Source organism: Hesperophylax consimilis, chromosome 26 (genome assembly GCF_061612785.1).
Source record: "Hesperophylax consimilis isolate HC1 chromosome 26, BYU_Hcon_1.0, whole genome shotgun sequence".
Classification (NCBI taxonomy): domain Eukaryota; kingdom Metazoa; phylum Arthropoda; class Insecta; order Trichoptera; family Limnephilidae; genus Hesperophylax; species Hesperophylax consimilis.
In genome coordinates, this window is record NC_142861.1 from 12,861,764 (window position 1) to 13,410,891 (window position 549,128).

The 549,128-nt window shown below is 33.8% G+C and overlaps 2 protein-coding genes across 2 annotated transcripts; both read right to left on the reverse strand.

Annotated features, from left to right (window-relative positions):
• Positions 1-559: 559 nt before the first annotated feature.
• On the reverse strand, positions 560-485,486 carry dally (division abnormally delayed protein). The gene is made up of 7 exons (XM_089647675.1): positions 485,197-485,486; positions 183,250-183,393; positions 76,048-76,811; positions 7,179-7,453; positions 4,033-4,183; positions 3,306-3,477; positions 560-3,004 (listed from the first exon to the last, which is right to left on the reverse strand). The coding sequence occupies exons 1-7, from the start codon at positions 485,387-485,389 to the stop codon at positions 2,862-2,864; spliced, it is 1,842 nt and encodes a 613-aa protein (XP_089503801.1). The 5' UTR covers positions 485,390-485,486; the 3' UTR covers positions 560-2,861.
• A 22,104-nt stretch (positions 485,487-507,590) lies between these two features.
• Positions 507,591-544,927, reverse strand: Mcm7 (minichromosome maintenance 7). Its single transcript, XM_089647467.1, has 15 exons — positions 544,775-544,927; positions 544,592-544,695; positions 539,674-539,814; positions 537,488-537,612; positions 536,916-537,007; positions 536,118-536,344; positions 535,458-535,640; positions 524,839-525,026; positions 522,816-523,137; positions 522,203-522,369; positions 520,458-520,624; positions 519,788-519,899; positions 519,173-519,274; positions 517,862-517,982; positions 507,591-507,886 (listed from the first exon to the last, which is right to left on the reverse strand). Exons 1-15 carry the CDS (start codon positions 544,806-544,808, stop codon positions 507,806-507,808), a joined length of 2,166 nt encoding a protein of 721 aa, XP_089503593.1. The 5' UTR covers positions 544,809-544,927; the 3' UTR covers positions 507,591-507,805.
• Positions 544,928-549,128: the final 4,201 nt, after the last annotated feature.

Genomic DNA, 549,128 nt, shown 5'->3' on the forward strand with positions numbered 1-549,128 from the left:
GGATACTGCCAATTGCAGAAAAAACCAACACCACTTCAAATGGATACTAAGTTCAAATTTGGCTTAGATATGTCGACAAGAAGATATTTTTTTCAGTTCAGACATTCATTTCTTCATAGTATAATGTATTAAATTAAATTCATCTTACACTAGTTATATAATGTTATCAATACACACTACATATAATATGTTTGATTGCCTGTCAGAGCACAATGTTTAAATCAATAATATTTACTAAACAATCTTTACTGCAAAAATATTTAAATTTAGTTATATGAAGATCATTATTATGGCAAGTGTAAATTTACAATACACAAAAAAACGCTTCCCATCTCATAAAATGTCAGGTCAACCTTGTTGTCAGACCAATAGAAAAAATAAAATGTAAAAAACAAAATGGCAGCATTTTTTCCATCTTTGTTATGTCATTATTCAAACATTCAAAATTGAATCAAGTTTGTTTTCACTATTAGGCCCTTCTTTCACGCAAGTATTCGATATTCGACGATTCGATTATCTTGGCGACTACGGCCATACATCTGCGCAAAGGTTCCACAGGTATACGTTGCAGACATTTTGTAAACTCGTTGGCAAAGCAAGTCTCCTGCAACCAGCCGGGCGAGGTTGTTCCCACTCACGTCGTTGAGACTTTAAAAATGACGTCACTTGTGTCAGATATTTTGTAACAATGCATGTGCTTTAAGGAACAAAACGTTCAACAAAGAATGACAGGATATAAAAATGACACCAACAGCTACAGCAACTATTTTGTTGTGAGTGAGGTTATGAAAGCATCCTAGTTAGACATTATGATAATTTCATTGGTGGCTATGCAGGTGTCTTGATTTCATTAGAAACGTATACGGTCTGTGTGCAACAAGTTGTTTGCGATGTGAGTACACAATATGAGTATTGGATTCTTGTGTATTCCTGCGGAAGAAGGACCTGAGAATGCTAAGCTTATAGTTCTGAAGAGGATAAAATGAATCTCACAAATAAAAATTAATAAGTAATATTGTTATTTTGAATTATCAACTTATTATTACTACATTATAATTATATTATTTAGAGAATCTTGTTCAATGATCAAAATTTAATATAATGTAAAATTCAATATGAAATAATAATGACAGGAGTTAGTTAATTTTAAGGACATTTTACACATTGCCTCGCAGTTTTACTGTTTGCAATATTTACACAAAATTATTATTAAATGAATTATAATATTAACAATAGAGGCCATATGAAAAAGTATTATATATTTTTTGTATTGTCATCAAAGTGAATAATAATTATTATTGTAGGTTATAAATTTAATATAAATTGATTATATTTTGTCAAGCGGTGAAGAATATCATAAAAATATCAATTTTGTTTTATTTAGAACATAACCCATAGCATGCAGAGGCCAGTTATTTCAACCATGGTTAAAGCCGTGGACCTAATAAGCCCTGGACAGAGCATTAGTGCGATTTTGTATAAGCAGTATTGAAGCCAAATCTAGGGTGAGGGGAGCCATATTGTATGACAAACTGATTTGAAATGATTTGTATGCAAAGTGGTACATAATGAATTTTATTTTTGTATTGATATTGAAATTATAAGAGCTTATGAATTTATTTTGGGTATTTGATTGGGAAATTCATTAAAAGATTTAAGTAGTTTTGGCATTTTTAATTTTTCACCCCGCGATTTCAATTTTTTCTCGAATAGTTCCGTCCAGAGCTTATTAGGTCCGTGATTAAAGGTAAAGTATTGTTTAAAATCTATGGTAACCTAAAAAGACTTCCACAGACAGCTAGCAGGCCCAAGTACTAAATGAAGCCATCGCGTCGAAAGGCTCGGCCATCATACCGTCCTTTCCTTTGATCAAGCCTAATATTCAATCCCTTCCAAAATGTTTTCTTAAAAACCAAAGATATACTACTGGGCAAACCAGTCGTCTACAGCGGCTTTTACAACCGACTGTCACTTAGAAGCTGGAGCAGAGGTTAAACTTCTAAACCATTCAAATTGACGTAAGATGAAGTTTTAGCAAGAATACTAAAATTACCTCAGATTTTAATCAAACCTTCAGTAACAACAACGATGCAACTGGCCAAGAAAGACTCAACTAGTGAGTTCTACCAAACAATGCAAGGTCTCATATAATATGGGTTAGAATGGTTTGCATACGTCCAAATATTTATAAGGTATTTTAAAACCAAAGGAAGATTTGTGTTACAAACCATTATAATAATAATAATTCTATTGATTAATTTATTTTACCAATTGCTTCATTAATATTATTAGCGTGCGCTTGTCTTAAAATACAAAATATGCAAAATGATGGCCATCATATTTACATCCATCATGGCGGGGCGATAATGCTTAACTTAATAAATCTATTTGTGTTACACACATTTCAAAAAAGCGATTCGCCAATTCTCTAAATACTCATAAATACAAATTTCACTTGTCAATCTTGTAATAACAACAATTTTATAGTATACCAACGAGTCTATTGCCAACAGTTGATTTACACTGATATATTTTTAATTCAATATACATTTTAACACTGCCAAAGGTTCTAGTCCGTTGCGACACACAATAGCCATTGAGACTCTCAGTAGCCAATTTGACACTCAGCGGCCAATTTGACACTATGTAGCCAATGTGACACTCAGTAGCCGATTTGATACTATGTAGCCGATTTAGCACTAAATAGCCAATTTGACACTCAGTGGTCATTTTGACACTCAGTATCCAAATTGACACTAAGTAGCCTATGTGACGCTCAGTAATCAATGTGAAACTCAGTAGCCAATTTGACGCTAAATAGCCAATTTGACACTCAATAGTCAATCTGACACTCCGTTGATTCAGGCACAGTACCGAAGGATGGCCACGATGACGGCGGTCAGTAACACTGATGTTGAGGAAGTCCTAGACGATGCAGATTCCGTGGTGTTGTCATTACTAGGTTTGTTGTGTATTTGGACGATGGGATCGTTGTTCTCTTCAACTGAAACAAAAAAATTATGTTAAAAAAGAGTTCGAAACATTTTGTTGCTTGAAACAAATAACAATAAGCTACAAATCCTTAGATACCTTATGAATTTTTCACAAAGCTTAACTTGTTCAGAAAAGGGACGAAGTTGGTAGCCTCCGTGAATATCGAACACTAGCTTCCTCTCCATTAAGTGATCAATTAGTGATGCAACATTTCCACCTTAGAGACAACAGCCACTGGGCAGAAGTTGAGGCATTTGCAAGCAGTCAAGTGTATTAGTGTCAACAACACATGAATTTGAAGATGAACTTACTTTCTCCGTTGCCAGAGCCCGAACCCTCGTTCCAATGGGATTCATTCTCGTCCTCATCATCGTTGAAGTCGTTATCCGATTTGCCGGACCCTGAGCCGTCCACGGAGCCAGCCTCGTCTCCCTGCATATAGAACTCCGAGAGAGGTGTGGTGCTGAGCTGGGACAGCACGATCTGGAAGCACAAGATAATAATTAAGAAAAAATGCATTGTTACTCTTCATGGGTAGGAGAAATGAACTAAACTATGAGGTATTTTGTTATGAATACTGTTCAAAATATGGGGAAAATTTAAAATTTATTTTTCTGACTGATCAGCATACTAATAATGCGTAATTTTAATTTTTCAACTGGCTACAATGTCATTATAACGTAGAATACTGGCCGGTAAAATGACTGTCACAGACTTTGGCCGGTGTAAAGTCAACAACGCCGCGTTCACAGACGAAAACAAACACGAGGTTTTGAAGAAGAGAAGAGAAACGGTAACATGAAGATTGAAATAATAAAAATTATGAAGAAAGCTTTTGTACAAGACCAACATAACAACCTACAGTGTGCCTCGGAATAGTTTATTTGTTGGGTTGAGTTTCCCAAAAAAATAACAAAAAGTTTATCAAAATTGTTAATAATTATGTGACACATGATAAATGTTTCATAAATCTATTTGTTCGTTCGGGTCGAGTTTTCCAAAAAATAACAAAATTTTTATTAAAATAGTTTTTCTTACCTGGGTCATGTGCCTGAGCTGGTCACTCAGCTTGGCCACCCTCGTATCTGCCCCGGGTGCCCCCTGGCTGCTGGCGGCCACCCCAGGAATCTCCACCTCTGGATTGTACTTCTGGAAACTGGCGCTAGAGCCGACCACCGTCTTGGTGTACCTGGAAACAGATATGCATTGATAATTATAAAGAAGAATGGGTTTATGGTGTAGAGATTTGTTTTACATTACTCCACACAGGAAGCCCTGAGGAAAAAAAATTCCCTCAGGGGATGTCATCTTTGGGGACGTTGAGTAGTGGGTCTTTTGAGAAAAGGAGAAATTGTTCCACAGCCGAGCGGTTCTGCCGCGGTAAGTAAAAACAGTGTCTTTCTTGAGAGTCTCAAGGGAGATGGCAGGGAGTGGCAGTGTTAACCTCAAGTGACAAATGTAAACCATGTACAAACGTTTGGTGTGTTTCCCAACTATGTATGCACAGGTGCCAAAGGAATCAATGATGGCTGGTTCTTCAGATGATCTTCCATTGAAATACTAGTGAAAAAAAGAGATGCATAACCTAGAGACAGAACAAAGTGTCTGATGGTTAATTATAAATTACATATTTGTGTGAAATTGTGGATAAAAAAAGATTTTTAATATCCCTATTAGAGATCATTCAATGTAAAGTTAAAAAAAAATTCTTTCCTTCGAATTCATTTAAAAGACATCAGAAGCACTAGAGATAAAAATACTAAAGAGAGTAACAAATTGGTTTTGCAAACAGATATAATGAGGGAAGCCAAGGAAGTTTTCAAGCCACAAGTCTATTTTTTTAATTATATTTAGGTATTGAATTTTTAGCTTCAGACAAAGATGGTGATTACCTTTCTTAAATATTGTGCTTCCTGCAGAGATGTGCAAAATGGGTACCCAAAACCATTTGAAATACAAAATGGAAATGGGTCAAAACTTTTCCATTTGAAAATGCAAAATGGTTTTTAGAAAAGCATTTCAAATGCAAAATGCAAAATACCTATTTTCAAAATGCATTGAAAATGCAAAATGGTTTCTCATTCAAACAATTAAAATAATTATAGAATTTTTATTATTATTTTTTTGGTAAACTAATGTTTAAGACAAGATATTTTATGCATAGCACAAAGGGTAACAATTATTTTACAAGCAATAATTATCCCGTTGGCGTCATGTATCTTTTATCAGGAGATTTTTCAATGTGGATGAGTGTTTCAGGCGAATAATTATTGCTTGTAAATTAATAGAATTTTTAAACAATTTTGTCATTTTATAATGGACATCAATGTAGAACAAACATATTATGATGGTAAATCATTTACATGATGTTAAATCCAAAAACACCACGACTACAGATTATGAAACCACAAAAAATTTGCGCGGGACTAATGTTGCCAACGTAAAAACATAGAAACTGCTATCTAACATTTAATATTACAGCGTCATGGCCCCATGTTCAGTATTTGAATCAGTATTTTTTGTAATGGTATCACTCAATTACCAGGGCTCCTACCAGGGAGCAACTTGACAAATGTAAATTATCTCTCATAGCGAGGTTGAGGACCGACTGATATTTGGGGCTTATGAAAAAAAGGTGAGTGGAGATAGTAGGAAGAATGTTGCAAAAAAGCATTTAAAATGGAAAATGCATTGAGAAAAGCATTTAAAATGCAAAATGCAAAATGGTTTTTAGAAAAGCATTTAAAATGGAAAATACCCATTTTGCATTTCCATTTGAAATGGATTTATTTGAAATAAAGCACATCTCTGGCTTCCTGTAATAAACACTACTATATTATTGACTTACGTATTGACTAATGTATTAACTTCCTTAATGACTTTTGGGGATTTGGTAAGGAGACAGATGAAAGAGGTAGGTTGTGATGTCACAGCGTTTATTTTATTTGAGTCAGTGCAATAGTGAGATGACTCCGGACCGATGCTCACACAGTTGGTGGACATAGATTGACGGTGGATATTGTCAGTGGCGAATCCTTCATGTCAAAGATAAACACCAAGTGAAAGTGCCAATGACAGCGGTGGAGTGGTCGAGGCGATAAAGTCGGTGGCTCGACATCACGATGGTGGAGACTGGACTTGTAGATGTGTTCAACACTGGGGATGACGTTGAGTCTTCCTTTGAGAGTTGAGTTGTGAAGCGAGATAGCCGAAGGTATAATTGACCTGGTCGGCAGATGCAGGCCGGCGAAGATGTCGCAGGGCCAATGCGCTTATGTAATCCCGCAGAATTGATGATTATCAGTAGCTTTTCCTTTAAGGTTCGTGCAACGCCAGGCGTAGTAAGTACCTTTCGATGTTTCGCTATTAGGTTCTAAGGCGATGCGAGTTGCATGGGCGAACATTCCCGAAGATTTCTAGTAGATTACCGCTACAGACTTCTCTATTGACTTGTGTAATGAATTCTGAATTGGCTTCTTTATTGACTTCTGCGAAGAATTCTATATTGACTTACACATTGACTTGCTGACTTCTGCACTGACTTCTGTATCGGCTTTTATATTGATTTCTGTATTGGCTTGTGTATTGACTTCCGCACAGACTTCTCTATTCTTGAATACACATTTTACAAATGATTACAGTGGTTTATATTGTAGTACAGAAAAAAGGTACAAAAAATAAAGAAAATAAGTTGATATAGGTAAAATTGTGTGTGTTATTGTATGTTAGGTGAACACCTCACTAGGAGAACCTGTGCTGAGGTGTTAACGTGTTTGTGATTAAGTGTGACAGTTATTTATGTGTTGTAGTAGAAAGTTAATTTCTGCGTTGACTTCTGTATTTACTTCTGCATTTCCTCCTGCACGGACTTAGTTACTGGCTTATGTATTTATTTCTATATTGACTTCTGCACTGACTTCTGTATTGACGTATGTATATATGTTTGCATTGGCTTCTGTGTTGAATTCTGTACAGACTTCTGTATTAACTTCTGCATTGACTTCTGGGCTGACTTCTGCATTAACTTCTATATTGTTTATTTCTATGCCTACTTTTGTAACCCGTTCTTCATTTTTATCTGTGCTCCTACCAACAAGCTACTTGGAGTGGCTCAGCAGAAGAAATGTTTTTTTCTGTAATTACTCGTTTCTATTAGAAATACATAAAATTGAAAAGATACTCACTCTCCAACGCGCTCCCCGTTCCAGCACTCGGCGCCGTCCAGCTGCTCGGCGAAGCTCTCGTCCCGGCACAGTGTGTCAGCCAGGTTGAGGAAGAAGCCGCGAGAGCGCGTCACCGAGGCCAGGAAATGTAGCAGGCGCGCGTCGGCCGACGAAGAGCGCAGGGAACCGCCGCGCGCGGGCCGCTGCGGTCTCGGGCTGTGTTGCCGGCGGTCAGCGGCCGCGTCAGGAGCGGGCCCGTCGGCGGACATCTTGGCATGGCCGCACGCTCGCTTCACCTAGGTAAACAAACATCAACTAATTAGTCACATTTATATTAGCCTTGGTGAACCTGGTCGGTAGCTACTAGCTACTTCTGCACGAGCAGTTTCGTAACTTCACTTAGATCAGCGATTGCGTAGTTAACCTAACCTAACATAACACTTCGTGACAATTTTTTAATGTAAATTTATGAAGTGGGTTAACTTCCACTTCCGAGATATTCATTTATTTATTCACGAAAACAAAATAGAAATTCAAATACATAGATATATTTTAAAATACTATAAATTTTACCACTGGTTTTGTTAAGGTAATAATATGAAAATGGGCATTAACTTTCAAGATAAAGATTTAGGACGGGTTGTTTCGGAGAATTTGAACAATTCATCAAATTTCAACCTTCATTTCCGGGTTCTGTGAAAGTCCTATTCGAGTTCTGTTATTATATCATTACCTATAGGCTAGTTGCTTGAAAAAACTGAAATGAAAACAGAACTCGAAAAAATATTTCACAGAACTTGAAAATGAACTTTGAAATTTGATGAATTATTCAAATTCTCCAAAACAACCCGTCCTTAGTAAATGGAAGAATTGCCTATTTTATTTAGTATTGCGAATATCGAATAAGGTAGTAAATAATTCTTAGCGAATGCCTCCTGTTCGGCGGTTATTTTTTAAACTTTTATTTTTGTGAGGATTGCCGCCGGGAGTGATGCCGAATAATAAAGGAGAGTGGGAGTTGCCGCCGGGAAAGATGCGGAATAATAAAGGTGGGTGGGAGTTGCCGCCGGGAGTGAAGCGGAGTAATAAAGGTGGGTGGGAGTTGCCGCCGGGAGTGATTCCGAATAATAAAGGTGGGTGGGAGTTGCCGCCGGGAGTGATTCCGAATAATAAAGGTGGGTGGGAGTTGCCGCCGGGAGTGATGCGGAATAATAAAGGTGGGTGGGGGGTGTTGCCACCGGGAGTGATGCGGAATAATAAAGGTGGATGGGGGGTGTTGTCGCCGGGAGTGATGCGGAATAATAAAGGTGGGTGGGGGGTGTTGCCGCCGGGAGTGATGCGGAGTAATAAATAGCCTATTGAATTTTACGGCAATTACAGATTTACTATTATTATGGATACAACTAGCGACTTGTCTTCTCTAAAGGTTATTGTTATTGGGGCCGATGGCAAACAGGACTGGGAATCTGAAATGAATTTCCTATACTATATAATATTTTATTACATCGTTTGTGAAATAATCCACATAAATTAATTAAATACTAATTTGCTCCGCCGGGTTTGTGACCATCTGGTCAGGAGTCAGGAGCCAACAATCTGACCGCTCTGCGACGGAGGCCTTCATTGTGCCGTGTATTAACGGGACAAAATTTCCGCGAGCCGAGCCGCAAATTATGGGAAAGGAATGAAGCAACCGTAAACGAAGCGAAACGCCGCTGGCTCACGGAAATTTTGTCCTGTTTATACGTACCTTTAAATTCTCAAAATGACAAACTTTCCTATTAACAAACAAAAGCAATCTTCAAAAACATTCATGTCAATTTGATAATTACTATTGACATGAATGTTACAGAAAAACGGATAAGAAAAAAAGTGCGTGGGTTTCAACAAATTAGGCAGTGGGCACCTATTCGAATCGTAAGCATAATAAAAAAATGGCGTCTCGCAATTAAAGGAACAAGATACAAAGCTACTTAATAAATATGTTCGAACGGTTCTTAATTAAAATCACCGGATGAACAACCTTTTTCAAGGTTGAATTGAAATCTTGTGACTGGATGGGAATCGTCGGGCATTGCAGTCGTGTTGTTGACGGCCTTCATAACTTAATGTTCGATGCCCCAAAGTTGAGTTATTTAGAGCATCGAACATTAAGCTATGAAATCTTGTGACTGAATGGGAATCGTCGGGCATTACAGTCGTGTTGTTGACGGCCTTCATAACTTAATGTTCGATGCCCTAAAGTTGAGTTATTTAGAGCATCGAACATGACTGGATCTGAATAGTCGGGCAATGCAGTCGCGTGGTTCACGGCGTTCATAGCTTAATGTTCGATGCTCTTAAGTTGTGTTATTTCACACAAATTCAAATATAACACTGTCATCAAATGGCCATTCAGCGCCATTTTATTTTTTGATTGTTGAAATATATCCGTTAAATGCCAATTCTAAGTTCGTGAACAAATTGTGATCAGCAGAAGAGGACAACTATCATGCTTTTATACGTGTCAGCTTATTACAATTCGATAGAAAACTGAAAAGCACCTACTCGTAGAATCGGCGTTAAACGGGGTCCTCTCAAATGTAAAATAAAAATCAAAATCGAGCTAAATGGCCATTTGATGACAATGTTACATTTGAATTTTTGCGAAACAACTGGGCCTAAGTAACGCCCTAGTAAAATACAATCAAGGAACCAGTAGGAATACCTTTGCAATCCCCAGTTGGGGTATATGTGAGGCTCAAGTAAAAAAGCGAAAGGTAAGGAAATGTGCAAGAGGAAGGTTTCGTATACACCCTTGATGAATATCAATTTTTTGTTGAAATTGTTCAGATTATTTCATATTTTCAACTTTAAATTGTTTTTATTTGCTTAAAAGTCTACTGCTGAAAATAATCAATTAACCCTTGAAAAAGTTGTTATGTTGTGTTAAAATCATTTAAATTGCTTTTATATTTTCGCATTATTTTTCAACTGAATCAATTTACCATTTATAAATATCTAAATTTAATCGTGTTGAAATTGTATCGCTCTGATATGTAAACATTTTAATCTTTTAGATTTAAATTTTTTAAATAAAATAAACAATAAACAGTGTTAATCTCAAGTGACCTATCCGGTTAAAATTTCGTCCGGTATATTATCTGCCTATACAAAATATAAATAAACAATAATATGTGTACATGTAAATATAGTTTTGTATTAGTAATTGACGAAGCGTTGGATACAATCTGTTGGCCATTAATTGATAATAGTTTGACTAGTCTATAATAGTTAGTAATGTATTGTATATTTGTACAGCGCCCCTGAAGTGATTTTGCATAAAAACGGGGGTATACAAATCGTCCAAATATTATTATGATTACTCGGTTGCGACGTGCGAAGGAAATTTTTTTATTTTAAATTGAAATAAATGTATCATTGGACAGCAAAATGATATATATCTACGTTTATTACTCCAAATATGCTCAGAAATCGCTGGTTAGCTGTATATCTGGTATCCAAAAATAATTATTTTTTTAAAATTTATATACCCTTTTAAATTAAAAATTCCTAATAAATTACACACATAAATAAATTAATACAAATATGATTTAAGATTTTCACGGCCAAAAGTATTTTTGTTATTTGTTTTTGGGGTATTATGCCGTGTTGCGCTAACTCCTTCTTTAGCCAACGTTTCGGACAGCATTGCAGTGTCCATCATCAGGGCAGATGTGTTATTTAAATGTGTTATTTAAATAACACATCTGCCCTGATGATGGACACTGCAATGCTGTCCGAAACGTTGGCTAAAGAAGGAGTTAGCGCAACACGGCATAATACCCCAAAAACAAATAACTCTCGAACGGTGGGTTTTGGCATGAAATTTATCTGGAATTAAATAAGATCAAATTACTAACTATTTTCAGACTGTAATTTAAATTACAACCATGATATGATAAGGAGCATGTAAAAATCTATTTTCCGATAAAATTAAGAAGATACGCCATGTTTTTTTATTATTTTTCAACAAGAATAATAAATACTGTTGAAATCGGTTTAGACCGGAAAGTCAATTTCGGGGTGAAACCGGTTAGTAAAAGCAGTAAATAATATATTAAAATACACGTGCGTTTCTTTACGGTATCAAAATATTCGGTCAACGTGACAGTTATTTTTTATATTTTTTCTGGAAAGAAAAAATATTCAAATCTAAAAATTTCGTTTCGATGGCAAAACTATCGACAGCAAAACTTTTCGCTCTGCAAAATTGCTAAATTCTGAAAAAAGGTCAGGCCCTTAATAATCAGGGTAGCCGTTAAAATAAAGCACACAAAGCAATATTGTTACCTTTTATTGGTTGTAAATTGTAAATGTGATTGGACGATACAAGGATTCTGCGATTTATAACCCATCAACCATAAATGTGTAGCGATAAATATAACATCCGTTAAATTTATTTTCCTATTTCGAGTAAAACCTTCCTACATACGAGTATATATCGCCTTTCTCCTGGATGGCGATATTAAATGCAGAATAAAAAAATATTTAATAACCTATTCAGATATATTTATTTATCAATTTTTCTTACGTTATACAAGGTCAATTTTGGTAAGGTCATCGAACTTAACAATCGACACTGCAACACCAAAATAATAGCGACAGATATCCTTTCAAAATTCATGACGCACTTTAAAAAAAAATCATTCGATCGAAAATTATTCATCTATGAAAAAGCAGATTAAGAATTCTTTTAAGTTTATCCTTAAGGCTCCATTAGAAGTGTTAAAAAATAAGAAGAAGATTACTGAAGACGGTTTAAAGGGGAGATATTATATAAATCCGAATGATAGAGGGAGAGCGCTAATCTTAAAAATAAAAGATTATAATGAATAGGCGTAAGTAACTATTGTGAAAATATTTAATAAAACACGACTTATATAAAATAGAGCAAAAATATTTCAACATCGGAGTAGCATTTAAAGAAATACTGTGAATGCTTTCATACCCATAACATGTTAAATAACAGAACCAGATGTGTTAATAATTTTCGGAGGCAATATCATAAAATTACTTTTTCAACTCGACATCTGAATAGAGATTAATCTTAAAAAATAACTATTTTTTAAGAGCTTAAAAACTTTAAGAATTTAAGGGAATATGTTATTTGTTGGTATAAATTCGGAATGCGGAGTCTTAAACACAAACAAACACAATACGGCGAGCAATCCATTAGCTACGAGGGGGGCAGTTTATATAATTGCCTAACCATGAAGTACGAGTGCGGATTGCTTTACTACGGAGTCCAACTTGTTTTGTTAATCATCAAGCCGTTATTTCGCAGAGTATAGCTGTATAAAACTTGGAGGTCTCAGCTGGCTAATGGGGATATTGTGGTTACCGGTGTAAAAATAAACCATACGTTAGTTCTTCTTTTGGTCGCCAAACATTTTCGTTTGTAAATCAGTAATCAAGATGGTTGGGATTGAACTTAAACTAGGTTAAACTAACTTAAGATACAGGTACTACGTATATTATGTTAGGTTATACCAACATAAGCATGGACCTAAAAAGCCCTGGACGAAGCAATGCGAGCACAATTTGAATACGCGGGATGAGGGGAAAGATGAATTGAAAATGGCAAAACGTACTTAATTTTTTTAATGTCGTATCCTATTCCTTGTCTCATAAAATACCCCCAAAATCGTAAGCCGTTATAACTGCATCAACAACACAACATAATAATAGTTCATTATGCACCAGTTTGCGTACAAATCAGTTCAAAATTTAGTCATACAAGATGGCTGTCAGGCAATTTCCCTTCACCCTAGATTTGGCTTCAATGTCATTTATACAAAATCGCAATAATGCTCTGTCCAGGGCTTCTTAGGTCCATGAACTTAAGTCATGTTAGGTTATTACTAAATCACGATACGATTTTGACCTACCTTCGTAATTTGAATGTATTTACTGATGGCATACCAATACTGTTGGTGGCACCAAATATCTTCCAACTTCGGCTAAATTGAGTTACCATATTTCAATTCTTGAAGTCTACGCGTAAAGTTATTACCAGAGCTAAAGTCGCAGTCAGGGCTTTGTATTGTAGTAACTCTCTATTTAAAATAAATGCAAATAGCTGCCTTACAAAATAAAAATCACAACACAATCTCACGGGAATTATACATGATGATAATATGTACCATCAAATTCCTATCACCGAATAGCTACCACCCAACAGATTAACAAAACGCCATCTCAATATCGCGGGATATACTAGTTATAGTGATTTGGTTAATCGTAGAGTCAAAGTTGCAGCCAGAGCCTTGTAGTGGGACATTTTGGCTAAAGTTTGTACACGTGTTAATCATTTTAATGATTTCCATTCCATTGCTTTTACATTTTATTTATTATATATTCCACCAATAACAATAAAATTATTGATGAAATTATAGACAGCCCTGATTTATTGAGCCTGATCCAACCAACTAGAACTAGTGAATCGAAAATTCTTTTTAATTACAAGAATAGTATCATGACCGAGTCATTTAGATACTCGCTTGTTCCTAGATTACATAAGCTGTCAATACTTTCGTAGAAATAGTAGATGTGTTCAACTGCACGGAATATAGTTACAAGAAGGCTAGTAACATACCTCAATAATAAATTACTAAAATTACTTGCTGCCCATAATACTAGTGGTAATCAATTGGATTCTTCAGTGGACATCTTCAATTTATCACTTAATAAATACAGGTTGCGTTTTATGTTCCAGGTCTATTTTGTTTAGCCGCCATTTTGGTTTTGATGACATTTGTTAGTTGGCATTTGACAGTCGTAACAATGTGTTCAAATTATTTAAAGAAAATGAGTTAAATAATGGTGAACGCGGACAAAATTACGTGACTTGTGACTAACCAAATAATGACAAAAAGTGGTAATACCGACTGCCCCACACAATTTCCTCTGATCCCCTGATTTTACTCTCCAGATTTTTCCCTATGGGGGGTACTTGAAGGAAAAGGTGTACTCCAATAAACCAACTACAGCCTCGATTCTTAAGGACAGCATTCGAAATGAAATTGTTGAAATAACGCCAGAAGTCTGCGAAAATGTTATAAAAAATGTGCCACTTGACCGAAATCATATTCCATACATAATGTTAAAGTACATAGTCAATCATTAAAATATATAATTGTATTTCGTTTAAAAATTATTAAAAAAAAAATCGACCTGGACCATAAAACGCACCCTGTATATAAGATGTTAGCTGGGTCAGACCAATTAGGTACAAAAAATAATTATAATACCTATGTAACAGAAATTTTTTTATGTGATTTTTTTTTCAACTTTTTATCCAAATTTACGTAAACACTTTATATTTTCCAAAAATATATTATGTGAGCTATTTAAGACACCACAAAATTAATTACGAAATCAGACATTGTTTCATTAGATGTAGGAATTGGAAGTGGTAAAAAACCCACTACCTTTTGATCTTAATAATTAATTAAAAATGTTTACATGTTCGACATTTGTATTAAATTAACTAAATAAAGTGTTCAAAATATTAAACTTTCCAATATTCTATAATACGTAATATGAAAAACCAATCAATATCGTATGACATGACAAAAACGCAATGTACAAACTTTGGCGAAACTGGCTATCTGTGTAATTTTAAATTTAGGCAAGGAGGTACTCCCAAAAGACTAAAAATAACCGCCATCTGACGGAATTTTCGGAAAGCATGTTTTGTGTGCGCCGCTAAAATAAATGTCTGTGATGGCGCAGTAACAATGCTAATGGTCCCCTTGTAAACCAACACGGGATAACTGGACCAATAAAACCTGCTTGGACACTTCCGCAACGTTTACAGGGCATTACATCTCTCAACTTCTGAACAAACAAACAATAATTGTAATAAAACTAGCTTTACTACCCGGCCTCGGACGAGAAGTGGATTGAAAATAAATTCTTATAATCATGGCGTCTATTTTTTTGACACCTAAACGATACGTTAAAGTTTTATAGCTTGCGATGGAAATGACGTTGTGAGTGGAAACCAGTTGCGTTGACATAGAAATTTCAGTTATAAAAAGCTGTGAAATTATCACGACGCTAAACCTCGCCGTTCGAGGGTGGGAGCAATTTTTCTGCTTCAAGATTAAGATTATCGGATTAAAAAACTGTGATAGTGAAAGTTAATTTTTTTCTGAAGGAATTGGGAAGAAGAAGATGAAAGGGGATATTTCTATGAAATTTAATTTTTGTATGCAATGTTTCTTCGCAAGTAAAATAAACTGATATACCTACGATACACATCGTAATGGAAGTAACTTTTTTTAAAAAATCCAACTAAATTAATATTTATTTTGGTTCTAACCATGTCTTAGGACGGGCCATAAATAAACGGACGGGCTAACCCCTAGTTACAAACAGCAAAACCAAATTGGGTAATTCATTCGAACGTACCAAAGACAACAAAGTTATCCTGAACGTAGAAGTAGAGAGAGAAACTTGTGACCATAGACAAACAGTGAATTAGTTGGGTCAACACTGGTCTCCGCGACTTACAAAGTTGCCAGTGGCAATGTGGCATTGAGACCAGGTACTTGCTTAATAAAGTAGGTACCCTTTACGAGTGGGGCAGAATTTATTAATTAGAAGCGACAGGGGTGTTTTACAAGTTTAAAAAAAAAAACTGGGTCAAGGGAATTTTTAAACTTTTTTTCCCGTTTTATCATTTCTTCGGTAAAAGAATTTCGTTTTTTTGAGGCAAAATATAGAGGGATGAGAGAACAGAGAACAAATCTTTTCAAACAACAATGGTTGAAAACAATATTAATTGATTCATGAAAGCTTTGACTAAATATAAAAACATCGAGTTTAGAATTAAACAACCTGATTTAATTAAACAATTGAAAACATAGGAGATACAAACAACATGGTGTCCCGTCTCAATTTGAAGAATTAAATACATACTTCAAACCTCTGATAGAAATGACGTCACGGACTGAAAGAGTTGCACTGACCCAAAAATTCCAGATAAAATAAAAGAGTTTACAGTTTAAGAGTTTTGCTTATCCAGACAAACAGATTCCGGCTTTATAGTTTTAATTTATGTTTATGTTTAAATGCTGTGTTAAAAGGTTCTCTGTCCGTTAAATTTCCATGTAGTGGGCGGTTGTTCCGCTTCGCAACTGCCTAACCCCGTGACAACGCTGCCTTAAAGGGTCACATAAAGGACTTCCCAAAACAAGGGTTTTAAAACAATTTATACCTCATCAGAACCCACTTCGTGTCTTTTTGGGGTGGGTAATTATAATTACAATTTTAATTTGATATGCAAAACAAATCTATTATTTAAGATTTAATATATAAATAAATTAACGGTGTCTGAAAAAACTGGGTCATATTTTTTTTTATAAAAAATAAGGTTTGAATAATGCGTTCGAAAAGCGAAATGGCTATCATGTAAACCAAAATCTGAATAAAAAAGGTTTGTCCAAAAGGGGGTTAGGCGCAAAATTGAGATAATATCAGTATAAAAGGAAAGAGCTGATTTTTTTAAATTTTACAGAAGATTCTAAATGAATATAGGTCGATTGATTGACGAGAGCCTTCGTTATATCGACCAAATAATACTCGTATCATGTCATCAAATATGCCTGCTTAATTTTCAAATAGATTCGGGGTTTTAATATTACAAATCGACATAAGCAACTAAAAATATTAAAAATTTTGCGCTCACAAATGGATAAGTTTTTAAATTGACCCATGGTTTTTATCGTGTAAATAGTAATTACCACTTTACACGAAACACAAAAAACATGTTTAATTAGACAATGGTATTAAAAATTATTATTATCAATGTCCCCAGTGCTTTTCAACGTGTGTATGGATGAACTTAGTAAAACACTAGATACAACAAGAATCGGTTGCCATATTGCCGGGGTATGTATGAACAATATTAGCTATGCAGACAACATGGTCATACTAGCTCCATCGGTAGGAGCGATGAGAAAACTTCTGTCAATATGCGAAGCTTACGTTGATAGTCACGGGCTGATGTACAATGCTAAAGTCATCCCTGCTGATATAAAATGCAAATACTGGTCCCATTGTCATTCCACCCATACTTCTCGGCGGGGCCAACCTGAAAATCTGCAGCGAAATCAAATATTTGGGGCATGTCATCACCGATGACCTAAATGATAAAAATGACATAGAACGCCAAAGAAGAGTACTGAGTGTGCGAGCTAACATGCTTGCCAGAAGATTCAACAAGTGCAGTCCTCCGGTGAAGAAGCAACTTTTCCAAATATAGTGTATGAGCTTCTACACTAGCGAGCTATGGGCGACACACACACAAGGCGTCATGAACACACTCCGAGTACAGTACAACCACGCATACAGAGCCCTATTTGGCCTCCCCTGGCGATGCAGCGCCTCACAGATGTTCACCGAAGGAAGGGTGCATGGGTTCGATGCTTTGATGCGCCACAGAATAGCCGGGACGAGTTAGCGCTACCAGAGATCGGACAACACTCTTGTCCAGGCCGTTGCCCAGTGGTAGGGTGCGTCTCTACACCAGAGATGGAGAATTTCACTCAAGCCACCCATAAAGTCCTAATGTATTCATCAATTTATTATTTCTTTATTTATTTATTTCTATATTGATTTTTTATGTATTAACTTAAATGTTAACTTTTATGGCAGCTCTGTCCAGCTGAAATAACTCATTATATGACTCATTTGGTATAACTAAGTTTCACCAATCATATCCATCAAATTGTGAACAAAGGTATGAAAACACTAGGCTTCGTATTAAAAACAACTAAAAACTTTGATTCTTTACAAGCCATTAAACTATTATACGTATCTCTAGTAAGAAGTCTAATTGAATATAACTCAGTAGTTTGGTCTCCATCTTACAAAATTCACATTAACAACATTGAGCGAGTACAAAAAAAATTCTACGTTTTATAAATTTTAAATTAAATATCCCTCAATTTCTTATTAAATACTCTAAACATACATACATTAGAAGATAGACGTAAAATAAACGATTTAACGTTCTTATTCAAAATACTTAACTCTAAATTCGACTGTTGTGAACTCCTGCAACTTATAAACATACATACACCCACAGTAACAACACGACAAAATACAATATTCTACAGCAGCACACATAAGTGTAACTACATTGCCCACTCTCCGATACAACGACTTCACACCATAGGAAATCATTACTTGGGTGATGTTGACATATTCAATACCAACTTGGGAAGTTTTGTGGATCATTTAAAACATTTATTTCAACAATACTCCTAAACACATCATGTAAACCTACAAATAGCTGTAATTTTCTGTTTTTGTTTCTTGTGTTTGTATGACTTGTTGCATAGCTTTTATCAAATGTAATTTTATTCTTATTTATGTTTCAAAGTATCTGTCAAATTAAAATTATACTACCAACCATGTAAAAGCCCTCTGGGCGTTAAATAAATAAGTAAACATTAATAAAATTGGCAATCCAGTAATGAACGCCTCTGAACTCGCACAAGGAAATAGGCACAAGCAGCGAGGGACAAGAATGTAAACTGTAAACCTCGCGAGACAGAAGAATAAATGGCTCGTTGTACAAATATCACAAAGCAACCAAACAAATTGGGGTACGAATTGTCCCTCGCGTTCCCACCCTAACTTGTCTGAAGTCATAAAACGCGACCCTCGACAATAATGACTTATTTGCGGGGCGCGGCTGTTTATCATGACGAAAGTTTAGTTTACAGGTATTTTATTATTTGTGTTTAATGCGACCAACTTGTTTGTGGCAGGTAGAACGAAACTTGTAAATTTAATCTCCATTTAACCTTCAAGCGGGGGCGTGGGCTTTTACAACAAATCTAGTTATCAATTAATTCATTATTTTAAAGATTCATGATCAAAATCTGCAATCGCACTCGATGTAATTATTGAAAGTAGTGTGATCGCTGATGATATTTCTTATTTTTGAATGCCCTCTTTTTTAACAGGACAATTTTGTAGGACTCTCTCAATGCCGATGGTTTATGTGCTTTATTCCGCTTAAGCAGCTAAGCTAGGCGCATGTAGTTTAGGCGTTTTTTGCACGAAGAACTTTGAAACCTACTCCACAGCGCGGGAGTGGATGTGAGAGGTATGAATGGTATAAACATTGGATCATTACATACGCATTTCGGATTGCCCGGCAGTGAATACGTTGCAAGAAAACGGCGTAACGTTTCGACGCCGCGCGACCGCTTGAAGGTTAAAATACAAAAATGTAGTAAATGATTTTTTCTGTTCTGTATTGAGATCCAGAAATAATTCAAAACTAATAGTATCAACACCAAGTAAAAACTAAAGATCCCGAAACTCGTGTGTTTTAAGTAGAGCATTCGCTCAATGCTAACTTATAATATTTAATTTTCTAACATACATTCCATATGTTATCGTGAAAAGGATGTTTGTTTTACACCTTCAAATGCTTAAACCAATATGGTTTGCATTTTATCGTACATTGTTTAAACAAGACTATGTTGTTGTCAGTGAGATTTCAGTTTGATTGGGAAGACAGAGGCCGTTGGTTTGAATGTGTGGTTTTGGTTTGGATGCGTAGGTGCGATGAGTGAACGTAGAGTGGAGATTATAGTACTCGAAGAAGATGTCGGAGATGTTCCAGGAAGAAATATTAAGTGTACACAAAATCCTTAAAACTTACGCTTTAAAATATTAAGACGAATCATTTGTTAGATGAGTCTCATAATTCGAGGTTCGGCTCGCAAATGTATTCGCGCCATAAGACATTGGTCGAGAGATTTTTGCTCTGTTTAAAAGAATTCATGCTTTATTAAATATTTTCGATTGGGCCTACCATAAATAATTTATTTTTATATTAGCGCACCCTTCTAACATTCTATTTACAAATCTATTTTCTTCTTCTTTTTGAACGTTTACTACGGAGCCTTAAGTCAGATCGTGCAATGAGTCGAAATAATATAAGAGATACTTTATTTTATTCATAGGAATGTGGATGAAGTGAGGAGAGTTGGCCAGAACAGAGATGTGTAACCTTCCTCCTTCTCCCACCCGCGGGTGCTGGAAGGTGTCCTTATCGATATTACCATGCACAAACTCCCGACTTTATCCACTTAGACTTAGACCGTGGCAGTCAGAGTATTTCCGCTTTGCAATAAAATCCAAATAGATGGAATATTATTGAATATATCAGAAAACTTGGAAATGTGATGAAATATGCTTTCAAATTTTATTATTATAAAAATAATAATTTAATTTTTTTAATGCAAAAATATAAAAACGTTTTGAAAATGGCTAACCTAACGTTTTTTTTTGTCTAAACAACTAATAACGAAAATCCAAACATTTTATTGGACAATTTTTTACACATTATTATTACCTTACTTTTTTTGTTTCATACAAAAATAATTAATAAAAAATTCACGAAGTTTCATAAATTTTTCTCAAATTGCGGTCGGGACCTTTTTGAGTTTTTAGAGGTGACATTTTAATACTTCAGTAGTTAATTTCTAGGTTTGAATATAAAGTGTGGTGTTTTCTCTTTTCAATTCCGTGTAGATCATATTTTTCACCATGACAGTAAGGGAGACAACGATTTCTTTGAGACCATATGAGCTGTTTCCAAAAGCGAACAAATAAGCTTGAGGGGTTAAAGAGAATAACTGTTTCACAAAGCGTCGCCAAAAGTTGCCAACGTAGTTTTAATTCGTTAGAAGACGAAGGCGAGGGGTTTATCGTTCCCAATATGTTGACATGGTGTGAATTTTTTTTGTGTATCGCCCGCAATGCCAGCGATATCGCTGTTTTTTGGCTGACTAGCGATAGTACGTTTGCCAGGGTTCTAAATGCCGCTTAGTAATTTGCCCCCGTCAAAACACGACAAACAACTTGACGAAAGGGCGTCCGACTCAAATAGCAGCAATGACACTAATTGTTAGGAATTAGGATGCACACAAAATGGACAGTGCTTTTTTCACATGGGAGCTTTTCGGACGTAATTTTAAATCATGCCTCGGGGAATGCAAGTCAGGAGACGTGCATCATGGGAAAAAATGGCACGCTACAATGCACATAATATTAAATTACAGAGATCTTCAACCATTTTGTGATGGTGCCTAACCCAAAATGAAGAAACCAAATAAAGTAAACCTAAAATGCTGCAGCCCCCAAAGACTTTCGATGGGCTGGACACGTAGAACGATGATAGGTTTTTTTCATAGTACGTTCAACAGCTCTATTGAAGAGCTTACGAAGGTACCGCTAGGGTTGACGATTCCCAGGCCAAACTGTCGATCCGAAGACGTGTGAACGTCCCCGGGCGTCCATTATTTCAATATGAACAAAGCTTTAGAGCCGCTTGCGACTCGCTATGGGTATTGGACCGAAGGTACTGAATAGGTGCTGAATGAATACTGTCTAGGTACAGAGTAGGTACTGAGCAAGTATTGAGTACGCACTGCGTAGGTTCTACTTAGGTACTGATAAGTGGGTACCTACCTACCTACGTACATACCTACCCACCCGACCCACTGCCCACGTTTAAAATGGTTCCGCTCCTCTAAGCGCCGGAAGAAGCGATAATGATAACACTGACTCTTCTTTGTTAGTTTGTGAACGCGCAATAAGACAGTGGCGTGCCTTAGAAAGTAAGTGATTGAACTGTGTGCTCTGAAAATAAATATTCATATTTTTTAACGTGTAAGCTTTTGAATGAGTTTGTAATGAACTAATAAACATGAATAATAATTAGGTTACATGAATACTGATTGAAGAGATATTATATTAAAGTATCTAAATTACGAGCAGTGAAATAATACGTAAGCGACCACTGGGTGTATTGGCAAACTACCAAAACGAAGTAAAGCGAGTATCTAAAGGACACAATCCTGATATTATTGTTACATTTTGAATACATAGTTATAAAAGGCATTGATGTATTGTATTTAGATGAGACATGACGCGATAAAATAGAATCCTCTTTTTTACTTCCTACTGACCTCTCCCAATGTTCTAACTAAAACTACCGAATCTGGTCCACGCGCACCGCTTATTGCGTTCTAATAGTGGAACAAGTTTCGACGAGGTATTAGTACGCAGTATCGCCTCTATGATCAAAGGTATTTATTATATGAAAGCCAATTAGGTTAAGTAAAGCAGGCTATACTTTAGGTATTTTCGTCAAAGTTTGAACATTGCGTTTTTGATTGTTTTTTTTTTATAGTTACGTATTACTAATAATATTGTAAAATGATATATTTTTAACATGCAGCTTTATTAATTTACCTTAATTAGTTAGTTAAATACAACTGTAGAATATGTATTTTTTAATGAATTATTTAAATCAAAAGGTAGTGTCTTTTTTCAATGAAACAAAGTCCGATTACGTAATTAATTTTAGGCGGGGAAAATTATTTTTTTTCCGTCTTAAATATCTGTTATTTTGCTAACCAACAATGAAAAAATCTAATATAACATTTCCGGTATAGAATCCGTTAGTTCCATTCTGTGACAATATTTTTATTTTATTTTTTAACGCCTTTAAATCCATTTTATATAATATGTATTATAATTGTACTTTTTTTTTTAAATTTTGTACACAACTAAACTGCCCCAGCAACAATCTTATGTTTTTATGAAGTGATAAATAGAAAATCTTCAGTGAACATTTTCTATTTATCACTTCACAACAATCTTATGTATTTATGAAGAGATAAATAGAAAATGTTCACTGAAGAATACTCAGTATAAACTTCCATTAGTATTGCAGGCAATATAGAAGTACATATTATGATAGTTGTCCCAGAATTTCTCCACGGAAAAAACTTCCCGACTTTTATTAATCTGGTATTTGTGGTAATTTAAAAAAAAAACATAAAAGTAAAAAAACGGAATGCATAAAAAACGAACATTTGCAAACTTTGGCGAAAATTCCTCTATAACATCTGTTTAGTATTGAAACAGTTTTGGATAATATCTACCATTTTTCCCATCATATACCTACTATCCATTTCCTTCCTTAAAAACAGCCTTACCCACATTGGAAAGAATAAGATGATTTGGTTGCACTGTAAATTGTCGCAAGTCAACATTCGTATTCGTGTCGTGTAGCAAGAAGGTGTAATCGTCGTGTCCTCGTCGTATATACACATGATTTGTGCTCTGTTTGCAAATATCAAAATCATATTAAAGATTATCTCGTTTTGGAGGAAATTTCACCCCGTGAACAGTGCAAGTTCATCGACAGCCCTATTGCCGGGATTCTTGGGAATTCAAGGTAGGCTGTTTCCATCATTCCACATTTCCCGTGATTTTTCAAACCCAATTGAATGAGCTTTACACTGTCGTATTTCTTGTGGATTTGATTTACAGTTCATTTTCGTTTAATAGAACACGTAACAACATCATTTTTTTATATTTAAATAATGCTAGAACTAACACAGCGATGCCCCATGTTCATCCGTTCATATTATTAATACTGCTAACTGTTTTTAAAATGGAGGAAAATCGGATTTTGATAGCACGCCCCTGTTCATAAGCCTCGTTTAGACGGCTCAAGTGTTAATTCTAGTTCTTTCGAGAGCACATAACTACCTCCCAAGATTAAAGCGTCTAATTACACTAGAGTAAAGAAAAAGAACGTGGTACGCACGTAAATCCACCTTTAGAATAGGGTTAAGTATCTTGTACCTGGAATTTCGAGCTGTTCAATATAGTTTCACTCGAATTCCGAACACAGGGGAGAAAATGAGAGTGCTGGTTTAACATGATGCAAATACGTAGAAGGAAAATATTAGCTCACTTTTACAAGAAGGGTTGAAATTAGAAATAATTCAAGGGTATTAGGATTTATTTTTATGGTTTCTAGTCAGTAAAAAAGCCCACGGGAGTTAAGGAACGTACTTTAAAAACTTGTTTACATAAATATACGATAAAAGCCATTATTTATAATACGTCCCTTAAGTAAAAGAGGGAGAAAGGAAAGGCACTCATAACTAAAAAGCTTTGTAATTAGTAGCTTATTAGCTATTTCATTATTATGTAACAATGTTTTAACGGTTTCTTTTATCTCGACCATCCATGTTAATGAATAGAGGCTATTTTGATTGGAATTTATGTGATGTAATATAATATATAACGCTTTTCAGGAGCTGTACGTATAAAAGGAACCGTGCATAAATAATACATAATTTACCTAAAATAATTGTAAAATGGGGTGACCGATCTTCACGCTTGAGAGCGTTCCGACCTAGTCCAACCTAATTAAACCAAGATTAAAATCTTGATTAGGTTGGACTAGGTCGGAATGTACTGTTAACAGTAAGTTTGCCTTAAGAATACATTAAACGATAACATTGATATGAAAATAAATGTTTACATTATCGTAAAAGAAGAATTACGCCTAATTTCTTTAAGATAACAAAATTGCATTTTGTATTATTGACTGAGGGTACCGTTTTGAGTCCTGCTTTGACTCGATCGTTTTGTATTTAGTCTCTCTGTAAATTTGTTCCTGTGTTCATGCCCGGTCAATCCTGTCAATATGGTAGCCGTGTTTGATAGTATATTTTTATTCCGCCAGAGAACGTGAGCGTTGAGACTGTTGCGAGTTGTCATGCCAGAGTAAGCAACATTACGCAGTCTACTATTCACAGAACTACTAGTTTTTAAGTAGTAATGACCAAGACTAAGAATGAGACCCTTAGATTTAGATTTTAGGAGGATGAACGGAAGTCGGGGAGGCTTCAGTAAGACGTGAAATGTATTAAAAAAACGTGTAAATTTAAAACAAGGTTTCAGATTAAGTCAATAGATGGGAGTAATGATCACACTTAATACAATGTTTTAATGTATATCGACAGATGTCACTCAATCGAGACGTCTACTTACCGACATATTATATTAATATGTCACGATTAATAATTCTCTTGGGGCCTGAAATCATGTGATTTTGATTTGAAAAATTAATTGCTTAGACATATTAGAGATGCTTTAATTGAAAACTGAGAGTAGAACATATCTTGACCTTTGAAAGCCCAGAAAAAATTAAGTATAAGGTCTATAAAAGCTGCCTTTAAGTTCAAGACCTCCTACTTACGAACCCATTTTCGGTTATGGTTTTATTGTATAATGTCGCTAATTAATTTACTTAGAAAATTATCGTAAAACAGTTTTTCTCGCGTAAATTTAAACAGGCGGCTGGTTTTAACCCTTATAGCCATTTAAATAAGAAGTGTTATTCTTAGCAGCCTGATTCAAAATGTTACACGACCTGGTGCAAAACCAGTTGAACCTGACGAATGGAACAAGGATATGTAGCACCAAAATAATACACGACCTGGTGCAACACCTTAAAACAGTTGAACCTGACGAATGGAACAAGGATATTTAGCACCAAAATAATACACGACCTGGTGCAACACCTTAAAACAGTTGAACCTGACGAATGGAACAAGGATATGTAGCACCAAAATAATACACGACCTGGTGCAACACCTTAAAACAGTTGAACCTGACGAATGGAACAAGGATATGTAGCACCAAAATAATACACGACCTGGTGCAACACCTTAAAACAGTTGAACCTGACGAATGGAACAAGGATGTGTAGCACAAAAATCACACAAAAAGACTTAGAATAAATTTTATTTTACTGCTATACACGGTGTCCGGAAACTCGTAGTACAAGCGGGAAACTGGAGAATCTACACCACATGGGGAACCCAAATAAACATAAAGTTTTTTGATTTGAGCATTTTCACAAAAAAAAAAACCAAAAAAATATATTTTTCGGCTATTTTAGGGTTAAAGTTTTTTCTGGTGTTTAGGGTTGAACAACAGATGTTTTAACCCTGCAGAGCAGAAATATTTTATGATTACACAGGATTAAATGAAGGGTGATTTAAAAATAATGCTTCAAATCCGAGTTTCTTCATTTGTTTTACTTTCAAATAGTTTTAATTAGTTGGGTACTTTGATCTTCAGTAATAATTTATAAGAATTTGATTAAAAAAAAAAAATCAACTTCTAACTCGATTTACTCGATAACGAAAGCTCAAATAAAAAAAAAATATACTACAAAATCGACTCCAAATGTGATGTAGATTCACCAGTTTCCCGCTTATACTACGAGTTTCCGGACACCCTGTATATATAGTTTTGCGTTTTCGTCCAACGTCTGTTTCTGTTTTATCCTATATGTCGAATACTTTTAATAATGTATAACCTATCGCGTTCCCAAATCGTTACAGAAAACAACAAAGGTGATACTAGAAGACGCCACAAAGACATTTTTGTATAACGCCGGCTACATGATTAATTACCGAATGACAATTTTGATTAACAGGGTCCCAGGGTCCAGCGCAGGACTCACAAAAAGAAGAACTATTACAATAATAAAAAGATACCCAAAAAAGAAACAAAAAAAGCACAAGAGATTTGATTATGTCTGAAGAGGAGGCAGAAAAACGATGATTATTTATTATTGTGTCTCATCTACATATTGACAACATTCTATTGGAAATTCCTTTTAATTGAAAAATAATACAGAATCACAAATCAAATAATTAATACATCATAACAAAAATTATGAACTAAATAAGAAATCTGAACTCTCCAGATACTATCCGAAATGTTGTCGCATAGAAAAAAACAGACATTACTTAAAAATTCGAATGAGATAAAAAAATTTACTTGATTTACTAAAAAAATATTTAGTAAATCAAAATTAACAATTTTAGTGTTAAATGTGCTTAAGTTTTATTATAATACAGCTATTTCGGCATTCGGCCATTAAAAATATATCTTTTTTGGGAAGAATTCGCCAAAAACTGTCCGAAAAAACTGCAATCACCATTTATAACTCCATTATTGCTCCACATTTTAACTACCGCTCAGCTATCCTTTTCCTGTGAAACGACCGAGAGCAAAATATATTTCAAGTTATCCAAAATAGGGCAGTGAGAACAATACTCAGACGAAATAGATATTCAAAAGTAAATAAAATGTTAAAGGAACTAAATTGGCTAACGGTGAAACAGACATTGACCTTGAACACGATGATATTTGTACACAAAATAGTAAACAACCTGCTACCCAAATATTTTTCAAATAAAATTGTATACAACAAGGACATACACAAACATAAAATAAGGACATGCAATGAAATCAGGCTACCAAAAAAGGACAAGGCAAATACTCAGAATAGTATTCTATATAAAGGGATGAAATACTATAATGCGCTGCCGGAAAACCTAAAGTCTGCCCCAATTGGAAAGTTCAAGATGTTGTGTAGGAGCCACATCAAGCAAGAAAAAATATAGTTTATTTATATGTAACAAATTAATTAGTAATTTGTAAACTTAAATGTACAAATTACTAAAATAAAATTAATAAATAAATTATCTAATTGTGGTTACACCACATTGAGACGACTTACCCTAAACCTGTTTTTATTTGTATGCTTTTTAAAGTGATTTATTAAGGCCCACTAACAATAAATGATCTTTAATAGGTATTTTACTAACAAAAATACTGACAATGTCAGTGAATTTTATAAAAAAGCGACTGGAATTTCCCATTACAAATTCTCTCTTGTTCTTACAGCAATAACCCCAGGACATTCCAGGGCGGTATGAATGAGTTGTATTTCTGTCTCACTTTTAACACTATACCCTTCCCGCTTGTGAGGAATTCACATAATGATCGATTTACATTTTACATTGGGTGTTATTTATCACTAGGGGATAATTTGAGTGGGCTAGGCACAAAGAAATAAATAATATATGGTAGAATATAATATAATATGAGTATATATGTATATGTATCGTACATCCATAATTATTTGAATACCACACATGAATTCGGTTACTCGGACCAAGTGACTATGGCACCTATAATTGGAGAAATCTTTATGCCAGCAACGGGGTGGTAATGCAGAAATTGGGGAAATAGGAACCTGGTCGAGTTAGTGTAAAATAGTAAGTATTGAGGTTGACTCTGGCAATACAGAGTGAGTCAAATAGAACACAGTATTAATCAGTGTTTCCCAACATTCTTTATGCCATGCTCTACCGTAGTCTTTTCAAAAGTATTATATTATATTGTAATATGTTTGTAAAAATATGAACCCCTAATGAAATTAAATAAAACCTATTCTAATGCATGTATTATAACTGAAATCATTACAAAATACAAATTGAAAATGTAATTAAGTAGAGTAAAATAAAAATTAAAACAGTAATAAAACACAAGTTACAATTGAAATTTAGTACAAACACATACATATATTGACGTCTAATTCATTATTAAATTCAGTTACGCTTGCTACAAACAAATTTTATGTCCGGATCTACCTTATTTAATTTCAGTCTTAGGTCCCCTCTATTAGTTATATCCAATCGATTTCGTTTTTTAGTGAGTAAATCGCTTATGGTGCTAAAATTTTACATTCTATTATTAATTCTACATATTCTAAACACGGGTATAGATAGTACAGGGTTTTCCAATAAGAGGTGTTATTTTGATATTCAATCGTAAAAGATCAATGGTTTCGTTTCTTCTGTGGCACGTAGCGCCGTCTTGTTGAAAGTAAACGTTGTCCAGATCAATACCATCCAATTCCGGCCATAAAAAACATTAATCATCTCTCGATAGCGCAATCCATTCACCGTAACTGTTGCTCCAGTCTCATTTTCGAAAAAGTAAGGTCCAATGACTCCGCCGGACCATAAACCACACCAAAAAGTCACACCTTGAAGATAGAGAGGCTTTTCAACAATAACTCTTGGGTTTTCCGAGCCCCAGATGAGACAATTTTGCTAGTTGACGAAGCCATCGAGGTGGAAATGGGCCTCATTACTCAAGATGATTTGCATTTGATTCATTCAAGTGAATTTTAATAATTTAAATGCGTTGTTGAAGCGTGTATCGTTCCATTTTTATTAATGGCGTAGTTTCTACTTGTCAAATGTCAAAAAATGACAGCTTCAAAAGTAAACTCTACCGATATAGCGGACTATTAAAAATAACACCTCTTATTGGAAAACCCTCTATCATAGTAGGTAGTTCGATCTATCTTACATCCCAACTGCTAACTAGTCAAGACGTTTTCGCAATCCTGTACTCGGTCTACATACATGTATAATCTATATATCGGGTTATCATTGAAACCTAGCCGATCGTTCTCACACACAACGAGATATTCTACAGTTGATTCAATAGTTAGTAAACATAGCTAAAACATTTTCAAGGAATGCTTCAATTCTTAATAATTGTTATTAATAATTTAAGACCATTAAGTATAAAATCCGGTTTCGACAAAGAATAGAATTGAGAACAAGAACAAACACAGTCATCAATCACATTTCAAAGATCTTCGAGAGTTTCAACTACCAAGAAAAGCAGATTACTCCGTTATAGGTAAGATATAATGCTAGAATTTGCGAATGTGAATGGTAAAATATACAGGGTGTATCGGCACGTACCCGACAAACTTTAACCAAGTATTCCTTAGCACATTTGGAGTAAAAAATGTTATGGGCACTTTGCTGTCCGGTAGCATTTTTTTTCAATTAAAAACAAAAAAAAATAAAAATTTCCACACTACATCACTGTCATTATCATTGCTTTTCGTGTTCAACAGCTGTTATAAGCAAATATGTCGAAAAGCGTCTTCGCTCTGTCGCACACACTAAATAATAATAGTTAAAAATGAGACGAATGGTGCCGTGCCATTTCGTTGTGATTGTAAAAGTGCGCCAATATAGGCACACACGTACATTATTCAACGGAATTCGAATAAAATATTGCCAGATGGGTTTTCAAACTTTGACAAAGGATACAACTGTGGTGACATGTGGTGAAAATATGAATAATAAATGGCTAAACCGGACAGCAAAGTGCACATAAGATTTTTTACTCCAAATATGCTAAGGAATAGCTGGTTAAAGTTTGTCGGGTACGTGCCGATACACCCTGTATAATGCAGGAATGCGCGAATGTGAATAGAAGAAGAAGTAGGGGACGCCCTAGAAAGACATGGCACGATCCAAATACTTAGTTCGGACCATGTCAAGAGTCAGAAAACCAGAAGAATATGTATGAATGTGAATGAGTTAAGGAATGTGCGACAAGACCATGTAGTTTGGCGGTCCATCTTCTCTGCTTACCCCTGAAGCGAAACGGCGTGTTGGTTAGTTAGTTATATAATGGTACATTTTTGTCAAAAACTTTAAGAGTTAACAAATTACGTGTATGCAGAGCAATTTTATGTCCCATTAGACATAAATACTGATCTTAAAGCAGGCCTAATAAACATCAAAAGAAAAAAAATCCCAACCATTATTGTAGAATACAGGATATAAGTCGGCAGCAGGAGGCAGTAAACAGTAAAGGGCCTGTGATAAAATAACATAAAAGTATCCAAATTAAAAATATTCCAACACAATCACGTGATAAATGATACCGACCAATCACAGAATAGGCGACCAGTCCTTTGGGATACATTTATCGATTAAAAACTATTAGAAGATCTGTTTAATGTGAATAGAAATCTAGTCACAATGGCAATTATCACGGGATTAACGCACCGAAAAAAAAATCAAATGTAAAATAGATATGAGATTATTACTCTAACCCGAGCAAAACAAGAACATTGTGGAATAATGTGTTTTATATGAGAAACACAAAATTCAACCTTTCAACGTACCCAAAATGATGCCATATTCCCACAGGATCTAGACAGTTGGGATTCACTGCGGTATTCATATAAAAATATATTTACAAGCGGAATTCTTTTGAGGGAAAAATGCGGTGGTTGTTTTTCAAACAATTAGGGAGGTTTGAGTACCGCCGCCACAGGAACCATTTATTTGGTAACCAAACACCTCTGCCATAGGTCACACCAAATGGTTCGCTACGTTTGGTGATTTAGCAGGAGTGCCCGGGTTCATCGTGTGGGGTGTATTCAGGATGCGCCAACCCACCAACTGCGTGGCGTGCCAGATCGAGAGACGCTGGTTTGGGGAGACCATTTGACCTCTCCATTTGGTCTCTCGACCCATCGCCTTGCGCCACAGTGGGAGGGATATATTAATATGTCCGTCACTTCTGGCACACTGATTCCTATAGTCCTACCCAACCCTCATACCTTTTACCTTCTCAGAACTTTCTTTCCTTAGTTTCCTTAAAAATATCCTCCACACAGCATTTCAAAAGATGACATAGGTACTGAGGGAAATTATTTTTCTCAGGGCCTCTTCTGTGGGATTAATGTAAAAAAAAAACAAAATAAATAAACGAATTGGCGCTATCGCCGCTGTTGGAGCGATTATTTATAAATATCGGACAAATAATTACATTTCACTGCTTTGTTATGTATAATGTTTCGATTAAGAAAACTCTACAATTATTAAGAAGTTTCAATTACCAAAACCAAATAAATTCCGCCTGTGTGAGGATTTTCCGATTGAATGTCATATCATTCAACATATACAACTCTTACGATGAAATCGAGAAACGTTTTAAAATCACGAAACTACTCAACAGGAGGCTTGTCGTTGATCAGATGCTCCTTTACAAAATTATTAACTCAAAAATTGATTGCCCGGAGTTGGTAAACAGTATAGCAGACAGAAAACCCTTTTCTATATTGAAAAATGCAACACCAACTCCAATCAAAACGAATTTATGAACAGAGCCTGCAGTTGGTATAACAAAAACCTTGCAAATATAGACCTACATGCTGACATATTCACTGATAGTTACTATCGTTACAGAAGTTCATCGTATCACATTTTATGTATGAATAGCACAAAATCATAATGATTAAATTAATTGCACATTATTTTTTATTTAGATTGCTAATTTATTATTTTTTTAAATTTCAGTTGCAGGGCAACATTCCCTCATCCCTTTCCTCCCCCATCCCGCTACAACGCTAAAACCTGTCTCCAACTTCCTAACCGTCCTGTATACTTAAAAACACATATATTCTTGTATAATGCATTATATAGGAGTATTACATTTGTTCTACTTCCATTTTATACTTGTTACTTAGTTTGTCTTTTAAATTTGTTACTTAGTCTTGCTTTTTATATTTTAGTCTACATGCACTAAATACTTAGTTTTATTAGAATAATACACAAATAACTTTGTTTACATCACTTTAATATATATAACCTGTACATGTTTCATGAACAATGTTCACCTCATCAGCAGCAAGTATATACTTAGTTATATGTTACCAAATCAACCATTTGTGGACATTTATAATTGGTCTGTTTCTTTTGCATCCTCCTTTGTATATTAAATTAATATTTAGACTGTTTTTATTCCTTAAAACAAATAACTAAATAAATTATGTACATCTGAAGTTATTAATGTTATTTTTTCATAATGCACCAGAAACGATTTATAAACTAGGTATATATATATACAGTATATTATTATTTAATATCATTACCGATCTGTAAACTCTACGTGTAAACAATCCAGGGTTGCAGGTGAAAAAAAAAACGTCCGTCGAAAAATGAAAAGGTTGCGCCATACATAAATCAAAAGCCTACATTTTGGGCATTATATCATTTCGTTAGGGTCCCTATAGAGGGTCCAAGGCCCATTGAAACCGTCCAATCGTTTTAAAATTATAATTTCGCCATTTCTTTCGAAATATGATTTGTGTTAAACATTTTGTTTTCTTTTACTATTCAAAAGAAAAACTTTTTTATAGTCCAATAACAAGTCTGAAGCTGCAGAAAGCAAGCAATGCATCTATGCGAGTACTTTGTAAGATTCAACTCTGATTGTGATAGCTATGAGATAGTTTATGAAAGATTAAGAACTCAGACAAAAATACGCTTAAGAAACAAGATATTTAAAAGGTTATAAAACTAAAAGAAAATAGAGTGTAATGCGTTGGCATTATAATAGGTACATTACATTTAATTATGCTTTTCTCTGGTTATTCCCACAAAAAAAAACACTTCTTAATGTGCACTTTAAATTTAGTACATGTTTTGTAAGAAAGGCTTTGTTTACTATGCCGGTAAAATCACAGAGTTAAGTGGTTTCACTATCGATTAATTAAATAAATTGCAGCTTTCGATTAAAATCCTACCGACGCAAAACGTGCAAGACCTTGACATTTTAAACATTATAAACCTTCATTTTAAACAAGTTTTCTGTCTATGTTTCTTGCACTGAATTAATATGCATTAAAATAACAACACAATTAATAATTTTGTGCGTACAAATAACCATTTAACTCCTTTCCCAAAAGAAAGGAGATAGGGAAGAGAAAGATTGGGAAATATCTAGTCATTCAGATCTGCTAACTTAATACGTCGAGAAGTCATTTCAAGCAACGTTTTGATTCTGAATTGTGCTGTTTCCCAGCACATTATAATATTTTTTCCGTTGAATACATAAAAGACACTGGTTGTAAATGCATTTTTTCTGTACATACTTACAAATATAATACTGGGTAAACAGTTTTTTTGTTTATCAATTTTCTCAGATTTAAAATGTGAAAAGTTTATGGTTACCTATATTAATTTTAATGTCTTTAATAGCTCCCAAAAGTAGACAAAGTCGTCATTTTAATTGCATGTTTAAATTAACTTGTTTATTGAATGACACTGGACTAACATGTAAATGTGGAGAAAATCCTACGAAGGACAAAAAAACTCATTTGAATAAATAATAAGAGGCTGTTTAAATAACTTTAATGGGGATCCAAAGCGTTTGGGTGTTATTTTAACTTAACGAAAAAACTGTAATAATTATTATGAAGCTCGAAAGGTTGGTTCATAACTGTAAAACTGTAAAGGAAGCAGCAGATCTTTGAAGAAATTTATCTACATATTAGATAATTTATTCTTATTGATCGAGAAAGATACATATATGGGCCTGGTTGGCGACTTGTTGGAAACTTGCCTGACACATTTGATGGAGGACTATATATACCAGATGGAGGATAAATCTATTATTTTTTGTCATTGCCGCACAAGGATCCCAACTGCCCGGAGCCATGAGGTGAGCCAAGAACTGGGGCGGGGAAGGGAATGGATAGTAGAAAAACATTGGGAAGCACTTAACTGTTACGATCTGGTTACTAAATATCCCTAAAGTCATTTCAAGCAAAGTATCGTTGGTTTAGTGTGGTAGACACTGAGTGTCTACTATACTAAAAAACATGAAATACTGCGTGTGTGGAATAACACATTTATATAAAATATTATTCATATGTGCATGCCGGGCTTCATAACATAAAAAATAGGTTTCATAAAAAACCAGTGATATAAAGTCATTAAAAGTGATACTAACCTAACTAGGAACTAACTTAAAAACTTAAACCAACCTAGTTAACCTAGTCACTTTTCATAACTATCTATCACTTTTTCAAAATTGTTCTGATTTGTCACTGATTGTCGGGATTGTCGGGTTACCAAAATATTTGCAAATAAATAACAGATAAAAAGTTACATAATGCTGTCGCATTTTAATTTTATCATTTCTCGGAAATATTTTTCACTATACGAATGTTATTTTGGAAACGCCTGGAAGAAAAAATATTAATCCCCCCGAATCCCTCAACCTCCAAGGGGAATCGTTTTTACGGTTCGCAAATGTCTCCCGAACGAAAAAGTCATTTGGTAATGTACATACAAATTAAATATTTACACACCTTTATGGGCGCATAAATAATAACAATGACGTAGCGCCACTATCCACGTCCTCCTCATACGCCCTAAGGAACAAGGGTCAGAGAGAGGGATAAATAGTTTCAGTTGGGACAACAATAAAAGATGACACGAATGAAAAAAGGTGTTCGTTGCCAGCCTACAAAAACACCTAAGGTGGGGGCACCAGGAATGGGTTCCAAACAATTTCAAGCCAAGCCATTGTAAAAATTGTGGAAAATGCTGTGTTATACATTACAGAAAAATATGTACACTTACAATTACGCAATTTATTGTAATCGTAATTGTATTTGTGAATTGCACAAATATCAATTAGTGGTGTAAATTCATTAAGTGAATTTTGTTCATTTCAAATTTATAACGTATTTACACTATTTTTTAATGAAAATATCAAAAAAAAAAATAATAAATACCATTCTTAAGTTTTATACATTATTTGGGAGCTTAATTTATTTTATTTTATTTATAGTGTACACAACAGACAGAGAGTTAACAAAAAATGAAAATAATAAATACTAATCGTTCATTAACAGTGTAAAACAATAATTTCGCAAAACGTCAACAAAAATATGAGACAACAAAGTTTGTGCCAAGTGTAAACATGCGATTTTGGAGTGAATGGGGGATGTCCACCGGGAATTAAAGTGATCCATGTAGGTAAATACTTATAAAAAACACTTTTATTTTATACAAAAATAAGTATTTCTTTATATCATAATAGTATTATTTAATTTTTAGAATATTAATACATATTTAAAGATTTAATTATGTTATAATACTAACGTTTTAAGTATATCATTTTCAAATCAAATAGATAAATGAACTAGTCGCGTCAGTTTAAATAATTTTACTAACGACTTTCCGAAGGTTAATTTTAAGATCGAACAGTTTTTTTTAAATTTACTTATTCGATTGTAATAATAATAATAATTACCCATGTAGCAAAATGATAAATATTTTTAAAAAACGTTGTCTTTCACGGAGGAAAAATATTTTTGTTTATAATTTTGGAGGGATAAAGTCTATTTTAATATTAAAATAATTACTGAATATTTGTCCGAAAATCGGCATACCGTCCCAAGTTTTTTATGCCACCGTTACCCGGCGCACAGCTTTTATCAGGGGTCTGTGTTAACAAAAGAGAAGTGTGGATTCCTAACACATTCCTTTAGAGGAGAGGGGGAGGTGATAGGGGAATGGGAGGGGAGGCATCAGAACAGAGAGAAATAACATCGTAAGTCGTAAGAACTTAGAAATTCTCCTCGGAACACCACCGCCGCCCGCTGTGCTCCTGGTATCGGCGCGGCCAAAATATGGCCAAGTCCGAGCTTATTTATTGAGCTTTTTTTAAAGATGACAAACGTTAAAGCTATTACAGGCGTGGGAAAATCAAACAAGCAGCCGTGGCGGTACTTATTTGATGATAAAAATTAAAACGCATGTTTTAAAAATGGGTAGTACATAATGGATGACATTTGGACGACTAGATCACTCTTCATTCATCAGTGATACAGTTAAATGGCTGTAATGTCGAAAAGGTCGAAAGATTTAGATACCTCGGCAGTATTCTCAGTATTCTCACGGAGACTCTTGACCCAGATGTAGAGGTTAGGTGCAGAATTGAAGCAGCAAGAACTGCGTTCATTAAAATGAAATCCCTCTTCTGCAATGATAATATCAGCTTAAAACTAAGGCAGAGAATGCGAAAATTTTATGTGTGGTCGGTCTTGTTGTATGGATGTGAAACATGGACCTTGAAAGTAAATACCATGAACAGGTTAGAGGCTTTTGAAATGTGGCTTCACCGGAGAATACTCAAAGTACCATGGACCGACATGATCACCAACACAGAAATTCAGGCGGGCTAGAGCAGAGAGAGAACTGCTTAGATTAATAAAAATCAGGAAAATTTCATATCTGGGTCATGTACTTCGAGGGGAGAAGTATCACTTGCTCCAGATAATATTGAAAGGCAAGATAGAGGGTCGCAGAGGGCCTGGTAGGAGACAAATGTCTTGGCTGCGAAATATACGAGAGTGGACCGGCATTAGAAGTGTGGAGGAGCTATTCCGGGCAGCGCAAGACAAAGAGACATTTTCTAGAGTGATCGCCAACGTCGGGGGGACCTGATACGGCACATAAAGAAGAAGTACATAATTTCATTCCAAGGTCATTTTTGTAGAATATTATTTCAAGGCATAAAATAATAAGATAGGAACTGCGTTATTTAAATATTTACCAACAGATGTCGCAAAACATGTTACCGAGGTGTTATAGCTTAATATCCATTGTATTATAATATAACAAAAATATTATTAGTCAGGAAAGCTACAAGCGAATTACCAACATCAAACTAGAAACTCAATTACATAAACACATTAACAAAGTGAGGTACAAAATATTTAAATGCTAAAAATCGATTAATATTATATTTTATAGTAACATTACGTATTTAGTAGGGTGAAGATATCGACGCGCGGTCTGCGCCAAACCCAATAAGGACAAGAAACATTCATGCATAGACTGATTGTAGCGAAGTCCTGTTTTAACTCGACCGTTTTGCATTTCGTCTCTTCGTAAACTTGTTTGTACGTTCGTTTCAGTTTCAAGATGGTGATTGATTTGTTGGTCCAGAACAGATTTTTTTTTCAAATTCATCGTGTTTATTTGGACTTTCTTATTCGCATTTTTTTTCAATATTAGGAAATAAGAATTATTGTCATTAAAGAAAGAGATGTAAGTTAAAAAAAATAATTCCTTTGAATTTTTTTAAAATATGTTACATAAAATAATAGTTTGTAGTTTATATGGGTAGGTATTTAATGACCTACTTACAAATCTTATGACTTCCTTAATATAGGCATGTTCCTCATCTGGTAGCCGAGAATTATGTAAAAAAAAATCTAGAAAAACAATTAAATGGATAAAGAAAAATTGATAAATATATATTAATATTTTTGAACGCAAGATCTATTCACTGCACTACTAGTGTAATTTTCATGGTATCTTTATTTAAATTGCTAGTAATTTGATTGTTTTATTTACTCCTTAAAAGTGTTTTTCTTCAGCTATCAACATGTACTGTCTATGAATGTTCCTGAATGAACCTGTTCATGTCCACTGAATATGGCTACGATGTTACCATGTTCACTATTAAGAGGAATGGCTACGCGGCCCTTTTCATATAAAACTTAAATTTGGAGTTGAGGCCAAAATACCCAACCAAACTAAAGAATTATTTTTAACCAATAGAAATAGCAAATATCCAGTACGGATAAGTGCTACTATATTTATTTGTGTTTAAATTATAAATCATAGGCGATTAAAGATAGACCTTATTGGCATCAACTCACAGACATAGGAATTAATAGACGAGAAGATAAAGGCGAGGGGTAAAATCAACTGTTGAAGAACGAAGGGAGTGAAGATGACTGTGATTCGTCAATAAATCAATCTGACAGTAAATAGGCATCTCGCATTATAATATCACCATTTACTTCTTAAAAGTAAAATCTGCTTTGAATGAATAGACATTTTTACATGGGAGCGCAAATTACTCGCCACGTTATGAACAAATTTGCGAAGTCCAAATTCGGCAAAGTAAGGCAGCTTCTATATTCAGAGTCGTAGTTAGTTTCAGAGTATTTAGTTAAGACACTTTTATAAATGTTCATAATTTACTTCCCAGCAACCAACCAGCTTTGTGTTTCGCGTCCAGACGTTTCTCGATGTGATAGTAACAACTGATTCATATTATACGATGTGAATATGCTTAAAATAAAATAAAATAATGCTTATATATGGAATGTAATACGACAATTGGGTTTATTCTCTTTTTTCGCATCTATTTTTACCAGTTTTCATAGTACAAGTAAACATTTTGCCGTGTTATTTCGTAAAATGAACCGATGATGCCTCGACCATAGTTCGCACAAGAATGATGACGTCACGTTTTCAAATATCACTTGAGGCCGTACGCGAGCCCAGCCGGCTCAATGGAACCGGTATGGGGAGTGGGGATAATACGCTTTTAATCACTTAGGGCAGGTCTACTAATATTCATATGTCTATGCATCAACTACATTAATTATGTCGCTTCGATGAATCAATTACACTGTCTGACAGGAGAATTATGTCAGACCTGGTTGTTTTACACAGAGTCATAAACAACTTAATTGACAGTCCGGCCATCATTGCCACTATTAAGTTAGATGTGCCGACTTGAAATAAAAAGACAAAATATAATATTACTCTGCAATACATACAAATCCAACACTAACCGATAGGATACATGATATGGGCAACAAGTTTGGGGGTACTATTGATATATTATATTTATTGACTCCATTTACAGAATTAAGCATAATCTATACCAGCACTTTGTTGAATCCTACAAATTAGCGTGATGTAGTTTTAGTGATTTGTCTTATATGTAGTATTGTTCTAGTTTCTATATTATTTTATGTTACTGTTACATTGTTTTATATACAGTTTATCAGTTTGCTGTTATATAATGCTTGAAATTTTTTTGTATAGTTTTCGAAGTTCACTAGATATATTCTGTTTTTAAAATCCACGTAAAAGCCCGGCTGGGCATAAAACCAAATAAAAAATAAATAAAACTATTGCAATTATTTGTGAGTTAACGATAATAATTTTTAAATGTGATATAAATATAAAAATGATTTAAACAAGCATATTAATGGGCGTAAATTAAAATTACAAATGAACGATTTACATTGGAACAAATATTTGTAGTAGAAGATAGTATATAAATTAAAATTTCTACCAAAATAACGTTTTTTTGTTTTATTTTGTATTATATTAAAATAGTGGACAGGGCAAGATTATTTTTTAATGATTACAATTAACTCACAAAAAATATCAAAATTGCGTCTAGAATCTTGCAAAATTGAATTCTTTATTGCCCTACATATCACAATCAAAAAGACAAATAAATAATGTAGCACTTATCCGTATTAGATATTTGCAATACGTTTAGATTAAAAAATACATAATGCAGATTCTTTGGGTATTTTGGCGTGAAATCCAAATTTAAGTTTTGTATGAAAAAGGCCGCGTAGCCGTTCCTCTTAACATCTCGTCACAATCAGATCGCGACATTGCCGCTCGGGGAACCAAATAAAAACACTATAAACCTTCAGCTCTACGCTCATTATTTTATTTCCTAATACTTTCGGCCGCTGCTTGAATAACTTTGCCGACAAATGGACACGAAAAAACTAAAACTCCCCAGTCAAAAACAAGGCGTATAAAAAGGATATATAAAATATACCCTCCAACCGAAAAAATATATTGTTTCATAGATCAATTTTAAATACCGATAAGATGTATTTGATTCTTTTAATGAATTGCCCGTTAGCTTGTTAGGTTTTAGAAGAGGCTAGTTGTGTTTTGTGTGGGTTTTTAGGTTCGAGGATGACCGGGGAGTTTCAGAACAAAGGGGTATGACTTCATATCGTGTTCGATGTATACCTGATAGGGTGAGACACTTACCTGTATATTTATATCGGTATTCTATTTAAAAACCATTCAAATTAAAAGCCATGTAATAATTATTCATTTATTTAAATACGAATTTTATTTCTAGTTGGATTATGAAAACACTTTCTTGAATAGCTTACGTACAATTAATCTATGTATTTACACCCAAGATACTATACTATAAAACAACATAATACAAACACAACCATTCAAAATAAATTATTATAGTAATGAATAACTTTTGTTATCCTTCAAAACAAATGGCACTCGGAAATCTTATAAATAAACCTTGCAGATACTTACACAAAGTTTCAAATCGAAAAACGCTGATTTGAGCAAAAAAATATTGCATTATGCATTAATTTGGATATGAACTATAAACTGCCAGATTTCATTCTAGATTTTGGAAAATAATGTAAATGGCCGAATTAAATGGATGGAGAGGCGTCTGAGATGCGCCAGGAAGACGTGACACAATAGAATAAGTAAACCATTGGATTAATTTGTGTTATTTCACAATGTATTCATTGAAAATAATATGTAGTGTATTTGCGGCACGTTCTGGAGTGAGAGATGCTTTCAGAACTGAAAAGTTTCTTGAAATTGTTTTAGCCGTGTTCAGTGATGCCATAGTCTGGAAACAGACGGTTGGACGAATTTGGGACTCTTGTGCGGTATTCTCATTAAAAAATATATAAGTGATATTATTTCAGGAAACAGATTGTTGAAGAATTTTAATCAGATTAAACACCATATATAACAATTTGACTAGATAATTTTATCAAAAATATAAATAATCTACAAACATCTTTTGTACATTGAATAAACTGACCTCTTACTAATAAACGTATTTTAAATTTTACACAACTGATAAACAACTATTTACCTTACATTCATGGTTGGATATCAGATGTGTACGATTTAAAACACGTTTATTAGTAAGGCCTTTGGTAAATAATCTACGAGTAGCTCTACGTCTCCACGTGTCGAAAAGAACTAAAACATGTTTATACATAGATATTGATGATTCAGTTTTCGTTGCGTCAGTGTTTTTACGTTTGGATGAAACATTCATAAAATCGTGGCAGATCTATCAAAAACATGTGGTTTGATTGTGATCTTCGGAAAGCTAGTAGAGCATGTGTGTTAGACATTATTAAAATGATAATAAAACCAACAAAAGTTTTACTGAAAGAAAGCAGAGTTAAAAGGTTTTTAATTCAATGGCGATTTGTTTAAAGAGGTTTTTAATGTTTGTACATCATACATGCTGTGAAGGACTAAATTATAATGTAGAAAATCTTAAGGTTAAGTTGCCTATCACTATAGGTAATGTTGATTTCGAGCACTATTGTAAAGATGTTTTAACAGTTGGGAATGATTTCAATTGATTGTTACCTGAAGAGCCAAGGAATTTAGTGTCTCCACGTAGATATCTTTGTAATAAAGGGTTTTCCAATAAGAGGTGTTATTTTGAATATTAATTAAGGAATTAATGATTTTACTTTCAACAAGACGGCGCTACGTGCCGCACAAGCAACGAAACCATTGATCTTTTACGGGAAAAGTTTCCGGACCGTGTTATCTCTCGAAGAGGTGATCATGATTGGCCACCGAGATCTTGTGATTTAACACCATGCGACTTCTTCCTTTGGAGCCACGTGAAAGAGAAGATCTACGCCAACAGCCCAGCGTCAATTCAAGATCTCAAAGATGGAATTCGTGAGGCTATCGAGGACATAAGGCAGCCACTTTGCGATTTGGTTATGGAAAATTTCATGAAAAGGATATGGTCGTGTAAGCGTGGTCGTGGTGGTCATTTGACTGATGTTATTTTTCAATATTAACGGCATACCTTCCTCTTTATAATGAAATAAACATTCGATCATTTATATTAAAAAACGGCATTTTTCTTTGAATATCAAAATAACCCTGTAGTAAAGTTTTCAACTTATTTGTATGAACAGTGATGCATAATGAACTGTTATTATTTTATATTTGTGTTGTTAATGCAGCTTTAACGGCTTAAGCTAGTTTTGAGGTGTATGATGAGACAAGGAATGGGATACATCATTAAAAATGTATGTAGGTTTCGGCATTTTTCATACACCTTCCCGCTCACCTCGCGGCTTCGTATTGATCTCGAATTGCTCCGTCCAGGGCTTTTTTGGTTCATGGTTCGGAAGCTACCCATAAAGTTGAAATCTGGGTGCTAAATCAACAAAAATTCTCGAAGGGTAAACTCTGGCGTCATGAAATCTGCACAGATGTTTCTGTTTTGAATTTAGTTGAGCAAAATTCAGCTCAGAAAATCTTTAGCTAAGGAGCTTGAAACATCTAACTCTCGAAAAGTAAGACGGGACGTAATTTTTTTGTTTATTCCTTATTTTTAATTTATTCAATAATATTTTGCAAAAATAGTATTGAAGCCAAATCTCAGCTAATTTGTAAGTAGAATACATTCAAGCGTTCTGCCATTAGTAAAGAAAAAATAGATGGCAATAAAACCAAATGATGTTCCAAAATAAACCCATCTGAAAACGCCACAATTCTAAAATAAATAAAAAATAATGCGAAATCGACATTCCAAATTTGAAGCCAATTTAAAAGAGCATAAAAATTCGAGCTTCAAGTGTCCCATATAAATAACGCTAATTCGAAGGCGGGCGGATAGGTACCATTTTAAATTCGGCACGGTCTTCGACTGGCAATACTGTTTGCCGTCTGTGTATTTCAAAACACAAAAATACAACCAAAAAAATGGTGGCGTCCCCTTTAGAATGAATAAATAAAAATTTATATTGTTGTTGGCGCTAGCTGACACAAAAGGTGAAATGTCTGAATGGATTTTGGTGCATTTTTCAGCGGTTAGTCATTGACCAGTTGCACCTCTCCGGCAGTAAAATGTATGACAAACTTATTATGTGTTTTGTAATAATACAAAACTCTAAAATGACACTTTTGAAAGTGAGAATTATTAGACAAATAGGTTTGCGGCGTATGCGTAACTCTTCGCAACAAAAGAATAAAGAATAAAAGACAGGAAATGGAAGCTTCGGGCGTATTCGGTGTAAAATTTCACTTAATTCAAGGAAGTAGCTTTAGCTCTACATTTTTTCTGCGTACTCTTATAGGTATGGTATGGGTACTCTTATTCTATTCTTCTGGTAATTTTTCATGTTGAAGATTGGCTACAATCAGGCAATCAGATGAAATTGAAGATTTGAAGTTAAATTAAGGATGGATCTTTCGGTCTTATTCTTCGTCCATTAATAATATTATTATTAAAGATTTGGATTTGAGGTGAAAATACCCAAACTAACTAAATAATTTTTTCTTTAATGAAAAGGTATAGCAAATATTTAGTACGGATGTATGACCTATTTATTTATTTTAAATTAAAAAATATAGGTCATTTTAGAGACAATTACCTAACTTACTGTGTAGGTATATAATGAAATTTAAAATAAAAATGACTAAAACAAGTTTTATGGCCTAAAATTTAAACTGCAAATGACCAAGTTATGTTACCAAATAAATTAAATTAAATTTGTAACCCAAAAACACTTTTTTTTTCGACTTTATGTCCGGGTTAAATCTTCCCCATAGGAAAAACTAAACCCTTCCACACACTTTTCGACAAATGATCATCTAGTCAATCAACATTATGCAAGTGCATTATATAAGCAAAATAAATACAAAACAATACAAGAACAACACGTCAAATCATCAGAGATCAAATGGGAAAATAATTCACCGAATCCAGATATTTTCATATCAGAAGGTTCGGCTCGGTAGAACTTCTAATTGGACCTATAAATCCTATTGATGACTTAATATAAATATTTAATAAATCTTTCGTAATTCTACGTATATTTAAAATGATTGATTTTTGCATTTTTATATATAAACTCTTTGACAGATCTAATACGCCTTAATTTTGAATGAGAGAGCTGGGTATAATGCCAGTAGCCGAAATAACAAATGGTAATATTTTTATAGTCTGAGAATGTTTTATTTTATGATTAATTATATTGAAAAAGTAGGTTAGATTAGATTATTTTTTTGATAATTATTATTATCTTACAAAAAAGTAAAAATTTCTTCTAAAATGGTCCACATTTCATCATTTAAAATAAAAAAATAGCTCATTTATCCGTAATCTTCCTTTGTGATATTAATATTATTAAAAGAAGGGTGAACAAATGCGATAAGAGTTGACGTTGAGTTGAAACTGAATCAAAAATGGCAAACTGACAATCTTATCAATAAAGGTGTACGGATAACTAATAAAGCATAAAGCTCAACGCATTAAAATGAGCAAGATATCATCGTGATAAGGGTCCAGCAAAAAGCGCTACAATCCGGGCCGTGAGACTGATCGCATATCTTAACGACCACAAAGGAGATGAACAAGGAGTATACATAAATCGGGCAGGTAGCCGCGCCGCTAGGATTTAAATTAGTTAAAGAGAGACAGGGAGATACAGAGGGATTCAGATATACTGACTCACTCAAACTGACCGCAGAGAATTCGGATACAGATATACATAGATAAATCGTTTAAATTTTAAATGATAGGCTTTTCGCGTACATTAATCAGTTTAATATTATTATAAAGGTGTTAACTGCGTGAACCCTTCTTGTGCTGTGATCTCAGATTTTCAGGGACGGACTAGCCTATAACCCAACATTTGTGGAATGGATTTCGTCAGAGTAATTTATAAATGTTTTTTTTTTCACATAGTAATTTTGTAGTTTTTTTTATTCGTCTTCGTAAATCTAATTTTCTTAACAAGTTTGGCTGCCAAACTCAACAATAACTTTTACATGCGATAGTATAGTTTTTTTTCAATAAAATTTTGTCAGAAACGTTCTAATATAACAATGTACAAACATATGATTTTGATATGATTCGAGATTTTCACGGCAAAACTATTATAGTGATTTATCGTGTCTATATATGTCAGGACACATCTGCCCTGATGATGGACACAGTAATGCTGTCCGATACCTTGGCTAAATGAGGAGGTAGCGCAACACGGCATAATACCCCAAAAATAAATCACTATACGATTGTTGAATTAATGTAGATACATTAAATTTATAACTATTGTTTGTCAAATATTACCAATAAACGATTAATTTTATCATTCGAAAATTTCTTATTTTCCTGTTCTGTTATTACGCACCAAAGCACTAAACTCAATATTTAATCATTGAAAAAGAAGATGATACTAAAAAATCTAAGCAGAACATGAAACAGAACAAGATACCGAAAATAAAAAGGTAACGGTCGCAACTAGGAATCGAACCCAGAATATCTGTCTTGGTATATTTAATATTTCAACTTCAGAATTAATAATAACTACCTTTCTCATTATGTTTGGCTGATGTCTTTTTGTTAAGTTCTATACGAATTTATTTGCAACCTACATAGATAGTGTTTCGCATATACCTTCACCTATACGATTTTTATTTAAACGTGACACCTATTGACTTTTTCTACAGGTCTAGATAAAATGAACATTCATGAATTTTATTGGAATGACTGTTATTTATTTACATTATACGCCCATGTGGGTTTATAAAAACATGTGAAATGTATATAATAATTTAGTGGAACAGTAATCATGAAGTAGAACTTGCTATCAAAATTATATAGCACCCATGCTAGTATTAAGCTAACCTTAATTATCATCAATATTATTATTTTTTAATGATAAACCAATGTTTATAAGACAAGGTTTTATGCAACTAATGTTTATAAAATCTTGTCTTATAAACATTAGTTTATCATTAACAAATAATAATATTTGACAAGTCACAAATATTTCACAAACAACTGAAGAAATAATATGTCTCGACGCCATCTAGTCAGAAATTTAGTACTAACAAAGCCTTTCCTTCAACAATAAAGTTGGTCGTTTACAGGTGAAAAAATATAATAGGCAGTTGATTGAGGTACTAGTACATATTGAATTAGTTGGCGGGTTGGAAATAAGCCGACAAAGCTTATTGACTTCAGAGCACCTGACCGGACATCAGAAGGCACGGGTTCAATTCCCGTTGGCGGCATTTATTTTTATTCGGGAGATATTTTCAATTTGTATTGATATTTCAGACGACTAATTATTGCTTATAATTATTTGTTATCAATATTATTTTGAGGAATGTTATTATAGCCTTCTTGTAACTATGTTTTATGCAATTGAACACATCTACTAGGTTATACCCATCAGCGTATCACCGCACAAGAAGATAATACTAATTCAAAAGTTATTCTAATAAAATTAATGACTACTCTCATTTCTGTATTATGTATTGGTCTACTCACTTATCTACTGACGAAGAAATGGTTATTACCAAGCCAGTTAACAACATATTAATTAGATTAAAACATACTTAGGGTGTGTATTTAAAAATATGTCACAAAATAAATGTTCAATTATTGAAGAAGTTTAAAAGTTTAATACAATTTGGGAGGTGGGTATGGGAAACTAATTATTGGGTAACCAACACCTCTGCCATAGGTCACCTCAAGTGTTTCGCAACGTTTGGTGACTTAGTAGGGGTGCCCGGGTTCATGGGGAGAGAATAAACCACCAACTCTCTACCCAGCGGGAATCTCTTGACCCATCGCTTTCCACCGCAGTGGGAAGGATGGACTCACACGTCCGTTACTCCCGGACACATTGCTCCCCAGTTTCCTACCCATCCCTCATACCGTTAATGACTACTCTCATTTCTGTATTATGTATTGGTCTACTCACTTATCTACTGACGAAGAAATGGTTATTACCAAGCCAGTTAACAACATATTAATTAGATTAAAACATACTTAGGGTGTGTATTTAAAAATATGTCACAAAATAAATGTTCAATTATTGAAGAAGTTTAAAAGTTTAATACAATTTGGGAGGTGGGTATGGGAAACTAATTATTGGGTAACCAACACCTCTGCCATAGGTCACCTCAAGTGTTTCGCAACGTTTGGTGACTTAGTAGGGGTGCCCGGGTTCATGGGGAGAGAATAAACCACCAACTCTCTACCCAGCGGGAATCTCTTGACCCATCGCTTTCCACCGCAGTGGGAAGGATGGACTCACACGTCCGTTACTCCCGGACACATTGCTCCCCAGTTTCCTACCCATCCCTCATACCGTTTTCCTTCCCGAAACTTCATCTCCTTCGTTTCCATAAAAAGACCCTCCACACAGCATCCCCAAAGATGACATAGGCCCTGCGTTAAATCTGTAGTGACTACTTTGCCAGTTCACCCCTGGAGGTACTGGAGGTAGACTGTTGGTCTGTTCGCTATAAAGGATGTATGCAACGGACAAAAGAGGTTCAGGGACTAACTGACGGTCACTGATGGAATTCCAAACTGTAACACAACACACCGCCTTTTGTCGATTTCAAACATTATCTTTTAAAGGGCAGTATTTAAATATTCTTACTTCACTTTGAGGATGTGTTGAACGAAACACAGTTTTTCAGATTGTATTTTTATTTTGACTGATTCAGAGCAATTTCGTTTCGTTTTACTCTGAGTGTATAAAGCGTCGGATTTTCGCTTCGCCTTTTTTAAAACACTATTGAAAACCTGAATTAAACAAAGCACTAAGTGTGAAAAATGTTAAACTGAGTTATATGGTTTTAATAGAATAAAAACGCTAAATTGCTAGGATATACATCGTTATTATTTTTTACACAAAAATAGGCCTTACAGAAACAAAACTAATGTTACATTATTAAATGGTTATATTAAATAAACAGCTAATTTTCTTTCAAATTTATAGAAGGCATTAATTGCCACTACTCATTTTACACAAAAGATCTAAGTGCCTCAAGAAAAAAACAAATATTAAAAAGCACTATATGTAATAAAATAAATAAATAATAAAAGGTGGTGTGATACATTATTTGAAACTCCCTAAAATATTTGTAAAGCCACAAATCATTAGGTGGTACTTAAGTCTTTGTTTAAGGTATTGGCGATGGGCATTTACCTTTAGGCCCTTTATTTAATTCATGTATTCATTTTATAATTATAAAATCAAATTCCGAAAGGTTGCAAATTTAATGACGCCAGAATTCAATTCCGAGAGTTTTCTGCTTCAACACACATATTTTCTTCTTCTCGGTTGACAAAGATACTGAATAGGGTATTATTATATCGCGATGTATTGATAAAAAAAATGTTTTTTTTACAATGGAATTCCACCACGAATTAACAGTTTCATAAAAATGAATTTTAATGTAGCTAATATTTCTAATCAACCCTTTGTCTTTTATCTGTTTTGTAAAGCTGAGATCCATCTGATTGATTATATGATCTTCTTCATAGAACGAATCAAATGAAAAAAGAATAATGATTGTAACGCGTTTGCATTCGCTGAATTCTATTTCCTATTATTAATTAAAATTAGGTATGTTATCTATGTGAGGATATTGTGTCAGCGCTTTATTAGCAGCAGACACATACCTGGATGGATGATGAACCTCGTGCTGGCACTGTTGGTGGACGCGGTGGACTCTCTCGCTGTAGCAGCTGGTCCAGTTTCTACACCACCTAGTATTCTTGCTGCAGAGTCTCCATCTTCTATCTTCGTGTCACCTGTTCCTGTACTTCATTTTACTTAACTTAACTTTATTTTTGTAATATTTAATTTTTTTATAATACCTGCATCAACTGCAAAGCGCCCCTGAGGTGATATCTCACAAAAGCGGCGCTATACAAATTGTCCAATACATAAATAAATAAATACTCGTTTCAGAAAATAGATTTCTGGTACCCAGTTAAATAATAATTAACGCCTTAGCCTATTTTTCGTAGGATTTCCCATTCATCCTAGCCCTATATAAACAGACACAGGGGGGATGGAGGACTCAGCTCGGCTGAGGACTAAATAAACGGAAGCCTCTCATTATCTAAAGTGCCCTCTGACTAATGAGCACCGAAAGGAAGCAATAATGAAGACTTTCAATTCAAATACCCAACAATGAACATTGCCCTTCAGCACATTCAACTAAGGGATAAAGAATTCATAATTGGCGAACCTTTCTCAGACTCGCCTTGTCTACGAGATTTTATTTATTTGATTTGCAATGAAAAGCCTCCCAACAATGGAATGTATTGGCAAAGATCCAAAAGAATCGAAGGCTGAATTTTCGTTATTGTGTAACGGAAAATGTCGACACGCAAGGAAACGTAAAAATCTAGTCATATATACAAATTTAGCTTGCGTATGTTTTTCGCTCGCAAAACTCGAAAAGTAGTCGACCGGTATCGCTGAAAATTTCAAAGTTTGTTCATATTGGTGCCAGGCATAGACATATGAATATTAGTAGACCTGCCCTAAGTGATTAAAAGCGTATTATCCCCACTCCCCATACCGGTTCCATTGGAGCCGGCTGTGCTCGCGTATGGCCTCAAGTGAAATTTGAAAACGTGACGTCATCATTCTTGTGCGAACTATGGTCGAGGCATCATCGGTTCATTTTACGAAATAACACGGCAAAATGTTGACTTGTACTATGAAAACTTGTAAAAATAGATGTGAAAAAGAGAATAAACCTAATTGTCGTATTACATTCCATATATAAGCATTATTTTACTTTATTTTAAGCATATTCACATCGTATAATATGAATCAGTTGTTACTATCACATCGAGAAACGTCTGGACGCGAAACACAAAGCTGGTTGGTTGCTGGGAAGTAAATTATGAACATTTATAAAAGTGTCTTAACTAAATACTTAAACGAAATATTCCACTCTGAAAATAGAACCGAATTTTTTTGCCGAATTTGGACTTCGCAAATTTGTTCATAACGTGGCGAGTAATTTGCGCTCCCATGTAAAAATGTCTATTCATTCAAAAGCAGATTTTACTTTTAAGAAGTAAATGGTGATATTATAATGCGAGATGCCTATTTACTGTCAGATTGATTTATTGACGAATCACAGTCAGCTTCACTCCCTTCGTTCTTCAACAGTTGATTTTACCCCTCGCCATTATCTTCTCGTCTATTAATTCCTATGTCTGTGGTGCCAGGAGTGTTTACAGAGTGGTTTGAATTGTAGAAAAAGTCAGAAACGCCCGGGCAATACTTAAAGCAATATCTCTACACCGGAATGAGACACGGAGTCGAATGAAAGTCGGTATAATGTAGTTTTTAACAGTAACATTGTGGTATGCAGTAGTGAATGGTGAAAGAAGTCAGACACGCCCAAAAAAGACATTAGCAATAGCGAAGCATTGCGGGGTACGCTAGTATTAGTATATTACGATAGCGTTAAGGTTGGATTGCAAGATAAACTTACTATCAAAACGCAGAACATGCGAGTGTATTGTATACACTGAAGATGTAACCGATAGAAGTGCATTGTGGGCGTGTCTGTTAGGCGGAAATGAAGTTATTTTTATCTTTCTAAACGGAGAAAAAAGGCTTTTGCTAATTTATGAAGAATCTCTTCAAATTATTAGTAATACCGGATAGAAACCGGACTGCAGGCTTTACGAATGAATTAACACGTTTCCTTATAATTATTTTAGTAAATTACGAATATACTATCACGATGTTTAATATTCTTCCAAATCATATTAAGTCATCATACCAATTCCTTAGTTAAATTTAAAAAGTTAATTAAGGTTTTTGTAATGACAGACGATTGATTGTCTTAATATTTTTTCATCCTTGTCCTTTCTTAAATAATAAGATTTTATATAAGTCCCATTTACTAAAAACTGAATGTCACCCTATCTGTCTTTATTATCTACTTTGCTTCTTCTTTTGAATAATGATTAATGATTAGTTATGGTTCAAATATTGTTACAATAAACTGTAAAATTACCCATCTGGTAACACATCTAATACTTATTTTTTCTTTAATTTTGAAATATTTTGTGTTTGTACGTAGAATTACTTTATGTTTGTGATTACTCTTATGTTTGCTTCACTCAAATGTAAATTGTTAACCTCGATACAGGCTCAGTCCTAGTGAGATGCAATAAATAAATGTCGGAACACGTGTTCATGAAAGAGTGAATATTTTTGTATTACAAGGAAAATCGATAAAACATTCTCAAATTGATGTTTTTTAATAAGGCCTGTTAATGTATCATGGGGGCAAACATCAGTTTTTGTCCTTGTATGTCGGGTGATATGAATCAAACATTTTAAAATTTCAAAATTATTTCTTAATAGACAGTCAATTTCGTTGATATGTCTGGGGCCTCTGAAGCCAAAGATCTAACGAAAATTGGCAACATCAGCTTTCTTTCAAATCGGAAAAGATCATACTTTTCATATTATCAAACATACTAATTTCGCTTGTCTGTGCTGTGCATCGTGCGTGATTCAATGAGTTATAGAATACTCATGAGTTGCTATATTTAATTTCGTTCCATGATCCTGGTAGGACAGTTACAAAACAGTACCTACCGTATTATTGTAGCAATTCTTCAAAAACGTCGCAATAACGCGCCTATGAGACGAATCCTAAATTTGGAAAAAATATACTCCGACATTGTCGATATATTTAGTTCAACAATATTGCATTATAAGTTGGCTTAAATACGTTATGTCTTCAAATAAAAATGATTCATGTGGGTAAATGGTTTACCTCTAGATGTGCAAAATAAAGTTGGTCAATGTCTGATAATTAAAAATATTTATTTTTGTTTTTCTCGTTTACGTGAATATATTGTATGAAATATAATTGTAAACTTCTTATATTCAAATTCTGCGACAATGTGACTACAAAGTAACATGAAATGTATTTATTGTATTTTATTATATTGATATATATTATATGTACCTAGGTATTACATTTCAGCATTATTTTTTCTGTATTCTGTATTATGTATGTAAAAGCCCTACGGGCGTTCAATAAATAACATTAAGATATTGTAAAATAATATATTAGGAAGATCAATCTGAAGGGCTTTATTCAAATTTCGTAATAAGTTTTTTGGAAGCCCAGCTTTTATAAAGTTGATGAAATTCTTATTTTTTCCTGTCGTTAATAAAATTTTCGAATGATTTACGTCTAAAATCTAAAATGTTATTTAATTCTGCTAGGAGGCCATGAGGTGTCGGAGCACATAATATCTCGCGCTGTTTTCCCGTCAAAACTTGTAATTTAATCAAATTGATGTTCGGATTTCGCAGCAAAATCCCTGTGCGCCAGTATCGGTACACGCCGGGCGTTTGATTAAAACCAGGATCTCTCACGAAGTCAAATGTTACGATAGTAATAAATAATGAAAGAAAATTTGAAATTGTGATTGATTGCTACGAACCTTTTTGAGTAAAACAGATAATACTATAAATACGTTTTTTTACAGGCGCAAACGATCGAAAATAAGGTTATATTCCCCTATTCATTGTATGTGCCCCTCTTAACCTAGCCCAATGTAAGATATTTGTATGTATGGATCGATCAAAAGAGAAGATAAACGCTGTTACGTTTGGTTAGGTTAAGGTGAAGCTTAATGCCGAATCACTATTTTGATTAATCTTTATGTTCATTATGAATACCAAAAAATATGTTTTAGATAAATTGAAGGTTTTCCTATCGTTTCGCTTGAGTAGAATACAAATAAAAAAATAATTTACTCAATAAAAAATATAAATGTAAAATACTAAAAAAAATATTTTTTCCATAGAAATGTATGAACGCAAAAAGGAAACAACTTTAAAAAAATACAGTAGTATAGCTAAGATTATCTGTGACAGTTTCACTTGATAATTTTTTTTGCTTTCTTATAAAATTATTTACAAAATAAATAAAAATCAGGTTTGTTATTGAAATCTAACGTTTCTAGACTCCGTTTTTCAAGCTATTTTAATGCCTATTACCTACTGTATAAGGTGTACCAAAAATTTACACATTTTTGGCTTGTAGCTTCCTCTTAAACAGACATGACATACGTACTAAATTAATACTAAAATCAGAGGCGCTGACAAACTGTCTGAAAAGAACATTCAATTTAACACGATAAATTTAACATTAGAATTCGCGTTAAGCTTTATTTTAATTTGAAAAAGGAATTTTGAATTACACTTGACAAGACAACGTTTAAAAATTCTTAAATTCCACATCGGATAATATAACTTCCACATTTCTCAAGAAAATTTTGTCTTTAAATAACTTACCAATTTTAGAAGAAATTTTATAAAGTTCAAACCACTTATAAACGAATTCACAAATTAGATTTAAACTAAGACGGAAGATAAAAACAAGTAGATATAATTTATAATATAAAACAGATTGTTTCCAAAATATGTATCATTCTATTTTTAAATGAAAATATTTGAATAGCAACATTAATTTCAGACATTTTTTTTATTTTATAAACATTAATAAATTGCAATTTTGGTGATTTTCTTAACTACCTTACTAGGCTCATGCCCGTATTATGGTAGTCGTACATGATTTAAGTAAGAATAACAAACATATATGAAACTAAACTTTAAGCAACTGTTGACAAGCCAATTCAATTGGCTTAGCAGGACTTGTTTGTTGATATGTATTAACTATTTATTCAATAAAAAAATAAAAATAAAAAATAATAATAAAACATAACGGAAAAGGAAATTGTTATGGTAAAAAAAAAATAATTGAAAAATGCATTTGAATGGTAGAAAAGTCAGGGACGCCCGAGGAAGACATGGCACGATCAAGTGCATCAGATACTTGAGTCAGGCTATGTAAAGAATGAGAATAATTGAAGAGTATATATGAGACGATGTACGAATGTGAATGAGGCAAGAAGTGTGTGCCAAAACATAGTCGTATGTCAAGACATAGAAATTTGGCGGCCCGTCCTTTCTGCCTACCCCTGCGTGAAACGGAGAGATGGTTAGTCAGTTAAAAATGAGTAACTTCGGTTTAATTGCGATGGGGCGTATAATATATATATATTTCTTTATTTTTTCTTGCCTCGCAAAAACGGGCCCAAGTTGAAGTATTAAGATTTTAAATCAGATAACGTCACATTAATAGTCAACAATTCCAACTAGAATACAAGTCTGGGCGTCCACCAAATTACGAAGCCAGATCGGTAGCTAAGTAAGCTTCACTGTTTAAAATATTCAAGCACTCTGTTTATTTAATATGCTTGAGGTAAAACAACACACAAATTACCAGTAACAACGAGTTTCAACAACAACCGCTGCCTGCTCGATGGCACTGACTTGATCACGTGACACATCAAAATCCGTCATGCGATCAGGCCTGTACTCTATTCAGCCAAGGCTTGATTGACGACAACTCAAGAGTTGTCGTCAATCAATCCATACTATTCCGCAGTGACGCTGCGCATAGGTAAGAATGACAGCGTTTCGATCCATTGGTTTTTTCATAATTTAAAAAATCAGGATATAATATTGTGTTCGCTCAAGCTCTACATTGTAAATAGCTTCCGAAAGATCTATAAGCTTCGACTTCAGTATAATATTAGTATCACTTTAGGAACACATTGTATACAATATAGAATTGTCAAAGTAGCATCATATTTCCCATTATAATTATTTCACTTTCACCTCTCGCAATTTGATATCTCCTCGACATCAAATTCCTTTTCAAAATTACTTTCAAAACTCGGAAATTTTCAACAAATAAGATTTATTCTCGTTCCAGTGTTTGCGGATTTCATTAAATTCGACAATTTCGTTTAGTGATTTCTGGGAATGAGAAAAATAGGACGCTTCATGCTGCGCGAGAAGAAATTTTAATATATGAACACACACACAAAACACTTATTTAAAAACATAATAATAATATTAGGCATATACCAGGGGTTGCAAACATTTACGTAAAAAGAATTCGCAAATCACCGAACTATATTGTTTTTTCTTAACTAGCTCTAATACCCAGGTTCTAGTATTAAAAAAATCTATTTACTTAAGTAAAATGCCTACTGTTTGATTTGCACGGCAATTATTTTATTGTGGTTTTCATAAATTATTATTCAGGATTAACCTTTAATAGAGCGTATGTCTCATTTATTTATTATTTTATTTTTTGAACACATAATGTATTAGTATAATGAGAAAATGTATAGTTTTTGGTTTCTCAGTTAGTACATTAAGTGCACATGCACAAACCAACCATATTGTCAACTGTTTCTTTGTCTGTTTCTGTTTTCGGATTTCCCTAAAATAAAATAAATAAACTAAAATATCTAGATCATTAAACATATTTAACTTTTTTCATTCGTTATGATTATGAAGAATAAAGGTAAGTACGTCACTTTCGCAACAATTTATGACTATAATATATATAATTTTACAATATAATAATACTATCTTAAAGTCTTCGACTATACTGAATCAAATTACTCTTAAAAATGTCCTCCACGATACAGGTGAAGTCCTAGCGCGAAGAACAATATAAATATATACAATCTCTGCAAATAAACAATAATAATATTGTTTAGACGAAAAAAATGTGTCACAGGAAAATATTTCGAGTTGTGTAGTTTATTTTACCGTGTAAAACTTTTTGGCCTTTTAGTTTTTGTGTTTCGGGTCGCGAGAAAACAAATGTTCAATTTCAAATCCTGTCCCAACACACTTTACCGTAATCTGTTTAATTATTCATACAGGGTATTTTTTCCCGAGAAATTGGAAAATTTGGCAAAACGCGAAATGTAAAAGAGGCTCAGTTTGGCAAAATACATGAAAAAAAGTATGCAACTCATGAGTATATTGATTTGCAACTCATTGCAACTCATGGTGACATTCAAACTCAAAATGTGTACGACGCAAATTTTATATCAGACTAAAAACACATCGAAACTCCAGATATTCACAATTAATTTACAAGATTACAGATAAATTATTTTCAATAGATCGGTTAAAATAATTTAAGTCTTGGGGCGACATTTCTTACTCTCTACTATAAACTGAATACTGAGAATATAAAATAGACCAGACTTTGGCCGAACAAATAAATAAACAAAATTATAAACAAAAACGAATAATCATTAACAAAATATTAACATTTAAAAAAATCTCTGTTAATAATTAATCTCCCTGGTAATTTAACTAAAATGAAATGCAGATATTTAAGTCAAATGCAGAATTTACACGAATATAAAACAATCAGGGAGTTTTTTTCTAGCCAATGAGAGACACTAAAACGTGACGCTAAAGTTGACTCCAAAAGTTGGCTACAAAAAGACACCGGGTGAAGAAAAAGAATCCAAGAAATATGGCGTAGCACTTTTTTAGGGAAATTTGAAAGAGAACTCACACTCCATTGGAGTGAAGTGTCAATTTCACTAATTTACAAAAACTATCTGTCTCTGTAGTCTTTGGAGTCAAAGGACCAACATTTAGTTTGTCGGATAAAATTATTACAATGGCGACGCAACGCTAAAATTATGTATACTACGAAAAGATATTATGTTTTTATAAAATGTGCGAATTTGCGTTTTAATAATTAGTAATGTTCAGAAGATAAGATCCACTTTAGAAGAAATAACAAAGATTCTGAGATAAAATCATAAAATATACTAAATAAGTTATTACCTGTTATTCTGAGCGCTATTCCGGCGGGAAGATTATTTAGATAGGGAAATGCTTTGCAGCACAATTTGAGAGTATAATACTTAGGAGAGATTTATTTTCTTTGGTAACATGGAAATATCAAAACGATCCGGCGACAAAAATGCTCTGTTCAAAAATAATAATTGTCTCATTAATTCAAATCCGGGCGGATAAGTTGGGATTCGTATTTCAATAACCCAAAACATTATTGGCGAGGTGGTTTTTATGCTAAGGTTTCTTTTTATAATTAAAACTAGCGCAAGCCCGTGAAAATCACGGGATGTTATAATTGTTGCATATTTTTTTAAATGCCTTAGGATCATCGCCCTTTAAAAGAAGGAATTTACCTTTAAAATTTTAGTAAATTAAAAAAATTACAACATCTGTCAAACATTTAAACAAAACAAAAGCACTTTTAAAATAAATAAGGACAATTTTGATAACAATCACATTATAAAAATGACGGTAATGCGAAAAATACGTATTCATTATTGTAACCAAATTAATCTCTATTTTTATTGAATGCGGGAATATGCAAACTAGTTTCACAAAGAAGGATATATTGCAGATAAGTCATAATGAAACTTTATTGATGCGGAACTCCGTATAGGTGGAAAGTGCAGAGGATATGGACTAAAACTAATGATAAAAGCTGATGTGGAACTTCGTATAGGCGAACAGTGCAGAGGATACGGACTAAAACTAATGATAAAAGCTGATGTGGAACTTCGTATAGGCGGAAAGTGTAGAGGATATGGTCTAAAGCTAATGATAAAATCTGATACGGAACCATTCGCGATATTACTTATTCATTCACGAAATCTGGTTAGGTATGGTTTTATTAACCTTTTTCTTTAAAAAGAAAGACGAAAATTTCCGAGTCACGAATACCCTGACAACATTTGAAAATCTCCTACTACCGTCACATTGTGACGGAGGACTTAACCAGCCCTATATTCTATCAATATATATATATCCTTATATTCTATCAATCTAGCAAAAGTTATATTATAATCTACCTATCAAATTGTACTAATTCAATGCAATAGTTGAGTTCTAAACTTAAACTACAGGCTCAAATCCCTAGAATCTACACCGATTTAAAATAAAATTGATATCGACATTAAGAATTTAGACTCCTACTAGGGTCCAAACTGGGCAATGAAATTCAAGAAAGGATTTCGAAATTCGTTAAGTTAGATCAATTTTGTGCAAAGTAAAGGAAAAACCGAGTTTGTTTCTGGCACACGGACACGGCTACATCACACTTCTATTATTTTATCTCTTCAGTTATATATGAATTGAAATACCCTGAAATTATTATTTTTATGGGGTAGCTCAGGGATCACTTCTTGGACCACTCCTATTTCAGATTTGCACAAAGTGTGTAAAATTTTATCCAACTAATTTTATAACATGAGTGTGACACAAGTAAGGAAATATCTTAATTCGGCCACATCAGACGTTGTCCACAACGCACTTACATAGGTTAATTTCTTCAGTGACAGACCGGCATTTCAACTTTCAACGACCAGTTTGTTATAAAATGTTTCTCAGGTCGGGCGCCACTTCGGTCAAAGCGGTCATTAGAATAATGAAGTGATAATGCCGTTAATTTGAGATTAGCGATACAAGCCCTGCTCGGCTGCTAATGGAGGTTGAAAATAAATCTTAATTATGATAATTAAATATAAATTGTTGAGGAAAAATCCTGCAGACTATTATTTGATTAGATATAGTAAATTTGAACTTAGTGAAAAAGGCTTTTGTCAATGTAAAAATATCAGTCTATCGTTAAAAATTATTAATTAAATCCGACTACGAGAACTTTTAATCAAAAAGTAGAAATTTGACCATACGAAGCTTTAAAATCTCTAAAACAGTGAGCTGTGGCGACATGAAATTTGAATAGCTTTATTAAATCGTCGGTTGTGAATTTTAATATCAACAATAAGGAACTCCAGTCCATTTTTTTAATCAATTCATTCAAAGTCATTCCTCCTAACTTGAATTACAATATATTTTATAACTGCTGTAGTTCGTTTTAATAGTTAAAATAATGTTAATTTTTTTGGTCTCCTGAAAATACATCAAATCTATGGTGACCTGTGACGTTACCAGTCGCCAGTTACAAAAAGGCAACTTTTATTTTCAACCGGATTTTTTTATTGTTCTTAAGGTTACCCACTTTTCACATTGAAGAACACTAGGTTTTATGTTAGCATCTCGTCACTAATGTTTTTGTATTGAATCAAAGTGCAAAAATACATTCATGACCACACATAATAAACAATAAACCGGTATTTAAAAAACATGAATGCCCAGAATGACCACATTTTCCCCACAAATTGAATATTGAAACACCGAAAACCCAATTCTTGAAAAATCTTAGAATTTTCCCGAAATTTAGGGAATTTTTCACGTTTTGGCAACCCTGATGTGAATGTTGTATATCAAAGATGTATTGCTCGTGCAGACTGGTTGTGAAGAATCACAGGATTCAGTCGTACCAACCAAACGGTGCGTTTTAATGTGACGATGTTTTATTCGTAAAACTTATATATTAAGAATCAGCGTTTGTTGATCTATATTAATATATATTTAGCCATAATAGTTCTCACTGGAGTCCCTTATTAAAAATGTATATTTATTATTGGTTATGTATAACTGTAAATGTGCATTTAAAATAAAATAAAATAAATAAAAATTATTAGCAAGCGAAAAAGGGCTGTTTCTCTGAAAAGTTTCTGGAATACACAGAGGTCGGAAGACTATGTATTTGCACCACTACACGCAATACTAAATATGCGTTGGATACTTGAACTCTAATTTTTCCTAAACTATTCATAATGTACTTTATACCTACTCAAAATACTGCTTTCACAGTTATCAGGTATAAAATTTTCCGAGTTGCATCTCAAAAACCTGCATAGGAAACTTCGTACGGACTTTAGCTAAGAATAATGAACACGCCTTCATAAAATATAAAATAAAACTTTTAGATTCAGTATCTGATTGCTATTATCCCGGCAAACTGCAGAATTGGAAGCGAAACTGTATAAAGGAAAAAGAACGCTGCTCGCTGATAGTACCAACCCGTTAAGTTAGTCGAAATAGTAGAAAAAAGGGGAACGAAGCGAAGTTAGCCGCGGATGCCGATGGCCTCCGAAAGTGCGGGAAACTTCACGGCTACACTGGCGCCAAGAATCCAGTTCGAAAACACAAGGAAATTAAATTAAAAGTTGGTGTCAGTGATGGTAGCTAAGGGCAGCCGGCATGGCGCTATGGCGGGCTAAATATGAAAGATAATTTATTAATTAAATGTTTTCACAGGTTGTCTGCACCCGCCCAAGTGGGGAAAGTTTCAGATATACCTAATAATAATCAGACAAATGAAAAATCAGAGTTTAATAGCAGCGGAGTTCGTTCGGTAGGTTCCACCGAATGACATATACGTTTCTCATATATTCTGATGGCAGAATGCTACACTGGCGCCCCCAACGGCGCGAGTTCTGCGGGTTGGTTTTCTTTCATTCATTTTAATGGATTTTATGCGAAACCTATGGTAACCTATTTACCTTAGGTACCTATGTAAGATCCTACTGATTTTTTGCTGATACACAAATTTTTTTTAATGGGCTGTTATAATTGTATATGCAATTATTTGCTGCCATTGTCTGGAAGGATTGTCAACATGCTACACTGGCGCCTCTAGCGGCCAGCGTTGTCTAAATACTGACAATATTTTACTGGAGTTTTAGAATTATTATTATTCTAGGGTATTTGGTTCAATCTATCCCTAGCAAAAAAGTGCGATTTCAATAATCGAAAGTTTTCAATAACTATATTGAAAATACAATGATTAAAAAATTGTTGATTCGATAGCTTTTCTTGTGGCCATCGGCGAAGTAAGTTTTTGGGTATTTAAAAAAATGAGTTGGTGCAAGTGCCATAGAACTAATTAGCCATCACTTGGTAAACCATAAACAGTGTATAAATTAATTTTGCTAAAAATTCTGCTTTAATACAGGTTCGCTTAGTGAGGCAGGTTTTTTCCAGCTAAAATATACATATTTTTTAAAATTATTTTTATTTCGTGATAGACATAGACATATGAATGTGATAGAGCAATCCCGATGAGTTACAAACTTATAGTTTTAGTATTGTATCATTATTACTACGCCAGATTTTATTTTTTGTGTTTTTTTGTACATATTTCCTTGAATAGTATTTATGTTTATATTCCAGTTATGTTATTGATGATAAATAAACTATTTTTAATTGTTAGTTATTTATTATTCATTAATGCTCTATCGGGCTTTTACAGGGAAAATTGACAGTTAATGTATGTTTGTGTAACATAATACATGGATAATAGCATAACTATATAAACAAAACAAAAAAAATAAAATGCTAATACTAAGATTAACATCAAAACCAAATAATAACACCTGATATTGTAAATAAAGTAGGGCTTCAAATATCAAACTATGTATGTAAATTGTACATTCTTATATGCATACAATACTTAGACTACCATAATACGGACATGTGTCTAGTGTGGTAGTCGAAAAGCATGTAAAAAACTGTATTAAAATATATTTTATGAATAAAGAAAAAATAAAAAAAAACTATTCATGTTTGCTGCAAACTAGTTGAACTGAAAACGGGAAAATAATTTACTCGTAAGTTATTTCAAATATACATAATATGTATTTGAACGAGGTTGGCGTTTACGAAAAAATGTCAAAAAGAGCGCTGGTACCTACCCTGATGTATGGAAGTGATGCAACTGGCATAAAAAGGATGAAAGTAGACTGAATGCTGTTGAAATGAGATCCCTGAGGCGTAAGTGTGGTAAAACCATGTATGAACGTGTGAGAAATGTGGAGATCCGCAAAGAGTGCAAGGCTAATGTAAGCGTAGTGAGTAAGATTAAGAAAGGGACGCTTAGATGGTTTGGGCATGTAGAGCGAATGAGCGAAGAAAGGATTGTAAGGAGAATATATGACGCAAATGCGAATGGTAGCAGAAATCGGGGACGCCCGAGGAAGACATGGCACGATCAAGTGAAACAGATACTTGAGCCGGACCACGACAAGAGTCATAATAATTGGAGAGTATGTATGAGCCGATGTATATATGTGAATGAGGCAAGAAGTGTGTGCCAAGAACGAGTTGTTTGGCGGTCCGTCCTCTCTGCCTACCCCTGCGGGGAAATGATGGTTAGTTAGTTATTTATAAAATAGAAGAATTAAAAAAGAAGAAAATACTATCAGTTGTATCTATATCTATCTGTAAGTAATGGCAAAACACCAATGCTGTAATTAATATCGAATTTCAGTAATAGACCTTAAATTTGTAAATAAATTAAGTATGTTCGTACATGCATAGAGTCATTAATATGCGTGTTAAAAGCAAATAATACTAAACAAGAGTATATGCATTAAACGTAGGAAGGTATAAAGACAAAAAAAAATTTAAAGACAATTATTTTAAAGCGGCATTTACCTATTTTATTGTTTTAATGTGAGAAAAATAATTAAAGATTTCAATTTTACAAAAGAAGCGTACGTGCGGAACAACTGTCAACTTAAATATTTATTAGTCAATTTTGTCGCTTTTCTTGGGAGAAATGGTTGGGGATATCCCAGCAGCAGGTGACAAAACGCTTTAATTCTCGCCCAACAGCAGGTGCGGAATGAAAATGGAAATGTATTACCTGCAAAGCTAATACGACAGCTGGTTAAGTACTATTTGAAAATAAAATCTCACTTGAAATGGTTGGTTGGCCTGGCGAAAAACAAATGATATATTTTTTAACGAAACTCAATTGATAAATTATTTCTCGTATTTGAATTGGGGAGTGGCATCACTGTTGTTTATATAAGGTATAAAATTTATATATTAGTCAACAACACATTATGTTATTTAAAGTTATCATCAAGGTTTATAACTATTTGTTAATTATATATATTTGGGAATGGGCCAATTATAATAACAAAGTTTACAAACCAATTGGCACGAGGCTTAAATACTTCATTGGGTTCAAACATGAACCTAAAAGCCCCAGACAGAGCAATTCGAGAACAATTTGAAGCCACGGGGTGAGGGGGAAGATGTATGAAAAGTGTCAAAACCTACTTTAATGACATATACATTCCTTGTCTCGTCAAATATCCAAACAATATAATAAGCCGTTATAACTGCATTTACTAAACAAAAATAAAATTAGAATTGATGATTATAAACCACTTTGCATACAAATCATTTCAAAAGTGTGTCATAGAAGATGGCTGCCAGGCAATTTTCCCTCACCCTAAATTTTGTTTCAAACGCACCTATTAGAATAAAATTCACTAACGAATTTTACATTAAATAAAAGCATTTCGAAGGCGACACTTTTAATAAAAAATGGTGTAAACATCGCAACAGAATAAACTGAATCTTTCTTGAGAAATTGCGAAAAAGGTTGTCTGAATAAATGTTGAAGACAGGATTATTGTTTACGAGAAAGGTTTGATATTAAACTTTTTTTTTATTTATTCTATTCGAATACAAGCAAATTACGCAGTTTATTTTACGATATTATATAAAAAGATGAAGTAGCTTTACCATGAATGACCATATTAAATAATATTACACCAAGAAATGAACGTATTTAAAATTCTGAAAATTGTACGAATATAACATTTACCTTTTAATCTACATACATACTACACGAACACTATACAAGACAACGTTACAAAATTATACACTAATACAGTAAAGACTGAAAGTGGTAAGAGAAGCTTAGGCCATGGGGATATACATATTTACTAAATCCTTCCCGATAGCCTGAAAACGTAGAATCGAATAAGTAAATTTAAGACAAAAAATAATGCAATCTTAAGATAAGTGAACAGAATTATAATGTCCTTTAATGAAAGTGATTGTTATTGTTATATGTGTATTAATATTATACAGCTTGTATTTATGTAGTTAGTTAGAGAGTGGAATATTTATATTTCTTTAAAACATAATAAAAAATAACTCTTCATATTGAAAAGAGGGTAAAAGAAATTTTGCTTTTAGAACTAGGTTCACAATAAATGAAGAAATGCTTGTAGCAAAATATAACAATAAATACGGACAGCGAACCCTGGAATACAACATGCCCAAAATATTCAACATGTTTCCAATCAATATAAAAAAATGTGAATTACCTCAGAGATTCAGATATATGCTGAAAACATGGCTACTAAGCAGAGATACTAGTATTAGTAATACTATTGACTATGGCAGTGGTTAGCGATAAATATTATGTATAAGTTGTATTGTAATTAGTAATGATATTATGTACATATGTTTTATTGTAATTGAACATGAACATTCTGTTGACAAACTGCTTAATTGCGGTTTAATGGGATTGTACTTTGAAGAAATACTTGATTCGTCTGACTCCCAATCGAGCGTCTCTCTTACCGTGCTATCGATTACTTCGATTTTATTTCAAAGCACGATAAAACCGCAACCTGCAATTCCGTGATTCTAAAGAATATAAGTATCTTTCCTGATTTTTCCAGGGGGAAACTAATAATTTATTTATCGTGCCACTTTTAAGATTTTTCTGCTAAATAATATATTTACTGCGTAAATTGTCACAGCGAATAGCTATTTGAAAAATATTCGATTGAGTGCTCCTGTGTAATATGTATCTAGTTCAATAAGAGCTTTAGCGGGTATGAATAACTTAGTACCTTCCCAAGGATGCGTAGCTTGCGTCTCTCAGAAGCGTACCTATTGGTGAGAAATTTCAAAAACAATTTAAAAAAATGTAGATTCGGAAGCAACTTCGACGAACGCGCATTGAGGGAAATTTCATAGATTGTATAAAAATGTAGACGCGGAATCATACTCGACGAACGCGCTTTGAGGGGGATTCCATAGATTGTGTAAAAATTAGAACGCAGAAACATACTCGTGAACGTTCATGGCAGGCATCAAAATAAAAATTCAACACACCTTTAAAAAGTGATATAGTCATTAAAAGTGATGAAACAAAAACTAGGTTTAATAGTTACCTATGTAACCTTTTCAACCTAGTTTTTGTTTCATAACTTTTCAGAGCTTTATATCAATTTTTGTAGGTGTGTTGGATTGTCATTTTGATGACAGACCCAGTCATCGTAATTTCAATATGAGCGGTAGTCATGGCTGTGATAAATATAAAAATTATGTGTATTTGTTTTCACTGCCTGTGTATCTCTACAATTTGAGAGGCGGGTATGGGTACCGCCACCCTGGGAACCAACCATTCATTGGATAACCAACACCTCTGCTATAGGTCACCCCAAATAGTTCGCAAAGTTTGGTGCATAAGCAGGGATGGCCGGGTTCATGGCGTGAGGTTTGTCTTGGTATTAGCGGCAGATGCGCCTACCCACCAACTGCAACAGAGCTTCCTCTTCTTCCTTCTCTTAAAAATACCATCCACACAGCATCCCGGAAGATGAAAGCAAAATAACAATTATTTTCCACGGGGCCTCCTGTTTGTAATAATATTTAAAAAAATCTCTGCAAAAAAAGTCAACGTTCCGTATCTGATTCTTTCACCATTGGAAAAATATATTTATTATTTCTGACAAGGCATTTTTTACAGTATTGTATGCCCTTGTGGAAAATTAATCAAAGGGTATAATAATAAACGAGTGGGTTTAATAAATTTGTCTGCCGTATTTTCACACAAACAAACTTTATAATATTTGTATCTCATAGGCACCATAAATAATTTGATATAAATGTGAACGTACGGGAAGTTTTTGTTTAATAATACACACGAATACTACGAGCTTTTGATTAATGATATATTAGGTTCGTATTATATAGAATAAAGATGAAATAACTGCTATAGAAACATCGCTACGATCGATGTACATAAAATAATCTACGGAAATGAATCATTTAGTGAAGAAACCTTGTTAAATAGAGCACTTTGTGTAGATACAAATTACCATTTAATAATTAATTTACCAAATCGGTTTCAGAACCACCGAGCCTTCGATTTTATTAAATCAGTTTACACATCTCCTGCCAAAGTTGAATGTTCATAAAAAAGTGATGTAGGTTAGGTAAAGTTTAATTAAACTTTATAGATTATCATAAATATCAGAGGAAATAGGAAACAACAAAAACTGCTATCAACAAAGCTGTTTATTTTCAATTTAAAAAAGAGATTTACGATCATTTTAATTGAAGTGAAATCTCGTATTTGGTTAACTTCTGCGTGAAGAGGCGATATTGAGATGAAAGCACTCTTGTTCCTCCTTGAGATGAGAAAGCCGTTAACAGTTTCATTTATTTATTAAATTCAATACCGGAAAATTTTCCAAAGTGCCGATTTTCCAGTTCAGGGATATTTCTCCCCTTTGTTTCTTTAAATATTAAATCGCTTTACTTTGGACTTTAGACGGAAGGTTTGTCTGCCATTAATGATTTGTGAAAACGCGACGCCTTTTCCAGAAAATGGTTATTAGATTTAAAGGCTTTGAAGTAAATGGAACATTGATTATTTAATGCCCGTCGGAAATGGAAATTTTCCATCCCAATTTACGCAAAAATAAAAAAACGGTAGCATATTTTTTAAGCCTCGAATGCTAAAAAAATACATCCAGAAAAACTGTTTTTTGGTTATCGTTTAACAATTTTTATTTTGTCTTAAAGATGGGTCAATAATATAAAACAAACAAGCTCAAATTGAAAACACAAATAATTATCTTTGCTTGTCAGTGCTTATTATAAATTTTAAGCGCGGGACTTTGGATCGAAACTAACTGTGGAAGCTTGTAGGACCAGAGCAATGGCTTATCAGAAGACACATGCAGCTGTTAGAAGTGGAAGGAACCAATAGCTTTAGGAAATGCGAAAAGGAAGTAACACCCATTTATCTATAGTGCTAGTGTACTGTTCCCCATGTCGTGGAATCAAGAGACATCGCCAAACACTTAAGGCGTCATAAGATTCTAATAACGGGGGTTTGCACGACGCTCACAATTAAATTATTTGTGATGAACGTATTACTAAAATCTCAAATATATCTAAAAGGTTCCCTAAGGATGTAAGTTATTTATATTCATGATTAACAAAACCAGGTTTGACCATAGGTACTACATCTATTTTCAAAATAAATTAACCTTTTATTTTTCCGAATAACTTTATTGAGTAAAACCTCAAATTGTAATATTTAATTATAGAAGACAATATTAGCGATTTCTAAATGAAAATCTGAAACAGAAAAATCAGAAAAGGATACGGTCACATCTAGGACTCGAACCCAGGACCCTTGTCTTTCCGGGACACCTTGTGTTAGAAATCGCTAATATTGTCTTCAATAATTAAATTAACCTATTCAAAACTCTTTTTTTGGTCTGACTTAAGGATTAAACCTTTCTACCCAGGACCAAATCCCGATTGGATAAGACCGAAATTTATTGCGTACACTAACAGCTGTAATGTCATCGACTAGCCTATCTGCCGAGTGTCAGCTCGATAGGATGTCGGGAAGTGGGTTAATTTCCACTTCCAAGATTTGCATTCATTCACGAAAACAAAAGTAAAATTCAAATAGATGTATTTTAAAATAAAGAAATCCAAAATATCGTAGACAATAAAAGAAAGTAGGTATAAGATCACTTAATAAAACTACAAAACATACTACAAAAAAGACATACGTTTCCCAAAAAACTTTACGGATGAGTTTACTTATTTTACTTTATGATTACTTTCAAAAAGTCAAAAAAGCGAACAATGCAACAAAAACATAATTAAATTAAATTTGAAGCAATCATAAAATCATGTGCAGAATTATTAAGTTACCATCGGAAATATTTATCATTACTGAAAGGGTTAACTGTTTTGCTAAATATTTTGTTAGGATTTGAACAAAACCAAGGAAATATCAGAAGTGCAGCTTTAATAAAATCCTGGGAATACGGAATTTTTGAACGACTCTCAAACGCGAAAAAAATAATATACAAGGAGCAAAGAATTGCTAAGTAGTAAGTGGGTCGAGGGGTCATACAATCTCGTTTACCGCGTGCAAAGTTGTTAGCCTTCAGCGATAGGCGAGTCGTTCGATTCAGGATCAAAAGTTTTTTCGCGAGAGACCGAGGCGGTGAGAATTCACCTTTCGTGTTTTCTGCGCTCCGGATGCTTTTAAGGATATCAAAGGACTTTTAGAATGACGTTGGTAGCCGCCGCGCCTTCTATTATGACACAAAAGCTTCTTTGATATAATTACCTCATTAAAAACTTTATTGATCTCTCGGGTGTCTTTTATTTATCATGAATAGCGACATGAAGACATTTTTTACGCGGTGTACAATTAGCATAAAAGCCGAAATAATATTTTCACAATTTGTGTGAAACATGATAACGTTTAAAGTTTGTAAAATGTAGGATGAATGCAATGAAGCGATGCCGAGAAAGAAAGAAGACCTGAAATAGTGTCCTCACAAAAAAGGCACATGGTTACTTAGTAATTTGAATTTCTAAACGGCAAACTAAACGTATCGTACATAACAGGGGGAATCTCTTCAGTATTTACTTAGAGAAAGAACAAAATCTTATAACGTGTGAATAGAAAATATTATTATGCAAACAGTCGCTAAATTAGATTTTATGTTAAAGTAGCGCCGACAAAAAGGCAACGTTTTAATCCTCACATATTTCTGATCGCCGGGGAGGCGTAGAAACGAGTTTCTTTCGAGTCTCGTTTTGTTAAATCGGTACCGACCTAACAACGGGCATTTTTTGAAGGTTGTATGTGGCGCCTCTTTGACACTCGGTGTGGGCGAGTATCGCCTCCTCGGTGGAATTATGCAATAGTTCTCAGAATCATCACTCATGCTCAAGCATGACTTATCTTGATTAGGATGATTCTGAATTCAGCCGTACCAAATCTTGGGCGGTTGCGAGAAATGAATGCCATAAAGACCAGAGCAATTATTGCAGATACTCGTATAATACTGAGGCATAAAAACATTTATCATATGGGAAATGCGATCCTGCTTAACCTGTTAACCGGGGAGTTCAGTTTTGAATAACGCAACATATAACGGGCGCGAACTCCTCCACTAGGACATATAAATACGTCACGCCCGGTGGACGTTAATTTTTTATTTTTTTATTTATGCATCAAAAAAAGTGAAAACATCGAATTAAAAAAAATATATATTTACAAACAGTTATAAAGTTTACAAAAAATGTAAAAAAGGTTATAATTACAGAACAATAAATAAAAGCACACAGATAAAAGAGAAACATTGAGTTAAACAAAATTAAAATAAGTAAAAATTAAAAACTCAATTTCCGTGTGATATGCTCGGAAACTCCCGCTCGTTCCAGGGCGCAACATATATTTCAAGGACGTATTTATACGTCCTACCCGTACCCGATACTGTTTACGTTTGACGTATTTATACGTCCCGCCCGGTTAACAGGTTAATAATAGCTTGCAGTCTTTTTCGTGTGCTAAATCAATTAAGATACTTTTGAAAAAAAAAAAATTTTAAGAAAAAAAAAATGAAGAAACATATGTCATCTTTGGGGATGCTGTGTAGGGATGCTGTGTGGATAGTGAAATGAAAACCTGAAGCAAAGATTATGTAGACTTTTTTTAGTAGAAAGCAAATCAGTACTTCGTGTTGTTACGCTATTACTAACAGGCACATATGTTTTTTTTTTTATATAATGGCTCACTTTTAATGAGATTAAAGCGATCTTCCCACGGGTCGGTAAAGAATCGACAAAAACCGAGTACAAACAGTGCAAACGGGCCGGGGACGGGAGGGAGCGATGTGATGTACGTATTATACATCCCGTAAACAGCTAGCGATACCAGGTTTCAGTGGACACTCGATATTTATCGCGACACCGCCGATATTACATAACGAACTTCTAATTATCATTTTTACCAACAACATTGATTTGTATTTAAAGTGATATTCTTAAGAATTTATTCTTTAGGCACATTAAAAATGATCACAAAAATCCACAACCTCGTCGTCACTTGGTGACTGACTGACTTGATTCACAGTTGTTTGTAGTTTTTTTTTACTTTATTCGGCCGTCTTCCGTGTCTCTCATCAAATTAATATATTAAATTACCTGTTATACCTTATAAATACCCTTATAATAGTACCCGTGAGTCAATTTGACGATAATAAAATAATGACATTCAGTTTAGACTAACCTGGTACCGCTAGCTGTAAACGGGATGTACAATATGTACATAGCATCGCTCCCTCCCTTAACAATATATGGACATTCGATGAACATATTCTAAACACGATCCGTTCAAGGTATTTTAGTCTAAGCATAGCGAAGTTCTGTTTTAATACGACCGAACAGCTGTGAGCTCGAGATAGTGACGTTTCTTTAAACAAATTGTATAATCCCTTATTTGAAATTAACAAAAAGAAACGTTACACAAAATATTTAAATAGGAAGGTATTAAAGTACCTACTTTCAAATCTTAAGATTTCTTAAGAGAAAATTAGAAACGTACTATTTTGTCTAGGTACTGTTCACAGAATTGCTAGTATATTTTTGTTTTAATTTTACATAAATAAGGGTAGTTCAATTTTAACAAGAGGTATAATTTTGAACATTTTCATGAAATTTAAGAAATAATAAAACAAAATTACAATAGACAAAAATTGAATAAAAGTAAAAGACTTTTTTTAAATACATTAATCAAATAGGAAAGAGACGAACAACTAGAGATAATGCATCTGCATTTCCGAGTCTTATTATATCTTCAGTGATATCCGTAAGATTGAGGGTTAAGGCTCTCGACTAGCAAGCTGGAGGTCGGGGGTTCAAAATCGTGACGTGTGAAGTAAATTTTATATGATTAATTTGTGTTATTTTACAAATTACTTTAGTATATTTGTGTCACGTTTCAGAGTGGAAGATAATCTCAGTATCGTCCTAGCACTTCCACTTGGTTTTAAAAACCATTCAGAATTGAAACTTTTTTCCGTGTTCGATGACCAGATCTGAATAGTCGGGTACTTCCACACCTTCTTCTTCTCCACGTGCTTACCCTCCCCATTACCTTCAGACTCACAACATACCCCAATTGCGGATACCACAGTCTCACTGGCTCCATACGGTTAAAAACCATCTTTCTTCAATTATTTCTATTTTTCAAATAAGTTAAAAGGGTTTATAGTTAAAACTGCGAAGAAAATAATACAGCAAAAATAATCGGCCTGGAAATGTGGCTATTAGCAGAACTTTAAAGATGGAAGAAGCACTTCGAGACTGGAAGCAAGTGAGCAAGCCTTTCAATAAATAATGGAAAAGTTTCCGAGGAAATAAGAAGTTAAAACAAAGCAAGAAGACAACTGCATTCGCACAGACTTGTTCCCCGTCTTCCCCGGGTTATGGAATTCTGAGAAACATTCACTAAAAGTCACAGACAAAAGATTTACACATTCAAATCTCTCCAACTAATAGTCGAGACGAAATTCCGTATAAAATATTCAATGGAGGCTGTGTACAGAGAGGAATGTTTGCAGAATATTTGTAAAATATCAAATTCATAATTTTTACGAGTATTGGAAGTTGTATAACAAATCTATTAACTGGCTATTCAGATCTGGTCACAAAACACGGCTAAAGCCAAATATGATTTAAGATTTTTACGGCCAAAAGTATTTTTGTTATTTGTTTTTGGGGTGTTATGCCGTGTTGCGCTAACTCCTTCTTTAGCCAACGTTTCGGACAGCATTGCAGTGTCCATCATCAGGGCAGATGTGTTATTTGAGGTTGTGTTTAAAATGTGAGCTTATGTATGAGGTTGTGATACCGTGTTGCCAGCTCCAACCCTCTGAGCTAACATTAACGTATCATTTTTTTATTTAAAGTGGTTTTCTTCGTTTAGCTCTGGTGTAGCCGTCAATTACCGGATACCAAGAACTATTGAGCTTAGCTCCATCGTCTCTATTAATGTTAACGGGATTTTTATGAATTTCAATGGCCTCCGTAATCAGCCGTGCTCTATAAGTTTTGGGTCTCCCCAGGATTTCAGGAACGAATTCAAACGGCTAAAGCCATTTATTTTTATTTTAAAAGCAAAGTTTAATTCTGAATGTTGGTCTTACATCAGGGCGATACTGAGAGTGTCTTCCACACTGGAACGTGCCGCAAGTATACTATATATTATCTTAAATGAATAATTTGTAAAATATCACAAAGGGATTTGAACCCGCAACCTTCGGCTTGCTAGTCGAGAGCCTTACCCCTCGTCCACGGAGGCCGTCGAATTTATAAAAACTTTGTACGTTAACTCCACACGCTGTGAGGAGGGTTTTTGTGGGGACAGGAAGGAGCGAACATGGATCTTGTGTTGTAGGAGGAAGAAAACACAGAGGCCGAACTGTTGAACTCAAGATCGAGTCGTATGTAAAGAGCACTGTATTAAAAACGACCCGTTCACACGTGACAAATTTCAACCTTTAAAATGTGAAACCATTAAATAAATATAAATCGAAGCTTCGTTGCTCGTGTTGGAATTGTAGTTGAATTGAAAACAGTTGCAATGACCAAGAAATTTCAAACCGAAAAATATAACAAAAAATGACGCTGTAAATTATTTACGTAGGCATTGTCTAATAAATTATTATAATAAAAAAAAATAGTATTTTTCAGTTATTTGGAACACAGCAGTGTACATATGAAAACCATAATTTAGTCGACTCCAGCCATAAAATAAACATATTATCATTCAAAATTCTACCATAAACATCCTTCTTCTCACACGTCTTGCATAAAAATGAGAATACAGAAAATAAAAAATGTCGAATTTTTCCACTCAAATACCCAAAGAAAATGAAGAATGCAAGTTTTTCTAAATCATATTTTTAATATGAAACCGCACAACAGTCCCAACAGCTCCAAGCCGTCTGGAACCAGTGAGATTATGGCATCCCCAATTGGGGAACGTTGTGAGGCTGAAAGTAGTGGGGAAAGGAATGAGATAGGGAAGAGTAACGTGGAGAAGTACGTACTATTGTAATGTGAATAATAAAAATGATACATCAGACGTTCCTGTACCTCAGAAGTCAAAGGTCGGTTGTCCTTTTTAGTTTTTTCAGTATCTACACAGAGGTATAAAGACGGTTGTCCTACGACAACGTGAAACTAGGTTAGGTCAACATAAAAGGTCTGGTATCCCTACAATGTCCAAAAGAAAAATTTTACTATTTCCTCTCCCCTGAACAATTTTAAAAATGTGACAACCGACCTTTGACTTCTATATATACATGTTCTTTTTAATAGTACATAAAAGTCTAAGGCTATACAATCATTAATTATTCCATTTTTATATTTGAATCCAATCTATCTGGCATGAAAAAAATTACAAGTCGTTGCTACTAATGAGTAGCATTTATTACCAAAACCAATATTAATTGCTTATCGGAATTGAGCAGAATGAATGAATTAATTAACAAATTGATTGAGTATTCAAATCCACTAGTCAAACAACCAAATCCCATTTCCCAAATGATAAATTGTACGGAAAATTTAAATTCAGCGGTAATCAATTAAACACGGCTAAAGAGAAATAATCTCTCTTTTAAGCCAGCGATATCCCACCCAAAAACCACTGTTTTGCTAGGGAAAGTTTTGAAAATAACTTCTGTGACCAGGACAAACGCAAAATAACGTTAAAAGTAATTTCAATTTTGTAACAAGAGAAAACTTTATGAAAACGTGATGCCCTCAGAATTGGGACAAACAAAATAACAAATCAAAGGAAAGTGACCTATTTCTAAGCACGTCGCTCTTTTTTTAAAATATGTCCCAAAATAAAGACAATTCTTATTTATATTTATTCAAGTTTAATTTGCAGAACTCCAAAATAAATTTAGATTTTTTTTGTAATAAATACCAACCTAATATTATCATTATTTAATAAAACAATTATTTATAAACAAGATCTGATGTGTAATTATTATAATAGACTTTATATTTCATCTATCTGTAAATTTGTTTGTGTGTTCTTTGTCCAGTCAATCCTGTTAAGATGATGGCTGAGTTTGATAATTTCTTTTCATTCCGCCGGAGCAAATCAGTGTTACGACTTTTGCAATCTGTCAAGTCGGAGTACCTAATCGACATTTCGGGAAGTCAACAGTTCACTGAACTGCAACATATAATACCTTCGGAAGGCTAAACACCATTAAACATAAATCCATTAAAAGCAATATGCATAGGAACCTAGAACAAAAAGAACTAGGAAACACAAAATTTAAAGATTATGTCAACATTAAACAGAGAAGTAATTTTCCAAAAATTGTGGGTGGAAATGAAAAGGTCTAAGGTGTTTTATGTTTTAAGCGAAAAACAAAGTACAGGGTTTTCCAATAAGAGGTGTTATTTTGAATATCCCGTTATTTCGGTAGATGTTACTTTTCAAGCTGTCATTTTTTGACATTTGACAAGTAGAAACTACGCCATTAATAAAAATGGAACGATACACGCTTCAACAACGCATTGAAATTACTAAAATTCCCCTGAGTAAATCAAATGCGAATCATCTTGAGTGATGAAGCCCATTTCCACCTCGGTGGCTTCGTCAACAAGCAAAATTGTCGCATCTGGAGCTCGGAAAACCCAAGAGTTATTGTTGAAAAGCCTCTCTATCCTCAACGTGTGACTGTTTGGTGTGGTTAATGGTCCGGCGGAGCTATTGGCCCTTACTTTTTCGAAAATGAGGCTGGAGCATCAGTTACGGTGAATGGATTGCGCTATCGAGAGATGATTAATGATTTTTATGGCCGGAATTGGATGGTATTGATCTGGACAACGTTTACTTTCAACAAGACGGCGCTACGTGCACCACAAGCAACGAAACCATTGATCTTTTACGATTGAATATCAAAATAAAACCTCTTATTGGAAAACCATGTATATGGATAAGCTAAAGAAATAAATAGCACATCTAGAAATAAAAATTAAATAAATATTTTTCATGATGACTATTTAAACGATGACAAAAATATGCGCTGGGTCAATTAATACACAAGTGGAAAGGGGTATTTTATCTATTTAATTTCCTCTGCTAGAATGTGCACTACTGCAATCGTTTTCAAAAGTCGAAGAGGAAATAGAAAAGTTCTCCATTGCTATGCTTTTCAATACGTCACGAAAGGAAGTCAATGTGCAATGAATGGGACAAAACATGTCAAAGAGCAGATAAAAGATGACCCCGTGTACAAATGGGCCACGTTACGCAGGGACATACTTACTTGTGTAACTTTTGTCGATGACACGGCCGAGTGCCTGCGGATATAATGCCACGCTTCATCCACAAAGGAAACGGCGTGACAGGGGTTCAGAATACAAGTGGAGGTATTGTGGAAGCAATCCCCTTGCGTTACTAGTCTACCAAACTCATCATCACACTTAGCCATGAGCGGGAGACTTGGAATTTGAATAGGTGGCATTATATTTATGGTTTCTACGGGGGAGGTATTAGGGTATTTGCGTTTAGGTGACACTGTTGGACATTCCAATGATTCATTCAATGGACATTCCAATAATTTGCAAAGTGTGCGCTTAATAAAGGATACCCTCATTTACTATTGATTTCTTCCATAATTTAACCATGATCTTTGATTCGTCCGAGATGTCTAGAAATATTTTTGATTACTTAATAAAATACTGCGAGAAGGACGGATCGCATATTTCATAAACTTACAAAAAAGGATAACTGTATACACTCTTTGAGCTGCCGAAAAGTTTTTATCCAATTTGTTTATGGTAAATTTAGCTACTAAAATCCTGAATAGAACATTTTGAAATTTGGGCCTGGACTTCAAAAAAGTAATAAAATTGAGTATTCACTAAACTTTTTTCAGATGGCAGGCTGATATGACGAAACAATTTCAACCTTATCGCGACCAGCGTATGCACATAACATTATCGTCAAATAAAAACTGATTCTTGAATGAGTAAGCTGTAATTAAACGAGGGAGGCATATAAATCAAAAATTTAAAAAAAAACATTTGAAACATTCTTACCTTCTTTTCCAGACTAGGGCCATTCTCCATAGCGTGCATGATAGCTTCTGATATCCTCGTATCCAAGCTTTTGATCACTGAATCCACATTTACTCCGTTTCCTGTATCGTGGGTCTTTACGGCTATGACCAATCTCTCCACAGCCCCGACATATCCATTCCACGGAAGATCTAGCTCTGAGACGTGCTGGGTTAAACAACCTCTCAACACGTTCAAGCAGTATCCAGAACACGGCTTGATCTGGGTATCTAATCCCATACATTTTGGACAGTATGACATCTTCAACAGAGCAGTGTGACAAGCTGATTGAGAGGAATCAGCTTTCTCAGCTTCTTCAGTCAGCAAAGTGTCTGTCGTGTTCAATACTTCAGATCCTAATGACAGGGCTTGCAACAACACTCTTGTAGCTTCTAAAGTTTTAAAGATCTGCTGAGATATCTGTCTGGGAATATCTCCAAAAGGTTGGATTTCCTGGATGGTATGCCTCAAGCAAGTCTTGTAGTCTTCGCTAAAGTCGTTCTGCTGGAGATTGACGGCGTGATGGTAGACCAGCGGAAACAGATTAGTGAAAAAATCAGAGACGGAGGCTTCGATTTTTAGGTCCGAGGCGCTGGCGTAGTCACTCGTGTTCTGTACGTAGCTCCTGATGTCGGAATAGAGCCTGGCTATCGGCTCCTTTGAGAGCACCGACATTCGCTGGTAGACCTGCGCAAACAGGTAAAGCGTCTTGTTCTCAGACTGGCGCGCCAGTTCTATCACATGATCTGCAAAGAAAGAAACAGCTTGATTAGATGAAGAGCAATTATTGTAATGCTATGCTTTTAGAATTCTAAGATTTTATTTAATATTTTTCTTTGTTAAACCAGAAACAAAAGATGATTGGTTACATAACAGGAAACAGAGATGTAACATTAGAAAATGATCCAGGTCGGTATTAATTTATGGGTACTAACGCTACAGCCGATGGCGCAGCTGAATCACGAGACACTCATTTTTTATAATTTTAATTTGCAACAATCTCTCCGGCCAATCTATCGGCGTTCGGCATGTAATAAAAAAAGCGCATCGGTGACAGCAATATCTGCTTTATCGATGCGAATCTCATTTACCGGGGGAATTCTTCGGCGCTGACTTCAAAAGGCCGCCATTGCGGACATTCACAGTTTTTCCCGCGATATTAATTCTAATTTATACATCTGGTCCGGTTTAATTAAAAACGCCAAAAACGGACTGGCAGGGCCGTCGAACCCGCCGCTCGAAAAATGCAATGCCGATCGGAAATGTCCATCTTTTTTTATAGTTGGCAAACCCGAAACGCGCAGTACTTGAAGCTTACGACCGGCCACCTACAAACAAGACGTGGAGGCGATTTGGGAGATAATAAAATAAAAGTGCGCATTTTTGTAAATCACCGGAATAAAACCTACAGGGATAAAGAAACAAGTGGCTGACTATTGGCTGAAACGAACTCACTATTATTAGGGACTGGTTTTGGGAATTCTCCTCGAATAATTCAATAAACATTTTATAGAATTCAGTGGGAAAGAAATATCGGGAATAGAGTTGACCCCCCGACAGTTGGCCATATACCCTTCTTACCTTTCTCCTTCGAGGACACGGCTTTATTGTTACCAAAAATATTTGGATATCCATACAAGATGCCTGCAGATATAAGTATATACATTTTTGTTAAACGGTCGTATCATCTCTGCATACTTACTTTACGAATGAGGACATACTGCAATTAATTTACCCGATTTCTACTTACATGTTTTGAATCTCTTCTATTCTTCCAGAGCTTGTAGGCATTTCATGCTTTCTGATACTGTTAAACGATCTAATGCCATATTTAAGTATTTTTTTAAAATTATGTTTTGTATTTTCTTAAGCTTGTATTCAACTACGACTAGTAATACTTATTGTTTATGGTATATTTGTATATTATAAAATAGATAAATAATATATGCGGGATTGACCTATATCACCAGATATATGATTTAGGCAAAGCCCACATAATAATAATAATATTTGGATGGTTTGTAGTGTCGTTTTTGTTCAAAATCACATTAAAGACGATGTACAAATATATATGATACATTTCTACAATTATCTTGTATTATGAGGTTATAGCGTTCGTCTGTGACTAGCTTTAAAGTTTTTCACTTTGTTTTCCGTTTGTTTCATTGTGCGAATTGTGAAATAAGTGGGCACTTAATATTTCATCGAGTTTTTTGCTTTAGAGAAATTTGGTTGGGAAGTACCTGTCTATTAGTGGTCTCTCACTAGTGCGATACTTAAGAAGATCTACCACCCTAGTATATTACATACCTACCTTAGTTATAAGCGGTAGAAAAAATCATGCATTACAAAAATGTTTTAGCAGGGTTAACACGGGTGACCCGAATCATGACAAAGAACTAAGACCTGATCGTTTGGGTATTAATTGAAATTGAGTTATTTCGATGTTTTCATATCGCCGGTAAAAAATAATTTCGTCAAAAAACCATAAAATCGAATATCCATAAAGTTAAATTAAGTGCCCGCATAAAAACTTGTATTTCTATAAGTTTTGTAGCAAAGGAAATGAGAAAATGACATTAAAATTTAAAGAAAAAACTATACACCCAAAACGCCATGGGACATTTCCTAAAGGTTTGACGACAACTTAATCTTGATCGACAAGAACAATAAATTTTATTGATAATTAGCTAATGTGTACCCGGCGTTACTCGGGGACCTAATGTGGTTTTTTTAACAGTAACAATATAGTTTTTAGATTCTCACGGCCAAAAGCATTTTTGTTGTTTGTTTTTGGGGTGTTATGCCGTGTTGCGCTAACTCCTTCTTTAGCCGACGTTTCGGACAGCGTTGCAGTGTCCATCATCAGGGCAGATCCGGTAGATCCGAAGATGTGTAAATTTTGGTTGTCGAGTTTGTGCTTATTTATTTGTGCCTGGATGGGCCCCAGGCTAACATAAATACTGTGCTTTCAGAATTCGCCACAAGATGTCGCCACTTCCGTTGGCATTTCGCACTTGGACGGGCCCAGGCCACAAATAAATAAGCACAAACTCGACAACCAAAATTTACACATCTTCGGATCTACCGGATCTGCCCTGATGATGGACACTGCAACGCTGTCCGAAACGTCGGCTAAAGAAGGAGTTAGCGCAACACGGCATAACACCCCAAAAACAAACAACAAAAAAGTAACAATATAGATTTCTTGATACTACATGAAGTGAAGGGTAGTAAAAGTGGCGGATAACCGAGGAAGACTTTAATCAAATAATTATTTGTGGTAAAATGAGACATAAGTGAATGAACGAAGAAAGAGGTGTAAGGAGAATGTATGACTTGGAAGTTGGTCGTTCAAGAGATCCGAAGACGCTTAAGGAAGACATGGCACGATCAAGTGAAACAAATGCAAATTACAATACAATAATATTATTTTCATTCACCCAGTTGACACACACGCTGGAATTCACAACCTCAAAAGTTTACTCGAAACCATTCATAGCCTCGAGCAACGCCGGTACACGTCAGCTAGTAGAATATAAAAAAATAAGATTGGAACAAAATAAATCAAGATAATACTCGAAGGTAAAACAAATACAAATAAAAGAGAAGAGAAGAAAGTGTTGATACCTGCCTACAGTAAATAACAAAAATCAACATTAAATGAAAAAGTAAGGTAAATGGTAAAAACCAACATAAAGTAAGTTACAGATTATACATCTATGAAACAAAATTTATAGAAATTTGTGATTTAAATTTTAGTAAGAAATAAATGAAAATATTAACGAAATTTAATTTATTTCCAAGCCTATGATTTGGGCTTGGGAATGAGTGAAATAGTTTATTTTCGAAGAATAAACAAAGAACAACTCTGGAAGTCTCGTGTTACGATTTGGTTCTCGGAACCTTATTAGCTTTGTTAAGTCAGGTTATCCATTGGGCCATTAACTAATTTGTATAAAAGTATCAAATCGCTAATGGTCTTTGGAAAGATAAGTTAAATAAAAGAAGTATGATATCGCTATTTAGCTAAATCTTTACTACGAATCGGTTTACATGTTTTGAACAATATGTTTTGAATAAAATGAAGCGTTTAATATCGATTCCCTTGAGTAGAATTGAAATCAAATTGTTAATTTCTTTATAAAAAGTAGTAAAAAAAATATTTTTTATAAGAAATAACTTTAAAAATACAATGTTATGGCTAAGGTTATCAGTGACAGTTTCCCTTAATTAATTAACTATTTTTTTTCTTATAGAACTATTCATAAAATATATAAAAACAACTTTTACGCTTGAAGTCGACCGTTTCTAGATTACGTTTGACAAGCGATTTTTATTCATTCTTGGTGGTGACATAAGGCACACTAAGAATATAACATTTTTGGTTTGTGGCATCTTCTTAAATTAATTTTATTAAATTAACATAATTAATATGTTCAATGAGTATGGATAGTTTGAAATTGCTGAACAATATATCGGTAATAACTACTGTCGTGTGTATTTACGTGATGAAAGAGTGTAAACTCCATCGCATTGAAATTACACTGAAGGTTCAACGGTTCAACCATTTATTCAGCTAGTGAATAAAACAACGCAATTCATGAGATCACAAGCGCACATTGGCCGGTTCAAAAAGTCCAATCCCAATGGACCGATATTTTTTTACTTGCACCATGTTCAGCCGTGGAATCTAAATGGAAGCCAAATCATTCTCTACGCGATACAGCTAGGAAAATTGCATGTCACAATTGAAATTACGTAGAATCTTTTTAGTCAAATAAATAGCATTTCAGACCTGGTTGTGTTACACAGAGTCATTAACAACTTAATTGATAGTCCTGCCATCCTTGCCACTATTAAACTACATGTGCCGACTAGGAATACAAGACAAAATATAACATTCTTCTGTAATACATACTCGACCAACTATCAGACACACTCACTGACCAATAGGATGCATGATCTGGGCAACAAGTATGGGGGTGCTATTGATTTATTTATTGACTCCATTTATAGAATTAAGCATAATCTACACCAACACTTTGTTGAATCCTACAAATAAGAGAAGCGTTGGTAAATTAGTTTTAATGATTTGTCTTATATGTAGTGTTGTTGTAATTTCTTTTATACTTTATGTTACTCTTACGTTTTACTAATATTGCTTCATATTTTTAATATTTTCTCATTATACTTGTAATCACAATTTTACAATTGTGTATTTTGTACCTTCTTTAATGGATTACATCTATTTACTGTCAATATCTCCTGTATAATACATTTCTCCTATGTACACTGCATCATGTATCACTTCTATGTAAAAGCCTTTTTAGGCGTATATATATATAAATAAATAAATCTCTTCGTTCAGTACTTTCAACACATTTTTTCAATTTGCAATATTTGCTGTGTATTTCAAATGCGTTACATACATCTTATTTTTTAATTTTCCGTAAAAACAAATACTGTTTTAGAAACTATATAAAATTATGTTTCCGATGTACGCATTTAAAATAAATATTACTATTTAGAATTAATAAAAAATTAATATCAAATGTGAAAAATGTTTGTCAAAAACGCCGACCACATTTGTACTTGATGTTTTACTCCAATCGTAAAAAAAATTGAAAATACTTGATATTTCGAAAACACATTCTTATTATTATTGGGGGATTCGTAACAAAACTGTAACTTTTCACTTATTCTTGTTCAAAATCATTTTTTAAGTTATTGTTACGATAGTGGCGCGAAATATGATTAATTCATTTTGGCTATTTTTAGTATTTTATTAATGGATTCCAGTCATTGATGTATTATACTAGATTAGCCCTGTCTAGTTAAATTCATTTTAAAAATAACGCCACGTAGCGTACGTCACAAATAAGGAGATGAACTTAACAACCCAACTCTATTTAAACTCCTTGTACAAGTTCAAACTCGTAAGCGAAACCACGGAGAATTTGTTGTCAGAGGTGTTGTAATATGGACATAATTCAAATTTAAATATTTGGAACTGGGTTATTTTTGTGATTGAAAAAATGAACCTGCCCAGCATAGCTGAGAAGTAAAATAGCTTACTCTAGACACACAAAAGGTAAAACGCAATGCACAGTGCCCATTTCGCATTGCGAAACAGTGCGTGGGCCTTTTCATAAATGTGCACGTGAACCAAACCAAAATTGTGTTGGGGTTATTTTTAAATGAATATGCCGTGGCTAGTCTAATTTAGTCTATGATTCCAGTATAAATATTTGAGGCAAACTGGAAAGAATTTTTATTCCTCTTTCTAACGTCAAAAATTACGTATTTCAGCATGATAGAAAAAAAGATTTAAAACGTTTATGGACGACGCCCGATCATGTATTAAAACGTTTAAGGGGTTAAAAGTTACCCCATTTTTTTTTTGTTATTTGTTTTTGGGGTGTTATGCCGTGTTGCGCTAACTCCTTCTTTAGCCAACGTTTCGGACAAATTTACTGTGTCCATCATCAGGGCAGAGGTGTGAACATCTGCCCTGATGATGGAGGAGTTAGCGCAACACGGCATAACATCCCAAAAACAAATAACAAAAATACTTTTGGCCGAGAAAATCTTAAATAAGGTTAGCCCATTTTTTTATTTTCTCACATTATTCGCTGACGACTTTTAAATTTACACTATTATAAGAAATTAAACTGTCTTTTTTTATAAAACAATTTTTGATCGATTGTATAATTGTAAAATAAACGATTTATTTTTAAACATAAACAAATGTAAATCCATCCGTTTTACTCGAATTAAAAATCCAAAACTCACTCTATAATAAAATATAAACAACGTTGATCTTTCATACATTCATTCAACAAACTTTTCATATTCCTTTACAAGGAGCCAACTTGAAGTTTTCCCAACCTCTTGTATGTATAGTATCTAGGTACTGTAGTGGCAAGATTCCTGACATATTTAGCGATACACCCCCCGACCTTTACTAAATTTCTCGTATCTTTTGTTTCACTTGACTTCACTTGTTCATCATCTTGTTCTTCACTTCATTCATCACGATTTAATCAAAAAAGATCGACAAAACCTTTGGTTTCTTCGTCATGGTTCGAAATATGTCGATGGCTTTTTGATTAAATAGTAGTGTATACAAAGCATTTGATTTTCATATATTCAGAAGGTTAATTAATACATATTATTATTAAAATTTTCTTCTCGTTCTCGTTGAATATCTCTCTGTGGTTTAGCTTTGTAAAGAGAATAGAGACGCATATTTTTTGCGCTCTATCCTAATAACGGCCAGTCAAATAATAATTGAACAATTCAGCAGCAGGATGTAGGTGACAGTCACGATGACATGAAGCCAGCAGTACTAGGAGTAAGTACTGGTTAAAGTATGAGCAGGAAATGAAATCGCGACAGGAAAAAAGACCTACGAAGTAGTCGACACTCAACAAACAATCGGCCGAAACGTTTAAAGTTGACAGTATATTAAATAAATTGACCTCCATTGAAGGAATTGGCAAGTAACTGTAGTGTGTAATGTCGGGAGATCATTTCGCTGGTGCGTATTTATTTGTTAATTGATCACTGAATGGAAAATTACACGTCGCGCTGTTCGAATCACTTATGTAACCAGCACAGCTAACGATATACGTACCTATTATCAACATAAGGCTGGAGTTCGCTTAAAATTAAGAAGAACGCAGTTTGTGCATGCGCAAGAATTATATCGATTTGACAAACAGATATCTTCATTCTGCAGACAGACTTAACAGATGCGGGATGTTGTTACTTTTAATGTATTTTATAATAACTCCACACGGGCCTATATATCTCTCCGGATGCTGAGTGTAAGGACTTTTTAAAAATTAAGTAGTAACCTTTGTTCAAGAAAAGACACAATTTTAATGGAGGGACGAAACACAAAGGTCAGCAAGTCAAAACACAGCCAAGCTGGAGAGCGGAAGAACAAAGAGCGAACGGTTCTCATGCAGAAAATGACAATATGACAATTATCCAAGGGATCAACGCCTCTACTTCTTCTGAGCACATTCAATTGAAATACAGGTAATAAACAGACTTGTCACCCGACGACACCTATATTTTTTCTATCAGGAATGCTTCTTACAAATGGCAAAGCCCTAAAATGTCACATTATAACACGTTACAAATGCCTGCCGGAATTCGTTAAATGTCAATAAAACCATTCCAGTAATTCAATAAAAGTTAAACAGAAAGAATGATGAACAGAAGCAAGCCGGATTGGTAATTTAATAAAAAAATAAAAATGGCCAAAATATACCACATCGAACTTAAAGCCAATAAAAGTAAGGTAAAAGCTTCAGCCGAGAGCTTATCCATGATTTCTAAGAAAAGGGCTTTCATAAACTTTTACAGGCATGCGGCATTTCGATTATATTAAATTGTCCCTTAGACTTATAAGCACAAAGGAAACTTTCAAAATCTAATAATGTTATATATTATGTACCAACACACGTAGGGTTTATAAAATGTCACAAGGAAGGACGTATCCCGGATAATAAATTGAGAAAGAAAGGAACGAAGTGAGGCTTAAAAAGAACTTCAAGCAAAGATCCGCTAAATAAAATAAAATTTGAAACTGTTTAATAACAAAAAAAAAATTGTCTGCGAAAGTGTATTACACCATCTTAATTAGAATAAAAAATATCAAGGTTTTTCTATTATTTGCGTGGATAAACCTTACAAACTAATATCGATTTGTATCTCCTGAAGTGAAAAGTTATTTGTTAAACGCATTTTAATGCTTCTTTCCTATAATTCCTGGTTCACGTGCATATGTAGCATAACGGAGTGCATTTGTATAAGAGACAAAGAGTAACAATATTTGTGACATCAAACCTACATGAAAGATATTAAATATTTTACAGCCTCGACCAAAATAAATTGCTTCCCCAGAATCATAAAATTAGGACGAACATTTTGTATTGAAACTATGTTTGAAAACGAATAGGTACTTGTACTTGCATGAAATTTTTACGAATTGCCACAAACTTTGAGTTTTCAAATTGATTATGTTTATAATGAACTAGAAGTTCTATAAACAGTAGACCTCGCGTCTAAAAAAGTATGTGTGATATCCTAGAGAAAGAGGTTACTCATGGATATAGCTATACATGGGATAGCACAAAATAGTAGTATAAGTTACCACAGATGTTACATAGCTGTGGATAATGCGGGGATTGAGACTAATAATTAGTATTGAGGCCCAGAATAATTCCTACCGCATGGTAAATAAGCCTGATGGCTTATAAACTATGATGGAGCTCAAATTAAGTCCAAAGAAGACCTCGAAGTTTTATTTGAAGAGTTTGTAAGACAAATACGGTGTTACAAAGTATGTTTGTAATTTTCTCTTATTTATCTGTCCAGGCCTCAGGCTCATTCTATCAGAAGGTCGGAGTATTTCCGCATTGCAATAAAATTCAAATTAATTGAATATTTTTGAACGTATCTGAAAAATGAAAACTGTTTTTGAAAGGTGATAAAATACGCTTTCAAATTTTATTTTTTGAAATAAACATATGTTTTTGAAATGTTCAGATTTTTCAATGCACACAATGGTTCACTTTAACCAAAATAAATAAATGTTAATATCACCTCATCTAAAAATAATTAATAAAAAAAATCACGAAGCCTCTTTTTTTCAAAATGCGGTCGGTATCTTTGGTTTCATAAAGATACACATTTTAATTCTAATGTGGTTAAATTCTAGATTTGAATATAAAGCGTAGTGTTTTTTCTTACCGTTTAGATCATATTTCTCACCACTCCAAAGTTAGTTATTCCCAAAAGCGGTCAAATTAGCCCGAAGTGTTAATAAAACAAAACAAAACATTTCTCTGAAATAAGATTGGTAATAATAATAATAATAATATGTAATATTATGCAAAATAATGTATAATTAATATAATGTAAAAGTCGGTCATTTTGAATACATGTAGGATAACAAAAGATTTTTTAAATATTTATGTTGAGGGATCAGTAGGATTTATAGGCCCTGTTAGAAGTTCTACCGAGCCGAACCCTCTGATATGAAAATATCTGGAGTCGGTGAATTATTTTCCCATTTGATCTCTGGTGAGTTGACGTGTTGTTCTTGTATTGTTTTGTATTTATTTTGCTTATATAATGCACTTACATAATGTTGATTGACTAGATGATCATTTATGGAAAAGTGAGTGGAAGGGTTAAGTTTTTCCTTTGGGGAAGATTTAACCCGGACAACTAAATCGGAAGTTAAAATAAAATAATAAAAAATAAAAAAAAATAATTGGATAATTTGTAGAGCGCCGTTTTTGTGAAAAATCACCTCAAGGGCGCTGTACAATTTATTTCCTAGGATCTACATTTGTTATTTAGAAAAGATACCAAAACATACTTACCTGGCAAGTCACTTCCAACAAGCACACTTATATTAAAAAGTTTATGCTTATAAAAGATAGAACTGCACGCAGAGGACACTATATCAAAAAACACTGGTCGTCGCATGATCTTAAGTCTGCTATAGTTTTTATTTTAATTTAAATGTATTTTAACTGTCTTAAAAGCCTACAAATTGTTAGTTGTTATCATTTTTATTTATTTATTTTTAATTATTATTTTTTATTTATTTTATTTTATTTTTAGTATTTTTTACATTTTGTTAATTTAAATTGCCGTCAGCTGTGAAAGTGGAGGTTTCTGAAATTATGGATACGACTGTCTGAAAAGGTGCGTTTTAAGTTTAGACCTAAATTCTGTGGAGTCTGCGATCATTCTCAAATCATGTGGCAGTCCATTCCAGGCTTTAGGTCCTGACACGGCAAAAGCACGCTCACCGAACTTAGTACCTGGTGTGCGCTTTGGTTCCTTCAACCTTCCGATAGCTGATGACGTTGCTGACCTAAGGGTTGACTGTCGGGAATTGGAATCTTCTGGAATACACAATTCTGATAAATAAGCCGGAGCCATTCCGTTAAGTGACTTAAATACCATCCAGCATACCTTGAACTGGATTCTTTCAGGACATTTGAGCCAGTGCAGATTTTTGAGATGCTCTGAGATGTGGGAGTATTTAGATACTCCGGTGATAAGCCTTGCCGCAGCGTTGAAAACGGATTGTAATTTGTTGATTTGACATTTAGGGAGACTTGCATATATTCCGTTGCAATAATCTAGACGTGAAACAACATAGGATTTGACTAGCAATTTAGTCGCCTCTGTTGGCAGGTTTCTCCGCACTGCTTTAATTTGCCTTAATTGAAAGAACCCCGTGCTTACAGTTCTGTTCACCTGAGTTTTAAGGGAAAAATTAGCGTCCAGATTGACACCCAGTAATTTGATGCACGTTTTTGGAGTGATGTCACTTCATCAATGGTTATTGGGGAGTTTTCAATGTTATGCTGACGTCTGCTTGTAGCAGTCCACAGAAACTCAGTCTTTGTGGGATTCAGTTTCAATCTATTTGAGGTCATCCAGCGAGTAATTGCTTCTATACACTCAGTTATACGAATTTTTAAACTGTTTATTTCTTCTGGTAAGCAGTAAAAATAAACTTGCTGGTCATCAGCGTAGCAGTGAGATAGAAGGCCGAATGATTCTATTATTTTACCGACATCATTTGTGAAGAGGATGAAGAGTAGTGGGCCCAGAACGGACCCTTGGGGTACTCCAGATGAAAGGGTTGCATAATTTGATTGGTTTTTCCCACTTTTACGGCTTGTAAACGGTTGGCCAGGTACGGTGTCAGCCAGGTCTTAACATCACAGTTTAAACCAAATGATTCATCTAATTGTTTAATAAGAAAGTCATGGTCAATCGTGTCAAATGCAGCACTCATGTCCAAGACTGAAAGAAGTGCCAGTTTACCCGACTCAATGGCAGTAGTTATGTCCGACAAAACACGTAGTAACCCGGTTTCTGTGGAGTGGAACCGTCTATATGCAGATTGGTATTTAGTTAATAATTCATTTGAATTTAAGTGACATATGACCTGTGAGGCAGCGATTTTTTCTAATATTTTTGGTATAAAAGGCAGATTTGAAGTAAGTGGGTATTTAAATTACTTAATTATAAACCATAAATATTTTACGTAACATTTTTTTAAATATTTCATATAAGGAATTATACAATTTGTCCAAATAAATGTCACCATCTGAATGACAAATTCTTTTTTCATTATTTTTTCAAACTTTCTTCAGGCAGATAGGTACCATAATATTGCTTATTTAGATTTGACAGCTCATAGTAGGAACCACGATCATATCGAAAAGTTACAACAAGGCCACCATTTTGAACCAGAACCGAAACCTAACAAAGAGACATACAGGCGAAATGCTAAATGGTCGAGTTAAAACAGAACGTCGATGCGTTCAGTGAATTAAACATTGATAATAATAGCGAATTATTTTGTATGAATCAGAAGACTCGACTTAAAAACGTTATTTCCATCATGTGCTGCAAGAGCTTTATTAGAAAGATAAAATTATAGAAAAAATAAAATGGGTGTTGGGACACGAAGAATTTTAGGTAGTAATTATTAACCACTGATTTTAAATAAGAATACAACCAACGATCTCCAGATCCGATGGATTAGTAAATGTTTAAGGGTGATAAAAAAAATGATCGATGTTAAAAAGATTGTCTAGCACCATAAAACAAGATTGAACAGTTGATTGTACGAGAATGTAATATCGCCTGCAATAATTAACTTTCACAATCAATTTCTGACACGGAATCATTACACTACAATCAATTACAAGGGGGTAGGTGCAACACAACCTTCGCAATTATACCTAGTAATTTACAATTCAGGATGACAGCGGCGGGCGGTGAGGTTCTGAGCAAGGCAAGAATTTTTGAAAATTGTTAGGAGACCTCTGTGGTCGAGGGGTAAAGCTCTTGACTACGAACCGGAGAGGGGTTCAAATGCCGGCGTGCATAAGTAAATTTAATTTAATTTATTTGTATTGTTAATATACATAACAGAAATCTCTAATAAGGGCTTGAAAATGTTGGAATTTATAACTAGGCTAACCAGAAACTTTAACAATATAAAGTGTATTAAATTGTTATATTTTTCCTATTTAAGAAGTCAACTTGGGTACAATTCTCCTGTCTGGAATCCACATTATAATATACATTTACAAGCTGTTGAAAGAATACAAAATAAATTCTTACGTTTCATAAATTTAAAAATGGGTATTCTAGCAATTATTTTGAACTACAACACTCTGTTAAAATATATGACAGGATTAAATTGTCAGACAGAAGAATTTTCACTGACTTGGTATTTCTATATAAAATTCTAAATTATTTAGTTGATAGTCCGGTATTGCTTTAATTGGTAAGCTTCCGGATTCCACAACGTAATACTAGAAGTCAGGATTTATTTCAGTGCAGAAATTCTGGGACTAACTACCATATGTATTCCTCTTTGCCCAGAATACTAATGGAGGGAGACAATTATACCAAGTCAGTGGACATCTTCAATTTATTTTTAAACAAATATAAAATGTTGAATGAAGGAATTCAGTTACGTACAATAAATAATGTGTATTTCTTAATATTCATATTTAAAAGCCCCGAAAAAGGGCGTTAATAAATAAATAAATGAAAAATATAATACAGGTGTTTGGGGGTAAAGTGCGCTAACTTTGGAATTGTACAAGTAAAAAAGATAGGGAACTTTTGGTAGTTTTAAGGTAAAAAATTGTTTGTATGGGAAAATAAATATTCTTCTATGGAAAAATTACCATTTATTTAATAAGTAATTTTTCTTTTATACTTCTACCATCATGTAGAATCACCTCCCTAAGTTAGCCCACTTTCGTCCCGGACACCCTGTATATCAGGCATATTTGCAGCACGTTCCAGATAAGGACGGGTTGTTTCACAGAATTTGAACATGTCATCAAATTTCAGTGTTGATTTTCAAGTTCTGTGAAGAGTCTATTCAAATTCTGTTATTATATCATTATTTGCCAGTTGTTTCACAAAACTGAAATAGTGATAGAATTTGAATAGAACCTTCGCAAAACTTGAAAATCACCTATGACATTGAATGAATTGTTCAAATTCTGTGAAACAACCCGTCCTAAGTATCACTCTATTGAACGACCACCATTTAGAATCAATAAGTTGCTTGAAAAGTCTTTCTTCAATCGGAGGGTGGGATGGGTATCACCAAAACCTCCGCCATAGATCACTGTTTTGTAGTAATTCGCTATTTTGGTGATTAAACAGGGGTGCCCGGGTTCATCTGGTAAGGTATGTCCTTCGTGTCCTTCCCTTTCCCACTACACTAATTGGCATTTTATTCACCTACCCTTAACATATGTTAATTACCTCTCCCTATCTGAGAGTGTGGAGTACCAATATTCAGTGACATTGCAACAATTTATTTATACACTAGCTGTACCCCGCCACGCGTTTCTGTGGCTCAGTTTGTCTGTGGAGATAGAGAAACAATAGCGCGTGTTGCTTTTACGTATAACAGATAGCGCTGTATTAAAAAAAAATACCTGTTACAGATGACATCTATATCATATGTGGCAAAAAAGCATGGTTTCACCTGTCATGTGTGACATGTGAAACCTTTTGGTGAAGATTTTGAACAAGACCAGTCTGTTAAGGAAACCGGTGCAGTGAACATCTCTTCAGTGCGTTTAATTCGAGTTTATTACGGAAGCTTGTGCCTCAAGTGCGTAATATCTGCATAAAAAACCCAAGGATAAGTCAGAATCCTTTCCAATTCTAACTGCTAACTACAGCTACCCCAATAGTTATGTTAAATATTGATTACAGTCCACAATAAAACCACAAACTGATTCGCATGCAATATTGCGACTCCAAATTGTTTTATCGCTGATGAGACAAGCGGTGCTTTCAAAGCTTGCATGAGCCGACCGCCCTTGTGGGGCAGGGGGTAAATAAGGATAGACAGGTTATGAAAGGTAGCACAGCTTCTGCGGTGCTTTGAGCTTTTTGCTCTCGCGGAATGGAATGAGTTCGTGGGGAAAATTATTAATTACCGCTTGTAATTATCGCGGAAGGAGTGACGCCACAGGCTGCGACCAGAGTAGCTAGTTGCATAAAAAAACAGGCACAAAAATTCTCAGGAAGAAGGATCTTTCAAGTGCGCTTTTCATGAGGAGATAGTTGTATCTTTTTATTTTTTTTTATTTATTTCTATACATAATTTACAGTTTCACATAATTATTTATATTTATAAATGATACATTTCAAACTTATAACTATAATATGTTGTGTGTAAGGTAGGTTTGAGAAGGTGATACTGTATGTGAGTAATATTGTATGTTTCGTGAACACCTCACTAGGAGAACCTGTGCTGAGGTGTTTACGTGGTTATGTATAGGTGTGACAAGTATTTATGTGTTGTTGAAGTTTTTATTTTTTATAAGTTTTAATTATAATTTTTTTTATTTTTTGGTTTTTTTGTAAATTGAATATTCATAAAATTTTAATGGTTTTTGTAAATTGAATATTCATAATAAATATGTAAAAAAAAAAATATTAATATATATCTCGAAAAACGTGTTTATTTATTTTACACTTTTTATGGTTTAGTTATGTTTGGTTTGGGATTATTATGTTTTGAAAAAATAAAATATCTTGGTTTTTGATCCAGGCTGTGATATGTTTTTTGTGAATGTTTGCGGATGTATTTGCAGTTAGTAGTTGCTTTCTTCTTTCATCTTTCTTCTTTCATCTTTAACAGTATTTTTAATCAAAAGTAACCCAACGTACGATTCGTGTTTTATGAAATACCTACAACTAATTAAAGGTAACATCATCAATTCGATTTAATATTTTTTAAAAAAATTACAAAATTGTTCACGTTTTTAAATACATTTTCAAAGAATAAATATGGACATTGGGTATATTTATCAAGTATACTAGTAGTAGCTTTATTGATGCTTAAAATGTCGATATCTGAATTGATTCTGTTTAACAGCAAGATTGCTCTCCCCACCGGCATGATCATTGCAGGATGGGAGATAGAATAGTCCATGCTGTTGTTGACGGAGATAACGATCGGGAATATAGAAATGAGCCTTCCATGACAGCCGATTTTTCAAACCATACACGAATCAGTCTCAAGAAATGTGTACATCCCTTCTGATGGTGGTTTAATCCAAGCATTCCCAAAAGAAAGTTGGTAGGCTAGAGCCACGGGTAGTAGCCAAACCCCCTTACGTAGAGAAATCTCTGAAATTAATGATGAAGCTGGCGGAGAGGGGGAGGAGTTGCGGAAGAGGTAGGAGGGGGAATACCTGAGGAGATATTGTCAGGATATTCGTCACCTGGGAATGTTAGTCTTTATTTTTAAAAAATACTTGAAACTTCCGTTTTTTTAATCTTTTCTTTCGGAGGTCAAAGGTATAAAGTCTTGCAGGACAAACTCTTGCAGTACAAACGATAAACGAATGAAGAGATCTTGCGGCATCCACCCACAGGAAAGTGATTGCAGTTCTATCAGGGTTAGAGAAAATAGGAATAATAGTAAGAATAAATGGCCGTGATTTTCTACATTATGTCATGCAATTTATTTCTCAATGGTCTCTCGCAGCCAGACGTTGATGGGAAGGTGGCGTCATCCTCCCACGCCATCACGTAATATGGAAGAGTTATCGGAACAAAGAGAATACAATCCAAAGACCGAAGTCCATAGACAAGCATATAATATAATGGAAAACTCAGGTCAAATAAAGTTGGGGGGATTTAACGTAGAGTAGTGATGGGCAGTATACAATAAACAATCGAAACATTTGGATGAAGTGTTTAAATATCCGAAATCAAATACCTTTCATTGATGAAGAGATGTTGAATTTATCTCACATATGGACGATACTGATTCTGATTCATTATGGTCAAATAAAATTACTAAAGAAATACTACCTACCTAATCAATCATACTGATTTCGGTTGTCACGTTTGTTGAAATTATTCACGTTAAATGAAAACAAATTTGTTTTGAATTTAAGTGTCCTTTTAAAAATTAGAACTGCTCGTGTAAAGGATAACAATAAAAATGACAGAAAAATATTTATTTATTATAATATTTTTTACAGTTCTGCTCTAGTAATTTACTAAAATAATAATATGGGTATAAAAAGCATAATGTTGTTTAAGTTTTTTCTTTAAAACCATAAAGACATCTAAGTATTGCTTGATCACCGATTCTCGGTCCGTTTTAGCTATTGAACAAATATTGTAATTAGCTTACAAGCATAAAAACATGACCTTTGTGCTAAACAGCTGATCACAATTTGCACAAAAGCTGAAACAGATCGACCGGCGTTTAAAATCAAAATAGCGCTGATCGACGATTAATTGTTATCCATCAAAAATGTGACGAGAGTTTGAAACACCTAAGACTCCAGTTCAGTAAATTATTCGAATTTATTTGAATCGATGGTTTCAACAACAAAATTGATTCGAATCTTAAAATTCTCAATCATTTCGAAATGCATAATATCACGAATACGCCCATCGCTACCATAGAGTTTCCGACAGCGACCACCTGTCTAGAGGAGTAAAACCCACTCATTCTCAGTGACTTGCATTATTCATAGACAATAATGATATGAATACGAGCACCATTTAAATTTGGAACAGATTCCAGAATAAAGAAGAGTGTACACTATTATTTGAAAGAGGTAAATAATAAAAAAGATACTCGACGTTATACGAAACCAAATAAAGGAATATCGATTGTTTTTTGTTAATTGTTAATTCAGTTAATCAACAGTTAATTTCTTTAATTTCAATTAATTAATTTATTTTGGAAGAAGAGGTCATATTTTTGATACAGTCATTTTTAGAGGTCTCGTATAATTCATATAAAATAAATAGTATGCATATTTGTGGCACGTTTCAGGGTGGTAAATACCTACACCGAGAAAACTTCCTGATAACAAAATATTGGAATCACTTTAAATAATTCGTATTCATGTTAAAACGGGATTGTAGGCCATTAACGAATGAATTGATAGGTATCCTGATAAACTTTAGGTAAAATACCAATGTTTTCTCACGATGTCCGAACAAACATTCATAAAAATTCTAACATTTGTGCATCTCGTCATGATATATTTATTATTAAGACAAACGCAGGTGGATTAACGTGTGTTCCGATATTATTGTAAAGTTACTAAAACTTTATCAGGAAGCGGCTCGCAGTCCCGTTATTAACAGATCTACCAATACTTTGAAGAGATTTTTAATAAATCAGCATTAATCATTTTTCTCTGTGTAATCCCATAATTATCATGGTAAAAGCACCAGCATTTAGAAACGTTGTTTTAATAGCTTTAGCCGTGTTCAGTGACAAGATGTGGATAGCCAGGAACACTCCAACCTTCCCCTCCCCATCTTCTTTCCCGCCAAATACTATTTCTCCTCTATCCTATTTGTGTAATACATATCTTATATAAACATATTTAAATGGTTTCTATAAAACTGTACAAGAGTCTTTAAAAATTCAGGATGAAAGTTCAAAACGCAAAAGCAAAACGTTGGTCAAAAATGTTAAATCGGTAAAATAATTTGAAATTAGACCAACATTATTCTAAAGTCTAAACAATCATTACATTGGTATCAATGCCATCGAATAATTAATGGCCATATTCATTGGAAACTTTGGCCCTTGGTCAAACTGATTAAAAATAGATATAAACACTGTTTTCCCTGGACTAATTCATAGATTACTAAGTGAGGGAGGTGGGGTATCGTGTACACGATACACTGATATAATTATTACTAGTTGATGAGCAAAATAATCCGCATGATTAATTAATACGAGTATTTATGCGTGTGTAAAATGCATTATTTGACGGTGACAACAGTGACGGTGTACCAGATACATATCACATATGCCAATAAGAGTAGGTATAATAATAGTACTGTGATACAATCAATAATTGTGTTTTTGTTGTATAGCAGAAGAAAACAGGGTAAAGAATGGGAAATAGACCTAACTAAACATAAATCTAACCATGCATATTCGAATTAAAGGGGAACAAACCAAGTTGCGCAGAGCGCGGGAGGCGACGTGACCTTTTCCCTTCTGTGATTTTTCAATAAATTAATATGACAGTATACAGGCAATTCACTATTCAGTCGTATAAAATAAAGTCTGCTTACGAATGACTAGTCCTTTTTACAATGGCGCTCGAATTGCTGGCACGTGAACAAGTTAACTATAAATCTCAATTCGGGCTTGTTTCTGAAAGTGGATACTTTATTATACTATTTAGTTAGAAACTTTTACGAATGTATTATCCACCTCCGGCTGTTCGTTTAAAAATGAACATTCCCATAAAGAAAGCAGATCCTGAACAGGAAAGCAGCAAAATGGACTGCGCTGCAAACTGTTAGCTTAACTTTAGCCAACTTCACTTTTCTGCGGAGGGTCTTGAAAGCATTACAAACAATAAAATATATCCTCTGTTTTGTATGTATGAAATAATAAAAAATAATCTGTCTATGGATATAAATGTTACAGATAGCTTTGCTAAAACTTATAAGAAAAAAATATCTAGTTAAGTGTTTTTTAGCCAAGATTTGTTGTAGTTTTAAAAAGATTGAAGGTTTACACTAATAAGAAATAATACTTAGATTTCGTGTTGGAATTCGCCAGGGCCTTAATGAGAGTATCTTCTACTCTGGAACGTAATTCATAATATGTAAGAAAAATATAAAAAACAGAAATTTCCGGATTTTGAACCCGCAGTCTAAAGCCAAAAAGACAAAACTCTTAACACCAAGTGATCGAAGTGTTGAGTTACCTTTAATAAGATTATAATTTTGTTGGTTAGTGGAATTAATGTGATTTGAGATTTTCACGGCCAAAAATATTACCGTGATTCATTTTTGGGTAATCAAGCCGTGTTGTGCGTCCTTCTTCTTTAGTCAATCATCAAGGCAAATGATAACTCCTCAATTTATTTATATTTTTACATTATTCCATCTATCAACAATGTCTAGTAGATAAGGTGTGTGTTGGTTCCAAAGATTGGGTTACAAAAACATTTATCAAAACGAAGATGCATTTTTTCGCAGTCAAAAGATCGCAAAAAGCGAAATTTGTCTCCAATTATATTATGCTTTCGAAGTGAGGTTACGGACCCAGATTGGGAGTGTGGTTATGAAATTACTCTTTGGTGTCCAAAATTATTCGACCGAATTTGTGATGGTACGAATACACTTGCAAACCGAGCCACGAATTACGGGAAAGGAACGAAGCAACTGCAAGCGGTGTTTCGCGCCGTTTGCGGTTGCTTCGTTTCTTTACCATAAGTTGAGGTTCAGCTCGGCAGTTTGTTCATTCAGTTTTTAATCGAATTACGAATAATTTCAAAAGATTCTTAATAAGTTAGCAATACTCATTTTTCTCCGTGTGTTAGTCCATAAAAACGACGCTGAAATAAGTTATCAATTCAAATTTCAGACCAATTGCAGACATTATAAAAAATAAATGTTTATGTTCTCATCGACTGAAACGACATTCTTCGAGAAATTTTAATTCGTTGTCGAGAATTCAGAAACTTCATGAGTAAGATTGCCAAACAATGATACTCGTACGTGAGTTGCTGAAAGACATAAGTGACTAGCATACTCCCACTGACTTCTTCTGAAGAACATGTTGAGAACATTATGCAATGTTATTGTCTGGTCAACAAGAGCCGGATTTAACGCACGTAAATTGTAATCATAGGTAAATCTGGTATGTAAATAATACTGGGTAAAATTGCAGAATTCCACTGCACGCTTAATAGGCAATTTTTAAAAACTCATTTTGGCTTCATTACTACAAAATACAACTTCATGTCAGAATTGTTTAAGTATTTTCTAAATATCGAATTTATTACATTAAACATTGAAATAGGTACTTATGCCCACTGTGTCAAGTAGAACTCCAACCAAGTTATTGATTTTTAAGGACTTTAGTTTTCGAAGAAGTAATTTATGTGATATTTTATTTTGATGCCTGGGTGAAGTCTGCATATGCATAATTTTTTTAAATAAATGCATTGGTAATGAAATTTTGATATTGAAGCAAATTTGTGGTTGTCGACCTACCTTTTACAAATCCATGTTGTTTTGTATCTATAATATTAACTGCATAAGGGAATGTTTGGCCAAGAACAAGCGATTCAAATAGTTTGGGTGTACCGTTGAATGCACACATCGGACGATAGTGTAATGTCGGTATCATCACTTTTTTTAAAAATAGGAGTAATGTAACGTTCTTTCTACTTAACCTTTATAGACATCAAATGTGATTTGAGATTTTCAAGGCCAAAATGATTATTATCGTGGTTAATTTTTGGGTGATTATGCCGTGATGCGCTTCCTCCTTGTTTAACCAATGTTTCGGACAGCGTGTGCCATCATCAGGGCAGATGTGAAGATTGTGGCAAAATGTTTGTTTATATATGTAGAGGTGATACCGTGTGGCAAGCGTTAATCCTCTTAGGGCCGGTATTTTAGTAAAATAATTAGTTAAATTAATGTGGATTTTGGCGTTTATTTTTGGTGTAGTAGCGGATACCGAGACCAATTCAACTTAACCCCGTTGTCGCTAATAGACGTGTTCATAAATACAATATAGAAAATCACAGAAGTTTGTAATGGTCAAAATGTGAAACGTGTATTGAGCTATAAAAGGTCCGGCCCTGTAGTTTATAGACCCACGCTGAATATGCACAAGATTTCTAAAATGTGTGACCTTTGAACTTCTACCCAGGTAATGTCATCTTTAATCAAATATCTTGCGTGGGAGTCACGGGAAAGCCCCGGTTCTAACGCATGTCAAAATAATATTAATTCTCGTAAATCAGACAGGAGAATCTGTCACGATTGACAAAAGTGACAAGGGGATCTATAATTCTAATTAATTTTCACTTTGATTTACCTATGATTAAATAGAACATGATATTATATCGAACACAATTTGGGACCCCTATAATTAATAGTTTAATTATGCGATTACTCATGGATTTGATTTTCATACAAAACTACAGATTTACTCCAAAATTTTGCACAGTTGACTTTTAAAACAAGAGGAAGGTCACTGTCTACATGCAGTTTCGAAAAACCAACCCTTTTCCCATTCCTGAAAGCAGAATTTTGATAATTATTCATGAAATTTTGAACACCTGAGTTCAAAATAAGAAGGAAATTACTGTCTGCTTCTGATTTCAAAAAACTCTGCGTAAAGCACGGGCAGCGTCGGGCACTTGGCTAGTTTATACTTAAACTCAATATTTTCAAAGCATAGAGTAATTATTTAAAATTCTAGAGTAAGCCAGGAGACGGGCACACAAATCCAGTTTGCGTTTGATAATAATAATTCTCAAGCGATGTCCGTATTGCTTTTTTGCATCTGCAAGCTGTGAAAAACTTTAAATTAAAAAGTTCCGCCGCTCCGAGCGTATTGTGCTATAAACAACATCCACCGGACTTTATGCTATCCGGCCAATCTTTTATTAACACATTTATAATACACACGTATGATTTTATCCACTGTTTGCATATTATCGTTCATACGTAAGCCCCGTTGCCAAGTCAAATACATTCGAGTGATGATAATAATTGTTTGGGAAAATAAATAAATTGATTAATTAATTGTTTGCCATGTTTCATGACAGGAGAGAGTTTTTGTTTCTGATCGAGACAAACAAATTGTATACTGCTGACATAAAACAAATTGAAAATTTCTCTGAAAACTCAATTATTTTGTGTTTTTTTCATTTTTCAAATAAAAAATGGTAGATACACACAATAATTGAGTTTTCAATGTGAATCGTTCATCACAAACTATCAAAAATATTTAAAAATTCTTAATAATTTTCATCCCAGGTATATTTGATATTTCGATACGTATTTATTATTATATTTGACGGCCGGCATAGTCCAGTGGTAACGCATTGGACTGCCATTCCGAAGGTCGCGGGTTCGAACCCGGCGTGCGCAAATAAATTTTATTTGATTAATTTGTGTTATTTCACAATTAATTAATTAAAATAATATATAGTATATTTGCGGCACGTTCCAGAGTGGAAGATACTACCAGTATCGCCCTGGTGTAAGACCACCATTCAGAATCGAAACGTTGCTCCAAATGGCTTTAGCCGTGTTTAGTGACTAGATCTGAATAGCCAGGTACTTCCCCACCTTCCTCTTTCCCTTCCCCACTTACCTTCAGCCTCACAACATCCCCCAATTGGGGATGCCATAGTCTCACTGGCTCCAGACGGGAGCAGTTGGGACTCTTGTGAGGTATTCACTATAAAAAAAAATATATATATATATATATATATATATTTTTGTCTGTTTTTATTTAGTTATAACTATTAAATATTTTTATATCTAGTTACTAACTAATAACAACTTATTTCTATGACATTAAGGCACAATACATCTAAAACTTATTCCTTATGGTATTTAGGCAAAACCCACGAAAAACAGCAAGGCTTTTAGTTTCTTTAAAATCTTTCGGTATTTCATTAAAAATCTTAAATCCTTTAAAATGGAGATTATTTTGGGTTCAATAGCTCGTATGCCTCTATTTTGGGTTCAATAGCTCGTATGCCTCTATTTTGAATTATTTGCAATTTCTTTATCTGTGTTTGATTGCACAAGAAAAGGACTCTAGAGCAGTAATTTAAATGAGATGCTACTATACTATTATAAACTAATTTACTCGTATCTACATCTAATTTATTCCATATTTTTCTTTAAAAAATTACCTTTTTTTGTCATTTTATGCTAATAATTCAAAGCTAGAGATAAATTTGAGTCGATTTTATATTCTGATGCCCAAGTATTTGATTTTCTCTACTTTCTCTAGTTATTCGTTGTCTATGATAATTTTACTAAGTCCGTTGAATTTATGCCACAAGTTATATTCTAATTTTTTTTTTTGGTAACCATAAAAAGAAATCAAAAACACACTTACAACAATAAAATAATTAAAATATTCCGGCTTTATCGGGTATGGAGCATTTTCGAAAACAAGTATTTTATTTGGGATATGTCACTCTAAATACATTCTGACTACTTTCAAAATTGTATCAGACAACTAAACGAGAATAACTGTATATTATAACGTATGTATATTGCAACGGTAGTGCAGCGGAAAATAATTTATCTCTCGTATCAATCACTTAATTCATGGCTCAACTGAAGGTTCTATTTCCTTAAAAACTCGATCCATCAATCAGCCGAGATACCTGATTCAAATCAATATCAATTTTTGGTTCAGTTTAAAGTTTCGAATCAATAACATATCCGTGTAATGAATAGTTACGCTTATTATATGGTCTGCCAGTGACTCAATGCAAAAAGTTATTTATTGTCTAGTCAAAAAACACGTAACAGACTACTGAGTGTAGAAAATTATTTCAACTTGTGATAGTAAAACTTTTATTAAATCGTTCGAACTAATATCATTTTTAACTCCACATCAGTTGAATTCATTTACGCTAACTCGTCGAGCTTTTATGAACTGTACATCAGTTGAATTCATTTACGTCAACACGTTGAGCTTTCATTAACTCTACATCAGTTGAATTCATTTACGACAACTCGTTGAGCTTTTATTAACTCTACGTCAGTTGAATTCATTTACGTCAACTCGTTGAGCATTTATTAACTCTACATCAGTTGAATTTATTTACGTCAAATCGTTGAGCTTTTACTAACTCTACATCAGTTGAATTCATGTACGTCAACTGGTTGAGCTTTTATTAATTTTACATCAGTTGAATTCTTTTACGTCAACTCGTTGAGCTTTTATTAATTCTACATCAGTTGAATTAATTTACGTCAACTCGTTGAGCTTTTATTTAAGTTTATTCCTTGTAACACAAAGCTGTTTTCTATAAATAATTAGGTAATGTTAAAATTTAAAAAAATATTCTACTTTAAACCTTCATTTTCAGGATCATTTTAAAGAAAATGATACATTACATGAATGAAGTGCCAATTTCCGTTAACTCCTCGGGTTAATTTTTTCGGTATTGCCAATAAACAGCTGTTACCCGTGGAGTCAATTTGTTCGCCTTTGGGAACAACTCATGGAAATCATATCCCTAATTGTCATGGTTAGAAATGTGATTTTAACGGTTTTAGAAATAGAAAACCACACGCTTTATATTCAAATTTAGAAGTTAACCACATAAGAATAAAACTCGCACCTCTTGGAAAATTACGATAAATTTGGGTTAGAAACAAATTTTCTTTGAAATACGGTTTAATCTTTCTTCATATTTTAGCTTTTGATCGTAGAAACGTTTTGTTATTAAACGTTTTAATTAACAGATAGGTAGTATATATTAACCAAATGCATCATGACAGTTCACCGTTTCTCTTTTGATATATAAACGTTTTGCCCTCTAAAATATAATAATTAACAGATAGGTAGTATATATTAACCAAATGCATCATGACTCTCGTTTCTCGTTTGATATAGAAATGTTTCCTCTAAAATATAATAATTAACAGATAGGTAGTATATATTAACCAAATGCATCACGACTCTCGTTTCTCGTTTGATATAGAAATGTTTCCTCTAAAATATAATAATTAACAGATAGGTAGTATATATTAACCATGATATCATGACAGTTCACCGTTTTTTTTAATATATAAACGTTTTGCCCTCTGAAATATAATAAATAACAGATATGTAGTACATATTAACCAAATATATCAAGACAGTTCACCGTTTCTCTTTTGATATATAAACGTTTTTCCCTCTGAAATATAATGTAGTACATATTAACCAAATGTATCAAGACAGTTCACCGTTTCTCGTTTGATATAGAAATGTATCCTCTAATATATAATAATTAACAGATAGGTAGTATATACTAACCAAATGCATCATGACAGTTCACCGTTTTTTGTATCTAAATAGTAGAAAATCACAATCCGCGTCCGTCTGTTTGTGCGCTTAGTTCTTATAAACAAGGGAACTGAGTTTGATAGTGTTTTCATTATCATTTAGAGAATTTCTTCCGGAAGTTTTAAACATATATAATTCATGGATATTATATTTATTGAAAGTAAAGAGAAGTCAAGCGACGCCGGGTAAACGTCATCTAGTTTGATATAAATCACTCCTAAAACACGATTTTCACTAAGAAAACTGTTCTGATAATGTCTTAATTTCTCGTGCACCATTTCGCTGTTGCAATTTAATTAAATCAAAACACGGGTTTGTATAGAATTCAAGATAACATCTATTTAATTGTTAATAATTACAGTAACTGCCTGCTCCTGCGGTGACACTGCCGCGAGGTATGCATTTAATAAAACATGTTGTACAAAAGCGTTGAGATATAAAGAAGATTAATATCTTAATAACACATTCTCGTCTCGGTCGGATGATAAATATTAATTGAATTTCTAGCGGACGAGAGGGGGACGAAAACAGTGGCTCAAGAACTATTTTAATTTTATTTTCCCAGATAGTAAAATTTAAAACACCTCACGTTAATTTGTTCGCTTTTAAGAACAGCTCATATGGTATCATAAAAAATGTTGTTTCTCTCTTACTGTCATGGTGAGAAATATGATCAAAACGGTGTTAGAAAGAGAAAACGCTACGCTTTATATTTAAATTTAGGAGTTAAAAACAGAATTATTAAAATAATCAATCAAATCAAAGATTTCGAACGCGATTTGTGAAAATTTATGAAACTACAAAAAAGTGAGTTGACAATTTACAATAATGCTTATAATGCATTTGTCTAATAAAATGTGTTTTTTGTCATTATCAGTAATTTTAGTAAACATATGATCAATTTTTAAAAACTTTTTATGTATGCCTTAAAAAATTTAAGGTTCTCATAATAAAATTTGAAAGCGTATTTTATCACCTTTCTAAAACAATTTTTAGTTTTCGGATTTGTTTAGAAATATTTAATTTATATGGATTTTATGGCAAAGCGAAAATACACACAAAGTCTGACAGAGAGACCAGAGGGGTTAAAAAAACCTACAAAAAGTAAATACATGGTTTTTTGCCCAATCCGGAATATCTCCGTTACCTGTACATCCGCCACTCCTACACTACAACAATAACATTTTTATCGAGATCGAAAGATTTTTTTAACGAAACGGGTAGATAATAATTAATCCTTATTAGGGCAATACGGCTTGCAAATAGCCGTTAAAAGACAGAGCTAATAGGCACTCAAACCAGTGATTATCCCATCATTAGCGATAAATGGGGTCAAGCTGTCGACAGTTGGGGAAATATTTTATTGAATTCGACAGTTTTATGAGAATAATTGATCTAAGAGAGAAAAAATACTGAATTCATAGCAAAATTAAAAGGTCATCTTTCAGAAAATACCTAACACGGCACTCAAATTTTTTTGAAAAAGCATTAAGAAATTAAAAAATAATCTAAGATACAAATCACGTGAAATTCGATTAAACTCCTCAGCTATCATATTGGCACCCGACAGTTGATTTCTCGACAGTTTATGCCCCGGTCAGTTGATCCCTCGCACAATTGATCCCCCAAACTTAATTCAAGTATTTAAATTCGTACATACCAGCCACATATAAATGATATTATATTTCAAGATGGTGGGGGCACACTTATAAAAAAAATTGCACCCGTACGAAATGAAATATTATTCATTTTATAAAATAAAATTTTATGTAAAATATTATTACTTTTACGGATAGATAACATATGAGTTCAGTTTTATGCCGCTTCCAGAAGTGTGCAATGCGACGCGAATTTGTGGTTTGGATGACAATACGAACTTGCCGCTCTACCAACTGAGGTAATTGGACCCTACCTCCTTCTCTCATATTTTAACTGTATCATACTTCGAATAAGAACTACCACCATAAATAAATAAAAATAAGATGTACTTATCCAAGAGACTGTCTAGATTGCATTTAGTAAAGATAGCAGCCAAAAAAAATGTGCGGTGAGAAAATGTTGGTAGTTGATAATGTTGGTAGTGGTATAATTTGAGGTTTTAGTCATTAAGTTATTCCAAAAATTAAATAAATAAATGATTATATAATATTATTAAATCGATATTTAAACAATCCGTCCACAAAAAGTGCAATTCGCTGTCCTATTTCCACGGTTGTCGATCTCTGCAGGGTTCAAAGAAAAAGCTTCCACATGTTTGTTGAAGCGAATGTATTAACTTGCAATGTACGAGAATACCAGTTAGCACTTGTTAATGGCACAACACTTGCAGTGCTGGTGTCGACTCGTGTTACATATAGGCGCGTTTGACTGGAATTAGTGCTACCGCTAAGGAATTATGGCATTCAGGAATAATTACAACAAATAGTACCTACCTAATTTATTTTCATTTTATTTAAAAATAATCATTAAGTTACCTCTAATAATTAAAGACTCTAAATCTATCTATAATAATATGAATGTGTTTAACGTTCGGCAGATATATGCAAAAACAATCCTCAATAATCTTAACATAAACACTATGAAAAAGATTAAATAATGGCTCTTTTCTATGAAAAAACCGCACAAGCGTCCCGACTTTCTATATCCAGTGAGACTGGCATCCCCCAATTGGGGTATGTTGTGAGGCTGAAGGTTGTGGGGGGGAGGATATGGGGAAGAGGAAGGTGGGGTAGTACCTGGCTATTAAGATCTAGTCACCAAACACGGCTAAAGCCATTTCAAGCTATTTGCCTACTCTTAAAATATTATTTTCGATTGATAAATTTATGCACTTATCTAATTTACAAGCTGAGGTGTACCATTAGGAGATAGACATATACCATTTCGGACTTTTCTGTAGGCTTTTATAAGCTGTACAATTCCGTAGTACATTATTTTAATGTACCTCATAAGGTTTAGCCAGCGTTAGCAATGTAACCGTCAGAAAATATTTTTTCAAGCTTGATTACAAACCATCGAGTTTTCTCTACTTTCTATAAATATAATATGTATGTATTATTTATATTTAAACCTTCCGGAAGAAATTCTCTAAATGATAGTGAAAACCCTATCAAAATCCGATGAGTAGTTAATTTTTATTTTACGGTACCTATATGTTTTTACGCCCAGCCGGGATTTCACATGGATTTTAAACACAGAATATACCTAGTGCACGATTTAACAGTAAACTGATAAACTGAATATATACAATATTAGTAAAAAGTGTAACAGTGTTATAAAATAATATATAAATTATAACAATACTACAGTTTAGAAGAACTAAGCGAAACAGACAGAAACTTACCTTTTTAACCTGTCATACCCTTAAATTAAATATAGCTGCCTGAGAGTAGCATTCTTGTATTGCCTATAATACATCCTAATCACACTTTTCTTAGTGGATTTACATTATTCAAAATTTGTCTTATACCGAGGGATGAATCACATTTAGGAAAAGGAATTCTGATCAAAACCTTGTACTGTAGTACCGATCAGCATAAAATTTGCTTCCCTTTCCTAAAGACGCTCATTAAAGAACATAAATATATATATTATTCAAATAAATACCGGATAGTCCAATTATATCCAATTTACCAATTATGTCCTGTGCGTGCGAACCGTATCTAAATTTCGCTAATAAACAATAAACAGTGTTAATCTCAAGTGACCTACCAGGTAAGTATGGTAGGTACTGTATATTATCTCCATATAGACTTATTGTAGAAATGTATTATATAGTTGTACATTAAGGTGTTATTGCACAAAAACGGCGCTATAAAAATCATCCGAATATTATTATTATTAAAGAAGAAAACTGGAAGTGCCGTCCATACAAATTTGAATGGAAAAATAAGTAGGTACATTTTCGTTCTAGACCGTTTAGCACGCGCTATGTCTCTTCTACACTTGCCAGATCTCGTATATCGCCATCGCATTTGAATTTCATAATCATGGTGAACACACAGTTTAATATTGAAAATTTAAGGCCGGACTGGCCAGACTTTCTGATCACGAAACACGCCCACGTGGCATTTCTTGTTTTCTTCATTATTCTATGGCATCAATTTATGAGTGAACGATAGACTAAATGTTAAAAATAGACCAATCCATAAAAAACCGTGCCAATTCTGTGAATACATTACCCATCATTAGATTACTACAAAACATTTGATTGAAAATAATGTTTATCCATTACGCTTGATTGATCTCCCCTGTCCTGCCCGTGGCATAATGGCTGCATCACACGGCCACAGCGAATGCATCTCTGCAAGTCGTAATGAATGCAATGATAAATTAATGAATGCTGCAAAAACATGGGGCCTTTATTGCATGTCGCAAAGGGGGTAATAGATGTAATGGGAGGCGATTCTATGGAAGATGTACGGGATAAAAACATGATGGGTGTATTTTGCACAGTTTTTTTTCTCTATTGAGGCTCTACAAGAGGTGTAGGTATGTCCATAGGAAATCATGTGGATCGTTGTGAGCCAAATGGCGCCTCGAGATGCTTGAATTACAAAAAAGGAGTACTTTTACGAATTAATAAGTTTGATATTTTACATGTAAACCTATGAGTCTTGCTTTTACCAATTTTACGTATGGTGTCCGGAAACTAGTTATCTTTTAACCCTTAAATGCATACTGTTGCAAAACTGCAACATACCGTTCAAACCACCTTTAACTCTTTGGTGTATACTTAATGCATGCCGTTTTAGAATTATCAAGTTCACGGTAATATATTTTATCGAGTGGCATCACCTTTTTTTTCTTTCGCGAATGTCAAATGTCACTTTTTCTTTAACAAAGTGAAGATTCTCGAAAATTGGTTGGAGGTTAGAATTACAGTTTTGTTTTGCTGTTATTATTTTGATTTTCTTAGGTAAGTAGATACAATAATATAATACTCATATGTAATAACTCGTATTTTTCCGGTACACTTATTAGTTTTGAGAATTTTTTTTAGGTTTTTTAATTTTTTTTCATACCTAAATTGTTCATATTAATTTTTATTAAATACATGGTGTTGTAAACCTGCAACAATTTTTTTTAATCAAATATCATTAAAAAATTACAAAAAAAATATATATATATATTTCCTTGCATATGCATGTAAATATCAACAAAATATTTTTTTTTCCAGAAAAATAAATAAATCATGCATTTAAAGTTAAAATATATCGAAGCGTAGAGCCGGCTCGAAGAGTGTTTTAACACCTGTTAAAATAAATTCCATTTACGTATATTATAACATAACGAAACAGTTAAAAGAGGGATGAAGATTCATCAGTTCCGCTAGCATCACTAGTTTTCGGACACTGTCTATCTTACTTATAAATTGTATAAAACGCATTCTGACAATATTGAAAGGGTACAGCACAAATTTCTAAGGACGGGTTGTTTCGGAGAAGTTGAACAATTAATCAAATTTCAACGTTCATTTCTGGGTACTGTGAAAGTCTTATTCAAGTTCTGTTATTATATCATCATAGGCTAGTTGCATGACAGAACTGAAATAATAACAAAACTTGAAAATATCTTTCACAGAACTGGCAAATTAACTTTGAAATTTGAAGAATTGTTCAAATTCTCCGAAACAACCCGTCCTAAGATTTATTAACTTTAAACTGAATATTCCAATTCAAAATATTAACAATGTTCTTTTGATGAAACAACTTAACTTAATAACGCAATCAGATAGGCGGATCATCTTTGACCTTGTACTTTTAAATAAAATTATTAATAATTCCATTGACAACCCTGAAATTCTCGCCAAAATAAAATTTTACGTACCGACTAGAAATACGAGGCAAAGTGCTACATTTTTCTGTGACAATTTTAAAACCAACTATGAAGCTCATACACCTATAAATAGACTACATCATTTTGGTAATAAATTTGGGAATATTGTAGACATGCTTAAAGATTACGTATTAGTTATAAAACGAAATCTTTTTAATCATTTTACTGAGATGTATGAATACACTTTTGTTTTTTTATATGTATATGTTCCTTAATACATATTTAGCTTTCCGTAATCCACACAATTAATTTGAATTTACCTTAATTTAATCAAAAATCATAATTTATTGTAAACTATGTAACACAACTGTATTACTTGTTAACTACTTTTGTAAAAGCCCACTAGGGCGTAAATAAATAAATAAATAAAAGATTCCCTAATACGCCGCTGCGGCGCTGGTATAGCTTTACGGTGAGTAGGGCCGTATACTGCTCAGGTTAAAATATTTACTCATAATAATATTCATGCAAGATTTTTTCAGACTGGTACCACTTTGTTCCAATCCTCAAAAACACGGTCATTTTTCATTTCGCGTTTAGTTGTTAACTTCACGTTTCTTCAGATGACATTTGCGATGTCATTGGATGATGCCCTAATCGACCTATTTCGCTTCAGATTTTAGGAGAACACAAACGCATTACTAAGTTCGTAACAATGGTGCACCTTATGCCAAAATGCATGATAATTCGTCACGTCATGTAATGTAATAATGTCACGTGAGGGTTCAATTCCCGCGCATCGCAAAAAATTATTAGCATAAATCCTTCATTTAACTTTTGGGCGCAGCCAGGCCTAAGAATGATAAGTCATAAAATTAAAGTACTTTACAACAATAGCTTTTGTGGTAAAGAACAATGATTAATAAATTTAAAACAAGTTAGCGCCCGAAAATATTTGAAATCACCAGTTCGTATTATTTATTTTATATGTTTTTTTTTATTTATACGACCGTTTTAACCTTCGAAAGCATTGATTAACAGTGGGTCGACCACATACCACTGTCGAAATATCATATATTTTAGTATTAGGTACACCATTGTTTATAATATACTGAGTGTACGAAATTTTGTGTTCTCCAAAAATCTAAAGAGAAATAATATGATTGAATCCAACTTCATCTAACACAACATATTGATCAATATAAAGTGTATATTATATTTAAAAAAATATAAAGTGTGTCTGTGACGGTGTGCCAATGTTTTTTAAACAAATATACAGTTTTATTCCAAGATTGATGAAATTTTGCACACTCCACCTGCAAAAGCTTGAAGATTGAATCTTTGAAGATCACTTGCCTTTTCGAAAAATTATCCCAATCCTTCTTTTCTCAGCCCTTAAAGCAGAATTTTGATATTTCTTGATGAATTTTTGCACACCAAACGTTCAAATTAAGAGGAAAATTACTGTACACATCTAATTTCAATAAAGCCTGGGCAATGACGTGGAATTCAGCTAATTATAATATATAATTTTCAGAGAAGTTATTACTCCTCGCTGAAAGAAAACTTAGAATCAAAACGTTGCTTGAAATGGCTTTATCAGTGTTTGGTGACTAGATCAGAACAGAGCCTAGAACTTCACAACCTTCCTCCTACCCGTCTCCTTCCCTTTTCCACTCCCTTTAGCCTCACAACATACTCCAATAATGGGAGAGTTTCGCTTACTCCGGACAGTTAGGGGCAATTAGGACTCTTAACCGGTATTCACATAAAAAATATATTTATATTTAATTGAATTTTGATAGTTGATAATGTAATCGACTGTGAATGAGATGACAACAACAGTTAAGACCTAATTTAGTATAGTCAATAGCCATGGCGGAACGCGGTAATTAACTGACCGCTATGTCACTTTCTTAAACTATATAAAAGACATTAAATGTGAAAATTAATGGTTTCTCACTTAGCGTGGGACGGAAGGTAGAAAGACCCGATGCTATTATGCCCACATATATTATCATCTGTGAACAGGACTAAGGCGATGCCATAAGTAGTAATGCAAAATCATGTGTTTTTGGTTTGAAAATTTGGTCGAATACATCTTGGCCTTTGAAATAATCGAGTATTTTTTAGATAAGTCTTTTTATAAGCCCAGAAAAAAATAATGTAAAGGCCTATGAAAACTGCTTTAGTGTTCAAAATCTCCTACTCACGAAATCCATTTTCGGTTATGATTATATTGTATAATGTGGCAAATCAAGTTATTTATAAAATTATCGAAAAAAAAAATTATGCCTGAACGTCCACAAAATAAAATAAGAGGCACTTTTTGGCCATGTTTTTTTCTTGCATAAATCAAAACAGGCGGATGGTGTTAAGCGGGAATTTAAACCTAATCGCCATCTTTAAGTGTTGTTATTGATAGCGGCTCAATTTAAAATATTACACGACGTAGTGCATCGCCTTAACATCATAAAAAATATCAAGTTCGATTGTGGGTTTGCCTGTCTGTCTGTGAAATTCTGGTTCAATGAACTCGGATTTACTTTAAATTTAAAAATTAAAAGTATATTATAAGTATATAGTCCTTTAAAAATTAGAACTGACTGTGTGAAGAATTCAGAAAAGCTATAAAGTACCTATCTTTGATATAATATTTTAACAGAAAATTATTTTATTCGGCATTTTCAAAATTCAAAGTATCAACTAACAATAATATTAATTTGATACTTTGTATTTTTGTTAAAAATCACCTCAAGGGGGCTATACAACTTAATATGACTTCCGAGGTTCTATCCAATTCTATTATTTACAAACCGACCTATAATATAATATTTTTTTACCGGAAATTTATTTTAATTCTATATTTGAAATGGAAAAATTTCTTTTGTTTAAATTTTCTAGGATTAATTTGGAATTAAGTGTCGCATTTAGCTTTTTAACATGAATTATTAATCCTAAACTTTTAACAAGATAAAATATGAGAAGGTACATTCTGGGTTAAATTGCAATTTGTTGTGCGCAACACGATAAAACGTTGCGCGTTTTCACGGAAAACAAAGGAAAAACTATGAATTAAACTTCCCAATCAGAAAACAGTTTAAATTAAAATAAGAAAAGTCAGCGATAATATAAACGAGTAGTTGCCGATAGAAAAAGCACTGAGCTTTCATCTCCAACTTTTAGCGTTTTTCTACGAAATCACAAAATAACGCAATTGTAATAGTAAACAATTACTGAATTAAATTTCTTACCTGTTTTGATGCACACTTCGAAGGAATAAATTATACTTCCGAGGGTTTATTTATGGAGTTCTTACCTGGAATAAAAGAAAATCATAATTAGTACAAAAGGTATTTGTTCATTTATAAAGAGTGATTATGTAAAACTTTCCTTTATATGGCATACAATAAAAGCTTGGCTTCTAGAAGATAAAAATGACGCTCGTTCGAAAAAACTCGCGCACCACCGATTTATACATACAAAGATCGTGATAATTAATTTAAGTCTCAACTTTTCGAAAAGTATCTGGTCTATAGGGTATATAAAAAGTATATATTTTTTAAAATAATTAAATTAACGTTATCTATAAAGACGTACATTATATCGTAAGTTACGTTTACCCTTAACGATCAAAAAATATATTTAAAATTCGCATGAGTTCCCCGAAACGAGGTTTGAAATTCGAATGGTTATTTGTTATTAGAGAGAAAAGTACTTGACTCAAGCTCACGAATGTGAACCTTTTCCACAAACGGGTCTTTAAAAAACTACATCAGTGGTTCCAAACGGGGGCGTTGGTAAAATGCAGGGGGGCGGTGGTAGCCTCGAAGGCAAATGGAAGGTTAGAAGGGGCGGTGCTTAATATACGTATTATATACGTATATTTGAAGCAAATTCCAGAGTGGAGGATACTAAGTATCGCCCTGATGAAAAATCACCATTCAGAATTGAAACGTTGCTTTAAATGGCTTTAGCCGTGTTTGGTGACCAGATCTGCATAGCCAGGTTCTACCCCATCTTCCTCCTCCAACAACCTTCAACCTCACAGCATACCCGAATTGGGGATGCCATAGTCTCACAGGCTCCGGACAGTTGATTGGGAAAACTTGGGACACTTTTTAAAAAATCAAGAAAAAATACCTTTAAGTTGATTTTGCTCGCTTCACGTAATTTTTAACAAAAATAATTTTTTCAACTAATTAATTTGACAGTTCTGCTGTATCCTGTGATTTAGTAATCTAATCCAGCTCCAATGCTTACAGAGGCTCAGCAAACAAGTCTCGAATTACATAAGCACTGCTGCAGATTAAAACTAATTCTATTCACTTAACACAAGGCACGAGTCGCCATTGACTAGACCAGTTCCAAATGAAAACTGAATATGATTAGCACTCTTATTACAAAGAAAAGCAACTCTTTGACAACGTAGAAATGTTGTAAGAGGATGAACCTTACAAAATCATAATATGGGTATTTAAATATAGAATAAAATAAATAATACACGTGCAAATATATTCATTAGCCATTGAATGCTGTATTGAAAATTCATAAGCTAATGAATGTTGTACCTATGTTTGGTGTATAGGATTATTTTGCTCTATAAATTCTAGCACAAAACTAAATGGACCGTTTCATTGTGTTGCTAATGGCGTATTTATCTTTTGATTTGACGCGTTTGAATGTTGTATTCAGGTCAGAAGCGGATGATCGATTCGAAATTAATAATGGCGAATCGAATCAATCTGGATGTATTTAATGGTATTGTAGTATTTACAATAAAGGTGTCGGATCCATTTATAACCGAGTTGTATTATCGAGTCGATTTATTAGAAAACGTATATTATTATGATGAAATTTGTATTTGAAATATTGGGGAAAACATATTTCACGAGACTTTGATAAATTCATTTGATAGGGGTGCAAAATTGGGTGCCAATGTATTATATTAATGTAATATATTATATATATTATATTACTACATAAAGCAAATTTGTTGCAATATTCGAATAATATAAAACCTTTTTATGTGAATGAAGCACAGTAGTCCCAAAGTGCTCCCAAGCGCATAGAGCCAATGGGACTATCGCATCCTTAATTAGGGTATGTTGCGGCTGAAGGTAGTGTGGAGGGAAAGGAGATGGGGAGAAGAAGATCGGGAAGTACCTGGTTATTCAGATGTGGTCACCAAACACGGCTAAAACCACTTCAAGCAACGTTTCAATTTTGAATGATGGTATTTCATTAAGGCGATACTGAGAGTATCTTCCACTCTCGAACGTGCCGTAACCGTAACTGTAACCTTACAACGGTTATCTTTAGACTGTTACAATTTAAAGTAAATGTACGGCAAGTATCGATATATAGCATCTTCAAATAAAAATGTGTAACAAATTACAAAGGTTCTTAATTTTTTTAAGTCATATACAGGGTGTATCGGCACTAACCCGACAAACTTTAACCAGCTATTACTTAGCACATTTGGAGTAAAAAATGTTATGGGCACTTTGCTGTCCGGTAGCATTTTTTTTTTCAATTAAAAACAAAAAAAATTAAAAATTTCACACTACATCACTGTCATTGACATTGCTTTTCGTGTTCAACAGCTGTTATAAGCAAGTATGTCGAAAAGCGTCTTCTCTCTTTCGCACAAACTAAATAATAATAGTTAAAAATGAGACGAATGGTGCCGTGCCATTTCGTTGTGATTGTAAAAGTGCGCCAATATAGGTACACACGTGCATTATTCAAAGGAATTCGAATAAAATATTGCCAGATGGGTTTTCAAACTTTGACAAAGGATAAAACAGTGGTGACATGTGGTGAAAATATGAATAATAATTTTTTTATTAAAAAAAAAACATTACCGGACAGCAAAGTGCACATAAGATTTTTTACTCTAAATATGCTAAGGAATAGCTGGTTAAAGTTTATCGGGTACGTGCCGATACACCCTGTATAAAGGAAATTCCACCATGAAGAAACTGTTTAAAAATTAAAAATAATAAAAAAAATGTTTTTAGTATAAATTTGTTCCCTGACGCATTATTTGGCAAGGAAAAATAGTAAGTTTTAATTGGCATCGGGGTAGAGCAACAGCTAACTGCGGTGAATGGATTTTTAAGTGTACTTACATATTTCTAACGAAATTAATGCGATGTGCAGGCGACGCTTCGACTAGTGTCAAACTAAATCTCTAAATCTAATCAAGTGGCCTAATGTATTCTATTCAACAGTAATTCCATTAGTTAAAATTTATTCATAAATAAATTCACGCTGCTTGCCGTGACTATGTCAAATTTTTCAGACATGAGTTCAACACCGTCATAATGCCAGGAGCAAATGACAATAAGGAGTTAGCACTAGGGAATGCAATCCCGCAAGAAAATGTCAATCCAGGTATTTGCGGGATTGAACAATCTTAGTCCCGCTGGATCCAGGTATTTGCGGGATCCAGCAGAGTGGACTTAGATATCTAATCAATTGTATGATAAAGACCTAATACATACCTTGATCTACCAACCTTGTTTTTAGACTTTTAAATTTATACCTATAATAAAACAAGTTCTTTGGGACATTTTAAATGATTTATTAATAGGTATACCTTTAGTTAGACATAGGTAAAGTTTAAGTCATAAATTGGCAAAGAATAAGATAAGACACAAATTTACATAACATACCCGCCTCGGAACAGACTTTGTCTAGTGAGGTGGGTAAAAGAAATCTATGTATCTACACAAATGAAAATAAAATAAACGCCCGGATTGCCGGCACTGAAACTGAAACTGAACTGAAACTTAAATTTAAATAATAACGTTCACACGATAAACAATATTCTTGTACAATGAGCATCATAAGTTTAATTAAACATTATTTTGGAAATAGCTTCGTAAAAAAAGTAAAAGTACTAATTGTGTCATCTGATAAACGGCTTCTGATATTGGACACAAGGTAGCCAGCGGCTGAAAAAGCTCCTTCAGCTTCCACGCTGGTTGGCACAATAGTCATTAGCGCATTGTAAGTGAATTGAAGGTAGGTGCCTTTTAATCCACCGGACTCGAAGTAATTCATTTCCTTCTTTATCAAAACTTCAAGGTTGCTCATATTGCCAGATCTAGGTTGTTGATGGGCTGTTGATCTCGAACTCTTCATGCTAATCAAAGTATGTCTGAGTTCGTCTTGAAGTGACATTGGTGCTTTTGCTGCTGTTGCGTTTGTCTTCAGATTAGCGAGAGAAGTGTCGTCATCGTCATCGTAAGTATCATCAGCGGCAGCAGGAGCAGTGGCTACTGCGTTGTTACCCGTGTTCGTGTACTCTAGCCTTTCGACTATAGTTTTGATTGCCTTGCGTATTACACTTTTTGAAGGTAGACTAAATGTGTCATCAACATTAATAAATTGACTTCTGTCTTCTTCGTACTTATATGGATCATGTAAGTATAATAAAACCGCTGTCAAGTTAGTTCGCCGCTCTGAAATCCGTTTCCTCGAAGAAGCTGCGCTTCTCTGTAATCCCGCCAGTCCAGCGGGATCCCGCAAAATTTTCGACCGAGATTAGTACCGCAAAATGTCTGCGGGATCTCGGTATTTCGGGATCCCGGTATACCGGGATTGCATTCCCTAGTTAGCACATTTAAGAATCCTGATTTTTTAAGACTTTATTTTGTTTTTGTCATATTATCATGTTTTTACATTCAATGTAAATTAAAAATACTAGGAGTATTAGTACAATGCAGAGGCATAAAATATGTGCCCCCTGATGTGCCTGTACTTGTTTTGTTATCATATCAAGGGGGTGACAGATTACGCTATAAATTCAAAGCGTTCTATATAACTCCATATTGCTCGCCATGCAATCCCATACAGACCTGTCACACCTAAAAAGATGATGTGATGCGATATGATCGGCTAGCCAGGCTATATATGAAAATTATTACTACCTACGACAGGAGAAGGGGTCAGAACAATTTATGGAGCGCCGTAATTACGTGGCTGTCATCTGTCAAAGATACAGCTAGCATACAAAGAAATGATATTCCGCGGCAGTCCCCAATTGATCTAACCCATTCTCATTAGGAAGATTATAGCGTAGTGTGTTAACCCAACATATAATACGTACGTGCCACGCCCAATTTATGCGCGCATAATATGGCGTAATGCGTCTAAGGCCTCATGTTATTATAAACGTCATACATGAAACAGCTTAAACACTCAAAGCCATTAATGCCAGGAGTATACGATAACGACGAGGTATGAAATATCTTGTCTTTTCCGTCACCTGAACCGCATTACATGTTCAACTGGTAGGTACACGGAGAAAGCTTACTGATATGAAATATTGTTAATTTATTAAAAATCAAAGTTAAATTATACTTTTTCCTATAAAAAACGAGACAGGCGTATAACGAATGTTTTTACAAATTTCATAACAAACTATCAGTAAATCATGAATATGTTATGAGGAAGTCGGAAAACATGTTCTTCAAAAGAATAATATTTTCGCATCTCGTCTATTATATTTATTCGGACCAAAGATATTAGAAGAACGAGATGTGCTATGAGCAGTTCATACTGTGTGGAATTGTTTTGCCCAGTGTCGCCGGTTTTGTTCACCAATACTACTGCACACCTTCGCTTACGCTAAGGTAGCCGCACTAATACATAGAACAGATTTCTGTGCGTACACGTCCCGATAGTATTCAAAGTACCCTAATTAGGTAGTACTCCGCCTACGGTCCGGCGGCCAACCATAGCATATCTCGTTCTTCTAATATCTTTGATTCGGACAATGGCACCTGCGTGAATACGTATTCAGATATATTCTGAATTACTAATATTTTATTCGGAAATGGTCATGCAGTCACTAATTTAATAGTATCTTGATAAAAAAAGCCGTACTCATTTTTCTCCGTGTAGTTACAACCCGACATCACCCAAATTCCAACTTAATTTATCCATAGTGAACATAACAAAATAATAATAGCAATTGGACAATTGACATAAATCTGATTACTTCAAACATTAATTTCTAGGATTTATCTTTAATATGTACCAACAGATACAGGCACATACTGATCAAAAATATTATTTTACATTTGAATATTTAGTTATTTATAATGCGATCATTCATAAAAACAGCAGCCAATAAAAATGTGCAGTGATAAAATGAAGATAATGTTGATGGTTTAAGTATGACCGAAGGAAATAGGGTCCCATTAGCTCAGTTGGTAGAGTAGCGCTTCGGCAAGGTGAAGGCTCTGGGTTCAAGCAAGATGCGACCGAATTTTTTTCTGATTTTTCAGTTTAAATTTTTTGTTTAAGGGATGGGTTTATTTTTGCATGTATTGTTTCTAGAATGGCGAATATTTTGTGATGTGTTAAATGTATTAATACAGAGTTTTCCAATAAGAGGTGTTATTTTGATATTCCATCATAAAAGATCAATGGTTTCGTTGCTTGTGTGGCACGTAGCGCCGTCTTGTTGAAAACAAACGTTGTCCAGATCAATACCATCCAATTCCGGCCATAAAAATCATTAATCATCTCTCGATAGCGCAATCCATTCACCGTAGCTGTTTCTCAAGCCTCATTTCGAAATGACTCCGCTGGGCCATAAACCGCACCAAACAGTCACACGTTGAGGATAGAGAGGCTTTTCAACAATAACTCTTGGGTTTTCTAGCCCCAGATGCGACAATTTTGCTTGTTGACGAAGCCACCGAGGTGGAAATGGGCCTCATCACTCAAGATGATTTGCATTTGATTCACTCAATTGAATTTTAATAATTTCAATGCGTTGATGAAGCGTGTATCGTTCCATTTTTATTAATGGCGTAGTTTCTACTTGTCAAATGTCAAAAAATGACAGCTTCAAAAGTAACATCTACCGAAATAGAGGGCTATTCAAAATAACACCTCTTATTGGAAAACCCTGTATAATGTACCAAACATTTTAAGTCTTAACATTTTTTTTACTATTAGATATAAGTAATTGTTCGTTGATCTAGAAAATTCATACAGAAAAGTAATGCAAATTTCATGGTAACAGAGTTCACCGATCTAGAGTAGGGGAGACCGGGGTTAGTTGACTATAGGCCTTAGTAGACTCAGCGGTGATAACTTGAACGGTTCTCAAGAAAGGGCGCTGTAAGTCCTTCCCATCATTTAAATAGCCGGTGCGGATTAGTATCTGTGTTCCTTTGGATCCTTACGCACGTGTCGGTTTATATAGTTCTGATTTTCGATATTTTGCTTTGGTGAGTAACTTTTTTATTGCAATTTATTTTATTATTGCTGTGCCCTAATTAATCAAGATCATATAAACATAAACTGGGTGCTAATTGTGCTTCTTTTGTGAGTGAATAGCGATTGTTGTGTTTTTTGTGGGACTGGTCGTTTACTGGAAATAATGCTTTAAAATTAAAAATGGCGACTTGGGTTAGTCGACTCAGTGGCGTTGGGGTTAGTTGACTCGCTGAGTCAACTATTTAGTATTTGCATATTTACTTAATATTTTATTTTTGTAATCCATATAATTGTAAGTCGCTAGTATACGTATAATTTTAACAGAGAACTTTTCATTTCGATAGATATTCGCAATGAGAAAATTCAAAAGAAAAACCGATAAGGGAAAAACTTGCGATACAAATAAAAAAAAGAGAAGCAATCTGGAAAAACTAACAAAAAAAGAAATCCAACACTACTAAATTAACAATGGCTACCAAAACTTTGTTTACTGATGACGACGAGGATTCTGAAGATGAAACTTCATGCCTGATTTGCGATGAGCCCTACACATGTAATGTTCCTGGAGAAGAATGGGTGAGGTGTATGATCTGCCAATTATGGGCTCACAAAAATGTGTATCTGGCAACGCTACCTACTACCAATGCATCAACTGTAATTCAGATGACGATATGTAATGTTTATAATGTGTAATAAATTTTCATGTGTAAATTTTGACTTTATTATTTTTCAATTCGATATTAACTCATTTGAGTCAACTAACCCACTACTATGAGTCGAATAGCCCCACACCCGGGGTTTGTTGACTCAGTGGGAGGGTTTTTTTGTAAACATAATTGCTGACCTGTAGGTGGATGTTTTAACTTGTTTTATTAACTGATCACATAGTCAAATGTGTATGTTACATTATTGGATTAACAGTCCATGGTGACGAGCCTTCATTTTTTTTCTAAAAATCACAAAGTGAAAAGTGGGTCAACTAGCCCCGGTCTCCCCTATTTGCAGCACAAGACCAAAAACAGATTTCTGCTTCATATATATTGTAATACAATTGCAGCAGCATGAAATTTGCATGAACTTCGGCGCCGTCATAAATATCACAAGACCAGGAGTGAAGGGCGAGAAAGGGGTATGAGATTTGTGCTAAACCACCGAGACAATGGATATATTCTGATCACGTAGCGGCTACACGTTTCGGCCACTGCGAATAATAGCTGCTCACCCGCGAATCACCTCTACTTAGCCGGATCCTTCCTTCATACTAATACAATTTTGTTTATTTGATTTGTTGAATAAAGTAAGGAATATGAATTGTTGTGACTTTGTACGTTTGTTGTCAGTGATTTGTTTGCTATTTAAACATTTTTATTGGATTTGATGGAAAAGGGAAATAATTTAATTTTTTATTTAATAATTTAATATATATTTTTTCATTTTGTAGAAGTCATTTTTTCTTGTGTTGTTTGAAAAGGGAAATAGTTTCATATTCTATAAGGATTTTTTTACTGTTTTCGTTTTTTTTTCTGTAGAAGTCAGTTTTTCTTGTGTTGTTTTATACCTAATTAGATTTCAAGTTCGGCGTAACTCGTTTATTGGAAACTTGCTTACATTTCTATTCAATGTAGACAATGAAACTGTTAAAAAAAATACTGTTGCTGGGAAGTCACGGAAAAAAAAAGTTAGTATTTATGTTACAGTGGACAGTAAAAGGAAAGAAAAAGGGTGAATTTTTTCTTCATAAAATAACTTACTGTAAAAACAAAGGGGTTATCTCGCACATAATATTAGTATACAAAAAATATATAAGAAATTGGAGATAATTTCCCAATTTTGGAATTTATTGAATCTACCTTTAAAAACAGAATTTCATTTTGGGATACATTCAAAACCACGAATCTACTTGAAATTGAATAACAAATGGGAATATTTTGATGACATATGAAAGTAGCTACTAATAAATAATCAGTTAAATTAATTTCTTCACCCATTCAAACAAAATTAGCATTCGAATTATCGAGTCCTTAAATCATTTGCATCGCCTGAGTAGGTACCTCGCCCTTGTTGTTATGTTAATAGTCCATTTGATTGCGGCCGGTAGACTCAGTGGTACGAGTTGACCGATGTCGACCTCAATACATCTGCTATCTGTCTGTTCCTGTCGTCTGCGCTTTGTCCTAGAGAATAGGAAGGGGAGAAGTGGTATGGAGGAGCCACTTTTTCCCATTTTTTTTTCTATTTCTATTAAAACAATTTATTACAGTCAATTTTTTAGCTCTCCAGTTAGACCCGAGAATATTCCTCTACTAGATGGATAATTAAACTAGTTCATTAAGAATGCTATGTAACATGTTAGTAATTTGTACCTTCTCTAAATAGTATAAAATAAAGTCGCTATCCGCGTCTGTCTGTTTGTGCGCTTGGTCCTTCGAAACCACGCAACGGATTTTGATAGAATTTTTACTAACATTTAGAGATTTTTTTCCGGAAGGTTTATATATATAATACATGCGTATTATACTTTGAAATAGTGAAAAGTAGATGTTTTGTAATCAAGTCGTGAAAAATTTTGTTTTGGGCCTTCATTGCTAACGCTGGCTAAACCTTATGAGATTCATCAAAATAATGTTCTACGGAATTGTATATCTTGAAAAGGCCTACAGAAAAATGTGCTGTAGTAGGTATATGTAAAAATCATCTAGACTTGGATCTTCATAACTAGCGTATAATAAAAGAGCGAAATGAATAGTAATAATTAGATAATTTGTAGCGCCACTAGTAAAGAAAAAATTACCTCAATATATCGATCACGACATTTTTGGAAATACGGTTTTGGAATAAAACCATACAAATGGTAAATGGTACAGGAACTCATTGTATTGATGAAACTAACAGTATTTGTTGAATATGATTTAAGATTTTCACGGCCAAAAGTATTTTTGTTACTTGTTTTTGGGGTGTTATGCCGTGTTGCGCTAACTTCTTCGACGTACTTAAACACACTTTTCACCAATATCAACTACACATCTGCCCTGATGATGGACACTGTAACGTTGTCTGAAACGTGGGCTAAATAAGGAGTTAGCGCAACACGGCATAGCACCCCAAAAACAAATAAGAAAAAAAGTATTTGTTGAGTTTATTTAAAAAGTAGAAAAAATAAAATAAAGAACCGAGTGAGCATTTTTTTTAAAAATTGAATATAAATCAAATTTACCAATATTATTATTAAGTTTATTTATTTCATAATGAAAATGGCCCTGAAAGCCGAAACAGTATAATAAAATATTTACAGAACTCAATAATTTTTTTTTTTATTAAATTTGATTTGTATATATATTATTTTAATTAAATGGAGTGCTTCAAATTAAACACAATAGCAATTAATAAACTTTTTTTTTGCTTCACAAAATGTTTGTTGTCGACAGCGAAAGCTGTCTCTATATAAGTGCACACAAATTAAATATTTTAAATTTCAAGAAGTTTTTTTTTTCAACAAGAGGCACTAACTTTATTTTTTCTTTACAGACTGCCAGGTGACAGGGAATCATCTATGGACAGTAAATACTGCCCAGTTCGTAGGTGGCTACCGGCTCCTTTAAACTCGGTTCTTCGATGCCACTTCTCCCCTACTACTTATCAGGGAAATATAGGCAACCCTAAGTTTGCGAGCACTAAATCAATATAGATTATCTAAGCCATCGATATATATTAATTTCATTGTATCTAGGCAGATTGTACGAGCAATCTAAAACAAGCATTATTTGTTGAAATCAATACATAAACAATGGATTATTGAAAACAATGACTCGGAATGGTGTTATTTTAACATGTCTGTTAGTTGTTGTCTTGCGCTTTGTCCTTCCCCATAATACTTATCCGGGAGATAGAGGCAACCCAATGCTGGCAAGTACTAAAGCACTCGGTAAATATAGATTTACTAGTGGGCCCCGAAATGCTTCGCTCCTAACACTAAAAAAAACAGACAAATTTGAAATTTTTAGCGATATCGGTCTACTACTTTTCGAGTTTTGCGTGCCCAAACATAAACAGGTTGAATTTTTATACATTAAGAAGATTAATTCTCGGGCGTACTGCGTACCTACGATCAATACAAAAAACGACAAAACTGTCAATGAAATCCTAAACGTGAATATTTTCAGGAGATTGACTCAAGACGATGTCCTTTTAATGGAAAGCATGTACCCGTAATGTCGTCTTAAATTAAAACTCAGAGTGTTTTTCAAAAGTACTTTAGTACTTTCAAACTTTTGTATTTTTTTTACAAAACTACCCATTTCAATAATCTCTATTTGATGTGTGGGTCGTCATTCTTTTGATTTTAAAATGGTATGTTTGTTGTACTTGGAATTAACTTCTAGTGCTGCAAGAATGGGCAGAAATATATATAAGTACAGTTAAACTTTTTGAGTTGCAAAATTAAGGGGATAGAAGGCAATTTTAGACACAGCATGATATTAATTGGTAATTTTACTAGAATTGGACAACAATTTGAGAGGCGGGTATGTGTATAATTCTTATGGAACAAGAATTCCTAAATCTCAAATACAATTCTTACGAACCAGAGGAAACTATGCATACCAGAAGCTGTCCATTATAAAAGCTATGTATCATTCCCATAAATGAAAACATAATTAATTAATTATATATAATGACCTAATTAATTAATTATATATAATCATCCTATACTCCTGACTATGAATAACGAAGAAGAATAGAAAAATAAGTAAGAGAAATATTTAGTTTGATACAAATACATTATAGCAGAAACATACTCCATCATTTTTAACAGTGATGATGACTTCACGAGTTTATCAAATGATTAATACATAACTCCTATTACGTTTGAGCATGGTGAACTGTGTATCGCTTATATTTAGGTCAGAGTCCCAAGAGCCGATTACAAGAGATTAACTGTTGGTTTATTGTACAGAGTAACAACTTAATGAAACATACTAGTATAGAATGGTTGTGGACTACTGAGTTGGAAATACTTATCAGTTGAGTCAGAAGCCTAATCGGAAATTTGGTCAATTGAAATACGACGACAATAGGCGATCAAGAGTTCAGGTTCACCGCTGAAAGTCAGTTCAAAGTCCAGTGATGCATCCTGAATGTGACCTTACCAACAACAGACGTGGAATCCTCAACATGGCCTCGGTCCTCTGGTGCATTCGGTGATTGAGCCACAATGCATCAAACGGACAATAAAATACCAAAGTGGTCGTCTTTAATTCGTAATGTCAAACCTCAATGACAACCGAAGCAGCGATTAATCAAAATTAGACACTGCTTCGGTTGACGACATTTATTCAAATTTTAATTCAAGATATGACGACAATTGCAGACATGAATAATAAGAACAATAAAATTGTTCGATTTTTCTGGCGTTAAATTTAATGAGTTCTCGGTATGGAGCCGTGATTGGGTTACTCAAATTAAGGATTTATGCATAAATTATCACGGCGTTCATATTCATCATGTCAGTGGGACTGTTTGATTGACTAAAACGTGACGGAAATGTGATTGTATCGATTATTCAAAGCATCGATATTCATAAGCAAACCTGAGTGGAATGAAATCACTAATCACGAAGACACGTCTTGGTATAATTACTCGTAGAAGTCGAGATATAGATGCCTACATTCATAGAATGAAGAAGAACACAAGGAATGAGAAGTGGGCGTGTTTCGTGATTCAAAAGTCTGACCATTCTTTGCTAAAATTTCAAATACAGAACTATCAACATTGTTTCATCATGAAATTTCTATTTAGATCAAATGTGATGGCGATATAGGACGGTGTCAGGCAGGTGCACAACTTAATTTTGTTTATTCCGTTAGGTTTATGGAGGTGTGCATACGAGACGCATATGAATTTTGATATAGCTGCCAACTGTCGCCGCGACTAAAGTTGATCGTGTGCAGAGGTAAAAGAGACAAAGCGCGTGCTAAATGAAGTAAAACCAAAAGATACCAAGTCAGTGGCGACATTGGTTCCTTTTCAAAACTTCACGAAAGACATTTCTAGTGTGTATTATCTATTCGGTACCTTTATTAATATACATACATAAATACCTAACTGGCAAATTATATAACAATCATGCCATTTTCCGCAGTGATAGACAAGGAACAAATGCCACTCCTTCACAAACGAAACACTCTCCACCTCATCTACGAGATTCAAACATGTCATATTAAGAATTTTGATTAGCTTAATGGTGCTTTATATTTATTTAATGTCTCGGACTTCATCCATTCACTTCCTAGTCACATATTTTCCTAACATGCTATATTTTCTTTTGTCAAAAGAGTGAACCTTTCCTGATCTTATTTACAACCAACCATATGCCTTGCAATTCTTTCGCGTTTATAATTCGGTTATTTCACAGCACATAAAATGCCTCAGGGACATTATTTCTGCTTCATTAATCTATTTTAATTCTTCCTCTGGCATTTCCACTGACTGCTACTCTCGCTTCCTATGACAATGTTTCTTTTAAATCCTACATTGATTCATCAATGAATTAAATTGCGTCTATAAACGTAAGAGTACACCAACACAAAAACTACAGTCAACATACATGAAGTTGAGAAAATGAACAAATATGAAGTTGAGGAAATCAACAAATATGGTTTCTGCAAACATAGATGAATAAATCATACAAATTATAAATTAGCAGAGACTCAATAACCTACGGTTATATTAGGTTGGTCTAGTTAGTTTACACTACGCCTCGGAACAGGAATATCTAATGAGGAGGACTGTAAATATGTATACTATCATTAATGCGTATCTTTAATAGTCCATTAACAAAAAATAAATAAATTGAAAGATGTTTCAAGAGAGTATTTATGAAAAAAAATCCACGAAGAAGCCAAATATTGGAAACAAAACAAAAATTGATTATCCCGTCAGGTGGCAATTGGGAATATTGAAAATCCCCACTTGGAAACAAACAACGTCTTCCCAAAACAACGCAAAGGCCTTTCTAAGCCACAATTCCAACCCCACGTTTCAAGTTCAGAGGATGAACAGCCTCCGGCTTTCAGAATTATCGGAAAATTCCCAAGCAAATGGAGTTAGACACAAATCCAATTTCACAAATCTAAAGTCACAAGGCAGCAAGGGGGGAGGTAAATACATTCGGAACACGTCTGTTTTGTCAACTCTCGATGGTTTCATGCGCGATATGCCATCGGAATTCCGTCCCGAATGCCCAATGATGTAGACTTGAAGAAAGTAGTGTAATAAAATTAATAAAAACATGGTCGTGATATTTGTATGTGATCTGGGACTCTGATGGAGAATGCAACAAAACAATCTGGATGCTAGCGTTTTGGAGGCGGGGTGGAGTTTGTTAAAAAGAATGTTTATTTTTATGATTAAATTTATAATTAAAATAAAATACGATTTTTATTTATTTTTCGGAATGACTTTATTGAGTAAAACCTCAAATTGTAATATTTAATATTGAAGACAATATTAGTGATTTCTAAACGAAAATCTGAAACTAGCATTATTTGTTGAAATCAATACATAAACAATGGATTAGAGTTTGAATTGAATTGAATTAACTAATTAATTAATCAATTGAATTCAATTCCTGGGTTCGAGTCCCAGATGTGACCGTTTCCTTTTCTGATTTTTCTGTTTCAGATTTTCGTTTAGAAATCACTAATATTGTCTTCAATATTTAAAATACGATTTATTAAATTCTGCTTCGTATAGTTTTCCTACGCGTGACAGATGTTTGGGCTTTAAATGAGAATGGAATTCCACAAAAAAATGCAAAAAACCGGAAGAAATTTTGAATTTAATAAAAATCAGTTTGAACATAATTAATAAATTTTATTGACTGTTTGAAATTTTTCAACATCAACATGTTAAGTGTACATATTTCCACCTGTGGGCTAAATAAAAGAAATTTAATATCTACCTAAAATTCTACAACCAGGAAAATCATTAAAACTGTCGACCGTGTTTATAAGTACACTCCTTTTTTAAGACAAAAGTCAACAAAAGGAATAAATCCGGACGTTTCTAAGAATTTTCTGAAAATAATCTAGCAAAATAAATTGGATCGTACAAGGATAATTAAATAAATCCAGTAAATCAAACTAAGAGATCAATTAATTCAACAGAATGATACACATTAGTCAAATAAATCCAGTGAATTCAATTCAACGGAATCATACAGAGAGAGTAAAATGATTTAATCAAACAATTCAAGTTGACGGTCTACTTAATAGTTCAAGTGAATCTTACAAATGGAGTCAAATAATTTTCGTGAATCATACAAATAAATTATACAAAGATTGTCAATTAAGTGAATCATACAAAGAGAGTCAAATAATTCAACGGAATCATGCACACAATTCAAGTGAATATAAGATATCTGGCATGTGTAATGCTCTAAATGTCTTCAAAGACCAGGAACACAGAAGTTGCAGTAGCATATAAAAGATCATCGGGGCGACTTTCAGCTGGGAACGAGTTTGCGGCAATAACCCAGTTACCCAAGGGTAACCGACAGTCCGTCGTGATCACTGTGTGTGATTAATTCGACGATAAAATCGACAGACGTGATTATTCTGCGTCCAGCGAAACTCAAGGACGGCCACTAATAAAAAATGTGTAATGGCGTCCTACTTGCTTGGTCAATGTCTGGGTAAATTAAGGATTAATTGTCGCCGGTGGTTAAATTATAATTTCTTAACAATTTGCCGCCCCGGGAACCATTTATTGGATAACTAACACCTCTACCATAGGTCACCCTAAGTGGTTTGCTACCTTATGTGACTTAGTAGGGGTAGGTGTGTTCAGATCTTGTCGGCGGATGTGCCAGCCCACCAGCTGCGCGGCAGGCCGGGGCTGGAGAGCTGATTTAGGAAGACCCTTTAACCTCTTCAGCTGTACTCTCTTAACCTTGCCCCGCAGCGGGAGGGATGGATTCATACGTCCGTCACTCATAGACACATTAACCCCTAGATTCCTACACACCCCTCGTACCGTTTTCCTTCTCAGAACTTCAACTCCTTCCTTTCGCATCCTCAATGATGACATAGGCCCTGAGGGAAATTATTTTCCTCAAGATCTCTTGTGTGGGGTTAATGTAAAAAAGGAAAGCATATTATTGTGCTGGTACACCCCAACAAAAATTTTTTTTTTTAAAGTCAACAAAATCTCTCTAAGGGAAGAATATACAGATTCCTGAAAACAGTTTCCAGTAAAAATGTATAGAACGCAAAGATTGTACCACACGTTAATTATTGAAGTATACTCGTTAAGCTGTATATTTTAGCAGCGCATACTTTAATGAAGTCTACGCCTCACAGGTTTTTTTTTGTTTCTTCTACATTTCTCTCGCTAACTTTGTACAAATTCTGTGTAAATGTATATTATTTTTTTTTCTTTACTTATATAATCTTATAATATTTTCTTCTTTATATATTTTACTATGACTGTCAATAACCATCATGTATGTAACTGGCACTTTTGCAGTTAATTCAAAATAAATAATATTATTATTCTTGATATTAAATTATAATATAACCTATGTACAACTACCATGATACGGGCATGAGCCTAGTATGGTAGTGGAGGAAATTTAAATAAATTGTAATACAAAAAAAATATATCAAACGAAAATAAATAAAATAAAAATTGCCATTTTCAAAATCGGAACTAATTTATTGAGAATTCATACCATCCGTGATGTTTCACGGATGTCTGCGCTAGTAGACAATAATAAAAATGGTTTTAGAGATATTCGGCGTTATTTGGTTGGCGATGGTTTGTCTTCGCCAGTGCCAGTGGTGGCGGGTGACGCACACCGTGACGTGGGATCTCCGTCTAGCTGATAAGTAAGCGTTGTATATTTTGGCGTCTGACATCATTCGGCATCACACAAGGAATCTTCATTATGCCATAACTAATGTGAATTACCCGTCACAGCAAGCAGATAAACGTGGGCGTGACAAAACGCAATTTAAACAGCAATCTGCATCGAATTTATGGCGACATTTTAATTTTTAGCGAGGTTGGGCTAGACGCAGTGGCGGCGTTACCGCATAGGCAGATGGGCCGCTGCCCCGGGACCAACAAATTACTAATTAACCGTCACTCAATTTCTTCACATAGATGTAAGAAAAGAGGATGAAACCTTACGATTGCACACACATGCACACCTACAAATCGTCTCGTACATAATTATCGTTTATTCCGACTCGTGACATATTTGATTGATTTTATCGCCCCGTGTCGTGGGCGTCCCCAATGTCTTCTATTTTAAGATGTTTTAATACAAAATATTTATAAAAAAATGTAAATGTTTGTTTGTTCAAAATTTTAAATCTCCGAATGTTCTTCATCGATTGTTTTGAAATTTTGAAACAAAGTTGCATTGGAATACACGTGTATTTTTATGTAATATATTAAAGAAACCATCCTGTCACTTCGAATGCAATCAACAATGTTCTCAAAATTTGTTTTAACAGCATCGCCATTCCATTGTAAGAATATTATGTACTAAATACACAATTTGACTGTCCTGAAACGGGAATCCTTCCCAGTTGGACAGACAAAGGTTCACTTTGTTTTGTATTGTTTGTAATTTATATATATATATAAAATAAATAAATAAAAATTGTATAAGCACAAAATTTCCAGATTCGTTTGGTCGTTTTGTAAGTAAATAAATACACATAAATATTATATAACTTTTCTTTCAGTTGTTGTACTTTTACATTTTATACTTTCATTTTTATTTGAGTTGTTGTACTTTTCCATTTTATACTTGTTACTTTATACCTTTCTTTGAGTTGTTGAACTTTTACATTTTATGCTTGTTACTTAATACTTTAGTTTGAGTTTTTGTACTTTCACTATTCTTACTTTTGTTGATGGCAACGTTATGCCGTATATATGAAAAAATAAATAGAATAAATCACTTGAGCAGGTTCTCTACATATTATAATGGTAAGATTTTTGTTCAAATGTTTCTGGATTAAATTTAAAAAATTCAAAATTTACCTCGCAAGGGGGTTCTAAGCCATCATTTCAAATAATGGAGAGAGGGAATTAATTACTACATCTGTAAAAAAATTAAACAAAACAAAAAGAAATATGAAATATAGAATTATTAATTAGTTAAAATAATTTTATGACCTACTTTATCGTTCGTCTGAAGTGTTCCCACAATCAATTTTCCCGCAGTTAAAATGTTCCGAATTTGAAAAAGACACTTGAATTCAAAGCAAATCCAAGTTCTGGAGTTCAGTGAATCGGATTTACAGACAGAATCACAACCGAAATTTGTATATTAATTAATAAAATTTCGCCTGTGGCGATATACTTCCATTTACATTGAATGAAACTAATATATCCGTAAATATATGTATTTTAGGTTAGCACAATTTTGTATGCGAAAGATAAGAATAGTTTGGCTGATGACATAAGTAGGTTGGGGTCCAGGAGTTCGTTGCTACTGCACTGGGTAGATGACCATGAAAGTATCAATCGATTCCGGAATCAAAACATAAAAACACATTTTACTGCCATCGAACCAATGAAGTGATAAAAAACAATTCAAGTCCAAACCGATATAAATCTAGCCAATTTAGTAATAAACAGACGAAAAAAACATTTAATTTAATAACTGTTATAACTCCACCGTTTTGAACTCTAATATAGGGAGAGGTGAGATCTTTGGATCCGATATTAGGAGCACAGGTTTGAAGGCGACGAAATTTTCATGAGTTCACCAGAGGAAGAATAAGAAAAAATAATGGACATCCAAATTGATACGTATCAACTCGGGATCATTTGATCGAGCGGTAGGCAAACCATGTGACCATCATTTTGGCACCAGTGGGATTCGAAAATGCTTTGAATAAACTACGACATCAGTCATACGTTGACCGCCGAAGAGCGCACATTGAATTCAACAAACGCTGCGCAGAAAATAAAAGCTCGCTAAAGTAAGAACGGTTTCCATCATTGTGGAGAAGATTACAAATTCGAGATACATGGTAGGATAAAAAAGTCATGAGGGCAGTTTTAATATTTTGGGACATGCATAGACATATGAATTAATATTCATAGGTCTGTGGGGACATGCTATTTTTTTTAAATAGTATTCACGTCATTATAAAACAATTAGGACAAACCTGCCATCATCATTAAAATGAGAAAACTGATTTTAATGGTAAGTGATTCACAGAATAAAGAATTTCAATTATAGCGATTGATTTGCTTTTAATGCCCCGAATTTAATGTCTCTAAAACAAATATACTACACAGACATTTTAATTTACGCTTTCAAAAACCAGGATAACTTTGCACATACTAACTCAGTCGATTCACAAAATCCTCATTACAGCATACATTAACTAACCTACAACTGAAACGACTTTAGGACAAAGCAAACATCTCTATAACATTGTTTAATATCTTCGCGCTTGTAATTAAAACAATAAAAAAATAACTGACTTCAAAAGAAGTATTAAGGTATTGATTATGGCCACTGAAAGGAAGAATATAGATACCATGTTGCAACTAACAAAAATCAACGCTTTGTTTTCTGTTTGAATTTTTTGCATATTGTTGTATTTCAACATACTTATAAAAACTTACTGAAAAAATGCGCATACTTAGCAAGGTAAAAAAAAACTTGACAAACTTATAATACATACACAAAACCATGTACAATGTGACCTTAGAACGGGGAACCTCACTGCGGTCACATTATTTTCGACTTCGAAAAAATTTCAAAGTAAATTAGTTTTTACCGAATATAGTAATAAATCATTTTAAACATTTGGGGTAGGGGAAAATCATATAAATAAGTCGACATAATACGTTCATTATCACACGTTTTACCCACAGCGTGATAATGAACAGCTGACACAATTAGAGGGATCTAGTTTTATTAAAAACCAATCTCAAATCATGTCATGTCACAGTAATTAAAACTAAAATGCTTACAGTATTTAATAATAACATTATTAAAAATTGCATGAATTAAGTAAATTTTTGAAAAAAGGCGATAAAAATTATTCAAGAACGAACGAATATATAAAAATGTTATTATGCTTGCTATAAACTCTCGACTAAAATGATCCTTCGGGAAGATCTAACCAAGTGCAGAGTAGGCTTTATGGTAAGCGGCTTCCCATTTCGTTTACATTGAAACAGTTGTACGTAAAAATTAATTATACTTATGAATGTGAATCAAACAAAGCGGACGCATTACGTATTTGAAACAGCAAGCGTATTAGCAGGTCTGTCCAATTCGTTCTATCTCTCCCAAAGGCATAATTTCGCAGCCCACTTCGTTTCAATAAACACCTCGTTTCGCCCTAAATCGACACTAAAACCTTTGAGGATTAGTCGCATCGTTTGCTATTAAGTATATGAATCAGGGATATTCAACCCAAAGCAAGTAAACTAGAGAAATTTGACGACTTAAGAAAAAAGTATGATGAAAAATATCCGAGTTTCCAAAACTCTATATTACTTGTATACTCATTACATCTAGCATAAAACGGGCATTTGCATAGTGTAAAAATCTTTGTTCAAAAACTGTGTACAGAAAAAATGCAATAATTCTATGATTACCTACATATTCATCACTTCAGTGAAATATTTTGTGGAACTGAACAATTTCACTTCTTTATTTTATTTTTACTTTGTTGAACTACATAAATAAATGGAATTATAGTATAAGTAAGAAAGTATAATGAAGAACGTATTAAGCGGGTAGGTGTTATTTAGGTATTTATTTTTATTGACAAAAATGTCCACTTCAGCACACTCTATCTTATTATACAGGGAGTCCGGAAACTCGTAGTACAAGCGGGAAACTGGTGAATCTACATCACATTTGGAGTCGATTTTGTAGTATATATTTTTTTGATTTGAGCTTTCGTTATCGAGTAAATCGAGTTAGAAGTTTTTTTTTTTTTAATCAAATTCTTATAAATTATTACTGAAGATCAAAGTACCCAAATAATTAAAACTATTTGAAAGTAAAACAAATGAAGAAACTCGGATTTGAAGCATTATTTTGAAATCACCCTTCATTTAATCCGGTGTAATCATAAAATATTTCTGCTCTGCAGGGTTAAAACATCTGTTGTTCAACCCTAAACACCAGAAAAAACTTTAACCCTAAAATAGCCGAAAAATATTTTTTTTTGGTTTTTTTTTTTTGTGTAAATGCTCAAATCAAAAAACTTTATGTTTATTTGGGTTCCCCATGTGGTGTAGATTCTCCAGTTTCCCGCTTGTACTACGAGTTTCCGGACACCGTGTATAGTGGACACATTGGGGTCAGAGGGCCAAAATTGGCGAAATTATATTTAAATACGTTCAGGAGAAGTAAGCTACGGGGTGTTAAAAACGCGAATTGGGAACATTTATTTCAATATTGATAAGACATAATGTACAGGGTTTTCTAATAAGAGTTTTTAAGAATTATTTTGAATAGTCCGCTATTTCAGTAGATGTTACTTTTGAAGCTGTCATTTTTTGACATTTGACAAGTAGAAACTATGCCATTAATAAAAATGGAACGATACACGCTTCAACAATGCATTGAAATTATTAAAATTCACTTGAGTGAATCAAATGCAAATCATCTTGAGCGATAAGGCCCATTTCCACCTCGGTGGCTTCGTCAACAAGCAAAATTGTCGCATCTGTGGCTCGGAAAACTCAAGAGTTATTGTTGAAAAGCCTCTCTATCCTCAACGTGTGACTGTTTGGTGCTGTTTATGGTCCGGCGGAGTCATTGGACCTTACTTTTTCGAAAATGAGGCTGAAGCAACAGTTACGGTGAATGGATTGGGCTATCAAGAGAGATTAATGATTATGGCCGGAATTGGATGGTATTTTTTTTTTTTTTTTTTTTTTTTTTTAAGACATACACAGTACAATAAGATACAGTTAGATAAATTTAGTTATTACATAGTTGTAGTACCTATTACGTATGTCCATAAAATATCATTACGTAATTTCGCCTGAGATTGTTATAAAAGGAAGGAAGTGTGTGGATAATAATAAAAATGATAAATAATAATAGTAATAAATGAATTGAAAACAAGAATTATAATAAGCTCACGAATTGTAATTGACTGTTAATATGTACATAGGAGTTTTGAAAAATGATGTGAAAATATTTTTGAAATATGTCATGCCAAGAAATTTAATAATTATAATAAGCTCACGAATTGTAATTGACTGTTAATATGTACATAGGATCTGGACGTATTGATCTGGACAACGTTTACTTTCAACAAGACGGCGCTACGTACCACACAAGCAATAAAACCATTGATCTTTTACGATTGAATATCAAAATAACACCTCTTATTGGAAAAACCTGAAGTATCAAGACGGTCACGAATTATTTTGTGTAAACAAATTAGATTAGTCAATTGCCTACTAATTTTAAGTGTCTTGAAGTATTCAAGACGTACGTCGTATGATCTGAGATGTAGACCACATTTGAAAGATAACAGTCCTTTTTTAACCGATTCAAAAACGTATAGGTAACCTATTTCTTTACACCTACGTGTAGAATCAATACGTTGTCCTTTTTTTACATTAAAGATTAAATTTCAAAACTTCTTAGCTCATGATGGAAATTATAACGTCGCAAGTCATAAATAATTGAATTCCAGACAGATAATGCTGTGTAAATTTCATGATGGGAGGGAATAATTTTCAAGTGTTTTTGCTTTTTCATACGATCAGACTTTTCCACTGTAAAGTTGAGATATGGGTAAATTAGGCACCAATACGACCTTTTTTATATTTAACTAGATACTGCAGCTTTTAAATGCGGCCTAAAATATCCATAAGTTGAATACCCATGATTTAAATTTACATTGCTACTGTTTGCGCATTTCCGTCCACATTACGTAAAATTTTCACCTATTTACGATTCGGGCGAAATTTTTCTATTACATTTCCCGCGCCTAAATCATGCCGCACCGGGGCCCATTAGACTGAGTTATACCTCCTTATACCTCTTGAGACGTTATGTGCTCCTGGTGCGCTGTAAACCCAATTTCCCTCTCATAAAAGCCGGTTGGGTTAGGTTAGGTTAACTCACTCCCCTACTTATAGCGCCGGCAGTAAAATAACGTATCTCTTCTTACGTCCCAGACTCCTGGTACATCTTACAGCATGACAAGGTTAACTTTGAAGGCAGGCGGGTAAAATATGCAAAAAAAATTACGACTCAAAATAGTTTCAATTGAGTTTCTCTCAGATCAGAGATACGCCATGAAAACGAGTGTCGCTGGCTTGGTTAACCAATACTACTGCAAATTGCGAATTTTCGACAGCGCTGGTCTTTTTTTTCTAACTCCACGCCAAACGCATAATTTCCTCTTGCAACTGATGCTTTGGCGTCTACGGCGTTTCTTAAAACTTTGTATTTTTTTTTGTTTTCATGGAATATCAGTGAAAAATATTACGCCTCCAAAAATATACATTCAGATATAACAACAAACATCGATTTAACTGTGTAATAATTATGTAAGTTCTATTGAATAATATTATGGTTATTCGTACAACTGAAATTGATTTAATCAAGATTAAGAAACCAAAAGATCAAAATGTCTCTGACGTCATTCCGTATTCTTAGCAGTGCAATTGGGGAACAATGTGGAGTGATTGAAAACAACGGTGACGTCATTTGATTTAAAATCGTTTGTGAGCTCTTATCACTCCAAATCAGACTATTCAGCTAATTATAGTTAATTGCTGCAATAAAGTTAAGGAATTTATATTGCACTTGTAACTTCAATAAGCCGCCAAAGATTGCAAAGTTAGGTGTGTCGATCCTCATGCCACGTATAGTAAATAACGTATCTCTTCTTACGTCCCAGACTCGGGAGTGTTAACCGAGTTTCTCCGGCGAGATTGCACTACGTAAAATTTCCGCTGAAATTCAGAGGAATATCTCCTGGCAGGTCTGCGCTCCTAATTGAATCAGAGAGTGAATCGAACGGGGATTTTCACGGAAAAATTATACTTATGTAGATAGATACCTTAGATACAGATAGATTAATACGTATGTATTACATTTTGTACTGCTTGGCAGTTCTTATTTACTTTGATACTATTGGTATTGGAATAGCATATATAATGAGTTATACAGGGTGAATCGGCATGTACCCGACAAATTTTAACCAGCGATTCCTGAGCATATATGGAGTAAAAAATGTTAAAGCCACTTTGCTGTTCGGTAACGTTGTTTTTAATAAAAAAATTATTAGTCATATTTTCACCACATGTCACCACTGTTTTATCCTTTGTCAAAGTTTGAAAACCCATCTGGCAATATTTTATTCGAATTCCGTTGAATAATGTACGTGTGTACCTATATTGGCGCACTTTTACAATCACAACGAAATGGCACGGCACCATTCGTCTCATTTTTAACTATTATTATTTAGTGTGTGCGAAAGAGCGAAGACGCTTTTCGACATACTTGCTAATAACAGCTGTTGAACACGAAAAGCAATGTCAATGACAGTGAGGGAGTGTGGAAATTTTTTATTTTTTTGTTTTTAATTGAAAAAAATGCTACCGGACAGCAAAGTGCCCATAGCATTTTTTACTCCAAATGTGCTAAGGAATAGCTGGTTAAAGTTTGTCGGGTTAGTGCCGATACACCCTGTATAGTAGATATATAACTCATTATATATCTACTCCAATACCAATATTTATAATATAATTATAAAGTAGAATGTAAAACTATGTTCACATAGTATAACTTGTATTCATAGTTCGTTTACGAGTACTAAAAATAGTTTCTTTCTGCACAGATTAAGACAAGCTTGAGCCGTAACCGATGTGTTGTTTGATTAATAATATAAATGTACTCAATATTACAAAGTTACGCATATAAAACTGTTAAGCTTTATTATATTTACTCATCGCTGTGTTAGCTAAAATGCGATATTAAAATTAGTTTAACTGTTGATAAAATCATATTAAGGTAATTCTATTATTATTAAAAATATAGTTATTATGACATACTCGGGTGTATCAGCAGGTACCCATATTATTCAATTGACATATTCCTGCTCCAATATATTATTAATACATTATTATTTTATTTTCAAAAATAGTTCGCAAAAGCAATAAGAATGATAAAAATATAGTTATTATGACATACTCGGGTGTATCAGCAGGTACCCATATTATTCAATTGACATATTCCTGCTCAAATATATTATTTATACATTATTATATTATTTTTCAAAAATAGTTCGCAAAAGCGATAAGAATGATAAAAATATAGTTATTATGACATACTCGGGTGTATCAGCAGGTACCCATATTATTCAATTGGCATATTCCTGCTCCAATATATTATTTATACATTTTTTATTTTAATTTTAAACAATAGATAGGACGCAAAAGCGATAAGAATGATAAATATATAGTTATTATGACATACTCGGGTGTATCAGCAGGTATCTATATTATTCAATTGACATATTCCTGCTCCAATATATTATTTATACATTTTTATTTTAATTTTGAACAATAGATAGGACGCAAAAGCGATAAGAATGATAAAAATATAGTTATTATGACAAGTACAGGGTGTATCAGCAGGTACCCGAAAGACCAGCGATTCCTGAGCATATTTGTAATAAAATGCAGGTGTCATTTTGGTGTAATTTTTTTCAATTTTACACAATCTCTCGGCTGTACAGTACTGCTGGAACGAGGCGGAGTGCGTATCATATGATGAACTATGATGTACCTGGTGGCGATGTGTGATGGAATTTTTTCATTTGTTTTCAATTTTAAAAATATGAGTGGCGACGCTTGATGATTTTTTTAAAATTCTCAATTGACATCTTTTTTCAATTTTTTTTAATATAAAAATGCTCAGAAATCGCTGGTCAAAGTCTTACGGATACGTGCTGAAGCAGCCTGTATATGATGTTACACAGGACCATAAAGGCTACATGTACGTACACATTATAGTTAAATGTTAAATGTTAAATGATATTTCGCGCTTTAAATATCCACTATTTCTGCGAGAAAGATATTCAACTTTATTGAAAATTATATTGCCACTTGAAAACGGCGCTATACGAATCATCAAAATATTTTTTTTTTTTTTTTTTTTTTAAACTTCCGATTTAGTTGTCCGGGTTAAGTCTTCCCCAAAGGAAAAACTTAACCCTTCCACTCACTTTTCCACAAATGATCAGCTAGTCAATCAACACTATGTAAGTGCATTATATAAGTAAAATAAATACAAAACAATACAAGAACAACAACACGTCAAATCACCAGATATCAAATGGGAAAAAAAATTCACCGTCTCCAGATATTTTCATATCAGAGGGTTCGGCTCGGTAGAACTTCTAACAGGGCCTATAAATCCTACTGATCCCTCAACATAAATATTTAAAAAATCTTTTGTTATCCTACATGTATTCAAAATGACCGACTTTTGCATCTTTATATATAAATTTTTTGATAGATCTAATACGTCTAAATTTTTATTATTATTATTATTATTAACGTTAAATTTGAATACGCGTGTGTTTTTTATATACCTATATTATAAAGATGTCACCTGTGACAGTTAAAACATGTTTTTTTTTAAACAGCGCCATCTGTTAGACGTAAAAGCAACATGCGCTATTGTTTATCTATATGCACAGACTGACTGAGCCACAGAAATGCGTGGCGGGGTACAGCTATTGGAATAAATAAAATAATAGTAACAATAAATATTATTAAAATAGGATAGAATTAATTCCAACAAGAATTAACAGAATTGTTAATTAAATGGCCAAATAAATCATTTGTAGCAATACATTGTATTTTTTACAAAAAATACTCGTTTTTATGCAGCTAAATAATAGTGCATGAAATTAAAATAAATTTGCATAGATACTTTAATTTTCATGTCAGTTTCTTTTGTGATTATTACCAACGAAAAAAGGTTATCCATTCATATGTCAATTGATGAAGTTTTTATATCGGCTTCCTGGAAGTTCTAAGCGATATTTATTTATTTAATACAACTTTACATGTTTACGATAATCAAAAAGAGAAAAAAAGAATTATCTACGCAGAGGTCGAAAGGATGAGAATTATTATATCATCACAACAAAACATAATAGATTTTTTTTACATTATGCAGAATTCTTAGATAAGCTTGCGTGAAATATTAATTAATATAAATATATGTTGTTTTTAAAATTGCTATTGACCAAATAACCGATTAATTGGACATATAAAGATAATATTTGCGCCCTTGAAGCGATTTGCGCCCACGAAAACAGTGCGATACAAATTTATTTAATTATTTATTAACGGACATCGTCCAAATTAAAAAATAATAACACGAATACAGTAAAATGAAAAATACAGGAAAAAAATACAAAGGTACATGAAAGCAAAGACATATGGCATATATAATATAAGAAAATAAAGTGACAAGTCGAATCAAGTCAAGACTACGTCGTGGGTCAGGATCACAGGACACTTATAATATTCCGTCACTTGTTTAGCGACTGGCAAAAATCATTCTGACTTATCCCAAAAAAGTTAAGGTTTTGACTTGAGTTGACCAGTCTACACATTCTGGACAATGGTGAATAATATCCATAATTTGTCGAATGATGTTTGAGGAAGAGCAGTTCATTATTTCTGGGTCTGTGCGAGGGGATATTGAAGGGAATGAGTTGCAGTAGAGTAGGTGAATCAATAATACCATTTATAATTTTGAAGAAGCAAATGAGGTCATTTCTTTCCCGACGGACTTCCAAAGGAGAGAGGTTTAGAGTTAGTTCAATTTCATCATATGAGTATTTGCCTTTTTCTAATCCTAGCCTTCTAGCAATCCCTCTTAAGAACCGATGTTGAACAGATTCAATGCGTCGAATGTGGACAGCATAAAAAAGAGACCAGATAACACAAGCATATTCAAGATGGGGGCGAACCAAGGAGCAGTAAAGAGTTCTAAGGGTATTTACGTTTTTGAAGTCCGAAGTGATTCTAGTGATGAAAACAAGTAGTTTGAGGGATTTATTAACGATTGCATTTATGTGATCCCGAAAAGAAAGCTTGCTATCAAGAGAGACACCAAGATAGATGTAACAGTTGTTAAGCAAATATTATTAGTTTGTATTCGAAGACAATCGGTTTTTTTGATCTATAGAAGGACATAATTTTGCATTTATCGACATTTAGTTACAAACAATTAATTTTAATAATCCAATAATAATAATAATCCAACGTATTGTTCAGTTACAAACTACATAAAAATCACTCGTGTAAAATCACTGGATAGTTATAATGGCGCTATTACGTACTAATTTCACGTCGAAATCAATCAACTATTATCACGCAGTACGCGGGAACCGGATTAGGTAGTTCGTTCGGTCGTTCGGCGTTAGAGCGTTGGAGGTCAAATTGGATAAAATTCGACGCTAACAGAGTAAAACCATTTTTTTTGCTTCATGTCTCATCTAAATATTATATATCAATGGGAATAATCTGAATTCCAGATAAATCAGTTCAAATTTTTTAAAAGCAAATTACAATATTTTTTATTTTTATTTTGTATGTTTTTAATAAGATATAAAAAATAACATTTTTATAAAGAGTATAGACCTTTTGACAACTTATTTCTATTACGTTAAGGAAACTTTACAATACATATACAACTTATTTTTTAGTATTTAGGCATAATCCACGAAAGGCTGCACGGCTTTTAGCTTATTTAACATCTGTTAGTAGTTCATTAAAAATGTTAAATCTTTTAAAATAGAAATTATTTTGGCTTATTATATTAGATTATTTATTATTGCCAAATCATTGGTATTTTATCACTTGCCTGGATTCGAAGTTTCTAGAGTTTATTCAACCGGAGTTACAGACAAAGGCACAGACGAAATGAGTATTTTAATAATATTTTATATATTAAAATATTTTAATGTGCCTCACTGCAAAACCAGGTTGGCCCAAAGGCATATTAGTTTTATTGCTCCAAAAATGTATAATTCTTTATGTACAACCTTTAAAAGGGACACGTGTGTAAACCTTCAATCTTTTAAAAAGTACATCAAATCTTGGCTAAAAAACACTGAACTAGATATTTTTTTCTTATAAGTTTTAGCAAAGCTATCTGTAACATTTATATCAATGTATACATTATTTTTTATTATTTCACATACATACAAAACAGCGGATATATTTTATTGTTTGTAATGCTTTGTCTGCTAATTCACTTTTTAAGATGTCTTCAAAAACTAGTATTTACCTTATTTTTTGTGTTATTTTAAAACTTTTACATGTTACATGATTTAGTTTCTTGTATTGTATCTCTACAGTAACTCTTTTAAAATAACTTAAATTTATATTTAATATTGTATCTTCACTTAAACCATAGAAATAAGATAAAAATACTTATAATACCCACACTCAGGCTTCGCCTTCGTGGGATTTTTTTTAATTATGTACATTTATTTCAATATTTTTTATACATTTTTCAATATTTTATGTAACCATGTATGTATAAAAAAAAAATTCAATAAAAAAAAAAAAAAAATAATAATAATAAACAAGCTAGTTTCAAAAATAAACATTAAAATAAATAATAAAATATAACGTCCCTAAAAAGATTTTCAGGCTCAATAAACTCACTAAAATAACATTACACCAGGTCGTTATTACTGGGCGATTTATTTGGTTAACTTAAACCGTTAGTTGGAGCTTAAGCCCACTTATACTTCGATCCGGCAGTTACGGTTAACCCGCCGAGAAGCAACATTAAAGAGGCTGCCGAAAAAGCTCGATCAATACCAACAGATGTCGGGAAATTTCAAGAAAAAAAAACTCTTGGGAAATAAAAACTCGCAACATTTTGTGTGGGAATGACAGAATTTGTGCTACAGAAGGAAAGAAAAATAAGAGGCAAAAGAAAATAAACTGCGCTAAAATTTTCGCTGTAAAATCCCATAAATACATAGCACCGTCAAATTAACAAAATATAATAACTCTTATGTTGCTTCTTATAATTTATTCAGACGCCCATTGGGCTTTTACACACATAGGTGTAAACAAAATACTCCTAGTCCTGCTGAATTAAAAACGTAAAATTAACATCATATACCAAGCATTATAATCACTATATAACAATCAAGTACAAACGAACGGTCACATAAATTTTATCATAGATATAGTAAGGTATTTGGGGTATAATAAAATTAAAATCGCAATATGAACTCCAATTAATACAACAAGGCTTCATAGGGGAATCACTATAAATCATCTGTATTTTAATAAAAATGAATAAATTAAAAAAAGCCATAGATAAGGTCATGAAAGGAATTTATTCGAGAAAGTTGTTGTTTTGAAAGGAAACTATAAAGATTAATAGGTCGTTCGAGGCAGGAACGTTATTTTTTTCTAAAACTAATAAAAAGCGATGATATACAAAAGGTCTGGTTTCTCAAGGACTTTTCTACTAATTCCCTTTTTAACATTTAGTTCTGGAAAGTTGTTGCTTTCAAAGGAAATTTTTCAAAGGATCGTTTTAAAATATAAAAGCAGCTGAATGTACAAGGCGGTGAGATAACTAGACGATACACACAGCATCGCATCATTACAAGTCCACACTTGCTGAGAACGCATCCTTTTATTCCAATATAAAATATTACAAGGCTGTGTCACAATTACACAAACCCTTCGACAACATAAAAGAAGAGTAACAGAATTGCGATGCAAGTCAAAGAATTTTAATTTTTTTAATTTATTTTTTATATATGCAATAATATTGTTACTGGGTTTATAAAAATAGTTAATTTTTAAACAATTCTGCTGTGTAATTATTATTACGCGTGACAGCTGTTTCGCCCTCTGAAGGCATTATCAAACTGTAATATCAGACAGTTTGATAATGCCTTCAGAGGGCGAAACATCTGTCACGCGTAATAATAATTACACAGCAGAACTTGTTTAAAAATAAACTGTTTTTATAAACCCAATAACAATATTATTGAATATATAAAAAATTAAAATTAAAATGGAGCTCTACAAATTAAACTTAATAACAATAAACAAGTCAAACAACTTTGAAAATCTAAAGCTACGAGAGATTTAGAAACAAATTGTTGCGAACAATGCAAAGGAAAATAGATTTCACCAATAAGGATACTAAACTGTAAAAATATATATATTTTTTTTTTAAAGAAAGACAAACATTCACGGGTTACCAATAACCTGACAATATTTGAAAATCTTCTACTACCACAACAGTAACCGGAAAATATTGCTTGTGTCGTGAAGGACATAGCCAGTCGATGAATTGAACTCACAACGCCAGGGTGCATGGGGTATATTTTCGATTTGCATGGGTGTTTCAAGCGAATAATTATAGCTTATAATAATAAACGTTATCCTGCGGATAGTGCTTTCGACAGCTTATCGAGAGGATGCTAAAATACCCCCTTAATGTGTGAAGTTGCGTCAAATAATTTTGCATTAGATGACGTCATCATAGTTATCAATCAACTCCCTGTGGTACGGGTGACATCACGAATGTCGCCGGATGACGTCAGGACCGAGTCAGATCTTGTTGATATGTTAGTTTTTAATTATTTTCCAATCGATTTATATTTATTAATAACCAGATAAAATAGAACTGATATTCCATATTCGGCATCGACATTTGTATAGTTATTTCATCATCTTACAAAGTAAGAAGGCGGCAGTAGAGGCCGATTAAAAAATCCAACTGAAAATAAGACAGGAATAAAAAAACGTGGAGGACAACCCAAGGAATTCCTGCATACTAATGCAGTGTTAGAGGGAGAGCGAGCGATGGAAGCGCCGTGGAACAGAGGGAGACGGCGCTATTCACAATGGATCTTGGAAGATTAATGGACGAGCAAAATGCGAAGGCAGGGCTGAACAATTTCGGCGGATTTGCAAGAAATTTAAGCTAATAAGGAAAAATGTATCATATTTGAACTCGATTAAATCGACCGCCAGCTCGAAAGTATAATCCGAGACCCAGAGTTTGCCGGTTCGAAACCCGGCGAACGGAGTTGTAGATACTCTCAGTATCGCTCTGATGAAAGACCAACATTCAGAATCAAAAAGTAGCTTAAATTTTTCTTTAGTGGTGTTTGGTGTGCTGATCTGAATATCAGGTACGTCCCTACCTTCCTCTTTCCCATCTTCTCCCCTTCTTCACTCCCTTTAGCCTCACATAGCCCAATTGGAGATACGATAGTCCCACTGGTTTGGACATTTAGGGCTCGTGTGTTCTGATATTTCCTGATTTCAGAAAGTAATTACAGTTACTCATGCCAATCATTCGGACGCTTTAATTCATTTTGTAGCCCAGTTATTTGTTGAAATTTCAAGAGTCCCAACTCCTCTCGCCCGTCTGTCATCCCCAAGTGAGTGATATTATGAGGCGGAAGATGGTGGGGAAGAGAAAGTACCTGACTATTCAGATCCGGTCACCAAACACGGCCAAAGCCATTTTAAGCAAACGTTTCAATTCTGAATGGTGGTATTACAACAGGGCGATACTGAATGTATATTCCACTCTGGAATGTGCCGCAAAATTACTATATATTAGTTTAAATGAGTTATTTGTGAAATAATACAAATTAATTAAATAAAACTTACTTGCGCCCGCCGGGATTTGAACCCACGACATCCAGCTTGCTAAACGAGAGCCTTACCCTTACCCACGGCCTCCGTGGTCGAAGGGCAAGGAACCATATTGGTATTGTCACTGAATGCAATTTCAACGATTGCATTTCATTTTTTCTACACTTATTGCCAGACCATCAACAGTCAGTTCAATCAATGTGTGATTCTGTATCCTCGACGAGCAATTTATTTTTACGTAATTGTAAAAAGCATTCACTCTGTGGCTCATCGTAATTTAATTATATATTAAAAACTTCAGTTTTCAATATTCTCCTGACGAAGGAAGGGTTCTTCCGAAACCGGTAGAGTGAAAATAAAATTATAGTGGTCAAAAACAAATTTATGTGTTTTTATTGTAATTTATTTTTATTTTTATTACAAAATTTCCTCGCAACGTATCTAGTCACTAGTCTGGTTATTTGTAAAATAGAAATATATATCTTTTGTAAAGTATAAATACTAGAATAAATGTGGCAACCCTGTTCAATGTGTGTATCTTTACGCGACGGAGAAGCTCGCGTGCGATTCCGGCCCATTTAATGTGGAATCGAACAAAATCTGGATTCCGAAAGATTCCATTTTTGGCAACAAATAAATCGCATTGATCATTCTGCGCTCCGCGGCATTCCGACCAATAATTTAGCAAATCGCGGAATCTATGCCTTGCGCCTTGTGCCGTCCATTCGCGTCGAGCCCATGCAAACAATCCACATATTGGATGGGGAATTATTTTCTGAAGAAACTAAGGAAAATTCAGGCTTGTGTGTTATTTCATAGGCGGATTTTAAAATGAAACGGATCCATAACGTTGGATTGAAATTTCAACCCTTTACAGGTAACATTTTGGTTTGAAACTAATCATAGAAATAATTTAACATCACCCGGTTTATCAGACGATTTTTTTTCTCTTCCATATTTAAATTTTTTAATTTAAAACTACTAAATTTTTACTACGGCATCCAAATGGGATATTTTCACTAACTATGAATACCGTTAAAAATGAGTGGATTATATAAAGATTATTTTTCCGATTATGATTATTTGATTAAAAATATGTAATTTTTATTCCTATTTATTGATTTAAAAAACAATCTAAAACCCCACTTTCCGAAATGGTCCCAACTGGCTACAACGTCATTATGACAATGTCTGGTAAGACGGCTGTCGCAAACGTCGTCTGGCGTGACGTATCGCCACCGAATTCACGATAAAAACAAACATCGATTTGGCGACAAACCGTAAATGGCACATTTTAAATCGTTATTGAAAATGTCTACGTCAACATAAAAATACTTTCATTATTTTTTGGAAACTTAAAGGGAGTGAAAATACACTATGGGAGTATGTTACGAGGCTGGAGGTAGTAGAGAGGGGAAGAACACGTCAAACAGAAAGACAGGGAAGTACCTAGCTGTTCAGATCTGGTCACCAGACACGGCCAAAGTCATTTCAAGCAACGTTTTAAATCTCAATGGGTATCTTTCATCAGAGCAATAATGAAAATATCTACAACTTTGCAATGAGCCGCAAATATACTGCATATCATTTTAAAATGAATAAAATGTAAAATAATATAAAATAATAAAAAAAAATGTGAAGAGAAGGGAAAATGTGAAGAAGTATAATGAACCTATTTTCCTTACTGTGTGAAAGATAACTCTCAATTAGGGAGGCGGGTTTCGGTACCGCCGCCCCGGGATTATTGGATAACACCTGCTATAGGTCACCCCAAGTTGTTCGCTACGTTTGGTGATTCAGCAGGGGTATCCGGGTTAATCGTGTGAGGTGTGTTCAGGATGCGCCTGCTTACCAGTTGCTTGGCGTGCCAGATCGGGAGAGGCTGGTTTGGAGAGACCCTTTCACCTCTCCAACTGGTCTCTCGACCCATCGCCTCAGCGATGCAGCGAAAGGAATAGATTCATATGTCCGTCACTCATGAACTCACCCATCCTTTGATTCCTACCCACCCCTCGCAATTTTTTTCCCTACCAGAACTTCCTTTCCTAAAAAGACCCTCCACACAGCACCCCCAAAGATGACATAGGCCGTGAGGGAAATTATTTTACTTAGGGCTTCCTGTGTGGGGTTATCAAAATACCAACAACTATTTGTATTAATATTTTTTGACTTGGTAATAATTTTCCCTTCTATTTTTTTTAGGGAAAACTTTGATATATTAACTCATTTTCCGCTTCTTTTTGGCAAGGTTAGCGGGTTGTTTGGTAAAAAGTAGTACTACTGTAGTGCCCCTACATGTGTTTCGTCTTGTTGTTTGTTTGTTTGTTTGTCCCGCGAGGCATTCCCCAGGGAGCGAGCGCGGTGCCACCTTTATTCTCGCAACAAAATAGACGAGATATTTCACAGAAGCATGTGATAAGTTTTATTAATCTCTTTATATTCTATTTGGTTCCGAGCGGACTGGCTAGGACTCTTCCAGTCAGAATCTCAAACTATGAGTTATAATATTACATTATTATTCAACAATTTTTGAAATAGTACTTTTAAATGTTTTCAGTATTTTTAATACTCAATTTTTAATCATGTATTAATAGTTAATTGTATTATGTAGTTAATTGGTTAAACCGTTTTACTCCAATATATTTAATTACATGATTTATTAATAAATTACTATAATAATGCCCTTTTTAAGGGCTTATACATAACAGCATTAAAAAAATATGGGTTAATATTATAATTATATATATATTATAATATAATTATATACAGGGTGTATCGGCACTAACCCGACAAACTTTAACCAGCTATTCCTTAGCACATTTGGAGTAAAAAATGTTATGGGCACTTTGCTGTCCGGTAGCATTTTTTTTTCAATTAAAAACAAAAAAAAAAAAAAATCCACACTACATCACTGCCATTGGCATTGCGTTTCGTGTTCACCAGCTGTTATAAGCAAGTATGTCAAAAAGCGTCTTCGCTCTTTCGCACACACTAAATAATAATAGTTAAAAATGAGACGAATGGTGCCGTGCCATTTCGTTGTGATTGTAAAAGTCCGCCAATATAGGTACACACGTGCATTATTCAACGGAATTCGAATAAAATATTGCCAGATGGGTTTTCAAACTTTGACAAAGGATAAAACAGTGGTGACATGTAGTTAAAATATGAATAATAATTTTTTTATTAAAAAAAACGTTACCGGACAGCAAAGTGCACATAAGATTTTTTACTCCAAATATGCTAAGGAATAGCTGGTTAAAGTTTGTCGGGTACGTTCCGATACACCCTGTGTATTATAATTTAATATAATATATATAATTATATTATATATATTTTTTTAATTTCCGGCTATATGTCCGGGTTCAATCTTCCCCATAAGAAAAACTAAACCCTTCCACACGCTTTTCCACAAATGATCATCTAGTCAATCCACATTATGCAAGAGCATTATATAAGCAAAATAAATACAAATCAATACAAGAACAATACATATAATTATAACGTATATTTTTATTGTTTCCAAGTTTAATTAACAGAACTCCATTTGAACCAGAACTCCGTGTGTTCAATTCCTTTGCTGGTTAAGTCCTTCATCACAACAAAAGCAACATTTTCCGCTTACTGTGGTGGTAGCAGGAGATTTTCAAATATTGTCAGGTTATTCCTAACCAGGATATTGGGATAAAAAACTGCATTAGTAATAATAATAATTAATAATAAAACGTAGAAAAGCTTTCCTAGAAAGTTATGAGAATCTCATAATTCGCGAATTGCTTAAACGTAAGGAACTTACAAAAATCTTTGTCAAAAACTTACAAATCACAACAACGGGACTCGAACCTGTCAAATCCACATATATTCTGTTAAAATGTAAACGGAACTGTATGTGGATTTGGCCTAGTGAGGTTCATGAAAAATAGATTAAAATATGTAAAAGTTTTAGGTTCGTAAAACAACTTTCAGAAGCATTGCCCGCAACGGTACGTTGAATTCGTTCAGGGAGTACCCTCTCCATCCCCCCATCCCTCTCCCCCCCGACGCATCTATAGCTCCCCCCCTCCGATGCACCCCCCCACCAGTTAGTCTCCCTCTCCACGGCAGTTAGCCTCGGCCGTCGATGATCTCAGCCAGGAATGCACCCCCCTAGCGTGGGAAGGCCGAACTAAGCACGCTGTATATAGTATATATTTATGGCAATTTTTCAGACATTCCAGATTGTAGCCCACTGTGCGGTTCTTAAGCGGCAGCACTGCTTAAAAAAACATAATTATTTTTGTGTATTTCAATAATTTGGTTAAAACAAATATTAAAATGTTTGATTTGTTTTAGTTGTAATGCTATATTTTTAGGGTCTGTCAAATCCAGACAAGATCACAAGACCCATGCCGGCAGTGCCAATAATTTAAAAAATAAACTAACTACAAACCTCCCAATTAGCAGTCGACGGTAATCTACCAGAGAAAGAGAGATGGAACGAGACAAACTCTCAAGAAATGTTGAAATACCTATTTCATTGTATTTTGAAGGTATTTTAACAACTAATTTAAACTGTTAGGTAATCTGTTTTACCCTTGGAGGAAATATATACATTATTTCTCCAAGGTTTCAACCTCTTAATTCTGGATAGTTTGTGCCAAGGCAACCCGCCTAAACAAAACAGTGACAAAATTTAATACTTTTGAAAAGTGATCATCTTAGGACTTTTCAAAAGTGTTTTGTTTTGACAAGCAACATAATATGACACATATCTGAACCTTTTCGCAGAATTAGATCCAAGAGGTTCAAAAATAGATTTATAAAATATAAATACAAGTCTTCATTAAATTTCAATATTCTTTTATAATGAATACCTTGTTTAATTTATAAAGCTTTATAATGACTAGTAGTTCTGTGAACATCAAATTCCATCCATTCCTCGCATCCAAAAAGGATTTTTATAATTTTCTCTTTTTTTTTAATCAAAATCCAAAATTTCCTCTGAAATCGTAAGATTTGTAAGTAGTTACTTAAATGCCTACCTACTTTATTAATAAACACGACGATTTCACATTTCAAGAAAGATTCTTCACAGAACCATTAAAACGGCTACCATCTTAAATCGGAACGCAACAAACAAATTTATAGACAAATGATATGCCAAACGGTTAAGTTAAAACAACACTATTAAAAATAGATATTGTAATATGTAGTTATTTTCCAGCTTCGAGATGATATTTAGATTTTTTTTTTTCAAATTTACTGTCTTTATTTAAAAGTGTGTTATAAACATCGTGCAATAGATAAGCTTAGCAGAATAAAATTAAAAATAAAACATGCTTTACTCTCTAATTAAAAATATACATCATTGCGTAACACGCATGTCCCACCTACAAAATAAACACCACTATCAACGTGATTCATCCGACCAATATCCGTTCACACGTTCGATAATTTCTTGCGCTCGGAATCAAATATCAATCTACTCTCTAGACGGCTATTATCGACCTATGATGATAGAGCGAGAGTGCCGGCCGGCTTCGGACCCGCGATAATTACATCACTTTACCAAGGAACGCCCCTACCGCGAGCGCTAGGCTTCTCACAAACAACTCCTTAACTACAAAAACTACTAGCACAAGCGACGAACCATAAAAATGTATTAAGACAAAAGGTCAATAAACACCAAGCTTCTCAAAAGTTGAACTTTGTTGTAGAAATACTCTTTTTTTGTCGGTGTCCTTAAAATTTGCTGTCCTTGAGATAATTTTTTTAACTACTGAAAATAAAATACAAAGTAAAAATAAAAATATACATTCGCTTGCCAAAGAACTAACATATCTTAATATGATTCTTGCATCTCGTTTCGTTACTTGTAAATACGTTTAGTTTATCTGTGAAAAGCGCTTAGCAAAATTCTATGTCGAATATCATAATTCCGATTTTCAATAGTCATAACACTGTATTTATTTACAGGAAATCCACTTATGGCTTATTTTTATTGTGAAGAATGCTTATATAGCTGGAAAATATAATATAACTCAATAATATTTTCGTATATTTTCATTATATAATATTTTTTAATAACATTAGAGAGAAAAATAGAAATTTTGATTCACCTACTCTACTGCAACTCATTCCCTTCAATATCCCCCCACACAGACTCAGAAATAATGAACTGCTCTTCCTCAACCATCATTCGACAAATTATGGATATTATTCACCATTGTCCAGAATTAGTCAACTCAAGTCAAAACCTTAACTTTTTTGGGATAAGTCTGAATGATTTTTGCCAGTCGCTAAACAAGTGACGGGATATTATAAGTGTCCTGTGGTCCTGACTCCTGACCCACGGCGTAGTCTTGACTTGATTCGACTTGTCACTTTATTTTCTTATATTATATCTGCCATATGTCTTTGCTTTCATGTACCTTTGTCTACTCCTGTATTTTTCATTTTACTGTATTCGTGTTATTATTTTGTAATTTGGACGATGTCCTTTAATAAATAAATAAATTTAAAAAAAACATTTCACTGAATATAATAAGTAGCTGTCCTGGGGACACTACATAGAAGATATATGTATATATATATATATATATATTTTTTTTTTTTAAATTATAAATATATAAACAAATCATTTGGTAAGTCCGTACAATTTAAAAGAACACCATTCCGCAAAAAACAAGTAGGTTACTACGAAAATAGTGCCGACGGACGGAGAGCAATTGGCTTTTTCCCCCTGACTTTCCAATGATGAAATTTGGAATGGATGCTCTTGAATGAACAATTCAATTTCCCTGTTAGCTAAAACCTCCATCATTTCACAAGCAACATTTTTGCTGATAATGATGTAGTAAGAGGTTTTTAAATAGTATCAGGTTATTCGTAACCCGGGAATGTTGATCTTTTGTAAAAAGAAAACAAAACGAGACTTACAAAAAAAGTGTCTTGAAATTTTTTTTAACAAAATAGTTTTAAATTCATGGCCTAAAAATCTGATTATCCTACTAAAGCTCAAGAAGCGAAAGCCACAAAAGTAAAAGGTTCAAAAATATTGTTACTGCGTTAATTTCTTTGAAATACAGTGAACTTTTTGACTTCGTTCCATCAATATTTATTAGGTTTTGAATCGTGTAAGCACGGATGCCGTGTTTTACCTGTAATACCCACGGGAAAAAGCCAATTACAAGCATTTACATAGTAAATGATAACTCCTCAGGCGATCGCTTTGAATGCTCGTAATTTCAGGTGAAAATTTCTACAATTTGCTCTAATAGCCGACCATCCAGCTAAATTGGCTGGTAAGATGCTGTTCGAACAACTCGCTACTGTTTTAGTGACTGAAACGTGGTTAGACAAGATGATGCGCTTATCACACAGAATCAAAGCCCTGGGGGTAATTGAAATTTTAATACAATAATAAGAATAGTGGAGAACTTCACTCCTAGGAGTGCTTCGTTCGATGCCTTGTGCGCGTTGGAATGTTTGATGCTCGGAATCGTTTTATAATTAACGATAGCTTCAATAAAGTCGCAAATGATTGCTATAGTTGTTAGGATTGTTGTCGTTGGTAACGATTCCAGGAACTTTTTCACTGCCAATATTGGGGCATACATTGCAATACTTCAACGAATGTGTGGGGAGATTAGGAAAATCATAAATACGAGGAAATACATTTTTGTAAAATATATCGCGTATTTTCCGAAGTAGCTCAAAAATTATCATAGGACAATGGGAATATTCCCTATTTGTTGTTCCTAAGAACTGTCAGAGTTTTAACAGAATTCAGTATAGGTAATGCGTTGAGCATTGTGTTTAAGGTTTATAGAAAATGTGAATACGCTTTTATGGGTGCTACACCCTTGGAGAGTCCTTAACATTGTTCCTTGTGTAATCCTGCTGTCCCTATCAGTTCCTTATGCTCAACGATGCATTGTTAGCACACCGTATAGCTACAATAGTTATACCCCCTTACTAACAAATGTGTTTAAATTTATACAACTGATAAACAATCATCTACCATACAATAACCGTTGTTTATCAGTTGTGCAAAATTTAAAACAAACTTCTTAGTAAGCCACTTAGAGTTTAGCCCCTGTAATCACCTTCATTTTGTTAAAGTGGGCTAATCCCTTATTATACGTTATATATTATAAATAAATATATATATGTATAGACTTATTAATAAAGTTGATAGACTACGTCGAATTTATCATCAAAAAACGAAGTGATCATTTAAAATACAATAAACAGGATCCGATGGAGCGAGTAGGGACGGCAAGCGGCAATAAACCAGTTATTCTAATAGGAATTCTCTAACACAATTATTGGTGAGCAGCTAATTAGAGACAAAGTACTGGGACTTCTAGCGAGTGAAGAAAGAACCAAACTAATGGTCGTAATAAAATTACATACTTTAGATTCTTACTTTAATTCAAAATGCGTGTTAGGTTTTTGTAGTAATTGGACGTTTAAAATAACACGAATCAGAAGTAGATTATTTCACTTATTGGGCGAGTGCAGTTAAAATTAGATTCAAGGAGGCTTAATGGTCTTAGTACCATTTGGGCATACAGCAAAGAAGAACACAAGAAATGCGTTATGGGCGTGTTTCGTGACTCAAAAGTCAAACTATTCTTTGCTCAACCCCTCAGGCTAATTTGTTCGGTTTTGCGAACAAACAGCTATTACCCGTAGTCAATTTGTTCGCTTTAAGAACAGCTCATATCACAGTCACATAAAACTTTTTGTGTTTGATTTCAATATTTTAAACCTTCATATTTTCAGTTTGCAATGTTTTCGGAGTATTTAAAATGCGCTATATACATCTTATTTTTCAATTTTCCGAAAAAACAAATACTGTGTTAGAAACTATATAAAATTATCTTTCCGGTCAGTGTATGCATTTAAAATAAACATGACTATTTCTAAATAATAAAATTCTTAAAAAAAAAAAGGTTGTCGAAAACGCTAACCACATTTTTAATTATTTTCTTTGCTCCAATCATGGAAAAAAATGATATTTCGAAAATACATTAATTTTGTTTGGGAAATTTGTAAGAAAACTATGCCTTCACTTTTATCTCTTTCATATAATAACAAATAAGAATATTTTTTAAAGTTAAACCCATTGTTACGATAGCGGCGCGAAATATGAATTATTTATTTTGGCTATTTTTAGCATTTTATTAATGCAATAAAGTAAACATATGATAGAAAAAAATACTTTTTTAAAATATGGAAGCCAGGTCATATATGACCCTCAAACGCTGGAGGGGATAATATTTCAAAATTTGTATTTTATTTGTAATAATAACATTTTAAAGCGTATTTCGTCACCTTTAATTTTTAGCTATCGGACACGTTCAGAAATGTCCCATGTATTTGGATTTTACTGAGAAATACACACATATTCTCCGACTTTCTGACAGCATCTTTAAGAAATATAAAGGTCAATATGCCAGAGGCCTGAAGGGTTAAATTTCAAACACAGAATTCGTTTTTTTGTTTTTGGGGTGCTATGCCGTGTTGCGCCTTCTTTAGCTAACGTTTCGGACAGCGTTAAAGTGTCCATCATCAGGGCAGATGTGGCATTTTCAAATCTTCATTTAGATCAAATGTAATGGTGATATAAGATGTCAGCTACTGAGAAATAGCGCATGCTAAATGGGCTAGAACCTAAAGGTAGTAATAATAATAATGTTTATTACAGCAGAACAAAGCGTTGTCTGCCGTATAAAAGCGTACATCTAAATAAATTACATGATATTAAGTTGAAAATAAAACATATTTAGCACTTATACTACGGTGGCTTGAGGGAAATTCTCTAAAACTAAGACAGTGGCATCAAAGGTTTCAAATTCTAGACTACTTCTCGTGTTGTGAAGTGCAAAAAAAAGCGAAGATTTGTAATGTAAGAGGTTAATTGGCTGTTAATAAGGGTGCTTCTAATATGAAAAAATTTAAAAAAATATCATTTGTGAAGCTTTTTAAATATAATATTGCGTTCCAACTAACAGGATGCATTCGATCACTGAAGATATTTTAGTATTTTCGAAAAAAAAATTATATATTTACTTCAAGGGGTTATCTAACCAAAATTTTAAAGTTTGTATTTTAACCATGTTGACGCAGTATAATTGTTTGAAAACAGATACCTGAATATACATGTGTTTTCACTAGCATCAAGTGTAGCATCAGCTTTTCGTTTTGTGTAAAAATACTAATTTCAGGTTTATGTCTGTCTAACTCCCTCCAGTTCAACGAACTCTAAAACTTTTGCTTTGAACATAAGTTTCATTTTTAAAATCGGAAGCGTTTGTTTAAAGAAGCTATAATGTAATTTTCGTTTCAATTTTAATCGGTCGTTCAAAATTTAAATCTAAGCCAATCGAAATGCTTTTGTTAAATATATTATATTTGCAAAGGTGTCTTTTTTTTTAAATAATTATCATTAAATCACAAATAATTGCTAAATATTGTGAATGATTGATTTCTTTAAATTTTTTTTGACAGCCTCCGTGGTCAAGCAAGCAGGGGTCGCGGGTTCAAATCCCGGCGTGCGCAAGTAAATTTTATTTGATTAATTTGTTTTATTTCACAAATAATTAATTTAAAATAACATGTAGTATATTTGCGGCACGTTCCAGAGTGGAAGATACTCTCAGCATCGCCCTGGTGTAAGACTACCATTCAGATCTGATCAACCAGGTACTTCCCTTCCTTCCTCTTCCCCATCTCCTTCCCCTCCCCACTACCTTCAGCTTCACAACATACCCCAATGGGGGATTCCATATTCAAACTGCCTCAAGATGGTTGGGAGCAGTTGGGACTCGTGTGTGGTTTCACATTTAAAAAAATAAATATATGTATAATAGATATTTGCTACACCTTTCGATTAAAAGAATAATTTTTCAGTTGTGAGTATTTTGGCTTCAAATCCAAATTAATGTTTTGTATGAAAAAGACTGCGCAGTACCTAGTTGTTCTTAGCGGTTCATTTTCGGACCCAGCTAACGTTCAAAACTCAAATTACCTAATTACGAAATCAATAATTATAAAATCGTTCCAGATATAAAATTGACAGCTGACAACCAAACTGACATGATAAGATTCAATGTTCAATCAATTAGATCTTCCTAAAGAAAAAAATGTTCGCTCAACAATTTCATCTACCAACATTTATAATAATTTGCAAGTCAAATCAACACAGAGCATCTGTTTATTGCCAAGTCTATTTGAAATTTAGAGCACTGAGTTTACAGTAAACCATTTACCATAATATAAATATTTTAATCGGAACCAGTTTCAAAAGTTAATAGAGTATTTTAATGAAATTTGTTATGTGTTTAAAATTAGCTTTGAATCGGGTTGCAAAAACATTACAGTTCACGGATGAGCAAAATTAATACGTAATTACTGCATGATAACAGAGTCGAACTTACAATATGTTGAAATGGAACTTAGGAACCGGGCGGTAAAAATAATTATTCTAACGAAGATTCAGGAGAGTAATTTAATCATAATACAGGGTTTTTCAATAAGAGGTGTTATTTTGATATTCAAAGAAAAATGCCATTTTTTAGTATAAATGATCGAATGTTTATTTCATTGTAAAGAGGAAGGTATGCAGTTAGTAGTGAAAAATAACATTAGTCAAATGACTATCACGAACACGCCTACAGGACCATATCCTTTTCATGAAATTTTCCATAACCAAATCGCAAAGTGGCTGACTTATGTCCTCGATAGCCTCACGAATTCCATCTTTGAGATCTTGAATCGACGCTGGGCTGTTGACGTAGACCTCCTCTTTCACGTGGCCCCAAAGGAAGAAGTCGCAAGGTGTTAAATCACAAGATCTCGGTGGCCAGTTGTGATAACTTCTTCGAGAGATAACACGGTCCGGAAACTTTTCCACCTTAAAAGATCAATGGTTTCGTTGCTTGTGTGGCACGTAGCGCCGTCTTGTTGAAAGTAAACGTTGTCCAGATCAATACCATCCAATTCCGGCCATAAAAAATCATTCAGTCCTTAATTAATATTCAAAATAACACATCTTATTGGAAAACCCTTTATATAGTAATTTAATCATAAAGTAACAGATTTAATATTAAATTATCGAAGAAGTTAATATTAATAAATCTAAACGAAGACACATAAAATAAAAAAAGGTTACTGGGAAACGAACCCAGGATCTTCTGTCTTATCGGAAAAGGCCTTAACCACACGGCCATTGAGACCCAACCCTTAGGATCCGATAAATTACAATAGGAGTTCAATGAAATCATGACTACCTTGAGGCGCACTGCAATGTGAAGTGCGTAGAGCTAGGTTTTGAAAGTTTTTAACGCATTTCAATACTGTCAATGAAAATTCCTAAGTAAAACGTTGACATTGTAAATGTCTGTCAATTATATCAAATATAATTTTCAATGTAACATTTGACTTTGAGATATTTACAAAACATTTCCCGTCGTCTTAGGGTTGTTTACGTAATTGTCGTTCCTCAATCTTAGAATCACCAATATTATCCTCAACTAAATACCAATTTTTTTCTCTGCTAACTTTGCATGTTTCGTTTGCATTAATTTATTATCTTCCTCTTCAATGTTCAAATATTACATTGATGGGTTATTCCAATTAATTTTAAAAAGCTTTAATATTGTAACATGACCGTACAAAAAATATTCTATGTTTATTATGTAGATCGCAAGGCGCAAATTGCGATGAGTTTTAAAAGAATACCAGATGATAGGACGCCAAAATTATGACAATGTGTGTGCCCCAATAGAAACAACGCAGAGGCAGATCGAAGAAGATGTGGATAGACTGTGTGGACGAGGATTGGAGCAGGACGGGAAGGACTGAGAACTGGAGCGCAGGACTGCAGCCAGTGAAAGCATATTTTATGGAGGAGGCTAAATCCCACCCTGGGATACAGCGCCGTGATGATAATAATCATTATTATATAAACCAAAACGCGCAATTACAAAACGCTCGAGCTGAATGCATCACTGATTGATTTTAATTGCAACACATACTATGGATGAATCTTGTATGACAAAATGACATCAATAATAATGATTGCAATTAGATCATCAAGCAATTCTCCAGTGCAAGAAACGATAATATATCTTGATTTATTGTATGCGACGAAGGGTTATGACAGGAATATTAAATACAACGATGATTAATAAAGAGACTGATGAGAAGTGCACTTTGCTGGTTGCAATGACTCGTTTATTGATCAGGGCTCAATTTGTTGCAAACCACAGAACGATAAATTAATGAAAATTGATAGCACAGTATGATGAAGCATAAACATGTTATTGGGTCTAAAATAATGGGAATCGGGAACATATATTTCAATATTGCTAAGACAAAATGTATTATGAAGGTGGCTGTTAATTATTTTGTGTGAAGAAATTAGATAAGTTAATTGCCTTCTAATTGTAAGTCTATTGATCTTGAAGTATTCAAGTATTGTATAATTTACAAAGGTAGCACAGCTTGTTTGTACGTTGGATAAACCACAATAAAATATCTGTATGTTATGTAATACATGAGATGTAATAATAATTAACGTTCCATTAATGAATCATAAATAAATAATTAAATTAAGAAAAAAACTAGCAGGAGAATAGACACTGAATACAAAATGTAAGATCGGAAAAACCAGGAAACTTTAGTCTCACATATTATTTAAATATTGCCCTGCAGATTTCTGCTTCAACATCAACTCAATGAGACAATTTATTGTCACAACTAAAGATCCTATAATTATCATATCCCGCGCCCTTTTTTAGGGATCTGATAAATTATATTACCAGTTACGGTTTTACATGAATTTCAACACTTTTTTCGTAGTATTTTATTCTTGTTGAACATAATTATAAAAATACGGAACAAACGTAAGATAACAATTTTACGTATTTTATATGGTCTCCATAAAACGGTTATACACAAATATATAATATAACAGAGAAGATTACAAATTTATCACGCAAATTAGGTATATTAAATAATGGATAATACAGGGTTTTCCAATAAGAGGTGTTATTTTGAATAGCCCGCTATTTCGGTAGATGTTACTTTTGAAGATGTCATTTTTTGACATTTGACAAGTAGAAACTACGCCATTAATAAAAATGGAACGATACACGCTTCAACAACGCATTGAAATTATTAAAATTCACTTGAGTGAATCAAATGCAAATCATCTTGAGTACTACTTAAAAATAAAAGGCCAAAAATTTGGTAAAATTTGACAAATATGGAACACAAATTCAAATGCAAATCATCTTGAGTACTACTTAAAAATAAAAGGCCGAAAATATGGTAAAATTTGACAAATATGGAACACAAATTCGTATACGTAGACCCGAGATCCCGAGAAGGTGTAGATCTAGTCCATTAGGCAAGGGGGGCTAGAGGCTAGGCAGGCTCCTTGCGAAATGCGGTACTATTACAGTTTTTGTCAGTGTAAAATACCTTGTTCGAAGGCTCTATTATTACAAATTCCTGGTTGTCTTCAGGTTCCAGTAAATGTGTTGTGTCACAAACAAGGTACCGAATTATGTAGAGTAGTGTTGTCGGACATTCTGCGGTAAACATATTGCCTCCAAAGCCTGTAACGATTTGAAACTACTCGCCCCGTTGTCAAGCGCTTGGAAGAACTAATTAACTCAAGAAGCGTGCAATTGTGAACACAGCCACGGCCGGGTACTTAATCATAGACATCTGAGATTGCAAGCCAGTTCTAGGGAATTCGGACAACTGTCAGGACGTACGTCACGGAACAGATTCCAGAGAGATTTGCGCCATTAAAAACGTGAGCGATTGTCATCATGCTAATTAGATTTTACAAAATGGTTTACTTTAAATAATATAAATTTGTTCTTCACAAGATATTTGGGAAGAGCTGGCGCCCTATATAATCAAGCAGGATTAATATTTGAGATGTGAAACTTATCCTTTTAATTTTTACTACCCGCAGATTAACATTTTAGTATTGTATCTTCGCATCACTAGTCAGATTTTGTTTAACGATCTGAACATGCCCTGATCTTAATAATGAACGTAGAGTCTCTTGCTATTTAACTTGATATTAATGTAATTTAATAGATGAGTATTTTGATAATTAAACTCAATAAATTTTGTTCTCAGCATTCACGCAATTCTTTGATTTCTGATTCCCTTATTTAATATTGTGCAACACATGAGTTTTATGTTTACACACTTTTCAGAAATTACACACCAATAAATCTCGGTACATTTGGCCTCCCAACGTGGTTTAAACCTAGTGATGTGTTATTTTGTGGGTAGGATGTAAATTTGTGCTCAATGTTTTTTAGTGTAGTTAAAAATCTCAAGTGTTAATCTTGCTAATTTGTGAATTTATGATGACAGTCGCTCGCGGTTTTGATGCTCCGGGGATCTGTTTCGTGATGATATTCCATTAAATAATCATTCTACAAATTTTATATATTTGAGTGTCCCCTCTAGAACTCTAGCGCTCTGCGTTTTTCACTGTTTATTGACTTACAGTACGCTGTAGTCAAATTTTTTTTTTTTTTGGTACGAGGCAAGATTATTGTCGTCGTGTATATTTGGTACATGTGCTAATTATTTATTTCATACCTACAAAACCATAGTTTCTTCACGTCATGTCGGAACCGCAAATTGTTACGAGGAGTCAGGCCAAGATTCAGGATTCTGTGACAATGCTGAATAAAAATGAAGCTTCGCCGGAGGGACAGGCGGAAACGCAATCCTCTTCCTGCAAGCCATTCCCCGTGCACAAATGGAATCTGGTTTTTGACGGATCCACATGCGTACGCAATTTCATAGAACGTGTAGAAGAACTAGCAGATTCTCGTGGTGTAAGTACCAATAATCTATTTTCTAGCGCGATTGAATTTTTCACAGGCGATGCTTTGAACTGGTTCAGGGTGAACCGTTTTACTTTTAATTCATGGTCAGAGATTGTTGCGGGTTTGAAGGAGGAGTTCGAACTCTTGGACCATGAGAAACGTCTTGTAGCTCAGTTAAGAACTACATGTCAAAAACCCAAAGAAAACCTGGGTTCATTTATAACTACAGTCTTACTATTGAATAATCGCCTCTCTAAGAAATTGCCGGAAGAGGAAATATTAGAAATTCTAATGTGTAATATGTTGCCAAGATACATACATAAACTTTCTCTTACAGAGGTGACTAATATTACTGCTCTAAAGAAATTTGGAAAAATGATAGAATTGGCAGATAGTCGCACGGATACTAGAAACCATCCTGCAAATTCAAATTCTTACAATTCCAAAGCCAATAATTCTGCCAACAATACTCCATCTAATATTAATAACAGGGAGGCCTCTCGCAATAATAACAATTATAATCATAATGTCAAAAGAAATCAAAGGTATTTTTATAACAATAATCAAAGCGCTCAAAACGGGAATTTCAGAGAACCAGTGAGATGTTTCCGCTGTGGTCAACCTGGTGTAAAGACTCCTGACTGCAGATGCAAGAACCGAAAAAACTAGCAGCCCGGGTTACCTGTGCAGTGGGCGAGGAGACATCTTCATCTACTGTGCCGTGTGACCCGGAGTGGTCTAATTGGCTTGCTGTCGTGGAGAAATTCTACCAGGACCTTAGAACGTCAAAGGCGGAGAGAGCGGGTAATGATGGCCGTCCTCACATATCATTTCAGGTTCGAAATACTAAATTTTCTGGTTTGCTAGATTCAGGTTCTCACCTTTCTATTTTGGGAAATAACTTTCACACACATTTGGTGAGATTAGGATTTAGTTTGGCGATTTTAAAAAGAAAATTTTCTCTAACTTCTGCGACAGGTCACTCAGTACAATGTACACAACAGATAACAGTTCCGGTGCTGTATAAAAACATTGTCAAATATTTTACTTTTGTAGTTATGCCTGAGATCACTTCAAATGTAATTCTAGGTATAGACTTTTGGCAACATTTTAATATTTGTCCGGAAATTTGCAAATATATATCACCACGGGAATCAAAATCTGAGCCGAAATCAGTCACAGAGATAAAAGGATTAGAAAACAGCTTAAATTTATCGAATAGACAGAAGCATGAGCTTAAATGCGTTATAGACGAATTTAAAGATATCTCGGGAGACAGGTTAGGTAAAACCGATTTGGAATATCACGTCATTGACACAGGTGATGCTCAACCGGTAAAACAAAGATATTACCCAGTTTCACCACACTTGCTACCGGCGGTACATAAAGAATTAGATAGAATGTTAGAGTTAGGAGTCGTGGAACCAAGTCATAGTGCGTGGAACAGTCCGATCTTACTTGTTCCCAAGAAGGATGGGTCATTTAGGTTATGTTTGGACAGTAGAACTTTAAACTCGCTGTCGAAAAAAGACAGTTTTCCTATTCCTTATGTTTCAAGCATACTAGATTCCTTAGGCGGTGCTAAATACCTGTCTACTATTGACTTGACAGCAGCTTTCTGGCAAATTCCTTTGGAGGAAAACTCTAAAGAGAAGACGGCTTTTACTGTTCCGAAACGAGGATTATTCCATTTTGCTAGAATGCCATTCGGTCTTCATGGAGCGAGTTCTAGAATGATGCGCTTAATGGATAAAATATTTGGACCTGAATTTGAGGGCAAAGTATTTTATTACTTAGATGATATAATAATTATAAGCACTTCATTTGAGGAACACATGTCTCTTTTGAGGAAAGTTCGACAAAAACTTTCTGATGCGGGTCTAACTATCAATATGGACAAATCTGTTTTTTGTAGAGACTCGTTAAAGTTTCTGGGTTATGTCGTCGATAGTCAAGGTTTAAGAACCGATCCAGATAAAGTTAAAGCCATAGTGGATTTTCCTATACCGAACTCGCAAAAAAGCTTAAGACGTTTTATAGGCATATTATCTTGGTATAAAAGGTTTATTTGTAACTTTTCCATAATAGCAGCTCCGTTACATAATTTAACAAGAAAGGAATTTACGGGAAACAAATTTAAATGGAACAGTCAGGCAGATATAGCTTTTAAAAAACTTAAAGATATTTTAGTGAGCGCACCTGTTTTAGCTTGTCCTAACTTTGAAAAACCTTTCATCATATCATGCGACGCATCCAACACCGGGATAGGGGCGGTCCTGACGCAGGTAGACGATTCGGGTAGAGAACACCCTATATCATTTATTAGTAGGTCTCTGAGTGCTCAAGAGAGAAATCATTCAACTACAGAGAAAGAGCTAAATGCAATGATTTTTGCTCTGGAAAAATTTAGGGCTTACATAGAAGGTTCTGTCATACCGGTTAAAATAATAACAGATCATTACAGTCTAAAATGGTTAGTGAATATTAAATCTCCTACAGGCAGATTAGCAAGATGGGCTGTCAGGTTACAGCAATACAATTTTATTATAGAACACCGTAAAGGAAAAGATAATATAGTACCTGACGCATTATCACGTGATCCCGTAGAATTAGCTGTAGTAGGACAAACTTCACCAACCAAAGAATCGTGGTACGATAAAATGTGTAGAAATGTTCTAGCTTTTCCAAATAAATTTCATGCTTGGAAAGTTGATAATGGAGTATTGTACAAACACATACAGAGTATGGAAGCGCTACACAGAGTGTATGACTGGAAAGAAGTGGTACCTAAAGAGTCTAGGAAAGATATAATAACACAATATCATGTACCTCCTTCGTGTGCTCATTTTGGTATTATGAAGACTTTGAATAGAATTAGTCAGAAATATTACTGGCCGAAGATGGCGGCCGACGTAAAATCATTCATTAGCAAATGTCACACTTGCTTGGGTCATAAGAGTACGAATCAGTTACCACCAGGTCTAATGGGTGATCCCAAATTGGTTCAACGTCCTTGGCAAATGATTGCCACAGATTTATTAGGTCCTTTCCCCAGCTCCTACAAAAAAGGCCATACATATTTGTTAGTAATCTCTGACTTCTTTACAAAATACTCTAAACTTTTCCCATTAAGAAAAGCTACTGGAAAGAATATTGTTGAGATCATGGAAAATGAGATATTTTACAAGTTTGGGGTGCCTGATACAATAATTCTGGATAATGGTCCCCAATATATTTCAAAAGACATGAAAGCGTTAGTTAGCAAGTTTCATATAAGACACCTCTTTTACAACTGTAGATACCATCCGCAAAATAATCCGGTTGAAAGGATTAACAGAGTGTTAGTGTCTGCTATTAGCTCGTACGTCGGTGGTGATCATCGGAGATGGGCAGATTGTCTAGATGAAATTGAACTAGCTATTAACACGGCAGTACATGAGGTAACCGGATATACTCCCTTTTTCTTGAACTTTGGTAGGGAAATTATTATTTCAGGAAACGACTACAAATCTTCAGACTTCAACCCCGAAGATATCAGATTTGCTGCACGGGATTCTTGGGCTTCGGATTTGGACGAATTGAACGATATTTTTTCACAGGTTCGTACGTCTCTAAGGCAGTCGTATGAAAAGAACAAAACTCAGTATAATCTACGTCGTAGGGACTTACAATATGAAATTGGTGACATCGTTTGGCGCCGATCGTTCGTTCTTTCAGACGCTAGTAAGTATTTTTCAGCGAAATTAGCTCCCAAGTTTATTCGCAGCAAAGTCATTAAGAAATTGTCTCCAGTTGCTTACATTTTAGCTGATTTAAATGGAAAACCTGTGGGAACCTTTCACATTAAGGATATAATCAAACATGAAATCTCAGATTAACGTCGTGTAGGTCAGGAGGGTATTTTAATTATTTTATATACTTTTGTTTCCATTATGCGCAATAGTGGAAGCGATTAAAAGATTCCATTTAACGTGAGAGCATGACTAAAACTTATGTTCTCACATTGAATGCAATTTTATATTTGTTTATGATGTTATTTTGTTTGTCCGTGTCCAGGTATTACTAATATATGTATTTTGCTATTTTTATACTTGTTCAGTGTGCAAGGGTGACATACCCTTACCCTTACGCATTGAATGTGTGCATATGAATGTACATAATACTAAATTTTGTAAATTTATATATTCAAGTCATCAAATATTAAGTTTGGATGTGTGTGAGTACATAGTACATCCGTTTGGGATTTTGATGATTTTCATATGTACTTTTGAAGTTTTCATTTTGAAATGGTTATGTAATTAACTGTTTTCAAGATGCGCTTGCTAGTCCGGAATGGTGGGCGTATCTTCAAGATAGTTTATAGTAGAATACGGTTGGGTTTTGTGTTTCGTTGTCTTGTTCTGTTTCTTTGTCTTGTTCTGTTTCATTATGCTATTATTAATAAGTTTTTTATGCCCTTTGGGGATGTTACATACTATAAGCTGGAGAAATAGTGCATTTTCAATTGCATGTGGTACAATACCGTGCCTATATTTATCAAATTATTAATGTTAATTTGGGTTATCCCATTCATTAATCTATAGTATCAAATGAGTATGTATATTCCTTGCAGGATCTGCTGGATATTGGTTACAATTTTCTTATAATAGATTAAATGATTTATAGTTAGTACTATTTATTATGTTGCTTTGAGTTAGAAGGCAAACCGAAGAGTTCATTAAGAATCTTTGGCATTGGGTTACTATTTTCATCACATGATAGCAATCAGATGCTTAGAATATCTATTTAGTAACTTTAGGAAGTTATGAAACCCTGCCAACGGTTTTCTATGTAATTTCTTTTGGTAGTGCTTATTTTATCCATTTGGGTTTTTTTTCTTTTTGGATTCACATTTTATGTTGTTTTTTATCTTTACAAATTAGAATAAAAATAAATATAAATTAATTAAATAGAGAGATTTGAAATCCTCAACACAAAAAAATGCATGTGGCATATGCCAACGTCGGTTTACTTTTAATTTTATTTTAAAGATAATAAAGCTTCCTTCTTCGGGTTGCGGGGGCCATTCTTGAGCTCGGAATGACCTCAACAAGTCGAACTAGCATTCGATAATTCAATCAATACCTTGTTCTTGATCGAATCATGGAATGTTAATTGGTTCTTTATTCTTAGAGATTTACAAAATAGAATAAGAATAATTCAATCTTACTGCTAATTTCATCATCGGATTACATTTTAACTGAAAATTTAAATTTTGATTTATACTATACTACAATGGGGTATTACAGAATTTGTTTATTCACAAGCTAATTTATGTCTCAAATTTTATCAATATCAAAAACAAAACTTATTTTCACTCAGATCTATAGGAAAGATAATAATGTTCATCTTCATATAGAAATCTTAATATCTATTTCACAGTTAACAGCTTAAATTTTTAAACTTTGAAATAACTTGTTAGTAAAATTATAATAAAATTTATTTATAAAGATATTTAAAATATCATTCTATTTTAGAGGAGTGACATCTAGGTGGGCTGTTTTGAAACTTCAATTTATAACTTTATAACTAAACAATCAGTTCTAACTTAATTTTTTTTCTAATTTTCATCAGTAAACCATTTTATAGTATAGCTTAGTCTTCGCAACATCAAGAATTAACATCAACGTTAAATCGCAATCATCACTACAAATTCAAGACCTTAACATATACTGCCCGGTGGAATTCATTGCTGCTTTTGGCCAAAACAATTACAATATACATGGAAGGAAGAACTTCATATTCATATGGACATCTTTATACAAAATGGACCTGTCATCTGCACTGGACAATATCAAGAAGACTATCAAAATTGAACTTCAACTTTCTTCTTCTACATTGATCTTCGGCTTTCATCTGTACACTCTTTGGATGCTCATCCCAGCAGTTTCAAAATTCATCATGGCCAGATTAGGAGGAGGAGTTTCGCCTTCATACAATCACCAAACAAACCTCTAAGCTGATAATCACCACTTCTGCCTTCAAGACCTGGACCCTGTACGTGACCTTCATATTGGATACAAATTACCTGGTTTCAAGGATACATTCTGAAATCAATTCTTCCAGAGCATATCACCTATTGGCATGATCAGCAAGCTTCCTGTCTTGAGATGTGTAAAGGCGCCAGGAGGGCCTCAAATTTCCTTGGAAATTTTTTTTGGAGGGAAGGGAGTAATGTAACGATTTGAAACTACTCGCCCCGTTGTCAAGCGCTTGGAAGAACTAATTAACTCAAGAAGCGTGCAATTGTGAACACAGCCACGGCCGGGTACTTAATCATAGACATCTGAGATTGCAAGCCAGTTCTAGGGAATTCGGACAACTGTCAGGACGTACGTCACGGAACAGATTCCAGAGAGATTTGCGCCATTAAAAACGTGAGCGATTGTCATCATGCTAATTAGATTTTACAAAATGGTTTACTTTAAATAATATAAATTTGTTCTTCACAAGATATTTGGGAAGAGCTGGCGCCCTATATAATCAAGCAGGATTAATATTTGAGATGTGAAACTTATCCTTTTAATTTTTACTACCCGCAGATTAACATTTTAGTATTGTATCTTCGCATCACTAGTCAGATTTTGTTTAACGATCTGAACATGCCCTGATCTTAATAATGAACGTAGAGTCTCTTGCTATTTAACTTGATATTAATGTAATTTAATAGATGAGTATTTTGATAATTAAACTCAATAAATTTTGTTCTCAGCATTCACGCAATTCTTTGATTTCTGATTCCCTTATTTAATATTGTGCAACACATGAGTTTTATGTTTACACACTTTTCAGAAATTACACACCAATAAATCTCGGTACAAGCCATTGAATTTAAAGAACTGAATGTGTGTATTTTTGACGAGTGTAATTGGTTAGATGTGTAATGTCCTACACGTGTAATTATTTTCGCTGCGTAACTGTAAATTTTCTGACGTGTAATTTTATATAGGTATATTCTAATTATAATCAGAAAAAACTATTAAAAAAGAATGTGAGCGATTTTAATGGATGAAACGTTTTCAAAGTGCAATTTATTCTATGTGCAATTTCCTTGAGGAGTAATTATTTACGTCGTGTAATTTTAGAACATGTAATTTTCGCCGTGTAATTTTCGACACGTAACCCTGACGGAGTTAACCCTATGCTGTCATAGACGAATTGTATTTGCTTTCTAATGATGACTTCACGAACTAAACAATCCACACTAACTTTTTATAGGTCTAGCCACACACCGTACATGGATGGAGTCCCCAAATTAATAGTCAATATCTTCGTCACTTTATCTATTTCGGATATGATGAGTGATGGTTTATCGATGGTACATGGCAATAAATAGCAATAATCCACTATGATTCGTGCCATAATTAACATAAATTGTGTCGTTTTTTTCTCGACATTGAAGGCTGATTAAAATGATAATCACAAATTTAAAAAAAAATTCTGATACTTTAAGGTTGTTTATTTCACTTACAGAAAGTATAATTTTTTCCGGGAAAATATTTCAAATTTATCTAACTTCTAACACCACTAAATAACATTTTACTTGATTTTGTAAATTTTATCACAGAATTCCGAAGAGAATTTTTGAAATAAGCATAAATAACAGGTTTCGAGAAGACAAATATATATTTTTTCATTATTATTTCTAAGATATCATAGTTTTAGTGTAATTTAAATTTTGAAAGGTTAGTCAGAAACAAAAAGTTTTATATTATAGTTATATTAATTTCCTGAAAGAAAAAATATATCTTGGTACATTCCTATTGTATTTATTGAGAAAAATAGACCCAATTTTGCGATGTCTTTGCATTTTATTTATAAATATATTGAACGTTTGAAAATACATAAAACATTTTGAAGGCTGAAATTTCGGCTAAGGGTATTTTTGGCGATTTCATAAAAGCCGAAATATAAGCTCGGGGGTATTACAAGGGTTAACCAGCTTTAACAAATGATTTACCAAAAGCTTTGGGTTTGTGGGTGCAACAATTTATAGAAAAAATAGGCACTTTCAACTGAATTATAATACCTACCGTATAAAAATATATTTGTGTAACTTTTAGAGAGTTGTTTCAATGAAAAATAATCTCAAGGGTGCTATACTATGTAAATTATGTATATTACTATCCTACTTTTTTTTAAGTAAGGAAGTATCTGGCTAATTAGATCTGGTCACCAAAGGTTCTTGCCATTTCAAGCCACGTTTGGATTCTAAATTTTGGTTGATTTATTTATTGTTATCGTGTTTAATTCGCCGAAACGGATTTTTGTTTTAATAAAATAAATCAAATTTAATACTGTTGTTCCTCCAGCATCTTAGTTTTAATTATTCGGGGGTTTGGGATCACAGGGGGCTATCTACAAAAATATAGCTTTAAACGCAAATAAAGATTGGAATGCTCATATGCCCAACTGTATCTCTAAAACGGCTGTATATACGAGATAGGGCTTCGTGTCACTAATAGATATGATTGTGGCATCACCGAAACCAAGCTTTACTCAAAACACCGGTTCTGTAATTAGGTCCCAGTGCTCTTAAACCCCCGAATTGGGACTGCAATTTCAGCAGTTTGGTAACGGCCTAAAACGCCGTCACAATAATTAACATTGACATATTTGCAGAACTTAATAATAACACACAGAGCAGCTATACAATTAGAGGCGTTATTGCGTATTAATATTTCTTAGAAACGCGTTCTACTATTAGAACGCGATAAGCTGTACGCGTAGACTGGATTCGGTAGTTTTAGTTAAGCGTTGAAGCGTTGGAGGTCGATTGGAGGTAAAAAGAGGATTTTTTTCGCTGCACGTCCCATGTAAATATAATTCATAATCGTAATAATATTATTAAATTTGTGTCCTATGAACTTAAAATGTAATTGATGGCTTTTTTTAACAGTTTTATGATTTTTCAAATTCCAGTTCCTACCAAAATTGCATTTCCATCATTTTATTCTATTCCTAATAGTCTTACCTTAAAAGAAAGCGGGAATAAAGATTTGAAAAAAGAAGCCCAAAACAAGTGTTATTTGTTTTTATGTTCGAATACCAGTCGTCGCATGTAGTTGCATATTTTTATGTTCGAATACCAGTCGTCGTATGTAGTTGCATATTTTTATGTTCGAATACCAGTCGTCGCATGTAGTTGCATATTTTTATGTTCGAATACCAGTCGTCGCATGTAGTTGCATATTTTTATGTTCGAATACCAGTCGTCGCATGTAGTTGCATATTTTTATGTTCGAATACCAGTCGTCGCCTGTAGTTGCATATTTTTATGTTCGAATACCAGTCGTCGCATGTAGTTGCATATTTTTATGTTCGAATACCAGTCGTCGCCTGTAGTTGCATATTTTTATGTTCGAATACCAGTCGTCGCATGTAGTTGCATATTTTTATGTTCTAATACCAGTCGTCGCCTGTAGTTGCATATTTTTATGTTCGAATACCAGTCGTCGCATGTAGTTGCATATTTTTATGCTCGAATACCAGTCGTCGCATGTAGTTGCATATTTTTATGCTCGAATACCAGTCGTCGCATGTAGTTGCATATTTTTATGTTCGAATACCAGTCGTCGCATGTAGTTGCATATTTTTATGTTCGAATACCAGTCGTCGCATGTAGTTGCATATTTTTATGTTCGAATACCAGTCGTCGCCTGTAGTTGCATATTTTTATGTTCGAATACCAGTCGTCGCATGTAGTTGCATATTTTTATGTTCGAATACCAGTCGTCGCCTGTAGTTGCATATTTTTATGTTCGAATACCAGTCGTCGCATGTAGTTGCATATTTTTATGTTCGAATACCAGTCGTCGCCTGTAGTTGCATATTTTTATGTTCGAATACCAGTCGTCGCATGTAGTTGCATATTTTTATGTTCGAATACCAGTCGTCGCCTGTAGTTGCATATTTTTATGTTCGAATACCAGTCGTCGCATGTAGTTGCATATTTTTATGTTCGAATACCAGTCGTCGCCTGTAGTTGCATATTTTTATGTTCGAATACCAGTCGTCGCATGTAGTTGCATATTTTTATGCTCGAATACCAGTCGTCGCATGTAGTTGCATATTTTTATGCTCGAATACCAGTCGTCGCATGTAGTTGCATATTTTTATGCTCGAATACCAGTCGTCGCATGTAGTTGCATATTTTTCGCCTATCGTAATAATTAATCTCATAAAAATATTGTAAAAGAGTGTAACTTATCATCCCCAAGTGAAAATACATCAAATATTAATAGTGCCAAGGAACCTTCAAGAAAACACCAGAACTTAAACCAAATTAAACAAACATCCTTTTCCCCACTCCTAATCTTCCTCGTGATAAACAAGCACGATTGCTCGATTATTTTTATCTCACTAGAGTTACAGTTCCAGGGGGTATAACTCCGATCGATAATTGAAACCGTTAATATTGGGACGTCATATTATTGCGTAACTATATCCACCAATTAAAAATTCTGAAAGTCTATGGAATAAACTTTCAGAGTTTTTCATTGGTGTATAGTATAATAAGTAGGCTCGGAATGATAACTTTACTGTCTGGCATATCTATGGTTTTCTATGACCAACTTTTTGATACAAAAAGCCCGAAGATATTGATCTAGTTTATTTATGTACAGTCCATTCAAGTACCAATCTTCGATACGCAACAGTCTTCACCAGGGAGATGCCTAGAGTATGTACGAGTATCTACCATCAGTGGTTATTTAGATTTGTGCAGAGATTTGCGTAAGTGCTGCAGGCATCGACCAACTATACTGCAACCACAAGAATTTATTTTATTATGGCGGAATCTTTAGCAAACTCGTTTGGCTCATCTTGCACAGTCCCAAGGCCTAAAAGCCTTTGCGGATGAGTCATTTTCGCTTATAGAAAGGTCTTTGCTGTAGGTTTATTATTATATTTGTCCTATAAAAAGCCTAGGCATCACTTGGCAGTAGACATAATCAAATTATATAAGAATAAATAAATTTATATCTTCAAATTGCACCTGGTTGACCAACACATATATACTCGTACAATCTCTTATTTTCTCTACTTACTACGCACATAGAAATAAAATAACATAATAAATAATATTTAATGGATTTTACAGTTTGTAAAATATTTTCGTAATCAAATGTTTTGTTTTCAGCTGATATACTCGTATCACTGTGTGTTTGGTGACAAACACCAACAAGGGTTGTATATTTAAATAGGAAATTTTACGTTATGATTACTGTTACACTAAATAAGTATGTAATTAATATGTTTGATTATACGAATGGGAATACGAATATTAAGAAAACTGTACAAATAAATAAAATGATATAATATAAAATGTACGAAAAATGAATGAAATGTTTGAAATGCAAAGTTTTGGTCTAAACAAGAATAAAATATATAAGCTTCCGTTGTAGGCATTAAAAAAGAAGAAGAATATTACTGCAGATGGGTTTGAAAGGGAGATAACTAAATACGAGCTTTAGAGGGAGCGCACTAATAAAAAAATATTATAATTAACAGGCGTGACAAACGACCGTTGTGAAAATGTTTCTGATTGTGATTTATTTAAAATAGAGTAAAAACCTCTCTACATATATCACGGTATATATGTGGTACTTAAATAAAAACTGCGATTACTTTTTTAACTCGGCTAATAATGCAAAGAGATTATCTTCAAAAAACTTTTTTTTATGAGCTTAAAAACTTTAAGTGTTCAAGCGAAGTATGTAACATGACGGTAGAAATGGGAAATGGGTTTCAAGAGGTGTTATTGTGTTGGTACACGTTGTAAAAACACTGCTGTTAGGTGGTATTTTCCATAGTGGGTACGCTCTGCATAATCCTATTTACTTCAATAAATATTCTCAAAATGTTAAATTTGATGTCATTATGTGACAATACAGTGATTCTAAACTTCCAACTTAGTTCTGCCTTTCTTGTCGCCGAGATATAGGTTACAAGGAGCGACAAATTAGTAATTATAATTTAATCTCTTACTCTACTTTACCACCCCCAGAGACTCACCCGTCAAGATGTCAAGAGTGTGTTTGTCAGCATTATTGTGGCAGATCGAGATAACCCACGCCGGGTCCATTTCAGCCTACCAGTTTCCACTGTCGTAAAACCTCCCTACTGTGTCCTTCGTGGGGTAACAAATACCTTTTCATATTTCTCTTTTAAATACTGACAATTTGTGGTGGAATCCTATTATAATGATTTATGAAAAAAATTTAAAACTTTTATCCACTTTTTTATATACGACCGTTACCCATAGACATTGAACTTGATAGACTAGGCCATCAGGAAAGGGAAACAAACCAAGTTGCGAGGAGTGAGAAGGGGGCGTGACCGTCTCCCATTCTGTAATTTGTCAATAAATGACAGTACACATTCAGCTCGCATTGTAATATCAGCATTTAGTCTGCAAAAATATAATCTGTTTACGAATTTCTAGTCCTTTTTATAACGGCGCCCAAGTTGCTGGTCGCGTAAAACACTACAAGTACAAATCCCAAATCGAGTGAACAAAATTTCGGGCTTGTTTAAAAAATTGAATATTGTTTTACATTATTTAGGTAGACGCATTTACAAATGTGTCATAATTTACCCACCTCACTCATTTTTACCTTCGCTACGCTGGGCGGTTTGGTTAAAAACGAACATTCAGATCCTGCGCTAAAAAGTCCCATAATCGACTGCTCTGCAAACCTTTGCCTTACTTTAGTGGACTTTACTTTTTCTGTGCAGGGTCTTGTTATTTCTATGTGCCCTCTTCGGTGGTAAACTTGGACCGATATCGTAGTTTATTCGCAATATTCTCGTAGGTTGCCTCCAGCTCGAAAATGATACCCAGATTTCATGTTATGGAAAGCCTATGCCGTTACTGGTTTCAGCCTATCACGGCCATCTTCAGACTGGTAAAATTTTCCCATTAACTATGGTATATATGCAATCGTTTGGTAGCAGGGAGGATATATGTTCTACAATTTCCATTGAAAAAATAGTATTTTTTAGAACACGAACCAATACAACTCCTTAAAATAAATCAAGGATTTACCAATCACAATAAATTTCCATAACCGGGTAATAACGAATGGCTATTGACTTTATAAGTATTCACTTCATTAATAAAACAATTAAGACAAACCTGTCATTATTACAGGAAGGAAAAGCAATATTTTAAGAGCCTCACAAAAATGATTTCCGTTACTTAATTACTTTTTACTGAAAATACTAATAAATCACTCTAAACACAACACAAATAAAGAATAGGTTAATGAAATCAGTTTACAAATAAGTCGTTTCAATGTGACGTAACCAGAGTTTGATTATGGCCTTTGAACGCCGAAACAGCTGGCACAATAACAACATTACTAAATTTGATTTTATAATATATCTGCAGTTCTACGAATTTAACACAAAAACACTAAATTGGTCATAACGAGAGCCACCATATGAAAAAATCAGATCGACCATTTTTCGAGAAGTAATTTTTTTTTAAACTTTTTTCAAACGAGGCAATGTTACCCTTAGGCTTAAAGTACGTAAGTTTACGGTGGTCCAGGGTTGGAAGAGGGTGGAACAGGGTCGGGGTGACATTACCTGCGGCGGGATATCGGAGGTGGGTGGGATTACCCTCGAATAATGAGTTCCTACGGCGAAATTTGAAAGTCTCTTTAGGGATAAAATTATTATTTATGGATGGCAACACAGTTTTTTGGGGAATAAGTTCGTAAATCTGATTTGATGTAATTATACAAACGCGATATCTTAAAAACAATCTTTTATATTTCATATTTACGACAGGCTTTTTTAAAAATGTTTTGATCGATTCATTTATTTAATTTAGTATTCCATATATGAAATCACTTAATCGTTAAAAAACACGTATTAATTAAATGTAATTTACTTGCCCAGGCCGGAATTTGAACCCGCGACCTCCGGAATTCCAGTCGAGAGCCTTTCCCCTCGACCACGGAGACCGATACATGTTATTGATGCATATTTATTTGTTACATGGACTATTCAAAAAAGTTATTTTATTTTCAATTGATCTATTTCGACACAACAGCTTGTGGAGCGCGCATATACATAAAACTGAATCTTATGTAGAAACTTCCGGCATTCAGTTTTCAATTTTGGAGGCAAGTAAAACATAACATATTTATAAAACTAATAATGGTATTCTTATTGATTCTTATTATTTAAATAAGAATAACATTATTATTTAGCGACATTTCATCGTATATTAAACCAAACTTACTGAACTTACAACATACTAAAAGGTCAATAAAATTTTTGAACTTCTGAAGAAGCTAAGATCAAGGAAAGAGTTTTTTCGGTTTAAACATAAAAGTGTTACTTGAGTTCTATGTATAAAATATATGATCATGAGAAGCAGGAGATAGCGTTTATTGAAGTAGCTATACTTGAGGTCTCTAAGGGTTCATTACACTAATGCAAACAATAATTTCTAAGAACCGATCTTTTTTACCATTGGGTGATTATCATACGTTTCCCGGTTTAAGCTGTTTCCAGGTGTGCCCGCATTCACCCTGGGGGTAAATAAACGCATAATGTAACCCTTGTCTCAGAAATCAGGGGATGATTTGGTATATTTATTAAATCCTCTCAGAATTGAAAAGCATTCGTGTAATATTTATGGCAGAATAAGCTTTTTAATTATTTAAAAAAAAAAATTAACTCGTTCGTTTACAGTTATTATGAATTGATCTCACAATTTCATAGGAAATGGCTTTAGATATGATTACTGACTAGATCGGAAGTTCTCGAGGTTTCTCTTAATCTTCTCGAATTCATTCCATTCACTCATTCATTCCCTCGCTTTCCTCAAAGTTAGGATGCGATAGTACCACTGCCTCCGTACCATAGGAACTCTTGTGCTGAACCACTATAATACCATTATCAATTAAATATTTCACCGAGTATTTAAAAAAAACTTTTTGGAAGTTAACACTTTTGGTTCACCAAAAAAAAGTATCTAAATAACAAATTAAATCATGAAACAGAAATTACAAAATAAAGATTCGCAAGATTTGGATCATTTCATCAAGTGGAAAATGCGGCTTTTGTATTCAATGCGAGCTTTTATAACCGCTAAAGCGCGGAGGCTTTCAAATCCAAGTCTATCAAAATTGCTTTATTTGTTTACTTGTTGTTGATTCTTCAATAATAAGTAAATGCAAAATAGCTAGATATTCTGTGGGGGAAATTTACGGTTAAACGTACGAAGGAAATGCCAAAAACGAGGCGAAAAAAACAACGTTAGATAAATAAACTCCCTCGTCGAGTCTGTAATGGCGCAGGAGTAAATAATAAACAAGGATATCATAAATTAATATTGTAATTATTCACACGTGAATATCGCTGGAGAATACGCCTGAGAAAATATATATGTATTAATGACAAATTCTTGCCATTTACAAATAGTTCCTTTACCGAGAAAATGTCTTATATTATCCTTACAAGCATGTAATCGAATTCAAAATAAAAATATTATTACTCGAAATATTTATTGTTATTAAGTTTAATTTGTAGAACTCCATTTTATTTTTTTAATATATTTAATAATATTGTTATTGGGTTTATAAAAACAGTTTATTTTTAAACAAGTTCTGCTGTGTAATTATTATTACGCGTGACAGCTGTTTCGCCCTCTGAAGGCATTATCAAACTGTGGGTAGCCCACTTACAGACGATACATTTATATTATTTGTTGATAGGTATTTTAATTTCAATTACTGATTTCTTAATTGATTTCTGAGTAAAATGTTAGAAATTATTAATGGTTATTACCCCAGTAAAGTTTCCCCAATTACAGCTGTCACGCGTAATACCTAATAATTACACAGCAGAACTTGTTTAAAAATAAACTGTTTTTATAAATTCGAAATATATTTTAAAAATGTTCAAATCCCTCTCATCAATAATAAATTTTGAAAAATGGTAAAAAAAACAACTGATCTCAACGATCGGGCATTGCTTTGACGTCATCTCAATCCTATCGAGATGCTATCGCTGAGAGGTTTACAACTATGATGACGTCATTTGATGCAAAAATACGGTGATGTATAATATTTACTCTTAAAAAAATTGACTGGAATTTCTCATTGTAAAACCTTTCCAAGTTGAAAATGCGTGTTTCCACCCGCCCTTTAAAACTCTGACAAATAAAAATGAATTATGTACATTAAAGTAAACAGATCCATCGAGGGACGTATTTTGTAATAACGAAATAAAGACAAAGGGAATAAATTACCAGGCCATGGAATCATTTTATAGATTTTAATGATAAATTGATTTTCCCTGTTTTTCCCATGAGTTGCAAGAAAACCACAATAGGTTTTTGAAACGGGGAAACTGAAAGGAAATGCCTAAATTTGAGAGAAATGTTAAATGGAAAAGCAGAGATTTAGGTCAGGAACTATTTTGTATTTTGTGAACATTAAACGTGGTTTTGAAATATGATTTATAACGATCAACTTTATAAACATTAAGCATTTAATTTGATAACATCTTATTTTATAAAAAGTAATAATTATTATAGAAAAAATAATTATCAAATTATACTAAGAAAACATCAATTTTCGTACTAAATTATCAAAGGTTTTTTATGAAATATTATTTGAAAATGTTATATAATTTTAACAAAAACATAAATGTGAGTTTAAACGACTAATTATTTTTTCAGAAAACTTCGATTATAATTTCCGTACTTGTTGCTATTGCGAAAATATTTTTTGTTGTTTTAACAAAACTCGTTTGTTTTTATCTAATAATTATAGCAAGCCACAAAGTACTTCGAAGAAAGTAATTGAAGACCAATTGTCTTAATTTTAAATTATCTACATCAGTTATTTGATTTACTTTGAATTTATTAATCAACATGGCCATCAAATAAATTAAGCCCAAATTGAGGTTGTTTCAAATGGATATTGTTTCTGTAATTCTACTGGAAAACGGACCCAGGGGAGTTAAACCAAAACCTCCTAGATCACAAGGCCGGGACACTGAATCAAATCAGCCTCCTAACTTGTATGAGAACCTCCAAATAATGCATGTTTATTTAGTATTTTAAATTAACTGAAACATTTTAAGATGTTTTAATAAATAAATAAAATAAAATCAAAACGATTTTTTTTTGTAAAATCCCAGATAAAGGTAGGAGACTGCTAGAGGCTGTGTCCCGGCCTCGTGATCTAGGAGGTTTTGGTTAAACCCAGCAACGCTAGAAAAGATTTACTTGGGTATTAATACTGTGTCCCCGGTGGGAATTGAACCCTTCTCACTCGCATTGGGATGAGATTAGCCAAAACCGGCCATCACCTGTGCCTCGGAGTAACACATTATTCCACGTTCATATTTATCGCAAAACAACTGTTAAATTACGCTTTTCGATGGGAGTTTGGGCACCCTTAATGCGGGGGTATTTTTCATTAATTCAAATTTAGATCCGCGGCAAAACTTTGTAACTCTTTTTATTTCCACAGTATAATTTATCAGACTTCTAAAGCGCGGGTGGAAATCAATCTTTTTACTTTCAGTTTAAAAGGTTTTACATGCTAAACTACTTCTGAAACAACAAACACAGAAATTCAAAACATCGGCGGCTGGCTATCATTATGGCAATCGTCACCATGGATCTGAACTTGTACCAGTCATATAGGTCTTGAATTTTTAAGTGCGTGGTTTTCTTATACTACGCTATCCATAAATTTACCCAGAGTTATCAGTGAATTTTAAATAATCATCATTATATCAAACATTTTTTAACAATTATTCTAGGGCGTTGGACGATAAGTGATTCAAAATTTGAGGCGGGACGTATAAAAAGTATGTTTAATATACTTACAACTTATTATCGTAAAAAAATTGCGTTAAAATATTATTTTAGAGGGATGTATCACCACTCTTATCACGAGGGTGTTATTAATTTATTTAAATTTTGTTTTGTGGCAAATCCATTTCTAAATTTCCACAGGTGTTTGCGGGTAGAAGAAATATTCTTTAGGATAAAGTTGTCTGTAAATCGTCAGAATTGGTTTGTATGTTTTGTACAGATGAAGGAGGCTGTGGAAAAGCATTCGTTTGAAATGTTCATTCATTTAAAAGTTGGAAAAATATTTCTTCGTTATTATTTGCTCGGGGAGAAATTGCTTTTGAATTCATAACACCCACACACCGTGTCTAACAGTGGTACCTCGAAACATGAAATCTAAGGATTTTTTTTTATGTTAAGACATATTTTCGATAAATTATGGGATTTGTGTAACCGATTCTTTATAGTTATACAGTCCCGACTAATAGGGACAGTAAGTGGCTCTCTAAATGTGAAATGTGTTTGACCGACTTTAACCTTACGACTAATAGGTTATGCATATGTACATAGCTCTGTTTGAAAAACTTCAAACAACGAATTTAAATAATTCACCACTTAAGAAATCAGAAAATCAAAAAAGCAGGGTTTTTTTCCTAGAACATTATGAATAATCAATCACTTCCCAAAGTTAAACGGTACCACCCTGAACATGGCATATAATACGAGTATTAAGATAGTGCTTTTTCCACCTATACTTCCGAAGCTAACCGTATGTACTACATAACCACACGCAACCAATGTTAAATATTTCGTCGTATTATTGTAATACTGAACAGAGAAGAAGATATATAGGCCAAGGATTCAACTTAGAAACACGTGTTATCTTATTTCCTACACAAAGTCAAAACAGGCCACAGAACATCGTGAAATACTTTATTTGTACCGAATAGAATGTACATTTCTCTCTTATCTCTGATGCCGTGTAGAAGTTCCAAGTAAACTATGCATGGTTTTCAGTTTGGAGAAAATTATAACGCTGAAGGAATTGTGAGGCTGAAGGAATCGTAAGGCTGAACAAATCAAGAGGCCGAAGAAATTGTGAGGCTAAAGGAATCGTAAGGCTGAAAGAATTACGAGGCTGAAAGAATCGTGATGTTAAAGGAATATTGAGGCTGATGGTATCGTGGGGCTAAAGGAATTGTGAGGCTGAAGGAATCGCGAAGCTGAAAGAATCGTGAGGCTGATGGTATCGTGCGGCTAAAGGAATCGTGAGGCTTAATGAATCGTGAGGCTGAACAAATCAAGAAACTGAAGGAATCACGAAGCTGAATGAATCGTGAGACTGAAGGAGTCGTGAGGCTAAAGGAATCGTAAGACTGAAGGAATAGTGAGGCCGCAGGAATCGAGTAGTGAATTTTTAGACTGAAAGAGTCGTGAAGCTGAATGGATTGTGAGGCTGGAGGAAATTTGCTTGAAATGTCTTTAGTTATGCTTGGTGACTTGAAGCGAATGGCCGGTAATTCCCAATTTTCTACCTCTTGTTCACTTTCTTCACTTAAATTAAGCAAAACGAAGTAAGCATGGTAATAGTGTGTAAGTTAAGAAAGAAACGATTATGTATTTGGAAAATTACAAGATGGACGCAGAAGGGATTGCCGGGAGAATAAAGGACGCAATAGAAGGTGCAAATGGGGTTCAGGCAATAAACATGTAAGTTAAAAAATAAAATAAAGACAGAAAATAAATGCCAGATAGTTCTGCGCACGAATAAGTTGTTTATGAGTATTATTAATCCATACAATTAAATCCATTGGCGTGTGGCACCTTTATTGCGACCGGAAGGATGACGGTAATTTTATTTTCATTCAATTTTCTAGGCAACTTAGTGCATTTGCATAATCCGATTTACGAAGTCACAGGAGCCAAGCAGATGAGCGAGCATAGTACATTCTTCCTAACACCGTCATTCACGCCGCTTGTCTAGGACGGGACGTGTCTCGCAATTAAAACACGTGCTACGAAATATGATTTCATGTTACGTGTTACTCATTACCATTACGATTGTGTCACCCGGATAGGAATGTATTGTTTAACACTTACTTGAACTGCATAGTCCCATTGTAATTTAAATGAAACAAGGTATCCGATACCCAATTATCCGATATTTAACAATCGTGTTCAGTGGTTCAATTTAAAACGTTTTTAGAATTAACGAGGCTGGTTGAAATTTCGGCAGCGACTGTTAAAATGAAATTGAAAATTCGTAGAAATAAAACGCGAGTAATATTTATTTTCAGTCGCTCTGCGAAGGCGTAATGAAAATAATATAAAGTCGATTAGAGGAGGGAGCCTTTCTTCAAATATTATTTGAATTGAATGATCCGTAATGGGCGAAATGATTGGGAGACAATAATTCTGGGAAATCGTTCTGGAAAACGTGACGGAATAAAACTTTGCTTACATTTGATTTCACGGATCAATATTAACTTTATGACTCAAGGTAGCGGCAAAAGAAAATAAAATATATTTTAAGTATTATATGCACATTTACAACAACACACACACCAAGATGTACTCATTATTTACTGTTCTTGTGGATTAAGTAACAAGAAGATAACTTTTAGTGGGTCGTTTTCTAAATTAAAATTAACACAACAAGATTTCGATAGCCGGAAAGTCAGGTCTAATCAGATAAACTTAAATAAAGTTATAAGTTTCGATATTAGACGAAAATCTTCAGCTCTGAAATGCCCGAACTACACGGGGATAGCATTTCAGGCAAGGATAGCAAGTCGGCGTCCTATCCTGGCAAGATCGTGGCTTAGCACAGGCTCTCCTGTCTTGATACAGGATAGCGCGGTTTCTAGGACATTTCAAGCCAGTATCGGTTTCATAATAATTCAACACATCTTTAAAAAGTGAAATAAAGTAATTAAAAGCGATTATAAAAAAAAAACTAACCTATTAACCTTACCTACGTAACCTATTTAACCTAGTTTTTAAAAATTTATTTATCACTTTTTAAAGTTTTGTTGAATTGTTATTTTGATGAGTTATTCGGTTACCCTCATTTTGTATTACCCAAAGCACATAACCACGGTGTAATAATTTATTTTATGTATTTTTTAAATAAACTATATTTACTTAGAAAACATAATAACTTCAATAATTCATTATCTAATTACTGTACAGTTTACGATGGCTGTAAACGGAAGTGGCGCCCTCTGTTATTTTAAAAAAGAACCGCGAGTTTTCAAACCGTGTTAGCGGGCTTTCAAGTGCTAACAATTTATGAGTTAGTGTAATGAACTTTTGCTGAGAGTGCAAGGGATTGTCTTCAGATGTAAATCAGATCGTTTCTTAAGTAGACATGTAGTTCCAATTACTATACTATTTATTAAGAGTGAATGAACAAAGTGGGGCAAAAGTAATGTCTTAACGTGAATACGCCATTATTTTTGCAAATACACACCTGCAGAACGCGGAAATATTGTTACTGCTTATTGGACCAATTTCATTTCTGTTGTTTTAATGTAGCATGAATTTCGTCGTCGTTTTCCTCGTCGTCCTGCACTATGTGCGCGAACAATTAAGCGTTTGGCTGAGCGTCTCGTGCAAACCTTCATTTGAAATTTCCGTGAAAACAGAGCCCAATTTTTTCCATTGCTAAAAAAAAGCAGCCAATTCACATTATGACATTACTTTTGCCCCACCTGAAACTAGAAGGCGAAAATAGCTTAAACTAGCGATGGGCATTATTGAGAGAAACTAGTTATCGAAATGTTAACAAACCAATTGAATTAAGTCCTACTTAGTTGTTTGAAATGTTTCAAAAGTTTGTACCGATATTTCGGATTAAGGCTTAGGGGAACTCCGATGCCGTCTCACTAAATAATTGATTTCTTCAGCAAAATACGCAATAAGTAGGAAACGAAAATAATACTTGACGGCCTCCGTGGTCGAGGGGATATGCAATCGACTAGCAATCCGAAGGTCGCAGGTTCAAATCCCGGCGTAGGCATGTAAATTTTATCTGATGAATTTGTGTTATTTCACAATTTGAAATAATATATAGTATACTTGCGGCACATTTCAGACTGGAAGATATTCTCAGTATCGCCCTGGGGTATACCCACAATTCGGAGTTGTAACGTTGCTCAAATGTCTCACTGGCTTCAGATGGTTGGGAACAGTCGGGACTCTTGTGCGATATTAACATTTAAAAATAAAATCACGTAAGATATCATATTTTAAAATCTCAAGCAACCAGAAGCACACTAACTGAAGTGTTAAAAACACGTTTATCATTTTTACGGAAGTATTTTTCAACATCATAGTGGCCTTGCCCTTTTCCCTAATAGGGTCGGGATCCATCACGGCGCACGAGCATGATGTTCAGATTGCCACAAGAAAGGTAGTGGGCTGACACAATTTTGTCAGCAATTACGGAGAATCGAGATTTTGGTAGAGCGAGCTAAAACTGGAACACAAGACGAGACTGTACAAGGAATTTTGCCTCGTAGATTGAAGACACATAATCGACGCACGATTTGTAGGTAGGTGGTACACGTAGAGATTCCTCGAAACAACGACAAAATTTGACAATGTTTGTTAATTTTGATTTGCTGATTGTATATTGACTAAGAGTCGTTAGGCAGTTCTCGCGATATCATGAATAACTGTCGAAACTATGTTTCACCAAATTCAATTAAAAGTATCCAATAATTTTTATTTACAAAAAATTGCTAATCGACAAATTTATCTGGGGAGCGAACTCAAAAGCGGCTCAATAAACAAACTATCTAATGTAATTTCAACTTCCAAATTTCATCGACAATTTGAGGTGTCAATGTTGATAATTTTAAGGCGTTCGTGCTAGACCTCCAGGAGTATAAAACAGAAAATAAATCGTGGAGCAAAAACTATGTGTGTTATATTCACTATCGTGAATTTTAGTTTTTATTCATCCTTCTTTTAGTAAATATTTTGGATAGTGTTACAGCGTCCATCATCACGGCAGAAGTGTAGATTGTGGGGAAGTGTATGTAGAAGTGATAATCGAAGTGTTTTTAATAATGTGGTTTTTGTCGTTTAGTTTTGATGTAGCCGTCTAACACCAGCTACCACGAACTCTTTTTTTAGATTAGCTCTACACGGGAGGCCTTGAGGAAAATAATTAACCTATTATCTTTGGGGTGCTGTGTAGAGGGTCTGATGAGAAATTGAAGGAGTGGAGGTTTTCGGAAAGAAAAAGGTATGAGGGGTGGGTAGGAATCTGGGCCTCGATTCTTGACGAAGTCATTCCACTCGACCCACTCGTTGTTCGAGTGGAATGACTTGGCGTTTGGCGTATGTGAGTATGTACCTTCGATGAGATTCAAAAATACGAACGTCATCCAATGTCATCTAATTTGTGTACCTATGTTAATATTATGTTTGTATTTATTTCAAAAGTTTTTGATTATTGTTAAATCATTAGAACTAAATGTAAAGACTCCTCCCATAAACACGAGCTCCTGGAGCTCAACTTATGGAGAAATAGAATAATAATGAACAAATTATTTATAAGTCTGCATATTGTTATCATTTATAATGTTAAATAATAAATAAAAAAATAAAAAAAAATAAAAATGTACGTACTTTTGACGAGTGGCCTGATTGAAGAATCGATACCCTGAGGGTCAGTGTGTACACGTATAACTGCGTTGCAAGGCGATGGGTGGAGAAAGTCCGGGTGAAAAGGTTGTATGTCAATTATAAGTAATAGTATGTTGGTTGTAAGGTAGGAGACTTACCATGGACAGTATGCGCGGTGGTGACCAGCAGGCCGTGCAGTGAGCGCGCATGGTGGCGGAGCAAAGCCTCGAGGTCGCGGCGACCCGCAGCACGCAGTAGCGTTTCCGTGTCGGCCGAACAGCATCGCCCGGCGCATGTCGCACCTGGGAACGGAAAAACAATTATTATTCATTGGATCACACATGGAAGAGAAACGGATGGAGGGAAAAGAAAAATTAATGATCCAAAATTCATGTAACTTTCATTCCAATATTCTCACAAAATTTTGGATATCGACACCATGTACTATTTATTTAAAATATGTACAAAAAGGTAGGTACACAGTAGGAAGTAATATAAAATTATTCATACAATTTGACATCTTCAGCCATCGATCCAATGCTCTTTGCACATCCAGAGTTAAACAATTTCACCAAATAAATCAGCTCCACTAGTATGAAAAAAATTCTAATCAGCTTACGTTGCAATATATTACGGTCGGTGGCCGAGTTGACATCGCGTTTGGGTCCCATCTAGGCGTAGTGTGTTCAATTACTCGGCTGGTTAAGTCCTCCATCACAACACAAGCAACATTTTCAGCTTACTGTGGTGGTAGAAGGAGATTTTCAAATATTGTCAGGTTATTCGTAACCCGGGAATGTTTGTCTTTCTTTTAAAAATATATATATATTTATATTGTGGAACTATCAACAAGTATTTGTTTCCAAAAAATTTGAATTCGTCTAATAATTGGATAAACAACACTGCCGTAGGCCACCCCAAGGGTTTCGCTATGTTTGGTGACTGGGGTGCCCAGGTTCGTGAGGTTTGTCCAGGTCTTGGCGGCGGATGCGTCTGTCCACATGCTGCATGGCGGACCGGATCGGGAGAGGCCGGTTGACGGAGACCCTTTGACCTCTGCAGCAGGATTCTCTCGACCCAACGCCATGCACCGCTGTGGGAGGGATGGATTCATACCTAACTCTTGGACACACGGACACTCGGATTCTTACCCACCCCCTCATATATTCTTACTTTGTAGAACATTCTATCCTTCCTTTATTTAAAAAGATCCTCTAGACAGCAAAGACGACATAGGCCTTAAGGGAAATTATTTTCCGCGGGGCCTCCTGTGTATTTTTTAACATGAACTCCACACACGTGTGGGGTTAATTTAAAAAATAATAATAATTTCTCCACTTTAATTGGTGTTTTTTTTTTAGTTTTGATATAATGATGCCTCACAGAGCATGTTTGCTAAATCTACTAGGTCAATTTTTAGCATAACAAAAAAGTGAAATAGAAAATATGTAGCCGAAAAACAAGAAAAAACTAAATTTTTAATTTGTAATAATTTGTAACTAATTGCGTATTTTTTTACGTACAACTACAACTATTGATAAATTTAAAAAAAAATATGCAAATAAAATTCAGATCTTTTGCTCGTGTATATCAAAATTTTTGACTGGAAACATCTTTCAATATTACCCTGGTAAAACATCATAATTAAGAATCAATACGTTAAATAAAATTGGAGGTTGATTTTTTTTTGATTTTATGGATTCTTTCGTCATCCTCTAACTAGCTATGGCTTATAAATAACAATACCCCTTTATGTGTCTAACTAACTAGTACAGCGGCTCATTTGGCCTTATTACTATTACCATCTGATGGTTGAATTTACTTGACTGATATGTTACATTAATGTGTTTTATGAGGTTGGCTAACAGGATTTGAATAAACGTGTGCTTATCAACATCTCCCGTACTCCTACTCTTATGCGCCTCACAACATTCCCCAATTGGGTAAGCCATAGATTTAACAGCTCTGAGTACTGGGACTCTTTATAACACATAACATAAAATATGATTAAATTAAATTTAAAAAAAAAACTCCTGAGATCATTCTGTATTGTATGAAAAATAACAAGAATCGGGTTGGCCCAATTTTCCAACATTTATCTAAGATTGTAGACATTTTCGGAAACGACAAGATAAACAGTTTTTTTTTTGCTATCTCAGCCTTCAAAATCACGAACCTTCGAAGTCTGTTCAGTTTTGTATTTACTATAAAAATAAATTAAAACTATAAATAAAGTCCCTATCCTTATAAAACAAAATATATATTCTTGTCTGACCTTTTTGTTGGTAATGAAAAAACATTGGAATTGGTAAATGAATTAAAAATTCTTGATAAATTGAAATTATAATTATAAAAGTTAAGCTTATCAAATTAAAAGTGTAATTTTCAAGCGTAAAATATATTTTTCCATTAGTTGATTTAAATGTAAATTCTTTTCTAAATTTAGAAATTCGGGTTAGTTCATTTGAATTTACGAGCTTTTTATCTTTTGGTTGATGGATAGCTTTTGAAATGGGTCGTACGGCTGAAGGAGTTTCTAGTTTATTTAATATGCTAGTTCACAAAGTTTTTCAAATAACTGATTATTCAGTGTAATGAAAGAGATATAGGCAAATCGTCTTCAGATTAATATTGTTACAATCAATAGATATGTTTGAAAACTGAATTATTTTTCGTAATCCTGCAATATAAACAGTTAAAATTTCTACACAAAATGTTATATTTTTGAAAGCGCATAAGAATCCCAACAGCTCGAAACCGTCTAGAGCCAGTAGTGAGGCTATAGCATGCCCAATTGAGGGTATGCTGTGAAGCTGAAGGTAGTGGGGAGGGGGAGGAGATGAGGTGGATGAAGAGGGAAAAGTACCTGGCTATTCAGATCTGGTCCCCAAACACAACCAAAGCCATTTCAACCAACGTTAAATGGTTGTGGCAGTTATATTCTAATTGATATAATTATAATTCAATGATTTGTCCTTAAGAGGAACGGCTGTGCGGCCTTCATCATACAATTTAAAATTTATATTTAGATTTGAGGCCAATACTTAATAAAAAAAATTAATCAAAAGGTACAGCAAATATCTAGTAGGGATATATACTGTTTTAATTATTTGTGTTTTAAATTAAAAAATATAGACCATTAAAAAAGTAATTTTTTTCACAATTTTAGAGGCAAATTTATTTTTGTGAGTTAAAGATAATTATTTAAAAAATAATCTTTCACAACTTAATACGTAAATATAAATTGAAAAACGTAAAAAAATGCGTTCTTTGTGTCGAAATAAAAAAATTATGTACGACAAATTTGAGTTCCAACTTAAATCGGTCGTTTTGAATTTAAATTTAAACCCATCAAAAAAGTTTATTTTTTTATTTTTTTATAAACCTACAAAATATGTTGAGTCGTCACTGAAGAAACAGTGCGTACAAAAACACAATTAGTTTTTTCTTAGCCCCTCTTTAGGCTGCCTGCTCAAATAAATGTGCAGCTCTGTGCCTATAACGCCAATCGAATAATGCAATCATCGCTGCCATGGTTGTCTGGATGGCCCCAATAGGAGACGGGAGATTTATTTATTTAACGCCCATACGGCTTTTACATGGTTGGTAGTATAATTTTAATTTGACAGATACTTTGAAACATAAAAAATAAGAGTAAAATTACATTTGATAAAAGCTATGCAACAAGTCATACAAACACAAGAAACAAAAACAGAAAATTACAGCTATTTGTAGGTTTACATGATGTGTTTAGGAGTATTGTTGAAATAAATGTTTTAAATGATCCACAAAACTTGCCAAGTAGGTATTGAATATATCAACATCACCCAAGTAATGATTTCCCATGGTGTGAAGTCGTTGTATCGGAGAGTGGGCAATGTAGTTACGCTTATGTGTGCTGCTGTAGAATATTGTATTTTGTCGTGTTGTTACTGTGGGTGTATGTATGTTTATAAGTTGCAGGAGTTCACAACAGTCGAATTTAGAGTTAAGTATTTTGAATAAGAACGTTAAATCGTTTATTTTGCGTCTATCTTCTAATGTATGTATTTTTAGAGTATTTAATAAGAAATTGTATTTTAAGTCTTCGACAGGGATATTTAATTTAAAATTTATAAAACGTAGAGTTTTTTTTTGTATTCGCTCAATGTTGTTTATGTGAATTTTGTAAGATGGAGACCAAACTACTGAGTTATATTCAATTAGACTTCTTACTAGAGATACGTATAATAGTTTAATGGCTTATAAAGAATTAAAGTTTTTAGTTGTTCTTAATACGAAGCCTAGTGTTTTCATACCTTTGTTCACAATTTGATGGACATGATTGGTAAAACTTAGTTTTTAGATGGTCAAATAAATATCCTCCATAAATGGCTGTTTTTTTGTTTTCTGTTCTTATTTTACGAACCAATGTATTGTTATTTTGCTTAATTTAATTTTCTTATAATGTGTCTAATTTCTTTTTTGTTATTTCTAAAAAATGTAATGTATTGCATTGAACTACCCCTGCATACATTCTGGAATAAACTATTATTATTATTATTAAAGTAAAGATACGCAATTACAGAAGGGCGGTTTCTAAAATTTTCAATAGGCCTAGAGGCCTAGAGCGGCCCTGAAAGTAGCAACAAAACCACTAATCCTCTCAACCAATTCCCACCTCATCAATTTCGTTCAACCCTTTCAAACATCAAACTACAATCTGTATAGGGATTATTAGCAGAATAATTATTTAAGGTTGTGACCGCAAGCCACAACACAGAAGACACTCTGTCTACGAGCAGCCGCGTTGTTTCTAAACTAAGTTTGAATTCCGTTATCAACCCTTCCTTTTCCCACCATCCCTCCAATAAGCGGAAACGGAAGTGGTCAGGCCGGAAAAGGCAGCGCCATTGCTCAGACTTCCGGACCGCGAACGCAGGACAAACTTCAGCGCATTTCCGGGTAAAAGTCTACTGAGAAGCTTTGGATTAAGGACAAAAGTTGCAGATGCATTTTAAAATGGTATTATAATTTTGCGGTAGAATAGTGACTGAGAAAATGTTCATTCTAATAAATAAAATATATTTCTTCATACGAAGCGGTTACTTTGTGGTGTGACATTATAATTTAAAATTAAACAATAACTTTGTAAACATCACTTATAGGTAAATACTTAATGCCGACCGGGTTTCGTTACAACCGTAGCTTCATCAGGGCAGTATAATACTAAAATTCTAAAATTTAGATTAATATGTGTTGATATCACGGTAAGTGGACAGTCTGAGCTACAGTGGAAGAGGTAGGAATAGGTGGGAGATTGAGAGGCGAGTGCTCTTTGTCAATAGCATTAAGTATTTACCTATAAGTGATGTTTACAAAGTTAGTGTTTAATTTTAAATAAAAAAGTTTGGGTGGTGTGTTCAATTCCTCGGCTGGCCTCCATCAAGTCCTCAATTACAACACAAGCAACATTTTACGCTTACTGTGGTGGTAGTAGGAGATTTTTAGATATTGTCAGGTCATTCGTAACCCGGGAATGTTTGTCTTTCGTTAAAAAAAATGTGTTGAAATTGAGCATTCTTGTTAAGAACAAATATTGTAGCAGTTCACTTTTGCCCCGCTACCGTTTTAAGACAAACTTAAACAAACTTTAACAAACTCCATCCAAGACCGCCTTCGTCTATGGGACTCGCGCTCTATGGGCTTTTCTAGAAGGAAGCAGAAGAGATAATTGCCTAAAGCAATACTAATCGGACAGCCTTGCGAAGAGGGCGTGCCAACTGATGATACGGGCAACTGCTCCAGTCGACATATTTCACGGGAGACGCTGATGGCGGACATAGCTAGTTATATTTAATCGCTGGTCATCATGTCAATCTCTCACTTATTTACAATTCTTTCCTATTGCCCATTTTGGAGAATCAGGTCAGATATTTTATGTTATACACAATGTCACACTTTTAACTATTATTGCTAGTTTAAAATTCCTTCCGTTCGAACATTCCTTCGAAATTGTTACACACCCCTTGGGATCATGCTAATCTTGTTATTTGAGAGTCTCTAGCTCTATTTGTTATTCGAATAAATATTAATCATCGTACCTCCTTTATTCAATAACAAAGCAATCCTCATTGTCTTAATAATCATGTTGCAATGGCCCTAGAGTGGTTGAATTTGTACGTGAGATTATTGCATTACACTGGCGACCAATGGTGTCTAAATTATTATTAGCCCAATTGTCACAGTTACAGTATGGATACAGGAATGGGTAGTATCTACGTATATCCTCTTTACAGGTAACGTATAAACTTTTTTTGTACTGTTTGTATTTCTAGGTTATGTTTAGGTATCTGATTTAGAATAGTCACTGTACATTTTTAAAGGTCGCACTAAGCACACATTTTAATGTCGATTCTTTGTAACAATTAAAAATACATAACGTTTTTTTTCAATTCAAAGATCATTAAAATGAACCATATCTCCAGCTAAAGGGGGTGTTTTCTGTGTAGAATATTTGCATAGCGTGTAGGCTTGGTTTTTAAAGATGCCTTCACAGAAAAAACATTCTGGAGGGGCCGGGAAATATTCATACGCGTCATGAATATTCAGGAATGTAAATACGCTGAGATTCTGATACCGAGATTTTGTGTACCCACCCGCTTTTATAACGCTGTAGACAGGCGTAGAAATATTACGAATAGGGTTGGAAAAAAGAACGGTGGAATAATATTACGTAAGTAATTTCGAAATATGTCGCGAGTTATACATAGGAAATGTGCGGTATATATAATTCTACATAGTAAAGTAGGCGTGCGGCCGCCTGAAGAAAACTACTAACTAACAACAGTGTCGGAAGGAATTAGAGAGAGCACCCCACTTGTATACGGTCCAAATCCCAAACCGCAATTTACGCATCGTGAAGATTTGCTATCTGATACGCACTACCAAAGACTTCAGTTGAGCGAAGACGAAGAAGTCCTCCCATGCAGTAACAACGTACAAAATTATGCATAATTTGATAGATAGTTGTCCTCGTGGAATGTCAAACAAATACCTCGTGGTTTTTACCAAACAACTACTGCCAGAGGCGGCACCACGATCTGCTATGCATAACTCATGGTAGCATAACTCACCGTTTTAAAATGTTGTCAATGTTAACCTGCTAACAAACTACAAAAGGTTTAGCGGGTTTGAATGATAATAAAGAAAAAAGGGTTTCTCCATCAGAAACGTTTATTTTTTCAATTCCAAATTTTTCCGTCAACGAGAATTTTGTCAAGAAATTTCGAATATCAACTATTGCAATATGTTAACACAAGACAAGGAAATCTATTAACCGGAGTTTTGCAAAGGATCAAGGATTGTAGGGGATCAAGACTAAATAAGCCTACTGAACTCAACAAATGACTACGCCTATCAAACATTACAATCCTCACTGCCATGGATCCCTGGATGGAATCCCCCCTGGTCCTTTGGGAACGGGAGAGTACACTTCGAGTGCGCTACCTTAACTAACTGCAGAACACATTGATTGCGCTACCTTAAGTTACTGCAGTACAGTTTGAGTGCGCTACCTTAAGTAAGTGCAGTACTCTTCGAGTGCGCTACCTTAACTAACTGCAGAACACATTGATTGCGCTAACTTAAGTTACTGCAGTACAGTTTGAGTGCGCTACCTTAAGTAAGTGCAGTACTCTTCGAGTGCGCTACCTTAACTAACTGCAGAACACATCGAGAGCGCTAAATTAACTCGGACTTCAATGAAGCCCAGGCGTCTGAGCTGGTCACTGTGCATTACACCGAGTACGTCATTATGAAGATTGCTTCCCTTAGTAAACGCGAATTTCACTTCCACCCTTTGATAGTAATCAGACACGATTGGGTCTTTGATACATTAAATTCAATAAGGTTATTCATACCATATACCTACAACTGGAGATATTAACTAAAATTTGAGACCTCGGAGTTATATTTGATGAAAAACTAGAATTTGTACATCAAACATTAGGATTTTGCTGAGAACCATCAAATAATTTAATTCACTTAGTGTGACGAAAAAATTATTAGCTTGTGGCCAATTGGAATATAATTCTAATATTTGGTCATCTCACCATAAAATTCACATTAAAAATTTTGAAAAAATAGAATGAAAGTTTTACGATTTATTGATTTTAAGTTGAATATCCCCCCAAAACAAATTAACTACACTTTTTTTAATGAAATACCTTTAAAAAAAACATACACCTGAGGATCGGCGTAGGATAAACGTCTTCTGAATCTGGTCAATATAAGAGTACCTACTCGACACACTAGGCATAAGGACCTCTTTCAATATCACTATTCACAAACAAATTATGTACCAAAAAAAAAAAACAAATTCCTCGCCTACACAGTTCAGATTATATCGTCATTTTTCGACGTGTAAAACATACTTAAATAGTTATATGTCAAGATAATATGTTTGATAATTTCAGTTAATAAATTTATATTTATTTTAATTTCATCCAATTGTACTGTAATGTAAGAAATTATTTAAAATACCCCAAATGGAAATTCTCTCGGAGCAACCACCCATGTTCTGCTATTGATGAATATCTGCCTTTGGCAGATTTGTCGAATCAAAGGCTAATTAATACCAACGTAACATTGCATTGGTCCACACGACAGAAATATATTATTCATTAATTGTCACTAATACGCAATCAAAGTATATTCGGAAACACCATAGAATATAAAACTGGGATATCATAAGATTTTAAACCTCTTTAATATCCAAATTAGTTAGGAAATAGACACCATAATATATAAAACTGGAATATTATAAGATTTTAAAGCTCTTTAATATCTCAATAAGTTAGGAAATAAACACCATACAACACAAAACTGGGATATTGCAAGATTTTCAAGCTCTTCAATATCTTAGTATTAGTTGGTAAACAGTCATATTATTACGGATAAAAATCAAACCAAAATACTGTCAGATGTATCAGTATTTTCTTCTTCTTCAATAAAATGTTATTATTTAGAATATTAATAACCGCTGCGTATTTATCTACTGTCATTGATAAATAAGCAGTGGATATTAATTTTCAAATTTAAAAAAAATAATGTAGACAATGCCTAAACATTATCTGATAGTATTATTGTCCCAGCGTCTGGACGATGTAGGCCCTCTGATTGGTCAAATTAAAATTGTCTGTTTCGGGTAACTTGGATATTAAGACACGATTCCATACTAAAATAGGATCGCCTCATAATAATACGAGATTTCTTCAAAAGCATCGTTTCTGCTCATATAATTTTTGGATAATATCGAAGAAAATATGTTTTAGAAAGTTCATAATCCATTGGATTAATTACATTACAATGAAAATTCTCCACAGTTACGTGATTATGTTTGACGTTTATTAAAATTCACGCGTTTCTTCAAGATGGCCGATAGAGCGCACCTCTGGCGGTTTAAAAACGAACCAAATGCCTGGCGCGAATATTTAAATATGCAGCTCACAATACTTGACTACTTACCATTCAAGCGTTTTATAAGAAGATTTCTTCTGGAAGCTTATCACTTTGTAATGGCATTTATCATTATTATTTATTTTTTTCTTCTTATTAATTATATCTGATTTTATATTGGCATGTTTTCTAATTTCTAAAATTTCAAAATTATTTATTTACGATGCTTTATATCCTGAGTGAAGTATTTTAAGACCTGAATTTTTATCGAAAGTGTGATCATTATTCAAAAGATTATTTGCAAACTCAGATTCACTATTTCCATTTATAGCCCTGCGATATTCTTTAGTTCTGAGTTCAAAGTTTCTATTGGTTCTACCTTTGTAAAAGAAATTACAATCATCTCAATTGAGTTTTTAAACTCCTGATTTTTTTTGTTTGAATTTTGTTATCTTTATTATTAAGAATATATTTCTTCATTGTTATTAGTGTAAAACGCCAGTTGAATGGTACCAGGATTGTTTATATATATAATTTTAGAAGTATCGTTATCCACAAAGAGAATTCTACGCCATTGTTTATTTCTATCTTTAGAAAGACCGTTTGAAGAGAATGTGTTTTAATTTTTTTTATTTAGTATTTCAACTATCAATTTATTAGAATAACCGTTATTAAATGCTATTTGTCTTATGAATATATTGTTTTATGGTTATATGCTATTTGTTTTTTTCAGGTCTTAAAATACTTCACTATAAATAATGTTGAAATTTTAGAAATGAGGAAACATACTCTCTTTTAAATATTTTCCCACTCAACTGGTCTTTCCCGTCTAACGATATTGTAATTCCTAATTATTATAAACCCAGCCTACTCTTACCCCTCCCCCCTCCTTCCATTTCTTCTTTCCCAATTGCAATCTTTATTTAATTTTTGACTTCGGTGTATACACAATAAAATGTAAACATTATATTTATTTATTTATTGGACAATTTGTATAGCGCCGCTTTTGTGAGATATCACCTCAGGGGCGCTATATTGTAATAATCTACCTTTATATATAGATTTTTACTCTCCTGATGAAGGTGTATATATAATCTAGCTTTAAACTTTATTAGATACAGTAACAGTTGTAGGTAAAGAATTACCACCAGTTGGAGTAAAATTAACACCTTTTAATTAAACCGACTGCTAATGTCATCGCACAATTACCCTCCTTCTATTCATAAACACGGGTACAATTAATCAATATGTAATAATCTATTATTTAAGTCAACTTTGTTAAAACTATCTTTAATTGTGACAAAATAAACGATATTGATTCAACTTATAGACATTGACGGTTGTAACACATATTCAAGCACTGCAAGTCTCCTATGAGCTAATTATATTAGGTGCGATAACAGTTAATATCAGTTGTAGACATGTAGTCAATAATAGTGTTTCATTTGAAATAATCCATCACAAATACGTAAAATTTCATTTACTCAAACAACTGTCATTCTTATTATGCGTAAATTTAGCATGTTATTATTAATTAACTCCTTCCTGTTCCGTGTTTTAACAATATATATACTCACCCTTTCTCTGTGAATGACCTAATATCTATCTATTAAATGTAACTGTTGTTAATATCACTTAAAATGGGCGAAGCCCAACCAAGAGCCGCCCGCAGGGCCTAGCAGAAAAAAACCCGCGGAGCGGGTTTTTAACTGCTAGTCAGTATAATTACAATTAAATAAGTCATTAATTTAGCGCGAAGCTGACAATACAATATGAAGTTGACGGCCTCCGTGGTCGAGAAGTAAAGATACTCTCAGTATCGCCCTGGTAAAAGACCACCATTCAGATTTATAACGGTGTTTGAAATGGCTTTAGCCGTATATAGTAGCAATATCTGAAAATTTGATCGCTTAGAAATATGTTATATGCTTTGATTAAATACTGCGGAGTAGAACACATCATGTCCTTATAACCGAGTCTTTTTATAAGCCAAGATAAAAATAAAGTATCGGACCTATAAAAACTGGTTTAAATTTCTAAATCTTCTACTTACGAAACCCTTTTCTGTTATGGATTTATTGTATAATGTGGCAATAAAATGATCGTAAAACATTTAAATAGTTGTGCCTGAACTTCGCAAAATAAAATAAACACACTTTTTGGCGATGTTTTATTTTTGCGTAAATCAAAACAGGCGGCTGGTGCTAAGCGAGAATTTAAACCTAATCGCCATCTACATAAGGAGTGTAATTGTTAGCGGCCCGATTTCAAATGTTACACGACGTGGTGCTTCGTCTTAAAGATCTTACACAAAACAGGGTAGGGTTCTGAATTAAACATTTGATTTAATTTTTTTCTAATACGCATTCAACTGACCTGAGGACAAAAATGGAAAATATCAGGGTTTGAAAAGGTCATTGTATTTTGTACAAATTACGTAGCCAATAAAGAGAAAACCAGTGGCATTTGTACACCGACACCTCACTCCACAGGAGCGGGCAGTGGGAGGTGGGAGGGGGAAGAAGGAGAACTTAAAGATTGTCGTGTTTACTAGAGCGGGATATTCTTGATCGCCGGCCAGAAATCGAGGAAATTGGTCCGTGACGTCACTGGAAATGGAAATGGCGGCCGTCGGTGACGTCAGTGATTTCATTTTATCTGCTGCGTTTGAGATTATAATGAAAACACAAGAATTGTTATTTTAAGAGTAAGACATATTTTTTTACTCTGTTTTATTTATCTTATAAACGAGTTATAATCCGAAGATTTCTCGTACAAACCTTTTCACTAAGCATAATTGTTCTGGAAAGTGAGTTTTAAGTTCGTCTATTTATTGGTATGTAAAATCAATCATCGAAATTTGAAACAATCAACTTTCTATAAAAATGTGCCTCTATATACGACACTTTGCGAAATTGCGCCTTTACACATTCTGTATATTAAAACGCGCCTTTATGGTTTTTTCTACAAATGTTTATGACTTTCACCATTCAAGGTGTTCTAGGTCATCATTTCAAATTATGGAGAGAGGGAAGGTGAATTTAAATATTAATTTTGTTTAAATGGGCAACTTTCAAAATTATAAGGAAGATTGGAGACGAGTTCAGATATATAAGTCCAGAATATTTAATTTCAGACTTAGAAGAGATGAGGTATTATTATAGGAAGGGAGGTAATTTTAGTAAAGGCTTGATAGAAAAGAGGATATGTATTTGTACATATATTTATGCGTGTTATCTATTTAAAGGCGCCTTTATACGTGTTATCTATTAAAAAAGAGCCATTATACAATTTTTCTTATACAAATATATATTATTATTGTCAGAAATTCTGCATCCGTCAAATAAAATTTATCGGTCATTGACACTTAAATCCGAGTTATTCGATTCCACAAATAAATTAAAATTTATAAAAAAAAAGTTTTCGGGCGAATTTAATCATAGAAAATAATAATGCATTTTTTTTCTATACTGTATCCTCTTACTCTCTTCGGCAGGCCATTAAATTATTATTATTAGGTCGCCGCAACGGGACGAGTCGGTCACTTCTTGTCAGAAGAAATGAGTGAATTCGTTTGATTTTCGGGAAAATGGAGAAACTACATTATTATCTGAAGTTCGGGATATTACTTATAAACTTATAACTTAATCTTGAAGTACCACCTACCACGCATTATATTAAAATAAATTTACTAGTTATTGTTCGTTTGATTGGTGTTTGCTTGTTTGTTTGATTGATGGTTGTTTGTTTGGTTGATGGTTGTTAGTTTGTTTATTTTATTGGAGGTTGTTTGTTTGTTTGTTTGATTGGTGGTTGTTTGGTGGTTTTTTGTTTGATTGGCGGTTGTTTGTTTGATTGGTGGGTGGTTTTTTTATTGGTGGTTGTTTTGTTTGTTTGGTGGTTGTTTGTGATTGTATTTGATAATCTTCTACTACCACCACAGTAAGCGGAAAATTTTGCTTGCGTATTCATTAAGGACTATGTATTGGTGCATATTACATAAATACACATGTGAATGTGTGTGTGTGTGTGTGTGTGTGTGTGTGTGTGTGTGTGTGTGTGTGTGTGTGTGTGTGTGTGTGTGTGTGCGCGCGTGTGTGCGTTTCAAAAAAATGAAAACAAGTGTATGGATATCATGATGAAATTTGAATACATACTTGTAAAGTTATATAGCATGTTATTATTATATTATATGAATTATTCATTTTGATGAAATCGAATAACCACAAATAAATAGTAAATAACCTTACGAAAATACAATTAAACAGTTTGGAAACTATTGAGTGCAAAGTATTTGAATCTAAAATGGCTAAATTTGCTAGAACACACGAGGAACGGTAGCGCTCGTTACGAGGAAGATATTAAAAAAAAAAAAGAAAATGGAAAAGCAGAACAAACTTCAATAATCTCACGGTGAAGACGCCAAAGTGGTATCCATTTTCCGGCCTGTTAGCTTTCAGTCACGCCGCAAGATGTCGCCGTGTTCGTACGATAGCGAGGGAAAATCGAAGTCAATAATTTCTTTCTACATGAACTTTTTTTTCTTTGCGTGGGGGAATAGTATGAATTATATTAAATATTCAAAATAAATTCACAGACGCAGATTTTAATTTTCCTTACCAATCCATAGAACAAAATGAACTTGAAATTGTTAAATTAAAGTGTTAAACATTTTAATACATTTGTGTTCCAAGCTATAAAAACTCAAGGGTGAGCTCTGGCATCGTGAAATTTTCACAATAGATAGGGAATCTATAGATCAATTCAATTAATATGAACTAGAAACATGATATGTATTATGAGCTACGGAGCTTTGAAATATATAATAAGTCAAAAAATTCAATGTGTTGGAAACATATAAACAGTAGTAATTTAACATTTAAAAAGACTACATCCCCAATAAAAATGACAAATTTATGAATAAATTGTAAAACATAGGGTACTGACCCCAAATGGAGAATACAAAATATCTATTTCATATTTTTAAAAATATATTATTCTTACTGACGCGACGAATGACGATAAACGAGTTAAAAACGAGGTGATTTCTCTTCTTCGCCACCCATTAAAATCACAAATAAATCCGTTCCTCTCTTATCTATCTATCCCCGTGTCTTCCGTTCCTCCCCGCCAAGTGATAGATCAATATATCCAATATCCCCCGGGACCAAAACAAAACAGGAATGATAGAAGGATCCACGAGATACCTTTTTTTCTATTGTGAAACCCCCCAGGACTGGAAAACCTTGACTGGAAAATGGAGAAAATGGGAAACCTCTTTTGATGGGATTTTCATGGGACAAGCCGAATTTTGTCTTTTTGTATTGGTTTTCGCTCGTTTAACGGTGTATCTTGTACACACTGAAGAGGTGAACTGATAGAAGTGCATTATGGGTGTGTCTGATAATGGCGTAAGCAAGCGTAATGAACGGAGTGCGTACGATGGCATAAAACAGTTACTTACAGTCCTCAGGGCGAAGTCATTCACTTGGAGGTCATTATTGCATTATCAGTCTCCAGTACGCTTCTAAGTAAGAAAACCCATCACAACAACACCTTTATTTAAACCCACTCGTGGTTCTTCCGTTCACTATTGAAGTTTTTGGAACAAAAAATAGCACGGCGATGTAACACAATCGAAGGTTAGTATTGAACTAAACCTTGTGACACGGATTGGTGTGAAGCAATTTTTTTTAACATTTTTCGTGGGTATGTTTTATGTCAAGGTTTCGGGTAGAGTGGAAGATACTCTCAGTATCTTGGTATAAGACCACCGTTCAGTATCGATACGTTGACCAGATCAGAATAGCCATCTGCTATCTCCTTACCCTCCGCACTACCTTCAGCCTCACAACATACCCCAATTGGGGACGCCCAAGCAGTTGGGACTATCCCTAGCACGTAGATCGGAGACTATGAAATAATAGTGAACGTATGTCTCTGATGAATCTACGACCCGAAAGTAGGGCATAAAAGGCCTGAGAATCGATTCTCCAATCCAGGCCGCTCGCAATCGCCGTCGAAAGTAAATACATTGGTCAAAATTCTTATTCTTGAATCTCGTCGAAGGTAAACACTAACACATACTACATAGATCATTGTAGAAATGTATTGTACAGGGTGTATCGGCACGTACCCGACAAATTTTAACCAGCGATTCCTGAGCATATATGGAGTAAAAAATGTTAAGGCCACTTTGCTGTTCGGTAACGTTTTTTTTTATAAAAAATTTACTATTCATATTTTCACCACATGTCACCACTGTTTTATCCTTTGTCAAAGTTTGAAAACACATCTGGCAATATTTTATTCGAATTCCGTTGAATAACGTACGTATGTACCTACATTTCCGCGCTTCTACAATAACAAAGAAATGGCACGGCACCATTCGTCTCATTTTTACTATTATTATTTAGTTTGTACGAAAGAGCGAAGACGCTTTTCGACATACTTGCTATTCTTGCTAATAACAGCTGTTGAACACGAAAAGCAATGCCAATGACAGTAATGGAGTGTGGAAATTTTTAATATTTTTGTTTTTAATTGAAAAAAAAATGTTACCGGACAGCAAACTGTTGATAACATTTTTTACTCCAAATGTGCTAAGGAATAGCTGGTTAAAGTTTGTCGGGTTAGTGCCGATACACCCTGTATATTTGTACAGCGCCTTTGAGGTAATTTTGCATAAAAACGGCGCTATACAAATCATCCAAATATGATTGCTATACGCCAAACGTCAAAAGTCATTCCACTCGAACAGCGAGTGAGTCGAACCACATGTTGTTCAAGTGGAATGACTTCGTCGAGAATCGAGGCCTTGTTTTCGTGTAAGAGAGCCTTTTCAATTTTTAATCGTCATACCAGTTGTACGAATTATAGGAGTCTATATTTTATTACACCTTTCAAAAAAACACGAATATGGTAATGTAATTGTTTTCTTACTTCGAGTGAAATATCTAAATTCTTTTCCACAGATAATCATTTTCATTGGCCTAGAAGTCAAAACTTCTAATGTTAACTGAAGGCATAGATTTTTTTTCAAATATGTATAGATCACACTTCTAAGGGTTTTCTGTTCAGTGCTTGTACACTGTATGGCAGAGTGCCTACCGGGCGATAAGATGGCTCATTTTGTGGAGTGTTTTATTCGATTCGAAAGAAGAATAGATTTGAAATTTTACTTTTATAAGATGCCATTGGGGTGATTTTTTGCAAGAACGGCGCTATACCAATTATTTATTTATTTAATATCAACGGTATAAATATACCATAAACAATGATAACATGTCACAGTTAAAATATTTAAAAAAAAGTATTACAAATATATGTGGCATTTGATTGTGAAATGACATTAGAGAGTAAGTAGGTAAGTAAGTAAACAAGAGATACAAGTACATAAGTTTGTATAGTGCAAATAAGGTAGAATTAGATTAAATTAATATTGATTGAAAAGATTTGATAGCATAGCCCTCTTGTACCTACCTTGCGTGCAGTTAAATAGATCTGCCACATCTGCGTATCTATTACTAACTTCATGCAACCTAGGTACAAGCGAGTGTTTGGAATACTCAGTCCTGATATTGTTGCATTTAAACAAAATTTTAGAACGAGTAGCTCTCGTGGGTATATGAAATTCAATGAGGTTAATTAAATCAGGACTGTCTATACTACCATTTACAATTTTGAACATAAATATTAAGTCGGATATAATTCTTCGATCTGAGAGTTTTAATAAATTTAGATTTTTCATCAAGTAATTATAATTTATATTTTCAATGGGAATACCGAGTTTAAAATTAATGTGTCTTAGGAATTTATGTTGAATTTTTTCGATTGAATCTGAATGTAATTTGTAGTGGGGGGACCAGATCGAGGAGTAATATTCGACTTGACTACGAACCAGGGATGTATACAAAATTTTTAATGTTGAAATATTCTTGAAACCTCTGGAATTTCGAAGAATGAAGCCTAGCATTTTCATTCCTTTATTATTAATATTATTTATATGCGATATGAAGTTTAATTTAGAGTCGAAAGTTATCCCCAGGTCATTAATTTCTTCGACAGAGGTAAGGATTGAGTTATTGAGTTTATATGAATGAATAATTGGTTGATTTATTCTGTAAAATTTAATTGAATAACACTTATTTATGTTCAGATGAAGTTTGTTAAGAGAACACCAATTAATTAACCTGTTCAAATTATTTTGTAGACAGATACAATCTTCAGCACTTTTGATTATTTTAAATATTTTTAAATCATCTGCGAAAAGTAATGTATTTAATATCTTCATCAAATATATTTACAATATCATTTATGAACAGTAAAAATAATATTGGGCCTAAATGAGACCCCTGTGGTACACCACTGGTAGCTATAAATTGATTGGAAATGAACAAATTGATTTTTACAAGTAAAACTCTATTAGTTAGATAGCTAGCAAACCATTCTAAAAGTTTTCCGCCAATACCGAGCTTACGTAGTTTGATCGGGAGAATTTTATGGCATACTTTGTCAAAGGCCTTGATAAAGTCCGTATATATGGAATCGACTTGAGTTCTGTTAGCTAATGCGTTTGATATATAGTTTTCATATAACGAGAGATTTGTCAGAGTTGATCTACCTGACAAAAATCCGTGTTGATTCGGAACAATGAGATGGTTAATACATGGTGAAATTTTATCAAGTAATAGTTTTTCAAAAAGTTTAGGAATTACAGATAGCTTACATATTGGTCTATAGTTAGTAACATCACTTTTATTACCCTTTTTAAATATAGGAGTTAGATAACAACGTTTCCAAATATCAGGGAAGCACCCTGTGTCAAGGGATTGATTAAACAATAGAAAAATCGGCTCAGCCAGTGAAGTAATGCAATTTATCAGGATATTGGGATGTACATTATCAGGTCCAGCCTTTTTGTTTTTGTCTAAGGATTTGATTTTACTTATAACATCGTTTATGTTGATGTGTATGGCAGGGATATGTATGCTCTCGTTAAGCGACGAAGGTGGTGTATAATTGTCTGGGATATCTTCGTCATAGACGTTTTTAAAATAATCAGCAAAATAGTTAACTTTTACATTCATGTCAGTACTACTCTTTTCTTTGAAGTGCATTGAAAGGGGTAAACCTTGTTTGTTTTTTCTAAGAGAGTTAACGTGAGTGAAAAAGTTTTGTATATTAGAAGGTATAGAGTTTTCGATTCCATTTATATAATTGAAATATGAATTTCTTGATAGTTTTTTACATTGAGTTCTATAGTTGTGAAATATCTTGTAGTCGATAAGAGAGTTCGATTCTTTAAAGTATTATATATTATCTACTAAGTATTATAACCCTACTAAGTATTATATATTATCCTACTTTTATTTAAAATTATTTATAATTTGAATTTCGAGGTTTTAAATTGCTTTCTTTTTTTCGCATTACCTAGTAACCTAAGACTTCCAGTGTGAAAAACATTGGCAAAAGCTCTTAAAGCAGATTTTCTCCGCAGCTTTGTTAACCCCACACAGGAGGCCCTAAGGAAAATAATTTCCCTCTCGGCCCATGTCATCTTTTGGGATGCTGTGTAGAGGGGCTTTTTGAAGAAAAGGAAGGAGAAAATTTTCTGAGAAGGTAAAATTTATGATGGTTAGGTAGGAATCTAGGGATCAGTGTATCCAAGAGTGACGAACATATGTATATATCCCACCCACTGCGGTTCAAGGCGATAGGTCGAGAGACCAGTTGGAGAGGCCAAAGGGTCTACCCAAACCAGCCTCTCCCGATCTGGCACGCCATGCAGCTGGAGGGCAGGGGCATCCTGAAACACCTTACCCGTAACCCGGGCACCCCTACTAAATAACCAAACGTAGCGAACCACTTGGGGTGACCCAATCTTTCATTAGAACTCTCTAATTTCTGTACATCTCTTTTTTTAATGTACGTATGTCGTACATTTTATTGTCATATATTTTAATGGGTTCCATGATAACTCAACATAGTGATTATTCAACATACATTTAAAAAGTGATATAAAGTCATTAAAAACGATGAATTTTTTTTTTAACCTAACCTAACCTACTTAACCCAGTTGAAAAAGTTCTTGTTTCATCCGTTTCCATGACTTTATATAAATTTTTAAAGATGTGATGAATTATCATTTTGATGATTTATCCGGTCACCATTTTAATGTTGTTCACTCATTTTTCTCTTTTAAAGTCGTATTCTTATGTCAAAAATTATTTTCCTTTAAATGTATAATATTGTTTTACCCAAAATGAGTTTTATTAAACTTACTAGGAATAATGTATTATAAATAGACACATATTTATATATACATATAATGACCAATTTATTTTTTATTAAATTCTCTTTTGGTTTGGAATGTCATGTTTCAAATTATGAGTGAAAACTATAGTCCTTGAAATATCCTCGATCCATTAAAAATATTCAAAATTCAATGCATCATATTCAGTAAAATTCTTTAATTAAATTAAAAAGTTTCATAATTATATTGATTTTATTTTAAATAATTTTATAATATTAACATTTAGGCATAGCATAAAAAATGTCATAAAAGACAGGGAAGTTTATTCAAACGTGAATCTCGGTTCTACAAAGTTTAAAATCACCTTATTCTAAAATCCTGATACTCTAAAGCGGTTTTAACACGTAGGTATCTACGTAACGACGTACGTTTATAGACGTCAGGAATAAAGAATTATTGTTCCGCCATTCTAGCCCCACATAGCCCGATAAAACTTATTCCCAATCCGCGAATGTAAAGAATAAAAAATTACAGTCGATCCGTTTTGAAGCGTTTTTATCGCCGTTTGTCAGACGGGAACTGTGCGAGATACGCGCCAGGCCTCCGCGTGAATACAAAACGATACCTAAGTTGAGAGGCTTTAAAATGTTTTGTTAAAGGTATGTTACTGTATTATATCAAAGGTTTTGTAGCCACGGTGGCACCCCGTGACTACAGGAAGAATAGTGTGGGCCGGAAGGAAATGGAGAGGGGAAGGAAAATAGGTAGGCTGTGAAGTTAGACAGATAAGTTCTGGTTACTAAACAAAGAAAAAGGCTTCTAAACGCAATCTTTTCAATCGGATTTATAGTCGATGATGGCGGATATTATTGAATATTTCGTTTTATATTTAACAAATTGATAAAAAATACTATAAAGTGTATGTTATTACTGATTGTGAATGTGTATTATTGTTCGGCATCGTGAATTTCGCAAACATTTTTGATGATTTGTTGACGACATTGGGAGATTTGAGTACAAATGATTTCATATGATCTATGGATTACGTGTTTTTTTGGATTTTGTTGGAAGTTTTTTGTTGATTGTTATCATTTTTTGACAATTCATTATTTTTTCTTTAACGGCAAATATCTGTGTGAAAATATAATAAAGTTTTTACATTTGGGTCCCGATATAACTTCCATATGAGGTTCCCTATGAAAACAATATATTTTAAAATTCGCATTAGTGTGTTGAAGCGAAGGCGAAGGTTTTTTTGTTAATTTCAAGCAACTTTCCGATCCTTAATAGTGATTGTTTTTATCAAGGCGGTCCTAAGCAATGTCTACTCTTATCTGATCTATACTTTGCACTTCCATGTATTTCGTCGCAACTTTGACGTTATCTTGTCGATCCGGCGGGTTTTGAGGTAGTCTTTTACCCTCTTGGGAACAACAGAATAATGAGATTTGTTCACCAATCCCAAGCGATATGTGAAACTGCCTAGTGGCCAATGACTTCTGCTTTTTTAGCATTGTCAATTCTGTCTGGTTCCTATGTTTGTCGCATTATCAATTTAATCTGATGCCTATCATACAGCCTGTTTTATGCTGATGATGCGGTGCTGATTGCTAACAGAATGGAAGATCTAGTCTCTCGTGTCTTGGATGAATGAAGTATGTATGAAAAATGAGTTAATGATGAATGTAAGTAAGTCTAAAGTCATGGTATTTAACTAAATAGTAAGTGCAAGTAAATGCAGGCAACTCCATTAATGGAGGACTGAAGGCAGTTGGCGCTCCAAAGAATCGAAGCCAGCTGTCCACAATGGAGTGCTGGTACCTACCCTGATGTACGGAAGTGAGGCATGGAACTGGCAGAGAAAGGATGAAAGTATACTGAATGCTGTAGAAATGAGATCCTTGAGGCGTATGTGTGGTAAAACCATGTATGATCGTGTGAGAAATGTGGAGATCCGCAAAGAGTGCAAGGCTGATGTAAGTATAATGATTAAGATTAAGAAAGGGACGCTTAGATGGTTTGGGCATGAAGAGCGAATGAGGGAAGAAAGGAGTGTAAGAAGAATATACGACGCAAATTTTAATGGTAGCAGAAGTCGGGGACGCCCGGGGAAGACATGGTACGACCAAATGAATCAGATACTTGAGTCGGGCTATGTCAAGAGTCAGAATAATAGAAGAGTATGTATGAATGTGGATGAGAAAAGGAGTGTGTGAGAAGACCGAGTTGTTTGGCGGTACGTCCTCTCTGCCTATCCCTGCGGAGAAACGGCGTGATGGTTAGTTAGTTAGTTAGTCTAGCGTACATTCCACTTACTTAGTGATATTTGTTATCGTGTTTAATAATAGTTTTATTCGGGGGCAAATATGTATATGACTTAATTTATTTAATATCAACTGTATAAATATACCATCGACAATAAATCACATATTAGAAAGTATAAAATTGACAGACGATTAGAACGATATAAAAGTAAAATATACAATTACATGCAAAACTTATAAGCAGACTTTGGTTAAATTAATAATGATTGAATATTACAGCCTTCTTGTACCTGCAGTTAAACAGATCCGCCACATCTGCGTATCTATTACTAACTTCATGTTATCGAGATACAAGCGAGTTATAAAAAGCTCGGCCCTAGTATTGTATAAATAAGAAAGGAAAGAAATTAATCAACATCACACAAAAAAGTATAGGTTCAATGTGTATACAATTAAAAGTATATCTTATAAGAGTAGGTATATACAATCTAACTAAAGCAATCTAGCAGTGAATGTGAACATTATTAGACGCCGCTTCCAAAAAATATGTTTTCTATTTTCTCTTTTTAATCAATCATACTAAAAATTTCCTCCGAAATCATAAGATTTGTAAGTAGGTACTTAAATACCTACCTACTCAATTGAAAACCATATAATATTTATGTAACATTAAAAAAAAGGTATTATATATTTTTTCCAAAGAAATGTCACTATCACAATGACAATTATTTTTTCAAAGTTTCTTTTGCCAGGAGGCATCATAACATTAAACAACCTCAGTCAATGTTAGCCATCGAGTAAAAGTACCTAAGGCTTACTTGAATAATAACAAACAAATTTATGGACAGATGAAATTCATAACGGTCGAGTTAAAACCTTCGCTACGCTTGGTAAAAGTCTTAACAATCACATGTTGGCTAATGTATACAAAAAGGAAAAAAAAACATGCAAGGGGGAAACGGTGACCGGATAAATCATCAAAATGATAATTCATCACATTTTTAAAAAGTTATATGAAGTCATGGAAAAAGATGAAACAAAAACTTCATTAACTGGGTAAAGTAAGTTAGGTTAGGTTAGGTTAAAAAAAAAAATTTTTCATCGTTTCTAACGACTTTATATCACTTTTTAAAAGTGTGTTGAATTGTCACTGTGTTGAGTTATCAAGGAACCAAAAAAATTGTGTGTTTATTGATTATGAAAAATACAAATTTACGTACTAATAATAATATGCACAAAGAAACTCTAAGAAATTTCCGATTCCTTTATATTAGCCTACGAAGCCGAAATCATGATCAATAATAATTGAAAACCCTTCTCAAAATATGCAAAGTTCTGCTCTGTCACGGAAAATAAACGCCACCACAGAAGTTCTACGTAGGTACCCATTTGCGTCTGGTCGTAACGGTAGGAAGTAGGAACTATTGATAATCGGAGGAAAACGAATCGTTGTTCTTAACGTTTTTCGCTGGGGAAACATTTTTGCCGCAGACCACGACGTTCTTCAACCCCTGCTAAGATAATAGGTCTCGATGAAAATGTAATAGAATTTAATAACTCGATAATTTCAGCATCTATTACGGCCCTCCAAACTAGCGATCAAATTATTACGAAATCTAAGATTAGAGAGAACTACCTTATAATTTCTTCTGGGTCGATTGTTTTTCAAATCACTCATAATCAATAGCATTATATCTTCGATTCAATCTTAAAACCCATAGTAAGTGTTCAAAGATGGTTTGAAAGGGAGATATATAAATACGAATGTTAGAGGGAGCGCGCTAATATTAAATGATAATAATTAAGCGAAAATTGTGAAATTATTTAATAAAATACGATTCGTTTGAAATAAAGCAAAAATCTCTCGAAAAATGATTTAGTTGCATTTATAGATACAGTCTGAATTTTTTCTTGCCTATAACATATTAAATAATCGAACAAAATGTGTTTTTAATAATTTTCGGAGCTTACTTAACGATTTTTTTCCATCGAGAGAATTTCATATAATTAATGTTTCGGCATAACGCATAACAAATGTGTAAATATTATCTTAAAAAATAACATATTTTTTAGGAACTTAAAAACTTAAAGATAAACTTGTAATAAATCGGTAAAAATGGGAAATGCGGGGGCTTAAGCCACGTACGATGTTAGTAAGAACCCATGCATTTCAAACAAAGGTTGTAATAAATTACAATAGTATGCATGAGCACTATGGTAATTGTTTCAACGTTCCTTGCATTGCGTGTTGCGTTGCTAATATCTGTACCCGACTTTAGATATCGTAAAACTTTCAAAGGGCAATATTTTTATGAACGTCAGAACTACAGATCTAGAAACACGAACTTATTTATCGTTCTACGAAAACAGCTGAGTTTTGCACACATAACTAACGCAAACTTTCATCCCAGTACTGAATCCTTTAATGTAAACGAAATGCTAAACACAACCGCTAACAAAGCTTAGGCCTTTTCCACGCGGCGGATTAAAGTTTAATTTACGTTAGCCGGGAATTAATAAGGGAGAAGAAATCATTAATCACACAGCCGGCCAGGGATCGACCCTTTGCCTGTTCTCTGGTAGGCGCTTTTATGCGGTTTGGTTTACCACGCAATTGTGCAGATTTATACCACCTCCCTGCAGTGTGAGGGGTGGGCGGAAGGCTTTTAAAATGTGGAGGCTGCCGGTGTAGAATTTTACTATTACTACTAAAAGCAACAAAACCACACCAACTTTAGCTTATAGTTAACCCGACATAAAAGTTAAATTAAAAGAATAATATAGTATTTAAAATTACTTTCAATTGATATTTTTCCAGAGTTACAGCCGCTTGAAGCCCGTGGAAACTACGGTATCCCCATTTTGAAGATGTGGGTCTTAGATGTGGTATTATAAATAACTTAATTTGCCACATTATACAGTAAAATCATAACCGAAAATGGGTTAGTAAGTGATTTTGAACTTTAAAGCAGTTTTCATAGGCCTTTACATTATTTTTTTCTGGGCTTAAAAAAATACTAATCTAAAAAATACGATTATTTCAAAGGCCAAGATGTATTCTACTCGCAGTATTTAATTAAAGCATCTGAAACATTTCTAGGCTACAAAATTTTCAAACCAATAACACATGATTTTGCATTACTACGTATGGCATCGCCTTAAGACTATATATAGAACATTAGCGACACGTTGCAGAGTGGAAGATACTCTCAGTATCCCACTGGTGTAGGACCGATTCTGAATTGAAACGTTGCTTTAAATGGCTTTGGCCGTGTTTGGTGACCAATCTGAATAGCCAGCTAATTCCCCACCTTCTTCTTCCCGTCTCCTTCCCCTCCCACGGTCTCCAGATGGTTGGCAGCAGTTGGGAATCTCTTATTTTAAAATGGCAGAAAATCGCGTGTAAAATACGAAAACTTACTATTTATTATTTGCCAGAAATCAGCGAATTTCATGATATTTTCGTGAAAAGGGTTAAATTTTCATTTTTCGCGTAAAAATTATGAAAGTTCCGTTAAAATTTTCGTTATCGCAAACGCGACATTTTCAGGTCTCTAATAATAAAGCATTTGTATATTTTAGATATAAGAGCACGGTTAGAGAAGCAAAACTTATTATTAGTATATACTTTGTATTCTGATAAGAAACCTTTGGTTTCGAAACACGTTGTTCATTTTAATTGTAAACGGGGGTGTAAACGAAGTCGGCTATTTTCATTTAGTTTATTAATTTAATGCCACAGAGTAATTTTGTAATAATTGACGAAGTAATTAATTTATCTTTGGTGCTAGGTATTAAGGGCTCAAGTAATTTTTTGTAATTTTTAACTAAAAGTTCTGTAAAATAACTGGGCATCCAATTTAGTCCTACATCCTTGCCGGAAAGTTGTGCAAGGAGTGTTAGAAGAAAATGGATTGGAGGCGGTTCGAAGAAACTTGGCTTCATGTCTCTTCTTCCAAACTTCCAAAGGAAAGGAGGAAATGCTTTCACAGAATATACGGCAAACTTATTAATTCCTTCTCTAGGCATCGCGAGACACTTATTTACATCAGTTCTTCATTTTCTGTTGTCGGCAATGGAGTTCCAATACCATTCCAGGTAATATAAAATATGATAGGGAGGTATATATAAATACGCATACAATGCATCTATACGGGAAAAATAGCGTTATTTCAAATTATCCAAACCGTGTGGAGCCAGTAAGATTATGGCTTTCCCAATTGGGGTTGTGAGGCTAATGGTAGACGGGAGAGGAAGATGAGAATATATGGCAAACTTATTAATTCCTTCTGGAGTACGTTGTGAGGCTAAAGGTAGACGGGAGAGGAAGATGAGAATATACGGCAAACTTATTAATTCCTTCTGGAGTACGTTGTGAGACTAAAGGTAGACGGGAGAGGAAGATAAGGAACAAGAAGATGGTGAAGTATTCGGCTATTTAGATCCGGTCACCAAACGACACTAAAGCCGTGCAAATCAAATATTCAATTCTGTCTTTCACCAAGGCGATGCTGAGAGCCTCTTGCACACCGGAACGTGCCGAAAAATACACTATATTATTGGAATAACTTAATGAGTAAAACCTTAAATCGTAATCACACATAGAATATGGAATTTTAGCTTGGGGTAATACTTCTTTTAGTGCCCTCGACCCCATTATTAAAGCACAAAAATTAATCATAAAAATAATTCTCAAACTTCCTCTTTCTACCAACACTGATACTATCTTCAATACTATCAACGTTATGTATGGACTTAAAACAGCTCTTTGCAAGATCCATCTTGATTAATTTACCCCAAAACAGCAAAACTCTATACAAACCAACTCAAACGATAAACAATACCCGAGCCAAAAATAAAGAACTTCTCCAAACTCCTTTTGCTAGAACCACCTTTGGGCAAAAACATTTTAAATACACAGCTTGCAAACTATACAATACACTACCAGCCACGATTAGACAAACAGAGTCAATAACCAAATTCAAACATGAAATAAAGAATTGGATAACAAGTATTGGGCGTCCCACTATCGCAAACATCATTAAACCAAATTACACGTAAACAATAACAACAATTCAAATACAAAATAAAATATTAGAATCAATAATTTTATAAAAACCCCTTTGTAACTACGTCCTCCAACTAAATGCATTTATATTACATATATATTTACAATATTGTCGTACCTGTACCTACTCTTTCTATTATCTATCTATTGACTCCATAGTTTAAAATGTATACAACTTTGAATTTGTATTTTGTATTTGATTTAGTCATGCATGTAAATATTCTTTAAGTATCTGAATACGTCTGTCTCGACACAGTACCCTAGTGAGACAGATGTCGATAAATACAAGTAAAAAACTTTATATTTATAGATAAATAAATAAATAAAAAAATATATATTTAATCATTGAGGGCAATATTAATGACTCTCAAACGAAAGATGTGAAACAGAAAAGAAACAGAAATTGTGAAAATGACGAAAGTTGATATGGCCGAATTAGCTCAGTGGTTAATGTACTTCCCCGGAAAAGAAGATGTCCTGGGTTCAATTCCTAGATGCGACTGAATCTTTTTTTGGCTTTTCTGTTTCACATCTTTCGTTTGAGAGTCGTTAACATTGTCTTCAATGATTAAACACTATATGTTATTTTTAATAAACGCGGTTACCTCCGTATTCGTCGACGATAGCCTTACCCGTCTACTACGAAGTCCGTCAAAAGAATTCTATGAATTCTCTCGATTTATTTTCATATTATTCATACTACTAAATATTAATACTATTGCGTAAATTAAATTCTCAGCACGGGAGATCCCAGTGTCATCTCTATTTGTTACAAAAAAGGAATATAATGAAAGATTTATTATTATTATTCTATTTTAACTCATTTTTATTGTTGCTTCAATTGAACAAATTTCAAAAACCGACATAATTTCTCTCGCGATAGGTAAAACTAACGAATTTGCGGGACAAATTAATGGCCAGCGAATTTCTACGTCATGAGTCATAAATTTTAAAATGTAACTTGTCACAGCTCCAAAAGCTGTCAGAGCTTTCATTGTTTTTGTAGAATTTAATGAATAATAACTTGCTTTTTGGTCGACATTTGAATTTTAGTCTCGGAAATCATCTCAGTAGTAGAAACTTTCCGTTTTACGTTGACTGTAAAACTATAAAGTTGTTCGCAGAACGTTATGATTGTCATTAATTTTATGACTTTGAATGCTGCAATCAACGAAATTGGAACATTGGTATTGTAATTAAATCTGAAACAATGTGAGGTAGGCATACGGTACGAAGTAATTTACAGGTTATAACCAATAAAATACAAGGTCAAGCCAAAACCAAAATATAGCATTAGATCTTAAGTGGAGCTGAATTTAAAAAAAAAACTAAACTAGCCTAAAAACCAATTTTATATAAGTATTTTATAGGGGTTTGAGATTTTCATGGAGAAAAGTTTTATATTGATTGATTTATTTATCGGGTATTATGCCGTGTTGCGCTACCATCTTATTTAGACAACGAACGTTTCGTTTTCGTATCTGTACTGATGATGGACACTGTTATTCTGCCCGAAACGTTGGCTAAAGAAGGAGGTAGAGCAACACGCCATAATAGCCCAAAAATAAATAACAATAGGTTTAAAAATTAGATTATGTTATAACAATTTCACTACACTATATAACCTACCTAAAATTCATAGATTATTGTGTTATGCAACCATTTAATATTGTTTTTTTTTAATGTTGTCATCACTACCATCAAATGTAAAATCGAGATAAAACTTTCAAGTTAGTCGCAAACTGAAAACTAACAAAATATTCATTTAAGGCGATGCAATACGTAGTAATGCAAAATCATGTGTTTTTGGTTTGTAAATTTGGTGGCCTAGAAATGTTTCAGATGCTTTAATTAAATACTGCGAGTAGAATACATCTTGACCTTTGAAATAATTGAGTATTTTTTAGATAAGTCTTTTTATAAGCCCAGAAAAAAATAATATATAAGGCCTACGGAAACTGCTTTAAAGTTAAAGTTATCGCCTACTTACGAACCCATTTTTGGTTATCATTTTACTGTATACTGTGGCAAATTAAGTTATTTAAAAAATTATCGGAAAAAATTTAAATATTATTAAAAATTTAAACATCCACAAAATAAAATAAAAGGCACTTTTTGGCCATGTTTTTTTCTTGCATAAATCAAAACAGGCGGATGGTGTTAAGCGGGAATTTAAACCTTATCGCCTTCTACGTAAGGGGTGTTATTGATAACGGCTCGTTTTAACATATTACACTACGTAGTACATCGCCTTAAATGCATTATTCCATTTCCAGTCACCAGGAAGCATTCATTCTAGTATCGTTAAAAAATTAGGTATGTAACAAGGAAGAGCACAAACATCTTTTTTTTAAAAATAGTATTAAATTTATTTTAAACCAATGCAATTTGCTAGGAAATGGCTGCTCATATGTTTCACGAAGTGAACGATTTCCCGATGTTAAAAGCACCCAACATTTTCAAAGAAAATAATGCCTAGTCGCGAAATAAAAGTAAAACTCATTCCCCACGCCTAACGAGCCCCGCCACCTCCCCCCATTACGCTAGCCGTAGAGAAGAAGAACAAGAAGAAGAAGAAGTGAAGACACATACTACTGGATGGAGTGTCACAATCCCTCAAAAGTTTCGACGTGAGAAAACAGCTTAAAACCGCTGTTCGGTTTATTATTGTTACACAGACAACTTGGTAAATAAATCTCACAGCTTTTACTTCAAAACTGCTCCTTGTATATGAAGGTAAGCATTTACAGCAGTGTGAACAAACCTGGAATTTCACCAATAAATATACACAAGTGGTGAAGAAGTACAATTCGAGAAAAATAATAAGTAAAAATATTACATAGAGATAGGTTCACCGAGTCATGTATTACGAAACGAAACAATGCTTGATATTATACAGCCATATTATACAGCCATTTAAAGATATTTTTATACGTTATTTAGAAGATTGCCGCTAAACTAACATAGTTTAGAAAAATCGCCCAATTAGCAGAAACTATCGTTTTTTTTTTTTTTTTTTTTTTTTTTTCTTTGGCATTCACTATGTAACAATTTATAGACATTTTTTGTTTTTAGTGAGTTTTTATTATTCACAATGTACATTTAATCCCTCCCACCAAAAAACCAAACTAAATAAAACCCCATATTTCTGCACTTAAAAATTTAGTTTTAAAATAGCTAGTTAATGACACGGACGTGTCGAAACCGGTCGCTAATTTTATTAAAAAAAATTTATACGTAACAAATGTACATTGTGAATAATAAAAACTCATTAAAAAGAAAAAAAAGAAACTATCGTTGTTAAAATATTGGTATTTTCTGATTTGGCTTTCTGCGAAAAATCGATCAGTAATATTTCCTGGTATTCCGGACGTATCCACACAACCGTGGCTATTGTAGTAAAGCACAAATCTACCGGTAAGTGTGCGTAAGACATTTGTAGAATTTTCCCAACACACTTTGTTCGAGGACTATTGTATTGCGAACACTTTGTAAGAGGAATACAAGAGTATACAAAGCACTATCCATCATGGAAAGTATCGCTGTATCATTATTTTTCACCAACCGTCATGCCATTTCTTTGCAGATGTAGACAGTGGATGGAACGTCATGAATCTGTTGTAAGATACACATCCATGTTTCTAACCTCAATTACAATAAAATAAAATTAACTTTGTTAACGCTACTATTTAATACAAATTATCAACACGTTTAAAAAGCAATGATTTCTTCACCAGGATACAAAGTACAAATACTAAAAATTAATACATACTTTTAAAAATAGACAGATAGGTACATAGAAGTATCACACAAGTGATGATTAAATAGTTATCAATATATTTATTTATACTGGGTTTTTACAGACGATCTCACTTACGTGAGAACAATCCAGTTATAAAAACTCAGTTAATACACAAATAGATACAACAATTACAAAAATCAACTCAGACAAAGAGTAGGTTAAATGAACAATTTGAATAAAGGTCATTAAAGTCACGTGTTTCCAAATTAATAATTTGGCTGACTCAGGGGTTTTATTATTATTTTTTTATGTTCTATAATAATTGAACTGGGCTTAAACATGTCTAGGAGTGGCGAGCGAATTATATTTTTTTGTTAGCGTGTTAAAATTGTAGCTTATAAAGATGAAAGCATAATCCTGTCAATTTTCTATTGTCCATTATCTCCTTCTTCCGTATTTTCTTTACTACGTGTATATTTGATATTGGCTCGTTTAACTTGTAGTTACGGGTACCATAGTTTTCCTCCTCTGCATTACAATATATTACAGTGTTTCGAACAATGTATGGTGTATTGTGTATTGAATCTCTATTCAGGGCGTTCAAATTCCGATAAAAACAATCCTCATTCATTCAACACGGAATGTCAACCATCCATTCTCATAATGTATGTACATATTTACAGTTTTGCGTGAAATTAGTTGCCTATAAAATGGTTCCTGTGAACAATTGATACACGATTATAAAATTATATAAACCAAACTTTGATACGTGTATTGAGTGAACTGTTTTAAATATGCATATTGAACACACAGAAAAATGACTAGGTACTGCTAATTTAACCGTCAAAATCAAATATCTCTCAAAAGAAATAACTTGTCTGTATCTCGAATCCATCGAGGTCTCCATTGAAAACCAAACGTTGATACGTGTATAGTGTGAACTGATTTAAGCATATTGTACACGGAGAAACATGAGTACTATTAATTTATTAGGAATCTCTTCAAATTATTGGTAATCGGGTTAAAACGGGATTTTCTGTACGATGACGCTCTAGGTCGTGCACAGTACTGTGTCAGAGAAAGGAGTTCGGTCCTCTCTCTGTTCTAGAGAGACATATAATTCGGTAGGATCGCGATGCAAAACAACACACAGAGTGAAAACGCAAGTTTTCTGCAGTTACCAGGTTTGATGATTCTTCTATTTGTGGTATGTTGAAAGTCAAATGGGGCCCGCACTATTAACGTTCGATAGTGAATAATCACAACGGAATACAAGAGTATACAAAGCACTATCCATCATGGAAAGTATCGCTGTATCATTATTTTTCACCAACCGTCATGCCATTTCTTTGCAGATGTAGACAGTGGATGGAACGTCATGAATCTGTTGTAAGATACACATCCATGTTTCTAACCTCAATTACAATAAAATAAAATTAACTTTGTTAACGCTACTATTTAATACAAATTATCAACACGTTTAAAAAGCAATGATTTCTTCACCAGGATACAAAGTACAAATACTAAAAATTAATACATACTTTTAAAAATAGACAGATAGGTACATAGAAGTATCACACAAGTGATGATTAAATAGTTATCAATATATTTATTTATACTGGGTTTTTACAGACGATCTCACTTACGTGAGAACAATCCAGTTATAAAAACTCAGTTAATACACAAATAGATACAACAATTACAAAAATCAACTCAGACAAAGAGTAGGTTAAATTTCATATATCTAAATAAAGATTAAAATATAAAACTAAAAATACAAAATTATATAAAAGACAAATAGGTCAAAAAAGTATGAGACAAAAGAGATACAAATATAGACGCAAGTAATACATAAAATAATCAGAATAACCTATTTTTAGCAGTAGCAGAACATTTTTTCTGAATCCATACAAACTATCGACAAAAATGTCTACTTCAGCACACTCTATCTTATAATATAGTCGGCACAATTGGATCAGAGGGCGAAAATAGGCGATATTATTTTTTAATGTATTCAGCATGCTATTTATTCGTATACAATGGGAATTGGGAACATTTATTTTAATATTGCTAAGGCATAATGCAGTATCAAGATGGCCGTGAATTATTTTGTGTAAACATATTAGATGTCAGTTGCCGTCTAATTTTAAGTATATTAATCTTAAAGTATTCAAGACGTACGTCGTATAATTTAAGATGGTTAGGTAGACCATATTTGAAAGATAACATTCTTAGCATTTTTTTATGAACCGATTTCTACAATGTTTTCATATTTACAATGGATTCCAAATAGTAATTCCATATTCAATGTTACTTCTAATTAAGGCACTGTACATGGTTAAAATTGATTGAGGGTCTTTGAAAGGCTTACATATTTTGATAAGTCCCAAAATTTTAAGTGATTTGCACTTAATGTCATTCATGTGTACATCAACTATGAATTTAGAATCAAGAGTGATTCTTAAATATTCATCGAAGACACTTTCTGAAGAATAAAATTATTAATAATATAGGAAAAATCATTTATAATTCTATTTTGAGTGAAGTTTAAAATGTAACATTTGACAAAATTTAAGTGCAAATTATTAACATTACACCAGTTAGAGTGTGACGAAGTAATTTTGAAAAAATAAATTTAAAAACATGCAAATGTAACAAAGCGCAATACTTACACATATTTTTAACTTAATTAACCCTGATTTATCTACGTTCAGTGAAGTTCTTACAAAATAATCACAATACATTAGGATATTAGAACAACAATTCACCGCGACCCTAAACACGTAAAAAACCCAATGAAAGCCACCGCTTTGATGTCATTTATCCACATAAATACCGCAGGAATGACCGAATAAAAGCATTTGTATTATTTGCTGAGTATTCTCGACCACAGTCCGGCCACATGCATCAAAGCGGTGCGATGTGTAGAGTGCGCACGCGGCACGTGTTGAACGCTATTCACGAAGGCGATCAAAGGAATTGTGGACAGTCACATTGCACTCGATTTGCATCGGAAAACACACTTTGACAGAGGTGTAAGAACTTTTTGGGAGTTCAACTACGAAAAAAAGACAAATATAAAAGAAATAATCAAGAAACCAAACAAACAAACACATTGTTATAGGTATTATTCAAACAATAATCTCCATACATAGTTAAGTAATAACATAGATCACTGTAGAAATGTATTATAAGTTTGTACAGCGCCCTTGAGGTGATTTTACACAAAAACGGCGCTTTACAAGTCATCCAATTATTACTTTTATTATAATATGCGGAAGAAGCAGATATTTTAAATTTATTGTTATCAAATATCAAGTTCGTAGAACTTTATTTTAATTTTTGGTTTTTCTTTTATATATTCAATTACAAATTTTTATTTATTTAAAAACAATTTCTGTTGTGTAATTATTATTACGCGTGACAGCTGTTTCGCTCTTAGGCATTATCAAACTGTAGTGAACACACTTATAGATGAAATATTTTTATTAATTTATATATAGGTACTTATAATGAAAACATTTCACTTTTATTACCTACGCTATGCCATTGTTGATTTCCGAGTACATATCGGAAAATATTAATGGTAATTTTATTACCTACCCTTTAAAGTTTCCGCCAATTATTTTATTGTTTAAATTTGAATAAAGGTCATTAAAGTCACGTGTTTCCAAATTAATAATTTGGCTGACTCAGGGGTTTTATTATTATTTTTTTATGTTCTATAATAATTGAACTGGGCTTAAACATGTCTAGGAGTGGCGAGCGAATTATATTTTTTTGTTAGCGTGTTAAAATTGTGGCTTATAAAGATGAAAGCATAATCCTGTCAATTTTCTATTGTCCATTATCTCCTTCTTCCGTATTTTCTTTACTACGTGTATATTTGATATTGGCTCGTTTAACTTGTAGTTACGGGTACCATAGTTTTCCTCCTCTGCATTACAATATATTACAGTGTTTCGAACAATGTATGGTGTATTGTGTATTGAATCTCTATTCAGGGCGTTCAAATTCCGATAAAAACAATCCTCATTCATTCAACACGGAATGTCAACCATCCATTCTCATAATGTATGTACATATTTACAGTTTTGCGTGAAATTAGTTGCCTATAAAATGGTTCCTGTGAACAATTGATACACGATTATAAAATTATATAAACCAAACTTTGATACGTGTATTGAGTGAACTGTTTTAAATATGCATATTGAACACACAGAAAAATGACTAGGTACTGCTAATTTAACCGTCAAAATCAAATATCTCTCAAAAGAAATAACTTGTCTGTATCTCGAATCCATCGAGGTCTCCATTGAAAACCAAACGTTGATACGTGTATAGTGTGAACTGATTTAAGCATATTGTACACGGAGAAACATGAGTACTATTAATTTATTAGGAATCTCTTCAAATTATTGGTAATCGGGTTAAAACGGGATTTTCTGTACGATGACGCTCTAGGTCGTGCACAGTACTGTGTCAGAGAAAGGAGTTCGGTCCTCTCTCTGTTCTAGAGAGACATATAATTCGGTAGGATCGCGATGCAAAACAACACACAGAGTGAAAACGCAAGTTTTCTGCAGTTACCAGGTTTGATGATTCTTCTATTTGTGGTATGTTGAAAGTCAAATGGGGCCCGCACTATTAACGTTCGATAGTGAATAATCACAACGGAATACAAGAGTATACAAAGCACTATCCATCATGGAAAGTATCGCTGTATCATTATTTTTCACCAACCGTCATGCCATTTCTTTGCAGATGTAGACAGTGGATGGAACGTCATGAATCTGTTGTAAGATACACATCCATGTTTCTAACCTCAATTACAATAAAATAAAATTAACTTTGTTAACGCTACTATTTAATACAAATTATCAACACGTTTAAAAAGCAATGATTTCTTCACCAGGATACAAAGTACAAATACTAAAAATTAATACATACTTTTAAAAATAGACAGATAGGTACATAGAAGTATCACACAAGTGATGATTAAATAGTTATCAATATATTTATTTATACTGGGTTTTTACAGACGATCTCACTTACGTGAGAACAATCCAGTTATAAAAACTCAGTTAATACACAAATAGATACAACAATTACAAAAATCAACTCAGACAAAGAGTAGGTTAAATTTCATATATCTAAATAAAGATTAAAATATAAAACTAAAAATACAAAATTATATAAAAGACAAATAGGTCAAAAAAGTATGAGACAAAAGAGATACAAATATAGACGCAAGTAATACATAAAATAATCAGAATAACCTATTTTTAGCAGTAGCAGAACATTTTTTCTGAATCCATACAAACTATCGACAAAAATGTCTACTTCAGCACACTCTATCTTATAATATAGTCGGCACAATTGGATCAGAGGGCGAAAATAGGCGATATTATTTTTTAATGTATTCAGCATGCTATTTATTCGTATACAATGGGAATTGGGAACATTTATTTTAATATTGCTAAGGCATAATGCAGTATCAAGATGGCCGTGAATTATTTTGTGTAAACATATTAGATGTCAGTTGCCGTCTAATTTTAAGTATATTAATCTTAAAGTATTCAAGACGTACGTCGTATAATTTAAGATGGTTAGGTAGACCATATTTGAAAGATAACATTCTTAGCATTTTTTTATGAACCGATTTCTACAATGTTTTCATATTTACAATGGATTCCAAATAGTAATTCCATATTCAATGTTACTTCTAATTAAGGCACTGTACATGGTTAAAATTGATTGAGGGTCTTTGAAAGGCTTACATATTTTGATAAGTCCCAAAATTTTAAGTGATTTGCACTTAATGTCATTCATGTGTACATCAACTATGAATTTAGAATCAAGAGTGATTCTTAAATATTCATCGAAGACACTTTCTGAAGAATAAAATTATTAATAATATAGGAAAAATCATTTATAATTCTATTTTGAGTGAAGTTTAAAATGTAACATTTGACAAAATTTAAGTGCAAATTATTAACATTACACCAGTTAGAGTGTGACGAAGTAATTTTGAAAAAATAAATTTAAAAACATGCAAATGTAACAAAGCGCAATACTTACACATATTTTTAACTTAATTAACCCTGATTTATCTACGTTCAGTGAAGTTCTTACAAAATAATCACAATACATTAGGATATTAGAACAACAATTCACCGCGACCCTAAACACGTAAAAAACCCAATGAAAGCCACCGCTTTGATGTCATTTATCCACATAAATACCGCAGGAATGACCGAATAAAAGCATTTGTATTATTTGCTGAGTATTCTCGACCACAGTCCGGCCACATGCATCAAAGCGGTGCGATGTGTAGAGTGCGCACGCGGCACGTGTTGAACGCTATTCACGAAGGCGATCAAAGGAATTGTGGACAGTCACATTGCACTCGATTTGCATCGGAAAACACACTTTGACAGAGGTGTAAGAACTTTTTGGGAGTTCAACTACGAAAAAAAGACAAATATAAAAGAAATAATCAAGAAACCAAACAAACAAACACATTGTTATAGGTATTATTCAAACAATAATCTCCATACATAGTTAAGTAATAACATAGATCACTGTAGAAATGTATTATAAGTTTGTACAGCGCCCTTGAGGTGATTTTACACAAAAACGGCGCTTTACAAGTCATCCAATTATTACTTTTATTATAATATGCGGAAGAAGCAGATATTTTAAATTTATTGTTATCAAATATCAAGTTCGTAGAACTTTATTTTAATTTTTGGTTTTTCTTTTATATATTCAATTACAAATTTTTATTTATTTAAAAACAATTTCTGTTGTGTAATTATTATTACGCGTGACAGCTGTTTCGCTCTTAGGCATTATCAAACTGTAGTGAACACACTTATAGATGAAATATTTTTATTAATTTATATATAGGTACTTATAATGAAAACATTTCACTTTTATTACCTACGCTATGCCATTGTTGATTTCCGAGTACATATCGGAAAATATTAATGGTAATTTTATTACCTACCCTTTAAAGTTTCCGCCAATTATTTTATTGTTTAAATTTGAATAAAGGTCATTAAAGTCACGTGTTTCCAAATTAATAATTTGGCTGACTCAGGGGTTTTATTATTATTTTTTTATGTTCTATAATAATTGAACTGGGCTTAAACATGTCTAGGAGTGGCGAGCGAATTATATTTTTTTGTTAGCGTGTTAAAATTGTGGCTTATAAAGATGAAAGCATAATCCTGTCAATTTTCTATTGTCCATTATCTCCTTCTTCCGTATTTTCTTTACTACGTGTATATTTGATATTGGCTCGTTTAACTTGTAGTTACGGGTACCATAGTTTTCCTCCTCTGCATTACAATATATTACAGTGTTTCGAACAATGTATGGTGTATTGTGTATTGAATCTCTATTCAGGGCGTTCAAATTCCGATAAAAACAATCCTCATTCATTCAACACGGAATGTCAACCATCCATTCTCATAATGTATGTACATATTTACAGTTTTGCGTGAAATTAGTTGCCTATAAAATGGTTCCTGTGAACAATTGATACACGATTATAAAATTATATAAACCAAACTTTGATACGTGTATTGAGTGAACTGTTTTAAATATGCATATTGAACACACAGAAAAATGACTAGGTACTGCTAATTTAACCGTCAAAATCAAATATCTCTCAAAAGAAATAACTTGTCTGTATCTCGAATCCATCGAGGTCTCCATTGAAAACCAAACGTTGATACGTGTATAGTGTGAACTGATTTAAGCATATTGTACACGGAGAAACATGAGTACTATTAATTTATTAGGAATCTCTTCAAATTATTGGTAATCGGGTTAAAACGGGATTTTCTGTACGATGACGCTCTAGGTCGTGCACAGTACTGTGTCAGAGAAAGGAGTTCGGTCCTCTCTCTGTTCTAGAGAGACATATAATTCGGTAGGATCGCGATGCAAAACAACACACAGAGTGAAAACGCAAGTTTTCTGCAGTTACCAGGTTTGATGATTCTTCTATTTGTGGTATGTTGAAAGTCAAATGGGGCCCGCACTATTAACGTTCGATAGTGAATAATCACAAGTAACTTTACAAACATGAATTAATGTACACACAATCGGCGTTCCTTTGTTGCAAATAATAAAGTTATGGTAAATTATAAGGTATCTCTCGGCGGATTAAGATTATTAGGTAATCGGTAGTTTCCAATACGTCGTATTAGACGGCGTTTCTCATTAACGGCGATATCTCTATTGAGGCGAAGCTTAATGCCAAATCACTATTTTGATTAATCTTTATAACGAATTGGTTTACATTATGAAAACTAAAAAATATGTTTTAGTTAAATTGAAGGTTTTCCTATCGCTTCGCTTGAGTAGAATACAAATAAAAAATAAATTACTCCATAAAAAATATAAATGCAAACTACTAGAAAAAATATTTTTTCAATAGAAATGTATGAACGCATAAAGGAATCAACTTTAAAAAAGTACAGTTTTATAGCTAAGATTATCTGTGATAGTTTCACTTGATTAACTTTTTTGCTTTCTTATAAAATTATTTACAAAATAAGTAAAAACCAGTTTTTTGTTTGAAATCGGACGTTTCTAAACTCCGTTTGTCAAGCGATTTTAATGCCTATTACCTACGATATAAGGTATACCAAGAATATACACATTTGTAGCTTCCTCTTAACGTGTAGAGGCGACGGATGTTGATCGATGAGTCATTTAAAACACTGATCACGTTAAAATTAATCATTGCCCAAAACGGCGGACATCATTCGCAGCGATTACTGAATTTCACAGTGTTTTACGGGGTCTTTTACTTCGGTGAATATCTCCTTACGTGTTGAGAAGATGGAGGTCGATCGATGACAACAATGAAATCAAACTTGAATTTTGAATTCCGGCTCTATGGTCGGCGAAATTACGTCACATTAATAAAGAAGCTATTGATGTGACGTAACTCCAAAAATTACGTCACATTAATAGCTTCTTTATTAATGTGACGTAATAAAGAAGCTATTAATGTGACGTAACTCCAAAAATGACAAACGACGTGACGGAACAGTTTCCTGATAAACTTTTAGTAAACACGGAACACGTGTTCGGACATCGTGAAAATATATTCGAAATTCGATTATAAATGCATTCGTTAAAAGCCTGCAATCCCTTTTTTAACCCGATCACCAATAATTTGAAGAGATTCTTAATAAATTAGCAATACTCATTTTTCTCCGTGGAGAAAAAATTATCAAATGCAAAAACTTGAACACTATCGACATAGATATGGGTACTTGGTCGAGGTTTAACACAGATAAATATGTACATTTAGTATTATTGTAGAAAGCAATCACTTTGTGGTTTGACATATTTAATAAAATAAAATAAAATACTTTTTGTTTTAAAACCACGAGTTTTTCATAATTTTTATAATCGACCGGTTTCGCTTTACTCAGCATCTTCAGGGGAAAAATTATTACTGTAACCGACCGGTTTCGCTTTACTCAAGCATCTTCAGGGTACAAATTATTAATAGTAATAATTTGTACCCTGAAGATGCTTGAGTAAAGTGAAACCGGTCGGTTATAAAAATTATTAAAAACTCGTAGTTTTAAAACAAAAAGTATTTTATTTTATTTTATTATTATGTACATTTAGGTTCGTAGGCGAGTTTCTTGGTAATTTTTAAGTTAGCCGTTAGTAAATAAATGTCAAAGAAATGCTATTACTGCCTTCGGGTAAGAAATTAATTAATTTCTCACTTTTGCCAAAGTGTTTTTGTGCGCATGTTAAGAATAAACTTGTAATAGTAACAATATCACTTGAATAACTTTTAAGGGCCAAGCTGGTGAAAAATTTCACACGTAGATCTCTACGACCATATAGAAAGCCAAGCAATAACTTAAAACAACAAAAATATAGCTATCCACAAGAACTTACTTCCGAGAAGAAATAATAATAGAGCTGAGTTATTAATAATAATACGCCAACTAATTATTCCATAAACCTCGGCTACAAAGCAAGACACCGCAACATCACTTAGCCCAGCTTTCCAAGGGACAAGGACATTAAATAGCCCAGTGTCACCCGATGTGATTTAGCACTACTGTACAGAGTACACCACCCCAGTTCTAAAGCTCTTTAGTGCGACAAATCAGCACTTGCAGATGAATAAATCGAAACCAACTGAGACAATTTTCCGGTAATTACACCCTGCCGCGGGGAACCGGCTTAACACTGTGACCTTTAAGAACTAGAACCAGTGGCGTCGATCGATAAGGAATAGGGAATTCTCGTGCATTTTGTAAATAATTTATTTCAATAAAGATAATTATTTTATTATGTGCCTCTTTTTTTTCTTTTTTTTGTAGTTGTTTTAAAAATTGCGTGCTATTTCGGCTCTGAAAAAGGTCATGCGCCATTTTGACCGCTACGTCACAAGTGCTACGTCACACCTTTGCCGCTGCCGCCGCCATCGGTTTGCAGGATCTACTCGGGCCGGTCAACAGTGACATCATCGTTCGCCCTTGAACGCTTGATCAATCACCGGGCGTTTTTAGCTGCATTGAAATATTTCGTTCGCGCCTGTTTTTAAAGTCATTATAACTTTAATAAATGATTTTTGAAAATTATAAAAACTATGTATTCTTGTGTCTGAAGTGTTTCTACATGTGAATAATTAATAATAAGTGATTTTTGGTGTGAAGAGAATTCCCTATTAATTTATTAATTTCATTCAAACTTCACCTAAAACAGACATTTGTCTTTTAATTATAGTTGAAATTTTTTTACCCATGAATGCAATTGCTCTAACCCATCTGGACCCGACAGAATACTGAGAATATTTGTTGCAATTAATAATATTAAAATGTTGAACGTAAACAGATAAAGTTTATTAAGTTGCTTTCCTATGGTTTTATAGTATAGTAAAAAACATATTGAATGACACAAAAAGGTATTAAATTATTGTCACTTACTTTTTAAATGCAAATAATTGTTTCTTCTCTTTCTAACACTGTGTAAATCCTATATCTCACCGTTTTACAAAATGAGATAATATGAGTCCGTAAATTAATCAAAACGAGAACGATCCATCTGAAAAATAATTAAAATCTCGCCTTTGGTGCGTATTCACATTTCACATCAATCCAATTAATCCAAAGTAAGTTTTTATGCGCTGAATCAACAAAATCCCATCCTCTTGGCCGTCATGTTTTCGCAGTCACTGAATAGATACTATCCAAAAAGTGTGATATACACCGATTTGAAAGAAAACGGATGTCGTCAAGACATTTCAACTCTTATCTCCCAGAAGTCAAAATATAATCAGAATCAGTGAAATTGTTCTATGTATTCAAGAAATGGATATCATAAATTAATTTACCAAATTCACAATTTCAAACAAATCAAATTCAAATTACTAGTAATAATTACTATATTAAAATTAGTTTTGGGGAATATTCCAAAGAAGGGGGGGAATATTGAGGAAATTTTCATCTAAACGGCGAAATTCTCATACTAACCAATGAAGTTATTCTCTTACAAGGAAACTTCATTTTATTTAAAAATTTATTATAATATTAATTAGAGCATACTGAGGACAGAAATTTTTAGAAAATACCGAATAGTATAGAAGATATACTCGTAAGTCATCGAACTGTTAATATTATTAGTGGCCGGCCGAAAAGCGTATGACGTCACGGTACACACAATAAATGGCGCGGCAGTACTGCAGGACTGTCTTCGAATTGAGATTGTGAATTAAATTGAAGTGTGTCTCATGTGCCGTAACGAGATACCATTGCTAATGTTTTACTCAAGTTCGCTTTGAAAGCCCATAACATCGTCATTTTTGGAGATACCGATATAACTAATTATTTTACTGTCGGTCTTAACTCTTTACATTATAATACATTTTACATTGCGCATAATAATTAATGTTCAGTATACTTATATCCTGATAAAGAAACCTTTGGTTTTGAACACAGAATTATTAAAGTGCCTTGTGAAGTGTTTTTTGATGAAAAAAATGCTAAGGTAATACCAATTCACAAAGGTGGGTCCAAAACGGATACCTCAAATTACAGACCCATTTCTATCTTACCAATCTTATCTAAAATCTTTGAACGTGTAATCTACGAAAGATTAAACAACTTTCTATCAAAAAAATCGTTCTTATATAAAAAAACAATATGGCTTTAGGAAAAAATCAAACAGACTTGCGGCAATAAATTACTTAATCAGTAAACTTAGATGCAGCATTGATGGTGGAAATTATATTTTATCCATACTAATTGACCTTCAAAAAGCCTTCGATACAGTAAGCCATGACATACTTCTCAAGAAACTCGAGAAAATTGGTGTAGTTGGTCCTGCTCTTAACCTATTCAAATCATATCTTAGCAACAGAAAGCAATTCGTTAGCATCAATAATCAAAATAGCAACCACCTACCAATAAACTACGGAGTTCCGCAAGGATCCATACTAGGACCACTTCTGTTCCAAATTTATATAAATGATATCTCCCAATTAGATTTAAACGGTGATATTTTTTTATATGCAGATGATACTGCAATTTTCTACTGGGGTAAAGATTTAAACATCTTACTAGAAAATGCACAGAGTGACTTAGACAAAATTAACAGTTGGCTCCAATCAAATATCCTAACAATGAATATTAAAAAAACAGGATACATGATTTTAAGCTCCACTCGTAAAATAATTCCTCCTCATGTACCCTTAAAAATTGAAAATAACAACCTGCAAATCCTGATACAGGAGAAATATCTTGGACTGTGCATTGATAAACACCTAACTTTTAAATAGCATATTCAAGATATTAGAGATAAAATCACCCTCTTAATTAGCGTATTCAGTCGGATATCATATTTGTTACCAAATAAAATTTAAAAAGGTCTATATTATAGTCTCGTACACTCACATTTAAACTACTTGATTGAAATCTGGGGAAATACATGTGAAACATATATAAATTAACTACAGGTAACACAAAATAAAGTAATCAAAAAGCTATTTCATTTCAAACCTACAACATCAACAAAAAATTATATATGGAAACAAAACTATTAAAATTAAGAAAATTATATGAATATAATACATGTCTCCTTATTTACAAAATAAATAATAAACTCATACATACAAATACAGAACTCATTAAAACGTCCCAAGTACACACACACTTTACACGGCAACACGATAAAATACATTTAAACACCATACATACTAATTATGGCAAGCAATCCATTGGTTACGAGGGGAGCAACATATATAATTGCCTCCCAGACGAAATTAAAATGAAAAAAGTATAGGTACATTTAAAAAAAAAATATTCAGTTTTATGCTCCATCAACAAAACAATGAAAAAGAATAATATCCATGTGTAATATATTTATGTGTAATATATATGTTATTTCTAGTTAAATAAGTGAAAAATGTCATTTTCTTTTATCTAGAATAAAGTTTAAAAAAAAAAAAAAGTGGCTTGTGAAGTGTTTTTTAATGAAAAAATAAGCCTAATTTGGCCTATATTTCCATATAAAACTGTGTTTCACCATAATTAAATACTATTGATCACGGCGATATACAATTTCAGGTAAGTTTAAGGGAGACAGACCGCGTGTTAAATGGTCTAGAACCAAAAGATACTACTAAGTCACATTTGTTTCCATTCTAGGGGGACTGTGTCGCCACCCGGAAAGCTTGTTCCACATATGAGCCGACTTACACAGAAACGAGTCGAAAAAACAACCCTTTCTCATGAAGCCAACGTCAACTGTGAACGGGTGTTCCACGCGTGTCCGTCGAGTTTCACGCACGTGCACCGATGCACCGGTCACGACATCAATATTCCCGGGTGCACATCACTAACCAAGAGTAAGGAAGGATTGAGCTTACTCCACGCCACACTTCTATCGGTTTATTTGTCCAGTGTTTGCAGCAGATTCTACGGGGATAATATGTGTCAAGTGGGAATATGAAGTGTCGGGTAACGAGTCCCGGTGCATCTTTCTGTAATTTGAGTTGTCAAAGGTTTTTAGTTTCATTTTCTTTGACTTATACAAGCATTATTTTTTGACACGAATCATTATAGTTGAACATACATAACATATACATTTGCGAACCGAAATGCTGAGCCCCGAATTAAGGGAAAGGAACGAAGCAACTGCAAGCGACGTTTCGCGCCAATTGCGTTTATATTAGAAACAGTTTTAGAAATTTCATTCAATACCATTCCTCTTTTCAAGCTGTGCTGTGCTAGAACATCTGTTCTGCCGTGTGGTATCTTGAACAAGTCGTAATGACGGCTACAACAGAAGTTTTCAGGCACGTATAAGCCTTAGCATTTCAAGAGGAATGGGCATTTAACACAGTTCTGCACCATATTAAAACTAAGTAGGTATTGCAAGATTTGCTTAACGTTTTGGTTTGAAGGCTAAATCTATTCGTATTCCTAATTGTGGTGCATGAACCTCGGATAAGTTTCATGCGTCTTTTTTTCTGGATTTAAAAGGTGTTCTTTCACTGGGGCGATACTGAGAGTAGGTATTTACAACTCTGGATTATATTGTAAACGGTAAAATACGGGAGGAAAGAGTAGGCGTGTATCTTGTATCGTATTTCAATGGGAAGCCACTGTCTCGTGCAGTCTTCACATTGAATTTCACTTATGTTTTCGGTAACGAATGAGTGCAAATCTTGAAAGCGGAAATTAATCCACTTCCCGATATCTGATCGAGCTGCAAAGTGGCAGATATTCTTGTTGTCGATGACAGTGAATTCTATCATTCTATATATTTATGTGGCAATCACGTACACAGACGCGACAATGTACGCATTTCTCCGGATCGGATACAGCCCGATCGGCATTTGGCGAGGGTGGTAAAGTTGTCGACTCCAGTTCCTATGTAAGAAGGTTCAATCTTCGGTTGAACGTTCAAAACATTTTTCTAAATTTTAACTTTGGGGTTGAATTTTTTTATTTATTTCACTAAGTTAAACGAAATTCGTACATTTCACTTTCTTATCTGGGCACACATTAAAAAATTCTTAATTTTATTGTTTTCTACCCAAGTAACATATTATAGTCATATAAGTACATTTTGATTTTGTTACTAATAAAATTAAACATTTTTTTCTTAAATCTGATTATTCTATTTTCTGTTTTCAAGCTATCGGTACGGAGATTGTATATGACATGTGAACATCCTCACGGCCTATGTCTCTTTTACCACTTTCAGTCTTTACTGAATTTGTGCATTATTTATTATGTTGTCTTGTGTAGTGTTCATTTACTCATGAAGTTTTTTTATAAACGTTCGTGTGTATAAATCCGTTTTGGATCTTGTAGATTAATAGGCTTATGTATTGTGAGATTGATTTTCAGATGATTACATGTTCACTCTAAATTACTGCAAATTTGCAATCACTCTAGTTAGCTCATAAGGTTAATGATTTTAACGACATTAATATCCAATGTCAGCGTAATTAAGAGTTGATCTTCGTAGGGAAATAGATTATTTATTAGATACGTTCTATAGGGTCAAAATAATAATCTTAAATTTACGACAGCCGTTTACCAAAATTTCATAAAACGCCCCATTAACGTCACTCCATACTGACGACCAAATATTCATATAAATATAATGCGAATTCTGTGATTCAAAGATAGAAATAAATTTTTACACAATAATAATAAACAATACGTAATTATTGGCTTGAATCCTTTTTCGAGAAACATTTACTCAAGGGCGCTTAACATCTCTGTCAAATAACTAAAACTTAAGGTAAAACTACTGCACAAAAAAAAATTAAAACTATAGTAAGATTTAACCCCTCCAGAGTTTTAGGGTCATATATGACCGGGCGTATATATTTTATGATAAAATTTATGTATTTTTTTCTATCATGCGGACATACGTTTTTTTACGCAAGAATTGAAACGAAAATTCTTTCCAGTTTGTCTGAAAAAATTTATACTGGATGCCATGAATAAAATCCTAAAAATAGCCAAAAAGAATAATTTATACTTCGCAATGCTAAGTTAACATTCGGTGTACTTTTATAAAAGATTTTTTTTATTATTATACAAACGAGAAACAAAGTGATGTTCCAGTTTTCTTACAAATTCCCTAAAAAGAACAATTTTTCTTTTATTAGCCATTTCTCTACATTTTTTTTATGCAAAAACTTTTGAAGGTTATAACCATCAATATAATATATCATTGAAGAAGAAGATAATACTAATAAACCAAAATGAAACATGAAACAGAACAAGACACACAAAAATAAAAAGATAACGGTCTCAACTTGAAATCGAACCCAGGATCTCTGTCCTACCGAAACAACGTCATTAACCACTCGACCATTGGGATTATTAAATTTAAAGTATTATCTTCTTCTTTAATTCTATATAACAATGATGGGTATAACTTTCAAATGTTATTAAAGAAAAGTTGTAAAATAAAAAAAATTGAATATTCATTTAGAGTTTTAGAAAAAGTCAATGTACCCATATAAACAAAAATCAGATACGTTTATCTAAAACTCTATCTAAGTTACAAACGAATTCTTTGGAAATTTGTAATCATTCAAAAAGAAGTTCCCAAAAACACGGGAAAAATAGTTGCAAGATAATATAGTTAATTCTGAGTTTGTAATATGAGATCGAGAAAAATGACGTATAAACAAAAATCGGATACGTTTATCTGAAACCCTATCTAAGTTACAAACCAATTCTTTGGAAATTTGTAATCATTCAAAAAGAAGTTCCCAAAAACACGGGAAAAAATAGTTGCAAGATAATATAGTTAATTCTGACTTTGAAATATGAGATCGAGAAAAATGACGTATAATAATTAGGTCGCAATGCTCGAGTGGTTAAAGACGTTGTCATGTTTCGTTTAGATTTATTAGCATTATCTCCTTCTTCAATGACATCGTTACAATTTTATATTTTGATTCATAAAATGTCAATGGTAAGGGCGTTAAATAGCTCAGTAGTTGAAACCACAAACGTTTGATATCTGCGATTAAGGCAACAATTAATCATTTCAACACATTAGATAAGGATTAATAATTCATCGTCGCCATCAAAAAACGATTCCATTGTGTTCGGGAGGAACCTTTTTTGGTTCCGTCGGGTGGGCGTACAACGGAACCACGATTAACCAGCAAGCTAAGCATGATTAATGCCCTCTGATGCGTGACAAGTGTTTCGTCGTAACACTACAAGCCTAGAAACAGGAACTCTGCAATCTCTACAATACAACTATATCCCCCATTATAAACGGAAGAAGAGATGGTCAACTCTTTGACGGCGAGCAAACCTGTATTCAATGCTTCGTAAATATTATGAGATAATAAACCGATGAGGACCTAAAGCCTAATTTTTTTTACAATATTCACAGGAAACCAACATTCCCGGGTTACGAATAACCTGACTATATTTGAAAATCTCCTACTACCACCACGGTAAGCGGAAAATGTTGCTTGTGGTGTGATGGGGGACTTAGCCAGCCGAGGAATTGAACACACTACGCCTGGGTGGGACTCAAGCGCGATGTCAATTCAGCCACCGACCGGTCAATTAGCTATAATATAAATATATTATAATACCATAAAATAGATAGGTACCAGCATCATTTTATGAATGAATAATTATTTATTTATTCGAAATGCGTATTTGTTTTGTTTATATTTGAATTTATAGAGTGAAGATACGTTAATAAGAAAAAACGCGTGGTTTCACTGAACTAGGTCTAGTGGATATACCTTAGTAGCCCGTCCGTGTACAAATTCTTGAATATGTATATTAACGAGTTACATTTTTTGTTCGATTAATATGAATATAAGGTGTCTTGTATTTTTACAATGTCTTGAATATGTATATGAACGGGTTACATTTTTTGTTCGATTAATATGAATATAAGGTGTCTTGTATTTTTACAATGTCTTGAATATGTATATGAACGGGTTACATTTTTTTCGATCAATATGAATGTAACGTGTCTTGTATTTTTACAATGTCTTGAATATGTATATGAACGGGTTACATTTGTTGTTCGATTAATATGAATATAACGTGTCTTGTATTTTTACAATGTCTTGAATATGTATATGCACGGGTTACATTTTTTGTTCGATTAATATGAATATAACGTGTCTTGTATCTATACAATGTCTTGAATATGTGTATGAACGGGTTACATTTTTTGTTCGATTAATATAAATATAATGTGTCTTGTATCTTTACAATGTCTTTAATATGTGTATGAACGGGTTACATTTTTTGTTCGATTAATATGAATATAACGTGTCTTGTATCTCTACAATGTCTTGAATATGTATATGAACGGGTTACATTTTTTGTTCGATTAATATGAATATAACGTGTCTTGTATCTTTACAATATCTTTAATATGTGTATGAATGGGTTACATTTTTTGTTAGATTAATATGAATATAACGTGTCTTGTATCTTTACAATGTCTTGAATATGTGTATGATGGGTTACATTTTTTGTTCGATTAATATGAATATAACGTGTCTTGTATCTTTACAATGTCTTGAATATGTGTATGATGGGTTACATTTTTTGTTCGATTAATATGAATATAAGCTGTCTTGTATTTTTACAATGTCTTGAATATGTATATGAACGAGTTACATTTTTTGTTCGATTAATATGAATGTAACGTGTCTTGTATTTCTACAATGTCTTGAATATGTGTATGAACGGGTTACATTTTTTGTTCGATTAATATGAATATAACGTGTCTTGTATTTTTACTATGCCATTGGATAGAAGTCGTAATTTTTCAAGTTTACTTTCTAAGGTAAATTTAATATTTTGAAAGACAATAATCACGAGGCAAATATATATTTTTTTTTCAAATATTTATAAATACTTTCAGCTTCACAAATCCTATAATAAATTTGTAGTAGATAAATAAATATGAAGTTAGAATTTTTTACACAAAAACGCATTTAAGCTTACAGTAGCATCAAGGGAGTGGGGTCAGATGGCGTCACGTGGTCGTTGTCAATCTCTCAATAATGGCGTCCCGATAGGGATAGGATGACGTCACAGTAAAACCGGAGCGTTTTACAACCATCTTTACAATGCTAACGAAGGATTCGACGATATAAGAAAAATAATTACATACCAAAGCTCACGAAAAAGTAGAAGCTTGTCTGTTTTATTCCTCCGTGTGCGACTTTTGTAGAAATTCATTTACCTGCAACGAAAAGAAAACAAATTGTTGAAAATTGTAACAAAAACATTAAAAAGATAAATTAAAATACAAATAAATACAATAATAATACTAACACAAATCAAAACAACCAACGAACGGTGAGTTCCGGCGTCTCGAAATTTTCACTTTTTTATTTATATATTGAGTATATAGGTGAATAAATAATAATTTTCGGCTCGCAGTGTTATTTTCACCACCAGTCGTGGAGCTTTTAATGACTAATCATAAATAAAAACAAGACGTAAAATCTTATTGAATAATTTTTTCGGGTGAAAACATGTAGTAATTGCTAGCAAGTAATTATGTACTGTATTATATTAAATACAATGATTAAGCCGATAAAATCTTTTACCGAGTACAAAAAAAAGTTAGTTTTATTGTCAAAAAATACTTAATTCACGTTGAAAATGTATCATAGCTCTGTTCCTATATTTTTTTTTATTTTTTATTTATTATAAATTTTTAAAGATACAAGTTTTATGCAGTCCCACAAAGCTGTCACACATGACGGCTTGTCTGTAGGTTCTACAAATAATATATATAAACATTTTTAATACATGTATGACACAAAATTATACAATAAACAATATCACAAAATAATATATATCAAAGTACCTACCTATATACAAATTATTTAGGCAGGTACGTTGAGATGTTCAGGAATTAAGGAATTAAGTTACTTAATAATGAGGAAATTTGAAATTTTTATGAAATGTTGTAATGGAGAATTCGAAAAACCTCAAGATTATTAATAAGTTTTGAGGGTCAAAAATTGGTTCCATCATGCTGAAAATTTGTCATCACGATCATTTCTCCTAAGTAAATGTTGAGTTTCCCTTTCCCATATACAGCCTACAGCCTGTCATCCCCACGCCACAGCTCGATAAGGGTAAGTCCGGTTACAAATCCTCTTCATCTGCCCCTCCCCCCACCGGGAAATGGGATTGCCGGTCAGTCACTAGCGACTGTTTTACGAAGGATTTTGAGATGATGGTTTTTAAATGGCGATGAAATCGAGACTAAGATTGGGTTAAAAGTTCTTAAAATCAATTACCATTAAGACAGACCTGCCATCTTTAAAAAAGAGGGAAAACAAAAAAAAAAATTGAAAAATAGGGTAGGTAGGTTAAATAAAATCGTTTAAATAAAAAAGTCGTCTCAATATGGCCTAACCACAGTTCGATAATGCCCCAAAACGCCGAAACAGCTGTCACAGCAAATAAAAAAAAAACAAAAAAATCCTTGCAGAACTTAATTTAATTAAAATTAAAATTATTTGTGTAATGTTTTAATTTGACGTTATCATAATGTTCCTCATATGTATTTCATTTTACTTATATTTTTATTTTTATCTTTGAATGTAATAGTATATGTATCATATAGTATGTCAGATTGGGATTGCGCTAACCTCCCAGTCCTGTTGGATTAAAAACTAACAAAAAATAGTAAAAATACTACTTAACATTATTAAATTTGATTTACTTTAAATTAAAAAAGTAAAATAAAATTTGAATCGAACACAATAAAAAATTTAAACTAAAAGTAGAGGTACATATTAAGTAATATCTTATCTGTTTATTCGCGGCAGCAAAAATTATTGAATGGTGAGTTCTGTCACAGTGAAATTTGCACAGCTTTATTGATCTAGAGTCAACTAAACTATTTACCTACATGAAACACTCTACTTTTATGATTAAATAAAGTTATTTACACAAATACCACCAATACCACAAGTTCCTCCAAAAATGAAACTATTATAAGATAGTAACTATAATATTATATTTTGGAGCTTTGAGATATAGGCATATTTAATAGGTAAAAAGATATATATAATATACCATAATATGGTATTAATACTCGTAAAATAAATTAAACACAATGTAAACCATACAAAATCATTTTACTATTAAAATCGCGCGAACATGAATCTGAGGACGGGTTGTTTCACAGAATTTGAACAATTCATCATACTTCATAGTTTTTATTTTCAAGTTCTGTAAAAATATTCTTATATAATAAAAATATAAAAAATAATTTTCAAGTTCTGCTATTGAGGTTCTGTTATTGTATAAGTATTGGCCAAATATTTAACGTATCTGAAATACTAACAGAGCTTGAATAGAAGCTTTACAAAACTTTAAAATTAACATTGAAATTTGACGAATTGTTTAAGTTCTGTGAAACAACCCGACCTTAATGTTATTAGAACGTTCATTCTGATATATAGAGGCAAATAACAAATACATAAAAAAAAATAACAAGTGGAAAGGCTTCGGGCTTTATCAATGTTTTTAAAAATGATGTATTCAACGCACGAAAACAGCAGAAAATTAAATTAAAAATACATTTTGTACCGACAACCTGCAACAAATCCTAGGCATAACTTTACAAACCCACGTCAATGTAGAAATTTCAAATATATTGTATCCGTGTTCATTGATTGGTTTCCTCGGAGCGCGGTCGGGTCCTGAATTGCTAATTTTTTAAAAGAATCAAGAAGCAAAGGTCCTAGGTCCTAGAACCTCCCTTTTCCTTACAACTTCTAAATCAATCTATAAGGTTAGACCTCCCCCGGCACTTGCGAGGAACCTTTGCGGAATTTCAATGGGTTGGAAGTTTCATGAAAGTTTGCGCCCCAGACGTAGTGATGTCGGAAAAGCCAACGTACTTGTAATGGAAACATCGGAGACCATTTTATTTTTGCACTTGAAAAGTCGAATGTTATGTCTAAAAAATTTCTACTCATGTTCGGCAGAATAATTTTTGTTAATGTCATGTAGAAAATCTATAAAATTATATATAATGAAGAAAGACTGTGTATTTTATACAAATTTTTTAATATAAATCTACAGTTTTATTCCGAGATTGATGAAATTTTGCACAGTTGAACAACATGCAATTTGGAAAAACCACTCCCACCACCATCCTAATCTCTCTCCCTATAGGGGAGAATAAAGCCCGGGCAACGCTGGGTGCTTCAGACAGTTCAATATAAAAACGTAAAACTTAAAGACAATAAACAGACGAAACAAATGATTTCATCGCGTGCTGCATCACTAGATTCAACACAACATCGCCAGTTTCAACAGTGATTTCATCGCGTGCTTCATCACTAGATTCAACACAACATCGTCAGTTTCAACAGTGATTTCATCGCATGCTTTACCACTAGATTCAACACAACATCCCCAGTTTTATCTGTGATTATTACATCGCACGTTTCATCACAAGTTTCATCGCATTTTCCATCACTGATATCATCACAGGTTTCATCGCAGAATTAATTCATTACAGGATTAATAATAATGATATTAATATTTTTAAATTTAAAATATTTGATATTACGCACCAAACAGCACAAATTAAGGTAATGATTAGTTTCTTAGAACAGGCACTGCCTATTTAGAAACTAACGTTGATTGCTTTGTTAACTGGGCTATAATGTATTCACGCTTGTATTGCAGCTTTTCCTCGCCGTACATTTTACTTGTAAATATATCCAATATACATGTACACATTATTTGGCCTAATATGAGAATAATAATTACTCTACATCAAATGTAGAATAATAAAATAAATTTTAAAAATGTATATACAGGATGTATCGGCACTAACCCGACAAACTTTAACCAGCTATTCCTTAGCACATTTGGAGTAAAAAATGTTATGGGCACTTTGCTGTCCGGTAACATTTTTTTTCAATTAAAAACAACAACAAAAAAAAATTCCACACTACATCACTGTCATTGGCATTGCTTTTCGTGTCCAACAGCTGTTATAAGCAAGTATGTCGAAAAGCGTCTTCGCTCTTTCGCACACACTAAATAATAATAGTTAAAAATGAGACGAATGGTGCCGTGCCATTTCGTTGTGATTGTAAAAGTGCGCCAATATAGGTACACACGTGCATTATTCAACGGAATTCGAATAAAATATTGCCAGATGGGTTTTCAAACTTTGACAAAGGATAAAACAGTGGTGACATGTGGTGAAAATATGTATGATAGATTTTTTATTTAAAAAAAAACGTTACCGGACAGCAAAGTGCACATAAGATTTTTACTCCAAATATGCTAAGGAATAGCTGGTTAGAGTTTGTCGGGTACGTGCCGATACACCCTGTATAAATACATGTACATTATCGAAATATAAAGCCAGAATCTTAACGACGTAAGTGAAGCAGCCGTGCACAAAAATATGCGACGCGCGGCCCTTGTGTATAGGACAGACCTGCAGCTGTATTTGCCCCATCAAATCTCTAAAATAAAGTAGGAATCTTAACGACACAAGTGATGAAGTCGTGTAAAAACAATATTCGGAGCACGGCCCGGAGTGATGAGGGACCTACAGTCGACTTTACCCTAGCAGTCCTAGAAAATCGATATTTCCGTGGGGCTTATTTTAATTATTTGTGATGCACGAATTACTTAGCTCTAAAATGTTTCTAGAGGGATCTCTCGAGAAGTTACTAATTCATCGTCTAGAAAAATAAAATTTGATGCTTACCGCTTATATTTTATAGTTGAAAAACGTTTTAATAATATTTTCAAACCGTTTTACATAAAATATTTTAGGTAAGGTCCTGTTTTTATTAATCTTAGATACAAATATGTAACTTATAATCGTAAGAAACATTTGAGATTTTAGTAATACGTTCATCAGAAATAATTGAAATGTGAGCGTTGAGCATACCTCCGTTATTAGAGGATTATGTCGCCTAAAATCACAAATAGATTTGGTAGCAGATACGGTATCGATTTTGTGAGAAACCAACATAGTCATTAGAAACGTGTTGCTTGGAAAAGCATTTGAATAGCTAGGTACTTTCAAACCTCACCTTACCTCAATTCCAGTGGTGGTTCTCTGTGTAACGCGCAGGTGAGAGACTAATGAAACGTTGCTTGGAATGGCGTATTTAGTAACAAGATCTAAATAACCCAGACACCCAAACGTCATCCTCCTCATCTCATTATTTTCCCCACTTCCTTGAGTCTCACTACATAATCATAGAATGCAATAGTCCCACTGAATCCAGACCGTTGGGACTGAATTTTTAGTTAATTTGAAGCTTCGAAGGTTCATAAAACAATACGATATGAAATTTAGCAAAAAACAGTCAAATACGTCCGTAAAAGCCGTGATGTTAAAAAAATTAAAACGTGCGTAAGAAAAACAAATCAATTTTCAGAAAACCTAAAAGGTATTTTGCAAAAGAATATTGAGAATTTTGAAGTGAAACTTCTTAACGCGCGTTATGCATTTTCGAGGACCGGAGTAAAACCGACTCATGACCGTCACGAAAAACCGTGATCATTTCGCTATAGGAGCCTAGCTAATATTATATACCTAGTTTAGGTCACTCTCCAAACTCAGCTTCGCGGTCTAGAGGCAGAGCGCCCGACTCTCGTCGTGAAGAACCGAGGTTCAATCCCCGCTTTAACTAATTTTTTTTTCTTTTTGTGATTTTTTTAATACGAGGAAAAGTGATAAAATGCTCTCGTGCTGCGACTTTGTCAGGCATACATATAAGAAGATATCTACATATATTGTTGTCAAAAATGCACATTTATATTTTTTTATTGAGTAATTTATTTTTAGAATTTTTGCGATCGAACCCTCTAATTCTGTTTGATACGATCGATTGAAGGAAGCGAATTTTGTATCGTAATATAATATCATATACAAACTCCGTCATAAAAATAAGCGCAGGATAAGTCAATTGAGGAGTACACGTTGTATACGCGGTTCTCGTCGCGCGAGATACCTCTCCTCGCGGTCTAGAGGCAGAGCGTTCGGCACTCGTTATGCAGGACCCGGGTTCGAATCCCATATTTATATAACTTTTAATTTTTTTTTATCACATGCTACTTAAAAATATGTCAATATTAGGAATCTAGTTAAACGTTCATTTGTTAACAACACACCTATAAATAAATTTATGCTTTTTAAAACTATAATGTACAGCATTCTGAATAATAATAATATGAAATGAAAAGAGAGAGAGAAGAATACTAAAAGTTTCACTTCCGTCGTGAGTAGGCTTGCCTCACACTGTGTTTTTTATTCATAATTTCAATTCAGATCCGAACAAATGCACGTTATTCATAGGAAATTGACACTCCAATCACTTGTAATGTATCAATTTCCTATCGAATTTGCATACGTTTGACATAAAGGACATTTCTGATCTATTGTGATATGAATAACTAACTTTCATACTAGGCTTCGTCCATGTTTTGTTCCCAGTTATATTTCATCATTTAATACTGAACCATTACGATGTTATTGGTTTAATTATTTTTGATTGCTGGCACATACGTACACTTGTTTTGAGTTCCCCCTTGTGACATTGCAATTTAAAAATGGCAATGAGGAAGCAATTCCTGAAACATTATTAAACGACTGTATTATTATTAGTAACTGAATGCACATCAAAACAAATTCCCCTAAAGAAATCTACATAGTAAGTATTTTAAAACCCTTGCTTGTGTAGTTGTAATGTGTGAATGGATCTAAAATATTTTTTTAACAGTTTTGTTTTTGTTAAGTCTGGACATTGGGTCAGGGCCACAGTTCGTTCAATGTTTGTGGTTATATTGACGCTGGAGACGCGGCTTTAGGAAGCTGAAGAATGAAACAAAAAATGACGCCGAGTTGAATCGCAAGTCTAAAATTTATATAATTTTAATATTTGAATACATAAATGTCGCCACACACCCACTATCTTTAGGCATTTGCGGGTGGGTGTTCCAAACTAGTTAGAACTTTTTGAAACATTCGATACTATTGGTGTGCACAATTATATTCGAACGTATCATCTTTAAAATTATTTGCCTGTACCCATAGAATAAAGAAGAGCTACGTTGCATTTGTTGGCGTGTTTCGTGAAACAAATATTAATAGGCGAGTGTAAGCGAAAGAGCGCTGGACTATAGGGGTAAATGGATCATTTGTTTCCATTCAAATTTGTATGGAAGGCATTTCTAGTTTTCTTATTTCTTCTATGCCTGTATCTATGTATTGAGTTTTAATAAAATTTACGAGTTATGCTTCTAGCCGTTTTCATTGTTAACTTTCAGCTTGGAACACATTTTTTTTAAATGTGAAACTGCACAAGAATTTGAACTGCTCCCAACCGTCTCGAGCCAGTGAGACTATGGCATCCCCAATTGGGGTATGTTGTGAGGCTGAAGGTAGCGGGGAGGGGAAGGAGATGGGGAATAGGAAATTAGGGAAGAACCTGGCTATTCAGATCTGGTCACCAAACACGGCCAAAGCCATTTTAAGCAACGCTTAAATTCTTAATGGTGGTCTTACACCTGGGAGATAAGATTGTTTTTAACTGATGGGTGCGATTATCAATGCCATCCTTATCAACCATGTTTTAATTAAAACCATAAAGATAACCTCTCAAAATACCATATGTAGCAATTGATTGAAAAAGTGCAAGAATAAACAACAAGTAAATTATTAAAGCAATTTTGAAAGCCTTGGATTAGAAAGCCTCCGCGCTTTAGCGGTTATAAAAGCTCACCTTGAATAAAAAAGCCGCATTTTCCACTTGATGAAATGATCCAAATCTTATGAATCTTTCTTTATTACGGCACTGGCTCGATCACTGTGTCATTACAAAAGCTCTGGAAAACGCTACAGTACAAACGTCAAAAGGATGCTATTCAACGAATTCTGCACTTCGCTTTACATGTCAGAACTGTGGGTAGATTACATTGCATCTCAATGGCATAAGTTAAATGTCGCTTACAATAATGCTTATTGCCAACTATGCCGCCTACCGAGATACTGCAGCGTTACGGAAATGTTTCTGTAGGGACGAGTGCACTCTTTCAACTCTTTTCCGCCACTATATGGGAAGCGTATGGCGCATACATTCTGGAATAAATTTTTATTGTTATTATGTTATTTTAGTTAAATTTAGTTTTATAATTATTACGCTACGTTCATTATTTAGGTACTTTTTTAAACGTTATTTTCCTAAACTATAATGACGTTACTACCCAATTCCAACAGGAGAAATCATTTCTAAATAGAGTTTGTTAAAAAAAATGTAATTAGCCTTAAACTATCTATATTTTTTAATCTATTTAAATATATATGTATAATGTACATTAAATAATAATAATATGATTTAAGATTTTCACGGCCAAATGTATTACAGTGATTTGTTTTTGGGTTTAATTTCGTGTTGCGCTACCTCCTTCTTTAGCCAACGCTTCGAACAGCATTGCAGTGTCCACAGGGTTATTACCCATCTGATTACACATCTACCCTGATGCTGGACACTGCAATGCTGTCCGAAACGTTGGCTAAAAAAGGAGGTAGCGCAACACTGCATAATACCCCAAAAACAAATCACAATAATAACAAATTATATATTCAAAAATCTGTTTACAATAAAAAAATAAGAAAATACACAGATTTAGGATATGAGATTAAAAGAATTTGGCATTCTCAGACTATAAAAATATTACCATTTGTTATTTCGGTTACTGGCATTATACCTAGCTCTCTCATTCAAAATGTAGGCGTATTAGATCTATCAAAGAGTTTATATATAAAAATGCAAAAATTAGTCATTTTAAATAGATGTAGGATTACGAAAGATTTTTTAAATATTTATATTGAGGGATCAGTAGGATTTATAGGTCCAATTAGAAGTTCTATCGAGCCGAAACCTCTGATTTGAAAATATCTGGAGTCGGTGAATTATTTTCCCATTTGATCTCTGGTGATTCGACATGTTGTTCTTGTATTTTTTAAAAATTTATTATGCTTATATAGTGCACTTGCATAATGTGGATTGACTAGATGATCATTTGTAAAAAAGTGTGTGGAAGGGTTTAGTTTTTCCTGTGGGGAAGATTTAACCCGGACATAAAGTCGGAAAATAAAATTTATATTTCTGATAGACATTAAGGTATTTCTTAGATTTTTGGGAGTTATCACCCATCCCAATTTTCTTCAATTTGTTAATATATCTAATATTTAGGCGTTATGAGGTTCTTTTAATAAAAATAAGGGTCAGTCAACATCAAACTGGTTTTTGAATGTGGCACCTATTGGAAAAAACTTTAAAAATACCTTACTTCACTGGAAGCAATTTCCATTACTTAGTTTCTGCGAAATATCTTGGCCACTTCTTACCCGCGTACCTCGAGGTATAGATTTAATAAAGCACCTTCTAAAATGTATTGGATGTATCCCAAGTGCATTATCTTCGATTGCAAGTAATACTCATGCATGGTTGGATTTATCGGTGTTTGTATGCAAATGGATTGAGGACACTGCACTCCTGGAAAAGAACAAGGGTGCATAGGCCAAAATGATAAAAAAATTAAAATCAATTTCACGATTTTCGTTTAATTTTGGTAAATTCATAAAATTTACGTTATTTTTCGCTGTCTATATACACAAATAAATAATCCTTGTTAATCAAGTAAAACAGCAAGCTGTAGAATAATCTTGTTTACGTAATCATAATCTACTCATTTGGGAGAATGTATGATTTGGTGACAAAGGCTGGAATCTCCACTATTTTTTTTTTTTTAAATTTCACCCATTAAGGGTGATCTTAGCCATATATCCACTAATCTTGTCATGACCTCATTACATGTGAGATTGTAATAATTCTCGGCTCATCTTGTATTGACAGAGGATTTGAATTTAAAAAAAATATGTAACAAAATATTTTTTGTATGGTGTGGTATTTTCTATTTTTTATTTATTATTGAATTAATATTAATATAATATATGAATGTTATACACGTCAATGAAGTACCTTGAAAATACATGAAAATTTTGTTGCTTTGCATTAGAAATTCCCGACAGAAAATTCGCTTATAAATAGGAAAGCATGTTTTCCGTGAAGCGAGAAATGTCAGTCAAAATCACGATGAATTGATGATACTCTGATATGGTCCATCAAGGTTTGTAATTTCCACAGATATAAATTATAAATACATATCCAGTCAAAAAATTGGCCTATACACCCTTCCTTCAGCAATGTCCTCGTTTGCAGTCTGGAATGCAGCTCCGTGGTAAATTTCATCGTACAGTGGTGTACTGTGTACGAAAGGCCTTTACCGGCGGAATAAGCAGTCGGCAGCCGGCAAACCGGCAAACTGGCAAATGGTAAACCGGCAAGTAGCCTATTCGCTGCTATCTTCAGGAAAGACGAGATATATTGATATAGAAGCCAATGGTATTTGAGGCGACTGGGCGGAAAATTACACAAGGGAGCAGTCGGGTGGGAAATCCCTCGTATATGCTCGTTTTATTTAATTTATACTTCGTGAAAATAAAAAGCAAAATCTCCAAAAATAATTAAACCATTTGACGAATGTCATTGATATTTCTGTGTACTGTTTCCTACTTCTTCTTCTTCCTTCGTATGGTGGAGAGGTCAGAGGGGGACATCTAGGTCTGCGAGCCAGTCTAGGACCTCAGGCGTCGCCATGTGGACCTCATCAATCCCGCCGGGGAATGAATGGAGCGGGCATTCGTTGACCACATGTTCGGTGGTCTGCACCGCACCACATAAAGGCCCCATCTCTGCATCATGTGCACAGCGGCTATGGGAGCACCTTAATCTATTGATGGCGGGCCAGATTTTGCGAGGCAATGAGAACCCAGGCTGTCTCTCGGTGGGGTCCTGTATGAGATGGGCATTTCCCACGTTGGCCGTTTGCTACTCAAGTTTCCACCTATCTTCTGGGGTGAGAGGTAATCGGAGGAGCCTCTCTCCTTCCGCCCAGAAGGGCTTTCGGGACTTCAAGCGGCATGCCAGGAGGGAGACGACATCTTCGTGCAAAGGTATTGCGCTTTTTGCAGCGCCTTCTTGTATTCCCTCAGTGTTGCAATTTCTCGCCTGATGTTTCCCACTAAAACTCCCGAACGGCGAGGTTTTTATCCTAAAGTTTGCACAGCCTTTCCTGTATTTATTTTACTATTTACAGCTCGCAACGCTTTTAAATATCCACTCGAGTTGTCATACAAATAGCTACTTCATATACTACCAAGTTTCTCGCAATATTTGGATTTTAAAATGTGAACGTAATTAGGATTACGATATCGTATCTTTTAGTAAGCTCTGCAGGTTGACTTTACGATGTGTAAATAATTACATTGGCTTAGAAACTTTAGACAGGAAAATCTGTACAAAATTGATGTGGCCAGAGCATACCAGCAGATTTTGTTTTAATGAAATATTGAATTATTTTATCTCAGTTTCATATGACTATAGCCGAACAATTCTAGGACCAATAACAGACAGTTCCAGACGCACTTCGACAACCAGGCGCCCGTCTATGTTTTGAACTCCCAATATCGCAATAATAATATTCTTGATAACTATTCCCATAATAAATTTTCCTTGTTAACTCAACTCGAATCGGCTACACCCCGGGCAAGCATTATTTGCGATCCGAGAAATAGTTTACTTGGACGGTGGCCAAGATGTTTGGTGCATTTTTGCGAAATGTCAGAGTGTTAAAGAGTAATTCATCCGAAATTAGAATGAGGCTAAATTTTGTACGGTTTTGAGGTTAACACGCCATTATTCCCACGCGATCCGGATATTGCACGAGAAACTTACGAAATATATCTAGCTTTATTGATAAAATAGTTTGAATTGCAGTCATTGTGAGGCGTCCTCATATTTTGAACTAAGTGACTAATAGAAGTTATATAAGTGTTTATAAATAATAATAAAAAAAGTGTTAAACTCAAGTGTCCTGCCAGGTAAGTATGGTCCTGTTATTACAAATAATGGGTACATTTTAACGCAACGTCACTTTAATTAGTAAAATGCATTATACATATTTCACTAACCTCCCCACGTTCCGGAATAAATAAGTTATTATTATATAGTTTTGCATTATTGATCGACAAAATTGTTGATGCAATCTGTTAGCCATAAGTTGCTATAATAGATTGTCTATAGCATTGACTAAATACAATACTATTATTCTATATTGTAATGTTTAAAGCTAGTTATAATTATTATGATTGAGAACATTGGACAAAAAAATATACGGCACCCTTAAGGTGATTTAAGGTGAAAACCACAAGTAAACAAAATAATTAAAAACGTATTACGTTTAATTTAAAGTGCTATTTTAAAGCTTAACGCCACCATTATGATATTAATTTCTGAAACAATTATTAATGTAGTTTTAATATTTGAACACAAAGTTTGTAGTGTAGAGATAGGTCAGAGGTTACGGAAAATAGAATGGAGGTATTTCAAATATAAACCTCTCAAAACGCCAGTCAAAAGCTCATTCACCTCACCTTTTCACAAAAAGGCGACAGTAGGAAACATTCTACAAATGCTGGCAAATGTAGGTTTAATAGATTACGAAAGGCATCATTATTATGCGACATTTGCACGACTAGAAAGCCAAGACTTCTTGTCGGGTGATAGATTTAGCATCCCAGGTGTGTTATTAGCTATTAGTGATGTGGATGAGCAATATTGAACAGAAATACTGTCTAACATTGACCTGAAACTAATATGGAAATAATACATACTACGCAACATGTTTACCTCATGGGCAAGATATGCAGCGGAACATAGTTAACATGAATAGAAAACAGTTGCAAGAACCAAAGCGTTTTGAAAAAGTGACATTGAAATGTTAATCGCTGTTCTTTATCTCGACGAACGCAAAGAATAATAAAATAAAATACGGAAACTATATCCATCCACATAAATTATTGCAAAATAGTACAAGAAAACAGTTAAAAATAATAAAAATATATATACATTAAGAGTGGTAATTGCGTAAAACCTTGTGGTAAACCAGATTTGTTGTTTATAGGGATGACAAAGCATTATGTCTTTCACGCCTCACAATAATTATATATTGTATTCATTTAATTGTACGTTTCACATGTTTAGCAGTGAATTTTTCTTCCACAAAATGGATACAGAATTTTATAAGAACAAAGTGTCCCAGATTCCTGTAGTAACCCTTACTGATTATTTTTAGAGAGACGTTAAATCACTATTTATTTCAAGCCTCACAAAAACCATAATCCTGTATTCATTTAATTTTCTATTTCACACCTAAAAAAATAAAATTATTGCATAATACTACTAAAATAGAGTTACTTAATCTAAAAGAGGTAATAACTCAGAACTTGGTAAACCGTGCAGATTACTTTTAGACGGGTTTTAAATAATAATAATATTTATTTATTAATTTTCCTATAAAATTAAAAATGTTAGTTTAATACATGTATGAAATTACGCCTTATTATCTATTATTATGTCTTTCACGCATAGCAATAATGATATACTGTATTCATTTTATTGCCTATTTCACACCTAGAAAAAGAAAATGATTGCATAATAGTACTATACAAGAGATATTTAATCAAAAAGAGGTTATTACCTCTTTAGTAAAAGAGGTTATTATCTCTCTCTAATAGTGCAGAACCTTGTGGTAAACCGTACTGATTATTTTTAGAGGGGTGTTAAATCATTATCTCTTTCACGCCTCACAATAATGATATCCTATACTCATTTAATTTTCTATTTCATACCTAAAAGAATATTTTTTTGCATAATAGATATTTAATCTAAACGAGGTAATAGCGCAGGTCTTGTGGTAAACAGTAATTATTTATTTTAGAGGGGTGTAAGGTCTTTCACGCCTCACAATAATGATATCCCATATTCATTTAATTTTCTATTTCACACCTAGAAGAAGAAATTTTTTGCATAATAGTACTAGACAACAGATATTCAATCTAAAAAAGGTAATAGCGCAGAACCTTGTGGTAAACCGTACTGATTATTTTTAGAGGGGTGTTAAATCGTTATATCTTTCACGCCTCACAATAATTACATCTTTGTTCATTATCTGTTTCACACGTTTTCCAGTGAAACATGAACTTCTTCCACGTATTGTTCCGGCTGAACAGTCCTATGTTTCCATTAAGCCTAGCACCACTGCTAACCGCAGCCACCATAAATGAGAACGTTTGTTGTCTGTGCTGATAGCGCGTTCCTCAACCTACCGCAAGCTATTAAAATATCGCCGCCTTGCTACGAGGGTTTAAGTTACCGTCAACAGCCGAGTTATTGCTTCATTACATTACATATTGTCAAGAACCTTCAAAGCCTGCGATATAATCTTAGAATTATGTAGAACCTTATGTTTGAGTATAATAAATATTTTAGGCTATTTCGCAATTAAACATACTTATTTCGGTTGTTGGTGCGTGGGTAAGTAATATGAAACATTTCTGCGTAATGCATAACATTATTCAAGTTCAATGAACTTTTAATTTTCAAAATTGGAACTGCTTACCATATCAGACAAGCAATAAAGTTGGTACCAAAATTATTTAAAGTAATTCTTTACTTCTTTAATAATCGCAAATTCACTTTGTGTCGTCAAATAGAAATAGTAAATAATTCTTTATTCGAAATGCGTATTTGTTTTGTTCAAATGCTGGACGGATGCTCAGATGAATTGACAGAGGGAAGATACGTTACTAAGACAAATATATGTGTTTAAATACTTTCAGCTTCACAAATCCTACAATCATAATATCCAATGATATTATAATAATTATGAATCAACCTATTGTCCTCATGTATATCCTCATTATTGTGAACTTCCCGTGTCTTTGATCAAATTCGGCAGGTGAAACTTGGAAGCCGCTATAAGTTCTTAAATCGAGTTTGAAAATATCACCTGCAATGTAGCGTATAATTATTATTGATTAGCAACAGTGGTAGAACAAGTATTATAGAAATGAAAGCAATAAATTGAACAACAACACGGTGAACAGAAGCACGCCGGCACGGAATAATTTCAACTATTCGAGTTTCATCAAACTACTTTGCAATGAAATCACGTGTCTTTCTCGGAGTAATTTCATCTTATCCGATTCTGGAGCCAGTCGCGCGTGGGCGCTGGACCACGGAGTCCGCGAGTGGGATAACGGGTAAGGCAGAGACAGGTACATCTGGAGGAGAAGATCAATGGTTCTACCGAAAGGTCACAGCGCCGAGCAAAATGTATTTAACATAAACTGGAGGGTTTGATTCCGCGTGGTGCGTGAACCAAGTCTTGATCTGGCAGGTTGGATGAGATTAGCTGGGTGAGATTTATTCGGAGCAATACTTGTGTAACAACATCGGCGCATTTGATAACAGGCAAACGAAATACAGGTATATAGGAGGATCAATGATACCGGTGAAGCCAAAGCAGGAAGTAACACGTTTTAAATAGAGTTGCAAGAAACTAATATGGCGAATAGGAAATATATTTGCATCATGAATAAAGAAATGGCAATCGCTTAAGAGATGAAAAAGCACAAGTTCTTGGCGTGGAAATATTTGAGCAAATGATTCACTGCTAATGCTGAAGACAGCATTGCTTTAAGTATGCCCAAATTGGAGACATAATCATTGAATGCAGTACAGGAATAGCAGAATGTGAGATGACGAATAAGGAAGGAACTGGTATCATTGCTAGTATGAGAAGTACACACTCGTAGCTACTGTTGCTGAGAAGTTCCCGTTTACAGTCAAACCCACGTAAGCTTGGTTATGTAGACGGTTCTATAGTTAATTGCAGATGCAAGTGTCGAAAATAAACTTCAAACTTCAGAAAAACTTATTCTTATTTTTTATATCACACCACTTGATTGGGCAACTTAGTAAGGTTGAACGAGAAATTTTTCCTTTTTGGGACAGACACGGATCACAGGAAGCAGTACGGTCAGAAGCTATATAGCGCCCAGTTCCACAAAGGGTTATTTACAGAAGTGGGATAAAACCAACAACTGAAAATTTGTCTGTGTGATTTTAAGTTTTTCTTTTTTCTTTCATTAACAAGTTCTGTTATTTAAACATTGTGTAAAAAAAAATGTTTGACATATTTGTAATAAGCATTTACTTTGTGGCTCATCATAATTTACACTTAAAATTCAAAAATTCTTCACCGTAATAATAAAAGCAAAAGATTGGATAACTTAGAAGCTCTTGAAATCAAAAAATCCCTAAATACTAACGCTAGTATATTGAATAACCAAATTAATTTATCGTTTAGTCCCATTCTAGATATATTTACAGTAAACCTCTGTTATTGCTGGAATTCCCCCAATTACCCGTCCCCCTTTGTTAACCTCCCACTCAAACACCTAAATTATACTTTTTGTGTATATATCAATATTTGGTATCATAGGTTAGTTTTAATATTCTCCTGACGAAGGAAGGGTGCTTCCGAAACCGGTAGAGTACAATTAAAATTAAAGTGGTCTAAAACAAATTTATATCATTTATTGTAAAAATGTTTGAGTTTGATAATGCTCAGACGATCAATGCTGCAAGTTCCTTTGAGCAGATGTCAGAATATTGCTTAAAAAATAATATTGGACAGACATATAGAGTCGGTTAAATGAAAGTTAAACAAGTTGATTTACTTTTTCAAAAACGTGAGAAATATACTAAACATATTTGATATAAAGAATATATACCTCGCAATAGCACAATCCATAATGGAATACGGCATTATTGCATGGGGCTGTGCCAGTAAAAAATACATAGACACACTGTATAAAGCTCAGAAAACCTTAATAAAAGTAATACTTACACTTCGCTTCAACCATATTCAAAAAATTCCCAGTGTTGAAGATTCAAAAATTATATTCAAAACAAATACTTACTTTCCTTTACAAGAACCTAAACACATTTAAAACTTCACAAATTTCTCGCAATACTAGAACAAGACATGCACACCAACTACTAATACCAAAAACCAACACATCCTTTGGACAAAAACACTACAGATTCCAGGCTATAAAACTATACAATTCACTTCCAACACAATATAAAACATCTAATCTTACAGAATACAAAAAACACATATGGAACTGGCTACAATCCTTTTAATATTTAATTTTTTATATTTCACATTTTTTTGTTATAACTATGGAAAAATCGATTTTATTTTTTATTGTTACTCTGTGTAACTAACTCCACTGTATTGTTTTAGTATTATATAACTTTACAATTGAAAAACTCCTCCACAACACAGGTGAACTCCTAGCGTGGAGGACAATATACTTTACCTTTGTAATGTTTAAGAATAAATAAAAAATAACTCAGTACCCACGATCATACAAATCCCTGTAACTCCATCAATCGGTTATTGTTTAAGAGACAAACAGCCGTCTTCTGCCCAGTAATACAAGTTGATCGAATTTGTCACCAAAATTACTTAATAAAGCACCCAATCAAAATACAGTTTTAAGCATTTCACCTATTAAATTTAATCCTGTAAGGAAAGCAATAAATCTGAAAGTCCTTAAAAATATCCCACTGACATCACTATTTTAAATACACACCGTAATTGCGCTGACAAGTATTATTAATACGAATTTAATTGCTGGTAAATTATTTAAACACGACTGTCGACGTTCTTACGGCGCTACAGAGCAGCTCTTGGCTCACTAGCATGAACAGAACCCAAGCAATATGCTGTCAGGGGTTAATTAATGGGCGACACAGCGTTTTGTATATGCAAAGTCGGTCTGTTCTCAACAGAACTAGGAGTAGCTAGTCGTTGGGAAATAGGTAGAAAACCTCTGTCTCGGCAAAAGGTCACAGATTAAAGAATGTTCATATTATTACTGAAATGCGATATGGACATGCGTAAAAATTTGTAACACGTATCTCTGGTATTTCAAGAACCAGTCGCTTGTAATCCGAGATTTGAGTTAGATAAACCCATGATAGATTAAATTAGCATGATTGCGAACGGGAATAATATTACTTACAACGTTAGTGAATTCTCAATTTTTTAATTGATGGCAACCAAATTAATATAAATAATGATTTCAAACGTGGGTAGTTTGTTGATTGCGTTTAGTAATATATTTGATATCTTGTATAGGTTTTCGTGACCAATTTATTATGAAACGTTTGTCAAGAAGATTGTTAAGTCCTGATTGCTTTTAATAGGCAACAACAAAACACCCACAAGGTTAAAAAAAAGAAATTTTTGCTGCTACAGAAATAGATCTTTCGCATTTTTAGAAATCTACGTATCACGTCTTTTCTGTTTATTCTATTATGCGTATTAAGATGATAAATCTACCTACAATAGGCCTTCAAAACTGTCGCCTGGGTCATAAACAAACAAATAAATCACCACCAATCAAACTATCGTCACATTCCATTCTCAATTCGTTTGGACTATTTTTTTTTCGCCATAGTACAAAAACAGAATGTTATAATTTTTTTCAACAAACGGCCTGCTTAACATTTCGCCGTTATAAACTCAGATCGGAGTCAAGAGTCACAACAGTAATAGTTTCCATTGAAGACGTCAAGAGAGATGATGAAGTGCTCCGGGCTGACGATCTGAATAATGAATAAGAATACGAGAGGACGCATATCAATTTAGGATTTAATAAAGCAAAGCGGACTTCTCGGAATCAGTCGCGAACAATTAGTGGACGTATCACGGTGTTATTTATGGGCACGACAACGTCAACTGAGCCACGCACAAAGTTGAATATACCGTTCTGACGAATCAACTAATCAAGCCTCCAAAAAAGATGTCCGCAATAAGTATCTAGAGCGTTTATTACGATTGAACATCTTGCGACGCGATTTGATCTCAATTGCAATCAGATTCGTTGAATCTATCGTGCCACTTCACCGTGGCTGTTTTATAAGTAACAAGTTATAAAAATGGTTTGTTCCCATGCTGGCGATTTCAACTCCCGTGATTTAGTGTTATGCGCTTGTTTACCGAGTTCCTCGATGGTTTACTGAGCTCAATGGATGATAGCTGGCAGAGCAAGCTCAATTGTAATACTTATGAAACAAACTCAGCGTGTTTACGATTGGTTCTCGGATAAGATAGTGTATGGTAATAATATGATTCAAGATGTGCTTAGCGTCAAACTCCTATAGCTTTCCATAGAAAAAATAGCAAATGAGGTGGCTTGGACATTTTATTTCAGTTTATCAACATACACAAGAGTGGGTTAACATTAAAAAAATACAAAGAAATAACAAAGTATAAGTACCAACCCTCCAATAACGGTGTACAAGAAAATGCAAACATAATACAATACATAGTATGTAAAAAAAAGAGACAGTAATGTAAAAACGAGAGATTCAACAAATTTTGTGAAGTTCTGGGGGCTATCGCTAAATGTCTGGAATCTTATCACTACAGTGGATTACTTTTTTCGAAAATCCAACGATTTAAGGTAGTTTTTAGTTCAAAAAGTTGAATTGTTTGTATGGAAAAATAAATATTCTTCTATGGGAAAAAAAATGGATTTTTCTTTTTTACCTCTACCATCAAGTAGAATCCCGAAGTTAATGCACTTTACACCCGGACACCCTGTTTAGTGAACACATTCGCACAAGACTTTAAGTTAATTCTTTGAAAAGGAATATGGCATTCGGAGTTTTTTAGTATGTTTCTAATTTGAAATATGCTATGTGTGTCTTTTAGTCGGTGAGCAGTATGGGCAATCCGGTTCTATAGGATAATGCTCGAGTGAGTCTCTTTTAAACTGATCCTTTTGTAAATCAGATAATATACTGGACTCCAAACTACAGAATCGAACTAAAAAATCCTGCGAATTAATGATGTGTAAAGAGGCATTTAGTTTTTCAATGGTGACTCGCTACAGAAATCCAAGAAGACGATATGCCTTGGAAACCATGTGTTACATGGGAAATAAAATTAAGTTTATTGCCGAGTTCGATTCCGAGGTCTCGAAAATTGGTAACAAAATCAAGTGCCACATTGCCGATTTTATATTCAAATGGTATTTTTTTTTTTTTTTTTAATTCCTTTATTTTTCCCAATTTTTACATTAATTACATACAATAATTATATAAATCAATAAGAATAATGGGAGCCCACTAAGGCGCAGCCTGTGCGTGGGTAGTATATTTAAGTTATTATTTTATTGTACCTAGAAATAAACAAATTGTGGGCATATAAAATAAAAACAAGATTACATTTTGTATAAGCGTTTTGTATAAGAAGTGTTAATAGTGTATAGTGAAGTTATAAGTGTTTATTGTAATATATGTAATATATGGTGAATATTTTATGAGAAACATAAATTGATACAAATTAAATAAAAAAAGTTTCAACTGCTGTGTCGAAAAGCCATAATTTTAATTCTTTTAAATATTGAGGAAGTTTAGTTATCACTTGAATATTTTTCGGTAAAAGATTGAAAGTACGAGGTCCAATGAAACTGCAGTGTGTTTGCATTTGTTTTGTGTTCGTTTGGGGAGTATAAAATACATTATTATTTGATGACGATTTCTAGAAAAAATATTTTGTCATTTAGAATAACCGACCGACTACCGCATATACTGACAGCAATTCCAGAAGGAAGATATTCAGTTGACTGTTTCAGACGAAGTTAGAGAAAGCAACTCCGGAGGTTGCGAGAGAAGAATATAAGAATAGACGGAGGCTCCTGAAAAGGCATTTCCAAAAACATGCCATCTTTTATACTTTGCCATTACATCAAAATTAACGGTTTATTTATTTAGCCCAGGTCAATTTGTCGTTTATAGATATCACGTCAGAGATTATTGAAACAAGACTTTTTTCAATAAGTGGTCTTCCGTATTCACGGAAAGGTTAAAAGGTCAATGCTTTTATGTTTAAATGTCACATTCTATTAAGAATAACAATAAACTACAGTTTAAATGAGGATGTTTTGTAATATATTGTACACGCATAGCAATAACTCTGCATTTCAATTCTTCATTAGTGGGAGCGAACCAGATGTGTGTTGTAACATAATTGTGCAATGTCACATATTTAATATAATACTAAAAGCAGCTGGATCGTAATAAAGGCCAGAAGCATCATGCATTGATGATCTGCTGATGCACTGATGAGTGCCACAAACATGTCTGTTATTTCATGAATTTAGAGCGAACCCCCGACAATATTTGGAATGACTAAAAGGAAAATAATTAGCATAAGGAGAACATATGATGCGAAAGTGGATGGTAGAATAAGTCGGGAGAAAGATATAGCACGATCGGCTGAATCAAATACTTGACTCACATCGTATCGAGAGACAATCATAGAAGAGTAAGACGGATATTGAATCATCTGCATAAAGATATTCTTCCCACTTATCACGCATATGCAGGTAACACTAGCGAAAAAATGGTCAAAATATGAACTGGAAATGTTAGCAACACGGATGTGTTCTACCCGTCTCCGGTGTGGCGATCTCAACGGATCAAACAGGTTTTTTGCAGCCAAATTGCTCCGATAACCTACAAGTATAAGCGAGCTGGTTAAAAGTTGGCAAGAATGATATAATACATACAAAACAGGGCCGAGTGATGCTCTGTAAATACGAGATACACGATACGAATGTACCACCCAGTCAGGAGCACTGTCCCATTGCGACCTTTAAAGTTTTACACCAGGAGACAACATGAGGCTTTTAATCTGACGGTGTACATGCAACCTAGAGCCAATATTTAAGGTTTGAGAAGATATATTCCAAGTAGGGCATCATAGAGAATGCATGACGCGAAAGTGAATGATTTATAAATTGGGGACGCTCGAGGAAAATATGGCATGATCAAGTTTTATTAATTTTTATTTACAGTTTACATAGGGTTAACATACAAAAAACAAAAAAGAAACAAGAAATAATAAATACCAACCGTCCAATAATGTATGTAAAACAAACAACATTAAAAAAACTAAACTGGGTGTTTATAGTCGACACATTTGCACAAGACAGGGAGAAGATTAGTTCATTGGAAAGGAATATGGAAAGTTTCAGGGTTTCTTGTAGTAGACGGTGATTGATTTTGATTGTGGCCAAAAAGGAAGATTCTATATGGTTATTAATAATTTTTAAATTAAATTTGATGTCACTTGTCACGACGAGGTTCATCTAATGTTTCAAATTTGAAATATGCTAGGAAGTTAATTAAATCGACTGCTACCCTCCTAGTGAACAATGTCGGATGTCAAAATCGGTAATTTCTGTTACCGATTGTTATATATACGTATTTATGTATGCTGAGCTCTGGGATATCTAGATATACTAGTTACTGTATGAATATATGATAATATTATTTCGCGAACGACATATATCGGTAGAAACTACCAAAAAAATCATCAATCACCAGTATAATAAAGTGGAGCAAGAGAAAACCCAAACAAAACATTCGAAATGAACAGTAGAATATGCAGCCTCTTTCCGCACAATATCATTAATTAACAACAATGTTAAAAACATTTAATACAAAATGTATTACTACCTCCTTTAGCCTGCCACACAGATATAAAAGATACATAGATAATTTAGTACAGCCAAATAATCAAAACCAGATATCATCCAAAGATAAGAGATATTGCAAAATTAATTTATTTTTAAAATTAATACAATTTTAGGAATTTATTTAAATTCCTAACATTTTAAAACACTCACCAATATTGGGAGGGTGCTATGGACCCACCCTGATCAATTTAGACATTTGTGTGAGCACATAAGTTAGTAAGGTTGAAGCTAGGAATGAGATTCGAGAGTTACCATATTATATTAAATTTTAGGGTAAATTATAGGGAGTTTACATCTCCCGAAAATAATGACAACATTACTTTTACCCACATTCTTGTGAGGCTGGTATCATTGTAAACCTGCGCGCGATACCTCGCGCGGCAAATAATTCATTCTGTCTCCAGCGGTCTAGACGACGGTTTAGCCTTAAAATCTCCTCTAGCGTACGCGATCTGTTTTGTTCATAAAATTATTGTAACGTGAGTTTTTTCAAAATAAAAACTAAATTTGAAATATCGGAATTCTCATTATTGCACACCGAGAGTAATCACGCAAACTTGGATTCTGCGGATTGGAATCATTCAGCCAATAACCCATTTAAATTGGTGATAATCTCAATCCTACAAATAATCAATATTTCTACTTCTAAAGGAGAGAATTCGAAAAATAACCCAATTTTGAGAAAACTTACATTGGTCCTTTTAGAAACAAGTCTAAGATTTAATAATATTTATTTATATTAGAATTTTCGTAGCCCTGTAACAAAAGATCTCAAGTAATAGGATAGAGATAGATTTGAGAGAACTATTAATCTGTTACAAGTTTTAAAAACTAATTTTGTATCCCCCAAACATGCGTAAGAAACTAGATTAAAAATAATATATCGTTTTGTTGATAGACAAGATATATAATAACAATGCACATACACATGTCAGCACGGCACATACTTACATCCAGAATGAAAGCTCTCATTTTATATAACCTGTGAAAACGCAGGAAAAATTAAATTTTACCCTTCTAAAAATTCTATTTCTGGATAAACGCCAACCAGAAAACGTAGAAAATACTTAAGCCCCATTCAGAGGGGTGTAAAATGTTTGGCGGTGGGACATTTATGACTTGGAAGTTGGTACTCGGCGCTGTCAGTTAGACATCCACATTTCGAGCGTGCACGACACTCGCGTTTTATCATGAATTTTATTTATTCCGTTATACGGATTTTTTGAAGTCACCAATTTGCATAATTAATAAACGAGGTTAAGTGTAAAACATCAACAAAGATAAAAATCTCGTTCAAAATCATAGGTTACTAAAAAAATATGTGATTATATTAACATATCCTAATTTTATATCTTGCTTCCTTCGGTGCCCTCACCTATCGGAGGTTGGTAATCTTCAACGTAGTAACAAATTGTATTCAAAGTACAACACCTTAGATGTTAGAAAATGTTCATAAGTAATAAATAGCCAAGGCAAATGCACTAATGAACTCATAGACAGTGATAAACAATCTTCAACCAACAATCATGAACTTAAAAAGCCCTAGACTGGATTAGTGGGATTTTGTATGAATGACATTGAAGACATTGACATTGACCAAATTTAGGGTGAAGGGAAATTGCAAGGCAGCCATCTTGTAAGACAAACTTTTGAATTTGAGTGCAAAGTAGTATAAAATGAACTATTATAATTTTATTTTTATAATATAACGGCTTATTAATTTTTTTGGGTGTTTGATGAGATAGGGAAAAGACTTGTCATGATAAAGTATATCAGACAAGTAGGTTTTGGAAATTTTCATACATCTTCCCCTCTCCCCGCGGCTTCAAATATTAAGGTTCATGCTAACATACATCTATATGGCGAATAAATCATATCGCTTTAAGGCGAAGCTAAATGTGAAATCACTTTTATCGATAAATCATTAAAATTTAAATAAGATATATTTATCTAAGACACTGTCTAGATTGCATTTAGTTCGGGTTGAATCTTGCGATCATATATAAATATAGCAGCCAACAAAAATGTGCGGTGAGAAAATGAAAAAAAAGTTGGTAGTTCTTATTCGAAGTTATGATACAGATAAATATGACCGAATGAGATAGGATCCCATTAGCCCAGATGGTAGAGCAGTGCCCCGGCAAGGCAAGGATCCTGGGTTCAAGTCCTAGATGCGACCGTATCTTTTTGTGAGTTTTTTCTGTTTTAAATTTTCGTTTAGGAATCGCTAATATTGTTTTCGATAATCCGATTTTTATGCCTATTACCTACATTCGTGGTGAAATAAGGCACAGGAAGAATCTACACATTTCTGGCTCGTGCATTCTTCTTAAGAATCCTTATCTGAACCAGGTTTTAAAATGGAAATTACTTTATCTGTGCAATTTAATTCTGTCATTGCCTGTGACCTTCACGCTTCCACCGGCGATAGAAGAAAACGAGAGCGTGATGCATAAGCTAAATTTAAACAAATCTTCGGGCTTTCTCCGAAGCGTTTATAATGTTGGCAGAGGATCGGCGAGCGCTTCTTGTCAACGCGGCGATTTCAAGTCTGAACTCTGAACGGCGGCCATCAAGAAATCTCCCAGACTAAACAAAGGCTCCCCAAGAAAGCTGGAAATTAAATGATTCCAGTGAAATTTAAAGCTGAGGAGTGAAATATCCGAGAAAAATAAATTGATTCGTTAAAAGACGCTGGAATCATAAACTAAATAAATATAAACTGGATAAAATAAACTTGAAAAATTTCGTGACAGACGAGTAAGATCTTTGAACCAGGAACCAGACCGTTGATTCAAAAGTTAAATGATTGTACTGTATTTTATATGTTAAAGGTTTATACCACCTTGAGATTTTCAAAAAATCGATTTTTTTGGATAAATAAATTGTTTATAATTTTAACTATTTAAAAATTTTAATTATTTCCGAAGTTATTGCAATTAGAAATAAGCGCGGCAGAGTCGACCCGAAACACGGGTAGCTATCGGATGACTATCTATAGCCAACATGAGAGCCCAACAAAAGACTAAAGAGGCCAGTAAATTGAAAAGAACTGCTCAAAAGGAGTCGGAAGACATCCTTGCAACAATGGATAACCTCAGGTATAGTCCAGGAATCAGAAGGGAATTACAAAAAAATGGTTTTAGAAGCTGACGCCGTACTGTATTTTCTTTTGCGTTTTTTTAAACTGATGTACAAAATATCTGAAGATCTACTAAGGGTAAGTAGAAATCTGGAGGTGATTTTGTCCATGAGTGACGGACGTTTAAATCCATCCCTCCCACTGCGGCGCAATGCGATGGATCCTGGAGAGGTCAAAAGATCTCCCGCAACCAGCGTCTCCCGATCCGGCCTGCAACGCGTGAAGTGACGCATTCGCCGAAAGGCCTAACAAACCTCACCCCATGAACTCGGGCACCACTATTAAGTCACTAGATGTGACCTATGGCAGAGGTGCTGGTTATCCAACAAATTTTAGAACTAATAAGTGATACCTAATACCTATTCCAAGGAATCCTCAAACAAATATGTTTGTCCTATTTTAAAGTTAGCACCCACATTTTTAAATTTCACTAAAACTAATTGCGTGGAAAAAATTATACTCCTCGCATGACTGAATAAGATAAAAAATATTCTAACTTGATTTGAAGAAGAAATTTTCATCGGAAGAATTTATGAATTTCTTAAGATCAATTTGAAGAACTTTTACCTTCGAAATAAGTTTGTTTTGTGAAGTTGCCAGGTGCGTTACATGAATCAAGTTTTTATTACGATCTTGTGCAGAGTGATGTTAATAAAGAAGATAAATTAACATTTGTAGGCTATGACGTGATTTGCCGGCCTTTTGTGTTTCTTCCTACAACGTCGGGCCATAATTTCCTGGAGAGTCATCGACTTCTTATTCCGAGCGTGATAATTTTCACTATTATCATTGAATTAAAGAAAAAATATGTTATTCTATTTATTTTTTAAAAAGATTGACTAAAATGACGTCCTTTACCTACTGCCAATCATTAAAACAATATGGTATTATAGGATAGGGTGGAACTTATAAAAATTACACACAATCACTTCGCTGAATAAAAAACCCTGCAAAGAAATGTTCCACACTAAATGCGCTGCAGACCGTTACCTTACTACGGAGAACTCAATTTTCTGAGATCTTACAGAATTCGGTTTATGTCGATTGCTTACCGACCCGTGGTACTACGGGCTTGAATTCAAATACGGTACAGTTCAATTATAAATATCAGATGAAGCAGAAACGTAAATATCAATTAAAAACATATTAAAAAAAATTATTTCACTTTAGCACACCGAAAATAAATATGAATAAACAAGTAATAATAATTTGATGAAAATAAATAATTTTCTATACACAATTATAATCATAATAATTGATATGTTGAAAAACAAATGGTTTCTTCGTCAGAATAAACGTAAAATAAAAATTATCTGATTAAGAAACCATTAGTTTTGAAATATGTAGATTATTTTGATTGGTTGAGTGGTTTAAAAGGTTATTTATTTTGGTGACCGGATAAATCATCAAAATGATAATTCATCACACCTTTAAAAAGTTATATAAAGTCATGGAAAGTGATGAAACAAAACCTTTATTAACTGGGTTAAGTTAGGTTTAAAAAAAAAATTCATCGTTTTCAATGACATTATATCACTTTTTTGAGGTGTGTGAATAGTCACTGTGTTGAGTTAGTATGGAACCATTTATTTTCATTAAATTGAAATGACCCCACAAAGTGAATTTGTGATTATTGAAGAAATAATAATAAAATTACACACACCATGCATACGAGTTCAGCCTAATTATTGGGTTACATATCTCGAAAGTATCATCAAAAATTGTAATTTATGTTGTCTGGGCGTCCTGCGCAACTCCGATTCAATGAACTCTAATTTGCTTTGAATTTAAGTGTCATTTTCAAATTTTTAAAAGTACCTACGTATAATATAATATTTTTTACAAAAAAATATTTTTTTCCTTTTCAAAATACTGATTTGTCAAGAATTAGGACTATCCCGTGATTTATCACGATTTTGCGCTAGTATTATATTACATATACCACTGGAATACTATTTTGTCGTAAGCAATGTAGCATGTTTTTAGTAAATGCACCGTGTTCCACGATAGTACTGCGAAACTTTGGTGGATGGTTATTTCTAATAATCTAAAAAAAAAATTGTAAAATTTTTGAAACAATTTTTTTTTGTTAATTCCACTTACAAAAAAATGGAATAAAAATAATCGTAGTTTTACTTATGCGAGTATTGCGTAATGCTTTTAAAAATGCTCAAATGCTTTTAAAAATAATATAATAATAATATTTTTTTATTTGGGCAGGAATGAAAAAAAATGTTAAAGTTTTTATGAATACTCACCCCCGGAGCCGTGGAAAACGGTGTATGTAATATAATTTAATTTAATTTAATTTAATGGTTTTCTTAGTCCATGTTTTGTATATTGACCCCTGTTTGTACTGCGTGTGGGACCCGCGTCATTACGAATGCATCCGTCATACTTGATACAACATTATCCCAGAACGGAGCAGTAAATTGAAAACGAGGTAAGTTCATTACCCTCCTACACTTTACCGTTCGGGAAGAAATACGAGAAGGGGAGAGAGAAAGATTTAGGGTGGGCGGGGTTGTGCCACCCGCATCGTTTGGATTTGAACAAATAATGATAATAGCGGTATAAAGATTGTTCAACAATACATGCAAGTGGTCGATGCATCCAATCCACGTAAATACGTTATATAGTCGGCGGTTCTAAAAAAAGAACAACATCTTGTTTTTTAGGAATAATAATAACAGGTCATTAATTTAGGGGCATTTGACCGAAATTAAATTTTACAGCTGTTCCTACATATATCTAATGTAAGTAACTAAACTAAAATTAGAAGAATTTTGTTTTGAGGCTTACCGATTGTTTTTTGCCTCTCCGAATCTCCGATTTCGGAAAAAAAAATTACTACACACGCTCATTATAAAGACGTCACTTTTTTTCGTTTCATATAAAATAATTAGTAAGAAATTCACAAACTGTGATAAATCTTTCGAAAACAAGTAATGGTGGTCGATCGATAATTACAGTGATTTGTAAGTGTCTATGCTAAAGTTTTCCACTTTCTAACACTGCTCAAATCATATTATCTCACAGTAATACAAAAGAAGATAGAATGACTTTTACGAGTCCGTATCATTTTGTGCTGTGAAGTACACAAGAATACCTACTCTACTGCTATCAACGTACCGTGTAGTAAAGGCACAAAAATTCCTAAGGGGGTAAAATAATAGAGAATAGACCATTTGGTACTCGTAGAATAGTTCTTGACTTATATAAAGTTCGTGGTGAAACGTAGAAACGACATTAATACAATACGGATCGGGTGGTCCATGATGAACGTTGGCAAGGGCGGGTCGCCCAGGGCCCAGGAACAATCGTAATTTATCTGCCCCCTCCTCGCCCAAACACTATGTTTAAAAAATAGACCGGACAGATGCGGAGTATTCTTGCTTACAATTTGGAAGAGGGGTATGGGTACCGCCGCCACGGGAACCATTTATTGGATAACCAACACTTCTCCCCCGAGTGGTTCGCTACGTTTGGTGACTTAGCAGGGGTGCCCAGGTTCATGTTTTTTTATTATTTTTTATAGTGAATACCTCACAAGAGTCCCAACTGCTCCCGTCTGGAGCCAGTGAGACTATGGCATCCCCAATTGGGGGATGTTGTGAGGCTGAAGGTAAGTGGGGAAGGGAAAGAGGAAGGTGGGGAAGTACCTGGCTATTCAGATCTAGTCACTAAACACGGCTAAAGCCATTTAGAGCAACGTTTCAATTCTGAATGGTGGTCTTACACCAGGGCGATACTGGTAGTATCTTCCACTCTGGAACGTGCCGCAAATATACTATATATTATTTTAATTAATTAATTGTGAAATAACACAAATTAATCAAATAAAATTTATTTGCGCACGCCGGGTTCGAACCCGCGACCTTCGGAATGGCAGTCCAATGCGTTACCACTGGACTATGCCGGCCGTGTGTGAGGTTTGTCTGCGTGGACGGTCGGATCGGGAGAGACTGGTTGAGGGAGACTTTTCACCTCTCCAGCCGGACTCCCTCTCGACTCATCGCCTTGCACCAAAGTGGGAAGGATGGATTCATAAGTCCTTCACTCCTGGACACGTTGAAAGATGCCTTCCTTCCCAACCCACATACCTTTTTCCTTCCCAGAACTTTCTTTCCTTCCTTTCGCTAAAAAGACCTTCCACACAGCATCCCCAAAAATAACCTAGGCCCAGAGGGATTTTTTTTCCTCAAATACCTCCTGTGTGGAGCTAATGTAAAAAAACAACTTTTCATTTACTGCCCGGTTTCGCTCGTGACTTGTAAATATTTTTGCGCAATTTATTAATTTCGCATTTCAATATATTGGAAAAGGGTTTGGAAATGAACAATCTGAAAGTGTATTGCTTGTTATAGCTGATAATACGGTGCTTATTGTTTGTTTTATTTTATTAATGCAGATACACAATAGACAGGGGTTAATACAAAAACCATATATAACTAACCTTCTCCCAAGGTTAGGAGGCCTCCCAAGGAGTCGTACAAAGTTTAATACTTAAAATCGAATTAAAAAAACCAACGAGTAACCAACGGATAGCTTATTCGAAGAATTTTAACTACTTTCATTTAAATTAAAAATTCAATAAATTAAAAAATGTCCAAAATTTAATACTTCACTCGAAAAAAAATATATACTTCCCAAGGAAGAATTTTTTACAAAATATTTTTTCATAAACTCTTTTGATGGAGGCCTCAAATCGATATTTGCTAATAATATTTAGTCAAAAGAGTGAGGTTAGCAGTCCACAAAGGAGTGCTGATACCGTTCCTGAAGTATGACAGTGACAGAGGAAGGACGAAAGTATACTGAATGCTATAAAAACCATATCGCTGAGGCGTATATGTGAAAAACCATGTATTCATATCTAAACCATCCCTAAATAGGGTACCTATGTTGTAAGACTGAAAGAAGTCGAGAGGGGAAAGAGGTGTTAAAGAGGAAGGTTAAGTAGTACCTGGATATTCAGATCTGATCACCAAACACGGCTAATGCCATTTCAAGCAATTTTTATCAATTTTTTAGAAGTATTAATTAATCAATAATATCCAATACCATGTCCTCGTATAATATCATAATAGGGATAATATATGACCATAAATATGTATGGATAAAAAACAAATAATAGATGTTTCAATTAAACCATTGTCTTAATGATTGAGACATAAAACATAACCTAGAAATGTCAAGTAGTTCAAGATTTACAAAAAGTGTTCGGTAGGTACTGACAGTATGATTGGACCATGTTTATTTAAATTACTCCTGTGGATTGATAATGTAGTTGGTGTTACAGTTAATGCGGATATCTATTATGTTAGTAAAGTATAATAACGTACAATTGTTGTTAGCACAATGGCTGATAAAGCGATGTTGGTTACAGAACGTTATTAATGATATTGTTTTAGGCATAATAGAGCTATTAAGTTCATGGATGGTAAACGTTAAAGTTACGCCAGCGGTTCGAGATTTCGGCGGTCACCATTGTAAATAAATTGTAACACATATCATGTATTATACCACTGAAGAGATAAACTCATAGAAGTGCGTTGTGGGCGTGTTCGTGTGCCCTAAAGTAAGTTTTTGTTTTTGCTTCTACGAAATTGGCCAAACAATTTCAATGAATTTATGAGTGATTTTATTAGTTTATAATACAGCTTCGGGGTAGTTAAAGAAAATTTCTATAGTAAAATATAAAGAAGTGTTATTTTTGTTACGTATTTAAATATAATAACTGCTATACAGCTATTTCTCCATTTGAAGACTTCAAAAGCAAAGTTTGATAATGCCTACGAAGGGTGTAACTGATAACTGACGTATAAATAAGTCATTAAATACACTAATTTCGATTGTCGGTGATGCGTGATGTGAATTATTCTTACGTATTCTTCCGTCATGCGTAAAATTATTCAAGTTCAATGAAATTTAATATTAAAAATAAGGTTAAGTATGTATCATATCAGATAAACTATAAGGTAAGTAGAGTAAGTTCGGGTAATATGACACACCATAAGCTTCATTGGTAATAAAACACGATGTTTACGAAATCTTTAAACTTTAAGTTAACAAACTAATCAGACATTAATTTTAATCAATAAAAGTTAATTATATTAATCAAAAGTTTTTTTTTTCAAAAACCCTAAAAATCATCAAAAAAATGGTCGGATTTCATGACCCCCCAGTGAACCATATTACCCCACTGAAACTATAATTTTTTTTTTTTTATTTATTGTCAATTTTTTGATACATACAGGTACATATATAATTATACAAAATATAAGGCAGTAACAAAAAAATCCCACAAAGGCGAAGCCTGTGCGTGGGCATTATAAGGTGAAAATCAAAACAGTGGTGGTTACATTATCTATGGTTTAAATGAAAAAAGAGATATGAATAAAGAAAAAAAATAAATCATATAGTACATTTGGTTATTTTAATAAAAAAAAACAGTTTGAAAGAAGTTAAACTTTTTTTTTAAATTTAGATGGTAACATATTATCATATATAGGTATCATATTCGTATAACTTATAGAAAAAATTCTCTCACTTCCAGATACTTTTTTACCCAGCTTTTGACATTTATTTTATACGAGTTTAGGTTTTGGCACATCTTGATGGAACTCGGAATTAAACAATTTTGGGCCAATATAGTTAATGTGTCTTTGGGCTAGCCTAGTTTTGCAGTGAGGCACTGTGTACATGCATATGTTGTGTCTCTGGCTAGAACGATTTGGATTTTAACAGAAATTATAAGGACGAGTGTATACAAATTTAAGACATTGGACACGGACATTCAATCAAATAACTGTACAATTATTTGCCTTTACTCGCAAAAATATGTCTGTCTCTGCTCCGGTACGTTCTGCATGAGCCCAGAGCTTACAAGAAAATATTGTATCCATGTTTCACTTCTGGTGTCCTCAGAATAGACATTAACAGAACAAGCATACCTGCCTCAACTGTAAAGCGCTAGAGGTGATATCTCACAAAAGCGGCGCTATACAAATTGTCCAATATTATTATTATTATAAGCATTTGGCATCTTTTTCATTACTTCTGTCGGGGCTTTCATCTGAGCAGTCGTAGGTAGGTTCTAACGAGGCGGAACATGCTGAAGGTCTGCTCATAATTTTTGGTGTAAACTTCGTTTTAGTCATCTTATTTTTTCCCTTACTTTTAGTTTTGTTATTTACACCTTTTCGGACTCAGTCACTTTCTCTACCTCTTTTTCAACGAGTTTTCGAGTTCCGATTTATATGAGAATGCAGTTAGCAACGCAGATTTGAATATAGGAGATATATAAAAAGGAGTATTGTAATTTTGTACTGTTGAAGTCGAAAGCTCGGGGGACGCAGTAGTATTGTGTTGTTGACGTTGAAGGCTGAGGATACGCGAGAGAAGCGGTTGGTATAACCAAATTATCGAGTGATTTCATTTTTAACTGTAATCTGATGTGAGGCTAAACTCGTGATACCTTTTCTCACTAAGCCAAATAACTTTGTTTCCATTGCCAATGCATTATTGACAAGATATTTCTCAAGCTCAAAGGGCAAAGTCGATTTTCTTTCTAATTTCGCGCATGTAACCAATTCAGCTGAAACTTCTTTCTTCGATGCTAAATATCTACCAATTGTTATAGGCACCCTGTATTGCTAAGAAGCTCTAGTTCCCATTTTCTTGCTTCTTTCATCATCGATGCCCTTTTTCATGGATTATTGGCTGAATGTTCTCTGTTTATAATTAGAATCTGGTAATGTAATAATCTGAATTCCGTTTTGTACGTAAGATTTTATTTATCTATCGCTTGTCTAAATGCTCCAAACAAACACTTTCCATTTTGAAAACGATATTAATTCAAAGCAAAAATGCTAGAGTGAATATGAAAAATAATAAGAGGGTAATATGGCCTAGCAGGCCATATTAGCCCACCCTGTTTTGGCCATATTATATTACCCGCCAAACTTATTTTATAAAACTAACCTCAAACCTTGAAGTAATACAAAAATACACATAAGTGATTTGTCAAAACCATTAACTAAGACTCTCTTAACACATTGTTAAAGTTGAAATTGGGATAAGTATTGCAATTAAGTTAATATGATGCTCAAAAATTACCAAAAAATTACATCAAAAGTTGTAAAAATAGATAACCGCTCGTCACATACGCATGGCTAGATTGCCTAGTCACCGAGTCGCAAGGATATATTGAGGATATATGGAGCGTGGGGTTATTAAATAGCTACGTTGTCACGTTATGGAGAAAGAGTGGTGGGCCATATTGGCCAACCGGGCCGTATTACCCGAACTTACTCTACGAAAATTATTTTATTTTAATAAAGAATAATAATAATTCTATGCTTGAAATGTATAGGTATTTAAATTGTTTACACTTTTAACAGATGTCGTAATTTTAGTTTACTACATTCGAAATGTAAGTTTCTTTTTTTTTGAAAGGCAATGATCCTGAGGCAAATATTATTTTTTATTAACACTTTCAGCTTCACAAATTCTACAATCATATTATTCACGGGACTACGCTAGTATAATAAGATTTTTTAAATAGCTAGAAGGAATATAAACTTCCAAAGAAGCGAGGATCATTTAAAATTCGCGTAAAATAAGATGATTTACAAACTTTATTCCGAGTGGCGTTACTTCTTGCGATGATTAGTGTGAACCCAAAAAGAAAAATACCTGGAACAAGAGAGAAAAATCAACATTAGGAAGATAAACATACAACACAAGCAGACTGTGCCGTCGCGTTTGGCCGTGAAAATCTTTTATCACATCATTAAAACATTCAATTGAAATGTGAAGAAAATGTCGGCTGGCAAAGTTTACAGAAATTTGTAAAGCCAGTAGACTTTTGAAAGTTACGTCAATGCTACGAAATTACAGCGAAAGCTCGAACCACTAACAAATCGCATATTTGCTGAAATCGTTGTTTCGTCTGCGACGTGTCTTATCAATTTACATCATTACTTATTTATTTATGGTTTTGAACGCCCGTACTAAGGGTGTTTCTTTTATAATATATATATTATAAAAGAAATATGAATCTTTAATATATATATATATATAAATAAAAATGCAAATGTTCGTGTGTTCAAAGTCTTAATCTCCGAAAGTTCTTCAACGATTGCATTGAAATTTTGACATAACGTTGCATTCGAATACGCGTGTGTTTTTATACACCTATATTATATAGATAAACATATGATAGATAAACAGGCGCTATTGTTTATCTATCATATGTTTACTGTTTATCTATATATCTAGTTATAAATAAATAAATAAATAAAAAAGTTCCTCCCCATCCATGAAGTACAATTAGCTAATACAATTATACGAGTATAGAACCTTGAGTGTTGAAGAATAATAGTAAGTTAACATTATGTTATTATAGCCTTCTTACAACTATATTCCGTGCAGTTGAACATATCTACTTTGTCTGCGAAACTGCATGCAATCTCCGATATCCTCTGCGGTAAGGCTCTCGACTGGCTATCAAATCCCGGGGTGCGCAAGAAAATTTTATGTGATTAATTTGTGTTATTTAAAACCTGACAAAACTATCATATCAATCCAAAAAAGCCGTCACACTAGTATGGGGCGACGGATATAAACTTATCTATAACTTTTGATATAAGGAATTTTGACAAACAAAAATTACGTATGTATAACTTTAGAAGTATTACCTATATTACAATGGGCTAACTATATTTTACAGTGTGCTCATAATATTAATAATATTCATAATATTACTAGCGCAGACTCGTGAAAAATCACAAGATTTTATTTATCTATCGCTTGTCTGAATTTTCCAAACAAAAACTTTCCATTTTGAAAACGATATTAATTCAAAGCAAAAATGCTAGAGTTAATCAAAACAGGGTATCGATTCTCCAATTCAGGCAGCTCACAATCGCCGACGAAAGTACATACATTGGTCGACATTTTTATTTTTTCGTTTCGTCGAAGGTACATACTCACATACGCCAAACGTCAAAAGTCAAGTCACGAGTGGAATGACTTCGTCGAGAATCGAGGCCAAGACTTTACAGACGGAGATACAACCGAAATTAGTATTTTTAATTATAATGTCAAATCATAGAGTATCTGCTTCATTGCATGAAATTATCAAACTTAAAAACGCAGTAATGGCACACCACAGCAGAACAGATGGTTGAAGCATTCCACCCTCTCTGTTTTACCCCTTGGAGAAACGGTGTGACGGTTGGTTAGTTAGTCAGATTTCAACGTACACAAACAAACCCCCAATACCGATGCAATTTAATTGCAAAGTCTGACTGTCTCAATTATTTTCACTTCGGTACCGAGGAGCTAGTACGTCTGGTACGAGCGAAGAAGATAAGTATCAACTTCTAGGGGTCTTTAATCAAGTTTACGTAGGTTGGGAGAAAGAACCCCGTAGAAACCACCGCCTAGACGTTAACTGAGACAGAATTTAGGGTCTAGAGTCGAAGTGGGAGCTACCCTCGACGATTTATGAACTAGCCTAATGTATGGGGTGATACAGGGAGTTGAATACGGTTTAAATGGCGTTTGGATTCTACAGTATAGCTGAAGAGTAAATTTAAATTTTAAATAAATGGCAATCATAATAACGGAGAGGGTGCATATTGAAGAAGTTCTTTGTCAAACGGAAAATTGCCTAAAAATGAGGAATATGTGCGGTACAACCGTGTATGATCGTGTGAGGAATGTGGAGAGATTCGCAAAGGTAATGTAAATAATGCAAAGCTGGTGTAAGCGTAGTAAAGAATGTGTGCCAAGACCGAGTTGTTTGGTAGTCCGCCCTCTCTACCGAACCCTGCGAAGAAACGGCGTGATGGTTAGTTAGTTCAGGAAACAAACAAAGCAATACCTTGGCCGCATGCCCTCAAATATAAGTTCAACAACTAATAAAATGGAAGAAGATTTATAACGAGCTTTACGTCATTTTAAAGCTAAGTTAATTTTTTTTACAATTTTGTGGCCTAATTCTATTTTTATATTTCGGCCAATACTTCAGTTTTTTTCTTTAATTTCACTAGGCCTTACATAGAATTAGCTCTTTTTAGCAAGCGATTTTCTAGTGTGATATTGGCCCCCGAAAATCGATAAATGTTTTCTCGAAATCAAAAGGTTCTTTTGAGATGAGAACGAGTAGTTTTTCCACTCGTTTTTGTATAAGTCGGCTCGTATGGGGAACGAGCTACCGGCATCTGTTTTTCCTCCTTTATATAATTCAGACGTCTTTAAGACCGGAATTAATAAATCTCTTCTTACAGTCCCTACCTTAACTCGCCTCACAACGCTGTCCAACTTGGTGGCGACAGTTCCCATATCTTTACTCTGTATAAACAGGAGGCGCTCTTGTGAGTTGTCACATAAAAATAAAGACAACCCAATTTTAAGGCGAAATCATACTATCAAATATATATTTTTTGCGATTTATATCTATATATGTATCGGAAAACTGACATCAGCCCATTTAGAAGCAAGCCACAGAATTATTGGAGTATAATTATTGTGCTATTTGTCACATTTGGCTACAGAGTAGCAATATATAAAGAAACACATTAGTCGATTACTTTTACTGTACTAATAAAAAAATCTACAGTTATCATCACATAAATTAATTTGTAATACTTTGTTTATGGGAACAGAGAGTAAAGAGATAACGGCGTATTTACAGATTTACTTACAAACATAGCGAAAGCCATTTAAAGCAGCGTTTGGTGTTCCAACTCAAAGAAAAAGATTCGCAATCACCGAAAAGGTCATGAAAATAAATGCCACACATAAATATAACGGTTTACATTGCATGGCCTAAAAAGTACAGAATGGAAATGCATGTTAAATTTTGACTCGGTGGCGTAAACTATCACGGGGCTTTAAGCTTCTTTCCGTGACATTTAAATATCACTGTATATGGAACAAACCTAAATGGCTTTAAAATTAAATCTAATTTGGCTAAAATAATACGCGCCCGTGTTTCAAAACATTTTACGAGAACCCAGAAACTCTAGGAACTAAAACAATTGTATGTTCGTTCTAGGAGAGTTATTTTACGTTTAGTTCTTGGCATTTTAAGGCTCATTTGTGACTTACTTAAGGTGCTTTAAGATACGTTAGAGATGATCGTTACAAGCGTTGTTGTAGGTGTACAATTAAGTGAATGTTTCGAACGTACCCTTATTTTACATCTGTACTGAATGAAAATTAATAGTTTACAGTGAAATTAATACAAACTATGACTTCCATGATATCAGATGTGCCAGAGACCAGTTAACATCATAATATATGTAAAATGTTGCTTGCGATGAAGGACTTAGCAAGCAGTGGATTTGTACCCGCGACGACAGGGTGGGAACCCGACACATTGGACCGCCGAACTAACTACCCGGTTTAAATTGTCAACTAACTAAACATCACGTTGGTTTTCTGCAAAAGTAGGCAGTTGGGATAGACCGCCAGATAGATTGCTCTGTTTCCGCACACACATATAGATATAATATATAGCATCGAGAGTGTAAAACCGAACTATGTGCAAATACTACAGTTTGGAGAAATCGATATAAAGATCGATAATGCTCGGAAGAATAGGGTTTTTAATGGTTTTTAGTTTGTACGTAAATTATACCATGTTTTATTACAACAATAATAATGTAAAAGTGAGTTAAATGCAAATACTCTGGTTTTACATTAACAATACGATAATCTATATTTTTATGTAAAAGTTTAATTAATACTGTTTAGTATTGAAACAGTTTTGGATAATACCTACCATTTTCCCATCATATACTATCATACCTACTATCCATTTCCTTCCTTACCCACATTGGAAAGAAGATGATTTGTTGCACTGTAAATTGTCGCCAGCCAGTATTTGTATTCGTGTCGTGTAGCAAGAAGGTGTAATCGTCGTGTCTTCGTCGTATATACACATGATTTGTGCTCTGTTTGCAAATATCAAAATCATATTAAAGATTATCTCGTTTTGGAGGAAATTTCACCCTGTGAACAGTGCAAGTTCATCGACAGCCCTATTGCCGGGATTCTTGGGAATTCAAGGTAGGCTGTTTCCATCATTCCGAATTTCCCGTGATTTTTCAAACCCAATTGAATGAGCTTTATACTGTCGTATTTCTTTTCGATTTGATTTACACTTCATTTTCGTGTAATAGAACACATTACAAATAATTTCATCGTGCAAAATAAATTTGTAGTTATTTCGGTTTTACACTAACGTAAAAATTAATTATGGCATAATATTTATAAAATTCAAACGAGACTTTACAATCGTCTCGGGCGGTGAATATTGTGACGGAAATTCGATGATATAAAACGAAAGGAAAATAATTCATGAATTTCTGAAGAACAAATTGAACAGCTTTTACAAGATTTAGAAATTCGATTATTTTAAGGTAGTGGCGTTTGATAGAATAAAATGTAACCCTTTGTCGTCGATTGTAAAAAGATTGTTTTTCTCAACATTTTTCTACCATTTTGTGCCGAAATAACAACTCCAGTAATTGAACTAAAGTTCATAAGCCTAGTCAATCCACGCATAAACTTGTCTGAAACCATTATTTATATAAAAGCCCTAAATATAAGCTGAAATTCTAGTTGATAATTTTAAATTGATTAAAAACAGATTTAACAAACCTTTACGGTATTGCTTACAAGCAGGGAGAATTATTAATTCATTAGCCCAATAAATAAACATGACCAAGGTGAGTTTGGCCATTCGAAGCTAATTCACCTTTTTAATAAACACCTGGTTATTTTTAGGCAAATGAAATGAGACCTTTTGTAACTAGACCAATGGTTGAGGAAAAGACCAGAAATTTAAAATAGTAAACAACGGGGAAAAACAGGTAACACTTTTCATTGTCTCTTATTAATGGGAAAAATCAAGCTAAATTGAGTTTTTTTATTGATTTTATGGATTCTTTCGTAATAATCTAGCCAGGGCATGTATTATTATTATTATAGATCGGAGAATGTTTACGTATAGTTCCCGTGAGCATGAACTTGACATTTGAAAACGAGTGAATTGTATTGACGAGTGTGAATCTCGTTCAAACAAAGCTGATAAGTTTTTAGTTAGACATCTTAAAAGCCTATAATATACTAAATAGTAACTTCATGTTTTGATCAATATAATAATTATTCAGTTTGGATAAATATTTTGGCTTAAAATCCAAATTAAAGTCTGATACGAAAAAGGCCGCGCACCCGTTCCTCTCCCCGGTCCCTTTGATAAAGTTCACCAGTGTTGTATGATAGTAACTTCATCTTTTGATTAGTATAATAATTATTTAGTTTGGATAAATATTTTGGCCTAAAATCCAAATTAAAGTCTGATACGAAAAAAACCGCGCACCCGTTCCTCTCCCCGGTCCCTTTGATAAAGTTCACCAGGGTTGCCATTGGATATGTGGCTTTTGGCTAGGTCTCCTGGTTCCACAATGTGTCTTCCTAGAGATTCAAGCCTTGTTCCCGTCAGATCAGACATTGGCACCAAAGGTGAATTGGAGTCTCTTCATCATTTTCACATTTCCTGCATCTATTGGTACTTTCCACTCCCACCTGGGAGTAATGTGTCTCCTGAGATGGCAGTGTACTGTTAGTACTCCTACCAGTTCCCAGAGTGAATGCACTATCCATATTTAATAGTTGCCTGGTTCATCTAGGCTAGGGCTTATAACATTACCCATTCATATGTGTATATCTAACTAGTACTGCGGCTTATTTGGTATTTTGACTGTGTCCATCTAGTGGTTGTATTTAATTGACTGAATTTGTGTTACTTTAACGTGATCATGGCCTAAGTGGTCGAGGGTAAGCCTCTCGACTAGCAATCCGAAGGTCACGAATTCAAATCCCGGCGTACTCAAAAAAAAATTATTTGATCGATTTGTGTTTTTTTACTATTTAATCATTTAAAATAATATAAGGTATGTTTGCGAAACGGTCCAGAGTGGAAATACTTACTCGCCCCGGTGTAAGAACACCATTCAGAATTTAAAAGGTGCTTGAAATGGCTTTAGCCTTGTTTGGTGACCAGATCTGACTAGCCAGCCACTACCTTCAGCCTGACACTATACCCCGATTGGGGATGCAATAGTCTCAATAGCTCCAGACGGTTGTGAGCAGTTGGGACTCTTGTGCGGTACTCACATTAAAAAAACTGACGATTGTAAAATATTATATTATATAAAATATAAATAAAATATTGTAAAATACATAAAAATGTAGAAATTTCAGTGAAAACTGTTGAAATTTAACATTTATGCATACATTTTTAGACATGAGAAACATAGTATTAATTATCTCAAAACAATAGATTTGGACTTGTTGCAGTTTAATACTGGGCCATCGATATTATCGTAACTCAGTACTAATCAAAAGTTGCCAATTCGCATATCCGAACAACGGTTCCATGATAACTTAACACAGTGACAATTCAACACACTTTTAAAAAGTTATTAGAAACGATGAAAAAAAATTTTTTTAACCTAACCTAACGTAACCTACTTAACCCAGTTAATAAAGTTTTTGTTTCATCACTTTCCATGACTTTTCATCACTTTTTAAAGATGTGATGAATTATCATTGTCATTATCCGACCCGACCAACATTGTTCACAGGGGGAGTCGAAACATGGGACAGCCGAGGGATTCGGCAACTTTAATTGGACCGGTTTACAAAAGAAAAGCAGATATAAAAAAAAAAAACAAAAATTGTTTTTGGTAGTTTTCGGACGAATCAAATCAAGGTCGCTGCACGCCACTGGTACATTTAAAATATAGATAGCGCGATCTGAAATATTTTAAATTGGAATAGAGATCAGAATGCTGCGAACGATTTTGGTTTGAATTTCAACTCAGCTGATGTCACGATCCTATCACATCCCCAATTCTGGGAAATGTTATGGAATTGAAGGAAAAGGGTCGGATGAAGGAAACTTATGTGATCCCGGCATTTGGATATTCAGTTCAAGACGCCCTTTGTAGCATAACAATAGACGCACTTGACATGTTAAACTAAATTTACTTTATACACTTGTATTTTCACAGCACCACATTGTGTTCACTATCTTTATTGTTTTAATTTTTAAGTGTTTATGTTAATACAAATAGCCTTTAAATTATCATGTAAAAGCCTACTAGAGCGTGTAATAAATAAATGAATAACAGTTTAACTACCCCGCACCACCGAAAAATAGAAAAGAGAAGATTGAGAATAATTAAATACAGGTTTATCAATAACTAATAGAAAAGTTTCTTTAAATCATTTTCTGATGTAGTAAGCAATCGTAAGGCATCTTCAAGTCATGATTCTGAATGGCTTTATTGAAGATTGGGAATAACTAATACAAATAACTAAATACAGGTTTACACAATAAACAATAGAAAAGTTCGTTTCAATCATTTTCGGATGTAGTAAGCAATCGTAAGACATCTTCAAGTCATGATTCTGAATGGCGTTATTAAAGATTGGGAATAACTAATACAAATAACTAAATACAGGTTTACCAATAAACAAGAGAAAAGTTCATATTGACAGTTTGATAATGCCTTCAGAGGGCGAAACAGCTGTCACGCGTGATAATAATTACACAGCAGAACTTGTTTGAAAATAAACTGTTTTTTATAAATCCAATAACAATATTATTCAACATATAAAAAAGATAAATAAAAAATAAAAAAATTTAAAAAAAAATTCATTTCAATCCTTTTCGGATGCAGTAAGCAATCGTAAGACATATTCAAGTCATGATTCTGAATGGCTTTATTGAAGATTGGGAATAACTAATACAAATAACTAAATACATGATTACCAATAAACAATAGAAAAGTTCATTTCAATCATTTTCTGATGTAGTGAGCAATAGTAAGACATCTTCAAGTCATGATTCTGAGTGGCGTTATTCACGGGACCGAACGAAATGCAAATTTAAAAAAGCGTACTAACTTCATGATAAAGTGATGCACTTCTTGGGGTTATACACTAACGACATCTGGGCCAAGATCCAAGGATCTTACTGCTCTGGCAAGCACGTCGCAAATAAATAAATACTCACCATAGAAATGTGGCAGCTTTGATGTTCTGTGGTTTTACTGCAGTAGGTATTTAAGAATTTCAAAGAGTGAGTAAGTACACCTACCTGCAATCTGCAATTAAATACAAACCCCGACAAGACGACTTATAAAAGAAAAACTTGAGTTTCAATGAGCTTGCCAAATAAGGAAGCTCAACATAAATCTGCTACGAGTTCTTTTTTAATGAAAGATACATATTTGCACCCGACACTTAATTTGGTTTTAAAGCCAACTCGTCTTATTAACTAGCTGAAGAACCCGGCGTTGCTCGGACTTTATTCTGCTTTAAGGGATGAGAAAAGACTCCTTACCCTGAGGGTTTAGGGTCAAGTTTGCGAAATTTCATAAGACTCGGAATAAAAATGAAGATTTGCATAAAAAAGCAAACCTGCATACTCTCATTTATATATTATACAGGGTGTATCGGCACGTACCCGACAAACTTTAACCAGCTATTCCTTAGCACATTTGGAGTAAAAAATGTTATGGGCACTTTGCTGTCCGGTAGCATTTTTTTTCAATTAAAAACAAAAAAATTAAAAATTTCCACTCTACATCACTGTCATTGGCATTGTTTTTCGTCTTCAACAGCTGTTATAAGCAAGTATGTCGAAAAGCGTCTTCGCTCTTAAATTAACATTAAATAATAATAGTTAAAAATGAGACAAATTGTGCAGTGCCATTTCGTTGTGATTGTAAAAGCGCGCCAATATAGGTACACACGTACATTATTCAACGGAATTCGAATAAAATATTGCCAGATGGGTTTTCAAACTTTGACAAAGGATAAAACAGTGGTGACATGTGGTGAAAATATGAATAGTAAATTTTTTATTAAAAAAAAACGTTACCGGACAGCAAAGTGCAAATAAGATTTTTTACTCCAAATATGCTAAGGAATAGCTGGTTAAAGTTTGTCGGGTACGTGCCGATACACCCTGTATACAAAGATACAAAATCGAGTGTGCCTTTCTCATGGCAATATGAAAAATATGACATAGAAACAGAAAACAAATGAAATATTCTAATAAATGGGCATAATTATAAATTTAAGATGCTCTGATTCTAGCCAACCTCCTATGGGGAACCACAAGAAGAAGAGAATAAGTTCAAATACAATATAAATAAAAACAAAAGTAGGAATCTAAAAATGTAATGAAATGTAACTCGAAGAATGTTGTGTAATCTGTATACAAAGGTATACATATTTGCAAATTTTCAACCAAAAAAGTTTCTAATTTAATAATATTATAATATCTTCACTGTATATTTGAGAATATTGTAAAAAATAACAACATAAATCCACTTAACCCAAATTTCCAGAAAACTGTACATTGTTTGTCTGAAAAGTGTACTTCGGTATATTTTGTGATACTATGTCGAGTGATAGAAGTGTTTTGCGCTTATATTTTTATTAGGCGAAGAGACATTGCCAGTTTTGATGGCCGTGTACATCTCGATAGGGCTATTAAGTTTCGAGAGTATAGTTGTCTCTGCCAGACTATGTGCAGTCAGAGCAAAACCAACATAGGAAATGGTACAGGGTGTTAAGAAATTTCACACATTTCACACAAATTTTTTATTATGTGAGTGTAAGAGACCTAATTTTTCGGAGCCAGTGGGACTATAGCTTCCCCAATTGTTTTAGGAATTTCAATCAACATCTTCAACAAGTGGTGGAGACGACTGCGAACGTGTGACTGAAGAACTTTAAGGGTGAAACGGCACGAAAGCCAGACTATAAAGAGTTTGAATGTTTGTCCAGTCTCTCTTCAATAACACCTGCTTTTATTATTCCACCATCCCAATGCCACAGTAAAAAACTTTAAAGTGAAGAACCGTTAGACTACAAGTGAATTATTGACGAATCCCTGAGGTTTATTCTTGTAAAGGGGTACGTAGACAATAAAAAACTCCTCATAATCTGGTATTAATAAAATATTTTTATTTATATTCATCTTGTTTTCGCAAAGTTAAAAATAACACGCAATAAACACGAATAAAATCCTTCGCTACGACCCGCATCGGCGCTTATTGCATGATTTATCCAAGAGGTTATTTATGTTTTCTGCAACCCAGTAGCCAGTACCCGGTATCGCGGAAAGTGCGAGGGTGGCCGGAGGCGCCTAGACGTCGCCGGGACCAGATCGATTGGCGCCGGGAAAGCCTGGAAACCCGCCGGGATATGCTGCCGCCCGCCGGGACGTTTTACCCACCCTTGCCCCAAGTCACCACGAGTCTCCCCATGTCATCCAAGGGATAGGATTCAAGACCTCAATGTGGTGGTTAGAAATGATTTTTGTATATGTTTTTACTGTGGTCAAGATAACACAATTTATTTTTATTATGTATGTGATGCTTTAACAAGAGCGCCCCTCCGTGTACAGTGTAAAGACAGTGGAACTATATCGCCACATGGTTGGGCAGCGTTGTGAGGCATTAAGGCAGGGGCTATATGAAGGCATTTATTATTAAAGTGGGGCTTGAGGATGCCCGGATTACATGAAAGAGGAAAAACAAATTCTAAATAAAATTAACTGTCCTTAATTGGTATTTTTCAAACACACAAATACAAACAGGGGCGGTTCAATTAATGGCTTTAAATAAGATTAGACAACGTTAACTGCTTTCGAAAGATTCTGGTAACTATATCCTTCTGAGCTTGTGACCTACACCCCCAGACACCGCACACATTAGGAGAGGAGTAGAAATAACGCACATATTAAGAATGCTGTTCATACAAATTGAATTTGATCGAATCTAAACTAGGGCGAAAAACCAACCTGAAAGTTAATGTAATTTAGGTTACTTCGATTGGTACGAACTTTAAAACTTTTTGTTTTCCGAGGGTTCAGTTAATTTTAAAGGAAGTAATTCTTAAGAAGTTTTCGGTTCATTTAGAAGTTACCTGTTTTTTCAAATTTATTCCGGCAACTAAAAAATACAATGGGTATTTTCAGTTTTTAGGTTGTAAGAACTTTAAAAAATGCCGCAATATGGATATTACGAAAATAATAAAGTTCGAACGTGTTAATTAGCTATCGGAAGAATTCGCAAATAAACAGGATTAAAGGATGCTTAAATTGTTTTGAGAAAGAAGACTACTTGGGGAATGCAATATGACAATAAATCTAAGGAGTAGAACGGAGTGAAGGTCAATATGTGCGAGAAATCGTATGAATTTGGGTTTATATTTTGTGTTATCTCCAAATAGGAGGCTTTAAGGTGTAAGTGTCATTTTGGGAGACGCGGTGGTGAGTCTTTTTTACGGAAATTAGGGAATTGTACCATGTTGTAGAAAGGAGGAAATACAAAACCGGTAAATCATTCCATTCGAGTTGTTAAAACGACCGAACGAGTTTTGTTTTCAACCATTTATAAATGTTGGAATTAGAGGTTAGCGGCTAGGAGGTCAGCGGATTGAAAAAATTGGTATTTTAAATGGACTGAAATTCAATTTATTTTACAAAGCAAATAATGCATAGTAAATATTTTGTGTTTTAAGTTTATTAGACAACATTTTTAAAAAATACATATTTATTGTAGACCAATTTATCGCCATATCTGTTGGACTAAAGTTTTCAAAGTCGGTGATCACTTAATTCAATATCACTCGACGAATTTTAATGAAATTTATACAGTTTATTGAAAGCATAAAAAAGTAGTGTCTGATCGAAGAATTTAAAAAAAAAAAAAATTCCTTGAACATCTGAAATCTGCTTGAAAGGCTTTACAATTTTAATTTTAAAATAAATAAATTTAAAACATAATAACTTTGTATTATTTGTTTTTTTAAATAAATTAACTAGTGTAATTATTGTTTAAATTTAAAATACTCATTTTTCATGCTGCTGACTACCCCTAACTACCCGAGAGGTGTGCAGAGTCCTATCCTCTCTACGTACTAGACATAGCAACTGACTTACTAAATATCACACAATATCCCCGAAGTGGAAAGCAAGAAGCTGAACGCCAATTCACTCCTGCTATTCCTATTTCTCCAATACTTAATCCCTTGTTAATCTGACATTAAATTCTTGTACGACAGATTAATCAATTTAATCACCCTTTTACAGTACAAGATATCTTATTTTAACACCGTAAACATTTGAGAAGATAACAAGGATACAAAAAAGGTTTAAGTTTATTGAAAGAGTAAATAACTATATCTAATGATTAATTTAATAGCACCATTCCTCTTGTCATGCTATGCTGTGCAAGATCATTCGTTCTGCTGTGTGGTATCTCGTGCTATCTCTATGAGTCGTGCTGAAGTTTTCAGGCATGTATAAGCCATTGAATTCCACGAGGGATGGGTTATCAATAGAATTATGACCCGGCTCAAGCATTTGATTCGCCTGATGTCTATCTGGGACATCCCAGAATCATTATTCCACCCCCTTATGAGTGACATATTCTCCTGCCACCACAGGCACTTAATTCTACATTAGTTTTATCGTAAGTGTAACTACCTCAACTAGGAATATGTAATTATGTGCAAAATGTAATTTCGATAATGGATATTAGATTGGAAATAATTAATGAATTAATTGGAATTAAATTTAATATTCACAAGCTACCGTAACGCGTGGTTCATTGATTAATGAATTAATCAATGTTTTAAGCTATATAATATGTCTGTTTATTGAAGGTAAATAAATTCGAATGGTGGCCCCTACCACCCGCAACAAACACATAATATTGAAATAAATCCAGCTTATTGAGTGTTTCAAATCATTGTTCATACTTTACAGGTAAGCAAAATAATGCAGACAAAAATTCCTACGATTGTTTAAAATGGCAAGGAAAATGAATGTAAGTTTTAAAAAGCATAATCACCTGGACCACAATGCACGTGCATATTTTTTACTTTTAAACAGTATTCAATAATTCGTGGCGCTTTCCGAATGTTTTATGTTTAAACTTTTTTATTAAGGCGATGCCATACGTAGTAATGCAAAATTATGTATTTTTGGTTTGAAAATTTGGTCACCTAGATATGTTTCAGATGCTTTAATTAAATAGGTACTGTGAGTAGAATACATCTTTGAAATAATCTAGTATTGTAAGTCTTTTTATAAGCCCAGAAAAAAATAATGTATAGGCCTATGAAAACTGCTTTAAAGTTCAAAATCTCCTACTTACGAACCCATTTTCGGTTAAGATTTTATTGTATAGTGTGGCAAATTAAGTTATTTTATATTAAATATTTATGCCTGAACATCCACAAAATAAAATAAAAGGCACTTTTTGGCCATGTTCTTTTCTTGCATAAATCAAAACAGGCGGATGGTGTTAACCGGGAAATTAAACCTTATCGCCATCTACGTAAGGGTTGTTATTGATAGCGGCTCAATTTAAAATACTACACGACGTAGTGTAGTGCATCGCCTTAATTAACGATTTCTAGGAAAATAATAATTTTTCTGAAATTTACGTATCAAAATAGCCATTATTTATTAGATGTTAAATCAAAATAAAAAAATTAAATACAATTCACGGATCAAATTATCAGTATTCCAGCGTAATGACTTTCAAAATTGATAAAGCAAGTAACAAAAACATTTTACAAATGTAAATCTGAATCACCAATGATTTTCAAAGCTTACCAATGGTGTTCATTCAAAAGGTAATTCTGATCGCCTCTCTAATTATTTGCTAACAAAAAATTTAAATATATTTAGCAAAATTTCAGCTTCAAAAATCCTACAACTTCAATATCCCGTGATTTTTCACAGGTTTGCGCTACCAAATCTTCAAAAACATAAAACAATTAAGCTGTGATGTTTGTTTACAATTAACTCGCAAACTTTGCAAACTTCAGCGCATGGAAACAGGCAGATTTCTAACAATAAACAAAAAAATTCAAAGACAAAGTGAGTAAGTTGGTGTTGCCATAGTAATACAAAATATTTAGTACCATTTTAATAAATTTCCATTTTATTTTGCGAATTTGTACTAGTTTGCTAATTGGAAACAATGAAAAGCGACCTTAGCCATTGAAACCTAATTTGAAAGTTTAAGAGCTTAACTGGTAACTATCTGGCTTTGCCCGTGATTTGGATTCGTGTATTAACTAATAAAATATTCCCTTATATTTCAACGGACTATGCCGAAACGTAGTTCAAAAAAGCATAGCTTGACACGAATAACATTGGAGGCGTCAAAGAAATAACTCTCGAACCACAGAGATAGATGGATTATTATGAGAAAAAGGTGATTTCTGTAAAGTGAGACCCAAACCAAACAACACAATTTAAATAGCATGTATATTATGTTTTAAGTTCTACTAAATATATTATTGTTGTATAATTATTTGAAAATGTTTAATATACCTGCATTGTAAACACTTTTTTTTTTTTTTTTTTTTTTTTTTTTTTATTCTAGATAAAAGAAAATTAAATTTTAACTTATTTAACTAGAAATAACATATATATTACACATAAATATATTATACACCGATATTATTCACTTTCATTGTTTTGTTGATTGAGCATAAAACTGAACATTTTTTTTAAAAATGTACCTATACTTTTTTCATTTTTAATTTCGTCTGGGAGGCAATTATATATGTTGCTTCCCTCGTAACCAATTGATTGCTTGCCATAATGAGTATGTATTGTGTTTAAATGTATTTTATCGTGTTGCCGTGTAAAGTGTGTGTGTACTTGAGACGTTTTAATGAGTTCTGTATTTGTATGTATGAGTTTATTATTTATTTTGTAAATAAGGAGACATGTATTATATTCATATAATTTTTTTAATTTTAATAGTTTTGTTTCAATATATAATTTTTTTGTTGATGTTCTAGGTTTGAAGTGAAATAGCTTTTTGATTACTTTGTTTTGTGTTACCTGTAGTTCGTTTATATATGTTTCACATGTATTTCCCAGATTTCAACCAAGTAGTTTAAATGTGAGTGTACGAGGCTATAATATAGACCTTTTTTTAATTTTATTTGATTTGTATTTAATCACTTGCATTGATTTATCATCTACTTCTAGTTCTAATATTAGAAATAGTTAATTTCTCATAATGATTCACAGGCATGAATAAATAATACATCAAAATCTAAAATCCTCAAAAAACTTGTGATGAATTTATATTCAGAATATGATCCTTCGAATAAATTATTAGGATCGTTTCACATTGGCCGGTGAGACGTGGTGACCTCTGGACGCGTGCGGGGTCCGTCATCGCGCCGGGCTGTGGCGTCACCAGCGGAGAACATTTTGCTGTGGTGACTCACCTGATCAACTGATGTTAGTCACGCTCATCAGAAGCTGAAGCCTATGAATCCGCATCCTTAAATAACATCATCACAACGATAATAAAATTATTTTAATTACTTCGAAATAAAATGTTTTATTGATTTTTGTATGGCGGAGGTCGCAGTGGGATTAAGAGGTCATTCATCCAATTGACGTGACCAGGAGTCACTAGATTCAGCACAGACTCCAAGACTGTGCATCTTCTAAGATAATTACATAAAAGTTGGTTGACGTAGTGTTAGACTGAAACGGCAATATACAAGGCTTTATACAGTGAAACGCAATCTCACTCAGTCTGTTTCTACCCAAATCATCGTCCAAGCTAGACGTTAATTCGCCACACTAGTTGTTACTTAAATCGGTAACTATATTGACTATATATTAGTGTTTTAAGTTACTTACCACATATAAAACACCTGAATAACATTGGCGCAGCCGCATATTTTGCGTGCAATTTGTGCATAATTATACATTGAATTGATGACATTAAAAATGTGTTCACTCCTTACAGAGTGTAATGTGCCATCTAAGACGATGCTATTTGGAAGACTTGTTAAGGAGGGGAGGGGGTGAACCGTAGTTTTTTTCGAGACTCGTATTGTAGGAAGAAGGAAACACAGTAGCCGGCAAATCATTCCATAGCGAAGCTGTTGAACGCAAGAACTAGTGGTTAAACGAACACGTATGGCAATAATTATTGTCAACCGTGTAAAAAATGTTAAACCAGCGAGAGATCGTGCGTGACGTCATCGTTGTGGTATCTTCTAAACTTTATGTTTGTAAAAAAGACGCGTGAGAAGGAAGAGGACGAACGTCGATGTCGTCCGTACGGCCTCAGTTGAAGCACGCGTTTGACGTGTCGCCCGGTGACGAAGGGATCAATGATGCTACTTCTTCGAAAAACTCTCGTTTTAAATTCAGAACAAACAACAATCCCACCTGAAATCAACATTTAGAATATCCGTCAGGTAAAATAGAGGAATCTGTTTTGAACAAGTCAAGTATTACTCACATGAGTCTCCCCGTGTTATCTCTTGATTGGTCGATGCTTGAAATGCTATTGGGCATAGAAACGGTGATCCCGAGTCTTGAAGAGAGAAGAAACACATAACCTGGCATATCATTCCAGAACCATCTGTTGTGTCCGAGGCTTTCACTTTTTGTGAAGACTATAATAATTAGTACCAGATTACTACCACTTCAGGCGGCGTAATATTATTTTAAAAGGACGGGTGACAAGCTGGCGCGTGAGCAGATGGTATATTGAAGCTGGCGGTTGGCCATGTGTGATTGCTCGAGAGGTACTATAAACGTTTGAAAGAGAGCTTACAACAACACTCGAGTGTTTTCTTCAGATGATGAAGTGCAAAGTGAAGTATGTAATCGTATGTACATCACGTTCATGTCATAAGTGGGCATTGTCTTAATTATTGCTGACCTGCGATAAGGAATCATCAGCTACTTACGGGGTAGAAATATACAAACAGAATGAGTAATAGAGAGAAGAAATATCATGTGCCACCGAATTTTAACTCGAAATTCCGCTTGCCCGGCAGAAAAACTGATGATTTTCAAAAAAAAAAAAACATTGAAAAAAAGTTAGGTACATTGTATTATTATTGGTAACACGTTCGCATTCATTGGTGACATCTGCAATTTTTATTAATTTCTGAGAGCTTTGCTATTTCATTGTTTCAATAATTAATAAAACAGTAATGTTAATTAGTAACAAAATCCCACACGCATTCAAAAATCACGACAATATTATAACATCAACATTTTTAAACTCAAATAAAAAGCTGGATACAAAACACAGTGAGATCAGAAATAGAAAATACACTGACAATGAAATAGATACAGACTGAAAAAGAACCACTCGAAAAATACTACGTAAAACGGGGTTATCCAATAAGAGTTATTTTGATATTCAATCGTAAAAGATCAATGCTTTCGTTGCTTGTGTGGCACGTAGCGCCGTCTTGTTGAAAGTTAAAGTTGTCTAGATCAATACCATCCAATTCCGGCCATAAAAAATCATGAATCATCTCTCGATAGCGCAATGCATTCACCGTAACTGTTGCTCCAGCCTCATTTTCGAAAAAGTAACGTCTAATGAGTCCGCCGGACCAAAAACCGCACCAAACAGTCACACGTTGAGGATAAAGCTAGAGATAGAGGCTTTTCAACAATAACTCTTGGGTTTTCCGAGCCCCAGATGCGACAATTTTGCTTGTTGACGAAGCCACCGAGGTGGAAATGGGCCTCATCACTCAAGATGATTTGCATTTGATTCACTCAAGTGAATTTTAATAATTTCAATGCGTTGTTGAAGCGTGTATCGTTCCATTTTTATTAATGGAGTAGTTTCTACTTTTCAAATGTCCAAAAATGACAGCTTAAAAAGTAACATCTACCGAAATAGCGGGCTATTCAAAATAACAACTCTTATTGGAAAACCCTGTATATTTATAATTCTTTCAGAAATTAATTCATACTGTTAAATTTTAACATGTAAATGAAATCCTAAGCACGGGAAATCCCAGTGAGGACATCATTATGTATACTTGTCAAAAATGAAGATAATAAAACATTTATTTTTTTAAACTTCCGATTTAGTTGTCCGGGTTAAGTCTTCCCCAAAGGAAAAACTTAACCCTTCCACTCACTTTTCCACAAATGATCAGCTAGTCAATCAACACTATGTAAGTGCATTATATAAGTAAAATAAATACAAAACAATACAAGAACAACAACACGTCAAATCACCAGATATCAAATGGGAAAAAAAATTCACCGTCTCCAGATATTTTCATATCAGAGGGTTCGGCTCGGTAGAACTTCTAACAGGGCCTATAAATCCTACTGATCCCTCAACATAAATATTTAAAAAATCTTTTGTTATCCTACATGTATTCAAAATGACCGACTTTTGCATCTTTATATATAATTTTTTTGATAGATCTAATACGCCTAAATTTTTAATTAGAGAGCTAGGTATAATGCCAGTAGCCGAAATAACGAATGGTAATATTTTTATAGTCTGAGAATGCCAAATTCTTTTTATTTCATTTCCTAAATCTGTGTATTTTCTTATTTTTTCACTAACAGATTTTTGAATATTACAGGAATTTGGAATAGCAACATCAATGATATAAGTTATTTTTTTAATTTTGTCATGTAAAACTATATCGGGTCTATTATGACTAATCGCTCGGTCTGTTAGTATAGTTTTATCATAATATATTTTATAAAATTCGTTTTCTAAAAATGAATTTGGTTCGTATTCATAATATGGTACTACATTACGGCAGTCAATCAAGTTATGTTTAGTTACCAAATTTTGGTGAATTATTTTTAAAACTTGATTGTGCCTAAATGTATACTCGGACGGTGCTAATATAGAACATCCCGATATAATATGTTCTATAGTTTCCGGAAAAGCCAAACATTTTCTACACAAATCATCAATTTGATTTGTATCTTTGATTATATGCTTTCTATAATTTTTAGTATTAATGACTCTATCCTGAATTGCAAGCATAAATCCTTCTATTTCTGCGCTCAACTCTCCAATACTCAACCATTTGTTTGACTTAATTTTGTCAACATACGTTTGGTTGAGATAATTGAAGTGTTTTGCGTGTAAAATTTTATTTTATTTTATTTTATTATTATTATTTAGTGCTATTTCCCCCACTAAAAAAATTACATAAAAAGTTTAAATTATTTACTAAAATAAAATCTAATACGGGTGTTCTTAATAAAAACAACACCCATATTTACGGTAAGTATCATAGATTTCCAAATGAATAGACTTGCCCTAGCATGAAATTGGGTATCATTTCGACGAGCTGGAGGCAAAACACGTGACCATATTTTTGGCACCAGAAGGGTTCAAAAATGCTTTGAATAACTATGACATCAGTCTTACATTGACCACCGAAGAGCTCATATTGAAATAACCAGAATTTGCGCAGAAAACTAAAGATCGCCAAATTAAGGCAAAGGTTTGCAGCACTGTCCATTGTGGGACTTTTTTGCGCATGATTTGAATGTTTGTTTTTAAACGAATCGCCTGGAGTAGCGACGGTAAAATTATGTGACGTGGGTAAATTATAACACTATTTTAAAAGTGTCTAACTAAAAGAGTAACAAAATATTATATTTTGGAAACATGCCTGAACTTTTGTTTACCCGATTTGCGATATGCAGTTAACTTTTATGCAGCCGGCAATTTGCGCACCATTGTAAAAATAACAGATTTTATTTTCGAGGACCGAATGTTAAAATTACAATGCGAGTTGCATGTATACTGTCAGATTCATTTACAGACAAATCACCGAAAGTGGGAGGGTCATCCCGCGCTCATCGCGAGTTGGTTTGTTTGCTCGTCTATTAATTTGGATATTTATTGTTAGTACAATATTATTATCAGTGTAACTTATAGAAGTGTTAATTGTATTAATATTAACATAATTCAAACGTATGTTTTAATATCAATATTCTAAACATAACGTTCAATAAATTCCCGTCGAATTATTTTAGTAATTTCGTTATTCCGTCATATTAATTACCAAAGCGATTGCATTGTTATTTCAAGAAACATTGATCTGAAAATCTTTGTACCACAATATTATTGAAAATTATTATTCTTGATTTGCATAGATTTGAGCAATAGTAGAAATCCGAAATATCTTCATTGAATAAACAAGCGAAAATATTATTATTCGTAGAGCTTTCAGATTTGAGTTGATATTTCAGCATTAAATTAATAATATGGGAAAAGCCCAAGTATGCCTGCTATCGAAGATTTCGGAGATTTTAATATGTATGAGGGTTGAAACTGATTCGAAAAGGGGCAAGGGAAGGATAGAATACTAACAAATCATTGAATTGGTAATGTAAAAAAAAGATATTTTTTTTCAAATCATAATATCTAATTTTTTTACTGTTTTAACGCGTAGGTTTGAATTTAGTTACATTTTTTAAGGATTCGGCTGTGATATCGTTTTGATATGTTTATTTTAAAACACTACGTAATTTGGTCATTTCATCTACGATGAATTTCAGCTATTAATTTATTCTTTTTGGTTATTTTTTCAAAGAAAGGATTAGGTAGAAATAAGTCATCTCTTTACTACCTGGTTTACCCGACATTTTTTCTTTCTTTTTGAACAATTGGAAATGATGTGATATTGAAATTATTTATTTTAAAATAGTACCTATGCACACATAAATAATGATAGATACCTATGTTCTAATTCAAATCTTTGATTTTTTATTATTCTGATTCAATCCTTTGAAAATTCTTTTATTTTGATAAGTTCAAAACATTCCAAGTTTCTTAGCCCATGATGAAAATTCCGCTGTTGAAGTTCAGTGTTCGAGAGCTTTTGCTACTTTAGAAAGAAATAGATTTTTTGTTACTAACGGTATCCTGAAACTCCATAGTACAAGCATAGTACAACTGGTTGATGTACATCTCATTTGGGGTCGATAACGTGGTGTAACTTTCTTGATTAGAGCTTTCGTTTTCGGATAAATAAATAAAATAAAATGAAGTTGGAAATTTTTAAGTTACATATGAAAAATAATCCGTCGATATGGGATAATATCAACTGTTTAAAATGCGTAAAGAGTAGAGCGGGCTCGAAAAGTTTTTTAACCTTTAATTGCAAAAAAAAAGTTTTTTTGAGTTCTCTCTGTGAGGTACATTCACCAGTTTCCCCGCTTTTCCTACGAGTTTCCGGACGCCGTGTATAGTTATCGAAGATGATTGAACGAGTACTTTTACTGCTAATAGCTAAAGGGAAATGATTTGAGTTAAGTTCAATAGCGTTAGAATCAATACACATGTTAATGTTCAATAACCACGTTACATTTTTTGGCACTGGTTAATAAACTATAAAAGCTTAACTTCTGAAGTATTAAGTTCCTCCATCAATCTCAATGAGTCAAACAGAACGGTTTCCAAGTTGTTTTCGGACGAAAAGAAAGGTCGTGATTCGCAAGGAAAATACGCTTATTTCACCTTCAAGATGGGCTTTAATCCAATACGTCCAAATTCCGGGAAAAGCAAATAAATCCGCCTGCGGAGGGACCACCCGAAATAGAGAGGCCATTTCTTATTACGCTTGAAAAAAACTAAACCAAAAATAACAACGGGGAATTTCAAAGACGTCACACGAGAAAATTATCTCACGATAAAATCTGTTTTGAACAAATCTGCAACAACTCTCACAAAACAATGGGCTATTGCAGGGGTCACCAATTACTTTCATTAGGGGTCCGTTTTTTTTAAATACATGACCGTCGCGGTCCGGAAGGGAAATGGTCTGAGAAGTTTCAAGGCTATTTTTTTTTTAATTCTGGGTATTTATTACAACAAACAAATTTTATCCAAAACGAAACTTCCTTTTTTTGGTGTTTTAAAACTGCATTTTCTTGGAAATCGATCATTTCCATCTGGAGAGCAGTTTTATTACCCCCGAAAATATTTGCAGCTTCGTTGCTCCATTCATCACCGGGATGCAATGAGTAAATGTTACTGTGGATTTCGACGACATTCTCAATTTTCTTTAAATCTGTGAATCTGTTTTCAAATTCTGATTTAAGATCCTTAGGGGGTATTTCACTATGTCGGGCTAAATATCTGACTAGCTATCCGTTGGCTGGATTTAAAGATCAGAATAACTTCGTTATTCAACGGCGACCGTTTCACCATTGTTTCTAGCTTCCGGATAGATAACACTCGAAATAGTCTGGCAACATCGCAAAATGTTTGCAGTTACTCCATCTACTGCCACGGCTGTCATGCGTCACAGTCCGCACACCGCGAAGTGTGCATTTGTTTGGTTATGTTATGTTGATTATCAGGTCATTTTAGATAGATTCGTGTCGAATTAATACATTGTTTCTTATTTTGAACACAATCAAATAATTCAGGATGGATCATACAAGCATTCAAATTCATTCTACAAAATTCGACTCACTTCTCAGCTGTTAAACTCGGAATGTTTTGACGCCATCTTTGATTCGAGGAATAGCGCCGAATAACGTGAAGTTCGAGCACTGATTAGTCAAATCTAACTTTAACCCGAGCGTTAGCGTTATTCAGATATAGTGAAAACGAAAAAATGACTATTCCGCGGATTAGTGCTTGGTCAGAACATAATCAGAGATAGTGAAATACCCCCTTAATGAACGTCTTGTATTTGCCGACGTCCAGCTCGGTGTCACTGCTGTTTTTTTTTTAAATTAGGAAAGTACACGCGCTCATCGAGATCCAGTTTTCGCAAAACGATTTTTACTTCTCTCAGGAGCTCCCATACAAACTTTCCTTGGCCTTGAAGTTTAAGGTTCAGATCATTGATATGTTTAAAAATCAAAGCAATGGAAGTTACATTTTCTTTATCGCTAAGGAAACTTAAGTAGGCATTTGCTGACGTCTGATGACGTCTTCTAAAATGGTGCAAACGCAGCCAACAACAGATCGTCATATTGAGCATCCACTTCACGATGTTTCAAGGTTGATTTTGCATGAAGTAAGTTTATTATTTTCTTCACTTCTTGCTTATTCTCTCGAGATTAGGATTGAATTTGCAGCAAAGCACAGTTTGATGAATACAGCGGTAGGAAATCAAATTTTCATTACATTTTGCATTGGTTCTCAATAAGTGAACTAGTCCGTTTTTGGGGGTCAGTAGTTACTGATTAAAAGCTTTTTAAGTCTACCTCATTTTTAACGAAATAATCCATAACCGCGTCGATCATGTCTTGTCCCCGGGTTCTTCCTATTAACGGCAAAATACGTAATCAAATTACATGTGTAAAATATTTGTTAATATTGTTAACATAGGTCAGCGGTCCGGATGCGGACCGCGGTCCGCCATTTGGTAGTCCCTGGGCTATGGCATCATCTAATTGTAACAAATTTTCCAGTTATAAATAAATAAAAATACAAGTCGTGAATGCTCGAAGCCAGTGGGACTACGACATCCCCAATGGGGGTATGTCGTAAGGATAAAGGGAGTGAATAAGTGGTATAGAAAAATTGGAAAGTACCTGTCTATCTAGATCAGATCACCAATACGGCAAAAGTAATTTCAAATAACGTTTCGATTCTGAATTATGGTATTTTACCAGGGTAATACGAACGTTTGGGGATGGGAAGAAGACTAGAGGATGGATGGGGAGTTAAGTAAAATATCAACAGTAATGTTAAATTAAATTAATTAAAACAAAATTCACAACGTACAGCATAACTAACACAGGACAGCCAAAAAAACAATACAAACACCATAAAAATACACGAATGCATAAACACCAACATCTGCGATTGCCCCCCTCTAGAAAAAACAGAACAAATAAAGTATCTAGGAATCGTAATTGACCATAATCTTAGATGGACACATCACATCAAACATATCACAAATAGGCTCCTCAGAACAATACACATTTTCCTAAATATAAGAAACATATATAAAATAAAACAATTGAAAACAATATATTTTGCACTATGCCAATCAATAATAGAATATGGAATAATTGCTTGGGGAGGAGCAACAAACGCACCTATCACTCAAATAGAAATCGCACAGAAAACGATATTAAAGCTAATACTCAAAAAACATAAACTAACCGACACAGACCAAATATTTAAAAGCTGTGACGTACTTGATATACGCCAATTATATGTTAAAACACTACTAAACTACATTTTCGACCAAAAAAACGAATCCCAACAAACACAAAATATCACTAATAGACCGGTCAGACAAGCGTACAAAGAAAACATAAAAACTCCGACGGTAAACACTACCTTTGGACAAAGACACCATAAATACCACGCTATTAAAGCATTCAACAGTCTTCCACTTGAAACAAAAATTGAGGAAAATAAAAATAAGTTCAAACACAAAATAAAAAAATGGATTAAAGAACAAAAAGACAATATTACCAAAATTCTATAACATAAAAGAATAAAACATATACACGCAAAAAATATATAAAACACGCAACACGCACAAACACATATATCATTATAAATGCCGATTTACATTCTCTTTTAATATTTTTTCTTTTAGTGTGATAATTATATTTTAATTTTTAATCTTTATTTTTAGTTTAAATTTATCTTTATTTTAATGTTGTTTTTCTTTTTTTTTAAATGTATAAATTCTTATATTATAAAATGGGGGCCTCAGCACGGGTAAACAACCCAGTAAGGCCAACATTACTGAATTGAAATATTGTAAAATAATGTATCAACAATAAATTTTTTTTTTTTTAAATGTGGGTTTCCAAGGTCATATTGAAATTTAAAACTTTTATCGTACCCTCATTTATTCAGAGACGTGTTCTACATTATTTAACAGCTTTATTTATACTTTTGAATTGAAACTCCGAAACTATCGCCTGTTCTTTGGAAAGTAGAATAGATAACATTTACATTTTTATCACTTTCTTCGGGTCACAAACTTTGAATAAATCTGGTCAACATCAGTATTCATCTTCAGCATCGAAAATATCTCTAAATTCTAAAACATCTCAGTAAAATGTACGACGTAAATTACTCTCTTTTGTGGAAAATTTGTTTTATAAATAACCACAATTAGTTTTAAATAATCAGGCAGTTGGAGATCTTGTGAGGAAATAATAATAATAATTTAATAAATTGAGGAGCGTTTTTACAAAGAGAAATATGTACAAAATCTTTTTTAAAGTGAATATTCATCCGGGGTCAATATTTTATTATAATCTTTAAATATACATTCTACTAACTGTTAGACAAGATGAGAACTTACTGATATAAAATATTTATTATTTTTAAAAATCTCTTCAAATTATTCGTATTCCTGTTAAAAACGGGACTGCAGGCCCTTACCGAATTAATTGATAGGTTTCATGGAAAACTTTAAGTAAAAAAGGAATGTATTATGGTGGAGTCGGAAAACAAGTGTTCATAAAAATCGTTGTATTTTCGCATATCGTCATTATATATACAGGACAAACGCAGGTGCATGAATACGTGTTCCGATATATTAGTACTAACATTTTATTAGGAAGCCGCCTGATGTCCCGTTTTTTAACAGGATTTTAATAAATCTGCATATGCTCCGCTTTGGGGCAGATATTTTTCTTTATGAAAACGATCCTCAATTATATAGCGCCGTTTTAGTGAAAAATCATCTCAAGGGCGCTGTACAAATATTATAATGCTGAACAAACTGCTGCATGACTAATTTGAAGTTTTTTTTCTATTCTTTTTTATATCCAGTTTATAAAAGTTTTGTTAACACCCCACTAGGAGAAACTGTGCTGAGGTGTACGAATGTATTAGGAAAGTGTTATTATGCTGTCATAAGTAAAAACACATCATCGTCCTTGAGTTACTCAAAGATAATACTGTGGTTTCATCCATGACGGCAGTAATATTCATAATAGGTTAATAGTTGTTACATCATAATGTTACATATTACATAGAGATAGTATCGTGACACAAAGGGATACGATATGCACAATATTGAAACCTCTCCATGTTTGCCTAGAATTGCAATATTACAAATTTTTTGGAGTACCGAGCGAGCCAACGAACGAAGTTATCTGCCTAGTTAGCCAGTGTTTGCGTTTCTCTCCTATTTACGAGTTTTTCCTTAAGACACCTTCCTTTCCTTAATAATACCTCCCACACAGCATTCCCAAAGAACACATAGGCCTCCAGTATGGAGATAATAATAGATAAAGGTCCATCAGAATCGCAACATTTCCAGATTTGGGGATTCCGCAATTCCACTAGATCTGAGCAGTTATACAGGGTTTTCCAATAAGAGGTGTTATTTTGAATAGCCCGCTATTTCGGTAGATGTTACTTTTGAAGCTGTCATTTTTTGACATTTGACAAGTAGAAACTACGCCATTAATAAAAATGGAACGATACACGCTTCAACAACGCATTGAAATTATTAAAATTCACTTGAGTGAATCAAATGCAAATCATCTTGAGTGATGAGGCCCATTTCCACCTCGGTGGCTTCGTCAACAAGCAAAATTGTCGCATCTGGGGCTCGGAAAACCCACGAGTTATTGTTGAAAAGCCTCTCTATCCTCGACGTGTGACTGTTTGGTGCGGTTTATGGTCTGGCGGAGTCATTGGACCTTACTTTTTCGAAAATGAGGCTGGAGCAACAGTTACGGTGAATGGATTGTGCTATCGAGAGATGATTAATGATTTTTTGTGGCCGGAATTGGATGGTATTGATCTGGACAACGTTTACTTTCAACAAGACGGCGCTACGTGCCACACAAGCAACGAAACCATTAATTTTTTACGATTGAATATAAAAATAACACCTCTTATTGGAAAACCTGTATAATAACTAAAACACAATTAAATCACCTCATAAGTTACTTTCACAGTGGAGCTCATAATTGCATTTTATACAGAATGCGTTTTATGTTCCAGGTCGATGTTTTTTAAGTAACTTTAAAATTAAATACATTGTTTTTTCATTGGTTTCATCTGAAACTGCACAACAGTCTCAACTGCTCCTAAAAGTCTGGAGCCAGTGAGACTATGGCATCCCCAATTATGGTATTTTGTGAGCATGAAGGCAGTGGGGAGGGGAAGGAGATGGGGGAGACGAAGGTGGGGAAGTACCTGGCTATTCAGATCTGGTCACCAATTATGATCGAAGCCATTTCAAGCAACGTTTCTGAATGGTGGTCGTACATCAGGGTGATACTGAGAGTATCTTCCACTCTGGAACGTGTTGCAAATATACTATGTATTATTTTTAATGAGTAATTTGTGAAATTATACAAATTAATCGAATAAAATTTACTTACACACGCCGGGATTTGAACCCGCGATCTCCGGCTTGTTAGTCGAGAACTTACCCTTCGACCACGGAGGCTGTCAATATTTATAATTTATTGATTGATCATATGGTCTTTAAAATTATTTATGGAATATGAAGTTGGTCGTGGCGCAAAGGCAAGCTCTTTTGCAATTTTTTCATAATATTTTCGCAGATTTCTGGCGTTATTTCAGCACTTTCGTTTCGAATTTGTCCTTAAGCATCGAGGTTGTGGTTGGTTCAGTGGTGTACATCTTTTCCTTCAATTACCCCCACAGGAAGAAATCGGGAAGGGTCGGATTTTAAAATTATTCAATACACGCTGAACGATTGGCTTGCTCGGCATACGATTAACACCAAAACGTAATTTTCACGGCGTATTCACAATTAAACAATTATTTAAATAAAACTTTTTTTTATAATTTCAACACGTTGTTGCGACGTTAGATGGCCCATAATGCCAACTGACAATGTCATCCAAACCAAAATGGCGGCCAAACAAAATCGACCTGAAATATAAAACGCCCCCTGTATTTATTTATAACGTCATTAAAAACAGAACAGTTTAACAAACACGCTGAATAAATAAATAAATAAAACAAAAAATACAACCCTCGTTAGCCAATATCGTTGACAAAAAAATTCAAAAAACGGTACAACAAGAACAAGAGAAAAGATTTTTAGTCTTTACGATGAAATCATATCTTCTTTGAAATAATGGTCCAATTAAAATCATTGTGAAAGAGGACTATATAATGGTCGAGATATCGAACTGTAGGGATTGATTGATCTTAACAATAAACAAGATGAACCCTCTACTAAAGGGCAATTTTAAAGGGAAACTTCCGAATAATCTTCAAGTGTTGTCCCGAAATTTCAGTCTCAAAATTGGCAATTGGACAAATCTTGAGGATGAAAACTTCTCAAGCACTTGTTATTAGACCTATTTGATATTTTTGATTCTAGGGAAGATAAGTTTGTATTTTATTTATACCTAAAATACGTATATATTACGAAGAGTTTAAATATTATTTCTTTTCATTTCAATACAACTATATATATTTTAAGATTGGGTTCTTGCTTCCGACATCAGAGGCAATATTCAAAAAAAAAATCTTAGTCTTTAGTTTGTTATCCTTGTACCTTGTGTTTATTACATTATTATTCGTGGTTAATCAACTTGATAATGACGTGGTTCATTAACTTGATAATGACGTGGTTAATCAACTTGATAATGACGTGGTTAATCAACTTGATAATGACGTGGTTAATCAACTTGATAATGACATGGTTTATTAACTTGATAATGACGTGGTTAATCAACTTGATAATGACGTGGTTCATTAACTTGATAATGACGTGGTTATTCAACTTGATAATGACGTGGTTGATTAACTTGCTAATGACGTGGTTTATTAACTTGATAATGACGTGGTTGATTAACTTGATAATGACGTGGTTCATTAACTTGTCCATCTACTCATGAATGTATGTATTTGCGCACTAACCTCTCTCTTCCTTTAATATTTTGAACATATACGTTTATGGGCCGCACTCGGTGAAAAAAATAGACGGAAACTTGCTGATTACGTATTACAATAAATTAAACTTCAATAAGTTCATCCTAATAATTTGAGTTTGGGAAAATCCTTTGACTTCTCCAGCTGGTCTCTCGACAGATCCTCTTGCGCCACGGTGGGAGGGATATATTCATATGTCGGTCACTCCTGGAAACACTAATCCCCAGATTCCTACTCAATCCTCCTACTTTTCCTTTTACTCAGGGCCTTCTCTGTATGGGGTTAATGTAAAAGATATATATACTAACTTCAAGAAGCAAATCCCAATCTTCTTTATGAACATACTTTAATTCAAGTTTAAGGCGACGCACTACGTCGTGTAATATTTTAAATTGAGCCGCTATCAATGATAACTCTTACGTAGATGGCGATAAGGTTTAAATTCCCGCTTAACACCATCCGCCTGTTTTGATTTATGCAAGAAAAAAACATGGCCAAAAAGTGCCTTTTATTTTATTTTGTGGATGTTCAGGCATAAATATTTAATTTTTTTCCGATCATTTTATAAATAACTTAATTTTCCACATTATACAATAAAATAATAACCGAAAATGGGTTCGTAAGTAGGAGATTTTGAACTTTAAAGCAGTTTTCATAGGCCTTTACATTATTTTTTTCTGGGCTAATAAAAAGACTTATCTAAAAAATACTCGATTTTTTCAAAGGCCAGGATGTAATCTACTCGCAGTATTTAATTAAAGCATCTGAAACATTTCTAGGCGACCAAATTTTCACACCAAAAACACATGATTTTGCATTACTACGTATGGCATCGCCTTAAGGAATATCCTTCTGAAGATGGAGCTTTTATAATATTAATATGCTAAATCCAGAATTTATTTGAGAAAAATAGCCAATAATCCCAACGTAATATTATTTTATTCAGACTCGACTCCATTATTAATAATTATGACGTTAGATAACTCACTTAGCTTGTTGTGACAGCCGATAAAGTCTTGTGATAAATGGCCAACTTCGCTTCGATAAATAATTGCATTAAATGCCTGCCAAGGTCAAAACGTAATTATAATAAGACAAAATATTTGATAATTTATTACAAACATGGCCGTTTAATTCAATTGAATATTGGAATATTTATTAATCAAAAATACTAATTTCGGCTGTGCGTGTATTGTGATTATATATGTGATTGTAACTCTGGTTCAATGAACTCGAATTTTCTTTGAATTTATGTGTCATTTTCAAAATTGAAACAGCTTGTGTGAATAAGAGACAAGTACCTACCAATAAAATAATATTTAGAAATAAAAGTTTGGAACTGATTTTTCAAAACTTCAGAGTATCCAGCGATTTTCCGAGGGTTTTATATTGATTTAAAGTCACTCAGAGATTTGAACTAGGCAAGCTTTAGGACATTTTTAAATTTATGTTCAAAATTTAATCAAATAAATTATCGATGCAATTTTTATTTTTTATTTTTTTATTTTAGCGACTATATAAAATAATTGTTACATACAAAATATAATGGTGAAATTAAGTATAAAATATTGTATTTCTTAGTCCTCCTCACTAGGGGGTCCTGTGCCGAGGCGGACTAAAGTTATTTAAATATGGTTTATTTGTCGTTTTTAGTGTCTTCTATGTCGTTTTTAGTGTCTTCTATATCGTTTTTAGTGTTTTCATTAGGGTTTTTTCATTGACCTCTTTCAGCCATATTTTTATTAATGATTTGTATTCATTAGGATTTTTTATTAGTTTTATGTCTTGTGGAAGGATGTTATGGAGTTTTGTTGCAAAGTATGTATAGTTTCTTTGTCCGAATGTGGTTTTATAACTTGGAATATTTTTTATATCATTTTTGTTCGATCTAGTGTTATGCATACACAGTCTAGTAGAGGATTTGTTATTTTTGAAGAGCTTCAATAATATATTTTTGGCATATATTTGCTGTACATTTGGTACGTCAAAGGAATTGAATATTTCAATTGAAGGCGTTCTAATTGGTACTTTCAATATGGTCTTTATGATTCCTTTTTGAATCGTATTCAGGTTGTGTAGGTACGTATGTGTAGCAGATCCCCATCCTATGATTCCATATTCAATTCGAGAATGACATAATGCGTAGTAGACCTTTTTCATATCCTTTTTATTTAATACGTTTCTTAGATTTTTAAAGAAATATATAAGGCTTGTGAGTTTTTCCGTAATACCTTTGATGTGTAGGTCCCATCTAAGATTTTCGTCGATTATTACTCCGAGATATTTTATGTTTTGTGTTTTTTCGATGACGGGGCAGTAACATTGTATATTATTTCCATGGCATTCGTGTAGTTTTAGTTCTAGTGATTTTATTGGTTGGCTCCTTGCGTTTATTGAAAATGTTATATATTTTGTTTTGCTTATATTAAGGGTAAGCGAGTTGATTTTAAGCCAATTTTGAAGTGCACTAAGCCCCTTTTCAGCCTCATTAAATGTATCCGTCCAATTTTCTTCTTGAAATAATAAAACAGTATCATCAGCAAAACTGATTATGTTTCCTTTAATGGTAAGGTTAGTTAAATCGTTGATATAGATAATGAATAGGATCGGTCCCAGTACACTTCCTTGAGGGACGCCATAGTTTAAAGATAGTAGTTTGCTCTTTTGTTTGCCAATTTGTACTTGTTGTTCTCGCCCTGTTATATATGACTCTAATAAGTTCATTGTTGTTTCAGCCATTCCTATTTTTTTTAGCTTAGTTAGTAATATTTTATGGTCTATTGTGTCAAAAGCTTTTTGAAGATCTATGAATAAAGCCAAACACTTTTTCCCTTCATCTATGTTTTTTATGGCTATGCTTGTTAGATTATCTATGGCATCATTGGTGCTTAGATTTTCCCTAAAGCCATATTGGGATGGTGATAATAATTTGTTTTGTTCAAGAAAATGAACAATTTGCTTCTTCATTACAGTTTCCAAGATTTTTGAAAAGGAGCTTAAGAGACTTATGGGTCGGTAGTTATATATATCCTTTTTGTTACCACTTTTATGTATAGGTATAACTGTTGCTTTTTTAAGGCATGAGGGGAATACATTTGTAGATATAGACACATTGACCAAGTATGTCAAAGGGAAGGTCAGTTCATTTTGGAGTTGTTTTATTGTTTTATTTGAGATTATATCATTTCCCGATGATTTATTAACATTGAGGGATACAATTGCGTTTCTGATTTCAGTATTGGTTACATTAGTTAACTTTAATTTATCTATCTGGTTCATACTTTCCTTTTCTTCTGGTAAAATGCTAGTTTTTGGATGTCTGATTTGCTTTGCCAATTTTGACCCTATATTTGTAAAAAATTCGTTTACGTATTCGAGAATTTTGTCCGGATGCTTTTCGAAAGAGATTTGGGTATTTTCAATTGTTGGTTCATCTATGCTTTTGTTATGGGATGATTTTGCACTTGTAATTTCATTAATGATCTTCCATAATTTGCGTGGGTCATTGTTACATTCGTCTATTTTTTTCTTATAATAATTTTCTTTGACATTGCGTACAACATTTTTGCAAATATTTCTGTATCTTTTATAATATCGTTGTATAAAAATATCACAAGGATTTAAACTAATTTTCCTGTGTAGTTCATCTCTTTTTCTAATGCAATTTATAACGCTTTGGGTTATCCATGGTTTAAGATGTTGATTTTTATGTGAAATCTTTTTTTCTATTGATTTGGTATTTGACATGATGGTATGAGTTTATATTCAATGAATTTACTCCAGGCACTATTTGTATCAAGGTTCTCCAGTAGGTTTATCCAGTTTGTATTTAGTAATTGTTGTTTTACTTCATTCCATATGGTTTCTGTCTTCTGCACGATAATTGGGTAGGGCTGCGATCTTTGTATTTTCTTTTTTGTAATAGATAAAATTGTTGTATAGTGGTCGGTTATAGTAGAGGTGAATATGATAGAGTTGGTTGGTTTAACAGTCTTACTGAATATGTGGTCGATGCAAGATTTGCTGTCATTTGTAACACGCGTAGGTTTATTTATCAAACTTTCAAGTCCGTGGGCGGCCAGTGTTTGCAGATAATCAGTTCTATTTGGATGACCGTTTTCTAGTATGTCAATATTTATATCTCCGATGAGGAAGACATTTTTTTTGTTTTTTAGAAGATTGAGTTCATTAGAAAGCGTTTCAAGAAACTGATTAATATTAGTTGTAGCTGGTGATCGATACAGAGCTAATATAGTGGTTTCATCACCCACTTTGATTTTCAAACAGTTTGCATTTGGGAATTTTATTTCATTGACTTCAGTTTTAGTGTCATCTTTAATGTACACTATCACACCATCATTTTTTGTGTAATTCAAATTGGTTGCATATGAGGTGTAATTATTAATATGTAAGGGTGAATATTTATCCTTTATCCAGCACTCAGTGAGGATAATTATATCAAGATTAATTTTTAGATTCTTAATTAGTATTTGAAGTTCATCGAAGTTTTTGTTGATACTTCGTATATTTTTATTTAATATATTAAAATTGTTTTTAAGAGTTAGCAGTTCATCTGGTTTGTTTGTAGTTATTGTTTCCTTATCCATGTTCTCAGTAGGTATTTCAGTTTGGTGTGTTCAAGTAAGTGATTTGTTATATTAATTTATCGAGGTCGTCCAGATGATTTACGTACAAAATTTTTTGATCATGACCTTTACGAACCATTATTTTCCCATTTTTGATCCAAACAAATTCATAATTTTTTTCTTTGGCTAGTTGCTTTGCTTTCCAAAGCAACTCTTTTTTGTAGGGACTTATTACTTCACCTATGTACACTTTTTCGTTTGTCAAATCCTTTAGTAAATTAAGGTCCATTTCTCTTTTTTTAGATAGAAGGATTTCTTTTAGTTTAATTTCTGTAAATTTTACTAGGATTTTTGGCGGAGCATTAAGTTTTCGGTCTGTAGTTCTGGTCACATTGTTTATATCATTGTTTATTTTTTATAATTTCCTCCAGTTGTTCACCATTTTTTTGTGGAATTCCTGCAATTTCTAGGTAGTGCAGATTTGATGTATATTCAATTTCATCTAGTCTTAGTTCCATTTTTTTTATTGTAGCGTTTTTTCCCACTTGCTCTTTTTTTATATTTTCAAGTTCGTTTTGGATTGATTTATTTTGGTTATTATTTGTATCCAATTTTTTAATAATTTCGTCATATTGAGCACTTATGTACTCAATACTTTTTATAGATTCCGTATTCTGACATTCAATTTTTTGAATTATATCCTTTTTTAAAGAATCAAACTTTTTGTCGATATAATCAAAAATTTTATCCATAGTTTGTTTGTCCTCTTTATCAAGGTTTGATTTATTGCTACGTGTTTGTGTATTAGACATTTTGTTCACAGTTTACAAGAAAGTTGGGTTCAAAAATGCCCCCACTTCAATTCAAATTCAAAATATTGTCTCTGGTTTCAGTGACAGCCAGAACAATATTTCATTAGGTTTATGTCTGTGGCTTTAAATGTCACTTGTCACGCAAATAAGATTTTGTTTTTAGAATCACTGTTATAGTAGATGTGTTCACACTTTGATTATTTAATAATCGGAAAACGATCCACTTTTTGAATGTGATACAATTAGTTTTTGTATGAAAATCACAATGTAGATAACGATTTTTAAAACTTTTTGTAGGACGAAAAATTTTGCTTGCTTAATTGAAAACTTCATAGAAGGTACCTGATATATATAGATTTATATACAGGTTTTCCAATAAGAGGTGTTATTTTGAATAGCCTGCTATTTCGGTAGATGTTACTTTTGAAGCTGTCATTTTCTGATATTTGACAAGAAGAAACTACGCCATTAATAAAAATGGAACGATACACGCTTCAACAATGCATACAAATTATTAAAATTCACTTGAGTGAATCAAATGCAAATCATCTTGAGTGATGAGACCCATTTCCACCTCGGTGGCTTTGTCAATAAGCAAAATTGTCGCATCTAGGGCTCGGAAAACCAAAGAGTTATTGTTGAAAAGCCTCTTTATCCTCAACGTGTGACTGTTTGGTGCGGTTTATCGTCCTGCGGAGTCATTGGACCTTACTTTTTCGAAAATGAGGCTGGAGCAACAGTTACGGTGAATGGATTGCGCTATCGAGAGATGATTAATGATTTTTTATGGCCGGAATTGGATGGTATTGATCTGGACAGCGTTTACTTTCAACAAAACGGCGCTACGTGCCACACAAGCAACGAAACCATTGATCTTTTACGATTTAATATCAAAATAACACCTCTTATTGGAAAACCCTGTATTTATACACTGCCGTAAAAAGTCAATAAGTCAAAAATAGTAGACTTTGTCGGCTGCCTGCATCTTTAATTTTTTGCAATTGAAATGGATAATATGTAAAAGTAGACTGAGTGCTGTAGAAATAATATGCCTTAAGGCTTATGTTTAATTTATTTATTTATTTTATAAATTTTAAAAGATTACAATTTTGGTGATTTTCTCAACTACCATTCTAGGCTCTTGCCCGTTTTATGGTAGTCGTAGACGATTTATGTAAGAATAACAAAATACTATTTTTTAGAACAAATAATAAAACATTAGGGAAAAGGAAATGTTATGGTAAAACAAAATTTTTAAAAATTCATATTATTATATAGAAACCATACTAGAAATAAAAATAAAGATCAATCTGATTGATAAAAAGATATTTTAAAGAAAATAGAAATAAAAATTTTAAAAGTAAAATACATGCAAAATTATACCTTTTTTTTCTTCTTTGAAACAGGTAAATCGTGGTAGCTACTTATCTAGAAATGTACCTATTTAAGGTCACATTGTCACTTTTAAATTTAGCGGTCTAAAAACATAAATGATAAGAGTTGTACTTTTTTAAAACAGTGTTAGGAACTCATTCATGTATTCTTTAAAGAAAGCTCGCCCCCTTTCAAACAGCCAATGTTGAACGCGGATTGTAAAAAATTATAAAATTTATTGACTTTATATCCGTGTTCAATGTATTCTATACTTTAGGAGCGATGAACTAGAATTGTCGCTGAGCGATTGTGGTTCTAGTTTTAGGGACCACGCATTCCATGTTTGATGAAAAATGGGTGTGTGCCGATGCTTAATATATATAAACCAAACCAAACCAAACCAAACCAAACCAAACCAAACCTAACCTAACCTAACCTAACCTAACCTAACCTAACCTAACCTAACCTAACCTAACCTAACCTAACCTAACCTAACCTAACCTAACCTAACCTAACCTAACCTAACCTAACCTAACCTAACCTAACCTAACCTAACCTAACCTAACCTAAATACCTAACCTAACAAAATATAGTATTGAAGTCAAAAATACGGAATCCTTTACCAGACCGCGTATCCATCACAATCAATGTAATCAAAAATACATTAAAAAAACATTCCAAGTTATAAAACCACATTCAAACAAAGAAAAAAGTACAAATGAGTGAGTATAAATCAATAGTAAAAATCTGTCTCAAAGGGCTCTGAAAAACGACATAGATAAAATGGAATTAAATAACTTAAGTCCGCCTCAGCATAGGACATCCTAGTGAGAAGGACTATTTACTATACTTAAATTCAACCATAATATTTTGTGCGTACTAAGTTTTATATAGTTGCCAAAATAAAAAGCGAGATACCTTTATTTAAAAAAACGCTACTGCTAAATGTTTTGGTCTATGCATTTAAGATCAACTCATGGACCACCAGGTGAGATATACTTAAAAAAACTAGATCTATAAATATTATAAAGTTATTTTTTAATGTATGAGAATGTTGTTATTTTGCAATAAATGGACAAAACCAATAAATAATCTATGATTTAGGATGCAGTTATTTATCGTATTATGTAGATAACACCGAAGATATTTACGACCAGCAACATTTGATTTGTTTTGAACGGATTTGCAGAATAACGACTATAAATAATAACAGAATATTATGTATATACATGTTTGATATTTGATTCTTGCACATTGAATTGATGTTGCATCCATAAAAAAATATTCACCGGCCCTCCACATAATAATTTTTAATAAGTAAATATATTATTAGCTGATGAAAAAAGACTATCGGTTGGTTGTGTTTTTAAAAACCAATTTAAAATGAAGAGTAATTTTGTTTTAGTAAGTCATTTTCTGGGTTCATTAAACGAATCAATATAAATATTATTAGTAAAATATGATCCCATGAAAAAAAAATACCTTCAAATTTATTTTTTTCTGAGAAAAAAATTACTAAACAAAAATACCCTAGACATCTGACCCTTCCCAATGCACGCAATTTAATACCCTAAAAAGCAATAAAAGTTCTTAAAAAGGGGTTACAAAACACGACATAATTTTTTTTAAAAAGATCGATTTTTAGGGTAGGGCATAGACTAAATACAACTAGACTAGGTGTAACCAGTGAAAAATAACACCAACTCAATTTTGTTTTGGTTCACGTGCACATTTATGAAAAGGCGCACGCATTGTGTCGCAATGCGAAATTGCAACTGTGCATTGCGTTTTACCTTTTGTTGGTCTAGAGTTAAGCTATTTTGCTTGTCAGCTATGCTGGGCAAGTTCATTTTTCAATCACAAAAATAACCCAGTTCCAAATATTTTAGATTGTACATATCACGGACTTTATTTTAGAAAATGTAATCAGCTATCTGAATACAAAAATATATCAGTACCTTACAGATCGATTGAGGGCAGCGTATTAACAAATGTGAAAAATTCAACGAGATTAGATTTATTTCCGGCAAATTTGTGACGTCACATGCATAACACACCTCCAAGTGATTCGACCAATAGGGTGATTCAAGTTAATTATTATCACATGGTGAGAATACGAAAATCAAGCAACCAACGCGTGATACTTATGGATGTATTAGTCGTCTAGCGTTGACACGCATTGAGAGGCGCGACAACTCATGTGTATGTGTGATTTATTTGGTCCGTGCATTTTGCTAATCAGGGTTGTATTAAGTCGTCATTGCCTTTCGGGCTTCGCCTTTTCGATTTTTTGCAGAAGAATTGATAGAAATAAAATTGCGTCATTTAATAACTTCATTTATTTTTTGTGTATTTTCGCTTAGGTTTCCACATAAACCGGAAAAAAATGGAGAAATGGTTAGAAGCAATCCGCATTCAATTATGTGACAATAACTGGGTACCATCAGCAGGAAACCGCGTTTGCTCTAATAATTTTCACGCCAAACATATTTATTCAACTGCAAGCGGCTTCCGACGTGTAGACTGAAAAGCTTTGCCTGTTATTCCGGTAATTATTTGGTTTGATTTTCGTGTGAAAACTTAAGCAAGTTTATTATGTATTGATTGGTTTTAATTTTTAAGTTTTTTTTTAAACAGGTTTTAATTGATAATGTCGTTGTTTATTGGACAGTTGCTGTCCACCATGGCCACAGGTCCTGCGAAAGGAGATACCGTCATTGTTTCTTCTCGAACAGGACTGGTTCTGGATCCTGCTGAAACTTCTTCTGTAATCGACAAGCCGGTTGTTCCTCTACCAGAATTGCAACAACCGATGTGCGTGAATGCCGTAAATAACACGTAAAATTCTATTTAACGGGCGTAAATAAATAAATAAGTATGTATTGTAATCATGTAACCTCCACCCCCTCCCCCCTTACCCCTCTCCCATACGATCCCTGAAGCTCTGTCCTCATCATTGCTGCTTATTCATTTGCGAACCGGAACGCGAGCCGAACTACGAATTATGGGAAAGGAACGAAGCAATCTTATATTTCTTAATAAGTCGTGGTTCAGCTCACTTGTGAACACGCAACATTATATGATTTATCTCTCTCTTTATGTTAATCTTACATTATGTTTAATGAAAAGTCGTTTAGTACTTAGGTTAGTTTTCAATAATGCTATCTTGAAGAAGGTTGATAGACTATTTGACACAATGTCTCAATTCTAACAAAGTGGTTGAAGACAAAATAACTTTTAATTGAATGATAGTGGTATATTTATTTAATGCTACATAGTGTTGTTCTAGTCTCTATAATTTTTATGTTACTGTTAAACGTTTTACTAATATTATTTTATATTCATCAGCTTTAATTATTTTGTATAATTTTCGATAGCTTACTAGATATATTCTGTATTAAAATGCATGCAAAAGCCCGACTGGGAATAAAACCAAAGAAAATAAAATGATGTCAAGTCACAAAGTGATTGCTTTCTTCAATATTTATATACCATTCTATATAAAAACTATGGTAAATTAAAAAAAAAAACCTATGCACAGTAATAAAAATATAAACGTTTTTGGTTCTATAGGACCTGTATAAAATTCAAAAACACAAATAAAATAAATTAAAATCATTTTGTGTTTTTTATCAATTCTTTTCCTGATTCAGCCCTTATTCAGCACATAAAATTTGCTGTAAGTGTTAGTTTCTTTTTGGTTTTATGTCCATATTACAACACCTCTGACAACAAATTCTCCGTGGTTTCGATTACGAGTTTGAACGGTTGTACAAAGAGTTTAAACAGAGTTGGGTTGTTAAGTTCATCTCCATATTTGTGACGTACGCGCTATGTGGGGTCATTTTTAAAATGGATTTAATATAGACAGGGCCAATCTAGTATAATACATCAATGGGGTAGGGTAATAAAAATATCGAATGTGTGCAGTTTACCCTCACTACATTACACTAGTATAATTATGGCAACGCTGCGTTGGCCACCCTGCACGCGATTTCAAATTTAGAAATGAGAAGTTTCAAATTGCTTTGTTCTTTTTATACTTCCGAAAGGGCAATATTTATTTTATACCCGCCAAACATGTTATACGTGGGTAAAATTAATTTAATGTAAATTCTGTTAATACAATTAATTAGTACTTATTTATGTATTTTATTAAAACTGTTAGGATTAATACATTGCAGAAACGGTAACAAATTAGAAAATATATGTAAAATGCAGGTACAAACGGTTACAAGTTACAATGTAACTTGTAACCGTTTTACATGTCATGTTGGAAAAATGAAAGGTTGCATTGAACAAATACCCTATAATATTAATAATGCGTCCAACTCCAGTTAAATAATGGAAATATCAGCAACTCTAGCCGCTAGGTTAACATGTCGCCATCAGAATGTTTGGGAAATGTTTGAAGTTGGAGGTATTATTTATATTGTAGGGGATTTGCATGTAGGTACATTAATATGCTGAGCCTAGGATATTTCGTGCTTAAACCTCTTAAAGATCGAGTGGAAAATATCCACATTTCCTTCGAGGCAGTTAATTAACATAGTCTTTCATAGGCTCCAGCATTTCTAAGTTAGTTCTGGACTTAAAAAATTTTGTAAGAATACATGCTATTTTATTTATTTGTGTTTCAAATTATATAATATAGGCTATTAAAGAAGTTGATTTTTCACGATTTTAGAAGCAAATTTGACAATTATTTGTAAATTATTGATAATTATTAAAAACAAATCCCTACTGACGATGTTTAAAGTGAAATATAAAATATATAAATTACTAAAAAAGCATTTTGATTGGGCTTAAATTTAAATTAACAACAATTAATTTATATTGGTAAACAAAAATGTCGTGCACAAATTTAAAATTTCGATGTTTAATTTTTTTTTATATATTTCGTCACATTTACATAGAAGGTTAGGAAAAATGTTTTTTTAAAATAATTACGATTAACTCACAAAAAATTGACCAATTAGCCTCAAAAATTATTAAAAATTTAATTCTTTCATGGCCTCTATTTGTAATTTAAAAGACAAATAAATAAATAAAGTAGCACATATCCGTACTAGATATTTGCTTTACCTTTTGATTAAAAAAATAATTATTCATATTGGTCGTGTATTTTAGCCTCCAATCAAAATTAAAATTTATATATGATTATAATTCCAAACCAAACATAACCAAAATATAATAAGTAAAATTAAATATTATACACGTTCTTCAAGAATTATCCAAAAATACATACACTCACATATAAATAATGTGTGTTTTCATGTTTCAATATATGTCTGTGAAAAAAAATTAACTTTCTGCTAAAACACATAAATACCTGTCACACTTAATCACAAACACGTTAACACCTCAGCACAGGTTCTTCTAGTGAGGTGTTCACGTAACATACAATATTACCCACACACAGTTTTACCTATATCAACCTATGTTCTTTATTTTTTATACCTTTTTTTCTGTACTTTTTTCTCTGTACTACAATATAAACCACTGTATTCATTTTTAAAATGTGTATTTAAGAATAGACATAAATAAATATAAAATAGGCCGCGCAGCCGCTCCTCATTAGTCAATAATCTGCCTGAAAATAAAAGTGCATCTAAATTTAATTGGTAGATAAAACGATTTTCATCTAAGCGTCCATTCACTTAAATTGTTTATAAATCACATCCTTCTCGTGCCAAGTTTCAAAATATGAAACGGAACTGAAATGCACGGCTCAATACCAAAGTTCATTCACATTCTGATGCAAAACTCATATCTAAATATAAAACGTTTGCGGCAGTAAAACGAACGCCGATGACATTTCGCGTTCGTTCCGAGACACGCCGCAGACCGCGCGGCGCTAGTTGCGGGAGCTTTTCCCTTTGCAGCTGTTTTTTCGCGGTTTCATGATAAACAGAACATTATTAAACAGTTCAGTCAAGGGCGGATTTAGACGGGGGCACGAGCTGTGATAAAACAGAACCGTGAAGAAAAATAACACTTGAGAAAAGGAAAATAAACTAACCTAACAATATAACAACTTATCAAATTGCAAATGGCACGAAATTGATTAATCTGAAGGAGTGTTGCCTGTTATGCGGTGCTGATTTCAGTATGGAAGATCTTCATTTATAGTCGTATTTGAAGAATGAGTTCATGATGAATGTATGTAAGTCTACAGTCGTGGTGTTTGAAAGAGAGAGTACGAAAGCAGTATGCAATATAGTTGTGAATGATGAATGGAGCAGATGATTTAATTTGTGTATTTGAGAAATATGTTTACGAAAGAGAAGCCTGAAAGAAGGAAGATGTTGAAAAAAGTATTAATGCAGGTTACTACATTAATGTAGGACTGACCGCGATTGGCGCTTACAAAAAATGTCCAACGAAGCGAAGTTAGCAGTCCACAACGGAGTGCTGGTATCTACCCTGATGCATGGCAGTGAGGCATGGAACTTGCAAAGGAACGATGAAAGTACACTGAATACTGTAGAAATGAGATCCCTGAGGCGTATATGTGAGGAAATTCCAAATATGATCGTGTGAGAAACGTGGAGATCCGCAAAGAATGCAGAGCTCAAGTAAGCGTAATGGGTAAGAAAGAGACGATAAGATGGTTTGGCCATGTAGCGAATGAACGAAGAAAGGAGTGTAAAGAGAATATATGACGCATGTGTGAATGGCAAAATAAGTCAGGACGCCCGACGAAGACATGGCACAATCAAGTGAACCAGACGAGTCGGGCCATGTCAAGAGTCTGATCTTTGCCCGGGGTTTACGCAGAGTTTTTCGAAATCAGACATACACAGTAATTTTCCTCTTATTTTGAACGTCAAGTGTACAAAATATCATCAAGAAGTATCAAAATTCTGCTTTGGGGTTGAAAATAAAGTAATTTAATGCAAATTAAATACTTAATGCAAAGTTATCTAGTGCAAATTACTTAATGCAAAGTTATTTAATACTTAATGCAATGTTATTTAATACTTAATGCAAAGTTATTTAATACATAATGCAAAGTTATTTTATACTTAATGCAAAGTTATTTAATACTTAATGCAATGTTATTTAATACTTAATACAAAGTTATTTAATACTTAATGCAAAGTTATTTAATACTTAATGCAAAGTTATTTTATACTTAATGCAAAGTTATTTAATACTTAATGCAAAGTTATTTAATACTTAATGCAAAGTTATTTTATACTTAATGCAAAGTTATTTAATACTTAATGCAAAGTTATTTTATACTTAATGCAAAGTTATTTAATACTTAATTCAAAGTTATTTAATACTTAATGCAAAGTTATTTAATGCATATTTAAAGCTCAACACTACTAAATTGAATTAGGTTGTATTTATGTCTATACAAGTTTTGTTTCGTAAACACATTTAATTATTAGATAGTACTATGCTTTTAGTGCTTTTCAATGATCAGTGTTCCGTTTTATCACTGTTCTATTTTATTGTGTTCTGTTTGTTACGCTTACTATAATACTTCTATCCTTATCAATTACACTTTTTGCTAACCACGTAAATGATTGTATTTGCTAGGCAGTAGGCACGTAACAACGCGGTAAATAGGTACCCAAGTAATAAACTCATGGTGGGTAAGTACAGTGAGGATAATACTATGAATATAGGGAAAATGTTTGTTAAATATTACAACGCAAAATAGAACAGGGCAAAGTGTTATTTGTTGGATTTATTTCGCACGAATGCGTACGTGGAGTTTGGTAAGATTGCATAACCAACCGGAATAAATCATGTTCATATTGTAAATATTATATTGTTTTCTAACAGGAACGACGATAATATATAGAGCCAGTGGGGTGCATTGCTTTTTGATCAAGGGGCTGTCGCTTTTATGGTGGAGATAATCATTATTCATTTCGTCATGAAAAGGACAAGGCGGTCAAGACAGATTACAACATAAAATTATAAATTTGACAAGCAGAAATATTTTTTTACGGTAGAACGATCGTGACTTTTTTTTCTGAAATATAGGCACGAAGAGAGGAAAGGTAGGCATATATTTTTCGGCCTTTATAGACTGGACGCCACTGGAGATATTAGAGGTAACACAGGAAGACTAAGGTTGACGTATGAGAAGGTATTCTCGAGAATCACACTGACAGAAAAAGGTTTAATTGCTTGGTTTTAGCTACCTTGAGAGCTATAATATCTGAATATCCTATCCACTCCAAACTAAACAGAACACAAGTTTTATTAGTATTAAAATTGTATAATTAGATCTATTTAAAAATAGTTTATTATTGTATTATTATTTGATAATGTTTTAAAATACTGGCATTAATTATTATCATCCACTTTTTTGTTTGTTTTATTCTATTTTCATCCTAACTGCTTCATTAAGTTTACTTCAACTAGTATCATTTTCTTTTCTTTACACTACATTGTGATTATACATATAATATTATGATGTTTAAAACCTAATATACAATACTGCCACCATGGGTGTAACCACAGTTTACACCTTAGAGTCTCAAGGAGGATACTGGGTTTTTACTTATGACGGCAGAATAACACTTTACAGGTTCTCCTAGAGAGGTGTTAACAAAAAACTACAACTAACCTATACAAAGTTACTGATTATTAACATTTTCTGGATATTGCCTATTTAAACTGTAATTATCTGTAAAATGAAAAATGTATGTAAGAGAATAGAAATAAATTAATAAAATTTTGAAAATCAAGATTTTTTTGAAATTCCAGACTTCCCAATTCTCCTATTGCCATTCCCCTTCCCATGTTCATTTCCTTCCACCCCAGAACATTCAGACAAATTGGGATTGATAAAACCCCGGTAGTACGCAGGAGAAGAATGAAACAATAATTTACACACTATTTTGAGGTTAATAATTCTCTTCTTAACCCAACTGGTATCTGGATAATTGGCAAAAAGTGTCAAAGAAAGACGTAGGATGCACAAGAATGCTGTCAGTTAGGAAAGTACCCACCCCACCGGGTAAAAATATGGCCTCTATAAGTATAACCAGTACAAAGAAATGTCACGGATTGATTGTCCTGTCTGTTTTCGTTCCAAATAAGTACCGCGGATAGATACAGATAACTGGTTGCCGACTGCTTAACGACCGCGCCGCCTGTTTCAGCCAATGAGTGCCAACCCGTTTGGCGGCAGTACCTACCAGCCTTGACTAGAATGACAAGAGAATTATACAATTCTGATGATAAAACTGCTGGACTAAAAACAAAACATATGGTTTAGAGATTTGCCAAATGATGACACAACTTATATGCAAATGGGTAGGCCACGAAACTAAAATAACGGATTGTTTGAGATGAAACAATGAACTCAGTAAAAATGATTCGTAATTAGTGTAAAATCTTCTAATTACGAAAATTTGATCGGATGTGCTTTTGATGGAATCGTTTTGCCAATTAAGGTTATTCAGAAACATTTTAATAATTTGGACATATATAAAGGAAAAATATATATTTTTAGTTTTATGTATATTATATTTATATGTAGTCAACGTCGTGTACATTATATTCTAAAACTAGTGTAAAAATATTATATTACCTACGTACTAAAATTTGAACATAACCCAAAAAAAAACTGCAAAACTTATAACATTCAAAGGGATTCTTTTTTTAAAATTAAAATGAGTGTGACACAACAATTTCCACTTTATTGCCCGAATGCATAGAGTCTGTCATTTCGTTAGTTTCGACGAGTTTTACGAATTGCATCGCCTTAGGGAAGGTTCTTCATAATTATTTTAAAGGGCCATTGAGACTTTCCCAAAAAAACTTTTCAATGATAGGAAATACGTTAACTACGGAAAGATTTTTCATGTCTTTGGACATCAGTTATACCCTGCACTTTTTACATCAATGATATATAAACTAATATATAGATTTTTAGTTACCGTTATTCCTCTAACGCGAATTGCAGGTAACATCATTATTAAAAAAAACACATTTGCATGAACTTACCTCACTGGGAAGCGCAATACCTTTCCCATGGTTCAATAATAAACATAACAATATGTAAGAACACTTTACCCACAAAGACAATCGGGCAAACTTAACTTTATCTATGTTATCATTGACAGGTAAGTCTAGTCTTGTAGGTGGGCCGCGGAATACGCGCTACCATGCGGTGACCTAGTGAAAAATTTTGCAATAGGTCAACTACACCAAGCGAGTAGGTCAGTACCTACCTAATTTACTAATTAATACTTAAATAGGGATTTTCAAATTTCTGGTACACCTACCCGATTTCTTCGTCAGTCAGAAGATAATGATGAAGATAGACAGCTTACCTGAAAACAAAGAAATAAAATATTTGTAATATATTGTTTAGTTTATGTAAAAACCCTAAGGAATACCTTTCTAGTTTCATGTTTTCTGCTTTATATGATAAGGTATCTTTTATAAATGGACATCGGAATGATCCTCAATGCTATTTAAAAAACAATTTATAAGAACATATCAATGTTTAACTCGTTTGACTGTTGACGTTTCAAGTAAGCATTAAAAGGTCTTATTTTACTTATTCGTTTCTGCCAGGCTCGATTACAATCACAAAATAAAAAAAAATTCTAAAAATATGATTTACATAATTATTATAATAATACCTCGTAGATAGTACAATGAAATTGATTATTTATCTGTTCAAGAAAGAATAATTTTGATATTTGAAAATTAAGGACAATTGGGCGCCACTTAAGATTTCATGAGGTTTACCTTAACATTTTCTGCTTTAGCGTGAGGTTTACCTTAAAAATTCTACTGTAGCGTGCGGTTCAACTTAACATTTCTACTTAAGCGTGCGGTTTACCATAACATTTCTACTTTAGCTTGCGGTTTACCTTAACATTTCTACTTTAGGGTGCGATCTAACAATATTTATTAAATCTTTTTTATTTATTCATAATTAATAATTTAATTACATGGGTGATGTGCTGTGCCTGTCTCACTAGGAACTCCTCTGTTTATAACTTTATAAGCAGTCTCAGTTTATAACTTTATAATCGTTTACATTAGTTTATAACAAAAATACAAACACCAATACAGAACTAATTTAAAGATTTTAAAAAATCAGTATCGTACCATAGGAAATGCATACTTGAAAATTAGTTTTAGTAAAATCTTTGATATTAGCTGTGTTTCCTCTAATTATTAATGAATTTGAGTTAATCAACCTTAAAAACCTACTAGGTTGGGTTAGGATTTTTGTTCGTTTTGTTTAACACTGTTAACCACCGGGGTAATGAATAGCAATTGTCCTCATAAAATTTGTTATATCTCCTTTTTATTATGGTCAGACATATAACACATATAAATAGATTTGGAGAATGAAAATACCGAAATTACTCTTTGTATTTCAAAGTTTGTCATTTATGCTCCCGTATTATTTAAAATAATTAAATTAGATAAAAACAGAAAACAGTTTAACAGTTCATCTGGTCTAGGTTTGTCAATTTCTAAATAATAACTGTTTTTATATAAACCGAAAAACTAAAGTGAAAATAACCTTTGTATTGGATTTGTATAACTAAATGTGTTTTTTAAAAACTTTTGCGTTTATGTAAAATAAAAAATATTTTTAATTGCAAATGTCCGTTTCTAATATTAAAATCTGGAAGAGTCTTTAATCTGCTTTCATCAGCGAATCTCTTTGAAATTGAATGTTAACGAGAATATTTTAAGACATGATTTTTTCGTCTAGATCCGAGGGGTTGATTTTATATCACATTTAAAAATTGTTACCATTTGTCACTGTTCTGTAAAGGTAGATCTTACCCTAAAGTGGCGCCGAAAATTGTTGATTACTTCTGTCTACATTTCCATCGGTACATCTGTTCGGTTCCACGATAACTCAACACAGTGACAATTCAACACACTTTTAAAAAGTAATATAAAGTCATTAGAAACGATGAAAAAATTTTTTTTTTTAAACTCACCTAACCTAACCTACTTAACCCAGTTAATAAAGTTTTTGTTTCATCACTTTCCATGACTTTATATAACTTTTTAAAGATGTGATAAATTATCATTGTGATGATTTATCCGGTCACCCATCTGTTCAATGGTTACGATTATGCTCGCTAAAAGTATACGCAGTCAAGCCGTGTGCCCATTTCAATAAACTCATTGCAAAGACATAAAAACTATTTTCAGCTTCGTACGCTTATTGGTTTGTCGGTCACCCGGCACTTTTTATTATTATTTTTGTCATTCGGCATCTTTTACATTTCTGAGTTCTCAATGCGACAGCTAAAACACAATATAACACAACTTGGTGACACCTAATGTTTTGACTGCCATGCTTTAAGGCTCCGTAGTAAGCGTTCAAAGATGGTTTGAAAGGGAGATATATAAATAGGAATGTTAAAGGGAGCGCGCTAATATTAAAAAAAACGACAATAATTAAGCGAAAATGGTGAAAATATTTAATAAAACACCACTCGTTTGAAAAAAAAATTAAAGATATACTAAGAATTTTTTCATGCTTATAACATATTTAATAACAGAACAAAACGTGTTTTTAATAATTTTCGGAGCAAACATTGTGATTTTTTTCTATCGAAGGAATTTCATATAAATAAAGTTTTGGTATAACAAATGTATAGATATTATCTTCAAAAATAACTTTTTTTTTTGCAACTTAAAAACTTGAGGAGATAACGAGAAACTTGTTGTAAATCGGTAGAAATTGAATTAAGGATGCACGATAAAGCCCAATGAAAAGATATTCCCAGTAACGCACTGATTTAAAACACATCAGTTCAATAAAATTGATAAATACATAATAATATTTACGCAGATAACCTATTTACTTATTACCTGGTGTCGAGATGCGAGATTTTGTAGAGTTTTTTTTGATACTTATTTATAACTTAATAATTGAAATAAAAAACATAGCGTATTGTCTTATTTTTTGTCAGCTAAATGAATATTTCGCGATAAAAACGATCCAAATTCTCAGAGACCAGAGAAAAAGGCGTTGCAAATTTCACGTGTTTTTGGTGGGATACAAAAAATATTTTCAGCATTATAGTGAAATCGAAGTACATAATAATATATAGTAGAGTACACAAAGACGTGTTCTGTTAATTCAGTTCTAATTAATTTGTGTTAGATTTGTAAGGACGGGTTGTTTCGGAGAATTTGAACAATTCATCAAATTTTAACGTTCATTTTCGGGTTCTGTGAAAGTCCTATTCAAGTTCTGTTACTATATTATTGTAGGCTAGTTGCTTGACAAAACTGAAATAAAAACAGAGCTTGAAAAAATCTTTCACAGAGCTTGAAAATGAACGTTGAAATTTGATGAATTGTTCAAATTCTCCGAAACAACCCGTCCTAACTCTCTTAAGGACTGATTTCCTATTAAATTAGGATAATTACTAATTACTTATTAACCCCTTTAATAACGTTATCATAAAGTCATGCAAGAATTTTAGTTTTTATTATTGTGACAGCTGTTTCGGCGTTCACGAACATTATAAAAGTGCGGTTATTCACATTGAACTTATTTACATGATTTAAAAAAATATATATTATTTATTAACAGCTCGATAACAAATAATATTTATATATAGAGCTAAGTAAGAAAATCGGTAAATGTATAGCAGACAGAGGGTTAATATAAAGAAAATTACCAAGTAATAACAAAGTATATATAGCAACTGTCCAATGACAGTGTACAACAGTATGTTATTTCAATTGATCTGCATAAGGGTAAGTATATAATATATGTTGCAAGCTGTTAATTAATACCTCCCTAATTGAAAATAACTCGTGTTTACGTGGGGAGTATCGTCTTCAGTTTTTAACATGAAATAATTTTCGGAATACTACCATAAATATAAACTTTAAAACCATGAGCATATAATGATTTTATTACCCCTACCTTATTTTGACTTGTATGATGTTTAAAGTGAGTAATTAAGATTTGAAATATTAATAATAGGATCTCAATTCGGGGGCTTAGGATCACAGGGGCCTAACTACAAACTCTGGTGTTTTGAGTTAAGCCTGGTTTCGGTAATGCCATAATCAAATTTATTAGTGACTCGAAGCTAAGTTTAAGAGATACAGTTGGGCATACAGCTGAGAATATGAGCTTTCCAATCTTTATTTGCGTTTATCTCAATGTTTTTGTAGATAGGCCCCTGTAATCCTAAACCCCCGAATTGTGGAGGCATTTACCGTATTCTCCCCTCCCACCCTTTAATGATGGCCGGTTTGTCGTAATTGTTTTATAATGACGTGAACACTTTTTAAGTCAATAGCCATTCATTATTACCGTTTGTAAAAATGAATTTAAAAGTGTTTTGTGAATTCCTGATTTATTTTAATGAATGACATTGATAAATTAAATTCCTGGCTGCCTTTGTCTCTCACTTCGATTGTTTTGATAGTCAGGGTGGCCAAAAAAATCAATTGAGTTCCTGGCACGGTACCAGGAGAACAGCAGTGCCGGGCGATAAACATTCTGGCCAAGTGAATATTACAGTTTTCGCACTTATAACATACAATAAGATATATAATAGACCGGTCGGTGGCCGAGTTGACATCGCGTTTGGGTCCCACCCAGGCGTAGTGTGTTCAATTCCTCGGCTGGCTAAGTCCTCCATCACAACACAAGCAACATTTTCAGCTTACTGTGGTGGTAGTAGGAGAGTTTCAAATAATGTCAGGTTATTCGTAACCTGGGAATGTTTGACTTTAAAAAAAAAAAAATTATTTCTGACCTGAATTAATTTAAAGGCCTTTCTCTGCCAGGATGTCGTCAGTAGGTGATTAAATTAACCCGGAATGATTGTGGATCACTGTCTTTTATAAATGTTACTATAGAAAGTTCTGGCGAAAACGACCCTGAGGTTTAATTATAGTAAAAATAATTATTTAGGTGATGTGTCTGTGTGCAACTCGGGTTAAATGAACTCTAGAACTGGTATTTGCTTTTATTTTCAAAATTGCAATTGATTGTGGTAACGACACTGACAAGCGACAATTGTTTAATTATTATATATTTGAAATTTGTATTTATTTTGTTTACATTTTTGACAGATTTTTCAAGTTTGAGGCAAGCGTTTTTTTAAATGCTTTTAGCTTCACAAATTCTACAATTATTACAATATCCCATAATTTTTCATGGGTCTGCCCTAGTAATATTTAAGTTTATATTCATTTGAAGTTACAGTTTCGATGGAAACTGACTTCTAACGGGATATTTATCTAATTATTTAGAAAATATATGTACCTACGTGGCGGATCATTACAAAAAAATACACATAACATGTTCCCGGTAAAGCCTTGTGTATCCCCTTAGAATAAAATAAATGCATTTAATTATTTTTTTGAAATGCCACAATTATTTAAAAAAAATGCTATCTGATAGGTACGGTTTTTTTCCGAAAAAATCATTATTTTCAACTATTTTCATGGGCAGCGTAAATGATAATGAATTAACGATAATTTGTGGTAGATTAAAATATTGGAAATAGAAGAAGCAGACGGCCGAATTAATTAATAAAATGTTAAAGAAATATATGTAAATATCTCAGTATAAAAGGTGACGCAACTCAAACTCTAACTTCCATCCCCTATTACTGCAGTGCGGATCAATTGCACCCTCGCTTAGGGTGAATTGACAAATACAACATTTCATATTCTTCCACAAAGCAGGCAAACAAATAGCCATATTCATTATAGTCATTTATAAATTCAAGAATCTTTCTACACATTACAAAATTTTGGATGTATCTAATTCGTTTTAGGTAGGTAGTTAGGTGGGTGTATACGAAGGCAAGTATGTAGTTATAATAATAATATATTATTATTATTCTAATAAAATCATTGTATACCATCCCCGTGAACCCCCACCCGTAAATGTTGAGTACACAACCCATAGTTTGAGGAATAATTGTACCAGTCTAAATATGGCCAAAATAAGCTGAAACCAGTAACGGTAATAAAACAAAATCAGTGGTAAAAAATTTAAAAATTGTTTTAATATATCATCGTATTCAAAGAAATTTAAAAAAAAAGCTCCACACAGGAGGCCCTGAGGCAAATAATATGGAAAGTCGTTTTAAACAAAGGAAGGAGATGGAATTTCTAGAAGGAAAGGGTATATAGGGTGGGTAGGAATCTGGGGGTCAGTTTGTCCAGGAGTGACTCCCACTGTGGTGCAAGGCGATAGGTGGAGAGAGTCCTGCTAGAGATGTCAAAAATTCTCCCTCAAACAGTGTCTCCCGATTCAGTTTGCCACGCAGTTGGTGGGCAGACGCATTCGTCGCCTAGACCCGGACAGAACTCACCACGAGTCCTGCAACTCTGCTAGGTCACCAAACGTAGCGAACCGCTTGAGGCAGATGTGTTGATTATTCAATAAATGGTTCCCCTGGCGGCGGTACCCATACCCGCCTCAGAAATTATTACTTAAGTCCCTTCGAATGCTTGCTTCACTTGATCGTGTCATGTCTTTTTCAGGCGTCCACGGCAACTCTCCAATTCGTATATATATATAACATATTTGTAATACGCATTTACTTTGTGGCTCGTCATAATTTACAATAAAAGATATAAATTTGTTTTAGACCACTTTAATTTTAATTGCACTCTACCGGTTTCGGAAGCACCCTTCCGTCGTCAGGAGAATATTAAAACTAACCTATGATACAAAATATGGACAGATATATACACAAAAAATATAATTTAGGTGTTTGAGTGGGAGATTGACAAAGGGTGACGGGTAATTGCGGGAATTCCGGCAATAACAGAGCGGTTTACTGGAAATATATCTAGAATGGGACTAAACGATAAATTAATTTAGTTTTTCAATATACTTGCGTTATTATTTAGCGATTTTTTGATTTCAACTGCTTCTAAGTTATCTAATCTTTTGCTTTTATTATTACGGTGAAGAATTTTAACCGCTGTGTCCTTATTAAAAGTATGATTGGTGGAAATAAGATGATTGGCAAACTATGAAAAAAATTTCAGAGTTTGCCAATCCGTTTGCTTCTGAAACCGGTAGAGTGCAATTAAAATTAAAGTGGTCTAAAACAAATTTATATCATTTATTGTGTGTATATACCTATATATAAATTTTATGTTTCCAATAAATGAAGAAACTACGTAAGATCATGATGAAAATGACGTTGTGATCGAAAAATGGGAAATTTTAAAGTTTGTTTTCTTTCTGCTATTTATTGAATGTTAGAGAAAGTGGCAAATAGTTTGAAAATGTTAAAAATAGCACAATACAAATAAATTATATTGTAATATCGTGCACGAGTACCTATTTTATAAACATCTTATCTAATATTATTTTAGTAATTAATTTTCTGCAACGCACCTACCCACAATTAACTTTTTTACAGTCTTACGACTGTAAAAAAGTTTTACAGTCTTAAGACTGTAAAAAGAGTTATCAGAAAATTTGATTTAATACCGGAATTGACGTGCAATGCGTCAAATGCGACAGTAAAAATAAAAGATATTTCTTATCTCTTGCCACGCCTGTCCGTTAAAAGTGAATAATTATTTATAAGTATGACTCTTTAAGACGGAAATAACAAGGAACAATATAAAATAAGACGAATTTCTTTCTTGTTATTCTAGTAATTACAAGTCATTTCCAATCATTAAAATTTGATATTTTGGTAGTCACTTTGTGGTTTGACATATTAAACAAAACGCTATACTTTTGTAATAAATGATTATAAGCAATAATTATTAAAATATTGAAGACAATATTAGTGATTTTTAAACGAAAATCTGAAACAGAAAAATAAAAATAGAAGTCTCAGGCTAATAATTATTAGCCTGAGATACAAAAAATCTTCCGAGAAAAAATAAGTGCCGCCGATGGGAATTGAACCCGCACCTTCTGTGTATATCTATATCCATTGTGTTTTGCATAAAACCTTTTCTTGTAAACATATACCTTTAATAAATATAAAGTATATTTTTGTACCGTGATATATATAGGGTGTCCAGAGGTAAAGTGCCTAACCGGTAACTGCAGGGGGTGATTCTACATAATTTTAGAAATAAAAAAGAGACAGGACTTTTTTCAAAATTTCAACGTTTTAAGGTAGTTAAAAAAAAGTTAAATTGTTTTTATGGGAAAATAAATATTCTTCTATGGAAAAATATTTTTATATGGCGAAAAAAAGTTGGAATTTCGAAAAAACTTATACTTTTACCACCTTACTTCTTTTTTTACCACCATGTAGGATCACCTCCTAAAGTTAGTGCACTATACCCCCGGACAACCTGTATTATATAACCGGTCGGTCGTAATAAATTAAATAAATTTGTGGTTATATTATTACGATATCATTGTCCTTATATGGATAGTATAAGGATAATAATATAAATCATAATAATTTTAATCTAATCCTAGAAACCGCTGTTTAAAGCGTCATAAAAGAATATATAATAAGAGAATATATAATAATAGAATATGTAATAAATATAATATAGAATATATAATAATAGAATATATAATAAATATAATATAGAATATATAATTATATAATGCACTTACATAATGTTGATTGACTAGATGATCATTTGTGGAAAAGTGTGTGGAAGGGTTTAGTTTTTCCTATGGGGAAGATTTAACTCGGACATAAAATCGGAAAAAATCCTAGAAACCGCTGTTTAAAGCGTCATAAGAGAATATTATTTGCTTATTTTTATTGGATAAATATCGATCCAATCGTTTTACAAAGCTAGAAAAACAACTTCAAACTATTACAATTTAGTATTTTGTTTTTGGCCCTCTGACCCAAATGTGTCGACTATACACATTTTCGTCGATAATTTATACGGATTTAGGAGGAATGTTCTACCATTGTTAAAAAAATATGATTTGCTAATTATAGTATGTATTACTTGTGTCTCTATTTATGTCTCTTTTGTCTGTTGCCTCTCTCTGTATTATTTGTAATTTTAATATTTTATTTTTGTTTTATAATCTTTATTTAGATGTATGAAAAATTGATGCACCTATATCTGAGTAGAATTTCGCAATTGTATGTACCTATTTGTGTATCAACTGAGTTTTTATAACTAGATTTTCACGTTAGTGAGAACATTTGGGAAAAAAACCAGTGTGAATAAATAAATTAAATAATTTTAAAAATACGTCGTGACAATCCGACAAAGGGAGAGCTTTAAAGTTGTACTAAGGGTGACTTTTAACTCACTATCTTCTTCTTTTCCGTCTCTTTCCTCTGCTACTTTCTTCTGCCCACAAGATACCACAAAATGGGGATGCCACAGTCAAACTGTCTCCGGGCAGTAAGTAATAAATAATAACCTTAAAAATATTTTACTTATTATAGATCCGATAAAGTATTCTAAATTTAAAAAGGGTTGCGAAAAAGTTCGGATTTTAAGAAGTAGAATGAAACATGAATCTGGATAGGTACCTACCTAGTTGTACGTTGTACCGTTCCATCGCATCGGTTCCATAATATAATACAAGTGCTTCTTGACAATACAGACAAAATGGCGATAAACAAATACGCAAAAGTGCAGTTGATTTTGTGTTTAAAAATAAAAACTAGTTTGAATAAAGTCGCTGTGGGATCTGCGCAAAACCGGGTAATATTTGCATAAATCTGTCATTCCGTGGTAATTGTATATCGTTAGTATTTTAATTAGATCAGGATTTGCATACATCATTATAAATAAAATACATTTAAAATAAAAAAGAGATTTATTATTGCTTTTGTCTGAGTTTGCCTCATTTACATGACGTGTTTTTTTCTCATTTGAATGAGATTTAACATCTGTCTCTTCGAATTGGAAAAGATTAGATTTTTTTTATCGGAGCGAGATTAATCGAATAAGAGATTTCGGCGACGGAACATTTACAATTCATATTCTGTTAGTCGTGGGTAGTGCCCACCCAAAATTCGCTTCTAGCATTAAATAAGTTATAATTAGTTTATGAATGTCAATTGAGAACGAGATGAAAAAAAGACGCAACAGCAGTAATTTGATAATCTAAGCAGCCAAAAACTCTCAAACGATAAACTATGGCGTCATGGAATTTGCACAGTTATTTATGTTTAGAATGTCAAGGAGTGGACGCTGCTGCATATTATAACTAAACGCATTTCGATAGATCTTTTTAATTGTTAAATGAAATCTTCTCATAACAATATCTATTCCAGAGTTATTAATTAGTTCTACTAAATAGATTATTGTTGTATAATTATTTGGCAATATTTGCAAATACTCGCATTAATCATCATCTACTTTTGTTTTGTTTCATAATCTTTTCTTTTTCCTTTCTTACTTCGTGTACTTATCCTTTACTTTTCACTAAATTGTTACTACATTATACAGGGTGTATCGGCACGTACCCGACAAACTTTAACCAGCCATTCCTTAGCACATTTGGAGTAAAAAAGGTTATGGGCACTTTGCTGTCCGGTAAAATTTTTTTTCAATTAAAAACAAAAAATTATAAAAAAATCCACACTCCGTCACTGTCATTGGCATTGTTTCTCGTGTTCAACAGCTGTTATTAGCAAGTGTGTCAAAAAGCGTCCTCGCTCTTTCATACACACTAAATAATAATAGTTAAAAATGAGACGAATGGTGCCATCCCATTTCGTTGTGATTGTAAAAGCGCGCCAATGTAGGTACGTTCGTACATTATTCAACGAAACTCGAATAAAATATGGCCAGATGGGTTTTCAAACCTTGACAAATGATAAAACATTGGTGACATGTGGTGAAAATATGAATGATCATTTTTTTATTAAAATTTTTTTTTTATAGATTTCTAAAACAAGGTGCATAAATTTGATAAAGATCAAAGCATCCTATTATTTTTCATATTTATTTGAGTGCGCTCTCAGGCGTGCTTTTACTTGAGCGAGCAGATATATGTTAGCCCAGCTGCTCTGCCCCTTCTTAAGACTCTCAGCTTTATATGCAGAAACAGATAGAACTAGCCGAAGAGATTCCAGACTTAAAGAAAATTAGCTGACTGAACAAGCGGAAGCTGATAGATTTTTCAGTAAAAAAAAATTTAAACGCTTAATTTCTTGCTTCGTTGTTTTTTTCTCCGGAACTACTGAACCGAACATTACGAAATTTCAACTGCACATTTGCACACATGTATTACATGGCTACTGCTTGAACTAGAATTATTTGAAAATTTTGATTTTAGGTACTTTTTTAAATGAAATTATCACTCAAAATTGGCTTATTTTTGGAGACTTTTTTTCAACCTTTTGTTATTTTTACATAAAAAATCATAATTCTAGTTTAGACAGTAGCCAGAACCATAAACCAGATAAATCTACTCAGAAACGAAGCTGACATCGCTATTTTGCGGGCAATGCGGATGCTGCTACCAGGCATAGATAAATTATGTAAAATAAATTTTCATACATTCTAAGAAATCAAAAAGATCAATATCTTTTATAGGAACCATACAAAAATTCCCAAAAATACATAATTTTTCAGCCGTATGATCCCTTAAACGAATCGAGGTGTCTTTTTACGTTAGTGTAGAATAATAATTTGACGATAACAAACATTGTTTATTAAATAAAAATACATGTAAATTTTTATCTAGGTACCTACCCTAAAGATTTTCCTCGACACCATTGTTTTTAAAAATGCAAGGACATCAATTAAATATTCATATTTTGTAATAAGTGTAAATAATATTGTGATAATACGTATCTATCCTTTATTTTTAAACTGTTATTGAACACTGACAAGTTGCTTAGTTGCTGTTTAACATAATAATAGTACTTTTGAAGAAAAATAAATAAATAATTCAACGAAATATAATATTGAAAATCAAACAACAAATTATTGCACAAGGCATCAAGCAAGAGTTATGTTCGAAACTCAATATTCATAGCTATTTCTGCTTAATTATATTTGTTAGTGGTAGAGTATTCAAATGCTTACTTTTTTCTCGCCACAAGACTAAACACACATAATTCCTAGCTAAATGAACACAAATCAAAAACTTACAGTTCAGTAGATGCAGTTTTTTTTACGAAATAGATACAACAATCATAAATTTACCCGTACATCAAACGTGCTCATTGCGAAAAAAGCCACTTTTTAGTCATTTTTGGTCACTTTGCGGCGAGAAGACCCAGACGTTCGCGTGGGAGAAAAATTAAGAACGGGTTTGTCGACCCTCGCCGGCGGTGACTAAAACAGTTTTTTTTTTCGTGCTTACAATACGCCATAGACGCTTTTTTATATGTGCGAACCAGTTCGTCTGAAGCACTGACGGAATAGCCGATGAAGGCTTGTTACAATTTGCGATGTTTTATTACATTTAGGTTTAATTCGGCGTTTCGGTACAGTTACTAGTGTCTTTAATATAATACCTTGACATAGTGCTATTCATGATAGGATAAAACTGATGAAATGGAAACAATTAACTAAACTGATAAAATAATAACTAACTAAATAACTGATGAAATAATAACTTGACCCCGAAATAACAGTTATAATTTTTAGAGAAAACGGTTCGACGTCCGATATGTTTTGTGAAGTCTATACTGCAGTATTGGCGTGTCTCTCGTGATAAAAACAGGTTACTTGAAAATCAATGCGTTATACAAGCTATCCTTTCGACAAATAATTGTGGAACGTTCCCTTAGCATCCGGCTCGAAGGACCAAAAAAAACATACGGTAATAGCATCAACTGGCAAAGGGTACATGATGATCTTGTTGCATTCCTTGTCCGCAACAGCTTTCGGGTTGTAGACAAGCGGTAAAGGTTTTCCCTTCCTCGCCTCCTTAGTCAGGGAACCAACCACATACACTATTTTTTATCGAATAGTAAATTAATATTCAAAAAGAAATCGCTTTCTTTATAGTGTGAATTTTCTTTAACTGGGCGAAACCATACGAACATCGCCACCCAGTTGCGCAACCTTTTATCGTTTATGAAGTTAGTTCCTCGGTTGGAAAAGGGATCTCTTGTGAGGTGACACAATTATTTCTTCAATTACCGTTTATAAACTTAATAATTATTGAAGGAGGTGAAAGAAACAAAAGGCAATAATTCCGGTGGCATATTTTCATAAGAAGGCCGCAACCAGCATTTACATAATCCGAGGAGCAACCAGTTCAAGGTACACCCAAACAAGACACAGTAGTGGATTATGTCTGTCAGGACTCGAACCCGGTTCAATGAGATGAGGGCTCAACATAACATCATGAGATTTAAAAAAACGCATAACTATCTGTAAGGTAACGCATGTCTAAATGTATGAAAGAGACAACCGAGTACGAATGAGACAGCTAATAGTGAATTTTCGAATACAAGAGCATGACGATTGTGTTCCTCGTCTATATTAATGTGCATTCTGAGCGTGTAACTTCTTATACACATACACATGATAACAAATCAATTCTGCCTACAATAATATTATTATTCACTACAATATTTATGGTGGAAATAGAAGAGACTCTCAATATAGCCATGTTGAAAGACCATAATCCAGTATTGAGCAACAATAAAATTAATAAAAGATAGGTTGTACCAACTGGTACTGTACCCTATAGCAGGACTAAAGCAACCCCATGAGTTAGAAGAAAGTATTTTTTACAGTCTTCCTCTGAATTAATTTATATTGATTCTTTACGGGTCCTTGAAAATATTCAAGGTCAGATGCGCCATGTAAAAATATACATATTAATGAAATGATAAAGATTATAGTTGCCTTGCAAACCCTTGACCCTTCAAAATGATCTTGCAAACCTCCCGGCTAGCCGTCTCACGACGAGGAGACAGACGCCTTTGAACTGAACTCACTGGCAGACTCAACTATTAAACTACCAGGCCTCTCTCTCTCCTTCTGAAGATGTGGACGTTGTGTGAATCTGGACATAGTGACTGTCGACTGACTGAATAATCTCAGCATCCCACTTTGACCTCTAACAACTGCCCCCAAAAACACGAAGAGTACCCCAAACCTCACATAATGAGAAGAAGTCGCAGGTCGCCATGTTTTTGAACCAGCAACTTCACACCTAATGTTTTGTCTCAGAGGTCCAGCTTGCAGAAGATTGAAGCGGTAAAGACCGGGTGCGAACCCAGCGCTTTGAGCCACTCGACAAAAACCGGTACAGTATTTAAATGCTATATTTGATGACGTTGTTAAACGAAATCTTCAAGATGAAAAGCCGGATACGTCGGACGATGTGTTGAATACGTATCTTTATCGAGTAGGTAGGAACCCATACGTGAGACTGTTACGAATTGCTATAAACAGAAAAAAACCTGGGTGGCCGATAATTAATCAAAACTTACAGAGATGTAGGCATTTATATAAGGTAAAAAATCGGCGCGTGTCTCGACACGAATAACGGAGAAAAATGAGATAAGTAACTTGTTAACCAGAACTAACGTTGGTAGGTTAATACTTCACAGTATCAAGGAAGAAATATTCATCTGAGTACATTTATTATTAAACGATGTATGTACGTATAAACACAGGCTGTCAGGAAATTCGTGGTACAAGAGGGAAACTGGTGCAGAGAACCCAAAAAATATTTATTAGATCTGAACGTTCCCATAACTACTTTCCTCTTTTTAAGCATTTAAACGATTTTTTTTCGTATTTGACCATTAAAAATTCCCACTTTGGACTCGATTCACACGAAAGCTTAAATAAAATAATCGACTAGAAATGTGATATGGATTGACCAGCTTCCTACTTGTAACAGTTGTACCACTAGTTTTTGGACACCACGTCCTGCTAACAGCAAACAGTTACACACATACAAAAAAATACATATTCTTATGTTTTGATAAAAATGCGGTAAATTATCTCTTTCGAACAAGGAATATAGTAATGGTTAACAGTTTTTTTCATGAATCTAGACGTGTTTGCAAGGTATAAGACGAGGGGATTTCGACACAGCAAGGCAACAAAAACGTGACAAACCTATAATGACTATAACCGGCTCCATCTATATTTATTAAAAATACGAGTATATATAAAAGCTAATAAAAATATTAAACATCACATTCCAGGCGCAATAGAACATATTAACGAACAATGTGGGAAGCCTTCCTTCGCAAAGTGCCATTGAATTGTAAAAATAATGATTTATTCCAATGTTTCTTGAGAAAAATGATCATCATTGAGCTTTTTTACATGGAAAAGCCGATTAAAAAGCCAATAAATTAACTAAAAAATGCTTATATCCTTATTCAAGTGAGTCATCGTTGAAATCACGTGATTTTTATCTAAAATATAATAATATTTATTGACCGGTGAGATTTTATAGTGTTTTTTGTGCCTGTCATCGAATTAAGGCTTTCGTTTATATTAAAAAATGAACAACTGTCATTTTTTCGTTTGAAAAATGACAATATTGACAACCCATTTAGTTGAATACAAAAAACTGTTTTGATGAAAGATAAAAATAGAAGATGTGTTATTGGCACAGAAAGAAAAATATTTCTTGAGGACTATATAATATTAAGATGGCGGCCATTTGTAATAAAATAATATTTTATTCGTAATGGTGTCAAGTCTGAGGTTAAGTGTTAAGGATGAAGTATAAAAGGATACATAATAAAAACGAGAAATAAACCAAGATATATTTTTTGGTTCCATGATAACTCAACACAGTGACAATTCAACACACTTCTAAAAAGTGATATAAAGTCATTAGAAACGATGAAAAATTATTTTTTTTACCTTACCTAACCTAACCTACTTAACCCAGTTAATAAAGTTTTTGTATGTGTGTCACTTTTCATGACTTTATATAAATTTTTAAAGATGTGATGATTTATCCGGTCACCATTTTTTATGGAAAAGGGGTAAGATAGCGAATCTATTTGTATTGTTTTGCTAGAGTATGTGAAGACGAGCAAGATGTTAAATCATCATTATAAAATCATTTGTGGTATTTTGAAATTGATTCCGGATTCGTGGGAAATTACTAAAACATATAAAAAACCATCCGAAATTGCCAATTATATATTTTATTCAACATCATACGCATCATATCGGTAAAAACACCTAACTGGACTACTGTTCGAACGACTGAGATGTAGTGGAAACTTTTCAGACCCAGCTCACCGTGCTTTTCAAAAACGTATGGAATTCTCGCAAAAATATGCAATAATTTAATGTTTCCCTATGAAGCAATTACTTTTGTGGTTAGGCATTATATTTTTAAATTAAACAAATACTTTGTATAAAACCACGAACTTTTATTATTTTACATATCGACCGGCTTCGCTTAAGCAAAGTTTCATCAGGATATATATAATAACTGTTTGAAAATGTAAAAAAATAATTAATTGTTTATAAACTGTTCCTACGGTAAATATTATCTGTATACACAGGGTGTTTAACTGACTTACAATTATAACCAGGGATTGATTCCTGATATTATTTAGAGTAGAATATTTAAATTAAATTTTGTTCTCCGGCGACATATTTACTTACTTCTTTTACAAAGGCAAACAAAAAAAAATAATTCACATCTGTCCAATACCTACTAATTTTTTTTGTTGGAAAAAAGACACGGTGACAATGTCATCTATATTATCAAATAAATAATTCCGAGAATCACCGGTAAAGAAGTCAGGTGACACTTACTTTGTATAAAAAAGAAACTTATAATATTTTCATCAATGTTCTGTGTTCTTTCTACTATGGAATCATTGTTAGATAACATGTATAGCACAGGAACGCCAAGCGTTCGCTCCGAAAGCATGAAAAATGGGACAATGTTTCGTGTATAGTAATTTTACGTAAATTGAATTCACTAAAATATATACACGGGGGTAATCATCGAGCATCAGAAGCACCTGAAAGCACGATCGTGAGCTCACGTTATAAACCTATCAGAAAGCTTGCGGAGTGAAAGCATGGAAATATTGAGTGGTAGATACTATCGCCTGACAAGAGATAGATCACTATTCAAAAGATTGTGGCTTAAGCGGCCGCTACACTACTCGCTTCGACGCTTCGACGAAGTCCTCGACGAAGTTAGCCGAAGTTCGAAGTGCGTGCCCACACACTCGTGCAACTTCGCGAGTAACTCAGTCCAACCAGTCAGTGATTGGTTTATTTATGCCGTGACGCTTCGAGTCCTTTGACTCGGGCGCATTTACCGACAACAATCGGAAGTCGGGCGAAGCGAAGCGAAGTTGCCCGAAGCGAAGCGAAGTTCGTGCCCACACTATCGTATTCGGTCAACTTCGATCAACTTCGCGAGTAGTGTAGCTGGGCTTTTGAAATTGAATTTTTTTAAATCTTAAAACAATTTTTTTTATGTGAATACCGCAGTATAGTCCCAGCTATCAATAGGACTATGGTATTGGGCTGGGTAGGTCACTAGACAAAGTAGAAACTTCAGGTAAACGTTTATTTAATGTCTTCACTGTCTCGTTTAAAAGACGCATTTTCATCTATAAGTTTTAATAACGTTATTACCTACATATTTTGTTTATTTTTTCGTATCGTAAACAATTTTTTTTATATCTGTCTCACGGGAGAAGTTCCGTTTCAAGAAAATCTTGTGTAAAGTAAGTAGTATTACAAATGTAAAAGCAAATATGATTAGTAAGTTCACAAGAATCAAAATTCCTGATTGTGTTCAAAATATAATCTGTTTTTGTCTATATGTTATAATATAAAGAAGGGTGTCCGGGGAGGGTTTGTTTTTACACACATCTAATTTTAATGCAGAAATTTTGCACACTTGACCTTCAAAACAAGAAGAAAGTCACTGTCTACAGTGTCTACACGAGATTTCAAAAAACCACCTCCTAAATCTAATTTCGAATAACTCTGCGCAAAGCTCGGGTAACGCCGGGAACTTTAGCAAGTACTTTCACAAATTCCAAGTTTTTGAGTTTTTTTCAGTTATTGAAGTTTAACTTAAAGGAAGAATTTTCTTTCGAATTGTAATTATTGCATAACTTTTACTCGAAACAGTATAATATACGTATACGACTTTAAAAAAAAATAAAAAGAACAACGCAGTGTTGCCAGCACAGAAAAAAATATTCGCGGAAAAAAGATCACGGAGAGTTGGCGAGAAGAATGGTTGCGAAAATAGAAAAAAAAAGTACCTAACTACTCGCGGTTCCGTAATGACAATATGACAACTCGGGCGAGCCGGGAGGGCTGTTTAAAATAGTCAAGGGGTTCATAAATTAAGAGAGAGTAGATTAGTACAATTACGAAAAGAATATTTTTAACTCCGTGTGGTTGTGGTCTGCCAAATGAAACCGAAGTTTGACGTCAACTGAAACTTTAGAAACTTAGGCTACAATTACGCGGTCGCGGGGTTCGATTCCCGACAATTTATATCATCAAACATACTAATTGTATTGATTGAAACTCTGATTAAAAAAAAATCATTATCAATTTCAACATTGGAACTGTGGTGCCAAAGAATACAGACAAGCGAAAAAGTACCTACTCGTGATATAATATGTTAACAAAAAGATATTTTAATTGTCATTTTGAAAATTTGAAGTGATGACAGTATATTTGCGGCACCTTTCTGAGCAGTACATTATCTCAGTGTCACCCAGGTGAGAGACCATAATTAAGAAACGAAATTATAATTTGAAATGGAAATTAACATTGTTTGGTGACAAGATCTCTCTATGCAGGTGCTTTCTAATCTTTCTCTTCTCCGACTCCTTCCCATTCCCACTCTCTTCAACCTCAAAACATACTCACTGGCTCCAGACAATTCGGAAAATCGTTTGCGATATTAAAATATATGAACAAATTTTAAAAAAAGATAAGACATACACTTAGGTTGGATTATAGATGTTATATAAATACTATCCATATGGCCTATCCAGAGTTGGATAATAGCTTTGAACATCGAAACAGTTGTCACAATAAAAAAAACTCGCGGAATTTAATAATAACATTATTAAATTTGATTTTATTATATTTAAATTATTTTATTTTAAAAAATCTTTGAAGACGACATGGGGACTTGAAGGAATGATACCTCTCAGGATCTCTTCGGTGTGTTAGTTAACCCCTCCAGCGTGTGAGGGTCATATATGACCGGTCGTCCATATTTTATAAGTATTTTTATCTTTATTTCTATCATGTGGAAATACGTATTTTTTACCTTAGAAGTAAAAATAACAATTCTTTCCAGTTTGCCTCTAATATTTATACTGAAATTCATCCATAAAATCTTAAAAATAGCCAAAATGAAGAATTTATATATCGCGCCGCGTCGTAACAACCGGTTTATCTTATTATTTTATATTAAATTAATGAGATAAAAGTGAAGGTACAGTTTTCTAACAAATTCCCCAAACAAAACAAATGTGCTTTTAAAATATCGAGTTCTCTAAATTTTTCTATGATTGGAGTAAAAAATTAACTAAAAATGTGGTTAGCGTTTTTGACAACATTTTTCACGTTTGATATTAAAATTTTATTATTTAGAAATAGTCATATTTATTTTCAATGCATACATCAGAAAGATAATTTTATCTAGTTTCCAGAACAGTATTTGTTTTTACGTAAAAAATAATAAGATGTATATAGCGCATTTAAAATACTCAGAAAACATTGCAAATTGAACAAATATGGAAGGTTTAGTATAAAAAGAAAAATTAAAACACCGTTAGCTTCCATTGAAAAAAATTAAATACATAAAAAAATTCTTTGAAATGTCTATGACACAAATCCTGAAATTTAAGATCAACGACATTGAATAAATTAAGTAACGTCAAATTTGGCCCATACGTAATATAGAATAAAACTATTTTAAATGTTTTAAAGCTACTGATCTACGCATCGCCGGCAATTAAATGTCAACATGACTTATCTATGTGAAACTAGGTTACCCGCCGAATAATACATGTATTTTCTTCACATTAAAAAAGACAAACGGTATATTTTATTTCGTATCCCATTTTAATGTCCCTTTCGTATAATTTATCCGATCTATTAAACTTGCGCACATAAAAATGTGTACTTTTCGGATGGAAAACGTGGATGCGCTCCAGAAAATATAGTGTCAAATTGATATTTTTCCGTTCCGTTGGGGTTTTCTGCAGTCTGGCAAGAGTACGCACGGATTGTTTTTATTATATCAGCGATGGCGACCGCGGATTTGAACCGGTTGAACCTAACGGTGAAATTGAAAGATGAAAAACAAAACTATTTAAAAAAAGACAAAGCGAAAACAGGACTAATAATAAAGAGTTGTTATAGCTACAAGCACTTTAAGAATATAATTAATTATTGAAGACAATATGAGCGATTCTCAAACGAAAATTTGAAACAGAAATATCAGAAAAAGGTAGGTCACATCTAGGACTTGAACGCACGATCCTTGCCTTGCCGGGGCACCACTCTACCAATTGAGCTAATGGGACCTTATCTCCTTCAGTCATATTTAACTGTATCATACTTCAAATAACAACTACCAACATTATCTTCATGTTCTTACCGCACAATTTTATTGGCTGCTATCTTTATGTATGATCGCAAGATTCAAGTCAAACTAAATGCAATCTATACAATGTCTTGGATAAATACGACTATATATTATTTTTCTTTTAATGTGCGACATCTAGAGTTCTACTTAACCTCTACCAATAATTGAATATTGCAATTTGAGGTTTTACTCGTTGGTTATTCCAAAAATAAAAAGACAATATAATTATTGATAATATCGACTGTAGAAATTAAAACAACATTTTTTTATTTTTTTTTAAAGAAAGACAAACATTCCCGGGTTACGAATAATCCAACAATGTTTGAAAATCTCCTACTGCCACCACAGAAAGCCGAAAATGTTGCTTGTGTTGTGATGGAGGACTTAGCCAGCCGAGGAATCGAACACGCGACGCTCGGGTGAGACCCAAGCGCTATGCCCACTCAACCACTGACCGGTCATTACTATCCATTTTTTTAGTAGAGTAACTTATCGAATAAAACCTCAAATTGTAGTATTTACGTATTGAAGACAATATTAACAACTCTCAAATGAAAAATTGAAACAGAAAAGACGGAAAAAAGATTTGATCGCATTTAGGAATTTAAACCAAGATAAATAATGATGGCAGCCAAAAAATTAAGATAATGTTGATAGTTCTTAGTCGAAGTGTGATATAGTTAAAAATGACGGAATGTGATATGGCCGAATTAGCTCGGTGGTCACAGCAATGCCCCGGCAAAGCAGAAGTCCTGGTTTCAATTCCCAGATGCGACCAAATCTTTTTCTGTCTATTCTGTTCTGCAATCTTTATCCTAAGGTCAGCAGCCGGAAACAACTCGACGGAACTGCTCGCAATATCACCTGTATTGGTCACGCAATATTCGGAGCCATCACACCTCATGACTTCAAAACTTGCGTGGGTGGCTTCCTCCAATTCTGTATTAATTAATACTGCATATTGAAACCACTTTCATACAATATTGAAATATAGAGCATATCCACGAGGGTAAAAAGTGCCTTAAGACGTCGAAGATGAATTTATGGAAATAGGGGAGAAAGCCAAGGGATTTAAGGTAAGGGGTGGCCGGCAAGTCGATGAATGGTAACATGCTTTATGGCAAGAGGATGCCTGGCAAGATGATAAATGGCTGGAAGATTTATAGGGCGGTGCAGGGCGAGAATAGGGCGGATGGTGATGTAGGTTTGAAGGTATAGACGTGGCTGCTGGCTTGTGGCCGATTGAAAGAGGAGAACAGATTGAAAGAACGCATTTTGCAAATATTGGTTCATACTCGTACATAAATAAATCGATTTATAACAGCATAAAAAACTTTCGGGTCCATGGCTTTTTTGTATGGCAAATTTGAAAGGAAATTGATATATTGGAGTGAACAGTCGATTTCCCATGAAAAGGATTCAAAGTGCACCTCTTTGGTTTGAAACTTATTGAATTGATAAAAATAACATAATGCTTCCAATAACTGTCCTAAACCAATCATCCCCTCGTGTTCACTCAACAATTTTTTTGTTTTTAGAATAATATTTAAATGCCAATATACCCACCCCTCAAACGAACTATTTTCTAAAATTAGTGTCTTAGATATTCGCCAGTTATTTACTAAGACAAGCTTGTGCTACATACGGAAAGTTAACCTGCTGGTGTCTCCACAACATCAAGCACACCAAACCTGGGATGATAGAACTAGAACAACATTCGCTCAACGACAATTCCGGTTCATCACTCCTAAAATATACAATGCATTGAACACCGATATAAAGTCAAATAGTTATATCCCATTTTGCTATCCGTATTCAACATTGGCTATTTATATATAAGTACTACCACGATTAACCTGGGTTAAAGAAAAAAAAAATTGGTATAATTTTGTATGTATATTACTTTTAATATTTTTCTTTAAAATCTATTTTTATCAATCAGTTTAATCTTTATTTTTATTTCTAATATGGTTTCTATAATAATACTTTTTTTTTAATTTTTGTTTTACCATAACATGTCCTTTCCGCCTATGTTATATTATTTGTTCTGTAAAATATTATTTTGTTATTCTTAGATAAATCATGTACGACTACCATAATACGGGCATGAGCCTAGTATAGTAGTTGAGAAGATCACCAAAATTGTAATCAAAATAAATTTAAAAAAAACACAAATTCCAAACATAACCCAACTATTTGTCCAACTCTTTCTAAGAAGGAAAATTTGATAGGAAACTGCATCATAACATTGAAGTGATGTACCTTACCTAACCTAACAACTTTCCTTTAAAAACTAAATTAGTAGACTTGATATGTAACCCTTTTAGTTCTGACAATAATTTTACCATTCAAAAAAATTCTAATTTTCTTTCGTTATGTTTAACATTGATAAAACCAAAAAAACACAATAATAATTAATAAATTGTCGAAGGAATCTGTCACATTCTTCTACTTAAGTATAACTAATGCATTTTGCATGACGGCCGGCATAGTCCAGTGGTAACGCATTGGACTGCCATTCCGAAGGTCGCGGGTTCGAACCCGGCGTGCGCAAATAAATTTTATTTGATTGATTTGTGTTATTTCACAATTAATTAATTAAAAATATTTGCGGCACGTTCCAGAGTGGAAGATACTACCAGTATCGCCCTGGTGTAAGACCACCATTCAGTATTGAAACGTTGCTCCAAATGGCTTTAGCCGTGTTTAGTGACTAGATCTGAATAGCCAGGTACTTCCCCACCTTCCTCTTTCCCTTCCCCACTTACCTTCAGCCTCACAACATCCCCCAATTGGGGATGCCATAGTCTCACTGGCTCCAGACGGGAGCAGTTGGGACTCTTGTGAGGTATTCACTATAAAAAAAAAAAAAAAAAAAAAAAATATAAAAGAACAAACAGTCAATTCAGGCCAAAAGGATGATAAGAGAAAAGTATTATTATGTACTTGTAAGCGGAACAAATGATATACGATAAAAGTGTAAAGGCGTCCAAAAGCGAAAAATAGCCTAAAAGAATTTCAGGTGAGAAAGAAATTATTTAAGTCCGTAATTTACCGGATCATAACTCATTCGAAACAAAGAACAAGAAAGTAATACTATAGGAGAAAATGGGAAGGCGAAAGATAAGTTGAGATTAGATGGCTGAAATAAAAATAATGATAATTTGAGAATACTGAAAGTAGGTACAAGTAGATTTTTTTTCTTCATTCAGCGTACATATATATATATATTTACTTACAACCAACAGACTAGGCCCATGTCTATTGAATGGTTTGTGAAAGGAGTGGAAATCCTCGATAAACTTAGCAACTTGTAGACGATGTCAACTGTCAAACGTCATAACCGAGTACGCGCGTGCTAGCAAATGACGCCTAATCACCTATAGCAGGGGTGCTCAAACGGTTGATCGCGATCGACAGGTCGATCGCGAGTGCTTTTTGAGTCGATCTCGAGAAAAAATTCCCATTTTTCATGCCTTCTTTTTTATTATTTATTTGTAGCTTGTAGCGGACTGAGTTACTGAACGGAGTGTTCTGGAACAGCTGGCAAATTTCGTATTCGCTGTGAGCTGAGAAAGTTCTACGTGCTGCGGAGCGCGGGTATACACTGTCTCTGGACCTTTCCACTGAGTGCCGATATATATACTGCGCCGTGGGAGCAGAATAGTGGGAGTCAGTAGTCAGTCAATCCAAGTCAGTCTGAGTTGTAACTTGAAGGCGATACGACTTTTTGAATAAATATAAGTTTTTTCATTGACTTTTTAGTGCAGACCTTCACCTACCTTGACTAAAAAAAATGTATATTGCGAACTAATTTCTGTCGTTCCTCCTAATTCTATGTGGATTCGTGGCTATGCGATTAAGCAACGTCCCTATAATATATACACTTATACCTGCGCCACGATACACCCTACCTACATAGACGACAATCCTGCATCACACATACTTGCAGCCTCTCAGAGTCGATCGATCGGAATCTAATAATATTGAGGTAGATCGCCAGCAGTTCAAGTTTGAGTACCCCTGACCTATAGTATTAATAAAAATAGTGTCTGTTTTAAGGCGATCGTGCGTTAAGGAGTCCATATGACATAACCTATTCAACCATCTGTGAAAATTTATTATTGGTCTGATTCTTTTCCATCCTCCGCCGTATATTCAATTAACATTAAGATTGTGTATTCTCCTTAAAATAAATAACTACTGGACTAGGCACTTGTTTATTGACATGTTGACTGTTTTATCTAGGGAGTGGTAAGTCACGATAAACTAAGCAACTTTTAGTAGATGGCAACTGTTAAACATCATCACCAATTGCGTGCGTGCTGGCGAATGTCGACAAAATATTGTTGATAAAAATCATGGTGTTGACAGTTTTAGCCGTGCGGAAGTGCTAACCCCCAGGATTGCATAAAGGTGAGTATATCATATCACATTCTGTAAGTGTAGAGTGTTGTTACGTCCACAAGGGCTCTCGACAGTATGCGCCCTTGAAACAGATAAGAAGGAGAAGGATATGTACACTGTGACTGTATATATAAGGGTTGTACAGGGTTTAAGGGATGTGGGCTAAGTACGAGCCCCAGGCACTCCCCATCCGTGTGAAGTGTACCACATTTCATTATGTAACCCCCATGCTACTCGTTTTTCGCTACCCCCAGGACTGTGAGAATGTAGTGCCACGTACTCGGAGTGTTCATCTACAACGCAGGGTGTAGAATTTTATTTGTTTTTGTTTTGCCAGGGGTCCAGATTACTGTCAACGTTCATGTTAAATGCGAACGTGAACCGTTCAATTTCACTCAGTTAAAAGAATAATTAGACTTTGGTGTGGTGCTGTTCAAATTGCTTAACAAAAAAACTTTTTTTCCAGTCTAATAAAATTGTCGGAATTGTCGATATTGTTGCTCCGACGGTTGTCATTGGCTAGAAGAAGATACTGGATTCTTTTTCACGGCAAATTTGAAAAGGAAATGTCTCACATGACATGTTTCATATTAACTCCCTGCAGGAGACACTTAGGTTTACCTCAAGGCTCATGAAATCTTTGAGGATGCTTTGTAGGGGTATTTTTAAAGAAAGAAAGGTGTGATAGATATACATCCTGTTAAAAATAACACGATTCAAAATCTAACCTTTGCTTGAAATCGCTTAATCGTGTTTGGTGACCAAATCTGAATAGCAAAGTTCCACTCCCTCTCCGTCCCCTTCGTCACACACATATATACACCTATTGGAGGTATACTGGCTCCGAACAGTTAGGACTCATGTATGGTAATCACACTAATCACTTGAAGATACTCATGTTATAAGAGGGAGGAAACACAGAAGCCGAAAATTGTAGTGAGGTGGGTGTTTTTTACTTTAATACATCTATTTTTATTTATAGATGTATTTAAAAATATATTTTATTTTTGGTTTCACTGGGGATTGAACCTCTGGGACTGGAGTTAACCGCGTTAACAACCGAGCCAAATCCAGAATGCGAGGACGGACATTTATTTAGTAAATAAACTGTAGTAATGACATCTAATTTCAGAGAAATGCGTATATATTAGAGCGCGTTGCGTGATTGACATCAAAAGTTGATAGAATGCATTGTCATCGACAACGAGCCTATTTGCCGAGTTTTAGCTAGATCGTATGTCGGGAAGTTGTTTTCTTTCCACTTCCAAGATTTGCATTCATTCATTCATTCAACCTAAAACCAAATTGAATTTCAAATAAATATATTTTAAAAATACACACACACCAGAAAAAAAGAATCTCGGTCGAAGCAATAACTATACAAAGTAGAATAATATATTTTTTAATCAAGTTGAGTTGATTTCATATGTAATAACCTTGATATCAGCATATGAGCTCACCCATAGGTGGCACTAGATTAGTATATTAGGCGTTAGCTGCCGAGAATAATAGGAGAATTAACAAGGTGGCAACCTTAAGGTCAGGGTCCAGATTATTCCAACCGCCTGCTTATAAAGATATCAAAACTCATTGTAAATCTATCACAGTAAATTCCAAAGTGTTTTGTTGAAGCCGGTGTTTTGCGATAACCCCAGAGATACAACAAATTTTACTGTTTTCAATTACAGAGAAAATAATGTAAAATGTCTCTAATCAGCCCTGAAAAAAAATGCACCAAGCGGGCGCATTCAGTAATTAAGAAAAATATCAAAAGGGGTGGCAATCCGTGTGTGCCCACAGACCGCCATTGTTCTAGGCTAGCCGTTACTACACAATGGCCGCCCTCCCCTCGCGGAAGAAAAGACTCCAATATGCATTTACGTAAAGCTTTAATAACATGTCTTGTGCCATATTTTGGTATGCATCCAGTGGCGTACAATCGTAGATAAAAACTACTGTGCCCTGGAAACAGAGACCAACGCATTTATGTCGCGATATTCTCGTACTCCGTTCCTGTTAGACTAAAATTTCCTAGCGAATTCAGTTTAAAAAAATTATAATTTTTTCATATAACCTCCTCTGATTAAATTTAAAAATATATATTTTTGCCACCAAGAAAAATTTCGTTTCTCCGCGGTTTTGAATGAAAATGTTTCACTCAATTTGCGAAAAACGTGATGTGTAATATCCGGAGGCTTGTGCAGTTTCAGGCTCCATTTCCGTTACACGAAAAGTGATTGATTGACGCTAACGACCGTAAGCAAACTAAACAAAAAGTAACGACTTGGCTATTTCGTTACAGCCTGTCCTAGATCCAATACGTTACACGAAAAGGGTTTAAAATTGATAAGGCATTGATAAGTTTGACTTTAAAAAAATATAAAAAGGGAACAATGAATGAAAAAATAAGACTAATGTTTCTTGGTTTTGTTTTTCCAACTTTGTGTAGTAGACTTTAGATTTCTTCGCAAAGGGATATTACGTTCTAAGTGTTCCATGATATCTCAACACAGTGACAATTCAATACACATTTAAAAGGCTATATGAAGTCATTAAAAGCGTTGAAAAAAAACTAACATTTAATGGTTTCGTGACATTTCCTGACTTTATAACACTTTTTAAATGTGTTTTGAATCGTCATTTTGATGAGTTATCCAATCACCATTTTTTATTAATTTACGTTTTTAAATATAAAATGATAGCCATTTTTGTATTGTTTTTTTAATGTGAAACCGCACAAGGGTCCCAACTGCTCCCAACCATCTGCAGCCAGTGAGACTATGGCATCTCCAATAGGGGTATGTCGTGAGGCTGAATGTAGCGAGGAGTAAGTAAGGGAGGAAAGTTCCTGGCTATTCATAGCTGGCCACCAAACACGGTCAAAGCCATTTCAATTCTGAACGATGGTTCTTCACCAGGGCGATACTGAGAGTATCTTCCACTCTGGAACGTGCCGCAAATATAATATATAGTATTTTTAATTAGTAATTTGTGAAATAACACAAATTAATCTTGGGAATTGAACCCGCGACCTCCCGCTTGCTAGTCGAGAGCCTTACCCCTCGACCCCGGAGGCCGTTAAAAGATAAGATGTCGATTTTTCATGATTTAAGCGGAAACTTTTACAATTATTTGCGACTAAATGGAATTTATCTTTAAAAAATCCTCGATTCAACTGCCTTGGAAATAACACGATCAAATAAAAAATAAAACAATTGTTGGTGGAGCAATCTGTTCAGTTGAAAAGTTGATTTTGTTGCTACTAATTTTTAATATAGACAAAATGGCAACCTCTTATATAAACTTTAAAAATGTCCAAAAAAACGTGCATTTTGTTAACGACCCTTATGTAAGTAAGTGTATGATATAATTATACTATGTTTCTTTTTTAAGTGCTTCAATGAAAATGCTTGAGTAGAAAAGTCGAATTGCTCTACATTTTCCATGTTTGTGGTTGAAAACATTAATAATTTAAAAAAAAACGTAAATTTGCTTAAAAAACAAAGCTTTTATGCGATCCCGCAAACCACAATCTTGCGCGCAAAAATATCACAAATTCTTGGAAGCTTCCGCTGCGAAATCTCAGAAACGCAAAGCAAAGATATTTGCACGGAGGAACAAAGTAAAATAGTGCAAAAACTCTTCTACTCCAATTTGTTTGAGAAATGTGAAGGATAAATCTTACCTAATATCAACCGAAATCTGTAGGCAGAAAGGAGATAAATGACTGCTTCTACATCCGTAGGAACGGCGTCTGATATTACCTGGAAAAAGGAAAAAAAAAACAACTTGTTAGAATTCATTATATGATAATGAAGATTTGTGGATGGAAATTCTTGGTTTACTATTACATATATAACTAGCTTTTATACGTGAAAATGTCGACAAAAAACCTAAAAAATTAAATGACTATTACGTAACAAAATAAAAATATATGGCAATATGTATTTTTATAAATCTACGCAATTCCGAAATAATCGTAGGTAGGTAGGTTCACGTTCATTAAAACAGTAATTCTTCTTAGTGGATGGTTCTCTCAGTGTAGTTCTGGTGAGGGAACACCATTTTATTGCTTGAAATGGCTTTAGATATGTTCACCAGATTTGAATAGTGAATTAAATCCTATAATTTTCCAACTAACCTCTCCTCCCGCTTCGCAACAATCGTTGAAAATGAATTTTCGTAGTATGATGATATAACGGTGATTATTGTAGCGAAATGAATAATAGCGATGGTCATTCAGTAAATAGGTACTTTAAGTTAATGAGACAAATAAGGGAGGTAGATTAAAAGACGACGAACGGTACAGCTACAGGCTTTTATTACATACTAACTATCATGCTGTTTCATTCATACTAGGCTGTCTTTCATACACCTGAACATCGGTTTCCTTACACGTAGTTCCACTACTTCCAAGCAGTTGTGACTAATGCGGAATCACATATAATATAAAAAAATATCAAGTAGATTGAGTCTAGAGTAAAATTTATAAGATAAAATCTAAGGTTCCAATACCAATCCAGGTATTTCAAAAGCATTGGATAATCTTACTTACCACCAAACTTACAACCAACATATTCATTCTTCAGTAGGTACATTCATCACATTTGTTCAGTTTGCAATGTTTTCTGTGTATTTCAAATGCACTATTTACATCTTATATTTTAATTTACCGTAAAAACAAATACTGTTCTGGAAACCAGATAAAATTTTCTTTCCGGTGAATTTAAAATAAACATGACTATTTCTAAATAATAAAATTTTAATATCAAACGTGAAAAATGTTGTCAAAAACGCTAACCACATTTTTAGTTAATTTTTTATTAAAGTCGTGGTTAATTTTTTATTAAATTTTTATTTTTTATTAAATTTTTTATTAAAGTCGTGGTTAATAAACAAAGTGTTTTATTTGATTTAAAATATAATGTCTAACCACAAAGTGATTGCTTCCTACGAAAAAAAAAAAAAAAAGTTAATTTTTTACTTCAATCATAGAAAAATTAAGAGAACTCGATATTTCGAAAATACATTCTTTTTGTTTAGGAAATTTGATAGAAAACTGTACCTTCACTTTTATTTCGTTCATATAATTAATGAATAATTTTTAAAGTTTAACAGATTGTTAAGATAGGGCCTCGAAATATGAATTATTCATTTTTAGGATTTTATTAATGGATTCCAGTATAAATATTTGAGGGAAACTAGAAAGAATTATTATTTCTCTTCCTAACGTCAAAAAAATTATGTATTTACGCATGATAGAAAAAAAGATTATAAAACTTTTCTAAAATACGGACGCCCGGTCATATATGACCCTCAAACGCTGGAAGGGTTAATTTGTCAATGAAAAACTTACAAACACGTCATCCATTATGTCTAAGGCAAAATCAGAGAGTAAAAAATAACACAAGAAGAGCTTTGTGGGCGTGTTTCGCTGTCCAAATATAAGCCTAGTATATATTTCTATAGAAAACTGAGTTTCACCACAAATGGGATGGCTATATACAATTTCAGGCAAGTGTAAGAGAGACACACCGAGTGCAAACTAGTATAGATCCAAAAGGTAAGTCAGTGGCACATTTGTTACCATTTACATTTATATGGGAGGCATTTATAGTTTGCTTCTTTATTCTATGGGCAAGATAATCAACGATAATTTATAAATCCAAGCGATGGAATCAGAACATCATTCAATTAACAAAATGATTCCATTTAACCAGTCACTAGTTAATATGGAACTAAATATTTCTGTACAAATTGATGTAATTATTTATTTATTGAAATTAACATGAAACTTTAGCAGGCGGCCTAATCCCTCTTCATGTTTCGTTCCGTGTATTCATTAATCCAAAAGTTTGGACACGAGTTTTCATGAAGCCTCTTTGTCAAACACGTCGCACGTGTCCAACTGTCCATTAGAGGTCTTCAAACGTGTGCCGTGCCTGAGACACGCATCACACGTGCAAGGCTGAATAGCTTCCACTTAATGACCATTAAAATTCTAGCATTAATTAATAGATAAACAAACTGATCACTTGATCAACAAGAAAAATCTAATAATGATGATTTAAGGTCGTTTGAACATTTTGAAAACGAAAAATACTCTCTTCAAGATAATTTTTTATAGGTATCAAATCACAGTCGAGTCGAACATAGTACTCACACCAATGCATTGCTTGTATACAGCATGAACCACACAAAAATATTTTTGGACGTTTAGGTGCATTTGTTATCCCTTTCTCGCTAAAACAATAACAAGGCGTTTTTAAGACAAAATAATGCTTCTCAGTGACATTTGCAGGGAGAAAACTGATCCTGTTAAAAAAGTGATTTTTCATGTTTAAATATTTGTCATTCAGCATATATGGAGAACACGTGTTTTTTTCTAGTCATGATGGAATGCGACAATGTGTCAATTTCACTATCAATATTTGTATGAGCACGTGTTCCGCCGTTCTCTATCTCTATCTACTGATACTTTGTTAGGAACTATCAATTCATTCGTCAAAGGCCTGCAGTCTCATTTGTAACAGGGAAACATAATTTGACCAGATTTTTTAATAAATAAAGAGTATTTCACATCAGTAAGTTTTATCCGTCTGGCAATGACATCGCTGTCAGAGAATTTATATGCACCAGTACACAGAATTCTTTTTCTCAGATTCTCAGAATCACATTTCCCACGTCGAGTATAAGATATAGGTCATATTACAATTAATCACAAAATTTTTGAAGTGCCTTTTTCGTCGTTATGTCATAAATTATCCCCAGAGATTGATATTTATAACATGTTGGCAATTCTTAAATTCCAATTTTTCCGGAAAATTTACGACAAAACTTTGACAAAATAACTTCAAGTTAGCTCACGGAAACATGAATAATATGTGTGAAGATTTGCAAAAATGGCAGCCAGTGTATTGTTCAGAAAACAATCACCCAAAATGTTTAAACTATGACATATGCCCAAAAGTATATCAGAGTTGAGAGTTTTAGAGACCATCCAATTGTGATGAAGCCGTTGCATGTTGAGTCGTCTGTAAGGCCCATTAACTTTAAAACATAGATTCTAAATCATAAAGATAAGCATGTAGTTCTTGATATGTTTGAACAAGCGATTTGTGGTAAGAAAAATTGTTGTTATTTTGATCTCTGCTGACCTTTTTTTAGTTGAAAACACAAAAAATATTTCTCTTATGTGATGTGACAGCTAACAACTTAATGTTAGCTCACTTATACCATGTTGTAAACCCACACAGTCCAATCCCTTTTCAATGAAGCTAAATTATCGATACCTAGTGGGAGATGGCGAGGATAAAACTATAATTTTAAAACAAAATTTTTGGGGTTCAAGTCGAAATACAAATTATTTGGATTCCTTCAAATAATTTTCGTGCCAGAGGCTAAAATTAAAAATACTTCGGAATAACAGTTCCTTCCTCAGGACAAAAGATATTCAAGAAATTTCAATTTAGCATCACAAAATCTGCATAAAGCTGAATTTCTACAAAAATCAAAAAAAAAAACCTTTATGGCTCATGTTGTACTTTGTAAATAAGGAATTTTTTTAAATCGTGCTTTATTATTATTTATTTATTGGACAATTTGTATAGCGCCGCTTTTGGGAGATATCACCTCAGGGGCGCTTTACAGTTGATGCAGGTATTACAAAAAATATGAGTTTTACAAAAATAAAGTGAAATTAAGTTAAATAAAATGAAGTACAGGAACAGGTAATGAAGTACAGGTGATAGGTTAAAGCATAATAATACTAATAATAATTACATAATACTTTCTCAGAAACAGTAGATGTGTTCAACTGGATGGAATTTAGTTTCAAGAAGATTATAATAAGATACGCCATAAATTAATGCATGTGTTTTATTTTATAATTTCTTTAACAATTTTTACTTGTCCAATAATGTTCCAGTAAATTATTATTAGATAAAATGTTTATAAAAGCCCTATGGGCGTATAATATAAATAAATAAATAATACAATATGTAGAATAATACATATTATTATGAATGTGCCGAGTTAACGCTGGGCAAATAATGATATTCCTAAATGGCGGCATTGTGTGGTTACACTTCAAAGAAAACCCACGCAGCCGGTGTAAATAAAACAATTAAAACAGCTATGACTTCATTGACTAGTGTTGACACGAATGAAAATAACAGGAAAAAAAACACATTTCAATGGTGAATGTTTTACGCAACACGCAATGCATCCGTCAACCTTGAAATAGGTAGACGACAAAAGCTGGTAAATCAACGACATGTAATGTTGATTAAAAAATCTAATTCTATTATTTAGCTGTGTACACACGTATATTCACGCTCGACGGTTTGGCTTGATCGAACACGTTGACTTGGAACAGAGTTCGTCGATGCGTCCACACGCTCGAGCAGCTCGAGCAGCTCGACACAAGACGCCACATACCATAAGGACGATCAGTCAAATCGTTAATTTCTGTAGAACATCGACCAAGAATTACGACACTTGAATCTGAGTCGTTCGTTATTGAAAAAAAGCATAGAGCAAGAAGGTACACACGATGAGACATGAATGAGCATAAAACCATGTTTCAGAGGTCGATCTTTGTATAAAACATCTATTAAGGCGAAGCTTCATGCTAAATCACTATTTTCGATTTATCTTTATAACGAATTGGTATACATAATGAATACAAAAAAATATGCTTATAAATTGAAGGTTTTCCTATCGTTTCCCTTGAGTAGAATACAAATTTTAAAAAAATATTACTCAATAAAAAATACAAATGTAAATTACTAAAATATATTTTTTAAATAGAAATGAATGAACGCATAAAATAAATAACTTTTTAAAAATACAATATTATGGCTAAGATTATCTGCGACAGTTTCCCTTGATTAACTTTTTTGCCTAGTTATAAAATTATTTACAAAATAAATAAATACCACTTTTGTGCTTGAAATCGAGTGTTTCTAGACTCCTTTTGTCAAGCGATTTTAATGCCTATTACCTATAACCCATAGGTTGAGAAACGATGCGCTAGCGGATGTAAAAGCAATCGGGGACGCTTCAAGAAGACGTGGGACGTTCAAATGAATTAAATTATTGGGTCAGTCGTAATAACAGAAGCGCATTAAGATTATGTTTGAAAGCGGTTAAACCAAACACTGTGACCAAGACAAGACAAGTTTTAGATTATTTTGTAACGAATAATATTCGAAAAGCACTGCTGCTAGCTTTTGTAAATAAAGATAACGATGATGAAAGACGTATTCAAATATGAATAGCGTGGTTCTGAAAACTGAAAAAGATATAACACTTTTTCAGGAGCGAACAGCGAGTCTTGCGGTACTCCCGACCCTCTGTAAATAGGGTTTTCTGGAATGATTACTCCTAGTGGCAATAAAAATATATCTTCAGGTTTTATGTTTTCAAATTATCAGGGAAATTCTAGTCCTTTCGAACCATCCCTTAATGCTGTGGGCCCAAAGGGGCTGATGAAATGTGGGTCTAGGTTAGAAGGTTAACCCCTCGAAACACAGAAGTGAATATATTTAGAAAGCAGCAAAAAAAACATTGAAAGTATCTTCTTATCACACAAACTTTCTGTACGATGTTTGGGCAATATAGTGAGGCGGGATAAGGAAAGGATTTGTTAGTGCGACCCTTAAAGACGCCAGGATTAAATTAAGGAAAAAAATGCCGGTGGTTCTTTATTATAACATATTTATTTTACTTACAATGGACACAGGGTTAACATTAAAAAAATAAAAAGAAATAACGAAGAATAAATACCAATCGTCCAATAACGGTGTACAACATTAATTGAGAATAAAACAATAACTATTCTTAACGTAACATAAACATAACATACTTAACAATGTTATGTTATGTTTTTGTAGTATCATCATTTGGATAGTTATATTCTTTCATTTAAGGTACTTGTTTATAAGAAAAAAAATTTAATTGTGTATGGCCAAGATCACCCATAACATAATGGGTGAAAGCCAAAATAAATAATAAAAAAAAATAAAAGTTACTAATAAACGTGTTAAAAATGTTACACAACTGACCATTTAAGTATAGGTTTTTTATCAGATGTGTAAAATTAAAAACACGTTTATTAATAAGGGCCTAAGAATTTAAAATAACAAAACAAAGACAATAAAGAGAATCAAGAAATTTTGTAAAGTTGTGGAGGCGATCGGCAAATATGGTCGGTCTCTTGCCATTACATTGGAAATAATAGTAGATTCGAAACCTTTGCACAAGAGGTTGAGAGAAGGTTAAGTTGGTACTTTGAAAAGGAATATGGAAAGTTTCGGGGTTTGCTAGTAGACGGTGATTGATATTGATGGCAGTCAAAAGGGAAGATTCTATATGGTTATTTATAATGTTGAAAATAAATTTAATATCATTTCAATACACACATTGTTTTAGCGAAAAAGGGACGTTAGTCGTTATTCGATTGTTTTGATACATTAAAAATGTAATTTTTCAATTTCACTGATAGCGTCGTGAGTGCGTTAAGTTTTTCTTTTTATATAATATTTACTCAATTACATTATTATTCAATTAACAAAAAATATTTTATTTAGAAACAAGCCCTGCTTTGTAATTATTATTACGTGTGCCAGTGGTTTCACCTTCTGAAGGCTTTTCGGGTAGGTATCTACTCTTCTTCAGTACGATCTGAGCATATTCTCACCATTGTAGGGAGGAAGAAAGAAAATAAAAGTTATGTATGGGAAAAGATGTAAGAGACAGTTGAGAGTAATAGGCAAGGAAGAAACTATGCGAAAAAATTAAATATCAAGGAAAGAAATCCATCTTTCAAATGGGGTAGGATTTCAAGGGTAGAAATTTATGTAGCGATCATTTGTTACGGCGTAAATGGACCAAATTTTCGAGTACTTCCTTCCTTGAAAGATTAAATTCGTAACACCACAAAAGATTTGTAGTAGTTAGATCCAGAGGTCTATTGTAAGGGAAAGATCTGTGTAATGGCATGGTATATGTCAGGATGAGAACAAGCTGTGAATTTGTGAAGTAACTGGCTATTAGGTTAACTAGTAGGTTCTGTGAATATAATAAAAAGGTACGGTCAAACACGGCTACCATCTTGACAGGATTGACCGAACACGTAACACACAAACAAATTAACGACTGAATGGTGGTTTTTAACCCCTCCAGCGTTCGACGGTCATATATGACCGGGCGTCTATATTTTATAAAAGAATTTTTTTTTCTATCACATTCGGAAATACATATTTTTTGTGATGTTAGAAACAGAAAAAATAATTCTTTCCAGTTTGCTATAAATATTTGTACTGGATTCCATGAGTAAAATCATAAAAATAGCAAAATTAATAATTCATACTTTACTTCGCTATCGTTACAATCGGTTAAATAAAACAATGCTGCAAATATATTCCAGTTTTTAATATTAACGATTTTAGGCTTGATCAAACGATGAAAGGTGCCGAGAATAAGCGGTTAAAGAGGAAAATTTAAATGCCTAAAATTAAAAATGTGATGGATGTGCACTTAATTTTGCTTTCTTTTGGGTACTGATTAGGTTCATTTATGTTTTTAAATGTTGGTTTTTGATATTTTTGTTTATTCACATCTTTACAAAACGTAAAATAATATTTCTTTCACACAACCGGGACGGAATAAAAACATTATTTTGAAGTTAGATAATATTATATTTACGGATGACAGATGTTTCGCCTTTCAACGGCACCATAAGAAATCAATGTGAAAAGTTGCCATCGACAAACTACTGAAAAGTAGTTTATTGGATATTTTCTGTTTTTTCTGTATTATATTTTATTATTTAATGTAATATATATTTTTGTCTTGCTTTCTTTAAATAAAAAAATAAAATTATTGCGCTAAGGATGTCAATCAGCAATCGTAAGCGAGAAACTGTTAAAAATTTCGAAAAATAATGTTATAATAATTGTTTAATTTTGGAATTATACCGATTAGATCAATTATCTCTCCCCTTTTTCTGTTAGAAAGAGATACTTAGTCAGATCACTAAGCCAGTTAAGTGATGCACAGTTGATTAAACCGAACACAGGGTGGAGGTGGTATCAGAAAGGGGTAGGGGGACCTCCTCGTGAGATTAAAGGCTTGTGTAATGCCGTCCCATAAACGGCGAAATCTCCGGAATTAGTCGCATTAGTGTGGGACTTGTGACTGTCCAAACCAGTGGGATGAAATAAACTAGATGATCGGTCAAATAATTGGCAATTGATCGGCATTTCTTTCACACAACATATCCGCAGATGACATAGGCCCTATAGGAGAATTATTTTCCTCGTGGCCTCATGCGTGGAGCTAAGGTAAGGAGTTTAGAGAAAAAAAATAAAACAATTTAGAACTAATGTAATATTTATTTGAATTCACGTTAGATATTAAAGGGTCAATAGATAGACTAATTCCATGAACTATATCGTTTACTGTGTATAGAAAAATCAATAGTTATTGGATGTCCTTCGAATCATTTCTATTGCGGGCTTGAGGAAATAATACCACATTGTACGATCGCGGGGAAAATGGAAAACGAAGACTGTCGTATCTGTAACATCTTCGTCTTCGATATCCCCCATGAACTCGTCCGGTGATTAATTGATTAATGTTTTTTTAACTTGTGTTATTAATACAAGTGCCTACATTAAAACAACCGAATTAAAGCTCTCCCTCGAGTATGACGAGACCATTAACACTATGAATGGCCTATCTAGTGTACTCTGTCTCAACAACCTGTGACCCTAAATAGTCCTTGTTCGTCTACATTTCTATTTGCTAAATTTTCATCTACTGCCAGGTCTGGTAAAATCCGCCCTAGGCCGCCACGTGATGGATTTTACCCTAGACTACCCTAGACTAGATGAATGGGTTATTTGCTACCTCCAAATGATGAAGGAATACTTTCTACCTGCAAACGAGAATTCTCTCCCTATGTTCTAAGTGTTAATTGTATTAACTCACCCTTCGACCTTGGGGTGGAATACTAAAAGTTATTATTTTATTAGTTTTAATAATGGAGGTTACGGATCGTTATTATATAGTTATGTTTGCCATCTCCTCATTAAAATCATCCCTCGGTTTCGTAAAGTTTCGAATAAATAATATGTAGTTATGAATAAGACGCATGAAAAGGGTTGGAAATGTAGTCGAATTGTTTTAATTAGTTGAATATTCAATTAAACTTCAGGCTGACAATTTTTCATGGTATGTAATAATACATGGCTGAGTTCAATTTTATAGAAATATCACATCAAAAGCACTTTGCAAAATCAGAAATTACGTTTGATTAGAATAAACTAAAATACTAACAAGCATTTATAAATAGGAATTTTCATTTTTTTGCGCGTGGAATTGTTTATGGAATAAATGATAATAGAAATGTTTTTATGATCTGGAAATAGTTGCATTGACCTAGAAAATACAGGCGGATAACAAAAGTTATGCAATTTTCATGGCACCAGATAGCTGTTTCAGTAAACAAATTATGTGTCTTATAGTAATGATTTTGAACTTCGAAAGAATCTAAACAGAAACCCACAGATCTATCACAAAGGGTGCAAACCAATAAACCAAAGAGGCTGGAAATTGCATAATATTTAACTTTGCTTTTCCACATAAACCAAAAAAAAACTGTATTTATCGATTTTAAACATTGCATGAGTTTGAACAATTACCTTTTTTTCTGCGTGAACCGAGCTAATTTGAAATGAAATTTTCGAAAAAAATAAGAGTCGTGTATAATGGGGTAATTATTGGCTTATTGCCTCATTTAACCAATAATTAATTCCAGAACGCTTTTTTAGGGGTGATTTTAATACAGATTAGGGTAGTTTTCTTTTTTTATGAGAAGTGGATTGACATTACGTTGAGGGGAAATTTAGGGGTCTTAAATAGGTACTAACGTGTTTTACGATGGTGATAGTTTTGTTTGATAAATAGGTAATTAATTACATCATTGTAATAAAATAGTGCCCACGACGGGAGATGATACCAATACTGATGTAATGAGGCATGGAACTGGTAGACGAAAAGTAGAAATTATGATTAAAGGAAATAATCGTTGATCCCTGAGGCGTATGTATGAAAGAAAAGGACGCTATGCTGGCCTGGATATGTGAAGTGAGTGAGCGAAGAATAAAGTGCAAATAATATGGGATGCGTAATTAGTTGGGGAGAGAAATAATCCAAGAAGATATAACACGATCAAGTGCGTCAAATACAGGAAAAAGAAAAGAGAAGTAAGATAAAGGAAAAAATTGCACTAATAGTGTTGTGGTGTATTCCAACCTCTCTGCCTTTCCCTGCGGGGAAACGACATGATGATGTAAGATAAAATCACCTGCATGCCTTCAAGACCCAGCAGTGAATAGAAAACGTTAGATGATTTACAAAATGGATGATCAATCCACTAAAAGAAACATACTAAAAACATGTTATTATCATGTACATTACCTGCTTTAAAAAAAATATGTTTTCAATCTGTCAACATAAATTTCCTTTCACATATGAAACCATGACCAAAGAAGTATTCATTCCACTTGACTTAATATGTCTTACGTAAGTAGTAAGTATCGGGAGCACATAAATCCCAGAGGATGTATTGCCCCACTCATAGGAGGTGGTTATTGTAGGTATTGGTATGGGATTTGCTTCGACTGTGTGGGGACGCTTCGTTTACTCCTCGCATTTATGCTACCCGGACTTTCGACCGAATAAAAAAATACCAACTTATAAATAAGCTATAAATATTTATTTGACCGTAAAACACAAAATGAAATACAGGTATTCATATATTCAATAAGGGATTTTGACCCCTGATGTGAAATGTTTTGTTGTAATTAAAGTTTATTTTTCTAATTATAACACTAAAAACACATAAGTTTTCAATTTAATTTATAATTGTTAAAACTATCTAAAACTGCAATTTATATCGTGTCATAATAACAGAATAGTAATTATGATACCATGCTTAGTGAATGTAAAAGGAGGAATGAAGCAACGAACGTGTGCCCGGACAAAGTTGTGTGACGGTTCGTCCTCAAAGCCCACCCTCGAGGGAAATGGCGTGATGGTTTGTACAAACATTGATTTCATTAAAGTATTTGATTTTATTGTTCCTATAGTATAATCATGCAAGAACTGTATTTCTTTACTTGTTTATAATATTATGTATTCCTTTATTTAACGTTTGTTTTAATTTTGCGTAATTTTGTAAATATATAGTGTAGGTACAAATATTAAAACAATAATTCAACTTTATTGGTCTAGAAAAAGGCTGCCCAACCTTTTTAACAGTTGGGCGAAATTGACGATTTTGAATCACTGGCGGGCCACTGAATACCTGACGGTTCCTATTTCCATGGGGGGGGGGGGGGGTTGTTAGAGAATTTATATAAAACATAATTCCCCACAAAAAAAAATCACAATGAGTGCTCCCCACAAAATATTTTAAATCCATGGGGGGAGGGGGTTTGCTACGGAACTTCGCTGAGAAAAAATTCCGCGCACCCAAAGACTTCATATGTGATTCCCCACAACATTTTTCGAATTCCGTGGGGGGGAGTGGCTACAAGATTCTATTTCGGACGCAAAAAATATTATATCAAAAACCGGTGTATTTTTGTTTAAGAAGTAAGTTCAACAGGTTAGATTTTTTCGTCGCTGATTCTCGTTCTGAGTAGCCTAAATAGCGATAAATCGCCGTCGTTGGCAACACTGCTGACCGCGCGCAAGCTGCATTGTTTGTTTTACCGCGGGCCCGCGACACTTTTTCAAATTGGCGGGTTTTTTGAAAATGTTTCACGCGGGCCACTTATAATTCATTCGCGGGCCACAATGTGGCCCGCGGGCCTAAGGTTGGGCAGCCTTGGTCTAGAACATATGAATAATATATATTTTTTAAATTTAACGTGAATCAAATTTAATAATATTATTATGAAGTTCTGCAAGTATTTTTGGGTTTTTTGTTATTGTTACAGCTGTTTCGGCTTTCAAGGCCATTTTCAAACTGAGGTTATATAACCACGTTTAGACGACTTATTTATATGATTCTATTTCACCCCCTTCCAATTTATATATAAAAGGTAACATAGAATCATATAAATAAGTTATCTAATCGTGGTTATAACCACAGTTTGAAATGGTCTTGAAAGCATAAACAGCTGTAACAATAACAAAAACCAAAAAAAACATGCCGAACTTAATAATAATATTATTAAATTTGATTTTAATTAATTTTTTTTTTTTAACTAAATGTTTTTTTTTATGGAAGGGATATATTCTTACGTATGTCACTCCTGGACACAGTAGATTCCTACCCAACCCTCATACCCTTTACCTTTTCAGAACTTCCTCTCATTACTTTCCTTAAAAAAGACCCTCCACACAGCATCCCGAAATGAGGAAAATAGTTTCCCTCAGAGCCTCCAATAGAATCTTTACAGAACTTGAAAATCAACTATTATTTCAGTTTTGTGAAACACCTGGCCAATAGTGATATATTAACAGAACTTCAATAGAACCTTCACAGAACTTGTTACTTACTTACTCAAATTTGAAATTTTATTAATTGTTCAAATTCTGTGAAACAACCCGCCCTTAGTGATTCAGCTAAATCTGTCAAAAATAAATAAATACTATTTTCAAATACAGAATTATGTATTATAAAAAAATGGTACCTACTTTATCGTTTGGTTCGCACATTCAATTCAAATTTCGAAAATTTAAAGTTATTTATTTAGTTAGAATAATTTTACGCATTTCAAATCTACACAGAAAAACGAAATAGCATGTTTGATGATTAAATCCACTATATTTTAATTTATACATTGTGTCAACTAGTTTCGGTAATAACCTAACCTTCTTTAGATGTCAAAATGAGCAGCGCTGCAGTCGTGCATTTTTCATACGATCACAAACGTAGGATTGTGAAAGCTTTCTACGAAGCTTTTCGTTTGATGTGCCATTTTCATTCTATTTTTGACTCGGATTCCCATTCGTGTCATCTATGTTATGGATGGCATAGTCAAAGTTAAATCAACCACAGAATAAAAATAAAATATTATTATTTCATAGTAACGGGTTTTCCAATAAGAGGTGTTATTTTGAATAGCCCGCTATTTCGGTAGATGTTACTTTTGAAGCTGTCATTTTTTGACATTTGACAAGAAGAAACTACGCAATTAATAAAAATGGAACGATACACGCTTCAACAATGCGTTGAAATTATTAAAATTCACTTGAGTGAATCAAATGCAAATCATCTTGAGTGATGAAGCCCATTTCCACCTTGGTGGCTTCGTCAACAAGCAAAATTGTCGCATCTGGGGCTCGGAAAACCCAAGAGTTATTGTTGAAAAGCCTCATTATCCTCAACGTGTTACTGTTTGGTGCGGTTTATGGTCCGGCGGAGTCATTGGACCTTACTTTTTCGAAAATGAGGCTGGAGCAATAGTTACGGTGAATGGATTGCGCAATCGAGAGATGATTAATGATTTTTTATGGCCGGAATTGGATGGTATTGATCTGGAGAACGTTTACTTTCAACAAGACGGCGCTACGTGCCACACAAGCAACGAAACTATTGATCTTTTATGATTGAATATCAAAATAACACCTCTTATTAGAAAACCCTGTATTTTTTAGAGTAATATGACAGAAAAGAGTGATTCCAATAGTATATAATGTTATCGGGATAACATATTTATGCACTTTGCAACAACCTGCACACCAGCGACAAAATTTTAGTAAAAGTATGATGAAACCTAAGATTCAATCTGCAAAACCAATATAAGAGTATATCTATTTAAACTAGTAGTTCTGTTAACAGTAAACCTTGCGTAATATTGATTATTCCGATCTGACAGCTCGGAACACTGGCAAAGTAATAAGAATAAGGTATTTCCAACACAGCTTCAATCTTAACAGGATTGACAGGAGACGAAACGACGGAACACACAAACAAATTTACAAACATATGAAATGCTAAGGGCTCGCGTTAAAACAGAACTTTGCTGATGTAAGTCAATGAAGCAGAGTGTGTGGCGGGGGATTGAATTGTATACAAATCTACAGTTTTATTACGAGTTTCATAAAATTTTACACACTTGACCTGCAAAACAAAAAGAAGGTTACTGTCTACGTTAGATTTCGATAAATCACCCCAACTCCTTTTGACACCCCTTAGCAGAATTTTGATACGTCTAAATGATTTTTCCATGCTTTCACATTTTTTTCACTCGAGTTCCTTATTATCTTCACCATTACAAAAGTCGAATATTTCAGAAAAAAAAATTACGATAGTCAATCGAAGATAAAAAGAGAAGAAAAACGTCACAAAATAGGAGATATACTGGGTAAGTACAGGGATAAAATGAAATACATCATAATTTCAATATGTTATCAACCAGGTATCACTTAAATTCTTAATCTAGTGTTGAAAAGAGATATGGGAATCAAGATAAAGATCGTCGTATTTTACATTTATATTATTTGGACGTTTTTTAGAATGGCGCATAATCCGTCGTCGGGAAAGATTTATTAAACTATTCATAATGCGATAGAAATCGCAGGCGCCCACGGAAATCCTAACAAATACTGGGAGAAGAAAATTTAGAGAATGTTTTAAAGAGATGAATGAGATGAGGAAGGTGTAGAAATGTAAGAAAAAGAAGAATGAAAGTCTTGGGATTGAAATATAGAACTTATTTGTATAAGACGAAAAATAGACGACCACGAAGGTTGAGAAACGTTAACTTTATTTATCTTATCCTTAATTTCTTACCTCTAACTTTGCTTTCTTAACTTTCACCTGGCCATCAATTACAAGACGATCAGTATCAATTGACAATTGAGACTTCTCATTGACAGGGAGAATGATGTGCATTCTGAATCAGCGCATAGACACCATAGACAAACGCCACCAACGCAGTGAAATGATCGTTTCGCTGTGCGATTGACAATCAATCAATCGTTCAATAATTATTGTTATATCTATCGAGCGCTTTGGAATTCAGTTTAATGGCGGAAAAGAAGAATTCATTTAATATTCGCATTAAATCGCTATTGCCCAGCGTTAAGGAAAGTAAAACGAAAAGATTATTAATTTATTTAACAATGAATCCAATAACATTTCATAAAAAACATCAATTGAGACACAGTCTGGTGTTGCAAAAAAATACTGTATTAGTACACTTTAGGTTACTGTTTCCGCAGATGTCAACAAAGCAACTGCGGCGAAAATATTGACGGGTCGATTGAAGCTTCGCCAATCGAACATCAGTGCACTTTATCAAAGACGTAAACACATTGAAAATTAACGTAAATCGTCACTGAGCCCCTTTAGAAACCAATTGTTTTAAAATTAAAATGAAGTAACGAGTCAAACACCTATTTAAACTATACCTATTCCTCGAGAATTATAATTGTGACAAAATCAGCATGGGTCTCGTGTCTCATCCAACTATTTCCGCATTTCCTTGCAATACTATTTATAACTACTCTCCGTTGATAATATAGAAGTCAGTCAGTCAGTTTGCCTTCCGAATGGTTCTCCACTAGCTCACGACCTATATTTAGCAGCTCGGCGCCAGTATTAACAGTGTGACTGAATGAAATGGGTTCATTTCCGTTGTTATTCCTTTGATTATGGATTTTTGATTCAACCACGCTTTGTCACTCACCGTCAGGTGGATTTTAAATTTGACCAAACTTATTCGGTGTCAAATGGAATATGAATTTTACCAAATTTGCCCTTTCAAGGGGAGTTTTAGATTTGAACATAATTTATCGGACTCAAACTTGGACTTAAAAATTAATTAAGCCATAAAATATCGGCATGTCAAGTGGATTTCGGATCTATTCAAAATATGTTTCAAATGGATTTTACCAAAATGTATCAACGTTACATGCGTTTTGAATTTTACCATTTTTCCTTAGTGCCATGTGAATTTTTAAAATAACCATATTTACCCGCAAATGGATTTTAGTTTTGACAACAGTTTTAACTTTGGATTTATGGAGTTGACGAAATTTTGACAGTGTTTTTGGATCTGTTTCAATATTCTTGGAATCAGTAAATATTTATTTTTAGAAAAATCATTGGGCTACGTAAGGTCTAGGGTGGTGAAAGGGGTGCTGTACGAAAAAAGCATTATTATGAAAGACCGGGTATACGAGAACACGGAATGAAGAGATAACACTAAATAATAGATAGGATTTGTGTCTTTGGCAACACACCTGAACCAAAATGTGACAGATATAAGTGAAAATATGTTTTCCAAAAACAAACTTTGAAGGTACATACAAAGTATAATAATTTATCAATGTTCACAGCGACAGCCATAGAAAAATTTTCCACCGCACACGTATAATTACTTTTCTGATTTTATCGACCTTATCGTACCCGTTTGAGGTTTCCAAGTTTCATATTACCTATCAAACTTAAATCTCATTTTATATCACACTGGCATCAGACGGAATGCCGAGAATACCTCCAATGTCTCCTCTCACTGTACAATAAGAAATCAAAGTGCTGGTTTAATGTCGAAATTTTACCGCCCGATCCTTATAAAGATGTGAAGAAACGATGACACTAACAAGTAAGTACAGGGCACAGCCAAATAATAATCTGAAGCGAAGAATGCCATTAATTTTGACGGTGATAAAGCAATTAACGACAATTGAAACGTGTCAAAGTCTTTCATATTGTGGAATCTTTCTTGACCTCTCTAGTGACTTAGTACTGTGTTGTAATCGTGATGATTTTTGGGTAATTGTACCGCGTTACACTTCCTCCTTCTTTAGACAACGTTTCGACTAGCGTTACAGTGTCCACTATCAGGGCAGATGTCTAGATTGTGGTGAAGTGTGTGTTTATGTACGTATAAGTGATACCGTGTGGCACGCGTTAAACCTCTTAGAGCCATTATCCATTAAATAATTAGTGAAATTAATGTGGTTTTCGGCGTTTCGTTTTGGTGTAACCGTCCGGGGAATAAGAACTAGCCCGCAGTCTCTATTGATATTAGTGTTGTTTTTGTGAGTCGCCTCCATAATTAGGCGTGCTCAAGTCTTCCCAGCAATTCGGGAACAAATTTACTAACACGGTATCACTTCTACATTCATAAACCCACACTTCACAACAATCTACACATCTGCTATGATGATGGACACCGTAACGCTGTCCGTTGGCTAAAGGAGGAAGGGTAACGTAGCACAAAAATCCAAAAATTAATCAGATAATGCGGTCGTGAAAATCTCAAATCACATTATTAGTATTGGTTGTGATTATCACTTTGAAGAATAACTTCTAAATAAAGTTTGAAAAAAACACCATAACTGTGAATTTCATGTATTTTTAAAGAGGCGTTCTTTTAAAAAATTAAATTGAAAACATATTTTTAAAACACTTTCGTGGTAACGTCATTAAAGTACTAAAATATTGTAACTATAGGTCAACCTTCACAGTAACCAGTTAACATAACCACTAAAGGGGATTGTTAAACATACTTTTTTCGGTTGCATGGGTGCATACTTGATTTGAAATCGATCCGATCGATTGTTATTTATTTATTATTAGGGTTTTTGTTATTGTTACAGCTATTTCGGCTTTCAATGCCATTTTCAAACTGAGGTTATATAACAATCGATTGTATTCCTGTGTAATGCGTAAAATCATTCAAGTTCAATGAACTTTTAATATTTAAAATTGGAACTGAAAAATATAAATCATATCAGACAAGCGATTTAGTAGGCACCAACATTATTTTATTAATTAATAATTTTTCATTTGAAATGTGTATTTCGTTTGTTTAAATGTTCGATTTAAATCTGAATCACTTTTACAAACGGTGTTCATTCGAAAGGTAATTCTGATCGTCTCTACAATTATTTGTCAACAAAAAAATATTATCATGTTATAAAGAAAATTGAAAACATTTTTTACAGCAATGATCCAGAGACAAATATTTATAAATAGCTTCACAAATCCTACATTTACAACATTGCAAATTAGATTTCCCACAAGGAAGAAATCAAGTACTTATCCAGAATTTTCTGATGTACGCCGTCCAACTTTACAACAAAATCCAGAATTAAATTATTGAGGTTAAAAATATGATTCATTTTAAAAAGGAATTAAGAAAGTATGTCCAACTCAAATATTGATGTTTTGTTTGTGTTATTTAATATTTTTGAATTCAATGATATATTATGTTTGCCAAATAATGTTAATTTTTATATAATATGTTTCTAAAATTATTAGAACACACAACGATGTGAGCTAAGTTAAGAATACTAAATAAATAAACATCCCGTGATTTTTCAGGGGTTTGCTCTAGTTCCATTATAGAATCATATATTTTTTTAATAAAATAATTATTTGGAAAATGAAGCTTTCTCCCAACGCAATAACCCGAGCTTTAAGAATAGAAAAGCTTTCGATAGCTTTTCTTAGATCATTAATCATCTGGATATTTTCAAGAGCGGCTTAAAAAATGCCAGTATCGTGAAGCTTGCGTCTATATTTATAATTTTTCACACCGAACGTCTTTTTAATATTCGCAAAAGTCATTACCCCTTGAAAGTTATGCAATGAAACGCCTACAAGTTTTGTTTCGCAGATCTAAATATTTAGCACTGTTGCGATTCTTGATGGGAAATGAAAAACACAAACAGATAAACGAATCCATTTGCATCAAAGAGAATTATTTCGTTTCACCAGACTTTGTCTGGCCTAGATACATTTTCATCCTAGATGTTGCAGAGTCTGTTGAATAATAATTGACCTCTCTGAAACGAAAACGATTCTTAGGATCATAGAATCATTTATCATTTTTGCGATTTGAGGTCTATTTGAATGAAAGAAATATACATGTTTCACAATTACTGTATGATAAGTATTCTTGAAAATCTAATAAGTTTATTTATATATGTTTTAATAATGCCTGTTTTAAAGTATATTAGCGGGTGTTCGAGTAACATCTGCATGGTGTGAAATATAAAAATACATGTATACGAAAAATTTGAAAACAGGACACATATAATACAAAACTTTTACCTGCCCACCGGTTTCTAAGAGTTTCTTATAGAGTGTAATGTAAAAATATGAGGAAAAATTACGATATTTTTAGAAAAAGAGAAAAATGTTTTTTGGTAAGGCAGTAAATAAAACGATATGGTTATGTTAAGAAATATATATTTACTATCATATAAGATTGTTAATTAAAGAAAAATTGCGTATTATAATCTTTATAATTTTTTCACGAGTTAAAAAAGGTTTGAAAAGATTCTCATTTGTTGTTTGTTTTTACATATTTTAATAATATATGTAAAAAAATCGGATTGTTTGTAAATAGTGACCTAAAATAAATAGGTCATCCATGCTGTAGCGGTTATAACAATGGACCTGAATACGTATTCAGGAACACATAACGAAGGAATTATCCCATCAAGTAATTACCTCACAATGTAGGTTAATTGCTATACCTATATAAGAAATAATGATGTGAACAATTAATCTAGAAATTCCTTTTCAAACAATTGAACACACCTACGAAACCAATCAAATTATTATACAAACAACTGAACGTTATTATGATCGTGAATAAGAACGGGCATGCCATGACTTATTATTGTGAAAATCCTTGATCTCTGCATTGCTCTAACGGCCTAGACAAGGATATGCGACTCTAGGGCAAAATACAAACTGGTAAATTACGCAGAACTCAGCGAAAGGATCCGAATTATTCAAGGTGTTGTTTCTAACACACTTTGAAATAACAGTTCCTGTTTTAATTCGTGTTAGCAGTGTCGTATTAAAAGATTTACAACTGGTAAGCAATTATTTATTGTGAATTCTGCAAAAAATACGGTATACCACAAGGTCGGGTCTTGGGACCCTTTGTAACTTTACAACATTTTAATGAATGTGTGTATTATGTCTTTATTATTTGAGAATTAAACATTTACACTCCATTCGGCAAAGTTCCTAGTAGCGTAAACGACGAAATTGATAAAGGTGAGTCACATTGATGAGTAATTTAAATGCTTCATGTGTGAATATTGTTGACATCATAGGGAGAAGAATTGAAGAAATTTTGGGAAGTAGTCATTCGGGGGAGGACAAACAAAGGATTATATTAGTCATCAAGACAACGTGTTTTATTTATTAACACTATTCATAAAAAAGAAAACTAATAAAAAATAATGCATCCTAAAATTTGTCAAAATGCCATACCTAGAACCGATTGGGTTCTTCAATAACTTTTCTAGAACGATTCATATTTTTTACGTATATACGAGAAAAGTCTCAACATTTTAACTACATATTGAGAAAAATTTATTTTCGGGTATTTAAAATACTAATTTAGACTTTACATTTATACTGTATAATTACATCCGCTGAGTACCATTAAGTTGAGAGGCTTGTTTTGTGGTGAAATTCATCTCAATTTGTTGTATGAAATCAACTGTACATCACGGCTCTGCATATTTCTCGGTAAGGCATGTCGCGTGGGTGAAATAAATATTAGTATTTGTCAAACTTTTTTCTGAGAAAGCGCAATTTGTATTTTAAAGGGGGGGATTGTGTTTCAAAGAATTATTTGAAAATTCCACTGCAATTAAGCAGAGTGGGGTCAGTTGACATTATTATTTGTGGGTCCAAGTTAATGCTTATTATGCCGCTCAGACGGCCGATATCAAATAAATATTTATCTAAATAATACGCTATCTACTAAAACACATTACAATAATTAGTATTGGAATGTATTTTGTTCATAACACTGTTTGACTTTAAGCCGTCGAATTATAATTTTTGTGGATAACTTCGTTTTGACATTAAGACCTACAATTTTTATACTAAGCTAACATTGATCGACAATTATTATTTATCGTTTTTTAGCCTTTCGTTTCCTCTCGCTTCTTTCCCAATTGGGGGTACAATAATCCCACTGGCTCCGGGCAGGATACTGTGAAAGTGCACATAAAAACATCTTCGCAATGTTAGATAATGAAATCAACGCTTGTATTAAGTTAGCCACCCGCCACCGCGAGTATCCGGGCATCATAAAGCGAGCGGATAGCCACGGGCATCCGATAATGAATCGCACTGAGCGTTGTAAGTGCTACCGCGCGCTAGTCGTTATGGGCGGAACGTTCCTAGCCGACCCGTGCGACCTCTCTCTGTCACACGCGATCCGCTGCGAGCCATAGACTCCTGGTGTGCTAATCATGATTGATTGATTATTTTTTACTTCTTACTTCATAGTCTCGTTGGCTGGCGGAGTCAAATGTATCGCTGATTATCTGGCGTGAAACATAACAGGTAAAATGGAGGTAATTGACACTGGCGTACAGATCTCGTAAAAACGTTGTGTGTTCCTCCTTCCTACACTCAGTTTTATTTTTACAATTCTTTGTAAGTCCCCAACTTCTTCCACCATATTATACACATTTTCCTGACACTCCTTATTCGTTCATTCGTACTACGAAAGTATGTATGAAATATTCATCTATAAAGGTTTTAGCTTATAAGGTTACCTATTACTTAGGCTGCGGTTGTACGTGCATGGGTACAAGCTTGATTTGAAATTTTATTACTGCGTAATGCGTAAAATTATTCAAGTTCAATGAAATTTAAATTTTTACAATTGTGATTGATAAAAATATATTTATTTATTTATTTTGTTAGAAACAAACAGCTTTTTATATAATATACAATGATAGATATAAATATACAAGTTAACTGAAGTCAAGCCACAGAAGTTTCTTATGTTAAAGTTCATTGGAAATGAAGTTTTAATATCTTAAAATTAATTTGGTGTTAAAGGAAGGGGAGAGGAAGAGGAAAATAGGAAGAGGATAGGAGATGCTCCCGATACATTCCATACTCTCATATTAATAAACGATCGTACGCATTACTTCATATCGATATTTCTTTAGGTTATTACCAAAAATGTCAATGCTGTAAAATTTTGTATTATATTGTGCGAGGAATAAGTGATACGAGGAATTGGGGAATTTTTTCGAATGTTTGTTCTACACGAGGGTAGATAAAATAAATCAGATTGTCGGGTTGATCTAGACGGAATATGAAGACTTATTAAATTGGTAAGTTCTGGTGAGTCCAGACCATTATTTAGGATTTTAAACAATAAGATTTGATCAAAAATTAGACGTCGTGTTTGGAGGAAGTTAAAATTATAAAATTTAATGGATTCGGTATAATTTGAGAAGTGTACGTTTAGTTTATAATTTATGAGTTTAAAAATTTTTTTTTTGAATTCTTTCTATTCCTTCGATATGGGCTTGGTATAAAGGAGTCCAGATCGGTGTACAGTGTTCCAGGTGCGGGCGAATATATGAGGTGTAAAGGGAATATAGAGTGTTTATGTTGTGGAAGGGTTTTGCTATATGAATTGTATAAATCATATTAGACTACAATAAAGTAGGTACCTACATTTTATCAACTAATAATTATTTATTTGAATTTGTGTTTCCTTTGTTTAAATGTTTAATTTTGAAAGGCATTTTTTTTTAATAAATACTTTCAGATTCGCAAATCCAAAAATTACAATACGCTAGTGAATCAATGGTAGGTACTAAGTTAATTACCTGCCAAAGAGCATCAACATCTGATGATATAAGTAGACTAATTTTTGAGCAATGCTTTTGTCTCATTTATTTTAACAATAACTATTTTCTTTGACTATTATAATTGCTCCTATTCTCCCCATTTTCCAACACTAATTCCGTTGTGTATCTGTGGGTCCGCTCCAAAAGAAACTGGCAAACGCAGATAAAAAATGGCCTCTGTCGCCCGTTGCCCTCCCGCTACAAGAGCTTTAACGAAGTATTGTTACCTGGCCGTATAAATCGTGTTAAATGTCAAAATGGCGAATTATGACGGTAAATCTTGTCTATTTTATAGTCCCGCAATAATAAAGCGCAAATGCATACGAGATAAATCCTTGTTAGGTTCTATGCAAATACATGAAGCCAAGTAATCTATTAATCTATATCATCTGATATTTGACGGTGTGTGGGAAGCAAACTGAAATCAGTATGATATTATATTATTTTATTATATAGTGTGCAAAAACAATTGCAATAAAACTATTTATATCGTTTGAAAAATCGGTTCCATGATAACTCAACACAATGGCAATTCAACACGCCTTTAAAAGATGATATAAAGTATTTAAAAGCGATGAAAACTAACCTATATAAACCTAACATACAAAACCTAGTTTTTGTTTCATCACTTTTCATGACTTTATTTCACTTTTTAAAGGTATTTTGATTTGTTATTAATAATAATAATAATTGGATGACTTGTATAGCGCCGTTTTTGTGCAAAATCACCTCAAGGGCGCTGTACAAACTTATAATCTATGTTCTTACTTAACTACTTATGGAGAAAATATACAGTACAATACTTACCTGGTAGGTCACTTGAGATTAACACTATTAACATTATCAAATTGTTTATTGGCGGAATTTAGATACAGGATTTAGGACTTTATTGAAAAATTGAATACAACTGGACTTTCTCTTAGGAATGGTATATTTAATTTAAGGGTACGACAGCTCAAAAAGGTAAGTTTTCAGTTTAGACCTGAATTCTGTTGGACTTGTTATGGATCTTAGTTCCGGAGGGAGTTTATTCCAAGCCTTCGGCCCAGATACTCCTAAAGCGCGATCACCAAACTTAGTATTTGGCTTGCGCTTAGGTTCTATCAGTCTGCCTACAGCTGATGATGTTGCTGATCTAAGCGTTGACTGCCTCAGACCAGTGTTTTCCGGGACGCATAGTTCAGAGATGTAGGGTGGGGCCATTTCATTGATGGATTTAAACCCCACCCAGCACAGTTTGTACTGGATTCTTTCAGGGCACTTGAGCCAGTGAAGGTTACGAAGGTGTTCTGAAATGTGTGAATATTTTGAAACCCCGGTTATGAGCCGTGCTGCTGCATTAAACACTGATTGAAGTTTGTCAATTTGATATTTTGGAAGGCTGGCATAAATGCCGTTGCAGTAATCGAGACGTGAGACTACGTAAGAGTTGACAAGTAGTTTTGTTGCTTCTGTAGGAAGGTTTCTTCGGACAGACTTGAGTTGTCTTAGGTGAAAAAAACCGGTGCTTACAGTCCTATTTATTTGACTTTTAAACGAAAAGTCTGAATCTAAATTGACACCGAGAAGTTTAACTGTTGTTTTTGGGATGATATCGCTGCCGGAAATAGTAATAGGTGAATTGTCTATGAAATGTTGACGTTTGTTTGTGGCTGCCCAGAGAAACTCAGTCTTAGATGGATTGAGCTTCAGCTTGTTTGAAGACATCCAACGAGTTATTGCTTCTAGACATTCAGTTATACGGATCTTGAGACTATTGATTTCATTTGGAGCACAGTAAAAATAAACTTGCTGATCGTCAGCGTAGCAGTGAGACAAGAGATCAAATGACTCGATTATTTTGGCGACATCATTTGTAAAAAGGATGAAGAGAAGTGGACCCAAAACGGATCCCTGGGGTACCCCTGAAGAAAGTGTTGCGAAGTTGGAGAGTTTATTTCCAACCCTCACGGCTTGTAAGCGATTGGATAAATAGGATACCAGCCAATTTTTTATGTCGGATTTCAAACCAAATGTTTCCTCTAATCTCCTTATGAGGAATTCATGATCAATCGTGTCAAACGCTGCACTCATGTCTAGGAGTGAGATAAGTGATAACTTACCTGACTCTACGGCAAGAGTTATGTCTGATAGCATACGAAGTAGTCCGGTTTCAGTTGAGTGGAACTTTCTGTACGCAGATTGACGTTTTGTGAATAATTTATTTGAATTCAAGTGACTGGTTATTTGTGCGGCAGCAATTTTCTCCAGGATTTTTGAAATAAATGGTAGATTTGAAACGGGTCGATAATTACCTAAGTTATCGGCGTCTAGTTTTGAATTTTTCAGGATTGGTGTAACTACAGCTGACTTGAGTGGTTCAGGAAAGTCACCCGTGCTAAGTGATTTATTGAAAACGTGAACTAGGAATGGCGCTAAAACAGTAGAACATTGTTTTAATAACCATGTCGGTATGGGATCAAGACTGCACTGTTTATTAGGCGAGCTTGAAATAATTTTTATTACTTCTTCCAGCGTTGTGGGTTTGAAGGACGACAAAATTCCTTTAGAATTTAAAGTGAATATTGGCGGAGGGGCGTGAGATGCGGAAGCACGAATGAATTCAATTTTTTCCCGAAAAAAAATTGAGAAGGCTTCCGGGGTAATATCTATTTTCTTTGGAACAGTGACTTCGGAAATTACAGTCTTTATTGAGTTCCAAAGACGTCGCGGGTTGGTTCGCTCAGAGTTAATCTTTTCTTTCCAATAGTCTGATCTTTTGGAATTAATTTTACACATATACAGTTTTTGAGCAAGGATCCACTCGTCTCTTGTAGTTACAGAAGAGTTTTTCCTATAGGTCCTCTCTAATTTCCGCATAAGTCTCTTCTGGTTTCGACATTCATCGTCAAACCAGCCGTCAGACTTTCGAACTTTCCGTGTTTTTGATGATGTCGGGGCATATTTATTTAACAGACATGAAAGTGTTTTATTATATGTCTTGACAAGTTCGGTAGGGGTCTTTGTTTCCCAAACATTGGGTGTACATAAGAGAGAGGTCTGTAACTCTTCCAGAAAATCGCTAAAGCAAAATTTACGCCATTCCCCATTATTGTGTTGTGATGTCCGCTACTGTGAAAATCCACAAGGGAAAACAACAGCAGATTTTAAAATTCAACATAACAATACAAAATAAATTATATACTTTTTAGTATATTTTATTAATACAAGACTTAATGGGTACATATGGTTTTTGTGATATTTCACCCTCCATGCTAGGGATGACCCTGTGTTATGGCGGGTGAATTTTACAGTTTGAACAGAATCTATACATTACTATGATATGAAAAAGAAAAATAAGAAAAATGATGAAAAGCTAGTTTGGGTTGCAAGAAGAGAATGGAGAAGTTAGAGAATTATAAGATCTATTACTCAAATTATTAGTAAATAGATCAGACTAATTATTTATTTGCATACTTTACCATATATCATATGCATCGATGAATTACAGGAATTATATGTTGTTATAAAATGATATTTGTTTATCTTATTGAATACCATGGAACAGATAATATCTAACATGCCAGGTATAAAGAGAATAAATATTTAATCTCTGGGATAATATAAATAAAATAAAAATTTTAAAATATATTTGAATTAAAATAGACATTATTTTATTAATCACCGAATACAAGTAATCACAGTTCACAAATTGGGAATTGCTCTCATGAAAATTGGTGTTTTTGACTTGTACTCTTTATGCTTAGCATGATAGATATTATGTTGTGTTGTCCAATTTTATGACAGTTTCTGGGGTTGGGAACATAGGATTCGGGAGGTTTATCGAAATTTCATATAGTCAGACCTTACAAGTGCAAAAAAAATCATAAAAAAATTTAACCGGAGACCAATTTCTGATTAAATTTTTTTTCTCCGAATAATTACAGGAGTTCATGGTTAGGTATGTCAGGAACGTTCCTTTAAACACATCTATTCAATTTTTGTTTTCGGGAATGAATGATGTAAGCCAGGGAAGAGAAAATTAAATCCGATCGAGCTGAAACTCGGCTGATAGACTCGTTGTCGATAACAATTCATTCAATCAACTTTTGGTGGCACACATTCTGTTAATATACGAAATAAATGTCGGTCTCATCCAATTGGCATTTGTCGAGGTTGGTAGTTTTATCAACTCCAGTTCCTGGGTAGGAAGGTTCAACACTTTTTTTATTATGAAGGTAAAACATTTATATTTTAAGTTTTAAAAGAAATTTTAAAATGTATGTATTATTGTTAATAAAAAAACATTATTTATTCCATGTTGATTTATACACCAGTACTTCATCGAAATTTGCTTAGCACCTTCTATGTCAACCTCTTTCAAGCAGAACGTGATGTAACTTAATAAATTTAAATAAATAAATTAACACATATTATGTGAGATCAAGATTGCCATGTTCGTGACAAGTTTGAAACAAATAAAAAGCTGTTAAATTTTGTTTTGAAACTTAGTAATATTTTATATCCTGTCTGAAGGAATTTATACGGTCTACGATCAGACTTTATGACATTCATAAAATGAACCCACGCCTTTAATTGTATACTGGATATTGCAATATTAGAGCATGATACGTTGCCTATAAATACAAGATTTAAGTATTATGGAGATAATTTTTAAATTAATAAAATCTATTATGATCTTTTCATTTGATATCTAATAAAAATAAGGATAAGAGCAATTGGGATTGGCTTTATGAGCCTGTTTTCCTTGCATTAAGTTTATAACTCAAGTCAATTAGGAATTCTTAATGTTTCGCCATTGCATTCTGCACCCAATCAACTACAAAATGAAAGACTTCTTAAACTACTACAGTCACTGTTAATATTAATAGCCACGACGGCTTAATAGTTCTTGACATCCGGGGTGGCTACACTAAAACGAAACGCCGAAAACCACATTAATTTAAACTATTAATCATACTGAAATATTTTTATAAGATATTTTTGCAAATTATATAACTTGTTTCAAGAAATATCTCCACGATTTCTGTACTTAGATAAAAAAAAAGAAAAAAAAAAGATTAAAAAAAAAAAAAAAAAAAAAAAAAAAATTGTTTAGTGGTTTAGAATTTTTTTAATATATACTCTTTAAATTTTTCTACTTATTATGTGCTTCAATCTTTGTAATTAAGTTTTAAGTTTTGTATATAAATACTGTCATTGTTTTACATCTTTGCTTATGTGAATGTGCAAATGTGACTGCTGCAGACACATTCGTCTAGGGATATTTATAATTGTACTTTTTTTATTTTGTAATCCATAATTAATGTTTTTATAAATATCCTGTTTGTGTCTGGAATAAATAAATAAAAATAAAATACTTGCACTAAGACGATTGACGTTGATGATTGATGATAATATCTACATTGTAAACAAATAAATATATGAAAATGAAAGATTTATTACAATCAATTCGAATATCATTAGTTTTTAAGACTTGTGTAAAATTCAATTGCCAAATAAAAACTGAACAAAAATATTTTTATAAAAAGAGTTAACGAAGGAGCGGAAGTTCTGGAAAGTGAAAAGGAATTAGGGGAGAAGAGTTTAGAAAATACAGTGTCCAGGAGAGACAGACGTATGGATCCATCTCTCTCACTGCGATGCAAGAAGTCGGCGTCGTTTTGAGAGTCCGGCTGGAGGAGTCAAAGGATCTCCCTCAGACACCCTGCTGAATCACCAAACGTAGCGAACCATTCAGGACCTATGGTAGAGGTGTTAGTTATCCAATGAATGCATCCACAAAAATTACACTAGCGACATCAATGTCTGCAAAGTTAAGAATGTCAATCTTTTGATATGTTATTAATACTAAGATCAATAAAAAATCTATAAGCCGCTGCGGGAAATACAATAAGAATTAAAGAAACTTTAAATCCAAAAAAAATCATACACCACGGGATTGAATTACATTTCTCCAATCAAACGAAACTGCCATGTTATGTTCATGACCATGTTTTGCACGATCGGCGGCCGACAAAGGCCCACGACGTGCTTTGATCTCCGTCAGACCACATAGCGTTGCAGAATGTATCGGAATGACGAATGATAGACGTAGAAATGACACTCAATACTAGTCTTGAATAGTCGACAAGACGAAGAAACCGATATAATTAAGCCTCATTCACGAAGAGAGTCTTTTAACGCGATGCATTTTTGCAATCGCGATTTTATTATGAATTTTACTACCGCGATTTTTGCCGACGTATGGAGACAATGGATGAAAAAATGGTTTCTTTTTCTCATGGTTCCCTCTCTTATCAGAGGAAGGCAATCTTCACCCCGAATTTTTCAGCCGGTAATTAGCGACTCAACAATTTTATTGAAACTATTGATTTCTAATAGCTTTTAAGTCATCAAATAATTTCTTAAAAATTTTATTTGAGACAAACATAACTTTAATGAAACATGCTTAAATATTGTATGGCATAGGTACATGTACATGCACATTTAATTTTATGTTTGTTTTGTTTTAAATCTTCAGCTACTCGTTAAAATTAAAATTGTAATGTCAAATTGACAGCGCGTTTATGGCAAAAGGACCCTCTTGAGAATGACAGAGGCCCAAATCCCACGCCGTAAAAGCATCGGCGCTGAACTTTTAACGCATATCTGAATGAGGGTTTTACTATACCATTGTTGGACGACATTCTGAAAGTTAGTTTGTAACCAGTTTTTAGTAATAACTTCATTTTTTTACAATAAATTAAATCAGCTCGTAAGAGGAGAAATGTGGACTTTGAGATATAGGAATTCAATCAAAAGTAACCCGCTTTGAAATAACTGATCAAGTGTTTGCCACTTAAACACTTTTATTTTAAAGGTAATTCAAGTAGATATTGAAAACAGGAACTATGACCAGTGCTCGGATGTAATCGGATCATGCCGGAACCCTGTTCCGGTCTATTTAAAACAAAGAACAAAGGGCGCAGGTTGATTTCAAATACTTTTATTATGCGACAAAATAACGAAACATCACACAGAACACAAGATAAAAATTTACGATAGTTGCGCATTATATTTACCGTGAGCAATTAATTATGTTCCGACTCTTACTAGTTTACTAACCGGTTTCGCCCCAGTTTCAACACCCTTCTATCGAAAAAAAGAATCTGTCAACAACATTTACAAAAGTTTTTGGCATTTCCCATTTTTTTACAGTTAAATGGAGATGTGTAGGTAAATTATTCAGTAGCATTGCTTCATTATCTAACAGCCAGATAAGGCGAGGTTAAGTTGACTTAGGACGAGTTTGCAAAAGGTTAAGTTTGCTTAGGATAGTTTGGAAGTTTCAACACGGTAAGATAATCAAAATTGAACATCTTCAGATAATTGTATCTTGTATTTTGTGTACTGAGTTTAATTTGTGAGCTATTTAAAAATAATATTTACTTACGCGAAAGATTATATCTGCCTGCATGAAATTTCCCAAGAGATTTTTTTACCGAAATTTTTTTCACATCGACATTTATAAGATCATAATTTTTTTAAATATTCACTGAACTGAACCAAAACATAGTTTGTAAGAAAAAAAAGATTTAAAAGAAAGACGGAAAGAACTTTTGTGGTTTTAAAAAATGTTAACTTTAATATTAAAGTGTCACAAAGTATACAAAATATTCAAGTTATTTTTTCAAAAGAGTTTAAAAAAATTCTAAGTGGGGTTTCGAGGTGAGATATTTGTACAAATCTACAAGGTTATCTGATCAGGTGACCAAAATACGAACTAACGAAAAAAAATTAAATCATATTTTTATTCGCGTCCACAAAATCAATACTGACTTCAGTAAAAAATAACTTGATAAAAACACCTTAAAAATGAAAGGAATAAAATTGAAAAAAAACTTTTTTCAAAATTCCAACGTTTTAAGGTAGATTTTAAGTAAAAAAAGTTAATTATTTTTATGGGAAAATAAATATTCTTCTACGCAAAAATATTTTTGTATTGGAAAATAAATATTGGAATTTCGAAAAAAGTAATTTATCTTTTTTACTTCTACCATCATGAAGTTAGCGCACTTTTCCCCCGGACATACCGAAATATAATATACCGAAAGAATCGCGTTTTGTGCTTGTCTGTGTGTACGAAGTAAGGTAATTTTTCCTTTGGGAGAATTAATTAAACATTTAAGGCGATGCACTACGTCGTGTAATATTTTAAATTGAGCCGCTATCAATAACAGCCCTTACGTAGATGGCGATAAGGTTTAAATTCCCGCTTAACACCATCCGCCTGTTTTGATTTATGCAAGAAAAAACATGGCCAAAAAGTGCCTTTTATTTTATTTTGTGGATGTTCAGGCATAAATATTTAATTTTTTTTGATCATTTTATAAATAACTTAATTTTCCACATTATACAATAAAATCATAACCGAAAAATGGGTTCGTAAGTAGGAGATTTTGAACTTTAAAGCAGTTTTCATAGGCCTTTACATTATTTTTTTCTGGGCTTATAAAAAGACTTATCCAAAAAATTCTATTCTACTCGCAGTATTTAATTAAAGCATCTGAAACATTTCTAGGCGACCAAATTTTCAAACCAAAAACACATGATTTTAAATTACTACGTATGGCATCGCCTTAAAAGAATAGAACAGACAATAATTTCATGAACCTCTCTGGGTCGGAGTCGAAAGGTTTAATATAAAGTGGCGGCACCAGCTTTATTTCAAATCGATAAAGATCACACTTCTATGTTTTTAAATACATCTATTCGAATTTCGATTTTGTTTTCTTGATTGAATAAATGAATGAATAAGTAGAATCTTTGAAGTGGAAATTGTACTGAAACTCGGCAGATATAGGTACTCGTTGTCGATGAAAATGCATTACACTTTGTAACTTTTGGTGGAACTCATGCATGCACTCATTTTTACGAAATTGGATAACAATTATTTTAAAATGTACAGCTGTAAATTTTGGTACTATCTAATTGGGATTTGGCTTGAATGTTAGCGTTGTTGACTCAAGTCCCTTATGAGGAAGTTTCAATCCTCAATAAAAAAGTATTTACTAATTAACAGTAGATGTAATATATTTTTTTGTAAAATTTGTTTTTACGATTTGATTATTTTTTCTCTTCAGTGATTAAAACGGTATCGTGTCAATATTCGTGATACCAAAAACATCATTACCATAAAATTCAAACGTTAATCTCAGTGTACAAAACGCATTAAAAACGTATGTATATTTCTTTGTTTGAACTAACACGAATATGCCATTCGAATTAAAAAACAATAGGATAAACAAATAAAAACGTAATTAAATTCGCGATGAAACAGTGACAGACGCGCAAAAAATAGAAGCCACGTTATGGTGGGATGAACACGGGGTATGGGACAAAAAAAACATTGCTTCAGAGGAAAAACGATCAGGGCACAAAAGTTAGAAATTGGAATTAAGATGGTCAAGATTAAAAAACTCTTCTGTAATCGGGACTTTTTTTGCCCAGTTTCCATGTAGGTTGTCTTTTCACATGGATCCGAATGAAAAAAGGACGCGTTCTATTTTGGACGTATTAACAACTTACCTTGTAAATATTGTTGTATAAACTTACCTTGTAAATATTGTTGTATGAACTTACTTTGTAAATATTGATAAATATTGCTGTATGAACTTACCTTGTAATTATTGATAAATATTGTTGTATAAACTTACCTTGTAGATAGTGTTGTACAACCTTACCTTGTAAATATTGTTGTATAAACTACCTTGTAAATGTTGATAAATATTGTTGTATAAACTTACCTTGTAAATATTGATAAATATATAAATCGTTTTATATTTAAAATGTTGGTTAAAAAAAACATACTTTGGGTTTATTACTGATTTTTTTTTTTAAATTTAATTTTTAGTTGTGTTTTATGATTATGTTGAGGTGTTGTCATTTTTGACGATTTAGTAATAATATTTCTTCTCTAATGGCAACTCTCTGTCGGAAATCGTAAGTATGAAAAAAGGCTTCGTTTAAAACGTTCATTATTTCCTATTTAGAAGTTCTTCTACAAATGACCAAGAATTGTGTAATTTTTTTTTCGTATTAATCTTTTCACCCTTTGTTTGTGTAATTGTTCTTGCTACAGTAAATCATATTAAGAGGAAGCTACAAGCCAAAAATGTGTATAATATTGGTTTACCTTATATTGTAGGTAATATGCATTAAAATCGCTTGACAAACAAAAAAGTTAATCAAGTGAAACTGTCACAGATAATCTTAGCTATAATACTGTTTTTTTTTAAAGTTTTTCCTTTATGCGTTCATACTTAATTTTTTTTTTTAGTTAACATTTATATTTTTTATTGAGGAATTTATTTTTTTATTTGTATTCTCCTCAAGAGAAACGATAGGAAAACCTTCAATTTATCTAAAGCATATATTTTGGTATTCATAATGTAATCCAATTCGTTATAAAGATTAATCAAAATAATGATTTGGAATTAACTTTCGCCTTAAAAAGAACGGCTACCATAACACGGGCATTAGCCTAGTATGGTAGTTGAAAATTTTAATGTTTAAAAATCTATAAAATAAAAGAAATAAAAAAAGACTACCCGGTGAATATACGGTGAAAATGATCCTGTTAAAAAGTGATAGCATGCCAATTTCCTGATAAAATATTAGTTATTCAGAATCTATCGAGAACACGTGTTCTTTTCCTAGCAAATATCATGACGGAATGTGACAATATAGTATGTCAATATTTGTAGTAACACGTGTTCCGCCCTTCTCATAAAACATTCGTTTTTATCTGATACTTTGTTAGGAACTCTATCAATTCATTCTTTAAAGACCGGCAGTCCGTTTTTAACATGAAAACGAACATTTTTAATAAATTAAAAGTAATTTAAATAAGTAATTTTTCTCTGTGTGATAATTCAGTAATTAGCTTCATGAATTGGTTTGGGCATGTAGAGCGAATGAGCGAAGAAAGGAGTGTAAGGAGAATATACGATGCAAATGTGAATGGTAGCAGAAGTCGGGGACGCCCGAGGAAGACATGGCACGACCAAGTGAATCAGATACTTGAGTCGGGCCATGTCAAGAGTCAGAACAATAGAAGAGTATGTATGAGACGATGTATGAATGTGAATGAGGCAAGGAGTGTGTGCCAAGACCGAGTTGTTTGGCGGTCCGTCCTCTCTGCCTACCCCTGCGGGGAAACGGCGTGATGGTCAGTTAGTTAGTTAGTTACTTAGCTTCATGAACTAAGTGACGTGGTAAGAGTGTAGTTAGCCTTATACACAAGACAAATTTATTTAACTTAATAAATTACATTATTCCATTATCAAAACAGTGTTTACAATAGCGGATAACAGGGAAACATATTTTTAAAAAGATTTGGCAAAATCAAACTTACATGAATTCAGCGATGGTGATTATAGATTTAATACCCTTAGGAAGAATGTTTGACTATTACCTGAAAAAAAAAGAAAAAAAAAATTATTATGTAGTCAAAACATGAAAACAGTCCAAGAAACATTTCAATCGTCAACAATATATTTTCGAATGTGATGTGAGTGGATAGTAGGTACGTTAACATTAAAAAATATACCATTCTAATTTTCAGTACATATAATGAATTTTTGTCGTCGTTCTTACAAAAGTTGGTGGTGAAATGGTATTCTTACTAAAATTTTAAATGCATCTATTCTAAATAATGAAGATTGTTTAATTTGTAATATATTTATTTGTGTTTATTTAATTGTAATAAAAAATTATTTTATTATCAAAAACATTAAGCACTTTCATTTTCACTTCCTTCAATAATAATAAATCAATTTCAAGGCTATTTTTAATCATTCGATCCGTTGGATGAGGCCGAAGTATCAAACATTCAGTTTTACAAATACATATTTATATAAATATAACCCATCTCTAAATAGTATAAAACAGAATCACTATCCGTGTCTGTCTGTTTGTGCGCGTAGGTCTTCTTAACTACGCAACGGATTTTGATAGGGTTTTCACTATCATTTAGAGAATTTATTCCGGAAGGTTGATATATATAAAACATGCATATTTTATTTATAGAAAGTAGAGTAAAGTCGAGCAACGCCAGATTTTAGGTACTTACTACTAAATTACTAAAAACCCCCAGGGAAAGTAATGCGTATTTTTACAAGACATTCGAGTATTTTCACCTCGGAATATGCCCAAATTCATACCTCAAGGAAAAAAGCTCCCGGAGTCTTTTGGCAGCCAGTAAAAGTGGGAATGTAGGTTATAAAATTGATGCTACATTGGTTAAAATATTATGCCTGAGAGATTTTTCTTTTCAAACTTAAGAGAACAAGAGAGGTTAAAGATTATGTTTGTAACCTACCAAATTTTTAGATTATTAATCAAGTTATATAGTTTCGGTTGAGAGTTTTAATTTCATATAGAACCTTTTAAATCTGACCAATTTAAATTAATCATGCAACAACCTGTTCATTATTCCCACGAAGCTATCAATTGAGTTTTAACCCGGCGAAATACGAGCAGAATTTCAGGATCGAATTGCACAACGCCACTCGCATTGCAAATTCAATAATATTCAATACACAGTACAAAAAGCACGCAAAAACTAAATACTCTGTAGATTTATACAGAGTAAGATTAACTACTACGCTGTGCAAACACGGGAATCAGGAGCGAGTGATTTTGTAATTAACTTTAAATGCAATTCGAGTATTTTTTAATGAAGTAAAATGAAATGTTTTTTTTTATTGGAAAAGAGGGTTTTTACATCACAATATGTACGAGAACTCTCACGGGAATTAGTAGCAATAATGTATGCAATCTAATTTCAGGTTATTCTTTGGATGCATTTATGGTCGATATTTAAATGGCTTATCGAGGATGCATTACACACAGAGAAAAATGATTACGGCTTTTTTTAGATACTGTTAGGAATGTGACTTCATGACCATTTCCTAATAAAATATTAGTCATTCAGAATATATCTGAACACATGTTAAACCCAGATGGCCTTGTCAGAATAAATAAAACGGAGAAGTGAAAATATTATTTGAAGAACATGTGTTCTGACTTCCTTATAACATATTTGTGTTTTCCTGATAGTTAGTTAGATACTAGAGGAGACAGGGAATGGGATAAGTCATTAAAAAAATTAAGTATGTGGTGGCATTTTTCATACATATTCCCCTTCACCCTATGGCTATAAAACAATAGGAGAAAAATATTTTTAAAAGTTGTGTCCAATATTTTCAGATAAAATCAATAAAAATTATGTTTTGCTAGTTTTGCTACACATATTATTTTAACTATAAAGCATACATTCTTTTGTTTGTCGGAAGCAGAAATAACTGTTGAACGGTGTGCCCTGGCGTAGGGCTATCAAATTTGCAGTGTTTTTCAGTCCGTTATCTTGAGGTACAAGCAAGCATTTTCACCTCGGAACGTCACCGAAATTGCCAAAATCTAAGATGACATTCAAAAGACGAAGCAAAGAAGGTTTGAGTAGGTGTAAATACGAATGTTAGAGAAAGCGCGCTAAAATTTAAAAAAAGGTTTCGAAAATATTTAATAAAGCAGGACTTATTTAGAAAAAAAAAGCAAAATTCTCTTTACAGATGTCTAAAGTAGCATGATTTGAGCATCTAAACACCGTGATTTTTTCATATACGCAACATGTTAAATAACAGAAAAAGATGTGTTTTTATTAATTTTCGGATGTATTTTACGACTGCATAAATGTTTAGATATTATATTTTTTTAGAACATATTTTTTTAAAAGATGGTCAAATATTTTAGAAATCGGTAGAAATTCGTAACAGGGGTGTTAATTGTTCAATGAGAAAAAATATCGGCGAAACCCAGGCGAAGCTGGGTAGTAACTATTAACCATAAATAAACAAGCGTAAATATAAATAGTGAAAGGTGTAAGTTATTGGTAAATTAAAACAATGTCTTATGTAAAATTTAGTAAAAACGAGAAACATATATTTTTTATAGGATACACTGGTGGTCAAATAGCACGTAGGTAAAATTAATAATAATTATTGTTATAAATAGAAGGTAAAATAAAACAATTAATGATTTTGTCGAAGTCAGTAAATGAATATAATAATAAATTTGTCTGCACAAATAGTGCAGGACTGTGTATGAACAAAACATATGCAAATGAGCCTATTAATTAAACAGGTTATGTTAATACGAGGCAGATGTTAACATAATTAAGTCTGTAACTCTGATTCGTTTAAATTATGCATAGATATGTATTATAATCGAAGCATATCATCAAATATTACTTATGTAAACTGTGACATCGACAGTATCTATTAACCTCTTCCCGCATGACCTATCAAAAATAGAAATAAATACGAAATTTCGTATTTAATTTTTTACTAGCTGACGTGTACCCGAAGTTGCTCAGGATTGTGAATGATTTGGAGTAAAGTTTTGAGGTTGTGAATTCTAGGATAAACATCGGATTTTCTATACTTTCTATAAATGTAATATGAAAATACAGGGTTTTCCAATAAGAGGTGTTATTTTGAATAGCCCGCTATTTCGGTAGATGTTACTTTTGGAGCTGTCATTTTTTGACATTTGACAAGTAGAAACTACGCCATTAATAAAAATGGAAAGATACACGCTTCAACAACGCATTGAAATTATTAAAATTCACTTGAATGAATCAAATGCAAATCATCTTGAGTGATGAGGCCCATTTCCTCCTCGGTGGCTTCGTCAACAAGCAAAATTGTCGCATCTGGGGCTCAGAAAACCTTAGAGTTATTGTTGAAAAGCCTCTCTATCCTCAACGTGTGACTGTTTGGTACGGTTTATGGTCCAGGGAGTCATTGGACATTACTTTTTCTAAAATGAGGCTGGAGCAACAGTTACGGTGAATGGATCGCTATCGAGAGATGATTAATGATTTTTTATGGCCGAAATTGGATGGTATTGATCTGGACAACGTTTACTTTCAACAAGACGGCGCTACGTGCCACACAATCAACGAAACCATTGATATTTTACGATTGAATATCAAAATAACACCTCTTATTGGAAAACCCTGTATTTAGAGATGTGAAAGATTGCAAAAAATGCTTATTTTAGAGTTTAGGGATGTGGCATCATAAATGTGTACGTCATGCAAAAATGTACCAATATTTTTGTATAAATAGCAACATTAGCAGTCAGAACCTATCTATATAAATACACATATGATAAATTAAATACATTATATAGAAACATACATTTATTAATTTTTTTTTAAATTACACTCAAATAGAATTTGTAAGGAAATTCTCTGTGAAATAAGGACGTAGAAGTTCCCTTTATTTTGTGCATGCGTATTGGTACCGGAATACTAATCTATAGGGAAATTATTTCCCTCGGGTCCTCCTGTATATATTAAAAAATGTATATATTTGTTACTGTAAAATAACATTTAGGTAAAAAAAGATATCAGTCCTAGACAAATACAGTATGGCAAATTAATAAATTATTTAGAAACTTACATGAAAAATAAAATATCAATTTAAATGAAGGTAGTATCCAAAACGGCCACCACCATCTTGAACCGGAACCGGAACGTAACAAAAAAAATTACAGACAAATGATCGAGCTAAAACAGCATTATATAATCCAGTTCAGGAGTGAAAACCCTTGTTTCCATATAACTTATAAAAGTTGTTATCTATTGATTTTATTGCTGGGGCGGATTGAAAATGGCGTCTTTTTTAATTTATTGAGTGAATATCGCGCAAGGCAGTGGGATTATCGCATCCCCAATTGGGGTGTGTTATAATGATGGGATATAATGGTATTGGAGAGGAGGGGGTATGGAAAAGAGAAAGGTTGGAAAATACCTGGTAAATTTCAATAATATTTAATATAATCAATATCATTGCTTCGCAAACACGGATATAAACTTATTTACGATAATTTAATAGCATTAATACCCCGTAAAAAGCACAATTACATTTCCCCCGCATTATCAATCACGGGATATTAGGCATGATCAAGTCAAATGTTATTGCTGAACGTTTAATAATGGAATTAGTTAGAAACACGGAAACAATGATAATAATAATTATAAGTGTCTGGTGTACGATTCAATTATACGGAAGGATAAGAAAATTAAGGAAGAGGTCCCGTTTTTCAGTTATTTCTCTAGCGGAAAATTTATTTATTAGATTTTTTTAAATTCTAAATGCGACACATATTCCAAAATGACATTAAAATTCAAGAATGTCTATAAAGAGTGTTCGTTGTGTACATAGAAGTGTTAGTTGTATCTAGTTAGTGTTAGTTTTTTGTGGTTAATGTTACTTTTGTCTAGTTAGTGTTAGTTTTGTCTAGTTAGTGTTAGTTGTGTCTAGTTAGTGTTATTTGTGTCTAATTAGTGTTAGGTGTGACTAGTTAGTGTTAGTTGTGTCTAGTTAGTGTTAATTGTGTCTAGTTAGTGTTAGTTGTGTCTAATTAGGGTTAGGTGTGACTAGTTAGTGTTAGTTGTGTCTAGTTAGGGTTAGTTGTATCTAGTTAGGGTTAGTTGTGTCTAGCCGGTTAGTACCTATGTATCTAAAGACACTTACGGAAAATAATATTATTCTTATTTTATGTGAATACCGCAGAAGAATACCAACTGCTCCTAATCGTCTGGAGCCATAGAGATCATGGTATCCCCAAACGGGGTATGTTGTGAGGTTGAAGGTAGTAAGGAGGGGGAGGAGATAGAGAAGAGGAAGGTGGGGTACCTGGCTATTCAGATCTGGTCACCAAACACGGCCAAATCCATTTCAAACAACGTTTCAATTCTAAATTGTGGTCTTACACCAGGGCGATACTGAGAGTATCTTCCACTTTGGATTTTACTTCCCCTCTCATTAAATGTACAATAATCTGTTGTCCAAGAAATAATTTCTTGAGAAACGTTTGTAAAGATGTAGTATAGCAAAAAATATTAACTGTTAATGATACTGGATGAACTGTTGACTTCAGATGGGTGAGAGCCACCAAGGATCGACAAATCTGGAAAAAATTAAGGCAGAACTGTTCCATGTCCAAAGCTGAAAAATCAAGGATTTGGGAATATTTATAAAAGAAATATTTGCCTTTTGGAAGAAGCAATTAACCCTCCGAATGTTGGTAAACATGAAAAATTACAACATCTATAAGGGTACGTATACATTTACGAACCGAAACGCGAACAGTACAACGAATTACGGAACTAATCATCTGCAAGCGGCGTTTCGGGTTTTTTTGCGGTTGCTTCGTTTCTTTTCCATAAGTTGACGTTCAGGTCGGCAGTTCGGCTCGTGGATGTATACGTAGCATTAGACACGTTATATTCATACTAATTGTACAAAAAATGTAGCACCGCTTATGAAAAGGAAACCCATTCAAAGAATGTATGTGGACGAATGACATAGCTACATTAACGGTCTGCTAAAGTATGTACCCAGTTCAGTAAAACAACGCGCGTTGTCCCATTAACGTATCTTTTATTTTTTAACTAGATCCAGGGCTGTGGGAATAAGGGAAAGGATAAGAAGCTCTGGAAATATCCTCACGATGGAAGCCCGCCTCACTCCATCCTCCAGCACTGACGCACACTGGAGAAAAATACTAGCGCCTAATATAGTCACGGCTCCCTAAAGGCTTCAACTTTCTATTATTTTATCAATTTTATCATTTTATTCTATTTTATTTTCAATTTATTCTGTTTTTTTTTTCTTTGTTTTTCTGTTCTATTTTTTTTTTTTGATCATATATATTTTTTGTATCTCTATATGGAATGTGTGGGACTGCACTAACCTCCCCACATACCGGAATAAACACTTTGTTTTTTAAACTTCCGATTTAGTTGTCCGGGTTAAATCTTCCCCAAAGGAAAAACTTAACCCTTCCACTCACTTTTCCACAAATGATCATCTAGTCAATCAACATTATGTAAGTGCATTATATAAGCAAAATAAATACAAAACAATACAAGAACAACACGTCAACTCACCAGAGATCAAATGGGAAAATAATTCACCGACTCCAGATATTTTCATATCAGAGGGTTCGGCTCGGTAGGACTTCTAACAGGGCCTATAAATCCTACTGATCCCTCAACATAAATATTTAAAAAATCTTTTGTTATCCTACATGTATTCAAAATGACCGACTTTTGCATCTTTATATATAATTTTTTTGATAGATCTAATACGCCTAAATTTTTGATAAGAGAGCTAGGTATAATGCCAGTAGCCGAAATAACGAATGGTAATATTTTTATAGTCTGAGAATGCCAAATTCTTTTATTTCATTTCCTAAATCTGTGTATTTTCTTATTTTTTCACTAACAGATTTTTGAATATTACAGGAATTTGGAATAGCGACATCAATGATATAAGTTATTTTTTTAATTTTGTCATGTAAAACTATATCGGGTCTATTATGACTCATCGCTCGGTCTGTTAGTATAGTTTTATCATAATATATTTTATAAAATTCGTTTTCTAAAAAAGAATTTGGTTCGTACTCATAATATGGTACTACATTACGGCTGTCTATCAAATTATGTTTAATTACCAAATTTTGGTGAATTATTTTTAAAACTTTATTATTATTATTAACAATAACTCCACAAAGGAGTCCATAAGAAAAATATTTTCCCCGAGGGCTCATGTCATATGTAGGGAATTTTTTTGTGAAATTAATCACACATAATTCATCAAAGCATCTATGAAAAATTTAAACAAAACAAACGCACATTTCAAATTTTTTTTTTAAATAATAAAATAATGTTGGTACCTTCTTTATCGATTTAATAAATCAGTTGCAATATTGAAAGCTTAATGTTCATTGAACATGAATACGTGGGAATATTTCACATCACCCATGCACCGACAACCTAAATTAGTACGTTTAGTAAATAGTTTCCAAATAAACTACGCACGAAAAACCAAGATCGGGACATAATAATTATAAGAGCTCTAGCGTAGGAGAAAGATGGCATTTAGGACCAAGGAGCTAGGAGCTAGGAGCTAGGAGGTAAGAGCAGTAGTTAGCCCGGGGTCGCGTCATCGCCGCCAGCTGGCGTGTGCTGCCGCGATAATGATATAATTAGACGACTGTTCCCGGGTTAATGCCGTTTGAGGCTTCGCCGCGTCTTGAGTAAAGCCTCTTCTCTCTTCTTGTCTATTAACGTTGTTTGTTTGCGGTTTTATTCTGTGATTAGCGGAAACAGTTAATATGGCATACAGGTTTAAAAGTGAGACTTTTAAACAAATGCTGTTTTGGATTATTCATTTATATATTTAACTAGCTGACGTGTATCCGGCGTTGTTTGGGACTTATGAATTGTTCGGGGTAATAAGTACAGAGTTTTCCAATAAGAGGTGTTATTTTGAATAGCCCACTATTTCGGTAGATGTTACTTTTGAAGCTGTCATTTTTTGACATTTGACAAGTAGAAACTACGCCATTAATAAAAATGGAACGATACACGCTTCAACAACGCATTGAAATTATTAAAATTCACTTGAGTGAATCGAATGCAAATCATCTGGAGTGATGAGGCCCATTTCCACCTCGGTGGCTTCGTCAACAAGCAAAATCGTCGCATCTGGGGCTCGGAAAACCCAAGAGTTATTGTTGAAAAGCCTCTCTATCCTCAACGTGTGACTGTTCGGTGCGGTTTATCGTCCAGCGGAGTCATTGGCCCTTACTTTTTCGAAAATGAGACTGGAGTAACAGTTACGGTGAATGGATTGCGCTATCGAGAGATGATTAACGATTTTTTATGGCCAGAATTGGATGGTATTGATCTGGACAACGTTTACTTTCAACAAGACGGCGCACTGTGTTTCGTTTCATACAGCTAGACAGTATTAACAGGTAGTTAGTGTGACAAAAGCTTTTGCAATTGGGGTAATTAATGCACGGGTTGACTCATACCTGAGCCCCAAAGTTAGGTAAATTAATTAATGAATTATCAGTTGCTTTTATTCGCATCTTGTCGCGCGAGCTGTAAGGTTGTTTATGTGTTTAAAGTATTTTGTTTTGGTTCTAAAAAAATGGAGACTACTTCAGAAGGTATGTAGTATGTTATAGTTGTAAAATTTTAATATAAAACATTACAGTTTTTGTTTTAAATAATGTTTAACTTGTGTATTTTTTGTGGTTTAAAAATAATTAATTTCTAACTTCTCGAGAATTTATTTCGGATAAATTATCAATAACGTTCCGTGATTTTTTTTTATAGATTAAACAATTAATTTTCTATTCAAATCAGTTTCGATATTTTTGCTCATTAATGCTCAAAAATCATATTTTGTCATTTCACAGGCACCACATACCAGATTTCCAGGCAGGAATCGTTCGAGAGGTGGAGAAGTTTACCCAAGAAAGAAAGGTTTCAGGGAATATATAATCATATTTTAAGTAAATTTGAACGTCAACATCTCAGTGCAAGCAGTGAAAAACATTTGAAAAGCCAAGTACAGTAAATATCTTTGAATATAACCAAAAAGTGGATCGCAGCCTCTCGGATTCTCGAAAGATTTGTTGTTAAATTTGGTGAGTGGCTTCAAGGCAGTGAAAACGTTTTTGTAATTGAAGATTTACGTGAAAATTCTCACTTGGACAGAAATCAGCCATCTACATCCACTGGAAGGCCCGCAAAGCATTTTGAGGCGTGCAGTGATCGAAGTAAAATAAAGAAAGTGTGTAACTTAGTAAATACGAGGACATCTGTCAAACTTTCGTTTGCCGCACAGATGTCGGTTCGTGCAACTGGAAAACGTACCGTTGCCGATCTCCTGAAGGAAATCTCGGAAGCTTCTTCTGATGAAGTGGCAAAAGTATGGAGGGATCGTCGACAATTAAAGGAACAGCGCACATTAACCATCGAAGAAGCGCTAAGTGTTTATGTAGATTGCAAACTAACTTCGCTACGTGCCACACAAGCAACGAAACCATTGATCTTTTACGATTAAAACCCTGTATTTGTTTCACTTGGTGGTGACAAGTCTTCCTCGGGCGTACTCAACCTCTTCAACCATTCACTTCCAAGTCATACATTCTCCTTACACCTCTTTCTTCGTTCATCACTAACATCTCATTTAATCACAAATAATTATTTGATTCATGTCTTCCACGACTTTTTCTACCATTAACTTCATGTTGTATCATGAAAACCACACTGTCACTGTTAAAACCGCTCTCTAAACACTACTGGCACTAATAAGAACAAACTTTTAAATTTTAGTGAAAACGGATAAATGGTATAGGATTTCGCGTACGGGGCGCGTATTTCATTTTCCGTGTTCAATAGGAGACAGTATTAGAGTTTAGAAAGAGAATTAGCATAACAAACCCGTGTGTTTTCCTACTGTACAAGGAAAATGAAATACGCGTAAGGGGCAAAGAAAGATACATCCCTTTTTATATATATTTAAAAATATAAATCAATTAAATTACATATTGCACTCAAATAACCATTTATTATTTTTTGTTACATCATTTTTTTATTCCCAACATAAATTGGATTTGCAATTCAATTTATCCATATTGGCAATATGTATATAGTAAATATAGAATATAAAAATAAGATAGAAACAAAATGAATCAATGTAAAACACATTACATACAAAAAAGAGAGAAAAGAGAAAAAAAGGTATTATGTGTTGATACCTGCCTGGAATAAATAACAAAACTCAACATTAAAAAAATATATACATTGCACTGGAATGCAATTTTCCGTCGTTTTAAGAAGTTGCTGAGGCGATGCTGATCTGATGATTAAAAATATGTACTAATTTTGATTGTTCGTGTGTCCTTTCATAACTAACTGTTAACACTTGGAACTAATTATTTAAAAAAAGCCATTTTCAAAATCGGAACTGGTTTATCGAGATTTTAGACTAAAGCCCGGGTTCATGGGGTGAGCTTTGTCTGGGTCTTGGCGGCCCGATGAATTTTCCCACCCACTGCGTGGCGGGTCGAATCGAAAGAGAATGGTTGAGGGAGACCTTATAAACTCTCCAGCCGGAATCTCTCGACCCATCGCCTTGCACACAGTGGAAGGGATGGATTCATAAGTCCGTCACTCCTGGACACTGAATCCCAGATTCCTACCCAGTATCATACATTTTCTCAAGGGCCTCCCTTGTGGAGCTAATGTAAAAAAATAATACCTGTGCCTTTCACGGGTCTGCGCTAGTATAGTAAACTTACTAATTTCGTTTGTTTGTGATGTGTGTTAGGTATTCCTGAGTTCAATGATCTCAAATTTGTTTTGAATTTAATTGTCCTTATCATTTTTTTATACCGAGCCCATATCGAAAGAATAGAAAGAATTCAAAAAAAATTTAAACACATAAATTATAAACTAAACTTACACTTCTCAAATTATACCGAATCCCTTAAATTTCATAATTTTAACTCCCTCCAAACACGACGTCTAATTTTTGATCAAATCTTATTGTTTAAAATCGTAAATAATGGTCTGGACTCACCAGAACTTACCAATTTAATAAATCTTCATATTCCGTCTAGATCAACCCGACAATCTGATTTATTTTATCTACCCTCGTGTAGAACAAACATTCGAAAAAATTCCCCAATTCCTGGTATATGTGCACAATATAATACAAAATTTTACAGCATTGACATTTTTGGTAATAACCTACAGAAATATCGATATGAAGTAATGCGTACGATCGATTATTAATATGAGAGTATGGAATGTATCGGGAGCATCTCCTATCTTTTTCCTATTTTCCTATTCCTCTCCCCTTCCTTTAACACCAAATTAATTTTAAGATATTAAAACTTCATTTCCAAGGAACTTTAGCATAAGAAACTTCTGTGGCTTGACTTCAGTTAACTTGTATATTTATATCTATCATTGTATATTATGTAAAAGCGGTTTGTTTCTTACAAAATAAAAATAAAATTAAAATGTTCAATTAACTCCGGGTAAATATTAAGGAAGCTAAAAGACTTCCAGCTTTTCATGTGTAATGTTGTGAATTACAAATATTAAGTACGTAGGTAATAGAATATAATTATGGTAGTTTTGGAATAAAAATAAAATAATAAAGTTTTATAGCTAAATAAAATATACTGCAAAAAATATTGAAACCGATTGTCGTTTGAAGAATTTAGACAACCGATAAAGTACCTACATAACATAATTTAACATTAATTTTATAATAAAACATAATATTTTTTACATAATTTTTTTTAAATGCCATTTTAAAAAATTGGAACTGATTTGCCGAGAATTCAGACCATCTCGTGATTTTTCACGGGTCTGCAAGTATATTAATTATTTATTTATTCATTTTCGGGAAATCGACAGTTCACATTTAATCAGTTTGTACATAAGTATCGTATGGCTAAAATAAAACCAATTATGGATTTTCTCATTGTGACTTTAACTGAGACAGCATAATATGGAATAAGTTATTTAAATTTGTGAGAAAGAAATATGAATTAAAAAATGTATACAAAACAAAAGATTATATAAAACAAAAAATTTACAAAACAATACATTTATAGCCATGGAGAGAGTTTGTAGGTATAAATCAAATCATAATAGAAATTATACATAATACAATAATTTTTCGTTTAATAATAATAATAAAAATCATGCATGTTAAACTTGACAAATTTTCCGATAAACTTCTGATATGCCGCGTAAGCATAAATATCTTTATATAAAAATCTTATTCGGTAAACCTACATACTAGAAACTTAATGGCACTTTTGTATTCGTAATATTAACTTCAGCAAAGTTCTGGCTATCTGAGGTTTTCATGAATATAGTTTGGTTCGTGTAAACGACCGTAAATTCTCACTTAGATTTAAATCTGTTCGTGCTAGTATGTAAAACGTTCAAAAATACACCGCAAATTGTACCCATTTCCCTGCAAAGAACGATTTTGCGACTGTTCGAAACAGGGAGTGCTTTTTCATTTTATCATTTTTAAATTGTCCTCATACGCTTGAATATTCATGACAATTCTCTGTGTAACTCTAGCCTGGAGATCACAGGATTTAAAAAATTAACGTTGAACATGAGAGTATGTACTAGTTTAAAACAGGATCCATTCTTAGTTGGCTAGTCAAAGTTTCCGCATATGGTTTATTGTATAATTTTTTGTGAAATATATCATTATTATGTAAACCGTAACCTGTACCGAAAAGTTTGGAACAAGCCTTATTATTAACATATAACTCATTAGATAAGTAAGCTTACCTACAAAATATTATTTTGTTATTCTTACATAAATCATGTATGACTACCATAATACGGGCATGAGCCTAGTACGGTAGTTGGTAATTTATAAAATAAATAAACATATATAGTGCCTGGTTCCGAGAACAGTACAGTATTGTATTGTCCTAGTAAAAACAGAAGTTTGTAGGACAAGACAATGAACCAATACATTGTCCTCGACACAGACGGGCAGGCTCACTCCGCAGGTCTTACCCTACGTCCACCGTGCTCGGCCGTATTGGACTTAAATGCACTTGGACAAGACAGTAGGATAATAGCCAGCCGCTCCATTTCGGCGAATACCGCACAAGAGTCCCAACCGTTCCCAACCTCAGTTATTTCTTTTTATTATTTAATTCGTCCTCCAACAATTTTAAAACTTCTATAGGCATAAAATACCTAATATTATTCGAGAAATCGCTCGTACCGCGCATCGTTTGTAGTATTGCACTACTGTCCTGTCCTGCGCGGTTGATGTTGTTCACGGAGTTAGGATAGGACAGTATTGTATTTGTCTTCTGTATTGTCCTCGTGTGAACTCGGCATAAGTCAAATTTTTCAACGACTTTCTCCTAAGCGCATTTTTTCATATGAATGTCCTTACTGCGTACTCAAAAGCCTAGTTATTAAAAACATATTAATTAAGGCGGGTCCCTCACGGACCGGTAAGGAATTGACATAAACCGGTTGCTGTAAGAATGGCGTTTTTGATATTTTGTTTATTTACTGGTACTAGAATTTTTCCTATATAAATTCAATATTAATTTTATAAAATTTAAGAAGTAAATAAATATTAATATTACTTAAATGGATTCACAGAGATGTAACTTACGTTTTTTATTAAGAGTCATCGTAAAACCTTCTCCATAAACCCAGTGTTTGATAAAATAATAGCTTTATACATTATTACATACATGCTTTTACTCCTTTAATACATTTAACATACTATAACAGGTCCCAAGTCTGAACCCTTTGGAACCCCCGGGTTAACGTTCCCGAACAGTAAACACGTCGCGCCGAGACAAATTACAACAAATACACCACTGGCTTCGATCAGTGGCGGGAGCGTTTCCAAAAAAGTGTAAATTGTAAGCAAACAACACAGGAAAAATAAACTTCGGATCCTATGCGCAGTATGGGATTATATACTTGGGATGGAGACGTGACTATACCGATGAGAATGGCAATGTTAGAAAAAAAGGTTTAATTTTTATTAAGTAACTTTTACACATTAGGAAAATCGTTTCTGTCGATTGTGTCTTTAAAAGCTGACACATATGCAACACAACGTTTAATCTTAATGCCAATAACATACTGGCATACGTGTTCAAACAATTGTTTTTAATAATGTCCAAACTGCTCGTGACACTAAAACCAAAGGGCATAATCTTTTACCTATCCCTTTCGCTAAAATAACTTATGGCCAAAGAAAATTTAGATTCTTTTCCACAAAGCTCTACAATTCACTTATACTGGCTATTAGACACAAAATATTCTAATTATAAATTGGACATCAAGTCTTTGATCACTAGCCAAGACAGATAAAAAATCAACAATTTTATTACAACCTTTTTAAATGTATGTATTACCAATGGTACGATATTGATTGTGTTTTATTTTGAACTAGCTGAAGTCCCCGGCATTGCTCGGGCTTGGCATAGAGTTTTTTTAGAATCAGATGCGGACTGTGACCTTCCTCTTGTTTTGAAAGTCAGTGTGCAAAATTTTATCAACCCCGCCCGCCTGCCACACACACTCTTCTTTACATAAATAAATGTAATATTATGTTTTAAACTGCGATCGTGTACAAACTAGATTTACTTTTTTTATGAAATACGTCTATTGGATTTTCTTTTTTTTTACGAGTATATATTTCGAATTAACCCGCTTAACGACATCCCATATAGCTGAAACTCAGAAGAGGGACTCGTTATCGATGAGAATGCTTTCTATAAACTTTTGGAGGCAATCAAGCACACACACACGCGGACTTATATGCATTTCTCTGAAATTGGATAACATTACAGCAGTTAATATACGAAATAATTGTTGGTACTACCGAATTGGCTCAGTTGTTAGCGCGGTTGACTCCAGACCCTGGGGATGAACGTTCAATCCCCATTCAAACTAAAAAAAATTGTATTAAAATAAAAATTTTAAAGTTCACAGAAGTTAAGAGCCAGTCTATGGAGAAGAAAGTTCAATCCCCAGTCAAACCAAAAAAAAGTTATACATTATAAATATGTAATAAAAACTAAATATAGATGTATTTTATTAAAAAAAAAAACTTTTTTTAAATTACTAATATGTAACCATTGGCTGTGGGATAATAAATCTTATAGTGTAATGCTACGTATACATACGCGAGCCGAACTGCCGAACTCAACCTCTACTTATGGGAAAGAAACTAAGCAACCGAAAATGGCGCAAAACGCCCGCGCCGCTTGCAGTTGATTCGTTCTTTCCCGTAATGCGTGGATCGGTTACCGTTTCGGTTCGCAAATGTATACGTACCATAATAAACTGCGCATGCTCTCAACACAGAATTTCCACAGATGGGCACTGTACATCATCCATGTAATGTAATTTATAAAGTTGAAAATAAAAATTTAAAAAAACTTTTTTGATATTGGGTTTATTTTGTTGCTGTCTATTTTGATTATATTCAAATAACCATTTGAAGAAGTGCTAGGTAAAGTTGAGACAGCTGTTTCGCATTCCAAATGCATTGAGAAAGTTAGGACCCCAGCATTGGAAACAGAAAAATATGTATCTACAACATTTTCTCCAATTCTTCTATCATTTCAACTAGTTTAGTATTTGTTGACAGATGACATCAATATTCATCAACGGCGCTGTCAGGATTGAGCTAGTGATAATGTTTACATTGGGAAGGGTGTTAAACAATACATCTTATAAAAAGATACATTGAAAGGCGTTTGGAATGACGGGATGGAATAATTAAAAATAATCAACACACACATGTATTGTAGTGCGTGAAATCATCAGAAATACATAAAATTAACAAATAAAATGTGTCAAAGTGGAACTTTTTTACGACTACGAACATATTTAGATTTTAATAGTTTTAAGCGAAGAACCGTAAATGCAAATGAGCAAATAAGTAGTTAAAAACTGACATAATGTAAAATTTCACTTAATATTCTAATTAGGTAAGGTTTAAAATTTTTAATTTTAATAAATTTTAGATTGGAATCGGTCAGCCAAACTTGCGTTAAAAATATAGTTTTTAAAGATCTATAAACCATGAGATTTATAGTGTGTATAAACGCAGAAGAACCCTAGAAATGCTTCCCATAAAGATTGAGAAATCAATATCGCCACTGACTTAGTACCTTTTGATTCGCGATCTGTCTCACTTACACTTGCATTACATCGTATATCGCAATCCCATTTAAATTTCATAATGACGGTGAAACACAGTTCTGCATAGAAAAAAGTGGACAGTTTTGTATTTCGTATGTCTGTAAATTTGTTTGTAGGTTTCGTTTCCCTCTCAAGATGGTGGCCGTTTTAACGGTTCAGTAAATATTCTTTTTTCAAATATGAAGTCATCGTGTTTATTTGGAATTACTTTTTTAATATTATGGTACCTATCGACAAATTGTATAATTGGTTAGCTTATTTAAATAAAGTTACTTACAATATGTGGTTTTTAATTAAGTACTTACTTTCAAATCCTATGATTTGAGAGGAAATTTTGGTTTTATTTATTGAATAAGAGAAAATTAGAAACGTACTTATTTTGGACGCGAGATCTACTGTTCACAGAACCACTAGTTCTATAAGTACAAACCATTTTCACTAAGTATAATTTGAGTTTATTTATTTATTTGCTAAGACATACACAGTACAATTAGATATTTTTAGTTATTACATAGTTGTAGTACCTATTACGTATGTCCATAAAATATCATTACGTAATTTCGCCTGAGATTGTTATAAAAGGAAGGAAGTGTGTGGATAATAATAAAAATAATAAAAGAATTGAAAACAAGAATTATAATAAGCTCACGAATTGTAATTGAATGTTAATAAATAGGAGTTTTGAAAAATGATGTGAAAATATTTTTGAAATATGTCATGCTAAGAAATTTAATAAGTTAGTTTTGTATGTTAGAAAGGAATCATGAAAGATGTCTAAATGTAGTAATTTTTCGTAATGGGTGTATGTTGTGATTGCGCGAGTAATAACTGAATTTAAAGAAAAAGTTTAAAAATGTTGAAAATGAAGTTAGTCGGTTACCCGATGTGAGTATAGAATTTGGTCAACCCACCGGTCAACGACTAACGACCAACCCATACCAACTTTCCACAACTAGGACCGTGAAGAGCAGTGTATGAAAAATAATTGTACTATTCTGAAAAGTGTTTGTTTTGTACTACCATGTGTGTTTCATTAGAAAGCTTTAATTTTTTAAACAGTGCGAGCATAAAACAAAGCAGATTAGGGCCACGATTGCCGCCATTCATTCCGGAGAAACAGTAGAAGTAGAAACTCATAATGTACGGTATAAAAAATTCATGGTGCCCCTCGCAACATTTCGGAGCTTTGTTCAAAAGCTGGGAGGGACGTGAGATGGGGTGAGCGGTGGAGAAATTTCAGCTGAGGATACGTTACGATATGACGTAAAAGAGGAATCTTCTGTTTCTAAAAGCTTAAAGTTACAAACGAGTTGTAGGCTTGGATATAAACACTGTTCCAGGGGTGTTTGTTTACCAACTCAGTGAAAAGAGTCGAAGGATGTCAAGGGATTAAAAAGTCGCCTTGTCCAAAATCCTTTCCATTTTCATTCGTGTGGTTATTTCAGTGAATTGGTCCATTGCTAGAGTTTATCCTCTAACGGAAGTATGTATGAAACGAAATGGAAGATAACAGATCGCCAAAGAGGTTTCTGTATAATGATGCAGGACAAAGGAGTGCGGTGGGAAATTAGAGATCCGGAAAGTTTTTAGAAAAAAACTGCATCCTTAGACATAAGGAACAGGAGAATAACAGAAGGATACCAGTAGAAGTGAAGGCGTTTCCTCTTGCTCGATGGTTGTAGCACCCATAATGATGTTGTTAGCTTTATTTGATGTCTTCCCTATGAAATTGTTGATTGAAATCTGTTCGGAATCATTCTGCTAATGTAGCATCATAAAGAAGAAATCTAGAAGTGCCTTTCTTACAAATTTGAATGGAAAAAAATGCCCATTATCCCCGCGCTTTATTGTATTGAAAATTTAAGCCCCGATTGGACAAATATTTGGATCACGAAACACGTCCACAAAGCATTTATTGTGTTCTTATTTATTATATACACCATAACATACAGTATGAGAGGCAAAATGTATTTAAAAATCTTTAGTTTGAGTAGCAGTGTAAAACTTTTGCCTAATTTGATATTTTGAAAAGACGAAGAATGCCATGAAAAAAATGCCAACCGAAAATTAGAAGCCACCGATCTTAAAAGTTGATTACACAAATTCGATACATTTAATTGGTTTACATAAATTCAAAGTTGTAGCTATCCTACGGTTAAGTAATCCGGTGCCGTGGGTGGGAAAACTTTTCACCGTCTGGCAATAAAACAACCTTTTTATATAATCCGATACAATGGAGAACAGGCCCGGTATTACAAGTCAATGATATCCAGATTCGGATTACATAGCGCACTAAGGCAGGGAATCGGATAAAGAGGTTATCTCGGAGTCGGATCGTAAATTAACGAATCAGAAAGGAATGGTTTTACGATCACTTTGATTTAAAGTACAAAGTAATTTAGAGTGGCTTTATTTTGTAGCGTTACTTCAACAAAGATAATGACGCTGCTGATTAATTATTTTTAAATCATCCAGCATCCGTAGTAAAAAGGCAAGGGCATGAACTACAGATGTTGCAAGCTTGATTCCTTTTTTTCGTCGCTGGTGTCTTCTCCTATCATTGGTTTGTTATATTATCTTCTCTTATCTGAAATTGACATCATGAATTTTTTTTTCAAAATTATAAATAACTAACCATTATAGACATTCAAATTATTAGACGAGCCAATCAGGAAAAGGGGAGCGAACCAATTTCCGCGAGATTTGCCAATAAATTAATCTGACAGTATACAGGCAACTCGCATTGTAATATCACCATTCGGTCAGCAATGGCGCGCTAATTACTGGCTGCATAAAACTACATATCCCAAGTCGGCTGAACGAAAGTTCCAAGAAAGTTTCCAAAATTTAATATTTTGTTAATTTAATTTAATTTTTTATTTTATATAGGGTTTTCGAATAACAGGAGTTATTTTGATATTCAATCGTAAAAGATCAATGGTTTCGTTGCTTGTGTGGCACGTAGCGCCGTCTTCTTGGAAGTAAACGTTGTCCAGATCAATACCATCCAATTCCGGTAATAAAAAATCATTAATCATCTCTCGATAGCGATCCATTCACCGTAACTGTTGCTCCAGCCTCATTGTCGAAAAAGTAAGGTCCAATGACTCCGCCGGACCATAAACCGCACCAAACAGTCACACTTTGAGGATAGAGAGGCTTTTCAACAATAACTCTTGTGTTTTCCGAGCCTCAGATGCGACAATTTCGCTTGTTGACGAAGCCACCGAGGTGGAAATGGGCCTCATCACTCAAGATGATTTGCATTTGATTCACTCAAGTGAATTTTAAAAATTTCAATGCGTTGTTGAAGCGTGTATCGTTCCATTTTTATTAATGGCGTAGTTTCTACTTGTCAAATGTTAAAAATGACAGCTTCAGAAGTAACATCTATTAATGAAATAGCGGGCTATTCAAAATAACAACTCTTATTGGAAAACCCTATATAATAGAAACAAACAGTACATGATTTAGAGTTGAAACAATATACAGGAATAAGATACTTCATGTTGTGTACCTATGATATGTTTCCTTGTAATGTTTGGTAAGTGGTATGTTTAATCATTGAATACAATATTATTGATTCTCAAACGAAAAGGATACAGTCGCATCTACCGTATATTTTTATGATTTTTCCGTTGCAAATTTTCGTTTAAGAATCGCTAATATTATCTTCATTGGTTGATAAAATATAAAAATTTGAGGTTTCTTTCTCTTTATGGTATTCCGAAAATAAAAATAATATTTTGTTAAACTGTTTCGTTAAAATACTTTTAAAAATGTATCCGCCTAACTTATTTTTAGCGTTGCTAAAACAACCCGATTTGAAAGCCGTTCGGTTTTTAAACCTTTTTACGTACACTACGATTCTGCGCAGAAAAGTCCACAATGGACTGCGTTGCAAACCGTTGCCTTAATTTATTTTTCTGCGCATGGTCTGGTTATTTCAATGCGCGCTCTTCGGTGGTTAATGTACGACTGATGTCATAATTTATTTAAATCACTCTCCAATCCATCTGGTGCCAAAATATGTTATCCTGGTTTGCCTCTAGCTCTTCGAAATGATACCCAAATTTCATGTTTGGGCAAGTCTATTAATTTGGATGTCTATGGTAACCATGTAGAATCTACTTGGTCACAATCAATATCAATCACCACCTCATTAAGAAAACCCCGATACTTTCCATATTCCTTTCCAAAGAACCAACATAACCTTCTCCCAACCTCTTCCGCGATGTGTTGACTATATTATAACATCCACTGTAGTGGCAAGATTCCGTGTTACAGGTTGTTGTAATTACACCGTTGTTGGATGGTTGGTATATTCTTTGTTATTCCTATCTTATATTTTTTTAATGTTCACACTCTGTCAGTTGTGTGCCACTGACTTAGTACCTTTTGGTTCTAGACCATTTCGCACGCAGTCTGTCACTCTTATACCAGCCTGAAATTATATATCGCCATCACATTTGAATTTCGTAATCAAGGTGAAACGGAGTTTTGTATGGAAATATAGGCCGAAATCGGGCTTATATTTGGATCACGTAACACACCCACAAGGCACTTCTCGTGTTTATCTTTATTCGATTAATTATAAATATACTATTTTCTTACATTTTGTAGGTACCTTTATATTTGTTTTACGTTATATTTTAAGCTCATTATTTTATATTTATGTTAATGGCACATGTTGTGCAGTTTAGGATTGAATAAAGAAAGTCATTTGATTTTAACATCGATTCAACTATCAGATTTCTCAAATAGCCCCATTTTAAACATGTTCCTCTTCCCTAAACCTTCTTTTAATCCCTTTTTCTTAACCCCCTCCACCTCGCCCACCCACAAAATTTCATCTCTCCTCTTCTATATTATCTGTACACTGTAACTCTGTAATTAATTTAGTATTTTTTATAAAACCTTGATGGAGGAATCTAAACCGGTTATTATGCTCAAATAAAATGGTATTCAAACTAAGTTATGTGCTAATTATGTATACCCACAACGTGATTGCTACATCTGAAAACATTTATTTTATTTCGATGCAGTTTGCCATCTGCATTCAGCTGTTAATTTAATGTCATCAAACCATCTTGTTTGAATGGTCCCACGGTCGCAAACCGAGGACTTGGAGATTGTTATTGTTTTGTTATGGAGCTATGAACTTCGTCGTAGGGCTCAAGCTCCTTGGCTTTGAACCCAGAGGTCACAGGTTCATAACCAGTGGCGGCTCGTGACTTTTGAGTTTGATAGAGCGCTAAGTTTTAAAAATTCAACATTATTGTTTGTTTAGTTCTAAACGATTTTTTTTAAATTAGATTTTTTGAATTCTAATACAAAAATCAAATTTTCGAAATAAAAAGTTTTCGGCTTCAACAATCTTAATAACGCCATTTTTTTAATATTAGCACTCTAGCGCACCCAAATGTCACATCATAACCCGGCGTAAATAAACGAATACTGTATTTATGTGGACTTTTGCACAAATATAACATAGATAAATTAAATTTTGTATATTTGAACCACTTTTCGGAATGAAACTTCGTAGAAAATCAAAATATCGCCGTAGTAGAGAGACTACCATTTAGAATCGAAAATTTACTTCAAAAGGCTCAAATTTTTTTTCATTGCTCCATTGGGTTGATTTAAAAAAAAATGGCGCTGCATACATCATCCAAGTATTATAATCAAGCTTAATTTTATGATCTTAGATCTGATCTATGTTAAATAGGGAAATAGGAATATTTTTTATCCTACCTGCACAAGATTTCACTGGCCTGGGCATCGATTTTCGACGAAGTCATTCCACTTCGTTCAATTGTTCGAGTAGAACGATTTTCGACGATTGACGTATGTGAGTATGTACCTTCGTCGAGACTCGAGAATAAGAACGTCGAGCAATGAATATACTTTCGACGGCGATTGCAAGCGGCGCGGATTGGAGAATCGCTACCCTGAACCAGTACTATTGTATATCCATAGACTGAATGAGACGGAGAAGGGAAAGGTAATTCATATCCAGTCAGTAAATGCAGCAAAATCCTTTATTTATACATAACATAACTTTTTGGACATAGTTTTATACAAGCTTTTCGAGTACAATACTAGGCGCGTGCCCGTACTACAGAAGAAATTTTTGTATGTGTGCATATGTAATACCTGTAAATTGTTAAATAAACTGTTTTCTGTATTAATATAATGAGGAAATCGATTATTTTTTTTTTTATTTTTTTTTTTTTTTATTGAATAAATAGTTAATACATAATATCAAAAAACAAGTCCTGCTAAGCCGATTGAATTGGTTTGTCAACAGGTGCTTAAAGTTAGTTTCAAATACATTTTTTAAAGTTATAATTTACATCTTATATCTACACAATTAACAATTTTTTCATACAATATTTCATACATATTAAAATAAATATTTTTTTCCGATAGCCAATTTTTCACCATATATTTAACCTTATTCATAGATTTACATTGCTTTATAGTGTCAGGTAATAAATTAAATATCTTCGGTATGTTGTATTCAAACGTTCTCTGTCCGTATTTATTATTAAATTTCGGAACTATTAACCCGTCATTGCGCGTGAATCTAGTACTGTATTTATGTTCTAATTTTTCTTTATGCTGCGGGGTAAATATATACTGAATTATGATTTTTTGCCATAGTATAGCCTTAACAGGTAAAATTTTGGCACTCTGAAACAGCAACGGTGTATTATGTCTCTGTTTAAAAATATTAGGGACGACTATTCTCTGTCCACGATAAGAACGACCTGTTGGAGTACCAAATTAGGTTCGTTCTGCGCATACCACCCCCCCGCTCCTTTCCTTCGCCATCGCTCGGCTATCTCCGGCAATCTTCGCTGACAATTCGTTATTCGTTAGTGCCTGCGCTTAGAGAAATTAACCCATTCAGACCCTGCTATAAAATGGATGTTCAGCCGATATGTCCGAATTCATTATCACCAATTACGAAAAACAAAAAAGGACAGGTAAACATTATTTATGTGTTATTTGTATGACTATTCGATTTACAACAATGCATTTTTATAATTCAAGGATATAGATAGGTAATATATGTATAAAATTTGTGAATGTTGGTGTTGATCGGTTTTTTTTTATGTTTATAGGTGGTGCACAAACCTCAACGGACAATGATAATAAATATGTATCGAAAAAAAATTTCGGAATATCGATCACATTGTTGATGAACTAGAGGACAATAATGATAATTCGTTAGCTTTTGAAATTTCAAATGAATCATCTGAGGAAAATTATTTTTTTTTTTAATGGCAATGATGATATTTTCAACTTTGGATTGATTTCTTAGCCGATTTGATAAATCTGATGCCTAATAAAGTACAATATGTATTGTAATACTATCATCATCATTATTTGAATGTATTAAAATGTTTTAATTTTTTATTTTATTTATCGGTAGGAAAATAAATTAAATAATTAATTTGTTAAAAAAGTGGGTCTAAATGTGTTAACGCTCGTCCTTTTAGGAGTGGGGCGAAGGGGCGGAGACATGCGCGTCCACGGGTTGTTCTAAAGTTGGACCGAGAATAGTAATTTTACAATTGCGTTTTGTACAACTTGGACTTGTTTCAGATTGGTTATACTAGTATTTCCCCATATGGTTAATCCATATCTTATAATAGATTCTGCCATTGACATATAAATTATTTTAAGTGTTTCAATTGATAGGAAAAAATTTAATGTGTACATTCTGCCAGCAATTGATCTGAGTCTTTTACAGGTTTTTTTAATATGTTTGTCCCATTTGAAAAAGCAATCTACTGTAACACCAAGATAGACATATTCTGTAACTAATTCTAAGCTTTCACATTTACAATTAGTCGGGATATTTTTATGGATGCAATTAAAACTATGAGAAATAATATTAGGATTAAATTGAAATCTGGCATTAGGTGATCTTATATGCATAACTTTGGTTTTTTTAGCATTTATTAATAGTCCTGCATCATGTGACCATTTACAAAGTTGATTAAAGTCAATTTGCATGAGTTCAATTGCAATTTTTAGATCTTTATGTGATATGACCAATGCCGTATCATCTGCAAATACAAAATGTTTAACAAAAGAGAAAAGTTTTTTCATTATAGTTACATAAATTATATATAGTGTAGGTCCCAATATGGAACCTTGTGGAACTCCTGAAGATACATTCTTTGTTTTACTAAAAGTATTATTTATTTTGGTACATATTTTTCTATTTCTAAGATAATCTTTAAATAAATTATTAATAAATTATTGGTTTCTCAGTTAATTAAATTGCACATGTATAAACCAACCTATTGTAAAGTCTTGATATATAAATAACTTCACTTGTTGAAAGAATGGAAACATGGGTTTTAAAAATAAAAAAAGCTGGGCGAAAGCTGTTTTCGTTACAGGAATTATGCATTTTAGGTCTAATGAGTAACGGGAATGAATTTTATGTAGTGTTTTTTTTCGTATATGAAAATTGTCTTTATGAATAATATTTTTATATTAGTTCTATAAAAAAAATCTCTCATGGCTTATGTCATCTTTGGGAATGCTGTGTCGATGGTCTTTTTATGGAAAAGAAGTTCTGGAAAGGAAAAGCAATGCGGGGTGGGCAGGAATCTGGAGGTTAATGTGTCCAGGAATGACGGCCGTATGAATCCATCCCACCCCCCAAGGTGCAAGGCAATGGGTCGAGTGAGTCCGGCTGGAGAAGTCAAAAGTTCTCCGTCAACCAATCTCCCGATCCGACCCGCCAGGTGGGCAAACGAATCTGCCACAAAGACAAAATTACTAATGAATTCGGGTACCCCTGCTAAGTCACCAAACGTAGCGAACTATTAATGGTTACCGGGGTGACAGTACCTATACTCGCCTCCAAATTGAAAACATATGTAAAAACACATTTAAGATAAACAATACCACAATAAATTCCATTGATAAAAACACAACGTTTTACTAATACAAATACCGCCCAATAATAATAAATTTCTACCAACTTATTTTTTTTAAATAATAACCCAAAAATATTCGCGACAAGCCGATTTACGAGTAGGTAGGTGCAGCTTACGAAAGTACCAAGTCCTTTTTGTCCGTGATCCGAATACAGACGAGGCGTTTTGTTCGTGTCAAGGGGGCGTTATATTGTATCGTCTATACGCGATGCATCCGTCTACTCAGTACAGGATTGAAATATGCTAACCAATAATTCTTCTTCGCGGAACTCCGCATGCGTGTTTTGCTTGCAAATTGAAGGATTTAACAATAATGTAACTTATCGGACACTTAAGGATGATATAAATTATGGATTGGGTTTAATGATTAAGAAATATGGGAATAAACTTTGCGTTCCAACTGGCTAACTTAAGTTCTCACTTACTTGAGTTGCTTTTGCTACACTTGAGATATTTACGTTCGTCAAGTTGCTATCGGACAAGTTTCCTGAGAACCAAATCCGACTCACAACATTCCAGAATACGTATACTGAAATACCGGTACTTAGAATACGTTTTGTCATCAAGTACCAGAAAATCGCCTACACCAATGCTTCAATTATCAATTTGCGATGCGGGTACCGCTACCCCGGGAATCATTTATTGGATAACTAACGCCTCTGCCATAGGTCACCCCGAGTGGTTTGCTGCGTTTGGTGGTTTAGCAGGGGTGCCCGGGTTCATCGGTGAAAAGTGTTCAGGATGCGCTAGCCCACCAATGTGCCAGATCGAGAGGCTGGTTTCGGGAGATCCTTTGACCTTTCCAACTGGTCAATTCATACGTCACTCCTGGACACACTGATTCCTAGATTCCTGCCCAACCCTCATACCTTTTACCTTCCTAGAACTTCCTAAAACTTCCTTCCCTTAAAAAAGCTCCATACAGCATCCCAAAAGATGTCATAGGTCCTGAGGAAAATTGATTTCATAAATTAGTTAATGTAAAAAAATGCTTTTTTGGAACCTTCCGTCCATCCACCAACCGATCCATCGAGATAATTGAAAAAATCGAGTGCGGAGAAAGCAAATCTCTCTCCGTCTTTTGTTATCTAATTTTTGAACAGTCTATATTTGAACTTCGATTTTTCACGCAATTTTCGACTGGTTCTAAATATTCTTCAATTCGCTGCATCTTTTCACGGTAGTATTTGTAACATATCTGGGAAAAGCGCTCGCTAGATAACTCACATAATTTATGAAATAGTTTAACTTTGTTGTAACTTCGCGGAACTATGTCATTCCAAATTTCGGGGAATGTTGTGAGGCTGAAGTTAATAGGGAGAAGTAGGAGATGGGGAGATGTTGGAAAGTAAGAATTAATGCTTAAGTATTAGTTGTTATCGATATGTCAAATGTAAACCGCCGTTGATGGTCGTAATAGAGCGTTGGATATCCGACCTCAAACTAAGTAGATCCAATGTTTTCATTCCGCGTCTCATCACCATGTATATATAGATTACAATGTTTCATACATAAGGTGCAGGTAAATCATTTTAAAAGAGCCCTTGTTTGTGTGGTGGTGAACTGGATGGATAAAAACTATTTTTGTTTAGGAAGCTGAAGAATGAAAAAAAAAGAACACTGTCGAATTGAATTGTGAGTCTAAATTAAACTGGTAAATATCCAAAACATAAACGAAATTAAAAAAGTTTACTACGATTTGTGTCAATCACTAATAGAGTACGGGATAACTGGTTGGGGTCTCCCTTGAGCACTCACACAGAGCGGCTCAACATAGCCCACAAAGCAGTAAAAGACAATTGTAAAAGTTCAGGTTAGAACTCCGACAGAAAAAAATATTTAAAAACTTCAAGTAAATGTACAAAAACTTAACTCAAAAAATATTTTATTTAAAATAAAAAAAAAATATCTAAATACTCCACTGCCCAACATAAATACTCAACCAGAGCAATAAGCCAAAATATACTGGTTACTCCCAGTTTGAACACATCTTTTAGACATAGAAATATTAAATTCTATGCTACGAAATTACACAACGCTCTAACAAATCAAACAAAAAAAATAACGGAAATGAATATATTCAAAACAAAAGTAAAAACATGGCTAGAAGAATAAAGAGATATTCAACTTAAAAATATTATAAGACAAAAGTTTAAAAACTACGGGACGCCTCAGAACAGGAAACCCTAGTGAGAAGGACTGAGAAAAATAGAGAAGTTATACTTATATTATACTTTACACCTACATCGTGTACAAACTTTGCAATTGCAACTAGTAAAAAAAATAAACGTCGTTGCGCGCCCAGTATCTTTGGCCATTTGCGGGGTATAAGGGAACTGCGGACGGGTGGTCCAAACTAGTTTGCAAAACTTTATTTTAATACTATCGATATGCACAAATACATTCAAACGCGTTCTCTTTAAAATGGTTTGCCTCTATCTAATAACAAATACATATTGTACATATTTAATAATAATAACAAACTTGCCAATTCCTCGCCTCCATAGTTAAATATTGAATTTAAGGAATATACAAAATGATAAAGACGTTTTTTAACATAACTAATTTGATATGATTTAAGATTTTCACGGCCAAAAGTATTTTTGTTATTTGTTTTTGGGGTATTATGCCGTGTTGCGCTAACTCCTTCTTTAGCCAACGTTTCGGACAGCATTGCAGTGTCCATCATCAGGGCAGATGTCTTATTTGAGGTTGTGTTAAAATGTGAGCTTAAGTATGAGGTTGTGATACCGTGTTGCCAGCTCCAACCCTCTGAGCTAACATTAACGTATCATTTTTTTATTTATAGTGGTTTTCTTCGTTATACTCTTATTTTCTTCGGATACACCAGAGCAGAGTGGTGATTTCGAAACTTCAACCTCGTTTTGAGAAACTATGCTCAGAAAAGCAAGCACATCCTTCTCATTAATACCAAAGAAAAAAAAATGCTTTTTTATCTTTTTTGTTTGCTTCCATTTTTGTGTTTATGTTGTGTTCTTTATTTTCTAATAAAAAAATTAGATACTATTTGGAATTTTTCTGACAAATTGTTATTAGGTAACGTACCCATACTACGTGAACCGTTCAGGGGGGGGCTTCAAAATACTTTGTTTGGTACAAATGAGCGGCGGGGGGCTTAGATTTTTAGTCACCGGGGGGGGGGAGCGTCGCAAAAATATGGCAACTTCCCAAGGGCGTCACAGTTGAAAAAAGTTTGGGAAGCCCTGCACTAGTGGTTATACTGAAATATTTACCGGCCCTAAGACTGATCCTCTTAGGTTAAGATGATTAACGCGCGCAACATGGTATCACATCTACATACAAAACACTCACTTAACCACAATCCACACATCTGCCCTGATGATGAACACTACGTCCGAAACGTTGGCTGGAAGAGGAAGCGCAACACGGCATAGTAACCTAAAAATTATTCACGATTAACACTTAACAAGTGATTTTTAACGACAAATTCAAGCTAATAAATGTTTGTTGGGCAAAAATTGAATAAGAAAATTCCGTGACAATCCTAAAGAATGATAACTACAACGCTACGTGTTTGGTTCAAGGCTATTTGCAGGAAACTTTTTCTAAGATCTAGGTATTTAAAAAAATTAATTCAGGTAAAACGATAAAATATAAAAACTCGTGTAATCTAAAGTTAAAGCACCTGGGCTAGTGACCTTCGCCTTTACAAAACGTTACGCTTTACACGTTTTTTCAATAGAGTATATACGTGTAAAAAAACATGACAAAGAATCGGTAAAAAAAACAGCAGCCAGGTAATTTGCAATAACTGTTCCCGACGCCCAGCCACCGTAACCGAATCTCAGACAAAGTGGCGTCAGGGGCATGCTCTTAATTCTAGCCTCGCGGAAAATAAACGTAAAAATAGACACTGAGAAAATCGGTTAACATTTATGGGCGAAATTAAATTGACATGGAAACTGAATTACGACGAGAATAAACAAGGTGAATTTTGGAGTAGAATTATAAAGCTGAAGAAGCTTTCCTATGGTTATGATTTGAAATTTTCGCGGCCAAAAGTATAATAGTGATTTATTTTAGGGTATCACGCCGTGTTGCGCTACCTCCTTCTTTTTGGGAATTTCAATTTCCTCCGTAATTAGGAGTGCTCTATGCGTTTTGGGTCTTCCCATATTAATAAAGACGACAAGACTAAGCTCAAAAGTTCTTTAATCCTAAACGCAGAAAACCATTTTAAATTATACTGTAAAACCAGCTCTGAGAGGATAGGATCTGGCAACATGGTTTCGAATCTACATCATTCAAGCACAAATTTCACCACAATCTTCGATTACACGTCTGCCCTGATGATGTACACTCTACTGCTGTCCAAAACGTTGGCTAAGGAATGGGGAAGCGCAAAATGGCATAATACCCCAAAAATAAAACCTAATTTCCTATGTTTAGCTCTTCCGATTGATAAATCCAGAAAAAGATTGATAGAAACTTACATAGTTGAAGAAAAAAAGATAATTTCATCAAACATATTAATTTCGATTATCCGTGCTGTGTTATTCAGATCCGCGTGAAATCTGGTTCAATAAAATCATATTTGCTTTGAATTTAAGTATCATTTTCAAAATTGGAACAGATTATTTGAAGTATTGCCCACTTATAATATAATACTTTTTAAACAGAAGATATTTTTATTTACTTTTTTTAATTCGAAATAATTCAGACTAATAAAATTTAAATATTGAAAACAAAAAATAAATAAAATAGTTTTCTGATAAATTGCAATTTTGAAAATGAAACTAAAATTTAAAGCCAATTTGAGTTCATTGAAGGAGAACAATTTCACGCAGGATAAAACATCACAAAAAACAGGAAATAAAACGTTTGATTAATTGTTTATTTAATAAATTTGTGAATTTGGTGTGCCCTTTTGAAAAAAATGTATTAATTTTTTTCTTTTAATCCGGATTTGTCTTTCGGGATTTGGCGTTATCCGATGTCGCGTTACTATGCAAACTCTAAAAAACAAACTAAAAAAGGCCAAACTAGCGCTTCAATTTAACCGGAACACTACCTAACTAACTAACCATCACACCGTTTTACCGCAAGGGTAGGCAGAGCGGACGGACCGCCAAACAACTCGGTCATGGCACACACTTCTTGCCTCATCCACATTCGCACATCGTCTCATACATACTCTTCTATTATTCTGACTCTTGACATGGCCCGACTAGTATCTGATTCACTTGACAGTGTCATCCCCAACTTCTGCTTCCATTTGCACTTGCGTCATATATTCTCCTTACACTCCTTTCTTCGCTCATTCGCTCTACATTCCCAAACCATATAAGCGTACTTTTCTTAATCTTACTCATTATGCTTACATCATCCTTGCACTTTTTGCGGATCTTCACATTTCTCAAACGACCACACATGGTTTTACCACACAAACGCCTCAGAGATCTCATTTCTACAGCATTCAGTCAATATTAGCTGAAATGATATTAAATAATTCAATTTCTATATAACATATTTTTTCAACGTTCCGGTTGCTAATACTGCTGAATTCGAGGACTGGCTGAACGGTAGTGTGAAAAGCGATAATATATTATCTGCCAATCACACACTCTGTGAATGAATATATAAAGGTGGATTGTGTAAGAAAGGCAATCATTTACGGAGAAAGCTCCACAGTGTTTAAATCGTTTGTCTTCGTTCCAGTAAAATATCGGACCACTGGGAATGCCAAGTATAAAGAGATGGCAATCTCTCTGACCACACATCTCACATTCACTCCTTTATAAGCTATAAATCAGTCACCCGACTTGCGAAGACGTAAGTTATTACAAATCTACAGTTTATATACAAAGTAAATGGGCCATTTATACGCGTGCTTTACTTCAACGGATAAATCTACCAGCGAAAGGATAAACAGAATATGTTAAAAAAAAGAATTGTTTCGTTGTCATGTTTACGATATTCTTCTATGATTCAGAAAAACCTGGACAATAAACCTAAAAATTATGAAGGGTCCGGTCAAAGGCTAAGTTGGCACTACATCTCGGAACCCACGCAGGCGTCGTGAGTTCAATTCCTCGGCGAGCTAAGTCCTCCATCAAGACAACAGAAAAATTTTCCGTGGTGATACCAGGAGATTTTCAAATTATTGTCAGGTTATTCGTAACCCGGGAATGTTTGTCTTTCTTTCTATTTTTTTGGTTTGTATTTGAAGTTGGATGTATTAGCACTTCTTCGACGAGGGACTAGTGCTGAGGTGCTTCATATTCATGTTAAAAAAATACGAAATTGCACAATGCAAATTATAAAAATAAGAAAAGTGCAATATCTTTCATCCAACCGTAAATGAATTCCAACTTCTGCCCAATCCATTTGTATCGTTTCATAGTTAATTAATTAAATTCATAAAAAAATTAAACTTTTTTATTCAAAATATTAAAATCTAAATTCAATTGTTGCGAACTCCTGCAACTCATAACCTACGCACACGCACAATATAAATACTTGACTTTTATAGTAATTTAGTTGAATCAAGGTGTTCTTTAAAAAAAATATTCGTAAAGCGTGTCCAGTTAAGATATTCTATAACTTAACCAAATAATGTTTTATCGAGGGTTTTGATCTAGTAATGGTTAGTTAGAAGGCTTATAATTACAGTAATTTTCGGATAAGAGAAGAACAAATAATATTCGTTGAAGTTATTTATAGTGTTTGACATACAAAAACCACAGAAAAGTTTTTAAAATATTTTCCATTATTTAAGGAACCTAATTGTCTATTTATGGTTGCATTTAAAATGAGAAAATCTTATAACACGCTGAATTAAACTAAAAGAATTTAAATAAAGATTAGCACTGAAATAAAAAATTTAAAAAAATATTATATATATACTCCCCTAGAGCTTTAACATAAAACAAGATTTACGCATTCAAATTAATATAATAATAATAATGGTTTAATTCCCAGGTACATGAAAGGGATGTGCAATTTAATTTGTCTATATTGGCACAATAGCAAACTATAGAATATAAAAATCAGATGGGAACAAAATTAGTCAACATACAAAAAATTTAAAGTGAAGAGAAAATAATTGATACCTGCCTAGAGTAAATAACAAAAATAAATATTAAAGGCAAAAGTAGGTTTTCAATGTACATTTGTTACTTAATTATTATTTATTTTGCTACCATGGGCCATAACATCAACAAAAATGTCTAGAAATTGTTACATATAACAACAACAAATCTGATTTAAATTTTAGTAAGGAATAAATTTTAAAAAAACAACGGAAATGAGCTTATTTCCAAACCTGTGAAACCTTTGGATTGGGAAATGAGTGAAATAGTTTTTTTTTAAGAATAAACAAAGAACAACTCTGGAAGTCTCGTATTATGGTTTGGCACTCGAATCGTTATTAGTCTTGTTCATTCAGATGCATCATTAAGCCATTAACTAATTTTTATAAAAGTACCAAATATAGGGTTTTCCAATAAGAGGTGTTATTTTTAATATCCCGTTATTTCGGTAGATGTTACTTTTGAAGCTGTCATTTTTTGACATTTGACAAATAGAAACTACGCCATTAATAAAAATGGAACGATACACGCTTCAACAACGCATTGAAATTATTAAAATTCACTTGAGTGAATCAAATGCAAATCATCTTGAGTGATGAGGCCCATTTCCACCTCGGTGGCTTCGTCAACAAGCAAAATTGACGTATCTGGGGCTCGGAAAACCCAAGAGTTATTGTTGAAAAGCCTCTCTATCCTGAACGTGTTACTGTTTGGTGCGGGTTTATGGTCAGGCGGAGTCATTGGACCTTACTTTTTGAAAATGAGGCTGGAGCAACAGTTACGGTGAATGGGTCGCTATCGAGAGATGATTAATGATTTTTTATGGCCGGAATTGGATGGTATTGATCTGGACAACGTTTACTTTCAACAAGACGGCGCTACGTGCCACACTCTTGATGATCTCTCAAACAATGATCTTTTACGATTGAATATCAAAATAATACCTCTTATTGGAAAACCCTGTACAAAATAATCTTGCAATGAAACTGAACACAGGGTAGGTACTAGGAGAAGAATGCAAGGTCCGCCTGAATAACATAATATTAATCTTACAAGGAAAATGAGAATCACGTACCTCCAGTATGGTGTTTAATTATACGAAAAAAACATATTAAAGTCATTATCAATTCCAAAGGTTTCTCTAGTATTGCATTGAGATTCTAAAACCACAGAAAATACTTTATCCGTCCTGCTAATGTATGTTGAATGTGTCTCACAGCATTAAAATTCCGACAACACGTGCAAACATATAAATTAACTTCATTAAAAGTACCAAAGGGTTTTACGTGATGGTTCTTTTACATTCGCAAGGATACTACTATGGAGTTGAATTAATTATGTTAATGTAATTGAACACGTAGGTAGTGAGTATAAACTCAGGATGTGATCATGCAGCTTCAGCGAAGGGAATGACAGAGAAGTACTGTAATTTAAAATTAATTTACAGAATTGATTGTACAATTTAATCCTTTAAATACCATATTTAGTTGTTATATGTAGTGTAGGAGCATTGGAGCTACGCACTCCCTAAATTTCTGTCGGTCGAAAAATTATTATTATCAACCAATCCAAAAACCAAAAAATAATGAAATTAAGAGTAATATGTAGGTACTGTAAAATCATTAAGTTAAATTTAACCGGCTCGAATTTTCGTACCTTGCATCACGTGTTATGATACGTAAACTTACGCGAACCGAACTATCGAGCAGAACCTCAATTTATTGGAATGGGACGAAGCAACCGCAAACGCCGCTTGTAGTTGCTTCGTTCCTTTCCCATAATTCGTGGCTCCGCTCGCGTTTCGATTTGCAAATGTATAAGTACCATTATGAGAGAAATGTCGACAGGGAACATCAATTATCTATGTTGACCACTGAATTGAAATTTCTCCGAAACATGAGCGGCGCTCATCAATGCCTCGAACTTTTCGGTGAAGCGTCAATACCCGAAGACACAATGCATTTATTTGTCGAGCCGAGATGGCACCACTTTAGTTCTCAGAGTTCGCATTCGGATAATTCCAGCAGGTCAGTATGTAGGCTTCAAAATTACTAGTATACTTTACCTGTTGTAGGGGATAGGCTGACAATATTTTTAGCGCACTATCCATTTTTGTGAGTACAAGCCGCCAATAAATTAAAATATCTTCAACTCTACAGTAAATCATATATACATAAAGAAAATTGTGTGTTGGTTGTTTTTTTTATAAATAAATGTACAGTTTAATTTGATATGTTTGAAATATTTGAAAGGAAGATCACTGTCTACACGAGATTTCGAAAAACCACCCCCTTTTAAGCAGAATTTTGATAAATCTTGATAAAATTTTGAACACTTGACGTTCAAAATAAGAGGAAAACTACTGTCTACTAATTTCGAACAACTTTGTAACTCTGTACTCCCTGGGCATGCCGGGGATTTAAGCTAATAATTATCAATAAAAATGTACATAAACTCGAAATGTATAAATAAAAAATGGTTTAAGTACATAATGATGGTTTACGAATAATTACATAATGTACCAGTATGAGGATTAACCGTAACAGGTTGAAACCGGTTCGATCTACCAGTAAAATGGTGGACAGATTATCAGGAAACTTGACAAACTGTTTGGTTAGGTATGTACGAAACGATTTCCTTCAACCTGGAGGGCTACCTTGGAGGAAACAGATATTATTCCATCAAAAAGATTCATTTAAAAATAACTCGTTTGATTAGAGTCGATTTTCAAGATCACTCTTAATGGGTGAAAGCCAATATAAAGAATAAAAAAATAAAAAAGAGTCGATTTGAGTCAAGTTTAAATACGAAACGTTGAATTCGTAACTTGCGAGGGGGGTCTTGTACAATTTTATTAAAAACGTCAAAAAGCCTGCTTAATACGGCTTCATAATAAAAAAATACTCTAACAAAACATGCAGAAACAGCGAAAAAGAACTCAGTAGATGGGCACTTAAAAAAATAACTAACCCAAACAGAAAGACGGCTTGATTAGTGTGAAAAGAAGGGTTTTCTTCTGTGTCTATTAATAAAAAATGGAGAGAGTATAAAACTGAGATTTCGGCGGCAGACCGCGAGTATTAATCAATAAACAAATTTTAGACAGTAGATTTGTGGATCAGAAATGATTCTATGATTTCTTGGCCGCTGTGGGACCATTCTATTCGATGCTATATCTACTAAGTCTGAGGAGTATTAAAGTAAACCGAGGTAGTTAGAATTAGAATTAAGGTTGTATTTACAGAGGCGAACATAAAGTGGTTTGACGATGACGTCATCCCACCCACCCCCGCACCCGCTCGGGTCTAGGGGTATAAAGGAATCAATTCATCCAATTTGGTTTATTCCCTTCGCGGAGATAACGCAATTGTGGAATTATTTAGGGTCGAGACCTAAAACCCGATGTATCAACATCCACTGCATATCTACTACCGAATAAGGTTCTGCAACCGGAATACTACGTATTCTAGTCTAGGTATATTTTATTAATGGATGGGAATTGCGAACTTACTATTAGAACTACGATTTTTCAAATTTGTGGGATTCAAGGGAACGGATGTCTAAATGCGTGAAAGAGACAATCGAGTAAGAACGAGACATAATTTTAGTGAGTATGCAAATAAACGTGTATGACCATTCATATTATTCCTCGTTTACCTACCTAAATCCATTTAAATTTCACTTTTATTTCTGATGATCTAGGCCAGTGGTCGGCAAAGTGCGGCTCCGGAGCCGCATGCGGCTCTTTGGCTCCTTGAGTGCGGCTCTGGCACAAATGCTAAGGTCGCTCTGCTGTTTTTAAACTCCTGAAATAATTCCTCTATTGACAAACACCATTTCAAAACAACAATTTTAAATATGAGGGAAGCATTTCTCAGCAGGTTTCAGAAGTTTAAAAACCGCAGAGCGACCTTAGAATTCGTCAAAAATCATCTTATTGACATTGGTAACTTTAAAATACAATTGCAGGATTTAAAAAAACAAGGAAATATGGAGCTCTAAATTTCAACGTCTTTGTATTGATTTGGATCTTTGTATTTTGGAGAAGAACAAGTGTGATCTTAGTTCACAACACAAGTGGTCTGTTTTGAAAGACCTGGAGAAGGAAGACATGATCATTTTCAACGTCTGGAATAGTATTCCTGACTCTTAAGATCAGCTGAAAAAACTCGTGTTTGTTGTTTTTTCCCTTTTTGATTCTATTCATGCGAACAATCTTTTTCAAGCATGAACTTTATCAAGAGTAAACTGAGAAGTCGTCTAATTGATGAGAACCTGGAATCATGCTTAAAATTAAAAACAACATAAAAACCTGACTGACTGATATTTTCCAAGAATATGCAAGGACATTAAGGACGGGTTGTTTCGGAGAATTTGAACAATTCATCAAATTTCAAGGTTCATTTTCAAGTTCTGTGAAATATTTTTTCAAGTTTTGTTTTTATTTCAGTTTTGTCAAGCAACTAGCCTATAATGATATATTAAAAGAACTTGAATAGGACTTTCACAGAACCCGGAAATGAACGTTGAAATTTGATGAATTGTTCAAATTCTCCGAAACAACCCGTCCTTAGTGTTCGAATTAAGTGTTTTTCAGTCATTGACATGATTTAAATTTATGGATAGGTACCTAACTTTCATATTATTGTCTATCAACGGATAAATTTTTATTAAGGGTGAAATCACGTTTTATTCAGTGTACCCGTAATTTAATGAAGATTTAAAATTATAACAAAGGTTTACTAAATTAAAAAACAGATTTGGCTCTCAGAATTTTTTTGAATCGTTGTAATGTACATATTTGGCTATTTGGCCAATAAGTTTGCCGACCACTGATCTAGGCAATGCAAATCTAGGAAGTGGAATTTTTTCCGACATCCGATCGAACTAAAACTCGGCAGATAGACTCGTTGTCGATGACAATGCATTCTGTCAACTTGATGGCATTCACATACACACATGCGAACATATACGATTTTCTCTGAAAGCGGATGACATTACAACAGTTAATATACGAAATAAATGTCAGTGCTACCCAATTGGCATTTGGGTAGGTTGGAATATTTTGTGGACTCCAGGGGCCTTAGCATGAGAATCGATCGAACTTAACGATATCGGATTGCTAAGCGTATCTACCGACGATTTTATAACGACTTCCCTAGCATGAGAACGCTATTGATATCTCTAACGACATCGATAAGGCAATAAATACAAATCGATATACGCTGGCAATACTGGGACGGAATTGTCTATGAATTGGATAGACGTCAAACGTCAGATTTCAAGCGTGACCATTGTAACCGCCGTGTTTTTTTTAATATTTTACGATGTCGCAAGCAATGGTAGTTGGGTAAGTTATTTATTTATCTTTTTATGTGAAAGAATTTCCATTATTATCAAAGAGATATACTTACATTCTATTGTGTCAAAATTTTGAAGTTATTTTTACTAATATTTCAATCATACGCAGTATTTTAAGATATTCAAAATGCTGATATTATGATATTATGATAAATACAGGTAAAGTGCTATATAGTCAATGAATAATGACTATATAGCACTTTAATAAGTTTTTGTTTCCATGTTAAAATTCGAAGTTATGATTTTTTAAATGTCGGCGAAAAATTATCATCTGGAAATCTCTAGCAATCGAAGCAAATTTATTTATTTCACGTGGTCGTTCCAGTGGTGGATAGATTTATATTGTGTTTTTGTTTTACTAAGATATCAATAATATTTAATACTCTCACTTTAATGTATACTGGAAGTCGTAATGTATTTTTTGACACTAGAAAGGGAGTTAATTGATCAATGAGATCTCTAGCCATAATACGAGATATTCAAAACAATTGTCTGAATTCCGTCTCTGCAAGTTCGAACGGATTCAATTGATCGCGTAAACGACGCCTTTCAATCCTACGATCTTCCCTAACCTGCCTCCTTTCATTGAACCAGAAATTTTGCATAGTGAACGACATTATTAAAAAAATACGTATATCGACAGCCAACCAAAGTTTTATCTGACACTCAAGACCCCACGTTATATTCGGTGGGCTTTTAGCAACCGTCGCGTCGGTCGGAAATTATCCTATCGATACATTCTCATGCTCGCAATTTTAACGATACCGTCGCTACTTTGACCATAGACAAGGAATTTTAACAATCGGCGGTTGTTATATTTTGATCGTGCTAGCATATGTCGTTAAGTGCTCATTGATGACGTATTTTAACGATATCGTATTGCTATAGGGCTATATCGACTTCTCATGCTAAGGCCCCAGATCCTGGCTAGATAGGCTCAATCATCACACTAAATTTCTTTTTTTTTTTAAGTTTTAAAATAGATGTACCTAATGGTAAAAAAAATTAGTTTTTACTGGTTATTTTTTTATTGACTTACCTTCGAGATAACCGAACTGTTTAAATCTATCATTCTGGCACGTTCCAGAGTTGTTAGATACTTTCAGTATCACCCTGGTGAAAGACCACCATTCAGAATCGAAACGTTGCTTAAAATGGCTTTAGTCGTGTTTGCTGAATATTCACGTATATCCCAATCTTCTCCTCCCCACTACCCTCAGCTTCACAACATACTCCAATTAGACTCACTGATTCTAGACGTTTGGGAGCAATTGTCGATTTATCCGTATTAAAGAATCAGAAATTTTTGTTGATAAAAAACTTATATTTAATATACTATGCTTTGGTTCAATCAACTTTACAATATGCCATCATCCGCATATAAAACTAACCTCCTTCCAATAGAAGTCGTGCAGAGAATAATTATTACTATCATATTGAAAAAACCTTCGGACTACCCAACAGACCGCTTTTTCGAGGAATTTCAAGTACCTCCTTTTGAAGATCTGTACATTAAAAATTCATTAATTAAAATCATAAAAGAAAAAGAAAAGTACCAATTTCTAACTGAAAACCGCACTCGAATTAAATACATTTTTCCATGTCCAAAATTAAACACTTCCTTTGCACAAAATTACTATACATATAAGGAAGAACCTTTTTCAATCACCTACCTGAGGAAATCAGAATCATGAACGACAAAAGCCAAGCTTTGAGCATTTGGAAAAAATATTTTAGAGATAAATTATCAAAAAAATTAATAATAAATATTTTACTTAAGAAGTAATTTCTTCTCCAAATATAGTAAACATATTAATAAAAATAAATAATAATTGTCTTTATCCCAGAAACTTATAATATCACGTTTTTATTTAAATATTAAAGCTACTAGTAGTACATTTTACTTTTTTTTCCTACTTCTCTTAATTCTATGTGTATATCTACAATAACATAATGTACACTCCTCTTCCAACCACAAGCAAATGCTTCTCTGGAAGAGTAGTATTAAATATTGTCACTGTAAATTGTAAACCTTATTACTTATATGTACTTTTTCCTTTAATAAAAAAAAATAAAATCATATTTTTGTTAATTCTACTAGTAGATATATTCATATCAAACAACAAAGACTATTTATTAACACTATTCAAATATAGAACGTTACTTACTACCGATAATTTCAGTTCAAAGAGAAGGCTCAAATATATGTTGGGTTAATTACAAAAAATACCAACATTATCGTGTACTATTCTATAAACTTTTATTATATTTGTAAATTGAGATTGGAAGCAGTTTAACGCCCAAATTCACAAACCCACCCACATTTAATTTAGTTTTACAGACAGGGCTACCCAAGGGTGACGTGGGTCAAAAGTTGGGTCAGTGGAAACACGCTAGGGAAAATATAACGCGAATAAAACGATATTGGATAAACGACTGTGGAGGTTTCTGGCTGTTTTTTGTCCAGTGGCAAAGCAGAAGGCTGTCGTTTTCAATTATTGTTGGGGCATTAATTAGATTTGCGGGATAGGAGGGAGATCCACGAACCTTCCGCCTATAAATAGTCGAGAATAATATGTGTAGGAAGTTGTATTACTTTTGCTTGGAAGAAATGTTAGAACTAAATTGGTCGATTAGATATTTACCTGGAGAATCACGAATATCCCCTACCTTCAGTGGAGTTTATTGGTAATGGATATATAATATGTATAAGTAGGGTATCAGATATTTGCTGCAAAATATAATATACAAAAACGTATACAAAAAATACTATATAAAGTGAAAATAAATTAACTTTGCATGGTTTAGGAAACGGAATAATAATCTAACCTTAGTTGAGGACTGTGATAGTTTCAGTTACGATACATACATCGATAGTTCTAGTGTAGATACTCGTAGATCGTAGACGTTATAAAGATATCGACTAGGAACGGAGAGCCGTGAGGTATCGAGAAGCAGAGATTTTCCGAGCACAATATAGAGGACGTTAGCCTCCAGGTCGTACTACACACTTTTTACTGATACTAAGAGTTTTTAGTGTAAATAAAGACAAAGTTTTTTGTTATGAAAAAGGCGTTATTATTTCACTAACCGTACACAACAAGAACCTTATGATTGACATACGTTTTTTGGAAGGTTCCGATCCTTTCCACATAGGGATAAAAATATTAAAAGTTTTTACCTTATTTCTCCATGATTTTCACCTTCGTTTATCTCAGTTACTTGATAGATTGGAGTATTACCTGTCAAAAAAGAAAAAAAATCTCGATAAATAAAAACGCAGTTAAGTACCTACTTAGGTACTCGTACATGGCCATGTATAAACAACACTGTTGGCGGGTTGGAAATAAGCCGACATAGCTCAGTGGTTCAGAGCACCTGACAGGACATCAGAAGGTACGGGTTCAATTCCCGTTGGCGGCATTTATTTTTACTCGGGAGATATTTTCAATTTGTATTGATATTTCAGGCGACTAATTATTGCTTATAATTATTTGTTATCCTTTATGCTATGCATACAACCTTGTCTTATAAACATTAGTTTACCATTGAAAATAATAATATTTGACAAGTCAAAATATTTCACCAACAAATGTAGATATAATATGTCTCGACGCCATCTAGTGGGAAATTCAGTACTAACAAAGCCTTTCCTACAAAAATAAAGTTGGGTTGTTACAGGTGAAAAAAATATAATAAGCAGTAATTGTTGATTGAGGTACTAGTACATATTGAATTATTTGGCGGGTTGGAAATAAGCCGACATAGCTCAGTGGTTCAAAGCACTGGACATCAGAAGGTACGAGTTCAATTCCCGTTGGCGGCATTTATTTTTACCCGGGAGATATTTTCAATTTGTATTGATATTTCAGAGGAATAATTATTGCTTATAATTATTTGTTAACATTGTATGTGTTTAAGTTTTTTGTAACTGTGGTAGAGAAGGAAGGAAGCAATATCATAAAGTTGACGTAAGAATTGAATTTCTTGGAATAAGGTTTTTGTGGCGTAGAACTTTGTTAGCAATATTAATAATATTAGCATATAGGTAATACAAAGAAATTTCATACTTTATTTTTTGAACACCTTTTCATAAATGGTTTTGATTTTAATTTTTCAGTAAAACATTTTTTGTTTGTACTTTTCTCATACCGGGAGTCCGTAAGGCAACATCATCGAATTAATCGGTTAATCGAATCGAGTCGAACTTTGCAAAGTTTCATAATAACCCGAATATTACTAATGACAAAGTTATAAATAAATACCATTGGGCATTAGATATTTTACATCTCGAGTCTAGTCAATATAAAAGTACCTACTAGGAATAAGGACCTATTTTTTATGTTACCGGTTCACAAATATTGTTTTGAAGCAATATTTCATTCTTGTATACGCTTCTTTTATTGGGCTTTTACCTTGGGTACGTACATTTGGTTACATTTTTTTTACACACGGGTTAGTAATAAACAATGGTTTAGCGTGGTTTACAAGTGGATAAAATTTAAAAAAATACAAAATAATTTAAACATTTTCAGAAATAATATTTTGATGTGAAATATTTGTTTAGGTATGTTCTAAACATTGAATTTGTTATGTTAAAAATGTAGATATTATTTGTATATTCGTTTGTTAAACTATGTAGGTAAAAATTGGCGCGTTTGATACACAATATGTTTGTGAACAGTGACAATGAAATAGATCCTTATGTGTCGAGTGCTAGTAAGTACTCTTCTATTAACTAGACTCAGGGGTTCGCAGCAGTGGCTTGTCGTTTGTCGATCCTCAAGTGTATGTATTTTAAAGGTATTAAATAAAATAAAAGTGTAGTAGGTATATACAAATGATATCGACATTTTTCACATAACAAATTCTATGTTTAAAAAATACCTAAATATTTTTTTCATGTCAAAATATCGTTTCTGTTAATTTTAGATATATATTTAAATTTTATCCAAATGTAAACCATGTGCAACCATTATTTATTAATTACTAACCTTTGTGTAAAAATTTCATGTAGGTACCCAATGTTAAGGCCCATGGGCGAATAAAAGTGTATATAAATAAGTTTATTAATTTTTATATATTAAAAAGGCATGAAAACACTAGGCTTCGTATTTAGAACGACTAAAAACTTTAACTCCATACAAGCGATTAAACTGTTATACATATCTCTAGTTAGAAGCATAATTGAATACAACTCCGTAGTTTGGTCTCCCTCTTACAAAATTCACATTAATAACATTGAGCAAATACAAAAAAAATTCTACGTTTTATAAAATTTAAATTAAATATCCCACTAGAAGACTTACAATATCATTTCTTATTAAATACTCTAAAAATACGCACATTCGAAGACAGGCGTAAAATCTTAACTTTTTTATTCAAAATTCTAAACTCTTAATTCGACTGTTGCGAACTTCTGCAACTCATAAACTTACGAATACCTACAATAACAACACGACAAAATACACTATTCCACAGCAATTACATTGAGAACTCCCCAATACAACGGTTTCACACTTTGGGAAACCAATACTTAGGTGATGTCGATATATTTAATATTAACTTTGCGAATTTTTTGGATTACGTAAAAGACTTATTTCAACACTATTCCTAAATGGAAGTTATATTTTTGTAAACCAGTCAAATCGCAGTATTTTTTAATTTATGTTCTCGTTCTTTTATTTTTGTTTCTTGCATATATTACTTTTGAATGTAATTTTATTTTTATTATTTCTTTCTCATGTTTCAAAATTGTATCACCTACATGTAAAAGCCCTCTGGGCGTTAAATAAATAAATAAAAATAAATAAATCACCTTTACATGGGAGTCTCGTCAATTTTATATATTTGCTATCCACGATTTTGTCACGCCATATTCGTATGGGCGTATTCGTAAGTAGTTACCCAACTCTTTAATATATTTGAGTCTTGGAGTAATAATATTTGAGCAATACTTTAAAATGCTGAATACACTGAAGTATAAACATGACCACATCTGAACGTTAGTCACACACGAATACCAAAAAAAACTCTTACCAAAGATAGAAACTATCGATGAAAAAAGTATTTTTTTAGTAAACTTTATCCACCTTACGTCGTTTTGCAATATTGCCAGTGACAACCAGATGGCAGAGCGGTGAGTTTCTTTTCTTAGGACCCATAGTTTATAACTCAACCGTGTGGAAAAAAAGCGTCTTATTTTTGTATTATTAATACACAATACAATTTGAAGTTACGCGAGGACGTTGCTGAATTGGCTATAATAAAAAAATAACAAAATTTTTACTATTTCTTCTATAACTTTTCAACATTAAAATCATTTTCATTTTCATTAACAGGAGAGCCTGGGGCAGATAATTTTCATCGGGACCGATGTCATCCTTGGGGATGCTGTGTGGAAGGGCACATTGTGAAACTTCCCCTTTCATTCACTCCAGACAGAAGAGCCTGGGGCAAATACCTTTCATCGAGACCTATGTCATCTTTGGAGCAGTTTGGGGGGGGGGGGGGGTAAATCATAAACCTTCCCAACACCCAGAACCGATCGGTTCATCTCAAAGCTGCATTTCGTTTAAAATTAATTCATAATATAATCCAAAGTGTAATTCATGTTCATGTTTCGGCATACATCAATTCGCAGATGGGTTTAATTTTATTCATATGTCGGGCGCATATAAGGTAATGTAAATGACACTAGTTGGGGCCATCTTACATGTGTTATTCGTAAACGTATAATAACATTTATGTATATGTTTATAAATATACGTGGAGGTGTGTGATGGGAGCAAAGATATTGGAAGAACGAGATGTGCTATGAGCAGTTCATACTGTGTGGAATTGTTTGGCCGAGTGTCGCCGGTTTTGTTCACCAATACTACTGCAAACCTTCGCTTACGCTAAGGTATCCGCACTAATACATAGAACAGATTTCTGTACGTACACGTCCCGATACCGTTAAAAGTACCCTAATTAGGTAGTACTCCGGCTACGGTCCGGCGGCCAACATAGCATATCTCGTTCTTCTAATATCTTTGGATGGGAGAGTGGGAAGCGAGTCTGCCTTTTGAGACTGGCAAGGCGGTTAAATGATCAGATCCAAAAACAATAATAAGAATATAAGCAATTGCTTCTATACAATGCTCCTCAATAATAATATTATACTATTAAAAAACATCATTCAGTTGTCTCTTAATTATAGGTAAACTTATAATAAACATATAGATATTTGAGTAAGTAAGTGTATGAAAGCGAGAAATATGCATGCATGTGGTAGTTAGACCTGAAACTGTAATTTTTATGTAGCTTCGGATACAACAATAATAATAATATAATAATAGTATAATATAATAATGCAAAAATCAGTCATTTTAAATACATGTAGGATTACGAAAGATTTTTTAAATATTTATGTTGAGGAATCAGTAGGATTTATAGGCCCTGTTAGAAGTTCTACGGAGCTGAACCCTCTGATATGAAAATATCTGGAGTCGGTGAATTATTTTCCGATTTGATCTCTGGTTAGTTGACGTGTTGTTCTTGTATTGTTTTGTATTTATTTTGCTTATATAATGCACTTGCATATTGTTGATTGACTAGATGATCATTTGTGGAAAAGTGGGTGGAAGGGTTTAGTTTTTCCTATGGGGAAGATTTAACCTGGACATAAAATCTGAAAATAACAATAATAATAACAGGATATCCGGGAGTAAAGTTCACAAACTTTGGAATATGATTCTACATGACAGAAAAAGTTAAAAATATTTTTTAAATGTATGGGATAAAACAACGGAATGTCGAAAAAAATCTTATTTTTTTTACTTCTACCATCAAGCAGAATAACCTCCAGTGCAGTGTAGTGCACTTTACCGCCAGACACCCTGTATAATCAATGTTCCTATATGAATAAACGTGTTTCTATGAATGACTATGCCTCGAATTTCTCCTGTGCAAAAAAGTGTTAGAATATCATAACAGGGATGAACAAAACTAAAGATAAAAAATAAAAAATAAAAGGAATCATTAGAAACTTAATTAAAGTTCTTGAAAAGATATGCCCAGTTTCGTAGAATGATTATGTCTCATAAACTGCAATTTGTTTTAGCACAATGACGCAGTGTTTTGTATTACAGCAATTGAATAAATGAATCATATTATATTAGATTTTAAATGCTTTCTTTATGCCCTATTAACAGAGTGCAGAAATGCCACTCATGAGTGGAGAGCTTTGATAAGAGAAATTATAATTGGGCTTGACGTTTTATCGGGTGGCCAAAGGATGATATTCCATACACCTCTGTTCTGGTACCCACAAGATGCTTCACCCACATTCATACATCATCTTCATATGGACATATGGAGTATTTGATTCTCTATGTCGTGACGGATAGTCCAGTCACCATTTAATTACTAAGCGTATATTTCTTAATAGTATTCTCTACGCTTTATAGGGAAAAAAATAAGTTTGACGGATCACCTCAGGAATCTCTATTTAGTTCAATTAAATGGAAATTTTAGCCTTTTATCAGGGTTGATGTTAGAAATTAGACATCAGATTACATACATTACGCATATTTGAGCCTATTTTGGTTTTTAGTGTATATTCGAGCGTCTCCTGGACGTTGGTGCATATTTGAGCGTAGTTCCGTCGTTATTGCCGACATAGTTTATTTTATCCATAACATTCTTCAAAATATGAGCTTTTCGCTAACGCATTCCTCTTTTTATCAAATTATTTAAGTACAGTTTTTGGCCGTTGTAATGCATATTTTGGCATTTATGTGCGTGCATATTTCGCCATTTTTGTGTCTAATCATTTTAGAGATTATTCTCGTAGACGCCTAGATAAATCTATGATTTGGGCTTTAAATGGTATATACTAAGCTAGCTGCACAGTTACTTGAAGTAAAAAATAATTTGAACAAAATCTTTATTTAATGATATGATAAAGTGAACAGTATTCGTGACTTGCTTCTGACATAACCCACGCACTAGCTGTCCTATTACAAAAGAAAGAAAAAAATATTTGAAATATTTACACGAATCGTCAAATATTATAGTCAAACACTATCACGTTCTCTGCGCTCCACGCGGATAAAATTTATGACAAAATCGTCTTAAAACCATATTTTCTATTTTCAATTATACGGCGCGGAGATGGTCTTGTCGCCGAGATAAATTTCACAGATCTGCGTGATTTATTACAGCATCCGAATTACGTAAACGTGTATTATTTTTACGTGATATTTTCACGGCTGCGAGCGTGGCTACAAATTGGAGAATTTCCGGCGGGGGCGTGACAGTTTTGAAAAACATTTTCGTGGAAACTTTTGTCAACTCGCAATTCCTCGGCACAAGTTATTTGATGAACTTGTTTGTAGGTTTACAGGCGTACATTCCAACTTTCTGCATTTCCCTGGGGTGAAATTAAAAGGATATGTTGTATTTCGTGCGGGCTTGTGTTTTATTACGATGTCACCAGAAGCGAAGGGGTACAAACGTACAAGCGTGACGAGTGATGACCTTGTATTCGTAATTAAATTATTATAGATATGAACATAGATTGTGCAAGCATACTCTGAATTCTTAATTGAACATCTAGTTATGTTTCCCGAGTTGTAGTGCTACAGAGAAAGGCCGAAACACTTCGATTGAAATCGCTAAAACAAACTTTACATTTAAACAGAAGCTCTTACTTGATTAACTTATAAAAAAAAGATGGAAGAGGATTTAGATCGACTTATTGTGGTTCTACCGTTTTTTAAATATAATATTCTATAAATGGTGTATGGTGGATAAAACACAATCACGAGCGATACAAACAGTAATAACTAAAATTATTAAAATGCTAAATAAGTATAATAGATGGAATTGTTCTACTAGGCATGGCCTGCAGCGAGGATGGAAGAATGAAACTTAGGTTGTTAGGACAAAGCGGAGTCAGTAAGGAACTGGAGGGAGACACAGGATTAGATATTTCTATAGACGACTAGTGGGCGGATTCCCGGTAATTCGCCTCCAGGACTCTGAATGCTTGTAGCGCTGACAATTAATGAAAACATATAGAAATCTATAAAATTCGTGATGTGAAAAAATGATTCGGCAAAGAATGGTTCAAATAAGTAATTCGAACAACAGAACAGCTAATAGCCACAATACAATACTCTTATAATGCTTGCAGGTCAAATAGTAACACGTTTGCAGAATGTCTACATCATTAGCCCGCTAAACTAAGGGCGAAGCGGTCAGACTACAAGTACACAGGTACAAGGGTAGGTTGTGAGGCTTTAAGGGTCGTAGCGGCGTAGCGGAAGAACGCCTTATTTTGCTGGGGTGGTTATTCGCTATAACGGATCGTTATCTAACGACGGCCAGTAATAGCGGCTGTAACGGCGGAAGGGGTTGCATCCGCTACAAAACCACGCATTTTTCAAACCATCACGCAATACAATATGCGGTTTTGATTTTATCGCTTTCAATTATAATTTTGTGTGGGTTTTATGATTATTTTTTTGCCTTTTGTTTTTATTTTCAAGCTCTCTCTCCTTTGCTTTCAATTTCATCCCCCTTTCATAGTAGGGGTGGATGATTCAAAGCTTTGATAAAGTGAATGAATTTAGTCCTATCTTTGTTATTTATATAACGCTTTTGAACATTAAACACAGATTGTAATCGAATGAAATATTTTTTTAATAAACATAATAGGTGGGTAACACCTACCTCAAACGCGTAAATAACTTTAAAAAAATCAAAATAAAGAAACTTCGATGTTAAATTTTAATTGAAAATATTCAAAATTATTCGATCGCGTTATTGAAGGGACAAATTTTTATATTTCTCACAGGAAATCGTTTCCAGTGTTAAAGGGTTGAAGATTTGACGCTAAATGCGACCCTTCTCACGTGCGAGAGTCGATCGAGGAAGGGATCCGAGTCAATAAATTGAAGGTTGGGGAAGGAGCTGGCGAGGGTTGAAATTATTTGACCAGAAGGGCGGAAAGCGAAATAAGGGTTGCAAGTGTAAGTGGGGGAAAACGGAGAAAAACACAATGGCTATATGTACCTGGCTTTCTGGAGTATTTTACAAGGTATATAGTCGTGAATAAATGAATACAAGTGTCTTCGGAAATTACAAATTAGTAAATACTAAGAATTCATTTATTTATTTTGTTACTGTTATTTAATACTGTGAAAGAAATTGTGCAGGCAAAACAAACGACTCGCAGTACATTTTTATATAAATACGTCAAAAACTTACTACTTAAACTTTCTGATAAAAAATATTGCTAATTTATTAATAATTTTTTCGTATTATTCCTTAGTAGGTTAAAAACGGGATTGCAGGCCTTTAACGTATGAATTGATAGGTTTTCTAAAAAACTATTAGTAAAAAGCCAATGAATTGTCACGATGTCGAAACATGTGTTTGTAAAAATACATTTTCGCATTCGTCGTTATATGATAAATAGAAGTCAGGAGACAAACGCAGGTGCATGAACACATGTCTCCGCTGGTATAAATATAACTTATCTTTGAGTCGTAAATTCAGATCAGGATACCATATTCACATTCACATCAAGAAAAGTAAATCTTATTAGTTACAATAATAAATAACGCTTTCTTGAAAATGAATAAAGCGCAGACCCTTGAAAAGTTTACTTATCAAGATTATTATTTGTATACGGTAAAAAAAATTATATTGTAGGTAGGTACTTTATCGATTTATCACTTCCAATTTTGAAAATGACACTTCAATTCAAAGAAAATCGGAGTTCTAGAGTTCATTGAACCAGAGTTCCAGACAGATACAAAACCGAAATTAGTATTTTTTATTTTATAAATACGATCACGAAAAATATTAAAATTATAAATATATGATGCTAATGAACCTTTATGGGGGTCCCATACAAAAGGTCGGGCCTATAAAAATCGGCGCTTACCTTTTTCCCGAAATGGTTCCAAAATACGAGTAAATCAGAAAACACAATTTCCACAGGAAGTAAAGATTAACTGACCGGAAGCACGGAACCTTAAGCCGTTTTAATATGGCGACCTGCCAAAAGTCGTTAAAAGTTATTACTGAATTAGTCATTTTAATTTTTAAAAGAAAGGCCGACGGTATTTATTGTAAGACCGTCTAGTTCAAAAGTCCTTTTATCATAAAATAAAAGGACCAGAATTTGCATTAAATTGCTCTTTCCCTTTTCCTCTAAACGTCAGAGCGGTAAGCTCCTTGGCGCCAGACCCAAAGGACACAAGATCGAAACCTTACCTTCTCTCAAGACCCAACTACCGCCAGGGTCGACGCCACGACTTGCTATGTATTCCACACGGAAGAACGGACTTTATGGCCCAGCATAGCATGACAAGAGGTGTATGGTGCTGCTAAATGATACCTCTAGGTCTCTTGACATTTTCAACATTGGCCTTGAAGATTTCAAAAGTCATTTTAGGCAATAACTCTAAAATATCAGGTATTGTAAAATGTTTCATTTAAAGATTTGTATATTTCATGCGTATTGTAATAGGATTGCAATCTGAAATGCAAAAAAAAAAAAAAAACTTAACCACTGATTAGCAAGGACAACAAAAATTTGCGTCATTTTAGGCGAAATTTGCGTTCATTTTTTGTATTGTTTTATTTAGTTCTAAAAAAATATTTTTTATGTCTAGTATTAACTTTCAGAATTACTAACTAACAACTTATTTCTATGACATTTATCCACACTTTACACTACATCTAAAAACCACAAAAAATGGTGAAAATTCATAGATTTTAAAAATTTATGGGCAAAGCTGCATTCTTTTTCAGCGAAAACCAATGGTATTTTGCAACAATGGTGATGTAATGGTACGTTTTTGGTATTTGCAGAAAAAATGCACGGATTTGTATTTTTTTTTACTAAATAAAAAAAAAATTAAGTATACAGTACCTACGCGGTTTTCGACTTGAAGTTAACTACGTTCCTTTATATGGCTATCCAAGTTAAATTAAATTAATAGCCAAGAAAAATTAATATTTAGAATGTGTAATATTATTTTTAAATAGGTGCCGGAAAATCGCGTGAAAAATACGAAACTTGCTCAAACATCGCGTTGTTCTCGTGAAAATTGCAAAATTCGCGTAAAAATTACGAATTTCACGTAAAAATTCGCGTTAACTCCAACGCGAATTTTTCAGGTATTTCGTGATTAGCTATATACAAAATATTACTATACACTGCTTAGCTTACGCGGATGGCTGGTACCTAAAAAGGCGTGGAAAGCAAGTCTTAAATTAATATTGTGTTAGTGAACGGATCACTTTGAAACAGCTGTACGTTTTAGACCAGACAATATACATGCTTACGGATGTGCCGTGTTATATGTACAAACCGATGATGAATTTATGTGGATACATACCACGTCATTTGTAAGTATTTCGGTGTTTGCATAAATTCTTAGAAGAAGCGCAATAAACAATGAATGAATGGAGGAAATTTATTCTTAAAGTCAAATAAATTAACATTTGTTTATAAGCAATAAAATCAGGTAGCCATATTGCGCAATTAATAAATTAAGTCGCGTGGGTAGGACTCTATAAAACTAAAATCAAACGATAATTATTTATCACCTGGTAGCATTAAAAATTTAAAACCCGAATTTGAATTTGGAAATAGAACGCAGACACCATTTTTCATTTATCCAAAGATGGAGAATAATAATATTATGGCGCCGTGAATATGATGAAAAACTCAAGAGAATACGTTTCTTGTTGAAGTTTGGCAACAATCATATGAAACCCAGTTGGAAGGTGGTCATGTAAGAGAAATGAGTATCAGGACAGTTGGCCAGTTATTGACCGGCGTGGGCCGGCTGAAGAAATTATTTATTTATTTTTCATAAAAGAAAGACAAACATTCCCTGGTTACGAATAACCTGAAAATATTTCAACACTTCCTACTAACACCATTGTACGGGGAAAACGTTGCTTGCGCAATGATGGAGAATTTAGCCAACCAACTTTGAACCAGTCGACCAACTAACTGAAGTATTTTATCTTTTTAATCTATATTCTATCTGCAAATAATATTGAATGTTTAAATGAAGTGTATTTGTTGTGGATTTTATACAAATCTACATTTTAATTCCGAGATTGATGAAATTTGACACACTTGACATCTCCTTTTTCTTTCTCCTAAAGCAGAATTTTGCATTTTTTTATGTAATATATATTAATATTAAATGTTTAAATGAAGTGTATTTGTTTTGTATTTTATACAAATCTACATTTTAATTCCGAGATTGATGAAATTTGGCACACTTGACATCTCCCTTTTCTTTCTCCTAAAGCAGAATTTTGCATTTTTTTATGTAATATATTGATGTACAACAGTTTTATGGAAACTATAAAAAATGTTATGACCGGGGAATTCAGTTTTATAAAAAATGAACGCCCGGGAATTCAGTAATTCAATTCTCATACATATTCGCATAATCATTTAGAAGAAATATTTCTAGAATAAATTAAGACATGTTTGGTGACCAGATCTGAATATTCAGATCCTTTCCAACCTTAATCATCCGCACTTTAGTCCTTGCTTTTTGAATATGTAATATATTATATAATACTTAGTAAATATTTACCGACTTTGTTTGGTATAACCATTAAATCCTCATTTTTTAGGGTTATTTCTTATAAAATAGTCATCAAAGTACAACAAGGTAAAGTAATTTTTGTTGCATTATATTATGGAATAGCTTCAATTTTACCGCTTTGAATTTAACAAAATGTCAGGAGATACTACGATATAAGTCAAAACAATCGATAAAACTAAAAAGACAAACACAAATCATCTCAAAAACTTGGATCATCACTACACTATTCAAAACTGTATAGCGACCTAACCCTCTTATTATCAAAGAAAAGGAGATGTTTAATTATTACGTTGCACAAACTTAACGCGGAGTACATAATGACATTAGATTTCGTTCGACCAATCATGGAGCGTAGACACAGTGAAGCTTTTAAATCATTTTTCAAAAACGATTTATAAATTCTGAGAGTCAAAATATATAAGTATATTCGCAATCGGTGTTTTTTCGATCTACATGAATATATTTTTTTGTTATTGGTGCCCTTTTTTACTCATTTAAAGTACGCTCTAGCGTGTTTAAACCGCACTTTATGGAACGCGCGTTTTTTAAAGTTACCATGGCAACATCAACAAATCAACAAAATGTGAAGTCTAAATAATGTCAATTGTGTTTTTCATTTCCATGACAACAAGATATTGTGATGTCACATCACGAATTCATTAATAGTTCTTATTTCCAAATTTTTAATAATAATATCAATATTTATGTTTTCAAAGTGTACCAATAAAAAAAATAGCGTAAAGTATTCGTGGATAACTGTTCTTTAAAACACTTGCTTTATTTCGAGCACTCGGCTACGCCGTCGTGCTCGAAAAATCGCGCGTGTTTTAAAGACCTGTTTATCCACTTATACTTTAATATACTATTTAAATGTCCTAATATTTTTTACTCAAATTCCTTATTCATCGTTTTTATCGTCCCCTGTAAAGTTGTAAATTTGTAGGGCCTTTTTTGTGCATTGAAGGGTTTTTTTTACCATATTTACCATATATTTATACAAATATTTTAAAATTTCAATTCCCATCGGATTTTCAACTCTGATTGCGATAGCTACACCTTTCCAGTTATATGATGGCCACTCCGTGTGGGCGGAAAGGTAGAAAGCTCTCGGGCCGCGTGTGGAATATAACATGTTTTAATGTTATTTCGTCTGGCTTATTGGAAAGTATTGCATGCGTGTGCGTAGTAAACAATACGACATATGCTTTGTAGTATGAACAAAGGTAAGAAAAGGTTACTTAAAGACATTAGACATATTAAAAAAAACGGTTATCCACAGAAAAAAAATAAACGCTTAGTTCCTACTTACCACCAAAAAATAATTCACTAAACGATTTATTACTTTTACAAATTAAAAATTATACAATATTTAGTATTCTCGTACATAACAACTAAACTGCTTCAGTAACATTATTTGGTATTTGTTTAGGTATAAATTAAAGATGTCCATTGACTCAGTAAAATTATTTCCCTTCAGTATTCTGGGCAACAAGGAATACATTATGGTAGTTTGTCCCAAAATTTAGGCACTGAAACAAATCCCGATTTCTAGCATTACGCAGTGGAATCCAAAATCTCATCAATGCAAGCAATTCTGGACTATGTGAATAAGCTTAAATACAATTTAAGCATAATCACGTAATTTAAAAATTAAATACTCTTTCAATTGAATACTTTTTTTAATTTATTTTGTATTATTTCAATTGTTTGTATATGAATATTGTAATGTGTGTTCCGGACGGGAAAATCGTACTCAAGTAGACTTCTATCACAGGTAAAATATAACAGTTCAATAAAAATTTGAAATTTGGTTTGAAAAATTGGTCGCCTAGAAATGTTTCAGGTGCTTTAATTAAATACTGCGAGTAGAATACATCTTGGCCTTTGAAATAATCGTGTTTTTTTTAGATAAGTCTTTTTATAAGCCGATAAAAAAATAATGTATAAGGCCTATGAAAACTGATTTAAAGTTCAAAATCTCCTACTTACGAACCCATTTTCGGTTATGATTTTATTGTATAATATGGCAAAGTAAGTTAATTATAAAATAATCGGAAAAAAATATTTATCCCTGACCATCCACGAAATAAAATAAAAGTCACTTTTTAGCCATGTTTATTTCTTGCATAAATCAAAACAGACGGATGGTAAAGCGGGAATTTAAAACCTTATCGCCATCTACGTAAGGGTTGTTATTGATAGCGGCTCAATTTAAAATATTACACGACGTAGTGCATCGCCTTTTACGAAAAACGGAAAACAGCCTCCGTGGTCGAGGGATGAGCCACTCGACTAGCAAGTCGAAGGTTGCGGGTTCAAATCCCGGCGTGCGCAAGTAAATTTTATTTAATTAATTTGTGTTATTTCACAATTTATTATTTAAAATAATATATAATATACTTGCGGCACGTTCAAGAGTGGAAGATACTCTCAGTATCACCCTGGTGTAAGACCACCATTCAGAATTGAAACGTTACTTGAAATGTCTTTAGCCGTGTTTGGTGACCAGATCTGAAAAGCGAGGTACTCGCCCACCTTCTTAATCCCATCTCCCTCTCCTCCACACAACCATATAGCTATAGTTTCAATGGCTTCAGTCGGTTGGGAGCAGTTGGGACTCTTGTGCGGTATTTATATTCAAAAAAAACTTTAAATTTATAAGAAACCTTTGAGAACAGTAAAAATGAGGAAATACGTACACGTATATTTTATAGTTCGTCTAAAATATTTTTTATTGATAGAGAGAAAGCTTAATATCAAGGTTTTGTGAGGAAGTTTTAACTTCACACTTAATTTAGTATGATTTATACTATTATGAATTCTTAATACCTCCGGGCCAATAGATCTACGGTACCCATAATTGGTATTGATTTATTACTATTAAATAAAGATTTACAGTACGATATTTCGGAGAGAAATAAAAACATAAAAAATACTAATTGCTGTCACTGACGGGTATATAATATATATATTAAATGATCAATGAAATTACATTTAAACTATGAGTAAAATACTTTGTTTGGACACTACTTCATTGAACATATAAATTTGCGAGGCGGGTTTCACTCGCGCCATTTTTAGCCTCGTGAGCACTCGCGGGGTGTTGTGGCCACCCCACAAAGTACATTTTTATACATATAGTGTCAGTTAATGGAATTATACCAGCATTTTATTATTTAGTGTTGTATATTGCGGACTCGTAACTAGACCAATTATTATTCATTTTTACCTTCAAAATACGTCGGGTGCTGACAGCACCCCGCGCGAGTGATGGCAGGTTAAAATTGGGATTTTCGATAAATCTAATTGTTTATCTTATATATTCATTTTATTTATATTTTTAGGTTTCATTTATATCTAAAGCTTCTAGATTATTCAGGCGTATGTGTAGTACACCAGTCCCATTTCCATGAAGTACATATATATACCCGAAGATTTCTGAAAAGAGTAACCTTTATCAATTAAATGTGTTGCAAAATCTGAAAAAATCTACACTGTTTTTACACAGTTTTTGTTACACAGGCAACTCATGCGTTCAACAACCCTCGTTTTAACATTTCTTCTTTGTTTACGTATGTAAAATGCTTAGTACAATTATTAAATCAAGTATGTAGATGGCCAGAATAACGTAAAACCACGCATTCTCTGATCACTTTTTAAGCCCTTAAAAAAATATATGTTATTTATTTATTGACGCCCTATTGGGCTTTTAATTAAGTACATAAAAATTACAAATTTCATTTTTAACAACAGTATAAAACAAACAATAGAAAATCGAAATAAAATATAATGATTTCTCATACATTATTTACATTTCAAAAGTGGTGGACTACAATTCCCTTCAATTTGGCTTTAAATGTTTTGAAGTTTAAATTAAATATGTCAGCGACATCACTTAGTTCATTGCCCAACCTATGTATTCTTTCTAACACAGAATTCGTAGCGAAGTTATTGTTGTAGAATAAAATATTCCGTCTAGTATATTTTGGAGGTATATGTAAAGATAGCAAGTTTATAGTGTCAGGGCAGTCTAACCTTGAATGAACAATTTTATATAATAAAAGGAGATCAAATATTTTTCGCCTTTCAGATAATTTCGATAAGTTAAGTTTACTGCGTAAATTGACATAATTGATTTCAATGGTGAAATGCCTAAAACCAAAAAAAAATAATAGGAATACCAATTTTGAAATTAATGTAAAAATTTATTTTTAATTTTTTTTAATTTATAAACAATGAGAGTTGAAATGAGGACACCAAATGGTTGCATTGTATTAAACATGACTTCTAACCGGAGACGTGTATAGTAATTTTATAGTTTTATGTTATTAAAGTCTTTAGCGATTCTGAGAATATATCCAAGCATTTGTAATCCATTACTGGTAATGCTATTAATGTGATTCAAGAAGCGTAATTTGGAGTCAAAGATAACTCCAAGGTCATTGAATTCAAAAACTCTTTTTAGATTGGCATTGTTAATTGAGTAGTCGAATAATAATGTTATATTTTTAAAGTACCTAATCTCTATTCATTTTCCGAGTCAGAAAAGTAATTATTTAATAATTAAAAAATTATAAAAAACGCATTTGGTTCTGTTAATTAACATGTTATAGGTCTGACAAAATTTACAGTGTTTCTTTAAATGCAACTACAGACATTCATCAAGAGATATTTGCTCCTTCGCGCTCCTTATAACATTCATATTTACATATCTCCCTTTCAAACAAACTTCTTATTCTTTTTGAACGCTTACTACCGAGCCGTAAGTTATTTTATTTATAATTTATGAAACCCTGAAGAAGGTTCCGGCGGAAACGAAACCGGTTGGTTTATATATTAAGTTGTGTACTCAATAAAGTGGTGTACAAACAATGTTAATTCCACCAAATAATCAATTATATATATATTCAGTTTGTCGCTCTCTGTGTTCATTCGATTAAATAATACATAATTAGTTGCAATAAATTGTTTATTTCGTTTTTATGCAAGTCATGTGCAACATAACATCCTAGCCCTGTCAAATTAGACAAGAACTTTATTCTTATGTAACAAGAAAAAAAAACGGTCGTAGTCAAGAGACATTATAATTAAAACAACAAAATGGCCACTAATCGTCGTGGCCTTCAAATTGAGAACAACGATAAATTTATTTTTTTAAACTTGTCGGTAGGACGTTTTATTATCGCGCCGGGATGTGAACTGGTCCCTATTAGATGAAAAGCAATCATCGGCTTATAAATTGTATATTAATTATGATTATATTAAAAATAATTAATTGAAGCCGAAGTTGGACCATCTTTGTGTCAGCGAACTTGTATCGTACCATCGTACGTAAAATATTTATATGTTTTTTTTAAAGGACAACATCTTAATTTAAGTTTCACACTTCAGTGTGGAATTAATTCGTTTTAGAGAGGGGATAATTAGAATTTACGGAGGTGTTATGATTGCAAATATAGATAACAGATTAAGAACAAAAATAAATGTGGACTATACTTAAAGAAATTATAATTGTTAAACAGATAGAAAACCGCATTCCCGATGGATGATACAACTAAAATAGCACAGAAAATCAACATAAATTTTGTACTTAGTGTCGAAAACATAAATAAGAGTATTCCTACAGTTACAGATACTTCTTCTCAACCAGTGGAAAGAAGAATAAAATATTTGGGTTTAGTAAAATTAACAGTGAATATATAATGAAAATTCTTAATACATTGAAATCAAAATCATCGCCGGATGAAATTACTATAGGCATAATCAAAGATGCATTGCAAGCTATGGGAATCAGATTAGTTTCATTAACAAATGAATCTCTGTTAAATGGAAAACTACCATAAAACACCCTTGTTCATAATAGTTAATGCACAAATTTCAGACCAATAAATGGATTACCAAAATATGAACAACTACTAGAATTATTCATAGTTACAGAACATATGAGTAAATGTATTGAAAAAATAACGTTTTTGTAAAATCAGCAATTAATTATGTGAATAGTGGATGAAACACATGTATGGATCAGAATAAAAGCCCAATAGTAGTGTTCTTGGATTTTTTTGGACGTGATTTTGAAACGATAGACAGAGAAAGACTAATTATGAAATTGAAGAATATATATTTTTTTAACATGTATTATATTATTATATGAATTTATGGCAATGAGCTGCAGTGGTTTATTGATTACGAAACAAATAGAAAATAAATAAAGAAAATTGGAGATGATATCTGTGAAGAACGAGAAGTAAACCGTAGAGTTCCTCAAGGATCTGTTTTAGGACCACTCCTTTTTATTATGTACATTAATGATATAATGAAGTGCCTAAAGTAATATTCATTCAAACTTTTTGCAGATGACTCACTTTAATACATTATAGCAAATAATATTGAAGGTCGAATTTCAAAAGCACACAGTGAACTTCATGAATATCTAAATCTGTCTGTCTTGGAACGGGAAACTTTCCTAGTTGGACAGGCAAAGCTTCCTAATAAATAAATAAATACGTGTATGTTAAAACTGTAAATGAAGTTTTATTTAATTGCTCTTAAAAGTATTATAATAACTCCCGGTTTGAGGACAGTCTTTCATTATGCGTCATAATAAAGTATTATCAATTTTATTTTCACAAGTTTATAAAATATGAAATCAATAAACAATGAATTATGCAGGGACATTTAGTTTTTATTTACGATGCTTTATTTATATCAAATTAGATGGTACTTTATAGCTCTAATCAAAGTCAATAAGGACGTCCCATATATCGAATGAAAATAATAATTATTGATTTGTCAGGCGTTTTATTAGTATTGGCTGATTACAGGGACCAAATATAACCCATAACTCAATGAATTGCATTGTAAACAACGATTGTCATAAACCATTATGAACTGCTTGATATGCAGAATTGTAAATAAACAGTGGCTTAATTAATTCATTAAAATCAAGTCGTTCAGAAGCGCAGTTGCGAAATGTTGCCACAACACGGAGAAAACTTACTGATATAAAATATTGCTAATTTATTAAGAATCTCTTAAAATTATTCGGAATACGGTTAAAAACGTGATTGCAGGCCTCTAACGAATGAAATGATTCCTAATAAACTTTCAGTAAAACACGAATGTGTTATTGCGATATCGGAACACGTGTATAATATTATGAATGTTGTGAAATTTTGAAAGTGGAATTCAACCCACTTCTCGATATCCGATCGAGCTAAAACTCGGAAGATATACTCGCTGTCGATCACAATGTGTTCCATCAATTTGGTCAAACACGCATACAGACGCGGACATATAGCACTTCTCTGAAATTGGATGACATTACAGCAGTTCTACCGAATTGGGATTTGTCTCAATTGTTAGCGCGGTTGACTTCGGTCTCTGGAAAGAAGGTTCAACCCTCAGTCAAACCATTTTTTTTAAGTTTTAAATTATATTTTAAAAGTTCTTGGAGGACTTTTAAAAGAAGTAAGGGGAACAAAAAAAAAGTCAAAAATAGATATATTATAGTACAAAAACATTGTTTTTAAGGGGTTGATTTTTTCATGTATTAAGTTTAAGAACTTACCACTTTTGTTAACCTTTATTTTGAAATAACCTATTTTTGAAACCTGCGTGGCGGGTGTTTCGGAGTGAAAAATATGTGGCGGGTGTTTGGGAATGAAACCTGCATGGCGGGTGTTTCGGAATGACACCTGTGTGGCGGGTGTTACGAAATGAAACCTGCGTGGCGGGTGTTTCAGAATGAAACCTGCATGGCGGGTGGTTCGGAATGACACCTGTGTGGCTGGTGTTTCGAAATGAAACCTGTGTGGCGGGTGTTTCGGAATGAAACCTGCGTGGCGGGTATTTCGGAATGAAATGAAAAAAATATATATTCAGATTAGATGCCAAAATTTGTTACGTTAAACATAACGAGGGGAGATGTTATCCCAGCACTACATACTGATCTGCTCAAGATAGCATACATCATTATTTAGTACCGGACAAGTACAAATCAAGAATGCAGTGGGTTGTGCAGGAATTTCGCATGAATGTGTTTAAAGAGGAAATTAATGTCCCGACTTAAGATTTGAACAGTTACAAATTGGCTTAATTACCGCGCGGACTCCGCCGACCCATTTCGTCGCCATTTCTGTCCCGATTCCGAGATATTCCGCGTCCCACTTCACGCGGACGATTGTGAATTGAGTTCTCCATGTTGGCAACACGCTTCAAAGGCGCCGGTCAGTGTTGCAACAAGCAGGAAAACAATTCAAAATTTATCTTTGGTGGGAAGGTTATCTATTAGGTAATTCAGGTACCTACTGAGAAAAATGATTAACTTTATCGTACTTCGTGGGGCAAATTTCTTTAAAAAATTATGCGTCATAAGATTAACGCTTTAAAATAAATATTTCTTCTGCACAGACCCAACAATTAGCAACTATCTGTTTCACAGCTTCAAACCAGTGACAGACAACAATTCTCGTGGCTTACCAATGGCATTCAATACCATTGGTACATGTGTCGCCCCCATAAACCCTGTGACAGACCACGCTTATTAGACCACGTACATATTCTGAAATAGGCCAAGCCATGATGCGTATAGCGTTATGTGTCGCCCCCATAAACCCTGTGACAGACCACGCTTATTAGACCACGTACATATTCTGAAATAGGCCAAGCCATGATGCGTATAGCGTTATGTGTCGCCCCCATAAACCCTGTGACAGACCACGCTTATTAGACCACGTACATATTCTGAAATAGTCCAAGCCATGATGCGTATAGCGTTATGTGTCGCCCCCATAAACCCTGTGACAGACCACGCTTATTAGACCACGTACATATTCTGAAATAGGCCAAGCCATGATGCGTATAGCGTTATGTGTCGCCCCCATAAACCCTGTGACAGACCACGCTTATTAGACCACGTACATATTCTGAAATAGGCCAAGCCATGATGCGTATAGCGTAATTTTTCTCCACCCTAAAGGTGATACGTATTCTTAAATCTTCTTTGAAATCGGTCACGTCACAAAAGTGGCCAAGCAGTCAATGCGCTGGTTGAAATTGTTTCATCGCTTAGACCGCATTTGGCATTTTATTTCATTTCGTCAATCTCTGCTTCAAATTCTAAAATGTATTCCGATAAGAATTTGAAGAACTACTTTTTTCACATTATACAATAAAACAAATTTAGTAATGTTCGTAATTGGGAAATCCGACAGACAAGAAGTTTTTACAGGCCCAACAGAATATAGGCGACTGTTTTATTCGAAGACATTTCATTTATTAAAGAATCTGGAATATTTCTAATAATCCCTCGTTTACTAGAGTAACTTCAAAAATAATAGCTACGAATGCGTTACCTTTTAACAAATCCAACATGCACGGGACCTCGATTTTTCTAGGGCGAATTAACAAATGGACCGCTTTGCTTACCTGAAAAAATGAAAAAAATATATATGTTAAAACATAAAATAATTAAAATGATGCATTTACAAAATACTCCCATTTGGAGTCGGCTCTGATACCTCATTTGGTGATTGTTATGAGTTGAAAGGAATGAATTTTATTGGCTGCCTGCATTTTGACACCGAAACATATGTTGTTCTGCAATGTTGCATATACGATTATACGTTGTCATCCGATCGGATACGAAAAATACTTAGGTTGTGTACAGCCTGGTTTACACGGTTTCATAAATATAAACATATATTTTCCCTCCCTAAAAACGAGGTATTCTCAATTAGGGAGTTTTTATTTTTTTACAATAATTCCACACAGAAGGCCCTGAGGAAAATTACTTCCCTCAGGACATGTAATTTCTGGGGATGCAGTGTTGAGGGTGTTTTTGAGGAGAAGAAGGAGTGAACATGGGTTTTGAAGAGACCCATGTTGTAGGAGGAAGAAAACACAAAAGCCGGCAAATCGTTCCAAAGCCGATCTGTTGAACTCAAGAACGAGTCGGAAAAGCGACCCGTTCTTGTGTGACAAATGTCAACCGTGTACATATGTTGGGTGTGCGTTAGGAGTGTTTCCGATGCCCCGGTTCCGAAGGAATCAATGACGCTAGTTCCTCGGAGCACCTTCCATTTAATTTTTTTTTTTTTTTTTTTAATTTTTATTCGAGACCTCGGGGAGGGTGGTGCAATCCCACGAGCTCCATATTATACATAGAATATATATAAAGTAAATATAAAGAAATATTGTAAGATAATACATACACAATAAACGAAAACAAAAGACCATAATAATTATGCAAAAAAAAACATAATGAGATTAAAGTTCAAGTAAGAAAATATCTTTTAAAATATCATTTTTATCTATGACATCAGGATTTGGCTCCATCGCTTGTAAATAGGTCCCTGCCAGAAGTGCAGTGCTGCCATCACAAGACCGTTTTAAAAAAAATTTAAAAAAAAAAAAAAAAAAAAAAAAAAAAAAAAAAAAAAAAAATCAAGTAGTTTTTATTACAATGAAGAATTTTAAAATTCAATCGAACGCAAATACATGGAAAGCTAAATTACTAAGGACGGGTTGTTTCGGAGAATTTGAACAATTCATCAAATTTCAACGTTCATTTTCGGGTTCTGTGAAAGACTTATTCAAGTTTTATATCATTGTAGGCTAGTTGCTTGACAAAACTGAAATAAAAACAGAACTTGAAAAAATCTTTCACAGAACTTGAAAATGAACGTTGAAATTTGATGAATTGTTCAGATTCTCCGAAACAACCCGTCCTAAGCTACCCTTACATAATTTTTTTTTCAAATGAATAATTTTTTAAAATTTCATATTTATTACTTCTTCAAGTTATGAATAAAATTAACAAATTAATAATCTTATTTATTGATTTTTTTAAAATTTCATTGTTTTTATTTTACTTGATTTTTGCTATATTAAAGTGTTTTTCCTAGACACATGTATTTAATAAAAATGTTGAATCTAAAATCTCAAATAGTGAAAAAATGGACGAACAATTGGTGACTATATTTTTTTATTTATTTATTTTTTTTTTTTTAAAGAAAGACAAACATTCCCGGGTTACGAATAACACAACAATGTTTAAAAATCTCCTACTACCACCACAGAAAGCCGAAAATGTTGCTTGTGTTGTGATGGAGGACTTAGCCAGCCGAGGAATCGAACACGCGACGCTCGGGTGAGACCCAAGCGCTATGCCCACTCAACCACTGACCGGTCAAATATTATGTATTATTCGCTTTGTATGTTGATTAAATGAATATTGCGAAATAGTTGACCGTTTTTTCTATCAATCAGCGATATACAATTTTGGCGGTTTCTTGTTGATTAATCTATATTAAATTTAGAACAACTTGATATGCAATTGCTTATCAAATATTATCGTTTTTCTTCTTATCATTATTGGTTAATCGATCGCCTAAAAAAACATACGTTGTTTTTCATAATATTATGAGGTGACAGGAGTTGATTCATGTTCTATGTTTTAATAACACGATATGGGATCAATACATCTGATATCGAATATGGGTACTTAATCATTTTCATTGGTTGTGTCGGGTGTTATCCAGGCCAAATTTACTTTAATTGTAATTTTTTTTTCTCCATATTCATATTAATTGGTTAAAAAAAAGAAACGCAGAGGACCCAAATATGAGATGTGCTGGACTGGACACAATTGCAGGCCTATATCCAAACTGTGACGCCAAACGCAATATGAATAAGAAGAAACCGAGCAGTCCTTAAAAAGTAAATATTGTTAAAATAACAAAAATAAACAGTAAGTAGGTACTTTAAAAAAAAATTATGTATATTATTTGACTTCACTATTGTTGTTCCAACTGGAACTGGGAATGTTGTAAGATCAAATGAAGTAGGAAAGGTTAGGAAGAAGTTGAAGGTTAGCAAGTACCTGTTAATTCAGATCTCAAAATCACAAAATAATTACACTTAAAAATAAATCTATTTATATGTATAACGGGTTCCGTGGTTGAGTGGTCTAAATCCGGCGTGCGCAAGAAAATTTTATTTGATTAATTTGTGTTACATATTTCACAATTTATTCGTGCTATTTTTTTTTTATTTCATCTATCAACCCAAACTAAGAGAAAACATTATTTTTTAATGATAAACTAATGTTTATAAGACAAGGTTTTATGCATAGCACAAAGGATAACAAATAATTATAAGCAATAATTAGTCGCCCGAAATATAAATACAAATTGAAAATATCTCCCGAGTAAAAATAAATGCCGCCAACGGGAATTGAACCCGTGCCTTCTGATGTCCGGTCAGGTGTGTCAGTTTATCATTAAAAAATAATAATATTTGACAAGTCAAAAATATTTCACCAATAAATGAAGATATCGTATGTCTCGACGCCATCTAGTGAGAAATTTAGCACTAACAAAGCCTTTCCTACAAAAATAAAGTTGGTTAAAAAATATAATAAGCAGTAATTGTTGATTGAGGTACTAGTACATTTTGAATCATTTGGCGGGTTGGAAATAAGCCGACATAGCTCAGTGGATACAGAGCACCTGACCGGACATCAGAAGGCACGGGTTCAATTCCCTTTGGCGGCATTTATTTTTACTCGGGAGATATTTTCAATTTGTATTAATATTTCGGGCTACTAATTATTGCTTATAATTATTTGTTAAGAGAAAACAGTTTATGTTTAATATAAAACAGGTTGTTCTTAAAAATATTATGATAGTATATTTGCAGCACGTTCGAAAGTGGTGAATACTTTTTTTTATTTTGGTACAATATTTGACATTTCATAGTACAATTCAGTGATGTTGGCCTCACTGGGTGGCTTACCCGTGCTGAAACCTCCATTTTATAATACAAAAAATATAAGAAGAAAAAAATAAGATTAAGATAAATTTAAACTAAAAATATAGATTTAAAAATAAAGTTAAATAAAATGAAATAAAGATAAAAATCGATATATTTATATTATATGTTGTGTGTTTATGAGTGATGTGTGTTTTATATTGGTTTTGTGTGTTACGTGTATGTTTTATTATTATATGTTATTAAAATATTGTTCTTTAACTTTAGTATCGCACTGGTGAAAAAACTCCTTTCAGAATTGAAACTTTTCTTAAAATGTCTATGTCTTTAGCTGTGTTTGGTAACCATATCTGATAGCCAGCCGCCTTCCTCTCCCCGCATTCCACCTCACCATCTCCCTCCTTTTCCCCATTTTCTTCCCCTCCCCATTACTTTCACCTTCACAACATACCCCATTTAGGGATGCCATAGTCTCACTGGCTCCAGACAGTTGGGAGCAGTTCCTGTGTGGTACTCTAAACTAAAGACTAGATAAAGTTTCATAAAAAGGGTGTAATACTTCAAAAACTTTAATGAATTGCCAAATCAATTATGCACTCAAACTAATTAATTCATAAATAAATCAAAACGGATTCATTCACTGGAATATAATAGTTTGTCTATGTCCTTTAGAGAGCAGGAAGAACTCAAGTTGCAAAGTAATTAGATTCCTTATGTTTGGGTCCGTGTTATTCCAAACAAAGTGACGAAGGCCGATAGACTCAATGATCAGGTGGAAGTGTATAATATTTATTTTGTAGCGTTCAGGTAAACACGGTTGGTGAGGCTCCGCTCTACCTGAGAAGGGTGGCATATATGGCCACTGTAAAACAGGGATTAACTAGAAGGGTTGTAAATGAAGGGGATTAAAGCCTGAACTACAAAACACACCATTGAACGAATGTACAAAATAAGGCTTCATTCTCGATAAGATAACCTTCGAATTTAGCGATATTTAGACAATGCACCGAGCTAAAAGCAAGTTCTGTGATTCCGACTTTACTGCGCGACTATAAAGTGATATAAAGAGTCTTCAAAGGGAATAAATAAGCACCGGAATAAGCAGGTAATTTGTAAGACGTCACCAAAGGGAAAAAATGTCATTTAAAACGTCAGTCATAGAGATTTAATTCATCCCTTTCGATTCGAATAGTATTTTTTATTACATTACAATAGATACATGTATATAGCAAAAATGACAAGATAATAATATTACAATAACTGTATAAGTATATTAAAAATAAGAAGTGTTATTATCATTGTAGGTCGATATTAGTTCCTAGCTACGCAGATTGTCCGTTCTAAGGAACGTTGCAAAACAATAACAAATGCTGGTAAAATTGCTAAAAAAAAAATCTGTAAAATTAAAGTGTTGCTGTTGTTGTTGTTTTTTTTAAAAAAAATAGAATATACATTAAATGTTTAATAAATGAGCCATTTAAAACCATGTAAAATTTTAAGATACATTATTGAATAGTATACATATATATAGTCAGATATGTATACGACTTTCGATACTTTGCCGTATTACTCCTGGGACCACGAGATCCTTTCGGGTGTGACTTCTTGTGATATATTTATGATCAATTTTATCAAGATTTTCTAGATTTTTGTGTACTTGAATAATAACCTTTTTTTATGTAATTTTGACGAACATCAAGTACATTAAATTTTATGTAGAGCTGATCGCTAGAGTACCTATAGGGTTACTGATCAACATACTTATACTTGCAAGCAGTGGCGGCTAGTGACTTTTGGTGTATTAGAACTAGAGTCCTAATACTACAAAAAATGGCATTATTGAACGAATAATCAAATAATTGGTCAAAAATTTGTTTTTTTGTACGAAGATTTTTCGGAAAAAAAATAATCGTTTTCAGCTACAACATCAATAACGCCATTCTTTGTCATATTAGCACTCTATCACACTCAAAAGTCACGAGCCGCCACTGCTTGCAGGAGATAGCGTCGCCGCTGTAGATAATATCTACAAAATTATTGTTGATACAAAAAAACGGATTTAATAATTAGTTAGTTTGTTGTTTTTTTCCTGTTTTGACCGATCGCAGAGACATGTAGTATGTCAAAATTTAAGCTTAATTTTTCGTTCCCCATATTTTTTTTATTTGGTATAATATTTTTTACATTTCAAAGTTTTCCAGTAATGTTGGCCTCACTGGGTGGCTTGCCCGTGCTGAGCCCTTCATTTTATAATATGAAAATATAATCTACATAATACATTTAAAGAGAAAATAATACATTTAAAATATAATCTTGTGTGTTTGTGAGTGATGTGTGTTTATATTGGTTTTGTGTGTTATTAAATCAAATATTTCTGATAGGTCTAGTAGGCAAAACTTGAAGTTGGATAATAATTCCTTTTATACGCCACTTATGCAAAGTGGTGGACCAAGAAGTTATCCTCAAGGACATCGATAAAAAAATGGGGTAACTCAACATATCTACCCAATTTAACAGAGAAAAAAAGGTAAGTTATAAACATAATTAGTCAAAATAGACAATTAATTATCTACGATACGTCGTATCGATCTAGATTGAGAGTAGTTCTTTCTCCTTTTTAGTGAATTACTGCGAGTATTTTCTTATATGTATTATGTGTGATTATTATATTACCTACCTATATCAAAACATATGTGGAATTGTGTTTTTTGAAATGTTTCAAAAGATTTTAAAACCATCATTTTGACGTCCAAAGGCATTATTTACGCTTAAGAAATTTTGTTTTTAGACCAAGACAATTTAATGGAAACCTTTTTTCTGTCAGACCCTTTACCATACACAAGGACAGTGAATTAGGGAGATAGGGTCTGGAAAATATACCTTTAAGAAAAAACAGTACATAAAATATCACTTAGGCATATTTAAACAGTGCAATCATCATTGAACACAGAAAAAAAATCTCACAAATATCATAAATTAACTTTTTTAGTGGTGAGCTTGCTACCAATGCACTAAAAAAAACTTTTGAAAAATACACTGTTTTGCTAAAAAAACCAATACATAAAACTTATTTTGCTACCGCGATATTTCATAAAACAGGAACAAAAATTTTGACGTCTGATCTTAGTTAAATGTATCTTTCAAAGTACCATGACACGTGTATTTTATAGTTTTTTTATTACGCTCAATTGAAAATATTGATGAAACAATTTATAAAATAATTTATCACTAGAGTCGATTTTCGAAGGGTTCAATTCCCCAAAATAGATTCTGGAAACTTAGGAAGTAAAATTAGCTTCACGGTCACAGATAACCTTGAAAAAATCCAACTAAATGCTACGAGAAAAATAATACAGCATTCGATAGTCGATCCATTTGTAATCGAGAAGTAACAAGCAACTTGACACTTGCACATCGGCATATCAGGGGAAGCCAAATAATGTCTACAATGTCAAGAGTTCAACCAAAGTCGTGTGTCTCACGAACATGAATCACGTCTATCGATTTCGAACGACAATGAAACACCAAAAAACGATAGTCGAAACAGAAATGATAATTGTTTCTTTTTTTTGTAAAACTTTGATAACAAATTTACATGCAATCTATCTCTTCAAGAATAAAGAAGAACAAAAGAAATTTGATGTGGACTAGTTTCGTGATCGAAAAGTCTGGCTATTTGGGCCTAAATTTAAAATTCTAAAATTCGATTTCTCAGTAGATACAATTTCAAAATAAAATGGAATGGAATATACAATGTTAGGTAGTGTAGAGAGAGAAAGAGCGCTGTGACTTTACTGACTCTCGGATCTAGAACCAAAAGGTACTAAGTCAGTGGCTACATTTCATTAAAAACTATATGGAATACACTTCTGTTTGAAGGTGTGTGTATATTATATATTCAGTGGGTTCATGACTGTTATACAGAAGAAAAAAATTGTAAACCAATGCTGTCCAAAATGCAATCAAAATCTGAATTAAAAAAATGCCCACGATCGAATTTCGGATGCTCCTCTAACCTGAAAATCGGAAAAAATTAACAGCAAAACAAAAATGGTCAAATGGAAACAATAACAACCAAACAAAGATAGATATATGAAGGAATATTCCAGGCAAAACGATGCATAACAGATAAATAATCATAGAAAACAGAAACAAAGACATAAAGGGAAACGGAAAACTGGTCGGTTAACGGGTAATAGCGGATAATCGTGGCTGGCAGAAACATCCAATTTTGACTACGCTCAAATAATCAGGGCTCTAATGTATCTAAATATTCATAAACGAAACGCACCGGGAAACATAAATCAAAACAAAAACTAACAAATTTATCAGAATTAATTTATAATGTTAAAGGTTGATAATATTATTTTGAACAGGCGAATCTGCGATGTGTTTCACGCTGATAAGGTTGCTCCTATTTGTGCTAACCTGCAGTACCTACTGGGACTTATCACGATATGGGAATTGTATACATACATAGGATATGGATATCTACAATCAGTACTTACCTACCGCAGGTGTATAATATACTACATCAGGCAAGACCAACATGCGGCACTGAATGTAATGCTAATGTTAAGCATTGGCAAGTATTAATAATAATAATAAGAATTTATTCTAGAATAATAAAAGTAATTATTAAAGGTATATAGGAAATGAAATAAAACGAATTTGGCATTCTCAGACTATAAAAATATTACCATTCGTTATTTCGGCTACTGGCATTATACCTAGCTCTCTAATTAAAAATTTAGGCGTATTAGATTTATCAAAAAAATTATATATAAAGATGCAAAAGTCGGTCATTTTGAATACATGTAGGATAACAAAAGATTTTTTAAATATTTATGTTGAGGAATCAGTAGGATTTATAGGCCCTGTTAGGAGTTCTACCGAGCCCAACCCTCTGATATGAAAATATGGAGATATGGAGTCGGAGAATTATTTTCCCATTTGATCTCTGGTGAGTTGACGTGTTGTTCTTGTATTGTTTTGTATTTATTTTGCTTATACAGGGTGTATCGGCACGTACCCGACAAACTTTAACCAGCTATTCCTTAGCACATTTGGAGTAAAAAATGTTATGGGCACTTTGCTGTCCGGTAACATTTTTTTCCTTTTAAAAACAAAAAATAAATAAAATTTCCACACTCCGTTACTGCCCTCAGTATAGGGGTAAAGTACTTGGCAACGCCGCGCTACTGTCATCTCTTTCACACGTATTCTGTCTCAAGTCCCGTGTGGGCTGTGTTATAAGCAAGTGTGTCGAAAACCATCTTCGCTCTTTCCTACACACTAAATAATAATAGTTAAAAATGAGACGAATGATGCCATACCATTGTTATTGTAAAAGCGCGCCAATACGTAAGTATACAACGAAACTCGAATAAGAATTGCCAGGTGGGTTTTTTAATCGCTTTAATCTGACTTCAAACAATAATTAAACACGTAAAAATTTATTAAAATATATCCAAGTATTATTTAATATAATATTACAGTACACTACTTTGAACCTTCGCAATAAATTTATTTGATTTTAAGTTTAGTTTGTAGAACTCCATTTCAATTTAGAGATTTTTTAATTTTTAACAGTCTTATTATTAAATTTATAAAAACAGTGTGTTTATAAACAACTTCTGCTAGTTGTAATTATTATTACGCGTGACAGCTGTTTCACCTTCTGACGGCATTATCAAACTGTGGTGAAGCCACTTACAGACGACGTAAGTGATAACTTTCTATTTTTATTATCCTGGCTTTATTGATTTCCGAGTAAATTGTCGTAAATTATTATTTGCTAATTCCTATTATTGCATTGTTTAAAATTTCACTTAATGTCGTTGGTATTTCCAACTGATGACTCAGGGGTTTATTTCCCTGAATAATTAAGTATTTTGGGGTCTAATTATCATGCATTTCATTACATCCGATATATCTACACAATTTTTATGTTGAATTGGGGAAAGTTTTATGGCTAAGGGAAGGAGTGGAAGGTGAGGAAGTACCTGGATATTCAGATCTGGTCACCAAATACGGCTAGTCATTTCAAGCAAAGTTTAAATTCTAAACCTGGATATTCAGATCTGGTCACCAAATACGGCTAGTCATTTCAAGCAACGTTTAAATTCTAAACCTGGATATTCAGATCTGGTCACCAAATACGGCTAGTCATTTCAAGCAACGTTTAAATTCTGAACCTGGATATTCAGATCTGGTCACCAAATACGGCTAGTTATTTCAAGCATTGCTTAAATTCTAAACCTGGATATTCAGATCTGGTCACCAAATACGGCTAGTCATTTCAAGCAACGTTTAAATTCTAAACCTGGATATTCAGATCTGGTCACCAAATACGGCTAGTCATTTCAAGCAACGTTTAAATTCTGAACCTGGATATTCAGATCTGGTCACCAAATACGGCTAGTCATTTCAAGCAACGTTTAAATTCTGAATTAATTAATCAATTACGAATTACTGATGACTCAGGGGTTTATTTCCCTGAATAAGTAAGTATTTTGGGGTCTAATTATCATGCATTTCATTACATCCGATATATCTACACAATTTTTATGTTGAATTGGGGAAAGTTTTATGGCTAAGGGAAGGAGTGGAAGGTGAGGAAGTACCTGGATATTCAGATCTGGTCACCAAATACGGCTAATCATTTCAAGCAACGTTTAAATTCTGAATTAATTAATCAATTACGAAAAAGCGTGGGGTTAAGAATATTTTTTTAAATTATAGTTGTAATTTATTGTCGATTTTTTTTTAAATTTGCGATATTTTAAATAAAATTTAATAATTATTATGTAAATAAATTAGCAATCTGGCAGCATTCATTTGCAGGTGGTCAATCCAATGCAGTCATGACGTTTGTGTGAGTGCTTTCCTTTGTGTGAGTGTGTTGCGCAGCAGTTTTATATGAACCGTTTTTTGATTCATCGGGATTGTTTTTAAAACTATACATTCTTTGTACCTTCAAATAAGTGGAAATAAACTTAAGTGTGTCAAGCTGCTCGTTATATTCCGGTAATTCTGGAAAGCTTTTAACATAAGCAATAATATTCATAAATCACATTCCGCGAAGTTGTAAATAACTAAATGTATTAAAAAATATACGTTGTAGGATAGTCTAGCAAGTAATATTTTGACAGAGCACTTACGGTTATTTAAAAAACAACGGCGCTGTTCAAATAATCCAATTATTATAATTGATAAGTACCTAAGTGAGGAAAATTGTTTTTAAAAGTGCTCAGAATTATTGGACTTCGATTATAAATTCAGGAAATCTACTAATTAGTTTCTTAGTTTCAAAATTAGACTATTTAATACGTGAAACGCGTAAGAGGTGAAACCAGAGCATTCCAGAAGTGAAACAATTTAGATACAAAAATAAAACTGATGTGTACAATACAAGAAGACAATCAGTGATTCGCATACGAAAAATGTGAATAATCATTATTGTTAAATAAAATATTTATTTTCTGGTACTGGATTATGTAATACGGGCTTTGTTCGCAGCGACACGTGAGCAGTTGCGACGTTGCTTTCAAATATTGACAAAGGATAAAACAGTGGTGACATGTGGTGAAAATATGTTTAATTAATTTTTTATTAAAAAAAAACGTTACCGGACAGCAAAGTGCACATAACATTTTTTACTCCAAATGTGCTAAGGAATAGCTGGTTAAAGTTTGTCGGGTTAGTGCCGATACACCCTGTATAATGCACTTACATAATGTTGATTGACTAGATGATCATTTGTGGAAAAGTGAGTGGAAGGGTTAAGTTTTTCCTTTGGGGAAGATTTAACCCGGACAACTAAATCGGAAGTTAAAAAAAATACCTAGTATTATTATTATTATACATTATACCTAGCTCTCTCATTAAAAATTTAGGCGTATTAGATCTATCAAAAAAATTATATATAAAAATGCAAAAATCAGTCATTTTAAACACATGTAGGATAACGAAAGATTTTTTAAATATTTATGTTGAGGGATCAGTAGGATTTATAGGTCCAATTAGAAGTTCTACCGAGCCGAACCCTCTGATAAGAAAATATCCTGAGTCGGTGAATTATTGTCCCATTTGATCTCTGGTGAGTTGACATGTTGTTCTTGTATTGTTTTGTATTTATTTTGCTTATATAATGCACTTGCATAATGTTAATTGACTAGATGATCATTTGTGGAAAAGTGTGTGGAAGGGTTTAGTTTTTCCTATGGGGAAGATTTAATCCGGACATAAAATCGGAAAAGAAATTAAAAAATAATTAAGGGGAGCCAAATATTTAAAAAAAAAATTATGGGATAAAAATAACAAACTAGCAATATTTTTAATTTTTTTTTCACTTTTTCCTCAAAATTTTAAGTTAGTTTTACTTTTTTTGACGTGCAGTTTGTATCCAAATTTATGAATAAACAGATTTACTTTAAATTTTCAGAAAAATATTATTTTTGTCGGTTGTGTTATTTTACATGAATGTTAGGGTTTTTTTTTATTTAAAGAAAGCAAGACAAAAAATACATATTACAGTAAATAATAAAATAAAAATACAGAAAAAAATAGAAAAGTTCCAAAAAACTACTTTTCAGTAGTTTGTCGATGGCAACTTTTCACATAAAAAATATTTAAAAAAGATAAAAACTTATTTTACTTAATGACAACAGTGATAACAATAAAAATAACAATTTGTTTTAAAAATATAAAAACATATACACAACAGTGATAGTATCTACTTATAGTTTGTATTAGACTCTAATACAAACTATTTCTTTCAGCGAGCCAATTTTTCAACATAATATTTGTTTTTACATTTGTACATTTTTTTATTTCAGCAGGTAACATATTTAAGCACCTAGGTATCATGTAGTCCAGTGTTCTTTGTCCATATTTGTTTAAATGCTTAGGTACAATTAGTCCTTCATTTAACGTAAAACGAGTATTGTAAGTGTGGTCCAGTCTATTTATGTATATAGGGCTATTCATATGCTGAAATATAATTTTATACCACAGAATTGATCTTACTGAGAAAATTTTAAGATTCTGATAAAGGTATGGAACATTATGCCTTTGTTCGTATAAACTTTTATGAGCTAATAATTTAACTAGTGAATTTTGAACTGATTGAACATTAAAAAACATTGAAAAATTACTAGATTATATACTAAAATACAACCACTTACAAACAATTTATGTATTTCTTATTTTTTTTAAGTTTATAGAAAAGGTTGTACATCCATTATATACACCAAACAAGTACGAAGATATAAATTAACGGTCATACCAACGACAAATTTCCAACGAAATCTGAACTCGTTGTGATTTGATAAGATAACGATTTAAAAAACATTTCAGTCCATAATGTATGCGCTCTCACAAAAAATGCGCAATGCTTGAATATCATTGCAATTGTTTGGTTCTCACAGACTTATTTGATATCTTCTTTCAGTTACCTATGTTTTGTTTTCAATTCAACAAAAAATAGTGTTAATATTAGTCATTTGTAAAAATATGCAAAAAATTAGGTTTATCGACGATTTTTTTTACGAAATTAGTAAATCATTTTTTTCATGGTGGGATATTAACAGCAGATTGTCCACGAAACAAAAACAACAATCTGTCTTTTTTGGATTCGGTACTTCTGATTTCTAACGCAGCGATTTTGACTTTAACACTATACACAATGCGCAAAATGTACATATATAACATAACCAATAGACTCGAGCAAAATATCTTTTAAATCCTGTGCCATGATTGAAAATAATGATAAATGTAAAAGTAGTATTTTCACGTCCTTCAAATATTGATAATAATACCTATCATGTTATCACGATTCGCTTTATTTCGTTATCGTTTTAGTTTGTTGATAATATACTACTTTCAGATTGATATCGCGAAATTGCTCCAGTTTTAAAACTAAGTACACAAAATGTGTTTTAATTATATTTTCCAAGATAAATACGAATTCAACAAACAATAAACCTCGTATTATAGACCTCTTATTAAGGTCGCAAAAGCTGACAGTTCAGAGTGGTAAATACTCTCAGTATCGCCCTGTCAAAAAAACACCATTCAGAATCGGCAAGTTGTTTTAAATGGCATTATTAGAATGCTTCGGTCTGTTTAGTTATCAGATCTGAATAGCAGGGTACTTCACAACACTCTTCTTTCTCATCTTCTTTCCCTCCCCACTTTCTTCATTCTGATAAAAAATCTCTATTTGGAGATGCCATAGTCTGAATAGCTCCGGGCAATTGCAAAAAACATTTCCAAATGTGATGCATATAAATAGTAAAAATTTAACGCGAGCCGAGCCACGAATTATGAAAAAGAAACGAAGCAACCGCAAATGGTGTGAAATGTCGCTTCTTCCTTACTAAAAAACACTTCTCTTCCTTAAAAACTTCGTTCCTTACTTAGGCTTACCACTAAGAATAGAAGAAAAAAATAACTATAAACAAAGAACGTCGGCTTGGCTACATGTCAAAATGAATGGTGCAAACTGCAAATTAAAATAAGTGCATGCACCTCCGCAAAGGCGAATCGATTTACTTTGATATTTCCCCTGATACCATTTACACGTGGAGATAAGAAAAATAAGTGGTGTGAAAATTAATGGATATCGCTTACTCCGATTTTATTATTGAATTTAACTTAGTGGCCTATGCAGCTAAAGCAATCCAGATTAATCAGGTGTTATGCCGTGTTGCGCTAACTCCTTCTTTAGCCAACGTTTCGGACAGCATTGCAGTGTCCATCATCAGGGCAGATGTGTTATTTGAGGTTGTGTTAAAATGTAAGCTTAAGTATGAGGTTGTGATACCGTGTTGCCAGCTCCAACCCTCTGAGCTAACATTAACGTATCATTTTTTTAATTTTTTTTTATTTAAAGTGGTTTTTCTTCGTTTAGCTCTGGTGTATCCGTCAATTACCGGATACCAAGAACTATTGAGCTTAGCTCAATAGTTCTTATAGGAACAAATCCAATCAAGAGCATTTGATTGACACCGGGCATTACTTTGGATTTGTTCCTGAAATTCTGGGGAGACCCAAAACTTATAGAGCACGGCTGATTACGGAAGCCATTGAAATTCATAAAAATCCCGTAAACATTAATAGAGACGATGGAGCTAAGCTCAATAGTTCTTGGTATCCGGTAATTGACGGATACACCAGAGCTAAACGAAGAAAAACCACTTTAAATAAAAAAAAATTAAAAAAATGATACGTTAATGTTAGCTCAGAGGGTTGGAGCTGGCAACACGGTATCACAACCTCATACTTAAGCTCACATTTTAACACAACCTCAAATAACACATCTGCCCTGATGATGGACACTGCAATGCTGTCCGAAACGTTGGCTAAAGAAGGAGTTAGCGCAACACGGCATAACACCCCAAAAACAAATAACAAAAATACTTTTGGCCGTGAAAATCTTAAATCATATCAGATTAAGCAGTTTTCTCGATACCATTGCATTAAAATTTTGTAGAGGTTTTTTTTTTTAAATAGGACTTAAATACGGGCCCTGTGGTACTCTCTCTTAAGAATCTCGTTTAGTTATTTTAACAATGCATAATAACATTATTTTAAAAACATATGGCTTACAATTCAAACAAATAGAACGACGGTAGATATTTAGTAAATTGCATAAATAATTCAAGGTAGATTAGGTGGGGCCCTGTTAGGGTGTAGATAATAACCAGATAATGATATAAAGGGAATAGAGAATTTTAAATGATCACAAATCAAGAATAAAAATCTGGCTGAAAGAGATTAATGAAAAAACTCTGAACAAAACATTAAAAATGACATAGAAAACTAATAAAACAGAAATTAATAACTTTAGTCCGCCTCAGCACAGGTCACCCTAGTGAGGAGGACTAAGAAATACAATTTGCTATACATATATTTAACATAATATTTTATATGTATAATCTTTGAATAGTCGCTGTAAAAATAATTTAAAAAAATAGAATTTGAGACGAGAAAACAGAAACTTGCAAGTTTGTAATTTTTTATTCAAGCATAGTTGCCAGGAGTGCAGGTTAATATAAAGGTCGAACACAGACCTCCTAAGTCATGGACAAATGCCTTGCCACATTTAAATAATCAGAAGGGTAAATTCCAATTGAGAACAAAATATTAAGAAACATAATAATAGAATTAACTCCAAATTATTGCTGACATTTGGTTTCTATACGAATTGTCTTATTATCATGAAATTCCTAGAAAAATAAAATCATTTATTACATTTCCATATTTTACGCAAGGATATTTGATAGCTTTAACATGAGATCACGGCGTTATAATTTCAAGCATTGAGAACATTATAAAGGGGCATTCAAGTATAGAGCAACCTAGTCAACAGATAGGAATTACATAATATTATGTATAAACGGGAGCTTGTTTTTATGACTTGCAGACTTTAGATCGCTTATTATATAAATGAATGAGAGAATGAGAACATTTATATCTCATATAAGGAATTCTTGTTCTACGTATAGAGATCATATACAAAATCAATTTTGTATGTGATCTCGTCACACGGAGGGACTAAGACATACTTGATTTGCGGAATGATGTGCGGCTAAAGAAAGAGGAGAAGAAAAGGAAGGTTAGAAAATATAATTATTGAGCCTGCAACCCCAAAAAAAACCCTAGACTCGATGCACAAACGGGCGGTTCGATTGATAGACTATCATATCTTAACAAATCGCTTGCAATCTTTAGAGCACTGTTGGAATGCTGTCCTTCTTCTGCCGGTATTTCAATGGAAGATTCTCCGAGGAACTTAATTCCTTCGGCACCGGAGATTCTGGATGCCGAAGCCAGAGGCAGGTTCACTTCTGCATTTCCAAAGATGATAATTGGTCTCTGAGATATGATTCCATTTATGGACACGTGTCGAATCCGGAAAGTCAAAAATCGTGGGTTCACTTTCCGTGTGCGCGGCTCGCAATGTCCGGCCGCACCGAGTGTAGCAGTGATTCTTCATTAGCACAAAGCTTCATCCTTCCTCTTTAAAACGATATTAAACAGGTAGCGGTGTGTCTATTTTTAGCCAACGATCAACGATGATTTTACGAACTAATAACAAGGTCAAAAAGGTATTCTTACAAGACAAAAACCTTGTTTATCACTCGTCATCAAAAATGCAGATCCTTCTTCAATTAAAAACTGAAATTAAAGTGCTTACGCGTGCAAATGGGTCCACAAAAATCCACGAAAGCAGGCAATCAATGTGCACTCGCCTGGGTAGCCAACGATTCGAGACAGCCCAAAGTACCTGGCCGTCCCCCCACAACTAGCAGCTCGTAAATGCCATTCGAAATTTCGAGTGCATTTGAGTGCAGCGCACATATTTGCTTTCATGAACACACTTATTGTGAATCAAATATGGAATGCACGTGCAAATATTATTCAAATAAGCTGGAAGTTTAAGGTCGGCAGCTCAATTCTGCGAGTATATGCATATATTAAAGCCAGCGGTGAAAAATATTTCCCGCGTGCGAAAAAACTTTTAATAATTCTTCTTCCGGTGCCTTTCATATCAACCGTCATCAACGGAATATACACCCTGCGGACTACAACCTGATCGTATTCCTGAATATTTCTGGGATTACTAGTTGGTTAGGTTAGGTCAGGTTGTAGTAAAAAAAACACAAAAAGAATAAAACATAATTTATATGTATAATACACAGCGCGCGTCAACACCATAGATGAAGAATTTCCTTCTGGCCCGAGTAAATAATTATACACAGCGCGCTTCTACACCATAGATTAAAAATTTCCTTCTGGCCCGAGTAAATAATTATACACAGCGCGCGTCAACACCATAGATGAAGAATTTCCTTCTGGCCCGAGTAAATAATTATACACAGCGCGCTTCTACACCATAGATTAAGAATTTTCTTCTAGCCACCGTAAATAATTATCATCGTAATTTTGATACGCTCAAGGAAATTATGTATTGTTTGAGATCGTGTAATGATGTTTCTTGACTTCAATTTGAAAACCTTTGCACTTAAAATAAAGAATACTTAGGATTAAAAACGAGCTAAACCTAGCTTAACCAACCTGTCTAGTATTGTGTTTGCGTGATGTAGTCATATTTTAGAATTCAATTCGAAAAAGGATTGTTTATAGCAAGCAAGTAATGTGTAAAAAATAATAACAAACATAACCGAACGCGTTATAAGATAAAACTTATCTAATCTACTTGTGTTTAATGTCATTCTTATCAGCCTAAGATTGAATAGAACATTTGCATAAGTTTTTATGGCACTAATTGGGTTCAGGTATCATTTCTTTAGAGGTATTGTATTTTTGATGTATAAATGACTGAATTGAATTTGATCTAATTATAAATTTGTTTGCGGGCTTTCAGTACACGTTTATTTCGATTTATTTTTTATATTGCCGCTAACCCAGTCGTTTATCAACATATCAATGGTTATTTACAAATCATGTGCGCTACCCGACTCACTAGACAATATCTGTTCTGAGCCGGGTAGCAGTATCATTACATATATTTTGTAAACAAATCAGGGCTTAATAAAAAATACATAAAATAATCTAGATATAAAGTATTACATAAAATAATCTAGATATAAAGAATTACATAAATATCTAAAAAATAATTGAACAATCTTTAGTTTGAGAGTTCTTATTGAGATAAAGTAACCCATAAAAACCTATCATATGTATAAAGTAAAGTTGTGTAAAACGAGTATTATTAGTATTCTCACTGATTGTTGCGCGTCTTTTTATCGTGTTCAATATCCTCAAATAACACTTATTTCACAATCAAATTAATCTATCTTCCTACCTATGTTTAGATTTTCACTAATCCAACTTTTTATGTTGTGATTTTCCACCATTAACTGTGTTTCAAAATTTATCCAAAGAAAACACATTTATGTATTATTGTACTTAAAAAATAAAACATTATTTCATTTATTGGAACAACTTTTGAAGGATATAATTATACGTATCAATGTAATATTTAATAATTGAAAAAGAAAACTATATTAATAAATTCAAACGAAACACGAAACCGAACAGGAAATCTATATAAATAAAAATGTAAATAAATGTTCGTTTCTTCAATATCTTAAATCTGTGAAATTATATGATATAAATTCATTAAAAACGACGAAAAAAAATTAACCTAACCTACTTAACGCAATGTTAATAAAGTTTTTGTTTCATCACTTTCCATGACTTCTATATAACTTTTTATAATTTTATGAATTATCATTTTGATGATTTATCCGGCCACCCTATATTATATAGATGTCAACTGTGACATGCTTTTTTTAAAAAACAGCGTTATCTGTTGAACGTAAAAGCAAAACGCGCTATTGTTTCTCTATTTGCACATGCAGACTGGGCTACAGCAACGCGTGGCGGGATACAGCTAGTAGAAAATAAAAAGGTGACGGTCACAACTGGGAATCGAACCCATGATCTCTGTCGTACATGTAAAACGCCTTGAACCACTCGCCCATTGAGACCTGATTATATTATGTCGATTTAGTCGATTTTTTTTTAAATTTGTGTTATTCTGTTTCAAGTTCAGTTTAGAAACATGAAACATAATGCTCAAAAAATATTGAGGATAATTATACCACAAAGTAACGTACCCACGAAATTGTATGACTTTATATACAATTTATTACATTAACATCACATAGATGTGTCGATGTCAGAATTGGGAATGCTGTTTGGGGTATTTTTTGTATTTCACACACATCAAAATTATACAGTAATTAAATAAAATAAAATACTAATTATCACACTGTTTCCTCGCAGAGGTAGTCAGTGAAGATGGGTCAGCCAAACGGCTTGATCTCGCCACGAACTCCTTGCTTCATTCACAATCATACGTCGTCCAATATAAATGCTTCTGTTATTCTGACACTTGGTTCACTTGGTCGTGCCATGTCTCCCTCAGCGTCCTCGATTTCTTCTACCATTCATGTCATGAAGATTGAAGAAGATATTTCAAAACTAGTCGATAGTTAAAATAAATTTAGGTAGTTTAAAAAATGATTACATACAACATAGCTATTCTACTTATACTATACCATTGTAATACAAATATATTTAAGAATAAATTTAAAAAAAAACTATAAATAGTATAAAATAAAGTCGCTATCCGCGTCTGTCTGTTTGCGCGTTTAGTTCTTCTAAACTACGCAACGAATTTTGATAAGGTTTTCACTATCATTTAGAGAATTTCTTCAGAAAGGTTTTTATATTATATATACACGGTGTCCGGAAACTCGTAGTACAAGCGGGAAACTGGAGAATCTACACCACATGGGGAACCCAAAAAAACATAAAGTTTTTTGATTTGAGCATTTTCACAAAAAAAAAAAAAAAACCAAAAAAAAATATTTTTCGGCTATTTTAGGGTTAAAGTTTTTTCTGGTGTTTAGGGTTGAACAACACATGTTTTAACCCTGCAGAACAGAAATATTTTATGATTACACCGGGTTAAATGAAGGGTGATTTCAAAATAATGCTTCAAATCCGAGTTTCTTCATTTGTTTTACTTTCAAATAGTTTTAATTAGTTGAGTACTTTGATCTTCAGTAATAATTTATAAGAATTTGATTAAAAAAAAAAAAAAAAAAATCAACTTCAAACTCGATTTACTCGATAACGAAAGCTCAAATCAAAAAAAAATATACTACAAAATCGACTCCAAATGTGATGTAGATTCACCAGTTTCCCGCTTGTACTACGAGTTTCCGGACACCCTGTATATGGTTCCATGATAGCTCCTCAAAATGACAATTCAACACATCTTTAAAAAAAAGTGTTATAAAGTTATGAAAATTGATGAAACAAAAACTAGGTTAAATAGTTACACATGTAACCTACCATCATTTTTCATAACTTTTTGACACTTTTTTATAGGTGTGTTTAATTGTCGTTTAGACGAGTTATCAGGTCACCGGCTCAACCTTATGAGATACATCAAAACAATTTACTACGGAATTGTATATCTTAAACAGGCCTACAGAAAAGTGTGCGATGATTTGTCTAATCTCCTAAGGATAACCCCTAGCAACGCCGGGTGCACGTCACCTAGTATTAATTAATGCCAGGTCAACAATTAAATGTTTTTTACTAATATGTAGTTCAATAATGAAGCACATTACAACTCAGTAGTAATGGAATATGATACTGTATTTGTGGTGATGACAATTAGAAAATAGCAAACTCTTTAATTAGTAACTTAATACCATGTAGAACAATTGTGAATTTTATTTATCATTGTGTAGCCTGTAACTGCCGCATTCCAATGGGCCATTGGCTCTTACAATTGATAAGAAGTTAGCTGTTTTGCGACTTATCAACTAAAGAAATAGTAGAATGCATTTCATTAATAAATTCAATTTACACACATTTTAGTTGAATATTTTGAGCATTTTACTTAACCCCTCCAGCGTTTGATGGTCATATATGACCGAGCCTCCATATTTTATAAACGTATTTTTATCTTTTTTTCTATCATACGGAAATACATTTTTTTCACGTTTTCACGTTTTTTTTCGACGGCCGGCATAGTCCAGTGGTAACGCATTGGACTGCCATTCCGAAGGTCGCGGGTTCGAACCCGGCGTGCGCAAATAAATTTTATTTGATTGATTTGTGTTATTTCACAATTAATTAATTAAAATAATATATAGTATATTTGCGGCACGTTCCAGAGTGGAAGATACTACCAGTATCGCCCTGGTGTAAGACCACCATTCAGAATTGAAACGTTGCTCCAAATGGCTTTAGCCGTGTTTAGTGACTAGATCTGAATAGCCAGGTACTTCCCCACCTTCCTCTTTCCCTTCCCCACTTACCTTCAGCCTCACAACATCCCCCAATTGGGGATGCTATAGTCTCACTGGCTCCAGACGGGAGCAGTTGGGACTCTTGTGAGGTTTTCAAAATAAAAAAATAAAAAAAAATAAAAAAAAATAAAGAAAAATAATAATTCTTTCCAGTTTGTCTCAAACATTTATTCTGGAATCCATTAATAAAATCCTAAAAATGGCTAAAATGAATAATTTATATTTCGTGCCGCTATCATAACAATCGATTTAACTTTTGATATTATTTCTCATATTTTATTATATGAAAAAGATAAAAGTAAAGGTACAGTTTTCTTAAAAATTCCCAAAACAAAAAGAAAGTGTTTTTAAAATATCGAGTTTTTTCAATTTTTCAATGATTGGAGTAAAAATGTGGCCAGCGTTTTTGACAACATTTTTCACGTTTGATATTAAAATATTATTATTTTGAAATAGTAATAATTATTTTAAATTAATACACCAGATAGATCATTGTATCTAGTTTCTAAAAAAGTAAATTAAGAAATAAGGTATATATAGAGCATTTGAAAACATTGCGAACTGAACAAATGTGATGAAAGTACTGAAGGGTTAATCAAATAAAATACACGTTATGTAAATAAAATAGAAATACAGTATTCTACAGGAGATACATAGTGAAGTTTCGTTTTGTTCTTTTGATACACCTTTCTCTTATAAATTACACAGTGCTTCATACTAAAAAAATCAGGACAAGAACAAGCATCGTTTTACAATATCGACCTTCAATAAAAAGGACACATGTCATTAACAAGGATGTGGTTAATTTGCTTATAAGTCATCAGAATAAATAAAAAATGGAACACTAGTAACAAAGATCATACTGAAAATTGAATATTTCTGATTGAATGGAACTAAAAACTGTTTTAGAAAGGCGATGAAATACGCAACTCTTATTAATGGAAATAAACATATACTTTTTGAAATACAATTTTTTTTAAATGCAAACGTAATTTGTTTTTCAAATATTTTTGTAACAAAAATTACTGATTTTGAGCAAAAAAATAAAACACATATTTTATTAGACAAATGTATTATAAACGTTATTTCCACCTCGCTTTTTGTCGTTTCATGTAAAAATAATTTCAATATATTTTTTTTTGCGGGCGGAAACTTCGATTTCATTAAAAAATTCTGCGGTTAACTTTTAGATTTGAATATAAAGCGTTTTTTTGTTTTCTCTTTCTAACCCCGCTTAGATCATATTCTTTACTATGACAGTAAGGGAGACAGCGATTTCTATGAGACCTGTATGAGTTGTTCCGAAAAGGGGACAAATTAGCCTAGGGGTTAAATAACTTATATTTTTCGACAAGATTTGAGGTGTCACGGCTTTTACCTGTGTTCAAACAGTGACATTCAAGCAGCCAGCAAAAGATTTCCAGGTAAAAAGGTTCGCGTTGGGTAACGTTCAATAAACATCGTTGTGTAATTGAGACGTGCCTTGCTACCTGGAGATAGAATCTTGCTTTCATTCAAATATAATGAAGTTGTAGGATGTATCCGTAAGTCCCTTTTCAATATGCAGATTTTATGACCAGACTTAAGTGCAAAGCGGAATAATGCGCAAAGAGGTTTGCAGCATTTTGCTTTGACAAAGACTTGGACTTAAATATTTATATTATTATCTAATAAACCGTAACAGTAATGTAGTTTTTGGAATTTTTAAATATGCTGTAGCAATAAATGAAGTTCTCTCTATGTTTTCGACTGACTTTTTAACTGACTATTTCCCGGAGGGGCAGGCAGACAGAATGAACCGCCACACAACTCTATTTTGGCATATATTGCTTGCTTCATTCAAATTCATATATCTATTGTCTCATACATATTCGTTTGTTTTCAATTAACACCATTCATATTTATTAGCGTGAAACACAAATATAAATTGAAAAAATCTTCCGAGAAAAAATAAATGCCGCCGATCGGATTTGCACCCGCACCTTTTGATCGACGGAACCACTGTGCTACGTCGGCTACTTTTTAATCCGAAGGTGCGGGTTCAATTCCCGTCGGCGGCATTAATTTTTTCTCTGAAGATTTTTTAATTTATACAGGGTGTATCGGCACGTACTCGACAAACTTTAACCAGCGATTCCTTAGCACATTTGGAGTAAAAAATGTTATGTGCACTTTGCTGTCCGGTAACATTTTTTTTAATAAAAATATACTATTCATATTTTCACCACATATCACCACTGTTTTATCCTTTGTCAAAGTTTGAAAACCTACCTAGCAATATTTTATTCGAGTTTCATTGAATAATATACGTACGTACCTACATTAGCGCGCTTTTACAATCACAACGAAATGGCATGGCACCATTCGTCTCATTTTTAGCTATTATTATTTAGTGTGTATGAAAGAGCGAACACGCTTTTTGACACACTTGCTAATAACAGCTGTTGAACACGAGAAACAATGCCAATGACAGTGACGGATTGTGGATTTTTTTTATCATTTTTTGTTTTTAATTGAAAAAAAATGTTACCGGACAGCAAATGTGCTAAGGAATAGCTGGTTAAAGTTTGTCGGGTACGTGCCGATACACCCTGTATTTTGTTTCAGGCTAATAATGATTGCTTATAATAATTTAATATCCATTGTACTTAGCATAAAAACCTTGCCTTGTAAAAACATAATTAGACCTCTAATAAAACATAACAATTCATATTTCTGTTAAATTATTCGCCGAACCCGAAAATGAACGTTGACCCATCTTAAATAAACTTGAATTTATGCGAAACATAAACACAAAAAGCATAAATATGTCAAATAAAGGTGTGATAAAAAAATAGTTCAATATAATAAAATAAAAATAATTCAATATAATATATCTTCGGTGGTAAAGATGATGATAAATAAAGCCGTTCAACTCTATAACAAAATCCCGAAGGAAATTGCTGTGATAGAAAATATTAATAAGTTCAAAAATGAATTAAGAAAATATGTCTATCTCAATTATTAATGTTTCTTTTTTGTGACTTTATTGAAATATTTACAGAAAGATTATGTTTGCACAAACAATGTACATGTTTATATGTTTATAAAACTATTAGCACACACGAAGATGTGAGCTAACTTAAGATTAATAAATAAAATAATTATATTGAGATTTATTATAATTATTTTATGTAATTGAATTGTCTATGTGCTTAATATATGGTCAATTTTATGTTACTTCTGGTCGAAAAGTATTATGTTAATTCGCGACATCAGTTTTCACACTTATAATATACACACTTCTGTCGGTTTATCTATTCAGTGGTTCTCAATATGCACCGAGATGGCAACATAAGAAGAAATTTCAATGCAGAAGAAGATTTCAAACTACAATACAATATAAATATATCTGCAGCCCGTAAAAGCATTATGCCTGAAATGTTTGAATAAAACGTGCCATGTCTATTATCGGCTAATTCGTGTTATCTTTGCTAAGCACACCGAAATATGTACGCGGGAAAATATCGTGTCAACAAAGGTGAGACTGAGTAAAGTTGTCTTCGGTGACTAGAATAATCTTACGAATATATTATTATTATTATTATTATTACACGCCCTAATGGGCTTTTACACACCACAAAGTTTAATAGTAGAGTATCACAGTTATTATAGATTCTACAAAATTAAAACAATAAAGGAAACATAATACAACGAAAAAAGAAAAAATATTAAATGTTACAACAAAAGCATATAATAAAATAAGATACATTAGTAAAAATGATAAGAAGTCTCACATAAATAGATATTCAAAATAAAAATATATATATATATATATTGCGGAAATTATAAATGTCTATTTGTGTCTCGATCTATAAAAGAATTGAAATAAACAATATTTATATTGATTATTTTTAAGATGAAATATATCTCCCAGATCAGAGTATTTATTTCCGAGACTGTGAAGTCTTGGAATTGGGGAATTTTGATAAGACAGTGTCCTTGTGTTGTAAAAATAAAAGGGTAGTAAATTTCGGCAAGATCTTTTGGGTATGTGGATGCTGATTAATTGGAGTAACTCAGGACAGTCAATTTTGTAATGAAGTATTTTATGTAGTACTATTAAATCTGTGTTTATTCTTCTTTCAGAAAGTTTTAATAAGGACAATTTATCTAGTAAATAGTTATAATCAATGTTTTCTACAGGAATATGCAATTTATAGTTTATATACTTCAAGAACTTATGTTGAATCTTTTCAATATTATCGGAATGAATATTGTAAAAGGGAGACCATAATGTAGAGTTATACTCTAGTTGGCATCTAACAAGGGTTTTGTACAACATGATAAATGTGCCTAAATTATTGAAGTCTTTTGAAATTCTCAAAACAAATCCAAGAGTCTTAAGAGCCTTATTGATAATGTTATTAATATGATACACAAAAGTTAGTTTGCTATCGAACAATATACCTAGGTCAATAATTTCAGTGACGCAATTTAAGTTTTTATCATTTAATGTATATTGAAAAAATATTGGATTATTTATTCTGTAAAAATTAATGAACTGACATTTCTTTATGTTCAATGCAAGTTTGTTGATAGAGCACCATTCAAAAAGATTTCTCAAATTAGTTTGTAATATAATGCAATCATTTATGTTATTAATCTCTTTATAAAGTTTCAAATCATCAGCAAAAAGTAATACTTTTATGTTAGTAAATATATCAACAATGTCATTTATGAATATAATAAACAAAATGGGCCCTAAATGAGAGCCTTGTGGCACTCCACTTGTGGCTATAAATGTGTATGAATTTGTGCCATTTATTTTCACACTAAGACTTCTATTGGACAAATAACTAATAAACCAATTTAATAAACTACCATAAACTCCAAGTGTGGCTAATTTATTAATTAATATTTTGTGACACACCTTATCAAAGGCCTTGCTAAAATCAGTGTATATTGAGTCAACCTGGCATCTGTTTGCTAAAGAATTGGATATGAAGTTTTCGTATATTAGTAAATTAGTTAAAGTAGATTTATTTATGTCCAATGTGAATTAAAAGAGATGGTATTTGAACTTTTTGAAACACATCTTTTTGATTTTTACTTTTGTTTTCGGAAAAAAATGAATGCAAAATCTTGGAGGCGGAAATTAACCCACTTCACGACATCCGATCGAGCTACAACTCAGCAGATAGACTCGTTGTCGATGACAATGCATTCCATCTTTATTTTGGTAGCAATCACGTACACGCGGACACATCCGTATTTTTCTGAAATCGGGTGACATTACAGGAATAGATATGAGAAATACAGGGTATTTCAATAAGAGGTGTTATTTTTATATTCAATCGTAAAAGATCAATGGTTTCGTTGCTTGTGTGGCACGTAGCGCTGTCTTGTTGAAAGTAAACGTTGTCCAGATCAATACCATCCAATTCCGGCCATAAAAAATCACTAATCATCTCTCGATAGCGCAATCCATTCACCGTAACTGTTGCTCCAGCCTCATTTTCGAAAAAGTAAGGTCCAATGACTCCGCCGGACCATAAACCGCACCGAACAGTCACACATTGAGGATAGAGAGGCTTTTCAACAATAACTCTTGGGTTTTTTGAGCCCCAGATGCGATAATTTTGCTTGTTGACGAAGCCACCGAGGTGGAAATGGGCCTCATCACCCAAGATGATTTGCATTTGATTCACTCAAGTGAATTTTAATAATTTCAATGCGTTGTTGAAGGGTGTATCGTTCCATTTTTATTATTGGCGTAGTTTCTACTTGTCAAATGTTAAAAAATGACAGCTTCAAAAGTAACATCTACCGAAATAGCGGGCTATTCAAAATAACACCTCTTATTGGAAAATCCTGTAAATGTCGGTCCTACCCGATCGGCATTTGAGGAGGTCGGTAGAGTTGTAGACTCCAGTTTCCGGGTAGGAAGGTTCAATCCTAGTTCGACAAAATTTTTTAAAGATTTAAAAGTAATTTAAAAACAAATAGTAAAAAATATTTTTATAAATATTCGGTTGATTATCCGAAGCAGCAAAAACTCTCGAAATGGCGAGTTCCTTCGAAACTAAATTTTCACAGCTATTTCTGTATGGAATTGCTAGGTCAAAGCAGATTCAAGGTGCGAGATATTTATATTTAAATTTTCCAAAATTAGAAAATACGTCATTATTTTTCAATAAAAGGCGCTGTGTGTTTAATTCCCCGGCTGGCTAAGTCCTCCATTACGAGAAAAGCTACATTCTTCTACAAGCTTCATCGGCTTACTGTGATGGTAGAAGGAAATTTTCTAATATTGTCAGGTAACCTGGGAATGTTTGCCTTTCTTAAAAAAAAGAAGATATTTAACTAGTTAGGTCATCATATATTTTTGAAAAACAAAGATTTAGTTTTATAATATTGGTACTATTTTCACATAAAATAACACAACTTCGCAGATGGTAAAATAAAGAACTATTTAAGGAAAAAAAAAATTAATTCATAGATTTATTTTAAATCCACAAAATCCAAAACAGCGATAGCAAAGTCAACCGTGTCAAATTAACTTGCGACTGCGATCTCGCCTCTTGGTTTACAGCTTATAATACGCAAGTACCTACTGCAAAAAAATCTTCAATACGTTAAAAACTCTGTCGTTTTATAATCCAACTATGAATAATAATTATGATGTATGTTTTGACGGTGTGTGATATTTTAACAGCGAACTGGTCGCTTCAAGAGTTCATCAGCCGGCGGAAAGTGGACACAGCGCGGCGCGACTGGACGCCTCAATTTAAAATTAATTACGTATTCAGTGTACCGGACTTATTAACAACTTGTAAAGCGATAATGCGAAAATTGGGTGCGCGCCGTTTCCGTACGAAGTGCCTCAACTGTTAACTCAAGTAAGGGTACTGAAAGTTTTATAGGATCGTAATATAAGGTTTTATAGTTTGTTATATTCTTATGCTGTCTGGAGCCATTAAGGCTGTGACAATCCTTTAGAGAGGTTGTAGGGAGGGAGGGAAAGAAGGGACGATATGCAAAACGAAGGAAATTGAATTTCAATCTGTTGTTCCCGCCAATCGCAGAGCCAGCGGCCCAATGAATATTCGAACGCAGCCTGTGACGAGTCTTCAAGTACTTCTGGCTTTATCACGACGCACAGTGGGCTGAAAATCGCCTTTCATAGACATAGAGACTTGAATTTTCAAGGGTATTTTTTTTTGGCTAGAAATGGATTCTGCTGATCATTACTATGCTATAAAATTTCGTACGAAGCAATTGCGTGTACAAATGAAGGAGTTATCATTTTTTAAAGAAAAATTTGTATGGCACTGACATTAAAAATGAGGCTATTATCTCTGGAATATGTCATTATATTGTGTAAGCCATTTTATGGCGTTTAAACAAAAAATTAAAAAAATGTTTTGTTATGGGGCATACAAATCTGTATCGGCGATCGCAGGTTTCATTTGGCAGAGAGAGGGAACAATTCCCTTTCCCCTGACACGTAGAGTTGACGAAAGCAATCGAGACCTTACATTACAGCAATCTTTATAGCGCAGACGTCAGATGGGAATGATGTCCTTGTTACTTTGGTATTTCAAATAAAATAACGTAATTGATCTCTTCGGCAACGATGCATTGTCGAGAAACACGACAAACGGGCGCCCAATATTCGTCACACGAGAACGGGTAGTTTCTACGAATCGTTATTGAGTTCAACACCTTGGATGTGGAACGATTTGCCGGCATCTGTATTTCCTTACTCCTATAACATGGGTCTCTTCAATACACACGTTGGATCTTTCCTCTCCTCAAAAAGACCCTGAAAACAAAGAAAGATGACAGGCCCCGAGCGAAATTATTTTTTAGGGCCTCCTGTGAGAGTTAATGATTTTTTTTTTCAATACGCCTCAGAAAAAATATGATTTAAGATTTTCACGGCAAAAGTATTTTTGTTATTTGTTTTGTTGCACACATCTGCCCTGATACATATCTACGATGATACACATCTGCCCTGATGATGGACACTGCAATGCTGTCCGAAACGTTGGCTAAAGAAGGAGTTAGCGCAACACGGCATAACACCCCAAAAACAAATAACAAAAAAAACGCCTCAGAAATCTCATGCAAGGATCTTTATTTATTTAGGAAAACCAACAGATTTTTTTATAGCTTTAAATAATAAATTTATAAACAATATAAATAATATCTAATGACAGGTTTTCACTTAAACTTAACACTATCACGAAGTTTTGCAGACACAACTTACTAAGGCTTGATAAGTGATTGGCAAACACGTCCCTTCTTTAAATACATAAAAATACAAAAATAAGGGGTGAGCAAATGAATGAGCAATACAATTTGTTTGTTTTATATAAAAGCACTCGAGAAGCACTCTGGGCACACCAGTTGCCAGTGTTTATTTCAGCGTTCTCAATGCGCTTTGAGGGCCTCCTGCAGTGCACTGCATCAATACGCTTGCAAGGGGGGCACCCAAGGGGGTTTATTACATTGGTATATGAGAGAAATTCTCTTCAATATTTTATAATTAATAATTACAATTGGCCAATTTGTACGGCGTCGTTTATGTAATGTATTTGTATTCGGGAGTATGGTCGTACCGCTGGTTGCTCTATTGTATCAACTATCCAGAGTGGAAGATACTCTCAGTATCGCCCTGGTGTAAGATTCGGAATTGAAACGTTGCTTGAAATGGCTTTTGCCGTGTTTGGTGACCAGAGCTAAATAGCCAGCTACTTCCTATTGAACCCCACCTTCCCCATTACTTTAGCCACACAATATATCCCAGTTTTGGATGTCATAGTCTCACTGGCTCCAGACGGTTGGGAGCAGTACTATTGGCGGCATTATTTAATTACATAGTTTGCACATGTAACGAAAAAAAGCTCTTTTTTTCAAATTTTATTGCATTTTTTATTTATTTGAACCCAGCTGGGTTTTGCATGCATTTTTCATAGGATGACGTACCTAACAACCACAGAATCCTGTTGCATCTTTTTACTCAGTGGAATCATTACTGCTGAAAACTGTGTGATTCATTTCTACGATGCGTTTTAAATTAGGTATGCAGGCGCCATGTCGTGAAAAGCGAATAATTAATAATATTATTAAACTAAAGAAAGAAGGTCGATTCATTGTTATAATATGTTTTTATACGAGAGAGAAAGAATGTACATTCGTTCCAGCCGAGAACCGTCACAAACATTCACAAAGAATGCTATCATACTGAATCCTTCCATATTTATGGATCTTCTCAAATGTTTTGCATGAAAACGAAAAGGACAGAAAACACTGATTGTTATTAATCGCAAGTGTAATCTTTGTATTAAATGCGTTAAAAGGTTTTTTATCGCAAATCGATAGGTGTAATGTAATGTAATAGGAGAATCGCATAGTGATGATTTCGATTTTAATCGTCCTTCAAATCAACGATTATAATAATATACAGGATGTATCGGCACGTACCCGACAAACTTTAACCAGCTATTCCTTAGCATTTTGGATTAAAAAATCTTATGTGCACTTTGCTGTCCGGTAACGTTTTTTTTTTTTAATAAAAAAATTATTATTCATATTTTCACCACATGTCACCACTGTTTTATCCTTTGTCAAAGTTTGAAAACCCATCTGGCAATATTTTATTCGAATTCCGTTGAATAATGTACGTGTGTACCTATATTGGCGCGCTTTTACAATCACAACGAAATGGCACGGCACCATTCGTCTCATTTTTAACTATTATTATTTAGTGTGTGCGAAAGAGCGAAGACGCTTTTCGGCATACTTGCTTATAACAGCTGTTGAACACGAAAAGCAATGCCAATGACAGTGATGGAGTGTGGAAATGTTAATTTTTTTGTTATTAATTGAAAAAAAAATGCTACCGGACAGCAAAGTGCCCATAACATTTTTTACTCCAAATGTGCTAAGGAATAGTTGGTTTAAGTTTGTCGGGTTAGTGCCGATACACCCTGTATATTAAAAAAGATAAACTGTTAAAACTATTAAAAAATACTAAATCCTTTACTAAACCGCATATCCATCACACTACATCGAATCAAAATTACATAAAAAACGATTCAAAGTTATAAAAGCACATTCGAATTAATAAACTACATTTATTTTGCAAACAAAACTCCCCCAGATATAAAACTAAAAGATAAGTTTAATGAGTACAAATCAAGAATAAAAATCTGGCTTGATTTGAAAAGGAATTTAACCAGTATACTGGCCAGATTACAGTTGGCAAGCATCAGTAAAAGAAATAACAAAAGGAAATAACACACACTAGATAAACAATAAACATAGCTACTTATTTTATTTTGCAATCACGCGGAGTAAAATAAGTATTGCTTATTTATTAAAATTTAGTTAAAAACGGGATTGCGGGCCGTTGCTGTAGTGGCGGCTCGAGACTTCGATAAAAGCACTAAGTTTGAAAAATTCGACATCATTGATTTTGTTTAGTGCAAAACGATTTTTTTTTCGAAAATTCGATTTTGTATGTGAAATTTTTCAAGAGTAATTATGTGAAGTTTTTCAAGTACATCCAAAAGTAAAGAGCCGCCACGGTTAAAAATCCTGTTTTTACATATTTTAGCCCATTCTTAATAAATCGAAAGACGTATTCATGCACCTGGATTGGTCCTGATATGTACAGTGACGAAATGTGAAAATATTAGAATTTTTATGAACACGTGTTCCGACATCGTGATAACACATTCGTGTTTTACTGGAAGTTTATTAGAAAACCTATCAAACCGGAATACGCATAATTTAAAGAGATTTGCATCATAATACAGGGTTTTCCAATAAGAGGTGTTATTTTGATATTCAATCGTAAAAGATCAATGGTTTCGTTGCTTGTGTGGCACGTAGCACCGTCTTGTTGAAAGTAAACGTTGTCCAGATCAATACCATCCACTTCCTTCCACTTGCTTGTTGACGAAGCCACCGAGGTGGAAATGGGCCTCATCACTCAAGATGATTTGCATTTGATTCACTCAAGTGAATTTTAATAATTTCAATGCGTTGTTGAAGCGTGTATCGTTCCATTTTTATTAATGGCGTAGTTTCTACTTGTCAAATGTCAAAAAATGACAGCTTCAAAAGTAACATCTACCGAAATAGCGGGCTATTCAAAATAACACCTCTTATTGGAAAACCCTGTATTATAATCAGACTGAGTAAAACATATTTAAGTGGTTAATGTTACCGACAATTTGAGTTCGTATGCGAAAAGCAAGAGTGTAAGAAAAGATACAAATCTGCCATTACCGGTAGGTTCCTAATAAAAAAACCGGGTGGTAACAGAACTATATTTTACAGCCTCTTATCAAATTATGAATTGGTACATTTGAATCAAATTATCATCTTTCGGCTAATGCAAATCAACTACAGTCGAGGTGTTGGAGGCAATTGATTGGTTCCATAATTCTTTGCATTATAAATTTTCACATTTGACATAACAGAGTTGAGTTCCAGGGTATCAAAAAAGTGAAATTATTTATGAAATCCTTACTATAACATATATACATAACTAATACTACATTTAAGATTTTCACAAATTACGACATCATTACTATACAGGGTGTATCGGCACGTACCCGACAAACTTTAACCAGCTTTTCCTTAGCACATTTGGAGTAAAAAATGTTATGGGCACCTTGCTGTCCGGTAACATTTTTTTTTTCAATTAAAAACAAAAAATAAATAAAAAATCCACACTCCGTCACTGTCATTGGCATTGTTTCTCGTGTTCAACAGCTGTTATTAGCAAGTGTGTCAAAAAGCGTCTTCGCTCTTTCATACACACTAAATAATAATAGCTAAAAATGAGACTAATGGTGCCGTGCCATTTCGTTGTGATCGTAAAAGCGCGTTAATGTAGGTACGTACGTATATTATTCAACGAAACTCGAGTAAAATATTGCCAGATGGGTTTTCAAACTGTGACATAGGAAAAAACAGTGGTGACATGTGGTGAAAATATGAATGATAATTTTTTTATTAAAAAAAAATGTTACCGGACAGGAAAGTGCCCATAACATTTTATACTCCAAATGTGCTAAGGAATAGCTGGTTAAAGTTTGTCGGGTACATGCCGATACACCCAAACGCGCACGATTTAAAAAAAATATGTATTATGTGCTTAGCGACGACCCCTGCTAATCTTCATACAAAAGTCGCAAATCAGATGATATGATCAAAATACAAAACACATAAAAAACAGTACATATCTATTCATTCGACTAAATGTGAAATAAACAGACACATTAAGACATATCGCATATACTCAATTACATTTATGTATATAGTAACTGATCTCAACCGTCCGGAGCCAGTGGGACTATCGCATCCCCAATAATAGAGGTATGTTGTGGGGAGGGAAAGGAGATGGGAAGAGGAAGGCGGGGGAGTACCTGGCTATTCAGATATAATCACCAAACACGGTTTAAGCCATTTCGAGCAACGGGCGACACTGAGAGTATCTTCCACTCTTCGACGTGCCGCGAAAATACTATATATTATTTTAACTTGAAAAACTTTAAACAATACAAATTCATCGAATAAAATTTACTTACGCACTCCGGGATTGGGACCTGCGACCTTCGGATTGCTAGTCAAGAGCCTTATCCCTCGACCACGGAGGCCGTCAAAAACTTAAAATACCAGTAGCAAATAATTTATTATTTGTTTCAGTGATATACATTATATTATGCAAATAAAACCTAACTAAATGTAAGCAAAAATACATTTCTTATTAAGTCTTCTTGTATAATTGTTTGAATTAAGTTTTCCATGATGTTACAACGTTTACGCCTACTCAAAATAATATAATTGTGATTATAAATTCTCTATAGTTATTATTTTATCATAAACATATTGTTTTTAATACATTTATTAAACGAATCAATGTCCGTTTTATACTTTGAATGTTAGTTACCAACAAAATTACAACAAATATCGTTTATATTAAAGTGGTAAAAACGCTATTTACAGATTTCGGGGTGCCCCGAGAAGAAAAATGCAACTATCCAAATTTATAAAGATAATATAATAAAAAAATTTGAAACCCACTTATCTAAAAGATATCAATACAATATCAAAATTCCAAAATGTAATACCAAACAAATGCAAAATAACTATAAATATTTAGGAAGGATATTAACATACTTAAACTAAAACTAAAGTTACTCTTTCAGAAATAATCAACTAAATAATTGCCTGTTTTTCCCTTCATTGATATTTATTATCAGTCTATACTCATCTCCACGGTATTTAGATTTTGTCTCTTTATATATTGTTCCTATCATATATATACTTACTTATAGCATAATGATTCTATTTTTCTTATAATTAGTGTAACTCTCTCACCAAGCACAAGAACCAGTTTCTTCATTGGTGAGATTGCGAACATAAATATATTTTGTAATGTAAATATATTCTTTATGTACTCATATTACTGTACCCACTTTATATATATTAAATAAAAAAAATAAAATTTTCTTAAATGTTCCAACGAAAAGTTTTAGGAATCTACCTAATTTTAAATTTATTTCGCAGTGACCATCGATATAATCAACTATAGATGTGGCGTGTGTTACAAATTCGGTCGAATAATTCAGCTCATCAATGGGTAATTAAACTCTCAATCTGAGTTTCTGAACTCAGTCATCTGAACTCCTCCATCGCTTCGAAAGCATTATATCTTGGGACACAAATTTGGTCCTTGCATACCAAAAAAGGGCGAAAAGTAATGCTTCTTTCAATCTTTTGACTGCGAATGCTTTTGAATGCACTTTCTTTTTTTTTAAATGTTTTCGTAACCCAATTTTTGGAACGAATAATTTTGATTTTGGTGTGACTTTACCATCCACACGCCCTGCCTAGACTTTGTTGGTCGATGGCTATGACGATTTTTAAAAAAAGGATACCAAACAAGGCGACTTTGTAATGGATATTGATAAATAAATAATGCTGGCGACAACCTATTAAACCATATCTCAACTTTAATTATGTGATAATATTATTATGGTGCAATCAATGGCAGATCGATATCGCATATAAATTATTATAACTGTCGATTGTTTCGACATTTTTCATTGAATCAATCAGAGATCTAATCGGCTTAAGGCCGGTAGAGGGAATAATGACTACATACTAGAATCTTTATCGGTACTTGATTTCGTGATATTGAATGAACCGTATTATTTGTTGTGCATTTGTTTGAACGAGCTAAAGCTTCAGGTAGGCGACACATTACGCTTGTGAAACATTACATCGTGGCTTGGCCTATTTTAGCGTATCGCTGAAATAGGCCATATGGCGAGCGATATGCTGAAATAGGCCGAGCCACGCAAAAATATACGAGCGCGGTCTATCAAAGGCTTAAGGCGAAGCTTTATGCCAAATCACTATTTTGATTAATCTTTATAACGAATACCAAAAAATATGCTTTAGATAAATTGAAGGTTTTCCTATCGTTTCGCTTGAGTAGAATACAAATAAATAAAAAATTACTCAATGAAAAATATAAAAGTAACTTCTAAAAAAATATTCTTTCAATAGAAATGTATGAACGCGTAAAGGAAACTACTTTAAAAATACAGTTCTATAGCTAAGATTATCTGTGACAGTTTCACTTTGTTAACATTTTGCTTTCTAATTAATTATTTACAAAATAAATAAAATCAGTTTTGTGCTTGAAATCAAACGTTTCTAGAATCCGTTTGTCAAGCGATTTTAATGCCTATTACCTAGAATATAAGGTATATCAAGAATATACACATTTTTGGCTTGAAGCTTCGTTACGCGTTCATAAATGGCATTAATTTAATTAAATAATAAAATACGCTTTTTGCAGGATATTTTTTAAAAATTTAATATTTATAAGTGGGAACAGGATGTTATATACGTACATATGGTTACAAAATATATTTATGTTCGCAATCTCACCAATGAAGAAACTGGTTCTTGTGCTTGGTGAGCGAGTTACACTAATTATAAAAAAAATAGAATACCATTATGCTATAGGTAAGTATATATACATATATAATAGGAACAATTGAAACTTCTGGATTATCTATATGGGTAGTTGTACATATATAGTATTCTGTTACATACTAATTATTGAGTAATTAGGAACATATAAATACAGAGGAGATTAGTATAGACTGATAATAAATATCAATAAAGGTAATATGCTTTACAATATTAAGATATATATTTTTTTTGCCCGTATATACGCAATATAAATATGAATAAATATAGGTATACAGATACAATATTAGATTCAATCACCGATACAATATTGTATTTGAATGTCTTTCTTGAAGGAATAAAGTTTTTATACAGACAAAACTATTTACTCATATTCGTATTGCGTGTGTACCTACAGGCGCAAACAAATTTTTCATAAATTGAAATTTTTATGTCACCTCAAACATTGTTTAGTTTACAAGTAAATTTAAATATTACTGCAAAATTTACTATGTACCTAAAGTACCTACATAATTCTAAAGTATATATATATATATCACAAGAATTTTAAAAAAGTGGTAGGCATAAAAAATAAACTATTCTTGTTTCTCCGGTGAAGATGCAAAATGGAGATCTTTTGATTAAAGTATAATATAGTTAGTAATATGCAAAAATAAATAAAGAAATTAAGACGGCCCCCGTGGAAGAGGGGAATCACAAATCCCGCCGTGCGCAAGTATTTTTTTAAATTCATTTGTGCCAATCCACAATTTATTAAATTTTAAATAATATATATAACGTATTTGCGGCACGTTCCAGAGTGAAAGATACTCTCAGTATCGCCCTGATGTAAGACCACCGTTCAGAATTGAAACGTTGCTTGAAATGGCTTTAGCCGTGTTTGTGTGGCCAGTTCTGAATAGCCAGGTCCTTCCTCACCTTCCTCCTTTCATCTCCTACCCATCATCTCTACCTTCAGCCTCTCGACATACCCTAATTGAGGAACCCGTTCTCACTTTCTCCAGTCGGTTGTGCGGAATTCACATAAAAAAATAGAATACCAAATAGGTACAAGTTATAAGCACCATTAAAAACGCAAAGATTGCTTAAAATTACCGAAATCCCAGAGTAGTCGATAAATTGACCTAATGGTATTTTAATTGTATTCGCGAATGATTTTATCACGAAACGTGTACACAATACAACGATGTGCAATCCATTAAATAGATGGCGGCATGTGTTAGGCTGTTATTTCGAATACTTGTAATAATTCCTAATGATAAATCGATAAGGGATTATTATCCCTTATTAGTAGGTCTATTGGCCTACCTCGTTTTGCTTGAATAGCGAGGTAATTAAGTCATACCCTTAATTGCTGTTTGCTTAAGGATTGACTAGCTAATCATTATGCGGTTTCACCGCAGGGGTCGGCAGTGAGGATGGATCGACAGACAACTCGGTCTTAGCACACACTCCTTGCTTCATTCTTATGCATACATCATATCATACAAATCCTTCTGTTATTCCTGCTCGTGACACGGTTCCACTCTAGTATTTGGTTTACCTCATCGTGCGATGTCTTCCTCGGGCGTCCCCGACTTCAACTACCATTCACATACATTCGCCTCATATATTCTTCTTACACTCTTTTCTGATTATGATAGGGATGAATAACAATTACCAAATAATACAAGTTGTTCAGATCTGTTCACTAAACACGTCAAAAGCCATTTCAAGTAACGTTTCGATTCTGATTGGTGGTGTTCACCAGGGCGATACTTAGGTCCAGTTTGTTTTACAGGAGTTGAACAATTTAATGAAAGTTTTATTGAAGTTCTGTTAATATTTCGTCATGGGTCGGTGGCTTCAGAATACTTGAATAGGACTTTCACAGAACTTTAATAGAATTATCTTTTCGGTTATCATAATGATAGTAAGTATATATTATAAGTCATTAGCATGTTGTAAGAAATGAGTGAGTCGTAAGTTGCGAGAAATGAGTCGTGTTTGTCATTTACACGAAGTGCCTAGAAGTTCTTTATTACAGTCGGTGGGCTCGAATTATTTCTCATATTTTATTAGCCATATTATCAAAGTGACGTCATGTTTCATACAGTCATGCGAACTTCATTCATGTCATTTGTCAAAAATGTCAATGTTCTTTTTTATAAAAGGCAGCACAAATCCACAATGTAGCAGGTATGTAAAATAAAGTAAACAATAGACTTACCGAAGCAGAGAAATAAACTCGACATTTTGCAAACGCCAAAGACTCCAACCTACAACGGCCAAACAAAGGAATCGAAAAGAAGAAAAAAAACAACGAAGTTTATGATCACCTGAGCGACCTGTGCAGACCTGCGATAGAACAGGATTTTACACGTTTGTTCTGATTCCGTGAACAAATACTTTAAAATCTCGACAAAACAAACAACTTCGATGTTGACGTCGCACCGAAGTTGAAAGAAATCGAAGATTTGGATCTCTAATAATATTAATGCAAAAATCTCGATTTAGATTCGGCACAGAAAGATTTATCTTATTCAACACAATCAGAATAATTTATGGATTGTGTAACATAGATAATTTATCCAGTATAATAAATCAATAATCTTTTACAAACACATTAATTCAGAAGTTTATTTGAAATTTTCGGATAGAAACTTTTTAGATTGTCTTTTCTATTGTGGCATTAAATTTCTGGGCGGAGTTGGTCTCCTCCAGTAATAAATAATAATATTAAATTTTGTAAAAAGGTTCAGATTTTATTTACGGTTCTAATTATTTTAATATACTGGGTCGGCGAAAAGGTGCGAACCGGTTACAGGGCAATCATTTTTTATTTATTTATAGAGCGGAGACGGTTTACATAATATAGTTCCCATGAGCACTTAAAGCCCAGCTACACTACTCGCGAAGTTGATCGAAGTTGACCGAATACGATAGTGTGGGCACGAACTTCGCTTCGCTTCGGGCAACTTCGCTTCGCTTCGCCCGACTTCCGATTATTGTCGGTAATTGCGCCCGAGTCAAAGGACTCGAAGCGTTACTCGCGAAGTTGCACGAGTGTGTGGGCACGCACTTCGAACTTCGGCTAACTTCGTCGAGGACTTCGTCGAAGCGTCGAAGCGAGTAGTGTAGCTGACACTTAAGGCCATAGGCCCATTGTACTATCTCCCATTTTACCTCATTCCTCTAACACAGTCACCCGGTCCCTTTTATAAAGTTCACCAGGGTTGTTATTGGATATGTGGCTATGTCTTCTGGTTCTACAATGTGTCTTCAGAGGTCTCATCTCTCCTTTCGCCCCGCAAGGGAAAAAATTCACGGAGGTGGCCTCATCTCTCATCTCCACTCCTCCTTGGTTCCCTGACAGGGCAATCAAAGGATATAACAATTCATATGTGTTCATCCATATAAAAAAAGGAAAGTACATTTATTCTACCACGAGATCAATAAAACCAGAATTAGAAGAATTCATTAGAGATCCGTCGCAATTATCGTATCTCGCATTCGTCTTGAAATAATTATGCCTTATTGTATACTGTCTATGATTTATGCCATTCACAAGATTCAATAAAATAATGATTCAGAACGAACGAACGATCTCAATTTCTATGTGTATCGATCGGAAACATTTCAACATAGGTACTAATATGTTTTCGCTTTTGTTTTCCTGCAATAGGAGTGAAAATAAAGACAATAATTGTCAACAAATTTATCATGGTAAACATTTTTTTAATTATTAAAAATATTAATTATTAATTATTAGAAATAAGGAAAGTACGTACATACAAAATAGCATTTCCGTTACATATTATGAGCTTTGAATACTACTCCTCCATGGAAGCGTTAGTTTGTGATTGGAGTGTACAGTACATCATATTGTAGTTATTTATCAGTAATTAATAATATTATAGGTACATGCATTGTGTGCTGTATTGAGTACATTGCAGTGAGAAATTTAAAAAGAATTTTATTACTTGTTTGGTAAATGTGATATAAATGTAAGTACTAAATGTGCTAGTAGTTATAACGTATCTAATAGAATGTAATTAGTAATTGGTAAAAAATAATGTTTTGTATATATTTAGAAAAGAAATTTTCACGTACGGAAAATAAACGAGATATGGGTTATTTTTAATATTCTCGTGGAATTCATGCAATTCATGTGGAAACAGATTTTTTGATAAGATTGTCTATAAAATATGTTTTCAGTGTTTGGATTTTCTTATTAATGCTTCTAATTTTATCCGGTAGTCGATTGAAAAAGTTCTTGTGAAAATGAAGTATTTAATTTTGGGCATGGAAAAACATATTTAAGTCGAGTTAGGTTTTTAGGTAAAAGTTGGTAGTCCTCTTTTGCTCTGAATTATTTTATATATTTTTTAATGTACAGATCCTTAAATTAAGATACTTGAAATTCTTCGAATGAGCGATCCGTAGGGTAGTCGAAAGGATTTTTTAAATTTTATTTTAATTATTATTATCTGTACAACTCTTATTGTCGATAACTTATGACTGCTGGGTGGACTAAATGAATTAACACGTATTCCAGATCACAAAACCAACAAAAACCATTTAATTTCACAGCGAGAAACCAGTTATCCACAAATTCTAACCTAACCTCTATTGTGGAAAGGTTGTGGCCGCTTAAAACGACAATAACTATTATTTTGAGACACACTGAACAACTGAATCGAATTTATACCCCAGCACTCGCAGAATAATTGGTCACACATTGGCAAAAACACAGACCCTTTATATTGCATTCTATTGGTATCGGCTTCGATGCAGCGGGATGCAAAAGGGAGTGCGCGGGACCCGTGTGGCAATGACCTTATAAAACAAAAAGGGCCGGCGTCCGAGACAGCCGTTGCAGCATTCCTAAACCTGGCACAACGTTCTGTCTCGTAACCTAACCCAACCTTGGGAAATTGTTGGCCTTTTAGAATTTGGTAAAACAAAAACGAAATTATTTCAGTGATAGGGTGGTATTTTTTTTAACCAGCGCAGACCCGTGAAAAATCACCGGATATTATAATTTGTAGGATTAATAGTATCGGTCACCTTGAAACAGACAGTTGCCTATTATTGTGATTCAATGTATCACTGTCTTGTAAATGTCAATTACATACCATGTATTTTATAAATAAATACATAAAAAATAATTGCATGTTAGCTTTTGACTCTCGTGACCTTTTTCTGGTATTTTTTTAAAACATTATAGGTAGGTACTTTATGGTTTTTTGAATTCTTGGCACAATCCGTTCCAATTTTGAAAATAGGACAATTAAATTCAAAATAAAACCAAGTTCGTTGAATTACAATCAGAACGCAGAAAGACGTGTGTTTTATTAACTTCGCTTTTCAAATTTAGAAATCATTATTGTTAACTGGTTTCACCTACCCGGCTTCGCCCGTGAATTGAATTGCTGAGCATGTACATGTCAAATTCATATTTCCTTATTTTTAGAATACTAAACAAACATTGATAGTTAAAAGCTCCATAGATCACGATGGAAATTCTGTAAAAGCTAACAATCAAGATGTTGAGAAATTTCGGTAGCAAAAGTCTGAGAGTTTTTTTTATCACGAAAACACTTTTTTCTGTTAATATTTTAAGACATTTTACTAAGCTCGAATTAACTTTAAAACATTTTTAATACACCTTTAGTCAGCAAGTTTAGCAACGAAGCAATATAAAATAAACAAAGGTGGCCTTCGTAGCGAATTGGTCGACGCACGTGTTCATAACACTCTTTACCTATACCGTATACTGTAAACTAATCAATTTATAGCGTAAACCTGACATATGTTTTAACCAATTTACGTATTATTGCGATGATGTGCGTTCATTGCAATCCACATATATCCCAGACAGACATGGCACGATCGAGTGAAATTAATTAGTTGAATCGATTGATGTACAGAATCGTAATAACTGAAGATTTAGTACGAATAATTAAATAACACTAAACTAAATTACATATTAAACGAAAAGCGTTCAGTATTTTCATATTTACTGATGATGCAAACTTTATTGAGAAAAATGTACCTTATTACTTCATTTCAACTTAATTACTGCAGGAAACAATTATATATTATGTCGAGGATGATAGAAAAACATGCACAGAATACATTATTACGTTCAAATTAAAATAATGTAGATCATACAAACAAGAAAAAAACATGGCCGTCGAACTGTTAAGATGTACTAAATTTTGAAATTTGATTGATGAAAAAACGAACTTTTAGCATCTTTCTTCATCTCTCCGACATAAATTAATGAAGCTAAAAAAAGTGTTATTTAAAAAAAAAACGGAATTCCACAACTTTACCAAAAAAACTTCAAACAATTTAAGCGAAAAGCAATAATTCTGAAACCGACAAATAAAAATTAAATAATCCATCACCAGTAACAATGATAATAATCATGCAAACACAGAAAAATATTAACATCATTTCACAAGTTAATGACAAATTTCTGAGAACCCTGAGTAATACAATGATGTTTTGGGTGACCGCCATGCCGTTTTCTAAGAAAAAATTAAAAGAACCCGTCGCAAGCCGGCTGACACTATTTTCGTAATTAATTACTTGTTTTTTACAAAATGATGTTCTTGCAAATTGTAACGTCTTACCAGTTGATGTGTGTACATATTAATATTTATCCTGTGTAGTTTCCCCAGGATAGGCTACTTAATATTCAGAGAAATGTTTTTCTCTGTCATGTTATAAAAATATTATGCAATGAAGACATTAGAAAATATATACAGGGTTTTCCAATAAGAGGTGTTATTTTGATATTCAATCGTAAAATATCAATGGTTTCGTTGCTTGTGTGGCACGTAGCGCCGTCTTGTTGAAAGTAAACGATGTCCAGATCAATACCATCCAATTCCGGCCATAGAAAAATCATTTATCATCTCTCGATAGCGCAATCCATTCACCGTAACTGTTGCTCCAGCATCATTTTCGAAAAAGTAAGGTCCAATGACTCCGCCGGACCGTAAACCGCACCAAACAGTCACAAGTTGAGGATAGAGAGGTTTTTCAACAATAACTCTTGGGTTTTCCGAGCCCCAGATGCGACAATTTTGCTTGTTGACGAAGCCACCGAGGTGGAAATGGGCCTCATCACTCAAGATGATTTGCATTTGATTCACTCAAATGAATTTTAATAATTTCAATGCGTCGTTGAAGCGTGTATCGTTCCATTTTTACTAATGGCGTAGTTTCTACTTGTCAAATGTCAAAAAATGACAGCTTCAAAAGTAACATCTACCGAAATAGCGGGCTATTCAAAATAACACCTCTTATTGGAAAACCTTTTATTGGAAGTTTTATTATATTTTCCAGCTAAATAAGTTTTCTTCACAATGAAAATAAGACGTGAGGTTTTCCTGTAAATAAATACAGTACCTATGACTTTTGAAAAGCGCAATCATGACATTTGAAATGGGATAAAATAAACATGTTTGCAAGTGAAGAAACGACAAGCTAGAATAATATTGAGTAACATTATTTCCTTGCCAAGCGCTAGCTCTACCCCTGTAGCTGTGGCTCAGTCTGCCTGTGCAGATAGAGAAACAAGAGCGCGTGTTGTTTTTACGTCCAACAGATGGCGCTGTTTTTACATGTCACAGGCGACATCTATAAAGTATAGGTTGCTATGAAATTTAAAATCAATCGGTAAAGAACTTTTGGAGATTTAAGATTTTGAACAAATAAACATTTATTCATATTTATGCTAGGAGCATTTGTTAAGGTGGATTTTTTGGTACACTAGAGGTTAAACCAATGCCAAAGCTCTTCAGGAAGACCCCGACATAAATTTTCATTTACTCATTGAGACAGCAATATCACAATATTGATTCGGTGAACAAAAATCCCACGAAAGAATAAATAATTAATAAATCCTGAGTATTAAATAATCAAATACTATAATTTTGAATGACTGTCGACGGTATCATTAGCATTAGTCACTGTCATTGCTCATTACTATTTATTAGTCAGAACCCAAAAAAAAACAAATTTCTTTAAAAAATATCTAGCGATAACGGTCATACACAGATAATTACAAATTTAAACATAGTGTCGAATAATGATTAAATACAGACGAGGGGTTTATTTGTAATACTCGTTTTTTTGTTATTGTCACGCAAGGGTACCAACTGGCCGGAGCCAGTGAGACTATAACATCTCCATCTCGTGTTGCGAGCCTGAAGGAGGTAGCGGTAGGAGATGGAAAATAAGGGAAAAAAATTGTATCAGATTTGGTCACTAAAGCCATTTCAATCAGCATTTTTATTTTATTTGAGTGATGGTCCTTTTTACCAGGGCGATACTTTTAACACGATGCTTTTTTTCGTCCAGTTTCCACATAAGTCGGGATGAAAAAATGTTGTGTAAACCGATTGATGTACCTACACATAATTTTTTTGAGATGGAGGACATTATTTGGCGTATGTGGAAATTTTTTGATGTGTATTTCGTTTAATATTTAAAATATTGATAGAAAAATACTATATTTATTTGTTTATTACTGATTGTGAACATGTATAACTGTTGGTATTGTGAGTTTCACTGAGTTTCATTATTATTTCCGATGATTTCTTCGCGTTTATGACAGATGATGCTATCATGATTGTGATCTATGGTTATGTTCAAGGTGTTGCCATTTTTTAAGATTTTGTACCATAGCAAAAAAAACTGTAGCTTGTATTCCCTTATTAATTAATTTCACACGACTGTGAAGATTGCCACGATGATAGCCAAATTACGATAGGAGATGAAGACAACAGAAGAAGAATTAACCTAACCTAGTTTATATTTGAATAATCGATCAAATAAGCTATTTATCCCAAGATTTATATTGCAGACATTTTACTGAGCATAACTCTGTTCTGATTCTGAAAAGGAAGTAATTCGATATAATAGGTATTTTTAAAAGCAAATTAAAATGGTAAAATAAATACCACTTCTAGATATAAAATTTAAATTTGAAAAGAGTTATACAGTTAATAAAGTGGTAGCGCTCATCTAAGTAACAGTTCTTTTTTTAAAATACATAACTAAAACAAAACCCGTGAAAAGTAATAGGATAATAAAATTATTGTAGGATTTATAAAAAAAAATACCTTTCGAATGTTAGAAAACTTGAAAAATTATGACTTCTATCAAACATTTAAACAAAAAGCAATGCGCACTTCAAATAAAAAATTATTAGAATAATGTTGGTACCTACTTTGATTTATTGTATGATTTATACGAATTACTTCCAATTTTGAAAAATACACACGCGTAAAGAACGGATAATTGTACGCATTACGCGGGGATACGAAATCACTTCACGCATGCACCGACAACATAATATTATGTAATACATTTTCATTGTTACAGAGGAAAGCCGCTTCAACTTCTCCCTAGCAACGTACCAAAAGTTCCAACCCAGATTTACATTTGGAATAAAATTATTTTGCGTTTATTCAACATTGTGTGATTCTTTTATAGAATAAAATAAATTTGTTTTCAACTGTAGAAAGGGTGGAGTTGGGTTAGGAAAATTTATTATTTGTGATTTTCTACCACCCATTTTCCATATTTCATAGTATTATTTGTTGAGTCAAAACCATCTGTGATTTTGAACTTTTTATATATAATCACTGAAGAAATTTTGCTACAAACGTAAATTTCATTAAAACACAAGAACCATAATAATTATATAACAATTTTTCGATCGACGAACTTATGTATGCAGTTTGCAAAAGGAGGAAATAACAAATGAAGTTTTTTGTAACCCCAATATCTGTAGTAGCGACGACCCTGACTGCAAAAAAAAGTTTAGTAAATCTGTAAAAAAATATCGTCTTTTACATGATTACTGTTTCTCATTTTCCTTTTTCATTTTCAATTTTTTTTTAATGTTCCTCTTCTATAGAAGGTGGCGCTTGTGTCTAGAAGAGTGGTGAGCATCAATATTAAGAATATTTAGTGTTTGTAATTATGAATATTAAAATTTATAATTAATTAACAAGATAGTTTCATCATTTTAGTATTTTTACATTGAACTTCTCTTTAATTGCTTTTAGTAGGTGTTTATCGTTTTCTATTGTTCTGATAGTTTCAAGTAGGCTGTTGAAGTATTTTTTCCCTGGATATATGTAATGATGTTCAGCAAAAATAAGTCGAGTGAAAGCCTTTTGTCGCATCTACAATATGATTTGTGTTTGCAGCAAGATGAAAGAGATATGGAGAAGTTGAGAAAGGTAAACTGACTGCATAATTCAGATCTTGTCCAGTTGAATGGTGTTATTGCGTCAAATCAGAATATACTAAATATATTTTCTTTCACGTTACTAATTTGGGTAAATATTTCCCTAACAGCCGCACTTTTAATATCCTCAGCTTATGAAATTATACTTTGTTTCAACATAATTACCATAAGAAACAACGATTTACGTAGGGATAGATCGTAAAAATGCGTTATAATTCCATTTTTATTCAAAGTTCAAAATTTATCTTATAAAACGATCCCTTTGCCGCCATTATTGACTTTTTTAGCATGGAGTAACACTTGCGAAGGTTTCGTTTCAAAATAAATACGCAGAATTATTTAATTAAACAAACTAAGAACCTATTTTGTGCATAATATTTGGTCCTTGTGGTCATTGTTGAAATAAAGTGTAATATCCATAATCTGTGCTTAAGAGTGCGGGGGTCAGGAAAATAATTACACTAATCTGTTAGGATATAGGTAAAACGCCTCATAATAAAATTACATTATAGGTAATTATAAAATATACCTATATAAATTGTTGTGATAAGGAGAAACGAATGTGAACGTTCATAATAAATAATTTTAAATACGTATCTTTGAATGATACGTTTTCCTCTGCTAGTATTTCGCTTTGTCAACTTGGGGCGAATAGATAAAGTGTAAAAAATAGACCGTGATCTGTCCAGCTTTCGAAATAATTTGACAGATGGTATTATGTACTTTTCATTGTACCAATACGAACAACATAACAGCTGATGGTTTATTTTAGCGGAGACACTTTCGTATAGAATTAGCCGGCAGACGAAAATAAGCATGGACATAATAAACTATTTTATGAATGTGGGTTCTGTTTGTTTGTCGGTTTGTTACCTTTGTCGTCTGCGCCTCGAGCCGGTACAGCCGAGATGTTCCTGGTCTCGAGGAACTGTCTCACCTTACTGCAATTGCTTTCCTCGAAGGTTCTATCGGAATTATCCACATTTTTGGAGGCAGCACTACTCACTAAAACCAGCAGCAGCAAGCTGAACGCACAACACGTATATTTACACGGCATTTTAAACATATTTTTTAAAGTTTATAACAACTTCCTCGACAGTAAACAATATTTATATACTGGAATACGAATGGAACGGCAAAGCGCGCGACGCGAGCGCTCTCGACGGACGACTAAACCAGACTGAACGGCGGACGGACGGTACAGGAAAGCCCTGTCCACGTCTGTACCACAGCTAAGGCATGCGCCAAACAAAATTATACTACCGAGTAAAAAAGTACTTAAATAAAACACATAAAAACTTTTATGCACATGCTAATGATTTGTTGCTTTTACTGAAAACTTGCGGCTTTCTGGTATTATTTAATGAAAGAATCTAGGCCTACAGGCATTTCGCGCAGACTGCCCAACGTACGTACAATATTATGTAGGTAGGCAAATAATGTAGGCAGTGCTGCCTTGTATTTGTGTGCATAATTTCATACGTGGTAAGCGATTTTCGTATCTATTAATACGTGGTTTAGGGTGGCCGGCGGCCTGCGAAAAGCTCTGGTAAAAAGCTCGCGTGTCGCGAAGGGCGCATGCCCGGCGGGAAAATTATTTGGTCCTTTTCGTGATGCGAACAACCTGCCCCGGCGCGCTTGCGATATAGTTTATACATAATAATATAACTGATCATTTATATTGGAAATTATGGTTGGCTTCGTGGAGTAGCGGTTATTACTTTTATAATTCGAAGATTGAGAGCTCTATCCTGGCGAAGCGTAAACTTAGAATATGGCTGTCTGCTCTGAAATGGTTGCCTTTTATAATATGTTTTTAACAATAATACCTCTTCAGCGGCCGTTACTTTTCGTAAGTTGCGGGCAGGCATGGTACAGAGCGCTCTTCTTTCATGAGATACACGTCTTTTTTCATTCACATTTATATGTATATTGGGTCGAACATAGGTATAAACTCGTGGTCTGAATAATGACTGTTGCATTGGAGTCACTTGATCACGCCATGTCCTTCCAGAACGTTCCCAATATCTTTGTCCATCCACTTCCTACCAATAGAGCCTATAGATAGATCTATAAGAGCCTAAACCATCATAATTCAGCGATATACGGTAGTCACACACACGACATTTGCGAGCCGAGCCTCGAATTTTGCGAGAAACGAAATGCCGCTTGTGGTGACTTCGTTCGTTTCCCATAATTCGAGGCTCGGCTCACGTTTCGACTCGCAAATGTATACGCAGCATTAGGTGTACATTTTTCTCTGCCATGCATCAGGATAGGTTGATGCTGGAATTTCATTATGTAAGAATCGCTGTCTTCGACAGTTTTTATTATTGACTTCTGTATTCAGTCCGTCATTAAAATAAGATTGTTTTTTAAAGAAATGCAAATATGCCCAAGTTACGAATAACCAGAGAATATTTAAATTCCTTTAAATACTACATTCGACTATCCTTAGTAGGCACTTATTTGTATTTATTTTTTTGATATCCTTACCAGCCAAACTGTCTCATGAATTTTATCTATCGCCAAATAAACTCAACAAGAATTATGTAATATTTTGCAAATCTACCAAAATAATTCACCGATAACAATATTATTGTTTTGTGTTATTTTCATGGCAACGATAACCGGACGATAATAGGGCGATACGATAATAATACCTACCGAGATAGGTAGGTATTATTATCGTATTTTGAAATAATTTACTTGGAATTTAGCTAAATCTTATCATATTCACGCATCCAGGGCCGGCCCAATGCTGGCGCAATTGGAGCAGTCCGCGCCAAGAGGCTGATGATACATAACCTAACACATCGCCCTTGAGATTATCTTACTCTTAATATATAAAAATCACGTGTGACTTTGTTTGCACACGTTAATCTCCGAAACCGGCAATCCGATTTCAATGTAATTTTTTGAATGTTTATGGTTGGTTGCAACTTGAAATACATATAGGATAGTTTTGTCGAAAACAAAATATATTTTTTAAATTTTTCTAATGTTTTTTCTTTTGTTTTCTCATCCAAAAATACATACAACCACAAAATTTAACTTCCCTACATAGAAGGCGGTTTGTGGCAGGACAATGTTTTCCATAAAAACAGCGCTACATAAAAATACAAATCATCCAAACATTATTGATTAGAGTGATCACATACCCAAGCGTCTACTAGTTTTGACAAGGGGCGCCAAAATTTTACTCGCGCCATGCACCATTTGGCTCAGGGCCGGCCCTGCACGCATCGATGTATGTATAGTATAATATGTATATTTTTATTATATTTAAACTGAAATAAGTACCTTTCCGTTGAGGAAAGCAGATAAAACCACGCAATCTGCCCACGATCGGAGATCGAAGCTAACAAAAAAACGCATATTGAGCCTATGTATTAAATTTACAATAAAAATAGAAAATTCGAATAAATTACTGCAGGAATTACGAAAATAATAAGTTGTCACATAATTTAATGACATTTTTAAAGACAGTTTCTGTTGTTTTTCTACAACTTACACTGTTATAAACGCGAGAAAATTTTCGCGAATCGAGCCATGAATGCGAAACGCCACTTGCGGTTGCTTCGTTCCTTTCCCGTAACATGGCTCGCGGAAAATTTCTCCTGTTTATACGCAGCCGTAGATTATGACTAACTTTACCGTATTCTTGAAATTGCATAAAATTTTCAGTATATTATCTTACGGAAAACAGGAAGGACATTCTCACTGCAATGTTGCTTGAAATAACTTAAACTTAAATAAAACGGGCGGAGTTGGAATTGCCTCTAAGAAATGTGGCACTAGCACCATCTCTGTATTTTTTTAAATAACATTTGATTTCCAGCAGATTTCTGTAACATTTTGGTTTGGATCTGAGATAAAAGTAATTATTTCCAATCAGACAATCAATGCTTCAAGTTACCTTTGCCTGAGTAAAAATAAATATACCTATGTGGATGTAAATTTATTTTATTTTATTTTAACTCCACGCATCCTGATCTATTTCATAGAAAGATCCATTAAAAATGCAAGGTAATTGTTGCGCGTTCACACTTGCTCTATTCAATGGGGTTGGATCATAGACTAAATTAGACATTTAATACATCAATGGGTTGGATACTACCCTAATAACTATGGAACATATTATATCGGGATGTTCTATATTAGCGCCGTCCGAGTATACATTTAGGCATAATCAAGTTTTAAAAATAATTCACCAAAGTTTGGTAATTAAACATAACTTGATTGACTGCCATAATATAGTACCATATTATTATGAATACGAACCAAATTAATTTTTAGAAAATGAATTTTATAAAATATATTATGATAAAACTATACTTCAACGTTCATCTTCGGGTTCTGTGAAAGACTTATTCAAGTTCTGTTTTTATATCATTGTAGGCTAGTTGCTTGACAAAACTGAAATAAAAACAGAACTTGAAAAAATCTTTCACAGAACTTGAAAATGAACGTTGAAATTTGATGAATTGTTCAGATTCTCCGAAACAACCCGTCCTAACAGACCGAACGATTAGTCATAATAGACCCGATATCGTTTTACATGACTAAATTAAAAAAATAACTTATTTCATTGATATCGCTATTCCAAATTCCTGTAATATTCAAAAATCTGTTTCTGAATAATAAGAAAATACACAGATTAAAATTAAATTAAAAGAATTTGGTTTTCTCAGACTATAAAAATATTACCATTTGTTATTTCAGCTACTGGCATTATACCTAGCTCTCTCATTCAAAATTTAGGCGTATTAGATCTGTCAAAGAATTTATACATAATAATGCAAAAATCAGTCATTTTAAATACATGCATTATTACGAAAGATTTTTAAATATTTATATTGAGGGATCAGTATGAAAACTCTGATTTGAAAATATATGGAGTCGGTTAATTATTTTCCCGTTTAGTGTTGTTTTTGTATTTATTATGCTTATATAATGCACTTGCATAATGTGGATTGACTAGATGATCATTTGTGGAGAAGTGTGTGGAAGGGTTTAGTTTTTCCTACGGGGAAGATTTAACCCGGACATAAAGTCGGAAAAAATTATAATAACATGACACAATACTAAACACATAACACAGTAGTCAAGTATTGTGCCAACGCTGACGTTGGGCGCACTCTCATTTTGTGAAGGTGTAGGTATTTCTAAAATACTTCAAAATTATTATTATAAATTATTTAAACCTAGCCTACACGACGTCTGTAAGGATAATATGGCTGAATAATTGGGATTTCTACAGTTCAAAAGCCCATAAGACAGAAAAATGCGTGGGGTCGTCGGAAGACCCACGTTACGGACGTTCTGTTTGGCATCTTGGCCTGTAAAGAGTTAATTGCTTGCCTGGAATATTCTTTTTTTAAGTTTGATAATAATTTTCTCAACACTTCCAATTTTCAAATGTTCACACTCGTAATCTCATGTACCTACCTGCACACAAAGGAAATTTTTATTATTTTATTTTATTTTACGCCCGTAGGTCTTTTATTTAGTATGTATAATTTTGACATGAAGAATAATTTAGAACATGAAAAAGAAATAATAAATTTACAATAAACATAAAATAATGCATACATGAAATAAAAATACAAGGAACGAATATTTTAACCCATTGGCCTCAAACGACGCCATCCTGGCGGGTCTGGTGTCGTCGGCTTAAAAACGAAAAAGGGATACATTATTGACATCTGTGTTTAAAATTTTAAATGCCAATCGCTCTGTAGATAATTAAGCATTCATTTCGTAGTAATTGGCAGGACTCCGTTGGTACAGTTTTTTCCTGATATTTACGATTGAAATTTTGTTATATTTCAGCGTCATTGAATTTTTTTTTAAATAGCGTGTGGTTCGGGAATTGACAAGCTTGTTCGTAAAATGCGTGGTGGGCGGCTAACATCAGCCCAAATTGAAATAAAATATATTATGGTCATAAGTATGATTAATGTAAAACTTTTCTTAATCCAATTATAAAAAAAAGAAAAAAAATGGGTTTTATGAAAAAAAATATTTTTATATCCTCGTTTAATCATATTATTATTATTTTTTAAAAAACTGCATATATTTTTTGCATATCTTAATTCAATGAACGAGTAAATTTAAAAAAATTGTTTCGTTTGTATGTTTAGTTTAAAAGTTATGTAAGATTTAGTACACCACTGCAGATTTAAAACTTCGGTACAAAACAATTCGGAGGCCAATGGGTTAAAAAAATACAGTGATCAGATAGGTTTACAAAGATACAACCAATGGTTCAAGAATAGGGTTGGAATAGGTTTTTAATATGATCCACAAAATTCACCAAGTTAACATTAAACTTATCAACAGGGCCGGCCCTGAGTCAAAACTCTTGTCAAAACCATTAGACGCCTAGGTAGGTGGATCCCTGTAAACAATAATATTCGGAAGATTTGTATTTTTGTGTAGGTCCGTTTTTATGAATAAACATACTCTCAAGGGCATGTGTTAGGACTGTTAGGTATTATCAGCGCCTCGGTAATTCGGCGCCCAGAGCGGACTGATCCAATTGCACCAGCATAGGGCCGGCCCTGCATATCAACATCAACTAAGTATGAATTTTTTTAGTATTTAACCCAGAGGTTCCCAAAGTGGTCTATATGGACCCCCAGGGGTCGATATCGGCTTGCTGGGGGTCTATGTCAGCGAGAATAAAATTCGGGGGTCCATGAGATTCCAATGGGGGTACATACGAGTGAACCCCCATTTACCTCAAGTCAACATTTAGAAGTTTCGTAAATGACACAATAGACCTAACACAAATATAATAGAATGAGAAATTACTTATTTGATATTTGTATTTTTATATTTCGTAAAGTTGTTAATTGAGGTATATAAATAGAGTCTACGTTCCTTTTCTCGTCAGAATTAATATATTCAAGCAAAACATTGCACATTGGAAGCCACAAATTTTTCTAGTTCCCCAACTTGTTTTTGAAAAACGTCCAGGGTAATAATGACTTTCAACATTTAAATGCACTTCACACAGACTTCAAAACTAAGTTTGAGGACATTTTGACTATGGAAATGTAACGTTGAAGAATCGGATATCATGTGACAAGAAGAACTGACCGGAATAAGCACTGACAAAAACTTAAGGGGCAGTTCTGTAGTGCTAGCTACAGAAAGAAATTCCCGTTGCTTATCCTGCTTCATTTTCATTAGGTGTAATACCTCACAAGGGCGCCCCTGTCTGCACAATGTAAAGACAGAGCAGTTGCATAGTTATAGTTATACCGCCACCCGGTTGTTGGGCAGGCAAGGGAAGGGAATATTTTTACTAAAAAAATAAATGATTATCACATGGGGCGTTAATAGTTTTAGGAAAATTCAACATTCGGCAGGCAGGGGGTCTACGGAAAAAAAAATTTGACAAGTGGTCTACGGGGCAAAAAAGTTTGGGAACCTCTGATTTAACCCAACGGCATACCTACCGCCAAGATTGGGGCGCTGCACTTTTTTCGCATCGGCATATTGCCCACCCCATTGGGGTGACTAAAACTTTTCCCACATACTTAGATAGTTCACAATAAAATTATAATCTGTTTTTTTGTTATTTGTTTTTGGGGTGTTGTGCCGTGTTGCGCTAACTCCTTCTTTAGCCAACGTTTCGGACAACATTGCAGTGTCCATCATCAGGGCAGATGTGTTATTTGAGGTTGTGTTAAATTGTGAGCTTATGTATATAAGATTGACGTCACAGCGCCTCTGGGATCATCTGACCACTGCCTAGTGACGACATCAATCCCCGTTAGCCTCAGACCAACCAATGAGAGGCTGAGGAGAAAAGTGTGGCACTATAGGTCAGCAGATTGGTTCGGTATGCGGGCCCATTTCAATGCTTTTCCGTGGTCAGCTGTTTGTTTTCGGACTTCGGACCCTTCAAGATGTGCCCAGGAGATTGGTGAAGTCATCAAATCGGCGATGGATGGCTTCATACAATCGACTACTAAAGAAACTGGTGTGGGCTCAAAGCCGTGGTTCAGTCGACAATGCTCCGAAGCAGTTCGACGAAAAAACGCGGCTTACCGAGCCTACAACACATCTCGAACGCCCGAAAGCAGATCAGCATACAACAAATCGGCAAAGGAATGCAAGAGAATCATCAATAGGTCAAAATTCAAACACGACCTGCAGATCAGCAAAAAGCTGGCTGCCTGCCCGCATGGCAGCAGAGCATTCTGGTCGCTTGCGGGCTCAATAGGTCGAAATTTTTGCAAACCCAGTTTGCCACCTCTTACCAGACCTGACGGCTCACTAGCAAACACCGCTACCGAAAAGGCAAACCTTTTAGGGAAAATTTTTGCGGAAAACTCGACCCTCGACGACGGGGGTGCTGTTCCGCCGTCGGTTCCTCACTGCGGCTTCTATATGAAAAAGCTGAGGATCCGGCATCGGGATGTACTCCACGTCATACGGGGGCTCGATGTTAACAAAGCTAGTGGACCTGATGGAATACCTGCCCTGGTATTGCAGAGGTGTGCTGCGGAAATAGTTCCAGTTTTGACAAAGCTCTTCAAAATGTCCCTGAAGTGTGGCACTGTGCCCTCTGGTTGGAAAAAAGCGGTCATTCACCCTATTCCCAAGAAAGGTGACCGCTCCAACCCGGCCAACTACCGCCCCATAGCGATCACATCAGTTCTGTCCAAAGTGATGGAACGTGTGATCAACGACAAACTGCTCACATACCTCGAGAAGAACAAAATTATCAACGACCGTCAATACGGATTCCGGCGGAACCGCTCGTGCGGTGATCTTCTCGCGTATGTGACGCATGTTTGGGGGCGGTGCCTGGAACGTCACGGTGAGACCCAAACGGTCGCACTAGACATATCCAAGGCCTTTGACCGGGTCTGGCACCGAGGACTTGTCAACAAATTGCATTCTTACGGACTTCCCGCATCCCTGTGTACGTGGATTGCTGACTTTTTAAGGGATAGGTCGATTCAGGCGGTTGCTGACGGTTTCACCTCTTCCTCGCACTCCATAAATGCTGGCGTCCCACAGGGATCGGTTCTGTCTCCGACTTTGTTTTTGTTGCACATCAATGACCTTTTGACATGTGCACCGATTCATTGTTACGCGGATGACAGTACAGTTCATGATAGCTTTTTGTTTGACAAGCCCCCAAAGGGCACACAAACTCCAACGGCTCGGAGGGCTTTGAAGCAGAGAATGGACGGTTATCTCGAGAGTATTTTCTCCTGGGGTAAAAATAATCTCGTCGAATTTAATGTTTCAAAGACCCAATCCTGTCTGATTACGTCTAAAAGGGATCCAAATGATAATCTAGTCTCCTTCAACGGAAGCAATCTTCCGAACAGGCCTTCCGTTGATATGCTTGGTGTAACTATAAGTGACCAGCTCAGGTACGGGGGCTCCATCGAAGCCAGAGTTTTTTTTTTTTTTTTTTATATTTACTCCACACAGGAGGCCCTGAAGAAAATAATTTCCCTCAGGGCCTATGTCATCTTTGGGGATGCTGTGTGGAGGGTCTTTTTGTGGAGAGGAAGGAGTGAACATGGGTCTTGAAGAGTCCCATGTTGTAGGAGGGAGGAAACACAGAGGCCGGCAGTTCGTTCCACAGCCGAGCTGTTGAACTTAAGAACGAATCATAGAAGCGACCCGTTCTCATGTGACAAGTGTCAACTGTGTACAAATGTTGGGCGCGCGTTTGGTGTGTATCCCGACTACGCACCGGTGCCGAAGGGATCAATGACGCTAGTTCCTCAGAGCATCTTCCATTGTAATACCGATAGAACAAGGACAGCATACCTACCTGACGCCTGTGCTCTAAAGATTGCAGTCCGTTTGTTAAGATTGGGGAATCTATCAAACGGACCGCCCGTTTCTGCACAGAGTCAAGGGTTTTTTTCAGGTATTTTGGGGCTCCAGACCAGAGATGGCTGCCAAATTCGACAGTAGGGCGCACTTGCGATTTGTACAGGGTGAGCAGTTGTGTACTATTAAAGTATCTGCGGGCCCTGTACAGTACGCCCAGCTTCTGAGAGGCCAACTTTACTCTAGCTTCGATGGAGCCCCCGTACCTGAGCTGGTCACTTATAGTTACACCAAGCATATCAATGGAAGGCCTGTTCGGAAGATTGCTTCCGTTGAAGGAGACTAGATTATCATTTGGATCCCTTTTAGACGTAATCAGACAGGATTGGGTCTTTGAAACATTAAATTCGACGAGATTATTTTTACCCCAGGAGGAAATACTCTCGAGATAACCGTCCATTCTCTGCTTCAAAGCCCTCCGAGCCGTTGGAGTTTGTGTGCCCTTTGGGGGCTTGTCAAACAAAAAGCTATCATGAACTGTACTGTCATCCGCGTAACAATGAATCGGTGCACATGTCAAAAGGTCATTGATGTGCAACAAAAACAAAGTCGGAGACAGAACCGATCCCTGTGGGACGCCAGCATTTATGGAGTGCGAGGAAGAGGTGAAACCGTCAGCAACCGCCTGAATCGACCTATCCCTTAAAAAGTCAGCAATCCACGTACACAGGGATGCGGGAAGTCCGTAAGAATGCAATTTGTTGACAAGTCCTCGGTGCCAGACCCGGTCAAAGGCCTTGGATATGTCTAGTGCGACCGTTTGGGTCTCACCGTGACGTTCCAGGCACCGCCCCCAAACATGCGTCACATACGCGAGAAGATCACCGCACGAGCGGTTCCGCCGGAATCCGTATTGACGGTCGTTGATAATTTTGTTCTTCTCGAGGTATGTGAGCAGTTTGTCGTTGATCACACGTTCCATCACTTTGGACAGAACTGATGTGATCGCTATGGGGCGGTAGTTGGCCGGGTTGGAGCGGTCACCTTTCTTGGGAATAGGGTGAATTACCGCTTTTTTCCAACCAGAGGGCACAGTGCCACACTTCAGGGACATTTTGAAGAGCTTTGTCAAAACTGGAACTATTTCCGCAGCACACCTCTGCAATACCAGGGCAGGTATTCCATCAGGTCCACTAGCTTTGTTAACATCGAGCCCCCGTATGACGTGGAGTACATCCCGATGCCGGATCCTCAGCTTTTTCATATAGAAGCCGCAGTGAGGAACCGACGGCGGAACAGCACCCCCGTCGTCGAGGGTCGAGTTTTCCGCAAACATTTTCCCTAAAAGGTTTGCCTTTTCGGTGGCGGTGTTTGCTAGTGAGCCGTCAGGTCTGGTAAGAGGTGGCAAACTGGGTTTGCAAAAATTTCGACCTATTGAGCCCGCAAGCGACCAGAATGCTCTGCTGCCATGCGGGCAGGCAGCCAGCTTTTTGCTGATCTGCAGGTCGTGTTCGAATTTTGACCTATTGATGATTCTCTTGCATTCCTTTGCCGATTTGTTGTATGCTGATCTGCTTTCGGGCGTTCGAGATGTGTTGTAGGCTCGGTAAGCCGCGTTTTTTCGTCGAACTGCTTCGGAGCATTGTCGACTGAACCACGGCTTTGAGCCCACACCAGTTTCTTTAGTAGTCGATTGTATGAAGCCATCCATCGCCGATTTGATGACTTCACCAATCTCCTGGGCACATCTTGAAGGGTCCGAAGTCCGAAAACAAACAGCTGACCACGGAAAAGCATTGAAATGGGCCCGCATACCGAACCAATCTGCTGACCTATAGTGCCACACTTTTCTCCTCAGCCTCTCATTGGTTGGTCTGAGGCTAACGGGGATTGATGTCGTCACTAGGCAGTGGTCAGATGATCCCAGAGGCGCTGTGACGTCAATCTTATAACCGTGTGGCACAGTAGTTAAGAATAGGTCTAACAGATTGGAGCGGTGAGTCTGGACATCAGGAACCCTTGTAGGCTCCTGAACCAATTGCTCTAATCCGTAGCAAATGGCAAAGGATTCCGCCTGTCGGCCAGCCGAGTCCGTTGGGCCTGAGAACTTCAACCATGGTTCGTTATGAACGTTGAAGTCCCCCAGAACAACAAACTCGGCCGAAGGGTAGCGGGGCAAGAGATCATCAATAGTATCGCTCAAATGTTTGAAGAGCTCGGAAGTGTCTGATTCGCTATGGTTCGGTGAGCGGTATAGACATGCGTAGAATCTTGCCGTACTGGCAAGATTGACGCGCACCCACATTACGTCGAATCTGGAGTTTTCCAGACTCAATAGTCGCACACAGTTGACGTCAGCTCGACTATAGAGGCAGACTCCTCCTTTCAGTCGGAATTTGCTTGCGAGGGTAAAGCCCGGGCAGTCCAGATAGGAGGAGTCTGGCGGCTCGGCTATCTGAGTTTCGGATAGGTAAAGTTGGCCTCTCAGAAGCTGGGCGTACTGTACAGGGCCCGCAGATACTTTAATAGTACACAACTGCTCACCCTGTACAAATCGCAAGTGCGCCCTACTGTCGAATTTGGCAGCCATCTCTGGTCTGGAGCCCCAAAATACCTGAAAAAAACCCTTGACTCTGTGCAGAAACGGGCGGTCCGTTTGATAGATTCCCCAATCTTAACAAACGGACTGCAATCTTTAGAGCACAGGCGTCAGGTAGGTATGCTGTCCTTGTTCTATCGGTATTACAATGGAAGATGCTCTGAGGAACTAGCGTCATTGATCCTTTCGGCACCGGTGCGTAGTCGGGATACACGCCAAACGCGCGCCCAACATTTGTACACAGTTGACACTTGTCACATGAGAACGGGTCGCTTCTACGATTCGTTCTTAAGTTCAACAGCTCGGCTGTGGAACGAACTGCCGGCCTCTGTGTTTCCTCCCTCCTACAACATGGGACTCTTCAAGACCCATGTTCACTCCTTCCTCTCCACAAAAAGACCCTCCACACAGCATCCCCAAAGATGACATAGGCCCTGAGGGAAATTATTTTCTTCAGGGCCTCCTGTGTGGAGTAAATATAAAAAAAAAATTTAAAAAAAATGAGGTTGTGATACCGTGTTGCCAGCTCCAACCCTCTGAGCTAACATTAACGTATCATTTTTTAATTTAAAGTGGTTTTCTTCGTTTAGCTCTGGTGTATCCGTCAATTACCGGATACCAAGAACTATTGAGCTTAGCTCCATCGTCTCTATTAATGTTTACGGGATTTTTATGAATTTCAATGGCCTCCGTAACAGCCGTGCTCTATAAGTTTTGGGTCTCCCCAGGATTTCAGGAACAAATCCAAAGTAATGCCCGGTGTCAATCAAATGCTCGGCAATTGCCGATTTGTCAGGGTGGCCGAGTTTACAAGCTCTGAAGTGTTCCGAAATCCTTTTGGAGATAGTCCGCTCTGTCTGGCCTACATAGACCTTGTCACATCCGGAACAGCTGAGTTTATACACTCCATCTTTTTCCAGAGGAAACTTAGTCTTTGCAGACCTCAGTAAGTCCTGTATCTTTGTTGTTGTTCCGAAGACAGTCTTGATACTTTCCTTTCTGAATAGCCTGGCAATTCTGTCTGTCACATTGTGCACATAAGGCAGGAAAGCACAGCCTTTCGACTCTTGTTCAATTCTGTCTTCGTTTGGTGCAGATTTGGCTCTTATGATTTGCCTTGTCTGACTTGCTGGGTAACCGTTACGCTCCAGTGCATCGGTCAGCTTCATAAGTTCCGCTCCGATTTTATGTTCTTCACATATTCTGGTTGCTCGGGTCACCAATGTATGGATAAGTCCTCTCTTCTGCGCTGGGTGGTGGTGCGAATCAGCGTGTAAGTAACGATTCGTATGGGTTGGTTACCTATATACAGTATGCCCTAGGCTACCATCGTGTTTTCGCATCACCTCCACATCTAGAAAAGGCAGGATTTTATCTTCGTTTTCCAGTTCCTAAATTTGTGAATTTTATTTTGCTGTGGAGAGAATTAAGATGGTCTAGGAATTCGTTTAGTTTCTCCGTTCCATGAGGCCAAATGGCGAAGACATCGTCGACGTAGCGCCACCATACTTTAGGGACAGCCGAAGCTGTGTCGAGTGCCACTTCTTCAAACTTCTCCATAAAAAAGTTGGCTAGTACTGGCGACAACGGACTGCCCATCGCAACTCCCTCCAATTGCTCAAACAGTTCACCCTGAAACGCAAAGTATCCCGTTTTGAGGCAGTGTTCAAAAAGTTTGCAAATGTCTTCCTCATATATCTCCCTGAGCATTGTCATGGAGTCTTCTAGAGGCACATTTGTGAAAAGAGACACGACGTCAAAGCTGACCAGAATATCTCCTTCCTCAGTCTTAACTTTCTTGAGCTTACTAATCAGATCTGTTGAATCCTTAATTCACGATTCGGTTTTTCCAGTTTGCATCTGCAGTAATCTCGAGAGGTATTGGGAAAGTTTGTATGTAGGAGCACCAATAGCGCTGACAATCGGTCTCATTGGGATTTCCTTTTTATGTATTTTTGGGAGACCATAACCGTAACCGTTTGTCCGAAACGTTGGCTAAAGAAGGAGTTAGCGCAACACGGCATAACACCCCAAAAACAAATAACAAAAATACTTTTGGCCGTGAAAATCTTAAATCATATTTAAATTATAATCTATAAAAAACCATAAAAAATGTGTAATTCGGGGAAATATGGGGTCCAATACTGAACAGTAATAATCCATCTCAAGTATGCACAGATGTCACAAATAAAAATTAGTATGTCGATGGGTTAATAGGAAAGAATAATTTATGGATTCTAGCACCATTTTTAATTTAAAATTTATTAATATGAATTTTGTAAGAGGGAGACCAAACTAGTGAGTTGTATTTGATTAGGCTTCTGACTAGAGACACATTTAACAGATTTATTGCTTGTTCGGAATTAAAGTAATTAATTGGTCGTTCTAAATATGAAGCCTATTGTTTTAATTCATTTGTTCGTAATTTGATTGATGTGACTAGCAAAGTTAAGTTTTTCACCTAAAATTATATGGGTATGTTATTTTTACTCGCTTATGGGAAGATACTGCTTAACTACATTTTTCCCCGAAATCGGAAATTGGAAAGAAAAAAAAAAGTATAAACTTATATATAAAAACAATATATATCAGCAGTTGGTCCAGTTTCTTCACCACCTAGGATTCTTGCTGCAGAGTCTCCATCTTCTATCTTCGTTGAACGTCACAGCGGTGCTGCCAAGGTCTGGTATCTATGAGAGGATATTGTGTCAGCGCTTTATTAGCAGCAGACACATACCTGGACGGATGACGAACCTCGTGCTGGCACTGTTGGTAGACGCAGTGGACTCTCTTGCTGCAGTAGCTGGTCCAGTTTCTTCACCACCTAGGATTCTTGGTGCAGAGTCTCCATCTTCTATCTTTGTGTCACCTGTTTCTATACTTCATTTTACTTAACTTAACTTCACTTTATTTTTGTAGTATTTATATTTTTTGTAATACCTGCATCAACTGTAAAGCGCCCCTGAGGTGATATCTCACAAAAGCGGCGCTATACAAATTGTCCAGTAAACTAATTAATAAAAATACCTTATCTATCAGTAAATAATTTAAGATATATGAGGTACACAGTAAATACTTGTAGGTAGGTGTATAATAACTTAAGTTTATAAGTATATAGTAAGTAAAGTTGAAAAATTCTAAATAAGAATTGTGTAAATAATAAACTGCTCTTATGAGCATGTATAACATCAACTTAATACAATACAGAAGGAGAACATAAATATATCAATAAGAAAATAATAAATGTAAATACAAAAGCTAACAGTGAGATACTGTACTCAATACAATGACTAAGAGATACTGTGGAACCTCTCATAATGAGCTTAATTAGTTCTAGAATCTTACTTGTTATGTGAAACACTCATTCAGCGAAACAAATTTTCCCATGTAACAATGTAAAATACTATAATGCGTTCCATACCAAAAAATTACTTAATTTATGTTGTTGTTGTAACGTAAATTCAAGTCAAATTATATACTTATAAATTGTTAAGGAGCGTAACAACCTGGAATGCAATTTCGATTTGCAAAAAAACAAAAAAAAAATCGAAATAACTAGTTTATTATTTATGAATTTATGGCAAATGATTCATTCTTTTTTACTAGAAAGCTGTCTAGACATATGTTTTTACCGAAGCTTCAAAATTTGGTGAAAATGTGACACTTATTGGGGGGATGTTTACAATGCACGATGCAACAGTTTCCCATGCTTTCAGCATTTCTCTTATAGTGCCAGAAGATTGTTGCTCTGCTACTTTCTCCTCATCCACTAACAAACTCTTCTCCATAACTTCTTGCTGCGAAACACAATGCAACTCCATGAGCTCTTCGGTTTTCATCTCTTGACTGTGCTCTTCCACAAGCTCATCAATATCGTTGTTATCCACCTCTAGTCCAGTGGTATTGGCCAAAGAGACAATTTCGTTGACTGTAGACTCCACAGGTACTGTTTCAAACCTCTCAAGATCATATTCGACAACGCTCTTTGGCCAAAGCTTCTTCCAAGCAGAAGTGAGAGTCCTCTTGGTAACCCCTTCCCACGCCTTGTCAATCATCTTGAGGCAAGTAACAATGTGAAAGTAATCTTTCCAAAACTCTCTGAGAGTGAGACTTGTCCCTTCAGTCACCTCAAAACAACCCTCGAAGAGTGTTGTAGTGGAGAGTTTCTTAAAGTTAGAAATAACCTGCTGATCCATAGGCTGGAGTAACAGAGTGGTGTTGCATCTATCTTCTTAATTTTATCCTTGGTCTTGAGGATAGTGCAAATCGTTGATGTAGACTGATTGAATTTATTTATTTATTTTTTTATGTTCTCCGTAAAACGGTTATTCACCAATACATTATGGAGAAGATTACAAATTAACAAAAAGTATAGCAAAACACATAAAAAGGTCAGTTTCACTACTTTGTGACATACGTCAAAAGATAATTGTTAAACTGCCTGTAGGTTACGTTAAAAATGTCGATGGTCAATGCAGACTCGTTGAGCAGTTCAGTCGCTCTGTTGACTGGGGCGTTCTGATAGGCAGAAGTCCTCGCTTTTGGAGCATAAAAAAGGGTATGGGACCTTCCACGAGTATACTTGTCTGGGACATATAAGTTAATCTCTTTCAAAATAGGTGGATTATGTATAGTTCCAGAGATTATCTTAAAAAAATGTTTTCCTAAAAATATTTTTCGGCGGGCTTCTAATGTATTAAGATCGAGCATTCCTGCTAAGAATAAGGATGGATACAGGAAAGGGTAGTACATATATTCCCTCATATATAGGTAACGCATGAATCTCTTTTGTACTTTTTCTATTTCGAGAATATGGTTTTGCTCAGAAGGGGCCCAAATGATGGAACTATATTCCAAGATACTGCGAACAAGTGCTTCATACGTTCTTCGGATTGCGATTCCGTTGGTAAATGATCTTGAATTACGAAGAACAAATCCAAGCATTTTGTTGGCACGGGAGACAATATCAGATATATGGGATTTGAAAGAGAGATTTGCTTCAAAAATTACGCCAAGGTCTCGAATCTCATTTTTACGTGTTAATTCATGTTTATTAATGTGGTAGGGGAACAGGAATGTATCTTTGGACCTTGTAAATGTAACGACACTGCATTTCTGAATACTGAAGGGTAAGTTGTTCAGTTCCGACCATTTGACAAGAGAATCAAGATCGTTCTGCAGAAGAATGGAATCGATGTAACTTTTGATTGCTTTGAAAAGTTTTATATCGTCAGCAAAAAGGAGATATTTTGAGTGGTTTATAGTGTTGCCAATGTCATTGATGAATAAGAGAAAGAGAAGGGGTCCTAGATTCGATCCCTGGGGAATCCCGGAGTTAGTTTTGTATTCGTGAGAGATATGGTGTCCGTAGACATACTGACGACGATTGCGTAAGTAGCTAGCCACAAAAGCGAGGAAATTCTGAGAGAATCCGATGTCACTTAATTTTTTTAATAAAATATCATGATCGACTTTATCAAATGCTTTCTCGAAGTCTGTATAAATCACATCAACAGGTACAAAATTTTCAAATGAATTATTAATATATGTAGGTAATGAGATTCATAAGATTCGTTGAAGGTGACAGTGTGGACGAAATCCGTGCTGATTTTCGGTGAGTGCGTGTTTTGTTTGGTTATATATCTGTGAATAAATTATGGTTTCTAAAAGTTTTGCGGGTGCTGACAACACAGCTACAGGTCTGTAATTATCTATTTCTGACTTTTTTCCTTTTTTATGTATAGGCGTTACTTTCGTTAGTTTCCACATTTCCGGAAAGATATTTTTGCGAAGTGATAGGTTAAAAATATGTTTTAGAGGTTGAACAAAATAACTTGCATATCTTTTGAGGATTATAGGTGGAATACAATCTGGGCCGACGGAGTATTTAGGTTTTAGCTTATGGAAAGCTGTAATAATATCGTCATCGTTAATTTCATGAATTTGTACAGGTAAAGAGTTAAATGACGATGAAGCTATAGAGGATATGTCAAGTTTGGGGATATTGTCGCTAAATACTGATTGAAAATAGTGTGCGAAACCTGCGGCGATCTCAGACGATCCATCATATTTATTGTCTTTGTAGTCCATGTGGTTAAGTTTGTCACAGTCGCGGCGTTTATCGTTAGTGTAAGACCAAAATCGAGTTGGGTCTGTTATTATACTGTTCTCGGCCTCACGTGTAAAGTCAGTGTAGGCCTGACCAATTAACCGTTTGATTGATTTTCGCAAAGTTTTAAAGTTAGCTAAGGCATGTTCGGATTTTGTTTTTTTCCAAAGATAGTGCATTTTAGTTTTTTCTCGTATGAGGTGAATGATTTCCCCACTAAACCATTTCGGATATTGTCTAACATCTTTGAGCATACGTGTAGATCTTTTCTTAAAACAAATGTTGAAAATATTATTGAGCTGTTCATAAAACATTTCGACAGCTAGATTTACGTCAAGGCAATCGTAATGATTCCAGTGATGTTGTTCTAAGGCATTCTAAGTGTGTTATCTGAGCTTTCGTGGAAAATCCAACCCATGTTTATGTCTGGAGGCAATGTGTCTGTTTGTATATGTGATTGAGTTGTGTAATCGAATGTGAATGAAAGTGAAGGGTGATGAATATCCTCTCTGACTAATGGGGAGTCATGGCGGCAGATAACAGCATTTTTAGAATTTACATTACTTAATACTAGGTCTAACATGTGTGCATTTATGTTATAAACAGTGTTGAATTGTGTTAAATTATAAAAAGAACAAAAGTAATCGAAAACGTCAATTGGGTTTTTCCCTGAGGGAAAGTTAAAATCACCGAAAATAATAATATTTTTTGATTGTAACTTTACACTTTCACTTATAGTTTTGTCGTAAAATAATTGATACTGTTCAGATGTTGTATTTGGAGGAAAATATACAACACATATATAAATGATGACATTTCTATGCGATACTTTCACCCACAAGTCTTCACCTTGGGTTTCTATGCAGTCCATTCTTTCCGCGTGTGAGTGGCTGTCAGCTCGGAGGGCTAGGAGAGTCCCTCCTCCGCGACTGCCTCTATCCTTCCTGTAGACGTGGTATAGGTTTTCGAATAGCTCCGACGAAAAGGTGCTTGAAGTTAGCCAAGTTTCGGTAAGAGCAATCAGAAGTGGTTTCTGGCACATTACGTTTGTCATGAAGTCGATAATTTTATTATTCAGACTTCGAACGTTCTGGTATACTCCACTAATGTCTATCTTTTTCGGACGTCGTATCGACCGTCCTAGTTTGGGGTCGTGGTCTCCGAAATGACCATTCGTTGAAGGCCACGTTTTCAGGCCAGATCGTGGGGTCCAGGAAAAAGTGGAAGTAATTTTCCGGTATGCCTATTTTGAAGGCAGCATAACGTTCATGCCTCGTAACCAGTTTTTCGACAGTGTAAATTAAATCCGGCTTCTTCTTTTTTAAGAATGAAGATAGGTATATTTTCTTCTGTGGTATTCGGGTGAAACATGAATACATGCAGATGTAGGTTTTTGGGAATAGTGACCAAGCTGTCGTCAATAGACCCTGTCCCTTTACAGATTGGCCGAGATCGTCGTCTACCGTTGACGAGGGCATCGCTATACGATGTTATTGGCTGGGTTGGCAGCTTGGGCACAACAGGCTGTATTGTACTCTGTGGTTGTGGAGGAGAAGACGCCGCTGCAGCAGATGTGGAAGCGGAATGTAGATCTTCCTCCGGTTTTCCTTTTTTAGCAGTGGATCTTGTGGTCATTTTGCGGGTAGTGAGCGGCTGGACGCCGCTAACGGGAAGGTGAGTCTGGCCGGCTAGAGCGGCTAAGGTAATAGCAGGAGCGGGGGCGGGGCCGGGGGGCCCGGGCGGTGGAGGTGTCCCAGATAGCTGCTTAGTGATATCGCCGTACGCTGAGCGCACACACACATTTAAGTCTGGCGCCGGCGCTAGTACCTGGGGAGTACCTGCAGTTACGTTGTACGAGTACTTGCATGAAGGGCACACAATTTTAGCACTACCGTCACTTAAAATTGAACGAATTGTGGTCAGTTCGCTACCGAAACCCTCGATTTTGCCACTCAAAACATCGACCGTTTTAATCAGGGACTGAATGATATCACCAAACTCTTCCATTTTGTAAATAGACTAGAACGAACGATTAAAATGAACACTATCGAGAGCCGATGACAGAAGACGTGCGTCGCGTGTTGCGTGCGTATGCAAACTATGTGCACGCTAAATCAGCCACACTCACACCGCGTTTTTCAATGATTTTACGTTTTAAAAACTACAGTTACTTTTATTCTCTAATGGCTATGGTCTTCTTTTGGTCTTTTCTTCAGGGACATTTTTTGCAAACTAATCTTAAGATTTGCACAAAAAAATTACAAATAATTTCTGAACAAAAGTTTGGAAAAATGTGTTATTATATGCGGCACTAACATGCTAACCAGAGACTGCGTACCGGCTGTGAAGTAAGTGACTGAATGGGAATATGGGACTTGCCCTTTCTGCGTCACTCGTTATGCGAAACATCGCTCATTTATGAAATAAACGAGCAACTTCACTCCCCAAAAAGTGACCGTGTGGTGTGCGATTTCCAAATTTGAGGTGATTGGGCCTTATGTTTTTTTGAGGAGAATGGATGAACTGTGAAATGTGACTGTTAACGCTCAACGTTGTTTCCATTTTGGAAAATTGTTTTGAACCTCAATTGGAAGAACTAACGGAGGAAACGGATCTGCGAGACATCTGAGGAAGGTGCTACGGCCCATACTACTCGAGTTTCAATGACGAGACTGCGACAGATGTTCTCTGCGGGCCTCTTCTCTCTAAGAGGTGACCAGTGGCGGCCGCTGCCCTAAAAACAGTGGCACTATCTAAATGTTGTTTTAATACTGCATCTAATTCTGCTACGAAATCTATTAAGCCGCGAAATACACCAGGGTTTATCGAATCAGGGGTTTCATCGTGACCACGCAATGCCAATTCGAATGCTCCACAAAATATGACACAATCTATTAATTTAGACAATATATATCTATTTTTGTCAACCATTGCATTATGTTGTTTAGTTTGCTCACGGTATCCAGAATCCAACTGTTGACGAATGTCAACTGTACCTAAAACGGCTAAACTCATAACATTTTGTAAATGTAAAGTAGATGAATTGTGCTTTTTCAACTTCTCTGATAGATGCGTTAAATCATTAATCCCACTCAACGTCCAAGTTGAATCTCCACCAAACACAAGACACGGAAAACAAAAAAAGCGATTAACTATGTCACAACCACACAACCAAAAAGCTTTATCATAAAGTTTTTTGTCAAACACTCGAGTAAAAGCTCTTGATTTAGATTTACACTCTTGCTTAATCACGAGCACTGGACGAGGTGGACCGGAATTTTTAATTAATAATTTATTTTCAAACAAACTGTTATTATTTCTTATATATTCGACACTGATTACACTCATTTTTATTTCTTATAAAGTTACAAATTAAAAGGATTAAGTTCTGTATTTAGCTTGATCAAATTACTCGATAAATCAATACCAAAACAATGACAATAATTACGTCACGGCTCGCGATAACGATGGTAGATGATGATCTGTGATCTATTGTTCAATATCGAGTTCGTCAAGTTCGATGAACTTCGGATGTCTTCATGTAACCTCGGGTCAAGGTTCATAAATCGGTAATCTTCGGAAATGATCGGGTTATGTCGGCGCCGTGTGACACACGAGAATCAGCTAACTCCTGGTACAAATGGCCAGATTGAGGCGCTCGCAGTGTTTTAAAAAATACATACAAAAACGTATTTTCATCCGTTTGCAAATCTGTGCACACGGGGGATTTGAGCGCCGCGCGGCGGCCATACTTTATACTTGGAGAGATTAAAATCGCTCTCCTTGATAATATTCATTGCATTGTATTTGTAAGTAATATTTTTAAATGATTTTTATAGATTTTATAGTCTTCAGTAAGATATTATAAATTAATTTTAGCCATTACAATTTAGATAGTGCTGCACACGAACGCACTATGCGACCAGCCGCCACTGGAGATGACATGGGGTAGCCCGCGCGCTCACCTGATTTGAGCATTTGCTACTACTTCCAGTGAGGCTACCTGAAGGAAAATGTTTTTAAACACTGGCCTCACACGTTGGAAGAACTGAATGATCGAATTCGGAATCTTTCTCTCTAACCTCATTTCTGTTAGTTGCGCTGTTTTTTTTTAATAGCCTTTTAAAACTTTGTTTTGCTGCATCCTGTACATATATCCTGTGTATATTTGTGTTGTGTTAGGGGTGGGAGGGTGTCAGCTATGGTCTGTTTTTTAAGAATTCCTCCGTATTTGTCTTTGGAAATAAGGGAAACCATAGAATACTCTTTTCAGGAGGAAACAGCCGTTTGTTAGCATGAAACAAGGCAGCATGTCCGGGATGAGGGGGAATTAATAGAATACAAAGGTGGCAATTTTTACGACTGGGGAACTAGATCAGGATGGATAATCTTTTTATTTTTTTGCTGCAGAAGACGATACATTAAAAATGGTTAACTCTAAAAAAACTGTTACATAAAAATGAAGGTATTTTAATGATAAAGTACCGTATTTTTATGTGATGACTCCACTAGCCTCAATTACCGGGAGTCACTGGGATTATGGCATCCCCAATATGGGGAATGCTGTGAGACAGTAGGGGGAGGGGAAGAGGAATGTTAGGAAATACCTGGCTTTTTCGATCTGATCGCTAAACATCGCCGAAGCCAAGTCAAGCAATGTTTCGGTTCTGAAAGGTGGAAAATTACAGCAAAAAAATAAATTCATATTTAAACAATTTTATTACAAAACAAACAACAGTGTTACACATTCAATACAAAGAGAAGTTTGACACAAATGAGTTTCATCAGTTTTATATATTTCACAAAAAATTGGGGCAAAATAATCTAGTGAGATTTCTGAGGGAATTTGCGGCATAAAATTAAGTTTATTAAGTTTACTGATTTATCATAAACTTATTTTAATATTTAATAATTAAGATATAACATTAAAAATCAGGTAAAGAAGTAGGATGCACATTTTATATGAAGGTAATTTTGGTTCGGGCTTGGTTGACTTGCCAGACGTTAAGTTCTTCATACTCTTCTATGCAGGAATCAACCTAAACAGAAATAAAATTATGGTTTAGATATTGTCTATGATTTATATAATGTCTGTGGATAGTGTTGTAGACATTGGAATAGTACAGCGGTATGTTTTGGTTGGGAGCCAGTGAGACTATCTCATCCGTATTTGGGATAAGTTGTGAGGCCTGTGCTGAGTACCTGGCTATTCATCCCATGGTTTTTAAATAAGAATTAAAACCGCAAACATATATATTTTTTATTTAGCTAAGTCATCCGAAAGAAAAAGAAACGGGCTCGCGGAGGACACACAATGGAATCCACGTTCCAACACTCAACTTCACAATGTTCTACGTGAATTGGCGTAACATGTGCCAGTTTGGTATCTGGTCTTCAGGTGATCAGGGCAATCTTCATTGAACATTTCAGCGGAATAGCACTCATTTCAGTCATATTGTGTGGTGTCTTCCCCAAATTCGTATACTCTACTTGTTTCGTCATGCTATTGGTTCCCGTTAGCTTTTATTTTGTTCCCGCCAGGATTCAAACATTTAATTTTTGAATCTGCACAATGTGCATTCAATCACCACCTGTGACAAGTGTATGAGTCTAAAAGTTCTTCTGGCTTTATCACATGATGATTCGACGAGATCGGCAACGTAACAACTATATCGGCAACGACAATACAGTTCGACGTAAACGCTGTGGAGAAACATTATAATCTTAAGTGTCGATTGCCGAGAGATGTTATTAGTGTTTTAATGTGCCTTGTAACCTTAAATCTCTCTTCTTATCAGCAGAGTGTGGGCCCCACTTAAATCAACACATCAAGATAACCAAAGCTGCTGGTGAGCAGTGTTGCCAATTCAGCTCCTTTAGAGCTAGATCTGGCTCTAAATCGACGTCGTCAGCTCCAAAAAAAGTCATTTAGCTTCTTAGCTCGTTTTTCAGATTTTTCAGCTCTTATTCATGTGAAATAATATTAAAAAAAAATTATATTTGCAATAATATTCCAAAATAACGAGGACTTCCCAAAAAAAGAGATTCCCCGAACTCCTGCACAAGTAAACAGTTACTAAAAATAGCGCCGATTACACGCACACTTCGGAGCGACCGAGTCCCGCGACACTTCAGGCCGCCGCACAGTGGTTCCAAATACCCCAAAACTTGGAAACAATTCACAGGACGGATTTACAGGAAATAAAAGGTGATATTATTTTTTGGTATGGGTAAAAAAAATAAAAATATTCGGTTTTAGTAAGTTTTACTGTGATTTCTGCATTTTATTGACAAAAATATAAAATTTAAAATGATAAAATTAAATTAAAAATATAAAAGTCCACATCCTTGGAAAATACAGGCCCAGTAATGTTTAATTTTTCTTTTTTAACATTCTGATGCAGACGATGAACAATCATCATCATCATCATGGGTGTTAAAAATACTTGAAGAATGAATATTCGGAGGAATTATTAAGTCGTAAACTTCCTTAGGAAAACGATTTAACTGTTTTTTTGGGAGTTTCCTGTAACTAGTTATGACAGTGTCAGGTGTTACTAACATTAAATTAAAAATATCCTCATTACATTTCTCTCAAGAACATTTTCGAGAATAGTTTTTGCGATATTTTTTAAAATCTTTGTTCCGAGCTTCCTGAGCCTCTTCTGATAATTGGCCAATCGGCAGCAATGCATTCGATATTACGTCTGGCCCGTGGATTAATAACTTATGCACAGTAGGGGGCATATAATACCACGGATACAATTTAACGAAATACTTAGCAGTATCAAGAGAAAACTTCCTTAAATTGTCAATATTAATATCATAACCACTTGATATTGTTACTAAAATGACATGCATTCTTTCTATAATTTTTTTATCTACGCCTGTGATCTCTGATGCCAAATCTGCGTTGCGGAAAAATCACCTGGCTGTATTGCCGTCATTGGAATTTCCAAAACCAGGCTTAGGCTGATCGACTATTAACCCCATTCGATTTTTGAATTCCTTTTGTAAATTAGCTTTATGTTTCGCCACAATTTCCTTGTCTTGATTTCGGGCTTGCCATTTTTTTATTGGAAGTTTATAACCCACATGCAAAAGACATTCGAACAGTCTAATCCAACAGTGTAACACTGACAAACCAAACTCTAAGGTTGAAGGATTATGACATGTGGTCTTGTTAACATTTTATTTATAGAATTAAACTCTTTAGAACTGGCACCACAAATGTAGCAACGTTGTGTAGAAGCTGTATCTGTCAAGGCGTTACAAATTTTCCCATCAACCATTGTTAAGATGAGTTCATGCGACACCATTATAATTTTTACATCAAGTGCCACGGGTGAACTCGTAAGATTTTTTAATTGCGCACTTATTCTGTTCTTTTCAGCAATCGCAAGTTGTGTCGACTGTTTGGCAAAGTTTATCTTAATTGGGCGGCAATATCTGGTGGACGATGGGCGAGGATTCTGCCACACAACGTTTGTATTGTCAGAGTTCCCGCATACTAAACGTATGGGTACGATTGAAGATATAAAAACGCTTGAATCATCCGCATCCGCTTGCGTCCCAATGAACATCTGTTTGTAAGAACTATGCCCTGAACTGCCATCAAAGCCCCACTTTGAAATCAACCGCAAATTATTTGATTGTTTACTTTTTAAACCACAAATGATTTCTTTTTGCACATTGATCACACATTCAGAAGTGTGATTCAAAAGAGCTTGAACAGTTACTTCTGCAGATGTAGCAGTGATTGTTATGTCTTCTTTTTTTGGATAGCACGCTTTTTTTGCTTCAAGTACTATATTGTATGGTGGAAACCTTTCAGGATCTTTGGATCTTATAACACTGTACTGGTGCTTTGTAAGCTTGGCTTCCACCATGGTTGAGAGGGCTTCCTCCCCAGACATCCGTCTAGAGTGAGTATCTTCGAATACCTCGTACGCTTGTCTGTACTTAGATGCACGCCTAGGTGAACGAATGATGTCTTCTAATAATTTTGATGCAATCGGTTGTCCAGAAGCTCTCAAATTCATTTTTGTTGCAAACGCCAAATGAGAAAGAGGTGAATTTTTCCAGAGATCTTTAGTTTTTAAGCGTTTGGATCGGTCAGAACTCTGTTCAAATTGTATTTCCGGGCGACCCATATGGGCGACATGTTGTTTCCCATATAATGTAAAACTGATAGGCGTCTCAAGCCATCTTTTATTTTGCATCACAAATTTAGCCTTAATTCGACGAGCAATTATCCATCTTGTTTTAAAGCGAAATTTGAAGCCCGCGATCTTTTTACCGAGTTTATCCAACCCTTCTTTAGGGCAATTGGTGAGGTTTATAAGTTTTTTTTTCAAATATAAAAATCGTCTGTCCATCTGTTGGCACTTTGAATTCATCAGTATGTCAAATAACTCCCTTTGTCTCAGGAACAAATCCCTTGAAACCGAACCTGTGACAAAAATAATATTTATGAAGCACAAAAATTTAATAGTAAGTAAATTATGGAAAAATTACTGGACCGAAAAGGGGCATAAAAGTAGCAAGATTTTTTTTCTTAATATGATTCTAAAATAGTTTAGCTACAAAAGTGTATCAGCACTTTTACGAAATTCTAGGAAATATGTAACTATAACCTTAACTGTTTAAGAATTTATCGTATTTTTTTTCAAATTTCACCAGATATTTTTAAAAAATATATCGCAAATTTGTCACATTAGAAAATGAAAAAAAAAAATTCCGTATTTAGTACATACCTGAAGGTATTGGATCCATGTTGAAAAAAATATGCCAGCAAGCGTTATACAAAGTTATCACTCCCTATATATATATATATTTTTTTTTTTATATACAGTCAAACTTGGTTATAACGATCACGGAAATAGCGAGGTCATGGTTATAATGAGCAATTATAAAATGATATTTTAATTCGTGCTTGTTTTCATACAATCGTATGCTGTTATAACGAGGTTTCATAATTGATGTAACGTCCAAATATTTTTGTCAACACGATTTCTAAATAGGTAAATACATAATTGAGTTTGAAAAAAAAACCCGATTCTCGAAACCAGTCATAAACAAGACAAAAGGATGATCTCGGACTTCCCTTAAAATACCATTAGGGACGGATTATCCCAAGCTTTTATGACATTTAGCCTGAGTTGCCGCTCTACGAAACATTTCTATTCGGTAGGTACTATCGCGAACTATGTAAAAAGGGTCATATAAAACCTAAGTCATACGAATATTGGGGCTTCCAATTTGGTTCCCTTTTTACAACTTCTTTCGTTTTGCTACTCATTTTAAATTTGTGTCCGGTTTTCCCAATTTCGTTCGAAAATCAATAAATTTAATGTTATGTAGGATGAGTAGGTACCTACGTACACAGTTTATTAAAATCATATCTTTAGTGATTAGTCAGTCAGAAGTAAACCCTTCGATTACAACCATGTCTAACAAGAGGAAATGTCTCTCAATTCGCGATAAACTCCATATTATTCGGGAATTGGAACGCGGCGCAAAAAATGTCGAAGTGTGTAAAAAATTTTCTTTGTCATCTTCAACGGTTTCAACATTGTGGAAAAATAAGGATGTTTATTTATCTGCGTTGGAGAATAACATCACAGAAACTAAAAAATTTAGAAAGTGCGTGGTTCCTGACGTTGACGAAGCGTTACTAAAGTGGTTTAGTGTGCAAAGAAGTGCTGGATTTGCTATTGATGGGCCGATTTTGAAGGCGCAAGCGGAAAAATTCGCGAACCAATTCGGAAATGACAATTTTAAATGTAATAACGGTTGGCTTGATCGTTTTAAAAATCGGCATAACATTGTTTATTCAAAAATTAACGGTGAAGCTGCATCTGTGGATCCTGTAATATCAAGTGCGTGGGTTCAGAGTGTTTGGCCAGAGTTGAGAAAGGATTTCCGTGACCAGGACATTTATAATGCGGATGAGACAGGATTTTTTTATAACTTAACACCCACTAACACCTTTAAATTTAAAGGTGATAAATGCATTGGCGGGAAAAAGTCAAAAGTTCGTTTGACAGTGCTTGTGTGCGCCAATATGACCGGAACGGATAAACGAAAACTGTTTGTTATTGGGAAATCACTAAAACCGCGATGTTTTAAGAACAAAAAATTGCCTGTTGAGTACACAGCTAATAACAAAGCATGGATGACTTCTGAGATTTTCCGCAAATATATTTCCGACTGGAACAGGGAGCTTTTTAAGAAGAAGAGAAGCATTCTTCTTGTAGTGGATAACTGTCCTGCGCATCCAAAAATAGAAAATTTATCCAATATAAAACTTGTTTTTCTGCCGCCGAATACAACATCCATATTACAGCCAATGGACATGGGTGTAATAAACAGTCTGAAAAAATTTTATCAGAGGTTTGCGGTACTTCATCTTATTGGCCAGAGGGAGAAAAAGTTGAATGAGAATTTAACAATATTGGATGCGATCATTCTTTTAAATGATGCGTGGACTAATGTATCACTGAGTACAGTTGCCAATTGCTTTATAAAATCTTCATTGAAAACTAGAATTGATGATGTGCATGAAGAATACGACGAAGAAGACAACATGCCATTATCAGAGTGGCTAAGAACGAATAATATTAATGATTTTAATAATGACAATATCGCAGACTTTGTGCGTGTTGATGAGGGTTTATCGACATGTGGACTTCCAACGGATAGTGATATCGTAGAGTCTGTGTTGCATAAAGACAATGAAGGTGATGAAAGCAGCGACGATGATAATATGAGTACAGAACCGGAACAAATTACAATAGGGGAAGCTAGTGATATGATGGATAAATTAGTGAGTTTTTTCGGTAGCAGTGAACCAGATGATGAAACTTTTAATGCGTTAAGTGTTTTGAGGGGGAAAATAAGAAACATTAAAGTGAAAACATTAAAACAATCCTCGATAGTGAATTTTTTTAATACGATTTAGAGTAAAATAAAAACTTTTGTTTAATGTTAAGTGTTTGTACAATTTATTACATATAATAATTAGTGTAGTTGTAAGTTTAATCGTTGTATATTAGGGTAAGTACCTATATTACATATATTTAAAAAAAATTAACGCGTTTGATTTATAATGCATATGTATGTTTTGTGAGAGCTTTATACTATGTAGGTTTATGTATATAAATTCTTATAAACCTATTTTGGATATAACGAGTAATGGCTATAAGGAGCAAATTTAGTCGGTCCCCTCGTGCTCGTTATAACCAAGTTTGACTGTATTTTTATTTATTTTATAAAATTCAGTATAATGTTTAAATTTACATAGTAAGAACATATTTCAATAAAAATTAACATGTTTACCTTTACAAGAGTCTAAAACTCGTGTGTAAAGGGAAAATAATAAAAACTTAACATACATATGTAAATAGAAGAAAAAAAGAATCATAAAAACATATAAAGTGAAGAGATTTTAGTTTTTTTATACAATAATTTATAAAATAATATAGTGAGATATCATCGTCATTCTAATTCGTTAAATTATTTATTGTAGTGAAGTTAATTTTATTTTTAAATTTATTAAAGTCCGGTTCTAATCTCATCTCAGTCGTTAATTTATTAAACCATACCACTCCAGTGTACGTCTAATAGTGTTGTGCAAAACTGGTATGCATTAATGGAGTCCATAAGCGACCCATTGTATTTTGCCTATTGCTCTCGACACGAACCATGGCATGGTGTGACTTCTTATACAGATCTTTGTGGATTTGAAGTAGCGTATTTTTCGTATATGTATTTTTTAGTGATGGGACTTGAAAATCTTGGAAAAGTTGTAAGGTTGGGTAGTCTGATGGTTTTTTTATTAAAATTTTTATTAACAGCCTTTGAGTGATTTCCAGCGGTAAAAGTGATGATTTGTAAGCTCCCCCCCACGCAACGATACCATACTGTATTATTGAATGGGCTAGAGCGTAGTAAATATTTTTAAGAATTTTTAAGTTAAGTATATTTCTTAGACTAATAAATATGTAAATGAGTTTTTTTAATCTATTTTTGATATTGTTTATGTGAGTTTTCCACTTAAGTTGACTATCTATTATTACACCTAAATATTTAATTTCATTTTTATTTCCTATGGATAAACAGTCATTATTTTGGCAAGTAGATTTTTTTGATATGCATTTTTTTGAAGGTATTTTAATATTTAATGTAATAAAAGGGTTTATTTTGTTTATACTAAAAATTATATAATATTTTTTTTCAATATTTAATGTTAATAAGTTTTTATCAAACCATTCTTTTAACGTATTGATATCATTGTTAGCAATTATTTCAAGTTCATTCAATGAATTCGCTTGAAATATAATTGCAGTATCATCTGCATATGAAATGAGTTTTCCTGTTAATGGTAATTTAAAGATATTATTAACATATAATATGAATAGAAGAGGGCCCAATATGGTGCCTTGTGGTATTCCAAAGTCACTTGTGTTCGGTTCACTGAGAGTGTTATTTATTTTTACATATTGATTTCTAGAGTTCAGGAAACTTTCTATCCACATTTTGGCATTATCTATAATTCCTATTTTGTTAAGCTTGTAGAGTAATTTTTTGTGACTTATGCTGTCGAAGGCTTTCTTTAGGTCTATGAATATTGCAAGAGATTTTTTGCCTTTGTCTAGTGCTTGATGTATTTTTGTTGTTAAATCTATGATTGCGTCCTGTGTGCTTATTTTTTCGCGAAATCCAAATTGTTGGTCACTCAATATATTATTAGTTTCAATAAATTTTAGCAGTTGCTTTTTTGCTACCTTTTCAAAAATTTTTGAGATATTTGATAATACTGATATAGGTCGGTAGTTATTAATTTCTTTAGTATCACCTGATTTAAAAATCGGTGAAATAATAGTTTTTTTGTAAATAGATGGAAATATTCCTTTTTTAAGACTATTATTTATGATAAGTATGTGTAATAGGTTTTTTCAAAAAGTTAAGATTTTTTTTCAGAATTTCAACGGTTATCCCATCAAAACCTGGTACGGACTCAGTTTTTAGGTTTTGTATTATAACAACAGTTTCTTGTTCGGTTATCGTTTCGAATGTTTTTACCGTTTTATTTAATGAAGCTACTGGAATTCCTGATGTGGTGGTATTATCTATGTTGTTAGTTATTTCGTTTGCGAGATTTTTTCCGACATTTGAAAAAAAATTATTGAAAGCATTCGCACATAGTTTTGGGTTATCAGAAACTTGCATCATATTATTGTTAATGTGCAGCTTTAAAATGTCACTTGTCTTTCTTTTTTTTATCAATTATTTCATTTATTGTTTTCCAAATTTTTTTACCACTGTTACCTGAATTTAACATCTTTTGTTTGTAGAATTCTTCTTTGGTCATTTTAATTAGTGCCGTTAGTTTATTTCTGTATTTTTTAAAGTGTAAAATAATCGAATTATTTAGTGGGAATTAAATAATTTTTCTTTTTCTCTAATGGAAACCACTAGACCATGGGTAATCCATGGTTTAATTTTTTTGAATTTTTTTTTATATTTTTTTTTGTGTATTTCACAGCTTGAATCTTTTATATGCTTTTGTAAGGTGTCATGAAATTTTAAAGCACTTATATTTACATCTTCTGTGCAGAGTATAGATTCCCATGTTTCGTGAGACAGTTTTTCATGAAGTATTTGTTGGTTTATCGATATTTTAGGCATGTTAGATTTATTACTATTATTAATGTTTTGTTTTTCTATGTTAAGGTTAAGAATACATGTATGATGGTCCGTTATGTTGTTTCTCCATATTATTGTTTGAAGATTATCAATGTAGTTGGAATTACACCATATGTGATCAATACATAATGGTATTTGATTATTAAATTCTCTAGTATATTTATTAATACAGGGTTTAAAATTTAAAGCAGTCATCATGTTAATATAATTGTCCTTTTCAATAGTGTGATTATTTTCAGCAATGTTAATTTTAATATCGCCAATTAGAAAATTATTTGTACATTTATTATTTAAAATAATATTATTCAATTCTCCAATAAAAGTGGATATAACAGCTGAGTGTGTCCTATATATTGATATTATTTGTATAGGTAGTTTATTATTAATGCTCAGTCTTATGATAATACAGTTTGCATTAGTCATATTCGTTTCAGTAAAGAGTACGTCTTTAAATATGGTCTTCGTGTATATAACAATACCACTATTTTTGTTAATAATATATTGTATTATAAATGTTGCACTTTCACACAAACGTCTTGCCTGCTCGGGAAGCCGATCTTTACTGACGTGGTACGCAGCGACGAAACATTTTGCCGAGTTCGGTGGTGGGGGGAAAGATGCGCTAGGATGTGTCGTCAAGATATAGCAACAAAATTTAGTGGTCCCTGTAATTTGAAATTTTGAATTGTTTCCAATGCTCCCATACTGGTAAAACCACAGTGCGCCGCGCAGAAAAGTAAAGATTGATAGGTAGGATAAGATTTTTTAGAGGACTAGTCGCTGCCTAGCAAAAAAAAAAAATTATAAAAAAAAAACAATAAAAATATCCTGAAGACTTCGATATTATCAAAAATAATTGTGTTTTGAAAATTATAAAAACAAACAAGTGTATTGTTGAGTGTTTGTTATGAGTTGTTCAAAAGCAGCCAACAAGAAGGAGAAAAGGTAAGTTTTTTTTCTGTCAAAAATTCTGCAGTCCGCCCCCGAATTTTTCTTCTCTGAAATTCTCTAACAACCCCCCCTCCCACGCTTTATGTCACTTTCAAAATTTTAGCTCCTTTTTGGCTCTTTTTTGGGTTTCGCCTAGCTCTACTTTAAAATTCGAGTTGGCAACACTGCGTGGTGAGTACAATATGTTGAGTTGTAAATGTGTTTTGGTGTGGGGCATACAAATTGTATCGAGATCACAAGTTTCATTCGGCAGAGAGTAGGATTAATTTCCCTTTCTTTGACCCGTGAGTGACGCAAGCAACCGCGTCAACCTTACACTACTACCTCTGGTATAAAAGATCATAATATTTTACCTGGTCGGGTTTGAATCCCTTGTCGACGCATCGCTCCACAACTTCGCTGATCTTCACCAGTTTACTCGCTCCCGCCATCTCCCGGATGAGGGAGAAGATCTTGTCAGATGGGTTGACGGTACTAAAACAAAATTCACAAATAAATATAACCCAGCAAGTGTTCAATTAGTGAAAGCGGCGGATTATAGTGTACAAATTCAAAATATACTAAAAATAAAACAGGTTTTTCTTAAAAGAGCAAACAATCTTTTGTAAAAATTCAATTTTATATAAGTATAAGGACGGGTTGTTTCGGAGAATTTGAACAATTCATCAAATTTCAACATTCATTTCCGGGTTCTGTGAAAGTCCTATTCAAATTCTGTTATTATATAATTATAGGCTAGTTGCTTGACAGAACTGAAATAAAAACAGAACTTAAAAATATCTTTCACACAACTTGAAAATTAACTTTGAAATTTGAAGAATTGTTCAAGTTCGATTTAAGATTTTCACGGCCAAAAGTATTTTTGCTATTTGTTTTTGGGGTGTTATGCCGTATTGCGCTAACTCCTTCTTTATTATATTATAATATAAATAACACATCTGCCCTGATGATGGACACTGCAATGCTGTCCGAAACGTTGGCTAAAGAAGGAGTTAGCGCAACACGGCATAACACCCCAAAAACAAATAGCAAAAATTGTTCAAGTTCTCCGAAACAACCCGTCCTAAGTTGTCATGTTTACGCTTGCAAGAAGACTCTATTTTGTTAAAATTAAAACATGGCAGAAAAAAACAAACAGAAACATAAGAATAAACAGAGGACTAACTGAAGTGTTCCAAAACAACAATAATGAACACTAGTGACTGGAAAATTGTCAGCAAGAATAATCTAGACGGCGCAATAGTAACTGAGTGTGTTAGAGTAAGATAACCCAACCCGTCTGCGCATAAAGCTTGGCTCGAGTGTAGGCACGCAGCAGACTACTGAATCGGTGAATTATAGAGCTTAATTTTATGCTTTCAACTAAAGAAACTAACAACGGATTACTGAGAGAGTACTGTATTTAAAAACTTTTTACTTCTTCAAAGACCAGCAAAATTTGTTTTGAAAAGAGTTTAAATTGGTAGAATCTTTGAGAAATAAATCGAGATTTTTTTATATGGACACCGTACACTAGTCAGACTGCCCGGGGTCAGTGGGATTATGTCATCCCCCTTCGTGGTATGTTGTGAGGCTGAAGGGATGGGAAGGGAAGATGAAGGATGGGGTTTGGGAGTTGTTGATTTTCACCTGTATGGGGAAGATGATTATTTTGTTTAACTTACCGCTGGGCGTGAGGATCATCAACGTGCATTAGGGACTGCTTTGACATCTCCATGAGTCTGATGGCTTCTGAAACATCTTCCTTTTCGACAACGTCGGATAACCTGAAAACAATTAATAATTTCAGAGTGTAAAAAAATATTTTTAGAAAAACACCCATTCAAAATTCAACCCTACCAAACTTCATTAAATGGTAATTTCAAAGCTCCATAGCTTACAATGAAAGATGTTGCGAATTGATTTATTAATTTGAGTCAGAAAATTCTGTGTAAATGTCGTAATAGTAAGATTCGTTGCTACTGCAGTAATTTCAATTATTTTTCAGCCTTCATAAAAATCAAAAGTGGAACCTAAAGTTTTATTAGCACAAACTATGCTTTTTTACATTTTTCAAAGCATTAAGGTCAAAATCGCTTCGCAAACTATTTTAACAAAGATAATATTAGAATGCTCGCATGTTCTCCGTAGACCCATCGGCAGTCCACTGGTTAATACTTGATAATATTCTGAGTTGTCATGGAACCAGAATGGAATGGTTTGTGAGGCTGTGGAGGGGAAGGATCTGGGGAAGGGGAAGGTGGGGAAGATAGAGGTAATGATGAGGTAGGGATACATACCTCAGTCGGGCCAGCGCTGTGGACAGACGCAGGATGGCGAGCAGGTTCCTGGCAGAAGTGAAGGTCATGTCTCTGGAGTTACGAGCTTCCTTCCTCAACTCCACATATGAAGCTAGAAATGGGATAAGAAATAAACACAACATAACATTTATCTCAGATCTCAAAACATATTGGGAACCACACCACAAAATGTATATACATATTTGTAATTTTTTTTAAAATTAAAAATATATAAAACAAACTCGTATTCGAATGCAAAGTTGTGTCAAAATTTCAAAGCAAAAGTTTCAGAGATTTAATATTATATAACAGATTAACTTTTATCCAGTTTCACTGGAATTTTCTTTTCGGAAATTGAATAAAAAGTTTTAAACATTCTGTATACAAGCAATGCATCTGTGAGTACTGTGTTTGTGTCGATTCTGGCTGCGATACTTAATGAAATAGCATTTGAAAAATTGCACTCTGACGTGTCCAAATTAAACACATAATGGGGCTGACAGATTACGCTATACGCATCATGGCTTGGCCTATTTTATAATATCGTTCACCATACAATCCCAATGGAAATGTACGGCGAGCAATATGCTGAAATAGGCCAATCCACAGGATATTGAGTGGTGTGTCACAGGCTTGATGTGATGAACAAAAAATGAATTAGCACACTTACCGACGATGTAATCAGTGAGATCCTCAGGGATGTTGGGATCCTTCCTCTTGCAAAGGGACACGTAGCGGCGCATGAGCCCCATGTCCAGGGCCTTGACGCGCGACGGGGGCTGCTTGCTGTGCGTGTGTACATAGGTTATGTGGCGCGCCAGCTCCAAATCCTTGTCCCTGGAGAAATGTTTAATTCAAATTATAATTTAACAAATTAAATTTGGCCCAATAGCTGTGCAGTTCATAAAGGCTGGCAAAATGTGCCTATACACGGTGTCCGGAAACTCGTAGTACAAGCGGGAAACTGAAGAATCTACACCACATGGGGAACCCAAAAAAACATAAAGTTTTTTGATTTGAGCATTTTCAAAAAAAAAAAAAAAAAACCAAAAAAAAATATTTTTCGGCTATTTTAGGGTTAAAGTTTTTTCTGGTGTTTAGGGTTGAATAACAGATGTTTTAACCCTGCAGAGCAGAAATATTTCATGATTACACCGGGTTAAATGAAGGGTGATTTCAAAATAATGCTTCAAATCCGAGTTTCTTCATTTGTTTTACTTTCAAATAGTTTTAATTAGTTGGGTACTTTGATCTTCAGTAATAATTTATAAGAATTTGATTAAAAAAAAAAAAAAAACAAAAAAAAAAATCAACTTCAAACTCGATTTACTCGATAACGAAAGCTCAAATTAAAAAAAAATATACTACAAAATCGACTCCAAATGTGATGTAGATTCACCAGTTTCCCGCTTGTACTACGAGTTTCCGGACACCCTGTATAAGAAAAATTAACCATAGATTTTATTATGTGACAAATTTCGAATCTTAACATATTTTCTCCATGAATTATTGAGTATTGCATATTTGAAAAAGCCCAATTTACTATCATCTTTCACTGGCAAATATCCCGTGGAAGAATTATGTTGGGCATGTTTTATTGTGTTTATAGGATCGGCGCCTTCCGAAGGCAGTTCTTTAGAGCACCTTTCATTAAAATACCAGTCGAGCAAATACAGCCAAATCATCTGACAACATTTTTTAACTCTTTGCACGGGCCGTATCAACTGTTGTTACGGCAAAAATTCTATACTCACACGCGGCTGTATCAACAGTTGATACGGAAACTTTGACAGCCGATATTCCAGCACTCTTTCATCATAAATGTATTTCTTGCTCACTTGGACATTCGTAAAACTATCACGATGCTGACATCTACAAGAATTTCTCAAAAATAAAATTGTATTTCATAAAAAAAGATCGATAATCAAGTGCGCCTCTTCGCACCTTTTAGTCCTTTAGTTTACATTTTTGTCAAAGGATGGCGTTAGTACTAGTATGTCATTCATAACTTTTCATAACTAAAAATGATAAGTGATCATGGTGTCCCACTTGTGTCTATCAACGCAGTGGCCTAAGTACACACACGCCGAGTGAATGGCGGGACCACATTCAAAATACGGTACGTCTTTGTATGAAATTTTATGTTTTTGTTATAAACATCTAAGAGTGTTGACACACGAGGATTTGTTTTCATATTGTGGAGAATAATCTGTTCTGTCTATATAGTCCAATAAATCATGCCAGAATGCTATATAGATATTTGAAAATATGTACCGCGTACGGGTATAGATAAAACGGAGCAAATTAACGCGTAAAGGTTAATGAAAAATGATATATATATTTTCAAAATTGTAAATTAATTTTACTTTTACAAAAATAACACCAGTCTATGCATAGCTAAGATCAGAAAGTTACCTGTTAGGTTTATCCTGAATAAGCCACAGGAGGTCAAATCGGGACAGAAGCGCAGCTGGCAGCTGAATGTTCTGCTCTATGGAGCGCTTGGGGTTATAGCGGCCGTAGGCAGGGTTGGCCGCGGCCAGGATCGACACTCGGGCATTGAGGCAGGTCATGATGCCGGCCTAAGTTGAGAGAGAGAAATTGAAACCTTAGAAATCACAAACCTTTTAAATTTGAATGACTATTATTATTAATTTATATATCAATGTTTCTTATTATTAATTTATATATCAATGTTTCTTATTGCTAATTTAAACATTTACAATGGCTGTAGAGACATTTTTGTAAGATTCACTGAACATATTATAACTTCATGTTAATAATTTTGGCACTATGCGAAAGCAGTCATTATCAGATTACACTACCAATAATTTAATAAAATAGAACCACTTGCAAAAACAAAATTTTAAAAACTACTTATAGAAGGCGTATTTGTGGATGCTGTGCTTGTTTTAAATGGGCAATGTTTGTGTTTTAAAGACTACAACCTGTCAAAGAGGAATGCATCTAATGGATGGCCCTCCCATAGCTGACGAGTTTCTTTTTAAGACATAAAAACAATATATACCTTGGCAATACTGATAGTCTGCTGTTCCATAACCTCGTGGATGGCCGTCCTATCCACCTCGGCCATCTTATCAAACTCGTCGATGCAGCAGACGCCCTGATCAGCCAGCACTAGTGCTCCCCCCTCCAGCGTCATCTCCCCGGTGATGGGGTCCTTCATCACTGCGGCAGTGAGTCCCACACCCGAACTACCCCGGCCCGTGGTGTACTGCGAGCGGGGCGCCAGGCGGTCTATGTAACCCAGGAGCTGGGATTTCGCCACTCCGGGATCGCCCATGAGGCAGATGTTGATGTTGCCGCGGATTTTCATGCCGTCGGGACGCCTGGAAAGATGAAGTAATTTTTGTATATACATACAAAACATAAAATTATGATGTATGTTCCATTGTCATGGGAACATTCACCATAATTTTATTTCCACTTTTCTAGTCGGATAGGGGACCCTTCGCTTCAACAATACACCACAAGGACATATATAACGCCACCCGGTTGGGCAGCGTTGTGAGATGGGTTAAGGTAGGAGCTGTAGGAAGGGATTTCTTGATGATGAGGAAAAAGATATGCCGGTGGCGAACGACCCATTGAAGCCGACACCAACTGTGAATGGGTGTTCGGATTGTGTTCATCGAGTTTCGTGCAACGGTGCACAAGGGATCAATTTTGCTAGCTCCTTCAAGCAGGGTGCATTTACATACCTGTACCAGGAGAGACTGTACTGAGGCATTCAAGATTCAGTGTTTGCATAGTATGACATTTGTTTGCATAGTATGACATTGTTTGCATATTTGGGGCCGTGCGGATCAAAAAGAGGAAATACTAAAGTGAAAGCAAATCCTTAGTCTTAATATGCAAGGTTTGTGTCAAGTAAAGTCTGATACGTCTTAAAAGAGGTTGCATTTAATGTAATTCTTTATTTATTTATTAAAATATACCAAACTAGGCAAATACCCATATTATGGTGATAGCATAATATATGAAGTAAAAATAATCTATATATATTATAAAAGTAAGTGTACAATGTGTGTGCTGCTAAAACTCAGGAAACGAGTCCCGGTTCGATCAAGGGAGTTATATGGTGTGGTAGCCCTCTATCCCCCATCCACGAAGAAGGTTCCCGTTTTTACCTGAAGGGTGTACTTTTGAAGATATAAGGGCTGGAAGTTTCGCTCTCTAAAAACAGTCCAGAACATTCGAGAGTAATCCACAACATTCTGGAATGTTCAGGAATAGCCTGGAACATCCCAGATTATAATGAACTAAAAACCTAAACTTTTAGTAAATTTGTAAACGTGACAATACCTTGGTATTTCTAAATAGTATAAAACACTATAAGTCACTATCCGCGTATGTCTGTTTGTGAGCTTAGTTCTTCTAAACTATGCATTGGAATTTGATAAGGTTTTCACCATCATTTAAAGAATTTCTTCCGGAAGGTTTATATATATATAATACATGGATATTATATTCATTGAAAGTAGAGAAAAGTCAAGCAACGCCGGTACACGTCAGCTAGTAATAATATAAAAACAAAAATAATTATAATTGGACAAATCCGTTTCATTATTTGGGCAGCTGTTCATTTATTGGTGTTGGTCCAGTCCTCAAGTTCATTCCTGTTAAGTCCAGTCCTCTTCTATACTTATATCTTTCACTTCTCAATAACAGGGTTGTCTTAATGTCAGGGTTAATCGATAATAGGGGTATAGACGGAATAATGGGTCATTATCTTTTACCCGATTTCCACAAGGATTCCTTAAAGTGCATCTTTCTTCATCCATTTATTGGCGGCTGAGGGATTTTGGTGCCTCGGCATTGGTAGGCAAATCCAGAGATGTCATGTTGGATAACAGCTGACTTTCTCTAGTCAGACAATTATTTTACACAGGAAGCTTTCCAATTCTGTTCTGCCATTATGCTTTCTGTATTGCTGTTTGAATCCATTATATACCTTAGGAGCTAGGAAGATATGAAAAGGTGCAAATGATGTATTTGTTCTGGTCTTAGTCATGTCTTTTAATTGTTACCTGTCTACACCTCCCACCAGCAGTAGGAGTAGGGCTTTCTTCACATCCTGGTGTCCGTAGATCTCAGGAGCCAGACTCTGCGCCAGCCGAGAGTAGAAATCCTCCTCTGTCAGCTCTGCCAGTTCTTCCTCAGTCAGGTCACTGTGCATGGAGTCCTTGTCATCTGACTGGTTGAGGCAGGTTATCACCTGGGGGAAAAGACATGATACATATTGTTAATGTATGTAATTAATGTCAGAAGAATCAGAATCATTTTTACTGGGTTTTTACAGATGTTCTCACTTACGTGAGAACTATCCAGTTACAAAAACTCAGTTAGGTTACAGACAAAAATCTAAAAATTACATATAAACAGGTAAAAATGCAATGAAATACAGGTTACGTACAATTAATAAACCACACAAATAATAATATAAAATTATACATAAGCTCAGTAAAATGAAAAATAATACTAGGAGAGTTACAGTGATACATAATATAATTATCTAAACATATTAGCAGTAGCAGAACATTTTTTTTTGAATCTGTAGATTATCGACGAAAATATCTACTTCAGCACACTCAATCTTATTATACAGTTGCCACATTTGGGTCAGAGGGCTAAAATAGGCGATATTATTTTTGAAAATATTCAGGTGAAAAATGCTATGGTGTCTTAAACAATGGGAATTGGGGACATTTATTTCAATATTGCTAAGACATAATGATGTATCAAGATGGCCGTGATGAAAAAAGCATAATCAAAGTTTAATTTCGAGCCAAGGTCATTTATGAATATAAGAAAAAGGAGGGGGACAAGATTTGACCCCTGTGGTACTCCAGAAGTTACAACTATATGGGATGATTTGTATCCGTTAATAGGCACTAATTGTGTTCTATTATATAAATATGATTTCATCCAGCGCAATAAGTCTCCATGTATTCCTATTTGTTCTAGTTTCTTTAGTAAGATGGAATGGTTAACTTTATCAAAAGCTTTTTGGAAATCAGTATAAATTGCGTCTACTTGTAATCTTTCATTAAAAGAATTACACACATAATTACAAAATTCCAAAAGATTTTAGTTGATAGATCTATGAGAAATAAACCCATGTTGCCTAGTGCAGAGAATAAGCTTAAAATGTGAAAAAATATTTTTGTATATCAATGATTCAAAAACCTTGGCAAAACATGACAGTATACTAATTGGTCTGTAGTTTTTTATCAAAGATTGGGCACCTGATTTAAAAACTGGTACCACATGTGCTTCTTTCCACAAGTCAGAAAAAGTTCCCGTAGTTAAAGATGCATTAAAGATAATGAACAGCGGTAAACATAATCTGCTCAGCAACTGACAAAGAATGGAGGAATTTTATCACGTCCAGGACCTTTACTCGAGTCTATTTTACTCAAAAAACATTTTATTTCATCTGCACTAATATGTATTATACCTAGGTTGCTTTGGTTGTGCTCAGTAATGTTTGGCATTTAATCAGTAGATGATTTTGACTTAGTGTAAACCAGTGGCGGCTCTTCCTTGAGGGTCAATAGGTTTTTGACCTCCCTAAAAATTATGTAACAATTTAGATTTTAACAGCTACTAAATAATTAATTTTATTAAATTTATTTTAATATTTGCGAAGAATAGCGAATCCCATTGCCATCTAGCGTCCAAACGAGAAGCTATTGAATTTTTTGCAGATTCGATTTACAATTCAGATTACGCTTTTAGCGACATCTAGTGTCCAAGACAAATGCAATAGTATCGCAGTTTACTTGGGTCAATTCAAGCTTTGACCACAGAACATTCTTTTATCTCATTCTTTACTATACAGACAAAGGAGGTAAACACGCTTGTCTGGACGCTTGCTTAAAATCATACAAAATATTTTTTTAGATATGCTTTGGTGTTGACCGGGGTGAAACAGAAATATCCAAGATCTAGATGTTAGAGAGAGATGTCAAAAAAATCAAACGACAGTTTTGTTGTGTGATATATTGCATTGTTTAACAAGGCCAAGGCCATCTTGGATTTATCTCCGAAATCTCCGCTTTGACGTACGACGTGTTTGTTTTGTAGATTGAATAAATTAAAATGTCGAATTCGAATTCTGTAGATGCCATACTGAAAGATATCGCGAACAATTCATTAAATCACGAAAAACGTATTCAAATAAAGTCACGTGGACGGCCACAACCGGAATTGAAACTTATTTCTGTTACAAAACATAAAAATAAAGATATTAAACGATATTTTAATTCGAAAAGTTATACATTTTGTGATTGGATTTGTGGCTGTGAAAAAAGGAACTTATATTTTTGTTTTCATTGCTTACTTTTTAACTCGACTGATAAACAATGGACCGAGATAGGGGTGAGTGATTTGAAACATTTGAAGGAAAAAATAAAAAAGCATTCTATTTCTACATTGCATATAAATCATTCAATGAGTTTTGTCTTGTTAGGAACCATTGATATTCGGATTCAATTAGACAGTGCATATCGTAAATCACTCGTGGACCACAACGAAAAAGTGGATAAAAATAGATATATTTTAACAAAAATTTTGAAATGCATACAGTTTTGTGGTTCTTTTGAACTGGCATTAAGGGGTCACGATGAAACAAAAGAGTCAGATAATCCAGGTATATTTCGTGGCTTGATTAACTTTATTCAGGAAATAGACATTGTATTAAAAGAACATTTAGAAAGGTCTTCCAGTTTTAAAGGTTTGTCTAAGACGATCCAAAATGATTTGTTAGATTCAATTTTAGCAGTATCTCAGGAAGAAATTAAACTAGATATACAGAAATCTGAGTACGTTGCAATTCAGGTGGATGAGACAACTGACAGCTCCACTAAAACCCAAATGGTATTTGTGATCAGATATTTAAAAGACAATGTCGTATGTGAACGTTTTTGGAAATTTGTTAATCCGCAGGCTTGCACGGCAGTTGGCTTAACTAATGAAATATTGACTCAGTTGAAGATCCTGGAAGTTCAACCGCAACAGCTGATAGCGCAATGTTACGACGGAGCAGCCGTTTTATCAGGGAAAAATGGTGGCGTTCACGTTAAAATCAAAGAAACTTTCCCCCGTGCTCACTACATTCATTGCTACGCCCACCAACTAAATCTAATTTTACAAAAAGCATGTACGATAACGACAGGTGTAAAGGTGTTTTTCGCGACCCTGCATTCATTTTCTGTATTTTTTTCAAGATCTCCAAAGCGAATGCATTATTTAGATGAAACCGTTAAAGGTCGTTTACCAAAGGCAGCTCCAACTAGGTGGTGTTTTAATGCCAAATGCGTCATTACCGTATTCACACATAAATCTGATATTTTTAACTGTTTAAATTTAATTTTGGAAAAGGAAAATGATCAAAATACTTTAAGTCAAGCACAAAATTTAATAAATAACCTGGAAAAGAGTGTTTTTCTTTATTGGTTAACATTCTTTAACAAAATAATGCCTCACTGCGAAATTTTATTTAAGCAAATGCAAAAAAGAAATTTGGATGCAATATTAATAAAAAAACATATTGGAGAATTTCAACATCACATTTTGGCCATACGAGCAGAATTGAGTTCCAACCCAGCAAATTCAATCAGTTCCCCAGAAGGCGAATGTAAGAAAAGGCGTCTTGATGAAAATAATAATTTGGTTGCGATTGAAGTTTGTGACACTATTTTAGTGGAAATGCAAAATAGGTTTAAATATGGCGATCATCTCATTTTATCGAATTTATTTAATAAAGATAATTTTGCTGAATATAATAACTGTTTTCCAACAGCACAACTAAATTTGTTGGATCACTTTGATGAAATTGATTCATCGAAGTTAAAAAATGAGTAATAGTGTTTTACCAATGTGATGACTTACACCATGCTAACAGTGCTGCATCGCTTTTAAATTTTTTGTTGACGAATAATTTTCAGGAAATATTTTCAGAAACAATAAAAGTATTAGAATTTATTTGTGTGATACCAATGACCACAGTTGAAAGTGAGAGATGTTTTTCAACTCTTAAACGTATTAAAACATTTTTAAGAAATACAATGAGTCAAGATAGATTAAGCTCACTTGCAATGCTTAGCATTGAAAAAAAATATATTTCTAAAATAGATAATTTCTACAGCCGTGTCATTGACCATTTCGCAGAAGCCAAAGAAAGGAGGATCGATTTAATATACAAGAAATGTTAGAGTGCTTTTTTATTATTTTTTACTATTAGAATTTAGAATTCAGAATATCAGTACATACCTACACCTACCTACACCTACCTATCCAACGCTTTTATCTCGGTTCATAGATTTTTGTAGAATTTTTCAATTATAGGGAATTTCCAGTCATAGTAATAACAGCTCATAATAATAATAATATTAATAATAATTTTTTTCAAATATTTATGTTGAGGGATCAGTAGGATTTATCGGTCCAGTTGGGAATTCTACCGAGCCGAACCCTCTGATATGAAAATATCTAAAGTCGGTGAATATTATTTTCCCATTTGATCTCTCGTGGGTTGGCGTGTTGTTCTTGTATTGTTTTGTATTAACTATACTTATATAATGCACTTACATAGTGTGGATTGGCTAGATGATCATTTGTGGAAAAGTGTGTGGAAGGGTTTAGTTTTCCTAGAAGGAGGAAGATTTTACCCGGCCATAAAATCGAAAGAATACAAATAAAGATGTAGAAAAACATAATTAATAATATGAACATTAAAGTTTAAAGTTATGTGTTAATAATAAGTAATAAAATAAAGAACATTAATTATAACTATATTGTGCTACCGGCTTCGGAATAGGTGAGTACCGACAAATTAATTATATGTACCTAGGTATTGACTTTTTATAATATTCCCTACGCATTAACTCTAAAGGTATGTATGTACATACTACGCTACGCATAACGATATCTGGACTACTTAGCAAGCATTCATTTTCTAAGAAATAGATATTTCAGAATCACACTGACCACACGTTGCGATGCCTGTGGCCAGTGTGATTCTAAAGCATATATTTCCATAGAAAATGTATGGTTGCTAAGCAGTCCAGATATCGTAATGCGTAGCATAGCGTACGTACGGCGACCCAGTGTGTATCTACCTTTATTCATTTTTTCGATTGACCTTCCACTTTTGGATCCCTAGAGCCGCCTCTGGTGTAAACAGATGAAAAATATTTAGAGAATATGTTTGCTATGTGTTCTCCATCATTTGCGGAAATATCATCAAGGTGCATTATTTTAGGAATGCAATTGGTTTTTCGTAATGATTTTGAGTATGACCAGAATACCTTTATGTTATCATGCAGACCACTTTCAACAGAGTTAATGTATGATTTATAACATTCACTTTGCATATTTTTTGCCATTTTTCTTAAATTAGAGAATTCTCTATAATCTGATGCATTATTATCTTTCTTTACCTTAAGTCTAACCTTGTTTTTTTTCTTCTTAAGAATAGCAATCAATAAGGAAGTTGAGTGAAAAATATTTTGACTTATAAAAAATATGTTCATGTAGATCAAAAAATATTGATTCTAAATATATAAATATATTTCTATATTATTATTCTTAGAATTAGTTAAACGTTCTTGAAAAAGCATTCAATAGCAATAGACTGTATACGCTCCACGATTGGTCGAAAGAATTCTGACGTCACATGTGTCGTGACTTGTACGTACAACAGATCACCTATGGTGCATCTCTTTCTATTACATGAGAGATGGTCGGTTTAGATGAGAGAGGTGTATAGGCCAAAGGTTTATTTGGGTTTGTCAAATATATGTACGTATTTGTTGTTATTATTATATGAAATGGATTTCTAAAGATACATATTCGTATAGTGCTTTATAATAATATGTTGTTTATTGCATAACTTAGAAGTTTTTATTATTATACATGTCACATAACATGTGATACACTTCAGGCCGCCGGCCGCCCAGAAAAGTCTCACAGTGAACTGGGCTGTAAACCGTTATTTTTTTTTTTTTGGGGTCAGTGCCGGCAACCCGGGCATTTTATTTAATTTCATGGTTGTTTACATTGTTTTCTTTTCTTTTACCCGCCTCACTAGACAAAGTCTGTTCCGAGGCGGGTAAATCACATATTATATTTGTTCCAAAAGAAATGTATGTATTTAAAAAAAAATATATATATGTATGTAAAAAGACAAAAAGATACAATTATGTGGTGGTATATTAAATATTTACATACATACTTTTTTTTTTTTTTTTTTTTTTTAGGTACATTCCATGAGAAGATTGCCTATGTAACATAGATAAAAGTAAATTAAATTTTGTGACAATTGAATATAAATATAGCAGTTACATGATAATTAGTATTGCAAAATTGCAGTTTCTCGCATTTGTTTTATTTGAATATTATATAATTTCGTGAGAAATTGTATGAAATGTTATTTATTTAGAATATTTTGAATATCTGTTCTTTCCTTTTCATTCAGCCATAATACAAATCTTTTGAACAGCCAATTCAAATTATTTGGGGTGACGTAAGGTTTTGTTTGTGTTAGGAAGGTATTGAAAATGTGTGGTGCTAGGTAAGATTCGTGTTTTTTTGCAAAAGTTGATTTGATATGGGGAACTTGAAAGTGCTTATTAATTTTTGCTCTTGTGTTTTGCGAGTGAGGTATGTGGAGATGTGAAGTTTTGATACAGTTTTTGTAAATGATCTTCCTTATGAATAGTTTATTTACGTCTAGTAATTTGTTTTTGATCATTAGCTGTTCCGTCGGATGTTGGTAAGATTTTTTAAACATAATTCTAATTATTGTTTTGTGATTTATTTTAAGAGAATTGAGGTAAGTATCTGCTGCTCCTCCCCAAACTGATATTCCATACGTTAAAATACTTTGACAGAGTGCGAAATATATATTTTTTAGTTGATTTAATGACATGATGTTTCGTATTGTTTTGAAGATGTATGATAATTTTCGTATTTTTTTTGATAATATATTAACACACTTTAATCGGGAAGAGTAGTTCTACCCGTTCGGTCGATTGATGCTTAACGTCGGGAAGGGTAGTTCTACCTTCTGCGCCCGCCTCATTTCAATGGCAGAAAAGAAGAAATTATCCGATGTCTTTATATGAATATTATATACCAATCTCTTTGTAAAGGTCCCAACTATACGTACATAATTATCAAATTGTAATGCAAGTCTTTTTTTAATATTTATCTTGGAGTCTTTTGTGTACATCGATATTTCAACTAAAATGACCTATATTATTTAAAACTTGACACTTGATAGGTATTTCATTTGAAGATCAACGAAATAAGTAATTTAGATGACATATTCTGTTATTCTAATAATTCAATTCTTGGAATGAGGGTTTTTATGACCATGAAACCCGAAACAAATCTCTCTATCTCTGTTCCGCACCCACTCAACTCCTAGGTGCGAGCGAGCGCACAGTGTCTGACGCGACTAACAAAAGCAGGTATCGGCAAACACAGTTAGGCGGACCCTAATAAATATTTACAAGACAAGTGCATGTCAGTTTTTAAAACGCAAATTGTCGTACGGTTGTGTTCTGAGGAGATAATATTTATATTAGCTTTTTCAAACCTTTCAAAATGGATTCTGAAAATTACGAAAGTGATGACGAAATCGTTGCAGATAATTTATCTGCCTGTTCTAGTAATTATTTGCCTGAATTCGATAGTGAAAGTGAAGAATCTAGTGGAAGTGAAGAAATTCCTTGTAGGAGAAGAATGTCGGGATATATTTGCAATTTGGAAATATACTGTGGGCAAGGAAAGCGACTAATAGATACAGTTGAAACATTGCTTAATCCATACCTAAATTTGTGGCATCATGTATATATGGACAATTACTATAATAGCGTTAAAACTAGTGAAGTGTTGTTGAAACATAAAATAAGAACGTGCGGAACAATGCGAATTAATCGAGGTTTTCCCGAATGCCTTAAAAACGTAAAACTCAATCCAGGCCAAAGTATTTTCCGTCGAAAAAATGATGTGTTATTGCAAATTTGGAAATCTAAGAGGGACGTCAGAATGATTTCAACTATACATTCTTCGATCATACTTGAAAGCGGCAATATCGATTGGAAGACGAAACTACGAATCTGGAAACCACAGAGTGTTATTGAGTATAACAAATATATGAAAGGAGTTGATCGTGCAGATCAGTATCTTTCGTATTACTCAATAATAAGAAGAACCAAAAAATGGACTAAGAGAGCTGTGATGTATTTATTGAATTGTGCTCTGTTTAATTCCTACAAAGTTTACAAGGCCTTGAATGCAACCAAAAGACTGACTTATAAACAATTTTTACTTAATGTTGCCAAATATTGGATAATGACCGAGATTTCTGAAACTGATGCAAATTTTGAGGAACCGAGACCATCCACTTCACAATTACAAAGGAAAGTCTTGAAAAAAGATCCTCCAGGGAGATTATCAATGGACACGAAAAAACATAAAGCGATAAAAATTGTCACCGGCGGTAAAAAGAAATATCCCCAGAGACAATGTCGCGTGTGTTCTGCGCACAAAACGAAAGGTCTGACGAGTTATATGTGTCAATTTTGCGACGTCCCTCTTCATAGGGGGGAATGTTTCACTAAGTATCACACCGTATCCAAATATTAGATGAACAATTTTTAGACGTGAACTGAAACTGATTAGATAAAAGTGGTTAGAAACTAAAACCTAATAGTGTATGGTGAAAAACAATAAACAATATTACGTGAGCAATACGAGAAGCATTCTACCGTAAGTGATTATTTTAAATTTCATTTGAAAAAATAACCAATATTATTAGCATGTTCCGATGGTTTTGGTCCGCTGTACCGTGCGAGGAGCAATTGTACACGTGGTATTTCAATGGGTAATAATGTGTTACTTTGACGATACTAGAGAAGTGGCAATTGTTTTTGTTTTTATAATGATTTGGGCTTGGTGAAAATATAATAATTTGTAATTTTATTAAATTGAAACCTAGTTTATACTTAAAAAATTGAGCCCTAATGACACAACAATGACTTTGTTTTCGATTTATTATGTTGCATTAGAAATAATACTTGGTTTTCGGCTAGAAATTTTATAGCTTGGGTATGCTGAGTTAGTATGTAGAAAATTTTATTGAAATATTTCCATTATTTAAGAAGATATAGCGATTTAAAACAAATTACACAAATTCGCGCGGGACCTTTATTTTCGCCCGTTTTCAGCGGTCAGCCGGCGAAAAAATAACCCGATCAAAGTGTGTTAATATGGAGATCCCATTTTAGTTTATGGTCAACAGTTAAACCTAGATATTTTACTTTTGGTCTTTACTTTTCTGCGCGGTGGTCCTGAATTCGCGCGGGGCACCTCAACAAATATCGACGGGAATACCGTACCGGGCAGGAAAAGCAAATATTCTAACTTAAAATATTAATTTAACTATGAAATCTTAATCAATTTTCTTTTTTTTTTAATATCATCAATTCTAATAGACGGTTAACATTGGTAAAAAAATTACTGGAATTCCTTGTTGAAGAATTAAATTTTTTTCCATACAAAATGCTTAAGCGACGTGGTTTTCACAGTTCGAATGACGTCACACCCACACCCCGCCTCTTACCGCTCGGATTCCGCTCGTTTTGGCGGGCTTAATAAAATTTAAACTTTGAGAATTAATTTAATTATGAAAACAAACTTTAAAAAAAAAAAAAAAATACCAGTATTTAAGTTTGAATGCGAACATTGATAAAAAAAAAATAAAAAAAATGGACTCAACTTCCTTATTGCTGATTAAACCAGACAGGATATTGATTTTTTGATTTAATAACATTTTTTACAAAATTTTCGTCAATTATTTCCCAGAATTTTTCATAAAACAAAAGAACCATGTTATTCACACATTTATTTTTAAAAAGTGTTATCCAATTAACCGACAATAGATCTTGTTGACCTTTATTATAGTTTCCTTTCCTGAAGTTATACTTTGAATCATATTTGTTATTTTCTAAGAAATGATTTTTATTTTATTTTACCTTAATTTCAAATGAAGGGTGATAATGATCTAATTTGGTTAATCCTGTTGCTGTATGTATATCTATGTTAACTTTATCAGACAAAAAAGGTCTAATAAATTTTCATTTCTATTGAGTACATAGTTGAATTGATACAAATTACAAATTGATAAAAGGTTGACAAGACTGGGTGCTTTCTGGCTTTTATAATAAGAAGGAGAAAGGACATTCTTTTTAAATGAAGTGTCAGGTAACCATTTAATTTCTGGCAAATTGATATCACCTATAATAATAAACTGTGAATTGTAAGTTGAATGTTTTAAATATAGATCCCGTAATTTTACGATCTGACTGCAATAATTATCAACAGTTACATTAGGAGGAATGTAGACGACACAAATAAAAATTAACGAGTTTGAATGAGTATTGGACTTGATCAGGAGCCACAAATCTTCATTGTCACTTTCACACTCAGTTTTTCTTGTAACAAGAAGTTTTTTAGAAACGGCGGCAAGAACTTATGACTGTTATTTGCAAGAATATTTTTCGCACCAGATGCCAGTCTGTGATTGACCAATTTTACTTTCATCCATTTATTATACCCCAAAAAGAATTCAACTCACATGAGCCTCAAGGTAGGTCTCGCTTAACAGCCCACTGACGACCTGCATGAAGCCGGACTTGAGCAGCGGCAAGAAGACTCCCGTGACACTGACGTGGTCTCCGGGTTGAGAGTGGCGCGTCGTCTCGCCGCGACAGTAGATGGTCAGCGAACGGGGAATGTGGCCCACTGGGACTTGGTCGGACTGAAAGAAACCAAATTATTCATTGTATACATTTTTATTATCTTTCATTATTTCCTTCCTATTTTATTTATTTGTGATATTTTAAATAGGTACCCATTTATCTATGTCCTAACAATCCTCATATGAACATTTTTAGAATACATCAATAAATCTGTCATCTTTGGAGGGACCAAACACATCTGCCACAACGATGGACACTGGCAAGGTTGTCTGAAACGTTGGTTAAAGAACAAGAATGAAGTACAATACGAAGAACCAGAAGTCAACCAATTTTTTTTTGCAGTTCATGTATAAATCGTTACAAATCATTATTTTCGGAAAATAACGTTTGAAAAGCTGAAAGGGGTAAACATTCCATACTTGAACGACGTTAGAATGCATGGGGATAGCATTTTGATCTATAAAATAATGAATATTGGAAAATTAGACAATCTTAACCATTGTGGTATATTAGCCAGGAACAAGGTATCTACTTACGTGCTCCTGTATTTTAATTTCCTGGAACTTCATGAAGCGAGAGCCCCTGGTCTGCAGGTATAGTCTGCCACCGGACTTGTTGACACGGCAGTCGTCCGTGATGCAGGTGCCTAGCGGCATAAAGGTCATAGAGTGCACAGGCTGGTAGGTCTCAGCGCCGCACTGGTCGCACGTATATGTAGCCACCGTCATCATGGGCTTCACCTCGGTGCAACGAGTCACGATTCCTAATAAATAAATAATTTTATAATTAACTACTTCTTGAGTCATTGACTCATTTATAACTGTTTCTATCACGACACTCCCCTGAAGAGTGGCGAATTCAACAGTAGAATTCGGACGTGAAAAACAAGCACCTTGTTGTGGTATTAATTGCCAGGGTTCTTTCTTCCTCGAAAGACGTGAACCTCACTAAACCAAATCCGGAGCAGTCACAGCTGTTGTGCGTATATGATGCACAAATGGGGCCTTAAGGTTTCTGAATAGTGCGGATGTGGACATTTTCAAACAATAGAACTCACTGTAGAAGAACGTCCCCTTCATCAGTTCACAGGAGGCACATCTGTGCTGAACCAAGTTCTTTTGGATTCTATTGAATGACTGAATAACCTCAGCACCCCACTTTAACCTCAATCATATGAAGAAGAACGGATAAGCATTATTAATTATGTCTGAATCTAAAATAATGTCACGGATCAAGCTTAACGAAGTCGGTAATAAGCTATACAGTTATACGAGCTGTTTAGTCACGCATTTCCGTATGAACATTGTTATAATATTGATATTGTCAATGCTTACCTCGAACAGTAACCAGTTTCCCGATGTGTTCGGCTTTAACTTCTCGGATAGGCAATGACTTGGTGGTGTTGAGGTCCTTGAAGCCAACTTCACTGTAAAACACAAAGGATCCACGTTAATATTTGTTCAATCAGCTTTATGATTGTCTCGAGTATTAGTGCCATATTGTAAGGCTTGACTCAAGCAGTCAAAGAATTAAAGTTGTCTTTTTACACAGTTAGGTTAGCTTGGGTTCAGTTTGTTTTCATACTCTCCGCGGTCAGTCTCGTTTTAGAGGACGATGTTCGTTATGCGGTAACAAACATGTTTTTAATTTGGAATTATTCATATTGGCAACTAACTATAACCAAATCTGGATGTAAGTTGCCTAAATGAGTTTTAGAGTGGCGGGAGTTACAAAATGGGATCGAATAAGGATCTCGACGATCCCAGAGGAGCTAAAATCTGAACCCCTACTACTCTGGGTCTGCTATTGACAGGACACTGATATAGCACAGGACAGGGACACCTGGAGGCGCCTTCGTCGATGCGATAGGTCTGCTAACCAAAAAGGACAGGGACAAATAACTTACTATCTGCGCACCAGCTCTGGCGGGTACTTGTTGCGGGGGTCCCTATGCTCCGAGGGCAGCCTGTTTTGAGACTCCAGCATCAGACGGTGCTCGATGTACACATCCAGGGCATCTTTGGCTATCACCTGTCGACAAACATCATTATTGTATTTGTAATGGGTCAATATTGTAGAGAGAAAGAGTGAAATACATTGAAGTACTGAACAGAATGCAAGTTAACACAATCAAATGATGAAAGGTAGAATGTCTCAATCATACCTTAACAAATATCTGCAGCTATAAAGCTTATAGCTGCAGATATTTGTCATAAACTATCCTATATATCAGCTTACTGCAGCTTATAGCTGCAGATATTTGTCATAAACTATCCTATATATCAGCTTACTGCAGCTTATAGCTGCAGATATTTGTCATAAACTATCCTATATTTCAGCTTACTGCAGCTTATAGCTGCAGATATTTGTCATAAACTATCCTATATTTCAGCTTATAGCTGCAGATATTTGTCATAAACTATCCTATATTTCAAGCTGGAACCTACCATACCCATTCACAAAATTTCATTGAAATAGGATGGGCGGTTTCGGAGATTAGCCTTTACGAACACAGTGACATGTGATTTTTAAATACTAAGATGTATTAGAAGACTCAATTTTTAAACTTTAAATAGCTGTTCAAAAGTTTTGCATGAAACAATATTTTGTGGAATTTGGGTTCGCGAACTGTCAAAATTGAATGATGCACTAAATTGGGATATTAAATACATTTATCACAAAGAACTGGTATTGCATTTTTTTTTAATCTTCATTTTAAATAGATATTAATCTAATACACTGGTATATAAAGCTTAATATATAAAAATTCAACCTGCGTATGTTTGTGCTCGCAAAACTCGAAATGTAGTCAACCGATATCGCTTAAAATTTCAAAGTTTGTTCTTATTATTAGTGCCAGCTCGAAGATGTTCGTGGAATACTTAACGCAATATCTCTGCATCGGAATGAGATACGGAGTTGAATTAAAGTCAATGTAATGTAGTTCTTTAACAGTAACATTGTGGTATACCAGGGGTTCCCAACCCCGTGCCCGCGGGCGCCATGGTGCCCGTGGAACGATTCGTATGTGCCAGATACTATTTGACAGGGAAATAATTTTTTTTAAAAACATTATTTAAAAATGTGAATTATTTTTATTTATTTGTTAGAGTTTTAATTTTTTTGAGTGCCTATGTTTATTTAATACGTTTGTATGTTTGCGATATTGTATGTATGAGTGGTTCCTTTGCTGACAGTACTTGTCGCAACCTGTCTAGCGGCGAGCCAGACTGCACTCTTCACGCTAGCCTGGAACGGAGAGTTCTATTTGCACATCACTCCTTGTACACGCAGAAAACCCGAAGTGAACGAACGCCACGAACTGAGCCGATGAACGCCGAAGGCGCCAAAACACATGTCAGCTCTTTCTGTCAGTGAAAGCAATAAGCATGGCCCCAACAGCCAAACTGACAGTAGTCACATGCTCGTACCGTCCCGATCGGTTCGGCGATCATCGGCTCACTTCGGGTTTTCGGCGTGTACAAGGAGTGATGTGCAAATAGCATTCCCCGCCTGGAACCGCATTGTTGTCATTTTGATTGCGATTGCTGCCCCACGTGTGTTGATTAAAAATAGGTGGTGCCCGCCACCCTACCGATATTTTAGACTGTGCTCTAGAGTACAAAAAGGTTGGGAGCCCTTGTGGTACACAGTAGTGAATGGTGGAAGAAGTCGGAGACGCCCGAGAAAGACATTAGCAATAACGAAGTATTGCAGGGTCCACTAATATGTAATAAAAATCATTTTAACAAGCGCGCATTCGAGAACAAACTTTTGTTTGTTACTTAATTAACTTATAATAAATAAACAATATAGGAATTTAGACCCATATGGAATCGGCCACAGGATGTCGTTTTTAGACATATATTGATAAAATGGAATAGTTTTATATCAGCTTTCTACTAAAACTGTAGATCGCGAAAAGATTTTAAAAAATTTGATTTGGCAAACGATTGCAAAAATCGCTTGAGTGGTTAGGTGAGACCCTTAAATAGCAGCCGGACAATCAAGTTGGATATTCAATAATATAGATCTGTTATATAAATCTTTGGGTTGATGGATTCTTTTAAAATAAACTTTTGGAGAAGGTACCTCTCTTTCTTTGTACTGGGGAAGCAGATCAAAAACCACATCAGACACAAGGCTTGTGTAGCGCCTTGTGTTTCCGATAACAGCATCAGCCAAGTCCTCGTTGAAGTCATGGAGGTCATCCAATTCCACAATAAAGGGCACCTAAAGTTCAAATATAAGATAAAATAGTAAACTTACAGAAAATAGGGATATACAGGTTACTACGCACTTTTAATAGAAAAAAAAACAATGAATCGATTAGATAATAATGAGTATTTCAGTTTTCGGAAATGGAAAATAATGTATTTTAATAGCCATTTCGTTTAACAAAACAAATAATTTGACCTTTATTCTTAAAGCCATGTTTTGACATAACATTAAAATAGTTGTTTTAGGCTGTTTTCTTATTTTTTTTTAATTAAACTCGAACTAAGAACCTATTTTAGCATTGGGTTAAATAAGTGAAGAAAAACTAACTTTAATATCAATAACAATGTTCGCAAAGTGAAAAAACAATTATAATTTTAACAAAATAACTAAATGCAGTACAGTCGGACTTGGTTATAACGATCATGGCAATAGCGAGTTCACAGCTATAATGAGCAATAAGGAAGTTGAGTGAAAAATATTTTGACTTATAAAAAATATGTTCATGTAGATCAAAAAATATCGATTCTAAATATATAAATATATTTCTATATTATTATTCTTAGAATTAGTTAAACGTTCTTGAAAAAGCATTCAATAGCAATAGACTGTATACGCTCCACGATTGGTTGAAAGAATTCTGACGTCACATGTGTCGTGACTTGTACGTACAACGGATCACCTATGGTGCATCTCTTTCTATTACATGAGAGATGGTCGGTTTAGATGAGAGAGGTGTATAGGCCAAAGGTTTATTTGGGTTTGTCAAATATATGTACGTATTTGTTGTTATTATTATATGAAATGGATTTCTAAAGATACATATTCGTATAGTGCTTTATAATAATATGTTGTTTATTGCATAACTTAGAAGTTTTTATTATTATACATGTCACATAGCATGTGATACACTTCAGGCCGCCGGCCGCCCAGAAAAGTCTCACAGTGAACTGGGCTGTAAACCGTTATTTTACTTTTGGTCTTTACTTTTCTGCGCGGTGGTCCTGAATTCGCGCGGGGCACGTCAACAAGTAGCGACGGCAATACCGTACAAGTACCGTACCGGGCGGGAAAAGCAAATATTCTAACTTAAAATATCACGTTAACTATGAAATCTTAATGAATTTTCTTTTTTTTTTAATAACATCAATTCTAATAGACGGTTAACATTGGTAAAAAAATTACTGGAATTCCTTGTTGAAGAATTAAAAATTTTTCCATACAAAATGCTTAAGCGACGTGGTTTTCACAGTTCGAATGACGTCACACCACACCCCGCCTCTTACCGCTCGGATTCCGCTCGTTTTGGCGGGCTTAATAAAATTTAAACTTTGAGAATTAATTTAATTATGAAAACAAACTTTAAAAAAAAATAAAAAAAATACCAGTATTTAAGTTTGAATGCGAACATTGATAAAAAAAAATAAAAAAAATGGACTCAACTTCCTTATTCTTACAAATTATTTGCACTGATGTACCGTGCAAATAATTTTGTCAACACGAATTCTGATTACATGAATAGGTCGTCGTTGGGTCTGAAAAAAAACAAATAATTGGGAATTATTATTGATGTAATAAGAAATAAAAATGGGCAGCATAGCTGCCCGAGAGCACAACGGCGGCTGGCGGGAATTTCCCATTCCAATAGGGACGGATTCGTATATTTAAAGCACTACCTGTGATTGTCGACCATGTGAAATTTGAACTTTGCAAAATTGTTCCCATTTTACTTCTCTTCGTCTTCTTTTGAATAGGCATCTCATTGTCAATTTTGTTTTAAAAACCAATAAATATGATTATGAACGTACCTAGTTACGATTACTTACAACCCTGCAGGGGGTAAATTTACGACAGTGATGCAAAACTTTTTCAGCAGAGGGGCACTTTGCCTATTTTTCAACAGCCCGCGACCTTCAAGTATTTTTTTTTTGTTTACGTTGTGGGGGTTGACAGCAAAATTTAAAATTAAAGGTTTCTTTTTTTTTTTTTTTAATTTTGTGTGATACAAACCAGTTCTTAAAATTTAGTTCCATTTAGGACATGCAGCATAAATTAACCAAAACTCTTTAAAAAAATATTTTTAGGGGTTTCAAGAATTACCCCCAAACATTTTGATTTTTCTCCATAGCCAGTGGGCAGTATAATTTTGAAAAGTGGGCTGCAAGAATTGTGCCGAGGGTTGTGCATCACTGGTTTACGACAAGTAAAATTTTACAGCTGAAAAGCATAACAATCCCGCAAGCTAGTTATTTATGACAAGTGAGATTTTACAAGCGATGCGATACGCACAAGCTAATGATAAGAAGATAGACAATTTAGTGATATTTTTCTTGGAAGTCTTGAACCAGGTGATGATAGTTACGGTTCCATGATAATTCCTCAAAATGACAATTCAATACACCTTTAAAAGGTGATATAAAGTCATTACAGTGATGAAACAAAAACTAGGTTAAATAGATCACTTTTCATAACTTTATAACACTTTATAGGTGTGTTTAATTGTCATTTTAATGAGTTATCTGGTCATCGACAGTTGCAATGCGTTGATTGTGAATGAGTAATGGCTATAAGGAGCAAATTTAGCCAGCCCGTTGTGCTCGCTATAACCAAGTTTGACAGTATTTTCAATTTTTCGGAAACTGAAATACTTACTCCCCATTATTATCTAACTGAATGTTTTTCTATTAAATTTTTTTTTTTTTTTAAAGAAAGACAAACATTCCCGGGTTACGAATAACCTGACAATATTTGAAAATCTCCTACTACCACCACAGTAAGCTGAAAATGTTGCTTGTGTTGTGATGGAGGACTTAGCCAGCCGAGGAATTGAACACACTACGCCCGAGTGGGACCCAAGCGCGATGTCAACTCGGCCACCGACCGGTCGAAAAATGTGTCGGTAATTATTCGGGATCGCTGGCTACGGCTAATATGAAATATTTTGAAATAAAACCTTTTGATTTACCTTAACCTTTTGAACGCGTTAATTTGCTCCGTTTTATCTATACCCGTACGCGGTACATATTTTCAAATACCTATGCACGCAATTGAATGTCAAATTATAGCATTCTGGCATGATTTATTGGACTATATGTATAGTACCAATTTTTACGTAAGCATGGGAGGGGGGGGTAAGAGCTTTGCTTACTTTTGGTGACAAGGGGGAAGAGGGGGTAAATAATTGTAATAAATCTGCTTACGTAATACTTGAACGGCCCCACACTTAAATTTTATGTCACTTAATATAATAACAAAATTGAACTAACGCCATCCGTTGACAAAATTGTAAACTATGGCACTCGAAGGCGCAAAGAGGCTCACTTGATTATCGATGTTTTTAAATGAAATACAATTTTATTTTCGAGAAATTCTTGTAGATGTCAGCATCGTGATAGTTCTACGAATGTTCAAGAGAGCGGGAAATAAATTTATGTCAAAAGACCGCTGGAATATCGGCATTCAAAGTTTCCGTATCAACTGTTGATACAGCCGCGTGTGAGTATGGACTTTTTGCCGTAACAACAGTTGATACGGCCGCGTGCAAAGAGTTAATTACTATAAAATGAAACTGACTGCTTTTGGTAAATTTTTAATTTTAGCATTTTAATAACGTAAAATGAAAATTTGCTTTCATTTTTATGGGATGGCATCCCAAATAATTTCTGTCGATGACATTTTCTTTTGTTGGTATTCCTGTTACCATATGAGTGGCTAGAATTTTTACCATTAACTCTATGCAAATAATAGGTAGGTACTATTTTGGCCGAACTCAAAAGTAAAATAAAGGTAACACCTAAATAAATAATTTATGCTTTGTAGGCACTATTTTGCCGGAATATTAAATTAAATTATATATATTTTTTTTAATATACGTTATTCAATTGTCTAGCCGTTCGTTGTGTTTCCGTTTACAAATTAATCATCCAAAATAATTAACTTATCGGCGGGACATGCCAGGACAGGCGAAATATTATGGCGTGTAATTGTTGTTCTTTTGGAAGTTATTAGAAAGGAGGAAGTTTTATTAGAATGGTTGAGAAGTCACAACGTAAACCGGCGGGAAAAAATGTGAAAAAAGTGGAAATGTTTGTAGTTTTTTTATATAGATGTCGAAATACTGAAATAGTGAGTGCCGGTCACGGACGTAAAATCAGGATACCAGTGCGACTTAGGTAATTCTGAAGGTTTGTTTACATTATATTACTAATTATTTCACATTGTTCGTTTCAATTGTGTTTTTTATACTGGTAGAGTAAAAAATCTTTGTTTCACGTCGCTAATAAAGTAAACAAAATTACGCCCCATTGTTTTTTAACCGCATGAAGTCGGCTATAATCTAGCCACTTATGTAGAATCAGGCATTGAACCAATTGACAGAAATTATTTGAAATGTCTGTCATCCCATACAACGAAAGCGAATTTTAATTTTACGTAATTAGAAATCAAAATGCTAAAATTAAAAATTTCACAAATGCACCCAGTTTCCTTTTATAGTAATTAAGGTGAATCAAAAGGTTTTATTTAAAAATATTTCGTATCGCCAGCGATCCCGAATATTTACCAAAGTGTGCAACCGTGTCCCTATTTGTGTATATTTACTGACATAAAAACAACAAAAGTTCATTACATTTCAGATTTAATATTGTATGGTTCAGCCACTGAGAGCTCCTTTCTAACGTCTCTTTCTGTTAAATGAGCCATTCGAGAGAAATGGAGAGGTTATAACGGCATCTCGGTTGCTTTTAAATACCTAACTATGTTTAAATTTTATTTCTGGAAATGATTTTTATACCTGTTCTCTGTGTGCTACTCTGGTAAGTTGCAGGGCATACTTAAAAATCTTGTGTCCCTCTTCATCAGCTGCACAAAATTCCGAAAAGAAAGACTTGAAAGACTCTGAAAACAAAAATGTGGTTGTTTATATTGTTATAGATAGAATCAGAGGTTATAAACTAAATATTTCGAAGGTAAAAACCTTTATCGGCCGCGTAGTCGCGAACTCCAGACATTTTGTTGCACTTGAATCGATTGAAAAGACCTCAATAACAAATTGAAAAGTAAGCAATGGTAAGCAACAACCGCAACAATGAACTACAACGAACTTTGCCAAGTTTGAGACGCGCCGCTCGCTGTCAATATTTGGCGGGAATAAATATGCCATAGATTTACAATTTACCACTAAACTTGCATAGACCAAATTGTAAACACTTCACTAGTGGTGTGCAAATAGGCGTTCGAAGCAATATCGATTTTCATTTTTATTATTTACTAGCAGGCGTACACACGGCGTTGGTCGACGTTTTCTTTACTTTCTACAAATAAAATATGCATGTATTATATATATATAAACGTTTTGGAAGAAATTCTCTAAATGATAGTGAAAACCCTATCGAAATCCGTTGCGTAGTTTAGAAAAACTAAGCGCACTAACAGACATACGCGGGTAGCGACTTTGTTTTATATTATTTAGAGATTGTAGGTACATCAACATCTCACAATTTTTTGGTAGTTTTTCAATGTCTAGCAAACAACAATTAATAATATATTTTTTGAAAAATATACAGGTTTTGGACTGGTATTAAAAAAAATCACGTTTAGCATTTCTGGTATGGAATTCGTCACCATGTATATATATATTATTAACTCCGTTTTTAGGGGGTTTTGTATAGGAATAGTTAAAATGATATTATTTGCAGGTATAGTTTTCTAATTTTTTTTAATCATAACTGAACTAGATACAAACTTTTGCATTTTTTAACTCATAATTTGAAGATATCCGCTAAGGAATCTACATTATTAGCGTCCATTAGTATTCTGGGCAATGAGAAGTACATAATACGACAGTAAGTCTCAAAATTTTTGCACTGAAAATAGTCGTGACGAAACTGAAAAATAATAAGGTAACGGAAAGCATAAAAACTATAAAAATGTGTTTGGCGACAATGTTAACGAAATAAATGTGATAAGTTTAGTGCCAGATACAGACGTAACGCGTTGTCTCGGTCAGGACCTTCTGCCTAGGACTGAGTATTTTTATACCACAATTCAAAATAATAATGCCAGTATTTTAAATTTTCTAAATGCATCGTCAAATTAGGTGGATTATAAGTAGCACTGTCTTGTCACCATAAATAAAATTACAGAAATATTATTTTGTTTGCTGTTTTCCTGTAAGCTTATGGCTTTCAAAGTGGGCCCCAAAACTCAGTGTGCCCACAGTCCCCTTCATGGCTTAAGATGGCCGTTACCCCCTTTGGCATTGTGCACAAAAAGTAAAAAAATCAACTCTAGCAAGGCCAATACACAATATTATGTTCTAAAATACCCAATATCAATGCATTACATAATATTATGCAATGCGTGACGATTACATGTTTAATATTCATAGTACAAAAAGGTAAGCACTAGATAATTCTTATACCCGTCCATTTAAAAAAAAACAGTTTTGTTGGGTATTTTGCCTCAAATCCAAAATTAAGTTTTGTATGAAAAAGTCTGCATAAAAATCTCTGAAAATCACATTCTAAATATGTAGATTTTTGCCCCCTCCCCCCTGCCTCGAGGCCTTCTTGAATACATTTGCTGATTGCCTTGAGTCCTAAGAGACTGGGACACGGTCAAGCGGCTTGATCGCAAGCACGTAGTTTTTTTGTCTATTGTTGTCTATTGTTGTCTATTATTGTCTATGCTTAGCGGCTTGACAGCCCGCATCAAGCCTCTCCGTCAAGCATGGCCACGCCTTCCTGTGATTTCGTGGTGGTCTATGTATATGTACTTCTATGCCTTCCTGTCATTTCGTGACTCGCGGCAAAATGGAATCTGTCAAAGACAAAGCGTTCTTGGCTCTTACGTTAGCTTTATGTTTGAATAAAATAATAAAAAGAAACGAATTTGGTGTCAAGAATGGTACAAGTTAAGGTACCGCTTTACCCATGAGCATTTGCAAAGTGTATTACAGGCTACAGCTATTTTTTGTATGAATATCTTGTGAAGTATTCATACAAAAAATATGTTTTCTCCATTGAAAATTCAGAAAATTATTTATTCTACAGTTTGATTATTAATGACCTTGAAAACCGCTGTCATAATTATTAAAAAATACTAAAATACTTCCAAAATTTTTAAATTAGATGGATTTCTACAAATTGAACACAAAAACAATAACTAAGTACCTATTTTACAACAATTTTATTCAATTTATATCATTGTTTATGATACGTGATATTTATTTGTCTATTGTCGTTTGTCTATTCCCACAAAAATATAAATTCGCATCAAGCCTCGCCGCAAGCACGTAGAATTGCGCAATGCTTGCAAGCCAGCTTCGGTACACGGTCAAAATGCTTGACACAAAGTGCCATAGACAATAAACTACGTGCTTGCGATCAAGCCGCTTGACCGTGTCCACGTCCCATTAGATCCGCTTCTGAGTTTTTTTTTTAAATTTGTAAGCAGGTTTTAAAAAGCCAGCCAGGTAGCCCCTGATACTCAAGCGACGATCGAATTTGAATCCGACTGAAGAAAAAACCTGGCGATGTAAAGAAGATATTTATTATGGAGTTGTGATAATTATTATTGGAAATGTAAAATAAAACAATTTATAATATGAAAAATATACTTTTATTATTAATACATACATATTATTCACATACCTAAAAAATTATTCACAAAAACTGTATTCATTCATATTATTCATAATATTCATTCATTGATAATCTATTATAAGTTAAGATTATTTTCAATTTCTAGGACATTATATAAACAACTTTGTAAATAACGATACCAACTGAACGCATGAAGTCAAAAACAATAAAAAGGCCTTTTAAAATATAAATGAGACTAATTTATTTTAAATTTTATGTTTTGCGTGCCAAAAAGGTAATGCACCTAGATGTATTTCATATAGAATTCTAGGTTTAAGATGAATGCTTTGAAAAAATTGCTTTAACTTCTTGTTCACCAGCATATCCTTAACCCATCAGGACTCCGACATATTGACCGTTATAAATCTTAAAGAGGCTGTCAGAAGGTTGGAGAATTTGTGTGTATTTCCGCTTTGCGGTAAAATCCAAATAAATATTTCTGAATGTATCCGAAAACTAAAAACTATTAAGGTGATGAAATACACTTTAAAATTTTATTATTGGAAATAAATGTATCATTTTGAAATATTACATTTTTTAATGGAAACATGAAAAGTTTAAAAAATAGCTCACCTTACATTTGTTCTCTAAACACTGAAATAAAATTAATGTTAAGAAAAAAAATACATTTAAAATACATCACTTTTTTGTAGATCCATATAAAAAATAATTAATAAAAAAATTGACAATGTTTCAAAATTTTTTCTCAAATTGCAGTCTGAACTTTTGGTTTCAAAGAGGTGTTAATTTTAATTATTCTATGGTTAACTTCTATATTTGAATATAAAGTGTGGTGTTTTCTCTTTCTAACATCGTTTAAACCAGGTAAGGCGGTACAATTTACAAAAACAAGCTATTATGAAAATAAAACCAACTGGCGCACAGCGAAAATTTTGCATCAAGAAGTTAAATGCAATTATTTTTTTAAGAACTTATTTTTATGATAATTGACATTCTGCAAGTACACCCTTGTTATTTTTAAATCAAAACTGTTTGGAAAAAAATATACAACATATTATTTGGCCAAACAGTTAAAAAATACTAATTTCAGTTATTCGGTGATTCTGTCAGTAATTTCATAAGAACATAGATTTGCTTTGAATTTATGTCTTTTTCTAAATTGGAACTGATTTGTGGAAAAACTCAGACAATCCATACATTTTATTTTAATTAATAATTCTGTATTTGAAATTAAAAACACTAATTTCGGTTGTGATTCAGTCTGTAACTACAGTTATATGAACTCTAGAACATGAATTTAAGTGTCATTTTGAACTGATTGTGGCAACAATTCAGACAAGCGATAAAGTAGGCATCAAAATTATTTTATTTTAATTTTCAATAATTGTAATTTTAACTCATTTAATTCATTATTAATTCTGTATTTCTTTTCTGTAAAATTTTTGACAAATGTTCAAGTAATGTAATTTTTCAAGTTTATTAATGGCAAATACGCTAGAATATTAATAATACATCCAATGACATCAATCTAGAAGGCTACCAACATGAAGCATCCTGCCGCCCACAAGGGCACCACAATCTATTGTGATCACAACATGTACGACTCCCAATTCCATGGTCCATCTCCAGTAAAATTGTTATTATTATTTAATATTGACTGGCTGGCAACTCTGGCAACTAGGGGCGCTAGTGAAGCATGGATAAAATCAACGCCATCTTTATTTC

Coding starts and splice junctions, on each gene's coding strand:
- dally (XM_089647675.1), bottom strand. CDS start 485,389: ATGTTTAAAATGCCGTGTAAATATACGTGTTGTGCGTTCAGCTTGCTG. Junction 7,454..76,047: donor GCCCTAGTCTGGAAAAGAAG/GTAAGAATGTTT, acceptor TTGTTTACCTAG/GTGAAGCGAGCGTGCGGCCA. Junction 4,184..7,178: donor AACGGGGAGCGCGTTGGAGA/GTGAGTATCTTT, acceptor ATCTGTTTCCAG/GTACACCAAGACGGTGGTCG.
- Mcm7 (XM_089647467.1), bottom strand. CDS start 544,808: ATGTCTGGAGTTCGCGACTACGCGGCCGATAAAG. Junction 544,696..544,774: donor CGACTACGCGGCCGATAAAG/GTTTTTACCTTC, acceptor TTTTGTTTTCAG/AGTCTTTCAAGTCTTTCTTT. Junction 537,008..537,487: donor CCAGAGCTGGTGCGCAGATA/GTAAGTTATTTG, acceptor TGTGTTTTACAG/TGAAGTTGGCTTCAAGGACC.